The 501,768-nt window shown below is 33.1% G+C and overlaps 9 protein-coding genes and 2 long non-coding RNA genes across 22 annotated transcripts; 6 read left to right on the top strand and 5 right to left on the bottom strand.

The window, feature by feature from the left end:
- The first annotated feature begins 12,663 nt into the window (after positions 1-12,663).
- On the top strand, positions 12,664-24,584 carry LOC143066900 (monocarboxylate transporter 13-like). Of its 3 annotated transcripts, none has more exons than XM_076239728.1 (6): positions 12,664-12,763; positions 18,236-18,420; positions 19,172-19,315; positions 20,442-20,588; positions 21,869-22,939; positions 24,410-24,584. In XM_076239728.1, the coding sequence occupies exons 2-6, from the start codon at positions 18,279-18,281 to the stop codon at positions 24,553-24,555; spliced, it is 1,650 nt and encodes a 549-aa protein (XP_076095843.1). In that variant the 5' UTR covers positions 12,664-12,763; positions 18,236-18,278; the 3' UTR covers positions 24,556-24,584. The 3 variants fall into 3 exon arrangements, with proteins under 3 accessions (XP_076095843.1, XP_076095842.1, XP_076095841.1); XM_076239727.1 differs by having other exon boundaries at positions 12,734-12,868; XM_076239726.1 differs by having other exon boundaries at positions 12,743-12,880.
- Positions 24,585-27,888: 3,304 nt separating this feature from the next.
- Positions 27,889-48,585, top strand: LOC143066903 (arylacetamide deacetylase-like). 5 transcript variants are annotated; one of them, XM_076239731.1, is made up of 7 exons: positions 27,889-27,912; positions 39,297-39,512; positions 40,084-40,179; positions 41,392-41,512; positions 42,601-42,664; positions 43,655-43,776; positions 47,778-48,585. In XM_076239731.1, the coding sequence occupies exons 2-7, from the start codon at positions 39,369-39,371 to the stop codon at positions 48,437-48,439; spliced, it is 1,209 nt and encodes a 402-aa protein (XP_076095846.1). In that variant the 5' UTR covers positions 27,889-27,912; positions 39,297-39,368; the 3' UTR covers positions 48,440-48,585. The 5 variants fall into 5 exon arrangements, with proteins under 5 accessions (XP_076095846.1, XP_076095847.1, XP_076095850.1 ...); XM_076239732.1 differs by lacking the exon at positions 27,889-27,912 and adding an exon at positions 33,336-33,353; XM_076239730.1 differs by lacking the exon at positions 27,889-27,912 and adding an exon at positions 33,457-33,712.
- Positions 48,586-50,562: 1,977 nt separating this feature from the next.
- LOC143066280 (uncharacterized) lies at positions 50,563-59,376 on the bottom strand. The gene is made up of 4 exons (XR_012975527.1): positions 59,251-59,376; positions 55,956-56,056; positions 54,112-54,386; positions 50,563-50,918 (listed from the first exon to the last, which is right to left on the bottom strand). It is a non-coding gene; the product is annotated as an uncharacterized LOC143066280 (long non-coding RNA).
- A 4,778-nt stretch (positions 59,377-64,154) lies between these two features.
- LOC143066904 (cAMP-dependent protein kinase catalytic subunit 3-like) lies at positions 64,155-99,602 on the bottom strand. Of its 2 annotated transcripts, XR_012975777.1 has the most exons (9): positions 99,278-99,602; positions 89,884-90,052; positions 86,806-87,069; positions 76,328-76,447; positions 74,435-74,530; positions 73,654-73,711; positions 72,791-72,868; positions 66,334-70,126; positions 64,155-66,295 (listed from the first exon to the last, which is right to left on the bottom strand). XR_012975777.1 is itself a non-coding variant. In XM_076239736.1 (8 exons), exons 1-8 carry the CDS (start codon positions 99,372-99,374, stop codon positions 70,001-70,003), a joined length of 1,008 nt encoding a protein of 335 aa, XP_076095851.1. In that variant the 5' UTR covers positions 99,375-99,602; the 3' UTR covers positions 64,155-70,000. The 2 variants fall into 2 exon arrangements, 1 of the variants encoding a protein (XP_076095851.1); XM_076239736.1 differs by having other exon boundaries at positions 64,155-70,126.
- Positions 99,603-111,641: 12,039 nt separating this feature from the next.
- Positions 111,642-164,115, top strand: LOC143066905 (importin-5-like). Of its 4 annotated transcripts, none has more exons than XM_076239739.1 (27): positions 111,642-111,778; positions 116,037-116,117; positions 116,442-116,634; positions 119,769-119,871; positions 125,331-125,532; positions 127,485-127,607; positions 128,263-128,383; positions 130,643-130,730; positions 131,178-131,284; positions 131,911-132,035; positions 132,788-132,877; positions 133,246-133,419; positions 134,898-135,116; positions 138,756-138,839; positions 142,488-142,604; positions 142,980-142,995; positions 145,729-145,790; positions 146,234-146,390; positions 147,112-147,284; positions 150,497-150,608; positions 150,820-150,875; positions 153,408-153,530; positions 155,164-155,238; positions 156,573-156,717; positions 157,728-157,956; positions 158,548-158,689; positions 160,647-164,115. In XM_076239739.1, the coding sequence occupies exons 1-27, from the start codon at positions 111,698-111,700 to the stop codon at positions 160,728-160,730; spliced, it is 3,282 nt and encodes a 1,093-aa protein (XP_076095854.1). In that variant the 5' UTR covers positions 111,642-111,697; the 3' UTR covers positions 160,731-164,115. The 4 variants fall into 4 exon arrangements, with proteins under 4 accessions (XP_076095854.1, XP_076095853.1, XP_076095852.1 ...); XM_076239738.1 differs by lacking the exon at positions 142,980-142,995 and adding an exon at positions 144,630-144,645; XM_076239737.1 differs by lacking the exon at positions 142,980-142,995 and having other exon boundaries at positions 142,488-142,620.
- Positions 164,116-168,295: 4,180 nt separating this feature from the next.
- On the top strand, positions 168,296-189,639 carry LOC143066281 (solute carrier family 23 member 1-like). The gene is made up of 14 exons (XM_076239273.1): positions 168,296-168,420; positions 171,620-171,706; positions 173,281-173,438; positions 174,541-174,656; positions 174,981-175,024; positions 175,609-175,790; positions 177,309-177,456; positions 178,446-178,602; positions 180,154-180,303; positions 183,953-184,056; positions 187,148-187,277; positions 187,998-188,141; positions 188,334-188,429; positions 188,875-189,639. The coding sequence occupies exons 2-14, from the start codon at positions 171,620-171,622 to the stop codon at positions 189,162-189,164; spliced, it is 1,806 nt and encodes a 601-aa protein (XP_076095388.1). The 5' UTR covers positions 168,296-168,420; the 3' UTR covers positions 189,165-189,639.
- A 16,090-nt stretch (positions 189,640-205,729) lies between these two features.
- LOC143066906 (receptor for retinol uptake stra6-like) lies at positions 205,730-237,729 on the bottom strand. The gene is made up of 19 exons (XM_076239741.1): positions 237,634-237,729; positions 237,090-237,166; positions 235,160-235,235; positions 234,307-234,392; positions 232,754-232,887; positions 230,715-230,884; positions 229,635-229,879; positions 229,121-229,200; positions 228,614-228,675; positions 227,763-227,934; positions 222,943-223,018; positions 219,739-219,817; positions 215,034-215,082; positions 213,581-213,695; positions 212,801-212,902; positions 211,765-211,928; positions 208,459-208,581; positions 207,771-207,973; positions 205,730-205,952 (listed from the first exon to the last, which is right to left on the bottom strand). Exons 2-19 carry the CDS (start codon positions 237,164-237,166, stop codon positions 205,914-205,916), a joined length of 2,052 nt encoding a protein of 683 aa, XP_076095856.1. The 5' UTR covers positions 237,634-237,729; the 3' UTR covers positions 205,730-205,913.
- Positions 237,730-242,266: 4,537 nt separating this feature from the next.
- LOC143066282 (receptor for retinol uptake stra6-like) lies at positions 242,267-265,444 on the bottom strand. 2 transcript variants are annotated; one of them, XM_076239274.1, is made up of 19 exons: positions 265,381-265,444; positions 264,499-264,575; positions 258,351-258,426; positions 257,499-257,584; positions 256,395-256,528; positions 254,553-254,722; positions 253,005-253,249; positions 252,411-252,490; positions 251,482-251,543; positions 250,976-251,147; positions 250,607-250,682; positions 250,181-250,259; positions 249,161-249,209; positions 248,358-248,472; positions 246,178-246,279; positions 245,450-245,613; positions 243,914-244,042; positions 243,343-243,539; positions 242,267-242,819 (listed from the first exon to the last, which is right to left on the bottom strand). In XM_076239274.1, the coding sequence occupies exons 2-19, from the start codon at positions 264,573-264,575 to the stop codon at positions 242,784-242,786; spliced, it is 2,049 nt and encodes a 682-aa protein (XP_076095389.1). In that variant the 5' UTR covers positions 265,381-265,444; the 3' UTR covers positions 242,267-242,783. The 2 variants fall into 2 exon arrangements, with proteins under 2 accessions (XP_076095389.1, XP_076095390.1); XM_076239275.1 differs by lacking the exon at positions 265,381-265,444 and having other exon boundaries at positions 264,499-264,615.
- A 21,549-nt stretch (positions 265,445-286,993) lies between these two features.
- Positions 286,994-370,731, top strand: LOC143069844 (CD109 antigen-like). The gene is made up of 36 exons (XM_076244648.1): positions 286,994-287,004; positions 289,266-289,429; positions 290,324-290,349; positions 291,588-291,747; positions 292,828-292,898; positions 293,816-293,941; positions 297,872-297,911; positions 298,959-299,043; positions 301,430-301,526; positions 302,249-302,461; positions 303,433-303,702; positions 303,865-303,966; positions 304,798-304,860; positions 305,468-305,662; positions 306,743-306,892; positions 312,479-312,589; positions 312,967-313,027; positions 317,551-317,722; positions 323,118-323,235; positions 323,540-323,653; positions 332,655-332,744; positions 333,252-333,389; positions 333,804-333,942; positions 334,540-334,716; positions 337,042-337,123; positions 338,260-338,416; positions 340,510-340,599; positions 341,083-341,260; positions 341,768-341,988; positions 345,569-345,724; positions 351,086-351,148; positions 351,377-351,486; positions 368,132-368,288; positions 369,306-369,408; positions 369,838-369,929; positions 370,630-370,731. The coding sequence occupies exons 1-36, from the start codon at positions 286,994-286,996 to the stop codon at positions 370,636-370,638; spliced, it is 4,311 nt and encodes a 1,436-aa protein (XP_076100763.1). The 3' UTR covers positions 370,639-370,731.
- On the bottom strand, positions 324,958-330,022 carry LOC143066907 (uncharacterized). The gene is made up of 3 exons (XR_012975778.1): positions 329,671-330,022; positions 326,569-326,654; positions 324,958-325,408 (listed from the first exon to the last, which is right to left on the bottom strand). It is a non-coding gene; the product is annotated as an uncharacterized LOC143066907 (long non-coding RNA).
- Positions 370,732-381,459: 10,728 nt separating the features above from the next.
- LOC143066909 (CD109 antigen-like) lies at positions 381,460-433,623 on the top strand. Its single transcript, XM_076239742.1, has 36 exons — positions 381,460-381,515; positions 383,782-383,945; positions 384,674-384,699; positions 386,539-386,698; positions 387,163-387,233; positions 387,646-387,771; positions 388,794-388,833; positions 389,860-389,944; positions 391,931-392,027; positions 392,438-392,650; positions 394,152-394,430; positions 395,428-395,529; positions 396,115-396,177; positions 396,550-396,744; positions 397,941-398,090; positions 399,050-399,160; positions 399,935-399,995; positions 402,033-402,204; positions 410,520-410,637; positions 411,006-411,119; positions 415,073-415,162; positions 415,925-416,062; positions 416,717-416,855; positions 417,456-417,632; positions 419,274-419,355; positions 420,215-420,371; positions 421,200-421,289; positions 421,728-421,905; positions 422,391-422,611; positions 423,974-424,129; positions 425,299-425,361; positions 427,441-427,550; positions 430,618-430,774; positions 431,727-431,829; positions 432,637-432,728; positions 433,409-433,623. Exons 1-36 carry the CDS (start codon positions 381,460-381,462, stop codon positions 433,415-433,417), a joined length of 4,365 nt encoding a protein of 1,454 aa, XP_076095857.1. The 3' UTR covers positions 433,418-433,623.
- Positions 433,624-501,768: the final 68,145 nt, after the last annotated feature.

Genomic DNA, 501,768 nt, shown 5'->3' on the forward strand with positions numbered 1-501,768 from the left:
CTGCACTTCTGTGCTGACATGAATTATCATTGATAAGTTGATAATTATAAATTAACTGTTTGCAAATTTCGAATTTGGAAATACTGAGGCTTTTCTTCACCATGCACAGATTAGCCTTAGCTGTATTTGACAAAACTTAAAGAAATATTTGGTCCTCATTGCTCTGCAACTTCGTTTTTTATTGGCCTTTTAAACTTTCTATGATTCGAGCGTCTAATGAGTCTTTTGTAGACGAAACAAGCGTCTGATGCAAATACACAATTTCATATCCTGGTTATCTATGAGGAGTTTATTTACATTTCATATCCTGGTTATCTATGAGGAGTTTATTTACATTTCATATCCTGGTTATCTATGAGGAGTTTATTTACATTTCATATCCTGGTTATCTATGAGGAGTTTATTTACATTTCATACCCTGGTTATCTACGAGGAGTTTATTTACATTTCATATCCTGGTTATCTATGAGGAGTTTATTTACATTTCATATCCTGGTTATCTATGAGGAGTTTATTTACATTTCAAATCCTGGTTATCTATGAGGAGTTTATTTACATTTCATATCCTGGTTATCTATGAGGAGTTTATTTATATTTCATATCCTGGTTATCTACGAGGAGTTTATTTACATTTCATATCCTGGTTATCTATGATGAGTCTATTTACATTTCATATCCTGGTTATCTATGAGGAGTTTATTTACATTTCATATCCTGGTTATCTATGAGGAGTTTATTTACATTTCATATCCTGGTTATCTATGAGGAGTTTATTTACATTTCATATCCTGGTTATCTATGAGGAGTTTATTTATATTTCATATCCTGGTTATCTATGAGGAGTTTATTTATATTTCATATCCTGGTTATCTACGAGGAGTTTATTTACATTTCATATCCTGGTTATCTATGATGAGTCTATTTACATTTCATATCCTGGTTATCTATGAGGAGTTTATTTACATTTCATATCCTGGTTATCTATGAGGAGTTTATTTACATTTCATATCCTGGTTATCTATGAGGAGTTTATTTACATTTCATATCCTGGTTATCTATGAGGAGTTTATTTATATTTCATATCCTGGTTATCTATGAGGAGTTTATTTACATTTCATATCCTGGTTATCTATGAGGAGTTTATTTACTTTCATATCCTGGTTATCTATGAGGAGTTTATTTACATTTCATATCCTGGTTATCTATGATGAGTTTATTTATATTTCATATCCTGGTTATCTATGAGGAGTCTATTTATATTTCATATCCTGGTTATCTATGAGGAGTTTATTTACATTTCATATCCTGGTTATCTATGAGGAGTTTATTTACATTTCATATCCTGGTTATCTATGATGAGTTTATTTACATTTCATATCCTGGTTATCTATGAGGAGTTTATTTACATTTCATATCCTGGTTATCTATGATGAGTTTATTTACATTTCATATCCTGGTTATCTATGAGGAGTTTATTTACATTTCATATCCTGGTTATCTATGAGGAGTTTATTTACATTTCATATCCTGGTTATCTATGAGGAGTTTATTTACATTTCATACCCTGGTTATCTACGAGGAGTTTATTTACATTTCATATCCTGGTTATCTATGATGAGTTTATTTACATTTTCCAACTGAACAACAGTTTAAAGACTGACTTTTTATTCTATCTTTTTTTTCTAGATTCCGCATTTAGCATCAATTTGATATTTCGTCTTGAAATTTATAATGATCGGTTGTATAATCTGATAATCTAAGCCGTTTTACGAACTGCGACGAATTAAAAAATATATAAAGGGGGGGCTAGGGGTTTAACTGTTATGCTGTTATGTGGCAATTTAATTCTTTGTTATCTGTTATTTTGAAAATATATTTTCTGTTAGCTGTTATTGTCTTATTCTTTGTTAGCTGTTATTCGGCTATTAGTGTTTTGTTATCTGTTATTGTGATAATGTATTTTGCTGTTAACTGTTATTGAAAATTGGAATGTTAGCATTTTTTTTGACAGCCAATATTCGGTAGAAATTGAAGATCATTGGACATTGGGGTCTACCACTACTAATATGTTTGTCCCGTATTCAGAGAAGGATTCCATTAACATTTGATCACATTTACCCATCACAGAAGTGAGGTCCAGGACAATTCAAGTATATCTTATGATTATTCTTTGTAATAAATTCCATTTTTTTATGAATGTGTATTTAGAATTATCTTAATTTTTTGTATGAGAATAATGTTCCTTGTTTCCCGTACGAACATATTAAATTAAAAATAATTATTAATATGACAAAAAGGAAAACATATGGCCAGGAATATCTGACAAGGATCTCAATTAAGGACTAGGTCCTAACAATCAGTTAACCTTTTATATAATATGTTACATAGACTCAGCTCTGATTCTTTTCAAAGCAGAACCAAATGCATTGTACAATGAAAGTTCCAACTATGTACTTGGGTTTGAAGCTGCACATAACCCATTACAAACAAAGATTTCTTTTGTTTCAAGCCACTGTTTCCCTACTAAACTTTGTATTCTACTTACTAGTACACTTGGTACAATCAAAAACCTCAGCTGATAAAAAATTGTTCAAAAAAGGCCTTTGAAAATAGGGAAATAAATTGCTTTTGGGGTGTCAAAATTCGTTCGAAGTACTTGATAAATTGCATGCTTATAATTGGTGCTTTTGATTTTGCTACCCTATATACCATTTTGCCTCATAGTCTTATTAAGAAAAATTCACACACCTCATTAAATGGTAATTTAGAAAAAGTCGGAATATTCAAACTCTTTTAGGTCATTTTTAGCTCACCTGGCCTAAAGGGCCAAGTGAGCTTTTCTCATCTCTTGGCGTCCGGCGTCCGGCGTCCGGCGTCGTCCGGCGTCGTCCGTCGTCCGTCGTTCGTCGTCGTCGTTAACTTTTACAAAAATCTTCTCCTCTGAAACTACTGGGCCAAATTAAATCAAACTTGGCCACAATCATCATTGGGGTATCTAGTTTAAAAAATGTGTCCGGTGACCCGGCCAACCATCCAAGATGGCCGCCATGGCTAAAAATAGAACATAGGGGTAAAATGCAGTTTTTGGCTTATAACTCAAAAACCAAAGCATTTAGAGCAAATCTGACACGAGGTAGAATTGTTAAACAGGTGAAGATCTATCTGCCCTGAAATTTTCAGATGAATCAGATAACTCGTTGTTGGGTTGCTGCCCCTGAATTAGTAATTTTAAGGAAATTTTGCTGTTTTTGGTTATTATCTTGAATATTATTATAGATAGAGATAAACAGTAACAGCAATAATGTTCAGCAAAGTAAGATTTACAAATAAGTCAACATGACTGAAATGGTCAGTTGATCCCTTTAGGAGTTATTGCCCTTTATAGTCAATTATTAACCATTTTTCGTAAATCTTAGTAATATTTTACAAAAATCTTCTCCTCTGAAACTACTTGGCCAAATTAATCCAAACTTGGCCACAATCATCTTTTGGGTTAGTAGTTTGAAAAATGTGTCCGGTGACCCGGCCATCCAACCAAGATGGCCACTATGGCTAAAAATAGAACATGGGGTAAAATGCAGTTTTTGGCTTATAACTCAAAACCAAAGCATAAAATTGTTTATCAGTACAAGATCTATCTGCCCTGAAATTTTCAGATGAATCGGACAACCCGTTGTTGGGTTGCTGGCCCTGAATAAGTAATTTTAAGGAAACTTTGCTCTTTTTGGTTATTATCTTGAATATTATTATAGATAGAGATAAACTATAAGCAGCAATAATAAAATTGAGAATGGAAATGGGGAATGTGTCAAAGAGACAACAACCCGACCAAATAAAAAACAACAGCAGAGGGTCACCAACAGGTCTTCAATGTAGCGAGAAATTCCCGCACTCGGAGGCGTCCTTCAGCTGGCCCCTAAACAAATATATACTAGTCCAGTGATAATGAACGCCATACTAATTTCCAAATTGTACACAAGAAACTAAAATTAAAATAATACAAGACTAACAAAGGCCAGAGGCTCCTGACTTGGGACAGGCGCAAAAATGCGGCGGGGTTAAACATGTTTGTGAGATCTCAACCCTCCCCCTATACCTCTAACCAATGTAGAAAAGTAAAATAATGTTCAGCAAAGTAAGATTTACAAATAAGTCTACATGACTGAAATGGTCAGATGACCCCTTTAGGAGTTATTGCCCTTTATAGTCAATTTTTAACCATTTTTCGTAAATCTTAGTAATCTTTTACAAAAATCTTCTCCTCTGAAACTACTTGGCCAAATTAATCCAAACTTGGCCACAATCATCTTTTGGGTTAGTAGTTTGAAAAATGTGTCCGGGGACCCAGTCATCCAACCAAGATGGCCGCCATGGCTAAAAATAGAACATGGGGTAAAATGCAGTTTTTGGCTTATAACTCAAAACCCAAAGCATTTAGAGCAAATCTGACATGGGATTAAAAAATTTATCAGGTCAACATTTATCTGCGCTGAAATTTTTAGATGAATCGGACAACCCGTTGTTGGGTTGCTGACCCTGAATTGTTAGTTTTAAGGAAATTTTGCTGTTTTTGGTCATTATCTTGAATTTTATTATTGATAGAGATAAACAGTAACAGCAATAATGTTCAACAAAGTAAGATTTACAAATAAGTCAACATGACCGAAAATGGTCCCTTAGAAGTTATTGTTCTTTATAGTCAATTTTTAACAATTTTCATAAAATTTGTAAATTTTTACTAACATTTTCCACTGAAACTAATGGGCCAAGTTCATTATAGATAGAGAATATACATATATATACCAATTACTCTTTGATACTTTGGAATTTTTTCAGTTTTCATCTCTACGGCATTGCTTTATAGGGGGGCAAGGGGGGTCCCAATAACAGCAAAACAGCAAATTGATTTGGCTCATAACAGATAACAAGGAATTAAAATGGACAAAAACAGATAACAGTAAATGAAATATTAAAATAATTCAGTCTTTGACAAATCAGTATTTCTTGTTACGGATATAATCCTTTGTAATGCATTTCATTTTCTATGACTATGTTTTTAGTATTAATTTATGTATCTAGAATGTGTTTAAATTACTACTCAATATATTATAATATTTTGTATACGCTCGTTTACGGAACGTATTATGGTATACTGTTGTACGTCTGTCGTCAACATGTCGGTATTAACTCAAAAACTCTTTCACCAATTTGCATTAAACTTTGGGAAATTGTTTAATATTTCTATTGACGTGAGCTCCCTTTTTAGCTCACCTGGCCCGAAGGGCCAAGTGAGCTTTTCCCATCACTTTGCGTCCGGCGTCCGTCGTCGTCCGTCGTCCGTCGTCTGTCGTCCGTCGTCCGTCGTCGTTGTTAACTTTTACAAAAATCTTCTCCTCTGAAACTACTGGGCCAAATTAAACCAAACTTGGCCACTATCATTATTGGGGTATCTAGTTTAAAAAATGTGTCCGGTGACCCGGCCAACTAACCAAGATGGCCGCCATGGCTAAAAATAGAACATAGGGGTAAAATGCAGTTTTTGGCTTATAACTCAAAAACCAAAGCATTTAGAGCAAATCTGACATGGGGTAAAATTGTTAATCAGGTCAAGATCTATCTGCCCTGAAATTTTCAGATGAATCAGACAACCCATTGTTGGGTTGCTGCCCCTAAATTGGTAATTTTAAGGAAATTTTACTGTTTTTGGTTATTATCTTGAATATTATTATAGATAGAAATAAACTGTGAACAGCAATAATGTTCAACAAAGTAAGATTTGCAAAAAAGTTACCATGACCGAAATGGTCAGTTGACCCCTGTAGGAGTTATTGCCCTTTTTCGTCCATTTTTAACCATTTTTCGAAAATCTTAGTAATCTTTTACAAAAATCTTCTCCTCTGAAACTTTTCGGCCAAATTAATCCAAACTTGGTCACAATCATCTTTGGGGTATCTAGTTTAAAAAATGTGTCCGGTGACCCTGCCATCGAACTAAGATGGACGCCAGAGCTAAAAATAGAACATAGGGGTGAATTGAAGATTTTGACTTATAACTCTGAAACCAAGGCATTTAGAGTAAATCTGACATGGGGTAATAGTGTTAATCAAGTGAAAATCTAGCTGCCCTGAAATTTTCAGACGAATAAAACAACTGGTTGTTGGGTTGCTGCCCCTGAATTAGCAATTTAAAGGAAATTTTGCCGTTTTTTGGTTATTATCTTGAATATTATTATAGATAGAGATAAACTGAAAACAGCAATAATGTTTAGCAAAGTAAGATCTACAAATAAGTCAACATGACCAAAACTGTCAGTTGACCCCTTGAGGAGTTATTGCACTTTAGAGTCAATTTTTAACAATTTTTCTTAACTTTTTTTAGCTCACCTGGCCCGAAGGGCCAAGTGAGCTTTTCTCATCACTTGGCGTCCGGCGTCCGTCGTCGTCGTCGTCGTCGTCCGTCGTCCGTCGTCGTCCGTCGTCGTTAACTTTTACAAAAATCTTCTCCTCTGAAACTACTGGGCCAAATCAAACCAAACTTGGCCACAATCATCATTGGGGTATCTAGTTTAAAAAATGTGTGGCATGACCCGGTCAACCAACCAAGATGGCCGCCACGGCTAAAAATAGAACATAGGGGTAAAATGCAGTTTTTGGCTTATAACTCAAAAACCAAAGCATTTAGAGCAAATCTGACATGGGGTAAAAATGTTTATCAGGTCAAGATCTATCTGCCCTGAAATTTTCAGATGAATCGGTCAATCGGTTGTTGGGTTGCTGCCCCTGAATTGGTAATTTTGAGGAAATTTTGCTGTTTTTGGTTATTATCTTGAATATTATTATAGATAGAGATAAATTGTAAACAGCAATAATGTTCAGCAAAGTAAGATCTACAAATAAGTCAACATGACCAAAATGGTCAGTTGACCCGTTTAGGAGTTATTGCCCTTTATAGTCAATTTTTAACCATTTTTCGTTAATTAAAGTAATCTTTTACAAAAATCTTCTCCTCTGAAACTACTGGGCCAAATTAATCCAAACTTGGCAACAATCATCTTTGGGGTATCTAGTTTAAAAAATGTGTGGCGTGACCTGGTCAACCAACCAAGATGGCCGCCACGGCTAAAAATAGAACAAAGGGGTAAAATGCAGTTTTTGGCTTATAACTCAAAAACCAAAGCATTTTGAGGAAATCTGACATGGGATAAAAATGTTTATCAGGTCAAGATCTATCTGCCCTGAAATTTTCAGATGAATCGGTCAATCGGTTGTTGGGTTGCTGCCCCTGAATTGGTAATTTTGAGGAAATTTTGCTGTTTTTGGTTATTATCTTGAATATTATTATAGATAGAGATAAACTGTAAACAGCAATAATGTTCAACAAAGTAAGATCTACAAATAAGTCAACATGACCAAAATGGTCAGTTGACCCGTTTAGGAGTTATTGCCCTTTATAGTCAATTTTTAACCATTTTTCGTAAATTAAAGTAATCTTTTACAAAAATCTTCTCCTCTGAAACTACTGGGCCAAATTAATCCAAACTTGGCCACAATCATCTTTGGGGTATCTAGTTTAAAAAATGTGTGGCGTGACCTGGTCAACCAACCAAGATGGCCGCCACCACTAAAAATAGAACATAGGGGTAAAATGCAGTTTTTGGCTTATAACTCAAAAACCAAAGCATTTTGAGGAAATCTGACATGGGATAAAAATGTTTATCAGGTCATGATCTATCTGCCCTGAAATTTTCAGATGAATCGGTCAATCGGTTGTTGGGTTGCTGCCCCTGAATTGGTAATTTTGAGGAAATTTTGCTGTTTTTGGTTATTATCTTGAATATTATTATAGATAGAGATAAACTGTAAACAGCAATAATGTTCAGCAAAGTAAGATCTACAAATAAGTCAACATGACCAAAATGGTCGTCGTTAACTTTTACAAAAATCTTCTCCTCTGAAACTACTGGGCCAAATCAAACCAAACTTGGCCACAATCATCATTGGGGTATCTAGTTTGAAAAATGTGTCCGATGACCTGGCCATTCAACCAAGATGGCCGCCACGGCTTAAAATAGAACATAGGGGTAAAATGCAGTTTTTGGCTTATAACTATGAAACCAAAGCATCTAGAGCAAATCTGACAAGAAGTTAAATTGTTAATCAAGTCAATATCTATCTGCCCTGAATTTTTCAGATGAATTGGACAACTGGTTGTTGGGTTGCTGCCCTCCAATTGGTAATTTTTAAAGAAATTTTGCCGTTTTTGGTTATCTTGAATACTATTATAGATAGCGATAAACTGTAAACAGCAATAATGTTCAGCAAAGTAAGATCTACAAATAAGTCAACATGACCTAAATGGTCAATTGACCCCTTAAGGAGTTATTGCCCTTTATAGTCAATTTTTAACAATTTTCATTAATTTGGTAAATTTATGTAAATTTTTACCAAATATAGTTCTCTGTTACTAATGGGCAAAGTTCATTATAGATATAATTGTAAGAAGCAAAATCGTTCAGTAAAGTAAGAACTTCAAACACATCACCATCACCAAAATACAATTTTGTCATGAATCCATTTGTGTCCTTTGTTTAATATGCACATAGACCAAGGTGAGCGACACAGGCTCTTTAGAGCCTCTAGTTTATTTTTTTTATAAATTTTAGATTTTAAGTTTCTGGGTAATGGGTTTTTAGCTCACCTGGCCCAAAGGGCCAAGTGAGCTTTTCCCATCACTTGGCGTCCGGCGTCCGTCGTCCGTCGTCTGTCGTCCGTCGTCTGTCGTCCGTCGTCGTTAACTTTTACAAAAATCTTCTCCTCTGAAACTACTGGGCCAAATTACACCAAACTTGGCCAAAATCATCATTGGGGTATCTAGTTTAAAAAATGTGTCCGGTGACCTGGCCAACCATCCAAGATGGCCGCCATGGCTAAAAATAGAACATAGGGGTAAAATGCAGTTTTTGGCTTATAACTCAAAAACCAAAGCATTTAGAGCAAATCTGACATGGGTTAAACTTGTGTAACAGGTCAAGATCTATCTGCCCTGAAATTTTCAGATAAATCGGATAACCTGTTGTTGGGTTGCTGCCCCTGAATTAGTAATTTTAAGGAAATTTTGCTGTTTTTGGTTATTATCTTGAATATTATTAGCTCACCTGGCCCGAAGGCCCAAGTGAGCTTTTCTCATCACTTGGCGTCCGGCGTCCGGCGTCCGTCGTCCGGCGTCGTCCGTCGTCCGTCGTCGTTAACTTTTACAAAAATCTTCTCCTCTGAAACTACTGGGCCAAATTAAATCAAACTTGGCCACAATCATCATTGGGGTATCTAGTTTAGAAAATGTGTTCGGTTACCCGGCCAACCAACCAAGATGGCCGCCATGGCTAAAAATAGAACATAGGGGTCAAATGCAGTTTTTGGCTTATAACTCTGAAACCGAAGCATTTAGAGCAAATCTGACATGAGGTTAAATTATTTATTAAGTCAAGATCTATCTGCCCTGAAATTTTCAGACGAATCGGACAACCCGTTGTTGGGTTGCTGCCCCTGAATTGGCAATTTTAAGGAAATTTTGCCGTTATATGGTTATTATCTTGAATATTATTATAGATAGAGATAAACTGTAAACAGCAATAATGTTCAGCAAAGTAAGATTTACAAATAAGTCAACATGACCGAAATGGTCAGTTGACCCATATAGGAGTTATTGCCCTTTATAGTCAATTTTTAACCATTTTTCGTAAATCTTAGTAATCTTTTACAAAAATCTTCTCCTCTGAAACTACTGGGCCAAATTAAACCAAACTTGGCCACAATTATCTTTGGGGTATCTAGTTTTAAAAATGTGTCTGGTGACCCGGCCAACCAACCATGATGGCCGCCACGGCTTAAAATAGAACATAAGGGTAAAATGCAGTTTTTTGCTTATAACTTAAAAACCAAAGCATTTAGAGCAAATCTGACATTTGGTAAAATTGTTTATCAGGTGAAGATTTATCTACCCTGAAATTTTCAGATGAATCTGACAACCTGTTGTTGGGTTGCTGCCCCTGAATTAGTAATTTTAAGGAAATTTTGCTGTTTTTGGTTATTATCTTGTATATTATTATAGATAGAGATAAACTGTAAACAGCCATTATGTTCAGCAAAGTAATATTTACAAATAAGTCAACATGACCGAAATGGTCAGTTGACCCCTTTAGGAGTTATTGCCCTTTATAGTCAATTTTTAACCATTTTTCGTAAATCTTAGTAATCTTTTACAAAAATCTTCTCCTCTGAAACTACTTGACCAAATCAATCCAAACTTGGCCACAAACATCTTTGGGGTATGTAGTTTGAAAAATGTGTCCAGTGACCCAGCCATCTAATCAAGATGGCCGCCATGGCTAAAAATAGAACCTTGGGTAAAATGCAGTTTTTGACTTATAACTCAAAAACCAAAGCATTTAGAGTAAATCTGACATGAGGTAAATTTGTTTATCAGGTCAAGATCTACCTGCCCTGAAATTTTCAGATGAATTGGACAACCCGGTTTTGGGTTGCTGCCCCAGAATAAGTAACTTTAATGAAATTTTGCTGTTTTTGGTTATTATCTTGAATATTATTATAGATAGAGATAAACTGTAAACAGCAATAATGTTCAGCAAAAAAAGATTCCCAAATAAGTCAACATGACCGAAATGGTCAGTTGACCCCTTTAGGAGTTATTGCCCTTAATAGTCAATTTTTAACCATTTTTCGTAAATCTTAGTAATCTTTTACATCTTCTCCTCTGAAACTACTTGGCCAAATTACACCAAACTTGGCCAAAATCATCATTGGGGTATCTTGTTTAAAAAATGTTTCCGGTGACATCCAAGATGGCCGCCATGGCTAAAAATAGAACATAGGGGTAAAATGCAGTTTTGGGCTTATAACTCAAAAACCAAAGCATTTAGAGCAAATCTGACAGGGGGTAAAATTGTGTAACAGGTCAAGATCTATCTGCCCTGAAATTTTCAGATAAATCGGATAACCTGTTGTTGGGTTGCTGCCCCTGAATTAGTAATTTTAAGGAAATTTTGCTGTTTTTGGTTATTATCTTGAATATTGTTATAGACAGAGATAAAGTGTAAACAGCAATAATGTTCAGCTAAGTAAGATCTAGAAATAAGTCAACATGACCAAAATCGTCAAATTGACCCCTTAAGGAGTTGTTGCCCATTTTATTCAATTTTTAACAATTTTCACTAATTTGGTAAATTTTTGTAAATTTTTACAAAATATTTTTCACTGTATCTAAAGGTCCAAGTTTATTATAGATAGAGAAAATTCTAAGTACCAAGAATGTTCAGTAAAGTAAGATCTACAAACACATCACTATCAGCAAAACACAATTTTGTCATGAATCCATCTGTGTCCTTTGTTTAACATGCACATAGACCAAGGTGAGCGACACAGGCTCTTTAGAGCCTCTAGTTGGTTATTATCTTGAATATTATTATAGATAGAGATAAACTGTAAACAGCAATAATGTTCAGCAAAGTAAGATTTACAAATAAGTCAAATGACGGAAATGGTCAGTTGACCCCTTTAGGAGTTATTGCCCTTTATAGTCAATTTTTAACCATTTTTCGTAAATCTTAAAAATCTTTTACAAAATTCTCCTCCTCTGAAACTACTGGGCCAAATACTTCCAAACTTTAACTGAATGTTCCTTAGGGTATCTAGTTTGTAAATTGTATCCGAAGTTATGATCTATCAACAAACATGGTCGCCATTGCTAAAAATAGAACATAGGGGTCAAATGCAGTTTTTGGCTTATAACTCAAAATCCAAAGCATTTAGAGCAAATATGACCTGGGGTTATATTGTTTATCAGGTCAAGATCTACAATGTATCTGCCCTGAAATTTTCAGATGAACCAGACAACCTGTTGTTGGGTTGCTGCCCCTGAATTGATAATTTTAAGGAAATTTTGCTGTTTTTGTTTATTATCTTGAATATAATTATAGATAGAAATAAACTGTAAACAGCAATGATGTTCAGCAAAGTAAGATCTTCAATTAAGTCAATTTGACCAAAATTGTCAATTGACCCCTTAAGGAGTTATTGCCCTTTAAGGACTTTTTTCGCAATTTGTTCATCATGTTGACTTACTTTAAAAAATCTTCTCCTTTGAAACTGCTGTATCAATTTCAGCCAAACTTAGGCTAAATGAGTTTCAGAGTATTTAGTATAAATTTTATATTTTATTTCCTTGTATGTCAAGAAACATAGCTACTATGGCTAAAATAGAACATAGGAGAAAATGATTATTTTTTTTGGCTTTTGAAGAAAATAGGACGATCCAAAAAACATTTAAATAAATTGAAAAGCCAAAATAATCATTGATGAGAGATTTAACCAAAAGAATTAAGGTGAGCGATTCAGGCTCTTGAGAGCCTCTTGTTATTCAATAAAATTGGTGTTTTTTTAAGTCTTTGATATGTATATATATACCAATTACTCTTTGATACTTTGGAATGTTTTTAGTTCTCACTCGGGAAATGAATTTCTATTATATACCACCATTAAATACTACAAAACAAGACATCTTTTTCAATTTTGTTTATAATTTTTGTTATCACCCCCATCTACACCCCCAAGAGATAAGAAGAGAATATTGACAATTTCTTTCGTAATCTACACGACAAGTGAATGCCCTACGTTTATACTTTCTTAAGGGACTTCAGCGAATTTTATGGGATTGTTTTTATCCGGTATATTATTGATTCCCTTAACATGTATGTGTATATGTTAGTTTGTGTTTTTATCTTGTCAGTATAATTTGTGCGTGTGTTATGATGGTTGACACAACGTCAGCGACAGGATATCACACCGTTGATCAGGTACACACAAGGGTAGGTAATCAGGACTAACCTCGTGTCTGAATTGTTTATTTTTTTTTTTATCGAAAGCTTGCAAAGTTTGTGATAATATAACATTATTAATTATTTACGTATTTTATCGTTAATAGAGGTCATTTACTACACATAATTATTGCAAATACACACAGATTTGTACGTGTTTGTTTTAATATAGTTGTTTCATGGTATGAACGATATATTGTTCAACCTATTAATAGCCGCTGAACGCATTGACCACTAAAAAGATCTACCTCTCATATATCTGTCGCCTTTAAGAATGTATCGATCATAAATGTCTCAGTTTCTTAACTTAATATGAGGGTTTGGATGGGGTTAAATGATTAAAGAATAATGCCCTTAAAAATGAAGATTAGAGAATAAAGGCCAAAAAAATAAGATTAGAGAAAAAGGGGTTAATTTTTTGAAGATTAGAGAAAAAAGGGTTATTTTTTTTTAAAGATTAGAGAAAAAAAGGGGTGAAAATTAGATGTTTACAGAATAACAGACCCCCCATCCAGACCCTCTAATATGTGATGGATTCTAAATAAGTTCTAAAACTTTCACTTCATATTTTTTTACATTTTAAAACTTAAGTATCTATTCTGATATACTGGGAAGATTTTTGGTGGAAGAAGACTTCAAGTCTTCTGAAGACCTATGGTGTTGACTTTAAAACCATATACCACCTCCGTATGCCGCATCCGTTTCTGTGCATTACAATTTCATAACAACTTCCGATTCTTGACACCGATTTTTACACATGATTAAGCATCTGAATCATTTAATTTGTAAAATAGGATTGAAAAATACAATCACTATCGTAAATGTGTACCCTTTTATTTATGCAAATTATTAGATTTCACACAGGCACTATATATATGGACACTATTTTCTTCCAATTGCCAATATTTTTATACTATTGACAGAACGTCTAGTGCCTGTGGATTTCATCTCATCTACATGAACGTTGTTTGTTTACTTGAAACCGGAAGTTTTTAATGTAGATATTTGTAGTACGCATGCGTGAATTTAGTACCGGGTCGACTCGCCCTGTTTACATGTTCTCCCTTGGTCTGTTCGTCCTGAGTTCTTTCGACCATATAGTACGTTCGTCCTGTGTTCATTCTCTTTACTCTTACCAAGACGTTTTATAATACGTCCTTGCATTTATTAAAAAATATTAATATTAAGGGTATCGTTAATTAAACCTCTAAAACATGATTTAGTGAAAACCATCTGTTCCTTATTTTGTTCCCAAGGTAAGAAAATCGTGTTCAGCCAATCAAATTCCGTGTTTCTCATGATCAAATTAATAAGCCAATCAAAAACGTTTTCTCTGAAGATTATTCTAACATGCTAGATTTTGAACTTTGTTGTTTTCATCTAGTTGTAAATCGTGAACATGGCACTGCCGGAGGTGAATTTTTATCTGCAAAAGGGGTTATTACACAGCTTAAGGATAAAAGCATGGCTGATTGACAAAATTCAATGATGCAGTACTACCATAAAGATAATACTGAATAGTAGTTTTTTCACAAACTTATTGACATAATACTTGTTGTAACATATGTTATTTTTGTATTCAATTAAATCATTTAAAGCACAATGTACTATTCTTTTTTTCACAAAGACCAACAAACAGGTTGGGACCCCTCTCCCCATTATGAGTGTAGTCCCTTAAATGAGGGACTGTCCCTAAAACAAGGGGTCATTTTACTGTAACAGTTGAAACAAAAAATAAAGAAAAATTTTAAGATTTGTAACCGTTCAAAAGTGGGAAAATTCATAATATTTGGAACAACTTTTCTAAATGAGGGGGGCAAATTAATAAAGAAGATATAAGTTTAGAAACATCACAAAATTCTTCTGACATGTTTTGACCATTTATGGTGACTTGAATAACACCGATATCACTCAGATTACAATTCTACCTTGACAGGTAAGTTTGTATTTAGCCTATAAAATACTTATTTAGCCTTGAGAATTGAAAGGTCAGTTTATCCCATTCATACAATAGAAGTTTACCTATAAGGGTCAGAATGGGGTTTACAGAATAGAGAATAAATGTAATAGCAACAAAAAATAGAGAATAGAGAAAATGAACAACAAAATAAAGAATTTAGAATAATGCGGTGCAAAAGTATAAAGAATAAATGTGCAAAATAAAAAGGAAACTTAGGTAACTGTAATGCAATACCGATAATATAATGATCAATGTGCATAATTGATAAATAATCTTGTAACAGAAAGACTATATAGTAAAATCATTTTCATGAGAATTTGCTTTACAGAATGAGAGTTATTTTTAAGGCTATTAAAAGAAAAATGCCCTAAAAATTTAAAGAATACAGATATTAAAAAACCCATGCAGGTCCTCATGTCATTTACATTGTCAAAATATAGGACACATCTAGTCAAACTGGTTTTAAACTAGACATCTAGTCAAACTGGTTTGGTATACATGGTATAACTGACTGTTTATTGCCCTAGATGTCTATTTCACAGTGACCTTATGTGTTTGTGCTAAGAGTACATTGTACTGTCAAATTCATTGATTTTCTGTTGGGACATGTCCTACATTGTAAACATGCAAAATAGTGGCTTGAGATTTCAACTGATATTAGTATAATAAATTAAAATTTGGAATATTATATCCTGGTTGATGATGTTTTTTTTTTTTGGGACCAAGATGTTTTCTTCATTCTTGTTCACATTATAATTATTTTAAGGTTCATGTGGACCCTATGTCTAAAATGACCGTATTTTCACCTCAAAATTTACTCTGAGTACAGACAAACCTGCGCATCTGTAAATTTTTCCAGGCATAGCATGCCCTAGATAAATGAATTTTAAATATATTTTATGTTTTAGAAAAATAAAAACTTACCAGGATTTTGCCGTGCACTTTTTTTCATTCCTCCAGAAGGTGCCAAAATAAACTAAGTTGGGAAACAGGTTTGAGAACTTCCCCACAGGTAAAAATTAAAGTGAGCATTTTTAATTGACATGGACATTAGATGGACAATAGATACCTGACAATAATTGGTTATTTAAACTGTGTACCTGAGTGGACCATATCAAGGTAAACTCAACTGTTTGTTAATTTTATCATCTTCTGCAGAGACGAAAAAAAGTGTACGGCAAAATCCAGTTGTTATGAATTTTCTAAATCATACAATGCATTTGCTTTCTATTTATCTAGGGCATGCTATGCCTTAAAACTTTTCCAGATGTACAGGTTTGCCTGTACTCAGAGAAAATTTTGAGGTGAAAATACGGTCAATTTAGCCATAGGGTCCACATGAACCTTAACCTTCAACATTGTTCAATGCACATTTAAAGATAGAAAAAATTTCAGCTCTCATTTAAAATATTTTGCAACTTAATAATAATCTGTCAGATTTGGTGTAAACAAAAAACAAGACCCTGCAAGCATAGTCTATTTCTATAACAGTCAAGCAGATAGTTTTTTTTTATATCTGAAAAAAAAAACTACCATGTAAAGAAATATGCAATTAAAAGGCCTATAATAACCCCTAAAATTCAACATTAACAGATTTTTAACAATTAAATCAAGATGCACAAAGTTTTAAGTATTGGTCAGAATATAGGGTTCTTTTGTACTTTAACAATATCACAATAACAATAAAGTGACCTTAATTTTGGACATGGTAAATGGCATGAAGCCAAATTTATCAACCTCTATTGTATGAATGGGAAACTGACCTTTCAATTCTCAAGGCTAAATAAGTATTTTATAGGCTAAATACAAACTTACCTGTCAAGGTAGAATTGTAATCTAAGTGATATCGGTGTTATTCAAGTCACCATAATACTTGATAGATGCATCGTTCTTGGGGATAGTTTCATCAAATAATATGAATATAAATGTGCTAATTTACAGTGTGTTGTTATGTTCTTCCAATGAGGGTTGCCCCTAATTTGGAGTGTTGTTCCCAACCTGTAAAAGGTCCATCTTTGTGCATAATTCAAAATTACAAATTTCAACAACGTCATATATTCTTACACAAGAAAATAAACCCTGGTCTGCTAGCTACATGTTCATCATTTCTACTAATTTAATAATTAGAATCATGCAAACAGACTTAAGAAAAAGGCATCTATGCTCATCATACAAATATGACACTTTTTCTAGACAATCCAGATTGTGCAAAATACTTCGCTAAAAATTGTAACCTTTAAAATTGTTGTCGCTCGAGCACTAAAAACCCCCATGGGAACTTTCAAAAGGTGGCAGGTATGTAACAAGTCTTACTATTTTTATGTCCCATATATGGGCATTATGTTTACTGGTCTGTCCGTTCGTCCTGCTTCAGGTTAAAGTTTATGGTCGTTGTAGTTTTTGATGAAGTTCAAATCTAATCAAGTTGAAACTTAGTACACATGTGTTCCTTATGATATGATCTTTCTAATTTTACTGCCAAAATAAAGATTTTACCTAATTTTCACGGTCCACTGAACACAGAAAATGATTGTACGGATGGGAAATCCATGTACTTATGATACATTCTTGTTTGAAGAAAAAAAATACGTCATAACGATAATGGAACAAAGCAGGCTGGGTTAGTGGAACTGCTTTTATGGTAATTCAAGTTACCTTTTATTCACCTTCTTCCACCTCAGAGCTATCAGCTCTTTGATTATAAAGTCATATCAGCATTAATACTTAATATTTCTACACTGTCTGTAAAAAAAAGTACTTTAAGACTTGGTTTAATGTCGAAACATAATCATCGAAGTTCTAAAGTTAGCAAACAAAAGTAAAACAAGATTTTAACAATATAGTTATCATAAACTTTTAAAGAATTTACTGACGTCTGCAATGTTCTATCATTGAAACTATATATCTATCTACAACGTGGTTGGGAGCCTGACAACATCCCGCATGTTTTATATTTTATTGAAATGTAAAAAGTATAAAAATACGTAATATACTAAGTTTCATGAAGGAACTTGGTTTTAAATAAGATACAAATCGTAAGAAAGGTATCTGAATATTAATCTTATAAAGTATGATCTGGTTGTATAGGATTTAAATTGAATATGTATCAAGTGAAATTGTGGTTGTCAGTTTAGTCGGTTAACATTTATATTTTTTGTAAACTTTCCAAATTGAAAAGTTTTATTTATACTACGTAATTTTTTGCTAGTCCGATATGACCTTGTGTGTCAAAGCAGTAAAACAACAAAGAGAAAAAAAAGGAAAAAATACAAATAGCAAGATAAGAAAATGAAATATCAAAAAAAATAAACAAGAAACGAAAATATTTCTTCAGTAAAGTCAAATTTCTGTTATGGTGCACTAAGCAGATTTGTTTTATATTAAAGTGAAAAAGTTATTCGAACGACTACACGAGTACAATAATTGGGTATGACGACAACAAGTGTAATGGAGGAACAGCAATCTAAACAATCAGACCCTCTGGCGACAGACATAGGATCAGACACTCCGACAGATAGATTGAACTCGGACCCTCCGACAGATAGAGGATGGGCGTGGGTTATTTTGTTTGGTAAGTAAAACAAAACAGACAAAAAGACAAGCAAAAGTTTACAAATACTAGTACCAACATAGAAAACTAAAGACTGAACAACACGAATAACTAAAACTACGATATCAACGAGACCACCTCCAACGGATTTAGTGTGAGAACGCTACAATCAAAGTGAAAATATATTTCTGATGCACAACCTTAATAATTGGTACTACTGTGTGACTACCTTTTATTTTGAATCTAACAATAAGACAAATCAGCATGACTAGTATATTACCATAGTGTTATAAATACAACAAGGCAGATTTTTCTGCGTTTGGAGCACGTTCGTCTGACTGGCCTCTTTCATGTAGGGGAACACCTTCATGTTGAGAAGTTAAAATTGATTCTTATGAATCAATCGACCACACAAAAAGTCAAAATGTTATGATAAAAATTAAGATCAAATCAAAAAACTAAATGGATGAGTCAGCATAGCCTTTTCATGTTATATTGTTTTCGATTAACACACCAATTTATAATATTTATTTTATTTTGAGTAGTCAAACGTCATGCGATTCATTGCTGTTAATGACATTTTCAAAAACTAGTTTGTAAGATAACGTGATAAACTAGAATCATACATTAACATGAAAAGTACAATGAGAAGGTACAATTGTATTGTTTAGAAAGATAGACAAGAACTGTGTATGCATGTTTTACAACGGACACAAACAGATCCAAATAATACTAGTAGTATATGAATAACGCATTAAAGTGTTTTTTTCAGCATGCTGTTGTGAACTATTTTTGATAGTTGGGACACTGAAGTCCTTTGGTTTATTCTTTGTTGAGTTTTTACGTGTTTACGATACCACTGCATCTATGGTATCCATTGTTCTATCCATACAGACAGCCATGTTTAGTTTTTCTGGTAAGTTTACTTCAGAAAATAACAAATATACATACCTCCTTGTTGTAATCATTATATTACTTCCTTTACTAATTCTTAAAACAAAGGAAACAGAGCTATTGATTTTCTAACCGAAGAACAGTAATGACAACAATTAGTTAAAACTAAGAAGATGATTGCCAAAGAGACAACCCTACGGAGTAGATATAGGTCACCGTTCATGGTCTGTTTTAGATTGATCGCATGTAATTCTGTATTTTCAGAATATATGTTTACAGACAGAGAGATTCTACTCACTGTCAAAGATAAGACAAATTTGAAAAAGCTTCAACTGTTAACATGAAACCAACGAAAACAAAAGAATAAGAATTCGACAATATGAATTGCAACTTTAGTTATTTTTTTTTAAAAGTTTATAACCGGGGGAAAAATTAAGTAGCAAACGTATGTTATAAATCATATGAATAGTTGTTGATAAAATTAGGGACTTACAGACTCGACAAACAGTTTTTCATTAATGGCGAATGAAGTATTAACAGTGCGTTATAAATCCACTCAGTACCGAAGTAGCGACTACTGCGCCGATAAAAACCCACTCAGTACCGAATCAGCGACTGCTGCGCGGAATATTCCATCGGGGACAAACACTCCACTAGTAACAGACATGGCTTGATTCATTGACATAACCCGTTATAAATAAACTCATCATATACAAAATGTTGCATCCTTACAGCTTTTCTGGATTCATCTCTCTAAAAGAAATAAAAGCCAATGAAAGATGAAGGATGATAACGCTTTATAAATTTGTAACATCCGAACTACTTTCTCGATACCCTCATTAGAAATCCGAAGTACTTTCTCGATACCCTCATTAGAAATCCGAAGTACTTTCTCGATACCCTCATTAGAAATCCGAAGTACTTTCTCGATACCCTCATTAGAAATCCGAAGTACTTTCTCGATACCCTCATTAGAAATGCACATACCCAGAAATTATTATACTACATATTACCTTTTTACGTATTTGGTTAGTAAATGGCATGTGATAAATGTACCATTTCTAAATTAATTTACTAATGTTGGCAAGTTATCATTCCCTTTTGTTTTTAGATAATTTTAGTTAACAGTATATTTTATATTCCAACAGCATTTTTTATTTTAACATTGGGAAACAAATACTTTAGTAGCAGACAACTTATAATGGTTGGAGGGTTTGTGGCAGCTTTAGGATATTTGTTGAATGCATTCGCTCCGACAGTCACATTCCTTATCTTCTCTCAAGGTATTCTACATGGTGAGTTGAATTTTATTTTCTCTCAGGGTATTTATTCTCTTGTTTCTTAGGTTGAAGTGAGATCAACGTAAAACTGGATGTATCCATGGACATGATATAAAGTAGCAGTATCAGTACTTATGAAAAGAAACATTTTTTTGTGTTTTATATATTAGAAATAATAATAATACGATTTGAATAACTAATGGCCAGTAGGACAGCCATTCATAGATCTAAAAACTTGACTGTCAGCTGTTCTAGCAAAGTCGAAACTACGACTAGTTGGTAGCTCTATTATGGGTGCTTGGAAACTGTTTATTATGATTAAGATGCAGTCAGATTATCTAAAATGACGAGTTCATGTCTAATTTGTTGTTCTATGGTGTATGCTTGAAGACTGTTTATTATGATTTAGATGTAGTCAGATGATCTGAAATGACGAAATGTGCCCTGTGGACTTGATTGCTCCAATGTCCTTCAAAGCGTCTGATGAATGGCTTTTCAGTTCAACCGACGAATCATATTTTGAAAAAAAAATCATCTCGTAAAAGGTTAGCAGTGACTGCCATTGAAAAAATGTTGTCTTTCTGTGGACTGACATTCTCAGTATCATTAAGCAAGATTGAAGCCTTCGTCTTTTTTGACACAGACGTTTGCCAAAATGTTATTATCACTATTTTGTGGTTATTTTAGATTTCTTACTTTTTGGTACTCCTAACTGTGTGTGTGTGTGATACCGGTTGTAATGGTAATATAGGGCAATTTTAAAATAAATAAATAAAATATATCGTCAAAACTTCTTGTTCCTTAATTTTAAAACGATCTTTTGTCATATACCTTTAATGTATATTTGTCATACTGAAGTATGTATTTGAACTATTATTTTATATTTCTTTATAATCACTCTGTAATGTTTGTGTCATGTTGTTATCATTGTGATGCTCTGAATGGGCCCTTTAATTTGGAAAATAAAAATATTGTATTGTATTGTATTGCAATAGTATACCAGGGTGAAATACACTTATCAATAACTTTATCTTATACTTGTTTTCGAATTGATGACATTCATTGGCGGATCCATGTGGGGGGAGGGGGGTGGAATCACCTTTTTTTTTGGGCCGATCAATGCATTTGAATGGGAGCATATAGTTGGAACCCCCCCTTTACTCTGGATTGGGACCCCCCCCCTTTTCAAATGGCTGGATCCGCCCCTGACATTAATTTCAGCACGTTACATCGCTATAAACCCGCCATAATATAATCTATACATCTTTCCCATCTTCAAATGAATCTTCTTTCAGCTTCCGGATGTGCCGCGTCATATGGACCAGCAATAGTGTTACTTAGCACATACTTCGACAAGAGGAAGGGACTAGCTAACAGTTTAGCTAATGTTGGGGGCAGTATCGGTGGTCTTTGTATTCCTTTGTTGATAAGACATTTGCTCGATACATATGGCCTCCAAGGTGCTTTATTGATTATGTCGGCAATGTTGTTCCACATAACAGCAGCTGGGGCTTTAATGAGGCCTTTTTTAATGGATACCAATACCAAAAGCAACGAAAAACAAATTGAAATTGTTTTGATCCAAGAAGAAGATACTTCTAAAACAGCAAACGGATCATCGAAAGCATACGGAACATCCCCCAATGAAAGAGAAGAACACGAATCTTCTAAAATGTTTGTGCAGCTAGAACCACAGGTAAGCGTCCAGTCAGAGCGCTCACTTGGAAGTCATCACTCTATAGTTTTAGATAAACTGTCCGGAAGTGCATTAAACTTATATGGAAGTATGGGAAGTATAGCTAATGCAATCACGGTTGTCAGCTTTGCAAAGTCAAACCCATCTGTCCATAGCAGCCTTTCTGAAGACGAAAAATCAAAATGTTCTTGTTGTTCAAATTTATTTAACTGTAGCATTTTAAGAAATCACAGTTTTCAACTTCTAATGGTGACAGGATTGTTATGTGTATTTGGAAGTGCATTAACAATTACTTTCATCCCACCATTTGCCAAAGACTATAATATTCCAGACGATAAAATTGCACTGTTAGTGACAATATCAGCCGTATGCGACTTTATAGGTAGGTTTTCCATCGCATGGATAGCAGATTCAGGATTCCTAAGGCGGAACCATCTTGTTGGTGTATGTATATTTATAAGTGGCGTCGCTGCTATGCTAAATCCATTTTATACAGATTTTCCTAGTTTTGCAGCTTATGCTGCTACCTATGGACTAGTCGGAGGAGTTTATTTTTCCTTGTATCCTCTACTAATAGTGGACGCTGTTGGACAAGAAAATCTGTCTGATGGACTTGCCATACTGTTCCAAGTTCATGGTGTTAGTTTGATGGTGAATTCATTTCTCATAGGTAAGTCAGAAGTGTTCGCATTTTATGTTAATAATTAAACAAATTGGACTCTATCCTTTCATTGTACTAGTATTGTTTATTAAAACAAAATCGAATCTGCACTCAAAATTAATTTGACTTCGAAATCTTATTAATATTTCTTTATGTACCAAGATAACCTGTAATAAATTCTCCCATAGACAAAAATAAAGGCAATATTATTATACTGTCGTGCAATAGTCATAAACCATTATAACTGAAACAAATCCGTAAGGGAAACACATCAACTATAAGAGGAAAATAACGTAACAACAGACACACTGAACTGCTACAAAAACAAACGCCAACATACACGGAAACGGACTATTCGATAACAAATGCGCATAATTCTGACTTAGTACAGGACATTTTAAGAAAAAAATGGTAGGTTGGACATGGTTTATTGGCTATCCAAACTTCCCTCAATGTTAAATATACCACTATATATATATATATACAGTAAAAAAAGAAAATCACAAAAATACAGAACTCCGAGGAAAACGCAAAACAGAAATTCCCTAATCAAATTTTGTTTGGATGTTTTGCTGTACCTGTTGAAAACTTATCTCAAACGGGATAGCACATCCTTTATTTTTACGGTGATGTAGTTTGCCAAGCCCATTAATTTAGATGCGATCCAGGTAAACTTAGCGATCCTTTTAATAAACGTATTCTTAATTATTACCAATGAACACTGTAAACTGAACTTTCGATACTGTTTTATTGTCGAGCCTTCGACTTTAGTCGAAAAAACGAGACTAAGCGATCCTACATTCCGTCGTCGTCGTCGGCGGCGGCGTCCACAAATATTCACTCTGTGGTTAAAGTTTTTGAAATTTTAATAACTTTCTTAAACTATCCTGGGTTTGTACCAAACTTGGACAGAAGCTTGTTTATGATCATAAGATAGTATCCAGAAGTAAATTTTGTAAAAAAAAAAAAAAATCTGTTTTTTCCGTATTTTACTTTTAAATGAACTTAGATTTTCTTACAGTTAACATTACAAACAGTCTGCAGTTAAAGTTTTTAAAACATTTCTTAGATTCATAAACTATCCTGGATTTTTACCAAACTTGGACAAAAACTTCTTACAATCAAAAGATTGTATCAAGATGAATATTTTTATTGATTTTTTTCCTCATTTTTGTTGAGCCTGCAATTTACAGCAAAAATAGGCGAGACGAGACGCTGGGTTCCGCGGAAACCTTACAAATTTTTGGTATAACATGTATAAATGTTAATTTTGTTATCAGAACCAAACGGGTTATTTTCTCTTAAACTTTGACACCTTTTTCGTTTTCATTCTCAATTTTATGCTTCTAATCGAGATCATAAATTATAGCCATCAATATTTGCTGAATAACCTTACAATATTTTTATGCAAAGATTTTAATATATTTAATCCAAACAGATAAGACAATTTATAACTATTGAAGGTTTTTTTCATTGTAGGCTATTTAAGAGATATTACAGGCTCTTATCATGGTTCATTTTTCTTAATTGGTATAGGATTACTAATTGGAACTGTTTGTTTATTTTGTGAACCTATTGCCAGAAAACTAGAAGAAAAACGGACTAAAACTGAATTGACCGGGTAATAATTGAAAATAAAATTCATGTTATATAATTGATAGTTTGGTTTTGAAACTCTATAAAAGAGGGACGAAAGATATCAGAGGGACATTCAAATTCATAAATCGAAAATAAACTGACAACGTCATGGCTAAAAATGAAAACGAAAAACAGACAAACAATAGTACACATGGCACAACATAGAAAACTAAAGAATAAGCAACACGAACCCCATCAAAACTAGGGGTAATCTCAGGTGCTCCGGAAGGGTAAGCAGATCCTACTCCACATGAGGCACCCGTCGTGACAAATGACAATAGAAATAGAATTGCAATATAGATACAACGAAGATCTCTCTCCCACAAAACATGACAAAATAATTACAATACTGATACTACGAAGACTTCTCTTCCACATAACATGACAAAAGAATTACAATTTTTATACTATAAAAACTTTTCTCCCACAAAACATGACAAAAGAATTACAATTTTTATACTATAAAAACTTTTCTCCCACAAAACATGACAAAAGCATTATAATATTTATACTACAAAGACTTCTCTCCTACAAAACATGACAAAAGAATTACAATATTTATACTACGAAGAACTCTCTCCCACAAAACATGACAAAAAAATTACAAATCTTCGTAAGAGAAGTCTCAAAAGTTTCAACAAAACATGACAAGATAATAGCAATATTGAAGGCCGTTCGGTGACCAACAAATAATATAATAGTCGACACAACATGCAAACTTCATAACAACAACGAACATTTTCCATCAACGACAAAAAAAGGATATAAAAAAACAAATAGTGACGCGCTTACGTAACTCACATTTAATCTCGAACATTATACAATTATTTTCACAAAACTCGCCCGAGAATTTTATGATGATGATGCTATGGAAAGGCAATTTTATTTGCTTTACAAACGATATTACATAACAGATTATCCAACCGAAACCATAGCAGAAACATCAAAAATGAATACATGAATGCTGGATGTACAAAATACCGAGACACGTCGTATAGCAATGTAAATTTACACTCAGTATAACAGTTATAATCGGTAATATGACAATGATGGTATTGAAAGGCAATTCTATAAAATTGAGAATGGAAATGGGGAATGTGTCAAAGAGACAACAACCCGACCATAGAAAAAACAACAGCAGAAGGTCACCAACAGGTCTTCAATGTAGCGAAAAATTCCCGCACCCGGAGGCGTCCTTTAGCTGGCCCTTTAAACAAATATATATATATATACTAGTTCAGTGAAAATGAACGCCATACTAATTTCCATATTGTACACAAGAAACTAAAATTAACATAATACAAGACTAACAAAGGCCAGAGGTTCCTCACTTGGGACAGGCGCAAAAATGCGGAAGGGTTAAACATGTTTATGAGATCTCAACCCTCCCCCTATACCTCTAGCCAATGTAGAAAAGTAAACGCATAACAATACGCACATTTAAAATTCAGTTCAAGAGAAGTCCGAGTCTGATGGCAGAAGATGAAACCAAAGAAAATAAACAAAATGACAATAATACATAAATAACAACAGACTATTAGCAGTTAACTGACATGTCAGCTCCAGACTTCAATTAAATTGATTGAAAGATTATGATTTCATCATATGAATATCAAGCACAATCCTTCCCGTTAGGGGTTTAGTATCATACCATCGTAACATATATGAGAACATAACCCGTGGCATGCCAACAACTGGTTTTTTAATAAATGTGTTTAGTTCCGATGCAAAGACCCTATAAGTGAATCAATATTAACGCCAAAATATGCAATCTTTAATGACCTGACAACAGTATCGTAACTACATCCCTTCTTAATAAGTCTATTCTGTTAGTTTCTGAGGTAAATACTGACATTTTTGTGCTTTATAAAGAATATTTCCATCTAAATTGATGTGAAATACCTGATCGTATAAGAAGTCTGCATGTTGAGCTATATTTACGAATGATGTCCTTATACCGATGATAAAATTTAGTAAATGTTTTGACTAGTTTGTGATATCGAAAACCCTGGTGTAATAATTTTTCAGTAATACATAAATTTCTCTCGTTAAAATCTAAAACGTTGTTACATGCACGAGCGAATCGTACAAGTTGAGATATATAAACACCGTACGATGGGGACAAGGGAACGTCACCATCTAAAAATGGATAATTAACGATAGGAAATGAAAAATCATCTCTTTTATCATAAATTTTAGTATTGAGCTTTATATGTTTATTTGAACACCAAATGATAGACATGACACATTATTCAACCGAAACCATAACAGAAACATAAAAAATAAATACATTAATGTTGGATTTACAAAATACCGCGACACGTCGTATAGCAACGCAAATTCACACTCGGTATAACAGTTGTATTCGGTAATATGACAATGATGGTATTGAAAGGCAATTTTATGTTTATTTGAACAACGAACTAAATGTAAATTCACACTCGATATAACAGCTGTATTTGGAAAAGGTCACGGTCGGTACCTATTAGACAGACGACATAGATATTAAACCACAATCTAAGACGTGGTACTCTGTACTTATACATGCCGTCATTGTGCTATTATGCTATGGTGAATTTTTGTATTTTTGTCTTTAATTTTTGTTAATGTGCTTTTTTAACATATTTGTTTTTCGTTCATTTTTTTTTTACATAAATGAGGCCGTTAGTTTTCTCGTTTGAATTGTTTTACATTGTCTTATCGGGGCCTATTATAGCTGACTATGCGGTATGGGCTTTGCTCATTGTTGAAGGCCGTAGGGTGACCATAGTTGTTAATGTCTGTGTCATTTTGGTCTTTTGTGGATAGTTGTCTCATTGGCAATCATACCACATCTTCTTTTTTATATTTGTGTATATACTTTTTTGTGTTTCTTTTATACATATTTCTTTTTATAGTGATAAGGATTATAAAACAATGTTGACTACTGTATCCCTTTTTCGGATATTTGTATCTTATATCTCTGTTTATTTTTGTCACAAATCGTTGTCAATATAATAAAATATTATGCGACTGTCATATAAGTGTAGGTTTAGCTAGCTACACAACCAGGTTTTGATCCACCATTTTCTAACTGAAAAAAATGTTTCTAACAAGTCCAGAATATGACAATTGTCATTCTTCATTTGATGTGATTGAGCTTTGATTTTGCCATTTGATTACTGACTTCCCGTTTTGAATTTTCATAGGAGTTCGATATTTTTGTTATTTTACTTTATACTGATAAAATACCCAAGAATAAAATTTAATGTATGCAACATTTTAATCGCACTGACATAGATTAAGTTTTTATCGTGGTTGAACTTATTCACTTTATTCAACTGATAGATTGAGGATAGAGTTATGTAAGTATGATTTATTTCTCTTGAATTAGAGTTAGATGAAACATACATTTGACCCCTAAAAGTACACACAATATATACTTTACTGATTACAGGAGATTTATGCTGAAATGAATGTTTTTCGATTGCTTTTTACAGCTTTATCATTAAAGACCATATCTGTCGATATCTATGGGTTCTTGTAGGTAAGGCTGCTGTCATATTTACTTGTACCGGTATGGTATTTTATTGTATTCATACGTTCTGTTATTTGTTACCCTTAGATCGCAACTAACACTATAAGTTGTTGTACACCGTACATAAAAAGATGCAATGTTTCGTATACAAAAGTACTTTGAGTATCTAAGAAATGAGTAATGATACGATATAACTGTGCATGAATTATAGCTGTTGTTAGGAGCCTAATGTATTTTTATCAAAACTTCTAAAATGTCAAATATGAACTTCTTTCAACAAAACTCAGTCAATACAACTCAATTGTCTGACAAACTCATAATGGTTTCGTTGTTTATATATATGCAAGTCTAAATTGAAAACTACGTTCAAATCTATGATTGAGTTGGATAAAAACCGCAAATTTTTATTCGTGTGCATGTAAAACAAATGTCGTTGTAGAAAGGTCTAAATACTGCACAAACAACATTTTCCAAAAGACTTTTCGTCCCCGAGGGTATCATCAGCCTAGTAGTCAACACGTTGGTGTTGACATGAATATCAATCATATGGTAATTTTTATAAGTTTTCTGTTACAAAAAGATGAATCAAACTGATGGAAATTCATTCGCTGTCCAACACACAAAAAGCGTAAGTTTAGTAAATGATCGTTTTAGACAAGGATATTTTCTAATTTTTACTGTGGTAAGATTTTTCTTTTTAAAAGTAATCTTGAATATACGTTTGTCTACATACTATGGTTCTGTCACTTGATTCTTCTTTCATCTCTGGAATTTTTTTTTGGTATCCGTTTTAAAAGAGGGACGAAAGATCCCAGAGGGACAGTCAAACTCATAAATCGAAAATAAACTGACAACGCCATGGCTAAAAATTAAAAAAAGACAAACAATAGTACACATGACACAACATAGAAAACTAAAGAATAAGCAACACGAACCCCACAAAAAAACTAGGGGGGTGATCTCAGGTGCTCCGGAAGGGTAAGCATATCCTGCTCCACATGTGGCACCCGTCGTGTAGTTGTAGTTACGACGTAAGGTACATATCCGATATCATTTGTGAAACGGTTATTCCATAAAGGTCAACCAACTCGTGATGGCGTCCATAAAATTTACGAATAAACTCATCATAGATACCAGGACTAAATTTTGTATATACGCCAGACGCGTGTTTGGTCTACAAAAGACTCATCAGTGACGCTCGAATCCAAAAAAGTTAAAAAGGCCAAATAAGAAGGGATGATTTCATCTTCACCATTTGGAACTCTTGGTTTAATAGCTTCCATGTGAGCAGCAACCCTCTATAAAGAAAATCATTATAGGAAATGCAAGCCCGGGAATATCGTATCAATTGGGAGATATATTCCCCGTATGCAGGTGCTGCTGGAATGTTGCTACTTAGAAATGGAAAGTTCACAATTGGAAAGCTGAAATCATCTCTTTTGTCGTTAAGTTTTGTTTTCAACCGACCCTCATTGTCAATTTCTAGATGTAAGTCAAGATATGAGACCGACTTAATTGTATCTGTAGTATCCTTTATCTCTAGTTCGATGGGATATATGCGTTCAACATAGTCACCAAATTTTGAATTATTTAGTAAAGAATATCATCTTAATAGCGGAAAGTAGAGTTATAAGATATTGCTAACTTCTTGCCCTTCTTCCTAAGAAGTTCCTGTATGAAGTCAGCCTCATAATAATAAAACAATTCGGCAAGAAGAGGCGCACAATTTGTAACCACTGGAATGCCGACAGTCTGTTGAAAAACACGTCTTCCGAACGTAACAAATATGTTGTCAATTAAGTAATCAAGCATCTTAATAATGTCAGTTTCAGATAATTTTTTGTTTGAATCAGAGTGATCCTGTACAAAGTAGGGTTTATCCAAACTTGTATCTACGTTGGCCATTCTTTTTTATGAAACAAAGCAATACCAACTGTTTCAATTTGTCTTTTTGTTTAGAATATTTATCTTTCTTGATTTTCTTGTCGATATCGCATTCCCACATATGTTTATCATTCCCTTTCAATAGAGGTTTCTTTTCTAGTGTTCGAAGTAACATAACCGGTATTCAAAAGCTTATTTATTGTTAATGATATGCCCAAAATACATATGCTAGTCGTACGTGTGGAATATATACCTCTTTTGACTGTGATAAGTAACCAGTGTCTGGGTAGAAAGTTGAAGAACCAGGGGTATGTCAAAAATGTCTCGTCCTGTTTCTAAAAAATGTTCATTCGAAGTACCATGACCTTGTTGATAAATATTCCTTATCAACTTCAGAAATAATACATGATGGTCTTTAGGTATAGGTTCTGGAGTTGGTTTCACAAAACAATTACGACTAAGATTAATAATGGGTGACGTGGCTCTGTACTTATAAATCCGGTCATCTATATTGTTTTTTTTTATAATGAATTTTCTTTATTGTAACAAATAGATTAGCACAACATGTATGAACAAAGGTATACAGAATGACGTTTTCACACAAAGGAAGTATTAAATAATAAAACAACAATTGAATATATATGATGGTGCAATAATAGGTTGAAAATAAATAAATATCTTATAACATTGAAATCTTATGTGTTCTTGCAATATACATAAGTGGTGTTTCAATCAATTTTTAACATTTATTATTTATTCTATGATAGGGGCCCAGGGACTCCAGTATTTGTTATATTCCTCAACAGAGAGGTTTTTAAATGAAATGTATTTTTCTAAGTTCAAGTGTTCCTTTAAATAGTTTTTTAAAGCATTTAGATTTGGCAAAACTTCTTGTAGTTTTGTTCTGTAAATGTAGTATTTTGAAAGTAGAATAATCTTATTTTTAACAAAATTCAATTTAACATTTTCGTAGATACCAAATAAAATAATCATAATATTCAAAGGCAGTTCAATATTTGTCATTTCAAAAATCCAGATGTTAAGTGCATGCCAGAAACTGGCAACCATCGGACAGCTCCAAAATAAATGTTCTATGGTCTCTGGTCCTTCTTTACAAAATGTACAGATGTTGTTGCTATTTATTTTCATCTTGTAAAGTAGTGAATTAGTTCCCAAAATTCTATGGATAGTTCTATATTGGAACCAGCAAAGATTAGTGCTTTTACTATATTTTGTACACGAAGTGTGTATTTTTTTCCAGTTAATACCAGTCATATTAAGATGGTTCTCCCATTTTTCCTTTGCAGCAAATGTAACATGTTTTTCATTCAATACTTTGTACATTTCCCTTGAACCTTTTTTTGATTCAAAAAAGATACTTATGTTAAAAGGTAGTATTGCATGAATTTTTTTCTCCTTTACTTCAATATTAATCGTGTTTAACCACCCATTAAGCGAGTGCGCTATTCCATAATAATGTAAAATATTTGGCCTAAATTGAATTGAATTATCTATATTGTGCCTTGATAAAATATTTACTTACATATTTGTTTGTTTTCATAGTGATTAAGATAATATCACCAGGTTGACTGCTGTACCCCTACTTTTGATATTCTTACCTATCATGTGTGTTTGTTTTGTTCACACAGCGTTATCAATTTTATGCGACTGTCCAAAAGTGTATACAAGTCAGAGATTTGGCTAGCTATAAAACGAGGTTTGATACGCCATTTTCTATATAAGAAAATGCCTGTACTTAGTCAGGAATAAGAGTTGTCCATTTGTTTGATGTGTTTGAGTTTTTGACTTTGCCATTTGATTATAAGGACTTTCCGTTTTGAATTTTACCCGGCACTTAGTATTTATTTATCTTCCTTGAGGCCTTTAAAACTATTATGAAAAGATACACAAAAACATACAGTTAACTATATAAATGTTATATAAGTACATTTTCATTCAATAGAAGAAAAACAAATTATATTAAGGTATCTTTATTATGACAGTAGACACTATTTTATTGGCACAAACGCATTTACAATAAATGGTAATGACCGAATGGATAAACAATTTGCAATACATGGTAGTAAAATACAAACAATTTTATATATATATATATATATATATATATATATATATATAACTCGTCTTATCGCACAATGTGGTTACAATTTTCCTGTAACTTTGAACATTTTTAACACAAAAGTCTCTCTAAAACTGGAGTAACCTCTGTAGTGTAACAACATGTGCTGTTCATTTTCAATTTCGCCACAGATTTCACAAATTCTTTGATCTTTGGGCACTTTTAAAAATCTTCCTCTTTCAATGGCAAGGTTATGAGCACTAACTCTTAATTTACATAATGATGATCGATCGGATCTATTTTTTAAAGCATCAACATAACCTGCTAGTTCACGCATTTAGTAAACACTCTGGAAAAATGTTAATTTTGGAGATTCTGAAATATTTGCATGCTGTTCCTGAAAACCCTGGTCAATTAGTCTTTGTTTTATAAAACCAAACAGGGGTTTAATTGTAAAGTTATCATATGACAAATAAGATAAACCTAAGTTTTGAATAATAATATTTAACCTTTTAATCCATGGGTTGCTTTTTTTTGTAGCATTATATATTTGGTGAACTAAACTTCCTTCTGAAGTGATTAAATGGTCCCAGAATTTAATGCTAGATAACATTATCCTATTTTTCAATGGCAGTCTTGCAAGATCGGAACGACATGCATCATTCGAGGCCTTACAGTGTACTCCCAAGATTTCTTTAAGATTTCGCTACAATAAAGGAGAATAGGGGCTACTAAGGAATCAAAAAGTTTTTCCAGAAGTTTACAAGGGTTATCTAATCCTATTGTTTTCTTTATTTTAAAATATGCTTTCCTAGCTTTTTCCATAAGCGAAGTGATGGCGACATTAAAACTGCCATTATATCTAATATTAATACCCAAGTAACAATAAGTATTAACTGTCTCTTAGGATTTGCCATTATAATAAAATTCGTTTAGAAAAGACTTTCCGTTTGAATTAAAAAATAGTTCGAATATTTGATCTTAAATGTATCTAAAATATTTTTTCCCTGATTTAACTGGGTTTTTTTTTAATCAGAACGGGGTCTTCATACAACCGCGTACATGAGAGTCCCGATGTGTCGACATGAGCGAATATAATATAGATCAGATCAAGCACTGAGTAAATTATTAGATGGATAATCAGATGCTAGCTAGACCATTTATACATTTAAACATTAATACAGCTTGACATACATACCAGCATACAAGCTCTCTAAACTTGATAGGAAATCAAAAACAAAGGATACACTAATCCTGCAGCACGTTTCTTGAGCTTATGAATCCTTTCCCGAATGCAATTTGTGGTAAGACCCCAATAATAATGCATCTTTACACTAGTTAAAACCTTGATTTTAAGCAGTTGACATTGTCATAGATGAACAATTCTACAGCATCGTTCGATTTCCTTCATCGGTGATTCGTCACACTGGTTTTGTGTTTTCTTTTTTGTTATACAATATGATGATATGACTTTGAAAAGAAAATACTGATTTAAATATTACAACCACCCATGAATTTGGACCAGTCCAGTTGTGTAAATATATACCGTACCTTTCGGGTGTGAGTTTAATAGCCTACTGCTCTACCACATTGATTTAGCCTTACTATAGTTTTCAATTATTTTACACGGATATATTGTAGAAGTTTCAACGTTATGGTAACGGTAAGCACTCCATATAGGATTTCTACACCGGTTACAAATATAGACATGACTGATTCGTTCAAATCTATCGATTATTTTGGTTGTTTTTCTTATGCTTTTTCATATAGAGCTTTAGGTATGAACGAATGATCAACTTATAAAGCAAAATTTAATCCTATACATCTGAAACAAAAAATAATAAATGTTAAAGTTATAAATTGACCTCCATACAATACAACAATAATGTTTATATACATTTCATAAAGGGAAAATCACTCGGAAATCATTGTGTATGTCAGTTTGTGTGTGTGGGTGTTTATCTGATAAATCTATTAATAGTCGCGATATCATTGAATAAATAGTTAGTAAAGTAGGTCAATTATAAAAATACATGCAAATCAACAGATGAAATGTGGATTTTAATATTTTTCAATATCACATGTTATTTTTTGTATATTTTTCATTAAATTGCTTTTTTTTAACGTGATCATGACTGTTTAATCATTTTTAATTATTTTAAATCAAAACCTTAAAATTAAACTTGGATGATCCTATATATATTTACTTTATAAATATACTGTTTTAGGGGGTAAATATGTGGTTAAACTTACTTTTGAAAAACTTATATTCCCTGAGACCACTGGCCGAGGTGAATATCATTTTCTTCAAAAGTCAACTGAAAAACAATTATATTTTTAAAATAGAAAAAACAGTAACACTATTGTATTATTCCTAGATATTATAAGTAAGTAAGTAAGTAAATTATTTATTATAGTGACATGTGTAAATTATGTACAGATTATAAACATATAATATATGCTAAATAGTAATACACCCGGCCAAATGGACATATAATTCACCTCAAATAAAATAAATTAATTATTAAACAATTATATAACGTTCTAATCTTTTGTTGACGTATGTAAATTTCAAAAATATATAGACATACAAATATCTGTAAACAAAAATTTAAGCTTTAAATATGAAAAAAAAAATAAGTGTTATACAGCAACTGACGTCTTATATGAACTGCACGAACTATATATTTTGCTAATTTTCTTATGTGGAAAGACATTAAAAAGTTCAATTTGTCAGCATATTTCAAATCTGTGAAGCTATCCTCAATTAAAAGTTTACCAAAAAAAGTTAATTCGACATTCAATATACAATGGGCAATCAAACATAAAATGGAACTCAGTTTCAGTTACTTGATTTTTACAAAATATACATAGTCTTTCTTCTACACTTTCGTTCGAGTATCTACCAGTTTCCACTCTTAATGGTAAAATTTCACTTCTTAATTGCGCGAAGTGTGACCGCTCAATTTTACTCAAGTTCAAATTAACGTAATTTTAAGTTTCAAAGACTGTTTTAAAGTTCCTATGTGTTAGGGTTAGGGTTAGGGTTAGGGTTAGTAATTTTGAAACGTTTTGGACGGAATTCCTCCAGATACAGACGAAAAATGTTAGTTTCAACCAAAGATAAATCGACCTCTGATTTCAGTTCGTAAAACTGTCCTAGTTCTAGCTGGTCTAGTATATCCTTTACTTCACTACACCAATTACTTTTACAGCGATCATAGTCAATATTGAATGCTAATTTGGTGATGCGGTTGTTGTCAAATTCGAATGAGTCTATTCCAGTATCTCACCATATTGATCCAACGCCGATACTGACTCGGGATCCAGCCGATATCTCCGTGTATAGCAAGGATAGGTGCAAATCTGTGTACTCCTAAATAGTAACGAATAGCCCTGTTCTGAATATTGTCTATTGACCGACATTTTCGGTATCCCAATACACCAGACGAGTAATCAAGTATAGGAACAATACATGAGTTGAATAATTTTTCATATGATTTATATCCAAAGTCTTTAATATTATGGATTTTAGCAATTATATTCCCAAGTGCTCGTCCGTCACTTTTCGCAAGAAGAGCCGTTATAGCAAAATGTTATACCTAAGTATCTGTACTCGTTTACTAATTCCAACTGATTCCTTCCCACGGTGAAATTAAACTCAGTTTGTTTAGATGTCCCTTTCCTAACATGATTACATTTCGAATTTTCAGTCACGGTTAATCAACACTCGCCATCACCTACACCATTGGTGAAGTTTATCTAAAAGAGGGACAAAAGATACGAAAGGGATAGTCAACATACATCTAACATACATTGAAGGTCCAATTCCGATTTCGCTAATATAGCTATGTCGTCCGCATACAATAAAACTGACAATTTTCTATTATCTAAATCTATTCCTACGTTTAGATCGTTCAATTCCTTTACTAGATCATTGATAAATATTGAGAAAAGTGTCGGGGATAAATTGTCCCCCTGTCTTACTCCGTAATTACAGTCTAACCAGCTTGTAAGTTTGCCATTTAATCGGACACAAGATTCAGAATTCTGATAGATGCTTTTCACAGAGTTGCTCAGTTTGCCATCAAAGTTGTGTATGAGAAGTTTATACAGCATAATATCTCTGTCTATGAAGTCAAAACAATTTCTAAGATCAATAAACGCAACAAAGAGAGACTTATTGTTACGGACAATACTGTTCAGCGTGTAAATGTGATCCTCACAAGATCGATTTTTTCTGAAGCCATTCTGTTTGTCTGCGAGTATCTCCTGATTTTCTAAATAATGCGTAATTCGCTTGTTAATGAAAGCACTATATACAGTTTGCTTATACACGATAGCAGACTAACTCCTCTGTAGTTCGTAGGCAGCCGTATATCTGAAGAAGTGTCCTTTGGTATAAGACAAATGACAGCTTTCCTGCAAAATGATGGTATAAGGCTAGTGTCCAAAATGAGCTGAAACAGCTGTAATTATGTCTCAATCACTACAGGGAATTTCAGAACACTGTATTGAATTTTATCGAAACCACTCGCAGACTTTGATTTGGCGTGCATAACGATACGATTAACATCATCTAAAGTAATGTTGCGGTTCAATTATCCATTCAGAACAAATAGTGGGTCCTCCATATTAGATTCTAATTGGTACTTATGAGACTTTACACGATCGTAATGTTCATCCTCAAACTCGTCACTGCTGTTTCCGTTGTATAAATTTTCAAAGTCAATTCGCCATTTATCAAACACCAACTGTTTATATTTTACAATATTTCCCATTTGATCGACAATTTCAACTGGTATAGACTTAGAATGTCTTGGACCAAGGTTTCGAATTTTCTACCAAAAGTCATTAGGATTCTTCGTAGTCATCAATTTAATATCTACAGCTTTCATTCTCCAATAAGCTCGCTCAGTTCGCCGCAATGTTTTATCAAACATATCTCGTGCTTGTATATAGTTGTTCCGTAATCCCGCTCTAATTTTACGATTTGTACCTTTCCATCGAGTAAATTCTTTCTCCTTAATTTTCATTTTGTTCCAGAGGTCCATTAATTGGTCATTCCAAAACGTTTTTTTTCTGCTTAAAGCGTTTCTTTGAGCCATTAAACTCAATTTTCGGGATTTTGTCTGTCATTTCCGAAAAAAATAATTGAGCACAATTCGGTGTAAATTTTATCAACATTGTCCTGGGGTTCTCTGCAACTTTCAATCTGTTTTATTAAATTCAGTAAGACAGTACGTTTAATATCACTGGTCATAAAATCTAACGGGATCTGATTGAGTTAAAACGAGAACAAGAGCTACGTGTATCTTTTGTCTGTGTTGCGAGGCAGTGACGCGTGATATTGAATTCCGACACAATAGCTGAATGATCAGGTAATTTTGATTTGCTTCCTATAAGATCATCTAATTTAAAGTCATCGACAATTGATTGGACAGTTAACACTCTGAAGTATTCAACATCCGTAAACAAGTTATGAGGGACACATATAAAGTCAACTACCGCTTTACCTTTCTTCGATATTGAAGTATAATTTGCCCGTCGGCAGATCTACTGTTCAATACACCATTTTTTGATTCGTTTAGAAATTCTAAAAAATCGTGGCCATGCTGGTTTACGCAATTGTCTATTTGGTTCCTTTTTGTAATTTTGTCGGCTTCAAACATCAATCCGATCCGCGAATTAAAATCACCAAGTAGGAAAATGCCATCCCTATCGCAGTTCATATAAATTTCAGTTAGCAAATGTGCAAATGTCCTCTAATAGAATTTTCTGGAGGTGAAATGCATGAGAACACTGAGAAATTAAAATTTGTAGAACGGCTTTCTAGTTGAAGTCCGAGAACTCCGTTAATAGTTATCAAAGGTACAAGGGTTATAATTTAGTACGCCACTTGTCGATCACTGAAACTTTAAAATCGGAAATTGATGAGACTGTCATTAAAGTGAGAGGGTTAGCGCTATAGAACCAGGTTTAATCCACCATTTTCTACATTTGAAAATGCCTGTACCAAGTCAGGAATATGACAGTTCTTGTCCATTCGTTTTTGATGCGTTTTGTTATTTGATTTTGCCATGTGATTATGGACTTTCCCAATTGATCTTCCTCTAAGTTCAGTATTTTTGTGATTTTACTTTTTAAAAATTTCAAATATCCACTCTTTAAAAAGAATGCCGACGCCTCCTGAAGATTTTATATTGAACAGTTTGTATGCAAATTATTTACCAAAACCAAATGTAAATCAAACGATTTTAACATAATTATACACTTAAACGCACGCGACGTTTTGTGCGGTGAATACACTTTTCTGTAGGTGAATATGCTTATTTATTAAAAAGTCCATTCATTTAGAAAGCCTCCTATTGTTTTATCAATATGGAATAACATTAATTATTGAAATTGCAAGTTTGATCATTGTAAATATAAAAGGCAACAGTTGTATATCGCTGTTCAAAAGTCATATACCGATTGAGAGAAAACAAATCCGTGTTACAAACAAACATAAATCTATTCACAATCTAAGCTAACGTCTTTGACAATAGGTCTAGGTGGATTAGTAATCTTATTCCTTAGTTAGATTACTTTCCAGTATAAAAGGGATGACTAGACGATGAATAAACTAATTAAAAGTATATGCATTTGATTACAACGTCTTTCTTTTCATTTACGTTACAAAATGTCTATTATTGCCGAAGTTCTAGCAACAATGCATGTTTGCTATAAAAATATGCATTTAATCCAACTGATTTGTACATATTTAAGTTATGTAAATCCTTGAAATGGGTTGACATTTATAAACAAAACATGTAAAAAATGCGGCTCAACGTGTCAGTCTAGTACTTAGTTATCAAAAGTACCAGGAATATAATTTAATACGTCAGACTTACGTTTCTTCTACATAAGACGCATAAGTGACGCTGAAATCAAAATAGTTATAAGGCAAAACAAGTACAAAGTTGAAGAGCATTGAGAATTAAAAATTCAAAAAAAAAAAATGTGCCAAATACGGCTAAGGTTTTCTATTCTTGGGATAAGAAAATCCATGACAGGATCAGTTTTCATATTACATTATCTTGTTCTAGTCCTAACATTTTAATTTGACCTGTGCGTTAAGCATCTATCTATCATTATAATTTTCATTATCAAATGTTATGTTATTTGATTATTAATAACAAAACATCTTGTTTAATGCATTTCTTCCAATCTAATGTATATTTTTATTGCTATTTTTGTCCTATCAGAACATTGTCAACATACCAATATTTCTACATTAACCAACAATTTAACTAAAAGGAAAGAGTCTAACAACGACAATGAAATGCCTAGCCTGTGCACTTGTTATACCTGTTCTGATGTCTTTATTGGCCTATCGGTATATACAACCGATGCCACCTGGAGCAAAGGAACCTAGAAATCAAATGATAACTTTGGCTTTGTTCCGGTTTCTTAATGACGTAGTATGTATTTATAAGTAATAATATACCATATCCCTTAAATGATATTGTTTTTAAATCTATTTTCATATCTAAGAATTATTGACAAGTTATTCTCCACGTAACACAGACTGAAGCGTTATAACCATTTTGTTTTACTAAATTGGTACAAACTTTATTTATAAAATAACAAGAAGAACCCTGCCTTTTCTAATTTAAAGGATAATATGAAGCTACTCGCAATTCATTATTCTTGTTGATATTAAGACCAAAAAACAAAAAAAAATGAAAACAATACATTATTATTTACATGTTTCTGAAGCGCTTTTCAGGATTTATCTTCATCATTAGGAACACTGATAGACGAATGTTTGTAAGCCAAGGATATATAACAACCGAGGGAAGACGAATGTTTGTAAGCCAAGGATATATAACAACCGAAGGAAAACGTAAAATAACAAAAATAACCAACTCTAAGGAAAATTTAAGTCGAAAAAATTCTTATCAAATGACACTATCAAAAGTCAAAAACATCAAACGAATGGAAAATATGTTTCTCTTTGTATCTTTATTTATTTGTTTGTTTGTATTTCAGATATCATTACTTGGCTCATTTGGATACTCAAAGACAGAACTATTCAAGAAAGTATATGTAATGAGTCCACTTCCTGAGCCAGATCCAAGTGTTATGGTAATTATCAATCACGCTTCTAAGATCCAAGAACTAAGAGTTTTATTAATTCTCAATCACGCTTCCTATGACCAAGTACTACATTCTACATCTGTGGAATCTTTTAAAGATTGTAAATTATCGATTTAACAATTACTTTTGTAAAATTTGCATTCGAATTTAAATGAAAAAATAGATTGAATTCCTGTCAAGTATATGTATAAAAATATTAAAATGGAATTACAAATGTACCTAGAAACTGTCAATATACTCATGGTATCACACCCCCTGCACGACTTGTAACATATGGTCAATCCAAGCATATTGTATGTTTTGGGAAAGGTAATGTGGAAGGGAAACTAAACTGAAGACATTAACTCCTTAAGTTTTTTTTATTCAAAAAATGACTTAACTATAACAATGTCGCATTTCATAATCATTCATGTAAACCTGGACTTTTCCATGTTATCTGTGTAAACCTGGACTTTTCCATGTTATCTGTGTAAACCTGGACTTTTCCATGTTATCTGTGTAAACCTGGACTTTCCATGTTATCTGTGTAAACCTGGACTTTTCCATGTTATCTGTGTTAATGTGGACTTTTCCATGTTATCTGTGTAAACCTGGACTTTTCCCAGTTATCTGTGTAAACCTGGTCTTTTCCATGTTATCTGTATAAACCTGGACTTTTCCATGTTATCTGTATAAACCTGGACTGTGTGCTGTTATCTGTATAAAGCTGGACTTTTCCATGTTATCTGTATAAACCTGGACTGTGTGCTGTTATCTGTATAAAGTTGGACTTTTCCATGTTATCTGTATAAACCTGGACTTTTCCATGTTATCTGTATAAACCTGGACTGTGTGCTGTTATCTGTATAAACCTGGACTTTTCCATGTTATCTGTATAAACCTGGACTGTGTGCTGTTATCTGTATAAAGCTGGACTTTTCCATGTTATCTGTTTTAATCTAGACTGCTGGAATTGTTTTTTGATATTTGATTTAGAACGTAACAGAGGATAAATCGCTGATAAGACTTATAATACATTTGTTAGTTAACTTATATATGCCAAATATGTTCTATAAATCGACCGTCATTAGATCCTTTATACTAGTATTACAGATTTAACAAACACTCTGAGATTGAGTCAAATAAAAGTTTGCCACTTGCCATGTCAAATGCTTACAGTCAAATAAATAATAGATTGTCAATTTTTATTTTGCTTTGTAGTCAACGGATGAATATTTTGATGGAATAAAAGTGAGAATATACCGACCTTCAGCATCTAAAGATAAAGTTTTACCTGCTATGGTCTACTATCACGGCGGCGGATGGGTTTATATGTCTGTTGGTAAGTCTGTCATCAGTAGAAACACGCCATAGTCTACTATCACGGCGGCGTATGGATTTATTTGTTTGTCGGTAAGTGCATCGTCAGTAGAAACACGCCGAGGAGAGTATCTTAAGATAAAGGTTTTAACTTTTACGTCGGCGGATGGATTTAAATGACTGCCAATAAGTGTATCGTCAGTAAAAACACAACGACCCGTATCGTCTAAAGATAGAGTTCTACCTGCTATGGGGTATTATCACAGTGCTTTCTACCAATAAAGTACATGTACATACGAAGATACTGAATGAAATGAAGTTGAGACAAACATGTTCTATGTACACTGTGTCTGAACTAAACTGGCAAAACTGTTTTGACTCAATAATATCTACTGTCCGGAACGGTGAGAGACCATCAACATACAGAGAAAGGATTGGATTTCAATTTATTTATTTGTTATTTTTATGGTTTTGAAGAATATACATACACGTTTTATAACTGTTATCAATTAGGAGATGTAATGTTTTCGACATCGTCCTTGATCGTTGGAGAAAAAGGTAAAAAGGCAAATCAAAATGGTGAATTGACATCAAAATGGTGAATTGACATCAAAATGGTGAATTGAGTAAAAAGGCAATGGTGAATTGAGTAAAAAGGCACATCAAAATGGTGAATTGAGTAAAAAGACACATCAAAATGGTGAATTGAGTAAAAAGACACATCAAAATGGTGAATTGAGTAAAAAGGCACATCAAAATGGTGAATTGAGTAAAAAGACACATCAAAATGGTGAATTGAGTAAAAAGGCACATCAAAATGGTGAATTGAGTAAAAAGGCACATCAAAATGGTGAATTGAGTAAAGCCATTTCTCAAATCTATTTAATTTTTCTTTAAATTATTGCCAATGATATCAGATGGACTGTCCCTAGTGTATCTTTTGCCCCTCCTATGTACAGAAAGAAAGATATAAACATGGATATTGCAAGACAAGTCACTTTCTACACCCCCTTATACAGCCATAATTATAGTTATCTGGAAAATATTTCGTTCTGTCTAAAACTCTGGTATTATTATTCAGAATGATTCAATTCAGTATTTTTATTTCAGATGCCTACGATCCTTTAACAAGAGCCATTTCACTTCAAGCCAACATTGTTGTTATTTCAGTTGAGTATGTTGTTTTCTGTTTTTAATTGTTCTCTGGTGAAGACTTTGTTCGTATCACTTCTGACTCAAGTTTCAAAAATACGCCAATTAATTAACGCATTAGACTTGATCGAACAATCACAACTATTCAACTATTTAAACAGGAAACTTTTTTTTTACAAAAGTACCAACTATCAGTATCTGCGATTTGAATCTGCTATATTGTTGTGAAAACTGATTCAAATATCAGCGTATCCTGTTATTAATCTATCAACCGTCAAAGACAACACACTTCGAGAAAATGTACCAATCGTTAACTGTAAAAATCAGACGACTATTCCGGTATCCAGCAATCATCTACGACCACAAAAACATTGTTATAATCGAGTCACATTGCATAAGTCAACCAAGTCTTGGTGGTAACCGTAATGTATGGTCGAATTTAATCGTTCTTTCATACATTTCCTTTTGAACCGTTTTTTTTTAATTGCCATGAGCACACTTTTGTTTATGCAGTTTTATTTATCGGGAGTACACACCATTTTAGTGAATTAAGTATAATGTGAGCAAGCATGAGAGCAATGCATTACAATGTATGGTACTGTTGAAAATTTGAAGTTGGCGATTGCAAAGTGGGAATTATAACTTACTAGTATGTTAAAAATTCTAGTTTTTAGTCATCTCAAAATCAAGGAAAAGATCATTGATTTGTCAGAATCATTGTATCCACAACCGATTCGTTTTTTTCTTGACAAATGCTTTAAAACATTTGTAACGAAAACACGCAATAACCGAAACAAATGTGATATCTGAATAATTAATTTCACCACGGGTTTTATTAGGGCTGAATACTTAATTTCACCACGGGTTTTATTAGGACTGAATACTTAATTTCACCACGGGTTTTATTAGGACTGAATACTTAATTTCACCACGGGTTTTATTAGGGTTCATATAAACTCATCATAGATATACAGCCTCTGCAAAAAAAAGTCTTTTGTGTTTTTTGCTATAGGTATAAACTTGTGCCGGAATACAGATTTCCAAGTCAGTTGGAAGAATGTTTGAAAGCAACAGAATATATATTCAGAAACGCTGAAAAATATCGAATTGATCCCTCTAGAATAAGCATAGGAGGTAATTGTTAACTATAACTAAAAAAAGGTTTCAATACACTTACACAAACTGCCTTCATGTACACAATCCTAGATTGTTACCCGTTTTACTACTATTGAATTTACAATTATCGACATAAAGCAGTTTGGAAGTTTTAGTGTATTATTTCGTCAGTACTTGGGCACAATTAACTCTGCACGATTAAAACATAGCCCCTTTATAATGTATCGAAATAAAGATAGAGAAACTAAGTGAATTTGCAATATTTTTCAGACAATTCGTTTGCAGTCAGATTAAGATCTGATAAGACTATGTTCACCCTGCTAATACATCACCATTAAGATTTGATAAGACTATGTTCACCCTGCTAATACATCACCATTAAGATCTGATAAGACTATGTTCACCCTGCTAATACATCACCATCAGTCAGATTAAGATCTGATAAGACTATGTTCACCCTGCTAATACATCACCATCAGTCAGATTAAGATCTGATAAGACTATGTTCACCCTGCTAATACATCACCATCAGTCAGATTAAGATCTGATAAGACTATGTTCACCCTGCTAATACATCACCATTAAGATCTGATAAGACTATGTTCACCCTGCTAATACATCACCATTAAGATCTGATAATACTATGTTCACCCTGCTAATACATCACCATCAGTCAGATTAAGATCTGATAAGACTATGTTCACCCTGCTAATACATCACCATTAAGATCTGATAAGACTATGTTCACCCTGCTAATACATCACCATCAGTCAGATTAAGATCTGATAAGACTATGTTCACCCTACTAATACATCACCATCAGTCAGATTAAGATCTGATAAGACTATGTTCACCCTGCTAATACATCACCATTAAGATCTGATTAGACTATGTTCACCCTGCTAATACATCACCATTAAGATCTGATAAGACTATGTTCACCCTGCTAATACATCACCATCAGTCAGATTAAGATCTGATAAGACTATGTTCACCCTACTAATACATCACCATCAGTCAGATTAAGATCTGATAAGACTATGTTCACCCTGCTAATACATCACCATTAAGATCTGATAAGACTATGTTCACCCTGCTAATACATCACCATTAAGATCTGATAAGACTATGTTCACCCTGCTAATACATCACCATTAAGATCTGATAAGACTATGTTCACCCTGCTAATACATCACCATTAAGATCTGATAAGACTATGTTCACCCTGCTAATACATCACCATCATATTGAATTCTGATAAGACTATGTTCACCCTGCTAATACATCACCATCATACTGAATTACCTGAACACTACCAAATTGTCTGAACAGTACTGAACTTACTGCAGGAGATTAGTCTGAAATTTAGATGAAAGACTTCCACGTCCACTTGTATTTGTAGTTGTTTATCCATCTGATGAGTTAAGCCATTTTCAACTGATTTTTATAGTTCGTTATTATGATGTACTGTTACAGCGCTGTCCCGGGTTAGGGGTGGGTTAGGATCCAGCTAACATGTTTAACCCCGCAACATTCTGTATATACGTGCCTGTTCCAAGTCAGGAGCCAGTAATTCAGTGGTTGTTGTTTGTTTATGTGGTTCATATTTGTTTTTCGTTAATTTTTTGTACATAAATAAGGCCGTTAGGTTTCTCGTTAATATTGTTTTATGTTGTAAATTTTCTGTGTCATTTGGTTTCTTGTGGAGAGTTGACTGATTGTCAATCTTTTCACGTCTTCCTTTTTTTTATATTTATAACATGAATTAATAATGTATTATTCAGACTTTTCAGATCACATCAAGACCAAAATGATAGTTTCAGACTTAAATTTGAATTTAATATGACAGTTGTTTTGTTGTTTTTTTTTGTGTTTGAGCTTTTGATTTTGTCATTTGATAAGGACTTTTTGCTTTCATTTCTCTTGAAGTTCTGTATTTTTGTTGTTTTACTTTTTACAAGTGGATGTTGTCGCCTATGACTAACGAAAGCTGTATTGTATGTACTTGTATCTTATTTGGCAGAGTGGTTTAATAAGTTGGACAGTCGGTGTTGTCGCCTATGACTAACGAAAGCTGTATTGTATGTACTTGTATCTTATTTGGCCGAGGGGTTTAATAAGTTGGACAGTCGGTGTTGTCGCCTAAGACTAACGAAAGCTGTACTGTATGTACTAGTTTCTTATTTGGCCGAGGGGTTTAATATGCTGGACAGTCGATGTTGTCGCCTCAGACTAACGAAAGCTGTATTGTATGTACTAGTATCTTATATGGCCGAGTGGTTTAATATGTTGGACAGTCGGTTTTGTCGCCTAAGACTAACGAAAGCTGTATTGTATGTACTAGTATCTTACTTGGCAGAGTGGTTTAATAAGTTGGACAGTCGGTGTTGTCGCCTCTGACTAACGAAAGCTGTATTGTATGTACTTGTATCTTATTTGGCCGAGGGGTTTAATAAGATGGACAGTCGGTGTTGTCGTCTCTGACTAACGAAAGCTGTATTGTATGTACTAATATCTTATTTGGCCGAGTGGTTTAATAAGATGGACAGTCGGTGTTGTCGCCTAAGACTAACGAAAGCTGTATTGTATGTGATAGTATCTTATTTGGCCGAGTGGTTTAATAAGTTGGGCAGTCGGTGTTGTCGCCTAAGACTAACGAAAGCTGTATTGTATTTGCTAGTATCTTATATGGTCGAGTGGTTTAATAAGTTGGACAGTCGGTGTTGTCGCCTAAGACTTACGAAAGCTGTATTGTATATACTAGTATCTTATTTGGCCGAGATGTTTAATAAGTTGGACAGTCGGTGTTGTCGCCTCTGACTAACGAAAGCTGTATTGTATGTACTAATATCTTATTTGGCCGAGTGGTTTAATAAGTTGGACAGTCGGTGTTGTCGCCTAAGACTAACGAAAGCCGTATTGTATGTGCTAGGATCTTATTTGGCCGAGTGGTTTAATAAGTTGGGCAGTCGGTGTTATCGCCTAAGACTAACGAAAGCTGTATTGTATTTGCTAGTATCTTATATGGTCGAGTGGTTTAATAAGTTGGACAGTCGGTGTTGTCGCCTCTGACTAACGAAAGCTGTATTGTATGTACTAGTATCTTATTTGGTCGAGTGGTTTAATAAGTTGGACAGTCGGTGTTGTCGCCTCTGACTAACGAAAGCTGTATTGTATGTGCTAGTATCTTATTTGGCCGAGGGGTTTAATAAGTTAGACAGTCGGTGTTGTCGCCTCAGACTAATGAAAGCTGTATTGTTTGTACTAGTATCTTATTTGGCCGAGGGGTTTAATAAGTTGGACAGTCGGTGTTGTCGCCTAAGACTAAAGAAAGCTGTATTGTATGTACTATTGTACTTTTTACGGTGTTTCAGATTTGGTTGTGATATCCAATGTGTCTATGATGTGTATCTATGATTGTTTTATATAGGTTTTTAATTGTTTTCACTTCGTCTTTTTGTGCTTTATATTCTATTACTCATTAGTAGTTCTAATTTCATATTTTTTGAAAAATTTCTCTTAAATGTATGTTTACACAGTTTTGATTGCCGAAACACAATTATTGTCACATTTATCTTTTATGCCTGTTTGGGTGGCTTTCCCAGTTATGTCACTATAAAGGAACTATAAACAACTGTTATACCAGAGGGAGGTTTGACTAGTAATAAAACCAGGTTGAATCCACCATATGTTGCGGGATATGCCTTGACTAAGTCAGGCTTTCACTTGTTCCGTTGATTGATAGCGTTTGTTTTTATCAGTGTTTATGGACCTTCACTTTTTGACTTTGGTTTTGAGCTCGGTATTTTTGATATTTTTTAAATGATTTTGAACAGTTTATTACAATTTTTTGTTTCTTCATGAAACACACTTATATGTACATCATTAGTTGAATTTTAATAAATTGGAAACATTTTATTGAATCTAATTACAAACAAATCAATAGATTTTTTTATCTGACCTACTTGTTGAATTTTAATATGAACAATTTGTTGAATTTTTGTTTTAAATTGTAACAGGTGATAGTGCTGGTGGCAATTTAGCAGCAGCCGTTGGTTTAAAGTTCTCACAAGAACCAAAACAGAGTTTAGCGAAGATAAAGGTACAAGTATTACTGTATCCAGTTTTACAAGCGCTTGATTTTAATCTTCCATCCTACAGAGAATATGCTGATATATCTGGCGTGTCTCTCTTAAACAGAGAAGATATGATTAACTATATCAATATGTATGGATTTCAAGATCAAGGAACCTTGGAAGCAATTTCTAAAAACAAACACGTGTCACAGAAAACACTACAAACATACAGAAGTTTAGTTGACCCGGGTTTACTTCCGGTAGAGATACAGAAAAGAGGTGGCAATAACCCAAAACAATCAGAACCAAATACAACGTTATCAGACGCCGTTCGTGACAATGTAATTAATCCCTATGCATGGCCTCTAATGGCTACAGACGACGCGTTACGTAAATTACCGAAGACATACGTGGTAGTCACAGAGTATGACCCGTTAAGAGATGAAGGATTCATATTTGCAGAACGCTTAAGAAGACTTGTTCCAGAAAACATTGAACTAAGTTACTTGACTGGCTTAGAGCATGGCATTTTCAGTTTATATAATTACAAAAGTCATTCTTCGACTGTAGATACATTAGTTGAATATCTTAATCGAAATCTGTAAAACAACAGTCTTTGAACTTTAACAATATGAACAAATGTAAGGTTAAACGAATGTTCCAATTATCATCGATCTTAATGTTACAATTTCATCAAACATGTATTATTACATTTTGTTTTTACTTTATAATAAATAGATTTAAAAGGGGATGTTCGGGAGACAAATATTTTCATCAGAAAATGGCCGTTTCCTTGCTTTTTACATATCTGCAATAACAAGTATTGTGTTTTAATTTTGAAGCTGAGGTTGCACTGATACACTGTTTACAGTACAAGTATAACACGTTTATTACATATTTGTCACAAAATCTCCGTCGATAGATTTAGAAATAGTTTACTCATTCAAGGAAAGATGACCTTATATGTTTTGGCTATTCGTTTAAGGGGTTCCCTTTGTGAATGTGAAATTATAAAATTGTTTTGCATAAACATGGAACGACAAAATTTCTTCCTATGTGACGTATAGATTTTCTGACGTCAGACACGCGAGGCAATGAATGTGTTTTTATTTGATAGATGCTTTTGGGTTTTTTTTTGTAAAATTGTAACACGGTGATGACTGATGTACCCATATTTTGACTATGTTATTTATTATGTCTGTTTAGTTCAAGCATCGTTGTAAATATAACGGAATTTTATGAGACTGTCGTACAAAGTGAGATGTTTGACCAAACTAGCTAAGGACATTTTTACTACATGATAAACGGGACGATTTCAACTTCCCAATTATCAATTTCCCATTTCTCAGCAGTAGCATACCCTCTGCCCCTTTATATGGTGTTAATTACATATCACAATTGATACGTTATTCTCGTGCTTGTTCACACTATATGGACTTCATATGTAGGAGTGTGCTCCTTACGCAGAAACTGCTCCAACAAAGTTATGAAGAGGACAGATTAAAATTGACACTCCGTAAATTTATTATGGACACCATCACCAATTGTGGATCCATACGATGTGTCTTTGACCAAACAAGCTAAGGACATTTTTACTACATGGTAGATTGTGGTTTGTCAATATGTCGTCTAATCTTTTAATTATCAAACGTGACTTATTCTCGATTGTGACTGTTTTGCTGTGAATCCACATTACTATTAGGCGTGTCACGGACTTATCTATCCCAAATTCATGTATTTGGTTTTGATGTTATATTTGTTATTTTCATAGGATTTTGTCTAATGCTTAGTCCGTTTCTGTGTGTGTGTGTTACATTTTAATGTTGTGTCGTTGTTCTCCTCTTATATTTAATGCGTTTCCCTCAGTTTTTGTTTGTTACCCCGATTTTGTTTTTTGTCCATGGATTTATGAGTTTTGAACAGCGGTATACTACTGTTGCCGTTATTAAGCGCTATAAAACTAAGTTCAATCCACCTTATTTTACATTTGAAAATGCCTGTACCAAGTCAGAAATACGACAGTTGTTGTCCGTTTGATGTGTTTGTCATTTGATTTTGCCAAGTGATTAGGGACTTTCCGATTTTATTTTCCTCGGAGTTCAGTATTTTTGTGATTTTACTTTTTCCTTATATAGCTGACCATGTTATTTCATAAATATTTTATATCTTTGGTTTTTAAATTTTACTTAGAGAGTTCCTGAATATATGTCAAGAAATGAACTTAAAAGTTCAACGGACCAAATAAATAAGGCGTTTTTGTTTTTGTTTTTGTTTTCTTTAGTTTTTATAATTTGAGTAGTGTATGTAGGAATATAAATTGTCAGCCGATTATTCCTTGGAAATGTGATTTTGTCTGGAGATGTATATCCCTTTTCTTTATACATATTTATACAGCATTTTGCTATACAACTTTTCCTGATTTTGTCCTTGTTGATACCGATCACTGATTTCATTTCGGTGCATAAACATAATCTGTTTTTAGGGAATTAGTATAATCTGTTTTTAGGGAATTGGAATAATCTGTTTTTAGGGAATTGGTATAATCTCCGAGTCATTCACTTTGTTTCCTTTGCTTAATGCTACTTCTTGTACCAAGTTCAAAACGGTAAACAATTCCCACCAATGATCAGATTGATTGTACATTATAAAAATAGATTTTTGTACCGTTTTGAATATTTGGAAAGAATGCTGCTTTTGTCATAGAAACTTATTCTAAAGAAAAACACTATCCACATATATCTAAATTTATGTAATACCAATTGCACCAATGACAATATTGATAATCATAACAAAAACCATTACCACAATAGAAACGTTCAATAATCGGTTTTTCCACAAGTCAAATGTTTTATGTCTCTTCGATGTTCCTTTGACAAAATTAGCTGTAATTAATAATAATGTATTTAAAATCTGTAATAACACTGACAAAGCTATGAAAGCTACCACAGCTCTCTTGAAATGGTCTGTTGCTCCCTCTGATATGACCGCTTTCAGTTGTGTAATGTTTGCAATCAGTATGGTAGCACTTAGAAGGCATGACACAATTAATGCTTTTATATTTAGCTTTTCTTTAGGGGGGTCCTCCTGTAAATCATAAATAAAGATATTCAAAAACTATAGTGAAATAAACACTATTTAAGTAAATGTAATGAGGATTCCACCGACATTTTAGGCAATGTTCATTTGTTGTTTTAATTAATAAAAGTTGAATTGCAGCATAATAAATAAGACAAAAGTATTCAGGACCGCATCTAACAGACAACATGGAGTCTTCAATAAAAGTCAACGTCCATACCATATGCGTTGCTCTAAATGGAATCAACTCTGCAGGAACTGACGGATTCCATAACTTTTATAAATCTGACAATTTCTAAATAGCATCCATATTCATAAACATATACAACCGCTGAAGGGGTTCCTAAAAGCATTTGATACCACAAATTCAATCTAAAAACTTTTACAACAAAAGATACAAAACAAGCCACCACACGCAACCATACGGAACCACACGGAACATGATACTTGATTTTATTTATTGGTAGTGGAAGCAATCTTTCAGAGAAGTGTACTTGTCAAATTGAATATAGGACGCTACAGTCCTTCTTAACATAATACACGCAACAATACCATGAGACGTTTAGAACATCACGGCTTTATACGACATCCAGGTCTTTGTATGAAAGTTCCAACAAAGGAAAGAAGCTAGTAATATTCAATGCGTTAATGAGCGAATCGATGCTAACGGCAAAACTATAAGACGTATTAGTGTAAGAAGAGAAGATATTAACAAAAAGAGATGAGGGAGACAGCAAACCAAAAATAAAAATTAAACATAATTATTGTCAAAGGTACCAAGATTATAATATAATACGCCGACGCACGATTCGTCTACATTAGACTCATCCCTGACGCTCAGATCAAAATAGTTATAAAGCCAAACAAGTACAAAGTTGAAAAGCATTGAGGACCCAAAATTCAAAAAAAAAAAAAAGTTGTGCCAAATATGGCTAATGTAATCTTTTCCTGGGATTAGAAAATCCTTAGTTTTCGAAATAATTAAAGTTTTGTCAACAGAAAATTGATTAAAATTACCATATAATTGATATTCATGTCAACATCGTAATGCTGACTACTGGACTGGTGATACCCTCGGGGACGAAACGTGCACCAGCAGTGGCATTGACCAAGTGGTGTAAATAATTATCAAAGGTATCATAAAATACATGTAGAGTTTAACATACGGTCTTCGTCGATACACCTTGTCAATATTTGTCAACCAGTACAGGCTATAATAGACATTCCCGTATAAAAAAGACATCACAATATCAAATGTCTGTGTTAGTTCAAGCAAACGTGATTGTTAAATAATGTGATTAGAACCAATGTCGCTAAAGTTCTGTCTAGATATCTTAAATTCCCAAACAGCAACATGATCAATAGTCCGGTATCTTAACAGTTCGGAGTATTGTGTACGTGTTAGCGGAAGATCTTTGGTATGTTCTGTTAACTTAATAGAGTATTGTGTACGTGTTAACGGAAGATCTTTGGTATGTTCTGTTAACTTAATAATGTAAAATATTTTGGCTGTGGCGATTTTATAACTGTGACTTCGCCCTGAATGTGACTTGTGATTATTTGTTTCATTTTGGTGGCTGTCTACTCGGTCCAACCCTTTGTCATCTCTATAAGTAAGTGTATAAACCTAACATGATCAAACCTGATATATACACGAATGTTATCATATGTTATTCGGCATCATCACACGTTTTATTTTACCTCCTTTACATTTCTAGGAATATGATTGGTTAAAAGCGTCCTCGTAGAGACCGTGTATATTCAATATTAGGTTAGTAGGGAGACGGCGCTTATGAGTTACATAGTGTGCTAGTGAACTAATACGGTATATATGGGGTCAGTAAATTTCATATGGGGTGAGAGCGAAGCTCAAATCCCCATATGGAATTTACTGACCCCATTTATACCGTATTACGTCACTAGCACATTATGTAACGACTTTATCTTACCGACTATCTTAACGTGTAAAATTTAGACTTGTGATCTATCAAAATGAACAAGCCAGTCTTCAATACTGTTAGCATTAAGAAACTACTTCAAATGATCCTACAAGAATAGCCAACGAAAACAACTTGTTAGGTTTAAATTTTTTTAATGAATTTATTTCAATCTTAATCATCAATTTCTTCGTTTGTTGAAACCTTTAAGATTTTTCTCAGTTCCGTTTTGTTTTTATAAAGGGACGTAACACCACTACTAACCGTGTATGAAATAAGCCCCGCCTCCCTACTACCTAATATGGAATATAAAGGGACGTAACTCCACTACTAACCGTGTATGAAATAAGCCCCGCCTCCCTACTAACCTAATATCAAATATACACAGTCTTCACGCGGACGCTTTTAACCAATCACATTTCTAGAAATGAATAGGAGGTAAGATAATATTTGATACACGGTCAGTAGTAGTTATTAAAAAAAAAACGGAACTGAGAAAATTTTCTAAGGTTTCAACAGACGAAGAAATTGATGATGAAGATTGAAATGAATTCATAAAACACATTTAAACATTTAAAAAGTTGTTATTTTTGGCATCTGTTTTGTACGATATTAGGTTAATCGAGAGGCGGGGTTCATTTCAATACACGGTTAGAAATGAAGTTACGACTTTGTCACTTTTTGATTATTTAAAAGTATTTAAAGTTCTGTATAATATTGTTATATCAAGGTTGTTGATAATAAATAGTGAAGTGCACATTAGTTCACCATAGTGCAGACCAATTGAAGATTTGAAGACTTTAATATAGAAATAAGAAGATGTGTCATGATAGCAAATGAGACAACTATAGTCTAAATTCAACAAATAAAGATAGTCGGCAAGATAAGTTCGTTATATAGTGTGCAAGTGACCTAATATGATATATACGGTCACTAACACACTATGTAACTAATAATATCACCCGTCAGAAGACGTGTTCGTTCACAGGGGATATGGGCTAATAACCGTTGTCAAGGTGATCAATCAGATTGCATATATAGTCTCAATTTTTTATTATTTTATCTATGTCATATGCGTTTCAGTTTTCATGTTTTGCTATTTTTCTCATTGTTCGCCTGTAATTATCAAGATAAGATAACTGGAAATAATAAATTATCATGCTCTTTTTTACCGGAATAAACATAAAAAATAATAATAAATAATCACGTTCCAGAATTATTGTTATAAACAATTGTTCCTACTTAAATCTGATTAACAAACCTACCTTTGGATATAAGTATATCGCAGGTTTAATTTCTAAAAGTTCAAAGAATTGTTTAAGTTTCTGCGATGTATTAATAGCATCCGGTATTGACTCAGGCTCTGCATTTTCTTTTGGTCTGTAACACAAAGTAAACTTTTTATCCTTTAAAATGGGGAATTTAAGACGAAGATTGTCTTCTGTTTCTTTAGCGTCCCATTCAAGCTGCAAATCAAACTCGTCTGTCCTTTCTTCGTTTGAACAAGTTTCTTCATCTTTAGAATCTTTATTTTCTTGGCCTTTATATGAAATAAAATTAAGTGTATTGTAGTAATAAATAAGTTTATTTATCTAAAGTGCAATTATATACATTAATACCAAGTAAATCAGCCAGCCTTCAAAGGTTTATGAAGCACTGTCAACTAATAGCTATAACTAGCGCTTGAAATATTAGAGAGAAAAGAAATAGTTAGTCAAAAACAGAAATGGGAAATAGTAATTTTTTTACAATCTTAAAGAATTTACTATGAGTAAAAATACTTTAGTTGATGTCGCTACAATTGTTCCTCTTGTGTCGTTATTTTATCAGAATTTGTATTTGTTTGAGGGGCTGTTTCAAAACTTGAATTATCGTTTTGTGTCAGATTAAGAGCTTTCTACAACATAACTAACTATAGATGTTAGAGCAAACACAAAGAACATTCACGTTATAACGTTTCTATTTTAAAGCTGGTAAGTTGTACAAAGTGTGGTAAAGGAGTGGAAAAATTAATTACAGCTTTTTTTGGTTGGCTTTCATGAATTTAAAACGTTGTTATATATTCTTTGCTTTTTGCATTTTTGGTTTGGCACAACTATTTTTATAAGCTAGTTGATCTATTCTTTGTTGGAACTATATATAAACCTTTAGGTGTCTATTTTGTCATAATTAAATGTTGGATGTAACGTGTTTTTTGGTTGGCCGACGTCGTTTTGTTTATCATATCATAGACACAATTTTGTCATGTGACCATGACGTCATCAACGTTTTCTCATGATTTACGCCAGTTTAAAAAGGAATTTAGAACTAAATTATAAGAAATAGCTGTCATATTTCATCAGTCTATTAAAAATAACATTAAAAATGTGGTGCACACTGTTAAATAACCCGCTATGCGCGTAACGCCGTTATGTAGTGTGCACCACATTTTTTATGTTATTTCTTCATAGACAGAAAAAATATTACATTCATTCCTTAATTATAACTTGTTATGTTTGGTTGCCGTCTGATTAGCGTTTTTAACCCATAGCTCGTGTAGATTATATATATATATACACTCAACAGGGTTAAAGAACATCAGTTGTTCGACCTGTTAGTCAAATGCGTTTTGTTTAAATATACTTTTTTGGTCTTTTTGAAAATGTTGTTATTCTGTTTTTAGACCCTTCTACAACGAAATTTTTTATATGCACACGTATAAAAATTGCGGTTTTTATTCAACGCAATCATAGGTTTGAGCGTAGTTTTCAATTTAGACTCGTATATATATATATCTAGAGTCTTTAAGAATCTACCAACCAGTAAACTTAATAGGTATTGGATCATCAAAATTGACAATACTACACAAACAGGAAAAAGTATATGAGTCTAAAAGATGTCTATTGATTCCGTTGATTTGTTGAGCCGAAATATTTGCAATTATTGTATTGCATCATTTTATATCATCTGTTCAGGTTTTTCATCTTTGTGCGATGATATTCAACACTTTTTAGTGTTTTGTTTTCCATTTATTTATCGGTATTGTTACACAATCTTTTAGACTCATATATTTATATATATATATTCTTCTAGTAACACTGACTTACAAAGAAAGTAAAAGTTAATATACCTTGGCAGGCAACCTTTGCTGTGAACTTTTTCATCGTTTTAATTTCTGTAAGCTATCATTTCAGCTGTCTTTCGTAATTGTACAGTTAGAACACTGTAATACTATGTAGTAAAAAATAAAAATTTATACTTTTTGCAGAATCTCTTGTAGCATATAATTCTATATAGATACAACCAGAAATAAGAAATAAGTTGTTTATTCAAAATGTGTATACACCATCAAAAGAAGCGTAGTATTTTACTGGTTATATCAGGTTAAGTATTTTTTATGTATGCTTTTGATATCCGTCCGTTAACTACTAGGAACTTACTATTGACAATGAGGGTTGGTGTAAAACAAAACTTTACGAAAAAGAGATGATTTCAGTTTCCTTATTGTGAACTTTCCATTTCTATGAAGCAACATTCCAGCAGTGCCTGCATACAGAGTATATATCTCCAAATTGATACGATATTTCCGGGCTTGTATTTCCTATCATGATGTCCTTGATAGAGGATTGCTACTCACAAGGAAGCTATTAAACCAAGAGTTTATCTACCTCATGCAAAGCTCTGATTCCTTTCACGGATTTGGCTTTACTTTTGGACCTTTTGGATCATAGCTTTTCACCTTTTATATAAGCTTTAGATTTCAAATTTTGGCCACGATCATCACTGAAGAGACATGTATTGTCGAAATGCGCATCTGGTGCAGGAAAATTATTACCGTGAATGTTATTCCAAATGGTAAAGTTGAAGTTATCCCTTCGTAAATTTATGATGTGTCTTTGGCCAAACTAGCTAAGGACATTTTTACCGCATGGTAGATTGTGGTTTGTCATTACGTCGTCTAATCTTTTAATTTCCAAACGTGATTATTCCCGATTGTGACTGTTTTGCTGAGTGTGAATTCGCATTACTATAAGACATGTTACGGTACTTATATATCCCAAATTCATGTATTTAGTTTGATGTTATATTTGTAATTTTCATCGGATTTTGTCAAATTGGTTGACGTCTTTTCTATTAAATTCATGTGTTATGGTAAAGAAAAATAATCACCGCCTTCATTTATTAGTTTTGATTTTGTTCAACGTAATCTGTACGAATTTTATTTTTGAAGTTAGATTCAAAACAAACCGGACATATATATAATTTAGTTAATTGCTATTAATTAGTATTGCAATGTGCATTGTGTTTAAATGTAATATCAATATTTAGTTCTATTATAATCTTAAATCAATCCTATTTCTATCTTATTTTTTAGATATAATTTTTCAAATATGACGTCATTTTTGTGCTTTTTCAGAAATCAAATGTCTGTGTGACGTAATATTGTGCCTTTTCACCACTTCGTATGTGACGTCATTGTTATGACTTTTTGCGTTCAGGCCTGGACTGAGTCGGGTGTGTTTATTTTTTGTGTTGGTCTTCAATGTATTATGTATTCGGGTTTTGTTTTCTGTAATTAGTTAAGACGTCAGTTTTATCATGTAAATCTTTTATATTCATTTGATAAAATTTTCTGTTTGCAATAGCATAAATTGTTCTATATAATAAGGATGTTCTTATCACAAGCAGGAAACCCTAGCCGTATTTGGCACAACCTTTTTCAACTTTTGATCCTCAGAGCTGTACAACTTTGTACCCCCTTTTTCGACTTTCGAACTTTTATATCTGGGCGTCACTGGTAAGTCTTGTGTGAACGAGGGGTGTTTTTGACATATTGAATTTTAAACCTGATGCCTTTTGTTATCTATTAATCATGTGTTGCTTTGCCTAATACGTTCTCCTATTTATTTGTATTGTAGTCCTGTATTATAATGTTCTCATTTTAATGTTATATTTAACAATGCTTTCAAAGTGCGAGGTTTGGCATGCCACAAAACCAGGTTCAACCCACCATTTTTTTTCTTAAAAATGGCCTGTACCAAGTCATTGTTATATCATAGTTTGTTTCTGTGTGTGTAACATTTTTACGTTGTGTTTCCGTTGTGTCGTTTGTTTTCTCCTATATTTGAGTGTGAATTCACATTACTATAAGACGTGTCACGGTACTTTTTATCCCAAATTCATGTATTTGGTTTTGATGTTATATTGGTTATTCTCATAGGATTTTGTCTAATGCTTAGTCCGTTGCTATGTGTGTTACATTTTAATGTTGTGTCGTTGTTCACCTCTAATATTTAATGCGTTTCCCTCAGTTTTAGTTTGATACCCCGATTTTGTTTTTTGTCCATAGATTTATGAGTATTGAACAGCGGTATACTACTGTTGCCTTTATTTACGGACGCAATCACGAGCTTGTTGACCATTATGGAATAACCGTTTGACAGATGATATCGTATATATTATACCACTGGGTCGATGCCTCTGCTGGTGGAATGTAAGTCCCCGAAGGTATCACCAACCCAGTAGCCAGACCTTTGGTACTGGCATGAAAATACGGATGTTTTGTGTTATTAAAATTTGCTGTTACAAAATGTTAGAAATTATCATAAATTAAGGAATGTATCTCCCTCATGCAAAGCTGTGATTCCTTTCACGGATTTGGCTTTTCATTTTTTGACCTTTTGGAATATAGCTCTTCATTTTTTATAAGCTTTGGATTCCAAATATTTTTGCCACGAGTATCACTGAAGAGACATGTATTGTTGAAAAGCGCATCTGGTGCAGGTAAATGGGTACCGTTAATGTTATTTCGTATGTCGTAACTACAATACAATTCCTTTTTTCATGAATGTGACCTACCGAATTAGACTATTAACCAGATTTGTAATAACATAAGCAACACGTTGGGTGTCACATGTGGAGTAAAATCTGCTTACCCTTCCGGAGCACCTGAGATCACCCCAAGTTTTTGGTGGGGTTCGTGTTGCTTAGTCTCTATTTTTCTATGTTGTATCTTCTGTATTATTATTTGTCTGTTTGTCGTTTTATTTTTAGCCATGGCGTTGTCAATTTGTTTTCTATCAATACGTTTAACTCTCCCTCTGGTATCACTCGTCCCTCTTTTACTTACTATTTTTTATTCAACCCACCCGTCTTATTTTTCTAGCCAACAAATCCAAATGAAAGCTAGAAATCATTGTTTTTTGTTTTATATTTATCGACTCTCTATCTCAGTATTGTGAGGAACCAATGATTATCCCTTGTATGTAGTAACAAGGTAAAGGGGGTTAATTTCACGATGTATCAAATTCTATAAAGACCCCCCTAAATATAAAAAATGATAATAAATAAAAACTTGCTATTTTAACTCGTTTCTTATTTGTTATATTTTTATTTGTAATTAAACATTAATAAAAATAACTAACCTTATTAGAAAGTAATATCAATCATATAAATTCTTCCTTTTTCTAAATTCAAAGGACAGTCATTATGCATGTAAATAATAATCAAAACAAATTGTTCCTAGGTGACAGACAACTAAAATGTTAAAAACCTATTCATCCTATCATCTACCTTAACTAGCTGATGCATGTATTTATAATATCTGTTGGATATAATTTATATTGATTAGTTTACTTTTTCAATGAATAAAATTGTATGGTTTACTGCTTTTCTGTATTTCATTTAACAGGTGACTAAAACTCGTTGATGAAAACGAATTCGATTTTAATTCTACGTAGAAAACGATGCTTGGAAACAGCCCATAGTGATACATTTTTTCTTTGATTGAAATAGTTTACCTGAAACGTTTTCCAAGTAAAAAAAGTCAATAAAATTCTAACTAAAAGATAATTACTATTCCAATTAGTAAACAGTGAGTGCAGCAGTATCTATATGATACCATACAATGTCGGAACAAAGAAAGACACCAGTATTTGTCAGTATCTTTTGAACACGGAATTATATCAGATAGTGGTCAGTATTGGTTGTACGCGGTCTTATATAAAATAGAGACCACTTGGTGTTGAAAGCGGACTTATATAAGATAAAGTCAATAGTGGTTGAACGCAGTTTTATATAAGATAAAGTCAATAGTGGTTGAACGCAGTCTTATATAAGATAGAGACTAATTGGTGTTGAAAGCGGACTTATATCAGATAGCTAGAGTACACACGCTGAAATGCCTCGTCTGCGTTACTGACGATATTTGTATGCTAAAAGTCTTCAAGATAATGTTTTTACTATATATGAGTCTTGGTATTATAAATATACAGATAATACGGATAAATAAAGTGGGGCTTTAACCGTTCAGACCGTGAATGCCCGCTCTTATTAGTGCATACGTTGCCTTTCTTGCAGCACTCATCCTTGAGTTGCTAATATTTTATGTGCAAAACGTTGGTGAACTGCAGATTGTGACGTTCGAATCTCTTCAGAGTTCATGGTGAAATTCCTGAATTGTTTGCCAATGGATATAAAAACATGTGGTATGAGTTCCAATGAGACAACTCACCATCCAAGTCACAAGTTGTAAAAGTAAACCATTATAGGTCAAAGTACGTTATCTGGTACTGTTGGTTTGCCACAATAAATAAGTCAAATGTAACTTCTTAAATTTTGAGTCATCATTTGATCCAGCCTTGGGTTAATTTTGATTAGGGACTTTCCGTTATGAATTTTTCTCGGAGTTCAGTATTTTCTTGTGATTTTACTTTAACTTAAATGTTTGATTTGGAAGAGAGGCCGACATAGTTAGTGATAAGGTTGTAGCACAATATTGATTGCTCCATTTTTGACATTTTTATCTATTATGTCTGTTTGTTTTGTTCGCGCATCGTTGTCAATAGAATGGAATTTGATGTGACTATCATACAAGTGAAAAGTTTAGCTAGATATAAAACCAGGTTCAATCCCCCATTTTCTACATAAGAAAATGACTGTACAAGTCAGGAATATGACAGTTGTTTTCCATTCGTTTGATGTGATTGAGCTTTTGATTTTGCCATATGATTAGGGACTTTCCGTTTTGTATTTTCCTTGGAGTTTTTTTTATTTTTTTACTTTTTTCTGTGTATGTTGCATTGTTGTTTGTTTTTGTTTTACTTCAGTGTTCTGTTGTTTCGTTGGTTTCCTCTTAAAGTTGATGTGTATCGGTTTTAGTTTTTAATCCGGATTTGTTTTCTCTCAGTCGGTTTTAGTTTTTAATCCGGATTTGTTTTCTCTCAATCAGTTTATGACTTTTGAACAGCGGTATACTGCTGCTGCCTTCATTTACAATTCTGTAATGTGTTAATATTTTTTTCGACCAGCTCTTCTCTCACGATTTTATTATTCTTCTAGTTTGCAACTATCTTCAAATAACAAATAATCAACCACCATTTGGTTCTTCACTATTAACGAATAAAGTTTTTGTCAGTTCTTCAAAATAACCAGCCCACCATTTCCTTATAGATTCAGGGAGAGGTCGAAGGTACCGTTCTAAAACTTCAAATGCAAGTTCTATCCGTACTAGCCCTTCGTTGACTACAAGTTTAAGACGGCCCCTAGCACCGACTAGAGCACTGGCTAGAGCAGAATTCTTTGCAAATATAATTTGGATGGACTTTGTAAGATGTAACAGCACCTAATCGGGCCTGGTCAAAAAAGTAGATACTGGAAAGTTTACTGTCCCTTTAGTATCTTTCGCCCCTCTCTTCTATGAAGTAACAGAGCATTTCCGTGAAAAAAATAATGAATTGTCAATATCAAGTTTTTGGAGTTTTTTTTCAGATATTATAGACTGGTAGTGTGTTAAGTTTAGATATTCACGGTTAATTTTTCTGTCTTATATGGTCGTTTTCTCCATGCTGTTTTGCAGTGATACACATTCTGAGAGCCATTGCATTATCGTTTTGTGACGTGTTCAAATAGTCTCTTTCTTAATTCCCAAATTGATCAATAAAATGATTGTTGTCTTCATTGCTTTCTTGTATGTGGAGTTCAATCTCATACATAAACGCTAAAACAACTTGTCTCTCCTGGTCATATTTTATGGCATTTATGTCACATGATGGCTTGAATTTATATATTATTCCTACAATTCTTTTATAACCGATATGAACTCATCCTCTGTATTTTTAGAGCAACTAAAGTCCATATATACATCAATAATTATGAATGGTTTTATCCTACAGTTGAATTTTTACTACTCTACTACCATCTTGTTGCTCTTTTATGGAATGCGCAATATTGTTCTTAAAACAGACAGAAGTGTCCCTTCTCCCCTGGGACACTGCGATGGCTGCAGAGGATCTGCATCATCAACGTTAAATCACTTAACAAAACCGTCGTATCGTATCGTATAGTTTCTATTTTTCTAAGTTAATGTGTTCCTAAAGTAATATGATATCCTCTATATTTGACAGTTAATCTACCTACGGTGAAAGGATACAGTTTATCTACCTACGGTTTAAGGATACAGTTTATCTACCTATCTACCTACGGTTTAAGGATAGTTTATCTACCTACGGTTAAAGGATACAGTTTATCTACCTACGGTTTAAGGATACAGTTATCTACCTACGGTTTAAGGATACTGTTATCTACCTACGGGTTAAGGATACAGTTATCTACCTACGGTTTAAGGATACAGTTATCTACCTACGGTTTAAGGATACAGTCTACCTACGGTTTAAGGATACAGTTATCTACCTACGGTTTAAGGATACAGTTTATCTACCTACGGTTTAAGGATACAGTTATCTACCTACGGTTTAGGGGTACAGTTGTTATCTACCTACGGTTTAAGGATACAGTTATCAACCTACGGTTTAAGGATACAGTTTATCTACCTACGGTTTAAGGATACAGTTATCTACCTACGGTTTAGGGATACAGTTATCTACCTACGGTTTAAGGATACAGTTTATCTACCTTCAGTTTAAGGATACAGTTATCTACCTATGGTTTAAGGATACTGTTTATCTACCTACGGTTTAAGGATACAGTTTATCTACCATGGTTGACTGATTTGAACCCTGTCCTACGGTTTAAGGATACGGAAGCATTCAATGTTGTATGATATAAACCTGTTGGGGTATACCATGGTTGACTGATTTGAACCCTGTTCTACGGTTTAAGGATACGGAAGCATTCAATGTTGTATGATATAAACCTGTTGGGCTATACCATGGTTGACTGATTTGAACCCTGTTCTACGGTTTAAGGATACGGAAGCATTCAATGTTATTTGATATAAACCTGTTGGGCTATACCATGGTTGACTGATTTGAACCCTGTTCTACGGTTTAATGATACGGAAGCATTCAATGTTGTATGATATAAACCTGTTGGGCTATACCATGGTTGACTGATTTGAAACTCTGTGCTAATTTGACTGTTGGGGTATGTGTTGCTGAGCTGAACTGACTTGGAGGACTAAGCATATCTGGTGTAGGGTTTGTGTAAAAGGTCTTTGTTGAGTTGTGTTAATATTTAAATCTATTAGTATATCAAATAGAATGTTAGTGTCCTGACCAATAAGAATCAGTCTTTTTAACTTTTTTGTATCATATTGTTTCATCTACTTCTTGTCATACTTCTTGGTGTTTGGCAGGTTCAGTGAGGTTAATGTTTCTAGTTTCTCCATACGTTCACTGATCTCCATGTTTCTAGTTTCTCCATACGTTCACTGATCTCCATGTTTCTAGTTTCTCCATACGTTCACTGATCTCCATGTTTCCATTTTTTAGGTTGTTTTATTGGCTGTTCATGTAGCAGTAATTTAATGTCATTTGGACTATCTTCGTGTTGAAATGATGTATGTTGTTGATCATATGTTACTTATTATATTGAGCTAGTTCTGTTCCCAATTTCATTATTTGGTTTCATGTTTATGTTCTAAATTATCCGACTACATGGTATTGGTTTTCCTCATTGTTGAAGGCATTATGGTTATCTTTAATTGTTTAAACCCACTTTATTTGAAATTTGATGGACAGTTGTTAAAAATTGGCAGTCATACTATATCTCCTTATTTTTATTCTATCAACTACTCATACTCATACAGTTTACAACACATGAGTCGGTTTAACAAAAACACTAATGATTGAATTGTTCATGACTTACGATCAATCTTAATCATATTATTTTGTGTGAAACCGACTGCAGATTCTATAAAATTTTCATTTTTTTGGGGGTATCTAAATCCTATAAGTCAATATGAACATTGACTCCTCAGACATATCAAGTCTTTGTCCATATTTGTTCTACTCTTTAAATACTTCTCTTTTGCAAATTCTATTATGTTCAAAGGCTGCTATAAAGATTATAACTAATCACAAACTTTAAATAATGGTTGAAATAGACTTTATTTTTAAACTTCAATACAAAATAATGTATAGAAAACAAAACAATATAAATCTCATACACAATGAAGCGATTGTCTTCACTCCTACGGATGATTTATAAAATTCTCTTATAAAAAATCATAATATACATATTGTGATTAAGAAACTTCTACAAGGATTTCAAAATATACAAATATAGTAAGGATTTATTATAATATGCTTGTGTCTCTGTTCAAAGTACTTAAAACATAAAGATGGATACATAAACGGGGGACTAAAATGTAACACATAAAATACAAAGGAAAAATTAGTGAAAAATGTTTCATTTCAAGATGATCATAAAATGACAAAAGCAAAAATTTATAACCACTTGTTTGTGTTTGTGATTACTTATTTTGTGCATACATTGCTATAATTTATTTAAATTTTTTGGTAAAATTAGTCATTTCTTGAAAGATTTTCGAAATGAAAGCAAAAATATTTCAGAGCAGTTGGCAAATATGTGTTTGCTAATTTCTTTACCATTCTACATTATTTGACATTATTTCAGATAAAAAGTTAATTATCATCATAAGATTTACTGCATTAATCAATCTTAATATTAACGGCACACAATGCATGTCTAGTAAAACATTGATAGTACCTGATCAGCTTATATTCAGGTCAAAGGTGGAGAAAGCAAAAAAAATGATTTTTTTTTATTAATTTTAGTGTTCAATCATTGATTTAGTACTACATGTATTACTAAATAAATAAATGGACAAGTTATAAAACAATAGTACCATTTTATCATGACAATACATTAGATGGTATCATTGTGCACATCCATCTCTTTCAGGAAATAAACTCTTTTTCTCTTCTCCTTACTTTTAGAAGTAGTCAATTACGCTGTTTAAATTTCTATTCATTGGCTTTTAATAGATCTTGAAATTTTCAAAACATTTATAAAATATTTAAAATAACAAACCTTTTTGTAATTCAGGGGTTTCAATTTAATCAAAATATAATAATATTTTTTCTTCTTCAAATAAACTGAAGAGAAAGAAAAATATTTAAAAATGATCAATATATAAAAAGACCAAATAAAATATTTGTTTTTTTCAATGTGTGCATCAGACAAATTAATAAAAGTAAATGAAAAATATATGCAGGATTATAAAAAAAAATTGCTGGGGATTTGATCTCTCACACACAGACAATATAAATTAAGTATTACAATTTTAATGTTTTCCTATTAGATATATAAAGATAAGAATTTGTCATATTAATATTAAGAGGGGAAATACTTCATGAATGTAATCTCATGGGCGTGCTAAAAAATAATTACATTTAAATTATTGCTTGTAGAATGCACAATACTCAAACATGTTTAAACAGAAATTATTAAAGAAGAACTGTAAAAACTTATTATAATGCTTTAGGTTTACATCTCATAGTTAATAGATAGCAAATATTCAAAACATTACCATACCATACCAGTGTATAATAATAACACATTAGTTAATTATAAAATATGTATTTTCTAACAAAATTGGTGGTAACCAGTATGCAATAATGTTTGTGTTAAATAATATATATTGAATTGAATATATTGTGGTCAAGTCTACTGGTTAAGAGTTACTGTGTAATTTATCAACATTTTACATGTGGTCACTCGAAAAATAATTTTCTGACTCTACACACAATGTTATTTATTTAATTTCAGAGATTTCAGAGATTATCCATTCCAGATGTTGTTGACAAAATAGATATCTGTATGAAGCTCCATAATGACCCTCTAAACAAGAGATCACTTGTGTTACTGTTAAATACTTCTATTGTGAGGAAGACAACATTACAGCAGTATTCAATAGCTTAGAAAACCTATCTTCTTGACAAATAATTCACATTTTATACAAACAAACATAATAATTGTCCTTATTCAATGTCAAATTAAAACACAATATTGCAATTTCTATAATTTCAAGAAATGTCTACCTGCATTTCACGTCAAACAGCATGTGTTCAGAGAAAGTAGTCTATTATGTGTCTACCTGCATTTCACGTCAAACAGCATGTGTTCAGAGAAAGTAGTCTATACTATGTGTCTATGTAAGCTTAAGTTTTGGAGCAAAATAAACCAGTAATAACTAATTATTTATACCTATTGTACACTCAGTAGTAATAACTAATTATTTATACCTATTGTACACTCAGTAGTAAATACAGTCAATGTTAAGTCTAACTCAATCAATTGCAATCACCCTGTATCAGCCATCCCTGATGATATTGATATCAGTCACAGTGGCAAAGGCTTTCATGTATTTCGTCATGGAACACGAATATGAGTCTTCTTGAGGTATATTATAAAGTGTATAGGATATGGCTTTTTGTATATCACACTGTATCAACCCTCAACCAATATCATCCTTAGAACAGAGATTGTATTGGTGTCTCAGGCTGATAAGGGTGTGTTATATGATATTCATATGATATTTTTGATCTCTTTGTAAGTAATTTAATAGTAGTTCTACGCTAAGTAGATATCCAGACTTGTATATCATTGTCTGTTTTTAAAGTAGATATCCAGACTTGTAGATCATTGTCTGGTTGTTTTTCTACCGGTAAGCTGGTGTGGGAACAACCTTCCATTTGTTATCAGTTCTGGACATTACCTGAAAATGCATTCCACAACTGTATATTACAGAGTAACTACAAACAACAGTACATATCTATGTACAGAGATCTTTCTTTACACTGATTGCTTCATCATAAAATATAATAAAATAAAAGACAATGCATGTAAAATTTTGATTTACAGATGAATATGTTAACTTACATCTTTTGATTATTTCTGAAATATACATGTACATGTTAAGCCTAATTTCTAAAGGTTAGTTTATAATGGGAAGAAATTATGTACTTTATATATCTTCAATAATCCTTCAAAATTAGAACATTGGGGTAGCTTTCCTTATCACAACCTGTTTTGAGAAACATGTAACAGAGATAAGATTGAGTGTTTTTTTTTATGCTTAAAACTTTAGTAAACAAGGAATCTTAAATTAAGTAATATGCAACTCTGTTTTATTAATATCCCAAGAGTTATCTTTCTTACAACATTTTTATAAATGGAGTCATCTCTTTATTGTATATTAAGTTTTCGACACAACCTCCAGAATCAAGACAGTACTTCAAATAAATTACTGTAAATTAAAACAATTAAAGCTTCTATAGAATCTAACATAATTTACTACTCAGAGTAAAAAGACTACTTCTCACCAAACACAAATGTCCTTCATATACACCTAATCGTTATTTATTCCATTCCGGATAAGTTCTAAAATTACTCAACTTTTTCATCCAGCTGAAACTATCTGGGACCCTGTTTAAACAATGCACCATGCAAGATACTTTTTAATGAGACCTGTTTAAACTACCGTAAATACTTCATACAAAATATTTTTTTACTTAAATTTTAATTTCGAAAAAAAAAGTGGATCATTCTCTATCAAAGTTTTTTAATGGTCGCTTTCTAAAGTTTTTCCTCCCTCAGCTCACTACTGATGACCTCTATTTTTCGGCGGCATGACCCAAACAGGAAGTTGTGTAAATGACTGTTTTTCCCGGATTGGACTAAATAGCGATAAGGTGTATTATCAGAGGTATTTACTATAAAATAATGCTATCAAAAACAATCCCTCATTCACCATCAAGGGTAAATGAGGAAAATCAACACAAAGTTACAATACAAGCCAAACTATTCTTATTGTTCAAATGGTTTTTGATCACAACTTTTAATCTCTCTTTGTCTATTTATATAAAAATTTCAGAAAAAATATCACATATTTATATTATTTTAAGTAGAAAATATAAAAAAAATTATCTGGTTAAAATAATATTTAAAAATTGAGATTTAAAAACAATACAACCAATCATTGGCACAAAATAATAAATATTTTATAAATATATCAGTCTATATACATTATAAACAGTAAAAAAAGGATTTCCTGAAGTTTACAAGAAAGAAAGAATAGTGAAGAACACATCTTAATCTTCATTGGTAAGTAACTATGTGTAGGCACAATACATGTGAATATAAGAGGAGACAGCAACCCAGCAATAAAATACAAACAATAAAACATTAGTCTCTCACAATTGACAAGTGCCTAGACCATATACCATTAAATTGATGACAGACTTCACATCTGCCACTAAATTGATGACAGACTTCACATCTGCCACTAAATTGATGACAGACTTCACATCTGCCACTAAATTGATGATACACTTCACATCTGCCACTAAATTGATGACAGACTTCACATCTGCCACTAAACGGATGACAGACTTCACATGTTTTAATACTAAAAGTAGCACTATGAAGGGATAAAAAAACAAAATAAATAAGCTATATATTATATTCAAAATATGGATAATCCAATATTAAATATAAAATTAGTAAAGTTATCTAAAATAGGATCTTCACAGAGATTATTCATGAATGAAATCATTCACACTGACAAAACAAAACTTTTAAATAATCTTTTTCACAAAAAAACTAAAACTAGGCTGGATCAATTGTACCATACATTGTCTTTAAAGCTCTCTCACATTCAAAACACATATGATATATATAATGATAATATAACAAACTCAGATTAATGGAATTCATGTTATTATCATTCCAGAGTCTACAGACTACATCTTTTATAAAATATAAAAAATTTAAGAATCACAGATTTGATGGCCGCCATATTCACTCTTACATATAAATGGCAATCATTCGATTTATTTTCGGAAACCAGTTAACATTTTACAAAAATTTAGCATTCCTTATAAAATAAGCTCTTATTCGAACATAATGGTATTGGAACTTAAGATTAATTGACGCCGTGATAATATTTGTGTTTCTGATTACAAATTAGAAAATTCACAGGGACTTTTATTGTTTTTATAAAAACAAGAAAAACAATGTCCAATATAAATTTAAGTGCACATGTTTCTTAATTAATATTGTAAGCATAAGACCTAAATGGATGAGCCCAATGTTTTGTAGGCCAAGTTCTGTACGCATAAGACCTTTATGGATGAGCCCAATGTTTTTTCGGCAAGTTCTGAACAAAAGTCCAGATATTTTATGCCAAAAAATTGCAAAGTTCATACAAAAAATGGATTCAACTTAGAAAGGTCTTAAAACAGACGAAAATATTAAAAAATCATTAAAAATATCCTGTAAACATGGTATAAAGAGTAAAATCAGGTTGCCAGATAACAATATTATAACATTTCTTTTTGTCTGATATTAAAGATATTAAAGATATAAAATATCTTAACCTTCTTGACAACTGCAAGGGGACTCTGTACAGCTAATTAAAATAAATGAAGTGTTTGCATTAGAATCACTAGCTGTTTTGAATTTGAAAAGTGCTGACATCCATAAAAATATGCTTTAATTCCTATACCATCATTTCTTCTTTCAAATTTCTGCATTCTAAAAATTTGATGAGTAACTGAAAGCGTATTTTTCCAAAGACAACTAGTAAAGATCATCGATATTCTGTTTCTATTCCATAATCCTGATTGTCCTAATACAGGTCACAATATAAACTCTATATTGAGAATATCAATGAATAGTGTGCACATTGGAATACCAAAGAAATCCTTCAAAAAGTTGATGTCACAGAAAATTATAATTCCATTTGAATTGCCTAGATGTATGACCACTAACAATGGACACAAATGCTTGACCACTAACAATGGACATAGATGTATGACCACTTACAATGGACACAGATGTATGACCACTTATAATGGACATAATAAATTGCTGCCACTGTCCATATTATGCTATGAGTACCAGGCGAGATCAGAATTCTTGGAACGGTTCTATTTCAGCTTCTGTAGCCGCTGGTACGGAGTTAATGTCAGTCTCTGGATATTCATCAAAGTTCTTAGTATCACCAGCATGAGATAACTTAGGAACAACAGGGGGCTGAAATAACAAATAAGAGAGTTATATTCATCAAAGTTCTTAGTATCACCAGCATGAGATAACTTAGGAACAAAAGGGGGCTGAAAAAACAAATAAGAGAGTTATATTCATCAAAGTTCTTAGTATCACCAGCATGAGACAACTTAGGAAACAACCAGGGGCTGAAATAACAAATAAGAGAGTTATATTCATCAAAGTTCTTAGTGTCACCAGCATGAGATAACTTAGGAAACAACCAGGGGCTGAAATAACAAATAAGAGAGTTATATTCATCAAAGTTCTTAGTGTCACCAGCATGAGATAACTTAGGAAACAACCGGGGGCTGAAATAACAAATAAAAGAGTTATATTCATCAAAGTTCTTAGTATCACCAGCATGAGATAACTTAGGAACAAAAGGGGGCTGAAAAAACAAATAAGAGAGTTATATTCATCAAAGTTCTTAGTATCACCAGCATGAGACAACTTAGGAAACAACCAGGGGCTGAAATAACAAATAAGAGAGTTATATTCATCAAAGTTCTTAGTGTCACCAGCATGAGATAACTTAGGAAACAACCGGGGGCTGAAATAACAAATAAAAGAGTTATATTCATCAAAGTTCTTAGTATCACCAGCATGAGATAACATAGGAACAACAGGGAGATGAAATAACAAATAAGATAGTTATATTCATCAAGGTTCTTAGTGTCACCAGCATGAGAAAACTTAGGAACAACAGGGGGCTGAAATAACAAATAAGAGAGTTATATTCATCAAAGTAATTAGTGTCACCAGCATGAGATAACTAAGGAACAACAGGGGGCTGAAATAACAAATAAGAGAGTTATATTCATCAAAGTTCTTAGTATCACCAGCATGAGATAACTTAGGAACAACAGGGGGCGGAAATAACAAAATGGAGTTGTTATCAGATAGACTTTTTATATTTCATATGGCATTCAGTTTGTATTACAATATTAAAACTACCAACAACCTTCATATGGTTTCCCTGTACAAGTTGTTACATATCACAAAAGATGCAGACCTATTATATTAATATACGGTAAATTCACTCATTTTTTCAAGTTATTGGTTTTAATTAATTCAGATCTTGGTAAGGTTGCAGTATGAGCAGCATGATTTTTTTTATTTTCATTGTTTTCACAATTAAACTACATCCTCATTACGCTCTAACAACAATCCTGCTATGATTACACCACTGGGTCGATGCCACTGCTGGTGGACGTTTCGTCCCCGAGGGTATCACCAGCCCAGTAGTCAGCACTTCGGTGTTGACATGAATATCAATTATATGGTCCTGTTTATAAAACTTTGAATTTTTTGAAAAACTAAGGATTTTCTTACCCCCAGGAGTAGATTACCTTAGCCGTATTTGGCACAACTTTTTGGAATTTTGGGTCCTTAATGCTCTTCAACTTTGTATTTGTTTGGCTTTTTAACTGTTTTGATCTGAGCGTCACTGATGAGTCTTATGAAGACGGAACGTGCGTCTGGCGTATTAAATTATAATCCTGGTACACATTCTCACCACGCTTTTTCTACGATTATCATGATCCTACTACACTTATCACATTCTCATTACGACCATACCATAAGTTATCTGATTGCAACATGATGCAACATGTTGCATATTAATACTGTTCTATTCCTTCTATTTCTGAATAATACATAGATTTCTCTAGACAACACAGTCATGGCACCAAAATCTACCAGAACATGTGGGCGTGGTGTAGGGGTAGATGCAGAGGCAGAGGGAGATCTGATAGTAACCAATCCTAATACAGCAGAGATGTCGGAACGACTAATGTAAACTGAATCACAACCTTATGTTGGTCCATCAAACTTAAAATAAGGATGTTTCAGTGAATGATAGCAGGGATGTGTCAAGCATGGTTGAGCCGTTAGAGAAAAAGTACAAGTTGTTCTAATTACATACAGACAAACAAAACCTGGAGAGTTATTATATATTTTTTGTGAAAATGACAATGAGCATGATGGTTGTAGGATGAACATAGTCAGATCGTAAGAGCATGATGAGGACGGCATGGGCGTGCTAGAATCTTACTATTGTATTGAAGAGTGTGCAGTAAAGTTGGTAAAGTCTTAGTGGAAGCGTAGTCGGGTCGCAGTGAGAGCGTGGTGGTTGTAGAGAGCAGGTAATAACGACGCTGCGAGATAGTAGGGAAGTCCCTCCGAATAGAATCACGCTTTCAATACAATGGTACAGTGACCTTTGCAATCTTACCACATCCTTACTGCACTCTCACTATGCTTCTACTGCGACCTGATTTTGCCAAGACCGCACAATGATTGTTTTGAACATGTTCAAAGTAAGCCACGCTCATCATGATCTTAAAGACCTCACCACGACTGTGATACGACCTTACTGCGATCTACATGAATGCACTACGATCACCAAAATTTCAAACTCTTTCAAAATATATAATAAAAATAATGTGAGTATAATTCATTGTCACTATGAAGTTAGACTTAGGGCTTTCCTAATATAAATATATACTAAGAAAGATAGACAATCAGAAATTAAATCACAGCAAAATCAGCTGCTCAAGGCAAAAATGAAATATCATTGTAAATGAGTTAGTGTATAGTACATTTTTTTTCCATCTATCAGATTTTTATAAACAATGTTATTGCACTCACCGTTAATTTCCTGGCCACAACATCTTCCCAAACAATATTCTTAAACCATTTATGTCTTTTACAATCTTCTGTACCATTCTATTGAAGAAAAATACATTGTCATGGTATCCTTGTTACATTATGATCTTTTTAGATATTGTATTCAAATGAGTATACAGTATGCTGTTTTTTGTCTTAAAAATATCATGTCTGTAAGATGACTTTTTGGACTATTGTATTTAAATAAGTAAACAGTATATTGTTTTTTTTTGTCTTACAAATATTCTGTCTGTAAATGACAAATGTAAGGCCATTTTCTCCCTTGAATTCAAAATGTTTTTATAAATCTAAAAAAAAACCAAACCCTTAGGTGATCATTAGACAACAGTCTGTCAGAAATCTGTTTTTATTGCCTTTTATTGCTAACATCCACCTCATCTGGGTGGAAAGTTGTCTCATTGGTACTTCTTCATTTGAAAAGAAATTCAATAAACTCAATTCAGTTTTCTCTTTTGAATTGTTTTTCATTTGTCACTTTGAATAGGAGACATGAGAATTGCTCATTGTTGAAGGTAGAATAGTAAGCTGTAGTCGGTACTTTCTGTGTCATTTGGTACCCTGTGAAGAAATGTTGGAAATCACATATCCTCTTTTTTATATCAAACTTCCCATCATTTTGTGAATCGGTCATGCAAAATAAAATCCTGACAATATGGATTTTTTACCTTAAGGTAAACTGTAGGAAAATAACTGAGAACATAACCTTTAACTAGACAAATATAAAAAGAGAATTATAATACATTTGATTTTTACTTTACAGGACCAGATATCCCAAAGATATTTATTCCATATACATTATGATATTGTTAAGTATATACACCTACCTTCATATTACCCAGTCGCTTCGTTCTGTCTTGGACTAATAACTTCTTTATAAGATCTCTGTCAACAAATTAATATATCATATACTTAGTACTAATACAGAAGTTTTGTATATATAAAGAGGTTTTTTTCTCTTGTCTGTATCATCTACCCTGTATCGGCCCTCTGGACTAATATTGGTTTCTAATGGTAATGCAGCATTGAAGACAAAGAAATCTTAACATAAGGTTTCCTAGTCATATTTAAGAAATAGTTCATGCAGACTGTAGATTAGTTTGAAATGGTCTGATCCATTGTGTTTGAATTTCATCCCTAGTGTAAGTGGGGAATAAAAGAAATATTTTGTTTCAGATACTTTCTAATTACTACAAAGAAGCTTCTGTCCAAGTTCAGTCAAATTGTGTGAATGTTTGACAAAAAATTCTCAAAAAACTTTAACTATTGACTGAAAACAAATGTAAGGAAACTAATGCTGAAGACTCTATGGTTTCTATGTCCTTCCTTTGTGACTTTTGTTATGTACAGAAGAAACAAAAACATTGGAAAAAATGAAATTTATAACAGAAATAATTTTTGTATTTTTATCAGTTGCAATGCAGTGGTGGATCTAGAAATTTTCATAAGTGGGCCCACTGACTGCCTAAGGGGGGCTGATTCCATCACGCTTCAGTGATTCCCTATATAATCAATTAAATTTTTTCTGAAAAAGGGGGGGCCCGGGCCCCCCCCCCTAAATCCGCCTCTGCAATGCAAGATGAGTTAACAAAACTTGCTATGGCTTACTTGGCTACAGGGTCTAAATGTCTGGGCCATTCTATTTTTCCCTCCAAAATCTTCTCATAAATCTTGAAAGTATTTTCATCAAAGAATGGAGGATAACTACAATGAAAAGAAAGAAATATGATTATTAATATATCCTTTATAATTGTTAAATACAGTTGTCTCCATGTCCAACAATAGGAACTTAGTTGACACAGATAACAAAATACAAGTTTATAAACACATCCTCATGACAGCTTAATTCAAATCCTCCTTTGGCAATAAACAGACAAAAGTAAACTGTAACCTTCAAAATCAATCTTTAATTTTTATCTTGCAAAAATCTATGAACAAATAAACCTAGTTGGCCATTAACAAATAGGCCAAATTCTATAAGGTATAAAAGAGATCAGAGAAAACAAGCCTTTTGTTAGCCATTATAATGCTTTGATCTCACATATATCAGGTTTGCTATGGTTATACAATTATGCAAACAAGTCACAAGTTTTCATTTAATTTGTTAACCAGAGAAGTTCTTTTTTATAACCTCTATTTGACACCATAGATCAATTAATAATTGTTTTTATTATACCTCAGTTATCATTTTCTATATAAAATAAGTACACAATATTTTCACTATTTTGCAAATTACAAGCTTTGAACTATTGAACCGGTAAAAGATTTCCAATTATTGGACCTGGGTGAAACTATTTGACCGCAAGCGTCATTATATTTCGAGGAATTTTAAATGCAGCTACGCGATTGGAGGATTTTGAAAATAACGCGGGAGTAACAACGTCGTGTTTTACCTATTGTATCTAGTATAGGGTTGACACCAGTGCAAGACGTAGCCTTAGCATTTGAACATAACTATGAAGTAAACGTTATGGTTTTGTTTCTTCTTTTTAATATGACGGTAGTTGATTTACTAGTATCATCGCCATTTATTGTCTGTTGTCTTTTCTGATATAATAAAACACTTACTGACTGGATATTCGTGGAATAGTAAGTTTATTGTCCCTTGGATACAACTATTGCCCTCGGCTACATCTTAGGACAATAAACTTACATATCAAAGTCACATGTCCATTTAATAGCAATCTCTGGAATTGACCATGTTATTGATAAGATTGTATCCGGTAACAAATAAGAATGAAATATTGATACTTTATAACAATTCCATGCATTGTGTATTGTTTCCGAACTTTCTAATTTAAGAGATAACTGTATTGTATTTGAAGCTTTAAGGACGTCCATCAGTAGTTTTACTGTCGCAAATTTAATTTACCTGGCGACGTGTAGCAGAGACAGGGAAAGGGGTATTTGTGACAGTAAAACTACCGATGGACGTCTGCAAAGCTTCAAATAAAATACAGTTATCTCTATTCTAATGCAAAACAAGTTCATAATTAAATTTCAATCATTATTTCAGTGTAAAATCTTCATTAAAGAAAATTCCCTGAAAAGATGTTATCTTCTTTGGCCCCTACACTAGGTGACGTCATATGTATGCTTCCTGCGCCAAACATAAACACCGGGCATTTTCTGGCTTCTGTGCCGCTTCAGAATGTAATATTAATTGATAAAAACAAGAATTGTAGGTGCAGCATGTGAGTTTTTTGGCTTATTATTGCAGAAATTACATGTCAATACATTTAGTAATCAAAATGTTGGCTTCCTTAGTTACAGACAAGGACATAGAGAATTTTACGCTAAATGTCATCCAAACAGAACCATTGATACAAAATAATTGCATTAGAATTTCATTTATATACATTTTAATATGTTGGTAAGCAAATGTAAGAGCATTAGGCAACTAATGTTCTTTTATCAAAACTCTCTTACATATTAAGGATAAATCAATGAGGTTTATAACCTACACTGAAATATAAGTACTATATATATATATATACCAACCCTACAAGCATTTCATATATTAATATTCCTAAAGACCACCAGTCGACAGCCTTGTTATGTCCCCTTGACTGTATGATTTCAGGAGCAAGATATTCAGGTGTACCACACAATGTCCACGTTCTGGAAAATAAGATCACAGAATGTTTATTGTTATCTTATAAATATAAATTTATTAAAACATTGGTTTATTTACTTTCAATAGTACAAAAACAAAACCATGAAATCATGTCACAAGACAAAAGTTTTGTTTTAAAACAAAATAAATTCATGGATAACCATGATTAATATATATCTCCAATTATCTGTAGATGCAAATAATATGACATTTTTCATTTGATCTCAAAGAACTAAAAGATTGCTGTTCAGGGACAAAACATTTTTATTGATTGGGTTTTTAATCTATGAATTTTTAAAGAGCTTAGATGTCCTTATATTTTATTGATAATGTCAAAAAATGTGTGGAAATATGTTTTATCTTCCTGTAAAATAATATCTATTTTTCAAATTAGTTTTAATGTAAAAAATTTAGAATAAATCAGTAGATTAAATACAGAATGTTTGTTATAGCACTAAATAGTCTTTTGTCTTCATTAATCCTTGTCATAAACTGTTCTGTGAAAATGCACTCATATCTAACAAACTTGCATTCAATGGGTTATTTTAAAAATTTCCTATTATCCCTTAAGTATGGGGGATGTCATAGGACAAATTATTTTGTGAAGATAGAACATCACTTAATCATTGTCGTCAAATATGCATACAATATTTCCCCCTCCACGTTACATAAACAACTATCATTGTCGTCAATATGCATTCAATTTATCCCCCTCTAGTTACATAAACAACCATCCATCATATTAACTCCTAACTCAGCAGATTGTAACATGTATAGTGTTTTTATTTAGTCAATCAGATACACTATTTACCTGCTGGTTGTAATTAGTAGTTGGCAAAGTCATTAAGTTATTTCTTACTTACAGGTACAAAAGCTAAAGATAGTAAACAGACATTACTTAAACATTAATCAAGGCAGAGATGACACAACAATGACATTCTTCTTTCATCCTCATAGAATGTAAATAGTCTGAGATACCAGTAGTATGTCAATAGTCTGATAGGGCAAATGTGAACAATCCTTAATAGTTATCCCACAAGGACGTAAGATCACTAACACTGACACACCACGTCCTTGTGGGATAACTATTTTACATCCCAGCTGTTTTAGATTAGACAAAAAACCATTTACAGTTTAGAATGCCACAAAACCATTATAATATACTTTATATATTACTATAAATGATGAATACTCTTTATGACCCTCGAACTCGATGAGTAGATATCAAACAATGTCAACTCGCCCCACTTGCCAATCGGCCAACACTATATCGCCACTTTATAAAAAATTCGCCCCACTCTTGTTTACCGACTCGCCCCACTTTTGAAAAAGCGTAAAATCAAATTTAGCAATCAGTCTGACAACTCACTTATTAACGAGGAAGGTTTAAACCACACTGATTAAAGGTCTGCCAACTCCCCCCATTTATAAAAAGATCTTGCTTCCTTTAAGTATGTTAAATTACTGTTAGTTCGTATCCAGTCGTCCTGGTGTAGTGGTATGTGTCGTGGCTTGATATGCTAAAGGTCTGAGTTCGAATCTCAGCATATACACTGGATTTTTTCTACGTACATTTTGATAATCTTTTCCGTATAATTAATTATACGTTTTAAAGTGGATTTGACATTCCCGCCAAAATGTAATAGAACAAAGGAAAGCATGCATAACAAAGAAACTCAAACTGGGGTGATCTGGTAGGGGTGATGCGGCTCAAATCACCCCTGTTAGAACAAAGGAGCTGGGATGTAATCTTTATTACAAATAGTATGAGACAGGATCATCTTTGAAATCTAACAAGGCTTTCTGCAGACCTTTATCCTATCCTTATGGTTATATACTGAATCATCAATGTTTCTTAAAGTATAACCCTGATGATCAGGATTACTGTCAACTTCATTTAAGAAAAGACAAGGACTGTAAAATATTTGAAGTTCCATGAATAAATCAATAACTTCTAAAGAAATTTTCATATACTTCAGGTTATCTGTTCATTTTCTGAAGTAATTTACACAACAAAATCTCTAACAATAAGTTTGCTACAAATGAGCTACCAATTTATCAGGAAAGTACATTGTAGCTCCAAGTTTGCTACAAATGAGCTATTAATTTTTTAGGGAATTTGCTCCAAGTTTGTACAAATGAGCTATTAATTTTATCTGGGAAGTTGCTCCAAGTTTGCTACAAATGAGCTATTAATTTTATCAGGGAAGTTGCTTCAAGTTTGCTACAAATGAGCTATCAATTTTATTAGGGAAGTTGCCCTTAGTTTGCTACAAATGATGACCTATCACACTTTCAGGGAAGTAGCTTCATTTTTGCTACAAATGAGCTATCAATTTTATAAGGGAAGTAGCTTCATGTTTGCTACAAATGAGCTATCAATTTTATCAGGGAAGCTAGTAGCTTCAAGTTTGCTACAAATGAGCTATCAATTTTATCAGGGAAGCTAGTAGCTTCAAGTTTGCTACAAATGAGCTATCAATTTTATCAGAGAAGTAGCTTCAAGTTTGCTACAAATGAGCTATCAATTTTATCAGGGAAGCTAGTAGCTTCAAGTTTGCTACAAATGAGCTATCAATTTTATCAGAAAAGTAGCTTCAAGTCTATCAATTTTATCAGAGAAGTAGCTTCAAGTCTATCAATTTTATTGGGGAAGTAGCTTCAAGTCTATCAATTTTATTGGGGAAGTAGCTTCAAGTCTATCAATTTTATCGGGGAAGTAGCTTCAAGTTTGCTACAAATGAGCTATCTCATTAACAGGGAAACTGCTCAATGTTAGCTTCGAATAAGCTACGCGCTGCCTCATTAACAGTGAAGTTGCTCAAATCAAAGTTTGCTACAAATGAGCTATCATAATATCAGGGAAGTAGCTTCAAGTTAACTACAAATTATCAGGGAAGTTGCTCTAAGTTTGCCCGGTAAAACAATTTGTGGATTTTTTTAAATAAGTTTTTCTGTTGAAATATTTGAAGAGAATGAAAAGTGTATGGATGGAATTATTGGACATGGTTGTGTCCAATAAAATACATATGTTTAGCCTACTTCCTTTGTGATTTTTGGATTATTGTGGGTTGGTTTTCATTAAAATATTACTATTTTATGAATTGAGTCTTCAATCAATCTATGGGCAAAATTATTATCAGAACCACTCAGTAAAATCCTGAGAAAGGTGACTTGACAGGATGGTAACTCTGTGTCAATGAATAATAGAGTTGGTATATATTGAGTACACGAAGTCAGATTGTGAGTAATATCTGGTAAAATCTACTGTTAAATACATTAGACATGTTGGCATGAGTACAATGATCATTAATGTGTTGTCAGGTCAACAAGTACTGTATCCCTAATTAACTTATCTGTTCTCTATAAACTCTTATGTCTACTGGTTAGCTTGACTTGTCACATTAAATAATTAGGATTATGAAAATGGAAGATTGTCACATTTCATTAGAATTATGGAAATGGAAGATTGTCACATTTCATTAGAAATATGGAAATGGAAGTTTCAATTTATTATTGTCTATCTTAAAGAATTTTATTTTATAATTTGTGTAATGAGAAGTGTGCATGTATGTGTGTGTGTGTGTGGGAAAGGAACAATACCCAGACTAATACTATACATGTATATTCAGCATAAAATTTAAATCAATAAGTCCAACCCTTTGGAAATCTTCCTTGTTTCATTGTAAACTGTTTAAAGATTATAACCAATACAGTTTCTTGTGTTCTTTATAAACATTAGTTTATCAGCAAAATTCCTCAATGACAAAGGTGTTTAATATGGTCTCTATCATGGAAACATCACAAGCCGATCATTTCCAAATCATTTAAATCTTTTATAGTTATTATAAGGAGCAGTTTGTATTCAATAATTCAAGTGTATACATCGGGTATACATTTAAACACAATTTAAAAGGATTTTCAGGTCAAAAGAAAAATATATATAACAATATTTTGTCATGTTAATCCATTTCTTTTTTTAAGGTCGAAGTAATCCTAAATTTAAAGTAAGCCGATGCTTACTGACTTGATTAGTAAGAAATGTTGAATTTGTTGGTTTGTACTTAAATGATCCTGTTCATTCTATCTATTTAGTACATTCAATAATGACATACAATGTTGACACGGATATATATCTCAACAGTATGTAATTTTTGTAATAATATGCCAATACTTTAGCATGTAAGCTATAAAAAGTATTCAGATTTAATGAACCAACATGCAAATGCTTAAAGCAATAAAAAATTAAATATGATTCACATATCATGAGTGGTTCCCCTAAAACTGACCTCACCACAAACTTCTTCATGTTAACATTTGCACAAGTTTCAAAGTCAATTAATTGTCCAAGTGAGAGCACATCAATTCAATTTCCAATATATATTTCAAAGGAGCATAACTCTTTTAAAACTATTTGATCAACATTAATTTTCCAATTTGTATGAGAAATCTAGCAAAAGTTGTACATGCGAGAGTGCTTGCAGGACCGAATCATTGGACACTTGAACAGATGGATGGACACACAGGTGACTGGAATACTAGTATTCTAATGAACAGATGGATGGACAAACAGGTGACTGGAATACTAGTATTCTAATGTCCTCTGCAACACATCTCCCAGGGGACAATGAACCCTGCCTGAGGAACCGGGGTGATATAATAACCTCTCCCAGGGGACATTAATGAACCCTAACTGAGGAACTGGGTTGATATAATAACCTCTCCCAGGGGACAATGAACCCTGCCTGAGGAACCGGGGTGATATAATAACCTCTCCCAGGGGACATTAATGAACCCTAACTGAGGAACAGGGGTGATATAACAACCTCTCCCAGGGGACAATGAACCCTGCCTGAGGAACCGGGGTGATATAATAACCTCTCCCAGGGGACATTAATGAACCCTAACTGAGGAACAGGGGTGATATAACAACCTCTCCCAGGGGACAATGAACCCTGCCTGAGGAACCGGGGTGATATAATAACCTCTCCCAGGGGACATTAATGAACCCTAACTGAGGAACCGGGGTGATATAATAACCTCTCCCAGGGGACATTAATGAACCCTAACTGAGGAACAGGGGTGATATAATAACCTCTCCCAGGGGACAATGAACCCTGACTGAGGAACAAGGGTGATATATTAACCTCTCCCAGGGGACAATGAACCCTGACTGAGGAACTGGGGTGATATAATAACCTCTCCCAGGGGACAATGAACCCTGACTGAGGAACTGGGGTGATATAATAACCTCTCCCAGGGGACAATGAACCCTGACTGAGGAACTGGGGTGATATAATAACCTCTCCCAGGGGACAATGAACCCTGACTGAGGAACCGGGGTGATATAATAACCTCTCCCAGGGGACAATGAACCCTGACTGAGGAACTGGGGTGATATAATAACCTCTCCCAGGGGACAATGAACCCTGACTGAGGAACCGGGGTGATATAATAACCTCTCCCAGGGGACAATGAACCCTGACTGAGGAACTGGGGTGATATAATAACCTCTCCCAGGGGACAATGAACCCTGACTGAGGAACCGGGGTGATATAATAACCTCTCCCAGGGGACAATGAACCCTAACTGAGGAACCGGGGTGATATAATAACCTCTCCCAGGGGACAATGAACCCTGCCTGAGGAACAGGGGTGATATAATAACCTCTCCCAGGGGACAATGAACCCTGTTTGAGGAACCAGGGTGATATAATAACCTCTCCCAGGGGACAATGAACCCTGTTTGAGGAACCAGGGTGATATAATAACCTCTCCCAGGGGACAATGAACCCTGCCATAGGAACTGGGGTGATATAATAACCTCTCCCATGGGACAATGAACCCTGCCTGAGGAACAGGGGTGATATAATAACCTCTCCCAGGGGACAATGAACCCTGACTGAGGAACAGGGGTGATATAATAACCTCTCCCAGGGGACAATGAACCCTGACTGAGGAACCGGGGTGATATAATAACCTCTCCCATGGGACAATGAACCCTGCCTGAGGAACCGGGGTGATATAATAACCTCTCCCAGGGGACAATGAACCCTGACTGAGGAACCGGGGTGATATAATAACCTCTCCCAGGGGACAATGAACTCTGACTGAGGAACTGGGGTGATATAATAACCTCTCCCAGGGGACAATGAACCCTGCCTGAGGAACAGGGGTGATATAATAACCTCTCCCAGGGGACAATGAACCCTGACTGAGGAACTGGGGTGATATAATAACCTCTCCCAGGGGACAATGAACCCTGACTGAGGAACCGGGGTGATATAATAACCTCTCCCAGGGGACAATGAACCCTGACTGTGGAACAGGGGTGATATAATAACCTCTCCCAGGGGACAATGAACCCTGACTGAGGAACTGGGGTGATATAATAACCTCTCCCATGGGACAATGAACCCTGACTGAGGAACAGGGGTGATATAATAACCTCTCCTAGGGGACAATGAATCCCGACTGTGGAACAGGGGTGATATAATAACCTCTCCCAGGGGACAATGAACCCTAACTGAGGAACCGGGGTGATATAATAACCTCTCCCAGGGGACAATGAACCCTGACTGAGGAACAGGGGTGATATAATAACCTCTCCTAGGGGACAATGAATCCCGACTGTGGAACAGGGGTGATATAATAACCTCTCCCAGGGGACAATGAACCCTAACTGAGGAACCGGGGTGATATAATAACCTCTCCCAGGGGACAATGAACCTGACTGAGGAACCGGGGTGATATAATAACCTCTCCCAGGGGACAATGAACCCTGACTGAGGAACCGGGGTGATATAATAACCTGGAGATGTGTTAATTTTAATATCATTCTCTAACCATTTATAGTGGTTCCCATAAAACTCACCTAATCACAAGCTTTAACATATAAACAAATTTAAGTCATTTTAGAGATAACTTTAATGTATTTGAAGCTTGGCCTAAGTTAAAAGTGGGTTTTACTGTCACAAACTGAGTTTACTTCTTTTTAACATTGACACACTTATAACTGAAAGAATGAAAGAGGGTAATATTAAGTAGCCTATGACGACAGACAAGTCTTTACAAGTACATGTAACCTTTGGGTTATATAACTGATTCTTAAGATGGAACACTGGTTCTGTAACAATGTGTAAGGAAGTATATGTAATTGCTGCACTCCACATAACAAATCAGTTCTAAACATTTGAACTGTGGGATGTGAAGCATAGCTATAAAATGAATGTAATACATAGATGTACGTAGGTTTGGCTGATATCCTAGTATTATCATTCTAACATTTAATCATTATTGGGACTGTAAAAATCATTTGTGATGACATCAAGTGAAACATCATATAATCAAGGGATATATACAGATACTGCACATGTATATTTTGATTCTGATTTGAAAACATTCCCCTCGTCTGATAAATCATTGGTCATAATTATAATAGGTTATATCATGTTTAGATTTCTATCAATTGAAAGCACTATAGGATTGACATAACACTAGATATGTATATTTTTGCTGATGTTTATTTTTTTGGTTTGGTTTACTTGTCAAACTGAATAATGATACTTTATCTACCAACAATAGGTATCAAAGGTACCAGAATTATAATTTTATACACACACACGCGTTTCAGGAGGCTCGTTGGTATAAAATTTTCAGAAAAAAATTAAACATTAATTTTTCATTACAAACTTTATTTATTACATTAAGTAGTTGTTACTTTATCATATGTTACAAAATTCATTCCAAAAATTTTATTCCTGTTGGCCCCAGGTGACTTTTGAAATGTATATATCATTGCAAAAGCTCCAAATTATCTCCCTTTGGTTCAAAAATGCCATTTTTTGGCATTCAAATTGAAATATCTTTTTTAACTCATCGGTGACCTATATTTTTTTATTGTTGTTTTTGAATAAGCTGTACATAAACTTAATAATTGTAAAATTTAAGCAATTTCTGTAATTTAGTTTTTTTTTATTTCGATATTACCGCTATTTCTCCTATTAGTTCAACAGAAAAAAAGGACATTAACAAAAATGTATGCTTCTTTCGAAGGCAGATTGTGAGCATAAATGATCGGTGACCCCATTGGTTTATTTCATTTTTCTATTAAGTAAAAGATAAAGTTCATTTATAGAAAAATAGAGAGAATCCTACATTGAATAAAAAATTTTGAGCCCCCTTAACAAACTATACAACTATGATAAATATATTGTTTTTGTTTCTATTGAAACTTTTCTAGGATGCTTGTTACTGTTGTCTTTAAATCAGTTGAGTTTTTGTACATTTGTGGGGTATTTAAATGGAATCTAGTAGGATACACAAACATCTTATTCAAATTTGGAATTGTAATTTCTACCGTAGGAACTGCTTCGTCTCATGGTATCATGCTGGCTAAACTAAGGATTTGAAAATTGGTATTTGCTGCTTCTCTGATTTAGCATTCGTCATTCAGGCATTAGAGCAATGAGTAAGACAGTTGCTCAAAATTAGAATAATCTGTCTAGGTAGGGTGACATGTTAGAATAATCTGTCTAGGTAGGGTGACATGTTTAAATGCAGACTTTTTAGCAAGCACATTTTAATTACAACTCTGCATGTCAGTCAAATGTAATAGCAAGGTTTATATGAAATTCATATCCATTAACATTTTTTGTCCTGGATTGGATAAACAAAAACATAAAAACACAAATAGTTGGTAAACATTGTAAATTAGGGACAATTACTCCTTGAAGGAGTTGACTGCAGATTTCTATCAAGTTGACTCATTTGTAGATACATGTATAGTTTTGATGATAGTTTTTGCTTCAAAGTTTCTTGTTATCTTTTATTGTTCTAGATAATAGGTGAAAACGAACTACATGTACATTTGCAAAATAGTCATTCAATTTTAGTTAAAATAGTTATCAAAGGTACCAGGATTATAAGTTAATACACCAGATGTGTGTTTCCTCTACATAAGATTCATCGGTGATGCTCAGATCAAAAAAGTTATAAAGGCAAACAAGTACAAATTCGAAGAGCATTTAGGAACAAAAATTCCCAAAAAAGTTATGCCAATACATTTTACTCTTAGTGTTCTATTTTTAGCCATTATTATGTTGGCCATGTTGGTAACTAATCTGGACAGATTATCAGACACATTTTTTAACAACATGTAATTACCCCAATGAAGATTGCTGTCAAATTCAGGTAAAATAATTCCTTTAGTTTCAGGAAAGAGTTTTTGAACAATAAATGTTTACGACAGACCACTATGAAGCATTTATGCCAAATAATGAAAAAAGGTCACTTAACATGACATGCTCGACAAAATTGAATTTTAATAAATGAAGAACTGAAATTAAATCATACTAAGATAATAAAAAAAATAATAAACTTGTTTCGGAAAGTATAAATAGAATAAGGATGTCACGGTGAACACTGATTTCAATCCAGAAAACAATGAGTCTTAAATCTGACAATTTTAGAGTGCCCCATTAATTCCTATTTGACCAACGACATAACTGAAAGTTGGGTACATTGGCTTAAAGTTATGTGCATTTAATATTTAATTGGCCATTTCAGTATTTGAAGGATTACAAATAATTTCATTCTTTAACAACCTTATACTTTTTGGATCTTAGACTTCTAGTTATAAAATGTGGTCGACAGAATCACAGGCAGACAGAGAAATACAAACCAGTATATATGCCCTCCTTTGGAGCAGGGAATAATGGGGATATAACATTCTTCTTTTATGTTTTGTATATATTAATCTACATATACTAGTTCTAATTAGCATCTAAAATACTTAACAATTAAAACATTCATGTGAAAGACTATTGTATAAGAAAATCTGATTAGGACAAGAAGTTTAAAATTCTGGAGGTAATCCAAATGGTCAATTGACTATGTTATATTAGGTTAACTAAGTAGTAACATACTGAAGTATTTAACCAGGTGTACAATCTTTATAGGGTAACTCGCCCTGGACAACTTATGCCATGTGTAACTCCTTGTACCTTGAGCTTTAAGTATTATCCTAAAAGGTTCCAATTCCTCATAAACTACCATCAGAAGTCAATAGATGTTCTAAACCAATCAAAAAATATATTTCAGTCGTTGCTTTAAATTTGGTCTTAAGACAGACAATCTTGCCCTAGAGCAGATTTTAGGAGGACATCATACCATTTTTTGTCCTGTTGTATAAATAGAAGTTAGATTTTGGAAGGATATCTAACCTGTCATCTCATACAAATGGAAATTAGATTGTTTGAGGGTATCTAACCGTTTGTTGTCCTCTTGTATCAAGGGAAGTGTTTAATCTTTGAAAGGATACCTCAGCTTTTGTTGCTCCCTTCTCTAATTCTTATACAACTCACCTATCTTCTAGTTTCTTTGCAAAACCAAAATCTGTAATCTTTAAATGTCCTTCTCTATCCAATAATAAATTTTCTGGTTTCAAATCCCTATACACAATGTTCTTTGTATGTAAATAGTCTAAAGCTGACACAATTTCACAGGCATAAAAGTTCGACCATGAATTATTAAAACGTCCATAGTTCCTGAGATATGAGAATAACTCGCCTCCTGGCACAAACTCCAAGAGCATGTATAGATATGTGTTATCATGATATGCCCACAGCCTAGAAAATAATTTATAAATATATATAAACACAACAGGAAAAACAACAATTTACAAGTTTCCAAACCAAATTTCTACCTTTGGTTTTCTGTTGGTTCAGTAGAACATACTATTTGTATTTAGTTTATATTGATGTTGTATTGTTAGGTGTCTGTCTTGAGAACCTCTACAGATTTCGCTCATGAAGTAATCCCTAGTTTCTCTGTGCTGTCACGAGGATGCACTGTAGAAGACTTGATAATTAAAAGGGTAAGCACTTGTTTGTACCTTATTGAACACTAAGCCCCTAACTTGAGTTAGAAGTTATTTAGTGAATATTCAAACTAAATTTGTGGAAAAATTGTAAAAGAAGCCAACTTGCAAATAGATTGACCCAGTTGTTTCAGCAGACAATTTATTTCTCCTAACTATTGCTAACCAAGGGTATTTTATTGCTATTGAACAGATGTTTAGTAAAATTACAATCTTAAATCTGTCTGTAATAAAATATTATCAGATGTTATGTAACCAAGGAAATTTGTAACATGGTACTGATTCCTTCAGAGGGTCAACATCTGTTTCTACAGATCTATTTATAGTAACAGGTGATAACTCAGTAAGATCAAACAAACACTAACACCTGATCAATGTTTACAAAACACAGGTGATGGTGAAGGGAACATCTTCTAATGCTAAATATCTTATGCTCTTGTTATACTATTCAAATATTACTATTTTACATACTTAGAGGATGGTTTCATCATATAAATGCACAATAAATGGTTCAATGTTATCCTTCCTTTTAGCAATGATTGAATAAAATGAAATATGATGTGTTTCGTATCAAGTTTAAATAAAGAAACCTGTACATGCATGTAACTAAAGAAATGTTAAAAATTTGAAATTAGAAACTGCACTTACATTATGCATAACAAAATGTAGACCATATTTTTTCCTTCAATTAAAACCAAAAATGGAAACATTTTAAGTCAAATCTCAAAATGAATCCAGTTTTGATATTTCAAACACACCAAAATCTTTTATTTATACCATCAGCTATGACAATTTATGTGCTTGTAAAAGAATGGTAGCTTCAATCAAAATATTTTGCTAAACCTTAAAATATAAACTTTTATGCCAAGGATAGTAAAGAAATAGAAATGTCCCAATCAAAAATTATCCTTGTTTGTTTTTAAACTTTATTTGGTCCCCAACACATATATTGGAATCCCTTAGTGTAAATGATTTAATTCAGGATGGTCCTGATTATCTGTATAAACCTTAAATCAAACTTTAACAGTGCCATGCATGTAGATAGAGGGTACCATCTGTCTGTAAAAATACCATTCTTAAAATGTAAACAGTTATAGATGTCAGATATTCTGAAGCTACAAAACAATAACTATGTTGTACTTGTTTACTCTGTGTTATGAAAGAGATTATAAAACACCATACAAATACAAGACCATTTGAAATAAAAAATCATTACAATACTATCCATCTTAAGTATATTATGAAGAAGTTCATAAAAATAGATTAAATGATGCTGTTGAGATAATTAGGTGTGTAGGATGTATTTTCCAGTACAAAAGATGACTTGTTTGAGTATGATGAATATTGATCCAAACTTACAGTCCATTCTCCAAATTTAACCCAAAGCAATTTCCATTCTTGGTTAAAAAGGTTATTATGTATATAATTCTTCATTATAAGATGTTGTTAGTAGATTTTAAGACTCCTACATCATAACACATTTCTAGATTTGTATTTTAAGAGAACAATGATTACAGAAATGACTAAAAACTAAACTCAAAATAATGAAAATGTTTGTCTTTTTTGTCTTGATACAAGTATATTTGTTTTGTAATTTGTAAATGTGCGACTATTGGATTCTACATAGACAAAAGGGACAAAGACAGGTCTACATAGACAAAAGGGACAAAGACAGGTCTACAAGTTTTCTATACATTTGCTATAGATCATGTTAGAGAGCTGTTGAAGAAGTTTACTTCACATGGGAACAATAGATGAATGTCTGACATGTGTTTTACTCCCATCAACTATGGAAAGAAAAGGTGAAATTTCAATATTTAAATTTCAAAACAAATGATCACAAATAACAGAAAGGTAGAATGAAATTCTTTTAAATTTAAAATAATGTGTATAAACTTTGGACTGGTTTTCACTTTGGGAGACATAGATCCAATACAATGTCAAAATTGGTTTAAAAAATCAAATAAAATACCTAATACCCAATAATCCAGGGCCTGAGATGAACAAATATATATAGGCAATATCTACTAAAAATAAATCTGTCAAACAGAAGTAACCTTGAAATGATATTATACTTGGCAATAAACTCTTCTTTCATAAACAAAGCAACATTTACAGATTTTGGATATAAAAACATTGTTAAACAGGAGACCATGCAGTGACTTCGTATACTGAATCATGTTAACTTAGTATGAAAATGCTACAATGTATATACATGATATAGGTCTTAGTCATTAATGAAAGCTATAACTAATTACTCTATCAATCCTTTAAATATAGAAAGAAATGACATGATTTAAAGATGTGGTGCAATCAACCTAACAATACTAGCCATTGAAAGCAGTTAAGATTTAACATACAAAGACAAGCATCTTTACAGGTCAAGAGAGTGTTGAAAAGGGGTAAATTCATACAAAAAGTTTGCCATTTTTCAATAGGAAAATTGATAGTGGCTAAATATTAATCTAAACATATTTCTGCTTACTAATATGTAAATTATAAAACGTAATTTAATATATATTTTAAGTCTATCAACATTGTGTCAGATAGAGTTAGTACTTACATATTAACAATAAATGGATGAGCTATTTGAGCAAGAATTTCTTTTTCGTTTTTTACATGTTCAATCTGTTTTAATCGTATAACTTCTGTGATTCGCATCATTTTTAAAGCAAAGTAATCCTTGTTTTCTTTATGCCTAGCCAGCACTACTCGCCCAAACGTACCAGTCCCTGAAAAGTAAAGGTAAGAGTTGAGATTTTAATTGTATTCTATAAACATGCATACCCTTTACCATTTAGATGGTCGTTCATTGGAAGTTATATATTATGGTTACTTAAAACAAGTTCCCCTCAATGTAGCCTCTGGCTATCATCAATTAATCACAGCTGATGGTCTATATATAATTCATTAAACATTTATCCAACTACACTCCCCTCCATGCCACCTCTGATTAATATTAATTATAGATGGCCACTCAAAGATAAAACACAGCTATTTTCATAGAGGGCAGAGCTTTGGGCAAATTGATTACAATTAGTATAAAAGATAAAACAATGAAAATAAGAACTACAGTAGTGAAAAAGAATAAAGTACACATTATGGTAATGCAACTAATGGAGTTGAACATGCCATGTGTAGTAACTGAAATTAATATTTAATACTAGATAAATTATTATTAATTAAATGTTGATGTAACTAGAAATGTCTTCTCATGTATGCATGATACATGTAAAGGAAAATTGGGTTGCACATGTGTGGACAGGTATGAATAAAAAAAGATGTGGGTTAAAAGTCAACTGGACAGCAACCTAATAAAGAAAGATATCAAGAAGGGGATATCATTTGTCAAAATAGACAGTGTGTATTGAATATATGTCAATCACTAATTAGCTCCCAAATGCAAATAATGTCATGCTCTTACTAGATCAGAGTTGAGAAAATTGAGAATAATTGTATCCATACTATAAAATATCTGCCAATGCAATAAGTAAAGAAATTACATAAAAAACAATTTGACTATAAGGTACCCACTGCAAAGAATCCCAACTAAGGACAAACTGAGACAATCATTAATATCATTATGTTAATTGTCTATACACATGTCGACTAACTTGACTTCTACTTCTTGGGTTTTTGTGTTGTTGAGTAGACTCTAATTATTTAAGTTTATCCCAGGTCTCCTTTTATCATACATACATACAACTCTCTACCTCTACAGAACCTTTACAGAAGCCTATGACTCATTGGCGGTCATTTGTGTTTGAATTTATTTATAATTCAGTGATCTTTCCAACAGACCTACTACAGGGTCATTTTCTCCCAATTAACAACAGACAACTTTATTATTAGAAGTATCTTATAATGCATCACTTCACCAGGGCAATGATCTAGATAGAAACTAGCAAGCTGTTTAACCACTTACTCAATTCTTATAACATATCCATACAAATCAAAAAGTAAACATTTCAATATTTATATAACTGGTTTCATTATTAAGGATCTAGAGACCTGAGAAGATTTTGTCACATTTTGTACTCATTTGATTTTCACTTCTATGGCAACCCTGGCCTGCCTAGCATTGCACAGATGCCTACTCTTCTCCTTTAACTAAGGTAACACCTCCAGAAACAAAAGCTGATTTTCATATTATTTTGATATTAAAAATGTGACTTTCAAAAACAATCTATATAAGATATGTATCTTTCCCAAGGCAAATTTGGACTTACCCTATGACCTATATGTGTGTGTGTAACGAGGGGGGGGGGGGCTAAATCAATTCTCATTTTGCGATGATTTCCCAACATCGCGAAATGAGAATGAGAATTCCCAGATCCCGAAAGGGTCAATCCCGAAATCCTGAGCTTAAAAACACCCGATCCCAGAGTCTCGATAAAGGTCCTATCCCCCCTCATATGTAACACCATCATACTAGTTGTATTAAAAGTCAAGTTGAAGGAAAATAATGTTTTCACAGAACTTAATTATATATATATGTAAAAAAAGAACAGAAAACATGGAAAGTGATTGATCAAACTATATACTCATAGCTAGAATCTAAGAAGAAATAAGAAGCAACCTAAAATAAGTTCTTTTAATCATCTTCTTATTCATCTAGAATCAATGTTTATTATACATTTTTTGTGCCAATTCAATTATGTATTTTCAATCATCATTGGCAAAATTTAGTGCAAAAAATGTAGTTTATTTGTATGGGGATAACTTGTAACAGATCTATTTTGTTTTTATATTATTGTGTGTCCAGCTCATACAAAACTCTTGATCCTAGATGTTACTCTAGTCCAGTGGCAGATCCAGTGGCAGATCCTAGATGTTACTCTAGTCCAGTGGCAGATCCTAGATGTTACTCTAGTCCAGTGGCAGATCCTAGATGTTACTCTAGTCCAGTGGCAGATCCTAGATGTTACTCTAGTCCAGTGGCAGATCCTAGATGTTACTCTAGTCCAGTGGCAGATCCTAGATGTTACTCTAGTCCAGTGGCAGATCCTAGATGTTACTCTAGTCCAGTGGCAGATCCTAGATGTTACTCTAGTCCAGTGGCAGATCCTAGATGTTACTCTAGTCCAGTGGCAGATCCTAGATGTTACTCTAGTCCAGTGGCAGATCCTAGATGTTACTCTAGTCCAGTGGCAGATCCTAGATGTTACTCTAGTCCAGTGGCAGATCCTAGATGTTACTCTAGTCCAGTGGCAGATCCTAGATGTTACTCTAGTCCAGTGGCAGATCCTAGATGTTACTCTAGTCCAGTGGCAGATCCTAGATGTTACTCTAGTCCAGTGGCAGATCCTAGATATTACTCTAGTCCAGTGGCAGATCCTAGATGTTACTCTAGTCCAGTGGCAGATCCTAGATGTTACTCTAGTCCAGTGGCAGATCCTAGATGTTACTCTAGTCTTGCATGTACTCGTATCATGTACATCATAGTCAAATCCACACGCAACATGTGAACCTTCAGATCATGAGTTCCTCAGAATTTAAACTGTGTCAGGGTGACTGTAGAACGTACAATGTAATTTAAATATGACTAGGACATACAATGTAATCAATGTAATCAGATTTAAAGTCTTTTGTAACACTGTAATTATATAAAAGACATTTAAATAAATAGAAAATAATAGGAAAGAATTCATGGTTAGTAACTGTCTTTGTCATTCAGGTCTACTTTAGATAGACTATAGCTAATAATACTGCCACATCTAATAATACTGTCATAAGTCAACTGTTTTATGACTGACTTTCCTTTCTTTATGTTTATTTTGGGTACAACATTTATTGTACATAAACTTTTCTTTTAATATATTCAATAAATCAATTTCTTTAAATGAATTTAGCTATTTGAATGTTTTTCTTAAGAAATAAACATGTATGACAAAAGATTCCTGTAAAAACTGACAATTAAATGAAAGTGAAACTTAATTGTCCAATAATAGTCAAACTCTTTACTTTTAGTCATTTTTCTTTAGTTTATACACAATAAAATCATTTTCTTTCATGTAAATATAAAGTGTATACATGTAGAAAAGGTATACATAAGGTGCATACATGTAGAAAAGGTATACAAAAGGTACATACATGTAGAAGAGGTATACACGAGGTACATACATGTAGAAGAGGTATACACGAGGTACATACATGTAGAAGAGGTATACACGAGGTACATACATGTAGAAAAGGTATACAAAAGGTACATACATGTAGAAAAGGTATACAAAAGGTACATACATGTAGAAGAGGTATACACGAGGTACAGACATGTAGAAGAGGTATACACGAGGTAAATACATGTAGAAGAGGTATACAGGAGGTACATACATGTAGAAGAGGTATACAGGAGGTACATACATGTAGAAGAGGTATACAGGAGGTACATACATGTAGAAGAGGTATACAGGAGGTACATACATGTAGAAGAGGTATACAGGAGGTACATACATGTAGAAGAGGTATACACGAGGTACATACATGTAGAAGAGGTATACACGAGGTACATACATGTAGAAGAGGTATACAGGAGGTACATACATGTAGAAGAGGTATACATGAGGTACATACATGTAGAAGAGGTAAACAAAAGGTACATACATGTAGTACAAACATGTATGACAACCTTATATTTTCTGTTTTGTCATACATTGTCATTCAGGGGACTTTTATAGCTTTCTATATGGGATGTGTTTTGGTGACTCTGGCAGTGGCTAAAAGGTTAAAATAGTTTTACATGTATCTTGTCATTCAGGGGACTTTTATAGCTTTCTATATGGGATGTGTTTTGGTGACTCTGGCAGTGGCTAAAAGGTTAAAATAGTTTTACATGTATCTTGTCATACAGGGGTATAGCTTTCTATATGGAATGTGTTTTGGTGACTCTGGCAGTGGCTTAAAGGTTAAAATAGTTTTACATGTATGTATCTTGTCATACAGGGGTATAGCTTTCTATATGGAATGTGTTTTGGTGACTCTGGCAGTGGCTAAAAGGTTAAAAATAGTTTTACATGTATCTTGTCATACAGGGGTATAGCTTTCTATATGGAATGTGTTTTGGTGACTCTGGCAGTGGCTTAAAGGTTAAAATAGTTTTACATGTATCTTGTCATACAGGGGTATAGCTTTCTATATGGAATGTGTTTTGGTGACTCTGGTAGTGGCTAAAAGGTTAAAAATAGTTTTACATGTATGTATCTTGTCATACAGGGGTATAGCTTTCTATATGGAATGTGTTTTGGTGACTCTGGCAGTGGCTTAAAGGTTAAAATAGTTTTACATGTATCTTGTCATACAGGGGTATAGCTTTCTATATGGGATGTGTTTTGGTGACTCTGGCAGTGGCTAAAAGGTTAAAAATAGTTTTACATGTATCTTGTCATACAGGGGTATAGCTTTCTATATGGGATGTGTTTTGGTGACTCTGGCAGTGGCTAAGTGGTTAACATAGTTTTATCTACTGTATCATCAGTAGCCTGTAAGCATGAGGTTGTCAGTTTGAACCACTCACATTGCAGGCAATTACAACTCCAACCTAAATTAAATATTATACTGTCTAAACAACATGTCCTGACTGTTTAATTGTCAATATTGTGTTGTGTCTGAATTATATAAAAACATGTGCATGAAATGACTGTTTGTTTATGAATATGTATTGTACTGTGGCTTGACCACATGCAGAAACTGTCTTTTAGTGAATATATAAATGTAGGTATGTGACTTGACCACATGTAGTGACCATCTGTTGCAAACAGTGTACTGTGTTTTGTCTGATTGTGAATATTGTGTTTTGTCTTAATTTTATAATAACATGTACATGTAGTGACTGTTTGTTTATGAATATATGTATTCATTGTATTGTACTGTGTCTTGACGACATGCAGTGACTGTCTTTTAGTGAATATAGGTATGTGTCTTGACCACATGTAGTGACCATCTGATTGCTAACAGCATACTGTGTTTTGTCTAATTGTGAATATTGTATTGTGTCTTGACCACATGTAGTGACTGTTTGGATTTAAGTATTATAATGTGTCTTGAACATATGCAGGGACAGTCTGGCTGTGAATATTATAATGTGTCTTGACCACATTCAGGGACAGTCTGGCTGTGAATATTGTACTGTGTCTTGACCACATGCAGGAAGAGTCTGGCTGTGAATATTATAATGTGTCTTGACCACATGCAGGGACTGTCTGGTTGTGAATGTTGTATGTTGTCCTTACCACATGTAGTGACTGTTTGGTTTTAAGTATTATAATGTGTCTTGAACATATGCAGGGACAGTCTGGCTGTGAATATTATAATGTGTCTTGACCACATTCAGGGACAGTCTGGCTGTGAATATTGTACTGTGTCTTGACCACATGCAGGAAGAGTCTGGCTGTGAATATTATAATGTGTCTTGACCACATGCAGGAGAGTCTGGCTGTGAATATTGTACTGTGTCTTGACCACATGCAGGGCGAGTCTTGCTGTGATTATTATAATGTGTCTTGACCACATGCAGAGACTGTTAAGATTTAAGTATTATAAAGTGTCTTGATTACATGCAGTGACTGTTTAGATTTAAGTATTATAAAGTGTCTTGATCACATGCAGTGACTGTTAGGTTGTGAGCTTTATAATGTGTCTTGATTACATGCAGGGAGAGTCTGGCAGTGATTAGTGTACTGTTTCTTGACCACATTCATGAAGAGTCTGGCTGTGAATGTTCTATAGTGTCATGACCACATGAAGTGACTGTCTGCTAGTGAATAGTGTACTATGTCTCTTTCACATGTAGTGTCACTGTGAGATGGTGAGCTTTATATTGTGTCTTGATTACATGCAGGAACAGTCTGGCTATGAATATTGTACTGTGTCTTGACCACATGCCAATTACTCAACAGAATTAGAATAATATTTTATTGTAAATGAGTACTGTACCATAACCATGCTAAAATCTCCTGTACTTAAAACGTCAAACTTTAAATTCTTTGTGTTTATTTGTACTATTTCCTTCTCTTTACAAAATCTTTACAAGCCCCTCAGACAATTAGTTCAAAGCAACTAGTTCTAACATTAGTAAATATGTCCTTGTCAAATATCAATAAAACTTTTTATTTCATATGCAATGAATGATCAACTTTTACTTTTCACCTTTAATGTGTTTTGAGATGAAATAAATCAGTCCCCATTGATGTAATGAGTTTGTAATTGATTTCCTTATATATTAAATGTGTTGTATTTACAGAAATGTACATAGAAATATTACAATGAATATTTATGTGCATTGTACATATATCATGTATATAATGAAAATTTTGTAAAAAAAACTGGTTAACCAAATTAACAAATCCGTTTTTATGCTATATTACCTGGTTTTATTTGTATTGCAGTTGGTCATATAGCGGTAATATTTTCATGACAATAAAATTGAGAATGGAAATGGGGAATGTGTCAAAGAGACAACAACCCCACCATAGAAACAGACAACAGCAGAAGGTCACCAACAGGTCTTCAATGCAGAGAGAAATTCCCGCACCTGGAGGCGTCCTTCAGCTGGCACCTAAACAAATATATATACTAGTTCAGTGATAATAAACGCATATATGTATAGATAATATTTTAATCATATATCGTCATCCTCAATTGTAAGGAGGTGGGTAGACTGAGGAAAAAGGAGAAATTTACTAGTTGAGTAATTGAGGTCTGTCATAAATCAACTAATGCTACATGTACAACATAAACAGGGCATGCAGGGTGCTTACTTTTATAAAACCATAAATGCATGGTTTTGAGCCTTTAAGTACCATTATTATTATATATGTACGAAACTTGTACAATCTATGATTTTGAAAAAGAAAGCATCTTAGCATGTCATTTTAGTTACATGTAAGTGGAGGATACAATCATTGACAATGTCTCACTAACAATAATTGTTTGCAAATACATGAACTTAATTTCAAAGTACATGCATGTATAATGTAGGTATGAATCAACCTTACAAGTACAAAACCAACTTTATTGTAAACATGCTAAATGTAGTTGAAGTCAAGTCAGTCAACAAATTTTACAGTAAGAAAAATTAAAATATATAAATAACATAATTATCAGCTCTGATGAACTGTTAAACTGACATAAAACAAAAATAACAATAAAACAATACAAGCACTAAATCATGACAATACTTGCAACACTTTAAATAGCACACATTATTACAGTATATTGACATAGCTATTAAAGAGATATAAAAGTTAAAAAAAAGTTGTTCCTTATATTATAGACATGCATAAAATTGTGTCTGTCTATTCAAGAAGCATTAGTGTATATACTTTGATGGGGACTCATCATGATACATTTTATGGCATTTTCATGATTTTTTTTTTATTATTACTACAAAGGTTACTATAGTATCAATACAACAGATGTCACAGTCATTTGTTTTTGATTTTCTGTTTAAAATAAAAAAAAACCTATAAACTTTCCAACAACTCAGTCTACTTTCATGCCCCCTCCCCTCTCCCCCCACCTTCAAAATGACAAGAGATGTGCAAACTACAACAACAATACTATATATATATACCTTAACCTCCTCATCATAACAAGTACAACTGATATTATATCCTAACCTCCTAATAATACCAAGCACCACCGATACTATATCCTAACCTCCTAATTATAACAAGCTCCACAGATACTATACATCCTTACCTCCTGATAATAACAAGCACCACTGATACTATATCCTTACCTCCTGATAATAACAAGCACCACTGATACTATATCCTTACCTCCTGATAATAACAAGCACCACTGATACTATATCCTTACCTCCTGATAATAACAACATGAACAAGCACCACCGATACTATATCCTAACCTCCTGATAATAACAAGCTCCACCGATACTATATATCCTTACCTCCTGATACATGTAATAACAAGTACCACCGATACTATACATCCTCACCTCCTGATACATGTAATAACAAGCACCACTGATACTATACATCCTTACCTCCTGATAATAACAAGTACCACCGATACTATACATTTTTACCTCCTGATAATAACAAGCACCACTGATACTATATCCTATCCTCCTAATAATAACAAGCTCCACCGATACTATATATCCTAACCTCCTGATAATAACAAGCACCACCAATAATATACATCCTTACCTCCTCATAATAACAAGCACCACCGATACTATATCCTAACCTCCTAATAATAACAGGCTCCATCAACACTATACATCCTTACCTCCTGAAAATAACAAGCACCACCGATACTATATCCTAACCTACGAATAATAACAAGCTCCACCTATACTATACATCCTTACCTCCTGAAAATAACAAGCTCCAACGATACTATATCCTAACCTCCGAATAATAACAAGCACTACTGATACTATACATCCTTACCTCCTGATAATAACAAGTACCACCGATACTATATCCTAACCTCCTGATACTATACATCCTTACCTCCTGATAATAACAAGCACCACCGATACTATATCCTAACCTCCTAATAATAACAAGCTCCACCGATACTATACATCCTTACCTCCTGATAACAAGCACCATCGATACTATATCCTAACCTCATAATTATAACAAGCTCCACCAGTACTATACATCCTTACCTCCTGATAACAAGACAACCGATACTATATCCTAACCTCCTAATAATAACAAGCACCACCCATACTATACATCCTATAACCTCCTGATAATAACAAGCACCACCGATAGTATACCCTAACCTCCTGAAAATAACAAGACTACCAATACTATACCCTAGCCTCCTGAAAATAACAAGCATTAAATTCAATTTAAGTTTAATTAAATATCAATGAAACGACCTGCACTATCATGATTATTAGTACATTATTCGGGTTCAAACTAAAAGTATAAACAAGCATAACCGGTGTAAAAAAGGGAAACATAATTAAATCTTACCTAAGGTTGTCAACACATCGTAATCCTTGCATTTCTGCTCTTGTGGCTCTTTAGGTGCAGTAGAACGTTTCACTTTGGCAACTTTTGCAGACGCCATAATTCAAGAATTTGTCTCTTACTCTAAAAAGTTGAAAGTAATTTCAGATCCTAACTATAATCCATTTTAAACATGAAAGGTCTACTGTGTCAAAGAGATAGTTAAATGAGGACAGTATTTCCAGTGATTTTCATCTGTACTTTCCATCTAAAATTAGTGTAATTAATCATAAACCACGAACACCACTCATATCACTGTTACCTCTTCTGTTTCCAATTAAAACATTAGAGTTGTCTACCCCTTAATGCCGATCTTCGTTATAGTCCGTTTCATTTTTATAAGGGAGCAATCATTTATTTTTGGCAGCGGCTCTTTTGCCGACATCTAGTTTCAAGCCGGCAAAATAGTACATTTCTTTAGACGTGGTTATTTTACCGGCAGAAAAACGGCAAAAAAAGATAACTTGTTATTTTGCCGGTTCTTTGTCAAAAGAGAAATTTAAATTTTTATATATTAGAATCTGAGTCTCAAGTGCTTATTGATTGGTTTAAAGAAAATAAGATGCAGGCAAATCCTGATAAATTTCAAGTTATTGCTGTAGGGAAAAGAACCTTTGCAAAAAATCCATCCATACAAATTCAGCAAAATATTTTATCATGTGAAGAAACAGTAAAGTTACTTGGAATTGGTATTGATTACCAACTAAAATTTGATGCACATATAAGTAACTTGTGTAGAAAGGCATCATAACAGCTGAATGTTCTCAAGAGAATTGGATCATTTTTAAACAGATTAAATAGACTTACAATTTTTCATACTTTTATTTTGAGTAATTTTAATTTTTGCTCTTTGGCTTGGCATTTTTGTACAGAGAAAAATTCTAAAAAACTTGAAAAAATACAAGAGAGAGCATTAAGATTTGTATATGACGACTACTTATCATCCTCTGAAACTCTTCTTGAGAACGCAAAGGTTCCAACCCTACAAGTAAGACGCATCAGGACAATGGCACTTGAGACTTATAAAATTTTAAATAATTTGGCTCCTGTATGTTTACAAAATTTACTCAAAATTAAACACACTAAATATTCTTTTAGATACAGTAATATTTTGGATATACCACAGGTAAGAACTACCTCATATGGAAAAAAAATCTTTTAGTTTTGCTGCTGCTTCTTTATGGAATAGCTTACCAGACCACTTCAGGACTGTTAACAGCTTCTCACATTTTAAGAGTCTTGTTCAGTCCTGGAGTGGAACAGAATGTTTTTGCTCTGCCTGTCGATAACTAATGTGTTACAATATTTATGCTTTTTATGCTGCATTAACAGCTTGCTTTGCAACTGAAATTTTTGTTTTTTAATATTTAAAATTTGAAAGATTTGAAATTTTTACTTTATAAATCATAAATTATTTAAAAAATAATTTTTAACAGAAAATTTTTAAAAATTTTAGTGCTTCATATATATGTTTTGGTATTTTGCAAGATACATGTATATGCTATTTGCTTAGAGTTAATTTTTGGTGCTGCTTTTTATTATTTACTTATATGGAAATAATGTTATACACTAATCACAGTGCCCGTTGCTTATATGGAAATAATGTTATTCACTAATCACAGTGCCCGTTACATATATACAAATAATGTTATTCACTAATCACAGTGCCCGTTACTTATATACAAACAATGTTATTCACTAATCACAGTGCCCGTTACTTATATGGAAACAATGTTATTCACTAATCACAGTGCCCGTTACTTATATGGAAATAATGTTATTCACTAATCACAGTGCCCGTTACTTATATACAAACAATGTTATTCACTAATCACAGTGCCCGTTGCTTATATGGAAATAATGTTATTCACTAATCACAGTGCCCGTTGCTTATATGGAAACAATGTTATTCACTAATCACAGTGCCCGTTACTTATATACAAATAATGTTATTCACTAATCACAGTGCCCGTTACTTATATACAAATAATGTTATTCACTAATCACAGTGCCCGTTACTTATATGGAAATAATGTTATTCACTAATCACAGTGCCCGTTACTTATATACAAACAATGTTATTCACTAATCACAGTGCCCGTTACTTATATACAAACAATGTTATTCACTAATCACAGTGCCCGTTACTTATATACAAATAATGTTATTCACTAATCACAGTGCCCGTTACTTATATACAAATAATGTTATTCACTAATCACAGTGCCCGTTACTTATATACAAACAATGTTATTCACTAATCACAGTGCCCGTTACTTATATACAAATAATGTTATTCACTAATCACAGTGCCCGTTGCTTATATGGAAACAATGTTATTCACTAATCACAGTGCCCGTTGCTTATATGGAAACAATGTTATTCACTAATCACAGTGCCCGTTGCTTATATGGAAACAATGTTATTCACTAATCACAGTGCCCGTTACTTATATGGAAATAATGTTATTCACTAATCACAGTGCCCGTTACTTATATACAAATAATGTTATTCACTAATCACAGTGCCCGTTACTTATATGGAAATAATGTTATTCACTAATCACAGTGCCCGTTACTTATATACAAATAATGTTATTCACTAATCACAGTGCCCGTTACTTATATGGAAATAATGTTATTCACTAATCACAGTGCCCGTTACTTATATACAAACAATGTTATTCACTAATCACAGTGCCCGTTACTTATATACAAATAATGTTATTCACTAATCACAGTGCCCGTTGCTTATATGGAAACAATGTTATTCACTAATCACAGTGCCCGTTGCTTATATGGAAACAATGTTATTCACTAATCACAGTGCCCGTTACTTATATGGAAATAATGTTATTCACTAATCACAGTGCCCGTTACTTATATACAAATAATGTTATTCACTAATCACAGTGCCCGTTACTTATATGGAAATAATGTTATTCACTAATCACAGTGCCCGTTACTTATATACAAATAATGTTATTCACTAATCACAGTGCCCGTTACTTATATGGAAATAATGTTATTCACTAATCACAGTGCCCGTTACTTATATACAAACAATGTTATTCACTAATCACAGTGCCCGTTACTTATATACAAACAATGTTATTCACTAATCACAGTGCCCGTTATTTATATACAAACAATGTTATTCACTAATCACAGTGCCCGTTACTTATATACAAACAATGTTATTCACTAATCACAGTGCCCGTTACTTATATACAAACAATGTTATTCACTAATCACAGTGCCCGTTACTTATATACAAACAATGTTATTCACTAATCACAGTGCCCGTTACTTATATACAAATAATGTTATTCACTAATCACAGTGCCCGTTACTTATATACAAATAATGTTATTCACTAATCACAGTGCCCGTTGCTTATATGGAAATAATGTTATTCACTAATCACAGTGCCCGTTACTTATATGGAAATAATGTTATTCACTAATCACAGTGCCCGTTACTTATATACAAATAATGTTATTCACTAATCACAGTACTAATCACAGTGCCCGTTACTTATATACAAATAATGTTATTCACTAATCACAGTACTAATCACAGTGCCCGTTACTTATATACAAATAATGTTATTCACTAATCACAGTGCCCGTTACTTATATGGAAATAATGTTATTCACTAATCACAGTGCCCGTTACTTATATACAAATAATGTTATTCACTAATCACAGTGCCCGTTACTTATATGGAAATAATGTTATTCACTAATCACAGTGCCCGTTACTTATATACAAATAATGTTATTCACTAATCACAGTGCCCGTTACTTATATACAAATAATGTTATTCACTAATCACAGTGCCCGTTACTTATATACAAATAATGTTATTCACTAATCACAGTGCCCGTTACTTATATACAAATAATGTTATTCACTAATCACAGTGCCCGTTACTTATATGGAAATAATGTTATTCACTAATCACAGTGCCCGTTACTTATTTACAAATAATGTTATTCACTAATCACAGTGCCCGTTACTTATATGGAAATAATGTTATTCACTAATCACAGTGCCCGTTGCTTATATGGAAATTTTCGTAAAATTAGTCATCGTGGGAACGAAACTGTATCGTATATGCCCTTAATGAAATTCTGTCCTTTAGGGAAGTTACGAGAAAGTTAATGTTTTTTAAGTTGTTAATCTTTTTAAACTGTTAAAATCTCTTGAAATCATTCTCTCTTATCAAAAATGATTTATTGTATTTTTCGACATTGTTAAGAGTACGCATGTTAAACAATGAGGTATATCAAAATGTTTAACTGTTATTAATACTATAAATAATTTAACAGTGTATCCTGTTTAGACTGATTATTTTGTGTCACATACAGATAAACGTCTATATTTAATCAAGGACAATTTTTTTTCGAGAGCGCTAGATCGTTACGAGTAAAGATACCTGGACACAATGTTTTTTAGTCTAGCCGCTATCTGATTAATTATTGTGTTGACTTCCGAAGACTATCGACGGTCATAAAAGAGATACAAACATAAATACAGATATTAATGGATCGCGAACTCGTGCAATTGGATTTGGTAGGTCTGATTAATTTCATATTTTAGGTTTAAAATATCTGTTAAGGTGGTATGGGAGTCTAAAATAAAAATGATAGAATTTGTTCATACTTTGCCAAAACATAGTATCTACTGATATACGTTCAAAAATTCTATAAAAAATGATAGGTCACCGCGCATTTTTTCAAGCTACAGGTTGTGACAAAATGACACATTTCGTATGGATTATAAAGGGAAAAACACCATTTTGTGATTAGAAACTAAACAAAATGATAGAATTGTAAAATAAATTAGGAAAAGATAGCTTTCATACAATGCTTTGAGAATATCAACAGAAAATATAGGGTCACCGTACGTTTTTTCCGGCTAAAATACAAAATAGGAAAATTCCATGTAAATTCCTTCAGAAAATGTACTGTTTTAGAGTTACCTCCCCTTAAAATGCAGATTTCAAGATATTTAAAAACAACAAAAAATAATCTACACTTATAGAAATATCACTAATCTTAAACTTATATTCTTATAAATTGGTTCTTTTACATGAAAATTCACATTAAAAATCTGCATTCCTGCATCCAATTTTGCTAACTTGATAAAAAATTCTGGCCCTTAGATTCTCTGTTTTTTACAATCCAAGATGGCGAAAGACACCCATACCACCTTAATCATCATTTTTACTTGTATAAGAATGATGTTTTGAGGATAGAATCATTCAATCATGCAAATGATTTACCATGGTTTTACTTTCAATGTTGACATTCTTTTCCGTTTAATAACTGATCACGCATAATTCATGTGTAATCCATTTATAGCTAAGCAGTTCTTTTTTTCTATTTCTTCTTTATATACAGAAAAGTATCAGCTGGCTGATAAATAGCTTCTGGCTCATGTCTGGTTTAACAGTATAGTGAATAATCAAAAATATTTTTTTTCTAATTTCGTTATTTTGTTAAATGGAATGTCCCATGAATGCGGATTCAATGAGGCTGAATTATTCATTTGCAAGTGAATAATTCAGTATCGATGTTTATTAGCTCAATTTGACTATATTGAACCATACTGATTGATAAAGGCGAATTATTATTTCACCATTTCTCTTTCATAAATGATTGAACTAAAAAAAGTTTTATATATCTCGTAGCCAGTGCCCCTTTAAGAAATTGTAAAATCCATATCGGATAGTCGGCAATAAAAGGACCCGAAATAGTTTGTTCCTGTTGTGCTATAACACCAATTGTTCAAGTTTTAAGGTGATAAACACTGTCACTCACAAACAGACTTATCCGGACAACATTCTGCGTGTGTCTATCCATAGTCTGGGACCCTCTCTGAAGAAGTGCTATGTGCATTTGTTCAGTTTATTAACATCATCATCCAGTTTTGTTGTTATCTGCTACTATCTCAATTCTGTACATACTGGGGCACTTTCTGGTGTAGTGCTGTGATGTTTTAATTCCTATACATCATCATCCAGTAATATTATATATATATATATATATATATATACCACTATTTTTTTTTCTTCATACATTTATCATTTAATTCAAGCGACTGTGGATCAACTATTATTCTGATCCCTCGTATGATTGCTTATTGGTTTTGAAAAAAGTGTATATATGACATTAAATTGCATTGCACTTGTTTTATAATTGTACATTTGATGACCAACATTGGAGAATTTTGATTTTGAGAATATATTCTTCCAATATCAATATAAGGGAAACAAGACGTGTCGGCCATGGGGCCTATTCGGCATTGGTCGTTTCGGTCATTTACCACATACTTTGGCTATGTTCGGACAAAAACAAACTGTAGTCATTGATTCACAAGATCGCATACGTATACTATCAACACAGTGTGAAAAATGAAAGGATCAAATGAATCAAATTTGTTCAAGATATTCTAAACATCAGCGGATTTTCAAATATTTGTCAACTACAAAATGGAAATTTCTCAAAGTGGCTTAATCAGAGTTTTAACATGAGGCTAATTGACCAATACAGACAGACATGATACTCATCGATACAAATAAAATTGAGAATAGAAACGGGGAATGTGCCAAAGAGACAACAACCCGACCATAGAGCAGACAACAGCAGAAGGTCTTCAATGTAACGAGAAATTCCCGTACCCGGAGGCTTAAAAAAACTCACTAAAATGCATATATAAACCATGGATGTTGAGAACTACCTGAATATTCTTGAAAACAAAAATGTGTTTTCCTTATAGAAATTCAGAGCAGGTTACCATGCGTTACGAATAGAAAAAGGGGAGATGGCAATTATAAAACATTGCCCGAAACGAAAGGACACGCGTTCGTTGCGTATATAGTTCTGGTGATATAGGCGACGTATTTCATTATTTGTTTTGCTGTTCGCATTTGAAGAACGAACGAAAATTGTTTCTACAAACTAAATTTTCACAAAGTTCAAATATAGTGTCAATTTGATCACTGTTTAATATTAAAAAAAAAACAATCAGTTTTAAGAAAAGTGTGTTTATTTATTAAGTGTATTAATAAAAAAAAAAGTTAGTCCCTCCATGCATTTAAATGTAATCGCATATGCATCGTACTGATTTTTTTCTTTCTATTGAGTTTAACCTTTCATTATACCAGTTACTAAACATGTATGCCATCATAATTTTGTACTTCATTTTATACTGACTATCGTACTGTATTTGTTTACCTCAACTATAATTGTGATATCTGTATTTATTTATATTGTTTGTTTCTCTACATGTAAACTTTCATTTAGTTGGTTTTTTTTTAGAATAAAGAATCTATCTATACAAGTCGTTTCTTCTATTTTATAAATATTGAAAGCCATTTTGGTATATGTGCTTTCATTTTATAATTACCTTTTCATGATAAAATTCAAAATAACTTTATTACACTTTTTTTTTAAAACAGTAATGGAAATTTATAAAAAAAAAAATATATATATATTTTAGTCTCTTTAACGTTAGATTTGATTTTAAGAACTCCTGCTTTTCAGCGAAAAAGCTAAAAAAAATAGGCAATGGGACTTAGTTTTATATAAAAAAAAAAAAAAAAACAAAAAAAAAAAAAAAAAAAAACAACAACTTTCACCGCGGCAGTTATATTTTTTATATAAGCTAAAACAAATCTCGTCTTGACGAAAAATGTCATCATGGTGAAAGGAGATATTTGCGGATCGTTAAAACGATCGAAAGCAGAGACCCAGTTTTCTGTATGCACACTGAATAAAATTCGTGGATGGGTTCCGATTGTCACGTGGAGACTGAGATAATAGATGTTTTACGATATCGAAACCAGTGTCAAGACAAAAACTTATACACTAGTTTGTCATGTTTACAGAGGCAAACAAAAAGGGCGACAGTCTTGTTCTGAAATAATGATTTTACATGACAAGTTGATTGGTTTATTGTAAGACACACGCCTTTGTCAATAATTTTGACGTTTGTGCATCCGAAAAAATATGGATTAAGGATGTATTCTTCTGATTTTTCAGTCTCGTTCAGTCTCGTTGAAATCTCGTTCTTGAATTATTTCCAAAACATGGAGTGGAAAATATCAATGAATTTTAAAAATATTATAAGCAAACATAAATCTGTGAAAAAATTGTGTATTTACAATGAATGTTTTTTGCGTAATCCAGTTTTCAAATTTTACGACCAATCAAGTCAGTATTTTAGCCAAAATTTTGAGAAAATGGGTGAGGGAAACAAAAAATGATTTTACAAGAATCATGTACATCCCATATCATTTTGGTTTTTTCAAATTTCTTAGATATGTCTTTTTTCATTCATTTATAACAAAAAAGTTGAAATAATATGCATTTTGTTCTTAAAACTGAGAAAAACCACAAAAATACAAAATTGACAGCATGGTAAATTTTACACTGCAAAAAAGGCGTCAAAATATGATAAAACTTTCCGGCTTATATTAACACCTACCTATAGTTTTTGTAAGTAAAATTTATTCAGCTTGGTCCACTTCATCTTTATAGAAAGTATGAGAAAAAGTTTAATTGTGAAACTGTGATTTTTTTCATGATAATAGCCCAAAAATAGGTTAAAATCGATGAAAAATGGGAAAATCATCAAAATTGGGCATTTTCAAAGGGCTATAGCAAAAACAGAAGTGCACCACCATATGATTTTTTCTTCACCAATTATTTTGTTACAGTTTTATAAACCCAAAAATCAAATTAAGAAAAAAGTTTAATTCTAGAAATTTTTGGCTCCTCAGAGGTGTACATCCTTAAGTGTAAAATTCAAAATCAGAAAAAGTTTTTTCGACAAGTAATTGTTAATAAAAGGAAACTATTTGATAAAGCGGTCCAAAAGGCAAAACACCAATATTGGTACTCCATGCAGGAAAAATTGAGTAATTCGTGTGGAAACCCAAAAGAGTTTTGGCGAAAAATTGGAAAAATTGGTGTAGGTAGTGAGCGCCAAAATTATATTCCCATGGAAGTAAAATTAGATAATGGTCAAATGTCTAGTGATGGAGATGAAGTTTTAAATAAATGGAAGTGTGATTTCTCTAATATGTTTAATAGAAATGATGATAGTGATGTAAATATATGTGAAAATGATGTAGATGTTTTATATGATGATATGTTAGATTGTGAAATATCTGTGGAAGAAGTATTTAATGTTTTAAAATGTTCCAAAAATGGTAAATCACCTGGATATGACGAAATACCAGTTGAATTGTACAAGAACCAAACTATGTTAAATGCACTAACTAGAGTTTTTAATATTTGTTTTGACTCTGGTATAGTTCCAGCAATGTTGTCAAAAGGGATTATAACGCCTATTCCAAAAAGCTCAACATCAGATCCGAGGGACCCCTAGTCGTACCGTGGTATAATTTTGGCACCAGTTTCCTACAAACTGTATTGTGGAGTATTGAACTCTCGACTAACATATAAGCCTGATGATATTGACTTCCTATGTGACGATCAAAACGGTTTTAAAAAAGGTCGTAGTACTGTTGACCATTTAAGTACATTGTCTACTATTATAGAAACTAGAAAACTTCGTAAACAATTAACATATATGGCATTCATTGACTTCAAAAAAGCATACGATTGGATAAATAGAAATTATTATTTTGTAAATTAAAAACACTTGGTATTAGTTCAAAAATGTTAAAATCACTTTGTTCTCTTTATAACAATGTACAGTCTTGTGTAAAAGTAAATGGTAACTTAACAGATTGGTTTGACGTAAATTGTGGTCTAAAACAAGGGTGTATCCTTTCGCCTTTGTTATTTTATATTTATATTAATGATCTTGTTGATGAGGTCAAGAAATTGAACTTAGGTATAGACATTGAAAATGATAAAGTTAGCATGTTGTTATATGCAGATGATCTTGTTTTTATCACTGAGAATGAGAGTGATTTACAAAAAAAATATTAAATGTTTTGAATATATGGTGTTGTACTAATGACCTTACTGTTAATTTAGAAAAATCTAAAATAGTACATTTTAGAACACAGTCTGTATCTAGATCAAATTTTTTATTTTTATTTAATGGTAACAATATTGATATTGTTTCCCAATACACATGTTTAGGTTTATTGTTTACTGAGCATTTAAGCTATGATAATATGGCAAAATCAGTTGCTAAAGCCGCCAGTAGATCGTTGGGTCTGTTGATATCTAAATGAAAGGCTAATGGTGGATTTCAATATTGTACATTTACAAAATTATTTGATACACTTGTATGGCCTGTAATAGATTATGGTGCCTCTATATGGGGAACACGTGATTTTTCATGTATAAATATTATTAAAAATATAGAGCCATGCGTTTTTTCATGGGTGTAGGAAAATACACGCCTAATATGTCTTTGTATGGTGACATGGGCTGGATGCCATGTAAAATCAAACAGTGGACTAGTGTTTTTAGAAACTTGACACGTTTTAATAAAATGAATGATGATAGAGTAAATAAAAAAGTGTTTATATGGGGTAACAAATGTAAAAAAGTAAAAAAATTGGCATTTTAGAGTAAAAAATAAGTTTAAAGAACTTGATATGGAATATTTGTGCAATGGTGCTATTTTGAACAAGGATTTAATTAAGATGTTTTGAAAAATTCATGGAAGAATGGTATGACAAGATTATGTCAGATGATAAAAATAAATTGCGTACATATAAAATGTTCAAAAATGTATATGGCGTAGACAATTTCTTAATTTTTAATATACCAAGTAGATACAATTCCATTCTCAATTTTACAAGAGTGCTTTAGCAAAATTTAGATGTGGTGTAGCACCCATCATAATTGAAACTGGTCGTTATGAAAATATTGATATTGAAAATAGATTATGTTTTAACTGTACTGATGACGTTGAAGATGAAAAACATTTTTTGTCAAACTACATGTCCTGTATATTCAGATATTCGTAATGTTATTTTTAACCATGCTAGTATTGTTGAACTTACTTTAAATAAAGCTAATACTAACAATGACCACTGTCCTTTCCTCGATCTTGATATCTATATCACTAACGGAAAGCTGAATACTAAAATTTCTGATAAAAGAGACGATTTTTCATTTCCTATCGTTAATTATCCATTTTTAGATGGTGACGTTCCCTTGTCACCATCTTACGGTGTTTATATATCTCAACTTGTACGATTCGCTCGTGTATGTAACAATGTTTTAGATTTTAACGAGAGAAATTTATGTATTACTGAAAAATTATTACACCAGGGTTTTCGATATCACAAACTAGTCAAAACATTTACTAAATTTTATCATCGGTATAAGGACATCATTCGTAAATATAGCTCAACATGCAGACTTCTTTTACGTTCAGGTATTTCACATCCAATTTTTTATGGAAATATTCTTTATAAAGCACAAAGGTGTATTCACCTCAAAAACTAACAAAACCTTTGAATAGACTTACTAAGAAGGGATATAGTTACGATACTGTTGTCAGGTCATTAAAGATTGCATATTTTGGCGTTAATATTGATTCACTTATAGGGTCTTTGCATCGGAACTAAACACATTTATTCAAAAACCAGTTGTTGGCATGACACGGGTTATGTTCTTCTCATATATGTTATGATGGTATGATACTAAACCCCTAACGGGAAGGATTGTGCCTGATGTTCATATGATGAAATCATAATCTTTCAGTCAGTTTAATTGAAGTCTGGAGCTGGCATGTCAGTTAACTGCTAGTAGTCTGTTGTTATTTATGTATTATTGTCATTTTGTTTATTTTCTTTGGTTACATCTTCTGACATCAGACTCGGACTTCTCTTGGACTGAATTTTAATGTGCGTATTGTTATGCGTTTACTTTTCTACATTGGCTAGAGGTATAGGGGGAGGTCTCCTTAGTGATGTGATCCAATCTTGAGGATCAGATAGAAAGAACTATACAAGTGAACTTAAATTTCAAACTTTAAAACTGGCGAGGTATAGGGGGAGGTCACCTTAGTGATGTGATCCAATCTTGAGGATCAGATAGAAAGAACTATACAAGTGAACTTAAATTTCAAACTTTAAAACTGGCTCAAATTGAAGTCACAAATCTGAGATTACTATAACACATGTGATATAGTAATCTCAGCACAAATTAAGCAGGAAATTGGTGTGACAATTGGTGATTTCAAAAACAAGAAACAAAGGGCCGATTAAATCTGCTTGCCACTTTTTAACCACTGTTAACATTTTATTTTGTCGAAATTGGCCACAAACGGCAGTTAAATATGATATGGCCATTCGATAAATAACGGCTCCTTTTGTCAAGGGAGGTAATTATGGCGGGATGGAAAGGTTAAAGGTGAAGTTTACTGTCTGACACCAAACATGGCTGACGAACAAGCAAGTTTCGAAGCCCTTCTGCAGGGTTTAATGAGTGATGATAACGATTCAAGAACACAGAATGAGGTAAATCATTAATTTTAAAGTACTTTGTAACTGCCTAATTCTTGATATCACATTATTTATACCACATTAAATCGTTTAGATACGATATGCCCACATCCACACGTGGTATACAGATGATTGACCGTAATGATTAATATTTGGCGCTAAATTATTTTAAAGTATAACCTGTAAGATAAAATAATGCAAAGACAAGTCCTAAATGTCATGGGTACCTTATCTAATCATTACAAGTTACGTATATTCAAATAATATATTAGTAATGCCCCCATAGAGTTTAGTGCTGGACCATGAGTCGTCACGCGTCAAACCGTCTACAATTATCGTCAAATCTGTTACACTTGTACCGTGAATTGTCGAGCTAATCTCGATGTGATTCGTCAGAGGTCTCAAATAATAACCATTACGGGTATGTGTTGAAAATAATCAATGTGCTTTGTCAATATAAGTTGATCCGTCATATTGGTCAATTTGGTGTCAGTGAAAAGTTGGTTAAAGTGTCTAACGTAACACCCAAATTGCACCTATTTAGCAAAAATAGCAGTGGAAATCTTACAAGATTTCCTAGAGACTAAAACAATTTGTATTTTTATAATTTGATACTATGCATGTCTTTCAATATAGGTAAACATATTTAGATATACACAGTATTTATAAACAGATGAAGTGTTTACTGAAAAAGCAAAATGTACCGAAACGTCACCTTGCGACGTCATCAAAACATCATCTTTTAAAAATCAGCAAATACAATATGTTTCAAGTATCCATTTCTGAAAAAATGAAGAGTAAGCATGGACATATATCCAATTGTTCAAAATGTTTGAAAAAAATAAACAAAAGCTCTGTTATTCGACTTTTGACGATGCGAATTTAAGCATGGATGCAATTTGGGTACTCCTCATTACAGAATCGTTGATGGTTTGGAGGTAAGTTCAGACCATTTTTTCTAGATGATTCCATATGGATTGAATATCAAATTGGTTTACCTATATAATAAAGAAGGATACGGCTACAAAATAAACACAAATTTGAAGTTTTTGTCTTGATCATAAAAAAACGTAGTTGAAAAAACTGTCAAAATATAGTGTTTCCTGCAGCTTTTAAAAAGGGCAGGATAATTGTTAGCTCAGAGGGCACATTAAGCGCGATGGACAACAATTTTAGGGCACTTACTTAATATAAACAGGCAATTTCTATAAAATGGATTCATTTAAAACATACTAGTTTAATGCTATAAAAAGGACATATACATCTGTAATAAATCATTAAAACAAATTGTTAAACAAGAAAAAGTGTTAAAAACATATATATGAAATATTTAAAACAATAAACACAATTAAAAACAAAATCAGTTCTTTAAAAATGTTTAAAAACAAGAAAGAACTATGTAATATATATAAAAATATTGCTTTGGTCATATCAATTGTCTGACAAATCCTCCTTTTTTTCCCCTAAAAACAGGTTGACACATTCCCTGATATCCAAATCATCTATTGATTTGGTATAATTTTGCTGACACTAGAACAAGATTGTTTACAGTTGACACATTCAGTCTATTTCTGCGTTGTGTCACAAACATTCCGTGCCTCTTTGGTGCTGAAAATAAATAAATTACACATAAAACAAGAATATCTTAAATAATCTGGAAGTTTTTTTCATAAATTGTTCCTTTCTTAAATTAATTCAAATTAAAAACTGAAGAAGTAAATTGAAAAAAAATAATTTGATGAAAAAATGAATTAATTGAAAGTAATTAATATGCAAGTGATTTCATGAGATCCTTGGCCTAACTCAACTTTAACCTTAAATTATCCCTATGACAAAAGTTTATTTTTACCCCCGAACTAACACCGTTGCAAGTGCGTAACCATTTTGTAATAAAAATCTACAAACCTTTGAAAAAATGATAAAAGCTTTCTGCATTTTGCGGCCTGTTTCTCATTTTCTCTTTCACGTTTTCGCTTCATCCGATTTGTTAATGGCATGATTAGTATCTGTATTCACTATTCAATCTATTGCAGTTTGCTAATCAGCTGATTACGAAATCGATTACAAAATGGCGTCCTAGTGAACTTTTGTTTACGTTTGAAGGGAAATAACTCGAGCGGTATTCATAAAATATGTCTTTCAGTACCGGTTGTTAATTACGACAATAAAGGCATGGCGTCAGGAATTTCGACAAAATTAGGGCAGGGCGCCAAATTTTTTTCCCAAAAAGGGCAGGGCATCGAGAAATCGCGGCAGGGCGCCATTACACGCCAAAACCACCTGTAGGAAACACTAAAATAGGTGCAATTTGGGTACTGTCACGTTGCAGTCATTGTCTATATCTATACCTAATTATGACCATTTTGTTGTTGATTAAGGTCCCAAAAATAAATACCTGTGTGTCAGCTAACCTTACCTGTTTTAGGGGCGTAGCTAGAATCAAACGTTTTGCAAGCAACTACTGCGGAGCGGAGCCAGGCGAAAAAATTCTGGGACCCTTTTATGCTGAAAAATGTTTTTTTTTTTTCGTTTTTGGTTATAGGACGGTTAAAAGAGGAGCTATATGTAGATAAGACTTAAGAAAAATTTATGAATGTAAAACTATTACTTTGTCAATATTCCCACTGAAATCCCGATGAATATGCAGTAATGCTAGTAACTGTGGTTGTTCATTGTTGATCGTACATTTGTTTTCAACATACTGAGTACACTGATTGATCTCCATGGTAGCACTCGCAAGATGTTACAAACCAGGAGACGTGTTCGGCATTGAGCAACCTCCCAATTGAATTCGTCAAAATTACATGCCAGGTCAGTTTCGTATGTCTCAGACAATGTTGAGATTTGTTCGTTTGTTATATTTCCTACAACACGATGAAGCAGATACATCGCAAAGAAGCGGTTTTCTGATAATACTAGATGCGACCCCACTCTCCAGTTCCCTTATCATATGGTCTATGAACGCAAAAAAAAATTAGACTTTCCTATACTGTTTTGGCGTGTTAGCAGGGTGATTGGCTCCGGTAGTCTGTCGACCACATCACCTCCGCATGTTTTCAATGATATTGAAGGGTTCTGATAATTCTAATGCCGATTGGTACATCTCATTTCAAACTGATGAAACGTACACTGTAAAATGTGCTCCAAAACTACATGTCTTAGACGGAGTATTACAAATTCAAATCTTGTAAAAGATACAAGTTACTGTCCGATTTGTCATAATCTCCAATAAAACTTTTATTTTTTTTGAAATGTCGTTATTTAATGATTTTCATCAATTAATAAAGTGACAACATAGGTGTTTCCTTTTAACATTGAATTTATAAATTTAAATTTTGCCATCTATTTGTTTGCATGCCAAATCGATGTGCACCCAACTGCTTGTTAGCGTATAGGGAGCTACGCGCCTGTGTTTGATTTTTAGCGCTTACCCTAACACTTTTTGTGCCATGTCATTTTAAACAAGCTCTGTTAAAGTCGGACAGATTCCCAAGTAATAACCAGCTAAAAAATATTTGCAAAATAAAATGATATTGTCTATCTACCTTATTTTATTTTTTCCCAGCATGTTGGCAGAAACACATGTATTTTTATTTTTGGCCTAATCCAAGCCAGGTTTTGGCAACAGTAGTTTGTATGATTTTCACTTTAACATGTTTAATGGGTTTGAAATAGGTTGTATGAGTTTTTGTTGAGACTACAGCTAGAGGACTTCAAATTAGTAATCAATAATGATTCTATATTTAAATGTTTTGTAATATTATGTGTTGTGAAAAGATGTATTAGAGATTTAAAAGGAACATGGGTACAACCTAAAATGATGACTCAAGTGTATACATTGATTAAGCATGCAGTCATCAGATGGAAGGATTTCAGATATCTAATTAGGCATTGTCCATTTCTACTTTTCTATTTACCAAGTGACTGCTGGAATTATCTGTTGCAATGAAATCAAGTCTCGCTGAATTGAAGACCCATTGGTGGCCTTCGTCTGTTGTCTGCTCTATGGTTGGGTTGTTGTCTATTTGACACATTCCCTATTTCCTTTCTCAATTTTATTCAGAAAACATTAACCAAAGTTTAAAGATTGAAATTATTTATTGTTCTTAATGTCTGATATAACAGGTTCATTAGGGAAGTAATGTTAATTTGTAGAAACTATATAAGTTGCTAGAATAAAAAATCTGAAACAACACAAATAGCACCTCAATGACAAACAGTGTAGATTAATTTACAACACATTGTATTTTAAATTTGTTTTATTGTTTTGTAGGGATTATATGACAAGATACCGGGCCCTACAAAATTACCAATGTTAGTCCAGTCTATGTCCAATAGTAATATATCCATTGAGGTAAGTAAATAAGACAAGATACCAAACCCTATCTAATTACCAATGTTAGTCCAGTCTGCAGTAATATATCTATAGAGGTTTGTACCTATCTATTGGTGATAAGGGGTTGTGCTGTTGTTCCAAATTACCGATGTTTGTTCAGGGAGACACATTGACATGTTAACACAAGGTCTCATTATAAAAAATTTCATTTTATGAGACACATTTACAAGTTTTCCTCAACAGACAGACTTGACATGCATGATAAACAAGCATGCGAAAAAAAATAAAACCAGGTTTGACTTTGCCCTTTTTGAATATATATAATTATCAATTCTTTTACAGATAAGAACACTGTCATCTGTTTTATTAAGAAGATTATTTACAAATGAATTTGAAGAAGTATGGCCAAAATTGTCACCAGAGCTCCAAGCAGCTGTGAAAGAAAAATTAATGTGTGCTATAACAGAGGAGTTAACTCCCCCTGTCAGACGAAAGGTGTGTGATGCAACAGCAGAATTGGCTAGAAATATGATTGGTAAGTTTCTACTGTAAAGGTTACGCTGTAACAAAGAAACACAGAGAAGGCTTTGATTTTGACATGTCAAATCCTACTTGGTTCTAAAATTTGTGATCAGGTTGGCTCAATAGAAATCAGCTATTGTTAAGAATTACAGGAACCATTTTAGATATTATTGAATGATGCATTTATTGTCTGATGTCCCCTTTCAATTATGGTCTAATTTTAGCGCAACTGGTCTAAATAATAAGTTAGTGACAGCTTTAGTTATTGCGAACCCTATGATAGTTTTCCATAGATTCACCTGCAAGTTAGCTGTCGATTTAAACTTTTGTAAGTTCTATTGTCCCATCTAACAAATACAACAGGTATTGTTCTCTGTATAGTTCATTCACCAGGACCTTTAAATTTCTTCTAGGAGAAATATATCACTCATTGATTAATTTACCTGACCAAAAAATTATCTGTTTTTTTATTGAAATACTTCTATAAACTTACATAAAGTGTATGCAATATTGTATTTATTCAATATATCATTAATATATTTTCAATCTGTTCAATATAAAATCTGTTTTAATAATAAAAAGATTATTTTAGACACATTTTTTAGTATTTTCCAATGTTTTTTTTGTTCATTTATAGACTTATGTTTATGAAGACTAGCTTAATTTAAAAATAATAATATTCAAATCTTTATTTATCAAACACACAAAAAATTTTATTGAATATTTGGTCAGAAATCAACTTTTAATTTTTAAATCATTATTAATATTGAACACATTAAAAACGAGTTTTTGGTATTGAATAAATACAACACCACATGCAGTTTTGTGAGTCCTTTCTTAGTATTGGTATAAGTATTTTTTCATCATTGACAGTTCAATTTTTTGTTCAGGTATATTAATCAATGAGTGATATATTTCTCCTAGAAGAAATTTAAAGGTCCTGGTGAATGAACTATACAGAGAACAATACCTGTTGTATTTGTTAGATGGGACAATAGAACTTACAAAAGTTTAAATGGACAGGTAACTTGCAGGTGAATCTATGGAAAACTATCATAGGGTTCGCTATAAGTGCTGGCAAACTAGGTTACAATCTTTGTTCAAACACATTTATGATTCCTTTTATAGAAATACATTAATTGCTAAACCCACATAAAACCATAATTAAAAATGAATAATGATTAATCTATATTATATTTGATAAGCAAATGACTTTTGACCTCAAAACTTTATTTTAGTGATTATTATGTTTCAAGAGTAGAAAAAAATATGTAAAAATGTCTAAATTATGTCTGCTAATCTATACTATTAAACGAGAAGACCTCATTTTGTGTGTCGCTTCTCTTCCTTCCACAATAAATTAATCATCATGCCTCTGTGTTCTTTAGGTAACATGCATAGTCGCATTTGTCATCCATTCTTATGATTATTCAAATTGAGTTATTTTGGGAGAAAAACGACAAACTAGGTGTCCGGATATTGTTTCCGTTATCAGACTGACTTTTAGCATAGATAAGACTTCCTGTTTTAAACATGCACAAGAACAACCAATCGTATGATAGATTACAAAAATGAAAAATAAATAAGCCAATCAGAGCGTTCTCCATATCATGGTTTTTAGATCGCAAGAACCACAACTATTATACCTCCTTAAAAACAGTTATGTTTTCGCGTTTATCCACCTGTAAACTACGATTATACTACTATAATATACAGAGACTCTCTGTATTCTATCTACTTTTTTCTGAAATATTTACCATCTAAGGGGTCATACCAGTTGCATATAAATTGAAATAAGTAAAACATGTGGAAACCGCAAGAATGTGCCATAGTATACGGATGCCACATCGGCACTATCATTTACTATGTTTAGTGGACCGTGAAATGGGATAAAATCTCTAATTTGGCATTACAATTAGAAAGATCATATCATAGGGAACGTATTTACTTAGTTTTGAGTTGGTTGGACTTCAACTTCATCAAAAACTTTAACATGAAGCGGGACAGACGGACGGACGAACGAACGGACGGACAAACAGACTAGAAAACATAATTCCCATAAATGGGGCATACAAATTTATTGTTGAAAGTGAAAGTAGTGATTTGGCCAAAAGAAAGTAGGGTAGAGATTAGAGGGAGGCAGGACTTATTCGGGACGTCGGGATCGGGTGTTTTTAAGCTCGGGATTACGGAATTGATCTTTACTCGGATTGATGGATTGTCCTAGAAGCACATTTTATTAGAATAATAAGGTAAATAAGCAGTTTCATTTATTTCATGTTTGAAGCGGTGCAAATTTTTAATTTAATTTGACTTTTACCAAAAAATGCATTGTAGCAAAGGGGAAGAATAATTGTGGTATAAGGCCAGAAACACGAAAAATAATTGAATTTAACAGAAAGGAAACACGTAAGGCCAAAAAAAAATATATGTCTGTTTCCTGTTTCCTGACCGACCCTGACTCAAACCCCCCGACCCTAGATCTTTTTATTCAAATCCTGAAAAAAATCGTTTCCGGTCCGGAAAAATTCATTTCTGGTCCGATCCAGATCCGTATTTTACTATACCCAAACAATCAAAATGGCTGCTTCCAGCACAAATGTGCTACAATTAAGGTTTAAAAACGTCAGCACTGGGAGGATTATTCAATTAAAGCTTCTTAAAAGGGATTAAATCATTTTGGGGTACAGGACGCTAACCAAACATGACATTTAACCGACTGTAAATCTGACAGGGAGTGCAAAAAAAAAAAAAAAAAAAAAAAAAAAAAAAATTCCCGACCTACCGACCCTGATATATTTGCCTTGGAAGCAGGAAACAGACATATATTTTTTTTTGGCCTAACGGACTTTGGAAAAAAGGGAGAGGGCTTTTGATACCTTATATGAAATTCTTCAGTCATAATATCTTTTACAAAAATTCATCCTACAACAGCTTACAAGCTGTATATGCCCGCGACTAAAAGAAGAAGGTATTTTGAGTATTAAATCTCGTTCTTTTTTAAAAAATAATCTGATCCACCAGCTGATAACCAAACTTTGTCCTATCATCAGTCAGGCTTCACCAGTTGCATGAGAGGAAGGGGAGAAATATAAATACAGACTGATTTGAATCATTAGTTATTTAATCATTTTATCTCTCTTGTAGATGATGAAGAAAACATGAACTGGCCAGAAGTCCTGAAGTTTATGTTTGAAAGTGCAAGTTCTCCAGATTCAGGTTTAAGAGAAAGTGCTCTTCATATTTTCAAGTAAGTGAAAAACGCCAAAATATTCTGTCTAAAGATATGTTTTCCAAGTCAGGAATATGACAGTTCTTGTCCATTTGTTTTTGATGCATTTTGTTATTTGATTTTGCCATGTGATTATAGACTTTCCAAATTGATTTTCCTCTGAGTTCAGTATTTTTGTGATTTTACTTTTTATTACAGCCATGCATAGAACTCATCCCCCTTTTTGCCCTTGAAACTTGAGAAAAGTTTTCTTCTTGGGCTTAACATGCAGGGACTCTGGAAAAATCATTGACTTGAAACTTGGTAAAATGTGTCCATTGAAAAGTTATTTCTATTCCTGAGATAAATTTAACTCCAGTGCTGGTTGATGGTAACAGGATAATACAAATATTTTTGCAGAATAAATGATTTAGCAAATGATGTTTAATTCTTCATTGTTTCCATGGATGTGTTTGATTCTTCATTGTTTCCATGGGTGTGTCTGATTCTTCATTGTTTCCATAGAAGTGTTTGATTCTTCATTGTTTCCATGGATGTGTTTGATTCTTCATTGTTTCCATGGATGTGTTTGATTCTTCATTGTTTCCACGGATCTGTTTGATTCTTCATTGTTCCCATGGATGTGTTTAATTCTTCATTGTTTCCACAGATGTGTTTGATTCTTCATTGTTTCCATAGATGTGTTTGATTCTTCATTGTTTCCATAGATGTGTTTGATTCTTCATTGTTTCCACAGATGTGTTTGATTCTTCATTCATTGTTTCCATGGATGGGTTTGATTCTTCATTGTTTCCATAGAAGTGTTTGATTCTTCATTGTTTCCATGGGTGTGTTTGATTCTTCATTGTTTCCATAGATGTGTTTGATTCTTCATTGTTTCCATAGAAGTGTTTGATTCTTCATTGTTTCCATGGGTGTGTTTGATTCTTCATTGTTTCCATGGATGTGTTTGAATCTTCATTGTTCCCATGGATGTGTTTGATTCTTCATTGTTTCCATAGATGTGTTTGATTCTTCATTGTTTCCATGGGTGTGTTTGATTCTTCATTGTTTCCACGGATGTGTTTAATTCTTCATTGTTTCCATGGGTGTGTTTGATTCTTCATTGTTTCCATGGATGTGTTTGATTCTTCATTCATTGTTTCCATGGACTTGTTTGATTCTTCATTGTTTCCATGGGTGTGTTTAATTCTTCATTATTTCCATAGATGTGTTTGATTCTTCATTCATTGTTTCCATGGATGTGTTTGATTCTTCATTGTTTCCAATGGGTGTGTTTGATTCTTCATTGTTTCCACAGATGTGTTTGATTCTTCATTCATTGTTTCCATGGATGTGTTTGATTCTTCATTGTTTCCACATATGTGTTTGATTCTTCATTGTTTCCACAGATGTGTTTGATTCTTCATTCATTGTTTGATTCTTCATTGTTTCCATGGATGTGTTTGATTCTTCATTGTTTCCATGGGTGTGTTTGATTCTTCATTGTTTCCACAGATGTGTTTGATTCTTCATTCATTGTTTCCATGGATGTGTTTCATTCTTCATTGTTTCCACATATGTGTTTGATTCTTCATTCATTGTTTCCACGGATGTGTTTGATTCTTCATTGTTTCCATAGAAGTGTTTGATTCTTCATTGTTTCCATAGATGTGTTTGATTCTTCATTGTTTCCATAGATGTGTTTGATTGTTCATTGTTTCCATGGATGTGTTTGATTCTTCATTCATTGTTTCCATAGATGTATTGATTCTTCATTGTTTCCATAGATGTGTTTGATTCTTCATTGTTTCCATGGCTGTGTTTGATTCTTCATTTATTGTTTCCATAGATGTGTTTCATTCTTCATTGTTTCCATAGATGTGTTTGATTCTTCATTCATTGTTTCGATGGATGTGTTTGATTCTTCATTGTTTCCACGAATGTGTTTAATTCTTCATTGTTTCCACGAATGTATTTGATTCTTCATTGTTTCCACAGATGCGTTTGATTCTTCATTGTTTGCATGGATGTGTTTGATTCTTCATTGTTTCCATGGATGTGTTTCATTCTTCAATGTTTCCACGGATGTGTTTGATTCTTCATTGTTTCCATAGATGTGTTTGATTCTTCATTGTTTCCATAGATGTGTTTGATTCTTCATTGTTCCCATGGATGTGTTTGATTCTTCATTGTTTCCACGAATGTGTTTGATTCTTCATTGTTTCCATATATGTGTTCAATTTTTCATTGTTTCCATAGATGTGTTTGATTCTTCATTGTTTCCATAGATGTGTTTGATTCTTCATTGTTTCCATAGATGTGTTTGATTCTTCATTGTTTCCATAGATGTGTTTGATTCTTCATAGTTTCCATAGATGTGTTGATTCTTCATTGTTTCCATAGATGTGTTTGATTCTTCATTGTTTCCACGGATGTGTTTGATTCTTCATTGTTTCCATAGATGTGTTTGATTCTTCATTGTTTCCACGGATGTGTTTGATTCTTCATTGTTTCCATAGATGTGTTTCATTCTTCATTGTTTCCATGGATGTGTTTGATTCTTCATTGTTTCCATGGATGTGTTTGATTCTTCATTGTTTCCATGGATGTGTTTGATTCTTCATTGTTTCCATGGATGTGTTTGATTCTTCATTCATTGTTTCCATGGATGTGTTTGATTCTTCATTCATTGTTTCCATAGATGTGTTTGATTCTTCATTGTTTCCATAGATGTGTTTGATTCTTCATTGTTTCCATAGATGTGTTTGATTCTTCATTGTTTCCATAGACAATGATAGATGTGTTTGATTCTTCATTGTTTCCATGGGTGTGTTTAATTCTTCATTGTTTCCATGGGTGTGTTTAATTCTTCATTGTTTCCATGGATGTGTTTGATTCTTCATTGTTTCCATAGATGTGTTTGATTCTTCATTGTTTCCATGGATGTGTTTAATTCTTCATTGTTTCCATGGATGTGTTTAGTTCTTCATTCATTGTTTCCATAGATGTGTTTGATTCTTCATTCATTGTTTCCCTGGATGTGTTTGATTCTTCATTGTTTCCATAGAAGTGTTTGATTCTTCATTGTTTCCATGGATGTGTTTGATTCTTCATTTATTGTTTCCATAGATGTGTTTGATTCTTCATTGTTTCCATAGATGTGTTTGATTCTTCATTCATTGTTTCCATGGATGTGTTTGATTCTTCATTGTTTCCACGGATGTGTTTGATTCTTCATTGTTTCCACGGATGTGTTTAATTCTTCATTGTTTCCATGGGTGTGTTTAATTCTTCATTGTTTCCATGGATGTGTTTGATTCTTCATGGTTTCCACAGATGTGTTGGATTCTTCATTGTTTCCATGGGTGTGTTTGATTCTTCATTGTTTCCACGGATGTGTTTAATTCTTCATGGTTTCCACAGATGTGTTTGATTCGTCATTGTTTCCATAGATGTGTTGATTCTTCATTGTTTCCATGGATGTGTTTGATTCTTCATTGTTTCCACGGATGTGTTTGATTCTTCATTGTTTCCATGGGTGTGTTTGATTCTTCATTGTTTCCACGGATGTGTTTAATTCTTCATTGTTTCCACGGGTGTGTTTAATTCTTCATTGTTTCCATGAATGTGTTTGATTCTTCATTGTTTCCACGGATGTGTTTGATTCTTCATTGTTTCCATGGGTGTGTTTGATTCTTCATTGTTTCCACGGATGTGTTTGATTCTTCATTGCTTCCATGGGTGTGTTTGATTCTATATTGTTTCCACGGATGTGTTTAATTCTTCATTGTTTCCATGGGTGTGTTTAATTCTTCATTGTTTCCACGGATGTGTTTAATTCTTCATTGTTTCCATAGATGTGTTTGATTCTTCATTGTTTCCACGGATGTGTTTCATTCTTCATTGTTTCCATGGGTGTGTTTAATTCTTCATTGTTTCCATGTTTTATTCTTCATTATTTCCATTGATGTGTTTGATTCTTCATTGTTTCCATGGATGTGTTTGAATTTTCATTGTTTCCATAGATGTGTTTGATTCTTCATTGTTTCCATGGATGTGTTGATTCTTCATTGTTTCCATGGATATGTTTTAATTCTTCATTGTTTCCACGGATGTGTTTAATTCTTCATTGTTTCCATGGGTGTGTTTAATTCTTCATTGTTTCCATGTTTGATTCTTCATTATTTCCATTGATGTGTTTGATTCTTCATTGTTTCCATGGATGTGTTTGAATTTTCATTGTTTCCATAGAAGTGTTTGATTATTCATTGTCCATAGATGTGTTTGATTCTTCATTGTTTCCATGGATGTGTTTGATTCTTCATTGTTTCCATGGATGTGTTTGATTCTTCACTGTTTCCACGGATGTGTTTGATTCTTCATTGTTTCCACGGATGTGTTTAATTCTTCATTGTTTCCATAGATGTGTTTGATTCTTCATTGTTTCCATAGAAGTGTTTAATTCTTCATTGTTTCCACGGATGTGTTTGATTCTTCATTGTTTCCATAGATGTGTTTGATTCTTCATTGTTTCCATGGATGTGTTTGATTCTTCATTGTTTCCATGGATGTGTTTGATTCTTCACTGTTTCCACGGATGTGTTTGATTCTTCATTGTTTCCACGGATGTGTTTAATTCTTCATTGTTTCCATAGATGTGTTTGATTCTTCATTGTTTCCATAGAAGTGTTTAATTCTTCATTGTTTCCACGGATGTGTTTGATTCTTCATTGTTTCCATAGATGTGTTTGATTCTTCATTGTTTCCATAGAAGTGTTTAATTCTTCATTGTTTCCACGGATGTGTTTGATTCTTCATTGTTTCCATAGATGTGTTTGATTCTTCATTGTTTCCATAGAAGTGTTTAATTCTTCATTGTTTCCACGGATGTGTTTGATTCTTCATTGTTTCCATAGATGTGTTTGATTCTTCATTGTTTCCATAGATGTGTTTGATTCTTCATGGTTTCCATAGATGTGTCATGGTTTCCATGGATGTGTTTGATTCTTCATTGTTTCCATAGATGTGTTTGATTGAGAACAACAGGAAGTAATACATTAGGAGTTGTTTTAATGCAAATGGCTGTCGGTGAATCTTGTATGGAATATCGATTCATTACAAATATTCTGAAATTCAAATACGCAATAAATAAATGAATTTTAATATTTAAGTTTATGAATTACTGCTTCAAATTCAAACAGTTTACAAGATGGCATTGACATATCTGCAATTGTTATTTGTATGAAGTTTTTTAAAATATCACAAAAGTAATCATCTATAATCCACTTTACAATATATATAATCAACTGATATAACAAAAGTTGAAACAACAGGCAGCCGCTATTTTCAAACAAGCATGTTGCAATTCATTTTCAAACATTTACCTTCCCTGTTAAATGTTTAAATGACATATTGTAATGTAGCTAGCTGTTAGTTATGTAGAGAACTCTAATATAGAAGATGTTTATTTCCATTACATGTAATATATATTACAGAAATGTTCCTGGAATATTTGGTAAGCAGCAGAGCCACTATATGGATGTTATTAAACAGATGTTAACTAGATGTTTAGCTGACAGGGATAACCCACAAGTTTGGTTTGAAGCCATCAAAGCCTCAACAGCCTTCCTTGTAGCCAATGATAAAAATAATCATTTATTACATCACTTTAAAGATCTATTGCCTTCTATGATACAGGTCAGTTGATAACCACAGCCTTCCTTGTAGCTAACGATAAAAATAATCATTTATTACATCACTTTAAAGATCTATTGCCTCCAATGATACAGGTCAGTTGATAACCACAGCCGTCCTTGTAGCTAACGATAAAAATAATCATTTATTACATCACTTTAAAGATCTATTGTCTCCAATGATACAGGTCAGTTGATAACCATGGCCTTCCTTGTAGCTAACGATAAAAATAATCATTTATTACATCACTTTAAAGATCTATTGCCTCCTATGATACAGGTCAGTTGATAACCACAGCCTTCCTTGTAGCTAACGATAAAAATAATCATTTATTACATCACTTTAAAGATCTATTGCCGCCTGTGATACAGGTCAGTTGATAACCACAGCCTTCCTTGTAGCTAACGATAAAAATAATCATTTATTACATCACTTTAAAGATCTATTACCTCCAATGATACAGGTCAGTTGATAACCACAGCCGTCCTTGTAGCTAATGATAAAAATAATCATTTATTACATCACTTTAAAGATCTAATGCCTCCAATGATACAGGTCAGTTGATAACCATGGCCTTCCTTGTAGCTAACGATAAAAATAATCATTTATTACATCACTTTAAAGATCTATTGCCTCCAATGATACAGGTCAGTTGATAACCATGGCCTTCCTTGTAGCTAAGGATAAAAATAATCATTTATTACATCACTTTAAAGATCTATTGCCTCCAATGATACAGGTCAGTTGATAACCATGGCTTTCCTTGTAGCTAACGATAAAAATAATCATTTAATACATCACTTTAAAGATTTATTGCCTCTAGTGATACAGGTCAGTTGATAACCATGGCCTTCCTTGTAGCTAAGGATAAAAATAATCATCTTTTCCATCACTTTAAAGATCTATTGCCTCCAATGATACAGGTCAGTTGATAACCATGGCCTTCCTTGTAGCTAATCATTTATTACATCACTTTAAAGATCTATTGCCTCCAATGATACAGGTCAGTTGATAACCATGGCTTTCCTTGTAGCTAACGATAAAAATAATCATTTATTACATCACTTTAAAGATCTATTGCCTCCAATGATACAGGTCAGTTGATAACCATGGCTTTCCTTGTAGCTAAGGATAAAAATAATCATTTAATACATCACTTTAAAGATCTATTGCCTCCAATGATACAGGTCAGTTGATAACCATGGCTTTCCTTGTAGCTAACGATAAAAATAATCATTTATTACATCACTTTAAAGATCTATTGCCTCCAATGATACAGGTCAGTTGATAACCATGGCTTTCCTTGTAGCTAAGGATAAAAATAATCATCTTTTCCATCCCTTTAAAGTAGGGATTACAAGGAGTACTCCAGTGTTCTCCCCAGATATTTCATTTAGCATCCTGGTAAACAGGGGAAATTGAAATACCATCTTGTTTCTAAAATTATAGCATCACATCCATAACATAATCTATAAGAAAACCACATCAGATAGCATCACATTTAAGATTATAGCATCACATTACCATGATGCTTAAAGGCCCTGGGGAGGAGAACAATGTACTCAAATACTTGCTCCGAAGGCTGAGTACAATTTGAGTACTGAAATATTTGCTACCCTTTTATAAATCTGAAGATATTTCTCCTCACATTTTAGCTCCCATAATTCCATTTGACATATCCCCTTCGATGTATTAATTGATATCTATTCACAAAATTAATACGTTTATCCTGAGACTGCTATGTGTTGTGGTTGAAAATAATTTTTTGATGTGCAGGACTTGTAACAAAACCTAGAAACAGACTTTCATCTGAAGTTGTGGATCAGATATTTCTGAACAAGAACAAAATCAAAGTGCCCTGCAGTGAACCCCTTCACAACTGATTTATATAGACAATTGTAATGGTGATTATACAAGGATCAACATTTTCATAAATTTAATAATGATAATTTCAGGGTATGAATGAAAGTTTGGTAGCTGATGATGACAGTTTGATGAAATGTTTGATAGAATTGGCAGAGAATGTTCCAAAATTCCTCAGACCTCAAATGGATAATATAATACCATTTTGTTTGAAGGTAAATTAAATTATAAATCTTAATAGTGACCTTAAATTTTCATTAAAAACTAAAATACAAACAATGACCTACACTGCTGTTTTGAAGACTGCCAATCAACAATAGAGGCAGCACTATCAATATGATATATGCTAATTACATGAATTAGACAGCAACACATGACACAAATCCAAAACTGAAGACCTCTATAGTCAACATGGTCATGAACAAAAACAGGGTACAATAGAACAAGCAAGAAGTATTATTTATAGATGTATTAGAAACGCTCTACAATCAACACCAAATCAAGAAAAACATTAAAATATGATGTACAAAAGTTCTTCACTAGCTGATATGAAATCATACCTTCCTAGATGTTATTGTCTTATATGTTCAAAACAATAAACAAAAACAAATATGTTATACTGCAACAAACTACAACCAAATTGTCTCATGACTTTTGAAAGGTGCATACTGAAAGTGACTGGGTAATGTTTGGGGCACACAACCCTACAGAAAGGTGCATACTGAAAGTGGCTGGGTAATGTTTGGAGTGTACCACCCTACAACTAACCTTAAACTGTGTCATTGAGTTATATCAGAGAAATTATTGTTTTAAACATGAGTTATATCAGAGAAATTATTGTTTAATCAAGTATATAGTTAATTTACACAGGTTATTTCTGATGCCAATTTGTCTGACAGTATGAGACAGTTAGGAATGGAGGCTATTGTAACGTTATCTGAAACAGCTCCTGCCATGGTTAGAAAGTTTGGGAAGTACATGCCACTTCTAGGTAAATGTTGGTTAGAAAGTTTGGGAAGTACATGCCTCTTCTAGGTAAATGTTGGTTAGAAAGTTTGGGAAGTACATGCCTCTTCTAGGTAAATGTTGGTTAGAAAGTTTGGGAAGTACATGCCACTTCTAGGTAAACGTTGGTTAGAAAGTTTGGAAAGTACATGCCACTTCTAGGTAAATGTTGGTTAGAAAGTTTGGGAAGTACATGCCACTTCTAAGTAAGTGTTGGTTAGAAAGTTTGGGAAGTACATGCCACTTCTAGGTAAATGTTGGTTAGAAAGTTTGGGAAGTACATGCCTCTTCTAGGTAAACGTTGGTTAGAAAATTTGGGAAGTACATGCCACTTCTAGGTAAATGTTGGTTAGAAAGTTTGGGAAGTACATGCCTCTTCTAGGTAAACGTTGGTTAGAAAGTTTGGGAAGTACATGCCACTTCTAGGTAAACGTTGGTTAGAAAGTTTGGGAAGTACATGCCACTTCTAGGTAAATGTTGGTTAGAAAGTTTGGGAAGTACATGCCTCTTCTAGGTAAATGTTGGTTAGAAAGTTTGGGAAGTACATGCCTCTTCTAGATAAATGTTGGTTAGAAAGTTTGGGAAGTACATACCTCTTCTAGGTAAATGTTGGTTAGAAAGTTTGGGAAGTACATGCCTCTTCTAGGTAAATGTTGGTTAGAAAGTTTGGGAAGTACATGCCTCTTCTAGGTAAATGTTGGTTAGAAAGTTTGGGAAGTACATACCTCTTCTAGGTAAATGTTGGTCCTTGATCAGGACATTAGATAAAAAGAACTGAATTTCTAGATTGTGATTATACTTTAATTCATCTTAACAAACAAACAAAAAAGCTTTAAATATAAAAAATCAAAAAGTCACATGAAACTAAATCTGGCAGTTGTTAAAAAATATATAAGGCTAGATTCAACAAATATGACACTGATAGGTAAAAAATAAAGCCAAATAAATTGACCCAGGTTTTTAGCAAACATTGAGTTTTTGTGAAGAATGTTTGTGAAGTGTTATTGCTTACTTTATTGTCTGTATACATTTATGTATGCAGTAAAGGACTTTATTTACATTTGAGAACTTTAAGGTAGCACAATACAAAGATTTTTTTACTTCCAATCACTAACCTTTGAAATGCTGTAACTTTCTTATGAATGCATAGAAAATAACAAAAGAGGTATATATAGATAGATAAAAGATCAATCTTTTAAATGAATGCAATATTTTTATTATGCAATTATTATGTAATCAATTATTATGTAATTAGTGGCAAAATATGGGTAGGTTCACTTGAATGAATTTAGCTCTATCATCTCTTTAACTATACAGAAAATTTTAACCAAATCTTAATCAACACTTCATGGGCTTCAAAAGGGTGTCTCAGATTGTCTCTATGGTGTTCCATTCTCTCATTAATCTCTAATTAGTGTAAACATCCTAACCACATACAAGAAGAAAATATTTATTTAGGTGTAAAATTTGTTCTATACATTCTATCTGAAATCTGAGACTCTCTTTTGTAGATAATGGCCATAGGAACAACATATAATAAAATCAACCCTCTAGGGATACACATGCAGAAGCTAATTTCATTTGAAAGTGGAAATTTGGTGAAAAATATTTTAGACTCAGTTAACATTATAATTGGTTACATAATTGTTGCATAATACTAACATTGTATTAATTTGAAAGAGTAATCTGTTAGCTATCCAAAACTACCACTTTTATAAATTTTCAAGCATTATTAAGAAAGTTACAGCATGTTAAAACTTGGGAGTTGGAGTTATAAAATCTTTGTATTGTGCTCAGTCTTCACGCCGAGTGGCAGCCCAGGCAGCCCAGGCAGCCCAGGCTGGTAAAATTGCTCTAAAATCGGGCCTGTAAAAATTAGACCTACAGGCCAACAGAATCTAACTAAAAATTTTCAAAAATTGAGCTGCGGGCCTGTAGATTTAGCAGTTCAGCGTGAAGACTGTGTGCTACCTTAAAGCTTTACACTGATGGAAATAAGGATGTCTGAAAAGTAATTTTTACTTCTGCCAGGGCAGTTCTTGTGGTAAAGGGGACATATAAAAAGTACATATACCAGTCATCTTGGAATATGTTTTGAGAAACGATTTAAAAAGTTATTTTGTAGAGTATAACCTCTGCTTTCATATCTATTTGAGAGTCTTGTTCTATTCACTCTAGTATTGTGTAAAATATAAGCAATTTAGAATTAAGTATTGATGAAACTTACAACAGTATTTTATTACAGTACCACAAGTTCTAGCATTGATGGTAGATCTAGAGGAGGAAGAAGATTGGTCCATTCAAGATGAACCAGAAGAAGAAGATACTGAAAGGTAAGAGGGTAATATATTTGTAACTATAGAGTTGTCCTTTAGAATGGTCGGACTCGAAGGTTTAGAGGGCAATGAATATGCAATATATATGTAAATATAGAGTTTCTAATGGGAGATGTCATGGCTAAGGTAACAGTTTATGAAACTGCTGTAGGTGAATTTATTAGCAGTACATTTTTGAAGACTTGAATAACAGGAATGATTTTTTTTTAAGATTAATAAATTTGTTTCATTGTAAAATAAAGCCACTTATTTAAAAAATTTGAATTATTTGTTCAGTTTGAAATAATGTGCAACTATGGGGAAGTGGACTGCATACAGAGTTGGTCAAGATGTTGTTAAAATGGTATTTGTTTTTATTAAGGTGTAATTCTGAATAAATAAGTACTACAACTTTGTGGTTATTGTTGGTCTCCATCCTTTTAGTAAAATGTTTTCTGTTTGTAGCAATAGTATAGCAGCTGAAAGTGCCCTAGATAGACTGGCTTGTGCCTTAGGTGGGAAAACTATGCTACCACATATCCTAGCAAACATACCACAGATGTTACAGAACGGTTAGTTCACAATAGGAAAACTAGGCAAACACATATTTTGGAAAACATACCACAAATGTAACAGAATAGTTATTACCACATATCGTTGCTGGGCTTCTAAAATGTCGTATATGACTGTTTTGGCTAAAAATACTTTTTGACACCAATGGTCTGGGCGGGAGGAAATCTTTGGTATTACAAAATAGCATACAGTTAGACCAATCAAAATGTGTGAAATAAGACATATTACAAAATTGCCAACGTCAGATGTTTGTATGGTTTGCTTCCAAAATGTTGTATGAAAACTTGAAAATTGTCGTAGAAAGGCTTTTGGAAAAAAAATAATTGTACATTTCTTTATTTCTGTGAAAATAATTCAAGTTCTTGGATAATCCAGAAATGTCAAAGTTTTTATTTCACTGCTATTTACAAAAATGTTCAAGTTCACAAAATTTTCAAAGCCTGTTTGTGATATTTTTTTTGTTGAAAAAATTGTAATTTACAACATTTTAGATGCCCAGCAACAATATCCTGGCAAACATACCACAGATGTTTATTAACTTTATTTTGACATGGGACTAGAAACATAGGTTTTTGTTAATTTTGACATGTGATTGGAAACTGGTAGATTTACTTTCTTTTGACAGGTGACTGGAGATATAGACATGCTGCGTTGATGGCTATTTCTGCCTGTGCTGAAGGTTGTCACCAGCAGATGGAAGGAATGCTTAATAATATACTGGATGCTGTTTTACCATTCCTTAAAGATCCAGTAAGTTATATGTGTCTAACACACTCTCTAGCACTGGTACATTTCAAGAAAAAGGATTATATTTTTAATAGCAGTTGTTTTTTTTTATCTGAAAATGTTATAACTAGAATTTTGTACAAAGATAATTTTATTACAAGAAACTACAACAACATCCTGGATTACTGCAAGGAAATGCTTGATTCTGGTCTACACTTATGGTGGAGTCTTAAGGACAATTTAATGATGGGAAATAAGATTCTGGTCTACACTTATGGTGGAGTCTTAAGGACAATTTAATGATAGGAAATAAGATTCTGGTCTACACTTATAGTGGAGTCTTAAGGACAATTTAATGATAGGAAATAAGATTCTGGTGTACACTTATAGTGGAGTCTTAAGGACAATTTAATGATAGGAAATAAGATTCTGGTCTACACTTATGGTGGAGTCTTAAAGACAATTTAATGATAGGAAATAAGATTCTGGTCTACACTTATAGTGGAGTCTTAAGGACAATTTAATGATGGGAAATAAGATTCTGGTCTACACTTATAGTGGAGTCTTAAGGACAATTTAATGATGGGAAATAAGATTCTGGTCTACACTTATGGTGGAGTCTTAAGGACAATTTAATGATAGGAAATAAGATTCTGGTGTACACTTATGGTGGAGTCTTAAGGACAATTTAATGATGGAAAATAAGTGAGCAAGTACACAAAATGTACAGTGCAATTAAGTTTTGCCAATTTAAAAAATTTTTTTTTTACTTGCAGCACCCACGAGTGAGATATGCTGGATGTAATGCTATTGGTCAGCTGTGTAGAGATTTTGGTCCTTTATTTCAAAAGAAGTATCATAATAGGGTTAGTTATTCATTCAAGACTATACAATTATATTTGTTTCAACCTTTTCTGAAGACTTTTAATAGTATTGTATGCTGACTTTCAAAACCACTAATTAAAGATCCATGAACATTTATGATTTCTATAATCCATGAAAAATTGGTACCAATGAAAATAGATTAATCAACAGTAAGTATTTCAAGTTGCAACAATTCATATACAGATATGTTTGAATATAATATCAGAATTATTTAAAACATGTGCATTCCAAATTATAGCAGAATTTTCACAAACCAAACATGTATTTTAGGACTAGATTTATTACAAGTAGTTGACTTCCCTTTTAATGAGGTTGAACTAAAATTAAGCTAAGTTTACATATATTTCAGGTTGTTCCAGAATTATTACAGATTATGGATGACAATGCTAATCCACGCGTACAGTCACATGGTGCTGCAGCACTGGTAAATTTTGCTGAGGAATGTCCAAAAATAGTACTGTCTCAATATTTAGATGTCATTTTAGATAAAATGGAACAAGTTCTTAGTAGTAAATTTAAAGAGGTAAGAATGACAAGGCCTCAGGGTCAAACTAAACAGAATGAAAAGTTGTCACAACATAGGAAATTGTAAAAGTATTATTGTACATACTTATCAGATTTGTAGTGAAAACACAATTGGACTTGAGGGGGGGGGGGGGGGGGGGAGATTATGAGATTTTTCCAGATTTATTTCACAATTCTTGTAATTGTAAATGAGAGTTATTCAACATAGCAGTCAAGACATTGGAATGATGGATAACTGCAAACTTTGATATCTGATGAAAATGACCTTTGCTAGATAGTATCTGACCTTTGTCTAAACCATTGCTATTTGATGTCTGATCTTTATTTTAAAAGAGATATTTAGTTCCCATTGTTAAGTCAGTTGAGGTCCATTATATGTTTTCTGTTGGATTATTTTGTCAGTCTGTCCCATATCAGGTTTAAGGTTTTAATTAAGATAGTTTACCATATGAAGGTGTGTTGACATTTTCATTATCATGTGAATGCCGGATTACAATTTTAACCCTGATTTTTCAGTTCACTGGTCATAAAAATGTGATAGGTGAAACCAATGCATTCTTTGGTTAAGTGTTCAGGTTACAGTAATTTACCATCAACTTGTGATCGACACATATTTAATGTGTCAGAACTACTTAAATTATAATTGACCATTGCAATATGATTGTGTGAGTGGGGCAGTGTGTCCTTTGTACACATTTTCTTGTTAATATGTAAACTAATTACAAATAGAACTGGTAAACGATATGACTTACTGACATTTCATTTATATAAGGAAGAAAAATTCAATACCATCCTAGCATTCAAGACATATGGTTGTCTAATACAATTTGTAAGCATGAATAATTGTACATAACAAAATTCAATACCATCCTAGCATTCAAGACATATGGTTGTCTAATACAATTTGTAAACATGAATAATTGTACATAACGGTAAAGACATTGTATATAACTATTGTCCTTTGATATCTAATGAAAATGACCTTTGCTAGATAGTATCTGACCTTTGTCTACTTATTATTTTCCAATATTCGCCATTCATCCAGACTTGTGGAAATTCTTGAGCTTGAAATGATGAAGACATAATTTATTGATAAGAAAAACCTTTGAAGTTGTTTTAAACATCCACCAAATGATGAGAATTGAGAACACCAAGACATTAAAAAAAATATGTTATATGTGAAATTATATCTTTAGCAAAAAAACACAAAAACTTTAATAACAAAAAACAGTGAGAGACAGAAAATAGCTGGCAAATTTTCAATCTTAAAGCTTTTTGCTGTGGATTTTTGAAAAAAAAGACCAAAAAAAACCTGAACATCACAAAAGAACACATTGATTTCATTCATTTTGTTATCTGTTGCGTAAATTAATTTTTTCATCATTATGTTTGTTAATGTTTCTTCCATAGTTATTAGAGAGGGGTGTCAAGTTAGTGTTAGAACATGTGGTAATATTTGTAATGTATCTTCCATAGTTATTAGAGAGGGGTGTCAAGTTAGTGTTGGAACAAGTGGTAACAGCCCTAGCATCAGTAGCTGATACGGTCGAGGAGAAATTTACACAGTACTACGACAGATTCATGCCATGTCTCAAATATATCATGCAGAATGCTGTAACTAAAGAAATGAGACTTTTACGAGGAAAAACCATAGAATGTATTAGTCTTATAGGACTGGCTGTAGGCAAAGAAAAGGTATGTTCAATGACGTACATGCAGTTACATGTTACATGACATGGAACGTCTGTCAGGAACAACCCAGAAAAACCTTCAGAAAAGGTCATTGTTTTTAGGGCCCAGCTGATATATCTGCATAAGGTCTACAGTAATCTACTTTTGTGGGTTAGTCACAAATACTTTTTATACGACCGCAAAAATTTTAATTTTTTGGTCGTATATTGCTATCACGTTGGTGTCGTCGTCGTCCGAATACTTTTAGTTTTCGCACTCTAACTTTAGTAAAAGTGAATAGAAATCAATGAAATTTTAACACAAGGTTTATGACCACAAAAGGAAGGTTGGGATTGATTTTGGGAGTTTTGGTCCCAACATTTTAGGAATTAAGGGCCAAAAAGGGCCCAAATAAGCATTTTCTTGGTTTTCGCACCAGAACTTTAGTTTAAGTGAATAGAAATCTATGAAATTTTGACACAAGGTTTATGACCACAAAAGGAAGGTTGGGATTGATTTTGGGAGTTTTGGTTCTAACAGTTTAGGAATTAAGGGCCAAAAAAGGGCCCAAATAAGCATTATTCTTGGTTTTCGCACAATAACTTTAGTATAAGTAAATAGAAATCAATGAAATTTAAACACAAGGTTTATGACCACAAAAGGAAGGTTGGGATTGATTTTGGGAGTTGAGGTCACAACAGTTTAGGAATTAGGGGCCAAAAAGGGGCCCAAATAAGCATTATTTTTGGTTTTCGCACCATAACTTTAGTATAAGTAAATAGAAATCTATGAAATTTAAACACAAGGTTTATGACCATAAAAGGAAGGTTGGGTTTGATTTTGGGAGTTTTGGTCCCAACAGTTTAGGAATAAGGGGCCCAAAGGGTCCAAAATTGAACTTTGTTTGATTTCATCAAAAATTGAATAATTGGGGTTCTTTGATATGCCGAATCTAACTATGTATGTAGATTCTTAATTTTTGGTCCTGTTTTCAAATTGGTCTACATTAAGGTCCAAAGGGTCAAAAATTAAACTTAGTTTGATTTTAACAAAAATTGAATCCTTGGGGTTCTTTGATATGCTGAATCTAAAAATGTACTTAGATTTTCAATTATTGGCCCAGTTTTCAAGTTGGTCCAAATGGGGGTCCAAAATTAAACTTTGTTTGATTTCATCAAAAATTGAATAAATGGGGTTCTTTGATATGCCAAATCTAACTGTGTATGTAGATTCTTAATTTTTGGTCCAGTTTTCAAATTGGTCTACATTAAGGTCCAAAGGGTCCAAAATTAAACTAAGTTTGATTTTAACAAAAATTAAATTCTTGGGCTTCTTTGATATGCTTTATCTAAACATGTACTTTGATTTTTGATTATGGGCCCAGTTTTCAAGTTGGTCCAAATCAGGATTCAATATTATCATATCAAGTATTGTGCCATAGCAAGAAATTTTCAATTGCACAGTATTGCACAATAGCAAGAAATATCTAATTGCACAATATTGTGCAATAGCAATTAATTTTCAATTGGAGTTATCTTTCTTTGTATAGAATAGTAGTTGAATCAACTTTAATCATTGTTTTATACAATATACAATGTATTTTCATTTTTACTACCAACTGATAAATTAAAACAATCTTTACCATTCAGTGATAACAAGCACTATTTATTACATTTTAATATTGTATGATGTATTTAAATGAGCAGTTATTGTTGCAAACTTCATTAGAAATTTGAATTGAGATCAGTTTTAAATATTTGATTCACTAATAAAATTGGTCCACATTGAGGCCTACAAAGTTTAAAATTAAACATTACTTGATTTCATCAAAAAATTAATTTTTAGAATTCTATAATATCCTGAATATAATCCTGTATCTATATTTTGGATATTGAACCATAATAGTTTAATATCCAATTTAAAAATTTTAAATTCTAATTTTCATTTCTTAAACCAAATTCATAATGTGACATAAACCTATGTTGTGTCAACTATTTAATCACAATCCACATTTATAGCTGTATCAAACTTAAAAGTTGTGTCCATACTTGTCCCATCTGTTCAGGGTTCTACATCTGCGGTCGTATAATGCTGCGCCCTGCGAAGCAACTGGTTGTTCTCTAATTTATAATCTTTTGGAGTTAAGACAAGTAACTTTGCATGGTTTTTCTACAAGGAAGTTTGTCATGTACAAGGCATTCCCTGTGAAGTTATGAAATATGTTTAGGTAAAGACACTGGAATGATGTATAACTGCAAACTTTGATATCTCATGAAAATGAACTTTGCTAGATAGTATCTGACCTTTGTCTTTACCATTAATTCTGTATTTCTATTTTGTATGGCCTACAGTGATGTGATTATAGTATGTAATATTTTTTGTTCAATACTGTGACTTCTGTTGTAGAAAGGTTGACATAGGGGTAGTGATCAGGCAGCGGCAGCAATAACAAACTTAAAAGCTTAATGTTTCAGAATGTAGACGATTGAGAAATCTTAATTTCTCTATTATTATGAGTAGTAGGACAACTATGTTTTATTATGTGCTTATCTAGCAAGCTCCTCGTGCCTGTCAGACAGCTTTCACTTGACCTTGACCTCACATTGAACAAGGGTTATATTTCCATGGTCAAGTCCATATCTCAGTTATTGTAAGCAATATGTATACTATATTTGGTGTATGGCTGCATTGTAAGGTGTATATGTCGAACTAGCAGGTGTCATCTAACCTTGACCTTATTTCATGGTTCAGGGGTAAGTACAAAATTTTGTGTTTTGGTCTGTTTTACTTGTCTCATACAAGGTATTCCCTGGCAGGGTATGAAATTAGCGCCCACAGGCCAATGGCCCCTAAAAATTGGTGTGGGCTACTTAAATTATTGGTTTTCTTGTATAGGACTATATATATGGGCTACAAAATTTAAGCTGTGGGTTACCATTGCCAAAGTCTTAAGTTCTATCCCTGTCTGGCAAGTTATGAATGATGACAAGGTGAAGACATTGAAATGATGGATAACTGCAAACTTTGATATCTGATGAAAATGACCTTTGCTAGATAGTATCTGACCTTTGTCTGCACCATGATAGCATTATTTCTGTTTTTGACTGAACTACAGTGAATTAATTATTGGTTTTAATCATGTTTTATAGTTTATTATGTCCTTGTCTTGAAAGCTCCTCATGCCCATCCGACAGTTTTCACTTGACCTTGACCTCATTTCATGGATCAGTGAACAAGGTTATATTTCCATGGTCAATTTATGTCTCAGTTATTGTAAGCAATATGTTTACTTTATTTGGTATATGTTGAACTAGCAGGTGTCATATCTAACCTTGACCTTATTTCATGGTTCAGGGGTAAGGTCAAGATTTTGTGTTTTGGTCTGTTTAACTTGTCTCATACAAGGCATTCCCTGTGAAGTTATGAAATATGTTTAGGTCAAGACATTGGAATGATGGATAACTGCAAACTTTGATATATGATGAAAATGACCTTTGCTAGATAGTATCTGACCTTTGTCTACACCCTTATATCTTTACCTCTGTTTTTGATTTGACTTAGTTTAGGACTTAATCATGTTTACATTTATTTTCCAGATTTGACAGGACTAGTGATGTAATTATAGCATGTATTCATGTTGACAATTATATTTCTTTTTTCCAGTTTTTACAGGACTGTAGTGACGTGATGCAGATGTTATTGAAGACACAAACAGATCTGAGTGAAATGGAGGACGATGATCCACAGGTATTTAAAAAGTCAAATAATAAAAATACCGAACTCGGGGGTCAATTGGAAAGTCCTTTATCACATAGCAAAATACCCAACTTGGAGGGAAATTGGAAAGTCCCTTATCAAATAGCAGAATACCCAACTAGGAGGGAAATTGGAAAGTCCCTTATCAAATAGCAGAATACCCAACTTGGAGGGAAATTGGAAAGTCCCTTATCAAATAGCAAAATCAAAAGCTCATACACTTCAACCACATGGAAAACAATGGTCATATCCAGACTTGGTACAGACATTTCCTTGAAAATTCTTAGATTAAAACGGGTTTTAAAGCTAGCTTAACCTCACACTTGTATGACAGTCATATAAAATTCCATGATATTGACAACAGTGTGATAACAAAACATAGTAGGTGAAAATGTAAAAAATATGAGTACAGCAGTAAATTAAACCTTTTGTCAGTTACATGTTAATTTACATTTAGGAAATAGATAAGAGATTGTCTGGATGTAGTTAGTGGCAGTGAATGGAGTGATGTATACCTAACATTTTGATTAATGATGAAATCATTTATGTTGCTAGATAGTATCTGACCATTTCTCTGATTATATATGTTGCTAGATAGTATCTGACCATTTCTCTGATTATTTATGTTGCTAGATAGTATCTGACCATTTCTCTGATCATTTATGTTGCTAGATAGTATCTGACCATTTCTCTGATCATTTATGTTGCTAGATAGTATCTGACCATTTCTCTGATCATTTATGTTGCTAGATAGTATCTGACCATTTCTCTGATCATTTATGTTGCTAGATAGTATCTGACCATTTCTCTGATCATATATGTTGCTAGATAGTATCTGACCATTTCTCTGATCATTTATGTTGCTAGATAGTATCTGACCATTTCTCTGATTATTTATGTTGCTAGATAGTATCTGACCATTTCTCTGATTATTTATGTTGCTAGATAGTATCTGACCATTTCTCTGATTATTTATGTTGCTAGATAGTATCTGACCATTTCTCTGATCATTTATGTTGCTAGATAGTATCTGACCATTTCTCTGATCATTTATGTTGCTAGATAGTATCTGACCATTTCTCTGATCGTTTATGCTGCTAGATAGTATCTGACCATTTCTCTGATTGTTTATGTTGCTAGATAGTATATGACCATTTCTCTGATCATTTATGTTGCTAGATAGTATCTGACCATTTCTCTGATTATTTAAGGTTTCAATGGTTATAACATTTGGCCATTGTGGTGTGTTGCCATCACATGTCACATATGAATAATCAGAAACCACTGACCCATTAGTCACCTTGGTTTCCAGATGACCACTGATCCATGGATCATAAAATAGTTTATATCAGACTGCCACCTTAGCTGACTTTGGTCACAGGAGCAGAATGTGCCTATTGATTTTAGGGTCACTATGAAGAAGAGTTACACATTCTTGGCCTAAATAAACAAAGTAGGGTCACTATGAAGAAGAGTTACACATTGTTGGAGTAAATAAACAAAATAGGGTCACTATGAAGAAGAGTTACACATTCTTGGAGTAAATAAACAAAATAGGGTCACTATGAAGAAGAGTTACACATTCTTGGAGTAAATAAACAAAGTAGGGTCACTATGAAGAAGAGTTACACATTGTTGGAGTAAATAAACAAAATAGGGTCACTATGAAGAAGAGTTACACATTCTTGGAGTAAATAAACAAAGTAGGGTCACTATGAAGAAGAGTTACACATTCTTGGAGTAAATAAACAAAGTAGGGTCACTATGAAGAAGAGTTACACATTGTTGGAGTAAATAAACAAAGTAGGGTCACTATGAAGAAGAGTTACACATTGTTGGAGTAAATAAACAAAATAGGGTCACTATGAAGAAGAGTTACACATTGTTGGAGTAAAGAAACAAAATAGGGTCACTATGAAGAAGAGTTACACATTGTTGGAGTAAATAAACAAAGTAGGGTCACTATGAAGAAGAGTTACACATTGTTGGAGTAAATAAACAAAATAGGGTCACTATGAAGAAGAGTTACACATTCTTGGAGTAAATAAACAAAGAAGGGTCACTATGAAGAAGAGTTACACATTCTTGGAGTAAATAAACAAAGTAGGGTCACTATGAAGAAGAGTTACACATTGTTGGAGTAAATAAACAAAATAGGGTCACTATGAAGAAGAGTTACACATTGTTGGAGTAAATAAACAAAGTAGGGTCACTATGAAGAAGAGTTACACATTCTTGGAGTAAATAAACAAAGAATCAAATAATGTATGATTTTTCTATTTGAAGATGGATCTTTTAACAATTTTAAATAAAGGCAACAGTAGTATACCGCTGTTCAAAACTCATAAATCCATGGACAAAAAACAAAATCGGGGTAACAAACCAAAACCGAGCGAAACGCATTAAATATAAGAGGAGAACAACGACACAACATCGAAACGCAACACACACAGAAACAGACCAATCATCAGACAAAACACCACGAGAATAACAAATGTAACATGAAAACCAAATACATGAATTTGGGATAGACAAGTACCGTGCCACGTCTTATCTCAATATCTCAAAAATAAGAGAAAACACAAACGACTCAACGTTAAAATGCAACACAAAGAGAAACGAACAATATATAACAATGACCATCTTCCTGACTTGGTACAGGACACTTTTAAAGGGGAATAAAAGTGGTGGGTTGAACCTGGTTTTAAGGCATGCCAAACCTCGCACTTTAATGGCAAAGTTAAATATAACATTGAAATGACAACATAATATTACATGACAGATACCAGCCGTTAATTTCCTTGCTATCTATATAATCTAATAGTACTGATCACCCAATTCCCCAGCAAGTCCTAAACTTCGGAGCTATATAATATCTGATTAACTCAACAGGTACATATGTTTTTTCAATGCATTGTACTGGTGATGAAGTTGATACAGTTTGCCTGCATAAATGGGTATACATTTACAATTAATTCTCCATAGGCCGTAATGGTAACGTTTTCCTCCGTTGCTCAGTCCATATCGTTTACTTGAACATGTATGATGGCTCATATCGAAGCTGATACATTTATACATGTCTGGTTAAATTTTCGGGGTGGCAAGTGAGATTACTTTTTTCGCAAATTGCTGGACCCCGGAAGATGGTGAAAAATGTCACTCTCCTCATGAAATAATATCAAAATTCTGATCATAAAATTCAATAAAAAAATTGTCCTTTCTAATAATTTATTTCAGGTCAAATCTACATCTTTCTTTTCTCATCACATCAGCTCTATAAAACAGTTCTTATTGTTCATTTATGTCCATTTTTAAAATCACAGCATCCACAATTGTATGGCGGACTAATATTTTTTTTTAATTACGTCATCTGAGTTCCTCATCTCAAGGTCTATTAGGGATCCTGACCCAAATGGCAGGTATTGGTAAGGTGAAGACATTGGAATGATGGATTACTGCAAACTTTGATATCTGATGAAAGTGACCTTTGCTAGATAGTATCTGACCTTTGTCTTCACCATTATACCTTTAATTGTTGACTTGTAATAGAAGTAGACTTCCAATGGAAGTAAATTTGAGTTGATGGTCAAAAGATTAAGTTAAATGACTAACTAGTTAAAAATCACTCTCTCATTTTAGATTTCCTACATGATATCAGCCTGGGCTAGAATGTGTAAGATTCTTGGTAAAGAATTCCAGCAATACTTGCCATTAGTAATGCCACCTGTTTTAAAAGCAGCCTCCCTCAAGCCAGAGGTGGCACTGCTTGACAGTAAGTATAGATAATTAGTAATGCCACTTGTATTAAAAGCAGCCTCCCTCAAGCCAGAGGTTGCACTGCTTGACAGTAAGTATAGATAATTAGTAATGCCACCCGTGTTAAAAGCAGCCTCCCTCAAGCCAGAGGTTGCACTTCTTGACAGTAAGTATAGATAATTAGTAATGCCACCCGCGTTAAAAGCAGCCTCCCTCAAGCCAGAGGTTGCACTTCTTGACAGTAAGTATAGATAATTAGTAATGCCACCCGTGTTAAAAGCAGCCTCCCTCAAGCCAGAGGTTGCACTACTTGACAGTAAGTATAGATAATTAGTAATGCCACCCGCGTTAAAAGCAGCCTCCCTCAAGCCAGAGGTTGCACTGCTTGACAGTAAGTACAGATAATTAGTAATGCCACCCGCGTTAAAAGCAGCCTCCCTCAAGCCAGAGGTTGCACTTCTTGACAGTAAGTATAGATAATTAGTAATGCCACTTGTATTAAAAGCAGCCTCCCTCAAGCCAGAGGTTGCACTGCTTGACAGTAAGTATAGATAATTAGTAATGCCACCCGTGTTAAAAGCAGCCTCTCTCAAGCCAGAGGTTGCACTTCTTGACAGTAAGTATAGATAATTAGTAATGCCACCCGCGTTAAAAGCAGCCTCCCTCAAGCCAGAGGTTGCACTTCTTGACAGTAAGTATAGATAATTAGTAATGCCACCCGTGTTAAAAGCAGCCTCCCTCAAGCCAGAGGTTGCACTACTTGACAGTAAGTATAGATAATTAGTAATGCCACCCGCGTTAAAAGCAGCCTCCCTCAAGCCAGAGGTTGCACTTCTTGACAGTAAGTATAGATAATTAGTAATGCCACCCGTGTTAAAAGCAGCCTCCCTCAAGCCAGAGGTTGCACTTCTTGACAGTAAGTATAGATAATTAGTAATGCCACTTGTATTAAAAGCAGCCTCCCTCAAGCCAGAGGTTGCACTGCTTGACAGTAAGTATAGATAATTAGTAATGCCACCCGTGTTAAAAGCAGCCTCCCTCAAGCCAGAGGTTGCACTTCTTGACAGTAAGTATAGATAATTAGTAATGCCACCCGCGTTAAAAGCAGCCTCCCTCAAGCCAGAGGTTGCACTTCTTGACAGTAAGTATAGATAATTAGTAATGCCACCCGTGTTAAAAGCAGCCTCCCTCAAGCCAGAGGTTGCACTACTTGACAGTAAGTATAGATAATTAGTAATGCCACCCGCGTTAAAAGCAGCCTCCCTCAAGCCAGAGGTTGCACTGCTTGACAGTAAGTATAGATAATTAGTAATGCCACCCGTGTTAAAAGCAGCCTCCCTCAAGCCAGAGGTTGCACTGCTTGACAGTAAGTATAGATAATTAGTAATTCCGACCATGTTGGAAGCAGCCTCCCTCAAGCCAGAGGTTGCACTGCTTGACAGTAAGTATAGATAATTAGTAATGCCACCCGCGTTAAAAGCAGCCTCCCTCAAGCCAGAGGTTGCACTGCTTGACAGTAAGTATAGATAATGAGTAATGCCACCCGCGTTAAAAGCAGCCTCCCTCAAGCCAGAGGTTGCACTTCTTGACAGTAAGTATAGATAATTAGTAATGCCACCCGTGTTAAAAGCAGCCTCCCTCAAGCCAGAGGTTGCACTTCTTGACAGTAAGTATAGATAATTAGTAATGCCACCCGCGTTAAAAGCAGCCTCCCTCAAGCCAGAGGTTGCACTTCTTGACAGTAAGTATAGATAATTAGTAATGCCACCCGTGTTAAAAGCAGCCTCCCTCAAGCCAGAGGTTGCACTACTTGACAGTAAGTATAGATAATTAGTAATGCCACCCGCGTTAAAAGCAGCCTCCCTCAAGCCAGAGGTTGCACTGCTTGACAGTAAGTATAGATAATTAGTAATGCCACCCGTGTTAAAAGCAGCCTCCCTCAAGCCAGAGGTTGCACTTCTTGACAGTAAGTATAGATAATTAGTAATGCCACCCGTGTTAAAAGCAGCCTCCCTCAAGCCAGAGGTTGCACTGCTTGACAGTAAGTATAGATAATTAGTAATGCCACCCGCGTTAAAAGCAGCCTCCCTCAAGCCAGAGGTTGCACTGCTTGACAGTAAGTATAGATAATTAGTAATGCCACCCGCGTTAAAAGCAGCCTCCCTCAAGCCAGAGGTTGCACTGCTTGACAGTAAGTATAGATAATTAGTAATGCCACCCGCGTTAAAAGCAGCCTCCCTCAAGCCAGAGGTTGCACTTCTTGACAGTAAGTATAGATAATTAGTAATGCCACCCGTGTTAAAAGCAGCCTCCCTCAAGCCAGAGGTTGCACTACTTGACAGTAAGTATAGATAATTAGTAATGCCACCCGTGTTAAAAGCAGCCTCCCTCAAGCCAGATGTTGCACTGCTTGACAGTAAGTATAGATAATTAGTAATGCCACCCGCGTTAAAAGCAGCCTCCCTCAAGCCAGAGGTTGCACTGCTTGACAGTAAGTATAGATAATTAGCTCAACATTTTGTTTAAAGAAACATATTCTACATCTGAGATTGCCTGTTGTTAGGTAGACACAGACTAGTATTTTTACCTTTGTGTAACAAAAAATCTCTCAATAACAAAGTTATATCACTTATCTTGTCTTTGTCTAAAGTATTTGAAAAAAAATGGTGAGCCAAAATTTGCAAATTTTAAGACATCAATAACTTGAGTAAGCATTTAGTGTTACCCTTTTCTGTATGTATATCCAAAAATAGATCCTCTTCTCTTTAACTTTTGCCTCAACCAAATTTTAAGAAACTAATACATAAAGCTAAATACCACACTATGCAGATCAAGTTGGAATTAGGGTTGTGTCACTTTAGCTTCCTCTTTTTTTCTGCTCTTGTATTTTTCGGAGAAATGGACTTATTATTTTTTTTGTAGTAATATTTAGTTTTCTTGTTCTTAAAATTAAGATACAGTCTTAGTTTTTCAGACTTCAATATATATATATACATATATATTCAATATATTTCATTGAATTTTTGAGAAATAGACGCAGTTTTTTTAGCAGTTTCCATTGTGTACACTTACAGCAGCAGACACAGTGTTCTGATGAAGAATTTTAAGTACTTGTTTTTTTTAGGTGATGAAATAAGAGACATGCAAGGTGATACAGATTGGGAGTTTGTCAATGTAGGGGAACAGGTACAGTATTTATTTCATCAGCAACATACTGATATAAACATTGTGTATACATTAAATAAAAATGATTCAGGAAAAGTAAAGAAAATTTGCTCTATTTTTCTTCCTGGTTAAGAATAATTCAATAGCTGTACATCTCCGCAAATTTTACAGGATTTTTTACTACATGTGTTTCATGGTAAAACTTTTTGCACAATCCATCTAATGACTTTCTCACTGTAGTGAAAACACTGCAAAAAATATACACATTAATCAATTATCATGAAATAAATAAAATTGCACGAAATAAAATCAAATGAGGGTTAATCTGATCTATGTTAACTTCTGTCATTATTTCTCTAGTTGAGAGCTGTGTTAGTGCAATCATACCACATCTTCCGATTTTTATAATCTTAAGTGTGTTAGGCAATTGTCAGGTTCTTAAATATTGTTCCATTGTTTTACAGCAAAGTTTTGGTATTAGAACAGCTGGTTTAGAAGAGAAAACAACAGCATGTCAGATGTTAGTGTGTTACGCAAGAGAACTAAAGGAAGGTTTTGCTGAGTACGCAGAGGAAGTGGTCAGGACAATGGTCCCTTTGTTAAAGTTCTACTTCGAAGATGGTATCCTTTATACAGTGATGACCAGTATCATGGTCAGAAATTATACATGATGACCAATGTTGTTTGGCCAGTATCATCCCTTACAGTTGTAAATAAATTTAGGAAATATATAAGAGATTGTCTTGAAGTAGTGAATGAAGGAAATGGAGTGATGTATACCAAACATTTTGATAAATAATGAAATTATTTATGTTGCTAGATAGTATCTGACCATTTCTCTGATTATTTATGTTGCTAGATAGTATCTGACCATTTCTCTGATTATTTATGTTGCTAGATAGTATCTGACCATTTCTCTGATTATTTATGTTGCTAGATAGTATCTGACCATTTCTCTGATTATTTATGTTGCTAGATAGTATCTGACCATTTCTCTGATTATTTATGTTGCTAGATAGTATCTGACCATTTCTCTGATCATTTATGTTGCTAGATAGTATCTGACCATTTCTCTGATTATTTAAGGTTTCCATGGTTTTAACATATGGCCATTGTGGTTGACCAATGTTGTTGGGCCAGTTACATGGTCAGACATCAAACACAATATACTTATACTGGCATGTTAAATCACTTCACAAGTCTATATCATTTCTTATGTCTTGCATCAATAGTTAAAATGTTCTTTTTTTAATTATCTGTTTTGAAGTTAATATTATGTGTATATATATATCAGTGTTTCAACTGTAATGTGACCTTAAAATTTTCTTTAACCTTGAAAAAGACATTAGAATAGCAGCCTCAGAAAGTCTACCGTTCTTAATAGACTGTGCTAAGATTCGTGGAGATCAGTATGTAGCGGAGATGTGGAATTATATCTGTCCAAGTCTGTTAAAGGCAATAGAGATAGAACCTGAACAGTCAGTTCTACCAGAACACTTGTATGCTTTATCCAAGGTAAGAATTTGCCAGACAAGAGATTGTAATGCTATTTTTACAAAATTTTCCTTTGATCTTGCTGACTATACCTATATCACCCTGCTCTGTCGCTCCGTAATTCTTGTATCAAGGCTTCAAAATGAGACCACGCATTATCAGTGATGTCACAATGTGAGAGGAGAAGTTATCAGCGACGTCACAATGCGAGAGGAGACGTAATAAAGCTTGCCTTTGCCAAGCATAAAACTGTCTTAGGAAAGGGGAAAAGACCAGCAATAGAAAGGTAAACAGATAATCGGGTTTTCTTCAAAAAGATATCGTAAAATATCAGCTGTGAGCCACAATGTGAACCTTTTGGGCGAGTGAGTGCAGTGAAAGAGCTAAAAAAATTTCACATTATATCAAGGGGCTATATGTAGAAAACCTGATAATCGGTACTTCTCAGTACTCTAGAGAGTTATGAAAAATTATAACTAGAAACTAAGAGCGCACATGCCATTGTCAATGAAATTAACAACGTTTTCATAGGTAGAATACCGTCTTTTGGTATGTATAGTGCGCATTTGTTTCTAGTGCGCACCCCCTTTGTGGTCCAAGAAACAAGAGAAAAAAAGTTTATTGGTCATATAATACTCCTAGACATTTTCGGAAAAGTTACAGCTGCAAAATCGGCAAACAGGAAGTTTATCGGTAAACAGGAAGTTTTTTAAATGGACACCAATGTCGGAGAATTCCGTTCAGAATACGTAATAAATATGAAATTGAAAGTATTCTAACAAATGAATAAGAATTTTATTAGATTGAGATAAATATTTTAATCCAAATTAAATGGTTTGTGTATCGAGGACAAGATTAAATGTCCAAATTATTGTTCTGATTCAAACAATAAAATAATTACGAATCAGTCTAATAATTATAATTAAGGTCATTAGTGCTGTAATAAATTGTTAAAATCTCCTTGTTTTTATTTTTTAGCTCACCTGGCCTAAAAGGCCATGTGAGCTTTTCTCATCACTTGGCGTCCGTCGTCGTCGTCGTCGTTAACAATTTTTCAAACATCTTCTCCTCTGAAACTACTGAATGGATTTGAATGAAACTTAGCATGATTGTTCCTTAGATTATCCTGCACAAAGTGTGTGCTTCGATTTTTGATCCGTCAAAAAACATGGCCGCTGTTACTTAAAATAGAACATAGGGGTCAAATGCAGTTTTTGGCTTATATCTCAAAAACGAAAGCATTTAGAGCAAATCTGACATGGGGTAAAAATGTTCATTAGGTCAAGATCTATCAGCCCTGAAATTTTCAGATGAATCAAACAAACCATTGTTGGGTTGCTGCCACTTAATTGGTAATTTTAAGGAAATTTTGCAGTTTTTGGTCATTATCTTGAATATTATTATAGATAAAGATAAACTGTAAACAGCAAAAATGATCAGCAAAGTAAGATCTACAAATAAGTTAATATGACCAAAATTATCAATTGACCCCTTAAGGGGTTATTGTCCTTTAATGACAATTTTTCACAATTTGTTCATCATATTTGCTAACTTTAAAAAATCTTCTCCTCTAAAACTACTAAACCAAATTCAACCAAACTTCAACTGAATGATCAGTAGGGTGTATAAAATAAAGTTTGTGCTTTATTTTTTATTTCGTCAAAAAACATGGCCGTCATGGCTAAAAATAGAACACAGGGTAAAATGCAGTTTTTGGCTTATATCTCAAAAACTCCAGCATTTAGAGCAAATAAGACAAGAAGTTAAAGTATTTATTAGGTCAAGGTCTACCTGTCCTGAAATTTTCAGCCGAATTGGGTAACTGGTTTTTCAGGTATAATGCCCCTGAATTGATGATTTTAAAGAAATTTTGCAGTTTTTGGTTATTATCTTGAATATTATTATAGATACAGATAAACTGTTAATAGCAAAAATGTTAAGCAAAGTAAGATCTACAAATAAGTCAATTTGACCAAAATTGTCAATTGACCCCTTAAGGAGTTATTGCCCTTTAAAGACTTTTTTCACAATTTGTTCATCATGTTGACTTACTTTAAAAAATCTTCTCCTTTGAAACTGCTGTATCAATTTCAGCCAAACTTAGGCTAAATGAGTTTCAGAGTATCTAGTATAAATTTTATATTTCATTTCCTTGTATGTCAGAAACATAGCTCCTATGGCTAAAATAGAACATAGGAGAAAATGATTTTTTTTTTGCTTTTGAAGAAAATAGGACGATTCAAAGAACATTTAAATAAATTGAAAAGCCAAAATAATCATTGATGAGAGATTTAACCAAAAAAATTAAGGTGAGCGATTCAGGCTCTTGAGAGCCTCTTGTTTGTTTGATGATTCTAGCTGTTAATCCGGATTATCACACCTCAATCAACAGGTCTAATCGATGTCGAAACAAATCAGTGACAGGTTGACCTTATTCCTAATTAAATTCGTTTAGGTTACAATTATGGGATTATCATGTTTTCAATCATAATTTCTTGAATGTTTTTAAACAGTTGTTTAAAAGTTGAAAAGTTACAAAGTAAAAACGTACTTTTTCTAATAATTTATCATAGAGTAAATCATCACTTTACAATATTAAGTCACATGACTGACCCACATGACTTGCGATCACCTGATCAATACATTAGAAAAAATGGTGGTTTATCTTTACAAAACGAGCGTGGTTTATTCAATTTTCATACACTTTCTTCAACTCTCTATGATGAACACATACAAAAACAGTAAGTTATGAGAACAAGGAACACAGAGGCTTATTTCATCGACAGCAAAAGCTTTATTGTGTCTTTATTAAGACTTGGCAAATTTCCAGATTGCAATACAGATGGACAAATTTACACAATAAACGTAACAAAGATATAAAATGTATTTTATTTGAATAAAACATGACAAATCAAGAACAATACGATACATATTACAATTATAACATGTAAAACATAAAAACAATCGAGGTTTTAGCAAAAATATTCCGTACTCTTCACTTCACCTCGAAATTTCTTTGTCGGAATTTGGACCTGAAAAAAAGACTAAGAAATTGTTTGTAGTCATGTATAACACGCACCCCTCTTACAAGAAACATGACCTAGGTTATAAATGTGCGCTTTATACATACCAAAAAATCATAGTTAGTGTAGAAAACACATGTAGATTCATGCTTTGGCTTCATTGGTATGCAACACTTGGATGTTTACTAATAGTAAATTCTTGTTTTTCAGTGCATAGAAAAGTTGGGAAAAGGGTGTTTATCCCAAGAGAATATGAACTTAGTTATGTCTTTGCTGGAAAAACAACTGCAGACTCATTTCAAAAAGCAGGAAGAAAGACATGGTGAGCGCTGTTATATTTATCTTTAAAACCATTACTGGTTGAGATAGTTCGAAATAGGCGTAGTTGATGTTCATCAATAGTTTGTTTCAGTGATTGGTTAAGAATCATACAGAAAAATTGCTTAGTAAATAAATTCTACAAATATAAATGTCAATAGAAAGAGGTGTTAATGATAATTATCCATCTTTAATCCAGTGATTTATGTTTTCAGAAAAGAGGAAAGATGAGGATTATGATGAGGATTTAGAGGAAGACTTATTAGAGGAGGTAACTATCATCAACTGAGTGATCAGAGTAAGGATCAGTGTTCTATCCCTGATCACTGTGAGGTGTCAAGTCTTAGATCAGTGTTCTATCCCTGATCACTGTCAAGTGTCAAGTCTTATATCAGTGTTCTATCCCTGATCACTGTCAGGTGTCAAGTCTTAGATCAGTGTTCTATCCCTGATCACTGTCAGGTGTCAAGTCTTAGATCAGTGTTCTATCCCTGATCACTGTCAGGTGTCAAGTCTTAGATCAGTGTTCTATCCCTGATCACTGTCAGGTGTCAAGTCTTAGATCAGTGTTCTATCCCTGATCACTGTCAGGTGTCAAGTCTAATTTCACAATCAGAATTATTTGTATTTTTGTATGTAAACACAGCAAAGAAATATGACAATAATCTGTCTACATTTACAGCTGAGTATGTAGCTAAAGGTAATATCTTTGGTTAGCTTGCTTTCTAGCTGAACCGTGACGTCATTGTTAGGTTAACTTGCTTGCTAGCTGAACCTTGAAGTCATTGTTAGGTTAGCTTGCTTGCTAGCTGAACCGTGAAGTCATTGTTAGGTTAGCTTGCTTGCTAGCTGAACCGTGAAGTCATTGTTAGGTTAGGTAAACTACCCTCCTTGAAGAGTAGACTAGTCCAACAGATAACCAATCTATCTGTCTGTAGGACTAGGCTACTTTGAAAGGAGGGTAGGATACCTTACCTAATAATGACTTCACAGCTCAGCTAGCAAACAAGCATGCTAACCAAAGATATTACCTTTATTTACATACTCACTGAAATTGGTTCTATGCATTTCCACCTGAATGTGTCAAATGTTAATGATTTTTGCATGCTCATTTGATTCAAAATTCAAAAGTCTCATTTTAAATGTGTACGAAATGTTATGAGTGAAAACATTTTTTCATGGTTCAGTCGAGGAGATCATAGACTCAATATTTTAATGTAGGCCTCAGCATGCAGTTTTATTGTCGAGCCTTCGACTTTAGTCGAAAAAGCGAGACATAGCGATCCTACATTCCGTCGGCGTCGGCGTCGTCGGCGGCGTCAACAAATATTCACTCTGTGGTTAAAGTTTTTGAAATTTTAATAACTTTCTTAAACTATCTTTGAATTGTACGAAACTTGGACAGAAGCTTGTTTATGTTCATAAGATAGTATCCAGAAGTAAATTTTGTAAAAATAAAATTCCATTTTTTCCGTATTTTACTTATAAATGGACTTAGTTTTTTCTGCCAGGAAACATTACATTCACTCTGTGGTTAAAGTTTTTAAAATTTTAATAACTTTCTTAAATTATCCTGGAAATGTACAAAACTTTGCCAGAAGCTTGTTAATGATCAGGAGATAGTATCCAGGAGTAAATTTTGTAAAAATTAAATTCCACTTTTCCGTATTTTACTTATAAATGGACTTAGTTTTTTCTGCCAGGAAACATTACATTCACTCTGTGGTTAAAGTTTTTAAAATTTTAATAACTTTCTTAAACTATCCTGGAATTGTAAGAAACTTGGCTAGAAGCTTGTTCATGATCAGAAGATAGTATCCAGAAGTAAATTTTGTAAAAATAAAATTCCATTTTTCCCGTATTTTACTTATAAATGGACTTAGTTTTTCTTCCAGTTAACATTACATACAGTCTGCAGTTAAAGTATTTAAAACATTTTTAAGATTCTTAAACTAGCCTGGATTTTTACCAAACTTGGACAGAAGCTTCTGACAATCAAAAGATAGTATCTAGAGTAATAATTTTATTGATTTTTTTCATCATTTTTGATGAGTGTGTGATTAACAGCAAAAGTAGGCGAGACACTGGGTTCCGCGGAACCCTTACAAATTTTTAATAAAGTTTGTGAGTTTTTCATGATGTATGGGTACCCAAATTGTACTTATTTTGACATTTTTTTCACCATTGTTTATTTAAGAAACCGATTAAAGTTTCCAATAAGTGATTTATTTTGTAGATGTATCCTTAATTTGTATGTAGTTCAAAAATGACATTTTTAGTCCATACTGGATCATTAAAAAGTATGGTTTTGAACCAACCTTATATAGTAATGAGAATGCTGAACTTCACACCATTAAAAATGAATGAATGATGTTTTATTTTTCCATAATTTTACAAATCCATGTTTTTAATACAATTAGTAATCATAAAGGATGCCTGTGACTTTCTTTATAAAAGTTGACTTTATGTGGATGTTGCATGTAACTTTTCCGTAGATTTTTCACTTAATATTGATAATGTTTAATGAGACCATTGTGTGTATACTACAGTATATTTAATTATGTTGGAAAGACAACAAGGTGACAAATCATAAGAATGCAAGATATTTAGTCTTATAAGAATTAGTAAAATTTCCTCTGTTTCATTAAGCTTAATGGGTTCTCCGTTGTTATTGATATTATTTATATCTGAAGAAGAATTATTTTGTACTAGCACTAAGTTGTATTTTACTTTTGATGCAGAGACATGTTAGCCTTTGAATTCTTTAAATGTAGAATTATTTATCTGTACTTTATTTTGCCAGGATGATGCCGACACCTACATACTGAGTAAAGTATCAGACATATTACATTCTATATTTGGTACTCATCATGAAGAATTCCTGCCCCTGTTTGAACAACTGCTTCCATTCTTTGTTAAGTTAATTGTAAGTATATATTAGAAATGTTAGATTTCAATCATTGTTAATTTCTGGAAATATGACATGATGAAATTGAGAATGGAAATGGGAAGTGTGTCAAAAGAGACAACAACCCAACAATAGATTGATAACAACTGAAGGGTCTTCAACACAGCCAGAAAATCCCACACCTACAGGCGTGTTTCAGCTATCCCCTAAACAGCTTCTAACCTGCTAGATCCAGACCTCAATTAAACTGATTAAAAGATTATGTCGTCATCATATGCAAATCAAGCACAAACCCTCCTGTTATGGGTTTAGTATCATACCCATCTTTAGTATATTACCATCATAGAATAAATCGTCCTGAACATGCATGAAATATTTGCCACTGGCTGTAAGCAACCAACAATCAATCAATCATAAAATATATGAAAACATATTAAACCTATATCAAGCCAACAAATGGTTTTAGAATAGACATTTTTTTTCCGGTTCAAAGACCCTATATATGAGTAAATCAATATTAGTACCAAAATATCCCATTTTCAATGACCAGACAACAATATAGTAACTATATCCCTTCTTAATAAGTCTGTTTAAAGGTTGAGTTGGCTTTTGGGGTGAATGCTGACATTTTTGTGCTTTGTGAAAAATATTACCATAAAAGATTGGATGTGAAATACCTGAACAAATAAGATGTCTGCAAATTGATTTATATTTATGAATGATGTTCTTTTACCGATGATAAAAATTAGTAAATATTTTGACTAGTATGTGATATAGATAACCCTGGTGTAATATTTTTCAGTAATACACAGATTTCTTTTGTTAAAATCGAATACATACTTGAGATGAAGATATAGATAACCCTGGTGTAATATTTTTTCAGTAATACACAGATTTCTTATGTTAAAATCGAATACATACTTGAGATGAAGATATAGATAACCCTGGTGTAATATTTTTCAGTAATACACAGATTTCTTTTGTTAAAATCGAATACATACTTGAGATGAAGATATAGATAACCCTGGTGTAATATTTTTCAGTAATACACAGATTTCTTTTGTTAAAATCGAATACATACTTCAGATGAAGCACATTTGGTTAAGTCTTTTTATGCCCCTGCTGCTAGGTGAAGGGGCGTTAGTGTTACCCTTGACTGTAAGTCCCATTTTCAATTCAACACACAAGTTTTCCTCTTGCAAACTTTATAAACCTTATACACAATGCTAAGAACCAGAACATGCAGAATTTGGGCAGTGGGTCATTCACCTTTCTAGAGTTATTCCCCCTTTTTAAGTAGGACAATTGCACACTGTGTAACAAATTTATCCTGATTTTGTTTTTTGGTTCACAGCACCAATAATTCTTCCATTTGTTAGTTTTATTACAGAAAACATTCACAAGAAAAAAGAATTGATTAAAAAAATTCTTCTGTATTTTATATTGTAAATGGAAAAGGGAGATAATTTGAATTGACTTTAGGAAAATTTGTTTTGAAATTTATAAGGACTATATAAGCCAATCCAATTGCTATAAATTAATCTTAAGAAAGATAATTATTGTATTTCAGTGTCTTGGACAGATCAGATTTTGTAAGATAAACAAAAGGGGCTGTGTTAATTAAATGATGAGATATTTATTTTTATTTCAGGGCCCAGACCAAGTGTGGTCAGATAAACAGTGGGGACTGTGTATATGGGATGATGTGATAGAACATTGTGGACCAGTAAGTTATATTAGTTTTAAGATCTATTGAAAGTTTGATTTCTGTAAAAGATGCCACTTTAAAAAAAAATATATATTAAGTAATACAGGCTTCTTTTTCATTCCATGAAATAGCATCTAGTCCAATTAGATACTGAAAATCCAGACCAATTTTATGGTTGAATATTTTTTGTGCATGCCTTGAAGCACTGTCTTGGAGGTCTCTTTGTAGCTTTCTTGCTTTATAGAGGAAGGTTATAAAAAAGAAATTGTGGTATGGTTGTCAAGTCAGTTTATTACAAAGTAGATTCAAATTAATATGGTATCAACATGTTTTTGTGCTGAGTATGCATTTTATTCACCAGCGGACATTAAACTGCCATCATTTATCAGCATTTATATAGATAGAAGATGTGGTATGAGTGCCAGAGAGACCACCAATTTACAATTTGTAAATAAAACCATTATAGGTGAAAGTACAGAGCCTTGGCTCACACAGAACAGCAATCTATAAAGGGTCTAAAATGACTAGTGACAGAAAAACCAACAGCCTAAACTAAATAAAAAAACGAATAACTCTTTTGAACCACATCTACAGATGAACCCCTGATCACCAGGTTCCTAAAGTTCCTTGCTTTGTTGACTAGTCAGAGATATTGTTTGCCTTAAATTACTGGAGAATAAAGGCGTTTTCCCCTGGAAAAAAATCCCAATTTGAGAAAAAATGGCTTGAAATTATTCTCAAAAAGACCACTTTTTTCCGAACAGTGCAGTCTCGGTAGTAATTGTGCATGAATACACACTGAAAAACACTCACTTAAACATTTTTATGCCTAAAATGACTATATGTGCAGATTTGAGGGTCTATATATGTATCGTTACTGACAATAAGGGGTCTGATTTCAAATGACGAGTTTACCTCTTGAAAGGGGGTCTGCACTAGTCTAAGGGTTTGATATATTCTATCTTGATAAGATATACTTATTATAAATATAAATACAAGAAGCAATGTTTTTTTTATATTCTAACCATTTCTTGATATCTTTACTTTTTCAATTTCACTCAGGCCAAATAAAAAAGTATGTGTGGTTCCAGTTACATCTGAAAAAAAGTTAGGGTAGGTAGGTAGGGATTTTTTTTTTATTTTATGTTTTTTTTTACATTGAGCCTATGAGAGCAACATTCTGACTTTAACAGTGCTTAATGAAAAAATGACAATAAAATCTTTAGGGTAGGCTATTTTGAAGCCGAAAAAGTAGGGACGGTAGGGTTACTGGAACCACACATATATTTTTATTTGGCCTCATCTTTAAATCTAGTAAAACTTGATTATATTAATTCCTTATGTTTTGCCAGCACTCTGTAAAATACACCGAGTACTTCCTTGCCCAGATGATGAGTTTTCTAAGTGACAAACAGCCAGAACTGAGACAGGCTTCAGCTTATGGTATTGGTGTAATGGCCAAGTTTGGAGGAGAAGTGTATGCTGCTACATGTGCAGGTAAAATACAGGGATTCGTTATGGCACAATAAAATTTCTAGTGTTTAAAAGTTATACAAGCTGGCAATATTTTTTCGATGTACCTGATTGAAATTAGGGTTTTAGCCTTTCACAATTTCACTTGCCAAAAACTGTTTTTGGTTGAGCCATGCTGGATCTATGCGATCAATCTGTTTTTTTTTGGAGGTTTCTAAGTTGTAAGTTGAAGTCCTGTCATGAAATTAATTATGTGTTTCTATGACTTGCAGAAACTTAATGCACCATTCTAATCATCAACTGTCGGGAAGTTTGACTTTTGTTTGTCCTTAAATGAAAAAAAGATAGGTCAAACAACCCTTTTACATTAGGTATACAATTGTTAATCAAAATTTGTAATCTTTTACTATATATGAATTATTGTGAAAATGTAACATAAATCAATCTACTTAGTTGATAAGAATTTTCAAAGTATTTTATTAACATCTTATGCTGGTGTGTCATTGAATAAAATTGTAATTTTTAAAAGTTATTGGGTCAAGATGTGTATTGATATATCAAAGTTGATTCTCACACTTGTTTTTAATTCATTTACTAGAATTCCTTCTTAAGCAAGTAAGAGTCGGTATGTTTATCAACTGTCATGATTTTCAAACAATTACACTCATAGGTGTAAGTATTAATTGGAATCAACTTCAGTCTGAAGTCACCACAGTTGTAAATTGAAAAATTAACTGAACTCTTGAATATGACTGCTGTTTTAAGAAACTTGTGACTTGTGTGGTGAAATAATCACTTCGTCACCATTTTTTTCCAACCAATCTCCCAAGGAAATAATTAAATATACAAGAAAACTTGGCCAATGGAGAACTCAAACACAAATTATGTTACAAAAATAAAATGAAAAATTAATTTAAATGGAAACATCAACCTACCTACCCAAATGTTTTGAATGATGTAACCTTGACCTTATATGTATAATTGTTTTTGCCTCATAAACCTGAGTCCAGTTACATAGGTAATTGTATTTGTAGAGGCCTTGCCACTGTTGGTGAAGATGATTCAGGACCCTGAATCACGGTCCCCTGAGAATGCCAACCCAACAGAAAATGCCATCTCTGCCATAGCTAAGATTTGTCAACATAACAATAGTCAGATTAATGTTAATGATGTTTTACCCATGTGGCTCTCCTGGTTACCTGTCTGGGAAGATGAAGATGAAGCGGAACCAGTATACAATTATCTCTGTGACCTTATTGAAATGTAAGTTGAATAGTTATAAAGTATAGAATAGAAATAATCAAATATAAGATTTATAATATTGGATAGAAATGATCACATATAAGATTTATAATATTGGATAGAAATGATCACATATAAGATTTATAATATTGGATAGAAATGATCACATATAAGATTTATAATATTGGATAGAAATGATCAAATATAAGATTGAATAGAAATGTTAGATTCATAATACAGAATATAAATATTGGATGCTATTTTATGATAGGTCAGACATTTTCTTTTTATGTGGTTTGAAATCTCTGTATAATCTGATAAATATTTTAAGGTGCCATTCATCAGAGTCTGTTGTAAGTTACAGTAAACATTTCTGGTAAAATAGGAAACATCAATTGAAAGAGATCAGCTTAGAATTGGGCTCTTTATAGCTTGTTGTTGGGTGTGAGCCAAGGCTCTGTGTTGAAGGCTGTTCCTTGACCTATAATGGTTTACTTTATAAATTGTTATTTAGATGCAGAGTTGTCTCATTGGCACTCCTACCACATCTTCCTATACCTATATAGAAAAACTTTTTAAACTTCATGAATTACTGTTATATGATAATTTTAGTAATCATCCATTGATACTGGGAGAGAACCATGTAAACCTGCCACGGATTGTATGTATTGTGGCTGAAGCATTTACAAAGGAGGCAGTGTCATCAGAGTCAAATGTTTACACAAGAATGCTTAATATAGTCAGACAAGTAGAGGTGAGTCAAATGTTTACACAAGAATGCTTAATAAAGTCAGACAAGTAGAGGTGAGTCAAATGTTTACACAAGAATGCTTAATATAGTCAGACAAGTAGAGGTGAGTCAAATGTTTACACAAGAATGCTTAATAAAGTCAGACAAGTAGAGGTGAGTCAAATGTTTACACAAGAATGCTTACTATAGTCAGACAAGTGGAGGTGAGTCAAATGACCAAAATTTGCAGAGGACCCCTTAAGGAGTTATTGCCCTTTGTAGTCAATATTGAACAACTTTTTGTCAATTTTGTAACTTGTACAAAAATCTTCTTTTCTAAAACTATGGGCCAAATTTAACCAAACTTTAATAATCATTACTAGGGTATCTATTTTAAAAAAGTGTCTAATGACCCCGCCTACCAACCAAGATGGCCGACATCGGTAAATACAGTAACAGGTGAGCGATAGGCTCTTGAGAGTCTCTAGTTATGAATATAGTTTTGTCTCCATAAAAGGCGCTTAACTATCCTTGTCATTTTTTGGTTTTTGGCTTGTTTTGACATTTTGTAAACAAGACTTCAGCGAATTATTGTTTTGTTCTATCAATCAATGCTTGTCATCGTGATGAAGTAATAATAATAATACAAGAAGTGCAGAGGAAGTGCATGAAATGTCCTCTAATACGGAACGTCTGGAATAAGTATGGTATCGACGAAGACCCAAATTTAATGAACAAGCCAAGGCAACAGTACCAGTTTAAACATTGTAAATAAAGATTATCTTTAATATTGTCCGTTTTGGAAGAAGTTATTGTATATTCATTGGAATTACATAATCACAGGAACAATATTCATGATATTATTTAATATTATAAATGTTAGTACCAACACCACTTTGCCAAAAAATAATGATACTTTTTATTTTTTTACAGAAGTCAATTCAAATTGCCCACTCATTTGACAACATGGCCCATTATTTTTTAAAATGGCTCATTGAATTTATTTTTGAGGGGCCAAGGGCCCATAGTGAAAAAGCCTTCCAGATCACTGGATAGGGACTTCATACATTTAATCCAGAGAAGGCACTTTGAAAATCTCAAATATATGTGATTGTCAAAGTGCATTTTTGTACAGTGGAAATGTAAGGGAAATTCTATAATTGCCAAGCTCATTTTGTAAGTGCCTACCCTTGATACTGTGTATGTTTTATGACATTTGGTATGCAAATTTATTGACATTTGCAAGTCTCATTTCCATGGAGATTATATAGCCTCACCCCTGATTCATTGACTTTAAAACTTTTACACAGTTTACAAATATATGTTTGTTTAAGTTTTGGAGGGAACGACTTATGATAAGTCAATGGTATTTGGTGTGCAAATGTGTTAGCATTAGAACATCTCATTTCCAAGGAGATTATACATGTTATATAGCCTCACCACCTGATCATAGTTCATTGACTTTAAATCTTTTACACAGTTTATGTTTGGAGGGAACGACTTATGATAAGTCAATGGTATTTAGTATGCTAATGTATTAGCATTAGAACATCTCATTTTCATGGAAATTGTTTAGCCATTTACATTCGGTCATGGTTTGTTGATATAATTATTAGCATTATCAGACTTAAAAAAAGGCATTACAAATTTTTGTGTTGGAGCCGATTTCATTGAGAGTGTTGCCAAAGATAATATCTTTGGTTAGCTTGCTTGTTAACTGAACCTTGAAGTCATTATTAGGTAAGTTGTACTACCCTCCTTTAGAAGTTATCTAGTCTTACAAACAAATAGATTTGTATTCTGTCAGACTTGTCTAATCTTAAAGGAGGATAGTTTACCTGACCTACCAATGACTTCACAGTTCCTCTAACAAGCAAGCTAACCAAAGATATTACCTTTGGCTTCACACTCGATGAATTCCGCTATAATAGTTTATTAAAATAATTGTTTTTTCATTAATAGTACAATATTATTTTTGCAGCAAAATCCAGCAGTATTCCAGGCCTGTATCCCCCTTCTGTCTGCAGAACAGCAACAAACATTACATCAAGCTCTCAGTAGCTAATACTACCAACAGTCCTGATATAACATTATAGAACAACAGTCATGGACATAATACCACCTTAAAACAACACAATCATAAAACACAGTCAAGGAGATACCTGAGAATTGAGGCTTGATATTTTGTTTCACAAGTATCCATGACAACACAAAATTTGTGTTTATTAGTACATTTGAGTTTTTAGATTCTGAGAATAAAAACCTTTGTAATACATAGAAGAATGTTTAGATAAGAATTTTGTCTCAACAGTCTATGATTTGATAAATTTTCATGTTTTTGATGATATTTGATGATTTATTTTTGATAAGCAGTTCCTTTTCTGTTTGATAGAAAAAAATGATAATATGTAAATTAAAAGATCTGTTCTCACTTTTAATTATGTACATACTATAAATGTTTTATAATGTAGATATGTATCCTTATGGCATATATAGGAAATTGTATTCACTTTTATTTAACAACCTTTTTAAAGTCATATTGTATTATTAAAAGTATATTATTAAAAAAATACAGATGGTGGGTTACACCAATTCATACAAGTTACAACATGTTTAGTAACCTACAATTTTCTTTAAAGTAAAATACTATGGCTATGTTCATATATATTTCAGATAAATGAAAATATTTATAACTATGAATGCTTTCTTGGTTTTTCACTGAAAAGCTTTTGTTTCAAATAATCATTTCAGTTGTTTATGCTTTATAAGAAAATTATAACATCCTAATGTACAGTTACTGTGGTAATAATGTCGTATAATGCTTTATAAGAAAATTATAACATCCTAATGTACAGTTACTGTGGTAATGATGTCGTATGCTTTATAAGAAAATTATAACATCCTAATGTACAGTTACTGTGGTAATGATGTCATATAAGTTGTGAAAAGGAAACCAAAATTGTCATGTTTTATTTAAGTATATATATTTAACATAAGTTCAGCAAATGATGGAAATATTATGGCCAATCTGACGGTCAGTCATACATTCTCCTTTTTGATCAGATTATAGCATATATGTTTTGCTAAAGCTTAATCAGTATTTTGTGCATTTAGATCATTTGATTTTATGACTTTTCCTTATTAATTGTTTTTGTTTGGTAGTGATGGTAACGGTTTATTGAAGGGTTATATAATGGATTAGATAACAAAGTAGAATACTTTCTATGCTTTTCAGACAAATGTAATAATATTTATTCAGACCAAACATGCTAAATTCTATATGTTTGTTAGAATTTATAAGGAAAGCAAGTATTAGCAGTATTTTACTTTTCATTTCGAAAATACAAAGATAAACATAGCTTCAATACTACAATACAAATAAAATCTTGAGAATTTACATTTGTTGATAATAAGAAAACAGTATATATACTGATATTCCACAGAGTGGGGAATTTTGTCTGCATAAGATATGAGCACTTATTTCATGGTAGCAAAGTTACTTTTAATGTCTTTAGAACTTAAATTAGAAACCAAAATTAGTCATTTAATCTCCTCTTCAATGATTTTTGTAAAGCCTACATGATAGATAGTTGGATGGTAACTTTTCAAGAACTTTGTCTTTGTTGTCAGCTTGTAAATCATGGTTTTTCATGGCTTACTTCCCTTTAATCTTTTGTGTTGTCAGCCTGTAGATCATGGTTTTACATGGATTACTTCCCTTTGATCTTTAATGTTAGCCTTTAGATCATGGTTTTAAATTGCTTACTATAGAATTTGTAACACCTATCTGTCTTTGTTTATTGCAGTGATTTTTCATGCATGCTTAGTGTGTAGACATAATATAATTTTGATTTAAGCTTTTGGATGTGCAAGGTCCAATTAGTAGAAAAACAACAAAACCAATATGTTTAATAATGTAAATAGCTTATTACGGGTTGTTGTTGTTTACTTTGAATTTCTAACAAGATCGGCTACATCAGAAATATTTGTGTGTTAGATAATCTTTTGATGTTTGCTATAGGCAGGGTAACATCTTTTGATGTTTGCTATTGGCAGGGTAACATTACTTGATTTTTGCTTTAGGCAGGATAAGATGGCACTACTCATATTTAAATGGTCTTCAGTAATGATGTAGCAATAATTCACTTTTTATTGAATAAACTGATAAAGTTATCTGAAAGCAAAACTTGTCTCCAACTTGACTTCTATCTCTATGAAATAACCTTCAACCATTTGTAAAAACTTATTCATATTGTAACTTCCAATAATTTTTGGTCATTCCCTATCTTTATTGTGTCTGTACTTTGTAATAGTTTTAACATATGTATTACATGTGAATGTGCCATTGTCAATATATAGAATGGTCATTTATTAGATCTGAGTTCTATAGTCTCAGATAATTGTACTTCTTATGTTGAAGTCAATAATTGGTTTTGATTTTTAGACAAAAGTCTTAAGCCAATGTTATAATTCACCTGCTGAGGAACTTGTTCTCAACAGTGATTATATCGTATGTGGTTATATTTACTCCTATTTATGGAGAACCACCACAGTAATTCCTACCTCATTTTGTGTTGTTTGTTTGTAGGATTGAGCATAATACACATATTTTTGTGAGTATAAAGGATTTATGATTCCTATTTAGTAAGACTAGTAGACAGATTAAATTTTTGATTCATAGAAAAATGGATGTAGAGATTTTAAGAGGTGCTATTGCTAAACCAAATAAATAAACAAACTTAAATGATTTTTGAAGAATTGGGTTTTATGCCGATATTTGTAATGATAATTTTCTGTCTACTTTTAAATCCAATGCTACTTAAAATAGTTTTAGCATGGAGTCATTACCAGTATTTTTGAATTCATAAAATAAGCAAAGGTTTTTTGTTGTGAACAATAAATATTTGTGGATAATAGTTTTGTAAATCTTTATCCTGTGTGTTATTATGTCGTAAAACATTTACTTATTGTTACAGTTTTATGAAACATTTTATACAATAATGTGCAATGATAAACTAGTGAAACCATTAGTTAAATTGGTTGTTGATTAATCAAAACCTAGATAATGAGGTTATAACCTCTGTCCAAAGATTGACATATTTTAGTCAGAATATTTGTTTAATCTTTTTGTAGCATGTAAATGCATTTAATGCACTTGTTATGTTTTAACATTTATTGTTAAATGAAATGTTTGGTTATTGTAAATAACCTGTACACATTATGTACAATTGACGTTTAAGTCAACTTATATGTCGATGAGGGCATGAATTGTTAAAGTATTACTGATGGTTAATTGGACAGGTTAACCTATCAGAACACTATTTGTAACCATTTAATGTATGCACAAATTAAGTTGTTACATTAATGAAGTTAAATTTCTTCACTTGTTACATTAGGTTATTACAGTGTCTTTCACACCATTTCTGATGATAATAAACATACTGACCATACATGTCTTGTTGTAGTCTTCTTTGACTTTCACACCAGCCATTCTGATGAAAAGTAACATACTAACCATTAGCCTCTCTTACTTTTTATTGGTATTCATACTTGTCAAATTAGTGTATATTTATTTCATAACCCTGTGCAAAAATATTTCCTGGTGTTCCAGTTTAAAGATAGCACTCTGTCTGTCTGTCTATGAATAAAAGGAGATTTGGGATGTATATCAATAAGAAAACAAACCCAACAACAACAATTAAAAGACATTTAAAGTGGAACATACAGCCTTTAACAATAAACATATGTTAACACAATATGTACCAAGCTTTTTAAGGTGTCAATGTGAATGAATTTAACAGAAACAATCAAAGATCTGTCATTAAGACCAACTTATAATGAAATTTTAGTGCTAGTTCACAAAAGTGAGAGGCAAAAGATTCCTATGTGACCTTCAAACTAGTTAGTCAAAAAAATAACTGACAATACAATGGGAAAAAAACTTGAAGTCCAAATGAGAAACAATAGTATTTAAAAATCAACATAGAAAACGGAAGATTGAGCAAAATAAACCACCAAAAACCTGGTGCTTCGATATATAAAGGCAACAGCAGTATACCGATGTTCAAAACTCATAAATCGATAGACAAAAACAAATCTGGGTCATACACCAAAACCGAGGGAAACGCATTAAATAAAAAAAAATTACGACACAACATTAAAATGTAACACACACAGAAACAAACTAAGCATTAGACAAAATCCTATGCAAATAACAAATATAACATCAAAACTAAATACATGAATTTGGGATAGAAAAGTACCGTGACACGTCTTATAATAATGTGAATTCACACTCAAATATAAGAGGAAACAAACGACACAAAAGAAACACAACGTTAAAATGTAACACACACAGAAACGAACTATAATATAACAATGACCTGACTTGGTACAGGACATTTTTGAAAGAAAAAAAATGGTGGGTTGAACCTGGTTTTGTGGCATGCTAAACCTCCCTCTTTTATGGCCATGTGAAGTATAACATTAAAATGACAACACAACATTACAGGACTACAATACAAATAAATAGGATAACACAATTGACAAAGAAACACGCGAATAATAGCTAACAAAGGCAACAGGTTTAAAATTTAATTCGCCAGTAGTGCATTTTGTCCACACAAGACTTACTGGTGACGCCCAGATACAAAAGTTTGAAAGACGAAACAAGTACAAAGTTGAACAGCATCGAGGACCAAAAGTTCAAAAAAGTTGTGCCAAAAACGGCCAGGGTTTTCTGTTAGGTACCAGAACATCCCTATTATTTAGAATAATTTATACTTTTGCAAACAGTAAATTTTATAAAATGACTATAGAAAAGATATACATGATTAAACTGAAGTATTAACTAATAACAAGAAACAACCGAAATACTTTACATAACCCGACAAAATGCAACACAAAAAATAGACACATCTGAATAAGTCAAAAAATTGTAAAAAATGACAAAAAAATGAACAAAACAGAACATCAAAAATGAAAAATTACATCACATTTGAATGAATAAAACTATCTGTCAAAAATAAGAGACAATTAGGATTGATTTAATATTATATTTGTACTAAATACTGATATTACATTTAATAACAATGAAAATTGCAATACTGAGATAGCAATTAGACATCTACCTATATTCTATGTCCGGTTAATTCAGAATCAAACTGCAACCGTATATGTCTGTCCCTTATTTTAAAATTATCAAATATTTTACATTGGATTGAAACTCAACATAGAAATACAAGCACATTTAATGAGAGGAAGATTCCTTTTGATATTGAGTTCAGCATTTCAGTGGTCAAGGTCATAGTAACTATAGAGATATTCTGAAATTTGTACAAAAAGTGGTGAATGATAGTGAAACATGGAAATGAAGGATTATGCTAGCTCCTTTTCTATCGTCATAAAAAGTTCATGTGTGAAGTCGGTCTAAAATGAACAAAGAGATTACATGTAAGTCTAGAGGAGAAGCACATTTGGTTACCGATTGTTTTTGAAAGACACGTACCCAAGCTTTACAAATCACAATTAAGGTATCAAGAATTTTGAAAACGTCAATTTCGGATAACTTTTTCATTGAATCATAGTATTTCTTGAGCTCTCGGAACACACATCAATATAACCTTGTTTATAATGACGCTTGCGTATTTTAGGTATCAAATAAAATGAAGGAAGATCCATTTTTTCATCTAAAGTTCAAATTCCAATTTAACATATATCTGACCTAAGATTAATCAGGATGATTTTCTCTTTGATAGGAGATATGGTGGAATATGTTAATTTGAATATCCTATCTTTATCGAGCAGTTACTGTAATGATATTTACACACACTACCGATGTCGTTTTCCGCTTTATCATCGGGAATAACAACATATTTGTCAAGATGTAAGACATGTGATCGACAGCATTTGAGCCTTAAAGAACAATGTAATTTGTGTATTCAGAGAACCATTTAGTTATCCTGCAACACGCGTAGTTGTTAATATTGAAAATTTTCACAATTTGTTTAGCATGGGTATACATCATAGGTCATTTGATCTTTAAAGAAGGAATGTATATTCGGAAACTGATTGATGACGAAGGATATTGCCGAGGTTGATGACACCGATACCTTTGTTGGCAAATGAAAGTTTAAGCAATTATGTTTTCTCTGTTTCAATTAATACCAATGCGAACCGGTCTGTACCTGGCAATATCCGAGTTGTTATACGTGAATACTTAAAGATATACGAAGATGTGTTATGAGTACTAATGAGACAACTCTCCGTTCAAGTCACAATTTGTAAAAGTAAACCATGTTGTGCGGCCTTCAACACGTAGCCTTTGCTCACATCGAACAACAAGCTATAAAGAGCCCCCAAAATGACTAGTGTAAACCATTCAAACAGGAAAACCAACGGTCTAATCTATATAAAAAAACCGACTTATGAACCAAATCAACAAACGACAACCACTAAACATAAGGTTTCTGACTTAGGAAAGATGCAAACAAATACAGCGGGCTGAACGTTTCAAGAGGCGCCGACACGAAACAATAGTGAAAGATACCAACATAGAAAGAGATTTGCATTTGTTTGAATGGTGGATTTATACAAATGGTTTCCAAACTAATTTGTAAAGATAATGAAGTTTTGAAAGGGATCGTGAATAAAGCTTCAGGTGGATGGGATGAATTATAATTAGAAACTTCTGTATTAATCATAGAGAAATTATAGACATAAGGTGATGTATAATGACGACTGCTTCACTTCAAGGAGAAAAGCTGAAAATATTCATCACACTTAACGAGCTGTAAGATGAACTAATTGTTGGGCAATGGCGTTTGTTTTTGTTTCACTTTGGTGTTCAAGTTGATATTTGTTTTCGTCTTAAGAGTTGATGTGTTTCCTTTGATTTTGGTTTGCAACCCGGATTTGTTTTCTCTCAATCGATTCCTGACTTTTCAACACCGCTACATGTATACTACTGTTGTCTTTATTTAGCTTAATACTCATGAAGGTATATCACAGTACGTTTTAACTTTGTTCACTCTGGATTAACTGTGCATGAATTTGTATGTATAATGCCCTTAATACTTTAATAACAGTACTATGTATTTTATTGTTTATATATATATGTAATTGTCGGTTATTAAAGCCAACCCTTTTTTATGTAACTTTCAACAAGTCCCTATTGAATATATATAATCAGTTGTTGGCTTTAAGATAAGATATTTGGAATTGTATGTAGCTGGTGCGTTTTGCAATTGTTATCTTATAGTTCGTTTCTGTGTGTGTTGCATTGTCCTTTGGTTTTTTCTTGCACTTTAGTGTTTCAGTTGTTTCGTTGTTAAATTTGATGTGTTTCCCTCAGTTTTAGTTTGTAACCCGGATTTGTTTTCACTCAATCGATTTATGACTTTTGAACAGCAGTATACTACTGTTGCCTTTATTTAAGGAATGTCGATAAAATGTATATTCTCGTTTGTTTATTTATTTCTTTTCGCTCGAAACAATTAATATTCTTGTTTATCTTCTTGAAAAGAAAAATGAAAATTACGACTTTTTTTTCTTACTTGTCAGGAGTTTTCAGTTTTTAATGCTCCAATGGACACATGCAATTACTTGATAGCTGCTTATTTTCTAATAATAGAAACAGCGATCGTCTACATCAACGAATACAATTAGATCTTGTTACCGAGTTTGTAACGACACACGTTGTTCGTATAGTGTATTCAACTTCATTTGAACCGCTGTCGGACAAAACAGATAACAAGGTAACTTTTATTTAATTTTTCTTGTCAAAATAAACGACGTCGAAAGGAAAAATGTATAATGTTGAAATATTAGTTTTGATACTAGATTTTATTTTATCCCATGATCGAAATGATAAACATGACTTTAATATAATATGTTTTTAAGTATATTTACCTTTCAAACGTGATATCTTAAAACTTCAACACGAATGTTAACATTTGTGTAAGATCAAAAAGATGCTTTATGCACTCTAATGTCTTATCGCTTACCTTTATTTAACGATATCAAGATATAAAGTTCTTAAAGGATCATGGTATTTACCGTTTAATTTGACAAAAAGTTGTCTTTTGACTGCATCTATATGCTTTTTGTAACAATAGGACGTATGTTGTTGCTTCTTTATATATTTCAATAGATATTCACCAATCGTTGTAAGAGTTTTCTTACACAAATTTAAAATAGAATAATAAATTGTAAATGTAAATTTTCACTTTAAAATGTGTGTATGAGAAAAATAAATATCAATGTCATTTTTACGTGTATATATGGCTTAATTTAGTGAAATGACCTTTATCTTAATTGTCATAAGATACATCCCCGATGACACTAAATTAAATTAAATCAAATTTAAATCCGAGGTAATAGTGTAACATTAAACTATGAATTGTGCTATGTTTGTCAAGGATATAACTCTAAGCCTCCCTTGGTAGTAAGCAGATTATAATTTCAAATAAGTTCTCCAAAGTGTTGCTTAGAGGGCTGTTATAAACATATGATAGCTGTTTTTGATTATTATCGTATGTTTTGTTTATAACAGTTCGTTGTCACTCATTTCAATTTAAGGTAAAAATCTTCAACTTAACAATTTGAATGGAAAAAAAGCAACATAGCAGGACGAAAGACAAATATCAATGATTAAGAAATATAAATGTTTTGGTGATAAAATATATAAAACAAGCAATTCAACAAATGGATTGTTTGCAAAGGTCAAAAAGTTGTGTAATATACTTGTGAAAGAGAATATTGCACCGATCGACGTCTGTAAATGTCGGTGTGTTATCCCTTAAATATTCGGAGGTTTCAGTATTCAACGGTATAGGTAACATATATGGTATATAACAACGGTATAGGTAACATATCTGGTATATAACAACGGTATAGGTAACATATCTGGTATATAACAACGGTATAGGTAACATATCTGGTATATAACAAAAGTTAAATATTCGGAGGTTTCAGTATTCAGCGGTATAGGTAACATATCTGGTATATAACAATATTCGGAGGTTTCAGTATTCCACGGTATAGGTAACATATCTGGTATATAACAAAAGTTGATTAACTATGTTTTGCATTGGCTTCATGGTTGGTGTTACTTAGTTTTGTAGTTTCACATTTCAACATACACATATCCGAATTTTATTTTTATGTTAAAATTCTAATATTTGACTTCTGCTGCACAATATGGGGTAACATAACGGATATTAATAAAACTCAAAAGAGCATATTATTATTATTATTATTATTATTATGCTGCCATTGTTTTACTCATAACTGCAAAGAAGCAAAAATGGGGTATATGTTGACCTATAATGTATAAAAAAGAAGATGTGGTATGATTGCCAATGAGACAACTATCCACAAAAGACCAAAATGACATAGACATTAACGACTATAGGTCACCGTACGGCCTTCAACAATGAGCAAAGCCCATACCGCATAGTCAGCTATAAAAGGCCCCGATAAGACAATGTAAAACAATTCAAACGAGAAAACTAACGGCCTTATTTATGTAAAAAAAAAAATGAATAGTTTACTTTTACAAATTGTGACTTGTATGGAGAGTTGTCTCATTGGCACTCATACCACATCTTCTTATATCTAGATATCAAATAAATATTATTGCATTTGCATAAAAAAATTATAATTACATTTGTATGCACGCGTTCTGTTAGCATTTGTTTTGCGCTCTTTCCGTGAAATTTTCAGTTATTTTGGTGAATGACAATATTAATGTGATATAAAAATGTGCTGAAAACTTGCAATCCTAATTTAGACCGTAGACGACGCTTTTCATACCGATAATGAGGTTAATTTGAAATTTGTTTTATGATTTAACTTTTTTTTATGATAGCTTTTTAAATATTTAAAAAAAAAATTACTTTTACAATTTGAAATGTGTATTCTGTATTATTAATAGTGAGACAGTAACAAATAATTAGTGTATTGTATTGTATTATATTGGAGTGCCTCGTAATTGTGGTCATCAAATCAAAATAACAGACTCAATTGAAACATACACGTATAGTTGAATACTCATTAGCCTCATGGTCAAGTTGTAATTTCGAACTAAATCTTTGAGAGATAAATATTTAAAAAAAAATTTTTGTACGATTATTAATGAAACTGAAAAAGTGAAATAATAATTCGCTTAAAGCAGCCAGTATGGTTCAATTTTGTCAAAGTAAGCTAAGAAACAACGATGATTCTTTTTCACTTGTAAGTGAATAGTTTGACCTAATTCAATACGTATCCATGTGACCGTCTGTTTAACCTTTTGCTAGAGATGGATTACGCACGAATTATGCGTATTCAGGTATTATAAAGTCAAGAAAGTCAACATTGAAAGTGAAACAAAGGTAAATCCTTTGATTGACTGATTTAATCGACAAAACTCGTTAGAATACAGGTAAAAACAATGATTAACATATATTTTTAACCTACAATATGAAATTTAACAGACCTAGAAAAAAAAAATCAAATTTTATTCATAGATTTATGTTTATATCGCTTATATGACCGTCGTCAATCTTTGAAAATCAACTCGATGGTTAATTGAATGGCATCTAGACAAAAAAAAAAAAAAAAAACACACGAAATTATGCTACATTTAATCGTGCCAATGCTTTGTAAATTGTTTATTTTATACTTTTAATTAATCGGATATACGTTTTACTATGATATATAAAGGCAACAGTAGTATACCGCTGTTCAAAATTCATAAATCGATAGAGAGAAAACAAATCCGGGTTACAATCTAAAACTGAGGGAAACGTATCAAATATATGAGAACTACGACACATCAGAGAAAAAAAAATCAAATATGAGAGTTTGAGTGAAATCGGTGAACATGAATTTGACAGCCAACACCGCTAGTAGGGTACTACATTAACGTTTTAACATATTTTTTGGCTTTGCAAGATTTGTTTTTTTTTTCAGATGAAAACATCTGGAGTACTGCGTGGTTTACAGTATAAGGTTGAGGATAACCCACCGTGGATAACTACTATACTACTAGCTGTACAGGTAATGTTGACTCTTTACCGTGGATAACTACTATACTACTAGCTGTACAGGTAATGTTGACTCCTTATCGTGTAAATCTAAAATACTACTAGCTCTTAAGGTTATGTGTTCTCCCTAGCATGGATTACTACCATACTACCAGTTTTATAGGTAATGTTGACTCCATTCTGTGGATAGCTACCATACTACTAGTTCTATTGGTAATGTGGAATCTCCATCGTATATAACTACAGTACTACCAGTTCTACAGGCAATGCAGACTATCTACTGTACTGTACTACAGTACTTCTAGCTTTACGGGTAATGCGGACTCCCCATTGTGGTTCACTACAGTACTTCAAGCTTTACAGGTAATATGGACACCCCATCGTGGATTCCTACAGTACTTCATGCTTTACATATAATATGGACCCCCACCGGGGATTATTACAGTATTTCAAGCTTTACATGTAATATGAACACCCCACCGCGGATTACTACAGTACCTCAAGCTATACTTGTAATATGAACACCCCACCGCGGATCACTTCAGTACTTCAAGCTTTGCATGTAATATGGACACACCACCGCGGATCACTTCAGTACTTCAAGCTTTACATGTAATATGGACACCCCATCGCGGATTACTACAGTACTTCAAGCTTTACATGTAATATGGTCTGCCTACCACGGATTACTACAGTACTACTAGCTTTACAGGTTATCTGGTCTGCCTACCACGGATTACTACAGTACTACTAGTTTTACAGGTAATGTGGACTCTCAACTGTGAATCACTTCAGTACTTCAAGCTGTTTAGGTAATGTAAACTGTAGTACCCCAACCTGACAGGTAATGTGGACTCTCCAACGTGGATTTGTTACTGTAATTATATCATTCTGTGTCATTAATTCATTTACCTTGAGGTTCTTGATTGATATGAAAAGAATCTACAACAAATGATTAAAATAAGATACGATGAACTCTTTTTCCACACAACTACATGTTACAAAATGAAATTGGTTTTATATACTTTTTTCATTGAGCGTCACTGGTTGGTCTTGTGTGGACGAAACGCGTGTCTGGCGTATTAAATTTTAAACCTGGTACCTTTTGTTAGCTATTATTCGTGTGTTTCTCTGTCCTATATGTTCTCCCATTTATTTGTATTGTAGTCCTGTCATGTAATGTTGTCATTTCAATGTTACATTTAATATTGCCATACAAGCGGGAGGTTTGGCATGCCACAAAACCAGGTTCAACCAACCATTTTGTTTTATATGTCCTGTACCAAGTCAGGAAAATGGCCATTGTTATATTATAGTTCGTTTCTGTGTGTGTAACATTTCAATGTTATGTGTCTGTTGTGTCGTAGTTCTCCTCTTATATTTGATGTGTTTCCCACAGTTTTAGTTTGTAACCCGGATTTTTTTTTTTCAATCGATTTATGAATTTCGAACAGCGGTATACTACTGTACGTTTTTTTATCTACGGATTTGTTTTCCTAATTGTTATTCTATTCATTATAGAAATTGTCCGTTGGTCCGGCGTTACTTCATGAACCATTTGATTATTAAATATTAAACTGTTTGTAGCATTACCTGATGTTATTGAGTTCTAACCTTGCAACCCCTGTTCTTGTGGCAACTATAATTTGTGCAAAAGGTGACGTAGAGGTCACATCAATGATTCTGGGTAACATGCTGTTTGCCTGTGGGATATGTACCGTTATACAGACATTTATAGGAGTCAGGTAAACAATTATAATCACCACACAATAACCAATTACCATTATCATTATATTCTCTGTAGTTGAAAAGTAATATCTTTCATAAGTAACAGTAATGAAACTAACAGCAAACAGGAAATCTACAAGACAATAGGCCTTTGATCGGGAATGGGGCTTACTCATCAGGTTATATCATTTTGTAAGAATCGAAAGATTAAAAACACAATGTGGACCAGTAAAATAATCCTAGTCTGCAGCTTATCTCTTTCCAAGCCAATGCAAACTAACGTTTTTATGTTGTTGAATACAGTTAGGATGCTATTTATCTCGGATAACTTAAGAGATTGGGATAAACAACTGTTAAAAATTGACTAATGGTATTGCTTCCTGTCTGTTGAATCCTCTCAATATCAGGTTGACTTTGTGTTTTGTAAAATGTAAAATTTTGTCACTTTTGGTGGTAAAAGAAGTGTAAACACTTGAATAAAAGAGGGACGAAAGATACCAGAGGGACAGTTAAACTCATTAATCGAAAATAAACTAACAACGCCATGGCTAAAAATGAAAAGGACAAACAATAGTACACATGACACAACATAGAAAACTAAAAAAATAAACAACACGACCCCCACCAAAACTAGGGATTATCTCAGGTGCTCCGGAAGGGTAAGCAGGTCCTGCTCCACATGTTGCACCCGTCGTGTTGCTTATGAGTTAAAAATCCGGTAAATAGTCTAATTCGGTAGGTAACATTTATGAAAGGGAAGGGGATTGTAGTTACGACGTAAGGAGCATATCCGATATCATTTGTGAAACGGTTATTCTATAACGGTCAACTAACTCGTGATGGCGTCCGTAAAATATACGAAGAGATGATTTCAACTTCATTTGGAACTCTTGATTTAATAGCTTCCTTGTGGGCAACAATCCTCTATCAAGAAAATCATGATAGGAAATGCCAGTACAGGAATATCGTATCAATTGGGAGAATAATGGTATTGTTCCCTGATAAACACATAAACGGCACATGTCCTTGTTTCCTTTTGCACATGCTGTATTTCTATATAACATCGGATTAATATATAGTATATAGTGATAATTATTAAATAAGGCATGTGCATTTCAGACTACCAATAGTCCAGTGTCCTGCTTTTGCTTACATAGTTCCTATGTTGGCCCTGACAGACTTTGAGAAGTGGAAATGTCCAGAATTTAACACAACAATGATAAATCCGACGATGAGTACAATATTAGGTTAGCATATAACTTGTTATGATTTGTTTATGGTTGTAGACTATAAAAGATTGAAGCAAAGAAAATAGTCATGTATGTTTACATATAACAATTAAAACATTTTGCAATCAAGGTCATTCAAAACACATGTCTGTTCGGATTGGATACTTTTCGAATAAAAATCACCTTGACCTTAACATGCTCTTAAAAACTAGATTGAAATAGTAAAGATTAGTAATATATCCATCAAATAAACATTTGTAAGTGATGCTTTTTTTTTTTAAAGAAAACGTCAAATTGATAGCTATAATTAATTGACAGGTAATATAACAGACCACGATGGCGAAGAACCCTATTGGAAAACACGTTTAAACATGGTTTGTATTAAACATCAAAATCTATCTTGGCCAATATAATAAGTGCTTACATAAAAATTAATCAGCTTAAATGATCCTGTATCGTTATCTAGAAAATGCCAAGACACAATAAAAACCCATCACCGCTGCAATTTAAGTAAACTTCATGTTAACAGAAAAACAAGTAGGAACATTTCCCTTCTAACAGAGAAGTATACTGAAGAATTGGCGAATATAACTCGTTTGAAATAGAGCAAATTAAATGATTTCTCAGAAAAGTATGTTGATTCTTAATTCATTCAATCAAAAGAGCAAAGTCTTGCCGGTTCAACGTCAGTAAACTTATTGGGTAGAGTTAAGTAAGAATAAAATCTCAAATAAAGAATTTTGTACAATATCGACTGCGTCAAGAAATACAGAGTCTACTTAAAGATATCGATCTATTCAGCGGTAAACAAAACAATAATCAAGTAACTTTGCATTTTCGGGTTTCTTTGCGAAATCCCATTCTCTAAATCAAACCAATTTACTGAAGATTGTTAAATTATTTCTGACTACTTCACTGAAGGTTACTTTTTACCAATTACAATTTTATTTAAATGAAGATAACGGGATCAATAATGGTAGCCAGTGTTTTTGAGATATTTTTGGGAGCTAGTGGTATCTTGACTTTGTTGTTGAGATTTATTGGACCTCTAACGGTTGCACCAACTATAATGATGATGGGACTTGGTGTTGTTAAGACTGGATATGAACTTGCTGGTTCTCATTGGGGAATCGCTTTTGGGTAAGTACATAATACAGATAAAACATGTTTGGATGTGTGTGTCGAAATGCGCGTCTACTGCAGGAAAATTGATACTGTTAATGTTATTACTACCACTGGGTCGATGCCTCTGCTGGTGGACTGTTAGTCCTCGAAAGTATCACCAGCCAAGTAGCCTTAGTATAAGTTAAGGAATGTATCTCCCTCTTGCAAAGCTGTGATTTCTTTCACAGATTTGACTATACCTTTTGGACCTTTTGGATTATAGATCTTCATCTTTTAAATAAGCTTTGGATTTCAAATATTTTGGCCACTAGCATTACTGAAGAGACATGTATTGTCGAAATGTGCATCTGGAGCAGGAAAATTGGTACCGTTAATGTTATTGTATGTGGTTATTTGAGTCTGAACTGAGTCACGAAATCTAATGCCTCAAAAAACACAATGGGATAATGGCATCTGAATGATAACAATAAAATGCAGGAAAAATCATTTTACTTTACGTCCTGATTTCTAGAACATATATATATGTAGAAATCATAAATAAATCTACACGTATTTCTTTCGGCAACAATTGCGCTTCTTAAATAGAAAACTGGTTCCTATATTGTAAGGGATCGCAGTTTAAAGCAAACTTAGTAAAGGTCTTAATTTCAATATCAAAAAGAAGAAAAACTTTTACCTTAATGATAGTTTGCTTTAATCAATCAAGAATTCTCAATTAATACTTTCAATAAATCGGATGTAAACATTAATATTTGTCCTTTTTTGTTTTGGATATTTTAAGTGAGAAACAATGCCTTAATATATCGTAGGTGATCGACTTTTATATGCTCAAAATCACAATGAAAAGGTGGTGTTGGGAACTGCAACAAGCTATTATTTTCATTTCTATGGTAAAATAGCTTATTTCTTCTTGTCATTTTCAAGGAGGACAACACTTTGCTGTAACTAAAGAAGGGATACTCAAAAAGCCCGAAATGAAATATACGAGCGCAACTGCAGTAAACGATTATTTGATTTTTCGATTTCAAACTTACCTTTTGAAATCATGTCAAAATGTAAACATGACGAAAGGCGCGTCTTGCGCTAATATGAAATTTCAATCATGATATCTATGATAAGTTTATTTGCTCCTAAATCGGTGACAACATTGAAATACGTTTGGAAGCACTTGGTTGTATTTTGCTGGATATCAACGAATGCTGCTGGTTTTGTTGCTGTACAGGTTTTTAAATATTGGTGCAGGCCTTCTCTAAACAAACTCTGACAGAAATAGTGTTAAAAAATCTCTCGTTAATTATATATATATATATGTGAAATTTATAAGTGGTTCACAACGGACGAGAAAAATGGTATTTACATAAGAGTCATTTCTTGATTTTAAACTGATAAACTATCCATTTATGTAACCGCTAAAACATCGAAGAAAGGTTGTTGTACTATATTTGAAAACTGTAAATGGATGATACAATACTTGTTTCACTATACATGAACGGTAGCATCATATTGATGAAACTTAGCACTCAATATTTGTAGCACCATTGGTCTTATTATATTGCTGTCGGAATGTATACCAACATTAGAAATTGATGTCCCTTGTACTATAAAATTAACCGGAAAGGAAAAAGGGGTTGTAAGACACGATAAACGGAAAACCCAAGTAGTGTTCCATAAAATGTTTTCTGTGAGTAAATATACTTTTATATTGTATTTTACATTTCAAACGAACTTTAGTTGTGTTAATGACAATCTTACCGCATCTCCTTTATTTTGGTATTGAAAGCACTATGTATATGAACTGAGAGTTTTAACTTCTTTCTTAATGCATAACTGTTTTACATAAGAACCAAAGATGTAGTGAATGAAAACCACGCTGTCACAGTAAAGACTAGGATATGAAAGTTTTATAAGACAGCTAGAAAAAAATACAAAGTTGTGAACACAATAACAAACACTGTTTCGTATGTAAACAAACAACTTTGAAAAATAAAACATAATTGAATATGAAATATAAACTTGAGGAGAAGTTGGGTGTTTTGAAAAAGTAAGCAGCTCCAGCTGTGTCATAGTTTCCGTCGTAGAAAGTGAATTTTTGTCGGTATTTAATTGTTTTATTGCTTCAGGGTTATATAAATAAAGGCAAGAGTAGTATACAGCTGTTCAAAAGTCATAAAAAAAACCGATTGTAAATAAACAAATCCGTGTTTCAAACTAAACCGAAAGATATACATCAACTATAAGAGGAAAACAACAAAACACTGAAGTGCAACACAAAACAAACGTCAATGCAACATACATACAAACGAAATATTGAATAACAACTGCCATATTTCTAATTGGGTGCAGGACATTTAAAGAAAAAAATAGTGGTTAGCCAAACAGTGTGCTTTATGGCAATGTTAAATATATCACTCAAATGACAATCTTACATGACAGGAATACAGGTCAAATAAATGCAAGAGTATTCAGGACAGAGAAATACATAAAAACATAATACAATAGTACATATCGACATGTTAACCCATACTTACAACGAATACACAAAGTACACCCAAAACAGCTTAATAGAGGTACTGTCCGTCACACGAAGGTATCAACGAGGGGGGGGGGGGTCATCAACGCCACAAAAATTGACTATAATTTTTTATAATTATGTTTCATTTTTTATATAAGGTGATTATTTCCGTATGTTTAATGTGGCTGCTATGTTACATTTTAACAACAACCGGAGCATTTCCAAGCGACAAGAACAGCTATGGGTACCAGGCTCGAACTGATCTACGAGATGAAGAATTAAAAACTGCTTCCTGGGTCTCATTTCCCTATCCTGGTAGGATTATGATCAAACTTACAAATAGTTATCAAAGTACATCAAAGCTACCAGGTTAATAATTTGACACCACAAACGCGCGTTTCGTCTATACGAGACTCATCAAAGATGCTGAGATCAAAATAGTTAAAAAGCCAAACAAACATAAAGTTGAAGAGAATTGAGGACTCATACATTTGAATATGGTTATTCCTTTGGAAGCATAAAGTTAAAGAGCATATTTCTATTAATATCAAATAATCGACTATACGATTTCCAGGAAACGACACCTTGATGAGAAATGAAATTACCCATCTTAGTTGAGCTGAAATGCACGGACTAATTTTAACTTGCTAGCTGAAGAGGTAATACTAGTAGTTCAATGAAAGGCATATTTCTTTAAGGGCATACGATACAGTTTCGAACCTGTATTTACAAGTTGATGAAAATTTGCATATAGGCTATTTTTTTACCTGATTAAATAAAATATGTCATAAAAAATATACCTTCATGTGCTACTTTTTGAGTAAAATGAGGTCGAAATTTTGTATATATGCTCAAAATTCAGATTTGTGTCCGTATTTTCTTTTTCGAAAGAACGACGTAACTTTTTTGCTTTAAAAGATAAACACAAATAGTTTTTTGTTAAATAATCGGTAATTTCTGTATTTTATGAGTATCATTAAAAATTATGCAATTTTTATTCCGAAATAACTCTATATTTATCAAATGCTCATGAATAGAGGAAAAAACGTCATTTTTTGCTGCATGTTTATTAAAATTAAAAAAATTGCGCTATTTACAGTTTTATAAAATTTGGGTCACATAATCTCCTTGCAAAATGAAATAAATTGCTATTTTAAAAAATAGGGGTCCATGCACTCGTTTTCAAATTAAATCAGTTTGAATGATAAAAATCAGTCAAAAATGCATCTTTTCCCGATATGTCATAGTTACGTCGCGAAAATAACATTTTACGTTAGCAACGTCATTACCTTCAATGTTACTGTATCGCATGCTCTTAAACAGTCACACTATCTTAATTTCAAGACGACACATATCTGAAGTTACACCTACATACTGCGTGCCTGATGAATAAACTTCAAATACAAGTGTTAGTCTTTGGTATTGCTCACCCGAAGATCGACACGACAACCTCCGCTTCGCGGCGAGCATGGTACCTAGAAACCAACGAGTCAATTCCCAATTCGTCTCCAAAATATTTACCGAAGAGATAAAGTATAGTTTATACGATAATTAGTACACGAGTTTTAACTCTATATCATTATCATAAGTAAAGGTGACTTTAAAGAAGGCATTTGTTTTTCTGGTATCCGCTGATTTTAAATGCGAGCATTTAAACTGATTTCAAAAATCAGTAAAATATGATTATTTTTCAGGTATTTTTCTAGAGTTCGAAAGTCAGTTATATCCGATTTCTTTTTTCAGGTAGATTTCACTTGACAGTAATATCAGTTTGCTTTCGACTTATGAGTTTGATTATCCGTTTGGTATCGTTCGCCTCTCTTTTAACCCGAGTCATAATTCAATTAAATATTGTTTCTTTTTCAGGTAGACATGGCATGCCAACATTTAACTCGGGTTTGTTTGTAGCATTTATAGCAGGTGTAATAACTTCTGTAATCGAGTCTATTGGTGATTATTACACGTGTGCCAGAATAGCTGGTGCTGTTCCACCGCCTCCCTCTGCCATAAACAGAGGTAAGACTCAGTAGGTTCATTTGTTATTAAAGCATGACAAAACATTCATGTGTCAAAGACGGAGTTTAAAGTCAGTAGCATTATTTGCCAGAATAACGGGTGTAGTTTCACCACCACCTGCTTTACACAGTGGTAACAATATGTAAATTAATTTATTAAAATAGCTCAATCTTCTCCCCGATCATTCTGCGATGAACAGATGTAAAACTTTGTGAGTTTATTTGCCTCAACAACTATATAGCATGAATATGCACGAGTGTAACGTACAGTTGAGAAATATAAATGTCAGACGATTGGGAACTGCGACACCATACGGTTGCAATGCCAAAATTGATGGTACATGTATAGGTATTCTTTCTAGTCCTTCGTGTAGCTCGGTTTATGTGATGAATATTTTTTAACTCTACTCCTCGACGTAGACACAGTAATGGTCATCGTCATTATACATCACCTACTCTACATAATGTCTCTATTATTGACTTTCTGCCATTTATACAAAAAACCGTTAGGTATTCTTATTCGCACGAAACTTTATTCATTAACCCTTTCTAAACTTCATTCTCTGTTCAATTTATGTTTGGAAACCACTGTTACAAACCCTCATTCAAACCAGTACAAAATTACAGCTATAATTTTGGATATTGCAAGTCACAGACTTTTCAAGCCAGTCCGCATTACGAAAAAAAAAAAGAGAAAAGATCTTTCCTTAATCTTTTTTTTGCCGACAAAGGTATCGATGGCGTCAACTTAGGCAATGTCCTTCATCATAAATTAGTTCAATCCAAAATACCTCCTTATTTCAAAGATCAGTCTGTACCAATAATTTCTTATACCTATACCAAACCTATTGCAACTAAAGTTTTCAATTACTAAGCGCGAGAAGGAAGACGTAGACACTCTTTCAGAATGTATTCAGGCAGTGATGTCGTTGATACACATCAGAATTAGGCAAATGAATGGGTCTATCAATGAATGCCCATGCTACGTCAATCTTTAAAGACCCAAATGTTGCAAAACACTTATCCTATCTCCATGACGAATATGTTGTTGTCCACGCAGATAAAGCCCCAAACAATATCGTTTTTGTGTGTAAAACTCATTACATTAACTGCTTGATAAACGAATTAGGTATTGCCAATTCACTTGGAAACTCAACATATACCCTCACGACACTTACCAAAGAGGAAATCCTGGATAATCATAGGTCTGTTCTATGTTCCATTGGCATTTCAACCAAAGATGAAGAACTGGATCTTCCATCACTGTATTGGATACCTAAGCTACATAAGTGTCCTTACAAACAACGGTATATTGCTGGGTTTTCCAAGTGCTCTTCGAAACCTCTTTCTAAATTATTAACATCTATTTTATCAGCAATCAAAGACGGGCTTCAAAGTTATTGTGAAACTGCGTATTCTAAAGGTGGTGTGAATCAGATGTGGATACTTAAAAATTCCAAAGATCTTTAATAGAGTACATACAATCTAACTCTCTTTCATATTGTAATAGTATTAAAACATTTGACTTTTCTACACTTTACACAAGTATTCCACATTCCAAACTAAAAGACAAATTGAAAGAGATGGTATTGCTTTGTCTCATAAAAAAAGAAAGGCCAACTTAGATACAAGTATCTTGTCTTAGGGAGGGATAAATCCTACTTTGTAAAGGATCACTCTGATTAAAAAAACAATCTCTGAAACTGATATTATCAAGTTGCTTGATGTTTTGATTGACAGCATATTTGTTACGTTCGGATGATGTGTTTTTCAACAGACTGTCGGTATTCCAATGAGAACAAATTGTGCCCCTCTTCTTACCGACTTGTTTCTTAATTATTATGAGGCTGACTTCATACAGGAACTTCTTAGGAAGTAAGATAAGAAGTTAGCGATAGCCTTTAACTCTACTTTCCGCTATATAGATGATGTTCTTTCATAAAAATAATTCGAAATTTGGTGACAATGTGGAACGCATCTATCCCATCGATCTAGAGATAAAGGATACTACAGATACAGTTAAGTCGACCTCTTATCTTGACTTACATCTAGAAATTGACAACGAGGGTCGGTTGAAAACAAAACTTTACGACAAAAGAGATGATTTCGGCTTTCCAATTGTTAACTTTCCATTTCTAAGTAGCACCATTCCAGCAGCACCTGCATACGGGATATATATCTCCCAATTGATACGATATTCCCGTGCTTTTATTTCCTATCATGATTTTCTTGATAGAGGGTTGCTACTCACAAGGAAGCTATTAAACCAAGAGTTCCAAATGGTGACTGTCCCTCTGGTATCTTTCGTCCCTCTTTTACTACTTTGAAATTAGAAGTTGGCGATTGTAAAGTTTAGGTCATTATGATTATCATGGCTAGTTTGAAAATATTACAACATAAAGCCCATTCGAAGACGGGATTGTGGTTACAATTGACGTTCTTTCACTCCTAATTATTGTTTGGATTCGTGTTGCTCGGTCTTTAGTTTTCTGTGTTGTGTTTTGTGTACTGTTGTTTGTTTGTTTTCGTCTTTTTTAGTTTATTTTTCTACTCTCCTGGAAAAAAAACCTGCCATCATCTGCAAAACAGATGTTATACAAAGGTCAACCAGCTCGTAAAGGCGTCCCTAAATTTTTTGAGGAGATGACTTTAACTTTGGAACACTTGGTTGAATAGTTTCATTGTAAGGGACGACATCAAAAGATCAATGTAAGATAAAAAACTTAATTCAAATAGTTTGGGGGTGGAGGTTGAACTAATGCATTTTGGTTATCCGACATTGATTTTTACATATATCCATATGGGTCAATCAATTTTTCCCAAATTAAGTTAAGAGGGGGTGGGGGTCAGTGAAAACACTATGTGAATTAAGTTTTTTTATCCTTCATTGAACTTTTGATGTCGTCCCTAAGCAGCAATCATCGATTAAGATATCATAACAGGAAATACAGGTTCTTAAATGTCGTATCAACTGCGATATACTACAACTCGACATCCCCACTATACATCTCGTCGGTTGCTGCTCACAAGGAAGCTATTAAACCAAGAGTTCCAAACGGTGAAGTTGAAATCATCCCTTCGTAAATTTTACGGACGATATCACGAGTTGGTTGACCGTTATGGAATAACCGTTTCACAAATGATATCGGATATGTTCCTTACGTCGTAACTACAATCCCCTTCCCTTTCGTGAATGTGACCTACCGAATTAGACTATTTACCGGATTTGTTATCACATAAGCAACACGACGGGTGCCGCATGTGGAGCAGGATCTGCTTACCCTTCCGGAGCACCTGAGATCACCCCTAGTTTTTTGGTGGGGTTCGTGTTGTTTATTCTTTAGTTTTCTATGTTGTGTCGTGTGTGCTGTTGTTTGTTTGTCTTTTTCATTTTTAGCCATGGCGTTGTCAGTTTGTTTTAGATTTATGAGTTTGACTGTCCCTTTGGTATCTTTCGTCCCTCTTTTATACGTAATGTTTTGAGCATATGTATCCAATATAAAGACTGGAGATTTTCATTGTCATGGACTTGAAATTTAATGAGTGTATTTCTACCTGAACAGTTAAAAATACATATAGTGAGATAAGCATTATACAGCATCGTATACCTAATTAAATAAGATTTCTGATACATTCTATTTCTTTTCCAGGAATACTAGTAGAAGGAATAGATGGTATTTTATCAGCAGCTGTTGGTCTAGGATTTGGTGTAACTTCATGTAGTCAGAATATTGGTGTCATCAGTTTGACAAAGGTACAGATCATTTGAAGTGTAATAATATATACGATTATAAAATTACCTTGGGTGAGATATGTCATTCCTCCATACGATGTGGTTTTGTTTTTGTTGTCAAACAGCTATTCACATTAGGGTTATATAGAGGAATTCTGTATATTCATGCTGACGTAAACCCTGCTGTTTTTCCTCATTGTAAATATGAGCAATTTGTTATTGCAAATTATCTGGACCGTGTATATAACTGTTATGCTTTATAATCAGTATAAAGTAAAATCACAAAAATACTGAACACCGAGGAAAAAATCAAAAAGGAAAGTCCCTAATGAAATGGCAATATTAAAAGCTCAAACATATCAAACGAATGGATAACAACTGTCATATTCCTGACTTGGTATAGGGATATTTTATGTAGAAAACGGTGGATTAATAAAATTGAGAATGGAAATGGGGAATGTGTCAAAGAGACAACAACCCGACCATAGAACAGACAACAGCCTGAAGGTTACCAACAGGTCTTCTAACCTGGTTGTATAACTAGCTAAACCTCTCACTTGTGTGGCTGTCGCATCAAACTCCATTATATTGGACAAAACAAATAGACATTATATGTAAAAATGTCAAAAATAGGGTTACAATAGTCATTATTGTGTTTTAATCCTAATCACTGCAAAACAGCTATTTGCATTCCTTTTAGTAATGAGTGAAATTCTGCATTAAACAAACGAAATTGTGAAAATAGCTAAAAAAAATCAGGTTATTAATTGTCATTAGAAAATTAGTTAGAGAATATTTCTTTTAAATATCACTAACAGTGAGATATGTTCAATTGTATTCCCTTTCTGGAGGTTAATTGTGACGTACAGCCAATTATTACACAAAACAGTAAGCATATCTTAGAATCTGTAATCTTAGACGAATAGTTCTAAATACTAATATTGTCGTCTTTGCTCCGAGATAAACCTAGCAATACTACTATATGATGAGAAAAAACAGCGAGAAGAACAATAAAAAATAACAAAAACACGGCAAAAAAAAAAAAAAAAAAAAAAAAAACCCTGTAAAACAAATAATAGTCTTAAAAGCTTAAAAATTAAAAATAAGCAAAAAATTAGCAACACCATCTACCAAAAACTGTGCTCTAGTGTAAAACATTATAAGGCACGAGTTGTGGTAAAAATACGAGAAAGGGGGACTTTATGTTTCCATAAATATCACCATATTACTCCCGTTTTACAGAGACACCATTTTATAGGTGTGTTGTACTCGTACTGTCAATGACATGATATAGAATATGTAATGAGAGTTTAATTACTACATGTACAGGTTGGCAGTAGACGTGTGGTACTTGTAGCGGGTATACTGAGGATAATATTTAGTTATTTTAACAAGTTTAGTTTTTACCTACATGTACAGGTTGGCAGCAGACGTGTGGTACTTGTAGCAGGTATATTGATGATAATATTTGGTTGATTTAACAAGTTTAGTTCTTACCTACATGTACAGGTTGGCAGCAGACGGGTGGTATTTGTAGCGGGTAAACTGATGATAATGTTTGGTTTTTTTAACAGTTAAATTACTTCATATACAGGCTGGCAGACGTGTGGTATTTGTAGCGGTATACTGATGATAATACTTTGTTGTTTTAACAAGTGTAGTTCTTACCTACATGTACAGGTTGGCAGCAGACGTGTGGTATTTGTAGCGGTATACTGATGATAATACTTTGTTGTTTTAACAAGTGTAGTTCTTACCTACATATACAGGTTGGCAGCAGACCTGTGGTATTTGTAGCGGTATACTGATGATAATACTTTGTTGTTTTAACAAGTGTAGTTCTTACCTACATGTACAGGTTGGCAGCAGACGTGTGGTATTTGTAGTGGGTATACTGATGATAATATTTGGTTGTTTTAACAAGTTTAGTTTTTACCTATATGTACATGTTTGCAACAGACGTGTGGTACTTGTAGCGGGTAAACTGATGATAGTATTTGGTTGTTTTAACCAGTTTAGTTCTTACCTACATGTACAGGTTGGCAGCAGACGTGTGGTATTTGTAGTGGGTATACTGATTATAATATTTGGTTGTTTTAACAAGTTTAGTTTTTACCTATATGTACATGTTTGCAACAGACGTGTGGTATTTGTAGCGGGTATACTGATGATAGTATTTGGTTGTTTTAACCAGTTTAGTTCTTACCTACATGTACAGGTTGGCAGCAGACGTGTGGTATTTGTAGTGGGTATACTGATTATAATATTTGGTTGTTTTAACAAGTTTAGTTTTTACCTATATGTACATGTTTGCAACAGACGTGTGGTATTTGTAGCGGGTATACTGATGATAGTATTTGGTTGTTTTAACCAGTTTAGTTCTTACCTACATGTACAGGTTGGCAGCAGACGTGTGGTATTTGTAGTGGGTATACTGATTATAATATTTGGTTGTTTTAACAAGTTTAGTTTTTACCTATATGTACATGTTTGCAACAGACGTGTGGTACTTGTAGCGGGTATACTGATGATAGTATTTGGTTGTTTTAACCAGTTTAGTTCTTACCTACATGTACAGGTTGGCAGCAGACGTGTGGTATTTGTAGCGGGTATAGTGATGATAGTAGTTGGTTGTTTTAACAAGTTTAGTTATTACCTACATGTACAGGTTGGCAGCAGACGTGTGGTATTTGTAATGGGTATACTGATGATAATATTTTTTTTAAAAAGTTTAGGTCTTACCTATATGTACAGGTTGGCAGCTGACGGGTGGTACTTGTAGCGGGTATACTGATGATAGTATCTGGTTGTTTTAACAAGTTTAGTTATTACCTACATGTACAGGTTGGCAGCAGACGTGTGGTATTTGTAGCGGGTATACTGATGATAGTATTTGGTTGTTTTAACAAGTTTAGTTCTTATCTACATGTACAGGTTGGCAGCTGACGTTCGGTACTTGTAGCGGGTATACTGATGATAATATTTGTTTGTTTTAACAAGTTTAGTTCTTACCTACATGTACAGGTTGGCACATACGTGCGGTATTTGTAGCGGGTATACTGATGATAGTATTTTGTTGTTTTAACAAGTTTAGTTTTATCTACATGTACAGGTTGGCAGCAGACGGGTGGTTCTTGTAGCGGGTATACTGATGATAATATTTGGTTGTTTTAACAAGTTTAGTGCGTTTGTTGTTACTGTTCCTGATCCAATCATCGGTGCATCATTCATTGTACTCTTTGGTGAGTTGTCAATTTCATAGAAACAGATTAAAAATTTGTTTAAGTCCGAAAAACAATAAGATGGATACAGATTTTGCACACATCTATTAAAAGAATTTATTATGCCAAACACGAGATACGAAACATATTTAATTCTTATTAATTTTCATTGATTATAATGCATTTAAGGTATTAAACACATCTGATATATTGAGCTTCAATATTGTTCAAGTTCAAAGAGATTAAACGGGTAAACACGAGTTAGAAAGTGCTTTATATATTTACCCTATACATGTAATTTTTATTTTTTGAATCATAAAATCAACGTTAGATTTTCCTTCCACTACTTAGAAGAATGGTTCGGTATCTATTTATAAATAATCTAATAAACTTTGCAAGACAGTATACGATATCTATAAAGGACATTTGAGAATAGTGAATTATTCAATTATTCATTTGTTTCAGTTTTCTTTAAGCATTTGAAATTCAATATATGTATATTGATCTGTGTTGAAGGCAAAAATTATAATTATTGCTGAAAGCAAACATTATTTTCATTGTTAAAGGTAAACATTTCACTCCTTAATGAAGGAAAAAATTATGCTCATTGCTGTATGCAGTATATTGCCCTACTAATGTTGTTTACATCATAATATGTCTCTGCTGAAAGTTTTCGCATTGGCAACCATACCTCTTATTATATGTTTATATTCTATACTCATTTAATTTTGTGTATATCAGGAGTACTAGCAGCTGTTGGGGCATCAAATCTTCAGTATGTAGACCTGAACTCACCCAGAAACATGATAGTGTTCGGTCTGTCTTTGTTCATGGGATTGACATTGCCTCCATGGACCAAGCAGAATGAACAAATCTTTGCAGATGGTAAGAAATAAACATAATTTTGTCCAGGAATCAGAATCATTTAACTTTATACACAATCGCTTTGGTTATTTTGGTTGTAATCTTGTTAGCTGGTTTGATTGAACAAAATTATCACAACGGTTGTATGATAGAAATATTAAAAAATTATAATCAATGTATTTTTGCTGATATTGTGGTTTGATTTTATTTCAGGAAACGAAAATGCGATGCAGGTTTTGTTAGCTCTTTTAGGAAACAATATGTTTATGGCTTGTTTCACAGCATTAATATTGGACAATGTTATGCCCGGTATGTAACCTTGTATTTCTGATAGGAAAAAAATCTAGCTGTTAATCAATCATTAGAGATAATAAAAAACTTGTTTTAAATATACTAAACTGAATGAATATGAAACAATGCAAAGGACATGTAATATATTTCATTCACGCTGAAACACAGAAACGAGAGCTTGCATTCAACCCTTTTTTCTTATAGTCACAAATGCCCAATAATCTGCTTGGTTTGGCCAAGACATGACTACAAAAACCAAAAATCTAAACAACATTGCACTACAACGTTAAAAAAAGAGATACCCCAATTGATGAGTTTACAATATTAACATTACACAATCAAACTGAAAGCATGTATTTTTATGTTGCAAATTTCAGAGTATCTTTTGAAAGAATTGAATTGAAATACTCCTGACAGAATAAATTATAAAAATACATTTTTATTTTTGTTATCCGTAAACTAGGTACTGTCGAAGAACGTGGAATAGTGTTATGGCGGGAATTAACATCCGAACATCTAGAGGACAAGGGCAGCTACTCATTAAGAACGTATGACCTTCCGTTTGGTATGTCAAAAATAAGGTCATGGCGATGGACCCAATATATTCCGTTCTCTCCAACATTTGTTAATGATCCTCTTTATTGTTGTTCATCTCCTACATGTGACCACGAAGACGTACCAGGACGTGATCACAAAGACGTAACTAGACAGAATGACATCAATAGACCCGATGATGGCTGTACAAAACTATAAAACAATTGAAGCATGCAACACAATCAATAAACCAATTAACTTTATCAACCATTGTAGAGTAAGATTGTATACGTATCGTATTGTGTCAAGATAGTTTGAAGTATCCCAAGGCGAATGAGTCCGTTTTGAATTAACCTATCTCTCTTCAACTTCGTACTTTATTTGGCCTTTTTGACAATTTTAGATTTGAGCGTCACTGATGAGTCTTTTTGTAGCCTGGCGTAAGTATGAATTCTCAATCCTGGTATCTATGATGAATTTATTCACAACAACTGGGTCGATGCCATTGCTGGTGGAGATTTATTTCCCCGAGGGTATCACCAGCCCAGTAGTCAGCAATTCTGAGTTAATATTGATATGCTTATTATTATAAATTAACTGTTAACAAAATTTAGAATTTTTGAAATAATAAGGCTTTTCTACCTCAGGAATAGATTACCTTTGCCGTATTTGGCAACACTTTTAGGAATTTTTGGTCCTCATTACTCTTTAACTTCGTACTTTATTTGGCCTTTTTAACAATTTTACATTTGAGCGTCACTGATGAGTCTTTTTGTAGACGAAACGCGCGTCTGACTTAAATATGAATTTTCAATCCTGGTATCTATGATGAATTTATTCATTGGAGGAGATTCAGATTCAATATTTTATTAAAGTTTCACCACATACAATTACACATATTTACACAATAAAGTATTCATACAGGTACATAAAACATAAATGCATAACAACAAACTTTAAATTCACATTGTATGTTCCAATCTTAAAAAATTTATGAGAGACTGTACACACAATAATGTTAAAAAACAATTCGATATTGTACATATTATATAATATTTATATATATATATATATATGACATTATTGTATTATCAAACACTAAAAAAAGGTCTTCAAAACCGACTTGATATATTGCATACTTATTGTATTGACTGGTGTCTAGATGTAAACTTGTCCAAAACAAAAGTTTTAATTTTTAATAAGTCTGGAAAATTTTTGAAGGAATCACTTTATTTAGATAAAGAGGGTATATAATGTGTTAATAAATGTAAATATTTAGGAATAGTCTTTACTTCTAGTGGTCTTTTTCAACAGGAGAAAGAAGAGCTATTAAAAAATTCCTTAAAGACAAAATTTTAATTACAAAAATCCATGTCAGCTTGTAATACAAGTATTGATACTGCAATTCATTTATATGATCACACAATAAAACCAATTTTATTATATTGTAGTGAAATTTGGGGTTCATTTAAAATTAACTCTGCTGCTTGCAAGAAAAAAAGTGATTATCTATTTGAATTGATATACATAAATGATTATTTGGAAAAATCACATTTCAGATATTTAAAGTATATTCTTGGTGTAAATAAGAAAGCCTCAAATTTAGCAGTGTTATCAGAGGTTGCAAGAGTTCCTCTTTATTTTTTTGTCATTATATCTATGGTAAAATATGTACACAGGCTAACACATTGGACACAGGGTTACTTTATGATGCTTATGTTTGTAATAAAATTTTAGATGCAGAAAACATTAATTGTTGGTATTCATCAATGAAATATGTACTTCAATCACTTGATATACAAAATTTAGATACAAAGCTCAATAAATTAATTAAATTTGTAAAATGTAAACTTTGTAATAGTTTTAAAACATTTTGGTTGGTCAAAAGGTCTGAAACCTTATCACAAGGTAATAGTAAATTAGAAAATTATTTCGACCTCAGGAATGACTTTGTAAAGGAGGCTTTTTCATCAATTAAAGATTTTAGTATAAGAAGAGCTATATGTAAAATGAGAATAAGTGCTCATGATCTTAGAATTGAGAAAGATAGATATAGTAAAAAATATAGAGAGAGAACTCAACGTCTATGTCATCACTGCTTATTACATGGATCAAATTCTATTGAAGATGAGACCCATTTTACAGTAAATTGTCCATTATATAATGAACAGAGGAAATTATTACTAATTTTAAAGAACTACCTAATGATAAGAAATATTTCTGGCTGTTCACAAGTGCGCATTTACAAACTCTCATGTGCCTAAGAAATTACATTATTAAAGGTTTAGAAATAAGATCCATATATAAACAAAATATATGAAATAATATAATATTTTATTGTTATAACATTTAATATAATAGTTATATAAAACACATGTTGTGTTAGGCTCTGATCCTGTCCATAACGTTATAGTATGGTATTAGTTTTCTGTTTAGCTTTTTCCAATCATATTGTGTTGTAAAATGATGCCCTTTATGGGTTCTTGATTAGATTAATAAAATTCTTATCTTATCTTATCTTATCTTATCTTATTCGCTTATGAATATCATTAAAATATAGCATAATCAATTAGACAAAAAACATTTCTTCTGATTAAAATGCTATAGCAGGTTATGGCGACACTTTCATTATTGAATTAAAAAAAAAAAATAACTTTTCATTATCTAATAAAATATTAAAATCCACATTAATTTTTGCAACTTCATAACACAATATCTGTCTTAATAAAGGCAATAGTAGTATACCGCTGTTCGAAATTCATAAATCGATGGATTAAAAACAAATCCGCGTTACAAACAAAAACTGAGGGAAACGAATCAGATATAAGATGAGAACTACGACACAACAGAAACACAACATTACAATTTAGCACACACAGAAAGGAACTATAATATAACAATGGCCATTTTCCTGACTTGGTACAGGACTAAGATCTAGTGGACGTTTCAATAAAACATGTAGTTCATCTTCATTACTATTATTACAATAAAAATATGTTCGTGTAGTTATTTTCTTTCATTTCTACCTGTTTCTATTCTAAGGGGAGCAACTCCACATCTAAATTTAGCAAAAGCACTCCTAAATGAAAGTTGCAATTTACATCTGGATATTCCCCAAAAGATTTTTATTTGCATTATAATATTTAATCCATGTTTATGTTCATTAATGTGTCATTTCATGAAACGAAAAGGAACCACCTGTTTCCTCCAAAGAAAACCTTTGTTGCAACAACCGTTAAGATGAATTGTTTTGAAAATTAAAAAATGAAACAAATATACACGAAATAAACAAAAGTTTCAAAGCTAGTAACAAACCCTCATGTCATGCATCGTATGGCATTTAAAAATCTTAATTTGAAATATGTAACGCTCGTTAATATTCAGACAATGCAGACTTTATCAAAGGGGAAAGTGTTATACTCCTTACAAAAAAAACAACTCTTTGAAGTATAGATTCTAGGTACTGATATTGTTTATCATCTTAATAAAGGCGACAGTGGTAAGTCAGTTATCGATTGAGGGAAAACAATCGGGGTTACAAACTAAAACCAAGGGGAATACATCAATTATAAAAGGAACCATAGTAGTGCATATCAACTATCCGTTTTGGGTTATAATTTTTCACAAAACTTCATAATAAAGTGGCACAGTTTAAGTCGCAAAAGGAGTTCCTATAGGAAATTGCATTATCTATATTTACAGATTTACAAGCTATAGCTTTCTTTCCTTTTTCTTTTTAAAGCATCATTTTACTCTTTAGTCATTTTTGGATATACATATTTGACGTGACTCGGTACTTATATCCCCTCATTGTGTTTATAGTGTGCTATGGTAAATTTTAAGTTTTGTTTATCGTTTTTGGTACTGTGCTTTGTTCAAATGCCTTTTTGTTTTTCTTTGTAGACATATTTGTTTGTCTTTATAATGATTTAGATCAAAAATTCATTATAAACATTATAACTAATGTACCCCAAATTTTGGCATTGTTACCTATTGTTTCTGTATGTTTTGTTCAAACATCGTGGTCATTATAATGGAATTTTAAGCGTCTGTCATTCATGTGAGAGGTTTAGCTAGCTATAAAAGCAAGTGTAAATACATAAGAAAATGTCTTTACCAAGTCAAGATTATGACAATTGTTATCCATTCATTTGATGTGTTTGACGTCCCTTATCATGATTGTGACCTACCGAATTAGACTATTTACCGGATTTGTTATCACATTAGCAACACGACGGGTGCCACATGCGAAGCAGGATCTGCTTACCCTCCCGGATCACCTGAGATCACCCTATTTTTTGTGGGGTTCGTGTTGCTTATTCTTTAGTTTTCTATATTGTGTCATCTGTACTATTGTTTGTCTGTTTGTCTTTTTTTCATTTTTAGCCATGGCGTTGTCAGTTTATTTTTTTATTTGTGAGTTTGACTGTCCCTCTGGTATCTTTTGTCCCTCTTTTATCACTGAACTAGTATACACACTTGTTATGGGGCCATCTAAAGGATGCCTCCGGGTGCGGGAGTTTCTCGCTGCATTGAAGACCAATTAGTGGCCTTCGGCTGTTGTCTACTCTATGGTCGGGTTGTTGTCTCTTTGACACATTCCCCATTTCCATTCTCAATTTTATTGAGTAAATGATTTTGATTGGTATTTTTTGTTTTGAATTTTCCTTTGAGTTCGGAGATTGCTCCCAGTTACTGAAAGTTAGTTAAATGCAAACTACAACTACGAAATACATCTATTTTCCAAACAATTAACTGTAATCTAAAACAAATTATTTTCAAGTTAATAAAATCAATAACACTTTAAACACCATTTCATATCCACTTCATATATATAAAAAAATAATGGTTCTTGTTATTGAATAACGCAATTTTCTGTGGAAAATCAACCCGGGTTTAGGCAGACATTTTTAAAATTGAAACTTGCGTCACTGGTCAAATGAGATGACTCTCTGCTGACAGATTCAGTCCTAATTGTTCACACATTTTTATACGACCGCAAAATTTGAAAAAATTTTCGTCGTATATTGCTATCACGTTGGCGTCGGCGTCGTCGTCGTCGTCGTCCGGCGTCCGAATACTTTTAGTTTTCGCACTCTAACTTTAGTAAAAGTGAATGGAAATCTATGAAATTTTAACACAAGGTTTATGACCACAAAAGGAAGGTTGGTATTGATTTTGGGAGTTTTGGTCCCAACATTTTAGGAATTAGGGGCCAAAAAGGGCCCAAATAAGCATTTTCTTGGTTTTCGCACTATAACTTTAGTTTAAGTTAATAGAAATCTATGAAATTTTGACACAAGGTTTATGACCACAAAAGAACGTTTGGGATTGATTTTGGGAGTTTAGGTTTCAACAGTTTAGGAATTAGGGGCCAAAAAAGGGCCCAAATAAGCATTATTCTTGGTTTTCGCACAATAACTTTAGTTTAAGTAAATAGAAATCAATGAAATTTAAACACAATGTTAATGACTACAAAAGGAAGGTTGGTATTGATTTTGGGAGTTTAGGTCCCAACAGTTTAGGAATTAGGGGCCAAAAAGGGACCCAAATAAGCATTTTTCTTGGTTTTCGCACCATAACGTTAGTATAAGTAAATAGAAATCTATGAAATTTAAACACAAGGTTTATGACCATAAAAGGAAGGTTGGTATTGATTTTGGGAGTTTTGGTCCCAACAGAATAAGGGGCCCAAAGGGTCCAAAATTATCATTTGTTTGATTTCATCAAAATTGAATAATTGGGGTTCTTTGATATGCCGAATCTAACTGTCATGACTGTGTATGTAGATTCTTAACTTTTGGTCCCGTTTTCAAATTGGTCTACATTAAGGTCCAAAGGGTCCAAAATTAAACTTAGTTTGATTTTGACAAAAAATGAATCAGTTAGGTTCTTTGATATGCTGAATCTAAAAATGTACTTAGATTCTTGATTATTGGCCCAGTTTTCAAGTTGGTCCAAATCGGGGTCCAAAATTAAACTTTGTTTGATTTTATCAAAAATTGAATAAATGGGGTTCTTTGATATACCAAATCTAACTGTGTATGTAGATTCTTCATTTTTGGTCCTGTTTTCAAATTGGTCTACACTAAAGTCCAAAGGGTCCAAAATTAAACTTAGTCTGATTTCAACAAAAATTGAAATCTTGGGGTTCTTTGATATGCTGAATCCAAAAATGTACTTAGATTTTTTATTATGGGCCCAGTTTTCAAGTTGGTCCAAATCAGGATCTAAAATTATTATATTAAGTATTGTGCAATAGCAAGTCTTTTCAATTGCACAGTATTGCGCAATGGCAAGAAATATCTAATTGCACAATATTGTGAAATAGGAAATTTTTTTTAATTAGAGTTATCTTTCTTTGTCCAGAATAGTAAGCAAGAAATATCTAATTGCAAAATATTGTGCAATAGCAAGATTTTTTTTTAATTGGAGTTATCTTTCTTTGTCCAGAATCAACTTAAATCTTTGTTATATACAATATACAATGTATATTCACTTTTTACTACCAACTGATAAATTATAATAAATAACATTCAGTGATAACAAGCAGTTTTTTTTACATCTTAATATTTTATGATGTATTTAAATGAGTAGTTATTGTTGCAAACTCCATTCGAAATTTTAATTGAGATTAGTTTTGGAATAAGGGAAAGGGGGATGTGATTAAAAAAATTGGGTTCAATTTTTCTCATTTGAAATTTCATAAATAAAAAAGAAAATTTCTTCAAACATTTTTATGCCCCACCTACGATAGTAGAGTTTTTGGTCAAGGTAGTTTTTGATGAAGTTTAAGTCCAATCGACTTCAAACTTAGTACACATGTCCCCTATGATATGATCTTTCTAATTTTAATGCCAAATTAGAGTTTTTACCCCAATTTCACGGTCCACTGAACATGGAAAATGATAGTGCGAGTGGGGCATTCGAGTACTGAGGACACATTCTTGTTTTGAGAGGATTAATATTCAACAGCATAGTGAATTGCTCTAAGAGAAAACAAAAATTTTAAGTTCATTAGAACACATTCATTCTGTGTCAGAAACCTATGCTGTGTCAACTATTTAATCACAATCCAAATTTAGAGCTGAATCCAGCTTGAATGTTGTGTCCATACTTGCCCCAACCGTTCAGGGTTCAACCTCTGCGGTCGTATAAAGCTACGCCCTGCGGAGCATCTGGTTATCAATTCAAAGAAAAAATGTCTTTCATGTCTGATATTGAACTTTAAAGGGGCACTAGCTACGAGATATATAAAAAATCTAAAGTTTGATTTTTTTCTGTTCAATCAATAATGAAAGTGAAATAGTGAAATAACAATTCGGTTTTTGCAGCCAAAAAGGTTCAATTTTGTCAAATTACGCAAGAAACATTGATAATTAGTAATTCCCTTGCAAGTGAATGAGTCGACTTCTTCAAATCCGTATTCAAGTGAACTTCAATTTAACCCATAGCCAGAGATTGACAACGCATGCATTGTACGTGTACTGGTTATTTAAAGAAAAAGAATGTCAACAATCTGTATCTGTATGTTACACAGTGCAGGATCCGATCGCGGATATATGCGCACTGGAAGGAGAGCGGGTTGGTTAGTCCAACCGTTGGAGGGCAGCCGTGAAACCCTCAACTGTCTTTTGACATGCAGTTACCTCGTCCAGATGGTTCCACTCAACTATTGTTTTTGGAAAAAAAGAGTTTTTACGAATGTCTGTTTTGCAGTCTATTAATTTATACGATCTGCTATTTCTGGTTTCTTGTCTTTCCACTATGTTTGAATATTGGAAGTCACTAAAGTTTTTTGCTTTCACTTGGCGTTTATTTCTTGTCTTTTGTAGATAATCTGTTGGATCAATAGCCGGCACCAATCCCTCAACCACTTTGTAGAACATAGTCAGCCTCTGATGTTTCCTTCGCTCTTGGAGAGGTGGCAGTTTTAGCTTAGAAAGCATATTTGTGACGCATCCGGTGTCTCTGGATTTATAGTCGTGCAGAATGAAACGTGCTCCTCTTTTCTGTATGCTTTCTATTTTTTCTATTTCCCTGATGGTGAATGGGTCCCAGATGACAGCACCGTATTCTAGTACGGATCTAACCATGGCTAAGTAGGCAAGTTTTTTGCACTCTTGGGGGCACTGGCGTAAGTTTCTTCTCAGGAACCCCAGTGATGAAAGTGAAACTACGGTAAATCATTTGATTACTAATTCGATGCACATAAAATCATTCTTATACGGTTAAAAACAATCAGCAATATCTATTTTTAATCTATAAAATCAAATCAAACAGACCTATAAAAATCCAATTGCACGTGTTGGTTTAATCTATTCATGTCTTTATTTATGTTTACATTGCGTATATGGTCATCCGAGGTCAAATCGATAGTTAATTAGATGGCCTCCGGACTAAAATACACACGAAACGAACCTATATATTATCTACCCCATGCTCTTTAAACTGTTTATTTTAGACTTTTGACAGTTTGGATAAATGTTTTACATTGTTATAAATCAAACATGAGAATTTGAGTCAAATCGGTGACCATGAATTTGACATCTAGTGCCCCTTTAAGACATAGCTTTTAATAATTATGTAATGACAGAAATTAATTGGTGGTCATCCACCTTTGCTGAATACATGTGTAGTGGGGGTTGCAAACTCTATATGAGTATCAACGAAGTTTGTCTCATTATGTTTGCTGAGTACATGTGTAGTAGGGGTTATAAACCCTATACGAGTATCAACAAAGTGTGTCTCATTATGTTTCAGGCACACATATGTTATGTTGCTTTCACGTAGATTTCAGTAATTTAAGCAAAGTTGTAAGCTTAAATTAAACCGTAGTAAGGTATCTAGCACCACAATTTCAACTATCTAATTACCGTGTATCTTATATTTATTTAAAGACTGAATTGTCAAATTTGGGTGTTAACATTTGTAGATACTTATATTATAACTGCATACGTTTTTAAACTATTAAAACTAGATAAACACCCCGTATAACCCCGATACAAATGAATCCGGACGTTGACGCGTTCGAAGCGATAATCATGACAACATTTGGCATGACAACAATTTCGACTGCCTCTCTAGAACTTATTTGAGTATATATAAATATGTCAATGTGCATGTTAGTTTATTTATTCAATTATACAGTTGTTGTAAGTTTTAGATATTGCATAGAACGTTTGATTAAACTGCTAGATGCAAAACGCACAGACATGGTGCAAATTTCATACGTTTTATGAATTAATCAATGCTGAATATCTTTTCGTGCATACACCTTTGCATATTAATACCTTAAGCAATAATAAATAACTATACGTTGAATTACTACGTTTCTTCAAATATTCCCTAGAACTTAGAATAAACGCAATATCATACTAAATAAATTTTCTCTTACTGTATTGTTCGTTCAATCAAATGTGTCGCGTTCGTTGTGCGTTTTTAAATAATCACTGTACAGTTCGTTGACAAAAACCATCACACATCACTTTCTTGTCAAGGTATTCGAGATGGTGTCGGCGACCCTTTTTCTGTATTTTACTGTTAATGTTTATTTGTTAACTTAGTCAAAGTAGTTTAACTTAAAATATCTGTCATCCAAATCCAAACTTGCTATATTTAACCAGCGTTACATCTGATAAGAATGCTTCTATTGAAAATTGGGACTTTCAGTGTTATTCAAGATGAAGTGAACAGTTAATACAGATATTCCAGTGGAAATAAAGTTTCGAAAAGTATAGTACAGTCAATAAAACTTTAATGACTTATTTTTCACAATTTGAGACTCGTCCAAATGCCGATGTTGGTCCAAATTCGCCTAGACGAAAGCAGACATAGGAACTCGTTGAACTTAATTTGCTGAATGCCATAGATGGCATTCCAACTGCTTTATTATTTTTTTATTCATTTATTTATAAAGCTTTGTAGATGTGATGTGGTGGCCAGTGAGACAACTTTCCGCCAAAGTTTAAATGAAGTGGCTGTATAAAGCAATTATTATAGTCCAATGTACAACATTTAACAATGAGGAAAACCGATAAATAAAGTCGGCTAAAAAAAGGCCCCGATATAAAAAAAAAATTAAAACGATAACTAACAGTAATATTTTTATAACTTATGAATTATGTATTAAAGAAGAAGAAAAATGACAGATCTATATAACCAATGTACTACAGGCTCCTGACGTTGGACCGACACAAAACAATTGCGGCGGGATTAAACACGTGAGCCCCCAACCTGTACAGTTGCAATTGGCTCGACTCAAAATGTCCGTACAAGACAGAAAAAACCATATACAATATCGACAAAGGAGTAATTTTAGTAACTGATAGTTATTTCAAAGCGAATAATAACTAACATGTAAATCTAAGTATTAATCAATATATATCCAATGCTTTTAGGTAAAGACGTAATAAAACGTATGGACATGTGAAATGCCAAATATAAACAGTATCGAGAGGATGTACGGTATTATAAGTGTGCATATTGTAATAATGTTAGGTGATTAACCGGTACAGCATAACTTTCTATATTGTAGCCAATTTTTTTTTTTATTCATGAAAGAATTTGGTAAAGGATGACTGGGAAATATACTATTAGATATGCTCACTTTGTTTTTTTTCATACCGGCAGTAAAACCTGACCGAAGTTGGTCACCCGTTTAGTTGTGCGTGATGTAAAAGTACGCATTCACGTCCAGTCCGACTGGGAATATAAGATCCAATGTCTTGTGTAAAGAGAGTACTACGCTAACTACACTGCACCAACCCCCTGCAAACACTTTATGTGAGGTCCATAAATGACCTGTTGAAAGGCAACATTTGTGTCCAGTGGCGTAGCTGGGTCATATTCACGTGTGCGCCCGAACTTTGGCGAGGGGTCTGAGGGGGTGACAAACCACTCAATTCCACCCCCCCTGCTGGTAGTGGGTCCAAGGGGACGGAGCCCCCGAAAGCGATCGAGTTATCGAGAATGACATACCATTCCTGTCAGTAAAAAATCATTGATAGTAAGATACTTTTGAATTTAAATGGTATATTTTTATGTTTAATTTTGAGAACTTATTCATTGTGTTAATTGGAAGCTAACGGACATTGGTTGTAGAGAAAATTTCAAACCAATATTACTTTCAAATTGTTTAAAGTCGTGAGTGAGCGAGCATACAATCGACAAAAGCATCTTTTAATGAACACGAAAAAAATATTTCTTAGAGATGCAATATAACATCTGGAACACGATTTCTTTCCATAAGAAGTGAATCAATTTACCAGTCTTTTCCAGGAATTTAAAAAAAAATCAAAAATTTTCTTTATTATATTTTCTTGATCTGGAATTTAACGTGTGCCCGCCCATATATCACATTTTATGAAGGTTTATAAATTGAGCAATTAATTGTGCAAAGAAAAGTCCAGCTATCAGTAAAGAACAGAAAAATAAACGAAAACATATGCTTTCAAAATTTTGCTTTAGACATTAATCATAGAAAAATCTTCTTCCAAATTTTCAAAAATTCGATGAAGGTTCGACAAGTAGTTAATGTAATTAAGAAAGAAAAAAAAATAATAAGCCCAAACTGTGACCACTTATTAATTGCAGAAAGAAATACCTTTTATCCGTAAAATGTGGGGGGAATTAATAATAATTAAGAAATAATTGCATTATCATATTGCACTGGATACTTTTTTGATCATAAACAGTTTTTTTAACAGAGAGTCATTCAAAAAACTTTGTCCACATTCGGAACCTAAATATTGACTGCGCTGACGACGCTATGTCTCGCTTTTGCGGCATAAGTTACATGCTCGACAACAATGCAAACCGCATATAGAATCCCAGCAGATAATGAATTGCTTTAAATATAAGAAAAGTACGCAGAATTCACAGTAGATTCAGACGTTTACAGAAAATTGGAACAAATATATGAAATGAACTATTTGATTAAAGTAAATTTAGTCCCTTTTTATTGAAAATTACAATCCATTGAAGAGAGAAGCACAAGACTGATGTGCTTTTGACCAGTTTTTCTTATTATATTTAGATAAAAAAAATATTTTCAAAATTCAAGTGTACGCCCGGGCGTTTTGACGTAAACGTAGCTACGCGCATGGTGTCCTGATTCAATAAACCTCATTTTATCCAATGGCAGTCCAAACTGGTCAAAACATTTACTAAATTTTATCACCGGTATAAGGAAATAATTCGTAAATATAACTCAACATGCAGACATCTTATACGTTCAGGTATTTCACATCCAAAATTTTATGGAAATATTCTTTATAAAGCACAAAAATGTCAGTATTCTCCTCAGAAACTAACAAAACCTTTAAATAGACTTATTAAAAGGGGATATAGTTACGATACTGTTGTCAGGTCATTAAAGATTGCATATTTTGGCTTTAACATTGATTCACTGATAGGGTCTTTGCATCGGAACTAAACACATTTTATTTCTAAAAAAACAGTTGTTGGCATGACACGGGTTATGTTCTTCTCATATATTTTATGATAGTATGATACTAAACCCCTAACGGGAGGGATTGTACCTGATATTCATATGATGAAGACATAATCTTTCAATCAGTTTAATTGAGGTCTGGAGCTGGCATGTCAGTTAACTGCTAGTAGTCTGCTGTTATTTATGTATTATTGTCATTTTATTTATTTTCTTTTGTTACATCTTTTGACATCGGACTCGGACTTCTCTTGAACTGAATTTTAATGTGCGTATTGTTATTCTTTTACTTTTCTACATTGGCTAGAGGTATAGGGGGAGGGTTGAGATCTCATAAACATGTTTAACCCCGCCGCAATTTTGCGCCTGTCCCAAGTCAGGAGCCTCTGGCCTTTGTTAGTCTTGTATGATTTTAAATTTTAGTTTCTTGTGTATAATTCGGAGTTTAGTATGGCGTCCATTATCACTGTACTATTATGCATATTTTAGGGGCCAGCTGAAGGACATCTACGGGTGCGGGAATTCTCGCTACATTGAAGACCCATTGGTTGCCTTCGGCTGTTGTTTGCTCTATGGTCGGGTGGTTGTCGCTTTGACATATTCACCATTTCCTTTCTCAATTTTATTCCCTAACGTAATTCAGGAGGGCCTCCTTCCAGGACCTACATGTAGTATGTGTTGCTACTTTGTGCTTATCCTGAACATGCATGACATATTTGCAAATGAACGTTGGGCAACTAACAACCAGCCATTACGTACGGGTGTCATAATCAAATAAAAGGGTCCAGAAATTGTTCAGTACCAACTGCGAAACGTTTCTTTTTTATTGATAACTATTAAGACATGAAAGAAGAAACATAGAAAATGTCTAAGGTTAGGTTGATGATTGATGCTTTGCTCATCTGCATAATTTACCCATGACGCCAAGGGTAACTGGGGAATATAAATATGGTCCCTTTGGTCTTCTCCGAAATAAGTAAAAATTTGAATGAAATGCAAATGGGTGGGTATAAACTTTAAGGTGTTTATAATAACAAGAACGACCAATCATTTAGATTTTCGCACCACAGTAGAAAGACTGTAATTTTCGAGGAAATTAAGCATAATCTTTATACCTTACAAATTAAACAAACAAAAAAAATAATTGAAAAAGCAAACCAGTTATAACTAAGAATTATCTCTTCATCTTTATATCTTCACATAAAAGTAACTGTATTACTATTGAGGGCTATCAGTTACATGTTTATTGTATACACATATTCAATAGCCTTAATGTAATTCTATTGTAATCTATGACCCCTAGGACCCGCCTTTGAGATTTAAGCCAAAAGGTTTAACCTATAATCCATTGATTGTTTTTGATTGCTGTCTATATAAAAAAAATGTGTATTGAAACAACTCTTCGCAAGAGACCAAACGAAACAAAAATGAGCAACTTTAGGTCACCGTACGGCCTTCAACAATGAACAAAGCCCATACCGCATAGTCAGCTATAAAACACACCGAAATGACAAATGTAAAACAATTCATACGAGAAAACTACCGGCCCAATTTATACACAAAACAGTGAACAAAAAATATATATAACCACTGAATTACACGCTCCTGGCTTTGGACAGGCACATACAGAATATGGCGGGATTAAACATGTTAGCGGACACCCAACCCACCACCTAACCGTACATTAAATGTCGTATGATAAAAACTTTCAAAAATACTATCAAATTAGAAATTAGACGTGTGTATCTGTATGCTTAGCCATATTTGCACCTGTCGAGTTATTGTATTTTCCTACCTTTGAATCTTTGATAACTATTCCTACCAATTTACACTTTCGTATACATAAGGATTTTTTTACATGTACAAATTTCCTCCTAGAGTGTTTCGGCAATATAACAGATATTATGGGTTGCTGTCTGCATGTTATGGTGGGAAATTATTATTTTCATACATGCATATTGGTCATAATCATACCAAAGCATAATTTAATACATGCATAATTCATTGACAAACGCAATATTGTGTCAACGAAGCGTACAGTATAAAAAGGTGTAACGACAACGAAGCGTACACAACATGAAAATAAAGACACTTTTAAACGTGTATTTTTTTTGTTTCTAGATACAACATAAACAAACGATCTTTATAAGATTAATAATTTATACTATGAAATTTTCAAAAATGTATGTTTTAAAAACTATGAGGTATGAGAAACATTATTTTTGAATATTTAAAAATACCAAGCACGTTTTATCATTCATATCGTCGTGTGTTTTTTGATATTTGTATTTAAAAATGTCACACATTTGAAAAACCTTTTAGTAACTAATGAGTATTATGGCAAAGAATATATTAGAGCAAAATATCCGAAGAATAGATATTGGATTTTCTTTAAAAGTATTAGTTCCTTACTGTCTGAACTTAGTGTTACACGGTGTGTTCGATTCGAACGCGTCAACGTCCGGTTTCATCTGTATCGGGGTTATACAGGATGATAAAGGTTGACAAATTTAACACTGAATATTATTCTTGTGAAAGTAATAATAGAATCAAAACATGCGTATTATGTCTTACCTCCTTTACAGTTTAAGGAATATGATTGGCTATAAGCAACAGCTTGGGGACCGTGTATATTCCATATTAGGATAGTAGGATGAACATATTTAAATACACGGTTAGTAGTGGTTGTACGTCCCTTTATAAAAGTATGAAACAGTACTGAGAAAAATCTAAAAGGTTTCAACAGACGACGAAATTGATGATGAAAGATTGAAATAAATATATAAAACATATTTAAAGCGTGCAAAGTTGTTATTGTCGGCATTCGTTTTTGTATGACCAAAAGAAGTAGTTTATTAATGCTTACAGTATTAAAGACTTGCTCACATTGATTGTCACTTGTCTATATACCACATGTTAAGAAAGTCGGTAAAATTCATAGTATGCTAGTGACGTAAAACGTTATATATGGGGTCAGTAAATTCAATATGGGGATTCGATCTTCGCTATTACCTCATATATACCGTATTAGCTCACTGCCACACTATGAAACAAATAGTGTCTGTCAAATAAGTTCAAAGATCATTGTTTAAATCAAAAGTGAGAATCTATGTTATCGTGATGTTTATTGACGAAGATACCCTTATTTTTGTATCTGTATATACAGTTAGCGCATTACATATAATTGTTTGAACTGAAATGCAGTAAGATAGAATTAAGAATCGACACGGTGAATGTGTCAAACAAACCAAAACCCGACCAAAAACCAGAAAATAGTCATAGTAAGAATATCATATTAAGATTGCCTCTCCTTGGTTTCTGTGTAATTTGAAAATTTATAAAGGGGCAAATAAATAGATAGGGTAATGACTACTGAGCTGATGATACTATCGGGGACCTCAACGTTACAAATCAATATAAAAACTAACGTTAATTTTTAAAGATAGTGATTTAATAAACAAACATGTTCTTTAACAAAATGTTTTGCTGAGGCCGTGTCTGTTTTTTTCTTTGTTTGCGTCAACTGATTCTGAGAAAACCTACCAGACAGCAAGGAAAAAAAACACACACAAAGAAAATAACACAAGAGTCTACTTAAGTTCTGGACTGATTAACAGTGACTTTAGATCAATACTGTCATATCTAAGTGAAAGAGCAAACATGACAAACAGGAAATTTAGCAAAGTCAGCTCAAAGCTTACATATGCACCAAACATTTTAACAGCATCTATAGCCTTGAGAGATGTATTCATTTCAATTTTTTCCCCGTTAGAGCTATATGAAACATAACATTTTATCAGAGTTTTATCCCCTATGGTGATAGGTTCATTGAATCTTGTATTTAACGTGTCTCTTATGCTGGCTACGTAAAGGCTCTCTAGGATCTGAGAAAAAGTTTCTGTGCCGGCGAGCGGAAAGGCATATGGAGCCAGAACGATCCTTTTATCTTTGAAAAGTGAAACACAAACGATCTCGCTCGCCGGCACATTTATACTGGCCATTTCTGCTGTCACATGTATCGAAGTCAAGATCGCTTAAACGCTTTAAATAAGGAGCGTACTTGTTATTTAAAGCGCAAAATAGATTTGAGTATAAGAATACACAAAAACACGGCTGGAAAAGCCCGGAAAATACGGATTTTCTACTGACGAACAAAAAAAAGTTTGTGTTTGTTTTTGACACAAATTGGCCGAAAACCTACCCGCACGCGGACGCAAAACAAATAAAAAAACAACTATGGCCTGATTAAAAAACTCAAACAGTTATCAGATCTAACATATTTAGAAACACGGTTTTATTGTCAAACACTAACAGAACATCATTCAATCTTTTACTAACAATCAAACACGCTTCCATTGTCAAACATTACCATTACATTATCCTATTAACACGTATGAACACAAACGATAACATATTCTGATATATCAAATAAAATAAATACTAAATTAAATATAGATGTTTGAACGTTTATCCAGTCAGTATATTCCTTTTACCATAAACAACACACTCTTATCAAATCACACTTTCAGTGATGATTTCTTGAGATCTTCAATTGCCTGTAAAGAAAAAATAGATATAAACACAAGGTGTACCCCAGGGAAAGGTATTAGGGTTGAAACTGTATTGTATTTTTCAAAAACCAGCAGGTTATTTTTTTCAGGCACCACGGAATGTCATACTTTTCGTATATAGATGATACACAGGTTTATCAAATCAGAAGACCACAAGGAGACTGGTCCGATCGACGATCCAATCTGTCAAAAAGTCTAGAAAAATGTTAATATGATATTGGTGGTTATATGAGTGCCAGTATGCTGAAACTTAATTAAGACAATTATAAGTAGTTACCTTTGCATCCCAACATCACTTGAATATAACAAAGAAGATATAGTATGATTGCCAATGAGATAACGCAAGAGATCAAATGAAATTGAAAATGGAAATGGGAAATGTGCCAAAGAGACAACAACCCGACCATAAAGCAGACAACAGCAGAAGGTCACCAACAGGTCTTCAATGCAACGAGAAATTCTCGCACCCGGAGGCGTCCTTCAGCTGGCCCCTAAACAAATATATACTGGTTCAGTGATAATTACATAGATGTTAACAACTATAGGTCACCGTACGGCCGGCAACAATGTGCAAAGCCCATGCAGCATAGTAAGCTATAAAAGGCCTCGAAATAATGTAAAACAATTCAAACGAGAAAATCAACGGTCTAATTTATGTTAAAAAAAAATGAGTTGGGACAGGCACATACATACAGAATGTGGCGGGGTTAAAGCATATTATGCGGAGGTGGAGTATATTTCCGATTTCCGTCTGACATTTGATGGAACTATGTTAAGCGACGTTACTAGTGTGAAAAATTTTAAGGAACTTATTACGCCATAAAAACTAATCGGATCCATGAGGTTGGAAACGGTATACTTTTAAATCCTCTAAAAAATGACATCAGAACGTAATGCTACGTCAAAAGGCATTTTAACAAGGACGCGCTTACACTCTGGAACAGTCTACAATCGTCCTTGAAAAATCTAAATACAACTAAAAGACAAACACCTCTCTACAAAACAGCAAAGAAAACCAAGGACTAGTCAACAAAAAATCCACCAAAAACAAGCGGATATCTCAGTGCACCGGATGTCATGCTCAAAATAAGACAACCGTTGTGTTTCTTCTATTAAATACACTGGTAAGTTGTTTCAAATGATTAGGCATCAAGTAATAGTGTATTGATGTAAAAAGAAAGCACTATAAAATGAATTTTGGTTTGAACCGGAATTTTTGGTCCTCACTCCGTTTTAACTTTGTACTTTATAACGCCCTTTTAACTTTTGTTTTGGAACGTCACTGATAAGTTAGGGTTAGGGATGAAAAGTTGTAGTCTTAACGTGCGTCATTCGTCCTTCTAGTATATATGATGAGTTCTTATAAGTATTACCTGTGCATTTCTAGATTTCTAGATTTGTTTTCACCAGGACAACATAGCTCTAATAGCTTGTACAGTCAATCATAGACGAAAATGGATATCTGTTTAATCTATGTATGTCTTTAACTAGAATAACCATCCAATAAACAAATTGGCTGAAAGACTTGGATAATAATGAGTCGTTAAAAAGTAACAAACAGTAGCTGTAGATTGCACGAACTGAAGAAGATTTGTTATTAGCCACTGATTGCACGAACTGAATAATAATTGTAATTAGCCACTGATTGCACGAGCCCAATGTCAATGTTTGAACAATGATTCTTGAAGATGAAACCGTTGGTGACAGTTGCAGACAGAAACTTATTTGTTAGTTCTTTCAATATCTTGCGTTTATGAAAATTTATCAGATATATCAAAAAAAAAAAAAAAAAAAAAAATATACCACAGATAGTTCAGGCTCGTCGTAGATCTTGATAGCTTCCTTCGATTTAACAGTTATCTCTCTCTTAGCTCGGAGTGTTTCCAGATAATCCTTCCTTAATACTCGGAGGTGTGGGTTATAGTGGAGTAAGCATGCTAAGTACCAATTAATTGAAGCAACCCTGTGACGTCTTGATCTCTGCTGTTCTTTCACATGTTTTAGTTCTGTACGTTTGTTAATAAAGAAAATTAATATCTGCTATGATAAGCAATTATAGTGAGTATATGCAGATGCAAATAATTACACAATGAACAACAAACCATGCTATAAAAACATGATGAAAGCGAGTCAAAATAAGAAGAAAATAAATTTAATCCCCGTTTTTTGTTAATGTACCTGTGTAAGTTAAGTTATTGTACATAAAATCTAGTGTTTCTATTTGTTTTATTATGCAGATTTTTAAGTAATTTTGTTGTTGTATTTACAAATTTCTTAGATTCGGACACTGTGGAGATAATTGGCGTTTAATGAAGACAAAGTTCAAATATATTGCTCAGTTATTTCAAAACAAACCTTTAAGAATAAAAAAAAAAAAAAAAAACACACACACAGAAAGGCGAATCATAAGCATACTCACATTTGTTAAAGTATACATAATGTTTTAAAATACTATTTCGTAAAAGAAATATGATCATATGACGACAAATACCTCTCTCTTCGTCGTTGTCTTTGTCTGTCTCCAGATTAACTTGTATGAGAGACAGGAATGTGAGAATGACTGGGTTGTAATGTGCATTTTCAATATGCATAAATCCAACATAAGCATTAAACCCTAATAAAAATATATTTACGTTTAGTCAGTGTTTATCTGATAGGAATACAGTCGATTTCTTTGGTTTCTTTTGCGTTTATAAATTCAAATTAATCGGATCTTGTAACAGATATTGTATATATAAATTCCAACTGATCTGAATTTGTTACAGATATTGTATTTGCTAATGCTGAAGCTCAAGCAGTCATTTACCAATAGTTTTATACACATTTAACAATGAATAACAAATGGCATTTCCTCAATTTTTTAATCTTTCAGAATTTGGGGTCTTCAATGTCTTCAACTTCGTACTTAATTTGGCTTTTTAGTTTCAACTCTTTTAATTCTAGCGTCACTGATGAGTCTTTGTATATGCCCGCGTCACACTGTCCCGATTTTTACGCCGATGGCAACACGATAATGGAAATTTTCAAAATCGGGACTGATCGTATCCAGATCGGGCTATTCGTAGTGCCATCTTTAACCATCGTAGAACCATCGGCCACTTTTTCTAGACTTCGGGGACAACTTCGGGAAGAGTTCTAAATTTTTTAACATGTTAAAAAATCCCCGAAGGTGCGTCCGATGTTGAGGGTTCGTATTGAGTTCGTATCACCATCCTCACCATCGTAATGTCACCGGGAATGCATCTTTGCACATTCGTATTGCATTCGTGTTTCCATCGTTTCCATAGGGCAGTTTTGACATTAAGATGTCTACACGAATGAATCACGAAGATACCCGAAGGTCTTACGATGGCAACACGACTTCGTGAAGACCTCGTAATCCTGTCGTGTTGCCATCGAATAAAAGTACGAAGGTGACAAGATGGAACTACGACGGCAATAAATCCAGCTAAATGTAAGTTAATGTTCGCGCTAAAATACATTTAAAGTGTCATGCGCGATATGCACTGGTCAGTCTAATACGACAGTTAAGAAATGCGTTCACAAAACATGGAGCTCATATCATATGATTCTATGAGAACAAGAAAGGCGACAGCGTTGTTTCTATTAATTCAAATGGAACAAGAAGAGCAGCTATTACAGGCTCAGGATTTACTTTTACAAGTAAAATATTATTTTTTGTCAATTTTTCATATCAAGTAACATAATGAAAATCATAAACGCGCCTCGTACACCAACACTGCAGGTACACGTATATAGGGAACCCAACTTTTTCTTCATTATTCTGATTTTTTATGTATCGTCTGAGTTGTTGTCACACGAATGTTTACTCCATAACCATTTTGTTTTCTATATGTCATATTTTGCCGCTTTTGTTGCTTTCCCCACATCCTTCCTTTTGTCTATATTATTATGATAAAAAAATTATTCTCCTGGAAAGAGCTCTTTTTGAATAAAAGGGATCAACGAACCCACCTTTTAAGATAGATCAGTAAACATGGGCATAATTATGGGTGATTATTCAGACTAGTGCACACATTTTACAGTTCAAATAAGGCAATGCCGAGCGTGGCATCCCCTCGTATGTAACATATTGGGGACAAATATGGACACTATATTTGTATATGACACATGCAGAAAATGGTAAATTGAATATGCATATTTGATACATAAACTATTTTTTTTAAAATCAACCAAAACATTCAGTAACTGGAAATACCTTTAATATTGTCTTTAGAACCAGCAGGTAAAAAAATGAGCAACCAATTTCCTGTGTATTATGCTATTTCAAGGAGAAAAAACAAGTCCATCTGCATGACCTTGACCTTTGGCCTTGAACGTGAAAAATGTCAGATCATTACAAGGAGGAACAATATACCAAATGTGGTTAAAATCTTTTGAAGCATATTGGTTTTAGAGTGTCCACAAGGGTGATATTGCCTTGTATTACAACTGCCACTGTGACCTTGACCTTTGAACTTTAAAGTCAATAGCGCTTAAGATATTCTTAACGAGTAACACCATACCAAGTTTTGAGCATTTTGGTTCTAGAGTGTCCATAACAATTTTATCTACACGCAACTTACATGTAGTAGGCGAGGGGATAATAAACTAAGTTTTATAGAATTAGACAAAAAGATCGATTTCCCGCCATGCATGGCAGACTTTTACAGAAACGATATGTTGTCGAAATTCTGTTCGTATCTTTTAGACATCGTATGGCCATCGCGCCATCATCGTAATCCATCGTGTAGCCATCGTAATCCATCGTGTAGCCTTCGTGATCAATCGTGAAGGCTTCGGCTGAGATATGAAGCTTAAATACCCGTCTTCGGTTAACCTTCGTATGTCCATCTTTTGCTATCGTATATAATTTCGGCACCATCGTATAGACTTCGTTATTCATCGTACTTACTTCGGTCACTTTTGGGTATTTTAACGAGATCGGGACCAACTTCGTACGAACTTACAATTTTCGCATTCGGGTGTCCATCGTATATAAAAATCGGGACAGTGTGACGCGGGCAATAAGAATCGCACGTCTGGTGTACACAATTTTAATTCTAGCGTCACTGATGAGTCTTTGTATAAGAATCGCACGTCTGGTGAACACAATTTTAATTCTAGTGTCACTGATGAGTCTTTGTATAAGAATCGCACGTCTGGTGAACACAATTTTAATTCTAGCGTCACTGATGAGTCTTTGTATAAGAATCGCACGTCTGGTGAACACAATTTTAATTCTAGTGTCACTGATGAGTCTTTGTATAAGAATCGCACGTCTGGTGTACACAATTTTAATTCTAGCGTCACTGATGAGTCTTTGTATAAGAATCGCACGTCTGGTGAACACAATTTTAATCCTAGCGTCACTGATGAGTCTTTGTATAAGAATCGCACGTCTGGTGAACACAATTTTAATCCTAGCGTCACTGATGAGTCTTTGTATAAGAATCGCACGTCTGGTGAACACAATTTTAATTCTGTTATCTCTGTTGAGTTTATTTGCGGAATTTCCCCTTACTATCATCATCACGATGCCGTTAGTTTATTTTGCAGAAAATCTAAGGCATGAAAATATTTGGGGACGTAACATTATTGGTATATAAATTTGACGTAATTTACGGTTTTTGTATATAAGTTAGAATCTAACAAAATAATTTTACACAATGGTCCACATTAGATTTTAAATCCATTATTTCTTAAACAGGTATAATCAATTTAAACATTGTTCTTAATATTCTTGGACTTCTATAGACATATCACTATGCATGACAATTTCTTTAACTGAACAAACCTGGATCAAACAGTTGAAATCTTCTGGGAAGAGTACTGTGGTCTAATCGTCCAAGAAATAATATTCCAATCACTGTAGCTTTTATAATTCGCAGCAGACACGATACTAAACCCAAAAATGTGTTGTAGAAAAAGACAAAATAAACTGCCAGAAAGAATCCTCGTCTGTAAAACATTTTAAGTCAATTAGTTTGCAATTAGAATAACAAAGAGGAATAATTATTACACAAACATACATTTGTATACTTATTTTCTTATATTAGAAGGAAATAGTATTTTTCACATTTTCTTAGTTAAATCAAAAAAAAAATAAAAAATAGTTTTGTTTTTATTTTAATGTTAACCGATGCTGTTGGATTATTATTTCAAGAGGATAGCAGGATTTTCTAACCTTTTTGACCACACGAGAAAAGCCCTGATTATTGTTTGGGTACAGGCTGCTCAGTCTTTAGTTTTCCATCTTGTGTGTTGTATACTATTGTTTATTTTTTGGTGTTTTTTTCCGTTAAAAAATATGAAAACAGCAAAAATACCGAACACTAAGGAAAATTAAAAACAGAAAGTTCTTTATCAAATTGCAAAATAAGAACCTCAAACACTTCGAACGAATGGAATGCAACTGTCATATTTCTGACTTGTTACAGGCACTTTTCATTTAGAAAATGGTGGATTAAACCGGGATTCATATAATCAGTCCGTTTTCGATGTACACGGGTAAGTTTTATTATCCCTTTTGTTTCTCTCGCCTTTCTTTCAGCATTCATTCATCTTATTTCTCCCAAGCTTGAGTAAGGATTTATTTAAAATGTTCATATTATAATGGTACTATTTGTTGTGATTATACCTGATAAAGTAATAGCAGCAACACATGGATGGACACAGAAATAGTCTCATTTGTAACTAATACAACCATAACAATGAACAAATAGAGGCCACAATTACCTTAAAGATATAAAGACACATTGCCTTGAGTGGTTATTCAAAGTAAAATAAAAGTAGTATATTTTAGAATTGCAATAATATGAAATAATAAAAACCTGTTTTCAATCGCCAAAACGTTACCACTTTCTTGTAAGAATAAGAACTTGGCCAATATAAGTTGCAATACACTTAACAGTATCGCAGTTACTGGAATAGACCTGCAATAGAAGTTGCAATACCTTTTACAGTATTGCAGTTATTGGAATTGACCTGCAAAGTAATTTTTAATTAACAATCTGTTTATTTCATTTCTAAAAGGAAACACGGCTGGAAAGAATTAATCGATATGGAGCGGTGTAATTACAAATACCTTAGTGGTGACGCTCATCTTTTGCCAGTCCCCACCATAGAAATATTTGGTAAACATTCATTTTTACTATTGATCTTGTTGTTCACAATTATTCTTAAGGTGGTTGTATTATTTTATCGTTACAAATATAGTTTATCCTTATTCCTACCAGCTTCTTATTCCATCCGATTAGAATGGTTACTTTTTCACTTCTATAACGAGAGCCGTGGTGTAGTGGTTAGTACATCGGACTTCTTACACCAAGGTTCCTGGTTTGATTCCCGCTCCGGAATGAAAATTGTAGGGACTCGTGTTAAGAGAAAGTCATATCTCTTGCACGTTAACAACAGCCTTGTAGATTTCTAAAAAGAGCAGGCTAATGCCGCTACAAGGCAGCACTCGCAACGGCAAAGTGGAAAGGAATATATATATATATATATATAAGTTGCAAAACTTGTTTCCCAATCGACTATAGATAAATATGTTTAAAACTAAACTTCTATAAATAATGCTTTAGAGCCTAACACCAATAACAGTATTATTTTACCAAAATTCGCTTATAAGGTCTGTCATTGTGCCACCTAAACCGGCTCTGTATAAGGAAACTACGATATCTACCACAAAAAATGTAAAGAAAAACAGAGCAGCTTGTACAATGTACGCTGAAAGTATACAATTATAAAGTTTCTACAATACAGAGAAATAAATTTATACAACTCATTGGCCAGTTAATTGATAGCAAGTGTTCTGTATTGTATTTATGCGGAATATATTCTACCATTTATTATGTATCTATCGCTTACGGTCTTCCTATCTTTTTTGTTTACTAAGAACAGAGAATGCATAGCTTATATATGTGATGATGTTGTGTTTCCTTTTCTTTTCTCTACAGTTTTCAATTTAGTATTATTATGTTCCTTGTGGTTGTATGACTTTGGATGTGGCTCGGTATTTGTACATCGAGATTTCGGATTTTTGCTTTGGCGTTCTCTTGTTTAGACGATTTTATAATGCTGTTTTCATTTTATATACCCTTAAAAACTTGAAATCATGTTTGAATGCATTTGTAGTTTATCAGGAAGGAATATGTCATAATTTTTACTGTATGAACTAATTTTGTATTGTTGGCGTCTTTGTGAGATGTATTTGTAAGTCGTTTGTCAGAGGTTTATGATCAATCGGGAATCATACAAAATGATATGGAAAGAAGTGCAATATGAACTATTAGTGCCTTTGCAACAAGATAACAATTATAATTATCATGGGACAATTGTACATTAATGTGACACGTGGTGCTGTTAGGCCTAGTTAATCTGTGTGTTTTGATTATCTTTTGTGTTTACTAAGAACCGAATTAGACTATTTACCGGATTTGTTATCACATAAGCAACACGACGGGTGCCGCATGTGGAGCAGGATCTGCTTACCCTTCCGGAGCACCTGAGATCACCCCTAGTTTTTTGGTGGGGTTCGTGTTGTTTATTCTTTAGTTTTCTATGTTGTGTCGTGTGTGCTGTTGTTTGTTTGTCTTTTTTCAATTTTAGTCATGGCGTTGTCAGTTTGTTTTAGATTGATGAGTTTGACTGTCCCTTTGGTATCTTTCGTCCCTCTTTTGTGACGAGAATGCAATACGGATGCAAGGACGCTCCGTCATATTTTATCCTAAAATGTAGGAATGTCATGTCACTATTAAAATATCCGCAATTATTAGATAATTTTCCTTTGATGTAATTTTTCGTTTGCGTTTTTTTCTTGAAACCTAAGATAAATAAAAAAAATCATGTCCAACATCTGATAATAAAGTTAAAGATATGTCACTTCGACAGCCCCACTTTTTTATTTAATTTTCATTATTTATCACTATATAAGACATACCCTAGAAAGTATACGACATACCTCAGAAAATAAACGACATAACCCATAAAATATACGACATACCTCAGAACTTATATTACATATCCCATAGAATATATGACACACACATAAAATATACGACATACCCCATAAAATATAACCTATTTGGTATCCAGTATATCGCATAGTACCAACCTAAATAAAAAAAAAAAAATTAACATAGGATTTAGATTGTATGTAATGAATTTCTCAAAATAAAATGATTTGAATAAAGTAGAAAAATAATATTATTGTTTTCCAAATCCGTTTACAGGTGTAATACCACCATTGATTCCCCCCTTTAGTATTTGTTAAATTTGCACTTTTCCAAAAAATGTGCAGAATTTATCTTTGTTTCAAAGAAAGAAATACTTTGCATGAGTAAAGTTTTATCCTGTCCAGTACATAACTGTCACAGAACATTTCATTGCATATAAGAAATTGGAAGCTAACCAATCAAATTTCTCCCCTTGTTTTATCAGTGTACAAGATTACAAAATATTCTATAGAAATCTCAAATAAAAGATAATGGTGTTTTGAAATACCCAAGACATATGTTTATGACACAGACATGTTTTACTGCAATAAAATGTAGGATTAATTACCTACAACTGTCAAATTCAAGGGAATATTTTTTTCGACCTACTTTCGTATACAAAAAAAAAGTAAAAACACAAAAATACTGAACTCCGAGGAAAATTCAAAAAGGAAAATCAAAAATCAAAAGGCAAAATCAAAAGTCCAAACACATCAAACGAATGGATAACAACTGTCATATTCCTGACTTGGTACAGGCATTTTCTAATGTAGAAAATGGTGGATTGAACCCGGTTTTATAGCTAGCTAAACCTCTCACTTGTATGACAGTCGCATCAAATTCCATTACATTGTCAACGATGCATGAACAAAACAAACATACTCAAAGAGTAAAAATGTCAAAAATAGGGGTACAACAGTCAATATTGTGTTATCATCTTAATATCACTACATAAACAACAAATGTAACAAAGTAGCACAAAAAGGCATACATCAAATTTAACATTCTCATTTTGCTTTTCTTATACGGCTGAATTTATCTATGTAAAGTCTACCCATAAATGAAAGAAGGTTTTCATTACTAGTGTAAAATTGCGCGTTTGAAATTCGCACAGGTAGACATAAAAATAATTTTGTCGTATGACGGCATACATAAATGCAGACTCACGTAAAGTAGATATTACAAAAAACAGACTTACAGTAAAAATAATAAATAAAATAATGGTGTGGTTCAAAGTATGACGGGACACATAAGTACAGTTTCACGTCAAATACGGCTGAATTTATCTATGTAAAGTCTACCCATAAATGATAGAAGGTTTTCATTACTGGTGTAAAATTGCGCGTTTGAAATTCGCACAGGTAGACATAAAAATAATTTTGTCGTATGACGGCATACATAAATGCAGACTCACGTAAAGTAGATATAACAGAAACCAGATTTAACAGTAAAAGTAATAATAATAAATAAAATAATGGTGTGGTTCAAAGTATGACGGGATACATAAGTACAGTTTCACGTCAAATGTATATCATAAAAAATAGACTAAACAGAAAAAGTAGTCTTATTGAATAAAATAGTTTAGTCATTCATAGTATGTCAAGATCCTTAAGTAAAAGTAATATCAATAAATGAAATAATTTTGCCGTTCAAAGTATGTGGTTTTACGTAACCACAGAGTCACTTCTAATGAATATCTAAAAAAGACATATAAAAGAATACTATAATACGTAATTAAGATGATAACAAACGTCAGTACGCAAAATCTATACTTCAAGACCATCTTGTATTATTTGTGAAGTTGATACGGAATATTTGTCAACAAGTTCTGGGTATCTTCCGATGAACTTTTTTAGAAAAAGAACGAGACGTTCTTTGACATACCCCTGGTTCATCAATTTTCTGCTCAGACATTGGTGACGTTTTACAAAGTCTGAATAGGAGCTGCAAGCTCTTGAATACCTAATAAGTTGGGAAATGTATATTCCATATGCAGGTGAAGTTGATATATTACTACTAAGGTGGGGGAAATTGATAATTTCAAAATTAAAATCGTCTCGTTTGTCATAGATTCTGGTACTGAGATGACTGTGTATGTCAAATTCGAGGTATAAGTCTAAAAATGAGGCAGAGGAAGCCGTGTCTGTGGTCTCTTTAATTTCTAGTTCTGGTGGGTATATTAATGGAATCCAATCAGAAAAGTTCGGATTGTTAATGGAAAGAACATCATCAATATATCTGAAAGTGAAATTAAATAACCTGGCTTCTTTGATCTTCTTGTTTTTGACAAGTGTCTGAAGGAACTCCGATTCATATGAAAATAAGAAGAGGTCGGCAAGGAGAGGCGCACAGTTCGTTCCCATAGGAATGCCGACAATTTGTTGAAAAAGTCTACCTCCAAATTCAACAAATATGTTGTCAATAAGAAACTCCAGCATACTGATCACTTGTTCCTCTGTGTAGTATGTTTTACCCTTTTGTTCCTTATTAACAAAATATGCCTTATGGTATCCCAAAGTGATAAATTTATAGCGTATGCTACCATTTTTATGATGAAAAGCATTGTGAATTATTTTTTTTAGACGGGTTTTCAATTTCACATGGGGAATGGTTGTATACAAGGTTGAAAAATCAAAAGTTTTAATAGAACTAATTTCAGAAAAAGACCGAGATTTAAAATTATCCAAAAGTTCTTTAGAGTTTTTCAGAATCCACATATGGTTAATACCACTACGTGAGTAAACAGTTTCACAGTATATCTGAAGACCCTCTTTAACTGCGGACAGAATTTTAGTCAATCTAATGGACAATTCTTTAGTAGAACAAGCAGATGAGCCGTCAATGTACCGTTGTTTGTACGGAATTTTGTGAAGTTTAGGTATCCAATACAAACAAGGTAAGTCCTCCGATTTGTTGTTCAATGCAATGTTCATAGAAGCCATGAAGGACTTATGATTCGCCAAAATCTCATCCTTGTCAAATGATATGTTTTTGTATGTGGGATTACCCGAGTGTTCATTTATTCCTAATTCTTTTATAAGACACTCGTAGTAATACGATTTACATACAAAGACAATATTATTTGAAGCTTTGTCTGCAGGAACAACAACATACTTATCTTGAAGAGATGATAGACATTTCACAGCCTCTTTGTCACTGAAAATGGACTTAGGTCGATCATTCACACAGTTTTTCAACTTATGAATGCGACGTTTTATCAGAGACCTGATTGTTTTGACCCATTCTGACAAAGTGTCCAGTTGCACTTCTTCTCGCTTAGCCCATGCTCTGGCGTAGTTCTCAATGGAATCCATAATTATTTTGAAGTTATGGTTCCAATTGATGTGTTGGGGTTCTCTAAACTTAGGACCACGAGAAATCACCTTTCGGAGATTTTCATGTTGAATTATGTTTAGATCCCCAGTAATAACATGGCCACAGGGGCTGTAATTGTAAGGCGAGTTGGAACAGTCACATGTCAGAGGTTTATTTAGGTATTGTTCTAAATCAAGGTCCTGTAATGCTTGTTTATAGTTAAATATTTTGGGTGCAATGGTTTTGGTGTAACTGTAGGATACAATAGGAACAGACTGATTTTGAAAATAAATAGGAATTTTAGATGTTACATCCTTGTGATGTAGAACGTTGCTGATGTTGATTGCATCAATTCCTCTATTGTTAAAGTGAACAGGAAGGAATTTCCTCTTTTCCTCATGTAAAGGTTCCGATCTTACTGGTTAAAGAGACGGAAAAGAGCTACATCACAAATTATACTGACAAGTCTGTATATTGGAGAAAATGTATTAGTACCTCCTTTGTCAAGTGCATAATCTCTCAAACATTTTAGAAAATTAACCGGCAGTGAAAAAAGAATAGTTCTAATGTAATGTAACCCTAACGGATGATGCAGATGAGAAAGAAGGTCATCAAAGCTTCCAGAGGCCGATCTCGATTTGGAAGACTTTTTTACATTAGGCCGATGGTAACGTTTTTGTCCATGACTACGTTGGTTTCGTAAGGTAGTATTAAACAAACTCATTACATGAACATCACCGCAGGCTGGACTTGACAAATTTCCTACTCCTTTGACATTATCATTGCAACCATATGGCATTGCAGTACCTAGTTCCCTTATCCAGAAATTTTCTCTATCTTTTCGGAAAGGAGTACTAAGTACTGGACTATTTGTGTGGTGATAAATTTTCTCGATGATGCGTACTTTCATAGATAACGAAGGATCATGGTCCGGTTGATTAAAGTGGTTATAAAGAACCCTGAATTGCGGATCTTTATTATCAGACCGGTGTTGATTCATCCTTTTACGTAAAGTTTGTCGAGTTTCACCAACATAAAGTAGTCCACACAAAGTACATTCGATTCCATACACTACATTGTCCGTGGAACAGTCCAGAGAGGTTCGAAAGATTTAGTATAATACGGGGACCTTGGTAACCCGGGCGACGTCCCAGCCGGTTTGTTCTTAGTATTATTTGTATTCATCATGCATAAAGCTACCAAGTTAATGATGCCCTCGGGGAAAAATCCACCAGCAGTAAAGTTTCTTCTAGGAAGAAACTTGACATCGACTTGGTTGTAGAAAATACCGGTTGTGACGTAACATGAATTGGTGGTATTACACCTACATACTTTGATTTTCTTATAGGTTTTTAGAATGATTTTGAAGATGATTTTTGTCTTGAAAATAGAGAAATAGTTTGAAATTGTGCGCATAACAAAATAATGTATCTAACAGTTGTGTACATTGCATTGATTACCATAAGACTGGCGTTGCTCATCGATGATCTGGGAGGAATATGATGTGTAGAACCTTTAAACAGGGAAAGCAGATTTTTCCTACAAACAGAGATAATATGTGTATGAAATCATCTATTTGGCATGCTTGGCTCAAGTCAAAATATACTCTTTCTCGATTCTGCTATTAATAATAAATGTGTGCTCATACTTCAACAAATTACAATAAGGAAAAGAGGGTATAGAAATACACAAGAATAATCAGACTTAAATGTCTCAACTGTTTTAATGAATATTGGCTGAATGTCTATGTAATCGGTTTTTCATATAAAGTATAAATGTGGATCAATGATTCACGAAACTTTTCATCAAATAAAGTAGAAATTATACTTTAAGTATACCAAAATCTGACATACTGAGATTTCTATTGTGTGTGCAGGTCATGCACCATGAAAATGAGATCAGAGTAAAGCCAACCCTATCAAACATACATATCGTTAGTATGATGATACATAATGACTGGTGGATAATGAATACAACACACGGAATATACCTAGGAACACCCTCACTCATCAATTAATTGAGACGTATTTGGCACAACTATTCGGAATTTACTGTTTACTGTTTTAATGCACTTCAACATTGTATTTGATAAAGCCATTGTTTTGATTCGATTGCCATTTATGAGGTGTAGGTGTAAAACACATCTGGCGTATCCAAGTTTTGACTTGCTTCTTGCGCGACACAGTTAGGCATTGGTGACTGTATCATGAGTAACACATAGTGTGCATATAATAATAAGGTTTCACCTGCAACTAGCTATAACTACGCGGGACGAAAAGGTAAACAAACTATGAAGTATCATGTTAAACAGGTCGTGAACTCTAGATTTCCTGACGTCAGAATAAATTTGCATAGTAATTTTCAAAACAAAAGGCCAAAATGGCCTTGAAAAATTACCAACCGACTCAATGAACTGCAATGCATTGTGGGCTACTACGAGTTTACTACAACTCAAAAACACGTGGAATTAGTGGAAAAACTGTCAACTAATATAGCGTCTGGGACTCTCAAAATAAATGTTTTTGTTCTGCGAACATGTTCATTGTAAAATATAAAACATAAACTTCAATTTGCAAGCTCAAATTGAAAAAAGTATTGCTTACGAGCTTCACTGTTCGACTTTCTTTCTCGCCTTGTAAAAGTAGTTAAGCAGGTTTTTTTCCATTAATATGCATTGTACCTGTGCAATAATTTCACGCCGTAAAACCGTGAAATTTCGGATTAAGTGATCTCTGTCAAGTATGAAAATTTTGTAATCTCTTTTAAAGATATATAATGTCATTCCAAAAACATGTCTGCCTCGAAAAGCACGAAAACTGGCACAGAAACACTTCTATATATACTGGATGTATAAACTTTTCAGGATCTGAACATCATAATATTCAGTATGCTAAAAATAAGTGTTATAAAAGCTCGGACGGCAAATAGCTAAACATATTTTGTATAGTTTCATCACTCGATAAATAAAATTGAAAATGAAAATGGGGAATATGTCAAAGAGACAACAACCTGACCATAGATCAGACAACATCAGAGTCCGTCAGAGGTTTTTTATCGTTCGGCTGCTGTCCTGTTGACGCATATGCAATATCGCCGATTATATAAATCCTCTGGATCATAGTGGGTGCAATATTATCTATTATGTTAGAAATACGACGATGAGGTATGAGTGCCAAATGAGACATCTTTCCATTCAAGACACAAGCTAGTAAAGTAAGCAATCATATTAGGGTCGTTGCTGAAAAGTAAGCTATAAAGGGACGAAACATTATTTGTGTAAAACAACATTAAAAAAAACATAAAAAACCCCGCCTTATTTTATATACAAAAATAGAAATTTGTATATCCAATGAATAAAAGAAATATAGTAGGTTTAGTAACGCTGCAATTTTCACAAAACATATCAAAGTTCCCACGTTGTCGGACATAATCGTGGATAACATCCTTTATGATTTTATTGAGATTGACAAATATTCGAGTCCGAGTCCGTTAAAAATTAAAAAAAAATCTAATATCTCCATTTGAAAAAAAGTCTTAGCAAAGACAAAAACAATATGAAACTATAGTTGTTTGCCACTACCGTCAGAGATATATGTCAAAAACCAATACTTATAGATTGTGTAAACACTTGTCATGTATGTTTCATAATGGAAACTTCTCAGGGATGTTTATATACAAAAATAAGGAGATGGGGTATGATTTCCAAATGGGACAAGTATCCACGTAAGCACAAATGAAGTGGATGTAAGTAATGATAGGCAACTGTAATGCCTTCAACAATGAGAAAAACTCATACCGTATAGTCGGCTATTAATGGCCCCGATTGATAATTATACGTTGTTGTTTCTTAAAGACAAATATATAAACACATTTTTTCCTCGATTTCAATTACTTTTTAAATATAAAAGTAGGTATAATATAAAAAAAAATGACCCCATCAGATACTTGGTTAACTCTAAGTCTTCGTCTTTTGAATGAACACAAAATTCATGGATCACACATTTCTCTTTAACTATCTATACGAAAGTTGCTGCACTCATGAATACTAGCATCGGCTGTTATCGACGGCTAACTTTACACTTGTATGTTTATCTTAATGGGTAATTGTGTTTTTCACTGTTGTTTCGTTGCTGTCTGGTGGACGAATACATAAAATCGGCATGTCATCATCAAACATATTAATGGCTATATATCTGGTTATTCAGACACTTGTTTCTTCGCATAGAAAGAACTCATCTTAATCTGAGCATGGAACGAATACTTTATATCACGATCTATAAATGTGGATACCAAAAATGAAAAACATAGCAATTTTTTGTAAATCCAGCATTGCACGAAAAAATGTGTTGTATTCCAGTAAGTAGCACGGATTGGTAAAAAATCCGGGTAACAATAAATTGCACCACACTTAAATAAACAATTACACGTGCGAGACCATAAGTATGCTAATTAATGCATTTCCATATAAGGTAGTGTTCCTGACCTGTTCAATATCAGACCACAATAACGTTATTTATATAATTAAAACGAGGGAGATGATACAAAGTGCGGCATTTAAAAAGCACCAATTAGAAGTACAGACAACATTGATAATTGTAAGAAAGACTTACAACATTCTCCAAGGTACCACACAGAAAACTTATACCACTACTACTTTAAATTACCTGTATGAAGAAATCATGTGGAATATGATTAAAGCTGACAACATCACTTCGGCAGTTATAGCAAATATGAAACATACTGAAACAAACTATTTGCATTTAATTTAGCATTAATCATGTTGGAAATAAAATATGTTCTGTTCTGTTAATGACGTTATTTACGACAGCTTAAAACTAAAAATAATGAACACAAATGTATATATAATCACGGCGAATGTCGGGTGATGAATCCAAAGCATGAGACACAAATGTATATGTAATCACGGCGAATGTCGGGTGATGAAGCCAAAGCATGAGACGCTTATGTGTTTGTTTTATGTTTATTAGATTATAACAAAATGGTGAGTACTGTTCCCTAATGTTTGACATTTTTACCTACATGTATTATATCCGTTTATTTTTCTCACACATTGTTGTCGACATAAAATAAATTATGGTATCATACAAGTACCTTTACTGGATATCCTTCTTCAAAGTTAGACGTGCATATTTTGAGTGCAGTTTATATAATAGGTACAAAAAAAAAAAGAGAGAGACGAAAGATACCAAAGGGATAGTCAACTCATAAATCTAAAACAAACTGACAACGCCATGGCTAAAAATGAAAACGACAAACAAACAACAGCACATATGACACAACATAGAACACTAATGAATAAACAACACGAACCCAACCAAAAAACTAGGGGTGATCTCGGGTGCTCCGGAAGGGTAAGCAGATCCTGCTCCACATACACCCGTCGTGTTGCTTATGTGATAACAAATCCGGTAAATAGTCTAATTCGGTAGGTCACATTCATGAAAGGGAAGGGGATTGTAGTTACGACGTAAGGAACATATCCGATATCATTTGTGAAACGGTTATTCCATAACGGTCAACCAACTCGTGATGGCGTCCGTAAAATTTACGAAGGGATGATTTCAAATTCACCATTTGGAACTCTTGGTTTAATAGCTTCCTTGTGAGCAGCAACCCTCTATCAAGAAAATCATGATAGGAAATGCAAGCACGGGAATATCGTATTAATTGGGAGATATATATCCCGTATGCAGGTGCTACTAAGAAATGGAAAGTTCACAATTGGAAAGCTGAAATCATCTCTTTTGTCGTAAAGTTTTGTTTTCAACCGACCCTCATTGTCAATTTCTAGATGTAAGTCAAGATATGAGGCCGACTTAACCGTATCTGTATTATTAAGGTCTTTCCTTTTACTAAAGGGAAAGACCTTACTGTATTTCTTCTGATTATTATTATTATTATTATTATTCTTCTTGTTCCGCCAAACTTTGACAAAATTTCCCTCCGTAACCGTAAACCATGTCGCTTTCATGTTCACACTTTGTATTGGTGTCATGAATACCTATCCGGAACTCACCCTGTGAGTCGAAATATTTTGTCGGTACGGAGTAATCCCTCCGAAACCCAAAAACCTTGTTATCGTTCCAACACCGTAACCGTAATAGGTAGAAAAAAAATGAAGGGTGAAATTTGTTCAGGACCAGACCCCGGTTCTTCGTTACATTTGGATCGAAAAGATTCAACGACTCATTGGTAGGGTTATGCCCCTATGAAAATTAAACGGTGTCGGTTGGCCACCAAAACTCAGAAACCGTAAGTCGTAGACACATAGGATCTTCACCAATCATCATCATTTCATGTATCTTTAAAAAATATCTCAAGGTCAAATTTGTATGTTGACCTTGACCTCTGACCTAACAGCTTGTTATGGGATAATCTCAGAAACCATTATACTTACAGAAGTTTTAAATGGTGGAAAATGTTTGGGTCATTATGGCACAACTTTGTTACATTTTGATCAGAGATTTGACCTTTCTATAAGGGGCATAACCCCTGTTTTAGGTTTTTGAAAAGACAAAATCAGCTTTTACTATATAACCAAAGGTCCTAGACCCTTGGGGTCTTCAGTAATGGCATTGGGGACCGATGACCTTGACAAAGGTCAAAAGGTCAAAGGTCAAGGTCATGTCCCAGATAGCGAATTTAGTGTTTTTAACCTTATTTAAAGGATTTTTAGTGTGTTTTCGAGTTTTTTAAGGTTGACCTTGACCTTTTCAATACATTCTACGTCTGTTGGAACATGTATTTTACATTGAAAAAGGAAAGACCTCTCAATTGTTCAAGAACAATTGACAGTTTAATCCTTTATCTCTATCTCGATGGGATAGATGCGTTCCACATAGTCACCAACTTTTGAATTATTTAGTGAAAGAACATCATCTATATAGCGGAAAGTAGAGTTAAAGGATATTGCTAACTTCTTCTTATCTTTCTTCCTAAGAAGTTCCTGCATGAAGTCAGCCACATAATAATAAAGAAACAAGTCGGCAAGTAGAGGGGCACAGTTTGTTCCCTTTGGAACGCCGACAGTCTGTTGAAAAACACGTCCTCCGAACGTAACAAATATGTTGTCAATCAAGAAATCAAGCATCTTGATAATATCAGTTTCAGAGAATTTTTTGTTTGAATCAGAGTGATCTTTACAAAGTAGGATTTATCCCTCCCTAAGACAAGATACTTTATCTACGTTGGCCATTCTTTTTTATGAAGCAAAGCAATACCAACTCTTTCAATTTGTCATTTACAAAATATCATATTGATATATGAAGGGTAAGCAGATCAGGCGGTTCAAATTCATTTAATATAAAAGAATAAAAATAAATACCCTTGTTTATATGAGAATCGTAAAATAATGCCTTAAACTTTAACCGCCAAAAGATAAAAGTACATAAAAAAACAAAATATGTAAGAAGAGGTTGGTTGTTTAAAGACTAAAAAAAATAGAAGAAAATACCGAGGAGGTAATGCAAAGTGTCCTATAAGGAACAAATATAGAGAAATAAATAATTACTAGTAGTAATGTAAAGAGAAATGCACGTGTAAAAATAAATAAATGTTGGTTGATTGTGAAAGTTTTTAATGGTTCTATAGCGATAACGATAAAATGTTGAGTAAAACATATGTTTTAAGGTTCCCGTATGTAAGAATCTAATGCAAGTTTAATCATAAGAATTAGATGTCAGGATCAGACCTAATTTAGTGCTAACTGTGTTGACCTAGCTAGTCATCATGTAAAACCTTGATTATAGCAAACATAATATATTCTAGCATAAGCAAATCATAATTCCTAATGTAATATCTTAACTGTAATCAAATGTTTTAGAAAACTATCCATTGTAAAACAAACAACAAATCCGACTTAAGTAATATAATAGAAAATGAAGGTATGACTTGCGGTAGTTCTGGAGTTGGAGCAAAGTACATAAGAAATGAGCATACTCCACAGAGAGGAAATGACTCGGGTATGTTTGGAGTTCGACCAGACTACCAAGAAAAGCGGGCTTAACACATATATAAAAATAGAGAAACGATAATAATAACGGTAATAAAAAAAACCCACCAACGCTCTTACTATAAAGATGAAGAGATCGAAAAATGTAAAATATTAAAGAATAAAATTGCTTTATTTAATAAGAAAAATAAGAATAAGAATATCTAAAACGCAATAACTCATCTTGGTCATAACAACTTGTAAAACCAAAACATCTAATATAAACTGATCATAAGCCACAGTGTCAAATGGTCCAATTTAAACAAGTATTAAAAGAAATAAATTCAAATGTAAAATTGCGGAGCAATTTCTTTGAACAACAGGGATATATAATGAAGGTAAAATGAGGTAAAATATTTAAAGAAATAAATTTTAATATTTCATATAAAACTAAGTGAATCTTCTTTGTAATTGTAGAAAATAACTAATTCTTGTATAAAGCTTTTTGTATAAAAAGATATAATTAGAAAGTCTATAATGTTATGTAACTTTTAATATATAAGTATTAGATTTATAATGTTATGTAACTTTTAATATATAAGTATTAGATCTATAATGTTATGTAACTTTTAATATATAAGTATTAGATGTGAAATTCTTCTTATTTGACACTTAGCGACATAAATAAGGTTTGACAGCTTAAACTCTTAGAAGTATTTCCTTTAGCAAATATATTTAATTCTTTTCTATTGTTCACCTAGAATTCTATCTAACCAAATAATCGGATTTCCCTCTTTATTAAAATAAGTATTCTTAAAGTCATTTTGATAGGTGAATAAAACAAGTCCAACCAGCACGTGTTCTTAGGGTTTAGGTAGGAAACCCTAAGGAACCAAACATTAATTTACTCGTATGGTTGGACTAGAAATAAACCTATATAGACATCTTTGTTTTATTCACCAGGTTCGTAAACTTTCAAATTTTGTTTAATGAAAAACATAACGTAACCTTAATAATCTTTTAATGTAACAGTTTATAACAGAAATTTTTCTTTATTAAAGTTACCATAAATATCATGATAAACTATTTTAATTAATTGATAATGTATTTTGATAACTGTTATTTTAATTTCATTTTAAGAGTCAAACTCTTTTATTTCATATTTATGTATTTGATTAATTTACTCGTATGGTTGGACTCGAAATAAACATATATAGACATCTTTGTTTTATTCACAAGGAGCCTAGAAAGAACACGAACGACAGTCACCCAAATTGTCGTAGTTAAAATACTGAGAAGAAACATGTAAAACAGAAACCAACAACACATAAACCCTTCAACGGGAAATGGGAGGCAACTGCCTTAGTCAGCCCTTTCCCCCATTTTCTTCATTTGATATACCTTCCATTTCAGACAGCTGTTTTTACTTTTGAGATTTTTTTCGAACAATTGATTAACAAATTGGGGGTACACAATAACTTTTTGTAAATTACCTGTTAAAAATTTCAACCTAAAGTTACATAATTTACTTACTCTGAATACCTTCTATTGTATAATAAAGAAACAAGACGATTTTCCTGGCTGTCTTCACATCCTCGGAATCAAATACATCTTCTGCAGTGCCAATCACATCTACAACCGAGGATATAGTTTCAACCCAGCCTTTTATGGTTGGTAAGAAGAATATTATCAACTCTACTGATATCTAAAATATGCGAAGAATGTGTTTAAAAATCAAGTAAACAGACAAGCAAACAGGATAAATGAATTGATTTTGATTTATTTAACTGGGCAAAATAAGAAATCTATAATGCAATACTCGGTGCGTATATGTGAGTATGTGTGTTCTACATTTCTACTATTGTTTAAATATTATACTCTGTGGTTATGTATTAACAACAGCAATAAATAGAAAATGAACATGGGAATTGTGTCAAAGAGACAATAACCTAATCTCCGCCGGAATTTTAATTTGTTTTTTTTTTGTGTGTACTCAAGAGTTACGTGTTCTTAGCTGTGTTTGTACTTTCTTTGTTTGTCGGGGATTGCCAATGGTGTTGTCGCATTTTCTACGACTTATTGTTTCTGATTATCTCTTGTGTATATCCTACCTGTCTTACGGGAATGGTAAATCTAATAGTTTAAAAAAAACAAGAGTGCGGGATTTTCTCGCTGTGTTGAAAACACATTGGTGGACTTGGACTTTTTTCTTCTCTTTGGTCAGGTTGTTGTCTCTTTGACACATTTCACGTTTTCATTATCTATTTATTGCTGTTGTTAATACATAACAACTATTTCGTAAGGCTTAAAATAAGGAAATAATGAAAATTATATTTCATGTTTTGATTAATGATTGAAGCTTTTCTTGGCCAATGAAATCTCACCTTGTAAATAAGGACAAAACACACAAAGTATACTGATAGAATTCTAGCTGAGTATCTGAAATCTGAAAAAAGTTATATAAACATTTTATAACTTCATGATAATATCTGATCGATTGATAATGAACTAAAATTAAAAATCAATTAACAGAGAACCATTGAGGATCTTTCCATCTCAAATGTTGATAATTAAGGTTTAAATGAACTTTTATCTTTTTCGATTTTAGCCATGGTGTTATCAGTTTATTTTCGATTTATGAGTTTGACTGTCCCTTTGGTATCTTTCAAACCTCTTTTATACAGATATACAAACAAAAGTGTATAACAAAAGTAGCCTTTTATTTAAAAAAAACTATTCCAGAAGATAAATTATCTTGTACAGATTCCAAGAGAAAAATATTGACTAATCTTGTACGGTTTACATTTTTTAAAACAATGATACAAACATATTTTTATGTCGAAAGTTACAATATTAACACATTCTGATGAATAGTTTATAAGTATACATACTAGGATTATTCCTGTACAACCATGGCTTCAAACAGGAACTAAAACAGCTGATCATATTGTCTTTACAACCCTCACCATCACTAAAGACCAGTCATAAAATAGGTAAATATATATGTATATAGTTAAAATTCTGTTAACTCGATTGTTTTGTCTAAAATAAAATTGATGCAAAAATGAGTTTTCAAAGGGAAGAGCTAGATCATTCTCTATATATGATTGATATATATATAAGTAATAAAAAATATGGAGGAGTAACTACCACCAGGGACAAAAGGAAAAGTCTTTTAAATAGTGGGAAATGAATTGCACAATCTGGAGTAAAACATAATCGGTAAAATTACAGATACCGATCGTGAGTGATTTGAGACACACATAGATTTCACCACTGCAACAAAGGTGTTACGATAGTTCTTCTTTCGAGACAGTTAAATTTGTTTGACAAATAGGTCTGAACTATTGGAAAGGACTTACAGAAAAATGTTTTGTATAATCTAAAATCAATTCAAAATGTTACCCATGATCTTCAATGATTGTCCTTGGAGGTTGGAAGGTATTGCGAACGTGTTTACCCGCTAAAGAACTCCTAATTTTGTCCATGGTATCAGCATGTGGTCCAACTGTGTTCGGTTTTGGGTTTATGATTGGTATGTGTGGTATCATATTCAGCGAGAACAGAAATCTTGCTGGCAGCATAACTGCTAGGTAAAACATAGAAGCCAGTTTTGGCCAGTCCCGTAATACCAACAAGAACTGATTCGTCTGAAATAAAAAAAAAATATGCAAGTTTATGAAAGCAACAATGAAACACAATATGTTACATTATCATAACTGCTTATACCAGCTTTTCGTCATTTATCATACATGTATATTAGAATACAATGAACATTTTTTCCAGTAAAAGTGCCTCTCAAAAGAAAAGTTTGATAAAATCGTCAACCTGTCAAAATAATAAAAGGAAATTCACCACTTTATTAACCGATAATAGGAATAGAAGTTAGATTGCTTTGTTTAAATTTTCCTCTTTAGGCGATTGATGTACGAGTGACATTCGTTAAAAGATACTCATTCAATCATGGCGGTATTGGTTTTGCGTATATCCCTTTTAAACTATATGGAAAATTATGTTTCCTCTAAAAACAACGATCAATATTTGACCAAAAATTGGTAAATGTATAATAGGAGGTCAGCTTCAAATGGTTTTCAACTCGGATAGATCGAATAGAAATATTGGATTCAAAGGGTATCATTATTGGCTGATTGTCGAAAGTATCCACATCTGAAACATAAAAGGTAAAAAGTTTTGAAACTCGAGTGGATTTATGATTTCAAACCCTCTACACACGATTCGTATTTAATGTTGATCGGGTGACAAACATGGAGGGGAGGTATTGATAGCATTTAGCTCCCTTCATAACAAAATGGAAATCCACAAAATGTAGTGTTCTGCTCTTTATACACTCGGCAAATTAGCTTATATGATGTACAAGTTAGAGTACACATTTTGTTCAAATAATTACCTAAACTTGATTAGAAATCACTAGTAATTATTGTCTTCATATTTTAAACATTATAGCCATTTCACAAGTGTACTTACCGATGAAAGGAGATCCGAACAGCCAAACGTGATAAAGGAAGCTTCGAAAAAGAATACCCAAACGTGGAGGGTTCCCAAAATATATCCTAAAGGTGTCCTCACAGTCAGGGCTCCAAAAACAGGAAAGAATATCAAGCCATAACATATTACTGACACTAATATCACAAATACTGAAAGAAGACAAAATAAAACATTGACGCAAAATCCAACAAAAAGAAAATCAGTTGTTAGAATGACGTGAAGACAACTTTGTACTTTGATAATATTGTAATGATTTAAAAAAAGATTAACTCCAGAATACTCAATCTGCATACTTCAATTTCATTACAATAAAGTAGTTGATTGTTAACGAAATATTGCCAGTCCTGGCATTGTGTTGATGAGTTTTGAGTATCAGTATAATAAAATAGAGAATTTTAAAGAATGTTCAGAAAACTTTCTGCTACAACACCGCTAGTAGTTTGTGTATGTTAAATGGTTTCTCTGTACAGCGTAAGACTTATATTTTTTAAATACAAATGTATATACTGTACCCCTTCGCCATTATAGATAACTTCAAGTTGCATTGTATAGTCATTTAATTTAATCTTTTAGCTCGCCATTTTTTGTGCAATACCTTTCATATTTAGTTTTTTTTAAATAATATATCATATCAATATAAAGCAAACAGATCTGAAGAATCAATTTTCGAAAACAAAGTTACGGTTTATTTACCAATTATACAACTATCCATCAGAGACCAAAAGACGTGGATAAACCTCTAGTTAACTAGAAGCTTATGATGCTTTTCCAGTATTAGTTATTTTTCGCATGTTGTGCTGTTACACCACTGTCCAAGGTTATTGTGTGTGAGTGGGATGTATGTGTGTGTGTGTGGTGGTGGTGGGGGGGAGGGGGGATGATCGCATTTAAATCCCGTCACAACCTGTATGTGCCAGTCCCAAGTCAGGTGCCTGTTATTTAGTGGTTGTTGTTAGTTGCTGTCAATTATATTTGTTGTATGCTTATTGTATTGCACATAATTTAGGCCGTTTATTTTCTTGTTTAAAATGTGTTACATGTTTGTCATGTCGGTGGGTTTTATAGAGGACTTGTGTGGCCGTTCATGTCAAAATATCGATTGTTCAATCTAGATGCATTTTCAATCTAGATACTTCGCAAAACTATTTGGATGCTTCGCACAAGTATCTTGATAGATCGTGTTAGTATCTAAATGGTCGAAAACGCTAGAGACTTCAAGGCATATTGAAAAGTGTGTGTATTCAGTTTAACTGTTTCCATCTAGAAAGTTAGTCATAGCAACTATAGATGCTAGTCATAGCAACTATAGATGCTTATTTAAACTATCTAGATACTTGTGCAAAGCTTCTAGAGATTTTGCAAAGCATCTAGATACCTGTGCAAAGCATCTAGATACTTGTGCGAAGCATCTACATACTTGTGCGAAGTATCTAGATACTAGTTTGAAGCATCTTGATACTCGTACGAAGCATCTAACTATATGTATGAAGCATGCAAAGTATATAGATACTTTTGCAAAGTATTTAGATACTTGTGCGAAGCATCTAGCTACTTGTATGAAGCATGCAAAGTAAGTATATTTGCAAAGTATTTAGATACTTGTGTGAAGCATCTAGATACTTGTGCGAATCATCTATATACTTGTGCGAAGCATCTATATACTTGTAGGAAGCATCTATATAGATACTTGTGCGAATTAACTAGATACTTGTGAGAAGCATCTAGATACTAATTAAAATTAACTAGATGCTTTCAACAAGTATCTAGATGGAAAAACCATCTAGACGAAACCGCTATTTTGACATGAACGGCCACTCATAGAAATTAGTACACATGTTCCTTATGATATAATCTTCATAATTTCAATACCAAATTAGTTTTGACACAATTTTCACGGTCCACTGAGCGCAGAAAATGAAAGTGTGAGTGGGGCATCCATGTAGTATGGAAAAATTCTTGTTTTAAACATATGGATGTAATTCTATAAAGTTTTCAAACTTTAATGCGTAAAAACTTACTTCTTAATGAAAAATGTCCATTGAACTCAAATATAAATCTACCATTCAAAATAACCTCCGAACACAGATATGAGATGGCGCCAAACGCAGCAATAAACGACATCCGGTTCTTCATTTCGAAGATATTCATTGGACTGAAAGAAAAAGAAAATAGTATGTGTGATTACTAATATACAAAAAATGTGTACGTTCTAGCTGTCATCTAGGCTTAGGATGTCCTACTGATTCAATATACCAAACTTCTATATCAAATAATTATTGCCAGAAACATGTATTTTTAAAACATTTTGATAATATGTTTTGAAATACAAAATCATTATTATCATTGTATCCCTATAATTATTGCTAGTCAAGTTAATGTTAATTAGCTTTAAACAACAATCCTCAGAATGACAAATAATCAGTCTCACAATCCGGTCTTGATGCACATGCGTACTGATACTCATTTCAAAATACCTTGTCTTTATGCACATGTGTACTGATACTAACTACACAATACCTGGTCTTGATACACATTTGTACTGATTTTCACTACAAAATACCTTATCTCGATGCACATGTGTACTGATACTACACTATACAATACCCGGTCTTGATGCACATTTGTACTAAGAGGGTGGTAAAGGGTTATTTTCGTGCAATGTGATTGCCGTTTTTTATTTGACGTTCAATGTGTTTTTACTTTTTTATTTGACGTTCAGTCGTGCAAGACGGGTGCCTCGTTCAACGTGTTCTACTTATTTAATTTTACGTGCATCGTGATTTTCAAAGTCTTATTTTGCGTGCTCGGTATTTTTCAAATAAAATTCAAACACTTGGCAGGGATCGTCAAGAAATACTTTTTTAAAAGCCGTAAACCAATTATATCATAAATGTGTATACTAAATCGGGAATATCAAGTAAAACAAAGAGTTAATATATACAAGAAGACAGTGACTCAGTGTTCACATAAAAGAATTTATTTTTCGTGCAACGTTCATTACAGAAATTATTTCACGTTTTTTTCGTGCAAGCACCCCCTTTACCACCCTCTACTAATACTCACTACACAATATCCAGTTTTGATGCACATTTGTAATGATACACACTGCAAATTACACTGTCTCGATGCACATGTGTACTGATACTACACTATACCTGGTCTTCATCCACATTTGTATACCGATACTCACTCCCCAACACCCGGTCTTTATGCACATGTGTATTGATACAATACCCGGTTGTATATGCCACTGCTGTTGCACGTTACGGTCCGCGAGAGTATCATCATCCTAGTAGTCATTACTTTTGTGTTAACATGATATATCATCGACACGATGATTTTCTTTTCTTTTTTAAAGTTTGACTTGACATTTCAACGGAGTTGATACGTGTCTTAATTTGACGAAAGCTCATCTAGTGTACTAAGTCATAAGCCTCGTATCTTTGGTGAGTTTTAACACTACCTGGTCGTATGTACATTTTTACCGATGTTTACTACTCAATTTCCATTCTTAGTGCACATACTCACTACACAAAACTCGGTCTTGATGCACATGTGTACTGATACTTACTAAACAATACCCGGTCTTGACGCACATTTGTCCAAGAACTTATTTTTTCTTGTCACCATAAACGAGAAAAAAACAAATTCTAAAATCTGAAAAAAATTAATTTTAATGTCAGGAAATTTATCTTTTTCTGAATTAAATATGTCGTTTCATCATAACTGGTTTCATTCGGTTAAATATGAATAAAGCACTTTGTGACAGAGGTATCATTCAAGATTTCAAGATGACATTTCCTAATGAAAACGATAATTAATAAAACGGATGATAAATATAATAATAAGTTTGTCCGTCTGTATAATTGATTGAGAGACTTTTTATTTGGCTACATTTGATTCTTCATATCAAACGTTTTGCTTGTATGATAACGTGGACTAAAATCAGGACGCTTACACATTACATTTGACTTTTCATCTGTAATCTGTTTATGATTTTTTTCCGAATCCGCTATTCAAAAATAGACTATGACACTTTTTTTCGAATTTAAATTTCTTCCGAGAGATAACGCAAAAAACTTTTGATCGCGAATGAGCTTCATAATGATGACGTGATCAGATGATGTCCTATCTATAGGTCGGAAAATGTGGTGAACATTTCCATCTCTTCTGCACGCCTTAGACGCACGCGGTGAATTTGGATTTTTATTAATTTTTCCACAGTAACTTTTTTTTTAGATGTCCAGTTAGAAGTTAAAATACCTATTTATAAAAAAAATAGACCCAATTCTATTTGATTCGCTGTTCTTCTAGGACACTAAACAGTTAACTTGGAAAAACGAAAGAAAATGAAATTCTGCAAATTAAGAGAAAAAAATAATTGTCAAGATTCCATGAGATATGGAAAAAAAATTTGTACTTACAGACGGTATTAGCATCAGCTGGTAAAATAAATACTGTCCTTCTTGAGTCAACTCTTTTGGATCACAGTCAATGTTACTGTAATTGAAATTTGGAAGTCATAAATAAGGAATACAAATTTGTCCTTCAATATATGATAAAGTTTCATTTGAGCAAAGAGGAAATAATTGGGTTCCCGCTCCATTTACTAACTAGAGGCTCCAATGTGCCTGTGTCGCTCACCTGATATTTTTATTCACAATTGATACATCAAATAATGTCACCGTTATACTTTTGCTTTATTTTCAGAGATATAAGCCAAAAACTGTATTTTACCCCTATGTTCTATTTTTTGCCATGTCTGGCATGATGGTTATCAGGCAGCGTCAACGGACACAATTTTAAACAGGAAACCCTAACAATGATTGTGGCCAAGATTGATTAAATTTGTGTTAGTTGTTTCAGCGGAGAATATCTTTGGCAAAGATTATAAATATTTATGGAACTAAAAAAATACTTTAGAAGGCAATAACTCCTTATGGATTCAATTGACAATTTTGGTCTTGTTGACTTATTTGTAGATCTTACCTCGCTGAACATTATTGCTGTTTCCAGTTTAGTCTATCTCTAATAATATTCAGGATAATAACCAAAAACATTTGATTGGTTTGCCAAATCACCTGACACATTTATTAAACGAGATACGCAAATGATGATTGTGGTAAAACTTGGCCCACTAGTTTCATAGGAGAAGATTTTTGAAAAGTTAACGACGACGGGAGGCCAGGTGAGCTAAAAATGCAAGTGCGACGAGAAGTTGTTCCTATCAAAACATCTTTTGACAATAAGATTTGAAAAGCTGATATCATACTGTGTATGTAAATATTTACAGTCATATTATTAGTTGCTTAAAAGTTAAAATGATTTTCGTTATGGACTCATAATTAATCCATGCAGGAATAATAAACTGCTAAAACAAAATGAAATATAAAATTGAGAATGGAAATGGGGAATGTGCCAAAGAGACAACAACCCGACCATAGAACAGACAACAGCAGAATGTCACCAATTGGTTTTCAATGCAACGAGAAACCCCCGCACCCGGAGTCGGCCTTCAACTGGCCCATAAACAAATATCTATTCTAGTTCAGTAATAATTGACATCATACTAAAACTCCGAATTATAAATCATACAAGACTAACAAAGGCCAGAGGATCCTGACTTGGGATAGGCGCAAAAATGTGGCGGGGTTAAACATGTTTTTTGAGATCTCAGCCTTGTCCTCTATAACTCTAGCCAATGTAGAAAAGACCGAGTCCGATGTAGAAGAGGTAACAAAAAAAAATAAACAAAATGACATAAATACATAAATAACAACAGACTACTAGCAGTTACTGACATGCCAGCTCCAGACCTCAATTAATCTGATGGAGAGATTATGTCTTCATCATATGAATATCAGGCACAATCTCTCCCGTTAGGGATTTAGTATTATACCATAATAAAATATATGGGAAGAACATAACCCGTGTCAGGCAAACAACTGGTTTTAAAATAAATGTGTTTAATTCCGATGCAAAGACCCTATAAGTGAATCAATATTAGAGCCAAAATATGCAATCTTTAATGACCTGACAACAGTATCGTAACTATATCCCTTTTTAATAAGTCTGTTTAAAGGTTTTGTTAGCTTTTGAGATAAATACTGACATTTTTGTGCTTTGTAAAGAATATTACCATAAAAGATTGGATGTGAAATACCTGAACGTATAAGGTGTCTGCATGTTGAGTTATATCTATACCATAACAAACTACTAAAATAAGTGTATACTAACCTGTCTTATGTACTTGTGATGTACTCTGTCGAGTTTACAGCTGTAGTTAATAGTATAATAGTATAAACAGAATCAATAAAGACATCTACACACAGAAATCTGTACTAACGTACTAACCTGACTTGTGTACTTGTGTTGTACTCTGTCGAGTTTATAGCTGACTCTAAAAGTACTGAGAGTATTGACAGAGACATCTACAAACATAAAACATGTCTACGTCATTTAGTGTCTGGTGGATCCTAGCCATCCTAACCATATCTTCTTTCAATATTAGTTGTTATAGATATTATACGTCTTAAACAAATATATAAGCAATAATTGTATCTTGACTGTAACTGAAATGTTTTTTTAATTATTGTCATTTAAAAACACTTTTGATAGTTATCAAAGGTACAAGGCTTATAATTCAATACAGCAGACGCGCGTTTTGTCTACACTAGACTCATCAGTGACGCTCAGATCAAAATAGTGAGGGACTAGAACTTTACTGTTAAAAGAAATCATTCAATTCAATTTGTATTGATGAAGAACATCTGGAGACAATGTCTGTAAGTTCTGCTGTGTCGTTATTTGTTGTTTACTTAAACTGGCAACCAGGACAATCTCCGGTTATTTACCCCCAAAGTTTAATTATATATTAGTTTGTTATATATTGACTTACCTCAACTGTTCTAGATTACGGTAAATGGTATCGTTTAAAACTAAATTAATGTTAAATTCGATTTGAATGAAGTTTCCAACAGGAAATTTTAACATTATTCATAAAGACATATTAGTAAGTAGAAATAGGAACAGATATTATACTTAAAATCAATCTAAACTGTTAATGCGGATTAAATTTTCATAGTTTATAATGCATAATAACTTAAATACATGCTAGTGAAATAAAATGTTCTAGTTCTTGATCTTAAAATTAATGGTCCCTTTAATTCTAGTTACACAATGTTTATATATATATATTAAACAATAACAAATTTGGTTGACACATTCAACAATACCTACTGTTATCCTGATGATATTTTTTAGTTAAATAATCCAGTTTTCTAAATTTAGTACTGAAATTTACCCTAAAAAATATTTTTAATAAATCTAAAATAAACAACAGTTACTGTAGTTGTCTTTTTAGACAGTTAGACTTGGACATTTACATTAGAAAAGGGAAACTTCATACTTATTATTACGACAAAAGAGACGATTTTTATTCCCTCTTCTCAATGTTCCCTTTTTTAACTTTTAGACGGCGATGTTCATTTGCCTCCTTCATACTGTGTTTATATAACCAAACTCGCTCGTTATGCCCTTGTGTGCAGTGATGTCATTTATTTTAACGAACGTAATCAAAGCACCACTGTCAGGGATTTCGATACCATAAATTATTGAAATTGTTTACTAAATTCCTTCATATATACTAATATTTGAATCGTAAATTTTGCAGTACCTACAGCAAACTTATCAAAACGGTATTTTTAATCCTAAACGTAACGGGAAGATTTTACTAAAAGCGCGGAAAAAAACTATGTGATATGTGTAAATTCAATGAACCTTTAAACAAAGTTATAAGAAAAATATTATCTTTTGAATATTGTTGACATTGGCACAGATATCGATTTTGTCATCATCAAAAAATTACATAACTAAATTTGTATTATTTTTGATTAAATATTTTAAAAATTACATATTACAACTAAAATAATGCTACCCAGCCAAATTACTGACTTATGAGACACTTTAAAAAATACCACATATATTATATAACAATTAAAACATATACACTAAAAATATCATTACATATTATACCTTCCACGAAAAATAATGTGACATAAAGTTTTTGCAATAAATGGTTGAATTGCATCATTGAATTGACATAACGAAAACATTTGTTTTGTAAACCAAGTTCATTTAAAATCTCACAAATGTCACCAGATTTCTTCATTTAATCATATCTTAAGGTAGCACAATACAAAGATTTTTCATTCCCAATCAGACATCATTAAACTGATGTAATTCCACTCATTCTTCTTTAAATTTTATAAATTTAAACCTTTAGGTAGCACAATACAAAGATTTTTCATCCCCAATCAGACATCTTTAAACTGATGTAATTCCACTCATCATTCTTTAAATTTCATAAATGAGATACCAAAAGAAAGAAGGATTAATCTTTCAAATTGTGATAATTTCATTATGACATACTTATTTGGCTATTTATTTTAGGTATTTTTGACATATACGTAGCTCTTCAACGGTTTCGGTATTTATATATCTTCGGATTTTAAATGTTTGACTTTGAGCGTTCATGATGTAGGTAAATCCAGTAAAGCTCTTCGCACGCAAGAAATTATTAACGTGTTGTTTTCAATTTTTTCTTGTACTCCTCACCCGTTTTCTTCAAATTTGGGATAAAAAGACTTGATTAGCAATAAAATTTGAAAAATTATTTTCTCAAAACTTATTGTAAATGCACAATTTTTTCACAGATTAAAGTTGGATTATAACATTTTTGAAATTCATTGATATTTTCCACTAGTCTCTATTTTTTAGAAATAATTTAAGAACGAGATTCCAACAAGACTGAACTTCAGAAAATTGAAGAGAGGTCTAACGAAATATTTGTCAACGGTTTAATTGCACCACATTACCAATACGATGCTTCTTTGTCCATAATGATTACGTCCTCACTACATCTTTACTACGACCTACCTATGCTTCTACTACGTACTCGTTTGGCCCCGTCTGCACTGCGAATGTTTTGAGCATGTTCTCGACTGGTCGTGAACCTCCACGATCATTTAGATTTGGCACGTCCTCACTACATCTTTACCTCGACCTACCTATGCTTCTACTACTTATTCTTTTGGCCCCGTCTGCACTGCGAATGTTTTGAGCATGTTCTCGGCTGGTCGTGAACCTCCACGATCATTTAGACTTGGCACGTCCTCACTACATCTTTACTACGACCTATATATGCTTCTACTACGTATTCTTTTGGCTCCGGCTGCACTGCGAATGTTTTGAGCATGTTCTCGGTGAACCTACACGATTGTTCAGACTTGGCTTTCTACAATCTTTCAACGACTTCCAATTGTTTTTCCACAATTTTTAAGGTCGTTGCAGCGTGGTGAAAGTGTGAGGATACTTATATGAGAGTAACTTCAAAAGGGAAGCTACTAAGGAAGAAAGAACAGAAGTAAGTTGTATCCTTTAACTTTGATTTCTGCTATAATGATTCGAATATAACCTATCGCAATTGAGATAAAGGATACAACAGATAGAGTTAAGTCTGACTCATATCTTGAATAACATCTAGAAATCGACAATTAGTTAAAAACAAAACTTGATGACAAAAGACATGATTTCAACTTCCCATTTGTGAATTTTCTTTTTTCATGTAGCAACATTCCAGCAGGGCATGCATACGTAGTACACATCTCCCAGTTGATACGATATGCTAGGGCTTGTATTAAGATGATTTCCGTGATAGAGGATTGCTGCATACAATACAGCTTTAAAACTAGTTCAAGTAGTGAAATTTGAGTCATCCATTCGTATTTTTTACGGAAGTTATCAAGAGTTGGTTTACCGTTATAAAATATCCGTCTACGTGACTTACCGAATAAGACTTATATGTTGTCATTTTATACGTTGTCATTTGAATGTTATATTGCCATAAAAGCTGGAGGTTTGGCATTCCACAAAACCAGGTTCAAACCACCATTTTGTTTTCTTAAAATATCCTGTACCAAGCCAGGAAAATGGCCATTGTTATATTATAGTTCACTTCTGTGTGTGCTACATTTAAATGTTGTGTTTCTGTTGTGTCGTAGTTCTCCTCTTTTGTAACCCGGATTATTTTTCTCAATCGGTTTATGAATTTCTAACAGCGGTATACTACTTGCTTTTATTGATAACCAGGTTTGAAATAACATGATCATGACGAACAACAAGACGGATGCCACAAGAGGAACAGGATATGCCTACCCGTCCGAAGCACCTGAGATCACCCCAAGTTTTCAATGGGATTCGTGTTGCTCAGTCTTTAGTTTTTTATGTTTTGTTTTGTGTACATACTATTGTTTGTCTATTTGTCTTTTTTCTTTTTAGCCAAAGCGATGTCTCTTTGTTTTTTTACATATGAATATGCATGTCCCTTTGGTATCTTTCGCCCTTCTTTTTATAATGTCAGTTTCAGAAAGTGTTTGCTTGTATCAGACAGACTTTTTACTAAGCACGATTCATCACTCCCTAAGTAAAGGTTCATGTGTCTACATTGACCATTGTTGTGTATGAAACCACTCCCTAAGTAAAGGTCCATGTGTCTACATTGACCATTCTTGTGTATGAAACCACTCCCTAAGTAAAGGTTCATGTGTCTACATTGACCATTCTTGTGTATGAAACCACTCCCTAAGTAAAGGTTCATGTGTCTACATTGACCATTCTTGTGTATGAAACCACTCCCTAAGTAAAGGTTCATGTGTCTACATTGACCATTCTTGTGTATGAAACCACTCCCTAAGTAAAGGTTCATGTGTCTACATTGACCATTGTTGTGTATGAAACCACTCCCTAAGTAAAGGTCCATGTGTCTACATTGACCATTGTTGTGTATGAAACCACTCCCTAAGTAAAGGTCCATGTGTCTACATTGACCATTGTTGTGTATGAAACCACTCCCTAAGTAAAGGTCCATGTGTCTACATTGACCATTGTTGTGTATGAAACCACTCCCTAAGTAAAGGTCCATGTGTCTACATTGACCATTGTTGTGTATGAAACCACTCCCTAAGTAAAGGTCCATGTGTCTACATTGACCATTGTTGTGTATGAAACCACTCCCTAAGTAAAGGTTCATGTGTCTACATTGACCATTGTTGTGTATGAAACCACTCCCTAAGTAAAGGTCCATGTGTCTACATTGACCATTGTTGTGTATGAAACCACTCCCTAAGTAAAGGTCCATGTGTCTACATTGACCATTCTTGTGTATGAAACCACTCCCTAAGTAAAGGTCCATGTGTCTACATTGACCATTCTTGTGTATGAAACCACTCCCTAAGTAAAGGTCCATGTGTCTACATTGACCATTGTTGTGTATGAAACCACTCCCTAAGTAAAGGTCCATGTGTCTACATTGACCATTGTTGTGTATGAAACCACTCCCTAAGTAAAGGTCCATGTGTCTACATTGACCATTCTTGTGTATGAAACCACTCCCTAAGTAAAGGTTCATGTGTCTACATTGACCATTCTTGTGTATGAAACCACTCCCTAAGTAAAGGTCCATGTGTCTACATTGACCATTGTTGTGTATGAAACAAAGCAATATCCAAAACGGAAAGTCCGTAGTCAAATAGCAAAATCAAAAGTTCAAACACATCGAACGAATGGATAACAACTGTCATATTCCTGATTTGGTACAGGCATTTTACAGGCGTGTAATTTTTCGGTATTCCAAAGTTCAGTCGTCTAATTTTTCGGTAGTTCAATGTTCAGTCGTGTAATGTTTCGGTAATACAATGTTCGGTCGTGTACTTTTTCGGTATTAATGTTAAGCGTGTAATTTTTCGGTATTCCAAAGTTCAATCGTGTGATCGTTCGTTATTTTAATGTCCAGTCGTGTAACTTTTCGTTATTCCAATGTTCAGTCCTGTGATTTGTCGTTTAAACGATAGTTCGACTTTTTGTGAGCCTTATGCAATTGTGATACTTTTTCTATCCCTTATATACATTTTTCTGTTTATTTTGATATGTTCACTAAATGTTATACAAGTTTCAGTAAAATGGCTGCTGATAAAAAGCATTTATCTGGGTTCAAACTTTCATTTGCACGTCTTTTCCTGGAATTGTCTGCAAATAAAGTAAATAAAATAGATAAATGTCTATATGTTCAATACAAAGGTACACGTACTTAGACAAATATTTTGAAAGTTGAAGTAGTGACATAAACATATATTCTATGTGGCGGCATTTTTTTCTATTTATTTTTTATTCAAAATTGTTAAACATATAACCCCTTATTTGAATGATTTTGTTTTTACATTGTGTCATATATCAAATGTAGTCGTTTAGTGTATGTGTTCATTTGCGTTAACATGTCTTTTGATTGAGTTATAGCTATATCAATTGATATTTTATAGTGCGTCTTCTTTATATTGTAATGTTATACTATTTTTTCAGATAAGCGCGAAGGTTGGTACATAGTAAAACGTTTAAACCCGCTGCATTTGTTTCCACCTGTCCTAAGTCAAGAATCTGATGTTCAGTAGTTGTTTTTTGTTGATGTGGTTCATAAGTGTTTTTCGTTTTTCATTCAGATTTTTACATTTTTACATTTTCACTATAATTTCAAAACAATTATTTTAATACATACCACTGACACAGAAGGTTTGTCTTTGACTTCATTTTTTGACGTAACAATACCAGCTTTACTAGGTCGAAGGTTAGATAAATACTGTTTTCTCATTATGCGTAGTTGAGGATTATAATGCAACATACATGAAAGCTGCCATCTACGGATGGCTAATCTATGAGGGTGACCTTTCATGTTGTATTTGACGTCATAAAGTTCTACAATACAAATTTAAGAATTGACAAATAAGTCATAATGGTTTATTTATCGATGTTGTTGTTATCATTTTTATTGCAGTTTTAACCCTTAAATTTTCTGTTGACATACAGTAGCATATTTTTCTGGTCATAACTGGATACTATTTGTAAGAGCATATTTCTTTGTTTATAACTGGAACCTACTAGAATTTGTTTGAGTATGTTGTCTGTTCATACCTGGACACTATTTTATTGTAGCATTTTGTTTTGTTCTTACCGGGACACTATTCGTTTCAGCATGTTTTTCTGTTCAAACCAAGACACTTTTTGTTTTACATACATCAGAACAATTGTTAAAAATATGTTAAATATGCATATAAATAGTACAGACTTACCATTTTCAATCCCTTTCTTGTTTTTAGTGTCACTATCTGTCTTCCTTTTCAACAGAGACAGAAACGTTAGCACTATAGGATTGAAATGAGCGTTCTCCATATGCATGAATCCAACATAGGCATCAAATCCTGACAATAAAGTGCATAATTATTCTAATAACCAATGTACAGATTTCTTTGTACGACAAAAGTTATTCAAATTATTATAATATGCACGACTTAAATCTTGTATCGTTATCGTATTTGCTATTAACAGTTCCTCTCTTTCCCATTTAGTTTAAAAAAATCTCTATTATAAATGGGAAATAAAATCGTCTTTCAAGGCAGTAACTCCTATGAGGAGTCAATGTGCTTTATTTACTTTTATTTGTAGAGCGGGTCCTACTGATCATTAGTGTATACAGTTTCTCTTTATCGATTAAAGTTTTAAAGATAATTGTCAAACTTGAACTGAATTTTAATGTGCGTATTGTTATGTGTTTACTTTTTTGCATTGGCTAGATGTATAGGGGGAGGGTTCACAAACATGTTTAACCCCGCCGCATATTTGCGCCTGTACCAAGTCAGAAGCCTCTGGCCTTTGTTAGTCTTTTATTATTTTAACTTTTAGTTTCTTGTGTACAATTTGGAGTTTAGTATGGCGTTCATTATCACTGAACTAGTATATATTTGTTTAGGGGCCAGCTGAAGGACGCCTCCGGGTGCGGGAATTTCTCGTTGCATTGACGACCTGTTGGTGACCTTCTGCTGTTGTCTGCTCTATGGTCGGGTTGTTGTCTTTTCGACACATTCTCCATTTCCATTCTCAATTTTATTGAAAAGTATTGTCATTTCAGGGCAATAACTCATATAAGAAGTCTTCATGACAGTTGTGTAAAAATGGACGATATGTAGATAATTCAGAACATTTCTACCTGGTTATATATTCTTTTTCTTTGATGGTTAATAACTTCCTTTGTATTATGTTTTATTTCTATCATTGATGGATATGAGCGATAACAAGCGGGATGATCAGACATATTTGTTTAAACTAGATACTCCTTATACGATTATGACTGAGTGTCGTTCAATTCGGCCCAGTAATTTCATAGGAAGCGATTTCTATAAAAGGTGATAGGAGACAACGGACGACAAAATACAGAGAAGGTGATGCAGGACGTACATCAAACAGACAACAACTCAGCAATAGATCGGCGCCTTAACTTTGGCACGCTTTAAAATAAAAATGTATTCATGGCTTTAACCGAGACTAGATATGTAATCAACTCCAAACTTCCTAAAATGTGACAAAATGAATTAATCAAAACCATGAAGTTACGATAAAAGATAACTCTTGACAAGGAAAAGGTAGAAGAAAACATAGCGTTAAATGATCAGATATTTATACTATATAAAACACAAAAACTTCTTTTCGATTTTTCACATACTTAAACAACTTTGGTTTACATACACACTTTGCTTGAGACATTTAAATATATCTGTTAATTTTTTTACAGGGAGAAGATTCAACTTCATATACATGTATCATATTTTTACCTGGATCCATAAGTTGGAACCTTCGCGGTAGTGTACTATGATCAAGGCGTCCCAGGAATAACGCACCAATCACAATCGCTTTGATTATCCGAAGGAGACATGACACTACCCCCAAAAAGGTGTTGTAGAAGAAAACAAAATAGGTTAAAAAGAAAAATCCTCGTCTGAAATAGAAGTGAGTTCGAATTGGTCTTTATTTCAGAATTTTATTTTAATAGCAAATAAACGCTTAGTCCTTTGTGCTATTATTATCAATTATTTCGTTTATAGAGCATTAGAAGTTAAAAGAAATGCATATAGAATGACAAAATTAAATCAATAAAATTGGATAATCATTCAGATACTTAAGAACCAATATTGATGGTATTTGATTGTTTTTGTTGATCATTATTGCTAACCTATGTTACCTGTGACGTTGTGAACATTTATTTTTATCATCACATTTGTAGGTTTAATTTTAGTTGCACTATTTATTTAATTTTTACTCTCCAAAGTAAAATCTGCATGCCGTGAAACCAATGTATCATAGTCTTCAATAATGAAGTATATAAACACAGCCAAAAGAGTTTAAAAAAAGATACCCCGTTGTATCGACATTGTAAACCAATCTTACTTATTCGAAAGAACAACATCTTTTTAAATAAATTTGACTTAACTTTACACAATTCCACGCATTGTATGTACATGTATATCATCCTTTACCTATAAACATGTACATCATTCATTACCTATTATCTATCGCCAGAAGGTTTCCTCTTTCCTGTAAAAACACAAACTTTGCCAGGAGTATCTGGATCAAGTTTAATGCTAAAGCTGTTATTGGTGCTGGCCTAACAATAGAAATATGATGATATTACATTGTCAAGGAAGAAGTCTGGATAAATCAAATTGAGGAATTTGGTAGCATATTTTTATCAGTCGGTGTTAAATACATTTAAGAGGCTGTCCAAGTAAATATCAGGCAAATCCTATGATATGGGTGGCACAACATAATTTTTTTCCCACTTAATTTTTGGTTCCAATGCAATGTTTATATCATACAAAGGAGATATATGTCAATGATATTTTTGAATCAACAGTGGATGGCTCAGAAAATGATTTTAAAGTTCACTAACAACGCAACAAAACTGTGTACAAAATGAAGAGTTATCTCCCCTTTTTAATGAATTTTCAGTGCATTCTATGTATTCTTTCTCTCCTTGTTGCAGTTAATAGAAAAACAAAATTTAACTGTCATGTGCCATCCACTGCCTGGTTTTTCCATAGACACCCTCTTAAATGTATCGACACTGGGGCGATTAAGAGGTTGATATATGATACGGAAGATTGCCGTTACTTTATTTAACGTACAACATTCATCAGATGTTTTAATTTGCTGCGCTGGTGTCTCATTTATATAAACCCAAATCCTCGTCTGATAATTGTGTATGTTCGTGATCCTAGTAATTTTTATACCAGCATATGTTCTTTTAGATTGCTTTCATTATTAAAAACAACTCCTTGACACGATATTATCTATTTTTTTCCATTCGTTTTGTTGGTTTATTTAGTCGAGCGTTTAGTATTTTCACGTTCCATGGACGTCCTTTCTTTTCGATGTAACTTGGAAACTATTTCACCTTTTTATACTGAAATAAATGTTCATAAATTACTTAAATGATTTAATGTTCAATTCCTATACATTTATTGCCTCATATTTGGTACTAACATGTGAGAGATTTCGTTCTCTAACTGATTTGGTTCCAGCACCGTTGATGTACAAGTTGCAGACAAAACAGACATATCGCACGCCTTGTATCTAATTTTATCATAATACCAGGGGCTATTTTTGAATATTTTATTGGCACTATAGAGGTAAATGATTTTGTAATCAGATTTTTATCTTATACGTTCTGTAAATTTTGTAATTCACATGATCAAGTATATAAGGGGAGGGCTAGGTTCTAAAAAAGATATATTTAAACCCGTTAAAAGTAAAATAACAAAAATACCGAACTCTAAAACAATTCAAAGCAGAATGTCCCTTATCAAATGGCAAAATCAAAAGCTCAAACACGTCAAACAAGGGGTAAACAAAGGATATATTTCTCACTTACGGAGGCCTATAATGATTTACATCCACTTCATTTTTTGAACTTTGATGGGAAGTTGTCTCATTGGCAACCATACCACATTTTCTTATAATTATTAAAGTACAGTGATAACTGTTCGTGTTTTTAGGGTTTCTTTTTCGTGGAATGCATCTTGGAAAATAGGTATTTCGCTTCCTTTGAGAGAAAAACAAGCCTATTGACTTTTCTTTTATCGTTGTATTTTTGAATTCATAGTAAAGAGATCTACAAAATATAGGAAAATAAAAATTATCTCATAAGGGTCCGTAGTGGGGTAGCTAAAAAAATAATCAAATCCAAATGAATTTAGGACCTGTCATAGTTTATCAATTTTGAAGAGTCTCATTTCTTAATTAATCAGTTTGCTAGTAAGCACACACATAGTGTTTGGTGATTTGGATTGTTACACAATGTTGACTGCTGTATTTTTGACATTTTTACCTATTATGTCTGTTTGTTTTGTTCACACATCGTTGTACATATGATGACATTTGATGCGACTGTCATACAAGTGAGAGGTTTAGCTAGCTATACAACCAGGTTTAGCCCACCATTTTCTACATGAGAAAATACCTGTACCAAGTCAGGAAGATGCCAGGTTTTTATCATTTTTTTTTATTTGTTTGAGCTTTTGATTTTGTCATTTAATTAGGGACTTTTCGTTTTGAATTTTCCTCGGAGTTCAGCGTTTTTGTGATACAATTATTCATAGTCAACTTAATAGACGAAACGAGCGTCTGGCGTATATACTAAATTTAGTCCCGGTATCTATGATGAGTTTATTTGCACAATCTTACCATAACTGTTTTATAAGATTAGTTATAAAATCTGCAGCTCCAATTCTGTATAAATTAATTATTAAGGCGATAACGTTGAAAATCAGAAAGAATATTGACCACTGTATAAGATATCCTACAATAAAAAAACAAGAAAGAATATTGACCACTGTATAAGATATCCTACAATAGAAAACAAGAAAGAATATTGACCACTGTATAAGATCTATTAAACAACATAACACAAAAAAGAATATTGACTATTGCATAAGATATCCAACAAAATAATTCAAAGGGACGAAAATAATTAGCTATGATTACATTTCAAAATTTATTTATCAACATTGTAAGTCTTCATGTGACACTTTGAACTCAAGAGTCTTAAAGAATTACACAGTGGTGAAAAGTTTGGTTATCGTGGGGGTCAATTCGAACAATTCAGTCTATTATTGTAACCTATATTTCGTATCATTCTTGAATCATCGTAAAACAAAGATAATGTGTTGTTTAATCTTTAATTTTTTATGTTGTGTTTTGTGTACTATTGTTTGTTAATTTGTCTTTTTTCTTTTTTTAGCCATGGTGTTGTCAGTTTGCTTTCGATTTGTGAGTGTGTGTCTCTTTCTGGTATCTCTCATCCCTTTTAGATGTATAATGCAATAGGACATAACAATGTAATAATGCAATGGTTGTCTACTTGGTGTTTGTTCATTTTCCTCCTTTCCGCATATAAGTTAGTCTTTGAAAATACTAATTTGACCCCATCTTATTTTTTAACTTTTGCTGATAAAATAAAGAAGGTATTTCATTTTTGATGTACTTACCCCACAATATATACCCAACTTGATATCCTGTGTACCTCATTGTTCCAACCTACAACATTTCAAGTGCAAAAACAGTAAGGACATTCAAGTTATTTCACATTAGTTTTAATACGAATATGAAACATTTCATAATGCATTATTTTTTCTTATACTAGTAACTTGAAATGTTTATTCATAAAGAATTTATAAAGAAAATATATTCAACGGATACCAGGCGAAAACGAAAGTAAACCGCTACAATAGAAATGAGGCCTATATTCAATGTTTCTTACTTTATTGTCTAAATGATTGTAATGACTCGTTTATAATATAGTTTAATAGAGAGCGGGCAAGCTATATCCATAAGTCTTATTCAAACTTATTTAGTTCTTTTGTAATACTAGTACTTTTATTTTGTTTGCCAATATAAGTATTTGAATGTCGAATGTCGAATTTCGAAAAGATATTGTCAAAGATACAGAAAAACTTAAAAATCTTATTCCGCCCTAAATATACATGTTGACTTTGATGGAAAGTTGTCTCATTGGCACTCATACTCATACCACATCTTCTTATATCTATCAAGTAAAGGTATTCGTACGTAACAGAGCTTGTTAACATATTCACATAATAAATGTAATTATGACCAATTATTCTAAGTCTTATTGAAAAAATGTTCTGTGCCGAAATCTTTTTAAACGCAGTAGGTTTTCCTAATATTTTGTATCTGGTGCAAGAAAATTGGTACCGTTAATTTTATTGTAAATGACTATGAATCATTGCATTAACTGAAATTTTACCAAATTTGACGGTTAATGAACTCAGTGGTAAAAATCCATTCGTTACATTGTATCAGTAATCGCAATCTCTTCTAGTATACATAGAAGGACCAAATTGAGATGTCGACATACTAGTATACCTGTATGCTGAACTCCATATGTCATATCTTTGTAAAAGAGTTAAAAAAGTAATACGTGCAAATCCCTCAATTCCTATAAAAGAGGGACATTGTTTTCATTTCTATAGCTTCTTATATTTTACCATTATACTTGGGTTACTTTTCTCTGATCGTGGAGGTATGTGTATTTTGGATCCTTTATATAATCCAATAAGATTCTTCCTAAAGAGAACAACATACTATTTCAATTAATTTTTTAAGGAAAAAACGTAAAACCTTGCTTTACAAAAAGAATGTATAACATTGAAAAAAATTTCAATTTGACAGATATGTGTAATGAAAATATTTCAAAGATTTTCCTTTGAATTTTTTTCTCTCAAATTTCATTACAGTAAACAAATGTTTCAAGTTAAACATTCCAATTGCAATATATATGGAAATAATTTTTCAAACCTCTTGTTCTCTCGTAAAAATAATCCAAACTTAGACACAACACGGTATTAAATAAACCAGCAATCAAGCAAAAAAGACAGAAAACTGTATCCATTAATAGAAGTTAAATCCTTTACCTGTAGGAAGATATCATGTGGAAAATTATCATACAAGACAGTAATACTTCAATGACACAGGCACAAATGAAACATACTGAAAACAAAACAAAAAAGCAGTTAAACTCAGCTAAAAACTTATATGAAGATTATTCAAATAATAATTGAATTTGTTTTAATAGATATCAATTGTAAACTACTGATAACTTACAGTCGATTCCTTTAACCATTATAAAAAAAATAAATTCAGTAAATAAAAAGATAATTAAAACTATAAAACTTAGCTTGCTTTTACAAATAAACACTACATACAGCAACCAAATGAATATGAACTGCGCTAAGTTATGAAAGTATGGAAATAAGATTTATTTAAAAATTACATTGACGTACTTTTCATAGAGTCAACAGAGTAGTATACAATATACAGTAGAGTTCTTGCTGATTCTATATCTGGCGTGTCATAAATACTAGGGTACCATCCTATATACTCCATGATTGCTGCTATATACAACAACAAATAATCAAATAGGGGAACCAGAAAAAAGAGAAACTCTGCAGATATCTACAATAAAAGTAAAATATGAATTGTTCAAAATGGTGATGATATGTACAGTAAATATTTATTGTTTTACTATATTTGTGAAGTATATGTTTTCAGAGGTTACCATACCGTATGTTCTTTTTTCGATGAAAATATTTGTGTAGGATATAAAAACAAATTATACGTAGACAATCAATGGCTTAATTTGCATCAACAAATATTCCAAATTTTCAATTGAGATTTTATAAAAAAAAAAAGTAAAACTCCGAAATACTGAATTTAAAGATTCTTTCAATATTTTTAAATTGATCCATTTTTTAATTATTCTCTCTCCCTTATATACAATGTTACGTACCTTATAAATAAGAATAAAGCATACAAAATAAACGGATAAAATTCTTGCAGAGTATTTGAATTCTGAAAAAAAAAATTACGAACATTATCCAATTATTCAAAAACAAATGTCGCTCCCCAATATTCTGACTGAAATATATTCTTTCATTGATATATATATATAAGCCCAGGTGGTCGTGTGGTCTAGCGGGACGGCTGCAGTGCAGGCGATTTGGTGTCACGATATCACAGTAGCATGGGCTCGAATCCCGGCGAGTGAAGAACCAAAAATTTGCGAAAGCAAATTTACAGATCTAACATTGTTGGGTTGATGTTTAGACGAGTTGTATATACATTATGTACACAGCCATGTATCACCATCATTGATGGCGATCCGATGGATACATCTGTTGTAGGGTTGTCACTGACTCAGACGTACTTATGAATATAATTATTTTCTGTGACTGTATCTTACATTAATTTGTAGGATCCTTTACTATAGATAATTTAGCTGATCTGTAACAATAACATCTTCATGCCTTACATATCATGTACTGTAGTACGCCGCTAGATTAAAACTGACGTGGAAAGGTAACACATGCCCACCGAAAGCTCTTTTTTTGAGAGCCCAGGTGGTCGTGTGGTCTAGCGGGACGGCTGCAGTGCAGGCGATTTGGTGTCACGATATCACAGTAGCATGGGTTCGAATCCCGGCGAGGGAAGAACCAAAAATTTGCGAAAGCAAATTTACAGATCTAACATTGTTGGGTTGATGTTTAGACGAGTTGTATATATATATATATAAATTCAACAGACTTTGACTGATTGGAGACAGGACAAGACAGGAGAAGACATTGCTTTTAATTTGATGTATTTAAATTCAATAGACTTTGACGGATTGAATGTTTACCTAAATGTAATTATAAAATTCACCTTTTCAAGCTTGCTTACCTGGATTATTTCTGTATATCCATGGCTTCAGGAGATCTTCACAGCAAATAAACATCTTCCCTCTGCAGCCATCAATAACTCTTAAACAAAATGTTCTCTATATACTAGTTATTAAATCAGTTTTCTTGATTGTAATAATCTTTTGTTGGAATTCCTCCCTGCCGTTGACTATATATCAACTTATAGCAATAACAAGGACAAGTGTTTCGTGAAAAGCATTGCTTTTGTATTGCTTTAATATCTAAATTGATAGTCTCTGTTAGATTTATTAACAACTGATCTAGATTAAGACGATTGGACAACCATACATGTATGCTGACTACTATGTAATTTGGCAGTCTATCTTAAAGCTTGCTTCGTTGGATTTGCTGTCTCATTTGTGTTCAATCCCATGTCTTTTTCATTAATGCCACAATTTTAGATAGTGTATCTATTTTTATAGCATACGACATTTCTGTTATATACCATATTGGTACCGATTCTTTACCCAGCGTGACTAATTAAATATGTTCTAATATGTCAATAAATTGTTTCCTATACTCAAATCGATCATGTGTAATAATAAAGACATACTCGACACAAACAAGAACTTACTTATCTTCTTCAACAGTTTCAACAGGTGGATCTAATATTTTACGAATATGTCTTCCTTGAAATGAACATCGAATTTTCTCCAATTCATCTTTCATAGGTCCAACTGTATTTTCTCTGGGATTTATCATTGGTATGTGAGGGAACAATTTCACAGAAATTAAAAATCGAACAGGCATTGCGATTGCTAAATATGATATTGCAAGAAGTTTAGGCCAGTCTCTTAACACAACCAAAAACTGGTCCAACTGAAAAAGCGATAATTTTTATTTATTCTTTAAATTAAATTAAAATTATCATGAGACCGATAATTGTAGTTTTTTGTCACTGTGTAATAAGCATTTAGGCCATTTGATTATATACAACCACAAACGTCGTCTCTTGTTAGTTGCTCATCCCTAGAACTTGATGTCATGCAACTATCATCGATCATCTGATGTCTAGTCAGATACCGTCAAATTGGTAGGTCCCACTTGTCATTTAGTCAGTTTAGTGTGTAAATCTATGACGTATGTTTACCGTGACAGTTTAGGCTATTGGATCACAATTATTGTTACATCAACCTATTAATTTAAAAAATAAGGAGATGTAGTATGATATCCAATGAGTCGAAGAGAAAAACACGTCTGTTTTAGTTTCTCACCAAATTTGTCAATAGAAGGGAACCATATCCTGTAATACAAGTGGGTGTTTTAACAAGTTATCAAATTAGGCTTAACCAACTTTTTTGTCGTAAAATGTCTGTGCCAAGTCATAAATATATCAGAAATATGATGGTTGTTTTTCAATATTTCCGTTGATTGATAGCGTTTGATCAAGTCCCTTTTTATGAACTTCACCTTTTTGAATTTGCATAAGAGTTTCGTATTATTACAAGGAATAAGATAAAAAATTCGCGTGTGGTAAACTGTCTTCCTTCAAACCTAACAATTAGTTTGCAACATGGTATGCATACAGTATTACATATTATAATCCCGAATTTTGGTGTGTTATTTGTTGCTGAACACAAAACCTATGGTACAGTGGTGTATCAAAGTTAAATAAAATCACAAGTCTTATGAATCATACAAACACAGCAGTGAAAAGTGATCGGACTGTCATACGCTTCTAACAGAGCGAGATCATGTGTGCAAACAGTAAGAATGTAATGCTTTGCGTAGATCACCTGTTATACAAATCCAATGTTACACCTAGATGCAAGGGTCATATCTAGGAATATCCTACTGCTATGAATATTAGATGCAATAATTAATATAGGAATAAAGTTGAGAAATAGACATAAAACAACGGTCAACAAAAAATTATAAAGTCTAATTTGAAAAGTTGTTGTTTGGCTTTATCAAATTGCATGGTTTATTTGTGCATGATTCGTTTTTTATTTTTTTTGTATACACTTTGCGACAAACTCACCATGCATTGTGTTTTATGCTATGCCGAATCAAAATAAGATTGCTATGTCTATTTCTATCACAAATTCATTTCATTTCATCATTGAACAAAACAGTTATAATTTCTTTCCGTTTGCTTTGAACAATACCACTTCATACTTACACTGTCTATTTTGGAAGCACATCCAAATGTATCATCATAAGCTTTATATGTAAACACCCAAACATGTAATGATCCAATGGCGTATCCAATCGGGGATTTCAAGGTTAATGCCGCAAATATTGGGAAATAGATGAACCCATAGCACACTACTGAGAATAATATCACAAAAACTAAAATACAAAAAAAAAAATGTTATACAATAATATTTTTTATGGATTAATTGTTTGACAATATTATAATTATACATTATCGTTCATCTTCTCAACGAGATAAGGCGAAAGCGAGAAAGGCAATCGAGTTAAGATGACCAATGATAATCTGTTTATTGCTATTTTAAGTATGACGACGTTGTTAACTTCATGATAACGGGCACGTGTGTCCTTATTTTCTAGAGATAACTTTCATATCATTCGACTTCGCTAAGAAAGAAAATTATCAGTCAGCAAGATCAAAGGAAAATTTCGTAAAAAGTAAAATCACTAAAATACTGAACTCTGAGGAAAATTCAATCGAAAAGTCCCTAATCACATGGCAAAATCATATAACAAATCACATCAAACGAATGGACAACAACTGTTATATTCATGACCTGGTACAGGCATCGTAAAAGAGCGATAATAATTAATACACGAATGTTAATAAACATTAAACACAAAATATCAAATACACGTGCACTTATTTTGAGTATACTATATGACAAAGGTTCCAACGACTAATACGCACACAAATACAAAAGTACACACATACGCTGCAGTTTTAAATGTCAACATACGGTCTTCAATAACTGGCATTTCCAACGCATTATTTTACTGGACTTGAAATAAAGTACACAACAGATACAGTTAAATCTTTCTCATATCGTAAGTTGCGTAAAAAAAATGACAAAAAAGGTCCATTGATAACCTGTTTTAACGACAAAAGAGATGATTTCAGCTTTCAAATTGGGAACTTGTTCATTTGTTATGTATTATTCCAACAACGCGACATTGACCTTTGAGTTTTGATATCCCTTTGGTGTCATCTATCTCTCAGTTTTGATATCCCTTTGGTATCACCTATCTCTCAGTTTTGATATCCCTTTGGTGTCATCTATCTCTCAGTTTTGATATCCCTTTGGTGTCATCTATCTCTCAGTTTTGATATCCCTTTGGTGTCATCTATCTCTCAGTTTTGATATCCCTTTTGTGTCACCTATCTCCAGTTTTGATATCCCTTTGGTGTCATCTATCTCTCAGTTTTGATATCCCTTTGGTGTCATCTATATCTCAGTTTTGATATCCCTTTGGTGTCATCTATCTCTCAGTTTTGATATCCCGTTGGTGTCATCTATCTCTCAGTTTTGATATCCCTTTGGTGTCATCTATCTCTCAGTTTTGATCAGTAACTAGTTACAAAGAATTACAGGCATACATTTGGTACACATAATTAAAGATCTGCCATCAATACCACATTCCCTCAAGGACAAAGACAGTTTTAAATATAACCACTTTCGATGTTTCTATCCTGATTGGTAGGGCGTTTTAAGAAAAAATGGTTTGATCTTTTCGGTACCACGTATCCTAAATGAACATTGATATACCAGACGAGATATTAAAAAACATCAAGTGCTAACAACATCGGCTTGATGTGGTGTTTCGTTTAGAATTTATACATACAGAGCCTCGTCCTAAATAAAAGCAACAGAAAATCATAAGAAATTTTCCCTTCAAACTCATGAAGGATAACTGTAATCCGAAATGTTTATTGAATAGAGATATATGTGTTTATGTACTCTTACCTTTTTTGTTTTATTTTTGTGTTGTATTATATATAAATGAAGATACATTGATTTATGAAACTTACATCGGACACCCAAATGTCCAGTAAAAGGAAATATATATCTACTGTTCAATATAACTTCATAGAACAGAAAGGAAATAGCACCAAATGCAGCGATAAAAGATATTCTGTTCTTCATTTCGTATATATCCATTGGGCTGAAATAGAAAAGAAATAAAATTTCACAGAACATAACAACAAGATGTAGCAGGACATTTTATTGAAGAAAAAGCATGATATATTAAAAATATTGGGTAAGATTTTTTTTCCCTTCAAAATAGTGCAAACATCTTTTGCAACGTTCGTTTTAACAGCAGATGTGTGTCTGAAGAAAACGTATTTCAATCGTGGAGCTCGTCCTTGTTTTTATAAAGATGCTGTTTACCGAGCCCTGAAATTTAGAAACGATCCGGGTAAACTAATCTATCTTCTGAAAACAACTTCTTCATGAAGGTTAACAATTGAACAATGTAATTATATCTTATAATATTAATTTTGTTTGTATACATATTGATTTTGTTATCAGTTGATCAAAACCAAATTAATATTATTATTATATACAAAACATTCTACAATCTGTCAATACCTGTATTCTGGTATTGCACAAGGTCATGTGTTTTTCTTTCTGACCGTTAATGACGCCTTTACACTAAATCCATTGGATGGTGGATGTGTGTGGATTGATACTTAAGTCCTTGTTTCATGATTTTTGTATTTGTTATTATTGGCTTTGAACTACATGTAGCTGTCAGTAACTGCGAGTACATGTATGTCTGTTTTGTAGTAGGGATGTTTTAAATATCCTTCAACGTCCTATCTGTGCCTTTGTGGTATGAGGTTTACTCATGGTTAAAGGCCGTTTGGTGATTTTTTAACGTCTGTGTTATTTGTCTCTTGTGGAGAGTTGTCTAATTGGCAATCATATCACATCTTTTTTATTTTCATATTAATCAGGGCTTGACCATCATTTGTCTCAACATGTTACTTGCTATAGTAAACCCTGTTTTGACCAATACTTATCTAACTAATAAACTACTACAGTATACCTCGTCTGGACCAACATTTGTCTACCATATACTTACTACAGTATACCTTGTCTGGACCAAAATTTGTCTACCATATACTTACTACAATATACCAGGTCTTGACCAACATTTGTCTAACCATTTCGTTTGTCTTGTAATCATGAAGGACAAGAGTATGAACTCTAACACCTGAAGATATATTTTAACATCAGTCTCAGTTTTTCAAAAATGATTGGAATGCCAAGTTTATGCAATGGAAACTATTTGATATAAGAAAATGATTGACAAAAATTTCCAATATTGAAAGAAAAGATTGCATCTTTCGCTTGACATGATAAAAGTCAATTCACTGTCATCAAAGATTCGGGTAAAGAAAAGTCACATCACAGTCAAAGTTCAAAATGTTCCCTGCAATCAACAGGTACAGATTTTGTGATAAATGTCTCCTGTGTAATTGTATTAACCGTATATGATTATGTTGAATGGAGATTTTAAAATCAAAATCCATTCCATACAACTTGATAACTTTCTACACTTATATGATTCATTGTTTGTCATAGTTATTGGCTAACACTTGAAAAGCGTATGATGCAGGTATGATCACACGGGGTGATGCAGGTTAAGCAGAAGATGTTGTTATTTGCGATTCACGTTTGTCTGTTCATAGTCAGATTTATTAGATATCATAACATAAGTCGAGAATACTGTGTTTTTGTTTACATGTTGACTGTCAAAATATTTCAAAGAAACTATGAAAATAAAGTAGGTTTTCTCATATATGAATAACTTATCAATTATAAGAGAACAATGCCAATTCATCTCTGATAAAATAAATACTCTCAATTAGAACATTAGAACTAAGGTCATCGTACGCTGTACTTACCGATGGTATAACTATTAACTTATAAAATAAATACACTGAATTACAACGGAGGTCATTGTACGCTGTACTTACCGATGGTATTACCATTAACTGATAAAATAAATACTCTGAATCAGAACTAAGGTCATCATACGCTGCACAACCAGTACTGTAAATGAAATAAATGAAGGCAACTCTAGTATACCGCTGTTCCAAATTCATAAATCGATTGAGAAAAAAAAACAAACCCGGGCTACAAACTAAAACTGAGGTAAACACATCAACTATAAGAGGAAAACACGAAACAACAGAACAAGTGCAACAAAAAACAAACGACAGGCAACATATACATAGAAACAATTAAATATAAACAATGAACCCCGACGAAAACTCATAAAGAGGAAAGTCTATTATAAGTGATCAAAATCTTTATCAATAGTTTTCAAAATCTTTATCAATAGTTTTCAAAACCTTTATCAATAGTTATCAAAATAATCTAACTACTACACAACAGAAACACAACATTACAATTTAAAATGTGTTCAGATTGGTAATTAAGTGTAAATAATATTTCATTATATAACAAATACATCTCATACAAACCTTAAATATGATTAAGAAACATAAAAAAGCACATATATTTATCTGTGTTAATGAAAAAAATAGAATGAGCAATCCTAATATACATAATAAGTTAATATAACAATAACTGGGATCCAGCAACTTAAACTGTATAAACATGACAGAAAAAAGTAAAATCACAAAAATATTGAACTCAGAGGAAAATCAATTCGGAGAGTCCATAATCACATGGCAAAATCAAATAACAAAACGCATCAACAACGAATGGACAAGAACTGTCATATTCCTGACTTAGTACAGGCATTTTCAAATGTAGAAAATGGTGGATTGATCCGGATTTCGACAATAAAAAGTAAAATCACAAAAATACTGAACTCAGAGGAAAATCAATTCGGAAAGTCCATAATCACATGGCAAAATCAAATAACAAAACGCATCAAAAACGAATGGACAAGAACTGTCATATTCCTGACTTAGTACATGCATTTTCAAATGTAGAAAATGGTGGATTGAACCTGGTTTTATAGCTAGCTAAACTTCTCACTTGTATGACAGTCGTATCACATTCCATTATATTGTCACCGATGCGTGAACAAAACAAACAGACATAATAGTTAAAATGTCAAAAATAGGGGTACAGAAGTCAACATTGTGTTATCATCTTAATCACTATAAACTAACAAATGTAACGAAGAAGCACAAAAAGGCATACATCAAATTGACATCCTCATTTTGATTATATTATACGATTTATTTGTCTATGTAAAATGCACCCATCAAGGAAGGAGGGTTATGAGTACTGGTGTAAAATTGCGCGTTTGAAATTCGCACAGGTAGACATGAAATAATTTTGTCGTTCAAAGTATGACGGGATGCATAAATACAGTCACGCAAAATAGATATAACAAAAACTGACTAAACAGTATAAAGTTATGATAAATAAATTAATAGTGTGGTTCAAAGTATGACGGGATACATAAGTACAGAGTCACGTCAAATGTATATCACAAAAAAGTGGGTTAACGGAAAAAGTACTATTAATAAATAAAATAATTTGGTCATTCAAAGTATGACGGCATGCATAAATACAGTCACGCAAAATAGATATAACAAAAACTGACTAAACAATATAAAGTTATGATAAATAAATTAATAGTGTGGTTCAAAGTATGACGGGATACATAAGTACAGAGTCACGTCAAATGTATATCACAAAAAAGTGGGTTAACGGAAAAAGTACTATTAATAAATAAAATAATTTGGTCATTCAAAGTATGACAAGATACATAGGTACAGAGTCACATCATAAAATAATTTTGTCGTTCAAAGTACTCCAAACGAGATAAATAACGTCTTCAAAGATCACTTTGAAAAATTAGCCAAAACCAATTCAAATCCTAACTTCAACATTGGTCATGATAATCTTGTCAAGCTAGACATGGAAACCATTGTCAACATCTGTGAAAACCAAGAAATAACAATTCAACCTGTTACCTCAACAGAAATCACCAAGCGTATTTCAATATTAAAAAGAAAAAAGGCTGGGGATGTAGAAGGTTTAACTGCAGAACATCTAATTTATGGTGGAACAGAGTTGACTGAATTCCTACTTACCATAATTAACAATATATTCTATACAAAGCATGTTCCTGAAGTCATCAAAAAAGGTCTGCTGACCCCTGTCCACAAAAAAGACAAAGACCCTACTATACCATCCAACTATAGAGGCATCACAGTCATTTCCATCATTTGTAAGATTTTGGAGCTTTGTATTAGAGCTAGAATCGAGGGTACACTAAATAAACATCAAAACAAGCTTCAGAAAGGTTTCACTAAAGGTGCATCATCTATTAATATTGCTCTTCTCATCTCTGAAGCAATTAACGAAGCCAAAGATAAAAACGAGTGTCTAATTCTAATAACTCTGGATGCAGAAAAAGCATTTGACGTGGTAGACCATATACACCTATTTTGGAAATTATATCATCAAGGAATTAATGGAGCTACATGGTTACTAATTAAGGAACTTTATAACAAAACAACTACACAAGTTAAATCTCAAGGATATATCTCGGAAACATTTGTAAATGAGCAGGGAGTCAAACAAGGTGGAATTCTCTCTGCCAATTTTTACAAGGCCTATAATAAGAATATCCTTGATACGCTTGAATCCACAAACATAGGAATTAAAATTGGAACCAATTATGTGGGTTGCCCAACGTGCGCAGATGACATAATGCTATGTGCTGGCTCAGAACATGATGCCTCAACCCAACTACGCATCATTGAAAACTGTACCAAAAACGATCGGGTAAAGATAAACAGCAAAAAGACTGATATTCTAATGATAAACAAGAAGAATAAAGATATAAATCTTCAACTTTTTAATGAAAAAATAGACGAAAAGCAAAACATTAAACATTTAGGAATTGAAAGACAAGAGAAAAATAATCCAAATGTAGAGAATAGAATTTCTGTTGCAAGAGCTACAATGTATTCCCTATTAGGAGCTGGATTACATGGAATAAATGGTATAAATCCACTATTATCGTATAAACTATGGCGGACTTATGTTATACCAAGAATGCTCTATGGAATTAAGATTCTCAACATTACTAAAACTGATATACAAAAATTAGAAGCTTTTCAGAAAAAAACTTTTAAACAAATTCTATCCTTACCACAAAGAACTGCAGATGCTGCTATCTATATCTTACTCGGAGCCGAATCTATTGAGCAACTCGTACATAAAGCTGCCATTTCCCTATTTCTAAGAATATCAAAAGATCCCAACTCAATTGAGTGTAAAATTGGAATTAGACAGCTAGCTACAAAAGATGATAAATCAAATAGTTGGTATATAAATGTGGACAGAACTCTCAAATCTTATGATCTTCCATCCGCACATGAGATTATACTAAATCCTGAGAAAAATTGGAAACGATTGACTCATGAAGTTATAGACAAAACCTGGAAAAACAGATGGACCGAATCTGCTAGAAGCAAATCAACACTCAAATATATGGAAGTAAACAACTGGAACTTTAAAAAACCAAACTTCTGTTGGAGCAGTGTCAGAGATAATAAAAGAGATGTTAGCAAAGGGATAAAAAAATCCAGGATACTTACAGGAACTTACAAAACCCAAAGTATTACCAACCGATTTGACGGAACAAAATCTGCAGAATGCAAATTGTGCATGGTAGGACCTGAGGATTATAAACATTTCCTAATCAACTGTGAAAGTCTGAATTGTGTGAGAAAAATTCATCAAGATAGACTAAAATCCCTACTAGAGGATAATCATATCCACTATTGCAGTATAATTGATTCTGATGAGGATCGTCTTGAATTGTTGGTTGACTGTTCTAGGAACGACCTTATAACTGTGCCTCAGCAGAGAGACTTAGAACGAATCTGCAAAGACTGGATCTATGCATTGCATGCTAAAAGAACCCAACTTTTGGAAAACAAATGAACAATCAGTTGAGTTCTGAGCTTAAACTACAAGTGGCTGTCAGTCGTGGGAATGTAACATATAACAAGTATTATACTACTTTGTCTATATACTTAATTAATACTAAGTAATTCATAGTTAAACCATAACTAGAGCATATGTATTAATTACCCCTGTAAATAATCTTATAGACCCAAATTCTATTGACAAACTCTACTGTTTTACTTAAAACTAATTTTTACAAGTTTCTTGTTTTATTCGTATCCCTTACCATTTTATCTTTTAATTACATATATTTAAACTTATTAAGAAACCATACTAGTCCATAAATTTAACCAATTACTAGTACAGATTAGTAGTTCCTTTCACTTTCCGTTGCTAAGAGAATATAAACAACTGATAAGATTACTTTTATCCATTTTATAATTTTAAATGTATAGTGTACATACAAGTTCCTGTTTTAACTAATTTTTAGTTTTATCCTATTCTAACTGTTAATATTATTTTAAATTTTAACCAGTAGATAGAATTTTAAATAACGCAATTTTAAAAATAAACAAAATTTTTAAATGCGGTGACCCTGCAGATAGGATGGACTTCCAGAAGAAGAAGAAGAAGAAGAAGATGGGTTACATAAGCACAGAGTTACGTCAAAAAGGATATCTCAAAAAACAGACTTAACAGTAAAAGTAATATTAATAAAGACAAATAAAAATCACCACATTCAAACAACTATACAAATAAATCTAACAAATACGCAAATAAATAAGTTTTAATAGTAAAAATCAAAAAGGCAGATACAAAGGTGTTTGTTGTTGAAAGTTCACACCTTAAAAAGTATACACTTTCTCGATAAATTTGAAGTATGGTAAATATAAATACATGGATACAATTAACAGAAACAAGATGGTGAGAACACATACTTTCCGATGATACGTCTTTTGACATTACTTTAATTCATTTATTTTTGGCTCAGACACCGATGGGTTTTACAAGTCTGAAAAAAAAGCTGCAGTTCTGGCATTAACTTTTTTTTTTTTTTTTTTTTTTTTTAATTTTTTACGTCCAAAGCGCTTTTCTGGATTTACCTTCTTTTTTTTTTATTTTTTATTGATCTTTTTGGTGTTCAAACTACAGTGCATACATACATTTTTACAAGACATATGGCATTAACTTGTAACGTTCATTTTTGTATGAAGATTAGGGTGAGAATTCTAAATTGACAACACTTACATTTTAAATGGGATTTTATTCAAAGAGAGTCAAATGTGCTGGACTGATTCAATGGACTTATTTGTCACGTACTCGATGAAGTTACTGGTGAGCTTTAACCTGAATATTGGAAGATCCACTATTTCTTCAATATTTATCGTGTACTTGTCGATTGTGCCTTTGCCTCCCGCTATCAATTTGAAGACGTATTCCTGACTTTGCACAGCCAGTAAGTGTCATGCAGCGATCAGTTCAGTACATTCTCTGAATCATGTTTTACGTGTGCACTATATATTACGGTCGCATATGTGCTGATTTACGAGTTGACCACTAATAAAGAAACCCTTTTTAGACAGTGCATCATATTGATACCGTGTACTGGAATATTCCATTTACCTTGGACGATACCTAATATCTTATTCCTTCATAGTGATACTGTGTACTGGAATATTCCATTTACCTTGGACGATACCTAATATCTTATTCCTTCATAGTGATACTGTGTACTGGAATATTCCATTTACCTTGGACGATACCTAATATCTTATTCCTTCATAGTGATACTGTGTACTGGAATATTCCATTTACCTTGGACGATACCTAATATCTTATTCCTTCATAGTGATACTGTGTACTGGAATATTCCATTTACCTTGGACGATACCTAATATCTTATTCCTTCATAGTGATACTGTGTACTGGAATATTCCATTTACCTTGGACGATACCTAATATCTTATTGATACTGTGTACTGGAATATTCCATTTACCCTGGACGATACCTAATATCTTATTCCTTTCAGTGTTTGTAGGACACCTAAACCCTATGTTGTTAAAACGTTCGAATGACAACCCAAACTTTCAACTACCGATAGAAATATTTAAAGATTTTCCCACACCAACCTATCCGTTCCTGATTCTAAGTATTATAAATCATAAGAATATTGCATCATAAGATGAATTATGAGACATCGGTTTAAAACTACTTACCTCGAATCCGTGTATGTTCCATCATAAGATGAATTCTGTGCATAATTTAGAAGGATCTCAATTATTGAAAGGGACATCTACAACAGAGATAAGACAGTATTATTAAAGGAATACAAATGTTTCATATGTAGAGGGAGCTAAATAAAGGCAACAATAGTATACCGCTGTTCAAACTTATAAATCCATGGACAAAAAACAAAATCGGGGTAACAAACTAAAACTGAGGAAAACGTATTAAATATAAGAGGAGAACAACGACACAACACTACAATGTAACACACACAGAAACGGACCAAGCATCAGAAAAAATCCCACGAGAATAACAAATATAACATCAAAACCAAATACATGAATTTGGGATAGACAAGTACCGTGACACGTCTTATCGCAATGTGAATTTACACTCAAAAATAAGAGAAAACAAACGACGCAACGTTAAAATGTAACACACACAGAAACGAACTATAATATAACAATGGCCATATTCCTAACTTGATACAGGACATTTTTAAAAAAAGAAAAAATGGTGGGTTGAACCTGGTTTTGTGACATGCCAAACCTCCCTCTTTTATAGCCATGTGAAATATAACATTAAAATGACAACTCAACACCACAGGACTACAATATAAATACATTGGAGAACAAACTAGAATGTAAGTAAACTAAACAGAATGTATTTGCAAATTTTAAAAAGGAATTTCTTAAACTTTACGAAACACTGATAGATAAAGACGGCAAATGTGAAAACTTCCATAGCTTGTTTGCAAAAACAAATTAATCATTTTCTTAAACTAAAATTTATAATACTTTATATTAATCAGTTACATAATTTTGATAGCCATTTTATTATATATATTGTGCATTAACAAATACTAAACTTACCACTGATATGCTATATACTAGTTAATGAGGCCATGATAAGGTACTCGAACTTTATGTATCTCTAACAAATGTAAACGTCAAACAAAGTTATCTATCGATAGGTTTGAAAAAAATAATAAAAAAAAAACCGTAAACATTTTAAGAAAATCCGATAATTAGTTAGGTACAATGATTATAATTTAGTACGTCAGACGCGCGTTTCCTCTACATAAGACTCATCACTGACGCTCATATCAAAATATTTATAAAGCCAAACAAGTACAAAGTTGAAGAGCATTGAGGATCCAAAATTCCAAAAAGTTGTGCCAAATACGGCTAAGGTAATCTATGTCTGGGATAAACCTGATACTGAAGGGCACGTCTTCATTTCCCTTCACAAGTAGAACCCGTCAGGTAAAACTCTGATACTGAAGTCGTAATTTAAGAGGCTAGGAAATGATTACATTATAATAGTTACAATCAATGCAATAACTGATGGTTGGTAGTGTGGTTTATAATATTTCATGCGACGGTCATACAAGTGGGAGGTTTAAGCTAGCTATAAAAGCATGTGCATTCCATCATTTAATCCTACATTCATGTATTTAGTTATGATGTTGTTTTCGTAACTCTGATCGGATATTGTTAAATGACTTATTGTAGTTTTGTTCTATTTTATGTTCTATTAGTATGTAAAATTAAAGATAATTATTCAGCCAGTCATTTATACGATTTATACAGTTCGTTTCTGTGTGTGTAACATTTTTACGTTGTGTTTCCGTTGTGTCGTTTGTTTTCTCTTATATTTGAGTGTGAATTCTTATTACTAAAAGACGTGTCATGGTACTTTTCTATCCCAAATTCATGTATTTTGTTTTGATGTTATATTGGTTATTCTGTTCGGATTTTGTCTAATGCTTAGTCCGTTGCTGTGTGTGTTACATTTTAATGTTGTGTCGTTGTTCTCCTCTAATATTTAATGCGTTTCCTTCAGTTTTAGTTTGTTACCCCGATTTTGTTTTTTGTCCATAGATTTATGAGTTTTGAACAGCGGTATACTACTGATGCCTTTATTTAGTTAAAAAACAACTACATGTACACGATTTATTTGTTTTACAGTTTGATTAAGAAGAAATACCGACATAATACAATCAATTATCTAGTTACTTGCACAATTCTATTTATATTTATAATTTATATATAATTTATATTCTTGTTATTGTTATAAAATACATCAAACAACATAATAACAAACTGATCTTGATTTATATCCAATTTTAAGAAATTTGCATGAGACGTCACTTTTGTGGCGTTGATACAGTCATGTGACGGACAGTTCTTGGTTCTGTAATGCTGTTTTTGTGTGGTGTTCTATGTTGTTTTAAGTGTTCGTTATTATTTATGGTTAGCACGTCGAAATGTACTATTTTCTACCTCAGGAATAGATTAACTTAGCTGTATTTGGCAAAACTTTTAGGAATGTTCGGTTTTCAATGCTCTTCAACTTCGTACTTTATTTGGCCTTTAACACATTTTTTGATTCGAGCGTCACTGATGAGTTTTTTGTAAATATAAAATTTTAATCCTGGTATTTATTATGAGTTTATTTGTATAGTTTATTAGTGTATGTCTATGTCCTGAATGTTCTTGCATTTATGTGTACTGCATTGCTGTCATGTAATGATGTCTTTTTGGTGGTAGATTTAACAATGCCATAAAGGTGCGAGGCTTGTCTAGCCACAAAGTCAGGTTCAACTTTCCATTTTGTCTTCAAATGTCCTGTACTCAGAGATTTTATTCGTTAAAATCAAATACGTTGTTACATACACGAGCGAATAGAACAAGTTTAGGTATATAAACAACATGTATAAGATGGTGTCAAGGGAACGTGACTATCACAAAATGAATAAATAACATTGGAAATAATAAATCATCTCTTCCATCGTAAATTTGGATAACAAGCTGTCCGTTTAAGATAAAGATATCAAGGAAAGGACAGTGTTTATTGCTACTATTAGCTTTATTTAAATTAGTTCAGTAGTATAAACATCTTAAGTGTTTATACTGTGAGCCAATTCATCATCCAAATATATAAAATTGTTATTGAGGGGCTCGTGGGTATAAATCCTTTTTTTTTTTAAGTATAGAATTTCGCTATTTTTTCTATAAATAAAATTTATCCTGTACCTAATAGAAAATATAATAAAAATATTGGGTCACCGTTCATTTAAGCTCACAATCGCCTTCGAAAGAAGCATATATTTTTGTTAAGGTACTTTTTTTCTGTTGAACTAATAGGAGAAAAAAAGTAATATCGAAATAAAAAAAGAACTAAATTACAGTAATCGCTAAATTTTACAATAGCTTAGTTTAAGTACTGCCTATTTGAAACAATTAAAAAATATAGGTCACCGATGAGTTAAAAAAGATATTTCAATTTTAATGCAAAAATATAGCTTTTTCAATGATATACACATTTTAAAAGTCATCTGGGGCCAAAACGAATGATTTTTTTGGTTGATTTTTGTACCCTGTTAACAACTAATAGTGTAATAAATAAAATGTGTAATGAAAAAAAAAAAAAAAAATGTTAAAATCTTGTCTGAATTTTTTGTACTCTCGAGCCTCGTTCAATGTTTGTACCAGATGATGTTTCCATGGTTTTTTCTTGATTTTTATAATAAATTGTAACTTATAACAATACAGAACAGGTCCGCAATAAGTGGTGCACAGTTAGTTCCCATCGGAATTCCGATAATTTGAAAATATATGGAATCTCTATGGCGAACAAAAATGTTATCTAGGAAAGATTTGTTACTAAATAATGACCTAAAGAGTTTGAACATATATATTCTCATTTTAAATATCCGTTTAATTAGATATTTGTAAGGTGTTTTGTGCAGCTTTGGAAGCCAGTACATAGTTAAAACTTTTATTGTATCTGGCATCTTAAAGTTTATGTTTGTTACCAATGTCATTTTCAGAAAATGAAAACATTCTCAATTTTTCAGTTGGAATGTCGGTGAATTCATGATTTCGTTTTGCAGAATATCAATGTAAAATTTACGACGAACAATAATAATCTGACTTGTAAACTTATCTACCGAGACTAAAACCAATTCCATGGCGAGTTCTTTAAGCTTATGTGTGATTCGAGAAATAGGGTTATTATGGTTGTTTTAGGAGTAAAATGTTCTTTACAATGGTTAATAGTTAATATCAACTATGTTCATTATTAAATAATAATAATAAAAAAAAGAATCAAAGAACTATTGTCAGCTTTTCTGTTTTATCCATTTCGTGCAGTGACTATAGAGTGAGTCGTGGACGATGTTACGACACCCAATAATTAATAACTAATGGGGGCGATATTTAGGAATGAGTTCAACTCTAAGTCATGGACGATGTTTATACGGTCTCCTGTTATAGTCTTCTTTGTAGAAATTCATATTCTATAATAGTTTCTCATTACAATCAAAGTCAGGAGCCCTGTAGTTCTGTGGTTGTCATTTGTTGCTGTGTTACATATTTGCTTTTCGTTCATTTTTTTGTACATACATTATGCCGTTAGTTTTCTTGCTTGAATTAATTTACGTTTGTCATTTCGGGTCCTTTTATTTCTGACTATGCGGTATTGGCTTTGCTTATTGTTGAAAGTCGTACGGTGGTCTATAGTTGTTATTTTTTGTAAAGAGTCGTCTCATTGGCAATCATATCATATCTTCTTTCTCATATAAAAAATTATCGAAACAGCAATAAAATACAATAGTTGATTTGCTTCAACTCACATTCACGTATATTTCATTTGTGGTAATAGAAAACTAAATGTCATTCATACACGTTTGAGAAATATGTGCAGTTCTTTAAATTCAGATTTACATCGTATTAATATTAAATTCACTCCCGCATGCAGCTGTGGCCACCCTGTTGAGGATAGTATACACTATTGTTTGAGTGCGTATTCACAACGAAACAAGAGAAATACTGTTTTCAAAATTTGAAAGATAAGCTATATCCAATTGAGCTTTTATTGACTGGTGACGGTGACCTTTCTGTTCAACAAAACCAATAATATTTTGAGTCTGTACAATCATAAATCAGAATAACTCAAAGATTTAAAACAATCGATTAACTTTCCAAATTTCTGCATTCCTCCTCTTCTCTCCAGTCCAGTTTTTCAGTATTATTCCTTATCATATTGTATTTTTGTTTTTATTTAGTTTGTAGTATGTATTACATGCATTCCTACTATGTTTTTTCGTCATTATCTAATGTACTTTGTGTTTATATTTATACAGGACGAGGACGTCACTAATGTTGTTATAACTTGTGTCCAATCACTTTTGCTACTTTTGCAAATAAAATATGTTTAAATTAAATACGTATTAAGAAATGATTTATGTAACTGATAACGATACAATGTGGGATATTAGGGCGTATTGGATCTAGGCTCAATTTCAATTTCATTGTTGGGCTCCAGGCTCAAATTATTTGACTCCGGCTGCTTATTTAACAGTGCTCAGGAGACAGGAATCATCGGGTAGGAATCACTTTTCAGATACATACAAAAACAGATGGCTTCAAAGGAAATGTGTCATTATACCTTAGTATCGTTTAGAAGTTTTTCTTGTTGTATGTCACGATGACAACCCATACTGTAATAACTATTGCTATGAAATGATCGTCAATCAGAGTTGATTTGTGTGTCTCATAAAGGTTTACTACTCCGATTTATCTCGTGATGTTTGTGTCACATAGCGGTAGTCAACTTATGTTTTTATTCTTAATTGAAAAGATCAGAGAATGAATAAAAATCAATAGATAATGATTTTATAATCGAAAATATCAGAGAATGAATAGAAATCAATAGATAATGATTGTATAATCGAAAATATCAAAGATATTTAGATCAAACGAGAAAAATATCATCATAAATATAAAAAATCAAAAATCAACAAATAACGACCTACCTTTTATCAAACGTCACTCACACTTTTATATACCTGACCTCGTATTGAATTATTTTTAAATTTTTAATGTTTGTTAATCATACTAGAAATGCAAACAAAACTGTATAATTATTATTTGCTATTTAAAGAGCGTATACACATAATATTACAATGTACACAATAATGACAATGATCGTACAAGATAAACATAAAGCACAAATATTAAATTTAACAATCAACATATTTTCTGATAATAAATGAATGATAAAATAAACAAAAAAAAAAATTATTTCACTTTTTAAATGTAATCGCTTATTACTTAGAAGGAAACTGTGTTATTATTTTTTGGTACAAACGGCTTTCATTATCAAGCACAACGGTTGAAACTCGAGCTGAACTACTTCTTTGACTATTTACCCCTTTTAGTACGTATTTTAGCAACAATAAAAGGCATACCTGAAACAGATTTAACGACAAAAACATACATTATAACGCGAAAGTATCATACTTTACTTTTATGCTTTTATTTCTACATATTAACATACCAAAAAGTGCACTGGTTATTTTTTTTTTAGACTAAGTGACTAACTGAATGTTGTTTTCCGATATATAGATTTAATAAAAACAAAACATATGTTGTATTCTTAAAATTGGACCACTGTCTAATATTACTTCTAAACTTAAATTTGTGTAACACAACACATGGTTATTTGGAACAGTAGTTTATTAAAGCCGGTCTGGACCATTGTCCATAACGGACGGTCTCCTCTATACAGTAAAATATATAAGTATATATACAGAATATAAACAGTGTCAAGGTTTCTATTAATTTGACCATTATAGTCTTAAATCAAAAGATGCAGGGATGAACATCTATTAAGTTGACTCTAATTGACATGTTTTGACCAACCTGGAAATTGATGTTTGAAGAATACACGTATTCCAGTGTTATAATTAATTGTAATTGCTATATGTCACCTCCTGGTCTGCATGTAAACATGTTATATGCAATCCAGAGGTCAATTGAACAACCTTTTACAAGGTCATGGTTTTCTTAATAGATATTCCCCTGTATTTATTTTATTCAATTTAATAAACATTTTGAGAATATATAATCATAAATATAAATATAAATATATATAATATATATCTATATCTATATTTTAAGCCCATCATATTGTCACATTCCTCCATTTCTTAAAAAATATGTTTTCATATTTTAGTTAAAATCGGTGACAATATGAATGCTTACAAATTTCCCTAAAAACAACAAAAAAATATTCATAAACAAAATCATTTCAAAAGTTCAACAACATCTAAATGTTCAGCAATGTATAGTTCATACAATTCTTGTGTTACTAAGTTCGTAGCATCAAATATCAGAACTTCTTTTTTTTAGAAAAAGGCGCAACCATCAACTGCGGACCGTTTTCATAACCCCGACTCCAGTGAACTGCTCCTCTGATCGTCGTTGTCAACTCCAACAATCCATTTGTTTATCTGCAACGCCAATTCCCGTCATTTAGAAGTACTGCAATTACTCCGACCTGAATGTGATCCACCATCCGTCGTTGAAAACTCCAACCTGCATGTGATCCACCATCCGTCGTTGAAAACTCCAACCTGCATGTGATCCACCATCCGTCGTTGAAAACTCCGACCTGCATGTGATCCACCATCCGTCGTTGAAAACTCCAACCTGCATGTGATCCACCACCCGTCGTTGAAAACTCCGACCTGCATGTGATCCAACATCCGTCGTTGAAAACTCCAAACTGCATGTGATCCACCATCCATCGTTGAAAATTCCAACCTGCATGTGATCCACCATCTGTCGTTGATTTACTCCTAACTGACCTAGCTTACCTACTCTGTTAATTCAGAGTCCCTGACTAGGTTGCTCAGTTATCACCGGCTGAAACATTACAGGCAAATCTACCTGTGATGCTGTAGAACGATTCCCTCTACCAATATAAAGTTATGTGATCGTATAGTTTTATGTACATCTAAACGTCTGCGTTGTGTCCAATGATCAAAGCCAATATCCAATACTGGATAATGGTTCTTAGTGGCTGGTTCTAGTAATGGTGCAGAAGCTATTTTAACATCTCTGGAGGCAGTACCATCGCCCTCAACATTAGTTGACACCATTTGATCGCCACCAAGGTATCGTTTGACTATTTGAACCTCTCTATTACTAAATTCTCTTGGCTAAACACCTATTCTTAAACTTAAGAATATATTAATAACAAAATACCTATAAATATAGCAACAAAATGAATTAATGCATTTACTAAATTCGACAGTTCAAAGTCATACTCAATTCTAACGCATTAAATTTAAAAAAATAAATTATCGATATGTTATCTATCAAAAATAAGAACAAAAAAAAAAAAAAAATAAACCCAAATAAAAAAATAAACTGATAATATAAACTTGTCTCTAGTATTAGGATTGAAAAATTGTTTAATTAAGGTTTGACATTCAACCAACACTTTCCTTCCTTTTTCATAAACAAAGCTGTGATTCAGAGATTACTGATATTTATAGGATTTTTAAACAATCAACAATTTTTAAGCGATCCATCTGAAGCGAGAATTAGAATGATTAATCAAAACAATATTATTTTATATACACAGATATTTATTTAAAAACAATCATCACGAAGCCTACGTGTTAGTCGTGCATTTTATTAAGATAACTAGAAATGTTTGAGAGAAAGTTTAACATTTATTTGTTATTCTTTCAGACTTATTATTTCTTTGGTGTTATAATTTCATCAACATATATATTTTGACTACTTTCTACACTTTATCTCTCAGAACTAAAATCATTTGTCATCTCATTTTAACCGGAAGTTATAGATGACCTTATGACCCTTTATCTCGTTTTTTTCTTGGTTTGCTAATTTTCTTTTAATTCAATCAGCATCACACTAAAATATTTGCGGAAGGTGTATCGCGTCATTGTTTATAACGATTAATCATATGATACTTATTTCCATATTTTAAATCCTAAATTGTTTTCTTATGAAATCATTTTCATTTTTAACCCTTAGTATAGATTTATGTACTCTATAAATATTCCTATATTTCATCTATCGCTAAATACTGTCAATACCCTTATAAAACCTTACATTTCCCCAAGAGTGGACTTAAACAATTATATCAATTTTTTTTATCATTCGTGTGCTATCTTCTGAAGATAGGTCTGCCATTCTTTAAAAATACCACAATAACTGTGCGAAAATAAAGGTTTGGATTCTAAATACCATAGAATATTTTGTTTCTCTAAACAAATGTGCTTACGCACTTACCCAACTGCGTCAACCATATTTAAACAATTATATGATAATAACATCGCAGAAATACCCTTAAATCCGCCGCCAAAAGTGTTCTTATGAAACTTTCTTATACCAATGTATATAGGCGCGTATATTCTAGAATTACAGATTGTCTCATCAGAAAACAGCTCAAAATATGAATAAAAAATTAAATTATTATATTCAAAATCAAAATATATTAAATGTTTTAATATTATCATTATTCATGCAGTTAAATACTTTATAAAATATAACCAACATCTTTAAAATATTTTTACCTATTGTTATTTAATTCTTTTAAAATATTAATATTCAAGTGTTGTTTTTTTTTATTTAAATATCTATTCTGTCTTTAAAAAAACAGCATACAAAAACTTCTCATTATATCATTACAATATGTACGCAAATCTTATATATTGACTTATACTATCAAATACCTAACAAAGTTGCCAGTTTTTTATATTGACTAAAACGATCAAATACCTATTATAAGTACCTTCACCCTGATGATAATGATTACATAAAAAAAATATCAATAAAAAATTAAACCTTCACTATTGATTTATATATATAAAAAAAAAAATATCTACATTTTCGCTTAATAAAAACATTATCTTATAAAACATTTTTTTTAAATGAGTTAATCAGCATCTTGATCATGAACAATTGTGCTCACATCTGATGCACCTATTCCTAATTTGTCTGATTTTGAACCATGAAAGCTTTCAATCGAATTAATGCCTTTTTTATATACCTTTTGAGTGAAACTTTGAACTTGTGTTTCTAAATTTTGAAAAACAGACCTAAAATTAAATTCTTTATCAGCCATTTTGAGAAATTAAATAAAGAGTATCAAATAAAAAGTCACTTTACCTTAATATCCTGGTCACGGCACCAAAAATAACCACATGTAACACAACACATGGTTATTTGGAACAGTAGTTTATTAAAGCCGGTCTGGACCATTGTCCATAACCGACGGTCTCCTCTATACAGTAAAATATATAAGTATATATACAGAATATAAACAGTGTCAAGGTTTCTATTAATTTGACCATTATAGTCTTAAATCAAAAGATACAGGGATGAACATCTATTAAGTTGACTCTAATTGACATGTTTTGACCAACCTGGAAATTGATGTTTGAAGAATACACGTATCCCAGTGTTATAATTAATTGTAATTGATATATGTATTGTCACATTTGACTGTAGTAGCATAGTTGTATTCAAAACAGTTAGTACATGTAAGTATATAATGTATAGACTGAAGATTTTATTCTAAACATGAGCCTGTTAATCATATTTTGTATGTTTTACCGGTTTTTTTTATAAGGTGAAACACAGACAGTTTTTTTTTTATTTTTAAAGTCGGAGATGGCATAGAAATACCGGATGTCCATCCACTCTTGTTAGCGCACATTCAATTCTTATCAGATTTCGTCACGAATGTGACCTTCCGAATTAAAACTATTTACCGGCTTTGTAACAACTTGAGCAACACGACGGATGCCACTTGTGGAGCAAGATCTACCTGCCCTTCCGTAGAACCCGAAGTCACCCCAGTTTTAAGTGGATTTCGTGTTGTTGTTGTACCCCTATTTGTGTCATTTTGTTCACACATTGTTGTCAATATAATGCACTTGGATGCAGCTGTCGTACAAGTGAGATGTTTAGCGCTATAAAGCCAAATCAATTTGAAAAGGCCTGTACCAAGTCAGAAATATTACAGTTGTTGTCCGCTCGTTTGATGTGTTTTATCATTTGATTTTGACATTTAATTGAGGACTCTCCGTTTTAAATTTTCCTCGGAGTTCAGTATTTTTGTGATTTTACTTTTTTTTTTTATATATATCAAAGGTTAAAATCAGTAAGGACTCGGACAAAGTAAACATCAGTGCCAATCAACTGTATAAAAGGAGTAAAGCCACTTGGAAAAAGTATAATTTCAGAAAAGTCATGTAATTCTATGAAATTTTGTTGTCGCTTGTGTATGAAATATATATGAACTATTTATTAATAGTATTATAGAAGTATTGTACATTTACTGGCAGATATAAAATCGTCATAGACATCATAGACATTTAATCGTCATAGACATTTACAAGTCATAGACATTTACACGTCATAGACATTTACACGTCATAGACATCTTCACGTCATAGACAACTACACGTCACAGACATGTACACGTCATAGACATAAACACGTCATAGACATATACACGTCATAGACGTCTTTACGTCAAAGACATTTACACGTCATAGACATTTACACGTCATATACAACTACATACCATAGACAACTACATACCATAGGCAGCTACACGTCATAGACATTTACACATTAAGCCTCGGTCACATCTTACCGGATAGCTCGAACGGACGGCTAACGGCTAACTTTTTTCAATTCGTTCGTGTCCGTTAGACGTCCGTCCATATCCGTCCGTTTAGTAAAGGTAGCAATACACAGTTAAGAGTTTAGTTTCGCATTTTGGCCCCTGTGGATTTTTCAAATAGGAAAGTTATTGTGTAATAAAATTCATTTTTAGACAGATGAGTGCTAATTTAGCCTTCAAAGATGGTTTATAAGTGCATCAAGATTTTTTTACATGTTTTATGGGCTGTTTTCTGTTTGACAATCCGTATTTTCATAGCTAAACCGTCCTTCGGTCCAGAAATTATTGCACTGTTTACAAACATTCTTTTTCTACACGAAGTTTTTGACGCAATTTTACAAAAAAATGAGACGAAAGACATATGATTTTCATTGGATTTGCTGAATGATATATGTACACAGTTTCAGAAAAGGTAAAACTTCAAGCGATTGAAATTCTACTTTTAGCCAAATTTTGGGGAAATATGTGACATCTTCCCCCCTCCCTTTTGCAATATTTTATAACAAATAAATGCAGATTGTTGCCATGGATACACCAAAAAGAAATTATATTTTACCATTTTATATACTGGATATAAAATCTATGGAAGATTCTGATTACATACATATGCCCATATATGACACAAACAGTAAGCTTGATATTCAAGAAAGCAATGAAAAGGGGATGGTAAAATTCATAAGCGCAAATTTTAGTATTTTTGCCTAACTGTTTATTGCTACCAAAGGTGTTATCCGTCGAAGTCTGTTCTGTCCGGTGGAAAATTTTGAGCATCTTTCAAAACTTTAAAAGGACGTCTAACGGATGAAATGTCCGTTGAACGTCCGGTAGGCGTCCGCTTTGTACGGTAGTCGTCCCTTTCGTTTCCGTTTTGTATCCGTTATGTGTCCGTTAAACATCCGTTGGAGGTCTCGCAGGTAAATTTACCAACGGACTTCTACCGGATATTTAACGGGTAAAACGGATGTTGAACGAATGTGAAATGGACTTCTACCGGACGTATAACGGATAAAACGGATGATGAACGGATCTGAAACGGATAAATATAAAAAAAGAAGATGTGGTATGATTGCCAATGAGAAAACCCTCCACAAAAGACCAAAATGACACAGAAATTAACAATTATAGGTAACCATACGGCATTCAACAATGACCAAAGCCCATAGCGCATAGTCAGCTATAAAAGGCCCAGAAATAACAATGTAAAAACTGTTCAAACGAGAAAACTAACATCCTTATTTATATAGAGAAATTACACGAAAAAACAAATATGTAACACATAAACAAACGACAACCACTGATTTACAGGCTCCTGACTTGATACAAGGCACATGCATACATAATTTGGCGGAGTTGAATATGATAACGGGATCCTAACCTGTGACAGTGCTATTATAACAATACATCATTAGAATAAACTATAAAAAATCAGCTGAAAAAGACTAAAGAAGGCTCGCGGGTATAAGATTTTCAGAAAAAAATAAACATTTATTTTTCATTACAAATTTTATTAATTACTTTTAGTAGTTGTTACTTTATCATGTGGTACAAAAATCATTCCAAAAAATCAATTTATGTTGGCCCCAGGTGACTTAAAATGTAGATATCATTTAAAAAGCTCCAAATTATCTCCCTTTGGTGCAAAAATGCCACTTTTTGGAATTACAATTGAAATATCTTTTTTTAACTCATCTGTGACCTATATTTTTATTGTTGTTTTCGAATAGGCTGTACATAAACTAAATATTTTTTTTATTTCGATATTACCGCTATTTTTCCTATTAGTTCAACAGAAAAAAGGACATTCACAAAAATGTATGCTTCTTTCGAAAGCAGATTGTGAACATAATTGAATGGTGACCCAAGTTGTCTCTTAGACAATTCCCCATGTCCATTCTCAGTATCATCTATACGTCATATAAATAAGAAGATGTGGTATGATTGCCAATGAAACAACTGTCCACAAGAGACCAAAATGACACAATAATCTTGTTTAGCCACGTTAACAAACTGTATTCTGTTGAAGTATAAATAATCCAACCTGCAGGAATATAATTTACATTACACACAAGGATTTGTACAATATATATAAATCGTTTAAAAAAAATGCTTATAAAATGTGTATAACTAACTCTGTGGTTTATTTTCAATATGGCCATGGGTTATCAAAATATTCTGTAATAATTAAGATCTTTGAAGTATTATCTGTATATATCGGTTCTAACATTGATTTTGATGTTTTTAAACATTGCGTTACTAATATTTTGATAATAAACACGGTCATGTTTTTCTTAATTGATGATGTTTTTACAATAATTCTATTGGATGTGCACTGATTGACATTGCAGAATTTATTCATAAGTTACAGTTGGTTTTGAACAATCTTTCAGCAGCTGCGAGTGATCTTTGATTTTTTAGTAAGTTGTTTGATATGCTTTCTATCAGTCTGATGGGTAACACCTATTCCGACTGATGATACCGATTCAATCTGGTGTTGTGGTATTGTAACTCTGTCACGGAACTGGGAATGTATCACTTATCTGACTGGTGAAACCAATTTAACCTGGTGTTGTGGTATTATAACTCTGTCAAAGATCGTGGAATGTACCACTTGTCTGACTGATGTTACCAATTTAACCTGGTGTTGTGGTATTGTTACAGTAGCTCTGTCAAGGAACGGGGGATGTATCACTTGTCTGACTTATGATACCGATTCAATCTGGTGTTGTGGTATTGCAACTCTGTCACGGATCGGGGGATGTATCACTTACCTGACTGATGAAACCAATATAATCTGTTGTTGTGGTATTGTAACTCTGTCACGGAACGGGCGATGCATCACTTATCTGACTGGTGAAACCAATTCAATCTGGTGTTGTAGTAGTGTAACTCTGTCAAAGATCGTGGAATGTACCACTTGTTTGACTGATGATACCAATTTAATCTGGTGTTGTGATATTGTTACAGTAACTCTGTCAAGGAACGGGGGATGTATCACTTGTCTGACTGATGATACCAATTTAACCCAGTGTTGTAGTATTATAATTCTGTTACTGATCGGGGGATGTATCACTTGTCTGACTGATGATACCAATTTAACCTGGTGTTGTGGTATTGTTACAGTAACTCTGTCAAGGAACGTGGGATGTATCACTTGTCTGACTAATGATACCAATCTAATCTGGTGTTGTGGTATTCTAACTCTGTCATGGAACGTGGGATGTATCACTTGTCTGACTGATGATACCAATTTAACCTGGTGTTGTATTATTGTAACTCTGTCCATGATCGGGGAATGTATCACTTGTCTGACTGATGATACCGATTTCACCTGGTGTTGTAGTATTATAACTCTGTTACTGATCGGGGGATGTATCACTTGTCTGACTGATGATACCAATTTAACCTGGTGTTGTAGTATCATAACTCTGTCACTGATCGGGGACGTATCACTTGTCTGACTGATGATACCAATTTAACCTAGTGTTGTAGTATTATAACTCTGTTACTGATCGGGGGATGTATCACTTGTCTGACTGATGATACCAATTTAACCTAGTGTTGTAGTATTATAACTCTGTTACTGATCGGGGGATGTATCACTTGTCTGACTGATGATACCAATTTAACCTGGTGTTGTAGTATCATAACTCTGTCACTGATCGGGGGATGTATCACTTGTCTGACTGATGATACCAATTTAACCTAGTGTTGTAGTATTATAACTCTGTTACTGATCGGGGGATGTATCACTTGTCTGACTGATGATACCAATTTAACCTGGTGTTGTAGTATCATAACTCTGTCACTGATCGAGGATGTATCACTTGTCTGACTGATGATACCAATTTAACCTAGTGTTGTAGTATTATAACTCTGTCAGTGATCGGGGGATGTATCACTTGTCTGACTGATGATGCCAATTTAACCTGGTGTTGAAGTATTATAACTCTGTCACTGATCGGGGGATGTATCACTTGTCTGACTGATGATACCAATTTAACCTAGTGTTGTAGTATTATAACTCTGTTACTGATCGGGGGATGTATCACTTGTCTGACTGATGATACCAATTTAACCTGGTGTTGTAGTATCATAACTCTGTCACTGATCGAGGATGTATCACTTGTCTGACTGATGATACCAATTTAACCTAGTGTTGTAGTATTATAACTCTGTCAGTGATCGGGGGATGTATCACTTGTCTGACTGATGATGCCAATTTAACCTGGTGTTGTAGTATTATAACTCTGTCACTGATCGGGGGATGTATCACTTGTCTGACTGATGATACCGATCTAATCTGGTGTTGTCGTATTGTAACTCTGTCAATGAACGGGGAATGTACCATTTATGCCAGACTTTTTATTTTATCTGTTTAACGAGAAAATTTGTAAAAAATTAGGGTCGAGGGGGCGAAAAAAAAAAAAATAAAAGTGCAAAATTGGTCCAGTCGACACTAAAAATAAAAATAAAACCATTATAAGTGACTTTTGTTTTTTTTTTTTTTTTTAGAATTTATCAAAATACAAGAACAATGAAATGAGAACAGACCAGTATATTAACCCAGAGAAATATAAATACATATAGTTTATATATGTCTCTGGTTAACCCTTCTATTAATATAAACATAAAAACTATGTTTTGATTCTGTATTTCCACTAATATAGATCCATGGCACCACTCAAATATATCAACCTAGCTGCATATACACTATATATGTATATACCAGTCACCCAGTCAGGAACCTCTTAGCTATAGTGTATGCAGAGACATATGTATGTCTCTGGTGTAATAGTCCCAGAGTTAAGCAACTTTAACCTATAAATTGAAACAATGCTTATACATGGAAATATATACATTAATCAAGAAGATCTAACCAAAAGTATGTTAATGCGTGTGGAATGCGTAATTTTCCCTTTTGGGATCAATTTTTGTCTGTCAGCAGTGCCATTCATGCGTCTGTTGTCATTATCGCAAGAATCCGGATTTCGGTCATAGCGGGTCCGTTTCCGATGAAATCCCGATTCCGATCCGTAGTTCTACAAATTTAAATGTAGGACGAAGAAAAATTTACAAAAATAAACGATGTTTGATACGCTATTTGGAAAGGAATATGACGTTTCTAATGCAATACATGGATGACAAGTTTACTTTAGGCTAATTTCATCAAGTTCTGATGAAGTAATAACTGATTTTGCCGAAAGTTAGAATGATTTGATGTACGCTCTCGTGTAACAAGTATGAAAAGCATGCCACCAGCTTAAAAATCTTTTAGAAGAAAATATATCGTTTATGCCTTGAATTTCTTTACTTTTAAATGAAAATTGCTGTTTCATTGACTTGGTAAAAATTAAATATTACCGATAAAGAAATTGACTGAAAGCGAGTATCGTGAACAACACATTTTATTTTTTTCTGAGGATTTCGTAACAGCACAGTGCGTAACAGTCGGCGGAAAAAATAATAATAAAAGTAAGAAGCACTACTTTTATCTTTATTCTAAAATCGGGAAAGGTGGAGTCGGCGGATCTCGTTAAACAGATAATAAAAAAAGTCTGGCCTTATCTAACTGATGATACCAATGTAATCTGGTGTTGTGATATTGTAACTCTGTCAATAATCGGGGAATGAACCACTTATCTGACTGATGATACCAATGTAATCTGGTGTTGTAGTATTATAACTATGTCACTAATCGGGGGATGTATCACTTGTCTGACTGATGATACCAATTTAATCTGGTGTTGTAGTATTATAACTCTGTCACTCATCGGCGGATGTATCACTTGTCTGACTGATGATACCAATTTAACCTGGTGTTGAAGTATTATAACTCTGTCACTGATCGGGGGATGTATTACTTGTCTGACTGATGATATCAATTTAACCTGGTGTTGTAGTATTATAACTCTGTCACTAATCGGGGAATGTATCACTTGTCTGACTGATGATACCAATTTAACCTGGTGTTGTGGTATTATAACTCTATCACTGATCGAGGGATGTATCACTTGTCTGACTGATGATATCAATTTAACCTGGTGTTGTAGTATTATAACTCTGTCAATGATCGGGAAATGTATCACTTGTCTGACTGATGATACCAAATTGAATTTAACCTGGTGTTGTGGTATTATAACTCTATCACTGATCGGGGAATGTATCACTTGTCTGACTGATGATACCAATTTAACCTGGTGTTGTAGTATTATATCTCTGTCATTGATCGGGGAACGTATCACTTGTGCGAATGCTTAAAAAGCCAATTGTTGTTTGTGCTTGCTCAAAGTTATGAGCATGTGTTTCAGTGGTTGTCGTTGCTGTTTTGTTACAGTTGTTTTAATTTTTCACACAAATTAGGACGTTCATTTTCTAGTTTTAAATGTATTTTGTCATGGTGGATCCTTGTAATGCCCCCGTACTGTGATCTTTGGCGTCTAACACAAACGCCAATTGGTCTAGTGTTGAAAGCTTTCTCATTGGCCATCATACAATTTCTAATTTATATGCAGACCTTATATTTATTAACTGCTACAGCTAAACATTAGTAATTTGTTTATTTTGCTCTTTGATCGTAAGTGTATTTTTAGTTAATTCATGAATATGAAGGTTGAATTAATATTTTAATCTTTCTCAAGTGTGTAGTCCTATACTAATAATGTTTGTTTTTAGGGTCCTTTTAAAGTTGTGGGAATAAGTTAACGTTAACCGTAATTGAGGTCTGTCACAAAAATATGCATCATACCATTCCTTATTTTTATATTCATGCATGTCCATTTAATTCTTTATTTGCAGATTAATTATTTTCAGATTATCCTGTTAAAGATTGGTGCACATGAATGATAAAAATAAATACTTTAAAATGTATCATTACTTTAATTCTCTGATGCGATCATAATTTAATTTTTAATACGAATTGATAAATAGATTACAAATATAACAGAGCAGATACAAAAATAATGTCCCATATGTTTATATAACACTTTTATGGAAAATTACATTGAAATACAACAAATGTGTATCAATCGTGACGAATACAACATAAATTAAAATCAATCATAATTCTGAAGGACAAAACATGCAACAATGCTGACATGCTTTACCTATATTAACATTTGTTTTACATATCATTGACTGATAACTTCTGAACGGACGGATAATAGAAAACGCATATGATTCGTCTTAAAATGTATTGGACTTGAAAGGATTATTCGTTTTAACATGTTACAGTTTCCATTACTGGAGTATTATATCTCATGAAATTTATTTCCAATCTATACCGCAACATTCCTCAGACTTTCATGACACATTGGTCTTTAAGACATCAGTATTTATAATTTGAATCCTGTCCAACATATTTTGAATTAGGGTTTCAAACTTCTTGAATTGGTGTTAAACTGAAAACAACGCCAAAATCTGCCACAACAGTTTTATTTTACGAATTTGTCATTAATATTTAGATAGGAACTAAATGCTATTGTCGAATATATAATTTTGCTACAATTGTTTCACAACTCCGTTACAAATAAATCCAGAAAAGCAATTCAAAATCTTTAAATTTATACAGTGTCTTTTAAAACTGAAAAATTACAAAATAAGCTTGGTAAAATTTAAAAGATCTGTAGATGAATTTCTTAAGTACTGTTAAATTACTTATTTCTCATTTTTTGGATGATAATATTTAAACACATAATTTTTTGTGAATATAACTAATGATTTGGGTATTCTTCAAAACATGTATGATACATAATTGTAAATACCGAAATATTTTCGCAGTTAAGAGACAAATAACCCATAATGATAATCATGTAGGCAAATCCGAATAGTTATGCGCCTTGATATTTATTTAAAATTTTTATATGTAACTTGAGAACGAGATCAGAGTAGTTTCTGTAAAATCCTGATCATTTATCAATTTTACAGTATCTTACTTAGTCAAATCATATTCCAAATATTTGTATCATGTGCTACAAAAAAAAATAACACACTTATTTTTATTACAAAAAAATCCCCTGTTAGTAAGAGCGAGTTATTTGGATGAGTTTATTGATTTAAGGAGATGTGGTATGAATGCCAATGAGACAATTCTCTCATCTAAGTCACAATTTATAAAAGTCAATCATTATAGGTCAAAGTACGGTATTCAACACGGAACCTTGCCTCACACCGAACAACATTAAGCTATAAGGGCATAAAAAGACGGGGAAAACTAACGGTTTAAACTATATAAAAGACGAGAAACGAGAAACACGTATAAGACACACCAACAAACGAGAACTTATGAACTAATGAACTTAATTAAGCCTTTTTCAACAGATTTTAATACTTCGTTCTTATGTAGTACACCTCGTCCCAGGTTAGAGGGAAGGTTTGATCCCGCTAACATGTTTAACCAAGCCACATTCTGTATGTATGTGTCTGTCCCAAGTCAGGAGCATGTATTTCAGTGGTTGTCGTTTTTTGCTGTGTTAGATATTTAAGCCTCGGTCACACCTTACCGGATAGCTCGAACGGACGCCTAACGGATAACTTTTTTTCAATCCGTTCATGTCCGTTAGACGTCCGTTCTTATCCGTTAGACGTCCGTCCATATCCGTTGCATGTCCGTTAAGCGTACGTTTTATCCGTCGACGTCCATTCTGTCCGGTGGAAAATTTTGAGCATGTTCAAAACTTTGAACGGACGTCCAACGGATAAAATGTCCGCTGAACGTCCGTTAGGCGTCCGTTTTGTACGGTACTCGTCCGTTTCGTTTCCGTTTTGTATCCGTTACGTGTCCGTTATACATCCGTTGGAGGTCTGGAAGATAAATTCACCAACGGACTTCTACCGGACGTTTAACGGATAAAACGGATGTTGAACGGATAAGAAACGGATTTCTACCGGACGTATAACGGATAAAACGGATGATGAACGGATCTGAAACGGATAAATGCCAATTAAAATTTCGCGTCAGAAATGCCAATTATTGTTATGTCAGATTTCTTAAAGTTCATGAATTCTTATTATTCATAATCGATCTTAGAGTATAGACAATCAAGCAGTTCTTATTCAGGCCAGACACTGCCCTTTGGCGGAATTTTGAAGAACAAACCAAAACCAGTTACACAGAAACATTTTGAATATTTATGCGATTTACATGTATTATTATTGTCGCCTTTGATTTTTCCGTATATCTTGTGCATCCGTTTTATCCGGTACGCTTCCGTTATGTGTCCGTTTTATGCGGTACTCGTCCGTTGGATGTACGTTCGACATCCGTTCTGTCCGGTACGTGTCCGTTTCTCGTACGTTGCATATCCGGTGTGTGTCCGTTGTGCATCCGTTACACGTCCGTTATATTCGGTCAGTACATCAACGGACTCCCAACGGATAACAATTTTGTCAACGGACAACTTTTATTTTCATCCGTTAGGCGTCCGTTCGTGCTATCCGGTAAGGTGTGACCGAGGCTTTACTTTCGTTTATATTTTTTTTTAACATTAATAAGGCTGTTAGATTTCTAATTTGAATTGTTTAACATTTGTTATTTCAGGGCCTTTTTTGCTGACTATGCGGTATGCCCATTGTCGGTGACCTATAGCTGTGGAAAATGAGTAAATAATCTATATTTGTGGATAGTTTTATTACTTTTTATGTACATTGTAAACGTCCTAAAAACAAATGATTAATTTATTGTACTGTATACTAGTTCATGATTTTCATGATTTAAGTAAAGTGATAAGTTCTGTCATATTAAACTTTAATCAAGAATAATACAGTTAGACATTTATGAACAACTATTTCTGTGTGAATCATAATGCATTCGTTTTCTAGTAAATCCTTTTAAATCAAGTCAAACTTTCTTTTAATAAAGCTGTATTATTACCATATACAAAACAATTATATCCACTTGACATTATTATCAAAGAACTATATAGCTTGTGAATACAAACACAAAGAGATTAGTTATACAGCATTGCACCACGCAATTGCATTCTTACCATAAATACTTTTACAACTTAATCGCATTACAGGATGCACCTTAGTCACGTATACAGTGATGTGTTTCCGGCATTGCTTATTTTACGGGAATGTTTTGCGTTTTATAAATGATTACTTTTTTCCTGCACGAAAACGTTTTTTTCCTTACGACATATAAAACATGTTGCCAAAATACCTTATAATTACTGAATTTGAATATAAAATTAGGTGAAAAGATATATTAAATACAATATGTTGCTAATATAATCATTTTCTAGATTGTTTAATAAATAATATTTACTAACGATTAAGAAGACCTTTGATTGAGGTGAAAGCTTACCATATGCAACCAGTGTCAAAGGTTTAGATATCATGTATGTATAGATATGTTTTCCACACAGTTTGTTGATTAAATAAAACTGTTTCTCTTCTTCAGCAGACGGCATTTAAACAATATACCATAACAGTTAACAAGGTAAGCTTTATTGGATAGTGATATTCTGGTTTAGGATTTTTTTTATTCCGTTGTTCTTTACCCTTTTTTCACAGAAATTCTATATTTTATATAAATTAATAATATATAAACCCTATACTTACAGGTTGGACAACTATAACATTGGCAAGACATACAGAAACTGTTTAACATTTCAGCACACACCAATCTAGCCATTGTTTATAATTAAAAGAGTACTAAATTCTTTATGTTATATTTCACAGATACACAAGGAGTAACCATGCGACTTGTTTTAAGTCTGCTATTGGCTTATGTTGGGCTCGTAGTGGCCAAAAAGTAAGTTAATAACATTTTTTTCACCCTCTTAAACCCTAACCAGCACTTGTACCTATACAATACCAAGTTTGTGTTTGGTGTCTTTGTACACAAACTAGTACTGCATACTTTTGCAATACACTAGTCAATATAGGAACCAGTGGTTTGGAATGGAAGTAAAGTGAACTATTAAACAGTTAAGCTCGCCGCTTTCATCAGAAAGTACCCGTTCCATGTCAGGAATGTAAGAGGTGTTTCGTTGGTTAATTGTGTAGGGTTAAATAGATTTACCCCTCTTCATCTTTGGAATTACCTTGAAATTCGGAGATTTCGTTAATCATTTTTCCCATTTAATTTAATATGCTTATTATTTGCCATTTAAATATTCTTAAAAGAAAGTAAATAATATGAAACGATTATAACAATAACGTCAGTGAAAGCGGATTATGCGTTTTCTGCGTCGCTTATGGAATCCGCCGTTTTATCAATGACGCGAAAAGACAATCGTTTGGTATTACATTTGTTGACATAATAAACGCTGGAAGCACGACGGAAATATGCTAACGACAAATAAAACATATTCTTCGACATCTTCGATACAGATATTCCAGATATATATATTGAATAACGATCAACCAAACTATGATGGATTCCATTCACCTTTCGAAGATATGACTCTAACTGTACTATTAAGAACCCTTTGGGGAACTTACTTCTTTGTACACAGTAATCATCTCTCAATGAAAGCCTGAGATCACAGCTGTGAAATATAATAACAATTCAGAGATTACATATGAAAGGGTTGCTACATAAAAAAAGTAATGTTTACAATTTAAAATTAAATTCGAACTTTTTTAAAAGTTTATTTTCAACCGACCCATAGGAAATTTCTAGCATGAGTGTTGGTTAAAATATGAAGCAGACATAAGTTAATCTATGATGCACATACATGAATTCTTTAAATCGGGACCAATAGATTTATGCAACATAATCTTTTCTTGAACGTTTTTTAAAAAAAAGTTCGTTTATTTGGACGTTTGGTATGAAATGGTGTGTGAATAAACACAGATTTTGGTTTTATGTTTGTCATTATTTATGAAAAAAACTTAATGAACGGCAAAGCTTTTTCCCTGCGTATTTACAGACGATTAACCAATATCAATAACCACCCAAGTATCTGTTCTTCTTACATGCTTAAATGTGAAATTCTGAGATCAATATGCAATCCACTCAACTAAAAATGATTAGATGATATGAATTGAAAAATATTTATTGGAGTATTAATTTAATTTCTGAAACCGGAACTTGTGTACTTATATCCCTTTTGAGCCGATAAACATTAAGTAAAATGTACCAGCTTAAAACCATAATAACTGATATACCAGACCAAATAACCTAACAAATACATGGAAAAAACTATCATTTGGATCTGATTTTTATAAAAATCACATTTGGTTGCATTAAAAGGGTTCATATGCTCAGATTAAATCATGATTAAAATAAAAGAGGATTCATAAGAACAAAATTATAATGTTCCCTCAGACAATTTTTCAAAAACAAATACAAAAATTTACCATAGCACGAATAACGGGATTTATAAGTACATCAAATGATTCGTCAAATGATATCATAAAAAATAGACTAAACAGTTAAGCTAATACATCAGTTTACAGCTGCTTCTCAGACGTTAAAAATCAACAGTGTGTGAACAGAAAGTTGAGGAGTCGGGGGTATGTCAAAGAACGTCTTGTCTAAAAAAAGGTTCATTGAAAGATACCAAGTCCTTTTTGATAAATATTCCATATCACATCACAAATAACACACGATGGTCTTGAAGTATATATTCTAGGTACTTACGTTATTTATCATCTAAATAACGTGTTATAGTATTCTTTTATCTATCTTTGTTAGATATAACTTTTACTGTTTAGTCTTTTTTTTGTAAATAACAATTTGGCGTAGCTCGGTACTTAAACATCCCATCATTATGTTTTTTGTGCTATGGTGAAGTTTTGAATTCTTTAATTTCTTGTATGCTAATGTATATATAAAAAAAGAAGATGTGGTATGATTGTCGATGAGACAACTCTCCACAAGAGACCAAAGCCAGTGCTTTGTTAATATGCCGTTTAGATTTTTTTTGTTGATATAGTTGTTTGTTTTTATAGTAATAAAGATTAAAACACAATGTTGACTGCTGTACCGCTATTTCCTACATTTTTACCTCTTGTGTTTGTTTGTATTTTTTCACACATTGTTGTCAGTATAATGGAATTTTATGCAACTGTAATAGGTTTAGTTTAAGCTATCTATTAAACTAGGTTTAATCCACCATTTTTAACATTTTACGAAATGATTTTGTCAAGTCAGGAATATGACAGTTGTAATCCATACGTTTGATGTTTCTGAGCTTTTGACTTTTTCATTTGCTAAGAGTTCGGTAGTTTTGCTTTTTTTTTAAAACAGCAACTTTTATAATGTATCTTGTATGTTATTTTGTTTCAGTACATACATTGCAACTGTACCAAAACAGATTAGAGCTGGAGCATCCGCTAGAATTTGTTTATCAGCTTTAAAAAGAAATGATAAAAAAGTGACAATTTTTGCAACTATACTAGACAAACAAAACAAAACAGTAGCCAGTACACAGGCACAACGCTTTTTACGTCGTGAGTTTTAATATATATATATATATATATATATACAACTCGTCTAAACATCAACCCAACAATGTTAGATCTGTAAATTTGCTTTCGCAAATTTTTGGTTCTTCCCTCGCCGGGATTCGAACCCATGCTACTGTGATATCGTGACACCAAATCGCCTGCACTGCAGCCGTCCCGCTAGACCACACGACCACCTATATATATAATTGTTGTTTATAAAATATATAATGATCAAACTAATAAAATCAACAACAAACTGTCACTTTAAATTTATAAACAGAATCACAAAGCTATCTTTAAGACACTACTGTTAGCCTCACGCCAGAGTAGAATGACGAAACCATACTTCACACAAAGAACCAATTGAACTGAATTGTGGCAGAAGTTGTAAAAATAGAAAACATGCAAAGAGAATAAGAAAATTGAGTAAATCGCATGAATTCTAAAAGTAAAAACCGATCAAATAGTTATCAAAGGTACCAGGATTATAATTTAGTCGCCAGACGCGCGTTTCGTCTACATAAGACTCATCAGTGACGCTCATATTAAAATATTTATAAAGCCAAACAAGTACAAAGTTTGAAAACCATTGAGGATTCAAAAAATTCAATTAGTTGTGCCAAATACGGCTAAGGTAATCTATGCCTGGGATAAGAAAATCCTTAGTTTTTTCGAAAAATTTAAGCAGGAAATTTATAAAAATTGACCACATTATTGATATTGTTGTCAACACCAAACATCATGTCAAAATCACTTATAAATCTTTGATATTATCACAGATGACAACAATGTGATATATTGTAAGCGTTTAAGATAGCTTTACTCGTCAATATTTCATACATTGACGAACTTATCGCTCTACTCTACAATTGATTGTACTTTTTTCTTCTTTTAAAGAGGGACAAGGAGTTGTTCATATAAAAGTAAGTATACAATAGTTATCAAAGGTACCAGGATTATAATTTAGTACGCCAGACGCACGTTTCGTCTACATAAGACTCATCAGTGACGCTCAAATCGAAATATTTATAAAGCCAAACAAGTACAAAGTTGAAGAGCGTTGAGGATATACAACCTTTGAATAGATGAATATGCAGGATGAAATTGGATAATTTTAACACAAAAAGTATGTCGAAGCAATGTTGGGTTATTGTCCATTTTAAATATTCCCTCTTTCCATGCGCAATGTCACACAAAGGCAATGAAATAAAACGATGTACATTAGTTGTCTGTTTATGTAGTTCAGGATTGTTTCTCGTTTCTCGTTTTTTATATAGATTAGACCGTTGGTTTTCCCGTTTGAATGATTGTACACTAGTTAATTTAAGGGCCCTTTATAATTTGCAGTTCGGTGTGAGTCAAAGTCTGTGTTGAAGGCCATACTCTGACCTACAATTGTTTACTTTAATATATTGTTATTTGGATGGATAATTGTCTCATTGACACTCATACCACATCTTCCTATATCTAATTATTAAAAAAAGATAAGAAGCTAGCAATAATTGTGCATTGCAAAATAAGATAAATTCGATCTTGTTTAAGTATTTAAATAATAATGGTACACATTTTGAGGCAAGAATCATAACTTTGGACACATTACAATTTACTCACATAGGGATTTGTAAATACACATTTTTAAAGATATATAGTAAGAGAGATGAAATCGTAAGATATATTAAACAAATAAAAAAAATTAAAAAAAAATTAAGACATTGAGTGTAATCTTTTCAAAAATATAAAATTGCAAATAATTATTTAAATAAACTGGAAAATTCTATTATTGCAAAGATATCCACAGAAAACATAAAACGAGGGAAAAACGGAAATAACTAAGAATAGGAACAACATAGATAATACAGGGATTCATATAATAAATATTGACATAGATCTCCGTTACGAATACAGCTTATCGAAAGTTCTTGATGAAAATTATTCTAATACACAATTGACCATAGTGCGCACTGAAAAAGGTCCAATATTACTCGACTGACCATTTATATTACATAAGAATGACATTAAAGACGTTTAACGCATTATAGATATAGCAAAGCGTTTTTATGCGATGGAATTTAATTTGAAAAAAAACCCACATTTGATATTCTTTGGATTCAGTATGTTTTTGAAATGTTGAATTTACGTATCTGTGTGATATTCGCTTTAGGTGCCAGGAAATACACCCGCAGGATATGATTACAAGATCCGAGTGCGCGTTATCGGTGATATTACATTTGACCAAACTGCTACAAGAGTCCAAGTTACAAGCAAAGTGTCGTCCATTTTTATCCAGACTGACAAAGCCATTTACAAACCAGGAGATCTAGGTATTTATGACGTCATACTTCAAGAAATAACATCAGTCATAAATTACAATGAAACGGAAAGCTCATAAATTTACATCTAAAGCATGATATAAAATTATGTTGTGTTTTTTTTTGTGGTCATTAAAGTAGCCTAATAAGTAAATTATACTACAGACTATTTATCAAATTATAATTTGAGACAATAAACATTGAATAACAGAATTTCGTTCGATATGAAATATCCTGTTACAAAAGAAAGGTTGGTCAACTTATGGCGAGAAAAAATAGGTACATATTCTACGTTGCAGATCTCATAGTAAAAAAGAATTGTCACCTGTATACAAAAATAATGAATTAAGATATTCAAATATTGACATATTAATTTGTCCTAAATGTCATATTAGGAATCAATTTTATAAATCAGCTGCTTCAAAGGAAGAAGCCAAAATATCTGCATTTCAATATCCATTTGACAGCGAATATATAAAATCTGTTTAGCTGTCTTTGAGAAGCATTTAATGCTATATATGTGCATTTTTGTAAATAAATGATAACATTAGATGTATGATTTATGATACTACGTTATTCTGATTGGATATCTGCATATCACGTGATATCCCTTAAGCAATTGCATTACACAATAAAACTTATCATTCACGATAACACGAGGTCCGACAATAAAGTGCACAGGTGAATAGAATAAAAAATTGATAACTTCATACAAAATGTACTCCGGTAAACGCTTTTACACCCAAATGAAGATACAAAAAGAAGCATTCAATTCTTAAATACAACAGCAGTGTACCCATGTTCAAAGGTCATACATCGATTGACAAGAACACATTCGGATTATAATAAATAAAACATGTATTTATATAATTATCTAAAAACAAATAGTAACAATTTAGCTGAATTAATGTACATTCTTTAGTAGGGTCTTATATTTGTAGGATGTAGGGACGTAGATTGGATTTATAGTTAGAGCTGATAAATGAGATCATTGCAATCATTCTTATCATGATTACTATTTGTTTTTGTTAGAGAAATGTTAACATATCAACCATTTTGTCTAATGCATTTACTGTATTTCTTCTTCAACAGTTCAGTTTAGAGTGTTTGGTACTAATACAAGATTAAAAGTTCTCACAGCTCCCTTGACAATTTATATACAGGTTAGTTTATTTATGAATATGTCATTAAGATAACCTTCTTTATAGGATGTATTTCCCTTGATAAGCAAACTAAATAGGTCTCCGAAGATTACACAGCTGAATTATAATATAAAACGTCGTTTATATGAAACCGACAGATAGAATAGAAAAGTATAATTGATAACTGGAGATGTTAAAATCATAACTTACTAAAATGTACCTACATGTATTAGAAGAAAAAATAATGATGGCGATATAATGTTGAAGTTTGAGTCGAATTCTGGGAAAAAGAAACAATGCCTCATTAATTCAGTGTGTAGGAAGTGCTTTTCTGTATTTGAATTGAAATCAGGAACGACAAATCCCCAAAATATGAGGAGCTATATGACAAAAAGTCAAGGATGTACAAATGTATACATACCTTATATTATGAGAACTAAATAACAAATATGCACCTGATAAGAAAAGCAAATTCCAACAACAGTCAAAAAGTTGGAATAGGAATGTTGGAAGATTTTAATTTCTAAATAAGGAATTTTAGAAAATTGTATAACAAATCATTCTTCAAATAATCTAAACAGTTGATGAACTGTATGACCAAATAGGAAATAAGAAAGTTACCAAATCCATCTATGATAAATTCGCCAAATTGGGCAATTTTGGAAAGGTTTATTATAGATCTGAAAGTACCACAGTACTGAGTACTTGGCTTATGTTATCCCCTTAAACTGATAGTCCATCAGCATAGGTATTGATCCAGTGCTGTAACAATGAAAACAACACGTTGAAATAGACAATCGGTTATAATCTGACTTAAGAACATTTCAACTACTTAAAATCAATTGGTTTTTATTCAATGAATAGTCAAACATTCTTAACCTTCAATAACTTAAAATTAGGACCATTAAGCGTAATATCAATTACAATATTTATTTCAGGATCCCAAAAGAAATAGAGTAAAACAATTTCTGAATGTTCGTCCAGCGTTTGGTGTATTTGCTGGAACATTCCAATTATCTACTTTGACAAATCTGGGAAGCTGGACAATCAGAGTTGAGCAAAAGGTCAGTTTCTTTTATAAAATATATCAGATTTGTATAATACACTTTAGATTCTAACATCATTCAGGGGAATACATATCATCATGACTTTAAAGAATAACAGAAATATATACAAGAAATACAAATACTTCATTTTATATCAGTATTGCTTTTGGAGCGGAATTTCAAATCCAAAAATAAAATTTTCCGCAACAAAGATTTATAACCGGGAAGTTATTATATAAAACTTTTTACGCTACAAAATTCATGGTAAACTGGTAGAGGGGTATAAACAGTTTTTGACCTTATCAAATTATTGCTGAAAGGGTTAAGTGATGAATAACTCTTGAAACTATTTCTGTTATTAGGTAAACGAATATTAATATTCAAGAGTTAGTATTAAGAAACATTTTTAAAAAATCAAAGGAATGACAAGCATCAATATCGAGGGTATATATCCAGTTATCAAAGGTACTGGTGTTTTCATAAGACTCATCAGTGATGCTCATATCAAAATATTTATAAAGCCAAACAAGTACAAAGTTGAAAAGCATAGCGGATCCAAAATTCTAAAACGTACTTGGTACAGGACATTTTACGAAGAAATGGTGGGTTAAACCTGGTATTGTGGCTAGCTTAACCTCGTACTTTTATGGCAATGTTACATATATCACTATGATAACATCACAGAACTAAAGTGCAATTAAATGCAGGAACATTCAGGTCAGCTTAATACACAAATAACAATACAATATGATATTTCGATTTATAACCACTGGGTCGATGTATCTGCTGGTGGATATTTTGTCCTCGAGGACATCATCCGTCCAGTAGCAAGATTTCATGACATTACGAAGATCAAACAAGATACTGGCTCGGACGTCGCCCAGTATAAAAATAGACATGGTGTCGTCTGATACGACAGGTATCTCCTCATCACCAGACATGACATATATCTGAAACATTACTCATTCAGATCATCAAACTAGTGACAACAGCAATATTACACATATACAGCCATGTTCAGTTCTCCTTAAATACATTTTGGATTTTGATGACTCTTAACAACACGGTCGCATTTCAAAATGGGAGACCAAAGGCTGCAAAACTTGTGAAATTTTAATAACAGATGCTGAATTCACAAGCAATTTAACTAAGAAATAATTTTTTACCAGAAGTTACGATGATCTGAATTGTAAATCGATAAATGTCTCCTACGGATTAGAATGTAACCTTGGCGGATTGGTATACGTCGATGAAACCAAAGGAAGGCTAAAAAAACGTTTGTGCGGTCATAGATCAGACATTAATCTCAATGCAAACGACATTCTTTACCAGCATTTTAATCAGCCTGATCATTACATCGTTTCTATGGCAGTTTGCATTATCAAAAAATATACCACAGCACTAACAATCCTCAACTTGCAACGCCTCTCCGTAGATAATGGTTGCAATGACAAAATTGATGGTATAGGTATTCTATCTAGTCCTTCGAGTAGCTCGGTGAATGTTATGAATATTTTCAAATCTACTCCTCGATGTAGACGCATTCAAGGTCATCGTCATTATACATCACATACACTGCATGATGTCTCTATTAATGACTTGCTGTCATTTCTATAAAAGCAGTTAGGTATTCATCACATGTGCACGAAACTTTAGTCATCACCCCTTTCAAAACTTCATTCTCTGTTTAAGTTATGTTTGGAAGCCACTGTTACAAACCCTCATTCAAACCAGTACAAACTTACAGCTATAATTTCGGATATTGCAAGTCACACACCTTTCAAACTAGACTGTATTGGAAAAAATAAAAAAGAGAAAATAATCTTTTCTTAACATTTCCCTTGCTAACAAAAGTCTCGATGACGTCAACTTAGGGAATATCCTTCATCATAAATTAGTTCAATGGAATATAACTCCTTATTCTAAAGATAAGTCTCTTATACCTATACCAAACATTTTGCAATTACAAACACGCTTTGCAGGATCTTAATATTGACGGCTTCAAGACTAAACCTCCTGATTGCACTTGTGCTAATTCCGAATTTACATATAATCCTGCTGGCCACGTTATTACCGGTGACCACGATATTGTCAATAACACTCCCTTGCGAAATATGATATCTAAAGGTCCGAAATATTGTGAGCCTTCAAAATATTGATGGATTCAGTCGAGGATTATGCCAGGAAGAAATAGACACTCTTTCCGGATGGAATAAGGCTGTGAGGTCGTTGATACAAATCCCAAATGTTGCAAAACACTTATCCTACGTCCATGACAAATATGTTGTTTTCCTCGCAGATAAAGCCCCAAAAATTGAGTAAAGCTCATTACATTACCTGCTTGATAAACGAATAAGGTATTGACATTCACTTGAAAACTCAACATATATATATACCCTCACGATACTTACAGAAGAGGAAATCCTGGATAATCATATGTCTGTTCAATGTTCCTTTGGAATTTCAACCAAAGATGAGGAACTGGATCTGTCACCCCTGAATTAGATATTACATAAGTGTCCTGACAAACAATGATATATTGCTGGGTCTTCAAAGTGCTCCACGAAACCTCTTTCTAAATTATTAACATCTATTTTATCAGCAATCAATACCGGGCTTCAAAGTATTTGTGAAACTAAAAGACAAATTGAAAGAGTTGGTACTGCTTTGTTTCATAAAAAAAAAGAATGGCCAACTTAGATACAAGTATCTTAGGGAGGGATAAATACTACTGGTTAAGGTTTCGTTTGTCGTCCCTCTTCGACATTTTATAGATTTCATGCGCACGAGGTTTGACTTGAATCGGAATTTTTAAGCCGAACTATGTTAGAAAGGTTTGATATCAATCAAGTTAATGTCGAACTCGGAGTAGTGACTAATAACAATGTTTTACGTCCTAATGACGAATGGTATTGTGTTGTGTCAAGGGAGGGTCAGATCCATTACATACAAGTATATACATGTGCTCATTGTTTATATTGAAATCTGTGGTAACCCTTCATTCGAAAATTACTGTTTGTTTAAATAATTTTGACCTTTGAAAAAAAATTGTTGTGCATATGAACTTTCAATTCTAGGATTAGATTTTTCATAGTGAAAGTGGTACAAAAAAAATCGTATAATATAAGCAAAATGAGGATGTTAAATTTGATGTATGCCTTATTGTGCTTCTTTGTTACATTTGTTGTTTTTATAGTGATTAAGATGATAAATAAAGGCAACAGTAGTATACCGCTGTTCAAAACTCATATATCTATGGACAAAAAACAAAATCGGGGTAACAAACTAAAACTGAGGGAAACGCATTAAATATTAGAGGAGAACAACGACACAACATTAAAATGTAACACACACAGCAACGGACTAAGCATTAGACAACATTCGATGAGACACAATGATGACTGCTGTACCCCTATTTTTGACATTTTTACCTATTGTGTCCGTCTGTTTGGTTCACGCATCATTGACAATATAATGGAATTTGATGCGACTGTCATACAAGTGAGAGGTTTAGCTAGCTATAAAACCAGGTTCAATCCACCATTTTCTACATAGGAAAATGCCTGTACAAAGTCAGGAATATGACAGTTGTTATCCATTCGTTTGATGTGTTTGAACTTTTGATTTTGTCATTTGATTAGGGACTTTCCTTTTTGAATTTTCCTCGGAGTTTTACAGTGATTTTACAGTTTTAGCTGTAAAAAGAGTTCTCATGGGAAATTGCATTGTCAATATTAACAGAAATGCGACCTATAATGGTGTAAATATGAGTACATTCTGTACATGTCTTGTATCCACAAGTGGATTTTGAGGAACATAAACATTGCGTTAGTGACAAGTTTTTATATTTGATGTAACGTAATAATGTCACAATATATATATATTTGAAGCCTGTTTCTACTTATTTTAGTAGTGTTGAATTATGAATAGCTTTGTAATTTGTTTTAGAGAGAAAAAAGCTTTAAGTATTTTGATGTGGAACGGTTTGGTGAGTATTTATTAAGTGTTCGTAAAACAGTTGAACAGGTTGGGTAAGTGTTTTAATATCTTTGGAAAGGGTTGGTGAATATGTGTTTTTTGTTCGTACGACTATTGAACGGATTGGTAAGTATTTGTTAAGTGTTTGACTCGCGTTCCGTCTACATAAGACTCATCAGTGACGCTCATATCAAAATATTTATAAAGCCAAACAGGTACAAAGTTGAAGAGCATTGAGGATCCTAAATTCCAAAAAGTTGTGCCAAATACGGCTAAGATAATCTATGCCTGGGGTACGAAAATCCTTAGTTTTTCGAAATTTCAAAGTTTTGTAAACAGGAATTTTATAAAAATGACCACATAATTAATATTCATGTCAACACCGAAGTGTTGACTACTGGGCTGGTGATACTCTCGGGGACGAAACGTCCACCAGCAGTGGCATCGACCCAGTGGTGTAAATAGTTATCAAAGGTACCAGGATTATAATTTAGTACGCCAGACGCCCGTTTCGTCTACATAAGACTCACCAGTGACGATCAAATCAAAATATTTATAAAGCTCTTTTGAAAGGGTTTGTGAATATTTGTTAAGTGTTCGTACAACTATTGAACGGGTTGGTGAATATTTGTTTAGTGTTTAAATGACATCAGTTCATACTAGAAACATTCTGAAACGATTGAAATACAATCTATGGTACATATAATATTATGAATGTATAGAAATTCTGTATTTAATTAACCTGGGAGGCCATCTGTCTATCTGTTTATTAGTATTCATCAATAGTCCTTGAATAATTCCATTATGATATATCACGTATAACACCTGTTGTGCGATAGAAATCAGTTATATTGTCCTTATCTATTGGAAGATGGTAAAATAGTTTAATAAGGAATGTATAACGTATAAAACATTCGACGATAAAAACAGAATATGTAAATTAATGTCGATTCGTTAATTGTCTGTCAGCATATATACATTGAAACTTTTTGTTTTACTTGCATTCATGTTGTTATTATTACAAATGTAGAACTGATATCTTATGTTTTTTATGTAGTTCTACCTAAATTTGAAGTGAACGTTGTATTGCCTCCATTTGAACTGAAAACAGACAGATTTTTCAAAGTTACTATTAACGCACTGTGAGTATGCTGAATTTTTCAGATTATAGATGACAAAGCATATCATTGTAAATCTCAATAGTCACTTGATCATTTTATCAAGTTTACAATGGACTTTTCTGTTTTGAATTTGTTTTGAGTTTTGATATTTTTCCCAACAGTTCAATGGTATCGAAAGTAAAGACAACTCCTTTCCCGAAATGACTAGAAAATTCTGTTTTAGATTTTCCCAACATCATGCTGACTCAATACGATTGAAAGCTTGATAACTCTATAGCCAACTGTTTTTTTTTTTAAATAGAATTATACCTAGATTTCTTTTGGTTGATAATTGTCGGCTGTATAACGTATGAGTTTTGGATATTTATTGATTTGAAAAATCTGCAATTAAAATAATACATGTAAACACAATCATGATGGTAGTCTCACATATCAACAGTCAGCTCAAAATGTGAAAGCGTATAGAAAGAAAGTCCGTATAACTGTGATTTTCAAAAATTAATCAAAGTTAAAAGCCAGTAATTTCAGCAAAAATTACCAGAGCGCAACGAAACTTTAACTGTAACACATCATAGTTAACTTACATACAAAAAATCAGTTTACTATCTGAAGGCGTTGTGAAAAACTCCGTATATACATTGCAACTTCTTTGCAGGGCCATACAAATGAACGATCCTTAGGCAAGGTTACATCATGTTGATATAATACGTTGATATCTATAGTAGTTGCATATTTGTTTACGTTTGTTCAGTTACTGTAAACGTCTTAGCAAAATATTTTCATTTGCTTTAAATTGTTATTCCAAATACCCCTCTTAAAATATGATGATTATTATGTTTAATTCCAACTTATGTAATAATGCTGTATTTTGATTGGATGAGAACCATGGTATTTTTAACCAATTTCTATATATTGAGATTTTCTTTTCTCTACCGGGGTATTTGCCATTAGGGAATTCCATATACCGGGTATTTGCTAGCAAATACCATGGCAGATGGGAAATACCCTAGCAAGTACCATGTCAGATGGGGAATACCATGTTCTAAAAATAACTCAATGAATTATTTCTATTCTAATATGAAAAATTCATGGTCATTTTAAATATATGGTTCAGATGAAATATAGAAAGCATCATTATTGAATTTGGACAGAATGACGTAAAAATTTCGGGAATGACGTCATAAATAAAACTCAACGGAAACGAATTGTCAACCGGTCACATACAATTGGAATCCACTTGTATTACGCTTTACTGAAACTGATAAACAAAGTGTAGTAGTCAGCCGAAAACCAGCTTATTATCATAAAAAGGGAGATATATATACAGTGACTGTACATAAAAAATAATAAGAAATGATTATACGGTCAATGCAATTTGACAGCGCAAATAACACAGTTGCAGTTTATACAAAAATTCAAGTTGAAATTTCATATGATACCTGATTATAATAAACTTTCTGAGGTGGAACATTCGGTGGAATTAAACAATGATATCGTGCTTACAAGGGGTATTTGCCAAAAATACCGGTTTCGAGGTAATCAAATTTCCCTCGCCTAACGGCTCTGGAAATTTGAACCTCTCAACCGGTATTTTTGGCAAATACCCCTTCTAAGCATGATATATTTGTATAAAAAACCCATAATCAAGCTTACATCACTTGTTCACAAGGTATTTAAATGGAATCAAATTTCACGAAAAAAAAAAAAAACATTTCAGGAGCAATATTTAAAAAAAAAACACATTTTAACCAAAATATCTAGGTAAATTAAATGAAAAGAAAGCCATTAAAACTGACAAATCAAACATTACACTTGATAAACCAAAGGAATTAATAGAAAACAATTCATCATAGATACCAGGACTATCAGAAAAAACACTGTCAGATTCCTGAAATTGTACAGGTATTTTACGAAGAAATTTGAGTGTTTAGTATAGCATTGAAAACTCACAAACCTTATTTTCCTGAAAAATGTGATCTTTGAAAGTCATTATTGATTTGACGAACGTCGCAATCTTTCGTTAATCATCCTGAAAACACATAATAGACCACAAGATATTGACATTTATCACTGTCGGTAATAATCATATGATAAAGAAATGGTGTGGTCATAATCCATACTTGAGTGTATAAAGACGTGTAGAATGTTCTAAATACACAATTTAGGATGTGTCAGCACACATTAAGATTAATGGTTGGTTACAAGAACGAAACTGTTAAAGACTATTCCAGATATCTGTGCTGTGCTGACCGAACAAGGATCATTTCACGAATGTATGTGTTTTGTAACAACAATTTCACCCCTTGGTTGTGAAAAAAAATATCAAACCAATTGCTTAATCTTCTCCAAAACTGTATGAATTTTATGAAATATGTCAGTAATACTATCTCATATAAATGATATTCAGGTACACTTTTGGGAAGCCAGTACAAGGTGATGCAGAATTGACTATCAAACGTCAATGGGGACGAAATACTAAAGATCAGATTGTAAAGAAATTCAAGGTATATATGAGAAATAATATGATAGTAGCATTGCTATTTTTTGCTCTCAGACAGTAATGGTGATGAACATATGTTCATATGTACTGTAAGCACAGTTAATGTCGAGTCATCATTATTTTCTTCAAATGAAATGTGTGCACACTTTTCGCGGTCAAATACATACACATACAAAGTTCAAGTTCAAACATGGAAACTGTTATGGGAAATAACACCTATAGTCTGTACAAATGATACAAAAGATATCTTACAATTACATTTGATAACAAGCATAATTGATTTGCATAATTTATTTATTGTTTTGCATAAACAGGTATTTTAGAGCTACCATATCATGCCTTTAAACCTTTTCAAAATGTCCATTCTCTAATGAGGCCACTAGACAGTATCATGCCTTTAAGTCTTTTCAGAATGCCCATTCTATAATGAGGCTAATAGACAGTATCATGCCTTTAAGTCTTTTCAGAGTGCCAATTCTATAATGAGGCTAATAGACAGTATCATGCCTTTAAGTCTTTTCAGAGTGCCAATTCTAAAATGATGCTAACAGACAGTATCATGCCTTTAAGTCTTTTCAGAGTGCCCATTCTATAATGAGGCTAATAGACAGTATCATGCCTTTAAGTCTTTTCAGAGTGCCAATTCTAAAATGATGCTAACAGACAGTATTCGTAAGATGATTAATCGTAGTTATTCTACTGTTGATTTTTTATTACATAATGTAGATAAATGGAAAAGCTACAATCCGAGTTTTGATGAGTGAAATTGTACCGAAACTGGGAACTTACATAGAAGTTATAGCTAAAGTAACAGAATCAATAACAGGCATCTCAGCAAATGATACAGGATATGTCCAAATCTATGACACACCAGATAAACTTACGTTTTCCTCAAGTATGTCAAGCAATTTCAAACCTGGATTGGACTATCTGATCATAGTGAGTAGATGATTTAAGGTCACTACTAGGAATACATTGAACGATATGATGAGTAGATCGCCGACCTCACTAATGTCACTTTTTTTGCTATGTATCTCTTTTTCGTAACTGTTACGTTTGCTCTTGTTGTAGTTTTGCATTGCATACAAAAATTCACAGCATTGTACAAATGTTAATTGATCGTTAATGTGACAATTATGAGGAATCTTAGTAACGATACATGATTAACGACTCTTCAGATGTTAGGCGAGAAAGTTACTTTTAAATTAAGAAATTATTGCGAGACTCTCATTTTGCAAATAATGCGATGGGGTGAGTATTGCAATAAGAAGAACTCAGAATCTGGTAGCATATATATATATATCTGAATTCACATTTTCTGGAATTGCAAAATCGCAACAATAAATGTAAGCAAAATGTCTAAATTTAAATAACGTGGTCGGGCATTCGCCCTTAAACATAAAGGCGAATGAGAAATCACACTATAAGCTGTCAATATTCGGAAAGCAAAGTACTTTGAAAAAAATACCTTATCATTAAAAATTTGGAATCTTTTTTGTTTTTATATATATTTAAACAAACTTATTTAGCAGCCAAACTTGGAAAGAAACAAATCATGCAGACCACTGATCGAAAAACCAATAATCACATACGACAGAAATGTCATTCTTGAATAGTTGGAATAGTACAATGTAGGGCTGTCGTGAATGCTTGATGATACAAGGAATACATTCTAAAAACATTAATTAAAACATATATTAATACTTGATAATATAAATTGACTTGCTGCTGTTCTATAAATACTTACTTCTACACAATTTTTCACTGGTAGACAGTTGTCGAATTTACAAATTATTTGGCAGGACCGGTCCATTTCAATATAGGAAGTCTTCATTGTAAAGTTTATGTATTTTATTTTTAAATGGTTTAGTGATTGTATTATAATCTTGTCTTTCAATGGCACATTTTAGTTAAGAGTCACACAGAGAGACGACAGTCCATTAAACCCACCATTGGGCTTTGTAAACATCACGGTAACGTATACAGTGCCTGGTAAACAGAAACCACAACCTGGACCGCCTGGACCGAATGGTAATCAGATTATGCCTTTTCGGCCTTTTCCACAACCAATCAACACAGACAGAAAAGTATTGTGGACACGTTTGGAACAGATCCCCGAATCAGGAATAATTGTTCTCTCAGCTAAATTCCCCAAAGCGGCACAGTCTGGTAGAATAGAGGTATTTAAAGAAATATCAATCAACGCAGATATTATTTGATTAATAAATGATCATCATTCCTAGTCTATTTATAGAAACATTTTCTTTATTCAAATCGATTTTCTTTGTGTCCCTGTACTAATATACAATCCCAAAGTATACTATTTTTATTTTTATCAACAGGCTTTTTATCGCAAATCGAGAGCATCCAGATATTTATCCCGTGCAGAATCCCCAAGCAGAAACTACATACAAGTTGAAGTTAAAAATAACCACAAAGCTCAGGTACAGTACAAAAGGAGCAGACATTGATAGTCAAATCAATCCTGTATATTCAAATGAACCTTAAAACAGAATTCGAAGCAATACTTTTCATATATTCACTATACAATATAAACTTACACTTACGGGTTTTTATTCACATTATCAACAAATGCTTTATTTCTTTGCGAGTTAAAAACGAAGACATCATATCAGGCTTCACAATTGTCACGGAATACTAAACAACATCCAATAGAATAAATGAAATGAAGAAACCAATACATACATAAAAGGAAGAAACAAATAAAGGCAACAGTAGGCTGTTCAAAACTCGTAAATATATGGACAAAAAAACAAAATCGGGGTAACAAACTAAATCTGAGGGAAACGCGTTAAATGTAAGAGGTGAACAACGACACAACATTAAAATGCAACACACACAGACACGGACTAAGCATCAAACAAAATCCAATGAGAATAACAAATATAACAAATATGACAAATATAACAAATATAACAAATATAACAAATATAACACATACATAAATACATACATAAAAGGAAGAAACATACGATGACCGAAGGTGTATTCAACCTCTAGTATTCCTAAATACACGGTACGAAATAATTTTCGCTGTTTATTTTAATATTGAAGAAAAACTTATAAGAAGCAAGTCATCACCATTTCTTTAAAGTGTTGATGTAGCCTAATGACCATTCCTATTGTATTCGAATAGAAACTTTTCTTTAGACAGATCACCGCAAAAAAGTCAATAGGCAATGGAAAAATGCTATCTCTGTATCAATGACATTGTATTTATTTGTGTAAAAATATTTATTCTTATTTATATTTAGCCTGGTCAGAGATTACCATTGGTTATAAAAGTAACAGAAATGATCCGCTTCTGCAATTACAAAGTATGTTATTGCGAACGCCTATTTATCTGAAATATTAGTAAAATGGAGTTATGGGTATGCGTCAACTACTATAATTCTATCGATTCATAATTACGTTTTATTGGTTTTATATAAAGGGTAGATTTGTGTATACGTTTCAAGTTGTAATCCGCAAAACTAGTACATACCAGTGGCATTTTAAATGATAACAACAAGGGGGCAGAATTTTACCAAAATAAAAAAAAGTAACCTTATGTCGTTATAAAAATTTAAAAATGAATATTATGAAACTTAAATTTAACACCAGGGGATTTGTTAGGAACATAGTACTATAAAATATTCTCATTTTTCGAGAAAAAAAGTACAAAAATATTCGGGCTAGCAGTAAATGAAATGGCACGTTCGGGGCTAGTATTACACGTTTAATTTCATAGAGCATTCAACGGGTTACCAGTAGGCATTCAAATGTCACCAATAACGTGTGGGCTTTTTATTTTGTCATGAATATTGTTTATCAGATATGCTTTTCATCATATTTGCTAAAAGAGATTATACAAAATATATGTTCGTGTTCTTTCAAGATATTTTTTATCAAAATCATTTATTCAAATCACAAACATTCCCATAGGTTTTTTCAAAAGGATCACTTGTACAAAATGGACGATTTAGTATGAGAAACAGAAAGCAGCATGATCATTATCTAAGAATCAATTTTGCAATGATTCCTCAAGCAAAGTTACTGATTTACTATGTAAGACGACGAAACGGCGAAGTTGTAGCTGATGCCATTACGTTTCCTATTGAGGATATATTCAAAAATAAAGTAAGTTGTAGTTGATGCAATAACAATTGATATTAAAGATATGTCTAATATTAAAGTAAGTTGTAGAAGATGGGCGAAAGATACCAGAAAGGCATTCAAACTCAAAGATAAAAATAAACTGATTTGAATAACATTTCCCATTGTAGAGGGCATATTCAATAATAAAGTGAGTATTTGTTTTTGTCGGTTAGTAATCATTTATTGCATACAGTACTTTTAAAAACCAGTTTAGGAATTGCCCTATTTCCATAGTAATACATTCTAATTTGTTTGTTATTGCTTTATTACAGGTTAATTTGTTTGTCCTATCATACGATGTAGTACGGAATTGTTTTGTTTTATTAGTTATTCGTTTTGTCTTTAAAAGTATTATGGAATTACTCTATTTTCATGTTAATTTGTTGTTTTCCTATTATATAATGTGGTACAGAATTGCTCTATATCCGTTGGTTATTAGTCAAATCTGATAACGAGGTACGAGATTGGTCTATTGCCATGTCAATTTGTTTGTCCTATCTGTTTATGTGGTACAGGATTGCAGTGTTACCATTAGTTATTAGAAATATTGATGTTAAGTAGCAAAAGTCACAATAGCCAAGTTACAATACTAGTTATAGATGATACAAAACGTATCTCAGTATGGTATTGGTTATTCCTGATATAAGGTTTAAACATGCCGTCTTACATACTTTTATTTGGTAAAAGATTTCATACAAAATCCTCAAACACATGAACAATTTATGGTATCTGTATTTGCAGGCAAATGATTTTGAAATAAAAACAAAGTAATAAATAAAATAGCGTAATCACAACAGAAAGAAATAAACTCGTTACGCATCTGTTCCTTTTTCAAGCATATATATATATTAACGTTGAAGGAGAATTCTTTCACGTCACACTTTACCTTCTTGAATGATACATGTATAAATGAGGTATACATGTTTAATAAAACAAAATGTTTTTCTATAATGTTAGATCACTATACTTATTGTTTGGGTACTTTGTAGGTGGCTATTAACTTCAACACAAGACGAGATAAGCATGTTAGATCACTATAACTATTATTTGGGTACTTTGTAGGTGGCTATTAATTTCAACACAAGACGAGCTAAGCCAGGTGATGACGTAGAAGTTGAATTGACAGCGGATCCAAACTCATTAGTCAATGTTCTAGCTGTCGATAAAAGTGTTCTATTACTGAAATCAGGAAATGATATCACTACACAAGATGTAAGCTCTCTCTCTCTCTCTCTCTCTCTCTTTCTGTAAAAACATTTTGTACTCAATTTGTTTCTGTACTCAATTTGTTAACTAAAAGAACAAGATGCTACAGTATTTTAGCTTCATAAAAGATATAATCAAAATCAACGTATACAATATCAACATACTGCTTTAATAGATAAGTGATTTGAAGCAGCTTAGAAAACACAGTCTATTAATTCGATTCCTTTAGAGCTGATATGTAAACATATAATACGGAGAATGGAAACGGACAATGTGCCAAAGAGACAACAACACGAGCCCAAGGACAAATGAAAACAATAGCTCTATGAATTATAATTGATATGGTTATTTTTATAAATTAACTGTTCACAAAATTTAGAATTTTTGAAATACTAAGGCTTTTCTACCTCAGGCATAGATTACCTTAGCTGGATTTGACAAAACTTTAAGGAATTTTGGTCCTCAATGCTTTCCAACTTCGTACAATATTTTGCCTTTTAAACTTTTTTGGATTCGAGCGTCACTGTTGAGTCTTTTGTAGACGAAACGCGAGTCTGGCGTATATACAAAATTTAGTCCTGGGTATCTATGAAGAGTTTATTTACAACCACTGGGTCGATGCCACTGCTGATGGAGATTTATTTCCCCGAGGGTATCACCAGCCCAGTAGTCAGCACTTTTTTGTGCTGACATGAATTATCATTGATATGGTTATATTTATAAAATAACTGTTCACAAAATTTAGAATTTTTGAAATACTAAGGCTTTTCTACCTCAGGCATAGATTATTTAAGCTGGATTTGGCAAAACTTTTAGAAATTTTGGTCCTCAATGCTCTTCAACTTCGTATTATATTTGGCCTTTTTAACTTTTTTGGATTCGAGCGTCACTGATGAGTCTTTTGTAGACGAAACGTGCGTCTGGCGTATATACAAAATTTAGTCCTGGGTATCTATGATGAGTTTATTTACAACCACTGGGTCGATGACACCGCTGGTAGAGATTTATTTCCCCGAGGGTATCACCAGCCTTGTAGTCAGCACTTTTTTTGTGCTGACATGAATTATCATTGATATGGTTGAATTTATAAATGAGCTGTCCACAAAATTTAGAATTTTTGAAAATACTAAGGCTTTTCTACCTCAGGCATAGATTACCTTAGCTGGATTTGGCAAAACTTTTAGGAATTTTGGTCCTCAATGCTCTTCAACTTTGTACTATATTTGGCCTTTTTAACTTTTTTCGATTCGAGAGTCACTGATGAGTCTTTTGAATGAATGAATGAATAGATCTTTATTGCAAAGCATAGACATGCTATGGCAAAATTAACAACATATATTACATAATATAAAACATGACGAAACGCGCGTCTGGTGTATATACAAAATTTAGACCTGGGTATCTATGAAGAGTTTATTTACAACCACTGGGTCGATGCCACTGCTGGTAGAGATTTATTTTCCCGAGGGTATCACCAGCCCAGTAGTCAGCACTTTTTTGTGCTGACATGAATTATCATTCATATGGTTATATTTATATATTAACTGTTCACAAAATTTAGAATTTTTAAATACTAAGGCTTTTCTACCTGAGGCATAGATTATCTTAGCTGGATTTGGCAAAACTTTTAGGAATTTTGGTCCTCAATACTCTTCAACTCCGTACTATATTTGGCCTCTTTAACTTTTTTGGATTCGAGCGTCACTGATGAATCCTTTGTAGACGAAATGCGCGTCTGGTGTATATACAAAATTTAGTCCTGAGTATCTATGATCAGTTTATTTACAACCACTGGGTCGATGCCACTGCTGGTAGAGATTTATTTCCCCAAGGATGTCACCAGCCCAGTAGTCAGCACTTTTTTGTGCTAACATGAATTATCATTGATATGGTTATATTTATAAATTAACTGTTCACAAAATTTAGAATTTTTGAAATACTAAGGCTTTTCTACCTCAGGCATAGATTACCTTAGCTGGATTTGACAAAACTTTAAGGAATTTTGGTCCTCAATGCTTTTCAACTTCGTACAATATTTTGCCTTTTAAACTTTTTTGGATTCGAGCGTCACTGTTGAGTCTTTTGTAGACGAAACGCGAGTCTGGCGTATATACAAAATTTAGTCCTGGGTATCTATGATGAGTTTATTTACAACCACTGGGTCGATGCCACCGCTGGTAAAGATTTATTTCCCCGAGGGTATCACCAGCCAAGTAGTCAGCACTTTTTTGTGCTGACATGAATTATCATTGATATGGTTATATTTATAAAATAACTGTTCACAAAATTAAGAATTTTTGAAATACTAAGGCTTTTCTACCTCAGGCATAGATTACCTAAGCTGGATTTGGCAAAACGTTTAGAAATTTTGGTCCTCAATGCTCTTCAACTTCGTATTATATTTGGCCTTTTTAACTTTTTTGGATTCGAGCGTCACTGATGAGTCTTTTGTAGACGAAACGTGCGTCTGGCGTATATACAAAATTTAGTCCTGGGTATCTATGATGAGTTTATTTACAACCACTGGGTCGATGACACCGCTGGTAGAGATTTATTTCCCCGAGGGTATCACCAGCCTTGTAGTCAGCACTTTTTTTGTGCTGACATGAATTATCATTGATATGGTTGAATTTATAAATGAGCTGTCCACAAAATTTAGAATTTTTGAAAATACTAAGGCTTTTCTACCTCAGGCATAGATTACCTTAGCTGGATTTGGCAAAACTTTTAGGAATTTTGGTCCTCAATGCTCTTCAACTTTGTACTTTATTTGGCCTTTTTAACTTTTTTCGATTCGAGAGTCACTGATGAGTCTTTTGAATGAATGAATGGATAGATCTTTATTGCAAAGCATAGACATGCTATGGCAAAATTAACAACATATATTACATAATATAAAACATGACGAAACGCGCGGTTGGTGTATATACAAAATTTAGTCCTGGGTATCTATGAAGAGTTTATTTACAACCACTGGGTCGATGCCACTGCTGGTAGAGATTTATTTTCCCGAGGGTATCACCAGCCCAGTAGTCAGCACTTTTTTGTGCTGACATGAATTATCATTCATATGGTTATATTTATATATTAACTGTTCACAAAATTTAGAATTTTTGAAATACTAAGGCTTTTCTACCTCAGGCATAGATTACCTTAGCTGGATTTGACAAAATTTTAAGGAATTTTGGTCCTCAATGCTTTTCAACTTCGTACAATATTTTGCCTTTTAAACTTTTTTGGATTCGAGCGTCACTGTTGAGTCTTTTGTAGACGAAACGCGAGTCTGGCGTATATACAAAATTTAGTCCTGGGTATTTATGATGAGTTTATTTACAACCACTGGGTCGATGCCACCGCTGGTAGAGATTTATTTCCCCGAGGGTATCACCAGCCCTGTAGTCAGCACTTTTTTTGTGCTGACATGAATTATCATTGATATGGTTGAATTTATAAATGAGCTGTCCACAAAATTTAGAATTTTTGAAAATACTAAGGCTTTTCTACCTCAGGCATAGATTACCTTAGCTGGATTTGGCAAAACTTTTATGAATTTTGGTCCTCAATGCTCTTCAACTTTGTACTATATTTGGCCTTTTTAACTTTTTTCGATTCGAGAGTCACTAATGAGTCTTTTGAATGAATGAATGAATAGATCTTTATTGCAAAGCATAGACATGCTATGGCAAAATTAACAACATATATTACATAACATAAAACATGACGGAACGCGGGTGTGGCGTATATACAAAATTTAGTCCTGGGTATCTATGATGAGTTTATTTACAACTACTGGGTCGATGCCACTGCTGGTGGAGATTTATTTCCCCGAGGGTATCACCAGCCCAGTAGTCAGCACTTTTTTGTGCTGACATGAATTATCATTGATATGGTTATATTTATAAATTACCTGTTCACAAAATTTAGAATTTTTGAAATACTAAGGCTTTTCTACCTCAGGCATATATTACCTAAGCTGGATTTGGCAAAAATGTTAGGAATTTTGGTCCTCAATGCTCTTCAACTTCGTACTGTATTTGGCCTTTTTAACTTTTTTGGATTCGAGCGTCATTGATGAGTCTTTTGTAGACGAAACGCGCGTCTGGCGTATATACAAAATTTAGTCCTGGGTATCTATGATTAGTTTATTTACAACCACTGGGTCGATGCCACTACTGCTGGAGATTTATTTTCCCGAGGGTATCACCCGCCCAGTAGTCAGCACTTTTTTGTGCTGATAGAATTATCATTGATATGGTTATACTTATAAATTAACTGTTCACAAAATTTAGAATTTTTGAAATACTAAGGCTTTTCTACCTCAGGCATAGATTACCTTAGCTAGATTTGGCAAAACTTTTAGGAATTTTGGTCCTCAATGCTCTTCAACTTCGTACTATATTTGGCCTTTTTAACTGTTTTGGATTCGAGCGTCACTGATGAGTCTTTTGCATGAATGAATGAATGAATGAATCTTTATTGCAAAGCATAGACATGCTATGGCAAAATTAACAACATATATTACATAATATAAAACATGACGGAACGTGCGTGTGGCGTATATACAAAATTTAGTCCTGGGTATCTATGATGAGTTTATTTATGACTCCCATGGACTTTTAACAAAGTGAGAAATATTGCACCTAGAAGCAGATTTCTTTTGGCACGCTAATTAATAATATTTACTAGTTCACCGATAATGAACGACACATTTAACCATGAAACATATAAATGGACCAAAATTAAAGGCTTATTGAGATATAATATCTTGATATAAAAAAAAGAAGATAGGATATTATAAAAGCAAAAGTAAAATTGAGAATGGAAATGGGAATGTGCCAAAGAGACAACAACCCGACCATAGAGCAGACAACAGCAGAAGGTCACCAACAGGTCTACAATGCAACGAGAAATTCTCGCACCCGGAGCCGTCCTTCAGCTGGCCCTTAAACAAATATATACTGGTTCAGTGATAATGAACACCATACTAAACTCCAAATTGTTCACAAGAAACTAAAAATTAAAATAATACAAGACTAACAAAGGCCAGAGGCTCCGGACTTGGGACAGGCGCAAAATTGAGGCGAGGTTAAACATGTTTGTGCGATCGCAACCCTCCTCCTATACCTCTAACCAATGCAGAAAAGTAAACACATAACAATACGCACATTAACATTCAGCTCAAGAGAAGTCCGAGTCTGATGTCAGAAGATGTAACCAAAGAAAATAAACAAAATGACAATAATACATAAATAACATCAGACTACTAGCAGTTAACTGACATGCCAGCTCCGGACTTCAATTAAACTGATTGAAAAATTATGTCTAGTATACCGCTGTTGAAATGTCACCAATTGATCGAGAGACAAAAATCATCTATTAGAAAAAGACAACGAAACAACAAGAACATTGAAGTTTATATTTTTTATTGACCTATAAAAAGTAAAATTACAAAAATACTGAACTCCGAGGTAAATACAGTGGTAAAGTCCCTAATCAAATGACAAAACACATCAAACGAAAGGACAACAACTGTCATATTCCTGATTCCTGATTTATTGTATTTAAAAAGTAAACAGTTTAAAACATTCATAGGTATTGAATGAACTTCAAAGTTTAGGCAACCTGGGATTCTTTTCAAGAAGTAGTTGGGATTTCTGGTTACCAAGACCTGATTACGGCAGGGATGCATTCTCGATTTTCAATGTAAGTACATGTAAAACAGTACAAATAATTAAAAAAATAGATTTAACCTATAGTTCTAAACAATTTCAAGTATTTAAAATATAAAATAAAAGGAGGGGTACAAAGAGAGGCGAAAGATTGCAAAGGGATATTAAAACTCATAAGTCAATAATAATCTGCCAAGGACATTGCGAAAACGAAAAATTACTAAATTTAAATGTCCTTGTCAGATGTGTTTTAGGTAAGATAGGTATTGCATTTGTAAAAAAGGGTTTGCATTTCAAAAACAGATATATTCATATATGTTTAATTCTTTTTTTTCAGGGACACCTTTTAAAAAATTGTCCAACTGTTTTCAGTTTTTTTTGTCACTAAAACCTGGTATATTTTGTTAACAGGATGCTGGTGTTTATGTGTTGACAGATGCGTTGCTTTATCAGTACATTCCTCCACGAAGTCGTAAGTATTTTAATCCCTAACAAATGGGGAAGCATTACACTATAACAGCCCAAACAATAGACTTCAGGTCGAAACAGTGTGTATTGCTCAGAACTGGGTGCCCAAATGAGACTCTTAACTTGTCATTGACGTCATTTATAAAAATAGCATATGTTAGCATATATAATAGTATCTTATCTTTCTTTTGTTTGTTCTCGTCTTACATGAAAGGTAAAATAAAAAAAAAAAAACTCCGAGTAAAATACAAAATCGAAAGTCCGTAATATAATATACCAGTAGAATACATGTCACTATGTTAAAAATAAAAGAAGACACAATAGATCAATAAAATAGAAAAAAAGAAACATTTAATATGTATGACGTCACGTCATCGATTGCAGTCACTGTTGCAAAAGCTTTATCAAATCCCTAATCTGTATGACGTCATGTGAAACCTATAATCTGTATGACGTCATTTCAAACCTCCTTATCTGTATGACGTCATGTTACATAAAAAAAACATCTACTTGAGGTATATGCATATAATAAAGTGTATATAAATAAAGGCAACAGTAGTATACCGATGTTCAAACTCATAAATCCATGGACAAAAAACAAAATCGGGGTAACAAACTAAAACTGAGGAAAACGCATTAAATATAAGAGGAGAACAACGACACAACACTACAATGTAACACACACAGAAACGGACCAAGCAACAGACAAAATCCCACGAGAATAACAAATATAACATCAAAACCAAATACATTATATGACATGGCTTTTTTAATGTCACACACCATATCAACCCTCAACGAATATAATCCCTCGAGCAGAGCTCTGTGGATTATATTGGTGTCTCGGGTTGATACGGATGCGATATTGAAATAACCATATGATATTCTCTATATATCAGTTGCAAGTCATGACATGAAGCTTTTTGTCGAGTCAAAGGAGCGTAGGAAACGAGTTCAAAAAGGCTTCATATTGTGTAGTGCAGCTGAAATTTTACAATATCAAATACAGATTACCAGATAACCGATTCAACGGGTTTTATATGAGAGTTTTGCATGAGAGAAATATTAAGTAAAATTGATAATGGGAATATGTCAAAATAACAACAGACAACAACCAATTGGTATTCTTAGTTGCACCAATATATCTATATTTGGGTTATTAAAATCGGGTCAAACTTAATAACGTCGGTTCATGCATTATGAAGTTTTGATGGAAAGGCATGCATTAATTATAGATTATAACATGGTCTTATGTGCCCTGGTATCATCCCGAGACTTCAATATCAGCTCAAGGCTTTAGCCAGGAACCAATATGGTTTGAGGTAAGATACCAGTGCAAATATGGAAAAGACATGTTATTTTCTATTAATCAAACATATTTAAGTTCTGTTGAAAAGAGATGAATGTTCAATTACAACTATTTCATTAACCACAATAGGTTAAATCTAAAAAAGATTTATCATATTTTCCTTTTTAACTTTGATAATTTACTGCGCAAACATTCACTGGGGTAAAGCTGATGACCATCATCCCAAGATTGCGGACGCAGATTTTGGTCAGAATCGGTATTGTCTGTTTTTCTATGATATATTATAGCACATTTATTTTAACATTTTTATTTATTTTATGGTTATACACAAAATCGAAAACTCGGCATATTTGGGACTTAATTGATAATAATTGGTTGGACATTTTTACTTTTACACTGATTTTAAATGTAGCAGAATACTCAAAGTTTTCTGTACAAACACCGTCATTGTTCCCTATGGTTGTTACGGGCACAATTACGTCAAATCCCTTCAAATCGGAGCACAATAAAAAAAAAAAAAAAAAAAACCACAACACTGTTTTCCCTAGAGAACAATTCGAGGCGGACCATTATCGCGGTTATAACATATGTAAAACCCAATGTTTCAGTAACAAATATCTGATAATAATAGGTGGCAGTTGACCAAGTTATTTGCTTAAAGTACTATATGATAATAATCAGCGAAGGTAGCTAATCGTGGTTTGGGCCCTCATAAAGTTGGTAAAAAATGATAAAGTATATACGAATTAACGATAAATAAAGCATTTTATATATTCAAGAATAATATCTTTCGTTGTGTTCATATTGGTTAATAATCTATCACTGTTTTGCTTCACCTCTGAACACAACTTTTTCAGATAATTGGGAGTGCATTGTTTAACATTTAATTACTAGAATAAGTTTATGACATATAAATCTGCTTTCGCCATTTTAATCTGTTCAAAAAGTTCTTGTTGGGTTAATTAAGAGAGGATCATTTAAATTATTCTTGTTGCTGTTTATTTATCCCTGGAGGCAACAAACTACGACTATACCACATTAGTCAAATATTATTATAATACAAGAATAATAAAATACAATTTCCGTTTGTTGTCTGTGTAATTCTTGACATGTTGCATAATGAAAAACCTCGATCTTTTGATTTGAGAACTTTGATTGATTTTCTCATTCAAAGTAAGGTCGTGATCTACTTAGAATTATATATCTTTTTGTATTCACCGTTTAAATAATGTTATCATGAATTCGTACATTTGTTTGATAGTCAAATACATTTATCCTGTGAAAAGTACTAAAAACATACCTTTTTTCTAGAAAAAAAATATTGAATGCAATTCAGATTTGCATTTAGTTTTGTTAGCTCACCTGGCCCGAAGGGCCAAGTGAGCTTTTCCCATCACTTGGCCTCCGGCGTCCGTCGTCGTCGTCGTCCGTCGTCGTTAACTTTTACAAAAATCTTCTCCTCTGAAACTGCTGGACCAAATTAAATCAAACTTGGCCACAATCATTATTAGGGTATCTTGTTTTAAACATGTGTCCGGTGACCCTGCATACTAACCAAGATGGCCGCCATGGCTAAAAATAGATCATAGTCGTAAAATGCAGTTTTTGGCTTATAACTCATAAACCAAAGCATTTAGAGCAAATCTGACAGGATAAAATTGTTTATCAGGTCAAGATCTATCTGCCCTGAAATTTTTAGATGAATCGGACAACTCGTTGTTGGGTTGCTGCCCCTGAATTGGTAATTTTAACGAAATTTTGCTGTTTTTGGTTATTATCTGGAATATTATTACAGATAGAGAAAAACTGTAAGCAGCAATAATGTTCAGCAAAGTAAGATTTACAAATAAGTCAAACTTGACCAAATGATCAGTTGACCCCTTAAGGAGTTATTGCCCTTTATAGTCAATTTTTAACCATTTTTCGTAAATCTTAGTAATCTTTTACAAAAATCTTCTCCTCTGAAACTGCTGTGCCAAATTAAACAAAACTTGGCCATAATCATCATTAGGGTATCTAGTTTAAAAAATGTGTCCGGTGACCCGGCATACCAACCAAGATGGCTGCCATGGCTAAAAATAGAACATAGGGATAAAATGCAGTTTTTGGCTTATATCTCAAAAACCAAAGCATTTAGAGCAAATCTGACATGGGGTAATTATTAATCAGGTCAAGATCTACAAAGTGATGTATCTGCCCTGCATTTAATCAGATGAATCGGACAAACCGTTGTTAGGTTGCTGCCCCTAATTTGGTAATTTTCATAAAATTTTGCTGTTTTTAGTTATTATCTTGAATATTATTATAGACAGAGATAAACAGTTTTTCATAATTTTCATAAAATTTGTAAATGTTTACTAACATTTTCCATTGTAACTACTGGGCCAAGTTCATTATAGATAGAGATAATTGTAAGCAGCAAGAATGTTCAATAAAGTAAGATCTACAAACACATCACCATCACCAAAACACAATTTTGTCATGAATCCATCTGTGTCCTTTGTTTGATATTCACATAGACCAAAGTCAGCGACACAGGCTCTTTAGAGCCTCTAGTTCGTTAACAAATTATAAGATTTGTAACGTATAAAAGATTATTAATATAAAAAAGAAGATGTGGTATGATTGCCAATGAGACAACTATCCACAAAAGACCAAAATGACACAGACATTAACAACTATAAGTCACCGTACGGCCTTCAACAATGAGCAAAACCCATACCGCATAGTCAGCTATAAAAGGCCTCGATAAGACAATGTAAAACAATTCAAACGAGAAAACTAACGGCCTTATTTATGTCAAACAATGAACGAAAAACAAATATGTAACACATAAACAAACGACAACCACTGCTTGTGCTTAATTAATTTGGTACCAAAATTAGTTTTTTGTATTTTTTGTTAGGGTTTATTAAAAAAAAACTTGATATACCGTCTTCAATAAAGTTTTGTGTTATATAGCTTTCTTTTTTTTCTTATTATTAGCATTGTCTAGTGTGTAGCATGCCTTTTCATCTCATTGCCAGCTTGTATTTGGATTTACATGTAGTTTTATGTAAATTATACTGGTGGTGGTCGTCCTGTTTGGTAGTAAAAGGTAATGAAGTATTTACAAATTATAATGAGGGAAACGCAAAAGCGTTCATACCAGGAGAATCTTTTTTAAAACAAATTTATGAATACATCCTGATTGAAGGTAGGAATTGATTTTATTTCAGGCGAAAATTTTCTTGGACTACGTAGACTGTCTGCAGCATCTATATCCTCCGATGGTGGTATTGGAGGGGGCCTTGGGGGCCTTGGAGGAGGAGGAGGTTTAAGTCTTGCAGTTCCCACCCGAACACGGAAGAACTTTCCAGAAACATGGTTGTGGGTAAACAGCACTACAGGGTGAGACATTACAATTAACATTAATCAATTTCTGTAAAATAGGGACTAAAGATACCAAAGGGACAGCCAAACTCATAAATCTAAAACAAACTGACAACGTTATGGCTAAAAGTGAAAAAAGAAAAATAAATAACAGCACACATGACACAACATAGAAAACTAAAGAATAAACAACACGAACTCCACCAAAAAACTAGGGCTGATCTCAGGTGCTCCGGAAGGGTAAGCAGATCCTGCTCCACATGTGGCACCCGTCGTGTAACAACTATAGGTCACCGTACGGCCTTCAACAATGAACAAAGCCCATACCGCATTGTAAGCTATAAAAGGCCCCGATAAGACAATGTAAAACAATTCAAACGAGAAAACTAACGGCCTTTTTTATGTACAAAAAAAAAAATGAACGAAAAACAAATATGTAACACATAAACAAATGACAACCAGTGAATTACAGGCTCCATGACTGGGGAGTATATAATTAATAATGTGGCGGGGTTAAACATGTTAGCGGGATCCCAACCCTCCCCTAAACTGGGACAGTGGTATAACAGTGCAACATAAGAACAACCTATAAAAATCAGTTGAAAAGGCTTAACTCATCAGAAGGACAAAATACAAGTGAACGTGGCCCGGTACTTATACATCCCGACACAAAAAGACACAATGAACAGATCTGAGAGTACTCGCAGTTATCTGACAGCTAGTTCAAAGCAACTAACAACTAATAAAACAATCATGCAACTAATAGTCTAATTCGGTAGGTCACATTCATGAAAGGGAAGGGGGTTGTAGTTACGACGAAAGGAACATATCCGATATCATTTGTGAAACGGTTATTCCATAACGGTCCACCAACTTGTGATGGCGTCCGTAAAATTTACGAAGGGATGATTTCAACTTCACCATTTGGAACTCTTGGTTAAATAGCTTCTCTGTGAGCAGCAACCCTCTATCAAGAAAATCATTATAGGAAATGCAAGCACGGGAATATCCTATCAATTGGGAGATATATACCCCGTATGCAGGTGCTGCTGGAATGTTGCTACTTAGAAATGGAAAGTCTCACAATTGAAAAGCTGAAATCATCTCTTTTGTCGTAAAGTTTTGTTTTCAACCAACCGTTATTGGTAATTTTTAGATGTAAGTCAAGATGTGAGGCCGACTGTATCTGTAGTATCCTTTATCTCTAGCTCAATGGGATAGATGTATAATATGATCATGATAGGGTTTATTATTGACTTTTCTTCTCCAGTTTAAAGAAAATTATTACCCAATAGGGGCAATATAACAAGGTGAAAGTTTTGCCTTGCAAAGGTTGAATGTGGGACATATAAGTTTGCTATAGCTGGATGCGCATGCATTATATATTAAAAAAAATCGTTCCTTCCACTTTTCATTCATCAAGAGTTTCTTATCGATTGCTATATTTTGGAAATACTAAGGTTACCTGTTTTAGCTGAATTGGCACGTTGGGGTATTATCTGATGAGAAGGAGCAGCATCTGCTCCATTGGCATCTGTTGGGAGAAATTTCCGGAAACGTGGATTTGGGTCACTGTCAAATTACTTAACTTCTTATTTCTATATTGATATAAGTATTCAGTAATTTCGTATAACAATTTGTGGATTCATTTATTTTCGTGGTTACTTTTTAAATGAATATATCGATTATTTCGTGGATATTTAATTTAGTGGTTTTTCAAAAATATGCATTCAAGCGGACAGGATTTTTGTGCTGCGTTGAACATTAAAATTCGTGGTTCACAAATATTTACGAAATCCAGGAAAATTTCATGGATAATACTGCTTTTTAATATTTGATTCTATGGTCATATCTAAAATTTCAAAATACTTACCTTCTTAATATAAAAATTCAAGTACTTGCATTTGATACCCCTGAATAACCAGTTGAAATGTATCTTTCATTTCAATTTTGTCAATCACACAAAAGGTACGAACGCTCCATTTTTTGTCCATTGGGTATTAACGTTCTTGTTCTAATATATCCTCGGTTTAAAATTTCAATTTTGAGCTTTCAAATTGAGGTAAACGCTACAGAAAAGCTCGTCGGACTATGGTTTTTGCAATTCAAATTTCTTTCTCAATACTTATCGTAGTAGTACAGATTGGAAAAACAGATCAAGCTTTTTGATTATGTATACTTTTAAGAGAGGCAAACATTACCTCAGATGAATATGACAAAGCCTTATGAAAATGGCGGTTCTCAATGATTCATAAACTTCCACCTTTTTGAAAAAAATGATAAAATTGAGAATGGAAATGGGGAATTTGTCAAAGAGACAACAGACCGACCATAGAAAAAACAACAACAGAAGGTCACCAACAGGTCTTCGATGTAGCGAGAAATTCCCGCACCCGGAGGCATCCTTCAGCTAGCCCCCAAACAAATATATACTAGTTCAGTGATAATGAACGCCATACTTATTTCCAAATTGTACACAAGAAACTAGAATTAAAATAATACAAGACTAACAAAGGCCAGAGGCTCCTGACTTGGGACAGGCGCAAAACTGCGGCGGCGTTAAACATGTTTATGAGATCTCAACCCCCCCGTATACCTCTAGCCAATGTAGAAAAGTAAACGCATAACAATACGCACATTAAAATTCAGCTCAAGAGAAGTCCGAGTCTGATGTCAGAAGATGAAACCATAGAAAATAAACAAAATGACAATAATACATAAATAACAACAGGCTACTAGCAGTTAACTGACATGCCAGCTCCAGACTTCATTCAAACTGATTGAAAGATTATGATTTTATCATATGAATATCAGGCACACTCCTTCCCGTGAGGTGTTTAGTATCACCATCATGACATATATGAGAAGAACATAACCCGTGTCATGCCAACAACTGGTTTTTGAATAAATGTGTTTAGTTTGGTTTGAGTCTTATGTCACTGCCTTTGTATACAAAACGCGCGACTGACAATGTTAATTGAGGTTTCTGATTTTGTCATTTGTTTTGGTACTTTCTGTCCTGTATTTTCCTTTGGTTCGGTATTTTCGTTATTTTACGAATAACGTATCGTAGAGTGTCAGAGCTAAATTGTTGATATTGTATTTATCAGCTACATTCTAAACCAATACGATTAAAGCAGATAGAATAATAGAGACATGCTGTAACCTAGTTCATTGAAAAATACAAAGAGTTTGTTGTTAATGCTTTCTTATCAGCTCCACAAATTATGCACAATGATCTTGGGGAAAAGACTTTGTTTTGTTTATCATCTTAACTACGTGTTAAAGTGTTTTTTTTTTATTTGTCTTTGTAAACTATTAACTGTTATTGTTAAGTCTATTTTTAATAATGTCCATTTGACATGGCTCGGTATTATACATCTCGTCATTTTGTTACTGTGCTATGGTATTTTGTTTTGTTCTTTTATTTCGTATTGTCAATGTGCTTTGTTTATACATCATTTTGTTTTTCTTGTTTAAAAAGAAAAAACATAAAAATACTGAATTCCGAGAAAAATTCAAAAAAGGAAAGTCCCAAATCAAATGGCAAAATCAAAAGTTCAAACACATCAAACGAATGGATAACAACTGTCATATTCCTGCATTGGTACAGGCATTTTTTTATGTAGAAAATGGTGGATTGAACCTGGTTTTATAGCTAACTAAACCTCTTACTTGTATGACATTTAATTTAATTTTCAATTTATTTTTTAAATTATTAATTTTAAAGATTATTTTACACCGTTGACTGTTGTCTACATCCCTTTAATTTTTACATTTGTTCCTTTTATATCTGTTTGCTTAGTTTACACATTGCAGTTAATTTAATGGAATTGTATGCGACTGTAATATAAGTAAAAGTTTTATCTAGGTTTTACATAAATAATGTATGTACCAAGTCAAGAATATGACAGTTGTTATCCATTTGTTTAATATTTGTGAGCTTTCAATTTTGACATAGGATTGGTGATTTTCCGTTTTGAATTTTCCTTTCAGTTCGACATTTTTGTTATTTCACCTCAAGACAAGGTATGATCGAGGTATTCAAGTTTCTGTAATCCTATGGAAATTATCCCTTTTCGAACCCATTGAATAAAAAAAAAAATAAAAATAATCGCCCTTCTCTCCGTAATACTAGATTTAAACTGATTACGAAAGTCTTTCATCTAAATATTGGATACCTGAACCTTACAAAATACCTAAATATACAAACAAACAAAAATTTCGATATGGTAGTCAATGACACAATTTTCTGCCATAGACAAAATGACGTGGCAGTTGGCACCTGTAAATATACTTTAATAAAAGTGCTTGCCATTTATTTCAAACAAAAGTATCTCTGTATATTAGAGTGAAATATTATGTACATCTTATACTGAGCGACTTCTACTCTGAATATTTAGGAATAATGAAAATTCTTGTACACAGCTACTTTTTGCATAGGTACTATTTCTGTACCACAAAACTAGTACTGGGAATCTACTGTTGATATTCAGTACTATTTTATTACTTAATATTTAGGTACCTGTATTTAACAGCATTTGATTTGAACTTGAAATTCAAGTACTACAGATTTTTGGTTACACCATTACATTTCCAGCATTTTGAAGGTTTCTCTATTTCAAATCTCTTAACCTTATGACTTTTAAACATGAAATATTGTGATCTCTATTGGTATTATTTCTGTACCAATTTTTTTTAGTAAAAATCAAGTACTGTTAAATACTGGTACCTAAATATTACAATAATTTTTAGTAAAAAAATAGTAAGAAATATTAAAAGTAAATTTCCAGTACCACAAATTTTCAACAAAATATTTTGGATAACCTTATTAAACCATTAAATCGCAGACAACATATAAGAAACAAGGATGAGGAGTAGGAAATACAAATTACAGTTGTTTCACCTATAATCGTTTTGAAAGGTAAGATGAATTTAAATAGCATGTTCATTCATGTCTTGTTATGAAGGTGACTTGGTTAGACAATGATTACTCATGCATTATGATTTAACAAACGAGGAGAAGCGCACATTGTCTGAACGCCGTAACATCGGGAATTTCAACAAATAGATAAATAATCAGCTCAAACCGCACAGTTAGTTATAGAAGAATGCTTGTTTCCCGTTCAAAATATTCTTATATACGAATTCTATTGTTTATAACCCTGGATATATGACATTTCTTCTGTTATCTGTTGAATGCATTAGGTTTGCCTATAGTTGCTTACATAAACTTGAGTTGTTTTATGGTGGATAGTTGTCTCATTTTAATCATAACACATCTCCTGATGTTTATGTTCGTGCCTAAAGTTTCTAGGTAGTAACATTTACAGCTGCATATGTAAATTAAATTCGGTCTATACTATTGAATCTATTCAATTATATCTAATTGATAGCATTAATTTCATTTCAGTTCGGATGGAACGGCAACAATAAGAACTACAGCTCCGGATACTATTACAGAATGGATTGCATCAGCATTTGCTGTTAATCCCAGAACCGGTCTCGGAGTTGCGACAAATACTGCAAATGTATTTAATATATCTTATGAGTTTACAATTAAACGGAATTATGATTTTTAAGACAAAGGTCTGTTTATAAGTTTATAAGTCGGTTATTTGTCTAGGTGTTATAAAAGAAAAAAATACATATAGAAAAATCTTCAACGCAATTAGCAGTATTTATCACTTTATGGTAGGTGATCATGTAATTTTGAAGCAGCACAATAATTTTATACTATGCAAAACAAATTGTAGAAAATGTATAATTTTATCCATTCAAGAACAATACTTATAACACACAAATCAATAGTAAAGATAACACAATATATTTCAGTTAACAACTTTCCAAAGATTTTTCATGCGTTTTGAACTTCCATATTCTGCCATACGAGGGGAGGTTATTATAGTTCAAGCCACAGTATTTAATTACTTAAACCGAAATCAACAGGTAAAAGTTTATACGTTTTACTTTTTTTAATAATAAATGTATAAGTTGATGTAAAAGTATATTGATCGATTTTAAAGGTTCTCTCATTATTAAGATGAGACTAATTTTTTTAATAACATAAATACACTTAGCTTGTTCTTTACTCTAATCTGATTGGATAACTAACATTGTTTTTATTACCTTGCCCCCCCCCCCCAGTAGAGCTATAGAAATAAGTACCTTGCTCTGCTGACGACGGTCAGATCTTGAGAGCTATCGAAAGTGAAGGCAAATGTAGTGTTCATAAACTAAATAGAGAACGACTTCGTGTAGACGGGTTACTGACAAACTGTCAAACTGGAGATCGCATTCTTTTTTGTGATCCTTTAGAAAACCCCCTACCAAGAATAATCAAAATAGGAAAATACAGAGCTATGGTCTTTCACAAAGACCAAATACCATCTTTAAATGACACTCTAGTATGTAACAAATGCTTACAAAATGGTCACAGATTTCGCGACTGTCAGAACCATTGGGTCTGTAAGCAATGCAAGCTTCATGGTCATAAGCAGGCAGACTGTCCTAGTTTTGATGCGCAAAACAAGGAGTGTAACAGCATGCCTCACGATAATGATAAAAAAAACCGCTGCTCTTCCGAAAGTGACACTGAAAGTGTTGAATCAAATACAGAGTCAATTGATGATCAACCAGAAGAAAGTAAAAATGTAGCAACTCCCCGATCAACATCAACAAATACCAATACACAAGAGGTATCAAGTGTGCTTGGAAAGGCCTCAAAGAAAATAACCAAATCTACTTTTTCCTTTGATAACAAAGTCAGTGATATTTTGGAGGAAGTCGAAAACCCCAAAAAGAAAAAAAAAAGAAGTCAACAAAACAAAGGAAAAAAACAGGAGACGCTAAAGGTAAACAGTCAAACATACAGACAACGATGTTTCAATTTAGCGCAGGTACACCAGATTCTCGTAATGAAAAGCGTCCAGCAACAACACCAACTGATGAAGTACATGAACGATCGGTCCCTATTCAAAAACAAAAAGGGCATTAACTCAATTGATGACGATACAAAATCAGGCAGTGTACATGTAGTTTAAATTAAAGAATCATAAACTGTTTTTTTATATCCCCCTTATGTTGTGTAAATAACACTCAAACATCTTTTAATTAATTATGTGCGTATGTAAATTTATATATGTCATTTTTGTCACCTTTGTTGTTTTTATCTATATTATAAAAAATAAACAAAAAAACGGATATGGTATAATAGTAGATTATACATATTCCCATGAAAGAGTAATACAAAATTATAGATATAAATGTAATTTATTTTTGATACTGAATAGCATTATCTTTTTAAAAATCCACGATTCACTTTATGACAAACAAATTTCCATACATCATCCACCAGTTATATGTCATATCAAAAACTGGATCACAGCTATCAAATGTTTTGTTAACGAAATCTGTAACAATTTTCTTATGCCAAAAAAATGTTATGATATATCAACAGTTCTTTATGCAAAGACATTCAGATTAGATCAGAAAAATTCTAGAATCACATTTTCACGCAGACATAATCCAATCACTATCACAAATCCAAGACTATTATGTCTGTTAAATTCCAAAAAATGTACGTCACACATATGCATTGCACAATCATTTCATCTTCTTGAGCTCTTCTTCCTTGTTTTTCACAGGATATTTAAAAACAAACTACAATTGTTGCAAAAATCTCTTCTATGCAATAGACTCAACCTGAAAATAAAAATAAATGTAACAATAATAAGATTGAATTTTCTGCCTTATTGGAATATAAAGTATACATGTATGACTATCTCATACAACATACTATTGATTGTTATTAATGTTGGTTTTAAACGCATGATACTATGTTATTTAGAAATATATCCCAATTTGTATAATTTATATGTGTATAATTTATATGTGTATGTAAAAATTATAAGTTTGTGTATTAACAATATGACATCAACTTATCTATTATTTAAGCTCAGCCTATTGTCTCTATTGTATAATTCTGAGGACATGTGTAATATAGAAATGAATTATGTCTATTATGAGTGAAAAACTAAATATATGTTCCCTAAACTGTCAAGGCTTAGGGCAAAAAGAAAAAAAAGAAAGATTAAACCTATGGTGCAAAACTGTAATATTCTATTTATACAAGAATCACATTTTATTAAAAAAAAAAACGAAAATTTTATAAACAATGAGATAAAAGGCAAACTGTACCATAGTTTCGGAAATTTACAATCGAGAGGTGTATCAATTCTTATCAAAGAGAACATAAAACATAAAACTATAAATGAAATTAGAGATAATGATGGAAGAATAATACTCATTAATATAGAACTTGATGGTAATATCTTTAAACTACTGAATGTGTATGCTCCGAACATTCGTCGAATTAGAAACACAATTTTCAAAAAAGTAAACAATATCATTAATAATAACCGCTTAGGAATATTAATAATGGGTGGTGACATGAATGAAAGTTTAACTTCATATGATAGAAAAAGTATTAGCTCTAATAATCAAAATAAACCTGTCAACAGTTTAAAGCAACTAATAAAAAAATATAAACTTATTGATATTTGGAGAGAACTAAATCAAAACACCAGCCAGTTTACATGGAGAAGAAAAAACAATAAAAGTGTTGCAAGCAGAGTAGATTTTTTTCTAATAAGCCCAGATATAAGACCTCACATAATATCTGCAGACATAAGACCTGCACTTATATCTCATACAGATCATCAAGCGATCTCTTTACAAATAAGACTTAAAGCTCAAAATAAAGGCAAAGGATTCTTTAAGATAAATAACAGTATACTGAATGATACAAAATACAAAGAAATAATAATTAAATTAATTGACACCCATAAAGAAATAATACTCACCAAAAATAACGATCCTCGAGTTACTTGGGACATTCTGAAAACTGAAGTAAGGGAGGCAACCATTACATACTGCAAACAAAAGGCTGCTGAAAGTAAAAATGAAATTAAACATTTAGAAAATAAGTTAAAATTCTTATACGAAAAATCAAGTAATTCTGAACATTCTAAAATAGAAATAAGTAATGTAGAAAACAATTTACAAAATTTATATATAAAAGAAACTAGAGGTGCACAAATCAGATCTCGAGTCAAATGGGCAGAAGAAGGGGAAAAAACACAAAATATTTTTTGGGTCTTGAAAAATCAAGACAAACTAAGAAAACTATTTCTGCCCTCAAAAATAATCAAGGTAACATTGTTACAGATGCATCCGATATTCTTATTCTTGGGAAAAACTATTACCAAAATATATATGAAAGTATAAGTGAAACAAAGATAGACCACTCACTATCCAATACTGAGAGTGAACTATTGGGGGGCAACCTAACAGTAGAAGAATGTACAAATGCTATATTTAATATGAAACTAAATAAATCCCCTGGACTAGATGGTTTAAGTGTAGAATTTTATCGTACCTTTTGGTCATACATAAAAGAATCCGCAGTAAAAGTATTTAATACATGCTATGAAAAAGAAGAAATTACAACACTCCAAAAAATGGGTGTTATTTCCTTATTATATAAAAAAAAATGATCCATTATCATTAGACAACTATAGGCCAATCACTTTATTAAATGTAGATACTAAGCTTATGGCCTATGCCTTAGCGCAGCGATTAAAGCTAGTGTTGTCCAAAATTATTCATAGTGATCAGAATGGATATATTAAAAGTCGGTACATAGGTTTTAATATTCGCCAGATTCAATATATAATAGACTACTCAGAAAAAATTAATATAGAAGGAATCTTATTGTTCATAGACTTTTCCAAAGCCTTTGATTTTTTAGAATGGCCCTTCATGTATGAATCCCTATTAAAATTTGAGTACCACCTTCCTTCTTAAAATGGGTAAAAACTTTATATAATGATACTAAAGGATGCCTATCTAATAACGGCTGGATCTCAGAAACCTATAGACTTCACCGTGGTATAAAACAAGGATGTCCGTTAAGTTCTCTTATTTTTGTAATAGCAGTTGAAATCTTGGCCTGTAGAGTAAGACAAGATTCTAACATTAAAGGTTTCAAATTAAACTTGATGAAAAAACACATAGTCTAAAAATTTCCCAATTAGCTGATGATACAACCCTCTTTCTGAATTCTAAAAATGAAATTCACCAAGCATTGAACCTAATAGAAATATTTGGAACGCTTTCTGGTTTAAAACTGAATAAATCTAAAACAGAAGGTATATGGTTGGGTAGACTTAAACATTGTAAAGAAAAAATTGAAAATATACACTGGAGCAAGGAACCAATTAAAAGTCTAGGTGTTTACTTTGGATTAAATAAAAGTGAATGTGACAAATTAAATATTGAAAAGACAATGAAACAGTCAGAACAATTAATACTTGATTGGGAAAAAAGAAATTTAACAATGATAGGTCGAATAACAGTTGTTAAGTCGCTTATTTTACCTAATCTTACTTTTTTAGCTTCGATTGTTTCAATACCCCAAATGAACATAAAAGATTTTAAAAAACTCATATACAATTTTATATAGAATAATAAAAAAGAAAAGGCAAAACGTTCAACACTTACCAAAGATTACACAAATGGAGGTCTAAAAATGAAAGACATTGATTACTTTTTTGAATGCATTACAAATTTCATGGGTTCAACGATTAACCGCAGAAGAATTTGCTAATTGGAAAGTCATTCCAACATATTATTTCAATAAATTTGGTAAAAACAACCTTATATTTCATATGATGCCCGACAACATAAAATCATTACCTAATTTAAGTAATATACTACCCTCATTTTACTTGAACATGTTAAAGAGCTGGTACGAAGCAAATAATACACTATCAAGTAATACACCTATCATAAATTTTAGAAATATTAGGCAGCAAATGTTGTGGGGTAATAAAAACATAAAATTTAAAGGAAAATGTTTAGTTTACCTAAATTGGATAAAAGATGGTATTATTTTCATTAACGATATAATTGATCAAAAAGGTCACATATCACAAAAAGTTATATTGGAGAAACTAACCTCAAAAACTAATTGGATCTCCGAACTTTTAAAATTGAAAAATTGTATTCCAAAAGAATGGGTTAGTACATTAAAATCTGACAAATCTTTGAAAACTTCTATAAAAACAAAATTAAACTTGTCCTTGACTGTTAACAAAAAATCAAAATTATTTGAAAATATGTCATCCAAACCATTTTAATAACAAAAAGGATGAGAGACCACTAGGATTTTCCAAATGGAAAAACATCTTCAATCTAGAATCAATCACTCCAATAAATAATGTGCTTCAATTTACTTTTACCTATTTAATAAATAACAAATATAAAATGTTAAGATGGAAATTACTCCATTACATCCTCCGATGTAAACAATTATTACTACAATGGCACATACAAGAAACAAGTATGTGTGACTTGTGTAACTTGACTGAAGATTACGAACACTTTGTTCTCAAATGTCAATTCTTTCATGAATTTTGGAAGAAAATATATGTACTTGTAAGCAAAATCAAAATTGGGTCACATATTTTTAATTTTAAAACTTTAGTACTGGGCTATAAAATACATGATCCTATGTATAATGATATAAATCTCTTCCTAACTGTCTTAATATATTCAGTTCATAAAAGTACTCATATATCAAATTATAAACAAAAAGGCATAGACGCTTATGCAGTTTTTAGAAATGAATTTTTAAACACATACGAAATTAACAAATATATTAATGCTAAAAACAGCAAATTTTTAAATGATGTAAAAAGATACATATGATCATGAATAGCTAGATTTAATATATTTTCATGTATAAAATTTGTGTAGCAAAAGTTGACAATATATCTGAACACGTGGTAATAAACCAAAACAGCAAGCTTCGTGAAAATGTACAGAATTTTGTCTCAAAACGCATTTATTACACACTTTATCACTTAATCAAATGAATTTCCATTTACAATGTCGAAACTTACCACATATAATTTTTAACTTAAGTTTAAGTTGTTCGTGAGTATCAATAAAACGTATAAATTAATCCGCACAATTGATCAACCAGCTTCAACGGTTTTCATCAATAAGGTTAAAGGTCAATGATGATAAAGTTTTAATCTTTAAAAACAAAACCGGACAAAACTGTACACTTTCCGTAATCATGAAACAATATAGTTTGTAAAATGTTTGTAATAACCATGAACTGTAAAACTAACAAACTATCTATAAATATGAATTCACTGCATAAATTCCCTGGTTATCCAGTGACTAATTCACAGGGATACTCGACCCACTGCTGTAGGTCGAGTAATTTGTAACAACAGCAAAGAAAAGTGCAATAAAGATATTATTTTATATAAAAAAAAAAGAAATAAGTACAATAACGGGTGTTACGCAGACAATTGTTTACGGAGTTACACGGACCTTTTTATGAAAAGAGTCACTTGTGCATTTAATGAGTTCCTACGCACTTTATCGTCCACCTTGTGACCTTATTACATTTACATTGTTTTATAAATATGATTCATATGAAAAGTGTTTATAATGCTAAAAAAGTTAATTATTTCCAAAATGCTGAAAATGAATGGTTTGAGATATGTCTCAATGGTAAGCATACCACAAATTTTAATATCTAGAGATCGTTTTGATTGCTTGTCACTCAAAAAGTCACCGCACTACTCCCTTCTAAATGCCCTACTCCAGGAATAACAGTACAGTTACCACGGTCATTTGGCGATTTGACGGTCACACAAAAACTGTTATGCTGATTCAAATGGTTTACAAAAAGAAATTATACGTAAGAACTTGAAAAAATGTATAATTTTGAAATAAGAAAACAATTCCGCGAAACATCATGAACGATTTTGGCGCAAAGGCTAAACGTAATGTCATACAAATGAAAAATATATTACGCTACCTCTACGATTCAAATTTGGATAAAGTCACATCAAAACTTACTTACACTAGGAATTTACTATGAGGGTCGGTTGAAAACAAAACTTTACGACAAAAGAGATGATTCCAGCTTCCCAATTGTGACCTTTTCATTTATAAACCAACAGATCCAAATGGTGATGTGGTAATCATTACTTCGTAAATATTACGGACGCCATCACGAATTAGTTGACCGTTTTGGAATATTCGTAATACAGATGATTTCGAATATGTTCCTTAAGTCGTAACTACAACCCCTCTCTTTTCACGAATGTGACCTACCGAATTAGACTATTTACCGGCTTTGTAACAACATGAGCAACACGACGGATGCCACATGTGGAGATGGATCTGCTTCCCCTTTCACAGCATATGAAATCACCCTAGTTTTTGGTGAGTCAGTGTTGTTTTTGTACCCCTATTTGTGACTGTTTGTTCACGCAACATTTTCAAGGTAATGGAAATTGATGCAACTGTCGTACAAGTGAGAAGTTTAGCGCTATAAAACCAGTTTCAACCCCCCTTTTTGACATTTGAAAATGCCTGTACCAAGTCAGAAATAAGATAGTTGTTGTCAATTTGTTTGATGTGTTTTATCCTTTGATTTTGCCATTTGATTAGGAACTTTTCGTTTTGAATTTTCAACATTTTTGTGATTTTACTTTTTAGTAATTGAACATTTGTTGTACATATATCAATTCAAAATGGTTGGTCACTCCTTAGTAACATGTAACCTATAGATTTGATGGTCACTTTTTTACAAATAACAAAACTTATTACCAATAAAAAAACTTTAGTACTTATAAAGTGCATTAGAATTTTCAATCTACTCTGATACCATTGATATGTTTCAAAGTGGTGCATTACCCAGTATGCAAATATTTTGTGTTCATTTTTTAATTATTCAAGCGAATTTAGTGCTAATTGTATTGTATTACTGTATAATTGGTGTCGTGTAGAGTGAGAAAAAAGACGCATTGGGAAAAAGCCAGTTAGAAAGAAGATGTCATCCAACGTTATTTATAATCTAAGTTTTGAACTACACTCCTTTTTTAGATACATATACATTGAGGAGTAGTAATATTATGAGTGCAGACCACTAATATTTCATTTCCAATCAAATTTTTATTTTGAATTAGTGATAGTCTACGTAACATTTCATTTCTTTAACAAGTACCCGTTTTTTTTATTTTATTGATACACTCGAAAGTGTGCCAAAAGAGGGACGAAAGATACCAAAGGGATAGTCAAACTCATAAATCTAAAACAAACTGACAACGCCATGGCTAAAAATAAAAAAGACAAACAGAAAAACAATAGTACACACGACACAACATAGAAAACTAAAGAATAAACAACACGAACCCCACCAAAAACTAGGGGTGATCTCAGGTGCTCCGGAAGGGTAAGCAGATCCTGCTCCACATGTGGCACCCGTCGTGTTGCTTAAGTGATTACAAATCCGGTAAATAGTCTAATTCGGTAGGTCATATTCATGAAAGGGAAGGGGATTGTAGTTACGACGTAAGGAACATATCCGATATCATTTGTGAAACGGTTATTCCATAACGGTCAACCAACTCGTGATGGCGTCCGTAAAATTTACGAAGGGATGATTTCAACTTCACCATTTGGAACTCTTGGTTTAATAGCTTCCTTGTGAGCAGCAAACCTCTATCAAGAAAATCATGATAGGAAATGCAAGCACGGGAATATCGTATCGTATAAATACTGAACTCCGAGGGAAATTTTAAACGGAAAGTCAATAATCAAATAGCAAAATCGAAAGCTCAAACACATGAAACTAATGAACAATAACTGCAACTCCACAGAAATGTTTACCTTTGTGGTCATGTACAAGTGTCTTCAAAATATGTTATTTTATTTACAAATACGAATCAGCTACCTTTTTCAAGTTTAAATACGAGCAAAATACATATCCCTAAAATTCATTGCGTAAAGATTCCTACGCTATATGAACTTTCAGGTTAGTTCTATATCCATGGAAATCTTATATGTAGTTTATTTCCAGGTTTCTGTGAAGCTTGCTAACAATGTTAACTTTACCTTTGTTGATGCAAACGGAAACGACTTCAATCCAGGCCCAGACGGTTGGACAAAGGTACCTGTATAATGATTTTATAGTATAGTATCAATGAATATGTATACTAATTATTATCATGTATAAACATATACAAATACTCAAGTATGAGTGTTCTATTTGTAGAATCCATTTGAATAAGGCATTGCTGTGAACAGTAAGTGACCTATATTCGTTACCATCTATGTCATTGTGTATGTCATATCACAAAAAGTATACAATATTTTCTTATCTTTGTATCAATTGAGTTTTTTCTATTCATTTTTCAAAACAATTGGATTTTTTTTATATCGTTCGTTCCTTATAAACTCCCATATATATAATGAGAGGAATTTAACCACCCCTTCGCTTATCAGTGGTGTAACAATCCAACATTAGAACAAATTGAGACAAAAATCAATTTGGTTACGAAATCCGTAACTAGTTAAGTAATAGTTATAGACGAGTAATAGGCACCCAACCTTTAACGTGCCTTCTGACACTGGCATAAAGAATATTTTCCTTTAAACTTCAATCGTTTTTAAACAGTCTGTGTTAGTGAAGGAAGATAGTGTGGCGTCTGTGTATTTCCCTCTTAAACCAACAGCTCTTGGTAAAATACTTTTGGACGGAACTGCAACATCTTCTATTGGAGCTGATGCTGTACAGCGTGAATTCCTGATAGAGGTATTTTAACTACTCGCAGAACTATGAATACTTGTAATAAAAGACTGGTGTGCATCATATTAATTTTTGTTTTATCTTAATTCTTAGATTTGTTTTCTTTACTTCTGTTACGAAGCCTTAAGATATAAAAACATGTTGGAACAGTTCACTTCAAAAGAATAAAACTATGCCATCAAAGACGAAAATTTTGTTTTATTTGAAATCTCTTTCTATTTTTATATTTAAATAGAAAGTAATGATGTACTTTTAGTCAATGAACATTTGGAATTTATTTTTGAATTGACTATAAACTTTTCTTCAAATCTGATAGCGAACATATTTCCGTATACTAAAATATAATCGGTTAAAACCACCGTAAATTGAGTAAATATAAGATGAAGCCTAAAATTAGATATATGTAATTGAAAATTTTAGGCCGAAGGTATCAAACAAAACTACAACGTTCCATTACTTATTGACCTCCGACAAGGGGGAAGGGTTAGAGAGACTATTTCTTTGTCTTTCCCGCCAAATCTTGTTGAAGATTCAGAATTTATCAAAATTCAAGTTATTGGTGAGTATTGAACTACATGTATTCATTTATTTAGAAACCCTTATCTTAATTCCATAACAGCCATCGGATATTCTTAACAAGTCATGATTTAATGCAATAAAAAGTAACAAGAAAACTACTGGTATACGATTAACGGAGGCAAAATATAAAAAAAGTGTCATTGCGGTTATAACGTACTTAATACACAGAAAATTTATCATAGATAAAACATGAGTTAGAAGAAGAAATTTAAGATAACGAAGTACAAATATTGTGTTATGTAGCACATAACTGTAAGATATTGCAAAATATATATACAAAAAGTATAATTACAAAAAAAAATAACCTCCGAGGATTATTCAAAAGACCATAATCAAATGTAAAACCAAAGCTCAAACATATCAAACGAATTGATAACAACTGCCATATTCCAGGCTTGGTAACTGTTTTGGTACAAGAAAAAAAAACGAATCAGAAATTAACCTTCCTAAAATCACCTCCTGTAAACGAATTAACCGCCATTCACTTGATACAACGTAATTTCGAATATTTTTTTTTATTATATTCGTTTCTCGTATTACCATTTGTTAATCAATTATCCATACGTGTTATCCACAGGTGACCTGCTAGGGGCAACATTGGCCGGACTAGAGGATCTCCTTCAGATTTCATACGGTTGTGGAGAACAGAACATGATCAGATTCGCTCCAAATGTTTACGTCAGCTCTTACCTGAAAACAACAAACAGACTTACAAATGATGTACGAAATAGAGTAGAAAGCATTTTAGAGGGAGGTAATACAAATATATTGATAGAGCTAGAATATCAAACAAGCATTATAAGACAAAATGGGGTAAACTAACTGCACGTTTGATTTAGCTGAAAATTGATACGTTCTTTATTTATAAAGGGGTAGAGGATTTACGCCTCCTTGGCCTGTTTAATCAACCACCTCACGATTATTTACAGTCATAATCAATTAAACGTATGTTAAATTAGTGCTTTAAAGTATAATGATGGTTGATTTACTGTATCCGTTAATGAGTTACGGTATAGGTATCAGTATTAAAAAAGTTATGAATAATAATTAATCGAAATGAACGCATGTTCAAGATATATATGCTTCAACAAAAATCATGTGTGTCTATGGTCAATAGGTCAAAACGTTTTAGCAAATAAAATGTACGTTCGATCTTATTCTTGTGTATAAAAGCGAATACACGTAAATGTTTGAACGATGATACGTTGTTTTATTGGCGTTCCTAACTCATTTTTTATTTTATATAACTAACGGAATAACTTATCAATCTTAATGTTATGCATATTTTTATTATCTATAAACAAGATCTACTTAGAATGACTAAGAGTATCTCTTAAAAATGCATGAGAGTTATCAACATTGTTCCCAATTTTCATACTTACTAGAACACACCCGCGAAATCGCGGGCACATACATCTTGTGAACTGTTGTAGGATGATTTTTTGTAAAAGATATTATGTATGGAAAATTTCATAAAAGGTACCAAAATCCCTCTCCCTTTTTCCAAAGTCCGATATTTGTTTCCTTTCTGTTACATTCATTTATTTTCGTGTTTCTGGCCTCAGACCACAATTATTCTTTTGCTACAATGCTTCTTTTGGTAAAAGTCAAATCAAATTAAAAATTTGCACCGTTTCAAAAATCAAATAAATGTATCTGCTTATATATAGACCATTATAAGTCTAATAAAATATGCTTCAAGGACAATCCATTAGTGCCTTTTCTTTTGAGAGCCTTACTAACATGCCAATGGTAGGATATGAATCTTGTATAAATGACTAAGACCGACTAAGGCTAATTTGAGGGTTGGTCGGAGGGGTCCTGATACCGATATCCCGAGATGCATAATTTAAAGAAATTCATATCCCGAAATCCCAAAATCAAAAAATATATCCCCGGATCCCGTAAGGATCAATCCACAAATCCCGAGCTTCAAAACACCCGATCCCGACGCCCCGAAAAAGGTCCTGCCTCCCTCTAATCTCTACTTTACTTTCATTTTTGCCAAATCACTATTTTCACTTTCAATAATAAATTGTTATGCCCCATCTAGTCTGTGCATCCGCGCGTTCGTTCGTTCGGTCGTCCGTCTGTCCCGCTTCACGGTAAAGTTTTTGGTCGAGGTAGTTTTAGATGAAGTTGAGCATGTTTTACTTATTTTAATACATATGCCAGTGGTATGACCCCTTAAATAGTAAACATTTCAAAGAAAACAGTAGACAGAATCAGGGACTTTCTATACTAACATAGAAAGTCCCTGACAGAATACAGAAAGTCTCTATATATTAAAGTAGTATAATCGTAGTTTATATGTAGATAAACGCGAACAATAGTTGTCCTCTCTAAGGAGGTATAATAGTTGTGGTTCTTGCGATCTTTACACCATGAAATGAAACGCGAAAAATAATTGTCCTCTCTAAGGAGGTATAATAGATGATATTTTTGCTATCTAAACACCATGATATGGAGAACGCTCTGAATGGCTTATATATTTTTCATTCCTGTTATCTATCATACGATTGGTTTTTAAAAATGTGTCACATGTTTTACTTATTTTAATATATATGCAACTGGTATGACCCCTTAAATAGTAAACAATTGAAAGAAAACAGTAGACTGAGAATACAGAGAGTCTTTATATATTAAAGTAGTATAATTGTCCTCTTTAAGGAGGTATAATAGTTGTGGTTCTTGCGATCTAAACACCATGATATGGAGAACGATTTGATTGGCTTTTTTATTTTTCATTTTTTTTTGTTATCTATCATACGATTGGTTGTGTTTGTGCATGATTCAAACCGGAAGTCTTAACTATGACTAAAAGTCAGTCTGATGACGGAATCATATCCGGACTCCTTTTTTGTCGTTTTTCTCCCAAAATAACTCAATCTGAATAATCATAAGAATGGATGACAAATGCGACTATGCATGTTACCTATAGGACACAGATGCATGATGATTGATTTATTGTGGAAGGAAGAGAAGCGACACACAAAATGAGGTCTTCTCGTTTAATAGTATAGATAACGATCTCTTAAACAAATGGTATGCACTGTATCAACATTGTTCTCTTCAATAGGTTATCAAAGAGAACTGTCATATGTTCACGATGATGGATCTTTCAGCGCTTTTGGAAATAACGATAAAAGTGGAACTACGTGGTAAGGTTTAATCTATTGATGCATGAAAATATATTTTGAAATCTCTGAAGCCATCGTATACTCTTACTATAAATAGTATAAGTGCAGAAACAAGCACCAAAAAAATGCAAATAATAAAGGCAACAACTATGACAGTGGTTGATTTTAATGTTGAATTTATAAACATAAATATGATGTAAATGCGTAGCCTGATCGATACACTGAGTGGAAAAAATTAACTTTCAAGTTTAAATGTATGAAAATATCCTTACAATAGGGGTTTGTTTTGCCAAAAACATAAACGTCAAACCATACGTCGATTCGTTCGTCCATCTGTTCTTTAAACAATCGTTTTGTCACACTTTTTTTCAGAACTACATTTTTTTTTAACATTCATCAATTCTTTATTGCTCTCTTTGCTGTTTTAACAAATTTCTTAATGTACAGCATTACATCAAGTATCCCTGTTACATACACTTATAACTGATATCCAGGGAGAATATACAGTAAAACTTATCTTATTTTATACATAGCCATTTAATACATTTCTGTTTTCTATAATTAATTTATAAATAAACATAATATCATATAAAATCTTATCGAAGTACTTAAAGTTGTTACAGACAGTTTTTCAAAACTACTAACTACTATCAGACTGACTTTATATTAAGTCAGCAGTTAACTGATGAAGAGTTGTCGTTTGTGTGCTCTTTTCCTATCTGTCAGACACTTTTTTCTTGTTTTTTAATTCTTTGAAATACGAGTGGGGTATGTTACGTGCAGAAACGTGTGTATTTTTAGTCAATATTCGGAGCTGTCAACTTTCCCCCTGTTACTCATAATGCTGAGTGCTAAGCAGGGAGTAGTAAAATCCAATTCGGTTTGACACGACAATAACTTATCTCATTCAAAGCTAGCACGCTTATATGAGATAAAGGGGTGGTTCAGAAATAAACGAAGCTGTAAGTCAATACAAAACCAGTGGCATTTGAAAACAAATGATATCAAAAGTTGACGCTCAGGAAATAACAAAGAATGTATGAAAAAAAGTTGTTTACTGGTGGAGAATGTTTTGGTCGGCAATCATACTACATTTTCTTATTTTTATAATAATATATTCAATGTTTAAACATAATACAGACTTTCAATTTTTGTAGGTTGACTGCTTTTGTGATCAAATCCTTTTCACAAGCTGTAAGTTTTACCTATATTGATATCAACGTCATCACAAAGGCTGTTCAATGGATTATAAAGCAACAAGAAACATCCGGGGCCTTTAATGAACCAGGAATTGTTCTTCACAAGGAAATGCAGGTATAATAACATGTGTTCCTACCATCTATATTTATAATTTTCAGTACTAATCTTTCATTGTCCTGGTTTATAACCAATATGCTTCTATGGATTCACCTTCACCAGGAGCTCCACAGCACAAATATTCGAAAGCCAAGAGCTGACATAAGAACTGAAAAGTTGAAGACGTGTACGACTAAAAAGGAGCAAAATCTTATTAAGGTGGTACCTAACACTACAGGGAGATAACTCTGTAAAATCAGCTAAACGTTTTAATTACGTTGATATGTTAAGGGCATATTAAGATTCTTAATGATCAAAATTATTGTTTGTCAAACTGCTATATGACCAGTGTAATTTTTCTGATAAAATGGTTTGTTCAAATTTTTGGAAATTTTTATATTTTTGTCAAAGGGTCATATTAAATACTTTGTCAAAAGATTGTGAAAATTAAACGAGCAAAATTAATTTTAGTGAAGGTGGTGGGTACCACCTTAAGGTCAATTTCGCTTGATTAGGTGAACCTGGTCTTCTTATATTTGTCTATAAACGGATTGGTTTAGAAAGGTTGTTTTTATTAATAATGTCAGTACGGAAGTTCTGACTACTGATCCAGTCTATAAACGGATTGGTTTAGAAAGGTTGTTGTTATTAATAATGTCAGTACCAAAGTTCTGACTACTGATCAAACAAACAAATCAAAACAACAGGCTTTAAAGTTGATTCCTCAGAAACGTTTTATCGAATTTACTATAGCCAGACTATTGGCTGGGTATTAAAATGAAGATTCAAGTCGGTATAAAGTTTAACAATTTAATAAACGATCCAACAAGAAAATAAACGATGTTACAATATTAAGTCCGTTGTTTACGGTTAAGAACCTATCCAAAACTGAATAAAAATTATTTTTAAGAAGTATATAAAACAGAATAATTTAGAAATACATGTAACAACGTATTAGCCAATTATTGTCTATTGTTCAGATAATCTGCTAAAAACTGTCTTTGACACGTAGATACGAAGTCCATTATCGGATTAGTGGAAACATACATTTTAAACCAAGTGGGGGAATATTTGAGCTAAAAATGACAATTGAAAGATATAGTAATTTAAGTCAGAAAGATGATAGTCCAAATAATTAACATGCTTTTCGTCCGGTCATATTACTGTCATCAGAAACTTCTTTTCTATTTTATTTCCACAAAAAAATGTGTGTCTAAAAAACTGTATTTACTATAATTATGACAGATATTTGACATATATTTTGGACATAGCTGACGTTACAAATATTAATTAAATTTTATTTAAATAAGAAAGGTATTTTGTTAATCAATATGTATACCGTGGGATAATGCAAACAGTTCTCTGGTCATTTAAAGATTATGTATTATCACCAATGTCAAAGTGACCTCTCTATTATATATGGCACATTTACTTATGCAACATTTTGACCTTATTTCGGACCATAGTAGGTTATTTCTAATAAAATAGTGACAAAGAAAGCCACGTTGGCATAACATCAATTAAATGATTGCTATGTAAGTAGAAATTCAGCTTTGAGACGTCAAAGTTTGAATTTTGAAAGTTATAGGTGTCAGTCGATCCCGGCCTGCCTCTACATCGGCAACTACGCCCGGCCTGCCTTTACAGCGGCATCAATGCCATACACAATCCTAGGCATTGTTCCCAGCTAGTTCCCCCACCAAGATATTCACAGCTAGTTCCCCACAACATGTAAAGATTCCAAAACCAACTCTCACAGAGTCATTCTTCTGTTCAGAGTTTGGGTCATTAAAGAACAACTAACTATGCAGACCAACATACTACAACATAACATCTTCAATACAAATAACCACAAATAATTATTTTGTTTGAAGATGTCTATTACATATGTAAGATTGCATTTGCATGACAATTGCACTTTAACAGATAAATGCATTTGCCGTTATCTACATAGCTATTTGTTTTCTTAACATAGAACTTCCATCCTCGTTGTTTCAAAAGTAAGGGACAAAATATCAGCTTTGTTATACCATCAAGAAATCCTAATTATATACTATATTGTAATTAATGGTAAGTTACTCAGTTTGCACTGATTATTCCCCGTTTTTCAGGGAGGATCAGTGTCTAGTAAAAGGAGTCTGACTGCATTTGTCCTCATAGCACTCCTTGAAGCACGGGATAATAATCAAGTATCCAAGGAAGTAAGTAAAACATAATATAGGGGTTGTGAATCGATGTCGCTGTCCTGTTTAAACTAGGTTTACGCTACATGCATCGGTCGGTGGGATTTTAAAAAGAAAAAAAAACCCTGGCATATGTTTTACTGACTGTCTGATAATGATATACTGTGGAATTGACCGGTTCTTTTCATTTCATTAGTATAAACAAGCATTCAAATAGTCAGACAGCAAATCTAAACAAAAAAATATTCAAGTCCAAATGAAGTCCAAACAGAACGTTTATAATGAACAATTGGGAGATGGTATGACTGCCAATGAGACAACACTGCACCGGACTACAAATAAAGTCGATGTAAGCATTAGGTTATAGTACATATAAAGCTAAGCGTAAAGAACCTTATTAATTGTTTAACTTTTGTAATGTGAATGCAGTATGCCTGCTTTTGAAATTAAGATAAAGAAGAACACATTACCAACAAATGATTAATATATATCTTGTTCCAGGTACAGAAGAATGTAACTGAATCTATAAATAAAGCAGTTAAATTTGTGGCGAACGGTGCACCTGCATCCATTGCTAATCTATATGAACTTGCTATATCATTCTATGCCTTATCGTTGGCCAAACATTTGATAACAGGAGCAATCTTAGCAGAACTTGAGAAAAAGGCAAAGGTCAATGGTATGTATTGCAATTGATAATTTATTTTGCTGTTGTTAGAAATACACAACCGCTGATTCGAAGATGTAATCAGTCTTAAAGTCGGACAACTGAAATATCATTGATACGGTTACATTTTGTAAAAAGAGTTGTTTATTGAATAATTAATCATAAGAAGTTCTATTGGGTTTCAACCTTACGATATTGTAAAGTAATTCGTATTCGACCCAACTATTTGTTATTTGTTTTCAATAAGCGATGTTTAATATCGTTTCGGATTAAGCTATCTGACTGTTTTATTTCTTGCAAAGCAGAATGAGAATAAATCTGTGCAAACTTCTATAGTTAACTTTCAGCTAGTTATGAAGATATAAAAGTCTTCAAATCAATTCTTCTAATAATGCTAGAAGTTAAAGAATAAAAACAACTTTTATTTGAGAAGTGAAAAAAACCATATTGTCTGAGAATCAAAGAATAACAATTTGATATGATATTATTTAAAAAAAAAACATTGTTTAAACTTTTCAGGGGGTGAAAAATACTGGACTTTACCTGAAACTGAAGCCGACAAACTGCAACCTTGGAAAACCTGGAGACCACCCCAAACTAAAGTCAGAGCTATAGATGTTGAAATGACCTCTTATATACTGTTAGGATACAATCTAAAGGACGATACAGACAACGGCATTCGGATTATGAAATGGTTAGGTAGACAGAGAAACCCACGAGGGGGGTTCATTTCTACACAGGTATGTTACCCTTACTATATGTACTACGGATTTTGTTTTATAAAAATAATGACGTTACAGTATGCGTACCAATGAGATAACTATCAATTACATTCAGTGTTCTCCCCAGGCCGTTTTAGCGTCGCGGTACCGCGACGCTATATTTTTTCACCGTGATGCTATAATAATTCCCGCGACGCTATAATTATTCCCGCGACGCTATAATTATTTTGAAGATGCTATTTTACTTGTCCTCAATTTTGAACTTTCATCTATTATCGATTATGATCATAAAAATTATATCACCTTTAATTGTAATCCCTTTAAGTCGGACACTAAAGGCAATTAAGAGATTAAATAGCCAGGTGTTAATTGCCCTCAGGGTGATAACTGTTTGGATGCGAATATCCCAAGCTGACACTCGTGACATGACTAATACCACGTGTCTGCAATCACCAATTTCGACATGGAAAATGCAATCACAAAAACAATTCGAAATCTATGTTTTGTATTACGAAATTTCAAAGATTAAAACGATTTTTTTTAAAAGGTTGTTTATTTGTGTAACTCTCCAAAAAATACTTTCTTTCTCTTCCGGTAATACGAGAGCGAGAATTTTGGTTTTGAGCTAAAATAAGTTTTATACTTCTTTAAAAAGTGATTATAATTGGCTTAAGTTTATGTTTAATGCATTTAATGCATTAAAAGCGTCTTATTCATTCACAATCTCTTGTCAAACAATGTTTATTCTCGGACTCATTTTCGTAAATTTTTCTACGGCCGCCATTGCACATTTTTGTGTAAACTACGGATCGGAACCGGACCAGATATGACAAAAATCCGAATTTTCACGATAATGACAACAGACGGACAGTAGACAGAAAAAATATACCAATAGAGACAAGAGTGCACACGCTGAAATGTCTCGCCTTCTATACTAATCATTGATATCATGTTGATAGTCCTAAGTATAAAGCTAAGCTTTATTACAACTGTCACATAAACTTAACATTAACCAAGATAACTAAACAAAGACCAATGAACCTTGAAAATGAGGTCAAGGTCAGATAAACCATGCCAGGCAGACATGTACAGCTAACAATGCTTCTATACAACATATATAGTTGACCCATTACTTATAGTTTAAGAAAAATAGCCCAAAACACAAAAACTTAACACTGTGCAACGAACCGTGAAAATGAGGTCAAGGTCAAATAAAACCTGGGCGACTGACATAAAGATCATAAAATATTTTCATACACCAAATATAGTTGACCTATGGCATATAGTATTAGATAAAAAGACCATAACTCAAAAACTTAACTTTGACCACTGAACCATGAAATGAGGTCAAGGTCACATGACATCTGCCCGCTAGACATGTACACCTTACAATCATTCCATACAACAAATATAGTAGACCTATTGCATATAGTATGAGAAAAACAGACCAAAACACAAAAATTTAACTATAACCACTGAACCATGAAAATGAGGTCAAGGTCAGACGACACCTGCCAGTTGGACATGTACGCCTTACAGTCCTTCCATACACCGAATATACTAGCCCTATTGCTTATAGTATCTGAGATATGGACTTGACCACCAAAACTTAACCTTGTTCACTGATCCATGAAATGAGGTCGAGGTCAAGTGAAAACTGTCTGACAGACATAAGGACCTTGCAAGGTACGCACATATCAAATATAGTTATCCTATTACTTATAATAAGAGAGAATTCAACATTACAAAAAATTTGAACTTTTTTCCAAGTGGTCACTGAACCATGAAAATGAGGTCAAGGACATTGGACATGTGACTGACAGAAACTTCGTAACATGAAGCATCTGTATACAAAGTATGAAGCATCCAGGTCTTCCACCTTCTAAAATATAAAGCTTTTAAGAAGTGAGCTAACGCCGCCGCCGCTGCCGGATCACTATCCCTTTGTCGAGCTTTCTGCAACAAAAGTTGCAGGCTCGACAAAAACTACGCATTAATAGACTATTTGTAAGACAACTTTGTTAAAAATACATATCATTTTGATGTAAAGATAAGAAACAACAGGGACTAATTTATTGAGTGCCACGAAACAATGAATTTCATAAACATGATAAAAAAAGTTTTTAAATTCATATTTTTTTTTGCTACTTTTGCTACTTTATCTAAACTTAATATAATATAAAAAAATATTTAATTTTGTGTAATAGATATTTAGTTTTGTATATATACAGGTTGCACTATAATGAACCATTCATTCATTTGACTTATGTGTTGGGTAACTGAAAGCACATATTTATTTTTATTTGGCACAAGAGGAAAAAAATAATTCTGTAACTATAAATTATAAAGAAAACATAAACTGAAACAAATGTTTTTGTTGTTATAGTTTAATTGTATTCTCAGTTATGAATTGAACAATATAAACTAAAACATATAAAGGAAATAGAGCATCAACGCAACGCGACAAATGACATTAAAAACAATAGTTAATTTTTTTTTACGCAAAATGTGATGCTATCCAAAATTTCTGGAGAGAACACTGACATTTCGTGATTAGTCATAGTATTCAATGTTAAAACCCGATCATAGCTTGATTGATACATTCGGGTTGTTGTCTCTTTGACGCACTCCCCATTTCCATTCTCAATTTTATTTGAGTTTATAAATTGGTGTTTTAAGTTATTTATCAGCACTATGGTGTTATTTTGTGGCAGTTTTTATTTGTAGGGAAGCCGACGTGCTCGGAAAAAACCATTGACATTTGTTGAGAAAACCTACCATTAAAGTCTGTTACATTGCTATCAAGCTGCATATCTGCTAAATGCAGAATTCGAACCAACAACCTCAGTATTGACAGTTTTGTGTAACAGTATTTCAATTACTTACACTATTCAGCAACTTAGGCCTCTTATTTATTATATAATTATTTTAACTGATAATTGAATAACACTTACTCTGAAGAGATAAACTCATCATAGATACAAGGATTAAATTTTGTATTTACGTCAGATGCGCGGTTTGTCTACAAAAGACTCGTCAGTGACGCTCGAATCCCAAAATGTTAAAAAGGCCAAATAAAGTGTACTACGAAGTTGAAAAGTATTGAGGACAAAATTTCAGATTTTGCCAAATACAGCTAAGGTTATTTTTCCTGATGTAGGGAAGCCTTAGTATTTAGTCCCTCCTGTTAGTAAGGTTGATTACACATTCCACATTCAATTACTTTTGTATTTCTTTTACTAAACGTTTACCTTGGGACTGTAGGCGATTTTAATAAATGTTTACTTTTATTGATCAAACTTTGGCAAATGATAGCCGTTGGCTGAATAAATAATTGCAACAGTAGTATACCGCTGTTCATAATTCATCAATCGATACAGAAAAAAACAAATCCGGGTTACAAACTAAAACTGAGGGAAACTTATCAAATATAAGAGAACTACGAAACTCTTCTACTGCATAAAATTCTAAAAAGAACTATCATTGAAATTCTTCCTCATAGTTCTTAATGAAAAATCAACCATGGAAAAGCAACATTATATATTCCAAATTCATAATATTTCTATGAAGTAGTAAAATATAATTATGACTTTTTTAGGACACAGTTATAGCAATTCAAGCACTGTCAGGGTTGGGAGAAAAGATTTACGTACCTAATTTTCAAATGAGTGTAAATACTGTTGGTGACACGTGGCCTCAAGGAAAAACATTTGATGTTAACAACAGGAATGCTCTGGTGCTTCAAATAGAAGATGTAAGTTAAAAATATCAACAGGGATTCCCTGATACTATACATGCTATAGTCGCCGTCAGTTGAAATTTGGCACGATGTTTTTGGTGGAAGGTTTAAAATCTACCAACCGCATTCTTTTTCAATAAGTGGAATCAAAATTCTTTCGAAGAAACCAGTACGCCCTACCTTATTGCACTGTATAATCCTGACTTTCGCACCACCCAAGGTTATTGTTCATTGTAAAACTGCCATCTTAGTTTCTATGAGGATCTCCGTAGTATCCTTGTCTTTGACGTGCCCTTTTTACTGGTATTTAAAAAAGACGACAGAAAAATCCGACTGACCAGAGAAAAAAATGCACGTGGAACTTTATGGCAATCATGTCGGATTCCATCATTCAAAATGATATATGATTGTGTGAAGGTCAGATTATACAGTACAAGCACATGAAAAGGTAGGACAGTAGTTGAATTTTGGGAAGATATGTTTAGCTCACCTGGCCCGAAGGGCCAATTGAGCTTTTCTCATCACCTGGCGTCCGTCGTCCGGCGTCGTCCGTCGTCATTATTTTTTTACATTTTGAACTTCTTCTAGAGAACCACTGAATGGAATGAAACCAAACATGGCATGAATGTTCCTTATGAGGTGCTGACCAAGTGTTGTTACTTTGTAGCCAATCCATCATCCAAAATGGCCGCCAGCGGGGGACTTAGTTTTACATAGGACCCTATGGGAAATGCATACAAATGACTTCTTTTAGAGAACCACTGAATTGAATGAAACCAAACATTGCATGAATCCAAGATGGCCGCCAGCGGTGGACTTAGTTGAACATAGGACCCTATGGGAAATGCATACAAATGACTTCTTTTAGAGAACCACTGAATGGAATGAAACCAAACATAGCATGAATGTTCCTTATGAGGTGCTGACCAAGTGTTGTTACTTTGTAGCCGATCCACCATCCAAGATGGCCGCTAGCGGTGGACTTAGTTTAAAAGAGGGACGAAAGATACCAAAGGGACTGTCAAACTCATAAATCTAATACAAACTGACAACGCCATGGCTAAAAATGAAAAAGACAAACAAACAACATCACACACGACACAACATAGAAAACTAAAGAATAAACAACACGAACCCCACCAAAAACTAGGGGTGATCTCAGGTGCTCCGGAAGGGTAAGCAGATCCTGCTCACCATGCCGCACCCGTCGTGTTGCTTATGTGATAACAAATCAGGTAAATAGTCTAATTCGGTAGGTCACATTCATGAAAGGGAAGGGGATTGTAGTTACGACGTAAGGAACATATCCGATATCATTTGTGAAACGGTTATTCCATAACGGTCAACCAACTCGTGATGACGTCCGTAAAATTTACGAAGGGATGATTTTAACTTCACCATTTGGAACTCTTGGTTTAATAGCTTCCTTGTGAGCAGCAACCCTCTATCAAGAAAATCATGATAGGAAATGCAAGCACGGGAATATCGTATCGATTGGGAGATATATACCTCGTATGCAGGTGCTGCTGGAATGTTGCTACTTAGAAATGGAAAGTTCACAATTGGAAAGCTGAAATCATCTCTTTTGTCGTAAAGTTTTGTTTTCAACCGACCCTCATTGTCAATTTCTAGATGTAAGTCAAGATATGAGGCCGACTTAACTGTATCTGTTGTATCCTTTATCTCTAGCTCGATTGGATAGATGCGTTCCACATAGTCACCAAATTTTGAATTATTTAGTGAAAGAACATCATCTATATAGCGAAAAGTAGAGTTAAAGGATATTGCTAACTTCTTATCTTTCTTCCTAAGAAGTTCCTGCATGAAGTCAGCCTCATAATAATAAAGAAACAAGTCGGCAAGTAGAGTGGAACAGTTTGTTCGCATTGGAATTCCGACAGTCTGTTGAAAAACACGTCCTCCGAACGTAACAAGTATGTTGTCAATCAAGAAATCAAGCATCTTGATAATATCAGTTTCAGAGAATTTTTTGTTGGAATCAGAGTGATCCTTTACAAAGTAGGATTTATCCCTCCCTAAGACAAGATACTTGTATCTACGTTGGCCATTCTTTTTTACGAAGCAAAGCAATACCAACTCTTTCAATTTGTCTTTTAGTTTGGAATGTGAAATACTAGTGTACAGAGTAGAAAAGTGAAATGTTTTAATACTGTTACAAGATGAAAGAGAGTTAGATTGTATGTACTCTAAAAGATCTTTGGAATTTTTTTAACATAGGACCCTATGGGAAATGCATACAAATGACTTCTTTTAGAGAACCGCTGAATTGAATGAAACCAAACATAGCATGAATGTTCCTTATGAGGTGTTGACCAAGTGTTGTTACTTTGTAGCCGATCCATCATCCAAGATGGCCGCCAGCGGTGGACTTAGTTTAACATAGGACCCTATGGGAAATGCATACAAATGACTTCTTTTAAAGAACCACTGAATGGAATAAAACCAAACATGGCATGAATGTTCCTTATGAGGTGCTGACCAAGTGTTGTTACTTTGTAGCCGATCCATCATCCAAGATGGCCGCTAGCGGTGGACTTAGTTTAACATAGGACCCTATTGGGAAATGCATACAAATGACTTCTGTTAGAGAACCACTGAATGGAATGAAACCAAACATGGCATGAATGTTCCTTATGAGGTGTTGACCAAGTGTTGTTACTTTGTAGCCGATCCATCATCCAAGATGGCCGCCAGCGGGGGACTTAGTTTTACATAGGACCCTATCGGAAATACATACAAATGACTTCTTTTAGAGAATCACTGAAGGGAATGAAACCAAACATGGCATGAATGTTCCTTATGAGGTGCTGACCAAGTGTTGTTACTTTGTAGCCGATCCATCATCCAAGATGGCCCCCAGCGGGTGACTTAGTTTAACATAGGACCCTAAGGGAAATGCATACAAATGACTTCTGTAAGAGAACAACTGAATGGAATGAAACCAAACATGGCATGAATGTTCCTTATGAGGTGCTGACCAAGTGTTGTTACTTTGTAGCCGATCCATCATCCAAGATGGCCGCCAGCGGGGGACTTAGTTTAACATAGGACCCTATGGGAAATACATTCAAATGACTTCTTTTAGAGAACCACTGAAGGGAATGAAACCAAACATGGCATGAATGTTTCTTATGAGGGGCTGACTAAGTGTTGTTACTTTGTAGCAGATCCATCATCCAAGATGGCAGCCAGCGGGGGACTTAGTTTAACATAGGACCCTATGGGAAATATATACAAATGTCTTCTTTTAGAGAACCACTGAATTGAATGAAATCAAACATAGCATGAATGTTCCTTTCCTTATGAGGTGCTGGCCAAGTGTTGTTACTTTTAGCCAAATTTTATATTTTTTTTATATGATTTCAAAAACCCAAGTAGAATCAGGTGAGCGATACAGGCTCTTGAGAGCCTCTAGTTTGATTTTGTCTTGGTTACAAAACAACAGATAGATTTAATTGTTTTATTTTTCAAAATATGAATTATTCATTCCACAACATATATATATATATATATATATATATATATATAGACGAAGAGAATATGTTCTACTGAAAATACTAAGAATGCTAGACTTGTACAACTACGTAAACATCTAGTTGTTCGGGGATACAATAACCACATCATTGATAGCGATTTCGAAAGAGCAAACAGAACTAGTCGCCAAGAACTTCTATAGTACAAAGAAATGAATAAAGCAGCCAACAGAACACCCCTTGTACTCACTTACCATCCTGATTTTAAAAATGTTGAATCCATAGGCCAGAAGTACTGAAAAATTATAGAAAATGATTCAAATCTAAAAAGGTATTTTCATCACCACCAGTCATGGCCTTCAGAAGACCTAAAAACATCCGTGACAAATTAGTGACATCTGTATTAGTTAAGTAGCCTACTCAACTTCCCGGTTGCTGCAAGCAATGTGGCCGAAGGATTTGTTTGTGTTGTAAAGCTGCCAATACAAGCAGTTCTTTCATCAGCTCCGTTACTAAACAAAATTATACCATCTACTAAAATTCCAACTGTACAACGGAGAACTCTATTTATTTATTAACATGCGACTCTAGTGGCATTCAGTATGTGGGAGAAACAATGGACAAATTTAATATTCGGCTCAATAACCAACAAAAATGTCCTCTCACAAGACATCGTCGTTAAACGAAACATCCTTTTGATAATGTTTCTTTCCAAATCATAGAAGTCAACACCGAGTTGGACACCACGGCTAGTAGGCGAAGAGAAAACTTTTGGTTCCACCAACTCCACACTTTAGAACCTGATGCTCTGAACGAAAAAGACGAGAAAAGATACAGGAAAGATAAAGAATAATTTAATACACAGCCTCGTCCTTTTTATCCCGTAATATTGGCCAATGGACGTTGCTAACTTCCACTACCAATTTTGTAAAAATATTAAACTTCATCCAAATTATGTATTATTTTCTAGGAGCTAAGTTCAAGTGCAACATATTAATGAGCTGCAAAAGTTTCTTATCATCTACATCCGATTTCACCTGGATAGATGCACGCTTGATAAAACTAGTTAGTCTAGCGAAATATTGCGTTTATTTTCATCACTTTGTAAATATTTTAAACATTCTTATATTTACATATTTAATAGTGTGTTAAAATTACATTGTTGGTCAATCTATATAGGGAAGAACAAAATAATTTTGAAAGCAAATTTACAGATCTAACATTGTTGGGTTGATGTTTAGACGAGTTGTATATATATATATATGCAACTCGTCTAAACATCAACCCAACAATGTTAGATCTGTAAATTTGCTTTCGCAAAATTTTTGGTTCTTCCCTCGCCGGGATTCGAACCCATGCATACCGTTTCGATCCCTAACATCACCGAAGAGACATTTATTGTCGAAATCCGGATCTGGTGTACTAAAAAAATATTGACACCGTATGTTTGTGGCATAACATCGTGGCCACAAGTTAAATTTTTTTTTCTGTTTAGTATTAAATTTATGTTAAGATCAATTTTGTTACATCTTGTTATCAATTTTATTTGGCAATCGCCAATGACAGTCAGCAGGGTTAAAGAACATCAGTTGTTCGACCTGTTAGTGAAATTCGCTTTGTTTAAATAAACTTTTTCACTTTTTTGGTCATTTGGAATATATATATATATCATTGAGTATATCAGTATTTAAAATGCCTCAATATAAACCATTATTGCGTAAATAAACTCATCATAAATACCAGGATTAAAATTTTATATATACGCCAGATGCTCGTTTCGTCTACAAAAGACTCATCAGTAACGCTCGAATAAAAATGTTTAAAAGGCAAAATAAAGTACAAATATTTGACATTTTATTGATTTATGTGTTTTGTCATTTAGATTCCAAATACAGTACGAAGTGTATCGGTGAGTGCTGATGGAAAAGGACTGTGTCTAATGGAGGTAATACGACATCTTCTTATATATAAACATCTATAATATTGCTTTAATAATCTGACGTAACATTGCTTCTATCAAGATGTCGTTACAAATTAACATTTAAAACAATGATAATCTTTGAAATGTTTTAAACATTGCATCGTGTCAAATTACAAAATTTTAAAATAAGGTCCGAACAAAGAAATACCACAGAAGAATAGTTATTGGATTTACATATATATATATATCCAGGTTGCAGTTTATTTCAATGTTAACAACGACTTACGAGAGCCAGCATTCGCTCTGACAACAACAGTACTCAATGACTCAACGAAAGGATTCAGACTTAAAGTTTGCTTCAGGTAAGTAAATACCCAATGATTCAGATAAATAACAACAAAGTGATTCAGATAAAAAAAAAATACGCAACAATTCAAATGAATAAATATAAGCCAGCTCCAAGTAAATAATACAAGCTGTTTCAAGTAAACAAATACAAGTTGCTTCAATAGACTGAAAACAAAATTAGACTGGATAAATTTTGATATAAATCGGTAAGCTTTCTAGCTGAGTTAAATGCCACTGGATACCAGGGTCAGTGCAGTAACACGATGTTAATAATGTATAAATAAGAAGATGTGATGTGAATACCAATGAGACACCTTCCGAAGTCTAATTTAAAACGAAAAATCAAAATAATGGATCAAATTAGGGTTTGGCAATCTTATATATTAAGAGGTAGACAAACTATAGGTATTCCGATAGGCACTAATTGTGCCCTTTGATAGCAGACTTGGTTAAGTACAGTTATCACCAATCTCAGTAAAAACCCGTCTAAATTGATTAATTCGACATCACTTACTGTCATCTTAATGATATTTTTCGCTAAATAGTTAAGAATTTTCTCAATATACCTTCGAAGTTTACCCAAAAGAACTTACTTTGAATAAATCAAATTTAAACGGTAATAACTGTGCTTTCTTAGATTTAGATATTTCGGTTTTACACGGGAGATTCACACTAAAATTCACGACAAAAGGAAAGATTTTTCGTTCCCCATTAGTAATTGTCAATTTCGGGATTGTGATGTTCCTTTGGAAACCTCGTACGGTATTTATATTTCGCAACTCGTTCGCTTTGCCGTGTCCGTTGTGACGTTTTTGATTTTAAAAATAATACTCTAATTATTACTGGTTAATTATTTAGGATATCGGTACCAAAAATTGCTTTAAACCTTAACTAAACTCGTCCATTAAATTAAATATTTGGTTTTAAAGTTTAGTTGAAACGTATTTCAAACGGGATAGTACTTCCTCATTTTTACGGAAATGTTGTTTACAGTGCCCGGAAATTTAGAAACGATCCTGATAAATTTCTTATCGATCCTTTAGATAAACTAATTCAAAATTCAACACTGTAATTAGATCATTGAATATTGTTTTATTGGTTTGTTGTTAGTAAATCAACAGCTAACTATAAATATAATTGTTATATAAGTGCCTATAAATAGCAACACATGACATAACATACTATTTGGTATGTAAATATAAGAATGTTAAAAATATTTACGAAATGATGAAAATGTGTTAAAATGACACTGTTATGCAATCTATAATTGTTATATACATACAGCTTACACATTCATGGTCCTATAGTCTGTATCTTATATCTTGGCATTGCACAATGTCATGTTTTTCTTTGACTGTGTATGACGTCTTTAAACTAAATCCATTGGATGTTGGATGTGTACTGATTTATTATTAAGGGCATACGATACCCGTATTTGCATTTTGATATAAATTTCCATATAGACTGTTTTTACCTGATAAAATCAAATATGTAATAAAAATATACCTTCATGTGCTACTTTTCGAGTAAAATGAGGTCGAAATTTTGTATATTTGCTCAAAATTCGGATTTGTGGCCGCATTTTCCCTTTTGAAAGAAAGACATAACTTTTATTTGTTTTAAATGATAAACACAAATTGCTTTTTATTAAATAATTTGTAATTTCTGTATTTTATAAGTATCTTAAAAAAATATACTTTTTTTTATTCAGAAATAAGTCATATTTGGTCCGAGAACACAATTATTTCGTAGTGCATTTCTTTTAGAACATAAATGAAAATAAAAAAAATCCCACCTGCGCTTTCTCAAAGAAACTTTTACAGTGTGTTGTACTACTTTTGGGACAAATTATATCAAAATTATAGAAAACTTCATCGGCTCTAACTCAAAATATGGACAATTTTATGTTTAGGGCGTCTTGAAATCTTTTGACAGCTTCCGAAGTGCTAGTTTTCAACCTTTTTCAGCTGGACCAAATCACTACTTTCCTTTACAATTCTGGACCCAAATTTTTTTACAGTGTTATTTCACCCCCTTACTTGCAATTTGAGGCATTAAACATGGAGAAATAAATTTGGAAGGGGTATAAAAATTAATGGCAAGTAACCCACTGTCAACACTAGGGACTATATTCGTGAACAACGAAAATCAAGGGACGACAATTGTGGTCTCGGACCTAATAGGATAGAAAGAGTTGACAAATCTTAAAAAAACTTGGTATGACCAAAGCTTAATAAATTATAACACTGCTTACAAAGTTTCATGACAATAGGATGTATATTATAGACAATAAGTTAAGTTCTATACTCATCTTTGCGCGTAAAATTTTGACGTTAAAATTGAAAAATTTCAGTTATCAACATTTGGGGCTTTAAAAATTAAAATATTGCAAAAAAATACTTTTTAAATGCCTTAATATATAACTTATCCTGTACTCAAAGCAATAGAGTACTCATTTGATTTATCAGACTTGGCATAATTATTCAAAAGTAAAATTTATATGAGCCTGCGCCTAAAAATTGAGGTTTTTCAATGAAGGGGAGCCTTACATGAAGATGTAATATTTTCCAGCAATTTAAAATTTGTGAAGCTTTTTGGTTATAAATGATCCTTACATATGTATTGAAAGTACTTTAAATGGAAAGAAAAGTTACAAATAACATATCATATTAGTTTAAAAGGGTCTTAGGCCAAGTAAGACTGGAAAAAATATAGGGTCAATTTAGGCGGTGCCATATATTTACATTAAAAAATGCATACTGAGGCTATAAGAAATAAAAATTTGTGTCTTTTCTATCATTTCTATACTCATGTGACATGATACAACAAATCTGAGCACAAAAAGACTCTTCCAATTAACTTTTCTTACAAACAGTATGGTCTGATACAAAGATTTTTGCCTTTTTAGGGAAAAACTTGCATGCAATTTATTCTCAACAGGCTTATATTTAAATCACTTGCTATCCTACAGAAGAACAGAAAGATATTATGTGAAATGGAACAGGTACAATAGACATTGTAAAGTGCTTTTGATACAAATTTAGTGAGGTCTTTATTATGGACTTCAAATTTTATGTACCAAGCTCCCCACTTTTTACTTCATCCAAACAGGGCTTTAGACAAGGGTCATTTATACAACACATTTTGCACATATTGTCTGAGATAATCTTCTTTTCTGTAGATTTAGAGTTCATAAATAAGTAAAAGAACTAGATAAAGGCATAGAAACACAAATATTGACACATGAAAACCTGTCAGATAGAAAGTCAGGATGCCATTTATGCATCAATATTGAAAAAGCTATAAATGCCTATTTTGACCATAAAATGCCAAAATTGGTCATTTTTGCAGAAATTCTATAAAATTAAAGTTTAAATCCTTTAGTTTCATGCTATTTGACAAATTGACACCATCAAAACATTTAGCGAAGTTGCCAAAGTACAGATTCTATATTTACAGATTTCACCTCTTAGGTCCGAGAACACAATTATTTCGTAGTGCATTTCTTTTAGAACATAAATGAAAATAAAAAAAATCCCACCTGCGCTTTCTCAAAGAAACTTTTACAGTGTGTTGTACTACTTTTGGGACAAATTATATCAAAATTATAGAAAACTTCATCGGCTCTAACTCAAAATATGGACAATTTTATGTTTAGGGCGTCTTGAAATCTTTTGACAGCTTCCGAAGTGCTAGTTTTCAACCTTTTTCAGCTGGACCAAATCACTACTTTCCTTTACAATTCTGGACCCAAATTTTTTTACAGTGTTATTTCACCCCCTTACTTGCAATTTGAGGCATTAAACATGGAGAAATAAATTTGGAAGGGGTATAAAAATTAATGGCAAGTAACCCACTGTCAACACTGGGGACTATATTCGTGAACAACGAAAATCAAGGGACGACAATTGTGGTCTCGGACCTAATAGGATAGAAAGAGTTGACAAATCTTAAAAAAACTTGGTATGACCAAAGCTTAATAAATTATAACACTGCTTACAAAGTTTCATGACAATAGGATGTATATTATAGACAATAAGTTAAGTTCTATACTCATCTTTGCGCGTAAAATTTTGACGTTAAAATTGAAAAATTTCAGTTATCAACATTTGGGGCTTTAAAAATTAAAATATTGCAAAAAAATACTTTTTAAATGCCTTAATATATAACTTATCCTGTACTCAAAGCAATAGAGTACTCATTTGATTTATCAGACTTGGCATAATTATTCAAAAGTAAAATTTATATGAGCCTGCGCCTAAAAATTGAGGTTTTTCAATGAAGGGGAGCCTTACATGAAGATGTAATATTTTCCAGCAATTTTAAATTTGTGAAGCTTTTTGGTTATAAATGATCCTTACATATGTATTGAAAGTACTTTAAATGGAAAGAAAAGTTACAAATAACATATCATATTAGTTTAAAAGGGTCTTAGGCCAAGTAAGACTGGAAAAAATATAGGGTCAATTTAGGCGGTGCCATATATTTACATTAAAAAATGCATACTGAGGCTATAAGAAATAAAAATTTGTGTCTTTTCTATCATTTCTATACTCATGTGACATGATACAACAAATCTGAGCACAAAAAGACTCTTCCAATTAACTTTTCTTACAAACAGTATGTTCTGATACAAAGATTTTTGCCTTTTTAGGGAAAAACTTGCATGCAATTTATTCTCAACAGGCTTATATTTAAATCACTTGCTATCCTACAGAAGAACAGAAAGATATTATGTGAAATGGAACAGGTACAATAGACATTGTAAAGTGCTTTTGATACAAATTTAGTGAGGTCTTTATTATGGACTTCAAATTTTATGTACCAAGCTCCCCACTTTTTACTTCATCCAAACAGGGCTTTAGACAAGGGTCATTTATACAACACATTTTGCACATATTGTCTGAGATAATCTTCTTTTCTGTAGATTTAGAGTTCATAAATAAGTAAAAGAACTAGATAAAGGCATAGAAACACAAATATTGACACATGAAAACCTGTCAGATAGAAAGTCAGGATGCCATTTATGCATCAATATTGAAAAAGCTATAAATGCCTATTTTGACCATAAAATGCCAAAATTGGTCATTTTTGCAGAAATTCTATAAAATTAAAGTTTAAATCCTTTAGTTTCATGCTATTTGACAAATTGACACCATCAAAACATTTAGCGAAGTTGCCAAAGTACAGATTCTATATTTACAGATTTCACCTCTTAGGTCCAAGAACACAATTATTTCGTAGTGCATTTCTTTTAGAACATAAATGAAAATAAAAAAAATCCCACCTGCGCTTTCTCAAAGAAACTTTTACAGTGTGTTGTACTACTTTTGGGACAAATTATATCAAAATTATAGAAAACTTCATCGGCTCTAACTCAAAATATGGACAATTTTATGTTTAGGGCGTCTTGAAATCTTTTGACAGCTTCCGAAGTGCTAGTTTTCAACCTTTTTCAGCTGGACCAAATCACTACTTTCCTTTACAATTCTGGACCCAAATTTTTTTACAGTGTTATTTCACCCCCTTACTTGCAATTTGAGGCATTAAACATGGAGAAATAAATTTGGAAGGGGTATAAAAATTAATGGCAAGTAACCCACTGTCAACACTAGGGACTATATTCGTGAACAACGAAAATCAAGGGACGACAATTGTGGTCTCGGACCTAATAGGATAGAAAGAGTTGACAAATCTTAAAAAAACTTGGTATGACCAAAGCTTAATAAATTATAACACTGCTTACAAAGTTTCATGACAATAGGATGTATATTATAGACAATAAGTTAAGTTCTATACTCATCTTTGCGCGTAAAATTTTGACGTTAAAATTGAAAAATTTCAGTTATCAACATTTGGGGCTTTAAAAATTAAAATATTGCAAAAAAATACTTTTTAAATGCCTTAATATATAACTTATCCTGTACTCAAAGCAATAGAGTACTCATTTGATTTATCAGACTTGGCATAATTATTCAAAAGTAAAATTTATATGAGCCTGCGCCTAAAAATTGAGGTTTTTCAATGAAGGGGAGCCTTACATGAAGATGTAATATTTTCCAGCAATTTTAAATTTGTGAAGCTTTTTGGTTATAAATGATCCTTACATATGTATTGAAAGTACTTTAAATGGAAAGAAAAGTTACAAATAACATATCATATTAGTTTAAAAGGGTCTTAGGCCAAGTAAGACTGGAAAAAATATAGGGTCAATTTAGGCGGTGCCATATATTTACATTAAAAAATGCATACTGAGGCTATAAGAAATAAAAATTTGTGTCTTTTCTATCATTTCTATACTCATGTGACATGATACAACAAATCTGAGCACAAAAAGACTCTTCCAATTAACTTTTCTTACAAACAGTATGGTCTGATACAAAGATTTTTGCCTTTTTAGGGAAAAACTTGCATGCAATTTATTCTCAACAGGCTTATATTTAAATCACTTGCTATCCTACAGAAGAACAGAAAGATATTATGTGAAATGGAACAGGTACAATAGACATTGTAAAGTGCTTTTGATACAAATTTAGTGAGGTCTTTATTATGGACTTCAAATTTTATGTACCAAGCTCCCCACTTTTTACTTCATCCAAACAGGGCTTTAGACAAGGGTCATTTATACAACACATTTTGCACATATTGTCTGAGATAATCTTCTTTTCTGTAGATTTAGAGTTCATAAATAAGTAAAAGAACTAGATAAAGGCATAGAAACACAAATATTGACACATGAAAACCTGTCAGATAGAAAGTCAGGATGCCATTTATGCATCAATATTGAAAAAGCTATAAATGCCTATTTTGACCATAAAATGCCAAAATTGGTCATTTTTGCAGAAATTCTATAAAATTAAAGTTTAAATCCTTTAGTTTCATGCTATTTGACAAATTGACACCATCAAAACATTTAGCGAAGTTGCCAAAGTACAGATTCTATATTTACAGATTTCACCTCTTAGGTCCGAGAACACAATTATTTCGTAGTGCATTTCTTTTAGAACATAAATGAAAATAAAAAAAATCCCACCTGCGCTTTCTCAAAGAAACTTTTACAGTGTGTTGTACTACTTTTGGGACAAATTATATCAAAATTATAGAAAACTTCATCGGCTCTAACTCAAAATATGGACAATTTTATGTTTAGGGCGTCTTGAAATCTTTTGACAGCTTCCGAAGTGCTAGTTTTCAACCTTTTTCAGCTGGACCAAATCACTACTTTCCTTTACAATTCTGGACCCAAATTTTTTTACAGTGTTATTTCACCCCCTTACTTGCAATTTGAGGCATTAAACATGGAGAAATAAATTTGGAAGGGGTATAAAAATTAATGGCAAGTAACCCACTGTCAACACTAGGGACTATATTCGTGAACAACGAAAATCAAGGGACGACAATTGTGGTCTCGGACCTAATAGGATAGAAAGAGTTGACAAATCTTAAAAAAACTTGGTATGACCAAAGCTTAATAAATTATAACACTGCTTACAAAGTTTCATGACAATAGGATGTATATTATAGACAATAAGTTAAGTTCTATACTCATCTTTGCGCGTAAAATTTTGACGTTAAAATTGAAAAATTTCAGTTATCAACATTTGGGGCTTTAAAAATTAAAATATTGCAAAAAAATACTTTTTAAATGCCTTAATATATAACTTATCCTGTACTCAAAGCAATAGAGTACTCATTTGATTTATCAGACTTGGCATAATTATTCAAAAGTAAAATTTATATGAGCCTGCGCCTAAAAATTGAGGTTTTTCAATGAAGGGGAGCCTTACATGAAGATGTAATATTTTCCAGCAATTTTAAATTTGTGAAGCTTTTTGGTTATAAATGATCCTTACATATGTATTGAAAGTACTTTAAATGGAAAGAAAAGTTACAAATAACATATCATATTAGTTTAAAAGGGTCTTAGGCCAAGTAAGACTGGAAAAAATATAGGGTCAATTTAGGCGGTGCCATATATTTACATTAAAAAATGCATACTGAGGCTATAAGAAATAAAAATTTGTGTCTTTTCTATCATTTCTATACTCATGTGACATGATACAACAAATCTGAGCACAAAAAGACTCTTCCAATTAACTTTTCTTACAAACAGTATGGTCTGATACAAAGATTTTTGCCTTTTTAGGGAAAAACTTGCATGCAATTTATTCTCAACAGGCTTATATTTAAATCACTTGCTATCCTACAGAAGAACAGAAAGATATTATGTGAAATGGAACAGGTACAATAGACATTGTAAAGTGCTTTTGATACAAATTTAGTGAGGTCTTTATTATGGACTTCAAATTTTATGTACCAAGCTCCCCACTTTTTACTTCATCCAAACAGGGCTTTAGACAAGGGTCATTTATACAACACATTTTGCACATATTGTCTGAGATAATCTTCTTTTCTGTAGATTTAGAGTTCATAAATAAGTAAAAGAACTAGATAAAGGCATAGAAACACAAATATTGACACATGAAAACCTGTCAGATAGAAAGTCAGGATGCCATTTATGCATCAATATTGAAAAAGCTATAAATGCCTATTTTGACCATAAAATGCCAAAATTGGTCATTTTTGCAGAAATTCTATAAAATTAAAGTTTAAATCCTTTAGTTTCATGCTATTTGACAAATTGACACCATCAAAACATTTAGCGAAGTTGCCAAAGTACAGATTCTATATTTACAGATTTCACCTCTTAGGTCCGAGAACACAATTATTTCGTAGTGCATTTCTTTTAGAACATAAATGAAAATAAAAAAAATCCCACCTGCGCTTTCTCAAAGAAACTTTTACAGTGTGTTGTACTACTTTTGGGACAAATTATATCAAAATTATAGAAAACTTCATCGGCTCTAACTCAAAATATGGACAATTTTATGTTTAGGGCGTCTTGAAATCTTTTGACAGCTTCCGAAGTGCTAGTTTTCAACCTTTTTCAGCTGGACCAAATCACTACTTTCCTTTACAATTCTGGACCCAAATTTTTTTACAGTGTTATTTCACCCCCTTACTTGCAATTTGAGGCATTAAACATGGAGAAATAAATTTGGAAGGGGTATAAAAATTAATGGCAAGTAACCCACTGTCAACACTAGGGACTATATTCGTGAACAACGAAAATCAAGGGACGACAATTGTGGTCTCGGACCTAATAGGATAGAAAGAGTTGACAAATCTTAAAAAAACTTGGTATGACCAAAGCTTAATAAATTATAACACTGCTTACAAAGTTTCATGACAATAGGATGTATATTATAGACAATAAGTTAAGTTCTATACTCATCTTTGCGCGTAAAATTTTGACGTTAAAATTGAAAAATTTCAGTTATCAACATTTGGGGCTTTAAAAATTAAAATATTGCAAAAAAATACTTTTTAAATGCCTTAATATATAACTTATCCTGTACTCAAAGCAATAGAGTACTCATTTGATTTATCAGACTTGGCATAATTATTCAAAAGTAAAATTTATATGAGCCTGCGCCTAAAAATTGAGGTTTTTCAATGAAGGGGAGCCTTACATGAAGATGTAATATTTTCCAGCAATTTTAAATTTGTGAAGCTTTTTGGTTATAAATGATCCTTACATATGTATTGAAAGTACTTTAAATGGAAAGAAAAGTTACAAATAACATATCATATTAGTTTAAAAGGGTCTTAGGCCAAGTAAGACTGGAAAAAATATAGGGTCAATTTAGGCGGTGCCATATATTTACATTAAAAAATGCATACTGAGGCTATAAGAAATAAAAATTTGTGTCTTTTCTATCATTTCTATACTCATGTGACATGATACAACAAATCTGAGCACAAAAAGACTCTTCCAATTAACTTTTCTTACAAACAGTATGGTCTGATACAAAGATTTTTGCCTTTTTAGGGAAAAACTTGCATGCAATTTATTCTCAACAGGCTTATATTTAAATCACTTGCTATCCTACAGAAGAACAGAAAGATATTATGTGAAATGGAACAGGTACAATAGACATTGTAAAGTGCTTTTGATACAAATTTAGTGAGGTCTTTATTATGGACTTCAAATTTTATGTACCAAGCTCCCCACTTTTTACTTCATCCAAACAGGGCTTTAGACAAGGGTCATTTATACAACACATTTTGCACATATTGTCTGAGATAATCTTCTTTTCTGTAGATTTAGAGTTCATAAATAAGTAAAAGAACTAGATAAAGGCATAGAAACACAAATATTGACACATGAAAACCTGTCAGATAGAAAGTCAGGATGCCATTTATGCATCAATATTGAAAAAGCTATAAATGCCTATTTTGACCATAAAATGCCAAAATTGGTCATTTTTGCAGAAATTCTATAAAATTAAAGTTTAAATCCTTTAGTTTCATGCTATTTGACAAATTGACACCATCAAAACATTTAGCGAAGTTGCCAAAGTACAGATTCTATATTTACAGATTTCACCTCTTAGGTCCGAGAACACAATTATTTCGTAGTGCATTTCTTTTAGAACATAAATGAAAATAAAAAAAATCCCACCTGCGCTTTCTCAAAGAAACTTTTACAGTGTGTTGTACTACTTTTGGGACAAATTATATCAAAATTATAGAAAACTTCATCGGCTCTAACTCAAAATATGGACAATTTTATGTTTAGGGCGTCTTGAAATCTTTTGACAGCTTCCGAAGTGCTAGTTTTCAACCTTTTTCAGCTGGACCAAATCACTACTTTCCTTTACAATTCTGGACCCAAATTTTTTTACAGTGTTATTTCACCCCCTTACTTGCAATTTGAGGCATTAAACATGGAGAAATAAATTTGGAAGGGGTATAAAAATTAATGGCAAGTAACCCACTGTCAACACTAGGGACTATATTCGTGAACAACGAAAATCAAGGGACGACAATTGTGGTCTCGGACCTAATAGGATAGAAAGAGTTGACAAATCTTAAAAAAACTTGGTATGACCAAAGCTTAATAAATTATAACACTGCTTACAAAGTTTCATGACAATAGGATGTATATTATAGACAATAAGTTAAGTTCTATACTCATCTTTGCGCGTAAAATTTTGACGTTAAAATTGAAAAATTTCAGTTATCAACATTTGGGGCTTTAAAAATTAAAATATTGCAAAAAAATACTTTTTAAATGCCTTAATATATAACTTATCCTGTACTCAAAGCAATAGAGTACTCATTTGATTTATCAGACTTGGCATAATTATTCAAAAGTAAAATTTATATGAGCCTGCGCCTAAAAATTGAGGTTTTTCAATGAAGGGGAGCCTTACATGAAGATGTAATATTTTCCAGCAATTTTAAATTTGTGAAGCTTTTTGGTTATAAATGATCCTTACATATGTATTGAAAGTACTTTAAATGGAAAGAAAAGTTACAAATAACATATCATATTAGTTTAAAAGGGTCTTAGGCCAAGTAAGACTGGAAAAAATATAGGGTCAATTTAGGCGGTGCCATATATTTACATTAAAAAATGCATACTGAGGCTATAAGAAATAAAAATTTGTGTCTTTTCTATCATTTCTATACTCATGTGACATGATACAACAAATCTGAGCACAAAAAGACTCTTCCAATTAACTTTTCTTACAAACAGTATGGTCTGATACAAAGATTTTTGCCTTTTTAGGGAAAAACTTGCATGCAATTTATTCTCAACAGGCTTATATTTAAATCACTTGCTATCCTACAGAAGAACAGAAAGATATTATGTGAAATGGAACAGGTACAATAGACATTGTAAAGTGCTTTTGATACAAATTTAGTGAGGTCTTTATTATGGACTTCAAATTTTATGTACCAAGCTCCCCACTTTTTACTTCATCCAAACAGGGCTTTAGACAAGGGTCATTTATACAACACATTTTGCACATATTGTCTGAGATAATCTTCTTTTCTGTAGATTTAGAGTTCATAAATAAGTAAAAGAACTAGATAAAGGCATAGAAACACAAATATTGACACATGAAAACCTGTCAGATAGAAAGTCAGGATGCCATTTATGCATCAATATTGAAAAAGCTATAAATGCCTATTTTGACCATAAAATGCCAAAATTGGTCATTTTTGCAGAAATTCTATAAAATTAAAGTTTAAATCCTTTAGTTTCATGCTATTTGACAAATTGACACCATCAAAACATTTAGCGAAGTTGCCAAAGTACAGATTCTATATTTACAGATTTCACCTCTTAGGTCCGAGAACACAATTATTTCGTAGTGCATTTCTTTTAGAACATAAATGAAAATAAAAAAAATCCCACCTGCGCTTTCTCAAAGAAACTTTTACAGTGTGTTGTACTACTTTTGGGACAAATTATATCAAAATTATAGAAAACTTCATCGGCTCTAACTCAAAATATGGACAATTTTATGTTTAGGGCGTCTTGAAATCTTTTGACAGCTTCCGAAGTGCTAGTTTTCAACCTTTTTCAGCTGGACCAAATCACTACTTTCCTTTACAATTCTGGACCCAAATTTTTTTACAGTGTTATTTCACCCCCTTACTTGCAATTTGAGGCATTAAACATGGAGAAATAAATTTGGAAGGGGTATAAAAATTAATGGCAAGTAACCCACTGTCAACACTAGGGACTATATTCGTGAACAACGAAAATCAAGGGACGACAATTGTGGTCTCGGACCATTTATCAAATGTTCATGAATGTAGAAAAAGAACATAATTTTTGCTGTATATTTATCATATTTAAAAAAATGCACTATTTTCGTTTTTTTTTATGAAATTGGCACACATAATCTTCTCACGTATTCAAACCAAATTTTAAATAAGAGGGGTCCATGAACTCGTTTATAAGTTAAATAAGTTTGATTGATAAAAATCAGTCGAAAACGGAATCTTTTCCCGATAAGTCATGGTTTGACGTCACAAAAATAACAATTTACGTTAGCAACGTCATTACCTCCCCTGTAACTGTATCGTATGCCTTTAAGTCTAAGATACATGCTTTGTTTAATAAGTTGTTAGTGTACTCTCAGATCTGTACTTTGCGTCGTTTTGTTGTTGGGATATACAAGTACCCTAACACGTCCATCATGTGTAGAATTTGTATTTGTAACAATCTGATGAATTAAGCCTCTTTCAACTGATTTTTATAGTTCGTTCTTATGTTGTACTGTTACACCACTGTCCAAGGATAGAGGAGGGATCCAAGAAACACGTTTAACCCCACCACATACTATATGTCTGTGTTTGTCCTAAATCAGGAGTCTGTACTTCATTAGTTGTCGTTTGTTTATGTGTTACATATATTTCTTCTTTTGTTTATGTTTTGTAGATAAATTCGGCCGTTATTTTTTCTCATTTGAATTGTTATACATTGTCATTTTGGGCCTTTTATAGCTAACTGTACGGTATGGGTTTGCTCATTGTCAAAGGCCGTACGGTGACATATAGTTAATAATTTGTGTCATTTGGTCTCTTGTGGAGAGTTGTCTGATTGGCAATCATACCACATTTTCTTTTTTTATTTTAGAAACATTTAACGATATATATATAAAAATATATATGTAGGACTTTAAAGTGCGATGGTACTCTAAAGTACGATGGTCACGCTAAAGTGCGATGGTTGTTTGTTTTTTAAAGGCGATCAGATGACACGCTAAAGTGCGATGGTATGCCACGCTAAAGTGCGATGGTATGTGACACGGTAAAGAACGTTGGTTTACACGCTAAAGTGCGATGGTGTAACGGGAATGGTGTTCAGGCAAAGTCTTTTTTTTTTTCTTCTGTGTTAATATTTGTTTTTGTATATTGTTTATAAATCATATCGTTGTTTTTCTCTTTTAAATTGTTGTACACGAGTTATTGTGTGGTTTAGATAACTAGCTATTCGACAAGAGCCGATACTGTACGCCTTAGGTCATAAGTTATTAAGTGCGCACATCAGCAACATTTTGTGTTTAGTGAATAATTGTTTCATTGACTCCGTTATTTTTCTCCTATCAATTGTTTTGCAATGGTCGTTCTGATAACCTTTAGTCATAAAACTACTATCTGCTGGGTTAGCCATAAGATAAACTATAGTTTAGTCTTAGTTGCATGATTTTTTTTTATTAATTGTTAGTGGCTTTGAACTAGCTGTCAGAAAACTATGAGTACTCTCAGATCTGTTCATTGTGTCTTTTTGTGTCGGGATGTATAAGTACCGGGCCACGTCCGCTTGTATTCTTGTCCATCTGATGAGTTAAGCCTTTTTCAACTGATTTTTATAGTTCGTTCTTATGATGTACTGTTATACCACTGTTCCAGGTTAGGGGGAGGGTTGGGATCCCGCTAACATGTTTAACCCCGCCACATTATTTGTTTATCTGTCCCAAGTCAGGAACCTGTAATTCAGTGGTTGTCGTTTGTTTATGTGTTACATATTTGTTTTTCGTTCATTTTTTTTACATAAATAAGGCCGTTAGTTTTCTCGTTTGAATTGTTTTACATTGTCTTATCGGGGCTTTTTATAGCTGACTTTGCGGTATGGGCTTTGCTCATTGTTGAAAGCCGTACGGTGACCTATAGTTGTTAATGTCTGTGTCATTTTGGTCTTTTGTGGATAGTTGTCTCATTGGCAATCATACCACATCTTCTTTTTTATATATAGGTTCCAGTCTTAGATCGAGACTTGTCTCATCGGCAATCATATGCTGATACTACACAACTACTTGGTATGTCACTAACTTGTTGACGAATATCCATCTCTTTCAGACATGACAATACATCACATTGTACAAAAATATTCAGGTTATAGAATAACTCAATTAGAAAGTTAAAAAGTAGCTTTTATTTCAAGCAAGTAAATGACATTCGATTAAAAACATAGAAGGAGTTTCTAAATCAAATTTGGACGAATTGAAATACTTTGACACTTGGTGTATTTTGACTTTTTCGCTCTCTTTTATGGTATGCACTTTCCCCTTACTGCCGTCAGTTTTCTATGTTGATGAGAAGTCCTTTATCCACTATCCTGACAGAAAAAACGTTTGTTCGTGCCGACACAGCGAGTTCAAAGGTTTTGTACTGATTTTGTTGGAAAAAAACTCCTCCGCATACAAAGTATTCTATATCACCGACTAAAAGTGTTTTATTTCATTTGTATCTCTTTTCTTGCCTTCATCTCCACAAATATTCACGTTTACCGGGATGTCAATTTATGTCCAAACGGCTTGAAGCGTCATAATGCAAACGTCAATACTTTCGCGAACAAACACGCATTCGCGGAAAAAAACACACTTTAGCGTGCCGCGGCATCGCACTTTAGCGTATACCATCGCACTTTAGCGTGACCATCGCACTTAAGCGTCCCTATCGCACTTTAGAGTCCTACATATATATATACTAGAACACATCCGTGATATCGCGGGTCCGTGACTGAATTCAAGTATATTACTATGCGTAAGCCTTATTTTAGTCTTGGTATTGTCATCTGATAAATTCATGCCGATTATAAGATGCACAGTTTTCTCTGCTTTCAAAATCTTTCTGGTTGAACCTGTCGACCTGGAACTTATCAATTATTGGTAATATTAATTATTTATTGGAAAACAAAAGGGCCTAGAATGGAGTATTTTTTAATCAACAGCATTGTCCTATAATAGTTATAAATGAAGTTGAATTCTTTAATTCGCTGTTTACGTCATACCGGCTAACAAATTGAAAACTGTACCTATACGCCAGTTTTTAGTGTTCGTAGTGTCATCTTAGAAAGTCATACTGATTAAAATACTACAATAGGGAACAATGTGACAGTGATTGAATTTAGTAGTGTCAACCCTGTGATTATGACTTGTGTATATAGCAAAATCCAAAATGCACCATTTGGTGGTGCGCCTGTCAGATGCGAAACGTTCAAATAAGGTAATAGGTAATAGGTGGAGATGCGTTTGGTATCGGTATCGGATTCGACCCGGATCTTGTTAATTTTTGGCAATATTAATTATATGAAAAACAAAAGGGTCTGGATTGGTGTAAGTTTTAATTTGGTAAAATATTTTAGTATGTCTGAAGAATTTCAGAAAAGGTTTAAAAACTCATAGTTACCTGGAGACAATTTTTTAAGCCCTGTCCCTTTTTTCCAAAGTCCTCAATTTTTTTGTTTTCTGTTAAATTCCATTTTTTCGCGTTTCTGTATACAATGAAGATACGTATATTATGAAGAGTGTATTTACTATCAATTCCAAATTTTTGTCTCCATGGTGATTACTGCTATATTATATGGAGAGTCGCTAATTATTGGCCTATCTCCGAGTACTCTTATGAAAATTATGTGCAAGTTTAAAACCGGAAGTCTTGTATGACTTAAAAGTTGGTCTAATGACGGAAACAATATCTGGATGCCTTTATTTTTGTTTTCTCCCAAAATAACCCAAACTTACTAATCATAAGATTAGATGACAAGTGCGATGATGCATGGTACCTATTGAACACAGAGGCATGATGATTTTGTTATTGTGGAAGGAAGAGAAGCGACACACAACATGAAGTCTTCTCCCTTAAGATTATAGATATTACAGTTGGTTAAGAGGAGGACAGGTATATTATATTCATATGTTATATAATACTATCCCTTATATTACAGTTGGTTAAGAGGAGGACATGTATATTATATTAATATGTTATATAATACTATCCCTTATATTACAGTTGGTTAAGAGGAGGACAGAGTACTATGGGAATTCTAGAAATATCTTTACCATCTGGAATGGAAGCTGACTTGGACTCAATCGATACTACCAATACAGGAGGACAGTACAAAAAAGTGGAGAAAGCTTTCCGTCAAATCAATTTATATTTTGATGCGGTAATAATTTATCCATGATCTGTTTCTTCAAATTTCCCCTCTTCAAATTACCAAAACAAACTACTAATACATACAACAGTTTGACACGTTTTCTGAACACCACTCAATTGCATTACAGCTATATGTGTTCGTTTAAACATGATCATTCGATTGTGGTTAACTTCCTATACCGTCAACAAAATAATGAATAAAGATTCCTTCACTGCAACAAGTATTACGATATTTCTGCTCTCGAGACAGTTAATTTTAATATTTTAAACGATATAGTTAACCTTTATATATGGGAGGATGTTCACACCTTTGTTCTCCATATTCTGACATTTTTAGAAGTTTGTACCTAGTTGTATGTCGATATTCTGTACCGTTTGACACAAATCATTGGCTTTGTATATATCACCATATCAAATTAAATACGACCGATAGTTTTGTAAATCATTGGCTTTGTATATATCACCATATCAAATTAAATACGACCGATAGTTTTGTAAATCATTGGCTGTGTGTATATCACCATATCAAATTAAATACGACCGATAGTTTTGTAAATCATTGGCTTTGTATATATCACCTTATCAAATTAAATGCGACCGATAGTTTTGTAAATCATTGGCTGTGTGTATATCACCATATCAAATTAAATACGACCGATAGTTTTGTAAATCATTGACTGTGTGTATATCACCATATCAAATGAAATACGACCGATAGTTTTGTAAATCATTGGCTGTGTGTATATCACCATATCAAATTAAATACGACCGATAGTTTTGTAAATCATTGACTGTGTGTATATCACCATATCAAATGAAATACGACCGATAGTTTTGTAAATCATTGACTGTGTGTATATCACCATATCAAATGAAATACGACCGATAGTTTTGTAAATCATTGGCTGTGTGTATATCACCATATCAAATTAAATACGACCGATAATTTTGTAAATCATTTTCAGTCGATATTTGGATATTCTTATTACACTGTTTGGTCAAATTATTATTTGTCTTTTTTCTATAGATTTTGTCAAGGGAAATGTGTATTGAAGTCGACATAAGGAGAGTCGCACTGGTTGCTCGTCATAAACCTGTATGGGTCAAATTGAGGGAGTATTATGAACCAAGTAAGTACCATACAACATAACAATTCTTTTTGACAAACGAACTCCTGGTTGGTTTATCATTAAGTATCGAGAGATTCAAACGTTTATAATTTACTCACCTCTTTAATATGCAATTTGAATATAAAAATGTATTCTTTTGCTGTATAAACAAAGAGAAGACTACATATCCTGATATGTTCATCTTTAACAAAAATCAGATTCAGAAGTTGACATGTAGCGAAATAAAATAGCATTAACCACGAAATAAATGTATATGTACACTAGATCAGTTGTAAACATAAACCATTTAGTAACTGCTATATATAGGTATTTAGGTAATGAAGTAGTTAAGTTTTACCAATCGAAATCTTTTGCCAATGCTACCATTATATAAGTATGTGGTCCGAACAATTGTGAAATATATAGTAATTGCTGTCCATCTGTTGTTAGGTAATGAAGTAGTCAAGTTTTACCAATCGAAAGCTCTTGCCAATGCTACCATTATAGAAGTATGTGGTCCGAACAATTGTGAAGAAGTGAAGGTGAGTAATGTATCATGTGTTTTGGTTGATGTTTATTTATGTGCGTTGTTGTTGTCAGCACGAAATTGTTTCTTAACTTTTAATCGTTAACTGGAAATGCAAAACAAAACAAAAACAAACAAACATCCCACCAACACAACATTTTCTGACATAGGACTAAAATTTAATGTTCGTTATTAAATGTGTTGAACAAGCTATTTATGTTTTGCAAACAAGTAATATATTATGTATGTATTGTACTAATATTTATTTAATGTGTTTATATTTCAAATAGCTTTGTTACTTTATCATCTATTATGTTTAACAAGTAACAATATTGTCTCAGTATTTACATATTCATTATCTGTATATAAAATTTAAAATGGAAATGGGAAACATGTCAACGAGACAAAAACCTAACCAAAGAGCAAACAACAGCCGGAGGCCACCAACGGATCTTCAACGCACCGATAAAAATCCGCAATCGGATGTGACCATCAGCTGGTCCCTAAAAACAATTGTGTACCAGTGCAGTGAATAAAAAACGTCACACTAAAACCAAAAACAAATAAACTGAAATTAAACAAGCCAAAGATACAAGACTAACTAAGGGCAAAGGCTCCTGAATTGGGTCAGGCGCAAAAATGCATATTCAATTGTTATAAAATGTTAAATGATGAAATAGGTCAGGGTCTTATGATGTATATGATTTGTTTTGCAGAGACGATAATCCTGAAATACGAGAAAGGAAAAAGTTTTCCGAACGATCTTTAGATATTATTATTCTTTTTATATACACAAATAGAAACTGGGTTTTACAAGATATCTTATGTCAAGCATTATATTCAAAAATGTATAACTTGTACTTGAAAATCCTAAAGCGGATCTGTGATTGTCTCAACTGTTTAAAATTGTTTAAAATTAAAGTACGAGTATTAGACGTTTCTTTGTTTTTATAATGTACTAAGTAACAAACGCCCAGTTACACAAAACGTTGCAATTGACGTCAAATTGTGATCTAATGCAGCTGAGATTAAATGGTATCCACATTAAAACCTAATACACCCATCCACAGCATCAGTATATCTGCTGGTCGAACGTTAAAAGGACCAAATGGAATGTTCACATTATTAAATGATTTAAGAATTAAATGGTCATTTTGATCTTCATAGAATCTGAAAATATTGAGCTATTCACTAAAATGGACTTTCCGTTTTGAATTTTCCTCGGAGTTCATTATTTATGTGAATTTACTTTTTTATATAGTCGTGTCCATATTTTTAATATGTGTTCAGTATGTTTGACTCCTTGAAATTCAGTACTGTTCAGACACTTCCTTTGCAGTCAATTGAGTCTAAAACTGTGAAATCTTGTACATGTACCCTCAATTTTTGTACATTCTTAGAAAATTGTATACCGATATGTTGTAAAATAACACAATTACGGAACTACGAGGAACATTCTAAACGGAAAGTACTGTTATGCGTCTGACATGGTATAGAGATTTTCTTATGTAGACAGTGGTGTACTAAACCTGGTATTATAGCTTGCTTTACCTAGCATGCTAACTCTAATCAATCACCAAAATCAAAACACATAAATTCAAATCTTAAGTCTAACAAAGACAAAGCAAGATCATGGCGCTTCGGAATATTAAGCAGATCTGGCTTCACTTGTGTCAGCCGCCGTGTTACAAAAGTACATCTCCGATGTTTATAACAATTGGAATATATCAGTCATCATAGGTGAAACAAGTATTCTATAATGGCCATCCAAATAGTAATGGCGTCCAAAAATTATCGAAGGGGATGATTTTAACAGCACTCTTTGAAACTCTTGACTTAACTCTGTCTTAGGTTTCATTTTTCAATCTCATTGACAAAAAAAGCATTCAGCATAGTCATTTATGGATAAAACATTATATATATAGCGGAACATCATGTTAAAGGATAATGTTAGCTTCTTACAACAAGCTCCTGTATAGAGTCGGCCTCATATGAATGAAGAAACAAATAGGCAGAAAAAAGACACAATTGCTTTACAATGGAATGACATGGAATGAAATACTATTTGACGCAAAACAGATCCACTTAAATAATTTGTAAGAAAGAACTCGCTAATATAAGTAACAAAGATGAGTTAGTTACATTCGGAGTGTCTTTACAAAATAAGATGTATCTATAATACTAAAATAACTAGGTCCAATTTGTCAGCCGTCATCACGTAAAAACGACGCATCAAAGAATTCAACTTTATATATAACTAATATAGTAGAAAGGTGTAGATTAAAAATTACACCAATCCATGCCCTTTTGTTTTCCAATATTGCCAATAATTAAGAAGTTCCGTGTCGAGTCCGGTACCGATACCAATAGTATATTCACATGTTACCTATTACCTAATCTGTACGTTCCGCCTCTGACAGGCGCACCACCAAATGGTGTATTTAAAATTATGCTATTTACACGGGTCATAATCACAGGGTTGACACTACTAAATTCCATCAATCATTGTCAAATTGTTACCTATTGTAGTATTTTTATCAGTAAGACTTTCTAAGATAACAATACGAATACTAATCACTGGGTTGACACTACTAAATTCGATCAATCATTGTCAAATTATTACCTATTGTAGTATTTTATAATCAGTAAGACTTTCTAAGATAACAATACGAATACTAAAAATCTTGACTAATAAATAAGGCGTATAGGTACAGTTTTTAATTTGTTAGCGGGTATGACGGATCATGACGTAAAACAGCGAATCAAAGAATTCTATAATACTAAAATAACGAGGTCCAATTTGTCAGCCGTCATCACGTAAAAACGACTAATCAAAGAATTCAACTTTATATATAACTAATATAGTACAAAGGTGTTGATTAAAAATTACACCACTTCAGGCCCTTTTGTTTTCCAAGTAATTAAGATTGCCAATAATTAAGAAGTTCCGTGTCGAGTCCGATACCGATACCAATAGTTTATTCACCTGTTACCTATTACCTTATCTGTACGTTCCGCATCTGACAGGCGCACCACCAAACGGTGTATTTAGAATTATGCTATTTACACGGGTCATAATCACAGGGTTGACGCTACTAAATTCCATCAATCATTGTCAAATTGTTACCTATTGCAGTATTTTAATAAGTAAGACTTTCTAAGATAACAATACGAATATTAATCACAGGGTTGACACTACTAAATTCGATCAATCATTGTCAATACGAATCCTAAAAATAAGGCATATAGGTACAGTTTTCAATTTGTTAGCGGGCATGACGTTATACAGCGAATCAAAGAATTCAACTTAATTTATAACTAATATAGGACAATCTTGTTGATTAAACAAATACTCCATTCCAGGACCTTTTGTTTTCCAAATAATTATTATTACCAATAATTGATCAGTCCAGTTCGACGGGTTCAAACAGAAAGATTTGAAAGCAGAGAAAACTATGTATCTTATAATCAGCATGACTTTATCAGATGACAATAATAATACTGAAATAAGGCTTGCGCATAGTTATATACTTTAATTCAGTCACGGACCCGCGATATCACGGGTGTGTTCTAGTTACTTCCTATACTTTAATCTCTGCAAAATATAAACCTTAATGTCAAAAATATTTGTCCAGTCTTAAAATGTATATATTGTGTTCTATGTACTGTTGAAAGCCTTCTCTTTTTTTTCAAAGGCGCTATCGGTTTTCTGACGACTTATGAGTTTGTACAAGGTCATGTTTTTACTGACGGTTAGTGACGTTTTTTTTTACTAAATCAATTGGATAATTGTTGTGTTCTGATTGATGTTTTTTTTTGTCTTAAATGCCAGATTTAATTTTTTCTTGTCATTTTGGAACCTGTAAAGCTAAATATGCGGTATTGGGTTTACTCGTTGCTGCAGGCCATACGGTGACATAAACGGTGTTGATTCCTGTGTCATTTGTCTACTGTGGAGATTTAATCATAACTCACTATTAATTGCCAAACAGTTATGGAAACTAAATGTCCGGTCGGTCCTTATATCGGATATGTAAGCACTGTTCAAGGTATTTTTTCTCTTAGATTATTTATGATATGTTATCTGTTGGATGAGTATTGATTGATATTTAGATCTGGGTATAGCGCTTTATAATTAAATTGTAAGTGACTTTAAATTATCTTTATTACTCATATTTCAAGTCTGTTTTTCTGTGTTTGGTTCTTCTTGTAATGACGTCGTGTTGATCAGATGAACCAACCCCCAGATGATTAGCATAAATTCATTTTTTTACATATTGTTCCTTTTACTATTTTGAAATATGGATTTAATACATTTCTTATAATCAAGGATAATCAATTAATAGTAATAGTTTAGATGAGCCAAGCTGGAGAGAAAAAGTGAAATAACAAAAATACCAAATAGATATTGGAAGATGTGGTGTGAGTGCCAATGAGACAACTCTCCATTCAAATAACAATCTTCGAGTAATATTTAAAACAGAATGTCTCATATCAAATGGTAAAATCAAAAGCTCAAACACACCATACAAATGGAAAACAACTGCTTTATCGCTGATTTGGTACAGGCATTTTTTATGTGAGTGTTTTTTTTAGCTAGATGAAGCATTCACTTGTATGACATTCGCAAACAATTTCATAGAATTGACGACAATCAATCAATCAATCAATCAAATCAATATAAAAGCATCATTTACAAAATGTGTCCACCAAAAATAAATAAAATAAAAAGACAAATAGACAAAGCACATAAGCAAACATGAAAGACAAGGATACAAAAAAATGACCATACGATTAAAACCCCTTGGCTAGATGTATAACATATATAAGTACTAAGCCACACCAAATAGATATTACCGAAAATTTAATACACAGTAAAGAATTTTAGTTTACAAAGACAACTCAAGGAACACTGTAACATGTAATTGGTATGATGTCTGTACATTGAATCTTCACTTCAAGACAATCGTGTATTGTTTTTCATATGGAATATTTATAAACAAGGCCTTGGCGTCTTCCGCTGATTTTTTTTCAGAAAAGGGATAAGACGTTTTTTGAGATAATCCTGGTTAATCCTATTTCTGATGAGACACTGGTGATGTTTCAAAAAGTCTAGCAGCTGTAAACAGTTTAAAATGAGACAGAGAAAGTCGAATCTATTGTTTCATTAATATCTAGTTCTGGAGGATTCTCGATGAATCACGATCAGAAAAGTTTGTATTCTTAATAGATAGAACATTACCAATTTATATGAATGTGAAATTAAAGGATCTGTCTTCTTTGATCTTCCTTGTTTTGACAGGTGTTTGATGGAACACCGACGCATATGAAAAAAAGAAGATGTCGACAAGAAAAAGTGTTTGTTTCAATAGGAGAGGTGCTTAGTTTGTTTCGATAGAACTGCCGACAATTTGTTGAAAAGTCTACCTCCAAATTCCAACAAATGTGTTGTCAATACAAAACTCCAGCATACTGATCCCTTCTTCCTCCATAAAGCATGTTTTACCTATGTTTTTACTTTACAAAATATACTGTTTTGTATCTCAAGGTAATACATGTAAAGCGTAAGCTACCATCTTTATATTGAAAAGCATCAATTATGGATTATTTCTTTTATACGACTTCACAGGGTTGAAAAATCTAAAGTTGTGATAAAGCTATTTTTAAAGAAGGATATACGAAGATTTAGAATTATGAAGATTTGTTAGGAGTTTTTAAGACTTTACATATGGTTTATAACACTACACGGGTGAACAGTTTATGAGGATCCTCTTTCATCAAGGTAATTTTTTTTATCAATCTAATAGACCATATCCATATTTGCGTTGGGCTAGTAATTTACCGTTGTTTGTACGGAATTTGATGAAGCTAAGGTATCCAATTAAAAGAAGATAAATGTTGAGATTAGCTGCCCCATGTAATGTTCATTGACGTAATATAGACATGTGTGACATATTTGTTTTTCATTCATTTTTTTTTATAAATAAGGCCGTTAGTTTTCTCGTTTGAATTGTTTTACATTGTCTTATCGGGGTCTTTTATAGCTGACTATGCGGTATAGGCTTTGCTCATTGTTGAAGGCCGTACGGTGACTTATAGTTGTTAATATCTGTGTCATTTTAGTCTTTTGTGGATAGTTGTCTCATTGGCAATCATACCACATCTTCTTTTTTATATTTACCAAAATTTCAACCTTGTCAAATAATTTGTTTTTGTGTGTTCGATGACATTAGTGCTCATGTATTCCTCATTCTTTATCAGCCCTCCGAGTAGTACGATTTACAAACAGAGACAATAGTAGTAGGTGTTTGTAGAAATTCGTCTTGCAGATAACTACGCTTAAAAACGACCACAATTCAGTTTTTTATTATGTCTTGGTTATCTAACTTTTAAGTGTCTACTGTTCATTAATATGACATTACAAATATCTACATGCTTATCTCTCTGAAAGTCTGTATAGTCAATAGAGTATGATTTTTGATGTATGATGCCCTGTACCAAGTCAGGTAAATGGCCATTGTTATATTATAGTTCGTTTTTGTGTGTGTTACATTTTAATGTTGTGTTTCTGTTGTGTCGTAGTTCTCATAAATTTGATTCGTTTATCTCAGTTTTACTTTGTAACTCGGATTTGTTTTTTCTCTATCGATTTATGAATTTCGAACAGCTGTATACTACTGTTGCATTTATTTGATATTTTCAAGACCTCTTTAGGTGTAATACCACCATTAATTTTCCACTATAAGTCTTTGTTAATTTTGCACTGTTCAATAAATTGTGCAGAATTTATCTTTGTTTCAAATCCAAAAATACTTTACATTAGTAACGTTTTATTCTGTCCAGTACTATTGACAAAATTTAACATAAAATTCCATTGCATATAAGAAAATAACAATCATTGCAAATTAACCAATCAAATTGTCACTTCTTATTCAACTGTGTACAAGCTTTAGTAACTATATTACCTCAAGTTTCCAAAATATTCTATAGAAACCCAAAATAAAAAAATAATGGTACTTTGAAATACTTATGATATATGTTTAAAACCCAGAAATGTTTTACTGCAATGAAATGTAATATTTATTACCTACATCTGTGAAATTTAAGGGAATATTTTTTTACTACCTATTTCCGTATGCAACCGACGTACTAGTATGATTTGGTGGCATTACACCTAAATTTAATAATGCTGTTGGTATTAATAATGCTTGATTCTGATAGAAGTATGTTATATAAATATGCATTATGCAAGCGCTCCAAATTTACAGGTTTATGATTATATTGTTTATCCTTTAACATGTTTCTCACATGAATGAGTAAAATAAACACCCCTTACAATTATATTAAACTAATTCTATAATGAAATCATATTTTCATATAATTGTAAAATAATTAATATAAATACAGTAGTGTATGAATGAAGATAACACTCTACCATATGTTTATATATATATATATAATTATTGTAGAAAAGTACATTTAAAGCAGAATAATACGTAAGTTCTTTGTGAACATAAACATATATTCACATTTTACGATTTACCGTCACTTTTATCACTTTCAATAAATATTTGCATCTATACATGTTCTTACTGCTTGTATGATTTCACCAAAATTTATGATTACGACTTAAGGTAAGAAAAATCACAATAATGAACACTTTTGAAATTTAACAGGACTAAGGTAACACAATCAATGAATTCTTAAATTCGCATTTGAATTGTTTTGTGATTTTACTTTTTGCTAGTTTAAAATGATTAGATTTGTATTCTGTCATGGTGGGTCATTTTATCGCTCCCGTACTGTGAGCTTTGGTGTCTAACACAAACGCCAATTGGTCTCATGTTGAAAGCTTTCTGTTTGGCCATCATACAATTTCTTATTTATATTCAGACCTTATATTAAGTAACTGCTACAGATAAAGTTTAGTAATTTGTTTCTTTTGCTCTTTGTTCTTTCGTAAGTGTTTTTTTTAGTTAATTCATAAATATGAAGGTTTAATTAACATTTTAATCTTTCTAAAGTCCTAATAATGTTTGTTTTGAAGGGCCTTTTTAAAGTTGTCGGAATCTATTAACTTTAACCGTAATTGAGGTCTGTCACAGAAATATGGATCATACCATTCCTTATTTTTATATCCATGCATGACTATTAAATTTTTTATTTGCAGATCAATTATTTTCTGATTATCCTGTTAAAGATTGGTGCACATGAATAATTGAAATAAGTGCATTAATTAAAATGTATCATTAAATTAATTGTCTGCAATCATAATCTTATTTTTAATACAAATTGACAAATAGATTACAAATATAACAGAGCAGATACAAAAATAATGTCCCATATGTTTATATAATACTATCATCGAAATACATTGAAATACAAAATATTTGTATCAAACGTGACGAATACAACATACATTAAAATCAACCATAAAACTGAAACATGCAACAATGCTGACACGCTTTACTCATATTTACATTTGATTTAAATATCACTGATAACTTCCGAACGGACGGATAGTAGAAAATGCATATGATTCGTCTTAAAATGTATGGAGGATAGAACATTGTAGAAAGGATTATTCGATTTAACGTGTTACAGTTTCCATTACTGGATTATGACATCTCATCAAATTATTTTCAATCTAAACTTTCATGACCCATTAGTCTTTTAAACATTAGTATTTATATTTTTGAATCATGTCCAACATATTTTGAATTAGGGTTTCAATCTTCTTGCATTGGTGTAAAACTGAAAACAAAGCTAAAATCTGCCATAACAGTCTTATTTTAAGAATTTATCCTTATTATTTAGATAGTAGCTAAATGCTTATGTCGAAAATATATTTTGCTACAATTGTTTCACAACTCCGTTATAAATAAATTCAGAAAAAGTTTCGAAATCTTGAAATTTATACAGTGTTTTTATTATTTATTTTTTTTTTAAACTGAAAAATTACAAAATAAGCTTGCTAAAATTTTAAAGGTCTGTAGATAAAATTTCTTTAGTACTGTTGAAGTTATTTCTCATTATTTGGGTGATCTTATATACACAAACTTTTTTGTAGTGAATATAACCTAATGATTTATTTTTTTTCAAAAGATGTACATGGAAATTTCGCGGTTTAAGAGACAAATAACCCATAATGATAATCATGTAGGCAACTCCGAATGGTTATGCGTCTTCATATTTCTTTAATATGTTTTTGATATACTATGGACGGATTTATTCGCGTGGATACCAATTTTCGTGGATAAAGGAAAACTTGTATGTTCGTTAATATTTAATTTCGTTGTTTTGCTGAAGTCTGCATACAAGCCTATAGAAAATTTGTCATTCGTTGAACATTTTATTTCGTGGTTTTCCTGTACCGACGAAATACACGAACATTGGTATACAACGAATAATAATGAACCAACAATGTAACTTGAAAAACGAGAGTAGTATCTGTAAAATTTTGATAACTCATTAATTTTACAGTATCTTACTTTAGTCAAATCCTAATCCGAATATTTGTAGCATGTGCTAAATAAACACCGCACCTATTCTTATTACAAAAAGAACCTGTTAGTAAGTGCGAGTAATCTCAGATCTGTACTTAGGGTATTTTTGTTGTTGGGATGTTCAAGTACACTGCCACGTCCACTCTATGTTTTGTTACATGTAGTTCTATTTGTATACATTGGGTGAGTTAATTGATTGAAGAAGATGTGGTATGAGTGCCAATGAGACAATTCTCTCATCTAAGTCACAATTTGTAAAAGTAAATCATTATAGGTCAAAGTACGGTATTCAACACGGAGCATTGCCTCACACCGAACATTAAGCTATAAAGGCCTAAAAAGACATGCGAAAAACCATTCAAACGTGGAAAACTACCGGTTTAATCATAGAAACGAGAACCACGTATAAAATACAACAACAAACGACACTTACTGAACTAAATTAAGACTTTTTCAACTGAGTTTTATACTTCGTTCTTATATAGTACACCACTGTCCAAGGTTAGAGGGAAGATTTGATCCCGATTACATGTTTAACCCCGCCACATTCTGTATGTATATGTCTGTCCTAAGTAAGGAGCCTGTAATTCAGTGGTTGTCGTTTCTTGCTGTGTTAGATATTTACTTTTGTTGATATTTTTTTTAACATTAATAAGGCCGTTGGTTTTCTCATTTGAATTGTTTAACATTCGTGATTTCGGGGCCTTTTTTTGCTGACTATGCGGTATGAGCTCTGCCCATTGTCGAAGACCTTACGGTGACCTATAGCTGTGGAAAATGAGAAATGTCTCAAAAACAAATGTTTAATTTATTGTACTGTAACTAGTTCATTATTTAAGTAAAGATATAAGTTCTGTCATATTAAACTTTAAGCATGACTGTTAAGAATAATACAGTTAGACATTTATGAACAAATATTACTGTGTGAATCATAATACATTCGTTTTCTGGTAAATCTATTTAAATCAAGTCAAACTTTCTTTTAATAAAGCTGTATTATTACCATAAACAAAAAAAGTATATCCGATTGACATTGTTATTAAAGGACTATATAGCTTGTGAATACAAGCACAAAGAGATTAGTTATACAGCATTGCACCACGCAATTGCATTCTTACCATAAATATTTTTACAACTTAATCGCATTACAGAATGCACTTTAGTCACGTATACAGTGATGTGTTTCCGGAATTGCTTATTTTACGGGACTTTTTTTGGTTTTATAAATGATTACTTTTTCCTGGACGAAAGTGTTTTTTTTTTCCTTACGACATATAAAACATGTTGCCAAAATACATTATAATTACTGAATTTGAATATAAAATTAGGTGAAAAGATATATTAAATACAATATGTTGCTAATATAATCATTTTCTAGATTGTTTAATAAATAATATTTACTAACGATTTTTGATTGAAGTGAAAGCTTAACATATGCAACCAGTGTCAAAGGTCTAGATGTATGTATAGATATGTGTTCCACACAGTTCGTTGATTAAATAAAACTGTTTCTTCTCTCCAGTAGACGGCATTTAAACAACATACCATAACAGTTAATAAGGTAAGCTTTATATTGTAAATATAACGGAATTTGATGAGACTGTCAACAAAGTGAGATGTTTAGCGCTATTAAACCAGGTTAAATCCACCATTTTCGACATTTGAAAATGCCTGTACCAAGTCAGTAATACGACAGTTCTTGTCCATTCGTTTTTGATGTGTTTTGTCATATGAATTTGCCATTTGATTATGGACTTTCCGATTAGATTTTCCTCTGAGGTTAGTATTTTTGTGATTTTACTTTTTATTGGATAGTGATATTCTGATTTAGGATTTCTTTATTCCGTTGTTCTTTATCATATTTTTCACAGAAATTCTGTCTTTTTTATAACCCTATACTCACAAATATGACAACTGTAACATTAGCAATAAGTAAAGATACTGTTCAACATTTCAGCGCACACCAATCTAGCTATTATTTATAAATATTAAAGTAATAAATTCTTTATGTTATATTTCACAGATACACAAGGAGTAACCATGCGACTTGTTTTAAGTCTGCTATTAGCTTTTGTTGGGCTTGTAGTTGCCAAAAAGTAAGTAACAACATATTTTTCACCCTCTGAAACCCTAACCAGCACACGTAAGGTACACTACCAGGATTGTGATTGGTTTCCTTGTTCACAAAAAGATACTGGACACTTTTGCAATACACTAGTCAATATAGAAACCAGTGGAATGGAATGGAATGGAAGTAAATAAGTGAGCTATTAAACAGTTGAGCCCACCGTTTTCATCAGAAAGTACTCGTTCCAAGTCCGGAATGTAAGAGGTGTTTCGTTGGCTAATTGTGTAAGGTTAAATAGATTTACCCCTTTTTGAAATTACCTTGAAATTCGGAGATTTTGTTTATACTTTTCCATTTAATTTAACTTTCACATTATTTGCCATGATGAATAACTAAAGAAAGTAAATACTATGACGATTAGTACAATAACGTAAGTGAAAGCGGGGTATGCGTTTCTGCGTCACTTATGGAATCCGCCGTGTTATCAATGACGCGAAAAGACAATCGGTTGGTCTTACATTTGTTGACATAATAAACACCGGAAGCATGACGGAAATATGCCAACGACAAATACAACAAATTCTTCGACATCTTCGATACAGATATTCCAGAAATATATATATATATATATTGAATAACGATCAACCAAACCATGATGGATTCCATTCACCTTTCGAAGATATGACTCTAACTGTACTATTTAGAACCCTTTGGTGAACTTACTTCTTTGTACGCAGTAATCATCTCTCAATGAAATCCTGAGACCACAGCTGTTAAATATAATAACAACTCAGACATTACATATGAAAGGGCTGCTACATAAAAAAAAGAAATGTTTACAATTTAAAATTGAATTCGAACTTATTTTTAAAGTTGATTTTTCAACCGAATCCCATTGGAAATTTCTAGCATGAGTGTTGGTCAAGGTATGATGCAGACATAAGTGAATCTTTGATACATATGCATACATTCTTTAAATCGGGACCAATAGATATATGCTACATAATCCTTTCTTGAATGCTTTAAAAAATAGAAATTCTGAGATCAATGAATATGCAATCTACTCAACTTAAAATGATAAGAAGATATGAAAAAAAATTATTGGAGTAATGATTTAACTTCTCCAACTGGAACTTTTGTACGTTTATCCTTGTTGAGCCGATAAACCTTAACTACAATGTACCAGCTTAAAACAATAATAACTGATATAACAGACCAAGTAACCTGACAAGTACATGTACTGAATTGAGTTCGAAAAAAATATGGTTTGGATTTTATTTTTTATAGGAATCGCATTTGGTTGTATGAAAAGGGATCATATGTTCAGATAAAAATCAGTATCAAAAATAAAAAAGGATTCAGAAGATCTAAATTATAATGTTCCCTGTAACACTTTTCAAAAACAAAATATACAATGTTAACCATAGCATGAATAACGGGATGTATAAGTACCAGGACACGTCAAATGAATATCATCAAAAACAGGCTAAACAGTAAATCTAATACAACAGCTTACAGCTGCTTCTCAGGCTTAAACGGCACCAGTGTGTGAGAAGAAAGTTGAGGCGGTACGGGTATGTCAAAAAACCTCTTGTTCTTTTTCTAAAAAGGTTCATTGGAAGATACCAAGTTCTTGTTGATGAATATTCCATATCAAAGTCACAAATAACACACGATGGTCTTGAAGTATATATCGTAGAAACTTCCGTTATTTATCATCTTGAATATGTTTTAGTATTCTTTTGTTTGTCTTTGTTAGATATAAATTTTAGTGTTTAGTCTTCTTTTTTGTTGTTGTATCAACTTGACGTGGCTCGGTACTTAAACATCCCATCATTGTGTTTTTGTGCTATGGTTAACTTTTTATTTTTTTTTTATTTCTTTTATGCTTATGTGCTTTGTCAATATGCCTTTTTGTTTTTCTTTGTTGATTTAGTTGTTAGTTTTACAGTTATAAAGATTTAAACACAATGTTGACTGCTGTGCCACTATTTCCGACATTCTAACCTCTTTAGTCTCTTGTATTGTTCACACATCGCTGTCAGTATAATAGAATATTATGCGACTGTAATACAAATTGAGCTATCGATAACAATAGGCTGAATCCACCATTTTCACCATAAGAAAATGCCTGTATCATGTGAGAAATATGACAGTTGTAAACCATTCGTTTGATGTTTTTTAGCTTTTGATTTTGAAATTTGCTTAGAGTAAGGTATTTTTGCTATTTTATTTTTTTAGAAAACTGTAACTTCAATAATATACCTTGTATTTATTGTGTAATTTTGTTTCAGTACATACATTGCAACTGTACCGAAACAGATAAGAGCTGGTGCATCCGCTAGAATTTGTTTATCAGCTTTAAAAAGAAGCGATAGAAAAGTGACAATTTTTGCAAATATACTAGACAAACAAAACAAAACAGTAGCCAGTACACAGGCACAACGCTTTTTACGTCGTGAGTTTAAATAAATATATATATATATATAGTTGTTGTTTATGAAATATATTATGATCAAACTGATAAAATCAACAACCAACTATCACTATAATTTTATAAACATAATCACAAAGTTATGTTTAAGATACAACTGTTAGCCTCACGCCAGAGTAGAATGACGAAACCATACTTTACACAAAGAACCAATTGAACTGAATTGTGGCAGAAGTTGTTAAAATAGAAAACATGCAAAGAGAATAAGACAATTGAGTAAATCTCATGAATTCCAAAAGTAAAAACCGATCAAATAGTTATCAAAGGTACCAGGATTATAATTTAGTACGCCAGACGCGCGTTTCGTCTACATAAGACTCATCAGTGACGCTCATATAAAATATTTACAAAGGCAAACAAGTACAAAGTTTGAAGAGCATTGAGGATTCAAAAATTATAATAAGTTGTGCCAAATACGGCTAAGGTAATCTATGCCTGGGATAAGAAAATCCTTAGTTTTACGAAAAAATTAAACAGAAAATTTATAAAAAATTGACCACATTATTGATATTCATGTTAACACCAAACATACGGTCAAAATCACTAATAAATCTTTGATATTATCATAGATGACAACAATGTAATATATTGTAAGCGTTTAAGATAATTCTAGCTTTACCCGTCAATATTTCATACATTGACGAACTTATCGCTCTACTTTACAATTGATTGTACTTTTTCTTCTTTTAAAGAGGGACAAGGAGTTGTTCTTATAAAAGTAAGTATACAACCTTTGAACAGATGAATATGCAGGATGAAATTAGATAAATTTAGCACAAAAAGTATGTCGAAGCAATGTTGGGTTATTGTCCATTATACATATTCCCTCTTTCCATGCGCAATGTAATACAAAGGCAATGAAATAAAACGATGTACGTTAGTTGTCGTCTGTTTATGTAGTTCAGGAGTGTTTCTCGTTTCTCGTTTTTATATAGATTAGACCGTTGGCTTTTCCGTTTGAATGATTGTACACTAGTTAATTTAAGGGCCCTTTATAATTTGCAGTTCGGTGTGAGCCAAGGTCTGTGTTGAAGGCCATACTCTGACCTACAATGGTTTACTTTAATATATTGTTATTTTGATGGATAGTTGTCTCATTTACACTCATACCACATCTTCCTATATCTAATTATTAAAGAAACATAAGAAGCTAGCAATATCTTTTAACTCTACTTTCTGCTATATAGATCATGTTCTTTCACTAAATAATTCAAAATTTGGTGACTACGTCAAACGCATGTATCCCATTGAACTATAGATAAAGGATACGACAGATACAGTTAAGTCGGCCTCATATCTTGACTTACATCTAAAAATTGACAATTAGGGTCGATTGAGAGCAAAACTTTACGACACAAGAGATAATTTTAGCTTTCCAATTGTGAACTTTTCATTTCTAAGTAGCAACATTCCTGCATACGGTGTATATATCCCACAATTGATACAATATTCCCGTGCTTGCATTTCTAATCATGATTTTCTTGATAGAGGGTTGTTGCTCACAAGGAAGCTATTAAATCAAGAGTTCCAAACGGACGCCATCACGAGTTGGTTGACCGTTATGGAATGACCGTTTCACAAATGATATCGGATATGTTCCTTACATCGTAACTACAATCCCCTTCTCTTTCATAAATGTGACCTATCGAATTTGTTATCTCATAAGCAACACGACGGGTGCAACATGTGGAGCAGGATCTGCTTACCCCTAGTGTTTGGTGGGGTTCGTGTTGTTTATTCTTTCGTTTTCTATGTATTGTCATGTGTACTACTGTTTGTCTGTTTGTCCTTTTCATTTTTAGCAATGTTGTTGTCAGTTTATTTTCGATTTATGAGTTTGACTGTCCCGCTGGTATCTTTCGCCCATCCTTTAGTAACACATACAAGTATATCAACACAATATAGACAATCACAAGTGATGGCTAAAAAACTTATTTACAAACTGCACACTTGCTAGTGTATCAAAATTTTGAGGCAAGAATCTTTGTACACATAACAATTTACTCGCATAGGGATTTGTAAATACACATTTTTAAAGATATATAGTAAGAGAGATGAAATCGTAAGATATATTAAACAAATAAAAAAAATAAAAAAAGTTTGAAAAATTTAGTGTAATCTTTTCAAATATATAAAATAGCAAATAATTATTTAGATAAACTGGAAAATACTATTATTGCAAAAATATCTACAAAAAACATAAAACGAGGGAAAAACGGAAATAACTAAGAATAGGAACAACATAGATAATACAGAGATTCATATAATAAATATTGACATCAATTTCCAATACAAATACAGCTTATCGAAAGTTCCTGATGAAAATTATTCTAATACACAATTGACCATAGTGCTTACTGAAAGAGGTCCATTATTACTCGACTGACCATTTATATTAAATAAAAATGACATGAAAGACGTTAAACGCATTATAGATATAGCAAAGCGTTTTTATGCGATGGAATTTAACTTAAAAAAATACCCACATTTTATATTCTTTGGATTCAATATGTTTTTGAAATGTTGAATATACGTATCTGTGTGATATTCGTTTTAGGTGCCAGGAAATACACCTGCAGGATATGATTACAAGATCCGAGTGCGTGTTATCGGTGATATTACATTTGACCAAACTGCTACAAGAGTTCAAGTTACGAAAAAAGTGTCGTCCATTTTTATCCAGACTGACAAAGCCATTTACAAACCAGGAGATCTAGGTATTTATGACGTCATACGTCAAGAGTTAACATCAGTCATAAGTTACAATGAAACGGAAAGCTCACAAATATACTTTTAAAACATGATATAAAATTATGTTGTGGTTTTTTTTGTGGTCATTAAAGTATCCTAATAAGTAAATTATAATTTGAGACAATAAACATTGAATAACAGAATTTCATACATCGATTGACAAAAACACATTCGGATTATAATAAATAAAACATGTATTTATATATCTAAAAACAAAAAGTAACAATTAAGCTGAATTAATTTGCATTCTTTAGTAGGTTCTTATATTTGTAAGATGTAACTTTAGGGACGTAGATTGGATTTATAGTTAGAGCTGATAAATGAGAACATTGCAATCATTCTTATTATGATTACTTTTTAATTTTTGTTAGAGAATTGTTTACATATGAATCACTTGATCAATGAATTTAACGTATATTTTCTTCAACAGTTCAGTTTAGAGTGTTTGGTACTAATACAAGATTAAAAGTTCTCACAGCTCCTTTGACAATTTATATACAGGTTAGTTTATTTATGAATATGTCATTAATATCACCTTCTTTGTAAGATGTATTTTACAATTCATAGGACTCCGAAGATTACACAGCTGAATTATAATACACAGTTGATGAGCCGTATGACCAAATAGGGCATACGAATGTTGTCAAATCCATCTATGATAAATTCGCCAAATTATTAAAAAAAACATTTCATCTTGAAGTGATAGGCAATCAGCTGAGGTATTGACCCACTGCTGTAACAATGAAAACAACACGTTGAAACAGATCAGATAATCAGTTATAATCTGACTAAAGAGAATTTGAACTTCTTAAATCTATTGTTATTTATTCAATAAATAGTCAAACATCCTTAACCTTCGGTACCTTAAAATTAAGACCATTAAGCGTAATATCAATTTCAATATTTATTTCAGGATCCCAAAAGAAATAGAGTAAAACAATTTCTGAATGTTCGTCCAGCGTTTGGTGTATTTGCTGGGACATTCCAATTATCTACTTTGACAAATATGGGTAGCTGGACAATCAGAGTGGAGCAAAAGGTCAGTTTCTTTAAAAAAATATATCAGACTTGTATAATACATTTAGATTCTAACATCATTCAGGGGAATACATATCATCATGACTCTAAAGAATAACAGAAATATATACAAGAAATAAAAATACTTCTTTTTATATCAGTATTGCTTTTGGAGCGGAATTTCAACTCCAAGTATAAAATTTTCAGCAAACGAGGATGAATGAAAAGTAAAGTTATTATATAAAGCCTTTTTTAGATAGAAATTCATGGTACACTGGCAAAGAGGAGGAAGGGGGTTCTAAACAGGTTTTTTTTTATACCTGAATAAATTATTGCTGAAAGGGTGAAGTTATGAATAAATACTGAATATATGTATGTTTCTGTTATTAGGTAAACAAATATAAATATTTAAGAGTGAGTATTTAGACATATTTTCAAAAGATTTAACAGAATGACAAGCATCAATGTCTATGGTATATTTGTTCAAACAGTGGACGATAAACTAACAACACGAAGGCAAACCAGTGTAAAATGCCTTAAAGGCTAACAACAGTATACAATCCAATGAGAACAATCCAGTCGTATCAATTGTCACTACAATATAATACCTGACTGTAATTGTCAATCCACAAGTATCCCAACTAGAATCATCACTCGAAACTTGTGTCTTTTAAAAATTTCTATTCAAAAGCACAAGTCCAAATTCATTTCAAGAAGTAAATATATTGAGGTATTTTAGTAACCAATCTTCAACAAAGACTACTCAAGTTTATATCATAGTTGCCTTCCTTAACAGCAATACAAGTTCATTGTAAAAATACGTTAAAGGTTTCATGCGCCCGAAGCGCTTTGCTTGCTTCAGCTTTAACAGAAATTTTCAAGGCCGAACTATGTAAGAAAGGTTGGATTTCGAGGAACAGAAACATTGTTCGTAGTGACATAATCTTGATACTTGGTATATCATGTTAATGGCAATATATGTGAAACCGGTTTTACTTATATGTTTAGTTTTGCAATATGACTAGCTTTGTAATTTGTTTTTAGAGAGAAAAGAGCTCTAAGGGTTTTGATGTTGAACGGGTTGGTGAGTATTTGTTTAGTGTTCGTAAGATAGTTGAACGGGTTGAACAAGTATTTGTTAAATGTTTATAATTATGTGGAACAGATTGGTGAGTATTTGTTAAGTATTTATTAGTCTTAGAAAGGGTTGGTGAGTATTTGTTAAATGTTCGTACGACTATTGAACGGGTTTGTGAGTATTTTTTTAGTGTTTGTACGACCTCATTTCATTCTGAATGATAGGAATACAATCAATCGTACCCTGACGATAGAATTTCTGTATTTTAAAAATTAACCTGGCATGCTCTCTGTCTATCACTGTCCCTCTGGTATCTTTCGTCCCTCTTCTAGCAATATCCATCAAGTTCCTTGAATAATGCATTATGACATTACATGATTGTATCTCACTTTCACCTATTGTTGTGTGCTTATACGATAGAAATCAGTTATATTTTCCTTATTCATTTGTAGATGGTAAAATAGTTTACTAAGTAATGTAAAACGTATTAGACATTCGACGATAAAAACAGAATATGTTAATTGATGTCGATTCGTTAAATTGTCGGTCAGCAGAAATTAAAACTTCTTTTTTTACATGCATTAAGGAAGTTCGCTTGTCATGTTTTGGAATTGTTGTCAGATTTTCGGAATCCTCTGGTTTTATCCATTCGAATGCCTTAAAACAATTTGCCCATTGACCCCCATTTTTCTTTTTTTAAATCTTTTACATGTATAATGATAAGCCATCTGTAAAAGTCTTATAACATTTTTATTATTTTTTAATAGTTTTTGAGAACTTAAACTTTTCAATGATAAAGCTATGAAAAGTCAAGAGAGAATAATTTCCCGCCAAAATTTCAATGGCTAATATCTCGAAAACAAGCACATTGACCTATATATTTTTTTTGCTCTTTTGATTCCTTTATTTATCCCCTATCAATATAAACTAGTGTTTTGAAAAGCTAATTATTTTGAAACTGAGAAGCGAACTCCCTTAATAATACTAATCATACAAAATTTTGCTACTGATATGTTATGTTTTTATATGTAGTTCTACCTAAATTTGAAGTGAACGTTGTATTGCCTCCATTTGAACTGAAAACAGACAGATTTTTCAAAGTTACTATCAACGCACTGTAAGTATGCAGAACTTGCTGAGTGTTAAATAGTATGTACACTTTTACTTCCTTTTCATTTATACATATTCGGATTTCAAATGTTTGGCTTTGAGCTTTCCTGATGAAGGTAAATCCAGAAAAACGCTTCGGACGCAAGAAATTATTGAACGTGTTGTTTTCAATTTTTTAATATATAATCATATTTACAGTATGTAACATATGTCAAAGATGTGAACAATTATGGACGGTTTCACACTTAATATGTGAAATTAAATATCACAAGTGAAATACCAAATTCGAACTTTCATAACAGAAATTTAGGATTGCAACTCGTGTTCTATATATTGATTAAGTTTAACCCTTCACTGTCATTTTGTCTGTAACAATTTTTCAACCGCACTTAAATTTGAATAAAATTTTAGGCAACTCATACACAATGGTAATAATAAAACTGTCATACAGAGTTCGAATAGGTGCAGAAAGTCAGAGAGATTTAGTAGGGCTGGTGGAGATTTCTTTCCCCGAGGGTATCACCAGCCCAGTAGTCAACACTTGTGCTTACATGAATTATCATTGATATGGTTATATTTATAAATTTACTGTTCACAAAATTTTGAATTTTTGAAATACTAAGGCTTTTCTACCTCAGGCATCGGTTACCTTAGCTGTATTTGGCAAAACTTTTAGGAATTTTGGTCCTCAATGCTCTTAAACTTCGTACTTTATATGGCCTTTTTATCTTTTTGGGATTCTAGCGTCACTGAGAGTCTTTTGAAGAAGAAACACGCGTCTGGCGTATATACAAAATTTAGTCCTGGTATCTATGATGAGTTTATTCACTTACCATTCTAGAGCTATTGCCAATTATAACTTGAAAAATGATTCCCCATCTAAATTTGATAAAACTCATCCACAATAATAAGAACCAAATAAGCAGACAGAGTATGATATTAATTTGAGGGTAATTGATACACTCTATAGTCAACTGTCCTTTTTTAAAACTTTAATACTACCTAGATTTCTTTCGGTTGATAATTGTCGGCTATGTAACGAATGATTTTTGAATATCGATCGGTATTAGCTTAAGGAATCGCCCCCCCCCCCTTTTACATTTTACATTAGTAAGATCATGTTAATATAATAAGTTGATATTTATTGTTGACCTGTATCTATTTAGCGTTTGTTCTGTTACTGTAAAACTTATTTTCGTCTTAATTGTTGTTCAATAACTCCATACTATGATGATTATTATGTTAAGACCCTAGAATCCTGCTAACATCAGGTGTTTACAAGGTATTAAATGGAATCAAATTTCACAAAAAGAATATTTTCAGGTGATATATTTGAAAAAACAACATGTTTTAACAAAAAATATCTACGTAAATTCAAAACAGGAAAGCCATTAAAACTGAAAAATCAAACATTACACTGGATAAACCAGAGGAACAAATAGAAAACAACAGTCATATACTCAATTGGTGCAGGCAGTTTGCGAAGTTTGATTGTTAAGTATAGCATTGAAAACTCACAAATATCATTTTCAAGAAAAATGTGATCTTTGAAAGTCATTATTTATTCAACAAATATCGCAATCTTATATTTTATCACCCTGTAAACACATAACCGATCACATGATAATCCAATTTATCAGTGTCGGTAATTATAAGATAAAGAAATGGTGTGTTTATTAAACATACTTTGATGTATAAAGACTTCTAGAACTATATATATAAATAATTTAGGATATGTCAGCATTATACATTAAGTTTAATGTTTGATATCCAAGTTTATCCATATAGTTATGATCGAACATGTAATTTTTTTTCCAGATAAATGTATGTTGTACGAACAAAAATCATTTCACAAATGTATGTTCACAGTGTTTTGTAACACCAATTTTACCACTGGGTCTTGTTCGAATTATTAAATGAATTGCTCGATCTTCTCCTAAACTGTAAATCACCCAATATATATAAGTGAATGTTTCATATCAATAATATTCAGGTACACTTTTGGGAAGCCAGTACAAGGTGATGCGGAATTGACTATTAAACGTCAATGGGGACGTAATACTAAAGATCAAATTGTAAAGAAATTCAAGGTATATTAGAAAAATTTTATAGGCATCATTATCATATTTTACTATAAGACAGTATTTTGTTATACATAACGTCCGAGGTATTGTAAGGACAAATTATGTCCCGTCATCATTCTTATCATCAAATGAAATTTGTGCACACTTTTCGCAGTAATATACATATAAAGTTTAAACATGGAAGCTGTTATTGGAAGTGGCACCTATAGTCTTTACAAATGATAAGAAGAATAATTGATTTGCTTATATTTCATATCATTTTGCATAAACAGCGATTTTATATTTACCATATCATGAATTTAAGTCTTTAGAGTGCCCATGCTACAATGGTGCTTATATACAATATTTCCTTTTTTACAAGATGACTCATCGTAGACACTTTAATGTTGACCTTAATTTTTTATTATATAATGTAGATAAATGGAAAAGCTACAATCCGAGTTTTGATGAGTGAAATTGTACCAAAATTTGGAACTTACATAGCAGTTATAGCTAAAGTAACAGAATCAATTACAGGCATCTCAGCAAACGATACAGGAAATGTCATAATTTATGAAACACCAGAAATGCTTACGTTTTCCTCAAGTATGTCTAGCAATTTCAAACCTGGATTAGACTATACAATAATAGTGAGTAGATAATTAAAGGTCATTAATACGAACGTATTGACCAACACGATTTGTAGATCGCCGACCTCTTTAGTGGCAATTTTTCGTGGTCTACCTCCCATTCGTATATGTCGAAGCACATAGTATGAGAAGACAGAAAGTAACAATATTGTAATGTTAATTGATCGTTAATGTTAAAAATACGAAGAATCTTATTGTAACGTTACACGTTTAACGCTAGAGAAAAGGCATTCAATACAGTTACAGGGGAAATAATAACGTTGCTAACGTAAAATGATATTTTCGAGACGTCAAACTGTGACATATCGGGAAAAGAAAAGATGTATTTTTTGACTATTTTTTTATCATTAAAACTGACTTACCTTTAAAACAAATTTAGGGACCTTATTTTTTTTAAATAGCATTCGATTTGATTACGTATCAAGATTATTTGTACCAATTTTCACGAAAATGTCAATAATACATTTTTTTGAAATTTGATAAACATACAGCAAAAATTACGTTTTTTCTACATTTATGAACATTTGATAAATTTAAGTTATTTCTAAACAAAAAAAATTCATAAATTTATAGAATGTGTAAACAATTACAGCGTGTGTTTATCTTTTACAACAAAAAAGTTATGCTTGCTGTCAGAAGCAAAAATGTGTCCAAAAATCCGAATTTTGAGAAAATATCTGAAAGTTATGCCTCATTTTATTCAAAAAGTAGCACATGATGGTATATTTCTTTTTATATTATATGTGATTTGAGCAGGTAAAAAATAGCCTATTAGCAATTTTTATTATGGGATCAAAACTGTATCGTATGCCCGTAAGGCGTTGAACAGGAAAGTCACCATAAATTCAGAACGCGGGGTTCTTGTTATTCAGTCTATAGTTTTTAGCCATGTCAAATCATTTTCTACTTTGGAATATCATTTAGTTTGTAGACTATAGTTGATAGAGTTTAGGCAGATATTTATCTTATAATTTAGGAATATGATTGATATCTATTAAAATATTGACGGCATGAAAATTAATTAGAGCTGCAAATTTGGTTCAGCTTTTTAACACTTTCTGGGTACCATTTGTTCATTAGTCTCCTCATTCAAAAGTGGGCGGTGCTCTTAAAGGATTTCCGTGAAAGAGTGATGATACAAAGAATTCATTCTAAAACATTATTCACTAAATACGTCAATATTTGATCGTTTGAAATGACTTGTAGCTGACCAAAAGGTACTTGTCTTTTTCGTTTTACCCCATGGTGTTGTCAGTTTGTTTTGGATTTGTGAGTTTGACTGTCCCTTTGGTATCTTTCGTCCCTCTTTTACAAACGCACAATTTGGTCACTTGCAGACAGTTGTCATATTTACAATCATCCCAATTATCCTTACTTGTCATTGTTTTTTGAGTGACTGGTACTTTTCAATTAAGGATGTTTTCAATGTTAAATGTATGCATTTTACCTTAAAATGTTTTAGTGCTCGTCTTTATCATTGTATGTCACTGGTACATTTTAGTTAAGAGCTACACAGCGCGACGACAGCCCATTAAAACCACCATTGGGCTTTGTAAACATCACTGTAACGTATACAGTGCCTGGTAAACAGAAACCACAACCTGGGCCACAAGGGCCGCCTGGACCTCGTGGTGATCAGATTACGCCTTTGCGGCCATTTCCACGACCAATCAACACAGACAGAAAAGTATTATGGACACGTTTGGAACAGATCCCAGAATCAGGAATAATTGTACTCTCAGCTAAATTCCCTAAAGCGGCACAGTCTGGTAGAATAGAGGTATTAAAAGAAATATTAATCAACTCAGATATTATTCATTTTATTCGATTAATAATTGACCATTATTTCTAGTTTATTTAAAGAAACATTCTTAACTGGGTCAGCTGATCCCTATAGTGTCTTATCTGTTATTACTGTTATCAGTGTTAAAGTGTTATGTTAACTTCAAGTCAGTTTATTTATCAGTAAAATACAGCACTATGACATTGTGTTATAGATGCTATCTATAGTTTAAGAAGAAGAAGCTTCGTTCTCAAAAGAAAAGTACTACAAGGGAACTAAAAAAACCCTAGACTATGTATAAAAAGAGGGACGAAAGATACCAAAGGAACAGTCAAACTCATAAATCTAAAACTAACTGACATGGCTAAAAATAAAAAAGACAAACAGAAAAGCAATAGTACACATGACACAACATAGAAAACTAAAATATAAACAACACGAACCCCACCAAAAACTAGGGATGATCTCAGATGCTCCGGAAGGGTTAGCAGATCCTTCTCCACATGTGGCACCCGTCGTGTTGCTTATGTGATTACAAATCCGGTAAATAGTCTAATTCACATTCATGAAAGGGAAGGGGATTGCAGGTACGACGTAAGGAACATATCCGATATCATTTGTGAAACGGTTATTCCATAACGGTCAACCAACTCGTGATGGCGTCCGTAAAATTTACGAAGGGATATAAACTTTTTTACTATAAAAACAAACAGTAAAATACAAGAAAATAAAAATAAATACTTTCAAATCTTTGTTGCGAATACTTTGTTGACTGTCCCTTTGGTATCTTTCGTCCCTCTTCTAAACAATTACTGAAACTGTACAAATAATCAGGGTTTTTTTCATAATTTTAATTCGAATCGGTTAACCCGATTTTGTTTTTTGTCCATAGATCTATGAGTTTTGAACAGCGGTATACTGCTGTTGCCTTTATTTGTGTCTATGTACTTATATACAATCCCATTATATACATGTTTTTAATTTTTAAAAATAGGCCTTCTATCGCAAATCGAGAGCATCCAGATATTTGTCACGTGCAGAATCCCCAAGCAGAAACTACATACAAGTTGAAGTTAAAAATAACCAAAAAGCTCAGGTACAGTTCAAAAGGAGCAGTCATTGTTGATAGTCAAATCAATCGTCCTGTATATTGAAATGGACATTAAAACAGAATTCAAAACTACACTTTTCATATACTAAATATAAACTTACGCTTACGGGTTTTTATTCACATTGTCAACAAATGAAATATTCCTTTGCGAGTAAAAAACCGAAGATATCATACCAGGCTTCCAAATTGTCACGGAATACGAAACAAAATGCAATGGAGGATCAAATACTTAGATAAAATGAAGCAACAATTACATTCAAAAACGATGAAACAAATACATAGAATGTGTTATCAGTTTGTAGTATTCCAAAATACTCCTACGAAATAACTTTCGATGTTTATTTTATTATTGAAAAAAAAAAACATAATCAATTTTTTCAAAGTGAGAGAATCTTAATATTACACGGATTTGTATGGCATAGAATCTTAACTTAGCATATGACCATCTATATCGTATTCGAATTTAAACTTTTCTTTAGAAACATCACTGCAAATTAAGCAAAGGAAAAATGTTGTATCAATCACATTGTATTTATTTTTGTAAAAATATTAATTTTTATTTATGTTCAGCCTGGTCAGAGATTACCATTGGCTATAAAAGTTACAGAAATGATCCGTTTCTGCAATTACAAGGTATGTTATTGTTCTCGTCATTTTACGAACGCTTAGAAATTATTATCTAAAATTCTGGCGATTCATAAACTTTGTTAATTGTTCTCTTAGAAATGGGTTTATTCGTTTTTTAACTCTCAGGGTGGTACATATGCATATTGTTTCAGTTTAACACCAGTGAATTCGGTAAGAATATAGTACTATAAAACTTTCTCATTTTGTGAGGAACAAAAATGTCAGTGTGTGCATTGTATTTTATCACAAATATTGTTTACCAGATAATGTATACTTTTCACCATATTGGCATAAGAGATCATTCGAAATATATGTTCGTGTACTTTTCAGGATATCTTTTATCAAAATTGTTTATTCAAATCAAACAAATACCCATAGGTTTTTTCAAAAGGATCACTTGTACAAAATGGACGATTTAGTATGAGAAACAGAAAGCAGCATGACCATTATCTGACGATCAATTATGCAATGATTCCTCAAGCAAAGTTACTTATTTACTATGTAAGACGACGGAACGGCGAAGTTGTAGCTGATGCCATTACGTTTCCTATTGAGGATATATACAAAAATAAAGTAAGTTGTAGTTGATGCAATTACAATTGCTATTAAACATATATTTAATATTAAAGTAAGTTGTAGAAGAGAGTCGAAAGATACCAGAGGGAGAGTCAAACTCATAGATCGAAAATAAAGTAAGTGCAATTACATTTACCAACGTGCTCTGGAAGGGTAGCAGATCCTGCTCCACATGTGACACCCGTCGGGATGCTTATTTTTTTTAACAAATCCGGTAAAAAGTATAATTCCGTAGGTCACATTCATGAAAGGAAAGGGGATTGTAGTTACGACGTATGGAACATATCCGATATCATTTGTGGAAAGGTTATTCCATACCGTCAACCAACTCGTGATGCAGTTCGTAAAATTCACGAAGGAATGATTTCAACTTCACCATTTGTAACTTTTGGTTCAGTAGCTTCCTTTTGAGCAGCAACCCTCTTTCAAGAAAATCATGATAGGAAATGTAAGCACGGGAATAGCGTATCCATTTGGAGATATATACCTTGTATGTAGGTGCTGCTGGAATGTTGCTACTTAGAAATCGAAAGTTCACAATTGTGTTTTTTCCTGCTAGTATTATAAAATATGGTACAGAATTGTTCCATATCCATTAGTTATATCATATGACGAGGTACGAAATTGATATATTGCCATGTACATTTGTTTGTCCTATCGGATTATGTGGTACAGGATTGCACTTATACCATTAGTTATTAGAAATATCGATGTTAAGTAGCAAAAGTCACAATAGCCAAGTTACAATACTAGTCATAGAATATACAATACGTATCACAGTATGTTATCGGTTACTGCTGATATTAAGTTTTAACATGCCGTCTTACACACTTTTATATGGTAGAAGATTTCATACAGAATCCTCAAACACATGAACAATTTATGAAATTTGTACTTCTGCAGGTAAATGATTTTCAAATGAAAAAAAATAATAATAAAATAGTTCCTCAGCCTTAAAGAAATCATTATCAGAACAGAAGGATATAAACTCGTTACCCATCTGTTTCTGTTGCAAGCATTAATATATTAATATTGAAGGAGTATATCCTTTCTCACCTTCTTGAAGGATACGTGTCGCTTTATTCATTGCGTTCATATTGTCAGTATAAATATGATGTATATGTTTTACTTTAAAAAGTGTTTTCTTTTATAATGTTATAGATAACTATATTTATTATTTGGGTAATTTGTAGGTGGCTATTAACTTCAACACAAGACGAGCTAAGCCAGGCGATGACGTAGAAGTTGAATTGACAGCGGATCCAAACTCATTAGTCAATGTTCTAGCAGTTGATAAAAGTGTTCTTTTACTGAAATCAGGAAATGATATCACTACACAAGATGTAAGTCTCTCTCTCTCTCTCTCTCTCTCTCTCTCTCTCTCAATGTTCTAGCAGTCGATAAAAGTGTTCTTTTACTGAAATCAGGAAATGATATCACTACACAAGATGTAAGTCTCTCTCTCTCTCTCTCTCTCTCTCTCTCTCTCTCTCTCTCTCTCTCTCTCTCTCTCTCAATGTTCTAGCAGTTGATAAAAGTGTTCTTTTACTGAAATCAGGAAATGATATCACTACACAAGATGTAAGTCTCTCGCTCTCTCTCTCTCTCTCTCTCTCTCTCTCTCTCTCTCTCTCTCTCTCTCAATGTTCTAGCAGTTGATAAAAGTGTTCTTTTACTGAAATCAGGAAATGATATCACTACACAAGATGTAACCTCTATCTCTCTCTCTCTCTCTCTCTCTCTCTCTCTCTCTCTCAATGTTTTAGCAGCCAATAAAAGTGTATTATTACTGAAATCAGGAAATGATATCACTACACAAGATGTAAGCTGTCTCTCTCTCTCTCTCTCTCTCTCTCTCTCTCTCTCTCTTTCTCTCTCTCACTCTCTCTCCCTCTCTCTCTCTCTCTCTCTCTCTCTCTCTCTCTCTCTCTCTCTTTAACACAAGGGGAAAATATCGCACATAGCAGCGGATTTCTGTTGGCACTCAATAATATATACTAGTTCACCGAAAATGGACGCCACATTAAACCATGAAACCAATAATAAATAATGAATAAATAAACCAAAATTAAAGACTTGTTGGTTATATCTTTATATAAAAATTAAAAGATGTGGTAACATAAAGGCAACAGTAGTAAACTGCGGTTCAAATATCATCGATTGATTGAGAGAAAAAAAACACCTAAGGGAAACACATTATCTATAAGAGACAGACAACGAAACAACAGGAACACTGAAGTTTATAATTTTTAATGATTTATTCTATTGTATTTCAAAAGTAAAGAGTTTTAAACTTTTATAGGTATTGAGTGAACTTCAAAGTTATGGCAACTCGGGATTCTTTTCAAGAAGTAGTTGGGATTTCTGGTTACCAAGACCTGTTTACGGCAGGGATGCATTTTCGATTTTCAATGTAAGTAAAGCAGCACAAATTATTAAAAACCAGATTTAACCTATAGTTCTGAAAATTTTCAAGTATTTAAATACCGAATAGTGGAGGGGATATATCAAGTGGATGAAAGATATCAAGTCAATAATAATCTGACAAGGAAATTGCGAAAACCGAAAAATTACCAATTTTTAATGTCCTTGTCAGATGTACAAAAAGTGAGTTCCCAGTCGAAAAATGTCCTATCATTTTAACCAAAATCAATATTTTTTCAAAAACATATTACTAAGTAACTACATGACTGATTCATTATATCATAAGATGTAGACATTTTTAAAGCTTTATTTTTTATTTGGCCATTATTTTATACGTGCTCATTTTAATTTTCTGACGAGATAAACACAAAGAAAAATATTTCTTAAAAAGTTTGCTATGTATTCTAACCAAATAAAAATCGTAAAAATTTGCATTTGTGTGTAACCCATCAGATAATGAAAACAAAACTCACGAATATTATTCCCAAAAAAACCAATAAAATTTCAGACATTTCTCCATCTTTTGGTATCTATTTTATAAAAATCGCTCATACCATTACTTGATAATATTTTTTGAAAAAATTCCACTTTAGTTGAACTGATAGGGCATTGCGTTTAGTGAGAACTCACTTTTGTCCCAAGAGTGTAGTTTAGATAAATAGGATTGCATAGCAAAAATAAATAAAATCTTTGATATATATAAATTTTTCAAACTGTTTCAGAATTTTTTGTCACTAAAATCTGTTTTTTTTTTTGTTAACAGGGTGCTGGTGTTTATGTGTTGACAGATGCGCTGCTTTATCAGTACATTCCTCCACCAAGTCGTAAGTATTTGAAACTAGTGAAACATTACTATATGACAGATCAAACAAAAAAGGTATTAAAAGTTGTAACAGTGTTCATCATTTAGAACAGGGTGTCTAATGAAACTTTTCGAAAGCGGTATTATCAGGCGAAATTCAGTGAAAAAAGAAATATTTATCATGGAATTAAAATGAAATATTTCGATTGCTTCCTTAAAGGCAACAGCAATGTACCGCTAATCAAAATTCATAAATCGATTGAGAAATAAACAAATCAGGATTCCAAACTACAAATGAGGGAACACATCAAATATAAGAGTAGAACTACGACACAAAAGAGATACAAGAATAAAATGTCACACACACAGAAACGAACAATAATATATAACAATGGCCATTTTCTATTGCAAGTGGTAATAATGGTTCAAAAGTACTGTTAAACTTTAAAGTGCCATTCATATATTTGGCACTGATATAATTATTATATTCCTATGCTATCGATCATCCGAGTACTATATGTATTCAGCGAAGGTAACGAATCTTGATTGGGACCCTCATAATGTACAAAATGATATAGTATATACGAATAAACAATAAAACAAGCATTTTATATACTCAAGAATAATATCTTTCATAGTGTTCATGTTAATTAATAATCTATCACTGCTTGGCTTGTCGGAGATATTGAAACATTTAATTTCATTAAACATTACGTTGGTGATAATTTCATGTGAGTTGATTCGCTTTTTCATAAAATGAAAGAGCTATTTGTAAAATATCTTTTCATTAAATTTGTTTTATGCGGATCATTATTTCTCTAATAAATGTCAGACCTCTGAACACAAAACATATTCAGATAATCGGGAGTTGCATTGTTGAACATTTTATTTATTAGAATAAGTTTATGATTTATAATTCTGCCTTGGAAACTTTGCCGATTTATTATATCCAAAAAATTCTCGTTGGGTTAAGCAAGGGTGATTTAAATTATTCTTGTTGCTGTTTATTTATCTCTGGAGGCATTATTTGTTGCAACAATACAACAGTACAATGTGTACAACAGTAGTCAAATATTGTTATTATATTAGAATTATAAAATACTATTTCCGTTTGTTGTCTTAGTATTTCTTGAATTAATGCATAATTAACAACCTTGACCTCATGGTATGTGATTGGTTTGCTCTTTCCAATTAAGGCCGTGATCTATTTTGATTCCTAATACTTTTTATTGAATAATCTTACATTCTTACATTTATTTGATAGAAACTATTAGCAATGAATGTGTTTATAAATAGATGCTTTTGTGTTTTGTTAAATTGTTCCTGTTGAAATTGTAACACGATGATGACTGTTGTACCCATATTTTGACTATTTTATGTATTATGTCTGTTTGGTTCACGCATCATTGTAAGAATAACGAGATTTGAGGAGACTGTCAACAAAGTGAGAAGTTAAGCGCTATAAACGAGGTTTAATCTACCATTTTCTACATTTGAAAATGCCTGTTCCAAGTCAGGAATATAATAGTTCTTGTCCATTCGTTTTTGATGTGTTTAGTCATTAGATTTTGTCATGTGATTAGGGATTTTCGATTTGATTTTCCTCTGAGTTCAGTATTTATGTGATTTTACCTTATAGCATATTTGTTTCTGGCAACATTTGATTTTACGCAACTAAGATTTGCAATTAATTCCAATCGTTAACAAGTTATACCGTATACAATATTATTAACACTGACTGAATTTGACATTACACAGTCTACAATGACATTTGGTTTTTAATATAACTTTATTTCATTTCTCTCATTGTTAGCTTCGTTTGTGAAGTAATGTTTCGCATATTTTTACATCTCATTTGCCAGTTTGAAGTTGGATTTACATGTAGTTGTATGTTATTTATACTATTGATGATTGTACTATTTGGCTGTATTAAGAAATGGAGAAGAAAAGTATTTGCCTTTTATAATGATTGAAACGCAAAATCATTCAACCAGGAGTATCTTTTTATGGCAAAATAATAAATAAATACTGCTTGAAGGTGAGCATTCATTTAATTCAGCCCGACTAAAGTTTTCTGGAGGACTACGTGGACCATCTATAGGTGGAGGGGGCCTTGGAGGGGGCTTTGGAGGAGGCGGAGAATTGGCCGCAGCAAGCGGAAGTCTTGCTGTTCCCACAAGAAAAAGGAAGAACTTTCCAGAAACATGGTTGTGGGTGAACAGCACTACAGGGTGAGACATTACCATTACCATTTATCAATTTCTGAAATATGATCATGATAGGGTTTATTATTGACTTTTCTTCTCCAGTTTAAAGAAGAGTATTACCAAATAAGGGCAATAGAACAAGGTGAAAGTGCTTGGCTATAAGTTTAACCTTGCAAATGTGGAATGTGGGAAATATTAGCTTGCTATATCTGGATGCGCATGCATTATATATTAAAAAATCGTTCTTTCCACTTTTCATGAACCAGAGTTCTTATCGATTGCTATATTTTGGAAATACTAGGGTAATAACATAAACGGTACCAATTTTTCCGCACCAGGTGCGCATTTCGACAATACATGTCACTTCAGTGATGCTTGTGGCTAGGTAACTTGTTTCAGCTGAATGGGCACGTTGGGTTTTATCTGATAAGAACGGATCAGCATCTGCTCAATTGGCATCTGTTGGGAGAACTCGAAAGAAATATCCGGAAACGTGGATTTGGGTCATTGTCAAATTCCATAGCTCCTTATTTCTATATTGATAAAAATATTCAGTATTTTCTGTATAACAAATTGTGGATTCATTTATTTTCGTGGTTACTTTTTACGTGAATATATTGATTATATCGTGGATATTTGATTTAGTGGTTTTGCAAAAATATGCATTCAAGCGGAGAGAAATTTTGCGCTGCGTTGAACTTTAAAATTCGTTGTTCACAAATATTTACGAAATCCAGGAAAATCTCATAAATAATACTGCATTTTAATATTTGGTTCTATGGTCATATCTGAAATTTCAAAAAATACTTAGGATCTTAATATAAAGATTCAAGTACATGCATTTGTAACCCCTGAATAACCAGTGGAAATTTGTCAATCACACAAAAGGTACGAACGCTTAATTTTTGTCCATTGGTAATTTACGTTCTGGTTCTAAAATAACCTTGATTTATAATTTTAATTTTGAGCATTCCTGATTGAAGTAAATGCTACAGAAAAACGCGTCGGACTATGGTTTTTACAATTCAAATTTTTTTCTCGACACTTATCGTAGTACAGATTGGAGAAACATATCAAGCATTTAGTTATGTATATTTTTAAAAGAGGCAAATATTACCTTATAGGCGAGTGAAATTTGCAGAAAAAACGCTTAGTTAGTGACTTTAATGCACCCACCTAACACACAGCTGGATTTTTTATATGATATAGTATGAAATCTGAACTTCCTTTTTTTGGTCGGTCGTAAAAAAATTGTACGGTGCAATTTTTGTAAAAATTGAATTAATATCGAGAAATAATTCTAAATTCAGAAATGACCAACAGTGTTGAAGCGTGAAAAATTAACATGTATCTTTATTTTCTGTTGTCACAATGCAAAAAGTATGTACGTTTAACATGTCAATGTATAAAAAAATACTTTTCAAAAATAAAAAAAGTAATTTTTGTGAGAAAAAAAAGATTTTTGTAACATTTTCGATTTTTTTTATAAAGATGGTGCTAATTTTAATATTTTTTTCGTTTCGTAGATATTTTCGGCTTGAAATCCAAATTAATGATGTTTGTATCAATCAAAACTTCGTCTAATACATATCGTTATCACTGTATAATTCTGGATTTTATACACGTTTACACACTCCCTCTTTTCAATCAAATTTCCGAAATCGTTTTCTCAGTTAATTTCCCTCAAGTAAACGGACATAAACGCTTCGAAAAAGAGTATGAATAACCATGAAGGCATTTTTTTGGTACAAATATTACTGACAACTATACGAAGGTCAAGTTCAATAATGGCGATTTTGACTTTTACCGTTCAGGAGTTATGGTTCTTGAAAGATTGAAAAATGGAGTTTCCAGTCATGTCCGTGTCTTTACGCATGAACTGTTCTACCAAAGCTTCCCAAATTTTAATATGTTGTTACTGATGACAAAATGGAGGTCAAGTACAATAATGACGATTTTGACTTTTACCGTTCAGGAGTTATGGTTCTTGAAAGATTGAAAAATGGAGTTTCCAGTCGTGTCCGTGCATTTTTGCATGAACTGTTCTACCAAAGCGTCCGAAATTTTAATATGCTGTTACTGATGACAAAATGGAGGTCAAGTTCAATAATGACGATTTTGACTTTTACCGTTCAGGAGTTATGGTTCTTGAAAGATTGAAAAATGGTGTTTCCCGTCGTGTCCGTGCATTTTCTCATGAACCATTCAACCAAAGCTTTTGAAATTTTAATATGTTGTTACTGATGACAAAATAGAGGCCAAGTTCAATAATGACGATTTTGACTTTTACCGTTCAGGAGTTATGGTTCTTGAAAGATCGTAAAATGGCGTTTCCATTCACGTTGTTGCATTTTCTCATGAACCATTCAATCTAAGCTTTTCAAATTTTAATATGTTGATACTGATGACAAAATGGAGGTCAAATTTGATATTGACTATTTTCACCTTCACCATTCATCAGTAATGGTTCTTGTGATATTGCACACAAATAAATGTTAATAAATCCGGTTTGCTGTCGTTGTGACAGCCTCTTGTTTCGTTTCTTTTAAAGAAATAGATTATTCACAGAAACTCCGCCAGAATGACAAAAACACCTATATATAGGTTTATCCGAACTATATCCCACAAATTCATATTAGTTGATAACTATATATATATATGTTTTGAATACTGGTAAGACATTAATGCTTGCATTTTAACTGCAAACTTTTTGACTGAACAAACGTGAGTGAAAAAAAAATGCAGTCGTTAGTTTGTAAATCACCGCATTCTAATTTTGCATCTTGGGTGAATTTCACAACAAATCTTACGACTTAAGCTGGTCGTAAGTCATGAATAGTTCAGTTTACTTACTATTAATCTTGTCTTAAATTTTTTTATTAAACCGACTTCTGTATCTGAAGTTTGGTAAACCTTAGTTTTGCAGCTGTATATGTCGCGGACAGGATTCCATTATGATTGCCGGGATCCATATCACAGTGACCAGATTTTTGTTTATGACCATCCCCTATTATATGATGTATATGCATACTTAGTTTGGAAAACCCAGGTTCAACGGTTCAAAAGATATAGACCGGACACATACCAGACAATCACGAATCAAACAATGTTTGAAAACTTGACGGTTCAAATGTCAATGTCAATGTCAAACTGAACAGATTTAATTTATCAAGAACCTCGTGCCATCCCATAATACATCTCTGAACTAAGTGTGTTTAACATCATTTCTATAGTTCAAAGCAATGCATTTTATATTTGAAATCAGTGGATGAACTGTATATCTGTATACATGTACAAGTTACCTGATTTAATTCAACACGGGCCGCAAACAAGTGGGGACTGACAGACGGACAGACTTGAAATGTGATTTATATATCCTCTTTAACTTTGCTAGTGGTTGTATTTAACATGTAAGATAGTAATTTACGATCTTGACACGTTTTATAGGCTGTTAACAAACAGGAGACTATTGTCACTGTTGATGTGTGACAAAGACGTCTACTTTTTACTCTCTTTATTGCGTTGTTTTCTCTCCCTTTTACTCGTCCAACTTACAAATATTTCATCATATTTTTTTGTGCATGGCACACCATCAATTAAAGTAAATATTAACACATTTAAGGTCAAATATTTGTAAGTGTACGTCGTTTTTGTAGAAAGTACCGTTTTACCTATAGCAGAGTGAAAACGTCAAAATGACGTCAATTATCGCCAAACCATGAACGATATGCAACTAAGAATCAGAGAGACGTTATCATAGTATCGTGTAAAGTAAAATTTGAATTAACTATATTACCAGCTGCTTCAAATAAGACAATAATACTACAAAAGTGTTATTTTTTCATTGTTTTAAGAATTACATTTGATCCCAATTTAACAAAAATTGCCTCAAATTTCACTTTTACGACCGGGAAAAATGGAATCTACACATGTTTTCCTTTCGAATGATATATAATATAGCTGTGTGTTAGATAGGTGCATTAAATATATTTTTTTAAGCTTGAATGCCTATTAGATGAATATGACAAAGCCTTATGAAAATGTCGGTCCTCAATGCTCCATAAACTTCCACCTTTTTGACAATGATACATTGTTTGATTCTTATGTCACTGTCTTTTGTATATAAAACGCGCGACGGACAATATTAATTGAGGTTTTTGATGTTGCCATTTGCTTTGGGACTTTCCGTTTGGTATTTTCGTTAAGGTTCGGTATTTTTGTTATTTTACGAATGACGTATCGTAGAGTGTCAGAGCGACATTGTTGATATTGTATTGATCAGCTACATTCTAAACCAATACGATTGAAGCAGATAGAATACTACAAACAAACTGTAACATAGTTAATAGGAAAATACAGAAAGTTTGTTGGTAATGTTTTCTTATCAGCTTCACAAATTATGCCCAAAGGTCTTGGGGAAAAGAGTTTATGTCCAACTTTGTTTTGTTTATCATCGTAATTACTTGTTGTAGTTTTTGTTTTATTTGTCTTTGTAAATTATTATGTGTTACTGTTAAGTCTATTTTTGGTAAAGTTCATCTGACATGGCTCGGTATTATACATCTCGTCATTGTGTTACTGTGCTATTGTATTTTGTTTTGTTCTTTTCTTTCGCATTTTTAATAAGTAAATTCACAAAAATACTGAACTTAGAGGAGACTCCAATCGAAAAGTCAAGAATCACATGGCAAAATCAATTGACAAAACACATCAAAATCGAATGGACGAGAACTGTCATATTCCTGACTTGGTACAGGCATTTTCAAATATGCTTTGTTTATATATCTTTTTTTTTCTTGTTAAAATTATTTCTGAATTATTTTTTTTAAAGATTATATGGTCCGAGACCACAATTTTTTCGAAGTGCATTTCTTTTAGAATATAAATGAAAGTTAAAAAAATCCCACCTGCGCTTTCTCAATGAAATTTTTACAGTGTGTTGTACTACGTTTGCACAAATTAGATAAAAATGATAGAAATTTGCATCGGCTTTAACTCAAAATATGGACAATTTTATGTTTAAGGCGTCTTGTCATCTTTTGACAGCTTCCAAAGTGCTTATTTGTAACCTTTTTCAGCTGGACCAAATCACTACTTTCCTTTAATATTCTGGACCCAATTTTTATTACAGTGTAATTTCACCCCCTAACTTGCCTTTTGAGGATTTAAACATGGAGAAATAAATTTTGAAGGGTTGAAAAAAAAGTTGACAAGTAACCCACTGTCAACACTAGGGACAACGAAAATCAAGGGACGACAATTGTTGTCTCGGACCATGTCACGCCGTTAACTGGTGTCTACCCTCTTTATTTTTTATATTTGTACCTATTATATCCGTATTCTTTGTTCAACATATGGCAGTTAATTTAATGGAATTGCATGCGACTGTAATATAAGTGAGAGGTTTATCTAGGTTAAATTCAACATTTTACACATTGATAATGTCTGTACCAAGTTAAGAATATGACAGTTGTTATCCATTTTTTTTTTAATATTTTTGAGCTTTCAATTTTACCATTGATTTGGAAATTTTCCGTTTTGAATTTTCCCTGTAGTTCGATATTTTTGCTTTTTCTCTTCAAGACAAGGTATGATCGAGGTATTCAGGTAAATGTGTACAGCCAGTCAATCAACTGTAAGAGAAAAATTAATATATAACCTCATCATAGATACCAGGATTGAAATTTTATAATCACGCCAGACGCGCGTTTCGTCTCAAAAAAACTCATCAGCGAAGCTCGAATCAAAAAAGGTTTAAAGGGCCATATAAAGTACGAAGTTGAAGAGCATTGAGGACCAACAATTCCTAAAAGTTTTACCAAATACAGCTAAGGTAATCTATTCCTGAGGTAGAAAAGTCTTAGTTTTTTTTCTCCAAAGATCAAAGTTTTGCTAACAGTTAATTTATAATTATGAACATATCAATGATAACTCAGGTCAATACAGAAGTGCTGACTACTGGGCTTGTGACGGATGGAGTTTAGAACAATTACAGAAAAGTTTGTTAGTTCATGTATTCAGAAGCACATTTAGAAACAGACGAGTTTTAGACCATTTTACCTTTCTCTCCATAATACTAGCCTTAAACTGATTACAAAACTCTTTAATCTATATACTGGATATCTGAACCTTACAAAATACCTAAATATACAAACAAACAAAAATTTCGATATTGTTATCAATGAAACAACTCTCTGCCATATACAAAATGACGTGGCATTTGTCACCTGTAGATATACTTTGAGTGCCTGTCATTTATTTCAAACAAAATAAATAGTATTTCCGTTTATCAGATTGAAATTTTATGTACATATAATCCTGAACGACTTCTACCCTGAACATTTAGGAATAATGTTAATTTTTGTACACAGCTACTTTTGCAACGGTACTATTTCTGTACTGTAATACTGGGAAGTGTTTGTCTATTTCAAATCTCTTAACATTATGACTTTTGAACATGACATATTGTGATCTCTATTGGTACTATGTTTGAACCAAAATTTTTAGTAAAAAGTAAGTACTGTAAAATACTGGTACCTAAATATTACAATAATTTTAAGTAACGAAATAGTAAGAAATATTGAAAGTTAATTTCCAGTACTACAAATCTTTAGTACATAAATAGCACCTTTGCAAAAGTAGCAGTATACTAAAAAGAAAAATAACCAAAAACACCTAGTTCCAAGGAAAGTGCAAAACGGCTTGTCAACATTGAATGGTAATTTCTTTAATCTATAGTTAAGATTGTTAAATTATATTCATGCATAGGTCTAACTACACAACCGATATAAACGGTATTAATTCATGTTTTTCAAGTGGGTTCATTTACTAGAAAACTAATAGGCATACAAGATGTATCAAGAATATGCCACTGGACGTTAAGCAACCAACAATCAATCAATCAATGTATCAAGAATAAGATCTGCACAGAAATATCTATTTATATATGTTCAATGCCTCATATTCAAAACTTTGGGAAAAGTTAATTTTACAGAAATAGTTATCAAAAATACCAGGATTATAGTTTAGTACGCCAGACGCGCGTTTCGTCTACATAAGACTCATCAGTGACGCTCATATCAAAATATTTATAAAGTGTTACTAAAACTATTTTAAGAAATGATTAGAAAGAAAATAGTGCACAATAAAGATTTATACTTGATTGAGTTTAAATTAAAAAAAAATATAACACCATATCCGTAAAACTACTGAAGTACTAGCTAATGTTATTGACCCCCCCCCCCAATGAGCATAAGACAATAATTGCATACAAAAAAATAAAGATTGGGCATACAAAGTGACATTTTCTGTCAGGTTTGCACCCGTGATCAAGAACTACTCAAGATTTATGTACTTAAGTCCTTTTTAAATGCAAACGATATGAAAACATGTAAAATGTAAAAATGAAAATGAAATCATTCTGTAACATTTTCAACAAAATATTTTGGATAACCTTATTCAACCATTAAATCGCAGACTTTGTCTCGATTTTGCTGATGTACTATGAACTTATTTACTATTGTTAATATACATGTAGTTCTTTGCCAATAAACACATTACAAAAAATTAAATCGCAGACAACATATAAGAAACAGAAATGAGGGATAGGAAATACAAATTAGAGCTGTTTGACCTATAATCGTTTTGAAAGGTAAGATGAATTCAAATAGCATATTCATTCATGTCTGAAATTTGGAAATTAGTATGGCGTTCATTATCACTGAACTAGTATATATTTGTTTAGGGGCCAGCTGAAGGACGCCTCCGGGAGTGGAATTTCTCGCTACATTGAAGACCTGTTGGTGACCTTCTGCGGTTGTTTTTTTTTCTTTGGTCGGGTTGTTGTCTCTTTAACACATTCCCCATTTCCATTCTCAATTTTATTGTTATGAAGGTGACTTGGTTAGATAATGATTACTCATGCATTATGATTTAGCAAACGAGGAGAAGCGCACAGTTTTTGAATGCCGTAACATTGGGAATTTCAACAAATAAATGAATAATCAGCTCAAACCGCACAGTTAGTTATAGAAGAAAACTTGTTTTCCCGTTCAAAATATTCTTATATACGGATTATATTGTTTATAAAGCTGACTATATGACTTTTCTTCTGTTAACTGTTGAATGCATTAGGTTTGCCAAAAATTGCGTACATAAACGTGATGTTGGTCTATGGTGGATAGTTGTCTCATACTAATCATAACACATCTCCTTATGTTTATGTACGTGCCTAAAGTGTCTATGTAGTAACATTTACAGAAGTATATGTTAATTATGATCTTGTTATACTATTGAATCTATTAAATTATATCTAATGGATAAACATAATTTCATTTCAGTTCGGATGGAACGGCAACAATAAGAACAACAGCTCCGGATACTATAACAGAATGGATTGCATCAGCATTTGCTGTTAATCCCAACACCGGTCTCGGAGTGGCTGCAAATACTGCAAATGTAATTAATATATTTCATGAGTTTACAATAACATTGAATTATGATTTTTAAGACAAAGGTCCGTTATTTGTCTGGGTGTTATGAAATTCTTGATTACATTTGCACGAATTTAAAATCAATTAAATTTGTATTTTTGGTAAAAGAGAAAATTACATATAGAGAAATATGAAAACTGAAATTGTAGAAGAAAAATCTTCAAAGCAATTAGCAGTATTTATCTTTTTATGGTACGTGATTATGTAATTTTGAAGCAGCACACTAATTTTATATTATGCAAAACAAATTGTAGAGAATTTATATTTTTATCCATTCAAGAGCAACATTTATAACACACATACCAATAGGAAAGATAATACAATATATTTCAGTTAACAACTTTCCAAAGATTTTTCATGCGTTTTGAACTTCCGTATTCTGCCATACGAGGGGAGGTTATTATAGTTCAAGCCACAGTATTTAATTACTTAGACCAAGATCAACAGGTAAATCTACTTATTTTAATATTTTAAATGTATAAGTTGATGTAAAAGTATATTGATTTTTAAGGTTCTCTCATAATTAAGATGAGACTAATTTTTTTAATAACATAAAAAACACTTGTTCATTACTCTTATCTGTATGGATAACTAACATTTCTAAGGTTTCTATAACCTTGTCCCAAGTAGAGCTATAGAAAATCAGTACAATAACGGGTGTTACAAAGACAATGGTTTATGAAGTTACACGGACACTTTTTATGAAAAGAGTCACTTGTACCGTTATTTAGTTCATATGCGCTTTATCGTCTACCTTGTAACCCAATTATTATTTCAACTGATCGGGCGGAGCTTACGTTTTAAAATGTATAAGGACAGTCTATTTGAAGATGGGTGTGATAAAGCCCCAGTCCCACTAGACCACGATCGCACCACGCTCACCGCGATCTAAAATAAATTCAGATCGTGGTGAGGTCGCAGTATGAGCGGCATGAAAATGTAAATTTCCATTGCTTTCACGATGCTACTACGTCCTCCGTACGCTTCTACAACGATCCCCCTACGATTATACGACGTTTTCACCGCGCTTATTCTGCGACCTCACTACGCTTATCTAGATCGTTCTACGCTCATCACGTTCTCACTACGACCATACCACGAGTTATCCGATTGCAACATGATCTTACCACGTTTCTACTGCGCTTATAGCACGTTCTTACCACGATTATACTACGTTCAAACCGCGATCTTACTACGTTCTCAGCAAAAACTTTAACATCGTGTTCCATATCAATACAGTTCAATTCCTTCTGTTTCTGATCAATACGTAGATTTCTCTGAAACAATACGGTCATGCCACCAAAATCTACTAGAACACATGGGCGTGGTGGTAGGGGTTGATGTAGAGGCAAAGGGAGTTCAGATAGTAACGAATCCTGATCCAGCAGAGATGACGGACCGATCAATGCAACCTAAATTACAAACTATTGCTGGTTCTTCAAGCTCAAATGACGATATTTTAGTGAACGATAACAGAGATGACACACATGTGTCAATATTAGTAGATATAGGAAGATACGGTATGAGTCAATGAGACAACTCTCCATCCAAGTAACAGTTTATAAAAGTAAACCATTCTAGGTCAAGGTACGGCCTTCAACACGGAACATTGGCTCACATCGAACAGCAAAATATCAAGGGCACCAAAATTACTAGTGTTAAACCATTCAAACGGGAAACCCAACGGTCTAATCTATATAAAAACGAGAAGCATGGTTTGGAAAATGGACATGAAGTCCTTATTACAAACAGACAAACAAAACCTTGAGAGATTTCATTTATTTTATGTGAAAATGACAATAAGAATGAAAGTCGTAGTATGAACGTAGTGAGGTCGTAAGAAGAGCGTGATGAGGACGGCAAGGGCGTGCTACAATCATACTGTGGTCTTGAACAGCGTGGTGTAAACGTGGTATGGTCGTAGTGGAAGCGTAGTTGGGTCGCGTTGGGAACGTGATGGTCGTAGTGAGGTCGTAATAACGTCGCTGTGAGATCGTAGCGCAGTCTCTCCGAATAGAAGCACGCTTTCGTTACGAGGGCACAGCGACCTTTGCGACCTTTCCACGACCTTAGTGCGCTCTCATTACGCTTCTACTACGACCTGTTTTCATCACGACCGCACCATGATTGTTTTGAACATATTCAAAGTTGGCCACGCTCATCACGATCTTTTAAAAAAAGACCTCACCACGACCGTGCTACGACCTTACTGCGATCTACACGATCGTACTACGATCATCAAAATTTGCATTGTTTTCGCAGATCGTAGTGCGATCGTGGCCTAGTGGGACTGGGGTATTAGAATGATTGCCGTTATAATTATCATTGATTTCTAATCACCTATAAGTGTCTCCAAACGAATTTACAATGACCATAAATGGACACTTTATTGATGAGTTTATCCCAAAACACCTATCAGTAGATGGACTGGTCAATGATGAGCGAACCGTTTTAACTCCGCCAGGTCAAGTGAAATGAAGCAAGTAATAAATTGTTTAATAAATATGATTCATATGAAAAGTGTTTATAAATACTAAAAAGGCTTATTATTTCCAATAGTGCTGAAAATGAATGGATGGAGATATGTCTCAATGGTAATAATACCACATATTTTAATATCTAGAGATCGTTTTGATTGCTTGTCACTCAAAAAGTCACCTCACTACTCCCTTCCCAAATCATTACTCTAGGAATAACAGTACAGTTGTCACCGTCAGTTGGTGATTAGACGGTCGCAAACAACTGTTTTGCTGATTCTAATGAATTACTATAAGAAGTTGTACGTGAGAGCTTGAAAAATGTACAATTTTGAAATAAAATAAATTTCTGCGAAACTTTATGAATGATTTTGGTGCCAAGACTTAACTTAATGTCGTACAAATGAAAACTTATATAACATTACCTCTACGATTCAAATTTGGATAAAGTCATATAAAAACATCGATTATTATGAAGGTGCTGTTTTTTTCTATAACATCTTATTATTAGGACATATATCTAGGCGTTGACTATGAGAGTCAGTAGTTGAAAACAAAACTTTACGACAAGTGATGATACCAGTTTCCCAATTGTGACCTTTTTATTTATAAATCAAGAGATCCAAATGGTGAAGTTGTAATCATCATTTTGTAAATATTACGGAAGCCATCACGAGTTAGTTGACCATTATGGAATATTAGTTATAGAGATGATTTCGAATATGTTCCTTAAGTCGTAACTACAACCCCTTCCCTTTTCACGAATGTGACCTACCTAATTAGATTATTTATCGGCTTTGTAACAACATGAGCAACACGATGAAAGCCACATGTGGAGCTGGAGCTGCTTCCCTATCGGAGCATCTGAAATCACCTCAAGTTTTTTTTTTGGGGGGGTGGGGGTCTTGATGTTTTTGTACCCCTATTTGTGACATTTTGTACACGCAACATTGTCAATATAATGGAAACTGATGCGACTGTGGTACAAGTGAGAAGCGCTAGGAAACCAGGTTCAATCCACTATTTTCTACATTTGCAAATGCCTGTACATAGTCAGGAATATGAAGTTGTTGTCCATTCGTTTGATGTGTTTAATCCTTTGATTTTGTCATTTTATAAGTTCTTTCCGTTTTGAATTTTCCTCTGCGCTCAGTATTTTTGTGATTTTACTCTTTAGTAATCAAACATTTATTTATCCTATTTATTCAATAGTTGGGCACTCCTTAGTTATGACATGTAAGCATGTAACCTATGGATTTGATGGTCAATTTTTTACCAATGAAAAAAATTATTACATACATAATTGCATTAGATTTTTCAATCTACTCCTTTACCATCGATATGTTTCAAAGCACTGCATTACCAGGTATGCAAATATTTTGTGTCCACAGTTTTAATTATGCAATTGTATTTAGTGCTAATTGCATAACAGAAAGAAGATGTCATCCAACGTTATACATAATCTAAGTTTGGAACTACATTCCATTGTCAGATAAATTGAGGAGTAGTCCTACCTTGAGTGCAAATTACTAATATTTCATTTCCAATCATATTTTTATTTTGAATGAGGGATTATCTACGTAACGTTTGTTTTCTTTTATTCATACACTCGAAAGTGCAAAAAGTAAAAACACTGAACTCCGAGGGAAATTTAAAACGGACGTTCCATAATCAAATGGCCAAATCAAAAGCCAAAACACATGAACAATAACTGCAACTCCACAGAAACGTTCACCTTTGTGGTCATATCCAAGTGTATTCAAAATATGTTGTTTTATTTACAAATACGAATCAGCTACCTTTTCCAAGTTTAAATCAAGAAAACACGTATCCCTTAAATTTATTGCTTGAAGATTCTTACGCTATATGAACTATCAGGTTAGTTCTATAGCCATGGCAATCTAATATGTAGTTTATTTCCAGGTTTCTGTGAAGCTTGCTAACAATGTTAACTTTACCTTTGTTGATGCAAACGGAAACGACTTCAATCCAGGCCCAGACGGTTGGACAAAGGTAACTGTATAATAATTTTATATTATAGTATGATATCAATAAATAGGTATACTAATGATTATCAGGTATAAACATATACAAATAATTAAATTTGAGTGTTACTTTATAGTTTACTGCACTTTTGTAGAATCGATTTGAATTATAGATTGTTGTGTATAGTTAGTGACCTATAGTTGTTAATATCTATGTCATGATGTATGTCTTTTAAAAAAGTGTACAATATTTTCGTGTCCTTGTATTTATTACGGTTTTTTTTTAACCATTTTTTCAAAACCGTTAGATGTGTTTTTTTTTATTATCGTTCGTTCCTTATAAACTCCAATATATATAATAAGACGAATTTATTTACCCGTTCGCACATCAGTGGTGCTACAGCCCAACATTAGAACAAATTGTAAAAATCAATTACTTATGACTGAATTCAAAAGATCAGTTAGAAGAACTATATTATACAACTCACATAAAAAAAAGCATAAAGGACCAAATAAAGAGTTTTTGCAGTTCTCAAGAACATCATCATTAAAATTATATGAAGAATGCCATTTAGTAATTGATGCTCAAATACAGCCAAAATGCCAAATCTAGTTATCTATGATTGATTTGGTATGAGTTTTAAAAAATTTGGTTACGAAATCCCTAAGTAAAAGCTGTAACAGTAATAGACGAGTAAAGGCACCCAAATCTTAAACGTGCCTTCAAACACAGTCATAAATTTTTTTTTTCTTCAAACTTATTAATATGAATTTACTTCGTTTTTAACAGTCTGTGCTAGTGAAGAAAGACGGTGTGGCGTCCGTGTATTTCCCTCTTAAACCAACAGCTCTTGGTAAAATACTTTTGGACGGAACTGCAAGATCTACTATTGGAGCTGACGCTGTACAGCGTGAATTCCTGATAGAGGTAATTTAATTACTCGCAGAACTATGAATAAAGACTGGTGTGCATCATATTATCATTTTCATCTTTATTCTCTGATTTGTTTTCTTTACGTCTGTTGCAAAGTCTTAAGATATGAAAACATGTTGGAATCATATACGATTTTTCAATTTGAAAAGAATAAAACAATGCCTTTAAAATTTGCTGTTACAAAATATTAGAAATTATTACAAAGTAAGGAATGTATTTTCCTCATACAAAGCTCTGATTCCTTTCACGGATTTGGCTATACTTTTTGGACCTTTTGGATTATAGCTCTTCATCGTTTATATAAGCTTTGAATTTCAAATATTTTGGCCACGTGCATCACTGAAGAGACATGTATTGTCGAAATGCGCATCTGGTGCAAGAAAATTGGTACCGTTAATTTTATTAAAGACGAAAATTTTGTTTTATTTGAAATTTCTTTCGATCTTTATATTTTTAAAAATAGAACATGATGATGTATTTTTAGTCAATGAACATTTGGAATTTATTTTTTAATTGACTATAAACTTTTCTTTAAATCTGATAACGAACATCTTTCCGTGAAGTAAAACATTATCGGTTACAACCACAGTAAATCAGGTAAATATAAAATTAAGCCTAACATTAAATATATGTTATTGAAAATTGTAGGCCGAAGGTATCAAACAAAATTACAACGTTCCATTACTTATTGACCTCCGACAAGGAGGACGGGTCAGAGAGACAATTTCGTTGTCTTTCCCGCCAAATCTAGTTGAAGATTCAGAATTTATAAAAATTCAAGTCATTGGTGAGTATCAACTTTAATTATATTGAACTACGTATATTTATTTAGACACCAGTATCTTAATTCTATAACATAGTTTCAAAAACAGATTTGAGGTATTCTTAACAAGTCATTCTTTAATTCAATAAAAACTAACAAAAAATACTGGCATATGATTAAGTGAGGCAGAATAAATAAAAAAGGTTTCATTGCGGTTATAACGTACTAAATACATAGTTAAACGTAAAAGATAATTCTGATAAAACATGACTTAGAATTTCAGAATAACACACAATAAGATATTGCCTACAAAAAAAGTTAAATTACAAAAAAATATAATAACCTTCGAGGAAAATTCAAAACTTCCCTAATCAAATGGAAAAATCAAAAGCTCAAACATATCAAACGAATGAATAACAACTGTCATATTCCAACTTTGGTAACTGTTTAGTCCCAAGAAATAAAACGAATAAAAAAATCACTTTCCTAAAATCATTGTAAACGAATACACCGCTGTTCACTTGATGCAACATAATTCCGACTATTTGCGTTTCTGGTGTGACCATCTGTACATCAATTCTCCATACGTGTAACATATTTTTACGTGTAACATATTTTTCACAGGTGACCTGTTAGGGGCAACACTAGCCGGACTAGAGGATCTCCTTCAGATTTCATACGGTTGTGGTGAACAGAACATGATCAGATTCGCTCCAAATGTTTACGTCAGCTCATACCTGAAAACAACAAACAGACTTACAAATGATGTCCGGAATAGAGTAGAGAGCATTTTAGAGGGAGGTAATACAAATAAATCGATAGAGCTAGAATATCAAACTTACAAGCATTATCAGACTAAATGGGGCAAAATAACTGCACGTTTTCTTTGCGGCGTATGATCAACATTGGTACGTCATTCTTCACAAAGGGGTGGAGGATTTACGCCTCTTGCGCCTGTTGAATCCGACACTTCTCCTTTATTTACATTCATAATCAATTAAACGTATGTTGAATTAGTGCTTGAAAGTAAAACGATAAGCTATGGTTGTTTTACTTTAATATTTTAACTAGAACACACCCGCGAAATCGCGGGCATTCAGAGCGGAGTTAAAAGTATGTGAAGCGTTGTTAGAAGTTTTATCCCTCCTCCTTCATTTCCAAAATTCCCAACTTTTGGTTTTCTATCAATTTCAATATGAACATACATTTAATAAATTATGAACATTTAAGTAAGGAGCCTGTAGTTCAGTGGTTGTCGTTTGTTTGTGTGTTACATATTTGTTTTTCGTTCCTTTTTTGTACATAAATAAGGCCGCTAGTTTTCTCGTTTGAATTTTTTTAGCCGTACGGTGACCTATAGTCGTTAATTTCTGTGTCAGTTTGGTCTCTTGTGGAGAGTTGTCTCAACATGGCAATCATACCACATCTTTTTTTTTGTAATCAATGAATTTTGTAAAATATTTAATGAATAGAGAATTTCAGAAAAGGTATCAAAAGTTCACATGAATAATTTTAGCGCTTATCTGTATCTCAACATGGCAATCATACCACATTTTTTTTTTTGTAATCATTGAATTTTGTAAAGTATTTAATGAATGGAGAATTTCAAAAAAGGTATCAAAAGTTCACATGAATAATTTTAGCGCTTATCTGTATATTACTATATAAATAAAGTGTATTTACTTTCAATTCTTAGTTTAGTATTCGATCCATGGTGGTCAATTGACATAGTATACAGACCCTCTCAATTTAATAAACTCTGAACAGAATTAAAATACACTTTATTCGTACTATTCTTTTTTGTTCAAAGTATACAGAAAAACGCAAACCGGAAGTATAATCTGACTTAAAATTTCGTCCAATGACGGGACAATATCCGGATGCCTTTTTCTCGTTTTTCTCCCAAAATAACTCAATCTGAATAATCATATGAATGGATGACAAGTGCGACTATGCACTGTACATATAGGACATAGAGTCGTGTTGATTAATTTATTGTAGAAAGAAGAGAAGCGACACCAAAAATGAGGTCTTCTCGTTTTATAGTATAGATGCGTTGCGGTATAGTTTATAATATAAAAAAATTATGAATAAACGTCGATCGAGATAAACTCAGAACGAATGTTCAAGCTATTTATGCCACAACAAAAAGCAAATGTTTGTATGTTCTATAGGTCAAAACGTTTTAGCAAATATAATGTACGTTCGATTTTCTTCTTGTGTATGAAAAGCGAACACACGTTAATGTTTGAGCGATGTTACGTTGTTTATTTGGTATCATAACTCGTCTTCTTATTTACATTACTAAAGCAATAATTGTACAATCCTCACCTCATGTTATGCTGATTTGTATTAGCTATACACAAGTTGCACTTTTCATACTGATAACGACCTCTTAAACAAATGATATATGCACTGTATCAACATTGTTCTCTTAAAAAGGTTACCAAAGAGAACTTTCATATGTTCATGATAATGGATCTTTCAGCGCTTTTGGAAATAACGATAAAAGTGGAACTACGTGGTAAGTTTTATTCAATATTATGCCTGAAGATATATTTTGAAAGCTCTGAAACCATCGTATACTTGTACTATATACAACTAGTATAGTGCAGAAACACACACCAATAGAGGCAACAACAATGACGGAATGATGATAATGATGTTAATCAATATATATACATAATTATGATGTAAATACGAACCATGATTGGCACACTGAGGGAAAAAAAAACGTCCAAGTTAAAATGTAATAGTATATAACTATCCTAACAAAAGGGGATTTCTTTAAATAAAAAAACACATGTACGTCAAGCCATACGTCGATCCGTTCATCCGTCTGTTCGTAAAACAATAGATTTGTCACATTTCAAAACTACTATTAGAATGACTTTATGCATTGTCAGCAGTTCACTAGTAATGAGTCGTCGCGTGTTTGCATGCATCTGTCAGACACATTCTTCTAGTTTTTCAATTTTGAAATACCAGTGGAGTATGTTACGTATGAAAACGGGTGTATTTTTAGTCAGATTAGGAGCTGTCAATTTTTTCCTGTTACTCATAATGATGCCTGCTTAGCATAGAACAGTAAAACCCAATTCGGTTTGCCACGATCTGTTTTTAAAAGCAATAACTTATCTTATTCAAGACTAGCACGCTTATATGAGACAAACGAGGTGGTTTAGAAATAAACGAAGCTGTAAGACAATACAAAGATGTAATTCAGTGGCATTGAAAACAAATGATATTAAACGTTGACGCTCAGGAATAACACATTTTGTATGAAAAAATGGAAAATGTTTTGGTCGGCAATCATTCCACATCTTATTTATATAATAATATTATTTAATGATTAAGCATAAAACAAACTTTCGATTTCATAGGTTGACTGCTTTTGTGATCAAATCTTTTTCACAAGCTGTAAGTTTTACCTATATTGATATCAACGTCATAACAAAGGCTGTTCAATGGATAATAAAGCAACAAGAAACATCTGGGGCCTTTAACGAGCCAGGAATTGTTCTTCACAAGGAAATGCAGGTACAATACCATGTGTGGCTACCATTTATATTTATAATTTTCAGTACTAATCTTTCATTGACATGGTTTATAACCGATACGGTTTTATTGATTCACCTTCACCAGGAGTTCCAAATCCCAAATATTTGAAAGCCAAGAAATGACATAAGAACTGAAAAAGTTGAAGAGGTGTACGACTAAAAAGGAGCCAACTCATATTTAGGTCAATTTCGCTTGATTAGGTGAAACCTGGGTTTCTTATATTTGTCTATATTGGTTTAGAAAGGTTTTTTTTACAATAATAATGTCAGTACGGAAGTTCTGACTACTGATCTGATGATAGCAAACCAGCAAACAAATCAAGACATCATGCTTTAAAGTTGATTCGTCCGAAACGATTTATCGAGTTTACTTTCATCAGAAACTTCTTTTCTATTTATTTTGTTTGAACAAAAAATGATATGTCTAAAAACGTTAATTAATATTTTTTTTTTTTTAAATGTCTAATACACATGTAAGATTGAATTTTGCACAACTTTTTGGAATTTTGGATTCTCAATGCTCTTCAACTTTCTACTTGTTTGGCTTTATAAATATTTCGATATGAGCGTCACTGATGAGTCTTATGTAGACGAAACGCGCGTCTGGCGTACTAAATTATAATCGTGGTACCTTTGATAACTATTGCACTTTATTTCTTTAACAGATAAATACAAAATAGCAGCCTTGTTATACCATCTAGAAATCCGAATTATATACTATAGTGTCATTGATTTACATGTAATTGTTTATGGTATCACATTTAACTGTAAGTTACACAGTTTACACTGATGGTCCCCTGTTTTTCAGGGAGGATCAGTGTCTAGTAAAAGAAGTCTGACTGCATTTGTCCTCATAGCACTTCTTGAAGCCAGAGATATCAATCTAGTATCCAAGGAGGTAAGTAAAACATAAGATACGTATTGTGATTTGATGTAAATGTCCTGTTTAAACTAGTTTTACACTACATGCATCCATGGGGGGGGGGGGGGGGGGGGATTTTAAAATTTAAATAGAAAAAAACTTGCACAATTTTAAAAGTATAAACAAGCATTTAAATCGTCAGACAGCAGACCTAAACAAAAACAAAATCAAGGTTAAATGAAGTCCAAACAGAACGTTTATAATGAACACTTAGGAGATGGTGTGATTGCCAACTATCTACAGGAGTATAAATAAAGTCATGTAAGAAATAGGTTATAGTACATATAAAGCTTAGCGTTTAGAACATAATTAATTGTTTAACTTTGGTAATGTAAAATGCAGTATGCCTGTTTTTAAAATTAAGATAAAGAAGAACACATTACCAACAAATAATTAATATATATCTTGTTCCAGGTACAGAAGAGTGTAACTGAATCTATAAATAAAGCAGTTAAATTTGTGGCAAACGGTGCACCTGCATCCATTGCTAATCTATATGAACTTGCTATAGCATTCTATGCCTTATCGTTGGCCAAACATCCGATAGCAGGTGCAATCTTAGCAGAACTTGAGAAAAAGGCAAAAGTCAATGGTATGTATTGCAATTATTCATTTGTTTTGCTGTTGTTAGAAATACACAACTGCCGATTCGAAGATGTCACCAGTCTTAAACTGGGACAACTGAAAAATATCATTGATACGGTTATCTTTAAAAATGAATTGTTTATTGAATATCTAATCATAAGAAGTTGGTTTTCTACCACACGATATTGTAAAGTAATTCGTATTTGACCCAACTATTTGTTAATTGTTTTCAATTAGCGCTGTTTGATATCGTTTTGGATTTAGCCATTTGACTGTTATATTTCTTGCAAAGCAGAACGAGAATAAATTTGGGCAGGTTTCTATAGTTTTCTTTCATCTAGATATAAAAGTTGTTTTTATTCAAATGTGTTCTTCAAATAATGCTAGAAGTTAAAGAACAAAAACAACTGAAACAACCTTATTATCTCAGAATCAAATAATGATAATTTGATATGATATTATTTGAAAAAAAACATTGTTAAACCTTTTAAGGCGGTGAAAAATACTGGACTTTACCTGAAACTGAAGCAGACAAACTGCAACCTTGGAAAACCTGGAGACCACCCCAAACTAAAGTTAGAGCTATAGATGTCGAAATGACCTCTTATATACTGTTAGGATACAACCTGAAGGACGATACAGACAACGGCATTCGGATAATGAAATGGTTAGGTAGACAGAGAAACCCACGAGGGGGGTTCATTTCTACACAGGTATGACACCTTTAGTACAGACTTTGCTTTATAAAGATAAGGAGATGTGGTATTATAACCAATGAGACAATTATTATTCAAAGTTGAAAAGAAGTTTATGTACCTTTATGTATAAAACTATAACCTTTCATAGAACAATTAGATTTCTTTCAATACTATAATTACTAAAATGTAATTCGCGAAACATAATTCATGATTGGGCATGGTATTCATTATTAAAAACCGACCTTGGTTTCATGTACATGTTCCGGACCATATGAATATGTGGATCATACGCGTATGGTCATGACCATATGGGTATATACTCATTTGGTCCGACCTTACGCGTAAGGTCCAGAGTTTCTTTTTAAAAAAACGTAGACACATTGGAATGATGAAAGACATCGGTATGACTGCACGTGCTGAGAAGGCTAACTGTTCACTCGCAAGCAATGGGTTTAAATGAAAAGGATTGCATGTGTACAACCAAGACGTACAAATGCAAAAAAAAAGCTCTAGTACCGTGTGCGAGAAAATGTCATCCTTAGCCTATATTCAGAAATGCAATTAGCGATGAAAACTAACTTTTGCAGTAATATACAGTTTTTATTTAGCCTTTGAATTATAAAATTATTACATTTTTATGTAACCTTCATTGTCTTTTTTTTATTAAAAGTTTGTTGTAATATATTTGAAAAAATACCTATATGATCCAAATACCATATTAGTATACGCATATGGTCATGACCATACGCGTATGGTCCAAATACTCATATGGTCTGGGACATATATATTTCAGTTGATTGATTTGTGTTTAAAGTCATTTTTATTTGGTGTTATTTCGTGGCAGTTTTTATGTATGGGGAATACAAAACCATTGTCGTTCGTTAAGAAAAACTACACTGGAAGTCTGTTAATTTGGTGTCTAGAACGCATGCTACGTGCGAAATTCAAACCAACAACCTCAGTGTTGACAGTCTTGTGTTACTGTATTTCAATTACTTACACCAATCAGGAACCAAGTGCTTTTATTTATTATAGAATTATGTTAACAGATATTTGAATAAAACTTACTCCTGTTTGCAAGATTGATTACACATTCAAAATTAAATTTAATTACTTTTGAGTGTTTCTTTTACTAAACTTTAACCTTTAACCGTTGGCTATTTTGATGAATGTTTACTTTTATTAGTCAAACAAAAACGTTGGCAAACGACAGCCGTTTGTTGAAAATCATCTATTGCATTCAATTCTTAAAAGTACTATTAATAAAAAAAATTCTCACAGTTCTAAATGAAAAATTAACATTGGAAAAGCAACATCATGTATTCAAAATTCATTTTATTTCTATGAACTGATAAAATATAAACATGATTCATTTAGGACACTGTGATAGCAATTCAAGCACTGTCAGGGTTAGGAGAAAAGATCTACGTACCTAATTTTCAAATGAGTGTAAATACTGTTGGTGACACGTGGTCTCAAGGAAAAACGTTTGATGTTAACAACAGGAATGCTCTGGTACTACAAATAGAAGATGTAAGTTAAAAAAAACACCGGGAATTCCCTGGTACTATAAATAGAAGAAATAAGTTTAAAATAACAACACGATTGCCCTTGTACTACAAATAGAAGATAAACGTTAAGAAAAAAATATTCTCAACAAAGATCTTATGAAAAGGATGAACTGAAATAAGTATATCCTGCTGTGGATGTCTCGATTGTCACACGATTGAAAAATCATCTTTTAAAAAGTAAAGATGTTGACCATGATAAAATCAAAAATCCATCTGTCTGACATAGTTGGCATGTCACTGGGTCCTTTTAATCCCACCCTTACAATTAATAATAACAACCAGACATATTCTGTAAAAGAGGGACGAAAGATACCAGAGTGACAGTCAAACTCATAGACCGAGAATAAATTGACAACGCCATGGCTAAAAATAAAAAAAACAAACAGACAAATAATAGTACAATGAACATAACATAGAAAACTAAAGACTAAGGAACACGAACCAAACCAACAACTGGGAGGGGGTGATCTCATGTGCTCTGGAAGGGTAAGCAGATCCTGCTCCATAAGTTTCAAAGATTTATGAACTATTGATGGTGCTCACAGATCTTGTGGTTATATTCAATTAAACTCTTCTATACACAATGATACATAACTCAATTTAGTGGTTCACATATTACATATACGCTTGTTCACGCCTATCAATCGTAAACATTGGGCTATTGTTGAAAAAAAACATATGGTAATGATTTAAAGCCGACGTTTAGTGTATTCTTTCGTTTTATCTTATGTTATATCTTGTATATTCAAATTACTGTTATGTATTTTGATAACCTATTTGGTCTGTTTGTTTCGGTCTTGTTGTGTGTTTAGTTTTCAATTTTGATTTTGTATATTATCTCATTGAGTTCAGCTCTATATTCATGTTGGTATTCGACAAATGCCAATTCTTCATCATTTTCACCAAATACAATTTCGAGATGTTTCTTTGGTTGCAAAAAAACATACAGATATAATCCGTTTATTTTTCAAAATATGAATCATTCATTCCACAACATATATATCGACGACAACAACTTAATTTTGAATCAGCAAGACATTTTATATATCAGTATTCAAAATGCCACAATATTTATCATTACGTATCACTTATATTTGATATTTTATCAACGTTTGTGTTTTTGTCATTAAGATTCCAAATACAGTACGAAGTGTATCGGTGAATGCTAATGGAAAAGGACTGTGTCTAATGGAGGTAATACAACATTTTATTACTTTAAAAAATTCTGATATGACTTAAATGGAGGTAATACAACATCTAATTACATAAAAAAAAACATGCTATTGCTTACATGATCTGACTTGACATTGCTTAAATGATCTGACTTGAAATTACTTAAATGATCTGACTTTACATTGCTTCCATCAAAATTTAGTAAATAATTTACATTTAAAACCATGATAATCTTTGAAATATATAAAGCATTGCGTGTCAAATTACAAAATTTTAAAATAAGGTGTATAGAAAGAAGTATCACTACCGAATAGTTATTGGATTTACACATTTATATATAGAATATTACATGGCAAAAACCGTATCGCATGCTGTATCACCACGAGAAACCAATATAAGACCCTACGGCTGCAGGTCCCGAGGGCTGTTATTGGTCGAGTGGTTAACTTATGCATCATGCGATACGGATTTTGCCATGTAGTATTCTGTTTATAATATATTTTAATAGTATCGGATTCATGTAATATCCGTTTTTTTTAAATCGTTCAAAATTATAAGCAAAAAAAGAATTACACGATTTTCCTGTATTTTTCCAGCTGACTTTTTTTTATACAGGCCGACATTGTAGACTTCCTTATTTGCTTAATATCCACATCGCAATGTCCCCTATAACATAATAACATTCTCAATATACTTTTAAGACCATGTATATGAATGCTTTCACGATACTGTCCTATCATTTCAACTAAAATCAATATTTAAAAAAAAAATATATTACCAAGTAACAACATGATAAAAAAATACATAGTGACGTCCTGTTTCTGTATTTTTATTGCATGATAGGAAAAATAAAGGCAACAGTAGTATACCGCTGTTCAAACTCATAAATCAATGGACAAAAAACAAAATCGGGGTAACAAACTAAAACTGAGGGAAACGCATAAATATCAGAGGAGAACAACGTCACAACACTACAATGTAACTAACACACACAGAAACGGACCAAGCATCAGACAAAATCCCACGAGAATAACAAATATAACATCAAAACCAAATACATGAATTTGGGATAGACAAGTACCGTGACACGTCTTATCGCAATGTCAATTTACACTCAAAAATAAGAGAAAACAAACGACGCAACGTTAAATTGTAACACACACAGAAACGAACTATAATATAACAATGGCCATACTCCTGACTTGGTACAGGAAATTTTTAAAGGAAAAAATGGTGGGTTGAACCTGGTTTTGTGGCATGCAAAACCTCGCACTTTAATGGCAATGTTAAATATAACATAGAAATGACAACATAATATTACAATACAAATAAATAGGAAAACGTATTAGACAAAGAAACACATGATTAATGAATAACAAAAAGCATCAGGTTTAAAATTTAATACGCCAAAAACGCGCCTCGTCCACACAAGACTCACCAGCGATGCCCAGATATAAAAGATCGAAAGCGAAAAAAAGTACAAAGTTGTACAGCACTGAAGATCAAACGTTGAAAAAGGTTGTGTCAAATACGGCTAAGTTTTTATGCTTGGGATAAGAACATCCTAATTATTTAGAACAAATAATGCTATTGCAAACAGTAAATTTTCTCAAATGAATATTACAAATATACATAATGAAACTGAAGTATTACCTCATTATATAAAACAAACACGAATACATAATGAATGACCAACACAGAATAGACACACCCGACTCAGTCGGTACTACTCGACCGACGCAGTAAATTATGAAAATGACGTCACATACGATGGTGAAAAGGCATTAAAAATTACGTCACATATGATGGTGAAAAGGCATTAAAAATTACGTCACATTTGAATATATGAAATTTCTGAAACAGCAAAAAAAAGTGTCCTTTTATTTCAACTAAAATCGATATATTTTCAAAAATAATTACCAAGTGACTTCACGAGTCATTTTTATAAAATAAATACAATAAGATGTAGAAATGTTTAAAGTTTTCATCCATGATTATCACAAAGCTGCGGAACCGGTTGGAGAAAAATGAAGAAAATCAAAGGACTTTAGGAGCATTTTGTAATTTATATATATATATATATATACATATCACATTCAGGTTGCAGTTTATTTCAATGTGAACAACGACTTACGAGAGCCAGCTTTCGCTCTGACAACAACAGTCCTCAATGACTCAACTAAAGGATTCAGACTCAGAGTTTGCTTCAGGTAAGTAAATACACAATGATACAGATAAATAAATATAAGCCTGATCCAAGTAAATTAATACAAGCTGCTTCAAGAGACTGAAAACAAGATTGGATTGGACTGACTTTGGTTTATATCGGTAAGCTAGCTGAGTTAATTGCCACTGCATACCAGGGTCAGTGCAGAAACACCAAGTTAATAATGTATAGATAAGAAGATGTGGAATGAGTACCAATGAGACAACTCTCCAAATCCCATTAAATATCCGATAATTGATGATGTCCTATCATTGAATAACACATATTTTAACCAAACCTTACATCTCATGTATCCCAGTGAACTTGAAATTAAGGTTACTACTGATACTAGAAGGACTGTTTGGTTTGATACTTTGACCTTATATACAGACAATATTGACACAGATGGACGACTTCGCACATAAATCTATGATAAACGGGACGATCTCAACAGCAGTAACATACCCTCCATTAGTGTGCTCCTAATGCAGTAACTGCTCCAATAAAGTGAGGAGGACAGGTTAAAAATGACACTCCGTAAATTTTACGTACATCTTCAAACAATGGTTGATCCATACGATGTGTCTTTGTCCAATCTAAGTAAGAACATTTGTTGACGTCTTTTCTATTATATTTATGTGTTATGGAAACAAAAATTAATCACCGCCGTCATTTATTAGATTTAATTTTGGTCAACATAATCTGTACGATAATTTAAGTTTGAAGTTGGATTCATAACAAACTGCACATATACATATTATAGTTAATTGCTATTAATAAGTATTGCAATATGCATTGTGTTTAAATGCAATATCAGTATTTAGTTCTATTTTAATCTTTAATCAATCCTAATTCTGATCAATTCTATCTTACTTTTGAGATATAGTTTTTCATATGTGACGTAATTTTTCTGCTGTTTCAGAAATTTCATATCTTCAAAATTTTAATGCCTTTTCACCATCGTATGTGACGTAATTTTTAATGCCTTTTCACCGTCGTATGTGACGTCATTTTCTTAATTTACTGCGTTGAGGCCTGGACTGAGTCGGGTGTGTCTATTCTGTTTTGGTCATTCATTTTGTATTCGTGTTTGTTTTATGTAATGAGTTAATACTTCAGTTTCATTATGTATATCTGTTATATTCATTTGATAAAATTTACTGTTTGCAATAGCATTAATTGTTCTAAATAATTAGGATGTTCTTATCCCAAGCATACAAACTTAGCCGTATTTGACACAACCTTTTTCAACGTTTGATCTTCAGTGCTGTACAACTTTGTACCTTTTTTTCGCTTTCGATCTTTTATATCTGGGCGTCATTGGTGAGTCTTGTGTGGACGAGGCGCGTTTTTGGCGTATTAAATTTTAAACCTGATGCTTTTTGTTATTCATTAATCATGTGTTTCTTTGTCTAATACGTTTTCCATTTTTATTTGTATTGCAGTCCTGTAATATTATGTTGTCATTTCTATGTTATATTTAACATTGCCATTAAAGTGCGAGGTTTTGCATGCCACAAAACCAGGTTCAACCCACCATTTTTTCCTTTAAAAATTTCCTGTACCAAGTCAGGAATATGGCCATTGTTATATTATAGTTTGTTTCTGTGTGTGTTACAATTTAACGTTGCGTCGTTTGTTTTCTCTTATTTTTGAGTGTAAATTGACATTGCGATAAGACGTGTCACGGTACTTGTCTATCCCAAATTCATGTATTTGGTTTTGATGTTATATTTGTTATTCTCGTGGGATTTTGTCTGATGCTTGGTCCGTTTCTGTGTGTGTTAGTTACATTAGTGATGTGTCGTTGTTCTCCTCTTATATTTATGCGTTTCCGTCAGTTTTAGTTTGTTACCCCGATTTTGTTTTTTGTCCATGGATTTATGAGTTTGAACAGCGGTATACTACTGTTGCCTTTATTTACCACGTGTTAGATTGTGGTGTTTCATTAGGTCGTCTGATCTTTCAATTACCGAAGGTGCCTTATTTCCGTGACTTTTTACTGAGTGTGAATTCGAATTGCTATAAGACGTGGCACGGTACTTTGATGTTATATTTGTTTTTTTCATCGGATTTTGTTAAATGTCTTCGTTTGTTGTTGTCAATCTTATTTTTTCTGTTGTATTCGTGTATTATGGGAAAGATAATTACTCACCCAGTTCATTTATTATTTTTTTGTTTGGTCAACTAAATCTATACGATATATTTGGTTTCAGAAATACCGATATAGCTAGATAATACAATTAATTATATAATTACTACCCAAATTTCATATTAATAAGTATTGTAATTTTCATTGTAACTAATAAATGTTATATCAGTATTACAAACTAATCTTGAATTATATGCTAATTCTATCCTATCTGTTTAGATTTTTTTTAGAAATCCAAATGTGACGTCACTTTGTTCGTGAATCTGTTTGGCTAACTCACTTGTGACTTTTTATGTGCTGGTTTAATTTGTTTAATGTATTCTGTAGTTAGTCACCATGTCGGTGTTATCATATATATTTATTATATAGTCATTTTTATTAAATTTACTGTTTGCAAAAATTGTTCTTATCACAGGCAGAAAACCATAGCCATACGAGGCACAACTTTTTGATTTTTTTTGGTCCTCAATGCTCTTCAATTTTGAACTTGTTTTGACTTTTGAACTTTGTATTGTGTAGACGAAACGCGCGTCTGGCGTATTAAATTATAAACCTGGTGCCTTTTTGTAACTATTATTTGTGTGTTTCCCGTCCAGTCATGTAATGTTGTCATGTTAATGTTATATATAACATTGCCATAAAAGCGGGAGGTTTGGCTAGCCATACAACCAGGTTCAACCTACAATTATTTTTCTTAAAATGTCCTGTACCAAGTCTGAAAAATGGCCATTGTTATATTATAGTTCTTTTCTGTGCGTCTTACATTTTAGTGTTGTGTTAGTGTTGTAGTTCTCCTCTTATATTTGATGTGTTACCTTCAGTTTTTGTTTGTAACCCGGATTCAATAAGGCTTTGACGTCCATTAAAACAGTTGAACATAATGTTTGTATGTTATACACTTCTATTCCTCATATTACAGTTGGTTAAGAGGTGGACAGAGTACAATGGGAATACTAGAAATATCTTTACCATCTGGAATGGAAGCTGACTTAGACTCAGTCGATACTACTAATACAGGAGGACAGTACAAAAAAGTGGAGAAGGCTTTCCGTCAAATAAATTTATATTTTGATGCGGTAATGATTTAGTCGTGCTATGTTTCTTTCATTGTCTTTTAATTAAAAGAGTACAAATACCAAACCATCAATACGTACAACTTAACACATCTTCTGAACACCACTCAATTGTATCACAGCTACATTTTAAAGTTTCGAATGTGTGCGTTTTAAAACTTATACATTCGATGGTGGTTAACTATATATTATGTAGTCACCTAAATAATAAATATAGTTTCAGTCCAATTGTGTCACGATATTTCAACTCTTGAGACAGTTAACTTTTAATATTTTTAGCGCAAGACTAGCATATAATATATTAATAATAATTAAAATTTAAATTTAAGCGTGGAAAAATATCGGAATACACGAGTTCAATTCGTGGAATCTGTTTCCCTTATGTTTTTTTATCTTTCCTTTCCAAACATTTACAGAAAGTTGTGTTATTTTTATGTAACGTCATGAAGCATGGTCAACTTATTTCAGTACGTTGGAAAAGGAAAGTCAGAAGAAATCAAGAAAACTTAACGTCATAAATGAATTTCGACCAATCATTAGATTAGAACAGATATGTCACTAGTGATTAGAAGTACTTGTGTCACATCGTTCAGGAAAATTAAAAATATAAGAAAGTAGAGAATTCACCATACACCATATTTTTGCATCTCTATTACGCAATAGTCTCCTTTAAACTGAAAACGATACAGTAAATCCTTAGATTATTCTCCATATTCTTATTTTCCGTCCCATATTTGTATTACATCTTCTCAGCATATATTAAGTCACAGATAGTTCATTTTTTCAACCTAGTTGTATATTGACATTCTTTACCGGGTGGCATAAATCAGTGGCTTTGTATATATCACCACTTTCAAGAAAATACGATCGACAGTTTTGTAAATCAATTTTAGTCGATATTTTGATAATCTTATTACACTGTTTGGTCTCATTATTGTTTGTCTTTTTTCTACAGATTTTGTCAGAGCAAATGTGTATTGAAGTCGACATAAGGAGAGTTGCACTGGTTGCTCGTCATAAACCTGTATGGGTCAAATTGAGGGAGTATTATGAGCCAAGTAAGTTATATTACCATAGAACACTATCACTCTTTTTGACAAACAAACTCCTGGTTGGTGTAACATTAAGTATTGACAGATTCAAACGTTTATAATTTACTCACTTCTTTAATATTTAAAATATAAAGATGTATTCTTTGTCTGAATAAACAAAGAGAAGACTTTAAATACTGATATGTCCATCTTTAACAAAAAGCAGATTCAAAAGTTGAAATGACCTATAGCGACAGAAAATAGCATTAACCACGGAATAAATATACGTATACACTAGATCAGTTGTAAACTTAAACCATTTAGTAACTGCTATATATATGTATAAAGGTAATGAAGTAGTCAAGTTTCACCAATCGAAAGCTCTTGCCAATGCTACCATTATAGAAGTATGTGGTCCGAACAATTGTGAAACATTTAGTAAAAGAGGAACGAAAGATACCAAAGGGACGGTCAAACTGATAAATCTAAAATAAACTGACAACGCCATGGCTAAAAATAAATAAGACCAACAGACAAACAATAGTACACATGACACAACATAGAAAACTAAAGAATAAACAACACGAATCCCACCAAAAACTAGGTGTGATCTCAGGTGCTCCGGAAGGGTAAGCAGATCCTGCTCCACATATGGCACCCGTCGTGTTGATTATGTGATAACAAATCCGGTAAATAGTATAATTCAGTAGGTCACATTCATAAAAGGGAAGGGGATTGAAGTTACGACGTAAGGAACATATCCGATATCATTTGTGAAACGGGTTTTCCGTAACGGTCAACCAACTCGAGTAATTGATGTCTATCTGTTGTTAGGTAATGAAGTAGTTAAGTTTTACCAATCAAAGGCTCTCGCGAATGCTACCATTATAGAAGTTTGTGGTCCGAACAATTGTGAAGAAGTGAAGGTGAGTAATGTATCTTATGTCTTTATTTTTGTTTATTTGTTTGCGTTGGTGTTGTCAGCACGCAATTGCTTATGAACTTTTAATCTAAAACTGGAAATGCAAAACAAAACAAAAATAAACAAACATCCCAACACAATCTTTTCTGACAATGGACTTAAAGTTGATATTCGTAATTAAATGTATTGAACAAGCTTTTTATGTCTTGCAGACAAGTAAACAATTATGTCGTGTACTAGTATTTATTAATGTGTTTATATTTCAAATAGTAGCTTTGTTACTTTATTATCTATTATGTTAAATAAGTAACAATAATGTATCAGTATCTACATATTCATTATCTGTATATAAAATTGAAAATGGACATGGGAAACATGTCAACGAAAAAACAACCTAACCAAAGAGCAGAAAATAGCCGGAGGCCTCCAATGGATCTTCAACGCACCGATAAAAACCCGAAATCGGGGATGATAATCAGCTGGTCCCTAAAACAATTGTGTACTAGTGAAGTCACATTTAAACCAAGAACATATGAACTGAAATTTAAAAATCCAACATACAAGAATAACTATGGCCAAAGGCTCCTGACTTGGGACAGGCGCAAAAATGGATATTCAATTGTTATAAAATGTTAAGTGATGAAATAGGTCCTGTTCTTATGATATATTTTATTTGTTTTGCAGAGACGATAATCCTGCAATATGAGAAAGGAAAAAGTTTTCCAAACGATCTTTAGATATTATTATTCTTTTTATATACACAAACAGAAACTGGATTTTACAAGATATCTTATTTAGCATTATATTCAAAAATGTATAACTTGTACTTGAAAATAATAAAGCGGATCTGTGATTGTGCCAACTGTTGCTACCCGTTGTTTAAAATTAAAATACTATTATTAGAAGTTTCTTTGTTTTTATAATGTACTGAATTACAAACGCACAGTTACGTAAACCGTTGCAATTAACGTCAAACTGTTAACGAATGAGCTGAGATTGATGGGTATCCCACATTAAAATATAATACACCAATCCACAGCATCAGTATAGCTGCTGGGCGAACGTTGAAAATACCAAACGGAATGATCACATTATTAAATGATTTCAGAATTAAATGGTCGTTTTGAACTTCATAGAATCTGATAATATTGAGAAATTCACTAAAATGGACTTTCCGTTTTGAATTTTCCTCGGAGTTCAGTATTTTTGTGAATTTACTTTTTTATATACTCGTGTCCATATTTTTAATATGTGTTCAGTATGTTTGACTCCGTGAAATTCAGAACTGTTCAGACCCTTCCTTTGCAGTCAATTTAGTCTTAAAGCTCTCAAGTGAAATCTTAGAAAATTGTATATCGATATGTTGTAAAATAACAAAAAAACTGAACTACGAGGAAAATTCTAAACGGAAAGTACTATTATGCTTCTGACATGGTATAGAGATTTTCTTATGTAGACAGTGGTGTACTTAATCCGGTATTATAGCTTGCTTTACCAAGCATGGTAACTCTAATCAATGACCAACATCAAAACACATAAATTCAAATCGTAAGTCGAACAAAGACAAAACAAGATCATGGCGCTCCGTATATTAAGCAGAGATCTAGCTTCACTTGTGTCAGCCGCCGTGTTGCAGAAGTACATCCCAGTGTTTAGTTTAATTCGATGGGTTACATTCGAGAAGAAGACGAATTTGAGGTTATAACAATTGGAATATATCAGTCATCATAGGTGAAACAAGTATTCTATAATGGCCATCCAAATAGTAATGGTGTCCAAAATTTATCGAAGGGAATGATTTTAACATCATTCTCTGACCTAACTCTATCGTAGGTTTCTTTTTCCAAGCTCCTTGACACAAAAAGCGTTCAACAAAGACATTCATTGATAAAACATTATATATATAGCGGAACATAATTTTAAAAGGATAATGTTAGCTTCTTGCAATACAATTAGCTCCTGTTTGGAGTCGGCCTCATATGAATGCAGGAACAAATAGGCAAAAAAGACACACAATTGCTTTACAATGGAATAAAATGGAATGAAATACTATTTGACGTAAAACACAAATAATATGTAAGAAAGAACTCGCTAATATAAGTAACAGAGATAAGTTTGTTACATTCGGAGTGTCTTTACAAAGTACGATGTATGTTCAGTCTTAAAATGTATATGTTGTGTTCTGTTGAAAGCCTTCTCTTTTTGTTGCAATGGCGCTATCGGTTTTCTGACGACTAATGAGTTTGTACAAGGTCACCATGCTTTTACTGACTGTTAATGACGTTTTTACAGTAAATCCATTGGATTATTGTTGTGTTCTGATTGGTGATGTTTTGTCTTAAATGCCTTATTTGCTCTTTTTCGTGTCATTTTGGAACTTGTAAAGCTAAATATGCGGTATTGGATTTACCCATTACCTCAGGCCGTACGGTGACATAAAAGGTGTTGATTCCGGTGTCATATGGGTCAGGATCCCTAATGGACCTTGAGATGAGGAACTCAGATGACGTAATTAAAAAAAAATATTAGTCCGCCATACAATTGTGGATGCTGTGATTTTAAAAATGGACATAAATGAACAATAAGAACTGTTTTATAGAGCTGATGTGACAAGAAAAGAGATATGTAGATTTGACCAGAAATAAATTATTAGAAAGGACAATTTTTTTATTGAATTTTATGATCAGAATTTTGGGATTATTTCATGAGGAGAGTGACATTTTTCACCATCTTCCGGGGTCCAGCAATTTGCGAAAAAAGTAATCTCACTTGCCACCATGAAAATTTAACCAGACATGTATAAATGTATCAGCTTCGCGAATTCGATATGAGCCATCATATATGTTGAAGTCAACGATATGGACTGAGCAACGGAGGAAAACGTTACTATTACCGCCTATGGTATTAATTATAAATGTTGACCCTAAATGTTCATCTGTAGAGATTTAATCATAACTCACTATGTATTGCCAAACAGTTATGGAAACTAATTGTCTGGTCGGTCCTTATATCGTATATGTGAGCACTGTATTTTTTCTCTTGGAATATTTATGATATGTTATCCTTTGGATGAGTATTGATTGATATTTAGATCTGGGTATAGCGCTTTATAATTAAATTGTGAGTGACTTTAAATTATCATTATTACTCATATTTCAAGTCTGTTTTTCTGTGTTTGTTTCTTCTTGTAATGGCGTCGTGTTGATCAGATGAAACAACCCTCAGTTGATTAGCATATATTCATTTTTTTACATATTGTTCCTTTTACTATTTTGAAATATGGATTAAATACATTTCTTATAATCAAGGATAATAAATTGATAGTAATAGTTTAAATGAGCCAATCTGGAGAGAATAAGTGAAATAACAAAAATACCAAATAGATATAGGAAGATGTGGTGTGAGTGCCAATGGGACAACTCTCCATCCAAATTACAAACTCCGAGTAAAATTAAAAACGGAATGCCTCATATCAAATGGTAAAATCAAAAGCTCAAACACACCATACGAATGGAAAACAACTGCTATATCGCCGATTTGGTACAGGCATTTTTATGTGAATGTTTTTTTTTACCTAGCTGAAGCATTCACTTGTATGACATTCGCAAACAATTTCATAGAATTGATGACAATCAATTAATCAATCAAATCAATATTAAAGCATCATTTACAAAATGTGTCCACCAAAAATTCATTAAACCAAAAATTCGAGGTATTTGGTTACACCGTTGTCAATTTTAAAAGCGTATAAACTATACGATATCATATTCCAAATATCTAAGCGACATCTTATGAAACATCAATGTTACCCAAGAAAAAAAATAGGCGGAAGAAAAAAAAAATAATAATAATAATAACAATTAAAAACCATTTGTTCAGAGAACAATTGAAGGTCTTTCCACCGATTAATATCTATTTTGATATTAAAATATTAAAAATCAGTCTAAAATGTCAGTTCATATGGCTTTATGATGTATAGATATGAATTTATAGCTAAGGTCAAAATCTAGAACGTCAAATAAACCTATGACCTTGACTTCAATTTCAAGGTCACAAACTGAGGATCTCAAATCAAAAGACCCTAGGTCTCTAATATGTATGGTTAATAAGTTATATCACTTTACACATAATTTTAGATATGATAGGGGCCAAAACTCCCATTCATTTTCTACGCACCCTTTCAACTAAAATTATTAAGTTACGACGTGTCGCAACTAACAATTTAGTCAAAATAATTTGTCGATATCTTATACAGTTTCTGGAAATGAGTGGAAATGAGCCTAATTCAAAAATTAGAAAATGACCTTGACCTTTGACCTTGACCTAATTTTCATTTTTTTGGACCAAGGACCTCAAATCAAAAGATCCTAGGTCTCTATCACTTATGGTGTTCCAGTTTGAAAATACATTTCAAAATTTCAAATACAAAAGGGGAAATAACTCTCATATGGAGCGTTCATATTGCTTCGGTCGAAATTGGACAAATCATGCTTAGGATATAATGAGCAATTTTATAAAATAAATTTGTCGTAATCTTTTACGGTTGCGAAGAAGTCGTGGACACAAGGAAAACAGTGTTTGGGGAGATAACTCCCACAAAGAAAAGTATTCGGTTACGAAGGGTAAATTTCAAAAGCGCATAAACTGTTCGATATCATATACCAAATATCTAAGCGACATATTGCGAAACAAATATTTATCGCAAGAATAAAATTAGGCGGAAGAAAAAAAAATAATCAGAAGAAAAACAATAGGTCTTTCCACAGAAAAGTGGAAAGACCTAATAATCAGAACAAAATCAAAAGGTCTTTCCACGGAAAGGCGGAGAGACCTAATAAAAAAACAAATAGACAAAGCACATAAGCAAACATGAAAGACAAGGATACAAAAAAAAGACCATACGACCATAACCCCATGGCAAGATGCATAACATATATAAGTACTAAGCCACACCAAATAGATATTAACGAACATTTAATACACAGTAAAGGATTTTAATTTACAAAGACAACTCAAGGAACACTTTACCATGTAGTTTGTATGATTTCTGTACATTGAATCTTCACTTCAAGACAATCGTGTATTGTTTTTCATATGGAATATTTATAAACAAGGCCTTGGCATCTTCCGATAAACTTTTTTCAGAAAAGGAATAAGACGTTTTTTGACATAACCCTGGTTAATCCTATTTCTGATGAGACACTGGTGATGTTTCAAAAAGTCTAGCAGCTGTTAACAATTTTAAAATGAGACAGAGACAGTCGTATCTATTGTTTCATTAATATCTAGTTCTGGAGGGTACTGGATAAATCCCAATCAGACAATCAGAAAAATTTGTATTCTTAAAAGATAGAACATCAGCAATTTACATGATTAAATTAAATGATCTGTCTTCTTTGATCTTACTTGTTCTGACATGTGTATGATGGAACACCGACTCATATGAAAAAAGAAGATGTCGACAAGAAAAGTGTTTGTTTCGATAGGAATGCCTACAAGGAGAGGTGCTTTTTTTGTTTCGATAGAATTGCCGACAATTTGTTGAAAAAAAGTCTACCGCCAAATTCCAACACATGTGTTGTTTAATACGAAACTCCGGCATACTGGTGACTTATTCCTCCATAAAGAATGTTTTACCTCTGTTTTTACTTGAACAAATAAACCGTATTGTATCTTAAGGTAATGAATTTAAAGCGCAAGCTACCATCTTTATATTGAAAAGCATCAATTGTGGATTATTTGTTTTATACGACTATACAGGGTTTAACAATCTAAAGTTGTGATAAAGCTATTTTCAAACAAGGATAGATATTTAGAATTATCAAGATTTTTTAGGAGTTTTTACATATGGTTAATAACGGGTGAACAGTTTTTAAGGATCGTCTTTCATTGAGGTACTTGTTTTTATTAATCTAATAGACCATATTTGCGTTGAACCTGCAGATGAGCTAGCAATTTACCTTTGTTTGTACGGAATTTAATGGAGCAAAGGTATCCAATTCAAACAAGGTAAATGTTAAGATTAGCTGTCCAATGTAATGTTCATTGACGTCATATAGACTTTACCAAAATTTCAACCTTGTCAAATGATTTGTTTTTGTGTGTTCGATGACATTAGTGCTCATGTATTCCTCATTCTTTATCAGCCCTCCGAGTAGTACGATTTACAAACAGAAACAATAGTATTTGTTTGCAGAAATTCGTCTTACGTTTAAAAAACGACCATAATTCAGTTTTTTATCATTGCCTTGGTTAACTAACTTTTAAGTGTCTACTGTTCATTAATATGACATTAAAAATATCTACATAGTTATCTCTCTGAAAGTGTATAGTCAATAGAGTATGCTTTTTGATGTATGATGCCCGATACCAAGTCAGTGAAATTGCCATTGTTATGTTATAGTTCGTTTCTCTGTGTGTTACATTTTAATGTTGATTTTCTGTTGTGTCGCAGTTCTCTTATATTTGATGCGTTTCTCTCAGTTTTAGTTTGTAACTCGTATTTGTTTTTTTCTCTATCGGTTTATGAATTTCGAACAGCGGTATACTACTGTTGTCTTTATTTGATAGTTTCAGGACCTCTGTAGGTGTAATATCACCATTGGCTTTCCACTTAATTAATTTTTGTTAATTTTGCACTTTTCAAAAATTTGTGCAGACTTTATCTTTGTTTCAAATAAAAAAATAATTAACATTAGTGAAGTTTTATTTTGTCCAGTACTATTTCCAAAATTTTACATAAAATTCTATTGCATATAAGAAAATAACAATCATTGTAAATTAACCAATCAAATTGTCACCTCTTATTCAACTGTATACAAGCTTTATTTATAGTTATTTATGTATTATTGTCATTTTGTTACATCTTCTGACATCGGACTCGGACTTCTCTCGAACTGAATTTTAATGTGCGTATTGTTATGCGTTTACTTTTCTACATTGGCTAGAGGTATAGGGGAGGGTTGAGAACTCACAAACATGTTTAACCCCGCCGCAATTTTGCGCCTGTCCCAAATCAGGAGTATATGGCCTTTGTTAGTCTTGTATGATTTTTTAATTTTAGTTTCTTGTGTATAATTCGGAGTTTAGTATGACGTCCATTATCACTGAACTAGTATACATATTTTAAGGGGCCAGCTGAAGGACGTCTCCGGGTGCTGGAGTTTCTCGCTACATTGAAGACCCATTGGTGGCCTTCGGCTGTTGACTGTTCTATTGTCGGGTTGTTGTCGCTTTGACACATTCCTCATTTCCTTTCTCAATTTTATAAGTAACTATGAAACCTCAAGTTTCCGAATATTCTATAGAAACCCAAAATAAAAAAAAATAAATGTTTCTTTGAAATACCTATGATATATGTTTAAAACCCAGAAATGTTTTACTGCAATGAAATGTAGGATTCATTACCTACAGCTGTCAAATTTAAGGGAATATTTTTTTACGACCTATTTCCGTATGCAACCGGATGTGACGTAGTATGATTTGGTGGTATTACACCTACATTTACTAATGTTGTTGGTAATGCTTGGTTCTGATCGAAGTATGTTATATAAATATGCATTACGCAAGCGCACTACATTTACAGGTTTATGATTATTTTGTTTTATCCTTTAAAAGGTTTCTCACATGAATGAGTAAAATAAACACCCCTTACAAATTATATTAAACTAATTCTATAATAAAATCATATTTTCATATTATTGAATGAAGATAAGACTGTACCATATGTTTATAAATATTTACAAAATTATTGTAGAAAAGTACATTTAAATCAGAAATATACATAAACTCTTTGTGCACAATAACACATATTCGTATCTTAAGATTAACAGTCATGTTTATCACTTTCAATAAATATTTGCAAGTGTACGTTTTCTTACTACTTGTTTGATTTTACCTAAATTTATGAATTCGACTGAAGGTAAGAAAAATCACAATAATGTACACTTTTGAAATTTAACAGGACTAAGTTAACACAATCAATGAATTCTTAAATTCTCATTTGAATTGTTTTACATTTTATTATATCAAGGCCTTTAAAGTTCAAAATATGTGTTAAAATATATAACTTCCTGTTTCTTTTAGATGAAAATTTAGTAGACATATTAGAAGATTATTCAACACCTTGGTTACTTTTATATATGAGTATTTTGACCGTACGCGTACGGTCTGGACCGTATGCATACCTTTTTAAAATACTCATACGGTCGGACCGTACGCGTACGGTCTGACTAATATTAAAAAGTTGGTCAAATTTATTATAATTGTTCCAGACCGTATGAGTATTTGGACCTTACGCGTACAGTCTGGACCGTATGCGTACTTTTTCAAAATACTCATACTGTCGGATCGTAAGCGTACGGTCTGACTAAAATTAAGAAGTTAGCAAAGTTTATTAGATACAAATGCGTATAACAGATCAGCATAACTTAACTCTCAAATTAATATGAAACAGTTCAATTGTAATGAAATAAAAACTTTACATTTTAACTATTCAAAAAAGTCACGCTAATTAAATATGTTAATCTCTTGTATTTAGCATGTCAATCAGTAATACATTAATTGAATTATGAAGATATTGGAAGTAAACATAATGTGGGAGGACAATTGTTTTAGAATATTTAGCAACTTTACCAAAAAAATGCAAATGCAAAGGAACATGCATGATCTGCAAACATGTAAATGTTAAAAAAAATATTACGTTACTTGTGGTAGCAAGTGTCACTTTGGGCGAGAGTACCAAAATAGGATTCGGAAATACAATAAAACAAATGTTTAATTTTAATTGTTCGTTTGTTTATTTTATCCATCTAATTGTAATAATAACAATTTGTAAAACTAAAAATAAAGATTGTGATAAAGGTTTGTTTAAATTTAACCCATGTATAGTCAGCTCGTACTGGACCGTACACCGACCGTACGAGCTGACTCATACGGTCCGACCGTACGCATATGGTCGGACCGTACGAGTATACGTATACGGTCCGGACCTTACGCGTTCGGTCCAAATACTCGTATGGTCTGGAACATATATATATACTCTTTGAGAAATAATATCTTTCTGTTCAAGATCAATTTAAAACTCAAAATTCATGATAATCGTTAAGTTTGAAATAAAGAATAAAATATAAAACGTAAAAGAGATGCGAAACATACCAGAAGGACATTCAAACTTGTATGTTAAAAAAAACTGACAACGCCGTGTCTAATACAAGAGAAAAAAACACGAACAGCAAAATAGTGAAAAAGAACATATAAAAGTAAAAACTTAATAACCCGAAACCAACTACAATAAAGGTGAGATATCAGATTCTCCTTGAGAGTAAGCAGATCCTGCTCATAAAGTACAAACCCGGTAATAAGTCTATATCGATACGTCACATTCGGAAAAAGATACATTACGTAGCCAAAATAATTATTTATCAGAAATTTAATGATATATCATTAATAATGTCTATAAATAAAATTGATTGAAGTTAATGTTTAATATCTGCAATCGGTTACATATTGGACTTTAACTATAATACATGTATAGAATTTGTCTCCACAAAGTTGTTAATTATTTAACACTGTATTTTCTTTCTTCAATATAAAACGTCTGTCAACAAAATATTTAAAAGAAATGTGAAAACTTATCGGGTTGTGATTGATACTCTGGTTCAAAGTGTCTTCCTAAATTCAACTACTAGTATCTTCTCTGTCAACATTGTTTTTTCTTTTTTTCAGTTGAAAACCAAAAGTTTTAGTAGTTTTGATGAGAAAACAGTCGGTTTAATGTTCAGAAACTAAGTTTTAGTAATTCAGAGAATATACAACCTATAATCTGAATTGTGTTTTGTAAAACTGTATTGTTGTAATGTATTCTTATACCATATTACTATTACTATATCCTAGGATTAACCATGAGACTTGTGTTATGTTTTTTGTTTGCTGTCATTGGGTTCGTAACGGCCAAAAAGTAAGTTTTTTTTAAACGTTTTTTTTATTTAAACGAAAAGTAAGTTGAACATAATTGGTTTAGCGTTTCACAAATATTCGTACAATATATATATATATATCAAATTTACAGATCTAACATTGTTGGGTTGATGTTTAGACGAGTTGTATATACATTATGTACACAGCCATGTATCACCATCATTGCTGGTGATCCGATGGATACATCTGTTGTAGAGTTGTCAATGACTCAGACGTAATAAATATTTTTTTTTCGATATTCATGTTCATTTTTGAAAAAAAGTATTACAAAAACTATTTACGGAATGACTGTAATATGTATTCTGTCTATGAAGAAATAACATAAAAAATGTGATGAACACTGATTAATCGGCATAGCGGGTTATTTCAAAGTGTGCACCTGAGTTATTTCGAATAGACTTACTTTTACTGCAATTTTGTCGTTGGTTATAAAAGAAACTCAAATCCTATACATAACTGGATCTATCATGATTATGTTTTATGTTTATATTTTTCAGTATTTCTTTTTAGTTGAGACATTGTGGTCTTTCATTTTGTTTGTTTTTCTCTTTTACAATATCACATCCTATTACCGACTATTATTACTGCAGATGCAATACACCCTGTATCGATTATGATTGCCAATCAGTGCAATTCGGCTATTGCTCGTTGTTCCTATAAGTATCAACATCTTGTTATATAAACGACAAGACGATTTCATATATTCAAGTAATGTAACGTATGAATAAAAGGTTAACCAGAACCAAAATAAACCATCTAAACAGATATAACATAACGAAAAAACAAATTGTACAGTGTCATACGTCTATAGCACTTTTCTGGATTAACCCTCACCACAAACACAAACGCCCCAAGCCGAAAATTTTAAAGCCGAAGATTAGGCCAGTTAAAATTGAAAGTACTGAATGATGTATGAATCAATATGATTATCAATTCAGTATCAATTGTGATTACCTTTGTTTGTACGAAAATGAATGATTTTGAATCACGAAGTTCCATAAACAAGGCTTCAGAAAAATATGAAATCTATTGTTATCAAAATGATATTTTCCAGCACATATATTGCAACTGTTCCAAAAGAAATAAAAGCAGGATCAGATGCTAAACTTTGTATATCAGCTTTAAAGGGAGGTGTTAAACGTGTTACAATCTTCGTAATGTTGCTAGACAAACAAAACAGAACTTTAACAAGAGTCAAAGCACAACGCAGTCTGCTTCGTGAGTTGATATAACAATAATTTTAATCAGATTAAATGTATTATGATATCAGTTTTTACAATCAAACTAATCAGGAATTAAAATAAAACTATTATACTTTGATAAACATCAGATTTAAATTTTCACATATTAAATGAAATTTGTGTATACGCAAAAAGTCAATCAACCAAACGAGAAAAATAGCGAAGATATTTTAAAAGGATTGCAGTTTAAGATCCAGGAATATCGAAAATACATAAAAGAAAGCCCCTTATCAAATAACAAAATCGAACCAAGCACTTAAAACGAACGGAACACAAATGTCATGTTCCTGATTTGGTTCAAACATTTCTTAATGTAGAAAAAGATAGATTAAACCTGAATATATCTAGCTTAACCTATCACTTGTTGCACTTGTTGCATAGAATTCAATGATATTGACAAGACTATATATAGATGTATGAGTCAACAAACTAAACAGAAATAATGAGTAAGAAATGTCAGAAATGACGACACAGCAATTAGCATTGTGTTATTATCCTAACCATCACAAAAAAAATAACTAGATTATATATAGATTTTATGAGTCAGCAAAATAAACAGAAATAATGAGTAAGAAATGTCAGAAATGACGATACAGCAGTTAGCATTGTGTTATAATCCTAACCATCACAAAAAACAAAATAACAATGCCAACAACAAAATATGACATGCAAACACTCTATAGATAAGGAACATAAGAAAAAGCAAAAGACAATAATACAAAAAAATGACCACAGCACAATTACATAATGGCGGGATTTATATATATTAGACTGCTAGTATGCCAACAAAATATTACAAAAAAAGAAATAAGTTGAAACGGAATATTGACCAACAAAGTCTTAGTATCTTTCTTTGAAATGGAAAAGGACCATTCTTTAACAAAGCCCTTGTTTATCTACTTAGACACTGGTGACGTTCTATAAAGTTCAGTTATTAATGCATAAAGTGTTGGCACTGATGAAAGTTTGGTTAATAAAATATTCAAATGTCGCGACCATTTTTTTAATGTTTATGATTCGACCGTCACTGATGAGTTTTTTGAAGATGAAACGGGCGTCTACAAAAAAATATAATCATCGTATCTAGAATGAATTTATCGTTATACACAACAAGCAACCACACCAATTATAAAAGAAACCGGCTAATATAACTCAGTATGTGGTATTAACAATTTACAAGTGTTTATGCATTATGTCAAATCCACTCGAAATTATGTTATGTCATCATAATGGACTAAAGACACTTAACAGTGTCAAATTGTTAATGCATAATATAACTATTATTTAAATATTTAAAAAAAAAAACTTTTTGTTTATATAAAAGCAACAGTAGTATACATCTGTTCAATCATAATTAAGGAACGTTTTGATATACTAATGTATGTATAATTTGTTTTAGAGAGACCTGCCGTTGTTACACTCAAAGTAAGTGGTATTACATTTGAATTTTGGAACATGTTTGTGGAGTTTAAATGACAAATGAAGGTGCAGATAGATAGATAGTTTATTCTCATAAAACCATGCAAGTACAAAGGTTACAGCGAAGCTAAAATATAAAAAATACATAAAAATAAAAAATGCATTAAAAATGCATAAAATTCAAAATTTCGCATGCGATAACATATTCAAGAATATATATAAATGCACAAATATAGTAACACATCCAAATGTTTCTGAGAATATGAAGACATAGATGTAATAACAATGACCTAATAACACATGCAAGTTTACCATTAATATTCCATATAAAGGTGATAAATAAACCTTGTCGAACATTCAAATTGAACAAAAAAAATATGCAGAGCTGATTAAAATAACCCTTAAGATATAAAACAGAAGATGTGGTATTATTGCCAATGAAACAACTCTCCACAAGAGACCAAATGACATAGAAATCAACAACTATAGGTCTCCGTTCGGCTTTGAACAATGAACAAAGCCCATACCGCAAAATTAGCTATAAAAGTCCCCGAAATGACAAATTTAAATTATTTCAAACGAGAAAACTAGCGGCCTAAAATATGTACAAAATATGAACGAAAACAGATATGTAGCATATCAGCAACTAAATTACAGTTTCCTGTAAATGTAAATATGCAAAGGTAATGGAATTCCTATAAAGATATGCAAGTTTACCAAAAAATTAAGGTATTTATCGGTGGTTAAACTTAACATGGTAACACTTTCAATGCCTTTATATCCTTTAAAAAATAATTAATATGCCTCAGCATCATTTTACAAACTGAAAATTTATAAACAAGACTATGTGAAATAATTTCAATAAAGCCGTTATGAAACATGAAATATTTTCAGTAATTGATACTTTCTTAGATGTTGAATGCAGGTATGCGTAATGTATGATAATAATTGTAGGTACCAGAAAAGACCCCTCCAGGATATGATTACAAGATAAAAATGAGAGTCATTAAAAATATAAAATTTGATAAAACTGCTATAGAAATCCGAGTCACAGAGAAAGCGTCATCCATTTTTATCCAGACCGACAAAGCTGTTTATAAGCCAGGCTTCTTAGGTAAATATGGAATCATATTCGCAGTATATATAGCAGAGATACTTCATAATAGAAATAACATTCTTATAATGATTAGATAAACAAACGTAACAAATACTTGTATTAAATTATAGAGGTTATTTTGCTTTTACTGTTGCAGAATTATTACATTATTTCTTTGACTTATGGTTCATAAAATAAATCAAAGATAATGAATGGAGTTTCATTTTGAGAGACGAATAGGTCCTCAAAACTCCAGGATACAGAAAGACTTGATGATAATATGTTTAGACTCAAACTACTTGTATTATGTTTCTTGACAAAAATTACTGACGTTTTGAAAAATACGAAGTTGCTATTATCTACTAAGATAATCGTCATAAACACTGTTTCTTCAAAGCAATGTGTGCATAACCAATCAATTAGTTTTAGATTCGTATTTGAGGAGCGTTGATGGTCAATATTGATAAATAATCATGCAAATATTTGTGAATGAATGAAATGTTACGAAATGTGCCTGATAAAACACATTCAAACTGCTCATATTGTTCAAACGTTATTTTAGGAATTTAAAATCTATACTGAAGCTTTAAATTGCAATGTGGTGATATTTTATTTCTTCCCTTGCACAAAATTATACAACTTGACTTTATAATCGAATACTATGCAATAATCCTTCTTTTTCAACAGTTCAGTTTAGAGTGTTTGGCACTAATCAACGATTAAAAGTTTTAAGAGATCATATGTCAATTTACATACAGGTCAGTTCATTTATGTCATTTTTTTGTTAAAATAACTTTTACTATGCATTGCATTTTAAATTCGTTAAATAATGCAAATATATATATATATAAAAAGGAATCAAATTGAGAGTCGGAATGATAAAAAATAGAAATTATGCAGATTAAAAAAATGAATTTCGAAAAAAAACTACCCATTATTTACAGCACGAAAGTCCCATTGGTAATTCCGTCTATGATGGATGTCGGTAACATGTATATATATATACTTTACGGACATCGTCTATTTTGGACGACCATAAATAAACTCATCATAGATACCAGGAATAAGTTTAACGTATACGCCTGACGCGCGTTTCGTCTACAAAAGACTCATCAGTGACGCTCGAATAAAAAAATGTTTAAAATGCCAAATAAAGTATGAAGTTGAAGAGCCTTGCAAAATTATCATTAACGCCTTAAATCTATTTTTGTACTTGTATGTAGTTACTGAATTCTATCAAATATGTGAGTTTCACAGTTTATATACAAATATAACAATATCAACACCACGGTGAATGTGAAATTCTGGTTATAGCATTTATGAATATATCATAATTTGCAACTGAAATGTTTTTTGCAGGATCCCAAAAATAATCGAGTGAAACAGTTTCTCAATGTTAGCGCAGTATTTGGTGTGTTTGCCGGTACTTTCCAACTATCGACCTTGACAAACCTTGATCAAATGGTCAGTTGGCTTCTTTAAGTTACGGGATAATATAATCTTTGAATAAAGGCAACAGTAGTATACCGCGGTTCGAAGTTCATAAATCGATTGAGAAAAACAAATCCGGGGTATTAACTAAAAAAACTGAGAAATGTATATCAGATGAATAGCATAGATTACGAATTTAATGTCAAAAGAAAAACAGTGGTTTTGTGTTTTTTTAAGTTTTTTATGTTAAGTTTTGTATACAGTTGTTTTCCTTTTGATAGTTTTAAATGTTTTGCAATTGCAATGTCTGATCATTTTCAACTAATGTGTTAAAATATCTACCTTTCTTTTACTTCTGGTCGTGATGGAAAAAGATAATGGAAAAAGATCCTTCTTAGGTCATAAGAAATATCAAACTAAAACAAATAATGCATATGTTTTTTTATAACTCAATGGATAGTTTTTATTATAAAACTTATGTACACATACCTTTTTGAAGAAGTTTACTTTGCGACATATTTTTCGTATGCAAAGTGCCCTCAGTGTCGTCAGCTATCTCGTAAAAATCCGGTGATCGCAATACGCATGGCTGTCCTTAAAATAAACTATTATCTGATTGTACATGTTAAACAAGTGCTCAAAATCCATGCTTTATTGTTGATTGTTGACAAACTGGTGACAATCGTTAAACTTCGGCTTCAAAACACGATCTTTAATTACCTGACATATTTTCACTGACCGATTGAAAAAAAATGACGATTATACGAAATTTATGCGAAAAAAAAATGATAAAATCGTGCACAGAAGACTAAGTTTATGATGTTTGTATGCATTGGTTCAAGAATTGGAATAACATTTTTTTTTCACCGGTCACTCGTTTCTTATGAATTTAATTGACACGAGAAACAATCACTATTCCTAATGACCATGATTTTAAAATGGAATAAAATATTATCTCTTCAAACTCATGCTCTGCAGTAATTGTTTTAAACTCGCGTCAGCTAATAGTTGTTTCTCGAAACTCATGTCTAGTTAAACATTTTCTTCCAAATTCATGTTCACTAAAAAAAATCTCGAAACTCATATCTTATAACAATTGTCCTCAATAATTCCCGTTCACTAGTAACTATCCTTTTTTAACTCATATGTAGTAGTCATTGTCCTCAAAAACACATATTTACCACTTATAATATTCTACCTAAACTCTTATTCACAAGTAATGCTGTCTCAAAACTCACGTCTACTAGTACGTTTAAGTCGACATGAATATCCAGTAGTTGTAAATGGATCACAATGTAAAACAAAATTACAGAACTACAAGGCAAGTTTAAATAGGGTGAAAAACTGCCATTCTACTCACTTAGTAGATGCATTTTCCGAGGACAACTCATGTTTGGCAGTAATTGTCTTTCGAAATTCTTGTTTACAAGTAGTTGTCTCTCCAAACTCATGTGTCGTATCAACTGTCTTTCGCAAATCCGGTTTTGTACTAATTGTCAATTCAAGCAACTGTTATATGTAACATGAAGGTAGTTATATCGTGCTTGTTTATATCAAAGTGTTAATTTTGTTGAAATGTAGTAAATAATAATTTCGTACTGATAAATACTGAGTGGAATTTATGAAATATATAAAAACAAAATCGACTAGGAGAGAATATTGTATCAATAAATTGATATCAAGTATTATACTGGCTTCTTTTTTATTCAAGAGAGGAAAGAATTCAAAACGTTTCGATATTCAACGAGTCGGAGAGTTAGAGCTAAGACAACAATACCCTGTCTCACATTAGGAGCATTAAAACATTGATAAAAGAAGAGAGACTATAATCCTATATAAATTAGCATGATTGTATCATTATGTCTGTCTCCTCTGCGATTTGAATGTCTGTTTGTATGATGATCACTTATTTCTAGGTCACCTGTTTATGTCTGAAAACTATTAATTAATATTAACAGGTGTTATTAAATATCTTATATTTGAAATCATTCAAAAAGAGGGACAAAAGACACCAAAGGGGCAGTCAAACTCATAAATCGAAAATAAACTGACAACGCCATGGCTAAAAAAGAAAACAGACAAACAGACAAACAATAGTACTCATGACACATATAGAAAACTAAAGAATAAACAACACGAACCCCACCTAAAAATAGGGGTGATCTCAGGTGCTCCGGAAGGGTAAGCAGATCCTGCTCCACATGTGGCACCCTTCGTGTAGCTTATGTGATAATAAATCCGGTAAATAGTCTAATTCGGTAGGTCATATTCATGAAAGGGAAGGGGATTTTATTTACGACGTAATGAACATATCCGATATCATTTGTGGAACGGTTATTCCACATCGGTCAACCAACTCGTGATGCCGTTCGTAAAATTTCGGAAGGGATGATTTCAACTTCACCATTTGGAACTCTTGGTTTAATAGTTTCCTTGTGAGCAACAACCCTCTATCAAGAAATGCATGATAGGAAATGCATGCACGGGTATATCGTATCACTTGAGAGATATATACCCCGTATGCAGGTGCTGCTGGAATGTTGCTACTTAGAAATGGAAAGTTCACAATTGTAAAGCTGAAATCATCTCTTTTAGGTAACAATATATTTCTATTGAAAAATTAATGCCGATTGCTTATGTGTTTATATGTAGTTCTACCTAAATTTAAAGTGAATGTTGTACTGCCTCCATTTGAACTTAAAACAGACAGATTTTTCACAGTCGCTATCAAGGCACTGTAAGTATTCATTTAATTGTAATGCCTCTTCCAAATATTTGTCGATAAGGATTTTCTCATCACTATAATAACAAAAGATTAACACACAATTATAAACCTTTATTCGAAAGAACAAGTTGCTAGCTGCCTCAATTTGTTTTAGTTTCCAAAATTCACATATCTGTGTATATTGAAGCGTGTGATATCTCATTAAAACTTATCAATTAAGGGTGTGTACCACGAGGTCATTTCTACTAAATCTATTTTTAATAATACACAATAGTTCTACTGTGGTAATTTACAGAGAAACAATATAAAACATTTGATGTTAAAGTAAAGCGCTTTTTTGTCATATCATATATAGAAAAAAAAAAGAATTACATGCTAGACGATATGCCAGCTGAGATCAGAAGACTAACTTGTCAAAAATATGTATATATATGTATCGATAAAGTCAAATGCATGTTCGAATGTGCAGAACGAGTGAGGGGAGCCTGAGAGTTTTGAAATAAATGTTTATCATTTAAATATTTTTTGAGAAAAAAAATCACGAACAATAACCCTTAAAATCTTATTTTATCTTACTATTTTCTTCACCTATCTGTACAACAAGAGACAAACATGTTTTAAGGCAGCATAATTAACTTAGGATATTGTCTCCTTTTGATCATTAATACAGTTTTCAAACAAACATGTTACTTTTGTTTAATATATCAAAACTCAGTGTATGTAAAGTGCGGATCCTAAAATATCATTTTCACTGTATATGCCAGAAATTTTTGATGTAGAATGATAAATAAACAGACGACTTTTTTTTTATTTTTGAAGAAAATGAAGAAAATTAGTTAAAAAGTATATGTTAAGAAACACATAATACTAATAAAACAAAGTAAGAAATGCGAACGGTTTTTTTTCGCGCCTAAATCCAAATAGCTGTGAAATATATACCAAAATAGGTGAATATTTAGGACATTTCACGAACAGATCGTGCAGTTGTTTTATAACTAACAGGTAAGATGTTGTTGCAGAAAAAATATTCATTTCAACACAATTATTAAAGTTGTATAACGTAGAATAGGTTTTGTCATTCAGTTTCTTTATATTGAACTGAATTCCACTATGATGCTTTCTTTATGCGAGTCATGTTTACTGTCGAATAATGATACTATTCTTTCATTTTCACTGTAGAGCGATTCATTAGTATTGTATATGCGGCGCATTTTCACTGTATGATATATTTAATTTTTTATCTATTACAGCGTATTTTTTTAAGCATGTAAAGCAAGACTTTAGTTAGCGTGCTTGCTTTGTTTTTTTTTTGTACAATCATTATGATAACACCCAATTTAATTCAAATATAATAATTATATAAATACAGGTTAAACTATGCCGATACATATTGTTTAAAGATGTCAATCTTATTTACAAAGTTTGTATAAACAATTATAAAAACTAAGCAATCAAGTCAACCAAAGTTTTGCTTTACATGCATTAGGAAATTAGCTGTAAAGCCTTAATTTAGCCGACTTGCTCAAACAATAGATAAAGTAAGAGACGGATTTGATAAAATTTAACTTACGGAGGAAAGTTTGGTTTTAAAACACTCTTACTAAATAAATTCAATAGAAATAACATTTATTTCAAATGTATTTCATTTTTAAAATTTCTTATGAATCGTATAGGGATCTTTATCCTTGTTTTTTTTTTATCCATTTCCATATCCTTGTTTTTTTTTTTTATCCATTTCCATGACACTTCACCACTAATTACGTACAGCTTGATAAAGATTGAATCGTTGGTTTTCCCGTTTAAAAGGTTTTACACTGGGGCCCTTTATAACTTGCTGTTCGGTGTGAGCCAAGACTCCATGTTGAAGACCGTATTTTGACGTACAAAGGTATACTTTTATAAATTGTGACTCGTTTTGAGGGTTGTCTCATTGTCACATATGACATCTTATCTATCTGTGGCTCAACCCGAAACGAGACGGGATAAAAAGGGATAAAAAAACACACTTTTTTAATATATTCATAATGGGCTTAATATGAGACAGAAAAGAGTAGAATAGGGGGTCGCGTTGGGGTATAAGCGTGACGTGGAATTGTCGATTTTTTTGTAAGCGTGACACGTGATAGTCAAATGATTGTGTCGTGAAAACGAGAAATAAAGTATAGCGGGACACGGAGAATTTAAAAAAATGAGAACTGCATAGTATAAGCGGGATACGGGAATCTGATAAAGCAGTAAGCGGGATCAGGGATCAGACTCCCCCTCCCCCCCCCCCCAATGAGACCCCAGAATGAGATATTTTTTTTATCTTCATCCTATTGTTACAGTCATGCCTTCAATAACAAATGTATCCCATGCATGCATTTTTATAGACAAAAGACCTTATGGATATTTGGGGTTCTTTGACATGCTGAATCTAACCTTGTATCCAGTTTGGGGATTTTTACCAAGTTACCGAAATAGCCCACATAGAGGTCCAAAGGGTCTAAGATCATCAAACATGAATTGTAGCATGCATGTTGTGTACAATTACCCAAATGTGCATTGTTTGACCTATGTGGTAGTATCCACTCGCGGATCTAGAAATTTTTATAAGTAGGGGTCCAATGACTACCTAAGAGGGGGCCCGCTCCAGTGATTCCATATAAAAGTAACCAAATGTTTTCCCAAAAAGGGGGCAACCCCCTGTCCCCCTAAATCCTCCTCTGGTATCGAGCTGTTCATTACGGATAATTTTTTTTTGTATCAAGGGTGCTCTACTTCACGTACCAATGCAAACAAAAAAGTTCGCCCACACCTTACATTTTATGTTTTAATGACTGTGGATAATTTATGTCACATACCGTTTCACCTTATACAGTTAAAATAATGCAAGCAACAATCGAGTCAAGAACATTTGCTCTACCAAAACTGTCTTTTGGAAATGGAAATTGAAGCAGTTGAGGGTACAACTGGGGAAAGTTAATCTTTTATAAGCTTTTCTGTCACCATTGCGTTTCAAGATGCATATTTCTCTGTTCGCAAGTGTATTTATTGCGTGGAAGATAACGTCCTCAAATGTACTCGTCTCTATTTTACACAGACTGCACTTAAACTCCGCAATATCAATCTTTGACTTCAAAAAAATACAGAAATATCTTTTAATTTTTTTTTAAATCAAGGAAAAACGTAATTTGAAGAATACAATATGACATTTTGAGAAGCGTTTTTTGTTACAAGTTTGAAAAGCTATATATTTGATAAAGAATGAATGAGGAGTTTGTATTTCAATTTGAAAATACATCTATCATAAGTTTTAAAGTCATCAACTAAGTTTTTTCATTTGTTTCAAGTGCATTTATCACATAATTCTACAATAAAAATTCCTCGCATCTTCGAAAATACCACATCAGAAATGACTGCACAAACAGTGATAATTCATCGCATCTATAGTTAAAATGGATCGCTTTCAAAAATAGATATGCTATATTATGTTGCTTTTATAACACTTATTTGAACTTTAATGCTATGTTTGTACATAATAAAGACATATCACAATGAAAATATGTAAAAACTTTCCTTCAAATCAATTAATTTGGTATTTTCAAAACGTAAACAAATACAGTTTTCCCATGATCCTTTATTCTACAATAGACATACCCGCTAATGACAGTGAAAATGAACTAGCTGGATTCGCACTTTATATACACTGAAAACTTATTAAGAGCAAATACAATTTTCCCCGCAAACATAGCATGTGTAGGACAAATTCGCGCAAATATATAATATGCTGGGTACAATTTGTTTTTCTTTGGCGCTCAGTATAGCTCCGTAATGACATAAGCTATCAAGTCGTAAATCTTTGGTTTTTTTATTATATTTTTGACATTCATTTAGACATAACTCAAAGAACTTCCATAGTCCTTGTAAAATGTAACCTTCCCTTAAACTGATATATAAAATGCTGCTGTATAGTATATTAACCTTTGCGTAAATCATTCATATTCAGGTATACTTTTGGGAAACCAGTTGATGGGGATGCAGAGCTGATCATCAAACGTGAATGGGATACAGAAGTTCAGATTGTAAAGAGATTTAAGGTATTTATGAGCAAGTTTAATTTGTACAATAATTTACCTTATCATTTTGTTTGTGTGTATCATTTATGTTCTGACGAATTGATTAAGAACTATGCTATAAAGTCATTATTAAGTCTTGAACCGTATTTGGTAAAACGAGTCTTTTTCGATCAAATTAAACAAAGCTTGTGATGACAAATTATGTATGCACTTCTATCGACCAAAAGTAAACAACTAGCAAATTGTGTTATGGTAATTTTGTTGTATTCTTGTCTTGTACTTTGTCTTTATGCCTTTTTTTGATTCTTTGTTACCCATTTGTTTGTTTGTATAGTAGGTTAAATTATTACAAAATATTGACTGCTGTACCCCTATATTGACATTTTTACCTATAATGTATGTATGTTTAATCCAGACATTGGGTAACTTACTATGCAATGTAATTAATTAATATAATATTATATGCATTTATATTATACATTACATTTGACTGTTTTTGTCTATGTACTTAAAATTACTTTTCAATTATTTTGCAAATGTAATTAATAACTTAGATCACTTTTGAAAGAAATATTGAGATAAATAATTACAAACAGGCATTTATTCTATGATTTGTACATAAAGGCAACAGTAGTATACCGCTGTTCAAAATTCATAAATCGATAGAGAAAAAAACAAAAACAAATCCGGGTTACAAACTAAAACTGAGGGAAACGTATCAAATATAAGAGAACTACGACACAACAGAGACACACCACCGAAACGTAACACACAGAGAAACGAACTATAATGTAACAATGGCCATTTTCCTGACTTGGTACAGGGCATTTTATGAAAAAAATGGTGGGTTGAACCTAGTACATAAGTATCACAAATTGCTTTATCGAAATAACAAATGAGATCTACAGCAACCATGTTCAAATTCCTCAAGTACAAAATAAGTGATTAAGTTGAATATCTGGTATGTTACGGGAAAAAAATACATAAATCTGTGCATATATAACTATAATTATTTGAAATCAGTGCACATAATACTTTGCCTATAAAGAATTGTTCGAGCTACATGTCTGATTTTAAAAATGTTTATCTTGATTTGAACGCATTATTTTACCAGAGGCTATAAAACATTAGATATCTAGTGCACAGTAAATTTGATAGTTTAAAATTTAGATTTTATAATCTTACAACAAGCTTTATGTTCTATTGATTCTTTGTACTTCATCCTGACATGTAGAAATGTCGTTTTAGCGGTAATATTAACATTGCCATATAAATGGCTAACCATAAAACCATGTCTAACCCATTAATTTTCCTTAAAATATCGTGTGTTCCCATCAAATTGAAAATAAAAATAGGGAGGTCATGAATATGCCAACTGTTACAATATTTTGTTTCTATGTAAGTTGGTGGTTGTTTTTGTTTTTGTTTTTGTTTTTGTTCTTGTTACAGTTCTCTGTTTCTGTTGTTTTGTTGATTCTTCTTATTAATGATGTTGTACATTCGGATTTGTTTTTGCGTAATCGATTAATGTCTATTAAACAGTGGTTTACTATTTTTGCCTTTTATTTATGAAGATAGTTTCAGATGATATATATTTTGCTTACCTTTTATTTGGATAAAGGGAATTGCAACAATTAAAGTCTTGATGAGTGACGTTGTAGCTAAACTAGGAAGCTACAGCTAAAGTAAATGAAACAGTTACTGGCATTTCGATAAATATTACAGGAAATGTTGTAATATATGACACAGACGAAGAACTCACGTTTTCCTCAAGTATGTGGAATGTATTTAAAGCAGGACTTAGATTATACAATAATGGTAAGTGGATATAGATCCGATGATATATTTTATGTTTCATAATGCATCGCCATTTAAGCTTTAATTTGAGGTTCGCTAAAACAAACCAAGGTGAACCACATGTTTTCTCTTCAATGTGCATATTATAGAATTTTATTTAAAAAGTAATCAACCGTAAGACGCTAAAATATCAAACGAATTTCTTAATTGTAATAGCAATGAAAACAAACTAATTGAAGTCACGACCGCCTCCGATTATTCCGTCAACCCATGTCTGTGAGATTTATCTCATGACAACGCAATCAGAAGGCTGAATATGACATATTTTGCTGTGAGATTTATCTCATGCATATCGAAAGTTACAGAACAAGATACAGTTTACGTGAACTGTTTTGATGATACATTTTATTGATACATTTTGTGTGTATACACTTTTATGATTAGTATATACCATTTATTGCAAACATATGTTGAAAGATTTTTTTGGGTGTATTTTTTTGTCCCAGAATTGGTATTTTTTTCCTCTTTCTTCTTTGAATTTAATATTACGGCAAACAGTTTTGAGAAAAGTATTTTCATTTTAAAAATTTCCATTTGGAAAGACTTTCTGTTTTGGCTCATTAATTAAGACAGTTAATTTGTTTAATTGTTAAAAGATTTAAATGAATCAGATATTAATTTTTTTTAAATACACTGAGTTCGAAAATACCGTCAAAGTTCACTGTGTTGAATGATTTTTGTTTTTTGTTGGTCCACATGTACATATGTTAGTTAGACTAGATAGGCCAGCTGTCTTATTGGATTTATTATTATATTGTTAAGTAGTTGTAGTTGAGTTGTTAATGGTTAGTTTTTGTTTATACCTCAACATGTGGAATATTTTGATAAGTCATAGAGGTAGAAGTTTTGAAAAGAAGTACTGAGATACTTAAATTTACATGTTAGTAAAGATTGACGAAGACTTGATTTTGGTATTATAACGAACATTATGTATGACTAATTTGATGGAAATCCTAGCATTAAATTTTCAACCTGTCTGTGCACATTAAGAAAAGGAAATCTGATTTGTGTGTTAGTGGTGCATTAGAGATAACTCAGAAATAAACCCTGGTTGATAGTCTTGTTCTGCTGAAATTTATTTGTTTCACTTTATTGTTTTATTTTTTCGAGATAATCTGTGTATGATCGGGATGGTACCATGAAAGTTGGTGCAATAGTAGATTATTTTTTTCATAGTGTAACCTATACATTGTATTCATTATAAGGTGTATCTAACCATTAGCAGGAGTAGGGACTCCACTGAATCTAATCTCGTACTGTATATCTATCACTTTTTAACAAGCACACTAAAATTAAGTAAAATGATAATATGTTATGTTTTATAAGATTTCGCCGCATCATATGTATGTTAAAGTTAAAGAGTAACTAGCATTTGGTCATATGTATACAACTGTGTATTTAAATGTCTGTGAAACATACGAAATTAATAGATGATGAAGTTTAAAGGTGCCTGCTATTTTGTATGTTGTATTGTTGTATATAACTGAAAATTTTGAATCTTTTTCTTCTTGGAGTACGAATTCAACATTGGGAATTTTCCATTTTTGGGCGGGGATGTTATATATCTGTATGTTAAATCCGTACTTTCCGGAAACGTTGTATTGTCTTAACCATGATTGTTGTGATGATTACATGTATCAGCCTCTTTTGGCGTTTGAATCCAAAGTAAAAGGATCACAAATTGAAAGCTCTTCGTTTTATTTACAATATAGATCAATATATATACTTGTCTTTAGTCCCCCAAACCTAAGTCAGGTATATTACAACAGGTGGAAAACACCCAAGCGCTAACAGGAGGGAAATTACTCCTGGGGACAACATTTAAAAGACACTTTAAATTCAAAATTGTCTTCCATACTTTAGTTATAACAAAACCAGACCAGTAATGAAGAAGTTTTTTTTTATATAATCTATCAGATTTGTGAAAATCGGAAGGCTGTTTACTTAATTTAGATATTCTTTGAATGATCTAATTTTGAGAAAATAACAGGGGACAACATGATTTTTTTTGGGGGGGGGGGGGGGGGTTGACCATTTAAATTATTATATTTGTTTTTAGAAGAAATACTAAAAGAATGTTTAATTAGTTGCAGTTGGTGCATTATCTATCTAGTTAATACTGTAACTTAAAATTTTCCCAAAAAAGGCCTGAATAAAAAAGTAATTGCTAGTAAAGTGTGGGACATTGAAATTAGACTTCTTCAGATATTGTCTCATAAACACAGCAACGGATCAGCTGATTAACTTGATTGATTTTGACATTTTACAGGTACACTATTATTGAAGGCGATAAAAATAGATTGTAATTATTACTTGATAACGGTTAATGAAAATGAGTAATCTGATTATACTACAATGATAATAAAACCCACTGATGCATGTAATAAACAAAAAAATGTTACACAATTATATACAAATATTTACACTTGGAGTTCATTACTTATTTTGTGTTCTGTTATTGGTTTGGTTACAATTCCGTTTACAGCTGACCCTAAGTTTTAGACTTTTGAATAGGGACAGCTTCTTTATGTTTATCTTCTGTTGGCGTGCTGGCATTTCTTTTTCCATTTTATTTACGGCCGGGGTATTGGTATTTTCTGTCTGTCCTTTGAAATATTGTTCAATATTGCCACCGGGTTCCGTATTTTTTTCTCCTTTTTATGTTTTTTTTTCTCAACATTTTCTCCATCATTCACTATTTCTTGATCGCACTGTATTTTATCTTGTAAATGGTTATTTATTGATTGAGCGTTATCTTTGGCATGAACATTACTAAGGACGTCACCCGAGTTGAAAGGTTGAAGTGCGTCATGAGCAGACGGGACTTCAGTGTCTTCTGTGTCGGCATCATTAGCTCTGATTCCTCTTCACTAGAGGAGTTGGAAGTGTTTAATTCTTCAGGACAGTCGGCCTGCCTGTGGCCAGGTTTTTTGCAGTGTAAGCATATCCAATCGTTAGGACATTGCATAACCTTATGTCTTGTCTGTAGACACTTTCTGCATACTATTTTGTGACCTTCTGAAGAGTTTTGATTAGCATGCAAGATTCAAGATTCTCTGGAACTGAATTTTAATCTGCGTAATGTTATGCGTTTACTTTTCTACATTGGCTAGAGGTATAGGGGGAGGGTTGAAATCTTACAAACATGTTTAACCCCGCCGCATTTTTGCGCCTGTCCCAAGTCAGGAGCCTCTGGCCTTTGTTAGTCTTGAATTATTTTAATTTTAGATTCTTGTGTACAATTTGGAAATTAGTATGGCGTTCATTATCACTGACATGTATATATTTGTTTAGGGGCCAGCTGAAGGACGCCTCCGGGTGCGGAAATTTCTCGCTACATTGAAGACCTGTTGGTGACCTTCTGCTGTTCTTTTTTCTATGGTCGGGTTGTTGTCTCTTTGACACATTCCCCATTTCCATTCTCAATTTTAAGACTGTAGCAACATATTTGCCTATTAGCATAGATCTTGGCAGCGGTTCACTGACAGGATCACACATCACAATTCTATCACCTGTTTGACAATTAGTCAGCTCACCATCTACACGTAGGCGTTCTCGATATAATTTGTGCACAATGTATCCATAGTATTCTTATGCGCGTTCAATTTGTAAAATCAGCAGCTGAATAGGGTACATTTTTAACCCGTACTTTTAAATGATTTGGATTTTCATTCACCATGACTCTAGGGTTGCGTGTGTACACTGTGATAGTTTTATCTCTAACCCAAAGTCCCTTTAAAATCATCAATTCTCTAACTCTTTGGAGTCCTTTAAGGTGGCTACCTGGACATATATTGCAATCTATATTTCTATATAGTTCTAGATGTGTCATGAACTGTTCCTTGCTTGGTTTTGTTGATCCAAATATATCATTTTCTAATATAGATACAGGTTTGACAGTGGAAAGCACACTCTCAATAACAACAGTTTTGTTTTACTGCAGACGATATAAAAAAGAAGATGTGGTATGATTGCCAATGAGACAACTATCCACAAAAGACCAAAATGACACAGACATTAACAACTATAGGTCATCGTACGGCATTCAACAATGAGCAAAGCCCATACCGCATAGTCAGCTATAAAAGGCCCCGATAAGACAATGTAAAACAATTAAAACGAGAAAACAAACGGCCTTATTTACGTAAAAAAATGAACGAAAAACAAATATGTAACACATTAAACAAACGACAACCACTGAATTACAGACTAGTGTGGATCTAGCCGTCGATAGCAGCCGGAGTTAATATTCATGAGGCCAGCCTTCAATAATATTCATGAGCCGTCAATAATATTCATGAGATGACTTGCGTTCGAAGAAGTGTTGTTAGAAACTATGAACGATAATTATAATTAAATAACGTTCCTATTTATATTTGATATTACTTCAAATAGGCATGTCAATGGGTGTCTTCTTCGAGGTCCGCGTTTATTGAATCAACTTTGGGTCTTCTTCAAGGTCTGCGTCTTTAAACAACATTGTAAATGTAATAAAAACAATGTAAATGCCTCCATAAATATAAAACAAAGAAATGGTCTTTTAACATTCTGTGATTAGAGAAATAATGTAAACTAAAGCAATAACAAGTTTTAAAAAAATATAATTAAATATAGAAATTAAATGGGACATTACAACAAACAAATAAAGTAAAGAACAGTTCTTATTAAAATTTTGTGATAATCAAATCAATGTAAGCTACAATAAATTTAAAAAAATGATTAAATATAGAAATTTAGGAATGACAGAGAATTGATGGTCATTTGTTCGTTGTCTACAAATATAGTCCAATCATGAAACTAAAACATACAATATTACGATAGTATTTTCTATTTAAACATATCAGAAAAATAGAAACATAGTTAATTGCAGAAATAAAAATAACAGAAAAATAACAACTGTCAATAACTATTTCAATGACATATGATTCTTCAAAATTATGGAGACCAATCTGAGTCATTATTAACAATTCATATTACTGCCTCTAAAATGAACTATTGCCGGCTGGCCAAACGAAGAGATTCTCCACGTGGGCAATGATACCAGCGGAAGAGGTACTTATTGCCTTTAAAATGGCCTATAGCACTTATACTCTAGACCCGTACGAGTTTGTCAGTAGAGGGTTCAAAGGGGGGATATGGAATCCAAGATACAACGAATTCGAACTGAACTATTGCCGGCTGGCCAAACTAAGAGATTCTCCACACCGACCATTATACCAGAGGTAGAGGTTGGTATTGCCTCTAAAATGGCCCATAGCACTTATGCCCTAGACCCGTACGAGTTAGTCAGAAAAGGATAAGGGGGGGTACCCTGGTATATCACAAATTCGAAAATGAACTATTGCCGGCTGGCCAAACGAAGAGATTCTCCACGTGGGCAATGATACCAGAGGAAGAGGTACTTATTGCCTTTAAAATGGCCCATAGCACTTATACCCTAGACCCGTACGAGTTTGTCAGTGGAGGGTTCAAAGGGGGTATAGGGAATCCAAGATACAACGAATTCGAACTGAACTATTGCCGGCTGGCCAAACTAAGAGATTCTCCACACCGACCATTATACCAGAGGTAGAGGTTGGTATTGCCTCTAAAATGGCTCATAGCACTTATGCCCTAGACCCGTATGAGTTAGTCAGAAAAGGATAAGGGGGGGTACCCTGGTATATCACAAATTCGAAAATGAACTATTGCCGGCTGGCCAAACGAAGAGATTCTCCACGTGGGCAATGATACCAGAGGAAGAAGTACTTATTGCCTTTAAAATGGTCCATAGCACTTATATCCTAGACCCGTACGAGTTTGTCAGTAGAGGGTTCAAAGGGGGGATATGGAATCCAAGATACAACGAATTCGAACTGAACTATTGCCGGTTGGCCAAACTAAGAGATTCTCCACATCGACCATTATACCAGAGGTAGAGGTTGGTATTGCCTCTAAAATGGCCCATAGCACTTATGCCCTAGACCCGTATGAGTTAGTCAGAAAAGGATAAGGGGGGGTTGGTACCCTGGTATATCACAACTTCGAAAATGAACTATTGCCGGCTAGCCAAACGAAGAGATTCTCCACGTGGGCAATGATACCAGAGGAAGAGATACTTATTGCCTTTAAAATGGCCCAGAGCACTTATACCCTAGACCCGTACGAGTTTGTCAGTAGAGGGTTCAAAGGGGGGATATGGTATCCCGGATACAACGAATTCGAACTGAACTATTGCCGGTTGGCCAAACTAAGAGATTCTCCACATCGACCATTATACCAGAGGTAGAGGTTGGTATTGCCTCTAAAATGGCCCATAGCACTTATGCCCTAGACCCGTACGAGTTAGTCAGAAAAGGATAAGGGGGGTACCCTGGTATATCACAAATTCGAAAATGAACTATTGCCGGCTGGCCAAACGAAGAGATTCTCCACGTGGGCAATGATACCAGAGGAAGAGATAATTATTGCCTTTAACATGGCCCATAACACTTATACCCTAGACCGGTAAGAGTTTGTCAGTAGAGGGTTCAAAGGGGGGATATGGTATCCCGGATACAACGAATTCGAACTGAACTATTGCCGGTTGGCCAAACTAAGAGATTTTCCACATCGACCATTATACAAGAGGTAGAGGTTGGTATTGGCCCTAAAATGGCCCATAGCACTTATGCCCTAGACCCGTACGAGTTAGTCAGAAAAGGATAAGGGGGTACCCTGGTATATCACAAATTCGAAAATGAACTATTGCCGGCTGGCCAAACGAAGAGATTCTCCACGTGGGCAATGATACCAGAGGAAGAGGTACTTATTGCCTTAAAAATGGCCCATAGCACTTATACCCTAGACCCGTACGAGTTTGTCAGTATAGGGTTCAAAGGGGGGATATGGTATCCCGGATACAACGAATTCGAACTGAACTATTGCCGGCTGGCCAAACTAAGAGATTCTCCACATCGACCATTATACCAGAGGTAGAGGTTGGTATTGGCCCTAAAATGGCCCATTGCACTTATGCCCTAGACCCGTACGAGTTAGTCAGAAAAGTATAAGGGGGGTACCCTGGTATATCACAAATTCGAAAATGCACTATTGCCGGCTGGCCAAACGAAGAGATTCTCCACGTGGGCAATGATACCAGAGGAAGAGGTACTTATTGCCTTTAAAATGGCCCATAGCATTTATACCATAGACCTGTACGATTTTGTCAGTTAAGGGTTAATAGGGGGGATATGGTGTCACGGTATACAACGAATTCGATCTGAATTATTGCCGGCTGGCCAAACTATGAGATTCTCCACGTGGGCCATTATACCAGTGGTAGAGGTAGGCATTTCCTCTAAAATTGCCCATAACAATCATGCCCTAGACCTGTGCAAATTTGTCAGCAGACGGTTTAAAGGGGGATATAGTATCCCGGTGTACAATGAAGTCAAAATGAAATATTGCCAGCTGACCGACTAAGATAATCTAAACGTGGACCATATTAGCAGAGGTAGAGGTAGCCATTGCCTTTAAGATGGGCCATATCACTAACCCTGATTGCGTTGTCAAACATATCAGATGTATGGAATAATGTTGCCTCGAAAATTACCCATGGTTCTTATGTCCTAGACCCGTACCTGTTGAACAGCAAAGGGAAGTACTCTTGTATATCACAAAGACCAAACTAAGAGTTTCTCCTTGTGGGCTAACAAAAAGATAAGCGTAGGTGTTTTCTCTAAAAAGGCCCATGTATCGTATATCATAGATCCGTACGTATTGGTAGGAAAAGGGTAAGGGAAGTACTCTTGTATATCAAAATATTCAAACATACTTTTACTTGCTGGTCATTTTAAAGGTAATTAGTACCTTAACCTCTGTATCATGGTCCACGAGGAGAATCTTTTAGTTTGACAAGTCGTCAATAGTTCAATTCGACTTTAAGATATATATAAAGGTGCCCATCTTTCTCTTTGCTGACTAGGTCGTACGGTCTAGGGTATAGTAGTATGGGTCATTTTAGAGGCAATTCCTATTTCTTCCTTTGATATAATGACCCACGTGGAGAATTTCTTAATTTGACCATCCGGCAATAGTTTTTTTCTACTTCGTGATGAATCGGAGTACCACAACCCTTGTTATCCCCTCCTGACAAACTCGTACGGGTCTAGGACATAAGTACTATGGGCCATTATACAACTACGACATATACCTCTTGTGTCATGACCCATGTGGAAAATGTCTTGGTTTGGCCAGCTGGCAATAGTTCATTTCGACTTTGTGATATATAAAGGTACCAACCTTATCCTTTCCTGGCTAAGTCGTACGAGTCTAGGGCATTACAGATTTTTGTCATTTTTGAGGCAATGGATACCTCTCCCTCTGATATAATGACTCGTGTGAATAATTCTTTCTATTCAAGCTCTAATGTCAACATGTCACACATGTTACAATGAATATGGGCAGCGAGAACGTTGCGTTTGTGATTTTGCTCTTAACATACTTGGGCCGCACATGAATTACTTTAAAATAAATGAAAGTGATCACAACATTAATTATTAAAGTTCTAATAAAATAAATTACTAGTAAAATTTTAAAGTTTATATGTAAAATATTTAACATCCCACGGTTTAAATTCATTTTAATGTCCATATGCTAATCACACGTTATCATTTTACTTTTCACGATTTATATTTAACACATGTTAGTCTATGTTTTTATTTTCGTCTTTTTCTCACTCTGAGCTGCTATATTTTCAAGTTCCAAAGAATTCAAGTTTGATGATTGGTCTAGATATAAAACCAGTTTTTGTTCGAATTATGGCTGATCGTGTAAGTCCATCTTTGCCGTAAAATAATTTGTCAATGATCGCCAAAGTCCAATTTACTCTAGATACATAGTCCTGAATCTGAACTACATATTTCCGACGTTAATGTTTCGTTAGTGTTTCGATCTGTGTATCGGTAATATTTCCTAAGCGAATTTATGTATTCCTGCTTCCATCTTTTTATGTAGTTTTTAAGAATTAATGAAAGAAACTTTGATTGTCTAGCCAGTTACTGGTTCATGCGTAGTGTCTTTGGTTCCTGGTTGTAAACTACAGTCTTTAAGGCCGTTATACGGTAGCGTCTTGGTCCGTTTTCAATATAATAAATGTGACGGAGTAAGGGGTTCGTCGTCCGCGTTTGATCCGATGAAACGTATGTTAGTGGGCGATCACTGAGTAAACGTTCTACTTCAGTCATTATCGTGTTGAGTGTTTTATTGTCCATATGTGCTCGTTTAATGCAGTTTTTCGTTATTCCTCTCAATCTCTCCCACCATCCACCGAACAAAATTGTTCCATAAGGATTAAGCTTCTCGGTTACATGATGATTTTGATAAATGTTCAATTTCTTATGCTCTCGCATCATACAAATCATTTACAAATACTAAACGTGATGCATGGAAGAATTCTAACAAAGCTCTTTGTTAATTAAAGCTCGATATAATATTGTCAACATAAAAGTATTTCTTTAACATTGCTGTCCAGTCTGTTGAATTGCAGTCAAATGTTTACGTATAACAGCATTTAGGATAAACGGAGAGAAAGTTGCTCCAAATTATACTGACTTGAATCTGTTTGTGGTTAGTTGACTATTTGGGTCATCCGGGTTACTACGCATAAGAGAATCTGGTAACATCACGATCCTCTTCATCCAGCCCATAATAAGTAAGGCTTTTTTCTATACCTAGTGAGACGGCGTATTTGTGCATTCTAAATCGGAGAAAAATTCCGGTTAAATCATTAATTTTGGCCAAAGATCCATCAAACAATCATTTAAGCTTGGATTAATAGGTGAAGGTTTGCAGCTACAGTCAAATACAATTCTGATTGGCGTGGTTGACGACTCTTTACGGAAATGATGGTGCGGTATGGAATGAACAATTGTTTTGGCTGATCGTTCATCAACTCTCTCGATAAATCTACGTTTTTCTTGTTCATTAATAATTTTTCCGTTTTTCTGTAAAAGTGTAAGTTCACGATTAAGACGCTTAATGACATTTTCTGTTCTCCGTTATTCAATACTTCTGTTGTCTAGTAAGGTGTGGTGTTCCTCCTTACAAGGTAACTCATCAACATATCTTTATGTTTCCATATGGTAGCCTCTACCATTTGATTTATATACATCTTGGAATTTTCTGTTTTCAGATTTGTTGTCACTATTATTTATACTAGCAGCTTCAACTTCCATAAATTTCTCCATTATAAAAGTTCTACTCTTCAACTTTGTGACCTACTAATATGTTCATCATTGACGTAAGTGTGTGATCTGGATTTGCAGGTATTCAATTGATGGTGCCGGACAGAAGGTTACGGATTTCCGACTTTACGGTAGTAGGTCCTGTTCCTCATACTATTCTATCATCGACAATTGACCAGTAATAATCGAATTAGATATAATTCAATAGAAAATCTTCAACCATTGGGTCATGTGAGACCGGATGGTCTAATTTCAAGCCAAACAAATACTTTAAATTTGTTATATTACGTACATAAGTCTTCATTGGTACAGCTATTTCTGGTACAATCAAAACGTTAATCGGTAATTTGCCGTTGTTTGTGCAATCACTTGTGTCACAAAATCCTGACAAGTTTATGGTCTTCTGTCTGGTAATTGTCAAATCAAGCTCTGTAGCTTATTTTTCTGTGATGAGGGCATCTGTGCGTCCTTGTCAAATAATGTGTTTGTGTAAGTACATTGAATGCCCGAACTTACTTGCGCTACGACAGTTTTTAGTCTGTGTCTGTGAGTGAAGAACTGTACAAGTTTTCTTCGCGTTGTGTTGTGTTTACTGAATTGTGTTACTAATATATTCATTAGTGTTACTCTGTTTTTCATCTTTTTAACCTCGTCTTTGCATAAACTAGTATGCTGCTTTATTTTAACATTTCCTGCAACTTTTGTGTGATTTGCAATCAGCTATATTGGGGGTCAAAGACAGTTAAAACATAAACGATGCTGTTTAACAACAGAAATATTTGCTGTTTGATCAATTATCTTAGTGCAATTAACGGGAACATGTGATTCGTTACAAAAGTACACATGATTTTACGTTTATTTGTGTTGATTTATTTTGTACGTACCTTTGCATTGGTGTGAAATGCTGCTGTAGTGGTTTAAGTTTCCGTATGATCAGAGGAATTGCCTCTCTCCATAATGTTCAGTTCTTGAGATAGTATATGTAGTAGTTCATTTAATTGCCAACTATTTGATTCATGGTGTCTTGTAAGATTTATGCGTACGTCCCCGGTAACTTTTTTATTATGATAGGGACCAATAATGGGTCATATGTATTCTCTGTCTGACCAAGGGATTCTAAACCACGTACATATGTTTCAATTTTGTCGTAAAAAATAACGTAAGCTCTTGTATGAAGGTATGTAAAATTATGCATTCATGTACGTTTGCGTGATGTTGCGAACTTGTGGCATTTGTGTTTAGCGTTGATGTTTGTACTTAGATAAATTTTGCTATTGGCTGTATTTTTTTTCTAAAATAAATAATCATCAGAGTTAACGATTTCTGTTTCGAAGGTTATTGGAATCAACAAGTTTTGTGCCGCTCTCCCCATTTTTCGTCGAATTTCTGGAATATTCCGGAGACGGCACTACTATGTCCTGCTAGTATCGATTTCAGCTGTAAATTCATCCTGGTCACTAGACACCAATATCGTTAAGAGGTTCACTTGACACCAATATCGTTAAGAGGTTACATCGGACAACTATATAGCTAACAATAACAAAAGCGAATAGAATGTATGTATATCTATTTAGACTCTAATGTCAACACGTGACACTTACGTAACATTACAATGATTAACAACAGCGAAAACTTGATCAATTACTCCTTAACATATTGTCTAAGTATCGGTACTCAATACGATTGTAATACGTAAGTAAGCGTAGCATTGAGTCCGAATTAAGTGAACGCTCGTGTGCGTCTGTCACTATCAGTTTGGTAAGTAAATGATTCGCAGGTAATAAATACGGAAATTTGGTATTCTCTAAAATGATTCCGCTGTGAATCCTTCCATTGCATCTCAAAAAGCTACCGTCATCTATGAAGAGTCACAATTGTCTAGTGCTAGGATATTGCCTTGTGTTTTTATCTCAGATGTTTGGTATATCGGTATATTGGTAGTTAAATATGAACCGCTGAACGTAAGCAGTTACTCAAATCACTTTCCTGAAAATTTCAATATTTCCAATTGTCTATAACGTTACTGATATCATAGTGATCAGTATGAACTTCATTGTTTAGAAATTCCTCGTTTTCGTTTTTTTCTGTAATTGTCAATACCGTTAACTAATTCTGTCTTTTTTGAGGACACTATCGAGGTATTGATCGACGTCAATTCCTCGTGTTAAGAGATTGGTTGGGTTGCATTCTTTTGGGCAATATCTCCATTAATGTTGATTTTGTAGATTTTGTTATTCCTCGCGCTCGATTCACAATAAATCGTTTAAACAGTTTCGATGATTTAACCAGTGCAATACTATACAGCTATCCGACCAGAAAGCCACGTTTTTACATTAGAAGGTCGATTTTACATGAAAAGCTAGTCTAGTTCTTATTGATCTCCGTAATTTTGAAGAATTATGTCATTGACAGTTTCTATTTTTCTGTTTATTATATTCCTTCAATAAACTATGTTTCTTGTTTTTCTGATCTTTTTAATTGTGTGATACTATCGTATGTATTGTATATTTTAGTTTTAGAATTGGACTATATTTGTAGACAACGAACATATTATGGAATGCCCATATGACAATTAATTCCATTTAATTACCCTATATTTAATCATCTTGTTTTAATTACTATAGTTTACATTGATTCAATAATAACAACATTTTAATGTTCATAATTGTTTTGTGTTGTGTGAGGCAATGCAATTAAACTTTTCATTTACTTTCATTTTAAATGACGCGGACCTTGCAGAAGACACCTATTGGCTTACTATTTCCTAATTACTTTATATTGCTATAAATAGCATAACCATAATGGATATTAACAGCAAAAGTTATTTTATTGTCACAATCTAATAACTACCCAAAACATTTCATCGAACGCGGTTTTGATCTCATGAATATTATTGACGGCTAGCTTCATGAATATTAACGCCGGCTAGATCCACACTAGTAATTACAGGCTCCTGACTTGGGACAGATACATACATAAATAATGTGGCGGGGTTAAACATGTTAGCGGGATCCCAACCCTCCCCTAGCCTGGAAAAGTAGTATAACAGTACAACATAAGAACGAACTATAAAATTAAGTTGAAAAAGGCTAAACTCATCAGATGGACAAAAATACAAGTGGAGTATGTTTCTCCTTGAGTTTTTTCGTCGGCCATCTGGTCCGAGACCACAATTGTCGTCACGAATATAGTCCCTAGTGTTGACAGTTGGTTACTTGCCATTAATTTTTATACCCCTTCCAAATTTATTTCTCCATGTTTAATGCCTCAAATTGCAAGTAGGGGGTGAAATTACTCTGTAAAAAAATTTGGGTCCAGAATTTTAAAGGAAAGTATGGATTTGGTCCAGCTGAAAAAGGTTGAAAATTAATACTTCGGAAGCTGTCAAAAGATTTCAAGACGCCCTAAACATAAAATTGTCCATATTTTGAGTTAGAGGCGATGAAGTTTTCTATAATTTTGATATAATTTGTCCCAAAAGTAGTACAACACACTGTAAAAGTTTCTTTGAGAATGCGCAGGTGGGATTTTTTTTATTTTCATTTATGTTCTAAAAGAAATGCACTACGAAATAATTGTGTTCTCGGACCATCTTGCCTTCATTATAATTCATTTTAATAACCGAAAATCAAAATATTTTGCAGTTTAATATGTAAGTGTTAACCTATAGCTGTACAATGTAACCTATGAGAATGCAACAAGAGTATAAATCTCAATAACCGAAAATTATACCATAGCTATCTACCACCAGTAATTGAAAATAGAAGAAAAGATCTCTACCCAATTATGAAAAAGGCAAAAAGTGAGGGCAAAAAAGTGAAGCTTGTCCGAGACAAGCTTTATATAAATGGAAAACTATACTATAACACAACAGCCTCCAACGACCAAACAAAAGAATATAGGGATGTTCTTCTGAGCAAAAACCCTCCTCGAACAATTACTGGATCCCCGCCAATACCACCACGTCGATTTAAACGATCGAGAAATGACTCTGTCGAAGATGAAAACGAGGAAATTACTTTGTCAACCCATATGTAGGATGAATCGAGAGAATCCTTGAATGAGGAAGGCCATATAGAAAATGAGCAGAACATTTTAAATATACTGTGTATTAACTGTTGTGGTCTAAAATCAAGAATCAGTTATCCCGAATTTAGTGAACTAATTTACAAAAATGACATTGCTTGCTTTGTAGAAACTAAAACTGATGATTTGGATGACATTCGGCTTAAAGGGTATAAATTTATTTTGAAAAATAGGAAAAAAGTAAGTAGAATAAAGTCCGGGGGTATAGCTCTGTGTTTTAAAGAACACCTTCATGAAAATATTGAGGTCATAAAAACTGATTGCAAATTTGTTTTGTGGTGTAAAATATAAAAACTTATATGTTCTAACCAAGATGTTATACTAGGTATTATCTATATACCACCGGAATACACATCATACTCTTCGTCAAGTGCTCTTGATGAAATTGAAAACGAATATTTAGATCTCTCAAGCAAATTTGAAAAAGTATTTTTTATCGGTGACTTTAACGCGAGAACAGCAGAAGACAGAGATTTTATTTATGTTAATGAAAATGAAATATGTACTTATGATTAGGGTGTGACTGTAAACATGGTGTGCGCATTAAACGAAAAAAACTTGACCCGGAAAAGGAATAATAAAGACAAATGCAAAAACCGTTTTGGGAATCAGTTATTAGATTTCTGTAAAGGTAATAATCTTTTTATCATGAATGGCAGAACAACAAAAGATAGGGAAGGTAAATTAACATGTCGAAATGCTAGCGTAGTCGATTATTGCATCAGTAATGTATCTTTTTTACAAAATGTTTTAAACTTTGAAATTTTAGATTTTTCCAGTTTATATTCCGACGTTCATTCCCCTTTACTGCTATCAATTAAGTGCTTAACTTAATTTTAGATAAGGAAACACATGATGGCATTGATAATGGCAAAGATGAGAAAATAAATCATTGCTTTTCCAAGAAAATATTGATACTGAAATGATAGCTATCTTAACGAAAGAAATTGAAGACACTAAGAACTTGACCCAATTAAGTATAAACTCAATGGTACATAAAATAGGAAATAGTCTATTAGATTCGGCTAAAAAGACTTTTGGCACTAAAAAACCTGTTTCTAAAGCTAGTATTATAACAAAATCGCAACGAGGCACGCAAAACAAACCTTGGTTTGATTTAGATTGCTCAAAGGCAAGACAACAATTTCGGAAATTTAAACGCAGAAAAAATCTGTCTACATATTACTGCAACCTCGCAAAAGCAAGCGAAAAGCAATATAAAAAAGTAATGAATAAAGCGCAAAAGAAATACAGGAAAGAAATCAGAAATAAAATGAATTCACTGAAAACTAATGATACGAAAGAATACTGGAAAATTTTGAATAACCGTGATGGCACAGTACAACCAAAAATAGATTTTGAAAATTTACTTACATTTTTTAAAGAACTAAATACAGCCAAAGACAATATAAACGATACAAAAGACACTTCTCAAGCTCATTGCGATTTCGATAATAACATCAATAAAAGCCTTAATGTGCCGATAACTGAAGATGAAATTTTAAAGTGCGTAAAAAAGCTGAAAAACAACAAAGCCTGTTCAGATGATAAAATTATCAACGAATACATAAAATCTTCGCTTGGTCAGTATATGGAACTTTATGTCAAATTGTTCAATCTTATCTTTGAATCGGGGACAATTCCTGAATCATGGGTAATTGGGACGATTAAATCATTTTACAAAAATAAAGGTGATAAATACAACCCTAAAAATTATCGCCCGATTACAATTGTTAGCTGTTTTGGAAAACTATTTACTTCAATCTTAAATGCAAGACTAATAAAAATTTCGGAAGAAACATTGTTGATTAAGGAAAATCAATTCGGTTTTCGTGAAGGTTATTCAACAACTGATTGCATGTTCGTTTTGCATTCATTTTTTGAAATTCTAAGAAATAAGAAAAAGAAGCTCTTTTGTGCATTTGTTGATTTTGAGAGGGCATTTGACACTGTTCGACGGGATGCTCTGTGGTATAAAATGCTTTCAAGTAATATAAGTGGCAAAATGTACAACATAATCTTTAATATGTATCAAAATATCAAATCATGTTTAATATATAATGGTAAAAAATCTGATTTTTTCCCATGCGAAAATGGTGTTCGACAGGGTGAAATTCTATCACCCTTTTTATTTTCACTTTTTTTTAAATGACTTTGAATATTTTCTATGCCAAGAAAATGTGATTGGTCTACAAACAGTAAGCAAAGACATTGAAACAAAGTTAGATATTTATTTAAATTTATTTGCTATACTTTATGCTGATGACACGATCATACTTGCCGAAACGGCGACTGATCTCCAGGCCTCCTTAAATAAATTCAATACGTATTGTAACATATGGGGACTCAAGGTGAACGTTGAAAAAACAAAGATAGTAGTTTTTACAAAGGGAAGATTACAAAAGAATTTAATGTTTAAATACAATAACTCAAATAACGATATTGTTAAAGACTTTAATTATTTAGGGGTATATTTTTCAAGAACTGGGAGTTTTAAAACGGGCAAACTTCATTTAGCAGAAAAGGCTACTAACGCAATGTACGATGTCTTACGAAAGGGAAGAAAACATAACCTTTCTATTAGCTGTCAACTAATTCTTTTATATGGCTGTGAAATATGGGGATATGAAAATATTGATATCCTGGAAAAAGTTCATTTAAAATTTTGTAAACTCCTTCTCCATTTAAAACCTACTACACCTAACTATGTTATATATGGGGAACTCGGTCGATACCCTCTTAATATTGATATAAAAATCAGAATGATATCATATTGGATAAGAATATTAAAAGGCACTAGTGTGGATCTAGCCATCGATAGCAGCCGGCGTTAATATTCATGAGGCCAGCCTTCAATAATATTCATGAGCCGGCAATAATATTCATGAGATGACTTGCGTTCGAAGAAGTGTTGTTAGAAACTATGAACGATAACTCTGATTAAATAACGTTCCTATTTATATGTGATATTACTTCAAACAGGCATGTCAATGGGTGTCTTCTTCGAGGTCCGCGTTTACTAAATTAACTTTTGGTCTTCTTCAAGGACTTCTAGGCCTGCGTCTTTAAATAACATTGTAAATGTAATAAAAACAATGCAAATGCTTCCATAAATATAAAACAAAGTAATGGTCTTTTAACATTCTGTGATAAGAGAAATAATGTAAACTGAAGCAATAACAAGTTGAAATAAATATAATTAAATATAGAAATTTAATGGGACATTACAACAAACAAATAAAGTAAAGAACAGTTTTTATTAAAATTTTGTGATTATTGAATTAATGTAAGCTACAATAAATAAAAAAAATGATTGAATACTAGTATAGAAATTTAGGAATTACAGAGAATTGCTGGTCATATGGGCATTCCATAATTTGTTCGTTGTTCGTTGTCTACAAATATAGTCCAATCATGAAACTAAAACATACAATACAGACAGTATTTTCTATTTAAACAGATCAGAAAAAATAGAAACATAGTTAATTGCAGAAATAAAAACAACAGAAAAATAAAAACTGTCAAGTACTATTTCAATGACATATAATTCTTCAAAATTACGGAGACCAATCTCAGTCATTAATCTTAACATTAACAATTTATATCATTGCCTTTAAAATGGCCCATAGCACTTATGCCCTAAACCCGTACGAGTTAGTCAGGAAAGGATAAGGGGGGGGGGGTACCCTGGTTTATCACAAATTCGAAAATCAACTATTGCCGGCTGGCCAAACGAAGAGATTCTCCATGTTGGCAATAATACCAGAGGAAGAGGTACTTATTGCTTTTAAAATGGCTCTTAGCACTTGTACCCTAGACCTGTACGAGTTTGTCAGTAGAGGGTTAAAAGGGGGGATATGGTATTCCGGTTTACAACGAATTCGAACTGAACTATTGCCAGCTGGCCAAACTAAGAGATTCTCCACATCGACCATCATACCAGAGGTAGAGGTTGGTATTGCCTATAAAATGGCCCAGAGCACTTATGCCCTAGACCCGTACGAGTTAGTCTGGAAAGGATAAGGGGGGTACCCTGGTATATCACAAATTCTAAAATGAACTATTGCCGGCTGGCCAAATAAAGAGATTCTCCACGTGGGCAATGATACCAGAGGAAGAGGTACTTATTGCCTTTAAAATGGCCCATATCACTTGTACCCTAGACCCGTACGAGTTTGTCAGTAGAGGGTTAAAAGGGGGGATATGGTATTCCGGTTTACAACGAATTCGAACTGAACTATTGCCGGCTGGTCAAACTAAGAAATTCTCCACATCAACCATCATACCAGAGGTAGAGGTTGGTATTGCCTATAAAATGGCTCATAGCACTTATGCCCTAGACCCGTATGAGTTAGTCAGGAAAGGATAAGGGGGGTACCCTGGTATATCAAAAATTCTAAAATGAACTATTGCCGGCTGGCCAAACGAAGAGATTCTCTACGTGGGCAATGATACCAGAGGAAGATGTACTTATTGCCTTTAAAATGGCTCATAGCACTTGTCCCCTAGACCCGTACGAGTTTGTCAGTAGAAGGTTAAAAGGGGGGATATGGTATTCCGGTTTACAACGAATTCGAACTGAACTATTGCCGGCTGGCCAAACTAACAGATTCTCCACATCAACCATCATACCAGAGGTAGAGGTTGGTATTGCCTATAAAATGGCTCATAGCACTTATGCCCTAGACCCGTACGAGTTAGTTGGGAAAGGATAAGGGGGTACCCTGGTTTATAACAAATTCGAAAATGAACTATTGCCGGCTGGCCAAACGAAGAGATTCTCCACGTGGGCAATAATACCAGAGAAAGATGTACTTATTGCCTTTAAAATGGCCCATAGCACTGGTACCCTAGACCCGTACGAGTTTGTCAGTAGAGGGTTACAAGGGGGATATGGTATTCCGGTTTACAACGAATTCGAACTGAACTATTGTCGGCTGGCCAAAATAAGAGATTCACCACATCGACCATCATACCAGAGGTAGAGGTTGGTATGGCCTATAAAATGGCCAATAGCACTTATGCCCTAGACTCGTACGAGTTTGTCTTGAAAGGATAAGGGGGGTACCCTGGTATATCACAAATTCGAAAATGAACTATTGCCGGCTGGCCAAACGAAGAGATTCTCCACGTGGGCAATGATACCAGAGGAAGAGGTACTTACTGCCTTAAAAAATGGCTCTTAGCACTTGTACCCTAGACCCGTACGAGTTTGTCAGTAGAGGGTTAAAAAGGGGGATATGGTATTCCGGTTTACAACGAATTCGAACTGAACTATTGCCGGCTGGCCAAACTAAGAGATTCTCCACAACGACCATCATACCAGAGGTAGAGGTTGGTATTGCCTATAAAATGGCTCATAGCACTTATGCCCTAGACCCGTACGAGTTAGTCAGGAAAGGATAAGGGGGTACCCTGGTATATCACAAATTCGAAAATGAACTATTGCCGGCTGGCCAAACGAAGAGATTCTCCACGTGGGCAATGATACCAGAGGAAGAGGTACTTATTGCCTTTAAAATGGCCCATAGCACTTGTACCCTAGACCCGTACGAGTTTGTCAGTAGAGGGTTAGAAGGGGGGATATGGTATTCCGGTTTACAACGAATTCGAACTGAACTATTGCCGGCTGGCCAAACTAAGAGATTCTTCACCTCAACCATCATACCAGAGGTAGAGGTTGGTATTGCCTATAAAATGGCCTAGAGCACTTATGCCCTAGACCCGTACGAATTAGTCTGGAAAGGATAAGGGGGGTACCCTGGTATATCACAAATTCTAAAATGAACTATTGCCGGCTGGCCAAACGAAGAGATTCTCCAAGCGGGCAATGATACCAGAGGAAGAGGTACTTATTGCTTTTAAAATGGCCTGTAGCACTTGTACCCTAGACCCGTACGAGTTTGTCAGTAGAGGGTTAAAAGGGGGGATATGGTATTCCGGTTTACAACGAATTCGAACTGAACTATTGCCGGCTGGCCAAACTAAGAGATTCTCCACATCAACCATCATACCAGAGGTAGAGGTTGGTATTGCCTATAAAATGGCCGATGGCACTTATGCCCTAGACCCGTACAAGTTAGTCAGGAAAGGATAAGGGGGGTACCCTGGTATATCACAAATTCGAAAATGAACTATTGCCGGCTGGCCAAACGAAGAGATTCTCCACGTGGGCAATTATACCAGAGGAAGAGGTACTTATTGCCTTTAAAATGGCCCATAGCACTTGTACCTAGACCCGTACGAGTTTGTCAGTAGAAGGTTAATAGGGGGGATATGGTATTCCGGTTTACAACGAATTCGAACTGAACTATTGCCGGCTGGCCAAACTAAGAGATTCTCCACAACGACCATCATACCAGAGGTAGAGGTTGGTATTGCCTATAAAATGGCTCATAGCACTTATGCCCTAGACCCGTACGAGTTAGTCAGGAAAGGATAAGGGGGTACCCTGGTATATCACAAATTCGAAAATGAACTATTGCCGGCTGGCCAAACGAAGAGATTCTCCACGTGGGCAATGATACCAGAGGAAGAGGTACTTATTGCCTTTAAAATGGCCCATAGCACTTGTACCCTAGACCCGTACGAGTTTGTCAGTAGAGGGTTAGAAGGGGGGATATGGTATTCCGGTTTACAACGAATTCGAACTGAACTATTGCCGGCTGGCCAAACTAAGAGATTCTTCACCTCAACCATAATACCAGAGGTAGAGGTTGGTATTGCCTATAAAATGGCCTAGAGCACTTATGCCCTAGACCCGTACGAATTAGTCTGGAAAGGATAAGGGGGGTACCCTGGTATATCACAAATTCTAAAATGAACTATTGCCGGCTGGCCAAACGAAGAGATTCTCCAAGCGGGCAATGATACCAGAGGAAGAGGTACTTATTGCTTTTAAAATGGCCTGTAGCACTTGTACCCTAGACCCGTACGAGTTTGTCAGTAGAGGGTTAAAAGGGGGGATATGGTATTCCGGTTTACAACGAATTCGAACTGAACTATTGCCGGCTGGCCAAACTAAGAGATTCTCCACATCAACCATCATACCAGAGGTAGAGGTTGGTATTGCCTATAAAATGGCCGATGGCACTTATGCCCTAGACCCGTACAAGTTAGTCAGGAAAGGATAAGGGGGGTACCCTGGTATATCACAAATTCGAAAATGAACTATTGCCGGCTGGCCAAACGAAGAGATTCTCCACGTGGGCAATTATACCAGAGGAAGAGGTACTTATTGCCCTTAAAATGGCCCATAGCACTTGTACCCTAGACCCGTACGAGTTTGTCAGTAGAAGGTTAATAGGGGGGATATGGTATTCCGGTTTACAACGAATTCGAACTGAACTATTGCCGGCTGGCCAAACTAAGAGATTCTACACATCCACCATCATGCCAGAGGTATAGGTTGATATGGCCTATAAAATGGCCCATAGCACTTATGCCCTAGACCTGTACGAGTTAGTCTTGAAAGGATAAGGGGGTACCCTGGTATATCACAAATTCGAAAATGAACTATTGCCGGCTGGCCAAACGAAGAGATTCTCCACGTGGGCAATGATACCAGAGGAAGAGGTACTTATTGCCTTTAAAATGGCCCAGAGCACTTGTACCCTAGACCCGTACGAGTTTGTCAGTAGAGGGTTAAAAGGGGGGATATGGTATTCCGGTTTACCAACTTCTACCTCTGGTATAATGGTCGATGTGGAGAATCTCTTAGTTTGGCCAGCCGGCAATAGTTCAGTTCGAATTCGTTGTATCCGGGATACCATATCCCCCCTTTGAACCCTCTACTGACAAACTCGTACGGGTCTAGGGTATAAGTGCTATGGGCCATTTTAAAGGCAATAAGTACCTCTTCCTCTGGTATCATTGCCCACGTGGAGAATCTCTTCGTTTGGCCAGCCGGCAATAGTTCATTTTCGAATTTGTGATATACCAGGGTACCCCCCTTATCCTTTTCTGACTAACTCGTACGGGTCTAGGGCATAAGTGCTATGGGCCATTTTAGAGCCAATACCAACCTCTACCTCTGGTATAATGGTCGATGTGGAGAATCTCTTAGTTTGGCCAGCCGGCAATAGTTCAGTTCGAACTCGTTGTATCCGGGATACCATATCCCCCCTTTGAACCCTCTACTGACAAACTCGTACGGGTCTAGGGTATAAGTGCTATGGGCCATTTTAAAGGCAATAAGTACCTCTTCCTCTGGTATCATTGCCCACGTGGAGAATCTCTTCGTTTGGCCAGCCGGCAATAGTTCATTTTCGAATTTGTGATATACCAGGGTACCTCCCTTATCCTTTTCTGACTAACTCGTACGGGTCTAGGGCATAAGTGCTATGAGCCATTTTAGAGCCAATACCAACTTCTACCTCTGGTATAATGGTCGATGTGGAGAATCTCTTAGTTTGGCCAGCCGGCAATAGTTCAGTTCGAATTCGTTGTATCCGGGATACCATATCCCCCCTTTGAACCCTCTACTGACAAACTCGTACGGGTCTAGGGTATAAGTGCTATGGGCCATTTTAAAGGCAATAAGTACCTCTTCCTCTGGTATCATTGCCCACGTGGAGAATCTCTTCGTTTGGCCAGCCGGCAATAGTTCATTTTCGAATTTGTGATATACCAGGGTACCCCCCTTATCCTTTTCTGACTAACTCGTACGGGTCTAGGGCATAAGTGCTATGGGCCATTTTAGAGCCAATACCAACCTCTACCTCTGGTATAATGGTCGATGTGGAGAATCTCTTAGTTTGGCCAGCCGGCAATAGTTCAGTTCGAACTCGTTGTATCCGGGATACCATATCCCCCCTTTGAACCCTCTACTGACAAACTCGTACGGGTCTAGGGTATAAGTGCTATGGGCCATTTTAAAGGCAATAAATACCTCTTCCTCTGGTATCATTGCCCACGTGGAGAATCTCTTCGTTTGCCCGCCGGCAATAGTTCATTTTCGAATTTGTGATATACCAGGGTACCTCCCTTATCCTTTTCTGACTAACTCGTACGGGTCTAGGGCATAAGTGCTATGAGCCATTTTAGAGCCAATACCAACCTCTACCTCTGGTATAATGGTCGATGTGGAGAATCTCTTAGTTTGGCCAGCCGGCAATAGTTCAGTTCGAACTCGTTGTATCCGGGATACCATATCCCCCCTTTGAACCCTCTACTGACAAACTCGTACGGGTCTAGGGTATAAGTGCTATGGGCCATTTTAAAGGCAATAAGTACCTCTTCCTCTGGTATCATTGCCCACGTGGAGAATCTCTTCGTTTGGCCAGCCGGCAATAGTTCATTTTCGAATTTGTGATATACCAGGGTACCTCCCTTATCCTTTTCTGACTAACTCGTACGGGTCTAGGGCATAAGTGCTATGGGCCATTTTAGAGCCAATACCAACTTCTACCTCTGGTATAATGGTCGATGTGGAGAATCTCTTAGTTTGGCCAGCCGGCAATAGTTCAGTTCGAATTCGTTGTATCCGGGATACCATATCCCCCCTTTGAACCCTCTACTGACAAACTCGTACGGGTCTAGGGTATAAGTGCTATGGGCCATTTTAAAGGCAATAAGTACCTCTTCCTCTGGTATCATTGCCCACGTGGAGAATCTCTTCGTTTGGCCAGCCGGCAATAGTTCATTTTCGAATTTGTGATATACCAGGGTACCCCCCTTATCCTTTTCTGACTAACTCGTACGGGTCTAGGGCATAAGTGCTATGGGCCATTTTAGAGCCAATACCAACCTCTACCTCTGGTATAATGGTCGATGTGGAGAATCTCTTAGTTTGGCCAGCCGGCAATAGTTCAGTTCGAACTCGTTGTATCCGGGATACCATATCCCCCCTTTGAACCCTCTACTGACAAACTCGTACGGGTCTAGGGTATAAGTGCTATGGGCCATTTTAAAGGCAATAAGTACCTCTTCCTCTGGTATCATTGCCCACGTGGAGAATCTCTTCGTTTGGCCAGCCGGCAATAGTTCATTTTCGAATTTGTGATATACCAGGGTACCTCCCTTATCCTTTTCTGACTAACTCGTACGGGTCTAGGGCATAAGTGCTATGAGCCATTTTAGAGCCAATACCAACTTCTACCTCTGGTATAATGGTCGATGTGGAGAATCTCTTAGTTTGGCCAGCCGGCAATAGTTCAGTTCGAATTCGTTGTATCCGGGATACCATATCCCCCCTTTGAACCCTCTACTGACAAACTCGTACGGGTCTAGGGTATAAGTGCTATGGGCCATTTTAAAGGCAATAAGTACCTCTTCCTCTGGTATCATTGCCCACGTGGAGAATCTCTTCGTTTGGCCAGCCGGCAATAGTTCATTTTCGAATTTGTGATATACCAGGGTACCCCCCTTATCCTTTTCTGACTAACTCGTACGGGTCTAGGGCATAAGTGCTATGGGCCATTTTAGAGCCAATACCAACCTCTACCTCTGGTATAATGGTCGATGTGGAGAATCTCTTAGTTTGGCCAGCCGGCAATAGTTCAGTTCGAACTCGTTGTATCCGGGATACCATATCCCCCCTTTGAACCCTCTACTGACAAACTCGTACGGGTCTAGGGTATAAGTGCTATGGGCCATTTTTAAGGCAATAAGTACCTCTTCCTCTGGTATCATTGCCCACGTGGAGAATCTCTTCGTTTGGCCAGCCGGCAATAGTTCATTTTCGAATTTGTGATATACCAGGGTACCTCCCTTATCCTTTTCTGACTAACTCGTACGGGTCTAGGGCATAAGTGCTATGAGCCATTTTAGAGCCAATACCAACTTCTACCTCTGGTATAATGGTCGATGTGGAGAATCTCTTAGTTTGGCCAGCCGGCAATAGTTCAGTTCGAATTCGTTGTATCCGGGATACCATATCCCCCCTTTGAACCCTCTACTGACAAACTCGTACGGGTCTAGGGTATAAGTGCTATGGGCCATTTTTAAGGCAATAAGTACCTCTTCCTCTGGTATCATTGCCCACGTGGAGAATCTCTTCGTTTGGCCAGCCGGCAATAGTTCATTTTCGAATTTGTGATATACCAGGGTACCCCCCTTATCCTTTTCTGACTAACTCGTACGGGTCTAGGGCATAAGTGCTATGGGCCATTTTAGAGCCAATACCAACCTCTACCTCTGGTATAATGGTCGATGTGGAGAATCTCTTAGTTTGGCCAGCCGGCAATAGTTCAGTTCGAACTCGTTGTATCCGGGATACCATATCCCCCCTTTGAACCCTCTACTGACAAACTCGTACGGGTCTAGGGTATAAGTGCTATGGGCCATTTTAAAGGCAATAAGTACCTCTTCCTCTGGTATCATTGCCCACGTGGAGAATCTCTTCGTTTGGCCAGCCGGCAATAGTTCATTTTCGAATTTGTGATATACCAGGGTACCTCCCTTATCCTTTTCTGACTAACTCGTACGGGTCTAGGGCATAAGTGCTATGAGCCATTTTAGAGCCAATACCAACTTCTACCTCTGGTATAATGGTCGATGTGGAGAATCTCTTAGTTTGGCCAGCCGGCAATAGTTCAGTTCGAATTCGTTGTATCCGGGATACCATATCCCCCCTTTGAACCCTCTACTGACAAACTCGTACGGGTCTAGGGTATAAGTGCTATGGGCCATTTTAAAGGCAATAAGTACCTCTTCCTCTGGTATCATTGCCCACGTGGAGAATCTCTTCGTTTGGCCAGCCGGCAATAGTTCATTTTCGAATTTGTGATATACCAGGGTACCCCCCTTATCCTTTTCTGACTAACTCGTACGGGTCTAGGGCATAAGTGCTATGGGCCATTTTAGAGCCAATACCAACCTCTACCTCTGGTATAATGGTCGATGTGGAGAATCTCTTAGTTTGGCCAGCCGGCAATAGTTCAGTTCGAACTCGTTGTATCCGGGATACCATATCCCCCCTTTGAACCCTCTACTGACAAACTCGTACGGGTCTAGGGTATAAGTGCTATGGGCCATTTTAAAGGCAATAAGTACCTCTTCCTCTGGTATCATTGCCCACGTGGAGAATCTCTTCGTTTGGCCAGCCGGCAATAGTTCATTTTCGAATTTGTGATATACCAGGGTACCCCCCTTATCCTTTTCTGACTAACTCGTACGGGTCTAGGGCATAAGTGCTATGGGCCATTTTAGAGCCAATACCAACCTCTACCTCTGGTATAATGGTCGATGTGGAGAATCTCTTAGTTTGGCCAGCCGGCAATAGTTCAGTTCGAACTCGTTGTATCCGGGATACCATATCCCCCCTTTGAACCCTCTACTGACAAACTCGTACGGGTCTAGGGTATAAGTGCTATGGGCCATTTTAAAGGCAATAAGTACCTCTTCCTCTGGTATCATTGCCCACGTGGAGAATCTCTTCGTTTGGCCAGCCGGCAATAGTTCATTTTCGAATTTGTGATATACCAGGGTACCTCCCTTATCCTTTTCTGACTAACTCGTACGGGTCTAGGGCATAAGTGCTATGAGCCATTTTAGAGCCAATACCAACTTCTACCTCTGGTATAATGGTCGATGTGGAGAATCTCTTAGTTTGGCCAGCCGGCAATAGTTCAGTTCGAATTCGTTGTATCCGGGATACCATATCCCCCCTTTGAACCCTCTACTGACAAACTCGTACGGGTCTAGGGTATAAGTGCTATGGGCCATTTTAAAGGCAATAAGTACCTCTTCCTCTGGTATCATTGCCCACGTGGAGAATCTCTTCGTTTGGCCAGCCGGCAATAGTTCATTTTCGAATTTGTGATATACCAGGGTACCCCCCTTATCCTTTTCTGACTAACTCGTACGGGTCTAGGGCATAAGTGCTATGGGCCATTTTAGAGCCAATACCAACCTCTACCTCTGGTATAATGGTCGATGTGGAGAATCTCTTAGTTTGGCCAGCCGGCAATAGTTCAGTTCGAACTCGTTGTATCCGGGATACCATATCCCCCCTTTGAACCCTCTACTGACAAACTCGTACGGGTCTAGGGTATAAGTGCTATGGGCCATTTTAAAGGCAATAAGTACCTCTTCCTCTGGTATCATTGCCCACGTGGAGAATCTCTTCGTTTGGCCAGCCGGCAATAGTTCATTTTCGAATTTGTGATATACCAGGGTACCTCCCTTATCCTTTTCTGACTAACTCGTACGGGTCTAGGGCATAAGTGCTATGAGCCATTTTAGAGCCAATACCAACTTCTACCTCTGGTATAATGGTCGATGTGGAGAATCTCTTAGTTTGGCCAGCCGGCAATAGTTCAGTTCGAATTCGTTGTATCCGGGATACCATATCCCCCCTTTGAACCCTCTACTGACAAACTCGTACGGGTCTAGGGTATAAGTGCTATGGGCCATTTTAAAGGCAATAAGTACCTCTTCCTCTGGTATCATTGCCCACGTGGAGAATCTCTTCGTTTGGCCAGCCGGCAATAGTTCATTTTCGAATTTGTGATATACCAGGGTACCCCCCTTATCCTTTTCTGACTAACTCGTACGGGTCTAGGGCATAAGTGCTATGGGCCATTTTAGAGCCAATACCAACCTCTACCTCTGGTATAATGGTCGATGTGGAGAATCTCTTAGTTTGGCCAGCCGGCAATAGTTCAGTTCGAACTCGTTGTATCCGGGATACCATATCCCCCCTTTGAACCCTCTACTGACAAACTCGTACGGGTCTAGGGTATAAGTGCTATGGGCCATTTTAAAGGCAATAAGTACCTCTTCCTCTGGTATCATTGCCCACGTGGAGAATCTCTTCGTTTGGCCAGCCGGCAATAGTTCATTTTCGAATTTGTGATATACCAGGGTACCTCCCTTATCCTTTTCTGACTAACTCGTACGGGTCTAGGGCATAAGTACTATGAGCCATTTTAGAGCCAATACCAACTTCTACCTCTGGTATAATGGTCGATGTGGAGAATCTCTTAGTTTGGCCAGCCGGCAATAGTTCAGTTCGAATTCGTTGTATCCGGGATACCATATCCCCCCTTTGAACCCTCTACTGACAAACTCGTACGGGTCTAGGGTATAAGTGCTATGGGCCATTTTAAAGGCAATAAGTACCTCTTCCTCTGGTATCATTGCCCACGTGGAGAATCTCTTCGTTTGGCCAGCCGGCAATAGTTCATTTTCGAATTTGTGATATACCAGGGTACCCCCCTTATCCTTTTCTGACTAACTCGTACGGGTCTAGGGCATAAGTGCTATGGGCCATTTTAGAGCCAATACCAACATCTACCTCTGGTATAATGGTCGATGTGGAGAATCTCTTAGTTTGGCCAGCCGGCAATAGTTCAGTTCGAACTCGTTGTATCCGGGATACCATATCCCCCCTTTGAACCCTCTACTGACAAACTCGTACGGGTCTAGGGTATAAGTGCTATGGGCCATTTTAAAGGCAATAAGTACCTCTTCCTCTGGTATCATTGCCCACGTGGAGAATCTCTTCGTTTGGCCAGCCGGCAATAGTTCATTTTCGAATTTGTGATATACCAGGGTACCTCCCTTATCCTTTTCTGACTAACTCGTACGGGTCTAGGGCATAAGTGCTATGAGCCATTTTAGAGCCAATACCAACTTCTACCTCTGGTATAATGGTCGATGTGGAGAATCTCTTAGTTTGGCCAGCCGGCAATAGTTCAGTTCGAATTCGTTGTATCCGGGATACCATATCCCCCCTTTGAACCCTCTACTGACAAACTCGTACGGGTCTAGGGTATAAGTGCTATGGGCCATTTTAAAGGCAATAAGTACCTCTTCCTCTGGTATCATTGCCCACGTGGAGAATCTCTTCGTTTGGCCAGCCGGCAATAGTTCATTTTCGAATTTGTGATATACCAGGGTACCCCCCTTATCCTTTTCTGACTAACTCGTACGGGTCTAGGGCATAAGTGCTATGGGCCATTTTAGAGCCAATACCAACCTCTATCTCTGGTATAATGGTCGATGTGGAGAATCTCTTAGTTTGGCCAGCCGGCAATAGTTCAGTTCGAACTCGTTGTATCCGGGATACCATATCCCCCCTTTGAACCCTCTACTGACAAACTCGTACGGGTCTAGGGTATAAGTGCTATGGGCCATTTTAAAGGCAATAAGTACCTCTTCCTCTGGTATCATTGCCCACGTGGAGAATCTCTTCGTTTGGCCAGCCGGCAATAGTTCATTTTCGAATTTGTGATATACCAGGGTACCTCCCTTATCCTTTTCTGACTAACTCGTACGGGTCTAGGGCATAAGTGCTATGAGCCATTTTAGAGCCAATACCAACTTCTACCTCTGGTATAATGGTCGATGTGGAGAATCTCTTAGTTTGGCCAGCCGGCAATAGTTCAGTTCGAATTCGTTGTATCCGGGATACCATATCCCCCCTTTGAACCCTCTACTGACAAACTCGTACGGGTCTAGGGTATAAGTGCTATGGGCCATTTTAAAGGCAATAAGTACCTCTTCCTCTGGTATCATTGCCCACGTGGAGAATCTCTTCGTTTGGCCAGCCGGCAATAGTTCATTTTCGAATTTGTGATATACCAGGGTACCCCCCTTATCCTTTTCTGACTAACTCGTACGGGTCTAGGGCATAAGTGCTATGGGCCATTTTAGAGCCAATACCAACCTCTACCTCTGGTATAATGGTCGATGTGGAGAATCTCTTAGTTTGGCCAGCCGGCAATAGTTCAGTTCGAACTCGTTGTATCCGGGATACCATATCCCCCCTTTGAACCCTCTACTGACAAACTCGTACGGGTCTAGGGTATAAGTGCTATGGGCCATTTTAAAGGCAATAAGTACCTCTTCCTCTGGTATCATTGCCCACGTGGAGAATCTCTTCGTTTGGCCAGCCGGCAATAGTTCATTTTCGAATTTGTGATATACCAGGGTACCTCCCTTATCCTTTTCTGACTAACTCGTACGGGTCTAGGGCATAAGTGCTATGAGCCATTTTAGAGCCAATACCAACTTCTACCTCTGGTATAATGGTCGATGTGGAGAATCTCTTAGTTTGGCCAGCCGGCAATAGTTCAGTTCGAATTCGTTGTATCCGGGATACCATATCCCCCCTTTGAACCCTCTACTGACAAACTCGTACGGGTCTAGGGTATAAGTGCTATGGGCCATTTTAAAGGCAATAAGTACCTCTTCCTCTGGTATCATTGCCCACGTGGAGAATCTCTTCGTTTGGCCAGCCGGCAATAGTTCATTTTCGAATTTGTGATATACCAGGGTACCCCCCTTATCCTTTTCTGACTAACTCGTACGGGTCTAGGGCATAAGTGCTATGGGCCATTTTAGAGCCAATACCAACCTCTACCTCTGGTATAATGGTCGATGTGGAGAATCTCTTAGTTTGGCCAGCCGGCAATAGTTCAGTTCGAACTCGTTGTATCCGGGATACCATATCCCCCCTTTGAACCCTCTACTGACAAACTCGTACGGGTCTAGGGTATAAGTGCTATGGGCCATTTTAAAGGCAATAAGTACCTCTTCCTCTGGTATCATTGCCCACGTGGAGAATCTCTTCGTTTGGCCAGCCGGCAATAGTTCATTTTCGAATTTGTGATATACCAGGGTACCTCCCTTATCCTTTTCTGACTAACTCGTACGGGTCTAGGGCATAAGTGCTATGAGCCATTTTAGAGCCAATACCAACTTCTACCTCTGGTATAATGGTCGATGTGGAGAATCTCTTAGTTTGGCCAGCCGGCAATAGTTCAGTTCGAATTCGTTGTATCCGGGATACCATATCCCCCCTTTGAACCCTCTACTGACAAACTCGTACGGGTCTAGGGTATAAGTGCTATGGGCCATTTTAAAGGCAATAAGTACCTCTTCCTCTGGTATCATTGCCCACGTGGAGAATCTCTTCGTTTGGCCAGCCGGCAATAGTTCATTTTCGAATTTGTGATATACCAGGGTACCCCCCTTATCCTTTTCTGACTAACTCGTACGGGTCTAGGGCATAAGTGCTATGGGCCATTTTAGAGCCAATACCAACCTCTACCTCTGGTATAATGGTCGATGTGGAGAATCTCTTAGTTTGGCCAGCCGGCAATAGTTCAGTTCGAACTCGTTGTATCCGGGATACCATATCCCCCCTTTGAACCCTCTACTGACAAACTCGTACGGGTCTAGGGTATAAGTGCTATGGGCCATTTTAAAGGCAATAAGTACCTCTTCCTCTGGTATCATTGCCCACGTGGAGAATCTCTTCGTTTGGCCAGCCGGCAATAGTTCATTTTCGAATTTGTGATATACCAGGGTACCTCCCTTATCCTTTTCTGACTAACTCGTACGGGTCTAGGGCATAAGTGCTATGAGCCATTTTAGAGCCAATACCAACTTCTACCTCTGGTATAATGGTCGATGTGGAGAATCTCTTAGTTTGGCCAGCCGGCAATAGTTCAGTTCGAATTCGTTGTATCCGGGATACCATATCCCCCCTTTGAACCCTCTACTGACAAACTCGTACGGGTCTAGGGTATAAGTGCTATGGGCCATTTTAAAGGCAATAAGTACCTCTTCCTCTGGTATCATTGCCCACGTGGAGAATCTCTTCGTTTGGCCAGCCGGCAATAGTTCATTTTCGAATTTGTGATATACCAGGGTACCCCCCTTATCCTTTTCTGACTAACTCGTACGGGTCTAGGGCATAAGTGCTATGGGCCATTTTAGAGCCAATACCAACCTCTACCTCTGGTATAATGGTCGATGTGGAGAATCTCTTAGTTTGGCCAGCCGGCAATAGTTCAGTTCGAACTCGTTGTATCCGGGATACCATATCCCCCCTTTGAACCCTCTACTGACAAACTCGTACGGGTCTAGGGTATAAGTGCTATGGGCCATTTTAAAGGCAATAAGTACCTCTTCCTCTGGTATCATTGCCCACGTGGAGAATCTCTTCGTTTGGCCAGCCGGCAATAGTTCATTTTCGAATTTGTGATATACCAGGGTACCTCCCTTATCCTTTTCTGACTAACTCGTACGGGTCTAGGGCATAAGTGCTATGAGCCATTTTAGAGCCAATACCAACTTCTACCTCTGGTATAATGGTCGACGTGGAGAATCTCTTAGTTTGGCCAGCCGGCAATAGTTCAGTTCGAATTCGTTGTATCCGGGATACCATATCCCCCCTTTGAACCCTCTACTGACAAACTCGTACGGGTCTAGGGTATAAGTGCTATGGGCCATTTTAAAGGCAATAAGTACCTCTTCCTCTGGTATCATTGCCCACGTGGAGAATCTCTTCGTTTGGCCAGCCGGCAATAGTTCATTTTCGAATTTGTGATATACCAGGGTACCCCCCTTATCCTTTTCTGACTAACTCGTACGGGTCTAGGGCATAAGTGCTATGGGCCATTTTAGAGGCAATTAAATGGACTGGTAATGTTGAGATTAAAGACTCTTATTGATCTCCGTAATTTTGAAGAATGATGTCATTGAAATAGTATTTGACAGTTTCTATTTTTCTGTTGATCCTTCAATAAACTGTGTTTCTTGTTTTTCTGATCTTTTTAATTGTGTGATACTATCGTATGTATTGTATATTTTAGGTTTAGAATTGGACTATATTTGTAGACAACGAACAGATTATGGAATGCCCATATGACAATTAATTCCATTTAATAACCCTATATTTAATCATCTTGTTTTAATTACTATAGTTTACATTGATTCAATAATAACAACATTTTAATGTTCATAATTGTTTTGTGTTGTGTGAGGCAATGCAATTAAACTTTTCATTTACTTTCATTTTAAATGACGCGGACCTTGCAGAAGACACCTATTGGCTTACTATTTCCTAATTACTTTATATTGCTATAAATAGCATAACCATAATGGATATTAACAGCAAAAGTTATTTTATTGTCACAATCTAATAACTACCCAAAACATTTCATCGAACGCGGTTTTGATCTCATGAATATTATTGACGGCTAGCCTCATGAATATTAACGCCGGCTAGATCCACACTAGTGATCTTCATGGCTAAATTATATTTCCAACATTTTTAATGAATGTGGTCTCTTCTACATATGGAGTTATCAAAATTTTTACAATTATGATTTGCTAAAACATACGATTAGAACTAGTCTCCAAGACCAATTTATTCAAACTTGGAGTTCAAATATTAATAACAGTCCTAAAACGGTTAACTATTGCATTTATAAAGAAAGTTTTGCCTTCGAGAACTATATCAACAAGCTAGACGATAAAGACGTTTTCACTCTTTGTAGATTTAGAACCGTAAATCACAAGCTCCCAATAGAATCTGATAGATGGAAAAACATACCCAGAGAAAATCGAACTTGTAACTTATGTAATAGTAATGAAATTGGAGATGAATTTCACTATATTTTAGAATGTACATATTTTTCCGAAGAAAGGAAAGAATGTATAGATGAAAAATTCTGTACCAACATTAATACTCTAAAGTTTAAAGCAGTTATGAATTTTTCAAAACAATCAAAACTTAAAAAGCTGTGTAAGCTCATTAGAATCATTAATACAAAAATGGATTCTCTCTGATAAAATGGAATCCTCCAAACCTATGCATTCTTTTCTTCTCTATTTGCTGTAACCTCACCATGTTTTATAGTATTATTATGTATGTCTATGTATTTCTGTATACCATTGTATCAACATAGGTTCTTCAGAATAAAATATATATAATGGTATAATTTTCAAAAATATACCATGGTTTTTTTGTGTATGATTTTCGAAAAGAAAAACAAAGATGGCAACTAAAGACCTAAAGGAGGCCGCCTGGATTTTAAAATTGACATGAACAACAGAGTCAATGTGGGGCCACTAATCTAAACTGCCCGTTTTGCACCAGCCGATATAAATGAATGCCTAGGGTGGGAATCGAACCCACGTACACCAACTCCGTTGTCTCTATATTTTTTAATGAACAAAAAATTGTCAAGAACAAATTTAAAAAAGGTATAAATGTGTTAAAATTTAATCATCAAATAATACATGAAAATATAAGTTGATTTTTCGGTGATTCAGAATCTGATATCTACTTAGATTGTAGTCTCATAGCCTCCATTGTACAGCTACATGAATATATTGGGTAAAAGGGTTTAAAATTGCCGAGGCACATTTTTGGGGGAGAAGGGAGCGGAAGGCACGCCCTTTTCAAGGAGCTTCATATATGGTAAATGCGTAGTCCTTTTTTTAAATATAGTTTAACCTTAGATGTTGACATGCCAGACCCCTCCCCCTTTAAAAAATCCTGGTTTCTCATCCGATTTGATATAAATCTAAACTGTTAACGAGGTTGCTTAAGTAATAACAATTATGTTTGAGAATTAAAATAGATAGATTCCTTTAAATGAAGCTGAACATAGGTTTCTGTAAATGAAGCTGAACATTTTGTTTAAATTATCTAGAATATATATCGCATGCGATTTTAATCGTGGACATTTTGACTTCTGGTACAAATTAAAACGTGGAATCATTCATCCAAATTCACTAAAAGATTCTTGAGATTCAAATTTCCACAGAATTATAAAATTAATCAATAATAAAAATTTAAACATTTCGAACATTTAACATTTTGATAAAATAAAAAAATACACTAACCCTTTGCAGTTCAACTTTTAATCTGGGGTTCCGGAAAACTTTTAAAATATCTCTTGCAGCCATATGCAGAACATCCAATTTCTTTTGTCTCTAACGTTACCCGTCACCAATGTAGATGTGCATCCACCGCTGTCGAAAAATCTTGTCTAACTGATTGATGTACCCGCTGTTTCAGAAGCCCGTGCTTATTTCAGAAAGTAGGCGGAGCTTTATGTGTAAGGTCCAAAAAGGGTATTTTCACTGATTCTTATTAAAATATTTTTAAAGTAAATTAACAAAAATATATGAAATACACATTTTTAAACAGCAATATATGCGATAGGTTAAAACAGATATTTCATATATTTTGGATAGTTTTGTGGTGTTTCATAAATTATACCATACCTTTTGTTGAAACCCCTCGGCAACCTCACTCGACTTCGCCTCGTGAGGTTATTGCCAGGAGTTTCAACAAAAGCTATGGTATAATTTACGATACACCACAAAACTATCCAAAAGATATGAAATATCTATAACTTAACTTTTTTTTTGGAATACCTTATACAACAGAACCATGGTATAATTGTGAAAATTATACCATGGATAGCTATGGTGAGGCTATGGTATCATTTATGGTTTTTGAGATTTATAATCGGGTTGCACTCCCATAGGTTCAATTGTACAGCTATAGGTTAATGTTAATGCAACTTGTATGTATGAGAGATTTCATTCACAAAACATTAACAAAAATATATGTCTGAAAGAACCAGCTAATTATAAAGCAAGCAATAAACCTATGAACAGAAACAAACTTGTATTCACTAGTTAACAAACTATCATTAGTTCTACTGTTCACTTCATTATGCTGCGCAAGTTTCATTCAGTTCATCATCAAAACGTATTTATGCGATAGTTTTATAAACAAATCTTCTTTTTTTCTGCAATTCAAACAAGGATACTTGGAAAGTATATCAACCACTAAATATTCCTACGAAATTGCACATATTATGATACGCAACTAGTACACCACCATATACCGCATCATGCACTAAATACGTTTATATATCTTTGCTACATATTAGCCAGACACACATACTGCATAACTAGCTATGTGAATCCTTATGACGCAGTATATTCACAACAGGTACAAATCCGTATTGTATTAAAACACATGACATACACAGCTTTAAGTGAATATTCGAAATTCTCCAAAGAATTCTACACAAACAGAAATCATTACAAAGTTCAACTGTATGGTAAGTTAAAGTTACCCAAAACTTTCTAACAAGTGCTTCGTTTGAACAAAGTTATAATATCGTTGAGTGCTCCAACAATCCAAATATCTGAAAATTGAAAAAGTAATTTCTGAAAATCAATCTCCAGTAAACATACAATATAAAAAAGAAGATGTGGTATGAATGCCAATGAGACAATTCCCCACAAGAGACCAAAATGACACAAAAATTAAGAAATACATTTTACACCTTTGAAAAAGGCAAAAAAACATAATTAAATCTATCAAGTGTTCAGCACAAAGTTAGGACAGAGAGAACTGTAGAACTGTATTATTGTAAAAACAGTTTATTTTTAATGACACACAGATGTTATATACACTTATGTATGACTACTATTATATCTTAGGATGTAATTAGGTGATCTAAGGTAAAATTTAATAAACTATAAATTCAAAATCGATTCTTTAAGCTGGAAGAGTATTAGTTAATAGTACATATGGTACTTGACAATATCAAACAAATATGAAAAGCATGTTCAAGTGATTTTATATCTGGCACACCGTTATTATATTTATTCAATTTCGAGATATTTTATTTAGTTAAATAAGATATCTTATAAACTAATTCAGATATCTTAATAACACAATGAGATATCTTATATATTAATTGAGATATCTGATTTATTAAATAAGATATCTTATTTAAAATATAAGATATCTCTATTAATTTATAAGATATCTTATTAACTATATAAGATATTTTTTATATAGTTAATAATAGAGATATCTTATTTACTTAATAAGACATCTCCATAAGTTAATAAGATATCTCTATTAGTTAATAAGATATCTCTATTAATTAATAAGATATCTCTATTAGTTTATAAGATATCTCTATTAATTAATAAGATATCTCTATTAGTTTATAAGATATCTCTATTAGTTTATAAGATATCTCTATAAGTTAATAAGATATCTCTATTAGTTTATAAGATATCTCTATCAATTAATAAGATATCTTATAAAGTATATAAGATATCTTTATAAAGAAGTAAGATATCTTATATACTTTATAATATATCTTATTAATTGATAGAGATATCTTATTTACTTATAGAAATATCTAATAAACTAATAGAGATATCTAATTAACTTATAGAGATATCTTATTAACTTATAGAGATATCTTATAAACTAATAGAGATATCTTATAAACTTTTAGAGATATCTTATTAACTTATAGAGATATTTTATTTAATTGGTTATAAATATATCTTATTTTATATATAAGATATCTCCATAAGTTAATAAGATATCTCTATTAGTTTGTAATATATCTCTATTAATTAATAAGATATCTTATAAAGTATGTATTTAAAAGATATCTTTATAAAGAAGTAAAATATCTTATATACTTTATAAGATATCTTATATACTTTATAAGATATCTTATTAATTAATAGAGATATCTTATTAACTTATAGAGATATCTTATAAACTAATAGAGATATCTTATAAACTAATAGGGATATCTGATTTACTTTCAAATTAAATAAGATATCTTATAAAAATTAAAGATATCTTAATACTTTATAAGATATCTTGTTAAATAAATAAGATATCTTCAAATTGGAATAAATATAAAAACGGCGTGCCATATTTATACACACATTTTATATTTTTCAGTGTTTTGTTTATGTCGTCAAATATTTCAAACCGATGTCTAGTTCCTTCCTCGTCTGATCCATATACATGACCATTAAAATACCACAAACTGATAATATTGTCATGTTAGTACAATCTATTTAGGAGACCCTGGTTGAGTTTTGTTATATCATCTCCAATTCGAACTTTGAGTGCTTCGTTTATAGCCTTCTTTTTACGCAGAAGTGAAATTTTGGTATCCATTCTTAGAAATTTTATAAGAACTGGTCTTGGACTCCCTTCTTTCCCTGGTATTCTATGCATTGCAACAACTTCTGACGGGTTGATGTCTAATTTGACTTGGTTCTTTAGTTCATTAAGAAGAGAATGTGGTAGATCTTCATTTCGATTTTCTGGTAAGTGGTATATTTTCACATTTTTCTTATGCGAGTATTGTTCATTCCAGTTACCAAGCCGAACACTTTCAGTGGCTTTCTTGTTGTGTATTATCAACGACTTCCCTCATTTTCCTAAAATCAGAGTGCAGACTAGCATTTTTTTCGAGGAGATTCCCATTTTCAAACTCAATAGTGTTTAATTTGTCATGTAGGTGAGATATTTTCGAATCATAATTGGTTTTTAATTTCTCGACTTCTGACTTGACTTCAGACATAATTTCTTTTTTAATTTGTTTTTTCAAGTTTTCGGATAATGATTTAAATATCTCGGTCATTAACTCTGTAAGGTCAGTTTTTTTCGGCACATTTTTCAGGGACTGCTTTATTTCATCAAGTTCGTTTTCAAAACAAATACTATGGTCCGAAGAACTAGAGAGACAAGAGTGGAGACGTTTTGCTGGATTTATGATATTTTGTTTATCTCCATTTTTTTCTGTAAATGCTGATTCCTCAGCATTATTTGTGTTTTTTGCTGACAGTTTATCGACTTTAGCGGTTGAAATAAAGCTGGTTATTTGTTGTTGTAGTTGAGTATTACAGACTAGGGGAATAGCTCTGGATGGAGACGATAACATACGGACACATAAAAAGACACAGCTTTCATTTTCTACATTTTAATCAGACAAAAATTGACGTCACAAACATAAATACAAAATACTGGCAAACGGGGAACAACTCTCTCTCACACAGAAACATAATCCGACCATACATACTGATACATAACATCCCGCCCACAAAACAAAAATTTACTAAATTTTTACAATGGTCAATATGTTTAAGTGTAAAAAAAAATACAATATATAATAATTTCCAAAATTGAAAGTTGACATGAATAAAGTTAATCTCTCGACACTCTAGTAACCATTTTAAAACAAACGTATCAACGCTGCAAAATCGAAAGTCTGGCATCTCGGACTCCTCCCTCGGATGACCTTATGCACGCATTACTCTCACACAAACAATTACAGTGATACACACACATTAATGGCATTTCCTACTAGACAAGCTGATATCATTATAAAAAGCTGAATACACATTTGATAATATCATCAGAGACCTTAAACTCTTAAATTTAATAAGGTTTTATTTATGATAAATATCACACCGCTAAATGATAAACACGTTCACATTAGCTTAAATTCGAAGTAAACAAATAACGTAGATCAAAATTAACATGAAAAGTATCAGGTTTCATAAAATCAACATGTTTAATCAAAGAGCAGATTGCTCTGAGGGATACGATTGCCATTGTTTCATTGACACATGTATGCATGTAGCTGGATAATATTATTTTCAAAACTAATTCAAATGACAAACAGACATGTAAAATAGTTACAAAATAGCCAAACCCGGATAAGGGAGCTACCATTTGATTTTTATGGGGGGGGGGGGCTAGGAGGAAATTTGAAAAAAATAGGCAGGACAGGAGTTTTGATTAAAAAAAAAAGGCAGGATGAGACACTTGCAAAAAAAAAAAGTCAGGACGACAATTTAGGTAAAAAAAAGTGAGGATAAACTAAAAAAAAAAAAAAGGCAGGACCGAACAGAGTGAAAAATAAAAAGGCAGGACAGAGATTACAGCTAAAAAAAATGCAGGACAAAATTTTTCATCCTAGCCCCCCCCCATAAAAATCAAATGGTAGCTCCCTAAAAGTGTATGAACAATGTAATTAGGTCTATTGTGTTTTATTTTTGTACTATCAATACCAAGTTTACTTTCCACAGCAGTCACCGACTCACTCTGACATCTTTCACTCTGAGTCAGTGACTGACTCAGAGTGAAAGATGTCAGATGACTCAGAGTGAAAGATGTCAGAGAAGGTATTTTATTTCACTCATCAACATTGGTTACATTATATTTTATTAAGTGTCTGTTAGCGATGCGCCGACGTATAGTCATCAATGTGCTGATCGATCGTCGTATGATGTAGATGTGGATTTCAATTCGTATCTTATCACCTTTTTCCTACGTTAATTCTAGGAGGAACCCCATTCCTAACTCTTTAAATATTTAATTTCCTTTGGGTCAGTCATCATGGCTACCTTCCGTACACATTTATCGGTTTAAATTGCATTCGTTTTTAATATAATACGACGTTTATTGACAGAACCAGCTAATACTCGACGTCTTGTTTATATTCAGAATTCACGGAAGTTACTGCCGGAAGGGAGACAACTTGAAACGATAATATGGAAGACTCCATTTCGCCTGAAGGGGTGTTCTACGATGTGGAATATATTTATTTTAATCTAAATGATGCATATGATTTAAAATTATGCAACAACAATAACCCTCAATAGCAGACATACATAGAAAAGATCCCATGAGTTATAAATTAATTAATTGAGTGGGGAATCCAGAGCAACCATTCAATCTAAAACCCCTTAAAGTCAAGAAAACTATACGCATGCGCATAATTTCCAAATCAAACCCTGGGGCAAGATATATTAAATGCTTATTAAACGATCTAGATGGTTCTCAATTTCTTTATGGAAGTACAATCTCAAATATCAGTTTCATAACGGTAACATTAAGAAAAACTCCACTTCAGTTCTTATATGACAAATAGATTTATCGGTATTCAGAGAACTCTCGTATTTTATCAAAACTGGGAATTCCCTCTGAAGTGTTTCTAAATTTATAACTACACTAAATATAAATACTGCTTAATTCTGATTTTCCGTGTTGTTAAAAACACGCATCGAAGTCAAGGGAATTATCAAACATGAAGATTATGAAAAGAACATTATAGGAAAGTTGATTAAGTTCAATCCCTTTGTTTGTTTTTACCTTTAAAAGCAAGACAATCATAAGAATCTGAGATGTTCCTTAATGTTTAGAATAAAACGATTGACGTGAGGGAAATTGCTCTGAGCCACCGGTATAAGTCTACAGATTGCTTGAAAGCAATCGTATCCCAAAAATAGAATGTTCTCGTACAGAATAAATTCATCAGCTTTTCTTTAAAATAGGTCTTCTCGGAACTCTACAAAACCATGGCGATACAGTTATCACCAAAACACAGTAAATATAATTACGTTTTTAAAAGACGGAGTCAAATAAAGGTTACGGCGGAATGAACACAACAGCAATACAGTCAACTTATTACGCAATATACATCACACGTGTAGTTCAACGGGTTAATCTGGGTCAACATCAATAAACAGTAAAATTGGCTCTTCTGGTGAAATCGGAACTTGAGTATGGATGGCGATACAAATTGAATAATGTCAAATGAAAATAGCATATATATATTAACAGGATCCAAATGTTACGAAAATCAAATAATGTATGATGCAATGAGATAATTCTCACGTGCTTTCTGGTTAAAAACGGAATACATGTAGACATCCACATAATTCACAAAGACAGTACGTACACGAGACGAGACATGGTCTGTTCTTCCAAAAATCCATTTAAATTTTTTATCATAATAAAAGTTCGGCTTAATTTTTAAAATCAATAAAAAGTTATCAGCATCATGGCGGTATGACAGGATCCATCAGGAACAGTCGGTCAATTTCACAAGTAAAAATATCCAAAATCCATTGAAAAACAAAATCCAAAATATGTATAAATCATTATTCACGATCGTTTAGGTCACTCCACCATATTACAGACTAGGGGAATAGCTCTGGTAGCATGGATGGAGACGATAACATACGGACACATAAAAAGACACAGCTTTCATTTTCTACATTTTAATCAGACAAAAATTGACGTCACAAACATAAATACAAAATACTGGCAAACGGGGAACAACTCTCTCTCACACAGAAACATAATCCGACCATACATACTGATACATAACATGAGACATATTATATGTGGCGATTTAAACTATGTCTGCGATCATGAAAGTTCACTTTATGTGTACATCTATATGTAAACATTGGCTAATTACTACTCACTCGTATGGCACGCCGTTTTTATATTTATTCAAATTTGAAGATATCTTATTTATTTAACAAGTTATCTTATTAAGTATTAAGATATCTTTAATTTTTTTAAGATATCTTATTTAATTTGAAAGTAAATCAGATATCCCTATTAGTTTATAAGATATCTCTATTAGTTTATAAGATATCTCTATAAGTTAATAAGATATCTCTAATAATTAATAAGATATCTTATAAAGTATATAAGATATCTTACTTCTTTATAAAGATATCTTTTAAATACATACTTTATAAGATATCTTATTAATTAATAGAGATATCTTATAAACTAATAGAAATATCTAATTAACTTATGGAGATATCTTATATATTAAATAAGATATCTGTATAACCAATTAAATAAGATATCTCTATAAGTTAATAAGATATCTCTAAAAGTTTATAAGATATCTCTATTAGTTTATAAGATATCTCTATAAGTTAATAAGATATCTCTATAAGTTAATAAGATATCTCTAAAAGTTTATAAGATATCTCTATTAGTTTATAAGATATCTCTATAAGTTAATAAGATATCTCTATTAATTAATAAGATATCTTACTTCTTTATAAAGATATCTTTTAAAAACATACTTTATAAGATATCTTATTAATTAATAGAGATATCTTATAAACTAATAGAGATATCTTATTAATTAATAGAGATATCTTATAAACTAATAGAGATATCTTATTAACTTATGGAGATATCTTATTAAGTAATTAAGATATCTCTATTATTAACTATATAAAAGATATCTTATATTTTAAATAAGATATCTTATATATTTAATAAGATATCTTTATAAACATTTTAATAAGATATCTCAATTAATATATAAGATATCTCATTTTGTTATTAAGATATCTCAATTAGTTTATAAGATATCTTATTTAACTAAATAAGATATCTCGAAATTGAATAAATATAAATATGCCATATACTCGGTCGTCAATTTTAAAACTCGTAATTTAAACTGCAATCTTTACAGTTAAAGTTCTGCTTTTTTGAATATGTCAATTCAAATTAATTAGTAGTAACATCGATGTAATAGAAAAGACATAAAGAATATCTCTAAAAGCATAAAAACACAAAACTCTGTGCACCAAATTCACATCAAACCTTCATGGGCGCCATCTTGAATCTATATCAAAATATTGTAGATGTCTATGACTTGAAGATGTCTAAGACTTGTAGATGTCTACGACTTGTAGATATCAAAGACTTGTAGATGTCTATGACTTGTAGATGTCTAAGACTTATTGATGTCTATGACTTGTGGATGTGTATGACTTGTAGATGTCTAAGACTTATGGATGTCTATGACTTGTAGATGTCTATGACTTGTAGATGTCTATGACTTGTAGATGTCTAAGACTTGTATATGTCTATGACTTGTAGATGTCCAAGACTTGTAGATGTCTATGACTTGTAGATGTCTAAGACTTGTAGATGTCTATGACCTGTAGATGTCTAAGACTTGTAGATGTCTAAGACCTGTGGATGTCTAAGACTTGTCGATGTCTAAGACTTGTGGATGTCTAAGACTTGTCGATGTCTATGACTTGTGGATGTCTAAGACTTGTCGATGTCTATGACTTGTGGATGTCTAAGACTTGTCGATGTTTATGACTTGTGGATGTCTATGACTTGTGGATGTCTATGACTTGTGGATGTCTATGACTTGTGGATGTCTATGACTTGTAGATGTCTAAGACTAGACTGGTAGATGTCTATAACTTGTAGATGTCTAAGGCTGGTAGATGTCTATGACTGGTAGATGTCTAAGACTGGTAGATGTCTATGACTGGTAGATGTCTAAGACTGGTAGATGTCTATGACTGGTAGATGTCCAAGACTGGTAGATGTCTACGACTGGTAGATGTCTAAGACTGGTAGATGTCTATGACTGGTAGATGTCTAAGACTGGTAGATGTCTATGACTGGTAGATGTCTAAGACTGGGTGATGTCTATGACTGGTAGATGTCTAAAACTGGTAGATGTCTAAGACTGGTAGATGTCTTAGACTGGTAGATGTCTATGACTGGTAGATGTCTAATACTGGTAGATGTCTATGACTGGTTGATGTCTAAGACCGGTAGATGTCTATGATTGGTAGATGTCTAAGACTGGTAGATGTCTATGACTGGTAGATGTCTAAGACTGGTAGATGTCTAAGACTGGTAGATGTCTATGACTTGTAGATGTCTATGACTTGTAGGAGGTCTATGCCTTGTAGATGTCTAACACTTGTAGATGTCTAAGACTTGTAGCTGACTTGTAGATGTCCAAGACTTGTAGATGTCTATGACTTGTAGATGTCTAAGACTTGTAGATGTCTAAGACTTGTAGATGTCTAAGACTTGTAGATGTCTATGACTTGTAGATGTTTATGACTTGTAGATGTCTAAGACTTGTAGATGTGTATGGCGTGTAGATGTTTATAACGTGTATGACGCGTAGATTTTTACAAAGAATGATTTCCCTCTTCCTGGTGATTGCAAAGAATGATTTCCCTCTTCCTGGTGGTTACAAAGAACAGTTGCGGATCCAGAACTTTTCCTAAGGGGTAGGGTGCTCTGACTGACCTAGGGGGGAGAGGGGGCTCTCCAGTCATGCTTCAGTGATTCCCTATATAATCAATCAAATTTTTCCCACGAAGGGGGGGGGGGGCGGCCGCCCCCCCCCCCCCAGGCCCCTCTGGATCCGCCTATGAAGATGGATTTCCCTCTTCTTAGTGGTACTTATTGGGTTTTTGTTGCAGTTAAGCGAACTCGTACGCGTAAGTGAATATTGTTATGCACGAAAATATTGTAATTACTATTTAATTAATATAATGGTAATTGTTATTGATCTATTACTACTTTTTGGATTGACAGCAATATTGTTTTCTTTTGATATAAGTTAGATTTTGGACACATGTAAAGGATTCAAATATCAGTTGCTGTCTAGAAGTATGTTTAAACGGTTCGTTGCCTGTAAACGAAATATTTGTTTGAGTTTGCAACAATTTTATTATTCTTTTTAAGAATTGCCATTCTCTGATAGTTTTGTGTATTAATCTCTCAACTATTTATTTAGAATAATCGTGTTATGTTCTTTG

Source organism: Mytilus galloprovincialis, chromosome 3, assembly GCF_965363235.1.
Source record: "Mytilus galloprovincialis chromosome 3, xbMytGall1.hap1.1, whole genome shotgun sequence".
NCBI lineage: Eukaryota > Metazoa > Mollusca > Bivalvia > Mytilida > Mytilidae > Mytilus > Mytilus galloprovincialis.

What these genes read in the sequence shown, in the direction of transcription:
- LOC143066900 (XM_076239728.1), top strand. Translation starts at nt 18,279, where the DNA reads ATGACGACAACAAGTGTAATGGAGGAACAGCAATCTAAACAATCAGAC. An exon ending in AGCCATGTTTAGTTTTTCTG is followed by an intron (nt 19,316 to 20,441) that starts GTAAGTTTACTT and finishes ATATTCCAACAG; the next exon opens with CATTTTTTATTTTAACATTG. An exon ending in CTCTCAAGGTATTCTACATG is followed by an intron (nt 20,589 to 21,868) that starts GTGAGTTGAATT and finishes ATCTTCTTTCAG; the next exon opens with CTTCCGGATGTGCCGCGTCA.
- LOC143066903 (XM_076239731.1), top strand. Translation starts at nt 39,369, where the DNA reads ATGAAATGCCTAGCCTGTGCACTTGTTATACCTGTTCTGATGTCTTTA. An exon ending in AGCCAGATCCAAGTGTTATG is followed by an intron (nt 40,180 to 41,391) that starts GTAATTATCAAT and finishes TTTGCTTTGTAG; the next exon opens with TCAACGGATGAATATTTTGA. An exon ending in CTCTAGAATAAGCATAGGAG is followed by an intron (nt 43,777 to 47,777) that starts GTAATTGTTAAC and finishes AAATTGTAACAG; the next exon opens with GTGATAGTGCTGGTGGCAAT.
- LOC143066904 (XM_076239736.1), bottom strand. Translation starts at nt 99,374, where the DNA reads ATGGCGTCTGCAAAAGTTGCCAAAGTGAAACGTTCTACTGCACCTAAA. An exon ending in CGATGTGTTGACAACCTTAG is followed by an intron (nt 90,053 to 99,277) that starts GTAAGATTTAAT and finishes TTTACTTTTCAG; the next exon opens with GGACTGGTACGTTTGGGCGA. An exon ending in CATTTAGACCCTGTAGCCAA is followed by an intron (nt 73,712 to 74,434) that starts GTAAGCCATAGC and finishes ATTTGTTGACAG; the next exon opens with AGATCTTATAAAGAAGTTAT.
- LOC143066905 (XM_076239737.1), top strand. Translation starts at nt 111,698, where the DNA reads ATGGCTGACGAACAAGCAAGTTTCGAAGCCCTTCTGCAGGGTTTAATG. An exon ending in AAAGTTCTACTTCGAAGATG is followed by an intron (nt 146,391 to 147,111) that starts GTATCCTTTATA and finishes ACCTTGAAAAAG; the next exon opens with ACATTAGAATAGCAGCCTCA. An exon ending in TGATAGAACATTGTGGACCA is followed by an intron (nt 155,239 to 156,572) that starts GTAAGTTATATT and finishes ATGTTTTGCCAG; the next exon opens with CACTCTGTAAAATACACCGA.
- LOC143066281 (XM_076239273.1), top strand. Translation starts at nt 171,620, where the DNA reads ATGAAAACATCTGGAGTACTGCGTGGTTTACAGTATAAGGTTGAGGAT. An exon ending in ATCATTCATTGTACTCTTTG is followed by an intron (nt 187,278 to 187,997) that starts GTGAGTTGTCAA and finishes TGTGTATATCAG; the next exon opens with GAGTACTAGCAGCTGTTGGG. An exon ending in ATTGGACAATGTTATGCCCG is followed by an intron (nt 188,430 to 188,874) that starts GTATGTAACCTT and finishes TCCGTAAACTAG; the next exon opens with GTACTGTCGAAGAACGTGGA.
- LOC143066906 (XM_076239741.1), bottom strand. Translation starts at nt 237,166, where the DNA reads ATGTCTCTGTCAATACTCTCAGTACTTTTAGAGTCAGCTATAAACTCG. An exon ending in AGCTGATGCTAATACCGTCT is followed by an intron (nt 234,393 to 235,159) that starts GTAAGTACAAAT and finishes AATTTTTTTCAG; the next exon opens with ATTTTAGAATTTGTTTTTTT. An exon ending in GTTCGGATCTCCTTTCATCG is followed by an intron (nt 229,880 to 230,714) that starts GTAAGTACACTT and finishes TTTTTATTTCAG; the next exon opens with ACGAATCAGTTCTTGTTGGT.
- LOC143066282 (XM_076239274.1), bottom strand. Translation starts at nt 264,575, where the DNA reads ATGTCCCTTTCAATAATTGAGATCCTTCTAAATTATGCACAGAATTCA. An exon ending in CTCTGTTGACTCTATGAAAA is followed by an intron (nt 250,683 to 250,975) that starts GTACGTCAATGT and finishes TTTTGTTTTCAG; the next exon opens with TATGTTTCATTTGTGCCTGT. An exon ending in ACAAACCTTCTGTGTCAGTG is followed by an intron (nt 242,820 to 243,342) that starts GTATGTATTAAA and finishes CTTTATTTGCAG; the next exon opens with ACAATTCCAGGAAAAGACGT.
- LOC143069844 (XM_076244648.1), top strand. An exon ending in TGGGTAAACAGCACTACAGG is followed by an intron (nt 317,723 to 323,117) that starts GTGAGACATTAC and finishes ATTTCATTTCAG; the next exon opens with TTCGGATGGAACGGCAACAA. An exon ending in GAAAAAGGCAAAGGTCAATG is followed by an intron (nt 341,261 to 341,767) that starts GTATGTATTGCA and finishes TAAACTTTTCAG; the next exon opens with GGGGTGAAAAATACTGGACT.
- LOC143066909 (XM_076239742.1), top strand. Translation starts at nt 381,460, where the DNA reads ATGCGACTTGTTTTAAGTCTGCTATTAGCTTTTGTTGGGCTTGTAGTT. An exon ending in CAATCAGAGTGGAGCAAAAG is followed by an intron (nt 387,772 to 388,793) that starts GTCAGTTTCTTT and finishes ATTTGTTTTTAG; the next exon opens with AGAGAAAAGAGCTCTAAGGG. An exon ending in AGCGTGAATTCCTGATAGAG is followed by an intron (nt 416,063 to 416,716) that starts GTAATTTAATTA and finishes TGAAAATTGTAG; the next exon opens with GCCGAAGGTATCAAACAAAA.